We start from the raw sequence: 576,716 nt of genomic DNA, 5'->3' as shown, positions 1-576,716 counted from the left end.
CCAGAAGAAGAAGAAAGAGAGAGGGGAGCAGAAGGTATATTGGAGAGAATTATTGGAGAGAATTTCCCCAATATGGCAAAGGGAACAAGCATCAAAATCCAGGAGGTTCAGAGAACCCCACTCAAAATCAATAAGAATAGGTCCACACCCCGTCACCTAATAGTCAAATTTACAAGTCTTAGTGACAAAGAGAAAATCCTGAAAGCAGCCCGGGAAAAGAAGTCTGTAACATACAATGGTAAAAATATTAGATTGGCAGCAGACTTATCCACAGAGACCTGGCAGGCCAGAAAGAGCTGGCATGATATATTCAGAGTACTAAACGAGAAAAACATGCAGCCAAGAATACTATATCCAGCTAGGCTATCATTGAAAATAGAAGGAGAGATTAAAAGCTTCCAGGACAAACAAAAACTGAAAGAATTTGCAAACACCAAGCCAGCTCTACAGGAAATATTGAAAGGGGTCCTCTAAGCAAAGAGAGAGCCTAAAAGTAGTAGATCAGAAAGGAACAGAAACAATATACAATAACAGTCACCTTACAGGCAATACAATGGCACTAAATTCATATCTCTCAATAGTTACCCTGAATGTAAATGGGCTAAATGCCCCAATCAAAAGACACAGGGTATCAGAATGGATGAAAAAACAAAACCCATCTATATGTTGCCTACAAGAAACCCATTTTAAACCCGAAGACACCTTCAGATTTAAGTGAGGGGGTGGAAAAGAATTTACCATGCTAATGGACATCAGAAGAAAGCAGGAGTGGCAATCCTTATATCAGATCAATTAGATTTTAAGCCAAAGACTATAATAAGAGATGAGGAAGGACACTATATCATACTCAAAGGATCTGTCCAACAAGAAGATCTAACAATTGTAAATATCTATGCCCCTAACGTGGGAGCAGCCAACTATATAAACCAATTAATAACAAAATCAAAGAAACACATCCACAATAATACAATAATAGTAGGGGACTTTAACACTCCCCTCACTGAGATGGACAGATCATCCAAGAAAAAGATCAACAAGGAAATAAAGGCCTTAAATGACACACTGGACCAGATGGACATCACAGATATATTCAGAACATTTCATCCCAAAGCAACAGAATACACATTCTTCTCTAGTGCACATGGAACATTCTCCAGAATAGATCACATCCTCTGTCCTAAATCAGGTCTCAACCGGTATCAAAAGATTGGGATCATTCCCTGCATATTTTCAGACCACAATGCTCTGAAGTTAGAACTCAATCACAAGAGGAAATTTGGAAAGAACCCAAATACATGGAGACTAAACAGCATCCTTCTAAAGAATGAATGGGTCAACCAGGAAATTAAAGAAGAATTGAAAAAAGTCATGGAAACAAATGATAATGAAAATACAACGGTTCCAAATCTGTGGGACACAACAAAGGCAGTCCTGAGAGGAAAATATATAGCAGTACAAGCCTTCCTCAAGAAACAAGAAAGGTCTCAGGTACACAACCTAACCCTACACCTAAAGGAGCTGGAGAAAGAACAAGAAAGAAACCCTAAACCCAGCAGGAGAAGAGAAATCATAAAGATCAGAGCAGAAATCAATGAAATAGAAACCAAAAAAACAATAGAACAAATCAATGAAACTAGGAGCTGGTTCTTTGAAAGAATTAATAAGATTGATAAACCCCTGGCCAGACTTATCAAAAAGAAAAGAGAAAGGACCCAAATAACTAAAATCATGAATGAAAGAGGAGAGATCACAACAAACACCATAGAAATACAGACAATTATAAGAACATATTATAAGCAACTCTATGCCAACAAATTTGATAATCTGGAAGAAATGGATGCATTCCTAGAGACATATAAACTACCACAACTGAACCAGGAAGAAATAGAAAGCCTGAACAGACCTGTAACCAGTAAGGAGACTGAAACAGTCATCAAAAATCTCCAAACAAACAAAAGCCCAGGGCCAGACGGCTTCCCAGGGGAATTCTACCAAACATTTAAAGAAGAACTAATTCCTATTCTCCTCAAACTGTTCCAAAAAATAGAAATGGAAGGAAAACTTCCAAACTCATTTTAGGAGGCCAGCATCACCTTGATCCCAAAACCAGACAAGGATCCCATCAAAAAAGAGAACTACAGAACAATATCTTTGATGAATACAGATACAAAAATTCTCACCAAAATACTGGCCAATAGGATTCAACAGTACATTAAAAGGATTATTCACCACGACCAAGTGGGATTTATTCCAGGGCTGCAAGGTTGGTTCAACATCCGCAAATCAATCAATGTGATACAACACATTAATAAAAGAAAGAACAAGAACCATATGATACTCTCAATAGATGCTGAAAAAGCATTTGACAAAGTACAGCATCCCTTCCTGATCAAAACTCTTCAAAGTGTAGGGATAGAGGGCACATACCTCAATATTATCAAAGCCATCTATGAAAAACACATTGCAAATATCATTCTCAATGGAGAAAAACTGAAAGCTTTTCCTCTAAGGTCTGGAACACTGCAGGGATGTCCGTTATCACCACTGCTATTCAACATAGTACTAGAGGTCTTAGCCTCAGCAATCAGACAACAAAAAGAAATTAAAGGCATCCAAATCGGCAAAGAAGAAGTCAAACTATCACTCTTCACAGATTATATGATACTATATGTGGAAAACCCAAAAGATTCCACTCCAAAACTGCTAGAACTTGTACAGGAATTCAGTAAAGTGTCAGGATATAAAATCAATGCACAGAAATCAGTCGCATTTCTCTACATCAACAACAAGACATAAGAAAGAGAAATTAAGGAGTCAATCCCATTTACAATTGCACCCAAAACTATAAGATACCTAGGAATAAACCTAACCAAAGAGACTAAGTATCTATACACAGAAAACTATAAAGTACTCATGAAAGAAATTGAGGAAGGCACAAAGAAATGGAAAAGTATTCCATGCTCCTGGATTGGAAGAATAAATATTGTGAAAATGTCTATGCTACCTAAAGCAATCTACACATTTAATGCAATTCCTATCAAAGTACCATCCATTTTTTTCAAAGAAATGGAACAAATAATCCTAAAATTTATATGGAACCAGAAAAGACCACGAATAGCCAAAGGAATATTGAAAAAGAAAGCCAAAGTTGGTGGCATCACAATTCCGGACTTCAAACTCTATTACAAAGCTGTCATCATCAAGACAGCATGGTACTGGCACAAAAACAGACACATAGATCAATGGAACAGAATAGAGAGCCCAGAAATAGACCCTCAACTCTATGGTCAACTAATTTTCGACAAAGCAGGAAAGAATGTCCAATGGAAAAAAGACGGCCTCTTCAATAAATGGTGTTGGGAAAATTGGACAGCCACATGCAGAAAAATGAAATTGGATCATTTCCTTACACCACACACGAAAATAGACTCAAAATGGATGAAGGACCTCAATGTGAGAAAGGAATCCATCAAAATCCTTGAGGAGAACACAGGCAGCAACCTCTTCGACCTCAGCCGCAGCAACATCTTCCTAGGAACATCGCCAAAGGCAAGGGAAGCAAGGGCAAAAATGAACTATTGGGATTTTATCAAGATCAAAAGCTTTTGCACAGCAAAGGAAACAGTAAACAAAACCAAAAGACAACTGACAGAATGGGAGAAGATATTTGCAAACGACATATCAGATAAAGGGCTAGTGTCCAAAATCTATAAAGAACTTAGCAAACTCAACACCCAAAGAACAAATAATCCAATCAAGAAATGGGCAGAAGACATGAACAGACATTTCTGCAAAGAAGACATCCAGATGGCCAATAGACACATGAAAAAGTGCTCCATATCACTCGGCATCAGGGAAATACAAATCAAAACCACAATGAGATGCCACCTCACACCAGTCAGAGTGGCTAAAATCAACAAGTCAGGAAATGACAGATGCTGGCGAGGATGCGGAGAAAGGGGAACCCTCCTACACTGTTGGTGGGAATGCAAGCTGGTGCAACAACTCTGGAAAACAGCATGGAGGTTCCTCAAAAAGTTGAAAATACAGCTACCCTATGACCCAGCAATTGCACTGCTGGGTATTTACCCTAAAGATACAAACGTAGTGATCCGAAGGGGCACGTGCACCCGAATGTTTATAGCAGCAATGTCTACAATAGCCAAACTATGGAAAGAACCTAGATGTCCATCAACAGATGAATGGATAAAGAAGATGTGGTATATATACACAATGGAATACTATGCAGCCATCAAAAGAAATGAAATCTTGCCATTTGCGATGACGTGGATGGAACTAGAGGGTATCATGCTCAGCGAAATTAGTCAATCGGAGAAAGATAACTATCATATGATCTCCCTGATATGAGGGAGAGGATAGGCAACATGGGGGGTTAAGGGGGTAGGAGAAGAGTAAATGAAGCAAGATGGGATTGGGAGGGAGATAAACCATAAGTGACTCTTAATCTCACAAAACAAACTGAGGGTTGCTGGGGGGAGGGGGGTTGGGAGAGGGGGGTTGGGTTTATGGACATTGGGGAGGGTATGTGCTATGGTGAGTGCTGTGAAGTGTGTAAACCTGGCGATTCACAGACCTGTACCCCTGGGGAAAAAAATATATGTTTATAAAAAATAAAATTAAAAAAACAAAAAACAAAAACAAATTTGGCAGAAGAAAATGAGCCCATGACAAGAGAGAAAAATGAAACCAAGGCCAAACCTGTAAAAGAACCATGGAAATGTGGTGCTCCAGGAAGAGAAGAGAATTTTAAGAAGAACGTGTTTAATATAATGTCAAATGCTTCTAAGCCACTATTTAAGAGACGGTCTGAAAATTAAGAATAGAAGGTAGCACCAAGGAGGTTATTGATAAACCTAGCAAGCGCACTGCTGTAATGAGCTAGACTCATAGTAGATATGAAAGGAAGGAAAAAGAGGTCAGTATCTTTAACTTAATGAGGGGAAGGAAAACACGAAGGTACAGAAGAGAGAGGGAATCTCATAGAGGATATTTCTTAGAGTTTTTAGTTGATTGGAACAAGAAATGTGACATAATGCCAGTATTAATTGGTATAACTAATAAAAACATCATTTTATCACTCTTCATAAACTCCAGTGAGGATCATTTCTACGTATCTTAAGGCACTGTTTAACTTTATTTTTCCCCTAATTTTTTTTTGTAGAGGAAATACTAACTACTATTTTTGACACATCTGGTTTATCATAGAAACACCCATGATTTATCAATTATTTTCCTTTGGTTTCACCACTTTCCTCTTTGTGTAGTATGTCTCTCCATACAAGAATGTCATGTTTTCCCTTTATACTAATGTATACAACATGAAGAAAATATGTTTTCCAAGTAACATTCTGCACATAAATTTCATATTTTCCATCACTTCTAATTTGGAACACAACAGCTTCTTTCAGGTTTCTAATATGAGATAGCCTACATTTAAAATGTGAAGACTACCATAATTACAACAATTTATAAACTGTTATTGGTATAAAAAGTAGTAATAGTAACAAACAATGCATTTTTCTTATTCACATGTCCATGTGTAATTTGCATATACATTATATATTCTTTTTTTAAAATGATGGAGATAATCTTTGCTAGTTTTTAAAAGGCTACTTTCTCAGTGTTGTTAATCATTTTTAAGTCACAGGTTAAACTTGAGAACCTTACAGAAGTTATATATAGTTCATGTTCCTAGAAGGACGTATATCTATATGTACATATAATTTTGCACATTCTTTAGAGTTAAAAGCATCTTATTTAGAGAAATATAAACTTCTTGGATATTGATGACAATGTCAAAGGAAAAATACAGAGCACAGCACCATGATCCAAAAGCATGACTTTTGGAATCAGTTAGATTTAGATATAAGTCTTGACCCAGCACTTAGTAATTGGATGATCTTGGCCAAGTTACTTAGCAATTAGCTAACTCTTAGCTTAAGTATACTCATACATAAAATGTGGTTGGAGAAAGGATTAAATCAGCTAAAAAAAGAAAAGTAAAGTAAAGTACATGACCAGTGCATATAAGAAAATCAGTGTTGGCTTTAAATATCAGGGAAATAACTTCAATGAAATGGTTCATAACAGCATAAAATGTTTTTGTTTAGTTGTTTTGCATGTTCAAATCTGGTTTTTTCGGATGAAGAATCTCACAGAAAGTAAGTGCATCTCAAGCTACAAGTTTCTAACTGCAGAGTTGAATATAGGGAGTATCACTGCACTGACTGGGTAGTGTTCAGGTAGAACCAGGCTCTGGTAGGGAGGGGATTCTAGGCACGTGACCACCAAGTGACAAGACACCACATACTAGGAGGTACAACTAATTAACTTTGGTATTTCAAGTACCCTATAGAGAAACACGTGTTTTACCAGGTCATCCCCAGTATTAGGAATTCTAAACGCAGCTAGGCTGAAAAGGTGTTTAACATTGCCAGAACAAGCATACATCCATGTATATTTCACAAACAAGATAGAATAATTGAGATCTAATTTTATCAAATGACCTGAGTCATCCTCTTATCTTTCAATCATCAAAGATACTGTTCTTGGCATAAAATATTTTTTTTTTCTAGATTTTAAAATGTATTTCAAGGTTACAAGGGTAATCCTGGTTACAAAAGCAATTAGTTTTGGCTCATCTTGACATACTTGGCCTCTTACAATAGTGCTCTCCCAAAAAGGCCCTTAGTCTGAGGCACAGACTCACTAAAGAGGGCGAGGCTTTAATTCAAATTTCCTTGTCTCTTCTCTGATTTCAACTAAGGAACAGTATCCTAAGGCTGTGTGCTGACCTCGGAACATAAGTCTAGACAGAACACTAAAAATTGCCTTTAAAAGGTGCCATGAACAGTATCCAAAATATCATCCGTTGAATAAGTTAGGCAATTTACTGTGCCAAAATCCTTCTATGTGTGGTTGCACCCAAAGCAGGTGCTTCTGTGGAAAATATATCCAAGACCATTCTGTCTCAGTTTACTTTAAGCAAAGCCAGTTTTTTAATTTAAAAAGTACTTGCTTAGATGTCTCTGAGATGTTTTACTGGCTTAGTAATCCAAGCAAATTCTGACTGAGGCTAAGGGAAGGTATCTTTCTCTGAGGATCCTTATCATAGGGCAAGAGCTTTTAAATGTTTTGGGAAAGCTCTGACCTTCTGAAGTTGAGTTTTGTTCAGGACATGAAGATTTTAAGGACATCTGCCTCCTTGCCAATTTTATTATTCCACTATTTTTTATTTAAATTACAGATTCTTTTTTGTCTCTTTCTCCGTGACAGGCTGGCACCAAATCATCCCCTGAGGAGAGCAGACATTCCAAAGGATGTCCTGCCAACAATAATGGAAAGCTGGATACAACTGAATGGTATAAAAAGGTACCTGAGATGCTTAGAAAACCGTAAAGTTTAATGCTGCACACTGGAGCCCATGCCAATTACTACAACTGCTGGTTATACATGAAAAATGTGTGTGTGTATGTGTGCATGTATGCTTTTAAATTCATGGCCTCTTTTTAATTTGTTGCTTATGAATCTCTACACATCTGTCTTTTAAAATGTCTCGTTTATAGGGTCAACAATTTCTGTCTAATGAGATGGGCCAAAAGACCTTTAATCACTCACAGACTCACAAGGAAAATGACAGTGTGTCCCAAATAAAAGACTGAGGAGGAATTATTGCTACAATATCTTAAATGTTCTCCAGTAACATTTGCCAAACATAATTTATAATACTGGCTGAACCATTCTTCCCTTTAAGGGGTATGCACATGTCTGAAGTAAATAGCGTATCAATACCTTCTGAAGTCTCAAAATGTTAATCCACCTTTTTTAAATTCTAAGAATATTATGTAGAAAAGAGTAAGGAACTATCTCCTTAATTTAAACAAATGGCACAATGCATTCTCTGAACATCCAAACTTGCCTCACTGAAAGATACATGGCTGAGAAGATGAAGCAAAGCCCTATTTTCCCAGAAAATTTGTATTTTACAAGGAAAGACACAACCTTTCTGGAAGACTTGTCTTTGCACCTTCAAAGTTGGTTTGATTATTCATTAAGCAACTGTGCCCTAAATCACAGAACCAGAGTAAAGAATAACTTTAAAACATATGGAAAATGTAAATTACTAAAGCCTTGAAGACAACATGTATTTCATGTAATTTTGTAAAAAAAAAAGGAGGGTACAACTGGACATACCATGCAAAAAGAAGTTTAAAGAAACAATGACATAAATTGCTACTACACTTAGGTAAGCAATCCTTCTTAAATGAAACTTTAAAATAGGAACAAAGACCCTGATACTGGAGGACAGACTATAGTGCAGCTGATTTAAAGCACCAGGGGTTTAAACGCTCACAATATATTATTTTCGGTAAGTACACTTCTGGAATGTTTCAGTTTGGATTAAGCATCCTGAAACATGGATTTAATTAAAGGAGCCCTTCAGATAATTATGGGACTGATTTTCAAAGGCACGCTAGATGATTCAGATTCCTGGTAACATTCTGAGCTGCATCATTTAAAGCCTGGTCTGGAAGGACTATTCTTTGAGAACTTACCATCTTCCAAAAACTAAAGAAACTTCCTGGCTGAATATTTAGAAATCAAAAATCGGTACTTAGAGCATTTTTATGTTAAATAGTATCTATTGTGAGTGAATTTTAGGAGTCTCTAGGGAAGGCCTCAAAAGATATGGCTGGCATTTGCTGGGACAAGACAACATTTGATTATCTAGAAGCCAGCTAAGACTTCTGGTACCCCTCCCAAAATTCTGATCACTGAAGACTTTATGGATACTCAAAACACTATAATGTCTCAGCTCAAGAACAGATAGAAACAGTGACTTCCAAAAGGGAAGTTTATGATCTTCCCAGGAATGGGGAAAACAAGCCATTGGGGTCTAGAAAAAAAATATTATTTCTATCTATATTTACTTTTTAACTCACTAAGAAAACTTGTATGTATACATTTAAAATGCACCTCATAGGTTAGAACAGTAGCATATGGATATAATGTATAAGTAAATAGCTATATATATGTTTGGACACAGTGTCTTTCTAAATGGAGATTCAAAATTCTGAGGCGCTTTCCTATTCTGGACCTCTTAGCATCTCAGAATGAGGGGAATAGGGTCAGTGTTCTGCTGCCTGCTTTTGCCTGATAGCAAGGTGGGGTATTCAGTTACTACTAATAAAAATTATTAGAGACAAATACGATGGGCTGTAGACTCATTTACTCACTCGACAAATATTTACCAAGCATCTATGAGATCAAGGGATAAAAAGCAAAGGAGACATAGTTCAAGCTTTCGTACAGTTTACTCTATGAAACAGAATTATAATTATTCTCATTATCCTAATGAGGAGAAAGAAGATAAGCAAGGAATAAAATGAGGAAAACCTGCAACAGAGTTACATTCTTCTGATGCGAGATGAAAACATTACCTGTGTGATATTCTTGCCAAAGATGTTGAACCAGACTCAAACCTGACAACATAATTAAACACACTGGAATGAAAAGGTATTCTTTAAAATTTGTAATAACATGAAAGACAAAAAGAAGTGGGGCACCTGTTCTAGACTGCAGATAACCAAGTAAATTAAAACGTATGATTCTTCTAGGATCCTGGACTAAAGAAACAACAGCTATAAACATTACTAGAATGAGTATGTAACTGAAATAGGGACTGAAAATCACGTAATAGCTTTGGATTAATATAATTGTTCTTGACTGCGATTATTTTGTTGTCATTATTTAAAAGAATGACCTTGTTCTTGAGAAATGTGTACTGATGTAGGCAAAACTAGAAGAACAGTATGAGGTATTGACTGACCATTCTTGCAACTTTTCTATAAACTTGAAAATTTTCAAGATTAAATGTTACGAATAACACAGAAAGTGTGTGTGTGTGTGTGTGTGTGTGTGTGTGTGTGTGTGTGACATCGATATAAGGGAATAAGAGCAATGAGGGTGGATGGATGGAGCTGGGAATATCATTTTATGTTGGTGATGAGAGAGACCCTCTCTACTATGTTGATATTTGAGCAAAGATACAACAGCAGAAAGAGGTGAAGAAGCAGACCATGTAGCAGAAAGAGGTGAAGAAGCAGACCATGTAGCTATCTGAGAAGCAAGAGTTCCAAGCAGCATACCAGCCATACTGGAGAAAGAGAGAAGATTCCAATGGGACTGAAGCAGAGTGAGTGAGAGGAATGGTGGAAAGAGATGAGATCAGAGAAGTAACAGGGAGTAAGATCGTTGCTGAGCCTTACAAGGCATGAGAACACATTGGAACTTTATTCTTAAGTATGAAGGGGAACCAGTGGAGGTTTCTGAACCAAAATATAATGTGATGATAGGAGTGGAGGTCATGAAAAGTAGGTAGATTTTGAGTAAATTTCAAATATAGAACTAGTAGAATTTGCTAATAGATAGAATATAGTACACAAACAGTAGACTTCAAGGAATACCCTGGAGTTGGTTTTTGAGCAAGAATGAGGATGGAATTCCCATTTACTAAAATGGAGAAGTTTTCTTTTTAATATACCTTCTATTTTAGAGCAGTTTTAGATTCATAGCAAAGTTGAGAGGAAAGAACAGAGAAATCTCATATGTGCCTTCCCCCCCCAACATGCATAGTCTCCCCAACTGTCCACATCTCCTCACCAGCACTGGTACCTGTATCAACCAAAGTCCATGGTTTAAGTTAGGGCTGACTCAGTATTGTAGTTCTATGGGTTTTGCCAAATGTGTAGTAACATTTATTCACCATTACAGAATCATACAGATGTAGTTTTACTGCCCTCCAAATCCTCTGCATTCTACCTAGTCATCCATCCTCCCTCCCTAACACCTGGCAACCACTAATCTTTTTGTTGTCTCCATAATTTTGCCTTTTCTATATGTCATATGTTTGGAATCATATAGTATGTTTACTTTCCAAATGACTTTCTTTACTTAGTAACATGTATTTAAGATTCCTCCATGTCTTTGTATCTTGATAACTCATTCTTTTTAGTACTATTATTTCACTGTATGTATGTACCAGACGGTGTATTTAACCAAATCACCTACTAAAGGATATCCTAGTTGTTTCTGATTTGGGACAATTATAAATAAAGCTACTATAAATACCAACATGCAAGTATTTGTGCAGATATGAGTTTCCAACTCATTTGGGTCAATACCAAAGAGCATGATTAAAGGCTGCTATGGTAAAAGTATATTTAGTTTTATAAGAAACTGTCAAACTGTCTTCCAAAGTGGTTGTACCATTTTGTATTCCCACCAGCAGTGAATAAGAGTTCCTATTGCTCCACATTCTTGCCAACATTTAGTGCCCTCAGGGTTTTTTATTTTAGTCATTCTGAATCTCTTGCCTTGGATGGCAAAGCTATTGTCCTAGTCATGATCTTTGTGCATACTTAAAATACTCAATCAAAATGTCATAGGTGGGGCTGAAAATCTTGGGGTGCAGTGTGACTGTGTACCAGGCCGGTGTAGTCATAGTCCAAGCCATATAATTTGACATCAAGCAGGCTGATCTCGTTGTTGGCATAGACGGCCACTGGGTTTGGGAAATATCAGACCTCAGGGGGCAGGAGGTCATGTACCAGTCTCCACATGTCCTGGTAATAAGCCAGGTGAAGCATGGGGCCTCTGGGCCGTGGGTGCCAGGACCCAGGCTGCAGCCAAGGCAGGAAGGCAAGGATGAGGCAGCTTGCCACCTGCAGTGGCCCTTGCATCACAGCCAGTGCCTAGTGGCCTCCCACAGCTCCCACAACCTCCCACACCCACCACCTATTTACATGGTCTGAATAAATGTACATTGCAGAGCCACTCAGCGTAAGTTCTTTAAATGAGCTCCTTATAATTTTAGGGTTCTAACAGAACATCCTGTAAATGGGTGGAATCATCTTCATAAAGATCTGCAACCTTTTCTTATAAGACTTTGAAAAGTATTTTTCTTGAACTGTACATGCGAAAAAGGACTTTGAAGGTTTTTTTAGATCAAATCTCTCTTTTTCCACCAGAGGTACCTGAGGCCTAGCAAGTTTAATTTATCCAACTGTGTTTGGGGTCATTTGCAGAAGGATAGCTAAAGAACTACTTCACACCCTTTCCATTATACCAGTATTATCAGTAGTATCATTGCCAATTCTTCTTGCCTCTCTTGCTTGGGCAATTACAACTCACCAAAATAGTCTCCTATTCTGTTCCACAAAAGCTCTATTTCTTTTTGAAATGATCAGTCTACTTACAACAATTAAAACTGAGGAGAGTGAAGGCAATCCTAAAATCATGACTATTCAAGGAGTATTTTCATAAATTTTAGATTAGTTTTCTTTAAATAAATTTCAATATCTGTAATGTAGATAACTGAATTGTTCAAGATTTCCCTATCCCTCTCTTCCTGTCATCTCTTTTCATAAAAGCTGTAAACCTGACCTTCCCTTAAGTGAGCTCTGATTGCCTTTCTATGGTTTCCTTGAGCTTTGGGGTCCTATTTTTCCTGCTGGACTCTCCTTTAGGTTAATGACAACTAACACTATGGCAGCCACTTTTATGTTACCATCCCTTTCTAGACTTGTATACCTCATTTTGTACAAATCCTAAGATTCTAATTTATGTATATAACTGCACATTATGTTCTTCCCTAACAATTAAACAGAAAATGTTACTTTCAAGCCAGTTATAAAATAATAGCAAACTATGTCAACAAAAAGAGCAGGAAGAATTTATTTCCTGACTTCCTGAATTAGGGAAAATATTATTTCAACAAATATCAGAAATATACTGTGATATGAAATCTATTTGAGCAAGCGGATTGGGATTTATCACTAGGAAAATATAGGAAAATGTAGAAGCAACTGCCATAGCCATCCTCTGGGAAATTAAAAAAAATAATAAATAAATAAGGAGCCAGCAAGTAACTGTGAATGAGAAGATGCAGATGTTTCACAAAAATAAAACACTGTCTTAATGCTGCTCTGACGGTACTTAAATATAGTAATTCTACACAATGACAGATCATCCCAAGACACTAATGGAAAAGAGGTTATCATTATGAGATATTTATAATAGCTAGGTTCTGTCTCAATGTCAAACTGAAATATCATACATGATATATGCTCAGCAGATACAATCATACTATAATCATACTAAAAATGAAACTCAAACATAAGAAAAAGTATGATGCTACCAGAAGTGAGGAAGGAGAGTTTCATGAAGATATGAAAGTTGGATTAAAAATGAAAAAATAACCCAGTTATCTTAGATATTAGTGGTTATCATATTTTAGTTTTATTTTATCGATTTAGTCTATTTCAACTACTCATTTAGACCATTCACTTCTTTTTCTTTAAAGATTTATTTATTTTAGAGAGAAAGGGCTCATGCACGGTGGGGGGGCGGGCAGAGACAGACGGAGAGAGAGAGAATCTTAAGCAGATTCCCCACTGAGTGCAGAGCCCAATGCAGGGCTCTGTCTCACAACCGTGAGATCATGAGCTGAGCTGAAATCAACAGATGGACACTTAACAAACTGAGCCATCCAGGCGCCCCTGTTCTTTTCTTATATAACACTTCAGGAGTTCAATATTTGAACTTTTAAAAACGTAATATGACAATTAAATTTTGAAAATACAAATAGTACAAATTTGTTCCTGTGATGGACTTCAAACTATTTATCATTCTTCTAAACAATATTATGTATTTGATCACTGAAAACCATCATTTACTACTGTATTATATAGCGTTGTAGTGGACAAACAAATCTATTTCTTAAAATATAATATTAAAACATTATTTTGTCTCCCATTTTCTTTTATTTTTATTTGATGAGGCTAGATTTTTCTGTCTTTGGAAGTAACAGTTTCAATATAGACCTTAAAATGTCCAGCACCATGTAATAGCTAAAACTCCGAATTTATTTTAAAACTAAGGCAACTTCTACTCCTCCTGTCTTCTTTCCTGAGCTCACAGCAATACGACAATATCTTCTGCTTCTCAGCACAAATATCTGTTATCCCTCAGTCTAGGCAACCCTCATAGATCAGTCTTTCCTTTTGCTGACTTTCATCATCATACTGATTCATGGGTAACATGTATACATTCCCTAACCCCAGTAAAATCTGAATATGCAGACTTCAAATGAGGCCACTCACCTCTTGCTAATTGCCAGCATGTTGCCTGGCATACCTCATCCTAGAGATTTCAGGGGACAGTAAGATCTCAACTTTGAGTGGTCTTATAAAAACCTCCTCTCTACACAAAAGACTAAGGGGTAATACAACTATTATATGTATCATTGTTTCAAGCCCATTACATCTAGGGTGCAAGCCATCATTACATTCATGTTGGTTCATGTGTCTGGAGCAGCCAGCATAAACTTGGACAGTGTGCCAAAACTAGTATGTTCAGACCACCAGAGTCTCTGGAATGGTCACTGTTGAAAAGCTGGTACAGATATTGGTCATATTATTTATCTTTCCTATGTCTCTTTATAGACCTGAAAAAAGCCTATCTTTTAGCTATGAATGCCTGAAGATGGCTGAGGCTAAGTGGGAGGGGTAGAGTGGGGCTCTTATGAAGATTTCAGTCTCTGCTGCTTCCTGTCCTGGCCCTTGGGCCACTTAAAAGTGTTGACTCCAGCCCAAGAGAAAGAGAGCCCATCACCCACCACCCTCTAACCCCACTCTATTCATTCTAGGCTCTACCATGCACCCTCCCCAAGCAAGACACTCCAGAGGTGGGGCAAAGGACCAACCATAGGCAATACCTGCTATCATGCTCTGTATGACCTTGGGCAGTTCACCTCAGCCTTTATGCTTCAGTTTCTTCCACTCGAAAATTAGAACAATAATAACACTTATCTCATAGGGCTCTTCTGAGGATTAAGTGAGCCTCACTCATGTAGCAGCACTAAGTTAAGCACAATCAATATATTCAGTTGATATGAGAGATTTTATTGACTAAAGGGATCACATGAAAATTTGCAATCAAATACCATACCTAAGATATGTATCAGATATGCACATAAATAGACACACACATATACATATATGTGAATGTAAATTTTATACACTGACAAGTGTTTAATTTACTTCACTATGTTGCTGCAAAGTCCAGCTACATGCTGCAGGGAAAAAATAGGCCCTGGGACCACATGCAGATGAATAGAACAGGTGAGAGTAGTGCTCCAGATATCTTTGCTAAGGCCCAAGGCACAAGAGTGAAGAAGTTTGGATCATCCAGCCTACTTGATCACTAGCTGAATACCACGAAGTAAATGCAGTCAACACCATGTAGAAACAAAGTATGGGCCAGCCAAGCCTTGTCTGAATTTCTGACACACAAAATCATAATATAATAAAAAGGTTGTTATTTTAAGCTTCTGAATTTTGGAGTAGTTCTTTAGGCAGGAAGAGATAACTAAATACTACCTTAATTTAGGCTAGGCTTTATTCAGGAAATAGTCTTGCTGTAATTAAGCTTATTTTTAGATTATGAAGTGTCATGACCAACTTACAATGTGCTTGTCTCTGGGAACAGGAAAGCCTGAATCTAAGTACATTTGTTTGAAAAACTGAGATGAATCCTGGAAAATATACAATCCTGAAGAGAAACTGGAGTCTTGAAGATAATCCTGACCCACGTTAGTCATTAGAATGCACAGACTTCTATAAAAGTGCTTGGTGTCTATCTTTTTACCCAGCCTCATCTGAATTGCTGCCCTAATCCTTGTTTATACAGAGATGGGTCTGCCATGGGCTGGGGGCACAGTGAGGAGAGAAAGAGTACTATAGTCAAAGCCTGAACCAGTTATTTCACTTAAATTCCCATAAGATATGGAATGAAAGCATTTTATGCACACACGTTGCAAAGAACACAGCTACGATACCCTGTAGGCCTCAGTACATCAGAGGAACAGTACCTGACAGGTCACCGCTGTCCTCAAAAGAAGCAGCGACACTGTTAGGAGTGGCAGAACTTGACAGAAGCCATGTCAGTGCCCACTGACATAATGATGTCTGGCTTGGTACAGTCAGGTAGAAAGGGTCAGTAATCAAACAGGTGATCCACGTAGTCATCAGAGGAGAGCAGGCGAAATAACCTCACAGGCATGCTCTGAGCACTGGAGGAAAAGGTGTCAGGGAGCTGGGACCCTGTGGGTAGAGTGAGCACCATCCATGTGTGTCTGCATTCTCTTAACTCAGCTCCTCTGAGCCAGCTCTCTGGATTCAGTGTTCCCTCTCTACAACAATGTGAATCATGCCCAGGGCATGCTGAACACTCACTGCTACAAAGCCAATCTCTGCTACCAGCACACGGGTGGTTACCAAGAATCAATCATTCTGCTACAAAATCTATTATACCTGTGACTGCCAAAGCACATTTTTGATGAATATTCTGTAAGTCAATGAGAAATGAATGCAAACATCATTGTTTCCCACAAAACTGGTTAGGCAGTTTTTCAGTAAAGACAAGTCACTATAAAAAGATACTGTCAACTTAATCCTAAATGATAAAATTGTACAAGACCGAAACAAAAATGTAGAAAGATTAGGCACTCAGATTCCTTCACAATTCTCTTTAAGTTCCTGCCCCTCTTTAAAGAAACAAAACCTGGAACTTATATTCTGGGAGATGTGGGAAATGTGCAGGTACCTTTAGAGAACACCCAAACTTCACCTTTCATGCTTTGCTCAGGATGCCTCTCAGAACCAAATGGCATTCTGTAAAGTGCTGTTCCATCTCCTTTTGTGAACCACACACAGAGGGCAGATTTAGGCTAATACTCCTCTGCACACAATTTACTATAAAATAATATTTGTCACTACTATCACTATAACTTATTTTGCTGCCTTTTTCCTTTTCCTAAGTAATTCTTGATATTGGTTTAGATCTAGGATATGTTTTCTATGTTTTTAAATCATCCCTGACTCTTAAGAGATGAGAATGTTTAAACTTGTCCATGTTTACCAGCTTTCACAATCTTTTTTGGAAATAGAAGACTGAATTGCCCATGGTGGTCCAGAAACCTGGTTCCATTGGCTTTGATGTAAGTCTACTGAGAAAAAAAAAAAAAAATTCAAGATCTCAAAACTTTGTATCAGAGATTCTAACCCTTGTTCTAAATCATATTAGCTAGGGTAGTAAATAACCTAATAAGAAATACCTCTGCAAATCTCAGTCATGTGTACAATGTAAGTTCATCTCCTACATGCAGAGTCCACTTCTGAGTTCCTGGCCAGCATCATTCAGCAACCAAGGCTTTTCTTATCATTCCTTAACCATGGGAATCCCCTGTGGGATTTTCTGCATGCACTCAGCAAAGTGAGGTGAAGAGTAAGCATGGGAATTGGTAGAAGAGTTTTTAATGGAGTAGGCCTGAACATCATACATTAATCCTATACATGTTGTATTAGACAGAATTTAGTTGTCTAGTGACATCAAACTTGAGAGAACACAGAGATAGCATCTAGCTGTGAGTCCTGGAAGAGGAAGCAAGTCTGAGCAAGCATATAGCAGCCTTCACTGCAGAAGTCCTTCACTGAATATGTTGCTAACATGAAATGACAAACTCATTCTGTGTCCTAAAATGATACTGAGGAGGTAAGGGAAAAATTTTCTCCCTTCTAAGTTGCATTGTCCTCCTTAATGTAAAGAATTAAGCTGAATCTTTCCTGTAATGTATTATAATATATTCTGAACTATTGCTACCAGTAACCGAGTTATTTCATTGTTTTAATGTGCATCAAAACTTACCTTCCATAATGTTACATATATAGTTATGGAATAAAGACATTACCTCAATAAGAATTAAAAGAAATGCTAAGAAAAGATGACCTTTCAAAGAAATAAGCGCTGAGTAAAGTTAACTTTTAAACCAAATTTCATTGTTATTACTGATTTTCAATTAAAGAAATGTAGTTGCTTGATTGACTTGTTTGATTTTTTTAAGCTAATGAGAAATAAAAAGGCTTTTATTACACAAGGATAATTACAGAAATTCAGAAACCACAATCTATGTTCATCTCAGACTGTGCAAGACTATATGAAAACCAAATGTGATATGAAAATAATAAAATTATAATTTAAAATCTGGAGGATATACTTCATAGACGTTTATCCCCAGGAAAGCCAAGATAGAATTACATAAATTAGAGCTCTAAAAACATTCTTCTTAATATACAATTTAGAAATGAAATAACCAAATCCAATTTAAAAGACATATTCAAAAAGATTAATTTAAGATGTTTCACCAAAAATTCTTTACATGTCCCAAGGGGACAAAATGTTTGAAACTTTAATCCAGAAAAAAACTTTAAACTACGAAAGGAAATAGCTCCACTGTACATTTCTAGTATTTTTGCTAATATGCACAGTAAGACATTAAAGATAAATAGCTTTAATGAACATCTTTATGGAATGCACCCCCCCACTCCAGTTCTTGCAGTAGAAAGATAATCTGCTTGTCTGTCTTCTCTGAATGACTTCCTGAGCAAAAAGCAAATGATGCCTCCTTGGCTGTCTTTACAGTATCATTCTCCAGTCAGCAGCACTTAATTCTCCTCACCCCTTTATTCATCCTAGCCCAGGCCAAGAATATTCTGGCATATCTCACAACTAGAGGGTTGGATGGGTGGTGTCCCATAGTTTTGTTCTTTGGAACGGTTATGATCGCTGATGGAATAATAATTCATTTGACCAGAAAGGCCAATGAAAAAATTGGAGAGGCATGGGAGCAGAACTGAGTTCAAGCAAAACAGTGTAGTAGGTGAGATTTATTTTCAGCATTTTTGATCACTTTCCTTTCACTAATTTCCCCTCTTTAAGTTCCTCCTTGTGAGGCTCAGCTTGGCAGTAACCTCAGACACTGCACTATAATCTGGACCTTTTCTTTGTTCTTTTGTCTCGGGTATCATTCCATTCAGGCGTCCTCAATATCCTCATTGACGTTTATGGACATGATCAATTACTCTTCAGTAATTCATGAGTGCACAACTGTGTCACAGTGTTACTCTATCCAAAATCATGAGTATTTTAACACAGACCCGTGGACATGAAAATTTAAATTTCTCTCTTAGAGGTGGAAAGAAAATTCTGAAGATGCAGGTATAGGAGGACCACTCCACGGCCTTCAAATGTGAAATCGGTCTGTACCACAGCTGTGGCCTTCTCCTGTGACAGTGGGCCATTTTTACTTCTTTGCTAACATGCAATGGGATAATGGGTTTGTATGAAAGGAACAATCTCTTATTAGATATTTATGTAATCCATGCTACAAAAAGACTTATTATCCTTTACTTTAGATTATAATTATCCCTTTAAGGTAATGGTCGTTACCCCAAATGCCCACAGGAGCTAGGTAGGTAAAATAAATATATGAATTTGGAAGCATGTACTTCTACCTCTAGTATTTAAACTGTCATAAACATTATGCCAGCTAAATTAAGCATGCTTGCATCCTCTGCTCTGAGATTCATAACAACAAAGTTGCTCCTCTGTGTTAAGAGAGAGATGGATGAAGTGATGTCTTGGATTCTTTACAAGGTAAGAATTAAGATCCTATTGGTGGGAGAAGATACTCCAGCACTCTTGGTCTTGCTGGTGGAAGAAAGCACAACCTATCTAAACTATAATTAAGAGAAGAAAGCTAATATCTGCATAGTAATATCCTATGTTTTAAAAATATATATCCATGGGTAAAGTAAATAGATGGTAAGATTCTGGAATTTTTAATTTTCTTACTTTTTAATCTATTTTCAAGTATTACATCATTAACAAATAGTGCTTTTTGGTCAGAAAAGAAAACAATGAAGTCTTTATTCATTAAGATTATTCATTAGAAAAACGAATAATTTATTTAGAAGACAATGTTTATACTGGTATATTTATAGCACCAAGCCCAAGTGGCAAGCATCAGGACAGTGGCACCACAGGGATGCAGGCCAGGCCGTGAGGACCTTTCCTGGAAACTATGGGTGTTTGCACAAGTCTCCAGATAGGATACAAAGTGGAGCACTCTGGAAAATGACTCAGAGTCTGGGCTTTGCACGACAAAATGGCTGTTCTGCTTACACTTCGGTGTATTTTTCATTTTTCCCCTGGTGATTTTGGAGATCCTGCCCATCTAAACTATGCTAATTGAAACAAGAGAAAGAGACTTTGTCCATATTTGAGAAGGGGAGAAAAGGACAAAACCTAGAAATCTAGCTTGTGGGTTTCTGCTATAACTGAAGGCCTTCCAGGAAGATAAAGTCTGCAAGACCCCTGACGCCAATCTTTCTCCCAAAGTCGTGCTGGGGGTCCAGGATTTGCATTTTTCTTGAAGGGGAAGACAGTATTTCCTAAACCTGGAATAAGATGAATCAGACAATGCCCTCAAAGCCCTAACATTTTATTTTCTTTCACTGCCCTTGGACATTTCTTTAGAAAAGAACTGTGAGACTCACTCAGGCATAAGCCTCAACACACCTACAGATGAGGTAACTTCACCCCCAAGAGGGAAAAATACTGCATAATTATTTTATGGGACAGCCAAGAGATTTCCTTTGGTGCCTCGATTACTGTTTTTGTCCATGGCCACAACTAAACAAGAGAAGAAGAAATAACTTGTTTTTTTCAGATGGTTGATTATACTAATTCATATCTTGGTCAGTTGCAGACCTAAAGCTTCAGGACCCTGGTGACATGCTACCTAACTGCTCACCAGTCAACATATACACCTCTCAATCTGGTATTTAAGGCAGTCCGCAGTTGACCCTGTATTAAATTTCTATAAATGCATAACCACAAGTTACCAAATTTAGCAGATTAAAAAAACACTGATTTGTTATTTCATAGCTCCATAGGTCAGAAATCTAGGAAGGCTCAGAATGGGGATCCTGGTCTGGGTTTCACAATATCAAAGTGAAGGTGTTGGCCCACCTTCTCTTATCTGGAGAGTCTGGGGGAAAATCTACTCCCAGGAGCATTCAGGTTTTTGGCAGAATTCAGTCTTGTGCAGTTGTAAACTAAGGTCCCATCTCCTTGCTAACCTTTGACCAGATTATTATGTTTCTAGAGGCTTCCCATATTCCTTGGCTGGCTCCCTCTTCTACTTCAAATCCAGGAGTGGTATACACTGAACGCTTCTTGTGCTTTGAAGGTCTCTGACTTCTCCTGCCTTCCTGTTCTCACCACCTGAGAAGGATCTCTGCTTTTAAGGGTTCATATGCTTGCTCTGGGCCCAGTAAGATAATCCAGGATAAATCTCTTTAAGATCAGCCTAGGACTAACTTTAATGACATCGGCAAGGTCCCTTTTCTCCATGTAAAGCAACATATTCATAAATGTGATATTTCATCCTAGTCACAAGGTTCTAAGTATTAGAAAATGAAATCTTGTGGAGAGTGGTGGAATTTGAAGAATTCTACCTACCAAAGACCCTAACAAGTAATATTTCAAGCCAAATCAGGACAACTCATTTCCTCAAACCATTCCCATACTGTCCTGACTGGGTACCTTTTCTTACCTAGTTTCTTCTACCTGGGATGCAGCTTTCCCTTTACATTCCACCTACCTAGATCCTGCTGATGCTTCAAGGTCAACTTCAAAGGACTCTTCCATCAAGAATTCGTCCCAGTGTGATCAGCACCCTCCTCTACCAACAGGGTTTAATGTACACCTCTCTTTTGATCCTAATTACATTGCGTATTTTGTTTTATTTACCTTTATACTCTCCCTTTGATAATGTAAATTGATAAAAAAATGATGATGTAAATTGATAGTGTAATCTGATAATGTAAATTGATAATGTAAATTGATGCAAATGCATGGAAGGCTGTGCATATGTCCTTGTCACCTTTGAGGAGGACCTCTATCATTCACTTCCTTATTACCAGTTATCACATGTTCAATATGGTACCTTCTGAAAAGAAAGATTTCATTCTTTACTCCAAGGGACCAAAAGCTTGAACCTGCATATAGGACCCTCCTGATTGGCTCTATGTGTGCTGTCTTGGGGGCTCTTGGCCAGCACTTGGTATACTGCAGTGGTAGTATTTCCTTACATGGCTGCCTCTAACATGAAATACCTTGTGTACAGGGAGGTACTTCAGTCGTTTATTTACTCACTGACACAGGTTACAGAGTTAGCCATTAGGACTTGTACCCTGTACAGGGATAGTACTGTGAACAAAAGAGACCTCATGGAACATACAGTCCGATGGGAAAGGCAGACCTGAGAGAAACAATCATAGAAATAAATGTATCCTTACAAGGTTCAGTAAGGAATCTGATGGAAGAGTGAAAGATCTATTAGAGAAAATAGATCTATGGAGATCTATTAGAGAAAATACCAGGGGCCCTTACTGAAGGGGAAAGGTAAGTAGTACCTCCTTGAGAAAGTGACACTTAATCTAAAACTTGAAAGAACAGGGACTTTTCAGGAATAAACACTGGTAAGAGTGATCCAAGCAACGATATGTAAGTAGGGGAGATGATGCGGATGAAGCTAGAGAAGTAGAAAGTCAGGTCATTCAGAGCCTCATAGGGATGTGTTTAAGGATTTGGATTTTAATTTAAGTGCTACTACAATGATTGAAATTACAGTTTTAAGTAAAAAAGCAAGGTGGCTAGACTGAGCATTTCAAAAGAAACAAGCAATAGTGTGGTGATGGATTGGCAGAACCACCCAGCAAAGAAGGGCCACACTAACATGTTGTGGGGCTGCAACAACTACCCAGGGGACTGGTCCTCTTCAAGTATCCATGACATGTGGACCTTTTGATCTAATGGACTCCTGGGCTTCCAGTGGGAAGAGAGACTCCTCCTACCTCAAATATTTACACTGGTTGTAAAGACATTAAAAATATTATGCAATAATATTTTTCTGGAAGCTCAAAATATGTGTCTGTCAGTCCAAATGATCTGACTTGTAATGTTTATGTGACTCAAGTAAATTGCATGTGTAAAATACCTAAACATTGGGGTTCCAGGGTGGCTTAGTCAGTTAAGCACAGGACTGTTGATTTTGGCTCAGGTCATGATCTCAGAGTTGTGAGATCAAGCCCTGTGTTGGGCTCTATGCTAGGCATGAAGCCTGCTTAAGATTCTCTCACTCTCCCTCTGCCCCTCCCCACCATACTCCCTCTCTCTCTCTCTCTGTTTCTCTCTGAAAAGAAAAGAAGACAAGACAAGACAAATACTTAGCACATCAACTGGCCTCTGGTAAGTAATCACAAACTATCACCTTCCTTGTGCCTCTTCTTGATATGATCCTCCCCAGAACATGATATATTGGTGCCACTTCATGAAACAAACAAAACAAAACAAAACAAAAAACTGCTATTTCCTCATCAGAAACCCAACACCATCCCATATTCAAACTGTCTAAATTTTAAGAATCCCATTACCAAAGGAAATTTCCAAAGTCCATCAAAGTTATATTATTTACCTACACACCTAAGTGAATTATTTACATCAATAAAAATCACTATATAATCATTACCAACATGATTCTTAAACAAGGTAAAGCCCCGGTGAGCATACCTCTGAGCTGGCTACAATCTCCACTGCACTGAGTTCAGAGTCAGTAAGACAGAAGTGATAAATGAGTTAGCATGACCCAATATCAATAAATACTCTGTCCACATGGGTTTTATCCAAGACAGTTCAAAATTTTTGAGGAGGAAAAAATAGGCCAGTGGCAGAGATCCTGGAAAACTAGAATATTTTGGAAAAGTTTTGAAAGATCTATAATCAGAATAACATCCAAAGAGAATAAAGTAGGTGAAATTAGAAAGACTGAACTACAAATTGTGAAGAAAATCAGTGTGATTGGCACACTAAATAAATTTCTGTTGAAATAGGAGTGTAGCAATTTTCTTGATGATTACACATGTGAAGTATTACAGATTTCAGTTGATTTACAAATTGATACAGTTATTGACTAATCATGGATTATAGATCAGTTCTTCCAATATGCCAGAAATCTTTCACTTAATTCCTCCTCCAAATTGAATCTCCATCATTCTCCACCTTGCTCACTATCTAGCATGGATTACGTCAATGTGCTCCCAAGTCTTCTGGCTTCCAGTGTGGGTTGGCCAGTAGGAAGCTGAGAGTGGGAGGGAATTAAGGACAGAGTATTTGTTTTCCTGATTCCCATGCTGTTAATTTGCCCCAGGGCAGCCTGTGGCCCTTTACAGAAGGTCAGTTAGCCACTCCAGGTGGCCGCTCCATGAGATATACTCTCCTTTAGAGCTCCAGTAATATCTTCCTCCCATTGTCCATTCAGTTATATGGGTGATGAAAGCTTGCTTCTGCTAACTCCAGGTTTTCTGTACTGTCTTGTGTCTCCCCACCACCACCACCACATACACGCCTTTGTAATTACAGATATACTTTTATAAATAAACTCTCCTCCAGTATGCTAATTTGAACGTGGTATCTTTTCCATTTGAGATCCTGCCTGCTAGTCATAATTCCTAACAAACTCCACTTGCACTAGACCTATGTTTCCAAACATCAGTTATTCACATAAGGACTCTCTGGCCAGAGAAGTCTGAGCAACTGATCTTTGTTTTTGCGCCATAACACTGAGTGCAGAAACATCTTTGAACCAGATTTGGCCAGGGTGGGGAGAAGGTGATAAATGGGGGCTGTGTTCCTGGCCTGAATGTTCTGTGCTAACATGTGCTCTGTAGTCACACTGTATATCGTACAGTGCTGAAAGTGAGGAGGTGCACCTGGCACCTCAGGATGAGGGGGGAATCGGGCACACAGCCAACTAGCCCACCTTGAAGTGACTCCAGTCATCCACATTCAAGGAGGACCTGGAGGGGGCTGCTGAGCTTCTAGAAGCTCTGATGTAATTTTCAATGGTTCGTGTTACTGCCTGAAAATGTGTGACCTGTAGAAGAAGATGTTGATGTCTAGAAGCTTATATAACTACAAGACTCGAGAAACGCTCAATTTTCACTTCTTAACTATGACTGTTCTGGCTTCATTCTCTATGCTGTGACTGTGTAAACTTTGTCTAATATACCTCAGTCATGTCTAAGTCTTCCCTCAGCATCACTGCTACCCTATTCTTGACATCTGTCAACAGAGCAGTCACGTGATTAACACAAATTATGATTTATTCCTGATCTACAAACCACTTTTCAATTGATTTTAAATCCACCCCTTATTTTAAAAAATATTACAATATGTAAAATATCAGTAAAATCATAGATTTGACATCTAGTTGTGTGATTTCTTATACACATTAAGATAAATACACAACATTGTTCAGATTCTGCTGACATAGCACATTAAGTACTGGGATCACTCTTTCACTGAAATCAACTGAAGGTCTTAGATTAAAAAAGGGAGAAGAAGAAGATTTTTAAATCTTTATAGAAGCAGAGATGAGCTGGCAGAAAAGTGAACAATTCCCAGATGCTGCCAAACCTGGGTTTTCACGGCCTTGTGATAGGCAGAAATAAAAGATAAGCTTCAAAGCCTAGTCAAAAAGAGGATTCTAAGAGAAGGGTTCCTCTGCTTATAAAAACATGTTCTCTCAAATTGTAAACCATTTGGAGGTGAGTAGAAACAAATTCTCCTCTACTTAGACCCTGAGATATGGGGGTGGAAAAGTTGTTGAAAATATGGGAACAGAAGGTAGCCTTCTTCCGCCTGCTCTTATTCTATTGAGGCAGACCAAAATTACCAAACTATAAATGTAATGTAATGTTTTCACATGCTTAGCTGAGGCAAACACAATCCTATCTAGAGGACTCACTTGAATCAAAGGCCTCAAAAAATTTCTGGAAATACACTGACAACAAAAATGAGCACATCAGGGGTGCCTCGGTGGCTCAGTTGGTTAAGTGTCTGCCTTTGGTTCAGGTCATGATCCCAGGGTCCTGGGACAGAGCCCCACATTGGGCTCCCTGATCAGCAGGGAGCCTGTTTCTCCCTCTCCCTTTGCCGCTCCCCCTGCTTGTGGGGGTTCTCTCTCTCTCTCTCTCTCTGTGTCAAATGAACAAATAAATCTTTTTTAAAAATGAACAAATCATAGGCAAAAATAACTAACCACTCAAAGAAACCAAGCTCCCTGAGGAAGAATAAAAGAAAGGTCAGAAATGCAGGAATTTCAGAAACTAAAAATATAGGACACAGATTCTGAAAACCTTATACTTACCACATTTGCAGAAACAAAAGACATTCATGAAAATGTATGTAGGTATCAAGAAACCATAAGAAATGACCAAGCAGATTTTTAAAAATCAAATAAAATTTCCAGAAATGAAAAATTTAATGATAAAAATTATAAATGTGCTTAATATCAGTTCACACCTATGTCAAGCGGTAATTAGTTAAATGGAAGATAGATCTGGGTATCCAGAATATATCATAAAGAGACCAAGAGAAAATATAAAAGAGAAAATAAGAGACAGTGAGACTAGAGTAAGAAGTCTAATATACATTAAGATATAGTTCCATATGGAAAAAAAAGAAAATGAGCCAGAAATAATTCTTTGAAGATAATATATTTGAGATGTACCAAAATTGATGAAAGACATCAACCCTCTCATTCAAAATACCTAACAAGTGGTATCTGGGTGGCTCAGTCAGTTAAGTGTCCAACTCTTGATTTTGGTTCAGGTCATGATCCCAGGGCAGTGAGACTGATCCCCTCATCGGGCTCTATGCTGGGCATGGAGCCTGCTTCAGATTCTCTCTCTTCCTCTCCCTCTGCCCTACCCCTTTGTCCCTCTCCCCTGCCTCCCCCATGTTCAATTTCTCTCCCTCAAATAAAATAAATAAATAAAATCTTCAAAAAAATACCTAGCAAATGCCAAGCAGGATAAATTAAATCAATAGTCAGGCTTATCATAACAAAACTTCAAACACCAAAGGAAAAGAGAAAGGCTTAAGAATCACCAGAATGAAAAAGAAAAAAAGAAAAAACAAAAACCATATTATTTCTAAATGAACAACTATTACAGTGAATAGATGATACACGGAACATAGGAGTCAACCTAGAATTATAATACTAGCCAACATTTTTTAAGAAGGAAATTAAAGATATTTTCAGGCAAATCAAAACTGAGAAAGTTTGGTAGCTATCGCCTTTACTAAAAGAAAATTCTAAAGTATATTCAGTAGCTATAAGAAAATGAGTGAGATTTTTCAAAAAGAAATAATAGGAAACAAAAAACCCTTCTGTAATAATTCATAAAATAAATGAAGCCTTCATAAGACCAATCAAGAGATATAGGGTAAAAGCTCTAAAGCAATGCATAGAGAAGGATAAATACAAAGAAAAGAGACATTAATAAAATAAACCATAACTCTAAACCAATAGATTTTAAAACTTAAATGAAATGATCGATTCTCCCCAAAAATCATAACATAAAGAAATGGACTCAAAATATTTTAAAAACCAGAACTGGCCTTTAACCTTTAAAGAAATGGTATTGGGAGTTAAAAAATCTTTTAAAAAAGGAATTGCTACCAGGACCAAAGAGTCATATTTTAACTTAAATTCAAGAATGAGGTGAACTTTCTCTCACACTTACAGCTGCAAAGAACTAAAACACTGGAAAGATTCTAAAATCACTGCATGAGGTTACTAGAACCTCAAATATCAAACCTTACAAGGACAGCACATGACCAGAAAATTACAGACCAGTCTTGAGAAATTCTAATAAAATATTAGCAAATTGATTCCAATAATGCACACCACACAGTATACCATGACCAAGTGAGTTTCATCACTGTAATGCAAGCTAGATTTAATATTATAAAATCTATCTGCTATAGTTTACCACTATCATAAAGAAGAAAAAAAAAATCTTACATTTACCCCAGCAAATACAGGAAGAGCATTTGGTAAAATACAATACCTATTCAAAACCAAACTCTCAACAGAGTAGAAGTAAAAGAGGAACTCCTTACCTTGTTAATGCTTATACCAAAAACCTACAGTGAACAGCACCACTAAGAATGAAACAGCAGAATTATTCTTCCATTGGTCACCATCCCTTGGACCAAGAAACCAACCACCCTTGCTGCTACAGCCCAGCCAAATGCCCAAGGCAAATGTCCAATGGGTGTGTATGGTGCATTGGGGATGGCAAAATGGCACTTCTTTAGAAACCATTCTCAATTTTCAATAAGCTATCACCTTCACAAGCAGAGCAGTGTCTTTCATTTCCTGGCCCTGTATGTGTTAGCCCACCCTCCCCACATGTCGGATGTGACTTTACCTACATGACTCAGACTACCAGCAGCTGCCGGGTACCCACCACTCTCCAAGAAGAGTGGTTGTTTTTGTGGAGATTCATAGCACAGATGGAGCTCACAGAGTTTGCCTTCTACATGTTCCCTGTCAAGTAGGAATCCCAGAGAAAGTCACCTCATAGGCGAATACTGAAAAGGCTGCCGGTGTTTTACCTTCTTTCCACTCCCTCTACTTAGCTCCTTGTAGCCCCTGAGAGTTTCTAAACATATCATAAGATCCTCTCCCATTCACTCTCATTACTGTCTCCTGAGCGTCCCAGAAGCCACGATGCCTTTGGAGAGTCAGCTTCATCTCACCCCAACAGGTCTCGAACAAGGACAAAAACAGTTCAGAGAGATCTCCTTTGGGGGTTATAACGAGTCTTTGGAGCAGCTGTAGGCTGCAGAACACCCCCGGTAATCCTAAATGTGCACCCACAAGTCCAGGCAACTACAAAAGTTAATAACAACAGTTCACGTTTATTGACCTACTACGTGCCCCATGTTGTTCGAACTGTTGTAATTGATTTATTCCTCACACCAATCCTAGGACAAGAGTACTAGTATTGATCTCATTTTATAGATAAAACAAGCCAGGAACAGATGGGCTAAGTCACCTGGCCAAGGTTATACTGGTAACAACTGGCAGAGACAGGACTTGTAGCAACTGAGAGTTTATACTCTCAACCACCTAGCTAGGTCTCAAGAAACAGCAGTTTCTTTATTTTCCCTAAATAAACTTAAATGACTCCCTGAGTCCTCGGATGGAAGGAAATTCATCTAGGTCACTTCTGGGGCAGCACTTCGAATGCAGTTCCACGGGCTGTGAATCATCATGGGCACAATCCGGGTAGACTCTTCTGTACAGGAGCTCAGAATTTTCCTCTAACATGTCACATGATTATGCGTCTAGAAAACAGTATTTCCTCTAAATGCTCACGTGCTGGAGCAGTGAAAAGTTTTATTTCAGTCAAGTTTATAGGTCCCTTCTCCCCTTCACAGGCTTACTACCAGAGGCACAAGTAGTCTGGGACATTTGGGAAAGCCCCCTTGTCTCTACTTCATCTTGGTCTCTGTTCCAAACTGGTCACTGGGGGTGGGTTCATGGTCTTGAAGTCAGAGGCTTTGCTCGCTAGGTGCCAAGCTTGAGCCCACGGGCCAGCACGGGACGAAGCACTAGAGTATTTGGTACCCAGCCTCACAGGGACACCTCCCATCTGATCTCCCAGAAGCCCTGACAGCCCCTGGGGTTCAGAGAAACAGCAGGAGACAGAAGATCTCGTATCTCTGTCCCCACATTGGGTCCTAGGAAGAGCTCTCCAAATCTTTTCCCCTCCCCAGCTTTGCCCAGTTCCTGAAGGTACTTCTCTCTTTAGATACCTCGATTCCATGACTCCATGAATCTATGTTGAACAAAAGCTCTCAGTGGGTACTGTTTTTGCTTTGTCTAGCAACTTTTACTTCTGGCCCTGTCACAAAAAAGCCATTATTAACTTCCTGCGGTAAGGAAAAAAGACTTGGCCACTATCTTGGAATATGGAAGGGAAAACTACCTACAGCCAAAGAACAAAAGGCAAATTATTATTTCAGTAAATTATCCTACTCCTTATATATATTTACTTAAAAATAGTCTTAATGGACATATCCCAAAATATTAATAGAGTGTACCACAGTCTCGGGACCTTTAAAATTACTTTTTTTTCTTTTAAGGATGTTTTTCAAGTTTTCTACAATGAATGCATATTTAAGATTTTTTTTCAAATGATTTTTAATTTAAAAGTGTTCACTTGGGGTTTTTTTTAAAGATTTTTATTTATTTATTTATTTGACAGAGAGAGAGAGAGAGAGAGAGATCGATCACAAGTAGGCAGAGAGGCAGGCAGAGAGAGAGGAGAAAACAGGCTCCCTGCTGAGCAGAGAGCCCGACGTGGGCCTCGATCCCAGGACCCTGAGATCATGACCTGAGCTGAAGGCAGAGGCTTAACCCACTGAGCCACCCAGGCGCCCTCACTTGGGGTTTTTTGTTAACTAATTCAAACACTAATTTTTCCCCCTCATTTTAGAATGCCAAGAAGAGTACAGTTCACAATCAGACAAATATATCTCTGTGGTGTATATGCTAAATGATTTCAGTGAGTAGAGTGATTGCATACACCAGGTTTTATTTTAACATTAAAACAATCTTTAGGGGAAAAAAAAAAAAAAGCTAAAAATACTCCTCAGTTCCTGGGGGAAAAAAGGAGAAAATGATCACCCACTTACTAGAAAGTGTTAAAATTGGGTCCCAACTCACACAGAAAAATGGATTCAAAATCACTTTGGTTTGCCCTGCCTCACCTCAATCACTGTTTTAGAAAAAAACTTTTTTCATAATTCAAAAAATTACTGGAATTCAGAAATAATGAACATGTTTTGTGGTGGACATAATACATGCTATATCACTTCCAATAACATCAATGACAAGCCACGGTTTGACTAGTGAGATTAAAATTTATCTCACAGCTATTCAACTCTATTCAACTCTATTCAATTCTGGATTTTATAACCAATTTCCCAAAGCAGATTATTCCTCCTGACGCTGAAGGTTAGACAGTTTTGAGTGTGTGAGTGTGTGTGTGTGTGTGCATGTGTATATGTGTGTGCATTTTTATAGGAAAAGAAAACAGACCACCCCAGAAGTTAGGATATTTCTAATATATTTTTTGAGCACAAATACTTTTTCCAGAAGTTGAGGAGTAAAAATCATAATAGTAAGTGCTGGAATTTTCCATATTCTAATGGTTTTCCTGGAAAAACAGAAAAATAAGGTTAAGAATGGTGTTGCTTTCCCAAGAAAAGTGTTGAATCAGCTGACTTCCATACATAGCTTAGCAGTAATTAGAATTCCCACATATTGCTAACAAGGATGACTTGTTATTAGTGCATCCTCGACACTGACCTGAATGGATTAGAGTAATCAACTGTCTTTACCCTTGGTTTTTAAAGATAATTTATTGTTAGTGTTAGTTCATTTACTTTAATTTTAGCTAAATTAACAGTAATGGAGGACGTTAAGATTATCCAGCAAGTTGTATTTAAAATGTACATCTATACATTTCAAAGCTGAATCATTCAAATTCTATTGCTAAATTACATGTACTAAGTATCCACTACCTCCACTGATTCCCATCACCACCTCAAAACAGAATGTGCTTAAACAGTGATACTATTATTACAGCCCCATACAGTGTGAATAAATGTGGCTCTTTAGTCATTCAAAAAGCTTTCAGAAAACAAACAAACAAACAAACAAAGTTGCCCATACTCTATAATTTCAAACTTAGGAAAATTTTTTTTTTTACTTTTTATTTTTTTTAAAGATTTTATTTATTTATTTGACAGAGAGAGAGATCACAAGGAGGCAGAGAGGGAGGCGGAGAGAGAGGGAGAGGCAGGCTCCCTGCCAAGCAGAGAGCCCCATGTGGGACTCGATCCCAGGAGCCAGAGACCATGACCTGAGCCGAAGGCAGAGGCTTAGCCCACTGAGCCACCCAGGCACCCCTATTTTTACTTTTTTTTATTGTGTTATGTTAATCACCATATGGTACATCATTAGTTCTTGTTGTAGTGTTCCATGATTCACTGTTTGCACGTATTGCATGGAAAACAAGAAAAATTAATTTAAATAAAGAGAAGGGTAAATTATCACCACTCCCCAGTAAAAACTTTTTCCAAGCATTCTGAATGTTTTGAAGGTAAAAAGGTGAAACCACCAAAACAAAAAACCAAGGTGTTGTGTTTTCTCAAAGATATATATAATTTTAATATTGATATAATTTAAGATGTTAATGTAAGCAAGAATGAAAAAAATTAAGACCTCTTTATCTCTTATATTCACATCGCTTTTTTTGCTTTTAAATTTTTAAAATGTATTTGAATTTCCTTTACTTTTTTAACTTTTATTCAAACATTAGATCAGGACCAAAAGATAGGAGAGGAAACTTCTGAAAGACTATGAACATAGCATTATAGAAGGAATCACAGAATCATTAAAGAAAAAATAAAATAAAATAAATGGCTCTGTAAGTGGAGATTGAGAGCAAGGAATACTTAAGGAAAGTTGAAAGTTGTGGTAAACTTCAATAAAATGGCCTTCAATAAAGCATACCTTCCAGTAGTCTTTCCCCTGTGTGACTACAGGCTTGCAACATTAGACTAGGCCACTGAAACGCTCACACCCATAAAGTGAGCAAAGGCTTCATAAGGGCTTGCACATTAGGACTTTTCTTCCTGAAATGCTCCTTCTTAGAACCCAATTCTGGGAATGCCCAAGAATCCATGCAGAATATGTGGTATAAATATACAATGAAATATTACTCAGCCATCAGAACGGATGAGTACCCACCATTTGCATTGACATGGATGGAATTAGAGGGGATTATGTTAAGTGAAGTAAGTCAACCAGAGAAATACAATTATCATTTGGTTTCACTCATATGTGGGACATAAAGAATAGTGCGAAGGACCATAGGAGAAGGGAGGGAAAACTGAATGGGAAGAAATCAGAGAGGGAGACAAACTATGAAAGACTCTGGACTCCAGGAAATAAACCGAGGGTTACAGAGGGCCTGAGGAGGGTGGGAGGATGGGGTAACTGTGTGATGGATATTAAGGGGGGTACCTGTTGTGATGAGCCCTGGGTGTTATATGCAACTAATAAATCACTGAACAGTACAAAAAAAAAAAAAAAAACTGAAAAGAAAAAAAGAGAGAGAGAGAGAGAGAATCCATGCAGGGATCTCAGGTGGAGGATAACTAGGACCTCCACTAAATTCACAGTCAGAGGCTGGTATCAGTCGTTATTCATTTAAATGAGACCATTTTGCACTTTCTAACCATCCCAGTGCCTCCAGACAACCCTATATTAGGCGAAAACATCCATTCATACTACAGATGTATAAAAAATAGTGAATTCCTATTTTGTTAAGCCACTCTGTTTTAGCATGGTTTGTTTAAAAGCAATAAATATCTTCTAAAACAAGAAAAAATATGGGACTCAGGGATTTTACATAATTTTCCCAAGGTGACATGAAGGAAAATTGTGGATCAGGGTTCAAAACAAGGTCTCTCTTACTTAAAACCCCATGTTCTAGGCCCAATGTAGCCCACTGTTAATATTTAAATAAGGGGGGAAGGAGTCTCATCTCATGCAGCTTCCTTTTACAGTAAGTAGAAGTACACGAAACTGCCTACATCTGATGCCTGCGATCAGAGACCCTACCTGGATCCCATCTCAGAATTCTGTAAACAAACCATTCCAGAAAGGTCCTGACTTATGCTCTGAATAAGCAGTTTTCTCTGGGTGCCAATCATCTCATTCCTGTCTTCTATACTGAACTCATGGAAGCTGAGACCCATACAGCTGTTTGACACATTTCTCAACTAAAAAAGAACAAATGGGCTATTTTGAAAAATGAACATTATTACATTGTTTCTTAGAGAATGATTTAGAGTTCATATCATTAAAAATTGATTTTAGTTAACCAAAACTTCTCTGCTCACACTTAATTTTGTGATCTAGATTTTGAAGGAGAATTAGGGGAATACATGTTGAGAAAGTATGGTCCACAGTCTATTCTGTTCAAGAAAGTAAAAAACCCAGTTGTATTCTTCAGAAAGGAAATAAATGAATGATCAAAAAGCACATGAAAGTGTTCACTAGACACATGATAAATACAAATTAAAATAACAATGGGATACAACTACCACACATCAGAATAGCTAAAGTTAAAAACACAAAATATTAGTCAATACATGGAGCAACTATAATTCTTATACATTACTGGTGGGAGTGAAAAAGTATATAACCACTTTGGGAAAAATCTCTGGCAATTTCTTTTTTTTTTTTTTTAATATTTTATGTATTTATTTGACAGAGAGAGAGAGAAATCACAAGTAGGCAGAGAGGCAGGCAGAGAGATGGGTGGGAAGCAGGCACCCTGCTGAGCAGAGAGCCCCATGCGGGGCTCGATCCCAGGACCCTGAGATCATGACCTGAGCCGAAGGCAGAGGCTTAACCCACTGAGCCACCCAGGCGCCCCTCTCTGGCAATTTCTTATAAAAAAAAAACAAATATATACCTAAGCCCATGATCTAACAATGCCCCCCTTAGGTATCGACAGTAGAGAAATAAAATCATATGCTTACAGAAAGAATTATACAAGAATACTGATAGAAATTTTATTTACAATAGCCCAAAATAGGAAACAGTCTAGGTTCCTATTGCTAGAAGAATAAATAAATAAATAAATAAATAGTGTTCTACTCTATTCATGCAATGGTGGTCAGGAGTAGAGACACTGTGATCTCCTGCTGGGAGGAACATAACCTCCATCAGCCCCACGGCTGCCCCTCTGGATTCAGCTTCTTATGGCTGCTTCTAACAGATGATCGGACACAGTAGGTGTAATGCTGGAGACCTTGGGACTATTTTAGTAGGCAACTCTGACTTGAGAACTCCCCATCCTTCTGTCTGAAACTTTCTCAGAGCTGCTCTGTAGTCTGAGGCTCTCCCTATTCAGTCACCTTTAAAGCCTCTTCTCCACCACAGGTGTCAGACCCATATGAAGGACTGAAAGATCTCCCTACCTATGTGGACTCCTTTCCCTTTTTCTTTTGCAACTGTTTCCATATTTTTCTTACACATCTAATCCTGTCTATCTGTCTCTCAGAGGCCCCAACTAATGCAATTACTCATGAATCTCAAAAACATTCAGATTAAAAAAATTCAGACTCAAAGGAATAGATACAACATGATTCCATTTATATGGAGTTCTAGAGCAGGTAAAACTAATGTATAATGAGAAAAAAATCACAGTAACAGTTGCCTCGAGGGGTTAGGGATAGGCACTGACTGGAAGCAGTATGACATAACTTTCTATAGTGATGATAATGTTCTATACTTTGATAGAGGTCTGGATTGCATTAAATTCATCTAATGGTAGGCTTCAGATGTGTCCATTTCATCACATGAAAATTTTGCCACAAAGCAAAAACTATAAACAAATATTGAACTCTAGTTGATGTGCATGCTGAAATATCTGAATATTTAATCTGAAATATCTGATTTCTGCAACTTCTTTAGATTTATCAAAAAAGCAAGATGGTTTGATGGATGGATAGAAGGATGAATAAATGGACAGGTATGTAATAAAAACAAGGTGATTAAAATGTTCACAGTAGAATCTAGGAAAGACTATATGGATATGTACTATAAAATTCTTTCAAGTTTTCTGTATACTTCAAATTTTTTTTAACAAACCTCAGACATTGCCGACTTAAAAAAACAAAAACAAACAAACAAACAAAACCCAAAATCCTTATTGACTTCAAGAGATCAGGTACCAAAAAGATGAAAAAACATAATAACCTTAGACTAGAGGATAATGTCAGGATAAAATAAAGTTATTTTCAGGTTAAGAATCAGAAAATTTGCCTATAAGTAAAGTTTTCTCAGTAGATGTGTTCTACCGATACAAAGCAGTAAGAAAAAAGAAAGATATGGCATCCAGGAAACGAGAGATTCAATGTAGGGGCAATATAAAGAAAATTCCCAGTTTTAATAACAGTTAAGAAGCCTCAGGATGACAAAAGTGAAACTTGTCCAGATAACAAATACTGCAAAGCAGATAGCTCAAAAAAGGATGTTGCTAAATAGAGATAGAGAGAGAGAGAGAGATTAATAGATTATCTATGGCGCTTGATTTATGATCTTATTGTGAGGAGTTTATTGATCTGAAGAATTTGGTGATTGTTAGTAATAAGCGTATATAAAAAAAGCAAAAATGGTAAAAGAATTCATTACTAACACCAAAAAAACCCTGAAAGCTTTATTAGAACTAGAATATTACCATACTACAAGCTCAGCTGATAACAACATTAATGTAGTCAAAAGAATGTAGACATTCAATATTGATTTGGTCAAACACTGCTACAGCTATATTGATAGTAACAGATAATGTTTATAATTGAAAAATTGAGAGCTGAATTACTTAGATAAGCATATTATTTAGAGATACAGCAGTAAAAACAGCTGATAGTTAGTAATCTCTGTCCCTGAAAGCAGAAATTGGCCACAAGGGGTGTATGAAGGGGGCTGCTTTCATTGACATAAGACTAATTGTCTTACTTGGCTTTTAAAAGTGTGTGTATGCATTTTCTTTGATAATTTATAACTGAAAAGTTTTTCTATCTAGTAAAACTATAGTTATAATAAGAATTTATTTTTCTACACCCTATCCATGTATCTACCAGACATTCCTTGGTATGCCAAAAAGTAAAGAACGGAAAGACCAGAAAATAGGGAGACCATAGTCAACTGACCATGTGTGAACTGTCTAATCCACTCCATGTGTTCCTTGGGAGGGTCCGGAACTCACTTCTTTCATCAAAGTTTGTGATATACATTAGTGAGAATAGCAGCAGGACCTTAGAAAAATATTTTCTTGATAGTTCTCTTTGGGATACAAGTGGGTAAAGTGCCCAATGAATCAGCTTCTCTGATTCAGTAAGCTGTCCGTAATGTGGCCCATAATTCTCAAAGAGGAAGGAAGCATGGTTATGACAGCAATCAGAATGTTCTAATGACATTTTTGGCAACCCCCAACTATGGGATTTCTGGGGTTGAAACAGAAGGGTTGTAAGTAAAGTCTTACTTAACTTACATAATTGAAGGGAAAAAAAAAAAGGCTTCTGGGTCTCATAAAAAATACCACCAAAATAGCAATTAAATTATTGCCCTCTCACCCAATTCCTAGACCAGGGTCATTCCATAGACCCAAGGCTCTTCTTTATTAATGTCCTTGAAGGATAATAAAATCTTAAGTAACAAATTCTTCTGAATTTTCTAGGAGGTGCATTATATAGCGATAAGGGCTTGTATTTGGGAGTCAGTCTATCTGAATTCAAATTCTGGCTCTACGGCTTTCTAGCTGTATAACTTTTGGCACTTGGCAGGCTGACTGTGTTATAAGAAAAGAAAAGTATCCAAATATTTAAAGAAATATAAAACACTGAGAGTCAACATTAATTCCTGAGAACCTAGGATTCTAGCGTGATCGACTAGTATTCACAGAATTAAAGCAAAAGGGCATCTGTTCACCTCCTGCTAAGCCAGGTATGGATGTCCCATACAGCACTGCTTCCAACTGAAGCATTTACTTTACATTCAACATGACCAGTGGAGATGCTGCTTTTGTCATGTGCCAATCATCCAGAGCCAAAAAGAGGTGAAACAGACTGGTGAAGATTGATTTAAGTCATCATGTAGGTGAAATTCATTGAAAATTCAACCCTGCAGTTCTGTAGAAGCATTAACTGTTCTGAACCAGCAAGTAGTAGTAAGTGATTGTTTTTCCCAAAACCAAAGTGTACTAATCCAGGAACCAAGGACTAGAAAGATGATGCTATTCACAATTACTTAATTAGTAATAAACACCTTGCAAAATTTTGCTTTCCATCCCATCATTTCCAGACTCTGCTGGTATAGAGAAAAGAGAGGAAAGCTTTCAACATTTAATGGAGCTGAGACTTCCATTGGGCCATTTCATGTTCCTTATGCCATGTGAAGGAAAAAGCAAGAAAGAAAAAAAAAGAAAAGGAGTGTTTTAGCCTGGTTTGATTGATTCTAGTTCTTAAGAAAGAAAACAGGATTGCTGTTATACAATGGGAGCAGAGAACAGAATAAACAGAACACCCTCTCATATTACCAAGTCCAGTGCTAAAAGTTAATCAAAGACTCTGGCAATCTATTCAGGCAGAACCACCAAAAGCTTAGATCCTTCAGGAATGAAGGTTTGAGTGACCCCACTGGGTAAAGAATCCCAGCCAGCTGAGGTGCTAGCAGAAGGCAATGCAAACAGAAATGCATGGTGGAGGAAGAAAGTCATAAATACCAGCTACTGACTCGTGGCCAGTTGCAGAAACAAAGACTAATGGCTCTACCTATTTTATTTCTTTCCTGTTGAGTCAGGGCTACTTTTATACAATTTAATGAAGTTCCCTTTACTTGGGGGAGGTTTGTTGGTAGTAATTAATGATGTAATGCATGCCTTCAGTGGCAGGATTCTGAAGTGGGATTGTGCAAAACTAGAGCAAGCGGACATCACCCAGAAATTCTGGATTACAGCCCGAATCACCATGGGTTTTCTCCCAAAGGGGAGGGAAGAGATGCATCTTAAACTGTCTATGAAATAGTGACATCATGTTGGGTGAAGACATTTTTCAACATAAATATATGCAGAAAGAAAAGAGAGGTAGCCAAAATGGCAAACTGTAGTGGATTTTTGTCACTTGTTGTCTATATAAACCCCTTCTAATTGCAAGGAATCTTTGCTATATGAGCATTGATGGAGGCACCACACACCTCCCAATACAAGGGTCCACCAAAGCCAAGTACACTTCCTCCTACAGCAGCAGCTATGATAGGGATGTGGCCTAGACTCAGCCACCAGGCTCTTTTTTTTCCAGCTTTCATACCTTCTGTGAGTGACATACAGATGAAGCTTATGATGCGGGGTTCTGTGGCAGAGATGGGCCATGACAAAATGTTTACTGTCAGGACGCTCTCAGCCAGTGGCCATGCCCTCACCAGAGCATTTTAAAGGTGAGACTCTGCCTGTGCTCCTACTTCCTCCTCTTATGTCCCACCGCATATCCTTCCAGTAAATTCTTTCTCCTTAAATTAGACAGAATTGTTTTCCATTGCTTACAACCAAGAGCCAAGAGAGACAAAACTGTTTCATACTTTAGAAGAGACCGCGACTTTGTTACGGCTGGGCCATCTGAAGGCAGGAAGGGAAGAATATATGGCTTTGTTAAAGGAGGCCCAGCCTCTCTGCCTGCAGCCAGGAACCAAGTACGTCAGAAAGTCAGATAATATTGAGCCAGAATCTCTGCCCCACGCTAACATAAGTGAGAGCAAAGGGAGAGGGGGAGCTTTGCAGGATTTATGACTGAGAGACCTGGAAAATCCTGACCCCAGGCATGCTCAAGCCCTAACTCCGGGATGCTTTCCAACCACCTATGCACAAGCTTTATACGTAATTTCACGAGTTCACAGATCCCAGAAACCTTCCCTGCCTTAGATGGCCCCAAACAGTCATTCAACAGATAAAAAGTAACTGAGTACAGGAATGCTGCCACAAATGGAACCCTCAAATTAGGTACAACTAAACTAGTGAAACTATTGATTAATTCTTAAAGATGGCACAGAATCAAATGTTACATTTAGCAAGCCAACTGAGGGAAAAAAGCTACAAAGTGAGCCTTTTGGGAGTCAAGGCGCAAACTCAAAATCTGTATAAACTTTCCACATAAATATCTTTTCTTTACATTTTAGCAACTATACATAAAATGGAGTTTTGCTGCAGAGTGTAATTCTTGTGTTAACTCTTCTTTCTTTACTCAATTTTAAAATATCCTCTTTCCTTTTACTATATCCAAATGAAGTTTTTGTCTTTTCCTCTTCCAGAAATTTTTGTTCCAAATGGACTACTGCCCAGCATTGCTGAAGGGAGAATTTCTCCTCTGGAGTCAGTGGCTTCCATAGAGGCCAATAATTCAAGTTTCCTCTGCTAATCTAAATTGAGCACCGGAAATAAAGCTTTGGTCCTGGCCAGCTAGCCTCTCTCAGCCAGATTCAGCTGAATTCATTTGAGGGTGCAGCAAGGCAGCATGGTACCCAAATGCAATCTCTATTTCAGCATCCCTGGTGAGCCCCAGCCTTCTCCTACTCTCCCTCTCTTAGTTAGATGCAATACCATCAGCCTAGTTTCCCAAAGTGAACATACAGAATAGACCTAGATTCCTACCTCTCCCCTTGTTGCTGATCCTCTCAAATCTGTCCACTTCTGTCCATCCCCTTGGGTAGACCCTCATCATATCACACACAGATTGCAAGCAGTAGCCCCTGAAGCCCTCCAGAAGCCTGCTTCCTTTGCCCCCCCCAATAGTATTCACCAAAATGACTTGTCTCAAACACATCACATACCTGTTTAAAATTATTCAATGACTATCCATTAACTTAGGAAGAAGCCCAAACATCGTAGCATATCTGCAAGGCCATAAAGAATTTAGCTCTCTACAGCCAACTGAGTGTAATTTTTGACACCTCTTGCTTTGCATCTCCTCATGCTTAGGGCTTTGTCTGGAGGAGGGGAGGAGACTGTGCTTTGAATATCCTCCTCTCCAAATGCTCACTCCCCTAGCTAAATCTGCACCTCCTAGTCACAGCTCAGATATTGCCATTGCCAGAAGCCTCTCTGGTTGGCAAAACCTTCGCACAGTGTATGCAGCTCTCTAAAGTCTGTCACCAAGTTATAATTCCTACCAGCACACCCAAGGCAACTGTGTACTGTTCAATGTCAGGCTCTTCATACCCAATAAGCAATAAGCAGACTCTGAAGGAGGGAATGATTTATAAATGTGGTTCTTTCCTATTGCTATTTTCCCCTCCCTAAGTAGACACACTTTGTAGGCAATAAGATATTCTTCAGTTTTTCTGTTTAGAGTCTCATTCTTGGACGCATGGCCTTCAAGTTTTACTTCTATACTTAAAAAAAAAAAAAAAAAAGGCCAGAAGTAGTTCAGCACACTGATAAGGAAAAAATATTGTTCAGGGCACCTGGGTGGCTCAGTGGGTTAAAGCCTCTACCTTCGGCTCAGGTCATGATCCCAGGGTCCTGGGATCTAGCCCCGCATCAGGCTCTCTGCTCAGCAGGGACCCTGCTTCCCCCTCTCCCTGCCTGCCTCTCTGCCTACTTGTGATCTCTGTCAAATAAATAAATCTTTTAAAAAAATATTGTTCAATAGAGAAGATAGGATTCCTACATTTTGAAATTACACTTTGTCAATGATACTAAAGAAATAATCCTCTACCATCTTTGAGAAGAATGAAGTTTGTCTGACCTAGTGGTAGTTATGACATTACACAATATCCAGAGGTTATATGCAGTAAACTTTCCATGCAAACATTCAGGTTTTGCCGGAAAATTCCTTGGTTTTTTTTTGTTTTTTTTTTTTCCCTTGGCTTTCGTGAAACCTAAAATTCAGATTTGTCATGCTCTGGCTCCCCATACATTGTAACTTTGTGTTAGAATGATATATATTTTGTTTGTTTGTTTAAAATTGAGGCCTAAAATCATACAGTATGTCAAAAGAGAAATAAACACTTGGATCAAATATGCAAAGACCTCTAAACCTGTCTTCTCTGAAAATTCTGTCATTCAGGGAGGAATGAAAAGTTGCAGTGGCTGTTGGGTGTTTTCTCTGAGGTACAAGTAGGAAAGTTATTGTGCAATGTGAAACATGTGTGAATACGTCACCAAATTCCATTTTATGAGATACCTACTTTCACTGACAGCCCTGATAACATTTCCTAGAATCAAGTATATTCATTAACGTATCTAATTCATTAATGTATCTAAATGTATCTAAGATAAAGTATCTTAGATACTAATGTATCTAAGAGCTGTCAATTCTCCAGTAGGCTTTAGCTTAAAAGATGTGGAATGGAAAGGATACTAATCGTGCTGAGTTAATTCATTCTTAAAATATATGTGGTAGAAGTTATAAGATGCAAAAGGACAGATGGAATTCTGGATTCATTTCATTTACTAAGAAGATGAGATAAGAAGTGTTTAGAGTTCCCTTTTGCAACTGTTGTAGAAATACTATAGCAACAGAAATTCTACAACTCTCTATATTTTCAAAACAATTTTCTCTCCTCTACATTTTGTAAATGATGAGGAAAAAAGTGCAGCCTTTGAGCATCTGTAAGATTGTTTATCTAAATGTCTAAGTCATACATTTTAATTTTGTAAAATTTTTAACAATTTAGAAAGAGGTGTTCTTAGGAAAAACATAGGGTGTTATTTTTTTCATTTAATACAAAATATTAATGAAAGTTAGAAAATTATGAGTGAAAGCATTTGAACACAACATTGTGAAGTTTTTTTACAGTCTAATCTCATAGAATTTTGCATTTAAAAAAATGGTGTTTAGGGGCGCCTGGGTGGCTCAGTGGGTTAAAGCCTCTGCCTTCAGCTCAAGTCACGATCCCAGGATCCTGGGATTGAGTCCCGCGTCGGGCTCTCTGCTCAGCAGGGAGCCTGCTTCCCTCTCTCTCTCTCTGCCTGCCTCTCTGCCTACTTGTGATCTCTCTGTCAAATAAATAAATAAAATCCTTAAAAAATATGGTGTTTAGTAGTTCTATTTGTCTTTCAAATACCAATAGTTACATAACTTTCCAAGACTGTCAATATGAGTTAAGAGCCGATCCCAAAAAGAAGCTTCCTAAATTATTTTTATTATCTATATTTCATTTAAGACTAGAAGGAAAGTAATATTCCCTATGAGCCAATCAGCAATGGTTAAAGTGCTTGATGGTAAATGGAAATCCATAAGTCATTAATACTGGGGAGTCCTAAATTCTAATTTCTGCCTTATCTCTTTGTTATGATCCTATTATTCAAGCCTGGGAGGGGAGTTTGGTTGTAAGAAGCCTTTAGGAAATCATCAAGCAGCAGTAAGCAGGATGTGAAGATGTACTGTGATTTCCCTAGTGCCCCACATTATAATTCCTTTATTATAATACCAGATTGGTATCAAATGTGAGCACGCGGTTGCATCTGATGTTTACGCATTTTGATACCATTAGTGCATTACAAGATACTGTGGTTTGCCCCATCTGGGGGAAGTTAACAATTCAGACAGAAGTTTCATATTACAGATCATAGGTTGATTACTCTTAAGGGATCCAGCAAGGGCTGGGGTTTTTATAAAAGATCTGAGCTGCCTGGAGTTGAACCTGAAGAGAATTTTCAAAGACCACTGCCTCATTTGGCCCTTTAAACAGACCCTTTTAAAAAGGAAAGGCAATAATAATCACTCAGATTTCACTGTAGTGTCAAGTTTAACTGGAGAAAAAAATAGCTGATCCTCTATTTTAGGCATTATCTCAACAAAGAAGCGAGGTTGTTAAAATCTCCCGTAAAGTAATATCGTACGACAGTTTCAAATTACACTGAGTGACAAAAATGTCACATCAATGATAACAAAGTCCTTAAGTGTTTGTTTCACATTAAAAATCTGGTGATTAAAAATCACAAAAAATTTTCAATACTGAGAAAATAAATCCTTTTACCCCTCCTTGGAGTATGTGACCAAGTTATGCTGTTTCTTCCACTTCATTTTTTTTTTTTTAAGATTTACTTATTTACTTGAGAGAGAGAGAGCATTCATGAGAGTAACAGAGAGCCCGCCCTGAATGGGGAGGGGCTGAGGCAGAAGACGAGAGTCCTATGCAAGACTCCATGCTGAGAACAGAGTCCAACACTGGGCTCCATCTCAGGACCCTGAGGTCACAACCTGAGCCAAAACCAAGAGTCGGATGCCTACCCGACTCCACCACCGAGGTGCCCCCATTTCTTAATGTAGCACTAGAGAAAAACATACAGAATATATGATTTTCCATGTTGTATTGGTGCATGCTACTCACTCTCAGATCTAAGGACGCCTTCTACTACATTTTACTTTTAGTACTACAACCACAGGGTATTAACTACCACCTCACCATTTTTCTTAGTTACTCAGAATCGGAATATCAATTAAACAGAATATTCATTTGGATTCCACCATTGTAGGTCCATCTTACCACCTGCAGCACACATCATTTATTGACTAACCAGCTCTGGAGTGATAGAGAAAGAGCTCCCCAAGGTACCCACAGCAGGCAATATGGTAGAGCAGAAGCAGTCTGGACCTCATGGTAGCCTGGCTTCAATGCCAGTCAAGATCATTACCTCTCAGCTGTGTGAGAAGGAAGGGTTATCGCTAAGTGGTAGTCATTTTACCCATCTAATCCATTCTTACTTCCCCAAATCTAATCGTAAACTTTCAACCATTCAGCACTACCCTCAAACTCATCATTCATTCCTCACTCTTTGACTCTCAACACATGATAAAGTCCTTACTTAACTGAAAAGGAATGACTTTAAAACCTTTTTACTGGCCTCCTGTTGCATCTATAACTTTTTTCCCCGTGCATCTCATAGTAGGTTACATGTGTACAGGGAGGTAAGTAGCAGAGTAATGGGTTAACATTTTCCTGGAATATTAGCTTCTTTTCAAACATTCAGCAAAGATAAGATTCGAATTACTGAACTTTTAAAAAGTTGCAAAAGCATGGGCAAATAATACCAGCAAAGTGTGGCTTTTTCATGATGGCCAAACTTATATTTCTTTCTGGGAGCCCTGGGAGTACAAAGTTTTCATCAGTTGTAATTAACTGAATAATGTGGTTTAAGATATTTTAAATCAGATTTTAATTTTAAATTATTATAGTAGATAGAAATTTTTCATATATCAAAACCATGGGAGTGAGATATGTAACTTTATTTTTCCCAGAATATATATCCCCTGAAATACACATAATCCCATCTAGTCCTTGACCCTTATAATTGGGCTTGCTGATTTCAATAGGAATGGAAAGAACTTTGACCTGCCAAGTTCAGATGGTGGCAGAAGTATAGCATGCATCTTTATTATCAGGGGATACATTCAAAATCATTAATGGCCAATAGGATGCAGGCCCCAAGACTCAAAATGGATCCTGGCCACTGCAAAGGACCAGCGTGTACAAGCAGAATACCATCCCTGGTTTTCATAGCAAACAAGAGAGTCAGCATCATCATGTAAGTTTCAAGAATGCCAGATATGCAGAGACCTCTAGCTGAGGTTTATTAATCATGGAACCACAGAAATACAAGTAATAGATAGTACAGTTTTACATGATTTGTATAACCAGAAATATTCTAGAGACCAAACTGAGCCATTCACATGACAGTCATGGCCTCTGAGCCAATTCCCCACACTTAGAGACCCTAGAATAAAGTAAAAATCACACATAGGATATACTGTACCACCTAACACTGCATCATGTTCTCTAGAACCTTCCCTCAGCCTTTCATATCAACATAAGGTAATGTTCATGGGGAAAAACAAGAAAGAGAATTACCTAAACCTTTTAGGCAGAATTGGATCTTGAGTTATAGCTAACGTTATAAGGTTCCAGTAGAGCCATAAAGTCACCGTGGTCTGACAGAATGAAGCTTATGGGGTCAAGTGCCAAAACGGAGTACCTGCCAAGGCCAGCGGAACAACAAACCTTTCCAGTGACTACTTTCCCAGCTTACTGGCGTACACTTGGATGGACATCTTTGGCTACTGGAAGAATCCCTATGACCCTTGATATGAAGATCATTATAGTAGGAAGAGCCAAATGCAAGACATTAGTGTTCCTCAGAACAGGAACGAATACTAACTTCTACAATAAAGCTTCAGGCATTTAACCCAATAGATGTCGATTTCTCACTCACGTGACAGTCCCAGTATGCATGTTCCTGGCTGGCAGCATTCATCTACACAGTGGTTCAGAGATCCAGAATCATTCCCTTTTCAATCTCTTCCATTCCCTAGAGTACTGTTGTCCTCTACATCTACAGGGATGTACCAGGGAAGATTAAAATAGGGGGGAAAAACTGTAAAAGAAGCACAAGACTTTTTAAATATCTTGGTCTGAAATGGTAGTGACCATTTCTACCTACATTCTGTGAGGTAGAAGTCAGTCATATGGTCACATTTCACTAGAAAGGAAGCTGCCAGGTATAGCCTAGAAATAATTTCGAGAATAAAAGAATGACGATTTTGGTGAATAGCTGGTATTCTGCCACATGGAAGAATTTGAGAGATTTATGGCATACCAATCATTTAAGAGATGGACTTCTTCCTAAATCTGTATCTGTAGATTCATCAGCAACTCCTTTCAACTGGAAGACTGGGGATGAAAAACTGGTTTGGTTTTCAGATGCTTCTCCATGTTCCTCTCTAATAGCTAATATAGACTACTACTGAATTATAGTCCTATTTGTTTGTGGCCCTAAAAGACAGGGAAGAAAGACAGTCCTTCCAATGGAGGGTATTTTGAATTAGACCCCTCCTTATCTGCTATTTCTTTAAAGAAAGATCATTTGAGACTTTTCAGTACTGATTCACAGGCACTGGTAATGGCTTGCCCAAATGGAGCTCCGGGAACTGACCAAGGCTAATAATATTTACGTCCCATGTGAATGTTACAAAACGGCCACTACTATTAAAGAGATGTTTAGGAAAATAACAATGACAACACCACCACATACAAAGGGTTCTTCAGGGAAGTAATAGACAGCTGGTAAGGCTTTTATGAGTAGCTTCAGAAACAAGGCTGACATAAAATCTATAGATTCCAGACCTGAAGCTGAATGCACTAAATGGTTATCATTCAGTTAATCTACTCCATGTTGCTCTAAGTACATTCTGTTTGAGATAGATTTGGTATATCAACTGAGGGTATTTAAAATTTTTCATATATCTAGGAAAACAGGTGCGTGTATGTGTGTGTGTGTGTGTGTGTGTGTGTGTGTGTATGTGTGTGTACTGGTAGACTACTGATAGACTCTGATGGGTATCTATTGTTTTTCCTATATTGAGAACACTCAGGTCATTTTTATAGTTATTTTAAAAAACCTACTTTGAGAAACTATTTCCCATTCAAAGTACTCACTGAAGGGTAGGAATAACCCAGTCAATGCCAATTAGATATCTGTCCTTGGAACTGGGATGTGAGGTAGGGGTAGATAAGAATGAGACAGACAAGAGTGCCAGGATAGATAATAAAAGATAGTACTATATCTCTGGCTACTGGGACCCCCGGCAGCCCTCACTCTTACCGTTCCCGACTGGTTTTTTGGGGGCACATCCTTTGGTGAAATAACTAATATAATAATTTTTTTCAAAAAATTATCTGCTTCTGTTTAAGGGGTTGGCACTGAATCCTCTTCTTGGAATTAGACACGACAGGCATAATATTGTGAATCTACACAAGTAGGCTGAATTCCAGTAGACTAGAATTTTTTTTAATTAGTTGTGCTCTTACAAATGAGGTCATATAGGGAATCCAAATTCATCTATTCCTTCTGTAATGACTTTAATGTATTCATAAAAATAATGGTCATAAGTGAAAAACTATTAAATATGGAAGTGTCCATATCAATCTAATTAAGCTGACATGTTTCTCAGATATCAATCAATAAAAAAGTTAATAACAAATACTTTGAAACTGAATACTATTTGTACATTAAGGTAACATAATGAGGTTTTATTATATTTTCAAAGGAGAAAGATTTATGATGGCTAGAGGAGGAAGAGTGAAGTATCATTCTTCAAAAGGTAGTAGAAAGTCAAGTGTTTGAATACTGGGCAGGCATTCAATATCGAAATCATATGGGCTTGATAACTCTCTTTCCCTTGAGACTTAAACTCTAAAATAACTACCTGATAAGGAAGGCTTTGACATAAATAGAAAAGACTAGAGTCTTTGGGTAGAAAACTACATGCTTTAAAGCATGAGGCAACAGTTTGCATACACAGGAAGGAATAGTAAAGAGAATACAGCTTTATTCCTCTTGCTTGGCATCCACAGGCAGAGCAACACATCTGGGTTCATCCAAACTTAGCATGCATTTCAAATTTGTTCCATGTAATATTCTTTGACTAGAAACTATTGTACGAAATAAATTTGTAACCGTGCCTTTGCTTGAAGCAGTCATGTTGAAAATATAACTGTGTTTAGTATGCTCATTTAATGGACTTTAAGGGGGAAGTCATCATACTGGGGAAAAAGGAGTCATTGTCTAAAAAGTGGTATAAATTATTAAGAGTTGTGGTCATAAAAAAAATCTTTAAGGGAAAAGTGATGTGTAAAATTAGACTATATACAAAATCAGTAAAAGCCAAATGAGGGAGGTAGTAGTGAGCTGTAACCTTTTCTTCCTTCTCTCAGTTGCCACCCTAGGCAACCACTTCCAAAATTTTGGCCAACTTGGCCTCTCAGCTTTTTAAGCTATAATTTCTTTTCCCAATTCCCAGCATCTACCACATGACCTGTCCAACTTGCTGATTCTTGAAAATGTTACAAACTTTCAGGCCTTCAAGTAATTGTTTATATTCCTCCTTTTGCTAAATACCTTTCCTTTTTCCTCAGAGTTTAAGAAAACCCTATGCATGGTCAATTCCCAGCTTATACGTCACCATCCCAAGCCCCACCTAAAGCAAAAATATTTTGTCATGTATATTCTCATAGCATCCAATTATGCTTCCACTCTACTACTTTTCACATTTCATCATAATGAGCTGTTTATAAGACTAATTCCTTTGCAAGGTCTTCAGAGAGAGGAATTCTGCCTTATTTGTTTTTGTACGCCCTGTATCTAGCTCAGTGTCTTGTTCATCAAAAAGAGGATCAACACACATGCTGAATCTTTGGTCATGGAAAAAAGGAGAAGAGTTTTAAGAAGTACTTGGTGGTTATAGAAGAAGATGAGCAGAATTGAAAGTCCAAGTGGTTCAAAAAGTTCACGTTTTGGGAAAGCTCTCTACCCAAACATGTAACAATTAAGATTAAGTATAAAAGAGATAAATTTAAAAGACAGCCATCTTAAAAAAAATGATAATAGAACAAAAACAAAAGAAAGCTCAGTGTGCTAAAGTGGAGCTGAAGACACAGACCTCCTAGGCTTCAGATGGTCAGCAAGTACAGACGACCAGTTGAGATTATGCATAATATTGTAAGCTCTCTGCATGAGGAGAGAGAGTGGAACCTAAAACACTCATTCAATGCTGGTGGGAATACATAAACTGGAAAAAGGGCACAAAAATTAATAAAATACTTACACCCTGTGATCCAACTATTTCATTTTGGGGCATATATATTACAAAACCTTGCCCAGGTACACAAGAGATTTGTTCCAGCAGTTAAGTATAGGTGCTCTGGAGATAGACGTTCCAGTTATGTAACCAAAAATGGTTACATTTTGGCTCAGTTATGTAACCACGGACAATTACTTAAAATCTCTCTTTGCCTGGGTTTCCTTGTCTCAAAAAATGGAAACAATAGGAAGACCCATACCTTGGGGGTCATTGTGACGATAAAAATGTGGCAACCATTTGTATAACTCTTAGTATAATGCCTGGCACATGATAGGGACTCAAATTTTAGCCCCTGCCATTATCATGGCAGCTGTAATTCTGTTAAATGCAAGGCAACAGGCCCCAAAGTGAACAGTTTATGCTAAACCCCATGTCACCAAACCGAGACTTAATTAAGTTTAGCTCCGCCAGAAATCAATCTTAAGCCAGTCGATCAGGAATCCCCTCATCCGCACTAGCTAGGTAATCCGCCTGATAGACCCCTGCCTCCCCCTAAAGGAACGCCACCAGGCAATAACCAACCTGGATTTTGCCTCCTGTCACTTCCCTGTTCCTGCTCCTTTCTGCCTACAAGTCTTGCATTTTGTACATCTCCTTGGAGCTTCTGTCTGCGAGGTTGGATGATGCTTGATTTAAATTCATTTTTGCTCCAATAAACTCTTAAAAAATTTAATACATCTCAGTTTTGCTTTTAACAACTCTGGCTTCAGAATGTGGAAATGAAGGACCCTCCTAGCGACCCCCAGAACAAAGAGCAACCAGATGGACCTACCTGCTGTGTCTGTGAGCTCGGTGTTTTCTCCTAACCTGTGGAGGCCTGGAGGAGGTCCCTCTCAGATCCTGGCTTCGCAACTGTTGCATGAGGAGATTTCTAGAATTTATTTGAGCACTTTGTTTTATGAACTTAATTTGAAAACTGACAGGGTCTGACTCGAAAACAGGATTGGGTCAGGGAAGCACTGGGTCTAATTTGGAAACCAGACGGAAATTTCGGTCGCACTGGGTCCAGGCCGGAAACCGAACAGAATCCGTGGTCATACTGGGTCCGGACCGGAAACCAGACCGAATCCGAAGAAGCTTTGGGTCCGGGCCGGAAACCAGACGGAATCTGCGGTTGTACTAGGTCCGGGCCGGAAACCGAACGGAATCTGTGGTCATACTGGGTCTGGGCCGGAAACCAAACCGAATCTGAGGAAGCGCTGGGTCCCGGCCGGAAACCAGACCGAATTGAGGAAGTTGTGGGTTCAGGCCGGAAACCGGATGGAACCTGCGGTCACACTAGGTACAAGCCGGAAACTGCATGGAATCTGAGGAAGCTCTGGGTCCGGGCCAGAAACCGGACGGAACCTGCGGTCGCACTGATTCCGGGCCGAAAACCGGACCGAATCTCAGGAAGCTCTAGGTCCGACTTAAGCTGAAGTAGGTCCTGTGTGAGACATTGGGTGAATAAAAGGCTGAGCAAGTAGGTGGTGGCCACTGTGGAGGACTTTTAACAGAGATAAGCTTATGCATTTACACGGTGCTGTGGAGAAAAACAGGTCTCAACCAACCCCTAGTTCCAAAAGGCAGAGGAAAAAATGTTACTGTTTTTCCTCTTCTACAGTTTTTGGGGGCCGGGGTGGGGGAAATCCACGGGCACACCCTGCAGACTCCAGAGCCGACAGCCAGGATCCCAGGAAAACTGGCAGAAGCCGGCACAGGGCGAGCATTCATTCTCCTCGGAGGCAGCTCTCGCTGGCCTCCCCCAGCAAGGCCGGGTCAGGAAACGGAGGTGGAACTTCCCAGCGTCCCTTCATTTCCGTCTGGCAGGCGAACTGTTGGTAAGGATTCGGTCTTCGAAGTGTGACTCGTGCATTGGCTTTGGGTCCCATTCCCTCCTAGGGACCGTGGTTGCCTTCGCGGTTGTCTCCCTCTGTGTCCTTTCGGCCTGACGGGGTTGGTGCAGGTTTCTGGGCGCGGACCGTCCGGCTGTCGCGTTTGGGGGTTGGGTGGAGACGCGGGTGGACAGGAACGTTTGCCGCGTTCCGTCTGTGTATAGGGCCCTCCCAACGGCTGCCCGCTCTCAGGGCAGCTCTCCAAGAATTTGGGGACGAAAGTTCAGTTTGGGAACCACTCTGGATCTCGGGAGGGAAGTATCTCCGGCGCCTCTTCGGGAATGCCTCGTGTGCCCATCGTATTGGTCAGCGCCGCCAGGAATATTTGCTTTCGTCTGGACTGAAGCCTGACAATATAGTCAAACGATTTTTTTTTTTTTTTTAATGTAACTCTAAGGTCAGCAATTGGCCAGATTGGAAGCGGATATTCGGAGTCTGATAGGGACTTTTTTTTAAAAATTTATTTATTTAATTTATTTATTTTAATAAACATATATTTTTATCTCCAGGGGTGCAGGTCTGTGAATCGCCAGGTTTATACACTTCACAGCACTCACCATAGCACATACCCTCCCCAGTGTCCATATCCCCACCACCCTCTCCCGTCCCCCCTCCCCCCAGCAACCCTCAGTCTGTTTTCTAAGATTGAGTCTTACATGATTTGTCTCCCTCCCAATCCCACCTTCTTTCATTTTTTCTTTTCCTACCCCCCAACCCCCCAAAATTGCATCTCCACTTCCTCATATCAGGGAGATCATATGATAGTTGTCTTTTTCCGATTGACTTATTTCACTAAGCATAATACCCTCTAGTTCCATCCACTACGTTGCAAATGGAAAGATTTCATTTCTTTTGATGGCTGCATAGTATTCCATTGTGTATAATACCACATCTTCTTTATCCATTCATCTGTTGATGGACATCTAGGTTCTTTCCATAGTTTGACTATTGTGGACAATACTGGTATAAACATTCGGGTGCACGTGCCCCTTCGGAGCACCACGTTTGTATCTTTAGGATATATACCCAGTAGTGCAATCGCTGGGTCATAGGGTAGCTCTATTTTCAGTTTTTTGAGGAAACTCCACACTGTTTTCCAGAGTGGTTGCATGATAGGGACTTTTTTAAAGGTCTTCTCCCCTCAGCTAAAATGGAACTGTGTGCCCAAAGGGAAAGAGAAATACCCGAAAGCCTTTGTGGAAGGATGTACTAAAATGTTCCAAAGACACGTACTCTAAATCTACAACACAGGAAACTGTATCCATCTGACTGGAATATCTCTTCCGTCGGTTGATGTAAAGGAGAAAAAACATGTATGTAAATGGATGTGAAAATGCAAAAGGGTTGTGGAAATGTAATCTGGGCAGAACGATTTTATGTGTGGCTGAGACTGGGGTGGATTTGCATGGTTTTATTTTTTCAAGATTTTATTTGAGAGAGAGAGAGAGAGTGTGAGCAGAAGAGGAGGAGGAGCAGAGGGGGAGAGAGACTCTTAAGCCGACTCTGTGCTGAGTGTGGGGCCTGAGGCCCAAGGTGGAGGGAGGTGCCCCATTCCGGGACCCTAAGATCAGGAACTGAGTTAAAACGAAGAGTCCCACAGCTCAGGGAGCTTAGCCACCCAGGCGCCCTGGACTTGTGTATGTTTTTAAAATATGAGTTTTAGTATCAAAAGTATACTACTGATGCAAACTTAGAATTTGCTTTTCACTCTGTGAAAAGGACCAAGTTGGGGCACCTGGGTGGCTTGATAGGTTGTGTCCAACTATTCTTCTCAACTCAGGCCTTGATCTCAAGCTTGTGAGTTCAAGCCTGGAGTTGGGCTCCACACTGCCCATGGAGCCTACTTTAAAAAAAGAAAGAAAGAAAAAAGAACCAATTTTTCTTACATTATTGTAATGCTTACAAATTATAAACAAGGGTTTTTGTTTATTTTTTACCTTTTAAATTATAAGCCTAGATAGCAGATATTTTGTGTTTTACCAAAATAAGTTGCTATGCTTCATGTTGTCTTTATCCGGTCTTCAACTGCTGAAGGAAACCTAGTGTTCCCAATATTACAGGAGCTAACCTTTGTTTACAACTATATAACCTTCTTTGTTTGCCCTTAACATCTTCTCTTGTCCCTTTGGTTAAATAGATAATTAAGTATTATTTCATAATGATATGTGATCATATTTAATCAAATGTTCAAACCCTTCGACATTTTCTCAAAATTAAATTCTAGGTGGAGTCTTTTTTCCCACAAACTAACTGAGATTTCCCAGTGTCCCTGGAAAACCTCAGAGAACTTAGCTCTCATCTTGTTTGAGAGAGATGTTAAACTCATTGGGTTCGTTGGTATGTTAAGTTATGTGGGAAGCATAGTGAAATAAGAGATGATAAACTTCCTTGAGTTGTATATGGATGCATATTACTAATATAGGTATTCCAGAAATTGTTTGAAGTTTCCAGAAATGTGTCAATACTCTTCACTGTCCACTTATTATCCTAAATCATTGTATGCTACAGAAATAACATTTCCGTATCAAATAAATTCTCATCAGATCTTTTAGCATCAACATTTTTATGGCTTTTGTTATTTACAGTTATTATTTTATTTTGATTCTCTTGTTAAAAGTGAGAGTCATGGGAAGCACCCTCCCAAGTACTCTTGACCACTGATGCTGGTGCCAGATGAGGAGGTGTCAGTTCGTAAGTGCACATCCTGCTATTGAGTAAGGCCCCACATGTGTCCTGTGCACACAGTGCACAAATTGACAAGGAAACAAGGTAGCCAACATCCAGGTAGAGGACTTCCTTCCAAGAAGTCGGACCAGATGGATTTTTCTATTCCTCCTTCGCTCTTTGACCATCGTTTTCCTCATTGTTCTTCCACAAGGATCTTCATGATTCTTTAGTCCACCTTTTTCTTTGCTCTGGTCTAGAAAGATAATGCTGTTGTTCACATATCTGTCAGGCCTTGCAAGAGGACAGTTCATCCACCAAGGGTTGTTGCCTGTGCCATAATACTGCTAATCCTGTAATTCTGCCCATCACACACTTCTCCCTGATTTCCAGTGCCTCAGTTTCTCTGGAACAAACTCAGCTCACTCTCTTTCGTGTCAGGCTCCCTAACCCTGAGGGTCTATACCCCATCTCTGGCTAACCACCTCAACCCTGGGAACCTTGCACCTAGGATCTATACAAAAAAAGGACATAAGGCAAGAGTAACTAGAAAAAAAGCCTCCTGCATGGTCTACAGATCCTTTTTCCTGGCCTTCATAACTGTTATCTTTCCAGTCCAAGCCACTTACTCAAACCAGAATTATCAGGAGACATTCATAATTCAAAATTTGCTTCATCAGATGCCTACAGCCCTGACTAAAAGTTTGCTTCATCAGATGGCTACAGCCCTGACTAAAAACTAACTAAAGGTTATGATTGGGAACATCTCCTCAGTTCTTAAAGATCTTACAGAATCTGCTGCTACAACAGCTGCCTGACCACAGTCCTTAACCCTCTAGCCACAGCTGTTCTTGATATGAGGGTAGTCCTTGATTATCTTTTAGCTGACCAACGAGGTGTTTGTGCTCCAGTTATTACCTGTTGCCACACTTGGACAGACACTTGAGAAGCTGAGACACAGTTACGTAGGATCAGTGAATAAGCCACTTGGATTAAGAAAATGACTCAATTCAGTGGGCCCTTTCTTTGACATATTTAATTCTGATTACTTTGGTTTTGGGGGACCATGGCTCCAAAATGCACCCTGGACATTGAGAATTACCCTGCTTCTAATAATCCTAGCAGTCTCTGGAACACTTTATTCTCTCAAAAGCTTTATATGCTTATTCGCAGCTGCTGACTATGAAGCAAATGATCTCCCTAAGAGGAGAATGTCAGAAAAGCAACAAAGAGCTTAAAGAATGTGAATTTGATGCTGTGACCTCTGAATGCCACACACAGATTCAGCAAAAACTGCAAGAACTCTACCGGGGTAGCTGGAAGTAGCACTTATCTCTTTGTTTTGTTTTTCTTTATTTTTTTTAAATCACACTCTCAGGCTGAGAGTGTGATCAAAAGAAGGGATTCTTAAGAATGACACAACAATCCCAAAATGAAGTCACTTACTCTAAGCCCCATGTGACCAAACTGACATTTAACATAATTATCATTTTGGCACTTCCAGAAATGGAATCTTCTACCAGGTCAAACAGGAAATCACCTGATCAGCGCTAGGTAGATAACCTGCCTGATAGACCCCTGTGGTCCCCTGAAGGAACAAAACTGCAATAACCATCATATAACTTCCACATCATATAAGTTCTTATTCATGCTCCTTTCTGCTAATAAAATTCTGCTTTGGGGATGCTGCCCAATTTGATTTTTGCTCAAATAAACTCTTAAAAATATTAATACATCTCAGTTTATCTTGTAGCAGTTCTAAGAAACAAATCCAATCAATGGAAAATTCTACCACCAAAAGTATAGATCTTCTGTAATCAAACACTAGCATTAACCACTGCAGTTCAAGGGTACTTGATACATCTGCACATATCCATATGGATAACTCTTAGAAACATAATGTTTAAAAATAAAGGAAATAGGGGCACCTGGGTGGCTCAGTCAGTTAAGTGTCCAGCTCTTGGTTTTAGCTCAGACCATGATCTTATGATCATGAGATAGAACCTGTGTATCAGGATCTGCACTGGACATGAAGCCTGCCTAAGATTCACTCCCTTTCCCTCTCCCTCTGCCCCTCCTCCAGCATCCTCTCCCTCCTTCCCCGCTCATGCATGCAGGCTGTCTCTCTCTTTCTCTCTAAATTAATTACTTAATTAAAAACAAAGCAAATAGATTAATAATATGTTTAGCATGTAATTTATGTGAAGTTTAAAAATAGAAAATCATGGTATCATACATATACACGCATATACACACATGTGGTAAAAGTTTAAAAAATTGAATAGGAAGGCCACAAACCAACTCATAATAAAAATTGCCTATGAAAGAAGAAGCAAGAGAGTAAGATTATGAAGTAAAAAAAGGTTTTTAGTGTTTCGGTATTTTTACTCCTTTGGAAGATATTGAAGAAAATGGAAGGAAGGAATTGTGTCTAGGGCCAATCTATTTCAATCTCCTCCCTTCTACCTATAGAAAGTACACCTCTATATTAAAGTGGCACTCTCTAAACATAGGGCTTCTATTATTTACTCTATGTAGTCTAATAAAATATTATCTTAATAGAAGTTATATTTCATGTTAAATTTACTTCTGAGGATTGCTAAATGTTAAATTTTAATGACTTAGAAGTAGAATATTTTTTCAAAAGCTAAAATGCAAAAAGTGAAAAAAAATCAAATGTTACCTAAAAATGATATCATGCTAGAATTGCTTGACATTTCACATTGATAGTCTCAACAGAATATCTTCAATGGGAAAACTCATGTCAACATAAAGTGGTAAGACCTCGTGTAAGTAATTTGTGAAGCCACTTTGTGTGGATAGGAGTTCAGGGCCAAAGCATTATCTTGGGGGCAAAGGTGATTGGTTGAACCAATTTTGTCCACCGATAGGACATGAACTATGGGCCAGGGAGCATTGCGTATTGTTTCTCTTGTTCCCCTTATGGAAATAGAGGTTCTTATTTTGTACTTTTCACCATGTACAGTAGAATAGGCATGTTTGTCCTTTAATCCTAGGCTGCCAGAATTTGAAAACTATAGTAAGAATTAATTAAGAAATGATTGAGAAGATAACTTAGGTCATCTCCCTTTGGATAAGGGTAAAAACATGTTTTATTATTAAGTTTTGAGAATTCTTTGTATACTTTGGTTAAAACTTCTTTATCAGATACGCATTTTGCAAGTATTTTATTTTAGTCTATAGCTTTCCTTTTCATTCTCTCGCCAGTTTTTCTTTTAATCAAAGCTGAATGTTTTCACTTTAATAAAGTCCAAATTATATCTTGGGTCATGCTTTTTAAAAAACTTCATCACCAAACATGAAGTCACCTAGATTTTTATACTATCTTCTGGTTTTGCAGCTTAGATATAGATCTATGATCCATTTTGAGTTCATGTCTGTGAAATGTGTAAGGTCTGTGTCTAGATTCTTTTTTTCATATGGATATTCAGTTATTCCATACCATTTGTTGAAAGACTATCTTTGCCCTTTATCAAAGATCAGTTGACTGTATTTTTATGAATCTACTAATGGCCTCTCTGTTCTATTTATCTATTTGTCATTCTTTCTCCAATCCTACCTATATTGTCTTGATTAATACAGTTTTGTAGTAAGTCTTGAAGTGGCATAGTAAGAGTCCTCAAACTTTATTCACTTTTAGAATTGTGTAGGCTCTTCTGGATCTTTTGTCTTTCTACATAAACCTTAGAATCATTTTGTTAGTATCCATGAAATAAACTTCCTGGGATTTTGGCAGTTCATATTATCAAATCTATAGATGAAGTTGGATAGAATGTACATCTTGACAATAGTGAGTCTTCTGGTCTCCATGAAGACATAATATCTCCATTTACTCAGCTTTTCTTTGATTTCTCCAATCTGAATTTTATAGATTTATGCATATAGTTTCTGTACATACATTTTAGATTTATACCTTGAGTCTTTCCCCTCCCTTCCTTCTTTCCTTCCTTCCTTAGTATTAATGAAATGGTATTATGGATTTCATATCAAATCCAATTGTCCATTGCTAATATATAGGAAAGCAATTTTTTTATAGTTTCATTTTCATGTGGAACCTGAATTTTTTATTTTTATTATGTTATATTAGTCAGCAATTTACTTTTTTATATTGACCTTGAATCCTGCAATACTCCTATAATTGCATATAAGTTTTAGGATGTTTTTGTTGATTCTTTGGAATTTTCCAGATAGATAATTCTGTCATCTGTGAACAAAGACAGTTTTATATCTTCCTTCCCAGTACATATGTCTTTTATTTATCTTGTTTTAAAGATTTTATTTATTTATTTTTGAGAGAGAGAGAGAGAGAACACACAAGCAGAAACAGGGGAAGGGGCAGAGGGAGAAGCAGACTTCCGGCTGAGCAGGGAGCCCCATACAGACTCGATCCCAGGACTCTGGGATCATGACCAGAGCTGAAGGCAGATGCTTATCCAACTGAGCTACCCTATATGCCTTTTATTTTATTTTCCTGCCTTACTTCAGGACATTGTTGAATAGGAGTGGTGAGAGGAGACATCCTGTTGTTTGTTTTTCCTCACTCAGAGTAGGGAAAGCATCAAATTTCTATCTGTTTAATACGATGTTAGCTCTAGGTTTCTGTAGATCTTTATCATGTTGAAGAACTTTTCCTCCAGTCCTAGTGCTGAAGTTTTTATGCTGAATGGGTGTTGGATTTTGTCAAATGGACTTTCTTAATCAATTGATAAAATCATATGATATCCTTTCTTTAGCCTTTTGGTTTGATGGATTATGTTAATTGATTTTTAACTGTTGAACTACCCTTAACATGCTGGGAATGAATCTCACTTGGTCATAGTATATAATTCTTTTTATAGTTTAATCCAATTTGCAGTATGTTCTTGAGCACTTCTGTAGCCATGTTCATGGGAGATATTGGTCTGTAATCTTCCTTTCTTATAACGTTTTTGGTTTTGATATTAAGATAATACTGGCCTTATAAATTGAATGTATAAGTGTTCTCTGTGCTCCAGCTTTCTGGAAGAGATTGTAGAGAACTGGTATCTTTTTTTTTTATTACTTATTTGTTAGAATTCACCAGTGAACCCATGTTGACCTTGTTCTTTCTGTTTTAGAAGATTATTAATTATTGAACCAATTTCTTTAATAGCTATAGGCCTGTTCACTTTATTTCTCCTTGTATTGTTAGGGTCCCCTTGTATTGTTAGGGTCCGTGATCAAAGGAACAAGACGACGCAAAGCGAAAGTCAAGCAAAGCTTTATTTTGCACCAAGCATTTAAAATCAAACTGACTGGTCGGGGAGTCTCTTACGAAGAGGCGACGATGACCAGGACACCGACCCCGCCAATTCCCCTTACCTGCCGACTCCCCTACTGGAAGACTATGCTCCTGGCGGTGCTGCTCCCCGACAGGCCGCTGCTCCCCATCGACAGGCCGCTTCCGGACAATGACACTCGTGAGGCTCCCCACGCTCCTGGCGGGGCCACTTACCTGGAGTGGGACCACTCAGGCAAGGCCCATGACACTCCCAACGACCACAACGGCTATTACTCCAACTACTATTCCCTTGCCTCACAGACTAACCTTTATAGAGGTGGTTGAGCCCGGCCCACACACAGGTGGCCAATGAGATTGCAACACACAGGGAAAACTGCATAGTCATGCTAGGTTGGCAATACAAGTGACCAATCGAATTTCAGTTTACCATAGTAAATATATGCACGCCCCACTGATTGGATGTGTCCATCTGGCCTGGCCCGCCCCCATATCCAGGGCCTGCAAGCAAGTTCCTCCCCGGATGGGCAGGGTCAACCAAGCCCACAAGGAAATGGCTCTCTCTGGCCAACAGTGTGAGTTCTTGTAGTTAAAGTCTTTTAAGGAAATGGTCCATTTTATCTAAGTTACCAAATTTTTGGCGTACAATTATTTCATTATCCTTTGGTTGTCCATAGAATCAGATGAGTTGATCCTTAGCATATATGATATTATTAAACTTGTCTTCTCTCTTTTTCTCTTGGTTAGCCTAGGTAGAGGTTCATTAATTTTATTTATCTTTTCAAAGAACCAGTTTTTGGTTACATTGGTTTTTCTCTATTGATTTCTGGTTTTCAATTTTATTGATTTCTATCCTAATTTTTATTATTTTTTCTTCTTGTTGTTTTATGTTTAAGTTACTCTTTTTTTCTCTAGTTCCCTAAGGTAAAAGTATTAATTATTGATTTTACATTTTTCTTCTTTTCTAGGGTATGTATCCATTGCTACAAATTTCTATAGACTGCTTTTACTGTATTGCATAAACTTTGGTAAGTTGTATTTTCTTTATTTAGTTAAAAGTCTTTTGAAAATTTTCTCAAAAGTTCCTCAATTCATGTTATTTAGAAATATGTCTGATCTCCATACAGTTTGGGATTTATCAGCTTGGGTTTTGTTGTTAATTTCTAATATAATTCTCTTGTTGTCTGAGAACAAACTTTGAACGACTTCTGTTCTTTTAAATCTGCCAAGGTTTGTGGCCCAGAATGTCGTCTTTTTTGGTGAATGTTCCATGCAAGTTTGAGAAAAATGTGTATTATGATGCTGTTGTTGTGTTCTGTAAGTGTCAGTTAGATCCAGAGGGTTGATGGTGCTATTCAGTTCATCTATAGAGAGGGAGTGTTGAAACATCCAACTCTAATGTGAGTGTGTCTTTATCTCCTTTCAGTCCTATCAGTTTTTGCCTCATGTACTTTGATGTTCTAGACTCCTGTTAATATGATGGTAAGATGTGGGAAATGAAAGTATTCTATTATCTTATGATTGAATCTCATCCTTAAATGGGCCTAAGTCCTTGAGCTAGATTCTCAAAAACGTTTCTTAGTTTTTTGTTTTGTTTTATTTTGTTTCTTCCTTGACATAAGACAGGAGAACTAAAGGAAGTTGGGTTGGCTAATTGCCCTTCGCCAGGTCATATAAGGGTCTGATAAAGTCTTTTCCCTGGTGGGACTTTACTAAAGAGAACACTGGGCATATTTCAGAATGGCTGCTTTTTTCCTTCTCTTCCTCCTGTTAGGAACATGACAGGATTTTTTCTTTTTTTCTTTTTCTTTCTTTCTTCCTTTTTTTTTTCATCTACACTTTGAGAACACAGTGGGGTTCCTGGAGGTAAAAACCACAAAATTTGCCCCCTCCCCCACCAATGCCTGGTGCCTCATAAGTTTTTGTCTCTCAAGATAGTTCACACTCATATTTCACCAGTTCATCAAAATGTTCCATATAATTGTGTATTATGCTGTTGTTGGGTAATATGTTCTATAAATGTCAATTAGATCAAGATGAATTCACCACCTAAATGTTCCTGCCATTTTGTGGATCTAGCAGTTTCTGCTCCAGGTGGGTGGAACATGACTGTGTTCAGAAAATATAGTTTCTCCACACTTTGCTGTTACAGTTTGCCCCGTGACCTCAATTTTCTGATGGGTCTAAGGAAAGTCACTGGTTTTCAATTTGTACACTTTTTCTCTTTGAGGATGGGGGAATGAACTCCCAAGCTCTTTAAATTTTGACCTGAAATGCTCTGCCTCTTTGTATTTTTAAAATCCAAGTCAACTATTTTTAAGTGAACTCACCTATGACTCAGCTGGCTTAGCAGGATTATTTTACGTTTTCTGTAGGTACAATGGAGTTGTTCTAATAATAGGGTAAACCTGAGGCCTTGAGTCCCTTAGGAGTGCATGGTAGAATTGTTGCTTTTTTAGGCTGGGCTGGTAAGAAAAATTGTAGAGGAAAATATAGAATAGTGTTTGATAAGTAGGTTCAAGCAGGTACTTCATCAAAGATTTCATGAGATCTGAATAAAATCAGTGCATTTATGAAGGCATAAAAGCAGATTGTTATCTTCCAAGGACTGTGATCTCTCAAAAAATGTATTTTATTTTCCTTGAGGAGACGAAAAATGGTCAAAACTACCCAGTCTCCCCTGCTCCCTCCTGTTCTAAGGACTTTCCCGGGGGGAAATCAACACCTTGGAGTACATGTTAAATGGGCTTCTTTGTCTCTGAGTGAGACAAAGATAAGACAAAGATAAGTGATGTCCTTAATGTCAGCCTCCCATCCCATCCAGCTTCTCCTTGCCCCCCATAATGGGGGATCCCCAGGAATAGTAGCATTTCCCTATGAACTTGCTGGGAAGGAAAATGAACAACCTGAAGAGACATATGAAGAGGAGCTAGACTACATGCGGGAAACTACTCTCTCCTGCCTTTTGCTTTAGATCAGAACCAAGCTGCTGTCTGTGATTCCCAACCCTTGGCAGCTTCTCTTCCAGACTCTGGGTTTACAGATAAACTCACTCCTCCTCATGGAAGAAGAGACTAAAAAAGGTAAGGTATCAGAAAGGAGCAGTCTCTCAGGACTCAAGGGCAGTATCTTCAAAACAAGAACCAGATGGGGGGTGTCAGTTAGTCTCATGACAAAATAACATATTCTGCCCATCATTATGGATCTACTGCACTTCAAAATTTGTTACTTATATTGCTGGAGGAAACAGAAGGGAAGAAAAGAACTGCAAAGTTTCACAAAAGTTAGAATACCCAGGTACTTGATATGTTTTGTGCAATAAAAAAATACAGAGTAACACATTTTCTTGATTTAAGATGTAATCATTCATTTAAAAACAGTTTCCACTGAAAAATATAGAGCTCCTACCACATGAAACACACTACCCATTGTTATAGAATACCTCCTTGCATTAAAAATGTTTGTGTTCAAATTTAAGCACCTTATATTTGTAGACACACAGTATTTTATGGTCTCTACCAAGTTATTTCATTAAGAAATAAAATAAAGCATAATAATGAGAATCTTACCTTCTTTTGATGTAAGTGGAATAGCTTAATAAAACTGACAAATATTTATACAAATGAAATTTTTGCTTAGCCATAGCCTGAACATTGATAATGCATTTAAATGTTCTCTGAAAACAAGTTACAACCTTGCACATGAAAGAGTATCTATACTTCTACAGGTGTACTTACTGAACATTAATTGCTAGTAAGGCAGTAATTAAGTATAAGGGCTACTACAAAAATAAAATTAGTAACATTATCTTGTAATTCAGTCCCAAGCACACACTTGAAAAATTAAGTCTTTAGACAAAGATATATGAAATCTTTATGGTTCATGGGGAAAAGATTAAGGATATTTGTAGATTGTACATGTGTGCCTATGTTGATTTATTACTTCATAAAGCTCCTGACATATATAACAGGAGAATAAATTCTTAAGCGTTTAGATCAGTTTTTAACATACCATCAAATAATTTGGCAAAAATACAGACATCTGTATTGGTGATGAAAAATCAGTGTCAGAAACAAACACAGGAGTAGTAAAAAGACTGTAGCCCAAATATGTTCAAAGATTTGCTATATTCCATAGACAAGCACTGGGATGTTAAAGTGGAAATAATTGGAAATAGTCCTAAATAAAGGCAATATAAAAAAAAAAGTCCATATATTCAGATACAGTCTTTATCTTGCAGAGTTTTCGGAGTGTAGTCTAACAATGTGGACAGGAAAATCAGACTCCACAGCCAGTTTTTCACAACGCCTCCTCTTTTGCTCTCCAGCTCTGTGTTCAGTGAAATGGCGCTCTCCTTTAAACATAGATAGTGAGTTTGCAAGTGTGCTCTTTTTCTGTAGAAGGATAGTAGATGGCTAAGTTCTTTGTGTAGCTAGGAAAGGAAAGACAGGCAGTAATGAGACCCATTTCCTTGGACTTAAATGTGGTTCCCGAAGGCTTCCCCTCTCCTGTCTGTTTCTGGCTGGAGTTACTGTGGCTCAGCACCATAGGCCTCTATGCCTGTTCAACTCCCCTCTCTCCATATGGTGGAACAGGAAACATAAGAAGGAACAATCAAAAGAAAGGGGAATTAGGCTTCTGGAGGGGGGCATTTTGCTCCCCTGTTCTTACCTCACCAGAAGCAGGCCCTGGCTTGAATCAAGAAACTGTCAGTCAATTTATTCACTTATAGATTTGTTTATTTTAGTCCAAATAAAATTGATACCTACTCTGCACAATGCACTGTTTTAAGTACTGGGAGCCACATGTGAAAACACTCTATTCACTAGTCCAAGAACACTTACATCTCATGAGCCCCAATTTAATTTTAGGTCTTAATTTTACCAGTGATAGTAAGAGAGATCCAGAATTTATTATATTGAAATTTTTTTAAGAATAAATCAAAAGGGAGAACAATTCCCTCATTTCTTAAAAAGAAACACCGCTGGCTAAGTATATCTCAGAGGGAGGTAACCAAATTTACCTGAATTTTGTTGGCTAAACCTCATGTGGCACCTGCCTTAAAGTAAAATTAATAAAACCCTTCCTGAAATATAATACACACACACACACGTGTGTGAGTGCACACACGCATCTAATTCCAATAAGCACTGATAAGGTTGATTTTCACTGATATTTTCCTTGAGCAGTGATTTAAATCCCACATCATATAGCAAAACTTTCTAAACATTCTGTTCAAAGATCAGTGCTGAATGTCTTCCATTTAACCTTCAGATCCTACCTGCATCTTTCTCGACTCTGTTCTGTGGCTTAGAAGGTTGAGTTGTGTTGACTCTATCATTGGGCTCCTTGCTCTGTGATCAGTGGTAAATTCTAACAAGAAATAACAGCAGATGGGGTGCCTGGGTGTCTCAGTCAGTTGAGCGTCTGTCTCTTGGTTTGAGCTTAGGTCATGATCTCAGGGTCTTGAGATGGAGCCCCGTGTCAGGCTCTGCACTCAGTGGGAAGTTTGCTTCAGATTCATTCTCTCTCTCTCTCTCTCTCCTTCCCTCCTCATCCCTCCCTCTGCCACTCCCCCTGCTCTCTGTCTCTCAAAATAAATTTTTTTTTTTTTAAATTCCTTAAAAAAAAAAATAAAAAAATAACAGCAGAGTAAGGGACCAAATTTCCTTGGCCCCTAGAACTCCTCCAACCCCCCAGGCTGTGCTGGTTAACTATATGCCATGTCCCAGGACAGAGGACTTTTACTCTTTGTTAGACAGCCCTTTTATCCTGGGGCTTGCTGCTTACAGGTTCTGGTGATCTGTCAGTCCTTGCCTTCAAATCAAGGAGTTATAGTGATGTCTTCTGTTGTTGTTTGTTACTAATTCCGTGCTACCCCTTATGCTTTACCTACAAACTGCATACATCTCAATTAATAATCCCTTTAATAAACTCTCTTCAAATTACTTTAATTTGAATGTGCCATCTGTGCCTCTGCCAGAACTGTTGACCAACACGGTATTCCTAATCCCCCAAGTTCTACTGCCTGAGGTACTTGTCACTTCTCTCTCCCCCTCTCTCTCTCTCAACATCTCTCATTCCTCCCCCTCCACACACACCCACACCCACTGCTCATCTAGAAGCGTCAGCAAAAGAATATCTGATTATTAGATTAAACTATAACTACTGTCTCTCCCTCAAAACCTGTTCTTGGAAGAGTTGACACATTTTTCCACAGTTTCCTGCTGATTAAGAAAACTACAATATTTTCTCATGGCACCTAGGGTCACCCCAACTCATGGTCCACACAGCCACCAACCTACCCCCCAATCATTTCTCTTACTGGATGGAGTATAGAACTTTTTCTGAATATCCCTTTATTCCACTCTCTGGTCCTGCCTGGCTGGGTTCACCAAAGCATTACGAAATACAACGGTGAAAGTGTATCTCCAATGCAGACATATTCAGTAGCATCCAGATTCAAGGAAGAAGAGAGCAGAGTTCTGAGTTAGGTTTCATGTCTTACTTCTGTCTGAAGCTTTAGCATCTCTCTGATGTTTCCAACCCTTATCTATAAGCAGCATCTAGGGAACACCTTTCTTCAGATTTCTGACCCCTGAAAATGTAGACAACTGGTGCACTCTGTCATAAAATGTTTTACACCCTCATGCTAACTTCTTGAGATAACCCAAATAGACAATACAGCATTTCAAACTCTCGAAGTCCAGATAATGCTTCCATTTAGTTGTGAATATGTCCTATCCATGTGTCCATCTCTCCTAGATGTATCTTTTTTATGAATATCAAGGGCTCGATAATATCAAATCAGGCATGTGGTCTCTGGCAGGGGCCTTGGACTGTCTGTGAGGAACCAAGCAGTCCCAAGTCTTGGCCAGAATCTTGCTCCTGAGGAGGTTTCGATGCATAACATTGAATCATTCTCCCAGGACCTCCAGTTTTCCTGATTCCACCAGGCAGCCACTGCCTGAGACTTCTGTTGACTGACAAAGTCAGCCTGGGGTCTAGGAGCAATGTTTAGCCACAATTCCACCTACACTAACCTGCTCTGGCTGATTCCAATTTTTGGAGCTGTGTTGCCTAGCACATTGTTATAAGGCTTTCTGCCAATGCCTCTCAAACCTCTCAAAGTAAACCTCTACTTCCTGTTGATAGGCTCCCACAAACTAAACAGCAGAATCTAGTCTCTCCCAGCTTTTGCTGCATTATCTTTAAACACTGTGCTATAAGCACAGACCCTTATGCACATCCTAGAACAGGATCCTGTAATCCTCTTACATTTCTCCACTTCCAAGATTTGCCATCTGCATGTCTTTGGAATATTTTAACCTTGACTCAGTCATCTGCCCTCCCTGGCACTACCTTGAAAACTTCTCGTTTCCAATAACGAGAGACTGCTATTCATGGTTGCAAAACTAGCTTAATGGTTTTCCCCACAGCAGAATATTTTAACAGAGGATGGCCAGTATCGGTTGCCATTAGATATTAGTTGATTAATAAGTGATTATTAGGAAAACTCCATGCCTTTCCCCTAGAGAAATGTTGGAATATAAGTCTTCAGGACTACATTCAGAGACTCAAATTCTAATCCTGCCTTTTACTAGCTGAGGGCTTGATAATATCAAATTAGGCATGTGGTCTCTGGCAGGGGCCTTGGACTGTCTGTGAGGAACCAAGCAGTCCCAAGTCTTGGCCAGAATCTTGCTCTGGTTTACTGAGCTTTGGTTTACTCTTCAGAAAATGAGAGCACTGGACTTCTACAGGAAAGATAAGCAGCAGTCCTCATGTGTGTTATTTCTGTTTGAATAGCAATGGCCACTCATAGTGCTCTATTGAGAAAGATTCAACAGTCAAATTCAGGCTCTCTGGGAAAGTTCCTGAGAAGTGAAGTATCAGCATCCCTCCCCTGAACTAGATTGTTTCTAAATTCCTCTTCAAAGCAAAAACATGACAGGACTAAAGATTTCTTCAATATCTAGCCAGCAGCCACTGGTCCACTGGTCCATTTGCAGATGGGCCTATTAGCTAATACCCCATTTTGGATATAGATGTCTGGAGGATACAGAGATGCCAGTCAAGGATTCTAGGTAATGCAGTGGGTACTATCTTAGTCAGTGTATAATTCCTTCTGGTGAGGCCTATACCCTTGTCAGTACCTGTAAAGTATAATCCTATCATTTCTCCAAAGGTAAACATGTCACGTGGCAACTATATTACTTGGCATGTTAGAAATGTATGTGCATTTTCTCAATAAACTATTTCAGTCACTGTTTAAAAGTACAAATTATACTTTGATACTTTCAAATATAGGATGGATCTCTGCAAGAGAATTATGTGTAGTTTCTAAGTGCACTTGTTCTTTTCTATTTACAGTAATACACTAACCCCAAAGTGACCACTTCTTAATTTTTATCCTTTTATTTTTTTCTGTCAGTAACATATATGTACAATATGTGAAATATTTTACCCTAGGCTGTAAAGGGGAAGGGTGTAACTAACATTTCCTTTTCAGTCCGAAAATTTACAGGAATGTACTAGCACATCTGTATGGAATTAGCAAAGCTGATTCTATAGATTCATGTGACCCTCCAGTTCTAGTTTCCGTGCTTCTAAGATCAGCTTTTTTTTCCCCTTTAATAAAAATATGACTCGGCTATATTATGGGTAATGTAATTAAACCAAGATAATACAAACTTGTTTAAATATAAACTCCAAACCGTCAAGTTGCTTCACATGTTTGCATTCACTTACAAAATGTGATCTCCTGAGATATCTTTTATTGGCCTAACACCAAAATATGCAAATGGATCATGAAAAATAAAAAGACAGCATTCTGGGATTTCAAAGTTGACAAATTAAGAATTCCTATGCAATAAAATGATTTCATCTTGGGATCTTCTTTTGCTATTTAATTTATGTACTCTATGTGATCCAAGCTTACATTTCACGAAGTGTAAATATATTTAAGACAGATTACACTTGCCTCATTAATCATGCAATCAGACATTCAGTCCTAAACTATTGGTCTTTTTTTATGTGGCTCCATTGGGAAATCACTCATGGTGTTAATATTTTTGACTCCTAAAGAGTTGTTTACTTCTGTTTTTCACTTTTTTAAAAATTAGAGTTCCTGTGTGTTAGAGCAGTTTTTACATTTGTCTACTTAAACCATTGACGAGACTAATACAACTTAAGAAACAGCCACAGAAATCAGTGCATGTTATCAAACGCCTTGAAAAAGAATACTGGATTGTTTTTTTATTTTTAATCCCAAGCCATTGTTCCAAAATGACAGTTGAACTCTCTTTTGTCAAGTGAAAATATGATTACATAACCACACAAACAAGAAGCAACCTGTAAGTCAATGCAAACCAATTGCAGTTTCATGGAAGAGTTTATGCCTTAATGTTTATGGTAGAAAGAGAATATATATACTAGAGGAGTTAGCCATTAAAGGTAATGTAGAATAGATTTTTTTCAAGTGCATTTTGTTAAAGAAAAAGGAAAATTTATATTCTAGGTAAAGTGACAGATACAGAAATTGGAAGATAATAGTATGACTGTAGAGATCTGTGTTAGTGATTGGTGATAATACCAAGGACTATGAATAGGAAATAGTATGTAGGACTAGAGAGAAATCTCATTTTTTCACAGGAGTAGAAAATCTAGGGGTGCCTAGGAGGCTCAGTTGGTTAAGTATCTGCCTTCACCTCACGTCATGATCTTGGGGTCCTAGGATCAAGCCCCAAATAGCATTGGGGGTCCCTGCTCAGTGGGGAGTCTGCCTCTCTGTCCCTTTCCCTCTGCTTGTGCTCTTTCTCTCTCAAATAAATAAAATATTTAAAAAAAAAGAAGATCTATGGGTGAAGGAATATTGTGTCTGAGCTTGGACTGAGGAAGATGACTTGTTTGATCTGATTTTATGTACAAATGCAACCATATCGCAAAGGATTTAGTCTGGCATGAAGGTTGCTGAGAAGACCAAGTAGAAGGCTTGTTTTGGCTGGAGTGGGGGGTGGGGAGTTTGTTTGAAACAAATTCATAGCATTGGGCAGTTAAAAAAATGGAAAGTCTGCAAAGCAAAATTTTGGCCGGAGAGGGAAGAAAGTAGAAAAGCATTTGAGTGTGACTTTAGGAAAATCACTAATGGTCTGTTTTTATATCATTTCCAAAGTCATAAAAAAAAAATCATTACATGAAATAGGAAGTAATGAGCACTAAAGTTAGAGATACACTTACATTCTTTTCAAACACTAAGAGAATTAAACTTAAAAATTTCTTCAGTAAAACTTAAAAAATATCAAGTTGGTGATAAATTCACTGAAACGGTCTTGATACAAGTACAAGAAAAATTACAGGAAAAGAATTTTACTTGCTTTATATATCATTAAGGGATTTAAAGCTGACTTTTGAGAAATAAGTACTTTAAGAATGAACATCCTTTAACATAGTAGTTTAAATTTCTGTTCATTTGGGCAGGGAACCGTTGTGTATTTGAACAGGAAAATCTTATTTATAAAGGGCTTTCTCATCCAAGAATCTTAAATGTACTATTGCAATTGGCTTCAAAAATTGAGTCCATAAATTGCTTAATATACTTTAAAGATGGGGAATTTGAAACTTCAGGAATCTACTTGCATAAGAAACTTTCATTATTCCAGAGGGATGAAGGGAAGGGAGATAAAAGAAAATGGGAGTGCGTAGAAAAAATTCAAACAAATCTATAATAAATTCAAAATTCAAGAAAAAGATTAAAGATATAAGTCTCTTAGCAACTTCGTATCACTAGCATCTATCTATTTTTATAAGAAAATACTCTTTATCAAATTGACTAAGAAATTTGCTTGATGGACAAAAAAAAGCAAAAACTGTCTTATTCATTTATACTTTTAAAATAGATAATAGAGTTTTTACTGACTATATTTGCATGGTTTCAGGAAAAAGTTAAGTCAATTTCCTAGATATTGTGCCAAAAACTGGGATGGAAAAGGCATAAAAAAATGAGAGTAATATAAAGGTTGGCATAGTATTTTAAAGTTTTTTGTACAATAAAAAGTTTGGTTTCTTTAATTAGATGACTTAGAAAGTGGAAAATACACATTTCCAGGATGAATATTTTAGTAATACAAAAGTTAAAGCTGTAATATATGCCAATATTTTTGAAGATTAATGTATCCCTAAAAATCTTACCCTTGTTTCTATCAGATATAGGAAGAATGTTTCATGTGTTCCATTTAAAAGTTTTAAAAATAAACATCCAAAAGATAGTAGTAACAATGACTGTATTTAGATTGAATGTAATGATGTAAATTCTGATATAAATTCTGGTTGGAAGGATTGTTCCATGTAAGGAAGTCTCTCTCTATATTATTTGTCAAATAGATAAAATGTAGAAGATTGTATCTTTTAGTTCAGTGAACACAGCTTATTTTTAAATACTTTTAAATACTAAAAATAGAAATACAATTTAAAAATAATATCAGTTAAAAATTGTATTTGATGATGAAATAATAGAAGTAACTTTATTCAACTTTTAATTTTGCATCAGCATAATTAAGTAAATAGCAAAAGTGTGGTAACCAGCATACATTGTTCTAGCAATTAGTACCATCTTAATAATATAAGAAAGAAAAATTTAAGTATTTTTTTAGGAATGAGAACACAGTGATTTTTTTTGGCAATATCAACTAAAAGTAACTGTAAAATTTATTCCACAATGTCAGTGTTCTTTAATTAAATAAATAGGATATAAAATTATAAATAATTAAAAATTACTTAATTTAATGAACTCAAATTGATAATATTCATACATACCAAAAAGAAAATATTATTAAAGTTGTTTTCACAATAACAGCAAAATAAAAACTACCTGGCAAAAATCTTGCTAGGAAATATATGTGAAAGATACTATAAAACTTGTATAAGCAATAAAGAATAACATCTGAAGTGGAGACATACCCCCACGTTCCTATACGGGAAGAATAAATTCTATAAAGATGATAACTGTTCCAAAATTATTTACTTGATTAAAGCAATTCCTATAGAAGTCCTTGCAGTTCTTAACTCCATCCAAAATGGACAGCAGACAGAGTGAGTGCAATGGACATTTACTTTTTGGTGTCCCCCGGCATTCATTTCCCCCATATTGTTTTCTTGATTTTACTTCTTCCACAAATGGCCTATATGCTATAAGGGAAGTCACCTCACCTAGGTCATCAGTCATCCATGATTGGCATAAAGCAATCAGCTATGCCCACTTGCTTGTCAGAGAGACTGTCTCAAGAAAATGCATATTTCACAAGAAGCTTCAGAGAAAAACAGTCCTTGCTTTTGTTTGGAAGTTACTTGGGACACTCTCTCTTAACTCCCTATTGGGCAGAGTCCATCCCCTAGATCAGTGCATGACACCAAGTTGCCTTTAAAAACGTTGTTGACTCACTAATTAGAATACTGTACCCCTTCTAGTGAAGACATACAGGAAAAAAAAAAAAAAAAGAGTGACCAAAACCATGACAAATAATAGGGAAACAAAAACTCTTTGTAAACAATGCTGTTAAGCCTCTCTATAACAGACATTTGTCATGCATTAGTGCCCAGTATATTCTGAACTCCTTTAAATTTAAACTGTTTTCTTTTTTTTTTTTTTAAAGATTTTATTTATTTATCTGACAGACAGAGATCACAAGTAGATGGAGAGGCAGATAGAGAGAGAGAGAGGAGGAAGCAGGCTCCCCGCTGAGCAGAGAGCCCGATGCAGGACTTGATCCCAGGACCCTGAGATCATGACCTGAGCCGAAGGCAGCGGCTTAACGCACTGAGCCACCCAGGCGCCCTAAACTGTTTTCTACATTGTGAATCTTGCCTTGCCAATGTAGAAACAAACTACCTTTCTCAATTTCCTTTGTCTCAAGGATAGAGAAGTATGGCTTCACTTTAGCCACTGAGCATACTCAAAGCCGAATTAGATCGCCATAGAACCACATGAGAAAATGGGCAGAGCAGAGGCATCTCTTCAGTGTGTGGCAGCAGAGGTAATGTGATCTGAGCCTGCAGTGGTAAGAGCAGCAGAATGGGGTAGAGGAAGCATGGTTCTGGTGGTGAAAGTAACAATGTCAGTAGCAGGAAAAAAAAAAAAACAAAAAACAGCTATGGAGAAAGATTCTGGGAGTTTTTCAGGAGGGTCAGCTCTTTTCAGTGCTTCCAGTGATTGTGTATGCTTTCTCACATTCTTCAATAAACATCCTATTGATAAAGCAAGCACAGTTAATCTGTTGTCTATAGTTAAGAACCATGACCAACACACAGTCCTACTTCTGTGTTCTCTTATTTTGTAAGCTGCTTTGTATTGGAATGTCTTAGTCACAACTAATTCATTCCAAGGTAGCAAAAGCAACTTCGTGGAGGGGGGAAAAGATTAAGGAAAACTAGAATTAGTGCATGTTCTTAGTGTATGAAAATATCACCTAGAGAGGGAATATAGTCAGAGAAATTCAGTTATCAGGTCTATTTAGAGACCTTGTATGAGAGGAATAGCTTGCCAGGGACTGAAATTAGTAATTGGTGAGGTGGGCAGAAAGGGAAAATGTAGTGTTATAGGAGCAAAAGTAAGGAGCATTTTTCAAGAAGGAGAGAATGATCAATTATTTTTTAAAGATTGGGCTTGGTAAAATGAAATGATTAAAGGAGTATAAGTAAATGAATACAAAATCATATCCACTGGATTTGGCAATTTAGCATTCACTTGGCAACACTGAAAATGACTGGCTTCTGTATGATAGTCAAAGAAACCTTAGTTGGCCTGGATTTAAGAATAAATATGGTGCTGGGGCACCTGGGTGGCTTAGCTTAGTTGGTTAAGCATCTCCCTTTGGCTCAGGTCCAGGGATTGAGTTCCACATTGGGCTTCCTGCTCAGTGGGAAGTCTGCTTGTGCGTCCCCCCGCCAAGCTCCTCTTCTCTTCCCCACCCCCCACCACTTGTGCTGTTTGCTTTCTCTTGCTCTCTCTCTCTCTCTCAAATAAATAAAATCTTTAAAAAACTTTTTTTTAAAGAATTAATAGGGTGCTGCTGATGTGGTTGTACCTTCAGCAGAGCTCCAGCCTACTTGTTCTTTCTGACTCCCCACTCTTCCCTCTCCCTGAGAAACAGGTGGGTCACAAAGCAGCACTGCAGCTGTGACTTCTAAGGATATTGGAAACATGGGCATAGAACCAAATTAAAATCACCCTAGCTAGTGGCCACGAGAAATCCCTGGAAAAGGTATGTGCTGGGCTTGCTTAGAGGTACAAAGAGGTGTTTAGAACTTCAAAGTTAAGAGAACAGTTGGGACACCCACCAAGACTCTGAGATTCAGTACAAAAAAAATTCCTTGTGGTGAAGGTTCTAAGAGTTGAAATTCTTTTTCAGATCAGAATCCACAAGGGACTTATTGCCTTGAACAGTCCTTCCAAGAGGAAGCAGATTACTTCCATCAGTATTGAGTTAGGAGTAGAGGTTGAAGTTGTGATTGCAAATGGTTAAATCAACTATTTTAATCAATTGGCTATCAGATGCTAAATAGATAAGTAAGTAAATAAATAGGGATGAGGAAGCAAAGGCCGGGGTGAAGAATAGAAAAGAAATATCACAGTATCTGGAATGAGACAAGACAAAGGAGAAACAGTATCTGGAATGAGACAAGACAAAGGAGAATTTTTTTTTTTTTTTTAAGATGAGGGATAACTTAATGCTGGTGTACTCAGGCTGAACAGAAGGTAGAGCCAGAAGAATGCAATTTTGCGTAAGACTGGAAGAGACATGTTCCAGAGCCCTAAGTTGAGTTTTGATTGGAAGTGAACACTTCTTCTGGTGTAGCAAGAGTTCAGATGCAGTCAGGTTAGTAGATGTGGTTGTGAGAATGAAGGGGTTCCTGTCTTATTTCTTTTATCATCTCGATGAAGCATAAGTGAGATTATCAACTAATAGAGGAAGAAATGTGATGAAATGCAGAAAGTTAAAAGAATGGAAAATGTGTTAAATATTTGTGTTGAAAGCAAGAGCATGAATTTACAGAGATATAGAACGTATATATCATTGCAAATAGTTCTGTGGGACTGCATTATTTCAGAACAATATTCCCTTCCTTGGAAGCAGATACAAAACGCAGGGTTTAATCAAGATTAATTGTTTGCTAGGTGTGTGGGATAGAGAAACAAAGGAGTTGAGGATATTTACATGGGAATTCCATGGAATGTAAGTTGGCTAAGGAAAGAAGTGAACTAGAAGATCATGACAGAAAAATGTATAAACGGTGGCCAATGATAATTTCAATGATGGTGAAAACTTTTTGCATTGGGGTATTATCATAGTAAGTGAGCTGGGCTAGCACGTGATGATCAGAGAGTAATTAGGAAGACTGAAACAGTAACTTCAAAGAGAATGTAGTTAATCTCAGTAAAGTTTATTAATGCATGACCATGGAGTGCATCAGTAGCAGAGGTAGGATGGAAGGATGATTATAAGGAAATAAAGAAGTTCAGAACTAGGAGGTCAGGGTGTTAACCATGTTACAGACATAAATGTTGTTCTTTGAGGATTATGACATTGGAACAGGAGAGTAAGAGATTGATCTAGGAGTTCAAGACTTCAATAAATTACAGGGAATGATAAGCAACTGCAGACTCAAGGAGAGATGTTTTGGTAGCAGCAATGAGGAGCAAGGACATTTGCTTACACACTGCCCCTGAGGTTCATGAGATGTGGGGAAAAAAAAAAACCTAATGAGTGTTGCAAAGACACTGATGACAATGAGAGCCCCCTCAGGTTTCTGATAAGCTAAAGGAGTTAAAACACTGTAATATTGTTATAAAAGTAGAGTAATGGAACAGGTCCCGTAAAAAAGAATTAGACCCTAATACATACAAGAATATATTATAAAACACCACACATTGTTAGAAAGGGGTACTGTATTTAATAATTAGTGCCAGGGACTTAGCTCACCAAGTATCAGAAAATTTTAAAAAATCAAAACAAATATCAAATTTCTACTTAAGGAAGTACTTTCTAAGTTTTTTAGAAATAGGCTGGAAAAAAATTTATATGAACAGATTTAAAAACTTCTGTAAATAAAAAGACATAAAAGTAAAAGATAATAGACAAGGAGGGAAAATGTTTCCAACAAATACTAAACAAAGAGATTATCATTAAGGCTATACAACTTCTTTGTAGGAAGACGAAGAATAAGAATTTGCTGTGATCTCTCCCTTGACTTGACTGAAAAGGAAAAATAAAAAAGGAATAAACTTCTAACAGTGAAACCAGGAAGAGGCTAACCCATGGAGGAGAGGTTTCAATAAATTTAGATAGAGAACATCCAAAAGGTGTACTATTTTACTACTAGGTGTTTCAGAAAAGAACAGAGAACGGTGGAGGATAGTGAATATCCAAAGAACTGAAGAAAGCCACCGTTGAGACCAAAAACTCTGAAATACTCATCATGATGAATGGAAAAAAAAACAAAAACAAAAACAAAAAAACTCCTATGACATTTTTGAACCTCAAGGAAAAGTAAAAATTTTCACATTTTATAAAAAGAAAGGAAAGTAATTTCTTAAACTTTCAAAGGCATGAGAATCAGACTGGCATTAATTCTCATCATCACACTGGTAGAAAACAATGGAGTAATTAAAAAAAAATTAAATGGGGTAGGGGACAACAGAGAAACTAGATGTGTGGCAAAAAAAGTTACCAAATTACATGTCAGGATTAAAGACATTTTTAGAATATCAGGACATTGTAAAAACGTATTTAATATATGTGTGATTGTTTTCCTTTGGCTATACATTATCCGATCTGTTTTTTTTTTTCTTTTCTTTATATTATTTTATTTTTTTATGGTAGACTCCATGTCCAGCATGGAGCCCAACATGGGGCTTGAACTCAGGACCCCGAGATCAAGACCTAAGCTGAGATCAAGAGTCAGATGGTCAACTGATTGAGCCACCCAGCAGCCTCAAGCTGTTTCTTTTTTAGAAATAGGAGTATTTCCTATTGTGTGCAGTATTGCTTGGACACAGTTCTACACCTTCAACTATGGAAGACACACGGGTAAGTCCACCCCTAGAGGCCATGTGGGCTGTTGCCTAAACTTAGCCACTGGACACTCATATCCAGGACTCTGAATCAGAAGTGTATGGTGTAAAGATGAAGGGGCAATAAAAATCATTAAGGATAGCTGCAACAATATCTAGTGATGACAGAAGGCCTATTCCTGCTAAAAAAAAAAAACAGTGGTTATACTTCCTGTTTGAGTTGCTTGTATCTTGAGCCTCATTCTGTAAGTCTTACCACATTTGTGAGCTATCCAGTTTCCTTGTAATAGATGCACTTATTGCTTAAGACAGCCTCTTTAGCTTTCAAGTAAGATTCCTTCCTACCTTACTCTATGATTATATCAGGTTTCTGGTAACAGATATCAGGAATTGGTAGGGAAGTTTGGCCTAGCTGTAGCTGAAGGCAAATAGCTAATCATTATATTGTTTTGTTGTTGTTGTTGTTATCGACAACCATTTAAGGTCAAGTCCTTGGTGAAACTCATTGCCACTGCAAATTAACAGTATGAAAGACATGAGGAATTCAAAGATTACTAAATGTGGTGGCTTCTTCTGAAGGCCTCAGATGTATTAAGGAAAGAATACCCAGATCAAATCTCTAAGTTTCATTGAAAAGTAAAAGTGAAACCTAAGAAATGTCTATAATTTTGCTAAAATAACCTTTCATCTCTGAGAGCCAAAGAATTATCAAAGCCAATGACCAGACTTCCAATTTGACTGTGAAGATTGTCTATACACAATGTCAGTTAAATTTACCACCTAGTCATGTCTTGATGAAGATGGGTGTTCCAGAAGAACTGAATTCAATCTTTGATTTGAGAGGATGGTTATGGTTGTAATTGCTTGCTGTGCTTAAAAACAAAGCTATAGACTCCCAGTGGTGGTCTTCACTAAACAAAGTTGAAATGCCGGAAATTCCTTGGTATAATATAGAGGAAAGACTTCAGGCTTTGAGATGAAAGCATGCTAAAATGTATTTATTAGTGTGTCCTGTCACACACCCCTGACCACTATGTCCCTGACAAATCTCAGAAAGCATTTCCTTTACCAAAGTTTTATGTCCTGTTAGGGTGAGATCAGTACCACCTAAAGAATGAAGAAATCATAAATATGTGAGTTAATATTCAAAAATCATCTCTGTTTCTATATACTAAGTGTCTCAGAGTCAGAGTTCCACCAGAGGGGGGGAAAAAAGGTAGGATATACGTGAGACTTACTGCAAGGAATTGGCTTATGCAATTGTAGGGGCTGGCTAGTTAAGTACAAAATTCATAAGGGCAAGCTCTCAGGAAGGGTCAGCTGGAAACTCTTGGGCAGAAGATGAAGATATATTCAAGATTTGGAATTACTTCTTCCTCAGGGAAACGTCACTTCACCTCTTCAAGCCTTTCAATTGATTAAATCAGGGCCACCCAGATTATTGAGATTATTATAATCTTTACTTAAGGGAAATTGTTTATAAAGTCTACAAAATACATTCATAGCAACACCTGGATTAGTGTTTGGATGAATAAATAGGTACTACAGCACAACCAAATTGACACATAAAACTGACCATCACATTAAGCAATAAATACTTGGAAAATAAAATTAACAATACAGTGGTATAAAAAAATCATTAAATGCATAGGGTAAATTCAACAAAATATGTTTAAGACCTCTACACAGAAAGTTATCACTAAGAGAAATTAAAGAAGACCTAAATAAATAGACATTCCATGTCCATGGATTGTTAGACTTCGTAAAGACTCAATATTGATGAGATTCCTTTCCTTCCTCTTAAACAAATTTCATATTCAGTACAATTCTAGTCAAAATCCCAGCAGACTTTTCTGTAGAATTTGATAGACTAATTTTAAAATTTAAATGAAATGCAATAGGACTAGAGTAGTCAAAACAGTTTTGAAAGTGAACAGAATTAGAGAACTCTAATCATTTTCAAGACTTATGTTATAGCCATAGTAATCAAGACAGTATGATAGTGGTTTTTTACAAAGGTATCAAAGCCATTCAGTGAGAAAAGGGGAACATTTTCAACAAACAGTGCTAGAACAGACTGTATAAAAACAAAAAGGAACCTAGACTCATTCCTTACATTCTGTACAAAATTAACTTGAAATTCATCATACACCAAATTATAAAAGCAGAAAGCTGGATGAAGAAAGCATAGGAAAATACCTTCATTAGCTTCGTTTAGATAATGATCTCTTAGCTAGTAATCACTCTTCATAAAATCAAATAGATTTATACTTCATCAAAAGAGAACATATTCTCACCTCAGGCTGGAAGAAAATATTTGTAATATCTACATCTGATAAAGCACTTGTACCTGGAATATATGCACAGTTTCTACAACTCAACAGTAAAAAGAAAATAAAATCAAAATCAGCAAAAAATCTGGGCATTTCATGAAGGAAGATATAAAAATGGTCAATAAGCACATGAAAAAGTCTTACCATCAGTCATAAGTTACCTAGAAAATGCAAATTAAAATGACTGATACATATCACAAGTAACTAAAATGGCAAAGATGAATATGGCCAACATCAAATGTTGTTGAGGATATGAAGCAATCAGAACTCATAGATTGCTGGAGCTAGTGTAAAATGGTATAACCCCTTGGAAATTGTTCTAGTGGTTTCTCCTACAGTTAAAAGTACACCTACTCTAAAACCCAAAATTCCAATTTTATTTCTTTACTCAAGAGAAATGAAAGCATATGTACATAAAAAGATGTATACAATAAAAAAAAGTATTCCTATAATGTCCATAGTAATTTTCTTCATAATAGCTCCAAACTGGAAACAACCTAAATGTCTATCGTCACCAGAATGGATAAACAAATTGAAATATAAACAGACAATGGAATATTTTTCAGTAATACAAAGGAAAAAAACACTGAGACATGCTGCAAAATGAAAAAACTTCGAAAATTTTGTGCTGAGTGAAAGAAGCCAGATATAAAAGAGTACCTAATGTACGATTCAATTTACTTGAAGTTCTCCAATAGGCAAACTAATTTACAGTGAAAGAAAGCCATACAGTGATTGCATTTGGTATCGGGGAGTAGGTTGGCATTAACCAGGAAGTTGCATAAGGGAGAAGGAGGCAGGGGCCTTGCTATATTTTAATGAGGGGGTGGCTTAAAGGGGAATGCGCCTTTGTCACAACTCATCAAACTTTATACTGAATATGAATGTATTTACAGTATGTAAATTTTTTCCTCCATTTACAAAGAAAAAGGGAAAAAATGCCTCTGGGGAGTAAGGTTTGGGTTAAACCACAGTGAAGCTGAGCTCAGTTGTTTCTTATCACAATATTTTTGCATGAATTGATTTGTAACCATTTGTTTGTATTACTTTGATTAAAATTTATTTAAAGTACTTGTACAGACTTCCAAGTTAAGGTGGTAAAATAAAAATATCTGAAACTCTTTCCCCACACATAATGATAGAATAACAAATAGGACCAAAACAACAAAAATACCTCAGAATCAGTCAAAGAAAAGGACAGAGCTTCATGGCATACAATTCAAAATGTGTAACCCAAAATGAGAGAGAGAGGGAAGAAGGGAAGGAGGGAGAGAGGAAGAGACAGAAGAGTTTTCCTTGAATCCAGTTGTCTCCTTTCAGTAAAACAAAATTACTAGTCCCCACCAACACACATACACATACACACACACAAACACGCAGACACATGTGAAGTATACAAGAAATGTGAATGAAAAATTTTTTGAAAATTATGCTAAGACCCTCAGATATAAAGAAACATGAACCAACACACAAAAATTGCACCTGCACAAGGAAAAAAGGGAAGATTTAACTTAAGTGTTCCCATGTGGGTAGCAAACTAAAAAAAAATCATCAGCTACCACTGGCTATGAGTCTTGGAAACATTGCCTTTTAGCTGGGTATATTACTTTCCTGAATAAAATGAGTAATCTAGAAATTAGAAAATAGGGAAAAATGGATATTGAGTAGGCTACTTGTAACATATGCCACAGATGACAAATCTTACCTAGGAAAAAACCAAAATTGAAGAAACAGATGAAATTTCTCTAGGAAGGTTTTGTGTTGTGAAAGAACATAAAGAAAATATAAATATAATAAAAGCAGAGAACTGTAAAGAGAAGCTAGTAAGCAACAAAGCCTAATGAAAAGAACAATTACAGACCTAAAAAATAGAGAAGCAAAACAAAACCAAGCAGAAAAAAGTGACTAAATATAGCAACTACATACTTGACCAATAACCAATTATTAAAAAAGAAAGAAGGTTTGAGATAACCATGATGAATGTAGAGGAAAAGAAGATTAAGGTAAGTGGATAGCAGATAATTTGTGTCATTGAAGTAAGAAGCTACATGTGCAGAATAGAAAAGATAGTCAAAGATAGAATAAAAGGAAAATTTCTGGAAAATGGTAAGAACTAAATATGTAGAAAAACATTATATCATGTTCCAGAGGGAAAAAACTCATAAATGATAATATATACTGAAATATGTCTTAGGTAAGTTCATAAAACTTGAAAAGTAATGGAAGTATTGTCTAAGGAGAAAAATCAGGTTGAATGTGAGGTGGAGGTGTGAGGGGCAGGTCTGGCTGGTCCCATACTGATTGATAACCACATTCCATGCCATTAGAAAATGTAGCAATCATTTACAAAGAGCTAAAAAAAGGATTCTAGGACGTCAAAATATCATGCCTTTTGCTGGCCTGAGTAATTATCCAAGTATAAGTCAATAGGTAGACATTCTCAAACAAGAAACAGCTTTAAAAACAAATAAATAATGAAATATATGGTAGTGTATCTTTCTTGAAAAAGAAGTGACATCAAAATATTCTACCCAATAAGTGATAAGAAATCATAGCAAATATGGGGTTAATTTAAATATATAACAATGACTAAACTGTTACAGGATATATAATTATGGAAGGGAAATGTTATTTTTATAAATTATAAGTTGTGAAGATAAAAACAAACTAAAATTTTGGGGAAGAAACTTTAATGTATTCCTTTTCTCACCTTTCTTAGTGATAAATGAATTATCCTGTCAAGGTAAATAAATCAGCAAATGGTAGTCTAAGTAAATTATTTATATGCTATAAAGAGAATCACCAGAACTAAAGGCTACAAGGATAAGTGCCAAATCAGAAAGTGAGCAAGAGAAAAGAGGTAGGAAAAAGTGTAGTGTGCAAATTATCTAATCCTTAATAGGAGACATCAACAAATACTGTCTAAAGCTACTGTATCAAGAAGGTGTGGTTAGATAAAACATATAAATGTATAAATGTATCAATATCTAAAAAGAGGATATAATTCCTCTAAATTATGAGAAGGAAAGCACATACTACATACATTTAATACAAGTAGCAGCAAGAAAATCCATGTACAAGAAGGCAAAAGACAAAGGAGGTACTTAAAGCCAAAAATAAAACATAAAATTGGATGAAAAAATTAAAACCAAATATATTTGTTTTGACACCAAATGTAAAATCAGACACTAATTATCATATTTGATAAAAACATTATATTCAGACATTATCAGATTTGATGAAAACAAAACAACAGTTGATTATACAAGAGGCATCCATGCTCAAATTGTGTGAAAAAGCAAAACATAATAGATGAATAATAACAAAAATAAATCAGAAGTCAAAATGCCGATACAACAAAGACTGAGTGCAAAGCAAATGTTAAAAGAGATACAGGTACATTTTCTAAGTGTGAGGTATGCAGTTTACAATGAGGATAGAGCTGCCATTAATGTGTATATTTATAATGAAATGAAAACACTGCAGGAAAACAAGTAGAAATGGAGAGGGACACATCATTAGTAGATTTTAACTTGCCCTTGTAGACTTTTGACAGATTATACAATACAATGAATAGAGAATTTTAATAATATAATTATTATACTTCAGCAAGCAGAGATGCCACAAACTCAATAACATGAATGAGAATATGCCTTCTTTCCAAGCCCCCTGGAAAATTTACAAAACTCAGTGTCATATAAAGAACACAGATAATTTATGAATATATATGTATACAAATTGACAATAAGCAAACCATAATCCATAAATATACTACGAATAGAATGAGAAATTAATAAGTGTAAATAGAAAAAGTCTAGCCACAGAAAAATTATACAGCTTTCTCTTAAATACTTCAAATTCAAAAAGACATTTATAAAATAAAGAAAATGAGCATATCCTAAATCAAAAAAATTAGGGATTATCCAAAGTTGAGCTCAGATAGCAATCACACTTCTACACATTTAAGCAATTAAAAAGGAATCAAAGCAAATAAATTAAGCATTGGACTAAAATATCTGAACAAGAATTAGAAAATTAAAGCATGTATTTTTCAAGGAAAACAAAAAGATAATGATGAAAGGAGGAATTACTGATTTGAGAAATACAAAATCAGTAAAACTGACAAAACCTAGAGTGTGGATTAAGTTTGTGATTGTTGGGGGAAGGGAGGAAACATGGAGAAAAGACAGATGAGGAAGGCTCTCAGGAACCAGTCTGTACCATTAAAAACAAAACAAAATAAGTTTTCATTACGGAAGCCTTCAAAATACACAAAATTAGAGGAATATAATAACTCCCACATAACCAGAGCCACCCTATCTTGATTGTTGTAGCTTTAGTAATAAATCTTGAAGTTAAGCATCAATCCTCTGACTGTTCTTCAGTATTTGTAGTCTATTCCAAGTCTTTAGCCTCTTCATATAATCTTTAAAATCCATTTGTCGATATCCACAAAATAAATTGCTGGGATTTTAACTAGGATTGGGTTGAGTCTATAGATCACATCAAGAAAAACTAACATCTTAACAATATTGAGTCTTTTTACCCACAAACCAGGAATCTCTCTCCACTTACTTAGATCTTCTTTTGCTTCTTTCTTCAGAGCCCTGAAGTTTTCCTCATATAGATCTTGTACATGTTTTGTTAGATATATACGTAAGTATTTTTTGTCAGTTTTCATTGATACATAGGAAAGCAATTACCTTGTCTAGTTTGACCTTGTATCATACAAACTTACTATAATCACTTAGTAGTTCCAGGAGTTTTTTGTTGATTCTTTGGAATTTTCTAGACAGATGTTATGTCATTTGTGAACAGGGATATTTTTATTTCTTCCTTCCCAATTTGTATAACTTTTATTTCCTTCTCTTAACTTATTCCAGTACATTGTTGAATAAGAATTAATGAGAAGGGACATCTTGCCTTGTTCCCAGTCTTGAGGGGAAAGCATTCAGTTTCTCACCATTAAGTAACATGTTAGCTCTAGGTTCCTTGTATTTCTTCCTTATCAAGTCGAGAACTTTACCTCTATTTCTAGATTGCCAGGAATTTTTATCGTGATTAGGTATTTTTATCAAACACTTTTTCTGAATCTATTGATTAATCAGAAGATTTTTCATCTTTAGCCAATTGATTTGATGAAGTATATTAATTGATTTTTTAAATGTTGAACAAGTATCACATGTCTAAAAACCTCTCCATGAGTTAAAAGTGTATAATTCTTTTTTTTTTTTTTTTTAAGATTTTATTTGACAGTGAGACAGTGAGAGCAGGAACACAAGCAGAGGGAGTGGGAGAGGGAAAGCAGGCTTCCTGCCAAGCAGGGAGCCTGAAGCAGGGCTGGATCCCAGGACCCTCGGATTATGACCTGAACCGAAGGCAGATGCTTAACAACTGAGCCACCCAGGTACCCCTGTATAATTCTTGTTATGCATCATTGGATTCAGTTTACTGCTATTTTGTTGAGGGTTTTTGCATTTGTATTCATGTGATATTGGTTTGTGGTTTTCTTTTCTTGTAATTCCCTTATCTTGTTTTGATGTTAGGGGAATGCTTGACTCATAGAATAAGTTAGGAAGTATTTCTACTGCTTTTATTTCCCAGAAGAGAGTATAGAGAATTGACATCATTTGTTCCTTAAATGTTTGTTAAAATCCCAATGGATTTGTAAATACCATCTGGGCCAGTTACTTTCTCTTTTAGAGTATAATTCATTATTAATTCAATTTCTTTAATAAATACAGATTGATTCAAATGAGCTATTTTTCCTTGTGTGAGTTCTGATAACTGGAGTCTTTCAGGACATTAGTCCATTTCATTTAAATAATCAAATTTGTAGCAGAGTTGTTCATACTATTCCATATGATTCTTTTTTTTTTTTTTTTATAATTTTATTTTTTATAAACATATATATATATATATTTTTTTCCCCCAGGGGTACAGGTCTGTGAATCTCCACGTTTACAAACTTCACAGCACTCACCATAGCACATACCCTACCCAATGTCCATAACCCCCCCCCAACCCCCCTCTGCCCAGCAACCCTCAGTTTGTTTTGTGAGATTAAGAGTCACTTATGGTTTGTCTCCCTCCCAATCCCAACTTGTTTCATTTACTCTTCTCCTACCACATTAACCCCCCATGTTGCATCTCCTCTCCCTCATATCAGGGAGATCACCATATGATTCTTTTAATGTCCATGGGAGAAGTAGTAATAGCTGTCTGTTATCTCTGATACTAGTAACTAGTGTCCTCCCTCTCTTTTTCTTGGTTTGCCTTAAACCAAGGTTTGTTGATTTTACTGATCTTTTGGAAGACCCAACTTTTTACCGTGTTGATTTTCTCTATTCTTTTCCTTTTTTTCAATTTCATTGAGTTCTGCTATAATTTTTATTATTGTCTTCTGTTTACTTTGGATTTAATTTGATTTTCTTTTTCTAGTTCCCTAAATGTAGAAACTTAGATCATCAATGTTAGGTCTTTCTTTTTTCTGATGTATGCTGTATATTCAATGCTGTATATTCCCTCTAAACACTATGTTCACTGCATCCTACAGATTTTGATGACTTACACTTTCATTTTCAGTTAGTACAAATACTCTTTAAGTTTCTCTTGAAATTTTTTTTGACATGCATGTTATTTAGAAATGTGTTAACATCCAAATATTTTGGGATTTTCTAGTTAACCTTTCTGTTACTGGTTTATGGTTTAATTCCATTGTGATCTGAGAATATACTTTGATTTCCATTCTCCTGAATTTTGTTACAGTATGTTTTATGGCCCAGAAAGTGTTCTATTGTAAATATTCTGAGGGAGCTCAAGAAGAATGTATCTTCTGCTGTTTGTAGATAAAGTATTCTATAAATGTCACCTAAATTCAGTTAACTGTTTGATGCTGTTCAGTTCAACTATGTCTTCACTGGTTTTCTGCCTGCTGGATCTGTCAATTGTGGATAGAGAGATGTACACACAGCTTTAACAATGATTAACACTTTGCTATTTCATTTCATGGATTAGCCTCTTTTTTTTCAGTCCCATGTAACAAAATTTCTCAATATGACACTGACAGGAGATAGGGGAATAATGAGTCAAATCATAAAATACAAAAACTCTTGTTTTTCCCAATGATACTATAATTTATTTTAAAATATAGATAAACTGAAATTTTTGAATAAAGTACAGAGAGGTCCTGTTAACTATTCACCTAGTTTTCTCTTGTAATACTTCTTGTGCAGCTATAGTACAATATAAAACCTAGGATATTGACATTGGTATAATATATGTATTTAGTTCTATGCCATTTTATCATGTGTGTGCATTTGGGCAAATACCATTAATCAATTAGAGAACTAGTCCCTCACCACAAAGATCTCCCGGTGCTAGCCCTTTAACTTATCGCAATCAACTTGTATCCATATTTTACCAGTTTAGAAATTTTACCATCTTTTATGCACCATTGTCATGAATATTTTCTTCTGCATACATTGAGGAGCACATGAGACAGTATTATTGACATTTTTGCTTTAACCATCAAGTATAGTTCAGAAAATCAAGAGAAGTTTATTGTATTTATCCATATTTTCCCATATTTCCACTCTTCATTGTTCTTTCCTTCTTTCTCATATTCCAAGATCCCTTCCCCTTCTGTTATCATTTTCTCTCTGTTTAGAAATTGACCTTCCTTTCTTCCTTCCTTCAAGATTTTTCTTCAGCCATTAGTTTAGTGTAGATCCACTGGAGACAAATCTTTCTTTCTTTCCTTATCTGAGAATATCTTGATTTCCCCTTCATTCCTGAAGGATATTTTCTCTGGGGATAAAATTTTATATTGATAATTCTTTTTTTTTCCAGCACTTGAGAAATGTGTGACAAGTCCTTCTGGCCTCCATGGTTTCTGATGAGAAATCTGCTGTAATTTGAATCATTTCCTCTTACCAGTAAGGTGTCATTTCTCTTGCTGTTTTCTTCTCATAAGTTAGTGCTGAACCATGATGTGGATTCCTTTGGGATTGTACTGTTTGGGATTCCCTTAGTTTCTTGAATCTGTTTGTCTTTTGCTAAATTTGGCCAATTTTCATCCATTATTTCTTCAAATAGTTGTTTAGCAACTCTACCCTCTTTCTCTGCTTCTGAGATTCTGATGACCAAATATTAGATTTTTTAAAGACTTATTTATTTATCTTACAGAAAGAGAGGGGAGGATGAGGTAGCAGGAGAGGGAGAGAGAGAATCTTAAGCAGGCTCCCCACCCAGCAAGGAGATCAATCCCAGGACCCTGAGATCATGACCTGAATTGAAATCAGGAATCAGATACTTCACTGACTGAGCCAACCAGGTATGCCTAGATTTTTTGTTATAGTCTCACAGGTCCCTGAAACTCTGGTTGTTGGTTTGTTTTTTCATTCCATTTTCTCTTTGTTGGGTAATTTCTATTACTCTATTTGCAAGTTTGTTGATAATTTCCTCTGTCTTCATTTTGCTGATAACTCCATCCATTAATCTTTTTAATTTTGAATATTGTGTTTTCACTTCTAAGACTTCTGTTTAGTTCTCATATCCTCTACTTCTTTGCTGAGGCTTTCTATTATTTTTTCCTTTGTTTCAAGCATATTCACAAGTGCTCACTGAAATAATTTTATCATGGCTGCTTTAGGCACATTGTCAGATAATTCTAACACCTGTGTCATCTCAGGGTTGGTGAATATTAATTTTTTTTTGTTTGTTTGAGATTTTCCTACTTCTTGGCATGATGAATAATTTTATTTTGACTCCTGGACATTTTGGGTGTAATGTTACAAACTTTGGATCATATTAAATCATGTTTTAACAGCCTCATCTGATATGCACAGAAGGTAGGGAAGAGTGGGGGTGGAGTCCAAGTTCTTTCTCTGTTGACACACTTGGGATGTGAGGAGCATTTTGTGATTGCTAGTGAGGGCTGAGAGGACTCACTTCCCACTTGCTGCTGTACCACTCTGGCTGGGAGGGAGACCTGTGCTTTATCCCTACTCCTCATGTGGCTCTTTATGGCTTCTCATGATACCATGGGGATGTGCAATAATAAAATTCCTAACCCTCTACTTGCTGGATGGTCTGATACCAGTGGACAGGGCAGTTCATTACTGTAGGTAGAAGTGGAAATCCAGCATCTCCATTGCATCACAGGAAGTGGTTCATTATCTGAACTTCTTGGACAGTACTGTGGGAGAAGGGGAGGAGCACCTTTTTATAGCCTGGTGAGGATGAAAGTTTAAACTCTCCATTTGGCCTTTGCTGGTACAGGGGTGATCACAATAAAAAATAATGTCTTCAAATATCACCAAATGTCCAATGTAATATTTGGCTAGTTGTACAGCAGTTATTGTCTATAAGTTTTCTATCTTGTTAGTGTATCCTTTTCCTGACCTTTGGCTAGAAAGTGCAGGCTTTTCTCTGAGGCTTTTTTTTTTTTTTTTTTTTTTGGTCTGTGATAGTTGGCATTTCCAGGTTTTAAGCTTATTTGGCACCCAGTCTAGGATATATGAGGCAAAACAAAAACTCAAGGAACTCACTTCCATGTCACTCCTCAGGTCCTGGGGTCCAGCCTGTCTGCTGTCCTCCTTCCATTATTTAGAGTCTCCTTTTTCTGTATACAGTGTTCAGGATATTTAGCTAAGTATACTTAGCAAAAAGAGTAGAGAAGGGACGCCTGGGTGGCTCAGTTGGTTAAGCAGCTGCCTTCAGCTCAGGGCATGATCCTGGCGTCCTGGGATCGAGTCCCACATCAGGCTCCTTGCTCTTCAGGGAGCCTGCTTCTCCCTCTGCCTCTGCCTGCCACTCTGTCTTCATGTACTCACTCTCTCTGACAAATAAATAAATAAAAATCTTTAAAAAAAAAAAAGAGTAGAGAAAATTATATCTACTCCCTATTTTCAGAACTCTGTCTTTATTTTTCCTGTTGTATTGTAAATCAAACCCCAGGCATCATATCATTTCATCCCTAAAGACTTTGGTAAATATAGGAAAATATATTAAAAAATATAATTGTGATATCATTGTCACACCCCTCCCAAATGGAAAAATAAATCTTCATCTAATAATCAGCTTTCAATCCCCCATATTGTCTCAAAAATGTCATTTTAGACCCATGTTAAAATAAAAATTCCAGATAAGGTGCAACCTTTGCATTTGGTTGTTGAACCAGAACAGTTCCCCTCTCTTCTCTACCATGTCATTTATTTAAACAAAATCGGTCCTGTGGTATTTCCCACATTCTACAGCTGGTTGACCATATTCTTGCAGTATCATTTAACATGTCTCACTACTCTCTATAGTCCCTAAAAACTGGAATTTAAATGTAAAATTATGACTACATAATTCAGGTTACATTTTTTGACAAAGATATTTTATAGGTGGTTCTTTGTGCCACCTATTGTGCTATTTGAATAGACACAAAATGTCTGGTTGTCCTGTTTTTCAGAACTTTACAATTAACCAGTAGGTTTTGATAATAACAGCTTAAATCTTTTATTAACCATTTCCCCCTTGATTGTTTACCTAACATAGATAGTTTCCCATATCAATTGATATCTTGGGCCAGATAATACTTTCTTATGGGGAACTATTTTGTGCATGTAGGATATTTAGCAGCATCCTTGATACCCTTGACCCTCCTGCCCCCCCCACACCATTCTGTTGTGACAATAAAAAATGTCTTCAGATATCACCAGATACCCACTGAGGAGAAAACAGACTCCGGGTAAGAATGCCTGACTTAATGGTTTTAGCAGTCATTGGATAACTGTTGCTCAGATCCATCATTTCATTACAGTTTGCAAAGCTGTGATTTTTCTATCATTCCTGTGTTTACAATTGTAATTTTTAAAAAAGAAATTCTTTGTCTTTTCCAGCAAAGACAGAATAGGTGATTATTTTATTTATCAATATTTTTAGAATAATAAGCTGTGCCTAATAACCTCTAAAAGTGACCGATTAATTTTTATTTGGGATATCACTTAGAACTCTTAAATATTTATACATTTCATATATTTCAATCTTTTGTGGTCATTTTTCTTTTTGATGCTCAAATTTTCCCATCCTTGGTCAGTGGCATCTTTTTCATTCAGTTTTCCTTTGACATGATCCCTAAAGTGATAAATTCCTTGCTTTCAAGTACGACAAGATAGTTTAGATTTAACATATCTTATATATATCATGCCCCAAACCTGAAATCAGACTCTTAACCAAGGTCATTCCTTTCACTGGTGTTTAGGAACCATAATCTGGGCACAGAGGGTGTCTATTGTTATTGGGTTGTCCCTATTTCCAGGTCTTTCCAATGTATAGGATCAGGAAATGCATATTTTTAGAAAGATAAATTCTAATTCATTTTGGCATTTTATAATTCAGTTTAAGGTTATGTTTTTATTTTTATGTATCTCCATTCTCTTGTGCTGAAATCTTGATTTCTAATATTTTTCTATCTCTCTCTCTCTCTCATATTACCACTGCTAAATGCAATTTCAGGCTTCATGAATTTGGCTCATTTTATCCTTAGACTATCCTACTAAAGATGTACATTTCAAATATTTTGTTAAAATAACACCTTAAATCATTATTCCCTCTGATTATGCCACCAGTGTGAAAAATAGGTTCATTTGTTTTAGTTTGTTCTAAATTTTTAGGCATTGCTCTTTCTTTTTATTTAAGATATTATTTATTTATTTTGAGAGAGGGAGAGAGAGAAAGCATGGTGGGGGGGGGGTTGCAGAGGAGAGAGAGAATCCCAAGCAGACACCATGCTGAGTGTGGAGCCCTACCTGGCATGGGATGGGGCTCTATCTCATGACCCAAAATTATGACCTGAGTTGAAACCAAGAGTTAGATGCTTAACTGACTGAGCCAACCAGGTGCCCCTAGGTATTGCTCTAAATTTAATTTTGTCTTTAACTGTCTAAAATATATACATGGTTCCAAAGGTGGAACTATAAAACAAGGCATATTTACAAATGATTTTCTTCCATCATTGTCTCTTCTTCAATATCTTCTTCCTTCCCTAAGATAACCAGTTTTATTAGATTTGGTTTATACTTCTATTTTTAAAAATACACCCACAGCCACACACCATCAAGTAGCATACAATAAACAATATTCTACACCTTGTACTATTTTTTTTATATTGGTAAAATATTCGTATGATAAAATGACCATTTTTAGCCATACTTAAGTATACATTTCAGGGGCATTATGTACATTCACAATGTTATATGCAACCATCATCACAGTTGATTTTCAGAACTTTTTTCATCCTTCTGTAGAAATTCTGTACCCATTAAGCAATAATTCCTCTTTCCCTTCTCCCCACCCCCACCCCAGACATTGATAACCTCTGTTCTTTCTATCTCAATGGATTTGTCTATTTCTATCTGTACTTTGCCCCCCAACCCTGAATTGTGTAATCTAGAGATAACTCCATAGGACTATACAGAGATGCCCCATCCCACTTTTATAGCTATATAGTATTTCACTGAATGTATTAAACTACATTCAAACATTTTCTTATTGATGGGACATTTATGTTTCTAGTATTTTGCTATTACAGACAGTGTTGCAGTGAAGAGATGAATGCATTCATTGTTTCATTTCTTTTGCCTGCATATCTTTTAAATACATTTCTAGAAGTTGAATTGTTGAGTCGAAGGATACATGCATATGCAATTTTAGAGCATTTGGATTTTATGTGACAGACAGGAATGAACCCTGAAGCCATATAAGTATTAACAAAAACCCATTTAACAAGGTTGAATGTTTTAAAGAGTATAATTAAAACACAGCCTTCAGCCAGGAGATACTTTATTTAGTTCCTTTAGTTAAAATGGTTTTATTTGTTTGAAGCACAAGTGCTTGACAAATATCTCTATTCCTGTCTTTAATTTCTTCAGATTTATACAAATTGGTGTCTCACCTGCAATTACATGACTCCTACCTTTTTTTTTTTTAGGCCTTATGAGGATGTTGTAAGTCAGACTCTTTGTCTGACTGTACTTGGAAAGTAGAGAAGGGAGTTATGCCAATTCTCAGAGAATTTTGGCTGCCAAATAGCACATCTGGGCAATTCAGGTGGGGAATATAGATACAGATACAGATATAGATACCGATATAGATATAGTAAATTTCCCTAGGCCTGAATAATACAGACATTGCTCTCTTGTACTGTTTCCTAAACTGTGTTTGGATGGTTAGCCTTAATTTTCAGGGATGTTTGATTTTTAATTATGCAGTGCCATGGGTTAAGAGATGACCAAGGCTTTACAGAGACCTCATGAAAGCAGGGCCATAAAGGAAGACCCCAGAGGCGGGTGAACACAGAGGCAGTTCTAGGGTTCAGAGGGCAGGTCGCCAGCCTGGATGCACCAATCGCTAGGGCTTAATCATTAATGAGTCCAAGCCAGGAACCAAGGATATGCCGCAAGACCCATTTACCAGCTCTGCGTTACCCACCGCCGGCCCTCCTCGCCACTTCAGGGGCTCTAACTCCTCTCTGGCTGCAAACGCCGACAGAGCTGTGCCAGGGGTCACTTCGGAGCACACCCCCTGCGCGGACTACCCGGGACCTCGGCGCAGTCTTGCAGCCGAGGCCCCCCGCGGCCGCGTGAGATCCCTCTTGGAGGTGGAGGACGCGTTTCAATCTGGAAACGCCCAACCCCTGTGCGGGTCCCATTGACTGACGCCTATCCCGGGCTGGGGTGGGGGTAGGAGGACGATGGGGAGGGCCGGGCCTCCTTGGATTGAGGTTGCAGCCAAGTCCCGCGCGAGTCTCTATTCCTGCTTGGCTGAGAATCCCCCCACCCCGGGTCTGGGTCTAGGTCCTCTCGGGAGTACCCGCTCTCCTCCTCAACCCTGTGGCCTCTGCCAGGCAAGGGGAAGTTCAGCTGCGGGTCCAGCCCAGCCTAGCGCTTTTAGAGACCCTAGTCCCTGGTCCTCGGCACGGCAAGGGCGGAGGGGGAGGGGAAGGGGCTGCTGCCTCCTTTCCCAAATCCGGTCCCTAACCGCCCCCTCCCCCGTCGTCTACTCGCTTTGTACAGTCAAAACAGAGCTAGCGGCCAATTGAGGGGGACGGGAAGCAAAGCCGACTAACGCCTCGCCCCTCCAGCCGGCCCCCAGGCCCCCGGCCCTCCCTTCCCCTTTCCCACTTCTCTCCTCGCTCTAACCTCGCCCCCATCCCCCGCTCATTTCCTCTCGCACCCGGGCTCGCCAGTCCCTCCTTCCAAGCGCCTCTTCCAGCCCTGGTCTTCCTCTCAGGCTTGCCCCCCCTTCTCCCCAATCTCAGTCCTCTCTCCTCCCTTCACCCTACCCCCTTCCTTCCTCTTCCCCTCCCCCAGCCCCTAGCTCCCCTTGTTCCTCCCCACCCGTTCGCCCCTTAACTCTGTCTCCGCCCACTCTGCGTCGGCCCCTGGGTGGGGGCTGCGCTCCACGTGTGGACGATTGCGCTCCAGCCCCCACTGACAGCCGCCGCCCGCCGGCCCGCCCCACGCTCCGCCGAGCCTCAAAACCCCCGCGCCGCGCCCTCGTCCGCCGCATCTTCCCCGGCGTCCAGCCTCCTGCCCTCCCTTTCACCGGCGGCTCGCCCTGGCCCCGCACACCTCAGCTTGGCTCCTCAGCCGCCGCCGGCGCGTCGCTGCCCCGCGGGACTCCAGGCGAGCCGGGAGGAGACCCTCTTCTTTGGGGGGCGACTTTTGTTTGTTTGTCGGCTTCTTTCTGGTGACTTTTGCAACTTTCTAAGATTTGTTCCCGGAACGCACGGGAATCCGCCGAGGCGCTGCGTGCAGGCCCTTTTTTTTTTTTTTTTCCCCCTTTTGAGGTCCGCTTTCTTTGTAACTTTACGCCGCAGCTGCTCGGGTTACTTTTGTAATTTCCCGCCCCCGCCCGCTGGCGGTCCTGGAGTCGCTAGGGGCCGTGGCCCGGGGGATGCAACGTGGACCGCGCGGGGCTGCCGGCCACACCGCCGCCGCGCCTCGCCGCCCGCTGCGCTAGAGCCCGGGTCCCGCCCGCAGCCAGGGGGCCGGCGCTCGGTCCGGGGCTCCCGCTACTGCAGGGAGCCCAAGCCCCAGGGAGTCTCGGGAGCCGACGGAGGGCTTGTTAGACCCTGACTTTTTCAGGCCGCGCAGATTTTGTCTCCCATCACTCTATTCTCTGCGGACCCTGGTCCGCGCGCTCTCGGCGCCCGCGATGGGGAGACGGCGGCGGCTGTGTCTGCAGCCCTACTTCGTGTGGCTGGGCTGCGTGGCGCTCTGGGCGCAGGGCACGGCTAGCCAGCCCCAACCTCCACCGCCCAAGCCGCCCCGGCCCCAGCCGCCGCCACAGCAGGTCCGACCCGCGGTGGCGGGCTCTGAAGGCGTGTTCGCTGTGCCTGAGTACCGCGAGGAGGGCGCCGCGGCTGCCAGCCGGGTCCGCAGGCGAGGACAGCAGGACGTGCTCCGAGGGTAGGTGGGCAGTAGGCAGCGGGGGATCCTACGCTTGGCAGCTTTCCATCCCACCCCTCCCTGAACCTGGTTCTGGTGGCTAGAGCCGCGGCCCCCTCCACCAGAATCCCGAGGACTCCCAGGAGCGCCTCCCCCTTTTCCTCCGCAGCTCAGCGGGCAAAAAGCCCTCCCTCGGGGGATTGGGTCGAAGGCCCCCAGGTGTGGAAGGCACAGCGCAGGCTGTGCCCGCGGTGCGGGAACAGGTTCTCAATGTCGGGCGGAGGGCGGGCTTGAGTCTACTCCGCGTCGGGGCTGGTGGAGCCTGCCTGCTCGCCACCGTCGGGGGCGCAGCTCTTGAGCCTTTTGTTTGAGAAGGAGTGCGGGGTTTAGGGTTTGCTCTAATCCTCAAACTCGAGCGCTTCACCTTCCAACGCGCCTTCCTTGACACGTCGGGGCCGAAGTAACAGTGGATTAAAGAGGGATGGATTTGGGGACGAGGGCAAGGATTTTTGAAAGAGTCTTTCCTTTGTTCTCTGCATCCGGAGCCCAGAGTAGTAGCAAATTATATGTTTCCATGTTTCTTTTTGCCCTTTAAAAAGGCAGTAAGGGAAGGCAGATGAAAGGCAAGTTTTAGACGTTTCCAGCCCTCCCCCATTCAGCCAATTTAGTTCCATGTCTGTGCCCCAAGTCCCAAGGATTTGAAGTGTAGTTTTGGTTTGTTTGCTGTCCCGAAATCTTTTCGCCCAGCGTTTTTGCTTGGGAAAACCGCTAATGTGTTACCATACACTTCCCTACGTGTGTGTGACCTTGCTTGTCCATCGCAGGCCCAACGTTTGCGGATCCAGGTTCCACTCCTATTGCTGCCCGGGATGGAAGACGCTTCCTGGAGGAAACCAGTGCATTGTCCGTGAGTGCTTGATTGGGGTCCCACCTTGGGCAGCGCGCTTTGCCCCTTGTCAGGGCCGAGCTCTTGGATTCAGATGTCTGGGACACAGTTGCTTCTAGAATCCAGTGGCCACAAAGCAATGATAATTACGACGGGGACCCGTTTGAGTGTTAAGGAGGAAGCAGCCGGTTTACATCGAAGTTTAGACTTAGCTTCTAGACTCTGTTGAAGGGCAATAATGATAAAGGTTTCAAAGATACTTGGAAGTTTTATCTTTCTGAGTCTATTAATACAAACTGAAGGGGGAGTACAGCAATTCCCTAGATAACTCAAAACCACTTTTTCCTAAAGGAGTCCAGATAAGACCACAATGTGATTATGTAAATTATCTGGCTTTTGACTGCATGAGGTTTAGGCCTTTTGAAGATCAAGCTTTCTTAGGCCTTTGTACAAAACCACTTTATTATCTCTGGTTTCATCTCAACAGCCACATAATGTAGATATGAAAGGAACTCTCATAGGACTTAGAGTTGACCCAGGTCAACAAAATTTTTAAAAGAATCTTCCCAAGTGGCTTGACCTTTTTTTTTTTTAAGATATTTAAATTTAGGATTTACAGGCTCTACATCTAATAGTGTACTGTAGATTTCCAAAGTGCGAGGCTTCCAAAGTTCTGCATCTCTGACCTTCAAAGTTTTATTCTTTTATTTAGTTTCCAAATTGTGTACCTAGAGCTCCCAAGTTCTAACTGGAGAAGTCATTAGTTACCAGCCTCATAGTGATGGACTGTGGGATGTCTTATTTCACATGCCTGTGAATTCGTGAGTTGAAGTGTGACTGACCTGCTCCGTGTATTTATCTAGCAGTCACATTTATCTTGTCGGGAGGAGAGCCAGGTATCATAGACAGCACATTCATTTAGAGTCAGTCTTGCCTTTAGATTGACCTTCATGTTCTCCAGGGAAAAAATAATTAATGCAATTGTGAACAGAGAAAAAGGGCAAGCCACGCTAGTCAAGGGATAATAAGGATGTAGTGGCATTTCCAACTGTATATTTATTGGTTTTGTGGGTTTGAGATAGACCCTTCATGTTATTTCACGGCAGTTTTTAAAAAATGAGTGAAGTTTCATGTGTTGTGAAGACTTTTGTTTCTTGTAATTTTTTCTACTGTGAAAATACCACAATTTCCAGTAGGGAAGCACAAATGGGAAACAATGACTGTGTTCTTTAAAGTGATTCATGAGTATTTTAAATAAATCCTCTGATGATAAGCCTTTAGTAAAAAAGAAACAAAGGGTATTACATTCTTTTTTCCCAACGCAGAAATCCTCTATGTGAGGCATATATGGAGGGTATATTTACCCTTTTAGGCCAGTAGGGCATACTTTGCCTGCTTGAAACTTAACATGGTTCCTAGACTCCTACAACAGCTTGTCACTCACCACACACCTGCCATACTAACTGGGATGACTTAGGCACTGCGGAAAGTCTGACTCACTGAATGTAACGAATGTGACTGCCATTATTGAGTTGGAGAGCAGCCGAGAAGAAGGGATCGGTTTATGGTATGTGTTGAAAATCCGTAAAGTCAGATTTTATTGGATTGGTGTGGAATGGGAATTCCAGAGAACAGAGCCTTCCAGAATACTTGAAGTAGAAATACATATATGTGTATGTATCATTGATATGTATATATATATACATACATATATATATGTATGTATGTATGTATATGGCCCTCTGAATGTCTGCTTTAAATACAGTTTTTCAGCAACACTGTGCTCTTTATTTGTTTAGAAGAACAACTTTTCAAGTCTCAGAGCAATGGTGACTATTATAGCCTGCTTTTCTACTACTTGAAATATTTGGGTGCCTATGAAATACATTGGAAGTTACATGCATCATAAATCTCTTTAAAAAAAACTCTTAAAAAACTCAAAATAAATTCTGTAGTTATCTTTGTATCACCAAGAAACATATTTATATATATATATATATATATATCTCACTTATATATATCAAACACTTAGAGTTTATCTGCAAAAACATTAGCACATTAAAAAGATAATTCAAATACCAAGAGTATAAAACAGTGCATAAAATAGAGGAAGAATGTAATAATGCCCTTTTATTCTCTTGTATGGATCTCACATAAATTTTGAATTTTAATATTTTCTGTTCAATTTAGTAGTACAATTCTTTTTGACATTTAAAATGATAATATGTGGAGATAATAACCAAACTGAAAGCATTATCAAGTCAAAATCAAGAATTTTCATTCTAGGACTTCCTGGTGATAATAAGTTATTTATTATACTTACTGAATTTTCACCATTTAGCAAAAGACAAAGCTCTGAGGCAACTTACAAAGAGATAAGTAGAATACAAATCAAATACGAGGACCAAAGACTAATTATTTCATTTATATATCAGCATTTTCTCTTTATAGAAGGATATTAAAAATGATTACCTTCTAGAATTTTAATGTTTGGTGTCGACCAGGCTTCATGAAGAGATGAAGATAATAAAAGACAAATGTATTTCTCAGATTATGGGAAACCTAATGTATTTTGATTTGTGTTCTGTGTTTGTTGTTAGTGTTCTTAGTTGTGGCCTGCAAAGATCATTGAAGTACTTTTGAAATTGCACATATTTGTTTCCAAAAAAATGGAATTGACTTTCTCACTTTTCATTTTTTTTTTTAAATCTTGTTAGAACTTGAAGCAGTGGGAAAGTTTATTAATTTATTTGTGAAATTTTGCTATGAAGTGCATTTTGGTCAGTGGAATAGGAAAGGGTTGGCCTGAAATCACAGCATTTGAACCTAAAAAGAGCTCAGAATACTCCACTATAACCCCTTTGTTTTATTTTACCAAGAAGAAAACAAAACCCAGCGAAGCTGTGTGGTCTTTTTCTAAACTTTCACTGGGTCCATAGCATAGCAAGAGTTCAACCTCAGACCTTTTTCATCCTATGTCCTCTTTACTGTGCTGGGCATCTTCTCCCAGCATCAGAGAAACCCTATCCCCCATGTCCTCTTTCCCTCTCCTTTCATTATTTCTGGGTCTCATGGTTTTCATGAAGGTAGGAGGGACAAGTAGTTAGGTGAGGCATCTCATAGTTTGGGATGAGTGTGAGGAGAAAGGGCCTTCACACTCTGTCTTCTCACTCGCTCACAGACAAAGCTCAGATCTGTGGTAAAGACAGGAGTCTGTTGTCTGAGGATGACCATTCTCCAGCCATGAGACCTTCCTTGGGTTTAGGACGGTAGGGACACTTTGTAGATTACCTATGCCTAGACTAAATGTCAGCCTGTTGGGGGTGAGGGAGCTTTGGAAGAAACAATATTTTAGTGGGCATGTGTCATTGGAAAATTATTGGTGATCCTGGGATCGAGTCCCGCATCGGGCTCTCTGCTAGGCAGGGAGCCTGCTTCCTCCTCGCTCGCTCTCTCTCCCTCTCTGCCTACTTGTGATCTCTCTCTGTCAAATAGATAAAATCTTTTAAAAAAAAAAAGAAAAAGAAAGAAAATTGTGAAATGTCTGTCTAGCTAAAGACACATGCACATTTGCATGAATGTTTATAGTTAGTTTGAGAATGTTCCCAGGTTCTCCTCTTGTCCTCATGGATCCAGGCATGGAACATTAAAGCACATAGGCTTTGTACACAAAAAATTCAGTTGTGGGTATAGAGATGAATTTCTCAGCTCTTAAATGAACTTATTCTAAATATGGGAGAGACTTCCCATTTGAAGGCACTCAACTAATGATTTTGAGGTCCATGGTATGTGCTGTGTCAGTGAGCCTAACATTCTTTGCTGTGATGACCCTCATACCTTGGAGGTCAAAGCTGCAGGAGGCTTTGACTCTCCCTCCATCAAAATGTGGCAGCAGCTTTTCTGACCAGCAGGATATAGGCTAGGTTGTGGTGATAGCATGGGAGAAAAAAGGCTAGAGGAAGGAGAGAGGGATTTATTAAGGAGAACAAAGATTGATGATGGGGCAGGTCAGATACCAGCTGGGAAGGAATGTGCATGGAACCCCTGGGGCTTGGCCAATTGGTTAGGGCCTGGAGTCTCTGCCTCAGTCCATTTTATATTTTCTATGTCTTGTGAAAAGCCCACTTTTCCAGAGTGGGCTATGTTTTCTGAGGTTTTGTAGGACCTCTGGGTTTCCTCAATCCTTCTAGCTTCCTTCGACCCAGACTGTCATCTTGTGGTAAATTCTATGTATAAATGCTCTGCCTTGAGTGGAAAACATGACCTGTACTGATAGAGTTAAAGGACTATGGAACTTGAAATAGTTTCATTTGTTTGCACATTATCATAAGGATATTTGTGAGGCCATCTCATGTCTACGATTGGTGATTTTGTTGCATATCTGAAATCAGACATTACATATCCTGTATTTTTTTATCTTAGTTTTTCCAGGTTTACTGTTGTTGACTGTAGCTTTCTTGTTTTGTTTACTGTGGTTTATTACCTAATTATTCCTTCGCTTTCCTATTGTGCTTTCTACAGCAATTTGTAGAAATAGTTGTGGAGATGGATTTTGTTCCCGTCCTAACATGTGTACTTGTTCCAGTGGCCAAATATCACCAACCTGTGGATCAAAATCAAGTATGTTCTTTAGATGTGATCTTATTTATTGCATTATTCTGAAGCTTGTGAATGAATACCAAATGTCCTTTTTAACAAGGATGTATATGTCGATTATTTTCCTCATTAGCTAGATCTGCTTTAATCCTTGGAGTCAAAAATCTTCAGTGGCTTCATTATTGCCACCAACAACTGAAGGGGAAGAGAATAATGATTTTTTATTAAGCAGAATGGTTTAGTTCTGGTCCAGAAGCTATGTGTCTCTGCAGTAAAAGTGCCTGGATTCAGTGGAAAAGAAATTCTTTGTGAATAACTTAATGAACTATATAACTTACTGGGTTTTTGTTCTGTGCCAGATGCTGTTTTATGTTTTTGACTATAGCATTTTATTTAATCTTCACATGAAAATTATGAGATACTATTACTATCCCATTTTACAGAGAAAGGAGTTTGGCACATGTGAATTAAGTAACTTGCCCAGGGTAACATAGACTTGAATTCATGTATTCTGATGCCTAAACGTATAGGTTCCAACCCTAGGCTCTGTTTATTGCCTTTGCATAATCCTGCAGTCCATGTCCTATTTCATGGATGAACCAAAGGAGAAAGATAAGAGGATTGGGATGATAATAAATACTATATACTGACCAGATGCTCTACATATATTAACTCACTTTGCTTTACACGTATTAACTCTCAGCAGTCCTGTGAGATGACAACAGTGGAGTAGTATTGTGTTATTCATGACCCAAATCAGGGTTGTCAGGTCTTCAAAACTAATCTTTTAGGCTGTTGTTTAAGATGAGATTATAACAAGGTAGGAGCAGATACTATTTATTTAATTGTTCAGTAATTACATAAAAATTTAAATCTGCCTCAAACTAGAGTGATGTTGTTTAATTTTTAGCATTTATCTCTCTAAATTTTCTCAGAAGAGGTAGTAGACAATGTGTCTGACTCAGAAATTGAAGATTCAAGATTTACATGATCAATGTCATTGTCTTCTGATGAAACTTCTGTGTAAAAACTTCTAGTTTCATTTTTTTTGAAAATTATGAGTCATTTTCTCGGCCTTTAGAAGTTCATCTTCGGGGCACCTGGGTGGCTCAGTGGGTTAAAGCCTCTGCCTTTGGCTCCGGTCATGGTCCCAGTGTCCTGGGATCGAGCTCCGTATGGGGCTCTCTGCTCGGCGGGGGAGCCTGCTTCCCCCCCTCTCTGTCTCTGCCTGCCTCTCTGCCTACTTGTGATCTCTATCAAATAAATAAATAAAATCTTTAAAAAAATTAAAAAAAATTAGAGTTCATTTTCACAATTCATCCAGGCTTTCTTGACCACCCAGATTACCAGATTTCCTTCAGTGCTTTCAGCAGCCTTCCTGGTCTGACTGCCTTGAATATATTCTGGCCCTTATTTTCATTAATGTTGTCTTAGTTTACTCATATATGCCTTCAGAGGAAAAAAAAATCGTGGAGAAATTTTATGGGTTCAGCTTCTTAATCCTCTCCCTGGGTAGCTGAACATTGACTGGGCCAACCCTCAGTTTATGGTATATAATTCCATAGGGAATCTGTGAATCTCTATGGCCTAGAGTAGTACTCCCTTTTCATCAGGAATGTTTCTCTCTTTGCCAGTCCTTATCCTACTCCACGCCTTCAGGGCATTTAGCACCATTATTTCCCTTCTTTGTGTAACATTCTTTTCCCTCCACTTACGCAGTATCCGTGGCCACAGTGTTTTCCTGGTTATTATATTTTAGTCTCTAGTCTGCATCCTCTTCATTAGACTTTGGCATTTTCAAGAGTATGGCCTCCCTGGATGACTTTATTTAAATAGATGCCTTCAACTACTACCAGTATGTTGCTAACTCATAGTAATTGTCTTCAGAATAGATCGCTCCAATGAGCCTCCTGTTCACAGGTTCCATTTCCTATTCCACATCTCCACTTGAATGCATAGTAAATGTCTGAAACTTGGTAGCAGGACATTGAATTCATTGTTGCCCACAATCTGTTTCTTCCAGTTTCTCTTGCTTCAGCAAATGCCATTTCTCCTCCACCCAGTGCCCAAGCGACTGTTTCTCTTTACTTTCTTCCTCCTTTTCTCAGTGTCAACTCTTTTAACCAGACCTGGGGGTCCTGTTGGAAAACATATTTTAAGTGCTTCTACTTTCCATTACCACTGATAACCTGTGGTTAAGTTCCCCTCATCTCTTACCTGGGAGGTAAGAGAAGTTCCCCTCATCTCTTAGCCATTGGGAGGTTACTATTGGAGTACCCACCCAATGGCTTCTCTGGCTTCCACCCTTAATCTCTTCAGATCTGTTCTCTGCAGAGCAACTAGAGGAATCCTTTAAAAATACATTGCATCACTTTACTCTCTTAAATCCTTTCAATGACTTCTTTTGCATTTGGGATATAATGCCAACCCTTCCATGGTCTGGGAGACCTTGGATTATCTGGCTGGCCTCTGGATGCCTCTCTAAGACCTTTTCTTCCCAGCCTGACTCTTTATAATCCTGTGACTATAAGTTTTTCAAATAAAGGAAACTCTCCACCATCGGAGGGATTTGCTGGTTCCTCTCCCCATGAGCTTCCTCTCTAGTACTTCTCATGCCTGGCTCATTCTCTTCTTTCAAACTCTTCCTAAGTGTCAGGTGAGAATGGTTTTGTCTCCCTTCTATCTAGATTTCTCCTTGGCTCCTGGCTATTCTCCTTTACAACACAGTTTCCTTTGGAGAATTTGTCACAATCTCTAATGACATTGTAGTGTTTGTTTACTTGTGTTTTGTCTGCCTCTCTGTGGGAATGTTAGCTCCATGAGGGTGAGTACCAAGTCTGTCCTTACAGGAGACACTCAGCCCCCACATCCTGAATGGTTATACAAATCCTCCCACCTCCTAGAAACTGTGCTACCAGTCACCATATAGTGATTTCTTTTAACACTGAGAGTGTAATCTATTTTAAATGCCTAACAAATGCAAATATGCTGTATGTGTGCACTTACACAAATAAGTATATTATGGGTCATAACATTTCTGTAAAATACATTTGTCATTGAATTGGATATTTGGTTTTATAACTCACAGATGCTAAAATTTCAGTGATTGATATTTTTATATATTTTTGTTGTTGTTCATTGCAGTTCAGCAGTGCAATGTCAGGTGCATGAATGGAGGAACTTGTGCGGATGACCATTGCCAGTGCCAGAAGGGATATATCGGAACTTACTGTGGACAACGTAAGAACATTGGAATAGACTTCATTTATTAGAAATTATTTGATTTCTTCTGATAGATGTGAAGTGGGTATTTCATACTAAGTCAAATTGAAGGACCTATAAAGCCAATGATGATAAAAAAAACAAAACAAAACTATGTAGTAAGCCATACCTTACAGCTAATTTCTAATTTTTATCCTAGATTTTCTTTCTCTTTTAAGATTCTTATGTTTTAGAGTGTTGATGTTGAATACCAGTAGTACTTCCTCAGATTTGACCCATATCACAAGTTAATATTTACTTACTTTTATACAAATCTTGCTTCATAAAACATGAATATTTTCCTGAAGACATGGTAAAGATTGTTGTGATTTCACTCTCTTTTGGATATCCAAAATTAACTCTAGGAGAGCCGATCTTAAAAATTGTCATTAGCTCATATATATTTAATTATGTAATGAAATAATTCAGGGCTCTAAAATGATTTTTAAAAAATGATAGTTCGTTGTGAAAGAGGGAGCTTTAATCCAGTTAAGGTCTTCTCTTCATTTATTGGAGCATATTCTGTACTAATTAAGAAATAACTTTTTAACAAAGATGTGGGGATGGTCACTCTTGGATTATGACATATCACTGGAGAACATGGGTGGTTTGTGTTTCGTAGATTGTGGGACTCTTGAATCCCCATATTTTCAGTCATGACATCGAAGAACGTTGAATCATATATAACAACAAAGTCCCTTCTCATTTCATTTGGATTTTATCAGAGACAGGGTCTAGATTCACTGCTAATCTTCAAAGTCTCCCTAAAAATTTCTCTTCAACATTTTTAACATAGGAAGACCAAGTGGTAGGTATGCAAGAATATCTACCTTGTTTTAAGCTAATCATATTTTTGTTGAAATTTTAAAAACATCAAAAATTGTTTTCAGTATGCATAAAGCATAAAATTAACTGTTTTAACCATTTTCATATGCACAGTTGAGTGGCACACCACCATTCTACTTTCTCTATATGACTACTCTAACTATCTCATAAACATGGAATCATACAGTATATGTCCTTTTATGATAAGTTTAGTTAGCATAATGTGTTCATGGCTTATCCTTGTAGAGTATATATTAGAATTTCCTTCCTTTTAAAGCTGAATAATACTCCCATTTTGTGTACATATGGTAATTTTTTTTATCTGTTTGTCCGCAAATGGACCCTTGAGGGGCTGCCACCTTTTGGCTCTTGTCAATATGGATGCACAACCATCCCATTTGGGTTCCTGCTTTCATTTCTTTTGTGTACCATACCCACCCAGAAGGAGAATTGGTGGATCACGTGCTAATTCTGTTTTTAATTTTAAGAGCTGCCTTACCATTCTCCTTAGTGGCTATACCATTTTACACTCCCATCAGCAGTGTACAGGGGTTCTAAGTTCTCCACATTCTTACCAAAGCTTTTCTGTTTTGTGTTTTGGTTTTTATGTGTGTATGTGTGAGTGAGATAGCCATCCTGATAGATATGAAGTGGTATCTTCTTGTGGTCATTGTTCTTAGTAAGATTGCCTTCCTGTTAGGGTAATACAGCTTTCCATTTATAAGTGCTATGAGGTTTTCTTTTTAAATGATGTAAAATAAGTGGTTGACTTAATGTAAAGAAAAATACTTTGTTCAGGTCAGGAGTCAGCCATCTCTTTCTGTAAAGGCCAGGATATAGTTTAGACTTCGTGGTCCCTGTCACAACTCCTTAGCTCTTCTATTACAGTGCAAAAGTGACCATAAACCATATGTAAATGAAAGAACTTGGCTGTGTTTCAGCAGGACTTTATTTTTGGGCACTGAAATTTGAATTTTATATCATTTCCATGTGTCACAAAAATATTATTCTTCTCTTGATTTTCCAACCATAAAAAATGTGAAAAGTGTTCCTAACTCATGGCAATACAAAAACAGGTGGTGGGCCAGATCTGACCTGTGGATCACAGTTTACAGAACCCCTTGTGTAGGTAACTTTCAGGTATGGCTATAGCTGTTGAGGTAATCTGAGACTGACCAGTGTAGGAAGCTGAGCCTTAAGGAATTTGAGAGAATACATTGCACTTAGACCAGTTTTCTTGCAGGAATAGGAGATGCCAATGTAATAACTTCTTTGGGCTAGGGTTGGCCAGGAAAAAGCTGGACAGCAGTGTAACAGAAGTCATAGCAAACTTTCTTTTTTTCATGGATGATTTTTTTTCTATATTTTATTCCAATATATAGGTATTTTCCAAATTTTATACAATGGACTCCAGTTTACAACCACTAAGAAAAAACCTATTGTGAACACAATATTTATAAGGAGGCATATTTTTATACCTTTTTTATACCTAAACAGAAGTGTTAGGATATCTGATTGTATTTCTCTTTTATAGAACTCAGTAGCAATCAAAGAGACACAGTTATCTTTCCTAAAACTCAACCTTTTGTTGTTTAGGGGGAGAAAATTCATAATTACTTTAAAATTACAGGGAGAAGAGCCTTGCCTCAACTGATCTTTCAGAGTATTAGCTCAAATCTATCATGAAACTATCCACTTTCAGCCTGAATTCAGCTCCTGTATCTGTCTGGGGCATTTCTGTGTATGTGTGTATTTTTCTAGAGATTATGCAGAAAGCTGGTGTGTCCCTCCTCTGGTCTTGGCACAGAAATGGAAAGTAAAGGGATGGAAAGTAGTTTCCCTTCTTGGAGGAGATGCTTTTATGTTCGTCTTTCCTGTGCCAAACCATACCACTGCCCCCACACTTTTCAGTCAGGGGAAAGGGGAAAAAAGCCCTGGGTCGTAAGAGCTGCATATTTGAAAATTTGTTCACTGAATATCTCACAAGAAAAAACTCTGATTGCCCAACATTTACTGAGGGTTAATAGAACATATGGTGCAAGCATATTATGTAACCAGCAAAATTATTCACAGCAAGTACAAAGATGCAGGGTATGACACTTGTACACATCATCTCAAAACCAGGTGTAAGGAAGACACTTGCTGAACTGTGCGACACAGAGAGAGCATTATAGCACTGAGAGTAAGGAAGCAGGTGTAACAATTCTCAGCTTGTGAATCCAGAAAAGTCCTGGAAAAACGTTTGCTAAAATGAGGGTTATAAAAGCATTTAAAGTGCTTAGCTACCTTCCCAGAAATGTGGAAAGCGTTCCATAGAAAGTGCTTTTTCATTCAGCTTGTTCACTGAGTTTCTCCTGTAAGCCCCACCTGTGCAAGGTGTTGGGAATGAATCAGTGAGCAAACAAGATGACCTAAAGGTCTCATTTTAGGTCAGTGGGTGAAGTGTTTTAGACAGAGAGAAAAGCAGATTCACAGCACCTATAGTCGGAGCAGACTTTTTCTTCCACCTGTTTTGTAGATACTAAGAAAATCCATGTGCCTGAGGAGAGGAAAGGAGGTAAAGGTGGGAGGTGAGTTTAGAGCTGGTGCTGGATGGCCTTACCCACCAAGGAAAGAAACTGGGACTTTAAGTTTTATGGGGAGCCATTGAGTTAGTTTGAGCAGTGGAGTGGTACGATCTGATTAACATAAAAAACTTTATCACTCTGACTGCTACTGGATTGTAGGAAGGGTGAGGAGAACATGAGAGGTGAGTTATCAGCGCCTGCAGTCATCAGGTGCATGGTGCTGGCATAATGAGCGTGGGGCAAGTGCTTGTCTTGCACTTGTATTCAGAGGTAGAGTCTGTAGAAGGATATGTGTGCTGGTGGAGTGGGTGTGCTGGGGGAGAAAAACAGAAATAAAGTTCCATAATGACAACTGGAGAATTTGGATGGAGCCCCAGAGGGAATGGTTGTGCCATTTTCTGAAATGAGAAGACTGAGCTGGGAGTGGGTTAGGCAGAGCTGCAAATACCGGATGGTGAGATTTTGTTTTGGGCTTGGTAATTTAAACAGTCTGTTAGACCTCCAGTTAGAAAGATGGATGAGCTAAGATCTTCGGAGAGAGCTGACGGAGGTAGGAACTTGGGAGCATATAGGGCCAGGGGAAGATCACTGGGAAGCTGGTGTGGAGAGTACATAGCATGTGGTTTTCACCATTGCTTTTGCTTTATCCCACACCAGGTGTAAGCATTTCTTTCTTCCTGGGTGGTCAGCCGCCTTTCCATGGTGGAAATTTAGGCATATTCACATTTCTTTCCAACTCCGGTTGGAATGTAAATTTCCATTTCTGTTCTGTTTTAAGAAAAACTACTTCATAAAATAACTTTGATCATAACTCTTAAGATGCAAAATTATCTCTTTATTTTTTACTCTACTTTTGTATGCATTGTCCACTTTTGCTGTTGTTGTTCTTCAGTATAACCTTTGGGTGATAAAGAGCAAGTCTTATTTTCATAGAAATACTCTGTAGAATAAAAGAGAAGGAGAATTAAAGTTTGTAGAACACTTTAAATGTGCAGACACTGTGCACTTTGTTTTATACATCATTTTATTCAATCCTCAAGCCCCTTTCAGGTAGGATCTATTAACTCAATTTTCAGCAGGGGAGCAGAGAATCAGAAAGTTGACATGATCAGGATGTGTGGAAACAACAGAACTCATCCCTTCACTGCGACTTTCTCCCTTGCAAAATAGTGGGAAAAGAGGGGGAAGACGTTCATGTATTCCAGGATTTTTGGTTTTTGGTATCTGTGGTGGATCAAATTCTACAGTAGATGATGGGGATGCAAAGGCAAGCAAACTCTCGTTTGAGTTTGAGACCTCACTTTCTAGTTTCTAGTTTGAGACTTCACTCTCAGACAAGAAGTATTAATATAAGCAAATGGCTCTGTCAGTGGGTCTTAGCCTTTTTGTTCATGGGAGCTCTTTATAGATCTATTTTTTTAATTATTGAGGATCCCAAAGGTCTTTTGTTAAAATGGGGGTATGTCTGCTGATACTTATCATATTAAAATTGAGAATTTAAAAAAATATTTATTTAAAATAATAAAATCATGTTGTATGTTTACATAATTTTTTATGAACATTAACTATATTTTCTACAAAAAAAAAGAAGTAATGAGTAGAGAGACATTGTCCTTCTAACATAGACAGATTAGATTAGGTTTAATTTGTACTGGACAGGCTCCTCAGGAGAAACTCAAGGATTAAGTAGTCTTCTTCTCCTACCTGGGAGTTAGAAGTCTGTTTTGGGAAGCCCTGAGAAAATCACTTTCTCCACCTAGTCCAGGGGTGCATCCTGAATGTCAATCATGAATGTTTTTTCCCAATCATGTGTTAAAGGCTAGCATGGGTCTCATGAGGGAGCACATCGGGGAAAGTGATTTCCATTTATATTTTTTACAGCTTGATGATATTTAAAGTACATTTCTCACATCATAATTAATTACATTAGATAAAGGCTACCTCTTTGCAATATGTGTTTTTAGCATTTGAAATGTTTAAGTGCTGTCCATTGTTTCTATGGAGTTCCATGCCACTGAGACTTCTCTGACAGGTTTTTGTTTTCTTCCACATTCCTGTCCACCCCCATCTTTCTCACGGTTCTCATGTCCTTTATTTCCTTTCCTTTATCCTCTGTATTTGTTCATCCTGTTTATTGCCCGGCCCATATTTCAGGACAGAGATGAGTTGCAAGTGCTGTGTAGGCACTAGTGAAGAAACAGAAAGGTGTGGTTCTTCCAAAGATGCACTTGTGCGAATTTACATAGAATCCTTCTTGCCTTTCAGCAAAGCCTGATACAAAGAATTTTAAAGCCACTAGCACAGTGGTGCTTTAAGATAAAGAAGTCTTTTGTTTCAAAGTATGTTTTCATTTTATACTGTTAGCAGAACAGAGGCCACTTGGATGCTTTCTAGATGAGAATAGGTATTCTAGCTCATTATTCGTGGTATGGAGATAGCAACACTTTGGCATTTTTAGATACCTGATTATTTACTGAGCTTCCCTTTTTTGATATGTACCTCATTTAAAGTGTGCACAGTTGTCCTTTGCCCCCTCACTTGGCTTTAATGTTTGAAGCTCTGTTTTTTTGGGCACAATTCATAGAATATAATCCTTTATCTGTGAGGATGGTTTTTATGTTTGACAAGGTGGGTGGATTAATAGACAAGCTCTTAGTACCAGTATTTTTTCTCAGAGAAGGCATGATTCTTGGATTCCAGTGCTGTCAGGGGAGTTTTCAGGAATGGTGATTTTTCAGGGAATTTGTGGAACGGTCTTTATAGAGTGGTTTTCTCTTTGTGGTCCAGGCTGCTGAGGGAGGTGCAGTGGGGAAGAGGAGCTGTTCAGGGTCAGTTCGGGCTCTCTGTCTCTCTGGGGCCCACGGAGCCTGAACTGAATCCTGGTCTCCCTGGTGACAAGTGGAAAGGAGTGAAGGAATGTATGCTGCCTGTGTTCATCTTAAAAATTTGGGATTTGGGGTTAATTTTTTTAACAAAAATATTTATCATATTGACACACTGAGGTTTTTCCTTCTTTCCTTTTATATCCTGTACATACTCTACACATTAGTTATCTCTTGGTGTTTCATTGATGAATTGAAGGTATTCCCCCCGCCACAATGTTCATGTTAGATTTTTCTTTTCTTTTACTCACCCAGTCTTTTTTCTTGCAGGGTGGGGCTTTTTTTCTTCTCTGATTTTTCCTTCTCTTTGTTGCCATATCCTCTTTATTTTTCCATATCGCATCCCTCCCTTTTTTCCTGTCTCTCTGCTGCCTATTGTCTGTCCCCTTTTTCCTACATTTCCCCATATTTTATTTTCTTACCTATGAAGATTGATTATGGGGGTAATAGAAGTAAGATAACAAATTGGTTAGTTACATTCTGACAGTGTGAGCATTTGAGCCAGCCAATCCTTGTGATTCTGTTTAAAAGAAAGAAAAAAAAAACTTTTGCCAGATGTGTGCCTCACAATGTGATTTACATGAATTGTATAGGGTTTTGTCTCAATATACATTACGTGTATTTATTTAAATGTGCATGCAAATTGTAACTTGTGTTTGAGAGAAAAGATCCATTATGGGCTGCCTCTATGCTGTATGGTACAGATGACCTTTGAACAACACAGGGCTTAGGGGTGCCAGTCCTCCACACAGTTTAATATCTGTGTATAACTTTTAAATCCCCATAAACCTAGCTACTAATAGTTTTTTGGAAGCTTTACTGATAACATAAACAGTGGATTAACATATTTTTTAAGTTATACGTGCCATATATTGTATTCTTAAAGTAAACAAGAGAAAAGAAAATGTGATGAAGGAAATCCTAAGAAAGAGAAAATAGACTTACAGCACTGTACCGTGTTTATCGAAAAGAATCTACTTTTGAGTGGACCAGCACAGTTCAAACCTGTGATGTTCAGTGGTCACCTGTACCTGGAGATTGACCATATAATGAGCTTCTTGCTGTGTTTGTGTGCAGCTGTCTGCGAAAATGGGTGTCAGAATGGTGGACGTTGTATTGGACCTAACCGCTGTGCTTGTGTTTATGGATTCACTGGCCCACAGTGCGAAAGAGGTAAGAAAAGAGAAATGAGACCCTCCTTTTGGAGAAGTCTCTTTTTGTTTTAAACCAAAACATTGTATAATTGTAATTATACAATTACAATTTATAAACAAAATTGTATGATTTTTGGTTATCCAAAGAAAATTCTTCTGATGAAATTATATTTTTATTCATCTCTGATGATATCTATAACTTGAACGGTAAGATTATGAGACATAACTAACAACTGGAGAATGTCCGTTTTTTGCCCCAGAGTGAGCTCAGTTCAGGAGGCCTGTGGAAGTTCTGTTGGGCAAGAGAAAAGGAGTGGAGGAATGAATGCTCAGTAGGCATCCAGCATTGTCTACCCATGTAAATGGTCAGTCAAGCCAATATGAAACCAGTTTACCATAATACAAATAGTACTTAAACTCATGATTGGTAGACTGGTGGAAATCTCCAGTGTTGATGTGCTAAATGATCTATTAATGATGTCCTGGAATCAAATGGGTGCCAGTGGCCTATTAAAGATGTTTAATCTGGGGCGCCTGGGTGGCTCAGTGGGTTAAAGCCTCTGCCTTCGGCTCCGGTCATGATCCCAGGGTCCTGGGATCAAGCCCCGCATTGGGCTCTCTCCTCAGCAGGGAGCCTGCTTCCTCCTCTCTCTCTGCCTGCCTCTCTGCCTACCTGTGATCTCTGTCTGTCAAATAAATAAATAAAATCTTTTTTAAAAAAATAAAGATGTTTAATCTTACAAAATGTGAGAAATAACTATTTAACATTAAACCATATGAGTAAAAATAATGTTAAACTAGAAGCAGTATTACATAACACTCATAAGGACATACATCTTCAGTTTATTTTCCCAGGGCTTTTCATAGCATCTAAATTTGTACAGTGCATTCATTCTTTGTTGTGAAACGTGAGAATGTATGAAACTATGCCATTGAAATATTATAGATAAGTAGTAGTGATGGTTTTATATATGTATAGAGGTTTTAAACTGCAAAGAAGCCTTGTATTTAAAAAATTGTACTCATCACCCTGACAAAAACTTCATCTTAGTATTTGGGTTAAATCTTGAGAAGAAATAGAGAAATTGGAATTCTTGTTAAAGTTTGAAAAGAAAAATGTATGAAACCTTTTAACGTAGACTGGTATGTATATATACCTCATGATATTTATATTATTCCTAAGGTAATTGAGATTTCTTGGGACTGAAATACGTTCCGCAAATGACAGAGTTTATGGTTATACTTAGGGCAAATATAAATGCCTTTACCAGATGCTTTTATTTTGGGGAGAAACATTAATTATGAAATGTTAGCATGAAAAGGTAAGTTGTTGCGAATGGAATAACACAGATTGCCTACATAATGTTAAGTTTATTTAAATACTACAGAATGAGAAATATTTCAATTTAAAATTTCAAACATAATTTTAATTGGTGGAGACGATGTTCATTTTTCTGGAAGTCATGTAACCTTCCAGAAAGGTTCTCTCGTCCTGAAGCAGATTTCAAGGTCAATTCCTAATTGGCAAAGGAATTGGGCAGTTTCAAGTCAGAGGTTTCCAGGCATTACATCATCATTCTTCAACAGTTATCCATTCATTAGATTTGTTAGTTCTTACTACATTTATGGGAATCTAATAAAGACATACATATATCTTACATGTACAGTAGCATGTTTTCAGAAGAAATTACAAAATTGATTAGTTAATGAATTGGACTGAAGGATGTTTTTAAAACATGTGTTTGCTTCTTAAAAATCTTTTTAATTATTAACCTTCAGATGAAAGCTCTAAAACTTTTTTTCTTCCAAAGTTAATAATTTTCACTCTTGAGTTGCACATACGAACTTACACGTTTTTAGAAGATATTTTCAGTGGAATATTTTAGAATGTAATAACTAATTCCTGTAAAAAGTAGAGTTGATAATTTTTCTTAAGAAACATTGTCTACTCACATATACAAGGAATAGTTCATTTATGTTGAGTGTAATGAATATGAATAGGCTCACATGCCCTGTTAACATTTAAAGTTCCTATTGTGTTTTTCAGTTACGGAGTTTCAAAATATATGTTCTTTGTTCTCTTAAAAAAAAGATTTTTGTGAAATGAGGGATGTTTTTCCTCCTTAATGTAGGACACATATAGTTTTCCTTGAAATTAGCCTCTGGGGATCAGTTGTATGATAAAACATGGCTGCTCTTCCAGCTATCTAGGCTCCTGGCAGACTGGTTTCCGGACTGGAGACAGAGACTGAGTGGTAAATGAGTGGCTGGCATGAATATGGTATTTAACTTGAGTCTTGGTGCTGGGTTAGCTGAACCCCTTTGGAGTTCTCTTCTCACTCATGCTGATATGTACAATGACCTTTTATACTTAGCATTAAAGAAAGAGTTCTTATGGCCACTGCTGATTATAGAAGGCAGACAACTCTGCTGTGTCCAAGGCACATGTAGAGACTCAGTCTTTTGGCTTCTCTTTCCGAATACATGGCATTTAAAGAAAAAAAAAAAAAAAAAAAGCTAAATAGTGTGCTTAATATATATCTGAGAATACAGAGAAATGGAATTAATATTGTATATCAAGACCTGGTGCTTTTTTCCTCGAACATTTAAAATGTACCTTATTATTTATCAGTAGAAATTTGGTGGAGGTTGGGTGGGCAGGCAAGAAATGTATTTACCTAAGGAATTTCTGGACAAAATGTAGTGATTACTTCATCACAAATACAGCCAGCCAAAAGTCCTTATTTCAGTTTCTTTGACTTAAATGATTGTTGAAATCTTGAATTTTTCTTAAGGCTTATATGAGGACCATCTGTTAAAAATATATCCTAGACTCTTTTAAATTATCCAAAATATATTACTACACACTGTTTTTATCATGTAAACATGACTTTCTTTAAAAGTGCATAAATTTGGTGAAATTTCAAATATCCTTGTATTTAGGGACATTTCCTTAAAAATGTACATTTTTCAGTAAATGGTACCTTGAAAAGGAGCATTGGAGATTAACTTTTTAATCTATTGATATTTTTAAGAAAAATTCCATTTGTTAATCTGAAGCTACTTTATAAAAGGTGAGATCAAAAGTTAAAAGTCTATGAAATATAAACTTCAAAGTCTTTGTGTAAAATGAATCAGGGATGGATTTCTCTTCAGAGTAAGTTTCATAAAATCATCCAGTTGAAGAACCTCATGCATGATCTCATTGTCTAAAAGCCTTTTGGAGGAGTCCCTCAGCCTCTGCTTGAATATCTCCAGTCACAGGGTTCTCACTCACTCATGCCATTGTAAAGCAGGGTTCTGTGGTCAGAATTGTGGTTTTTCAAATGCTGTGTTACGGTTCTGCCTAAGCGAGACCTTTAGGAGGTGGATACCCCATCCTTTATTGTCCACTTCAGTGGGCATGATGATGGTGGCTCTCTGAAAGGAGTCTTACTCTTCAGTTTTGCATATTGGTAACTTGAAGTCGAATTATAAGTTCTTGAGTTATTCTGTGTATTTGTGTTCATCCACCCACATTTCAGGAAGTAAAGTAACTGGGACAGCTATTCAGCCTACTCAAACCATATCTAGATTCTCCAAAAATAAGAGTGGAACAGGCGAACTAGGGTTTTCCTGAATTCTGGGAATTAGGTAGATCAGACCTAAATGTGTTCAGAAATAATTGATGCATGTGTTAATTAACTAATTTCATGGTCTTGGAATTTATTATAAAGTACACATGGTGAGTTTGTTCAGCCTATGAAGTAACAACAAATAAGTGTGACCAGGAATACAGGCGAGCATGGTGAGAGAATAAGTGGGTATATTATGCAGGATTCTATCTACTATGGATTTGATGCTTCGAAGAAATGTATAAGCAGTACTTTTAGAAAAAAATTCCTTCCACTGTAATATTCTTATCTAAAAGAAACACATTTATTATGAAATAATTTCAAAAATATGATAAACAAAAACATGTAATTCATAATTCTTCCAGTCAGAATTAATTATTTTACAAAATTTAGGGGGATATGCTTTGAATACTTTTTTCCCACTCTACTTATATTACTTACGAAGATTGGGATCTTTCCATTCTTACTGGAATCCACCCTTTTGTAACGTGAAATCTGCTTATATCCTGCTCCTCATTTGTGTTATGAAATACATTACATTATAGATTGAAATAGTTTTGCTGCATATTGTAACAATGAGGGCCAGGCATCTACATTCTCTACAATCATGACATATTTGTAAAGTTATTTTCTTGGTGTCCCAGATGAAGGAACTTTGCCCAGGTAAAGCTTATGGTAGCGCTGGGAAGCTTGTAAGGATGAAAAAAGTGTATCAGACAATCTAAGTTAAGACCTTAAACTCAATTACTGTGGTAGCTGCCTGCATGCCATAATTATATTTCTCTATTAATTGACATTTAGGGTCATTTCCAGATTTTCTTTTTGCTTTGTTGCTTATTTGTGTTTTAGCAATGCCGTGATAAGAATCTGTGTAGATAAATCTATAACCTCAATTTTATTCTTAGAAATGCATAGAAATGCAACTGCTGAGTTGTTGAGTATGTGAAAATTTAAAGCTTTTGATATATTCCATTTATTTCCCTCTAAAAAGGCTTTTATGTTTTATTCCTTTGGTGTTATGTGTAGAAAGTCTTTTAGCATTCCCAGATCTTAAAAATATCTATTGTTTTTCCCCTAGCGCTTTGGAGATTTTATTTCTTTTTGCTTTTCTAACCATAAGTTAGAATATATAGGAGGGTAATTTTTATTTTTAAATGAAATAAATATATTTATTAATATTTTCATGTATCTTTTGAGTGTTTATTAAATGTTAGGCTAGGTAGTTGGAGCTCAGGCTGCAAAGACAATGTAAACTGTTAATGAAAAGCAAACTTAACAGCAGTGGCCATCTTCTTAAACATTAAAAAGGAATACAATATGTAAATAATAGGAGTAGGGACAACTTTATGTGAGAGCTCAGGAATACTTCCTGGTTAAGTGAGAATTAGAAATGTCTTCAGGCAGTTAATCTGAATGAAAGCAATATGACTCATTATAATGAGAAAAAAACATTTTAGACTAACTCCTGTATTGTTATTAGAAGATACATCATGATTGACTTTTATGCTAAATAACTTTAAACTCCATACTTAAGTATCAGTTAGGACAATCACTGAGCTGAACTTGTTTTATAGTAATAAAATGTCTGCCTTTCTCTTGCACTCTGTTGATTTAGTGAAAAAGAAATTAAAAGGAACAGAGAGAGACTGTTACCAACCACAGATGTCAAACTCAAGTGCGCCCACACGCACGCGCACACACACATACACATATTTCTGCACTTGTGAGACTGTTAAGAACATTTTATAACCTCACACTCTCTAAGCTAAACTTAACCTTAAATGGGCATCAGAGAAATACCAAAAGATCTGTGGGAACTTTACTTTTTGGCACTAGCTCAGATGACATCCTTATCTTGAATGCCTTTAAGCACACAAGGGAAGGAAAATGAGAGCAAAAAAGCAGACAGTGGGAAGTGGAAGGGAAGGGTGGGAAGAAAGAAAGGAGGGATGAGAGAAAAGGAAGGTGTAATGCTGAGACTAGGAGTGAAGGTGCTTGGTTCTAGAAGGGAAAGGTCTGCATTTGAAAGATAATCATTGATGATTTGATCTGGGAGAAGCCAGAGCTCCCGCTTCTCAGTCTTTGCTTTAAACCTCTGCTGTTGAGATGTGTGCAGTGAGATCAGATGTGTTGGCAGCCTCTTAGACTTCAATGCTTTACCTTTGAAACTCCTTTGAATTAAAGCAGTGAGCATTTTCATTTATTCCAGCTCTAAGTTCCCCCTTATTTACAGATTTCTTTGCTTTTGGTTTATCTACCTAGAGGCAGGGAACGCTGCAAGAGAAAATTTTAAATATTAGGATATTTTATGTGTGTGTAGTTCCATAAATATTTTCCTCTTTTCCTATTTAATAATAGGAAAAGAGGAAATTTTTATTTAATAATTAAATAAAAAGAAATGTTATATAGGATTCAGAGAAAAATAATAAATTGTTCATGTGTACTCTGTACATTTGACCCTTGAACAACATAGGTTTGCACTGTGCAGCTCCCCTTATATGTGGATTTTTTTCAGTAAATGTACTACAGTACATTAACTGAATTTTCCTTATGATTTTTAATAGCACTTTATTTTCTCTTATTAGCTTCATTATAAAAATCTAGTATATAATACACATAAAATACATGTTAATCAACTGTTTATATTACTGGCAAAGCTTCTGGTCAAACAGTAGACTACTAATGGTTAAATTTGGGGAGTCAAAAGTGATATATGGATTTTCAACTGCATGAGGGTCAGTGTCCCTAACTCCTGTGTTGTTCAAGGATCAACTGTATTCCAAAAAATCCCAAACACTATAAATTCCCAAATAGCATCTGTATTCAAGGGTTTTAGATAAAGAACTGTGGACCTGTAAGTGCTTCATGGAATTGTTGGAAAGATTGAAAGCAACAATGTATTCAGCTCCTGATATATAAGAGGCAGAGTGCCTGGCACATGGTTGGTGTCCACTAAGTAATATTTGTTGTGCTGTAAGTACACAGGGTGTAGTCAGAATCAGAACTGAAATCTGCCATGTTTTAAGTACACAGCATGTAGTCAGAATCAGAACTGAATATTAAGACCTATATGACCTTGGAAAAATGATTACCCTCTCTGATCCTTGATCCTGCATATAAAATGCATGTCTTTCATGTGACCCTTATTTTTGTGCCTTAAATGAAACCGTATAATACCTGGCACCCAATAAGTGGTAGCCATTGATTTTAATCTCTTTTAACTGGACTCCCTATTTATAAAAAAAAAAAAAAATATGTTGGATGGCTGTTCAAAATGGAAAATTGAAAAATGGAATTTCTAATGGGGAGTAAAAGGATTTTGTTAATTACTTAAGTCATATCAATAAAGTTTCATGCTATCCTTATTGGGAATACATACCATATTTTAAGGGAGGCTCACCTTCCTGGTATGAGAATTAAATGAGAGATACAGTGCCTAGCCAGGGTGTGGTACAGAGAAAGTACTCAGTGAATGATAAGCTATAATGGTGAAGAATGAAAGCAAGAGATGATAGGATTTCTTGTATGAAAATTGTCTTGATGAAGGAGAAAGATAATTCCCAGATTACTGAGACTGTATCAGATCAAGGTTCATCAGTTGTGAACAATGTTAAGTTTCATTGTTTAACTTCTGTAGGTTTTTCTGTGATAATGCACAACAATAAACTGAAAGATGTATGTATCATTATCATTACTTTGCATGTTATGTGGTTGAACTTTTTAGACCCTACTTAACGTTGTTTTGACGTATTTGTGCTGTAAATACCAGTGTTATGGCCAGTACTTACTATTTAACTGGTCTCTTTGATCTTTGTCTCTGCCTTCACTGTACACAAGGTCTATTTCTGATCTTTTTGCAGTAGAACTGATACATGTATAGGGATTATTTTGCTCAAGATACTTGTAATCAATAGTCTTGCATATGGCTCAATCTAATAGAAGGAGATGGGGAGGGTCTTTAAACAGGTTAGAGAAGTTCCTTTGTGAAACTTTCCTTGCCTACCACACATCCCCTGCCTCAGTTTATTTTTCAGGCAAAAATTAGGCATGCTCTCCTTTTATCTACCTTTATCTATCATTCCTCTAGAATAGCTCTCTTCATCACTGTGTTGTGACTGTTGCTTACCTGGTGAACTTGTTGAGAGCAGAGATTTTTATTTGAAGTTGCCTTCGTGTTCCTTCTTCACACACTGCAATATAGTAAGGCACACCAGTTACATGACTGGATAAGCACTGGTGTTTCCAGTAAAAGAAATAGGTTGAAAAAAAACTATAGACACAGTAGAGACCTTTGAACATTCATGGAGGCTTATTTATCATGGAGACTCTAAGACACACCTAGTGAAACAGAAGCATAGAAGTGAACCTTCATATATGAAGTCTGTAGTGCCAGAGTCAAATAGACGTGAACCTTCATATATGAAGTCTGTAGTGCCAGAGTCAAGAGGCTGCCCTTTATTCAGCCGGCACTGGGAAGAGAGATTATGAAGTACTTCTGTACTTGAAAGTAGTTCTCTGGAAAGGTTACTCTGGAGTGGCAAACAAAAAGGAATGGAGGGTGGAGAAACAGACAGATACACCATTCTGAACTCATTGCTTGTCAGGTGGATCACAGCAATGGATATAATATGTTTTTGTGTTTTTATTGAGACTGGATTTATAGCTGTGTAAAATTAGATTGCTAGTATTAATTTGGAAAGGAAGATGTAATATTGAAGGAAAATGACAGTTGTGGAATATTTACTATGATAAGTGCTTGAGAGGAATTAATACTTGTAACAACCCAAATATACCATTTTTTTAAAACATCCTATTAAGAGATTAAAAACAAAACAAAACAAAACTGGAGCACAAAGAAGTAGAGCATTTTGCTCAAATTTACCCAGACAATAAAAGGAGAAAAAGTGAGGTTTGAACACAAGTGGTATAACCTCAGAACTCATGCACTTAACCACAACATGATTTAAGTGAAACACAGCTGTGTGGAAGTAATATAGTTCCATTCTGTGAAACTGTATTGTTTCATTTGTTCAGTATGAGAATGATAACATGGTGCATGATTCCAACTGAATGAAAGAGCTTGGTATTTTTGTATCTTGTTATATGGCCCAGGAAAATCCTTTTGGTATATAAATTTCAGATTATAATTTTGAATTCATATACCCAGAGATTATTTATATATATGATCTTCTAAAATATTTATTCAAAACTCATAATGCTTAAAAGAAAGTTGAGGCTTATATTTCCATCCAAGATGGACTAGTAGAAATCAGATGAACCCCCTTGCCTGAAAACAACTGAAAAATAGAACAAAAGATAGGAAACAATGGTTTTCAAGATAACTGAACATCAGATAATAAATTACAGTGATGGGGAAAGAAATACTGGGCTAGAATTTCATAGCTTTCTGTTTGAGAATATCTTTCCATTATAGCTACACAGACTCCTTAAATTGAGGAGATGAAGTTGAACTCTGGGGACACTAAGATGGCTAGAGTTCTCAGGACTAGAGTTTTTCTGTAGAGGAGAGAGCTGTATAGATTCAGAGGGCCTCTCAGATTTTCAGTGGGATACTGGTCAACACATGCATGTGAGGAATGTATATGAGACTAGAGGAAAGCATCATCTAAAAGAACTGGAATAGATATTCAGAGCACACACAAGCCCATAAATACAGCTTTTCCCTCAAACTAGGATGGAGACATCCCTACATTATCTCAGGCCAATGCTTAGAGTACCCCGCAAGTTCATTTTTCAGTAACGGAGAATAATTCACTACCAACTAAATGTTGCTCTGGTCCTGGTGAATAAATCGTAAAAGCAACATCCAGGAGGATCAAACATCCAAGAACAAAGTTCAACAATATTTGTAAGAATACAAATACATCAAGCAGCATATTAAAATTCACAATATATGGCATCTAAACAAATAGAATAATTGACACATTTTCTACGAATAAGCAGAGGAGTATGAACATAATGAGAAGAAGTATCAGTTTACCAAAATCAATCCAGAACCTGCATGGATATTAGAATTAGCAGACTAGGTGACTAAAACTGTTATGAGGATATTCCATATGTCTATAAATCTAGAGGAAAGACTCAAAAAGAGATGTGAAATCCAAATTGAATTTCTGAAGATGGAAACTATAATATCACAAGTGGAAAATATATTCTGGATGGGATTAATGGCATGTTAGATGTTGTAGATGTAAAGATAAGTAAAACTGAAGATGTAGCAATGGAAATTGCTCAAAACTGAAGAGAAAGAAGTTTAAAAAATATGGGAGCATATCGGTGAGCTTCCGTGAGCTTGTATACATGTAATTTGGAGTTAGCACAGGAGTGGATGGTAGAAAAAATATATTTGAAGAAATAATAGGCAGACATTTTTGAAGTTTGATGAATTCTATAAAGTTACAGAAATAGGAAGATAATGAAACCCAAACAGAGGAAACATTGAGAAAACGGTCTCAAGGGACAACGTGATCAAATTTCTCCTAAGTATGTAAACACAGAAAATCTTAAAAGCAGCTGGAGGAAAAAGACTCTCTTTTGTACAAAGTTAAACAAATTTTAAGGATCACAAAAAAGTTCTTGTCAAAAACAGTGCAAGTGAAAAGACACTGGTACAGCATACTTAAAATACTGAAATTTTTAAAAAGTTCTAGAATTCTATATCTAGGAAAATGTCTTTGGCAAAATACAGCCTTTTATAAACATAAAAAAGATGAAAGAATTTGTCACCAACAGACCTGCACTTCAAGAAATGTTAAAGGCAAAAAGAAAAAAGAATGTTAAAGGCAATCCCTCAAGCAGAAGAAAAATAATACCAGATATAACTATAAATCCCTACAAAGGAATGAAGAGCATCAGACAGATATCTGGATAGATGATATAAGATTTTTTCCTAGTATTTAAGTCTCTCTGAGAAGCAATTTTGTCTTTAAGCAAAAATAATTTAAATTTTCTGTGGAGTTCTTAGCAGATGTGGTGGTGAAATGAAATGCAACACAAAGGCTGGGAGGTTCTTATACTGCCAAAGAGCATAATGTATGTCACTTGAATACAGGCTTTGATAAATTAAAGATGTGTACTCTGCCATAAAGCAACTTAGAGTTGCTTCAGGAGGACTCAAAAATATAGAATCGTAACTTATAAGTCAACAAAAGGTGATAAAATGGAATAAAAAATACTCAAAGTAGCAAAATAAGATAAAACAAATGGCAATTAGAAAACAATTAGAAAGTGGTAGAGTTAAATGTAACCATATCAGTAATATTTTAAATGTGAATGGTCCAATTAAAGCGCAGAGATTGTTAGGATTAAAAAACCAATATCCAGTTATATGCTACTTATAAGACATGTACTGGTATTAGAAGATACTAATAGATTAAAAGCAAAAGGATTAAAAAAGAAATATCTGGCTGATACCAAAGGAAAGCTGGAGTGGGTTAATTAATATCAAAGAAAGTAGATTTCAGAGCAAAGGGTAGCATCAGGCCTGAAGAAGGTCATTTCATAATGATAATTTAAAGGGATATAACATTCCTAAATGTTCACATACTTTATAACATCGCTTCAAAATACATCAAGGGAAAACTGATAGAACTTTAAGAAGTAGACAAATCTATAGTTATGGCTGGAGATTTCAGCACCTCTCAATAATTGAGAGAAGTAGATAGTGAAGATCACTATAAATGTACGTGATGAATTTGATGTTTATGGAATACTCTGTTACACGATAGCAGAAAATGTATGTCCTTTTCAAGTGCATGTGGAACATGTAACAAAAGAGATCATTTTCTGAATTATAAACCAAATTAACATAAATTATACACTGTGTGCTCTCACTCTACAGTGGAATTAAATCAGAATTCAATAACAGATCCCTGCAAAATATATTGTGTAATTGTGTAATTCATTTCTAATACCCATGGATCAAAGAAGCAATTAAACAGGATATTGGAAAGCATTTTGACCTGAATAAAAGTGAAAACAGAATATATCAAAATTTGGGGGATGCTACAAAGGAGTAGCTTAGTTAGAGGGAAGCTTACTTACAGTGCTGAGGTCTGTGTTAAAAAGAAGAAAGTTCTCAACTAAGTGAACTCCGCTTCTTCATTAAAAAGTTTAGATCCAGAAGAGCAAGTTAAACCAGAAGTAAGCAGAAGAAACAATAAAAGTCAAAGTGAAAATAAATGAAGTATCAAACAGAGAAAATGAGAAAATAATTGAAATTGAAAGTTCATTGAGAAGATTAAAAAATTGAAAAGCTTGTACTCACAATGATCAGGGAAAAGCAAAGACAGAAATTATCAATATTAGGATGTGAAAGGTATCACTACAGATTTCACTGATACTAAATGGGCAATGAGACGATACAATGAAAAACTGTAAGTCAGTAAAGATAAAGTGGACAGTTACTTGAGAAACACAAATGAGGAAGCTCACTAAAGAAATAAATAAACATGAATATCTATATTGATTCAAGAAGTTGAATCTTTATAAGCCTTCTCATAAAGAAAAATTCTGACCCAGAAGGCTTTAGTGGTGAATTCTACCAAATGTTTCAGAAGGGAATAATGCCAATTGTATGCAGATTTTTCTAGAAAACTGAACAAGAGTTAAAACTTCCCACTCATTCTGTGAGGTTGAGTTACCTTGATACTCAAACTGGAGAAAGACATTTCAGGAAAAAGTAACATGAAACTAATTCTCATGATGTAAGATGTATCAGAATTTCTGCAAAGTGTATCAGCATTACTTTGAAAGGATAATAGAAGCAAGTGGTATTTATCCGAGGTTATTAAAAATTAGTGTAACTCATTAACAATTTTTAAAAATCCTGTGACCATCTAAACAGCTGCAGAAAAAAATGTTGACAAAAATCTATTCCCCCAAACTGTCAACAAACTAGAAAATAATAACTTCCTCAATGTGATAAAGGGGCATTTCCAGAATGCCTATAGCTAACATCCCACTGAATGATGAAAGGCCGAATTCTTTTACCCCATCATCAGGAACAAAGGAAGACTCATTCTTACCACTTCTTTTGAACCTTGCAATCTTTGGTTCTAGCAGGGGCGATAATACAACATACGTGAAAGTCATAGATATTGGAAAGGAAGAAGTAAAACTTTTACTTGCAGATGACTTCACTGTCTGTGTGTAAAGTAAGTTTAGCAAGATTGCAGGACACAAGACCAGTGTATGGAAGTCGGTTGTATTTCTTTATCCGCGATCATCTGATTTAAAAACAGTACCATATACATTACCATAAATATTACGAAGTATTCGGGAGTAATTATGACAAAAAAGGTATAAAGTTTGTATACTGGAATCTATAAAGCATTGTAAAGCAAAATTAATGAAGACCTAAACAAATGGAAAGATATATTGTACCATATACTATGCTACATGGATTGGAAGACTCAATATTGTGGGATGCCTCTTCTCCCCAGATTTATTAGATTCAACACAATTCTGATAAAAATCCCAACAGTTTGGAGAAACTGAGAGACTGATTATAAAATTTACATTAAAATGCCAAGAACCTAGAAAAGCCAAAACACATTCTAAAAAGAACAGGATTGGAAGACTTAAACTGCATGATTTCAAATTTATTATCAAGCTATAATAATCAAGAGAGTTTCACATGAGGATAAACAAATAGAGAACCCCAAAATGTACCCACAAATACATAGATAAAGTTGCAAAACTATTTTTTTTTTAAGATTTTATTTATTTATTTGACAGACAGGGAGAGAGCACGAGAAGGGAGAAGGACAGAGGGAGAAGCAGACTCCTTGCTGAACAGGGAGCCCAATGCAGGACTCGATACCGGGACTCCAGGATCATGACCTGAGCCAAAGGCAATCGCTTAGCCAACTAAGCCACCCAGGCGCCCTGCAAAACTATTTTAATGCAGACTTTTTTTTTTTTTTTTAAGATTTTATTTATTTATTTATTTGACAGACCGAGATCACATGTAGCAGAGAGGCAGGCAGAGAGAGAGAGAGGAGGAAGCAAGCTCCCCGTGGAGCAGAGAGCCTGATGCAGGGCTCGATCCCAGGACCCCGGAATCATGACCCAAGCCGAAGGCAGAGGCTTTAACCCACTGAGCCACCCAGGAGCTCCTTAATGCAGACTTTTTAACAAGTGGTGCTGGGACAAATGGATATCCATATGCTGCAAAAAAATTTAACTTTGATCTGAATCTCTCACTAAATATAAAAATTAAGTCAAAATGAATCATAGACCTAAATGTGAAATCTAGAGCAATAAGACACCTAGAAGGAAACAGAAGATCCTTATGTAGGTTAGGCACAAATCATTAGATGCATAACCCAAAGAATACCACCACACACCCAAAAAAAGAGAAATTGATGAATTGGATTTCATCACAATGAAAAGATGTCTGGTCTTGAAAGACATTGTTAAGATAATAAAACGTCAAACAACAAACTGGTGAAGATATTTGTTAATCATATGTCTGGTAAAGGACTTGGACACAGGATATATAAAAAATCTCAAAACTCAATAATAAGAAAACAAACCACCCAGTTAGAAAAACAGGCAAAGATTTGTGGAGACACTTGCTGCAAGGACCAATGAATGGCATGTAAACTTATAAAAATAAGTTTAATAACATTAGTTATAAAGGAAACAAAAATCACAGGGAGATATTACTGTTACTATGGGGAAGTTTCATACATTCCTGATGAGAATGTAAATGGTACAACTGCTTGGAAACAGTTTCAGTTCTTAAAAATTTAAACATACGCCTATTACATGATTTAGCTTTTCCACTCCCAGTTATTTGCCCAGATAAATGAAAGTATGTGTGCATACAAAGACCTGTAGTAAGAGGCTCATAACAGTTTTATTGTAATAGCCCCCAAGTGGGACACAACCCAAATGTCTATCAACAAGAGATTGGATAAGCAAATTGTTGTATATTTCTAGAATGGGATACTTCTCGTTTATAAAAAGTAATGAATTGATACATGTGAAATTGATGAACCTCAAATTATGCTGAATGAAAGAAGGTACACACAAAGATATATATTGTATGGTTTCGTTTATATATAATTCCAGCTAATTCAAACTGCTGTAACAACTAGCAGATCAGTGATTGCTAAGGGATAGAGAGGTGTGTGAATGGGCAGGATGGAGGAATTACAAAGAAGCAATGGTCAATTTTCGGGGGGTGGTAATAGATGTACATTCATTATTGCAGTGATGATTTTATGAGTTCATATCATATATAAAAACAGGTTGTTCCCTTTAAATATGTGCAATTTATTATATATTATACCTCAGTAAAGCCATTTTAAAAAAATTGAACAGTGAAAGTAATTGTTCAAACCAATTTAGCTTTAGGTTTTGAGATTAATGCCTCTGGCCATGTATGTTTTTATCTGCTTGTAGAAAAAGACATGTCTATTAAAATCCAAATTTATCACCGTTTATAAAACTAGTTGATGCTGCCCACTGATATGCAACAAGAATAAACTCCATACGTAACTTCTTCAAAGAAGTAATTGCTTTGTGGTAGGTGAAGTTTGGGGAATAGAAACTGTATGTCTCTGACAGTATATTGATATTATAATAAATATAACCCGATTAGTTCTTCCCTGAGGAAATACAATAGTGTTTTATGCTTTCTGAATCCTCTGCTGGAGTTAAATTCATACTCAGTAGAGCTAGGGAAGCAGTGAGGAACATTTCCTGAGTCATACTTATACCTTCAGGGAACTTTATTTTGGGACTTTGAGAAAGCAGTTCTCACTAATCACTATCTGCGTAATTGGTGTGGATGTCTCAAGCCAATTGTCAAGGAGCCAGGAAATAAATTATAGGAGTACTCTTTTATTATTCCAGCCGTACCAACCACATCCTCTCAAGGAGTCAAAAACTGAATTTATATTGAACAAAGTGTCATAACACATAGAGTTATTTTCTGCTTGCCTGTTATTGTTCATTGGAGACTTTGTCGTTACAAAGTAAGTGGGAAAATTTTTAAAACATTAACTATTTTATACTCAAGCATTGTACCAGTCTCCTTTCAATATTGTTACTATTTTTCTTTAAACCATAAAACCTGATTAATATACCTAGGCCACCATTTCCTGATTTATTAACATTTTACAATTTTTATTGTCTCTCCAGTATGAGGGGATTATGTGCTGTATCCTTACTATTATTTTTTTTTAAATTTCACCACACCTGTTGGTTGATTGGATTTTGTCAACAGGGTTTTTTCCTAGCAAGTGTTGATGAGTGCTTTCTCACTGGTAGATTGTTGACCTGTTGCCTTATACTTGAACTCCATCACAAATAGGTTGATACTGAGGATTTATACTTTTTCCCTTCATATTTTTATAGATACTCAGTTGTTTTCTGTCACTGAATGTGCTATGAAGAAGTCTGAATCTAGCCTGATTTTTTTTCCTCCTTGCTAAGTTACCTGATGTCTTTTCACAGATACCTGAACAATTTTCACTGTGTAATTATATATATCATTTATTCTATGCAAATGTTAGTGGAAGTGGTATGATCATTTGATGTGGAATCATAGTGTTTTTCATTAATCTTAAGGAAATTTTCTTCTATTATATCTTTGGATAGTTCTGCTGCTTTAATAACTTTACTATTTGAGTGTATTAATTTTTTTGGTTAGACTTATGAGCTATTATTTGCTCTTTAATTGCTTTTATCTTAGTAGTTCTTTTCTAGATGTATCTCTTCTGTTTTGCTCTTTCTCAATAATTTAATGGTTTTATAATTGAGTAAGGTTTTTTTTTTTTTAAAGATTTTATTTATTTGTCAGAAAGAGAGAGAGAAAGCACACATGCAGGCAGAGAGGCAGGCAGAGGTGGAGAGAGAGGCGGAGCGAGAGGCAGGCTCCCCGCTGAGCAAGGAGCCCGATGTGGGACTCGATCCGAGGACCTCAGGATCATGACCTGAGCCGAAGGCAGAGGCTTAACCCACTAAGCCACCCAGGCATCCCGAGTAAGGTGTTTTTATGTTCAGTTTTTTCTTTAGCTGAGAAGTGTTCCCTTTTGATACTTTTGTTTCCACCTACAGGTTTGTTTTTTTTTTTAATTATATAGTTCTTAACAGATTGCTCTGTGCAAAGAACATACGTGATTATCTTCTGTTTCCTTGACTATACTTTTTTCTTGTAAGAGTATTTTTGTTTTTCTGATCTGCTTTGTGTCTTATGAAAATGCTTAATCATAGTATGTTACATAGTTCCTGTCCCATTTCTTTTTGTTTTCTGCTTGCTTAAAATGGGCAGCTCTGTCCAAGACTTCTATTTGTACTAACTTGATGTAGGTGAATTTTCCTTTTCTCCTTTCCAAAACTGGCCTGAACTGCCTTCCTGTCCTAGCTCCTGTTTGAGAGCCGAGGATTTCAAGTGCTTCATGTTCTCAGTCCAGAAAAGGGAAGGAAGACTTCAACTGGGATTTGGACAGCTTTGATTAAAGGGTCTGAGCTCTGCACGTCCTCATGTTCTTCTTTGTGTGGCTTGTTCAGGATCATTCCAACTTCTCATAGCAGTATTCTCTTTTCACAGAGGAGAATCCTGAAATTGAGATTATTGCTCCCATATCAGCTGAAGTCCACCATGCCTGCACCTTTGCTTTCAGAGAATCGTGCTTGGCATTGGATTTCCCCATTTGCCCCATCATTGTCTAGCCATAGTCCCTCCTCCCCATGATGAGTGTAAGAGGCTTTTAGCTCAGCCTCTTGCTGTCTAAGAATCTTTTTTTCTCTTATAGTCCTTGTGTCTCCTCTTCTGTTGAATGCAGGAGATAATTGACCCTGTGTGGTCAGGATCATTCTGTCTTCACTGTCAGTTTTTTCCCCATCTGGTAGAACTCACCACCACTGGTCCTCTTTGCTTTTGGACAAGATGCACTTTTGTGAGGTAGGGACTTTGACTCTCTCAGGTTTTCCCTGATTTCTCTACAAGTTGAGCTCACACTAAGCTCTCTAGGCAAATCAGTGAGACTTTTAGGATTCTGATGAATCATTCTCATTCTGTGTATCATGTGAGGGAAGAGGGGTTATGATCATCTTCTGTTTCATTCTTTGGCTGCCATGTTCAAATCCTATGTGGAAGTGTGTGCCTATATCCTACTTGAGGTACTGAGAGTAATTTTTTATTTTAGTAGCTTTTACTTTTTTTGTTGTTAATATTATCTATGAATAGGGGAGATTCTATGGTATGGCTCCAATCCCCAGTATTTTCTTGGAGGGTGATAGCACATTTAAATGTTTTTGACCTGAAGTCTGTTTCAAGCCACACAGAAAGCCAGGTGTAAGGGCTTCTGATAGAAGGTTATATAATCTGGGATGCTGCAGTTATCATTTATAAGTAATACTGTGCTTTATTTAGGGTACATTACTAAACCAAGAAATACTAGTTCTATGGGTGTCTCATTTCTGTGAATTAAAGACTATGGTTCCCATGACCATACTTAATGTCATGGTTAAATGCATGCAAAATTCTTCCATATGGGCAACACTGAATGTTTGTGAATTCTTCATCTGATTTAGAAATAGCCTACAAGGCACATTCCAGATCTTGAACAAGATCATTTTCATCTTTAAAAAAAAAGGGAAGGGGGGATTATGTTCTGAATATAACAGAGATTTTAATTAGAATTTAAAAGATTAACTGTGCAACTGTGGTCTTGAATCAATTCATACATGATTTTCTGTTTGCAAAATGAGGATATTGGGCTAGATTGATGTTTACCTACTTTTCTTGGTCATAAAAATCTCCTTTTGTTTAAAATAAAAAATACTGCGTTGCCTCTCCTATGGAAACTCAGATTCATTGCTCTGAATTCAAAGATTTTCACCATAGTTGCTTATTTTCACCAGGGGGCTTTTAGAAATCCCCTGCACCCAAGATCCACTTGTAAGAATCTCTGGAGCAGAGGGACCCAGCCCTAGGCATGAACATTTTTTAAAGTCCTCAAAACCATTCCACTGTAACATGTAGTTTGTAAAACACTGGTTTAGCATGTAGTCCTTATAAAATACTCTGGAACATTTACATAGTTACACAACTCTGAGGAATCATTTCTTAAAATAGCTCCAAAATTTTATCCATTCTTTCAGTTGTTAACATTTAGAGCCCGAAATGAAGTCATTCCGTATAAAATTTACTCCTGGATTCTTTGGAACAGATTTATAATGTCTATTAGAGTAGGCTTTGCTTCCCTCTGATGTGCCAAATTTGGATTTGAAAATAGTCTGCTTTGGGGCACCTGGGTGGCTCAGTTGGTTAAGTGTCATGATCTTAGGGTTCTGAGATCCAGCCCTATGTCAGGCTCCCTGCTCAATGGGGAGTCCGCTTCTCCTTCTCCCTCTTCCCCTCCCCCTGTTTATGCACACACATGCTCTCTCTCTGTCTCTCAAATTAATAAACAAAGTCTTTAAAAAAAAAAAAACAGTCAACTTTAAGGTTTTTTTTTGTTTTTTTTGTTTTTTTTTGTTTTTTTCCGTATCCCATACTTTTAAATCCTAGTGAGCTCAGTAAGAATTGCGCATTCCCTGCAGGGGGTAAAACTGAGCCAGAGAAGTTTAGCATGGCTTCAAATCTTGACTTGGTTACTATATGGTTAACTAAGTAATAATCCAGATATTGTCTTAAAATCATATGTAGAAGACTGAAATTTTATTTAGTTTTTTTAAAAAGGCAAATCCCACTTGTTTAAAGCACCCTTATGACATCAGATCTTGCTGAGGTTAAATCCTATAGTCATTGATAGCATTCTAGTTTTGTAGATTACCATGAAATTAAGTAGTGTGGATTACAGTGAGATGTACAAAGAGGGATAACATTACATATTCTTCATATACTTTCCCTATAATACTTTATAATACTTCCTCTTTTTTAGAATAATTCCTAGCATTCCTAAGTATTCATTTCTCACTACACAATTATGTACTTCTTGTCACTTAAGTATTGTTTATTTCTCTGCATCTGAGTGAGAGCCGACGAACTCCATGTCTTTATTGTAATTATTTCAGGAGTAATTTGTGAAGTAGGTAGTATCTGAGAACCTGTTTGATAAACAGACGGTTTGGAGGGCTTGGCTGCTGTCGGAATACGGAGCATCACTTTTCAGGCACAAGGCCCTTCAGGGAAAACAACAACAACAAAAACTAGATCTCAGAACCGAGAGGGATGAAAGAGCAGCTGAGCAGAGAATGCCAAAGGGGATGAGAAAGTGAAGAAGATACTTTCAAGGGTCCCAGTGTTAAGTATTGTATTCGTTAATTAAACCCAGAACTCTGTGGTGAGATATTTAGTCTTTACTGCTAATCAGTTAAGTATGATCAGGGGTATATATGGGATTTTGCAGAAGCCCTGGCCAGAGTCTCCACAGTACCTTCCTGGTCCCTGTAGGACCATGCAGGAACCATTTTGATGCACTTATCTCCAGATTGTTGTGGAGCTCTTCTCCCAAGGGGAGGCACATTTCCATTTAGGTGACTAATGTGCTTTCCCTACCCCGGGCTTCTCCTGCCAGGCTCCTCTTGCCTCCCTCTGATTTCTTACAGTACTCTTCAGAATAGAAAGGATCAGACTTCCCTTTTACTTTTCCTTTCTATCAGGATTCTCTTGAGTCTTATTCTCTTCTTTCAAATGCCAACCCTGTGGCAACTTTGGTGGCAGGTAAGTACTGGAAAGGGAAGGATTGCCCTGAGGATAAGGGGTTCTGAATTGTAGAGTTATTTTACAAAGTATACTCCAACACATGTAAGTAACTTGGTACATTACTTGGTACAAATACCTAAGAAATAGAGTCTATTGTTTAATTACTTGAATTATGAAACAAACTCATACAATCATTGAATTAAAACCTATTTGGAGAATTTGTGTTATTTATTTCAAATATTACAGTACAAAGGATCCTGCAGTTTTATTAGCTCTAACTCTGCCATTAGCTCAATGACATGACTGTGATCTAGAAAACATGCCTCTTTCTTGAGACCCGTTACTGCAAGAAATTTGTAATAATAAATGTAGAATTCTAGATGACTATATTGTGAATCACCCCACTCAGGGACTGTAGTGGCCCTGTGCTGGTACAGAAGGACTGTACATGGTTCAGGCTATCTTCGTGTCTGTTGGGACGGCACTAAAGCAAAACCTTAAATATAGGAATTGCTTAACTAATAAGCATAGTAGTTGCTGATTCAGGGCATTTCTGAGAAGTTTGGAGCAGGACATAGGACTCCCTTCTTTATTTCTCATTCATTTGGGGTTAGATTTATGGTGGTTACCAAACCAGATCTATGAAAGATAGCTCACAATTTATTGTGGTCCAAGGAAATTTGGCCTATAGGTTCTTTCAGGTTTTGGAATTTCTTGGGTGTGCTCATCTACAACACATTCACATGTGTTGCATGTTAAATCTTTTTAAGTCTGGTATTTGGTTTTTTAGGTGTTGACATCCCACTGCCCTAGGAATCTTGCCTATGAGGCTGACAATTAGCATCACTCAATGCGAGGGACCTTTTTTCCCACCTTACTTTACTTTGTTGAGACATTTAGGAAAGGGTAGCCCACCATGTCTTAAAATGATTTTCTTTTCTTTTCTTTTCTTTTCTTTTCTTTTCTTTTCTTTTCTTTTCTTTTCTTTTCTTTTCTTTTTTAAAGCTTTTATTTATTTATTTGACAGAGCACAAGCAGGGGGAGCAACAGACAGAGAGAGAGATAAGCAGGCTCCCTGCTGAGCAGAGGGCCCAGTGCTGCAGGGCTTGATCCCAGGACCCTGAGATCATGACCTGAGCCAAAGGCAGACCCTTCACTGGCTGAGCCACTCAGGGCCCCAAAGTGATTGTTTCATTTGCTCTTTTTCTTCTTTCTTTCATGAAATATTCTTTTTTTAATTATTTATATCTCCTTTAATTTCTTTCAACAATGTTTTATAGTTTTCAGAGTATAAAGTTTATACTACTTTGTTAAATTTGTTCTTAAGTATTTTTTGATGCTATTGCAAATATTATTTCATTTTTAAATTATTTATTGCTAGTGTATAGAAATAAAATTGATTTTTTTTTTTAAAGTATCATTCTTCTATCCTGCAACCTTGCTGGACTTACTAATTTTAACATTTCTTTAGTGGACACTTAAGGGCTTTATATTTTTGTAAGATCGTGTCATGTGCAAATAGTTTTATTTCTTTTCATTATTTCAATATTCAGGTATTTCAGTTATTATGCCTTTTATTTCCTTTCCTTCTTACCTAATTTTGCTGGCCAGAGCCTGCACAAGGTGTTAAATAGAGCTGTTAAGAGTGGATATTCTTGTCTTATTCCTGATCTTAAGGGCAGCCAGTCTTTCACAGTCAGGTGTGGTATAGCTGTGGGTCTTCTGTGGCCTTTATCTATAAAAGGTCACTTTTTGGGGGCACCTGGGTGTGCAGTGTTCAGCATCCTTGGTTTTGCCTCAGGTTGTGATCTCAGGGTCATGAGATTGAGCCCTGTGTGGGGTTCCACACTCAGTGTGGAATCTGCATGATGAGTTTCTCTCTCCCTCTGCCTCTCCTGCTCCTGTTCTCTTTCTTTCTCTCTCTTTCTAAAATAAATAAATAAATCTTGTTTTTTTTTTTTTTTAAGTTACTTTTTCTTATAAAAGATTGAGGAAATTCCCTTCCATTCCTAGTATTTAAAGTGTCTTTATCATGAAAGAGTGTTGGATTTTGTCAAACGCTTTTTCTCTCTCACATGATCATGTTGTTTTTGTAATACACATGATCAGTGTATTACAATGATTGATTTTCATATATTGAACCAACCTTGCATTCCTTGCATAAATTACACTTGGTCATAGTGTGCAATCTTTTTTATATGTTGCTAAACTCAGCTGGTATTTGGTTGATATTCATAAGACTGTTCATCTGCAGTTTTCTTTTTCTTGTAATGTCTCTGGTTTTGATATCAGGGTAATAGTGGTCTCATAGAATAAATTAAGAAATGTTCCCTCCTCTTAGTATTTTTGGAAGAGTTTGTGGAAAATTGATATTAGTACTTATATAAGTATTTGGTGGAATTCACCAAGGAAGCCACTTGGGCTTTTCTTTGTGGGTAGTGTTTTGATTACTTAGTCTACTCCGTTACCTGTTATTGGTCCATTCAGAGTTTCCAATTATTCTAAAGTCACTTTTGGTAGTTTGTGTATTTCAAGGCATTTTTCTATTTCATACATTTCATTTGTTAGCATACTGTTTTTCATGCCCATAGTACTACCGTACAATCTTTTTTTTTTTTTTGTAATATCAGTTATAAATCCCCCTCTCTCATTCTTGATATTCGTAGCTTGAATCTTTTTTTTTCTTGGTCAACCTAGCTGAAGGCTTGCCAATCTTATCTTTCCAAAGAACCAGCTGTTGATTTCATTGATTTTCTCGCTCATTTTTCTCCTTTGTACTACCTTAATGTTTGCTCTAATCTTTATTATTTCCTTTTTTGCTTACTTTGGGCATAATTTATGGTGCTTTTTCCAGTGTCTTATGGCTGTCTGACCTCAGTTGTTTCCTATAAGTAGTTAGCTATTAAATGTATTGGGGTTCCTTTAAATATGAGGAATTATTTTTCTCTTGCTAGTTTCAAGATTTTTCTTTATCTGTAAAATTTTTGATGTGGATCTCTTTGCAGTTATACTACAGAGAGTTTGTTGAACTTCTTGTAGATGTGGATTAATAGGAATTGTCATCAAGTTTGGAAAGTTTTCTGCTATTAATTATTTTGACTTTTTTTCTGGTCTTTTCTTTCCTTTCTGCTGGTACTTCCTTATGCATATATTGGTGCATGTACTGATGTCACACATTTCTCTGAGGCTCTGTTCACTTTTCTTCATTCTTTTTTCCCTCTCTGCTCTTCAAATAGCATAGTTTCTAATGATCTCTCACCAAGTTCACAGATTATTCCTTTTGCCCATTCAAATCTGTTCTTCATCCCCTCTTGGGGATTTTTCAGTTCAATTATTTTACTTTCTAAGTCCATATTTTCTATTTGGTTCTCTTATAATTTCTGTTTTATTGATATTCTCTCTTTGGTGAGACATTATCCTCATACATTGCTTCGGTGCATGGTTTCCTGTAGGTTTTGGAACATATTTACTATGTTATCTTAAAATATTTGGGAAGCCTGGCATTTGAGTTCCCTTACAAGCCATTTCTGTTGCTTGCTTTTTTTTTTCTTGTGTATTGTTGATTATGCTTTCCTCTTTCTTTGCATATCTCATACTTTCTGTTTAAAACTGGCTTTTAAAAGAATATACTGTAGCAACTCTTGATATGTACCCCCATGGGCTTGATGTTATTGTTTACTTCTTTATTTAGTGACTGGACTCCCATAGTGAGATCTGTCGCCTCTCTGGTATGAAGTCTCAATCTTAGGCACATGCAGTCACTGTGAGATGACAGTGGTTTTAGCAGAGCCCCCTTTGACTGCCCTTCATCTTCCTGTTAAGCTGTCAGCTTTTGTTGGCCTCACATCCAACTATTAGGATCCAGTAATTGCCCACTGATTGCTTTTTTTCCAACAGTGTCCTGGAGCATATATTGCTCTACAGTCCAGTCCAATTAAATTTAGGCCTGTTTCCAGGAGTAGTTTTTGAGGCCCATTTTTTAAGTTTTTTTTTTTTTCTGACTCCAGGAGGACTCTTAAACTGTCTCTAACCCGGTACTCTCTGTTAAACTAGCTGGCCTGTGGTTTAGTGTGCTTTCCTCTTAGAGCTACCAGCCAGTTCTTAACTTGCTTACCACTGACATCTCTGTTGTTTTCAACATACATTTAGGTTTGAACTTCCCCACTTTATCTGTTCCAAATAAAGTCATTTCCTTTGGGGAGAGTTTCAGAGTTTTCTGTTCTTGGGCCCTCTCTCTCCCTCTGGACAAAAATTTTGAGCTGCTTCTCTGGGTTGGAGTTGGGAACAGTGGTCTGTCTGAGAGTGACATCCCATTTTATAGGTAGGATGCTATGTAGGCAGGGTAGCCTCTGGTCTTTTCAGCTTGCCTCTCCTGGCATGGTATTTCTGACCTATCAATGTGCTGGGGTGATGGCAATAAAGGCCCCCAATATTCTTGGGCTCCTGCACCCAGGGTAGAGCTTCAACCTTGTGAGTGGGCCTGAGTAAAGAAAGGGGTTCCCCAACCTCTCTGCCACACTGTCTTGGATTTAGCTTCTGCAACATAAAGCTGAGGATAATAATACTGGCAGGCTGTTCCTACTGGGGAGATACTGTAGCTCTTGGCTGTGAACCAAACAGGATAGGGGGCCCCATTTTATTGACCATACTTGCCTGTATTGGAGCTTGCCTCACAGTGAACTGTGGGCTTGAGAGGGAGGAACCAAATGTGGCTCAAATGACATAGACCCTTGATGTTCTTCTTGAGGTGAATAGGTTTTCTTGAATAAGTTGCCTTTGTTTGCTCTATGCCCAGAGGACAATATTCAGAGACTTAAAATATTTGTTTTGAGAAAATACCTCTTAACAGTTATGGTTATGGGACAAAGTTAATAGAGCTCCTCATGCTGCCATTTTCTTCCATGCATTCTTTCTGTGTACAAAAATTCATCCTTTCAGTATTTTATTTTCTGATTTATCAGCTTTCTTCCTTCTGATGAGTCCTTAAAGTGATGATGAGTCCCTTTGTTCACTGAAAGTTGTTACTCCCTCTCTGACTGTTTTCTTGGGCCATTTCTCTCTCAGCTATCTCACTTCATCCCTTTGTTTTACTTTCTACCTCTTCACCTGAAATCTTTGTCTCCACTTTATACTCTGAGTCTCAGGCCATATTTGCTATTATTCACTGAGCAGAGTTGTTTAACTGTCCCGCGGGCGTGTCGGGTATGACCTGTCTTACCCTGAACCCACTGCCATTTCCCAGAACTCTACTTTTGTCTCCATAGTCCCTATGTCAGATAAGGTCATCAGCATTCACCCAGTCATCCAAGCTAAAAATCTCATTGGGAATTGCTGACACTTAGCACTTCATCCCCAGATTTGTTGTGAAGGCCTGTCCATTCCACCTTTGCAATGCCACTTGACTGCACACCCTCCTCTTGCGTCCACTGTCACTGTCTGAGTTCAGGCCCCTTTCTCTTTGCTGGTCCATTTCAGCAGCCATCTCTGTTGAAGTATCATACAGCCTTTGGAGTTGATTTTCTTCTTCATCCTTCCAAGTTAAGACATTTTCTTAAGTACTAACCTAACCAAATATTTTCATTGGCTTCCTATCAGTATTATGGTAAAGTCCCCATTTCTCAACTTGACATGGAAGGCCCTTTATATGTGACTGCTCACCATTAATGTTCTCAACCTTAGACCATAAGTGAGGCTAATACTCGTTAGGGAGTTGTGAAATTGCCATGACATGATGCATGCCAAGTGCTTCCCCAGTGCCTGGAACCTATTGAGTGCTCAGAAGCTCTTAGCTCTTAGTCCTGTCATTATTGCCCTTTTCCTTTCATATTGATTATTTCCCCAACCTCCCCATCCCCAACATGTATCTCACTCCTCCTGCAACAGTGAAGTAACTTTCTCTTCCCAAACACATCGTCCGTTTTCATGCTGTGCCTTTGTATTGTGGTTCTTCTGCCTGGATTTCGAATTGCAGTGCTTCATGTCTAGAATTTGGGGTTGATAACCAGTCCTCGCACTGCATTCTCCCATTGGTCTTACTGTAGACATCTGATGTTTGCCATTTCCGTATTTGTCAGTGTCTGTCCTAATAGACTGTGAGCATGTTAAGGCCAGTGCTCATGTTTTGTCTTTGTATGCCTAGATCCCTAGTAATTAAGATGGTGAAGGCCATGTAGTACTGACATGGGGAATGTCTGTTTAATGTAGACTCACTTTTATTGCTTGCTTTTGTATTCTTTTTCACTCTACTACATTAGAATGGACATTGTAATTTTTTACACTTTAATTTTTATTTCCACAGTAAAGTTTTGTCTAATGTAGCAGTTTTTCATATATACCAGTAGATAAGTATTTCTCTATTTTAATGCAACCATTGCCTTCTTTATTAAATATGTACTGAACTTCGTGGAAACTCTTGCATGTAGCTGTGTGACTAGCTGTTCATGGAGAACAGGTGCAATGTGATTCAGAGGCCTCGTTGAAAGTATTTATTACCTACATGGCTGATTTCCTTCTGACTTTTAGAAACAAGCAGCTATTGGGCATTGAAAAAAACATGATACCTGGGTAAATAAAGGTGTTTCCCTGTTTTAAATGACATTTTAGGTGATAGTGGGTGATAAAACTATACTTAAAGAAACACAAGGAGACTTCTGGGAGAAAGAAAATTGAATGAACACATGTTAACATTATTTTCACTAAATAATTGCAGTTTCTTATTTTTTAAAGATTTTATTTATTTTTTTGACAGAGAGAGAGAGAGAGAGAGAGCCAGAGAGGGAATACAAGCAGGGGGAGTGGGAGAGGAAGAAGCAGGTTCCCGATGTGGGGCTTGATCCCAGGACCCTGGGATCATGACCTGAGCTGAAGGCAGATGCTTAACCACTGAGCCACCCAGGCACCCCATTTCTAACTTTGAAAAAATGAAAGGGAAGGCAAACTCCATGTCCTTTAGACATGAATCTCAATCCCTTTAACTGATGTTAGGAGAGGGAAAAACTTTATTCAAATTATAAATTAATAACTGCTGAAAATTTAGAGGTCAGACATGACTCAAAAAATGATCATGCTATTGACACTAAAGGGTATGATAGAATGGCTCACAGAAGGTTTTTTTTTTTTTTTTAACTCTCATTAGTTCCCTCAGTAGAATTTAAATATTAGAATACCCTTGGTTCAGGAAAAAAAAAATGCCATTATTCAGAGGTGACTTTTTCACCTTTAAAATTGGTGGCAAATACACTTTTTTCATCAAGACTAGGTTTTTATTAGTTTGTTATTGTGGTTGCATTTTTCTCCTCTATGTTCGACATTAGAAAATTACCCTCTTCCGATGTTGGAGTGACTTCGGAAGAAACAACTTAAGTGTTATTAAAGAGTAAGACTATTGTCTTTGAAATCCAGAGCAGCACTGGGCCAGTGCCATTAAGTTCATATCGGTTATATCGGGCTCTGGTAGCATTCATGACATAGCAGCACTGGCAGTCTTCACTTGTTCCAGTTCCTATGTAGACACAGTGTGATTATTCCCTAAGCTCTCTTTCCACCTGATCCTTGCAAGGAAGCATGCCAGCGGTGCTCTTGCCAATAACCTGCTTTTGTTCTCAGTAAATCACAGTATCTCTGGGTCTGTTAATGCCTCATGGGTAGTTTACAGAGTCCTAAGAACATTTAGTTGCACTGCAGAAGATGAATGTTTTCTCAAGAAAGTTATAGTTATGTTTTAGAAAGTAAATAGCTTGCTGTCCTTTTGCAAAGTTATTTAAACTTGTAAAAGACAGTTTTAAACCTATTACAGACAGAATGCATACTTTTGTAATTGCAACTTAAATTTTTTTTCTCCTTGCCTTCTTAACTCAGAATTTGTAACCTGAGTTTATCTCTGTTAACCTCATGTTATCATCGCTCTGAATGTAAGGTGTAATCCTCATCAGTTAAATATTGAAAGCAGCTGCATATGGTGAAGGTTTTGATGAGTTTTGGATCAGATAACAATTATGGAAATAGATTAGCAAAAACTCAGGAGCTCTCTGTACTTGGAAGGAGAAAAAACGCATTGCAAGATTTTTGATCCCTGGTGGTTAAGGAATTAATGCGTAACCTGTTTGCTTTTAATAGAAGCCATTACTCCATAAAGTAGAAAACTTACTATTGTTTACATATTTGTTACTGCTAATATTAAATTGTATACCTGAATATAAATGGATGAGCTTAGAAATGAAGTATATCCTTGAGTACATAAGTCCATGTGATTATAATATGCATTACTGCCTGTACCTAATGTCCCAGTCTGGGCGTTTGCATTGATGTTGCTGCTCTGTAGTAGATCAAGTATTTTCAAGTAGGAAGGAGTAAATTCTTGTTTTTCAGTTTCTATTTGGAAAGGTTATGGAATTTTAAGAAATGGGTAGAGATTTTTATTATTCTCTTGCTTTGATTCTTTTTGAATTTGCTGTGGTTTCCATGATTCACCCCAGGAGTGTTGGTTTTGCCTTAAGCAGAAATGCCAGTGAAAATTCTCATGACTGACACTTCTTTTTCATAAGCCTTTCTCACTATCAAGATGGCTGACATACATTGTATAAAGTTGATTTAAAATTGGTCAGTTTTCCTTTTAATACTTGGCTCTGGGTATGGCTCTGATTTTAATCACCATAATAAAATTATTTACTAATTTTTCTGATGATAAAATTAATGCATGTTTTTGTACAATGCTAAGAAAACACTGACCACTAATAGAAAATTACTGAAGTAATGTTTATGATGTTATGATAAATAGCTATCTTTTACGTAGCACCTAATATGTGGTGAGGTTCTTTCCTTGAATTACTTCACTAAATTGGTGTCAGGTACCTAGTAAATGATGGTCCTGATATTAGAACGCAGATCTATCCAACTCCAAAGTCTATTCTTACCTGCTGTACTCTGCTATTCTATAGTATATTGTTCTCTTTGTTGTGCATAATAATTTACCCCACACACTTCCACGTACTCATACACACACACACACTCACATAGTGCCACCCACTCTCTTTCTACCTTTTATGTACACTGCTATATTGCTTTGAACATAGTACCTAACCTAAGGACCTGTTTCCTCATATATCCATTGAGTACAATAATTGCATCTGCCTCACTCTAAGGAGTGAACAAATTGTAATTCACAAAGCAGTTAGATAAACACCTGATGTGTGTTAAGTACTTTATAATGATTTGTTAATATTTTATCATTATAAAGAATAACTCTTTTCCTTTTAAAAATGATTTTGTTATTTTTCATTTATGATTACATGGTACAGATAATTGTTTTATTAGAAAGCTGGGGTTTTTAACCTCATTATGGTATAAGAGGCATGCATTGCCTAAGTGCATTGAACATTTTTTAAGTAGAATAGAAAGAAAAAAATGTTTTAGATAAAGAATATGAAATAAGAGATGAAAACATGGAAAACAGAAAAAATCAAATCAGAGGAAAACAGAACTAAATAATTACTATAAGAAAAAATACTTCAAATAAAGTGTGATCAGGTGTTTTCCAGGCTCTCTTGGTCCTTTTTTTGTAATGAATGGAAATCTAAGCTACATTGCCGTAGGCATAATTGCCATTGTTGACTTTGATCTAGCATGATTGTATGGAAATATTCATTTTTAATATATTGCCGTGTTTGAAGGAAGATCTTGAAATGTTATTGAGCTGAGCCCTTCAGACACACTGAACTCCACCACAAAATATATGATATGTTGCTGCTCAACAACAATCCATGGTTGATATACAGTCATTGGCAAAACTATGGCAACTGACAAAGATCGTTAGTGCAGCAACCATTTTTGCCTTATACCTTGGCAGTTAAATGGGAAGATTTAGGACTCTGGTGGATGCCAGCCCTAAATTCATTTTTGTAACAGATTCTTGAGTCTGGGTTTATTGAAGCATGAACCTAAGATTTTATCCTGGCAACAAAAGATATGTGGAAAATAAAATAGTCATAAATATGACTAAAACATTTATTAAATTGCTAGTAGGAAAGTAAGGACTTTAGCTTAATATATGTCCTCTTTACAATTTCAATAAAATGTCATCTTTATAACTTTTCTTTTTATATGTGGAGTCAATTTAAGTCTACTCCCTGTTTACGTGAATTGTATGAGAGGTTATATGAATTTCTTGTTTCATGATAAATATGAATGTGGTCTAACTTGAAGCATTTGTGTCCCACATGTAAAATACTTAGTTTGTATGTCACAAGGAGGTTCAGTTTAGAACTTCTATGTGTTTTGTGAGAAATTACTGTGCATTTTAACTCTGTCATCATTGGAATTTCTTGCACAAGCATGTTAACTGTGTGTCACAATTTGTAAATTACATAAGCTATTCTTTTAAATTAAATAAAGTGAAACATTCATTCATTTAACAAATATTTACTAAGAAGATATCTGCTGGTCACTGTGTTAGTACCAGAGAAACCACTATAACCAAGACACTTGAAATCCGTTTTGTATGCTGCTCACAGTCTATTTGAGGAAATTTAAAACAAACAATGCATTTAAAAATGCATATTGTGATAACTGCTCTGAAGGAAATGATGAGGTTTCACAGATAATGGACTAAAGGGATTTCAAATTATTGTCTAAGAAATTCCTCTCCCAAGAGATGCCATTTACTCTCAGACCTTATATTAGTCAAGATGGTGTAGGTTATGCTGCTGTAACAGCCAACCATAAAAATCTCTGTGCTTTGTCTATGTACTTGAACAGAGGTTACTTTTCACTTTACATAATCAAGTATCCAGTGTGAGTTGTCTGGTGGAGTTTTGTTTGTCATAGTTACTTAGAGATTCAAAGTGAAGGAGACTCTGTCTCAACACATGCCTCCCTGGTCACCAAAGCAAAGAAGGACGTTATAGTTACTTGCTCACTGGCCTTGAAAGGCTTTTGCCTGGAAATGTCATCTGTTCTCCTATGATTGGCCACAAAAAGTTACAGGACATGGCTATATGTAATTTTAAAGAAGGCAGTCATGTATTACAGTTTTCCATGTGCCTGAAAATAAAAGGACAAATGGCTATTGATGAAGAGCACTAATGACTTCCACAGGCTTGAAGGTTGAGAAGGAACCAGCTGTTTTCGGAGTTGGAGGAATAAAGTTCTTGGTAAAGGAGACTGCATAGGAAAATACCCTGAGATAAGAGAGAGGTGAGTTTGCTTTGCAGACATGAGAGAACAATGGAACTGGGGTGTTGTGAATAATTTTTTTATACAATTAAATATTGGCTAATGAAGTCATTGTTTTGAATTATTATCTGTCTTCCATTAAAATTATTAATGTGTTAATTGTGACCAATATTTTGGAAATATTTCCTAATTATAATTTAATTTTTTAATTCATTGTCAGTGGGGTTATCTTTAGATGGTCAAAGTTCTTCAGGTCGTACTCTATTGAGGTAGCTCTGTGGTTGTCTGGAGTAAGGCATGATATACGAATTTTTGTTTGGAGGACTTTGCTGTAATGTTAGGACTTCTGCATTCAAAAAACAACTGTATTTTATTTCTTCTGTGATTTGACTTGTTGCTGACAGCTCTTGGAAGAGAAAAGTCTAAGGATTACAGTCATAGGGTAGAAGAGTATAGGGCGGATATACACCACATTTTAACCCCCAAGTTATTTTTATATGGGGGCATTAGTGAGAGAGGTCTGATCTCTTGCAGTTAAATAAACTCTGCATAATGACTCTAAATAAATTCCATACTTAAATGTTAGGTTTGATTTAGCCCTAGAAAATAGGATGGAATTCCCCTGATCTCTCAGCTGTTTAAGAATGCTCTGTTCTTAATTTAAGTGATCTTTTTAAGTATAATACTTGGGATAATTTTAAAAGTCTGGAATATAACAATAGACATTTCAAGAAATCTTTCATGTGCCTACTACCAAATGAAAAGTAGGTTTTAAAAATTTGCTTCAGATAACTTCTTGTTCTTTCTCCCTGTCTTTTTAAAAGAAACAGAACTTTACAGATAAAATTTAAACTCCGCATGTTCTTTTCATCCCTCCTTCCCATTCCTTTTTCAAAAGTAACCACTGCCATGAACTTGTAGTACATTTAGTCTGTGTTCCTTAAGTACTTAATACTTTCAGTGTTTTTGTAGATAATATATGCCATTTATGTTTTTAATGAATATAAATGGTTTATATTTTTAATGAACATAAATATTCTATTTTTAATGAAAATAAATATTGCCAATCTCCCTGTATTCTCCAACCTTTCATTCAGCAGTGTTTTTTGTTGTTACATATGGAAGTAGTTACTCATTTTAACTGCTGTGAAATTTACATTGCATAAATATGAAGCAATTTACTTTCCCATTCTTTTATTGATAGACTTTGAGATTCTTTTTCATTTGTCCCACTGAAAAAGTGCTGTGAAGAACTTCCTCTATAATGTCTTCTTGTGCATATGCACAAGAGTTTCTCTTGAATGAACAGGATTTTACATATGCATCTTCACCTTACCAAGTATTTTTAGATTTGCTTTCCAAAACAATGACTTGACCACGAACATAGTCCTCTCTTAACCAGTACTGTCTTACACAATATTATCCAGAACTCCGTGTTGTCAGGATGAGAAGTGGGCTTGCATGGACAGCCGCTTAGCTCAGTTATTTTGGGATATTACCTGAGCTTTTTGTGCTTACTTTCCTTTTGTAAAATGAGGGTAACAGTAGTCATGCCTGATAAAGTTTTCCTGATGACTGAATGACATAAAATACGTAAAGTGCTTAGAACAGTGCTTGCCATATATTTTTTGGCTTGTCTGATGTGTGTCCAATGATATTTCATTGTTTTAATTTTGTTTCTCTGAGGTAACAAAAAATTAGGTTTTGTTTTTGTTTTTTTTTTTTGTTTTTTTTCATAAAAAATGTGAACCATTTTAACTCACTCTGTGAACTGTTTTTTAATATATTTTTTATTTTTCTACAGGTGTCTTGTCTTGTTCATTTGTATTCATTTACATATTCAGGATATTCTTTATGGCGTATGAATGTATATACCTATGTGTATATATTTAAATGTCATAAACAAAAAATTAATGTACATGTATATATACACACATATGTATTTACATATATATGTATATGCATATACATAGATATATTTTTTTTTCTGTCATGTAGCTTTCCCTTAGACTGTTTGCCTTTGAAGTTTGGGTTATGGACATTTTTCTTATACAGAAGATTTTAGTTTTAATTCCTTTTTAGTACTCTTTCCCTTATGATTTCTGCTTAAAAAGTGAGTATCTAATTTTTTAGGTATGTTAAAATATTTAATATTCTTTGCTTAATGCCTAAGTAGCAATAACTTAAAAGAACCTATAATAACAGAGAGAGAACATAAATAAGAATGAATACATTCAAGTATGATTGATGTAACAATATATTAAAAAATAGCTGTAATTCTATGAAAATCTGAAAAACATAGAATGAACTTCTACGTTAAACAAAAAGAAAAAGTTACTTTTTTCTCCCCCTTTATGCATTGGCCATTCTGTATGAGGTTCAGTTTCTGGGGATATGTTAGACAGCCCAGTCGCTCACAGGCTTCTCTTGCATATGTGGTGGAAAATGTTAACTCATAGCAGTCAAGTCAGACATGATAGCAGAATTGAAATCCTGTTAAGTAGCCTCTACTGGCAACCAGATTCGTCTCCTCAATGAGGAGGATTATGTTATTGATGAGAATTACTATATACTTTCAAATTTTTCCCACCTATTATCACTTAAAGTAAAATGTTTTGAGAATCATCGATTTGTACCAAATATTTAAATTTCCTGATGTTTTCCCCCCAGGAAACTCATTTTTCAATGTTTGGAATATTTTCATGAATTAAGATCAACGTATTTTATGTGTCCCATGAATTTACTCGTCTTCAGTTGTTCATTAAAGTTTTAATACAGAATTAATGAAAATTCAGGGGTGCCTGGGTAGCTCAGTCGATTAAGCATCTGACTCTGGCTCAGGTAGTGATCCCAGGGCCCAGGAATCAAGCCCCACATCGGGGGAAACCTGTTTCTCGCTCTGCCTCTGCTTGTGCTCTCTCTCTATCTCTCTGTCAAATGAATAAACAAAATCTTAAAAAAAAAATGTGAAAATTCAGAACTTGGGATGAGCGGACTTGAAGTTTTCCTGCAGCTGCTCTCCCAAATGGAACAGATTGCTTTGGGACTGTCAACTTCGTTCCATTTAGAGAGTCAGCCATTCCCGGAAGTTATCTTTTCTCTTTTCTTTTCTTTTCTTTTCTTTTCTTTTCTTTTCTTTCCTTCCTTCCTTCCTTCCTTCCTTCCTTCTTTCTTTCTTTCTTTTTCTTTTCCTGAGATTTTATTTATTTATTTGAGAGAGAGCAAGAGAGCAGGAGCTGGGGGAGGAGAAGGGGAAGAAGGAGAAACAGACTACCTGCTGAGCAGGGAGCCCCGTGGGGGACTCAGGACTGGATCCAGTAACTTAGAATCATGATCTGAGCCAATGGTAGACACTTAACTGACTGAGCCACCCAGGTGCCCTCATTCAGGCCATTTTTTAAAAGCCTGAATCTCATTTTTACTTAGTATTCATTTTCTCCGTAACTTGCTGGATGTCACCTTTTAAAAAGTGCTTTTTAGGGGCGCCTGGGTGGCTCAGTGGTTAAAGCCTCTGCCTTCGGTTCAGGTCATGATTCCAGGGTCCTCGGATCGAGCCCCACATCGGGCTCTCTGCTCAGCGGGGAGCCTGCTTCCTCCTCTCTCTCTGCCTACTTGTGATTTCCGTCTGTCAAATAAATAAAAAATCTTAAGAAAAAAAAAAACGCTTTTTATTTATAAATGTCAGACCTAAATCCAGTGCAGTCCATCTAGCTTCTTGTTCATATCTTTTAGAAACCTCACAACTGGTCTTAGAACTTGGCAAGTTAGTATGAAGTAGGCAAGGGCAGGTTTTCACATTATTAATGGTTACAGGGGATCTTTACTAAAACAAGCATGAGGACTTTTGTAATGCTTAAGCCTCATTTAAAAATCTTAATTTGTATTTGCAACTGACCTGGGAAAGATGAAAAATTGGGGCTCCAGTGCAAAATATTCTTTTAAAGATTGATTGATTGATTGATTGATTGATTTGAGAGAGAAAGACAACACAGTGAGGAGGGGCAAAGAGGCAGAGTCTCAAGCAGACCACACACTGAGCAAGGAGCCTGACGCGATGGGCTCCATCTCACAACCTTGAGATCCCAACCTGAGACAAAACCAAGAATAAGATGCTTAATCAACTGTGCCATCCAGGCACCCCCAGGATATTTTAATATATTTTAATATTCTAAAATTATAATCAAAACTTAGACACAGGGGCAAAGAATAATAGCTACTTATGAATTTCACTCCCTGCCTACAAGAGCATAAATGGAAAAGTTACATTAGAGCCCTTACATTTTAGCTAACATTTTAAATCTCCATTCACATTTTCACTGTGAATAGGATGCTGCCTGTTACCAGCTGGGGTCTTGGTTGCAGAAACATACCAACCAAACCAAAATCTGACTCACTGAATTAAAAATAGTAACAAAAGAGATGTAATAGAAGGGCATTGGGTAGACCGAGAATCGATAGGTTGTATAGAGAAGCAAATCTGGAGAATAGGTAGGAGCCAGCAGAAGCTGCCAGCACAGAATTCAGCCAAGGTATTGGCTTGTTAGTTCCTAGTTAATCCTTAGTTTCCTCTACTGAGAAAAATTCTAAGTGTGTGTCCACATCACTTCCTCCCCGCAAAACTCACACAATGCAGATTTCTCCTAAATGGGAAATAGAGTTTGGAGGCAAGACAGGCCAAATATATTAACATTTTTGTCCACATGGCTCAAAACATATTTTAACTATGATTTCCATGGACTCTATAAATCCATTCTTTTGGGAGTGCAGGTGTAGAATGAAACAATATTGAACACAAGGACAGCAGTCCTGTGGATTTCAACTGCTCAAACTCATAAGTAATTAAAATAGAACCTTTTGGCTTTATTTTGGTCAGTTGAGTTGACCTCAAAATGTGTGATTAATTAAGGAAATGCTGTGGAATGTCTTTTTTCCTGTCTATAAATTAAGGTAGGCATTCTTTAGTTACCCAGCAACTGGAATAATTTTATTTACTGAGTAGAAATAAGGTAGGCAAAGGTTTATACACCAAAAAAGACAATGGGAAATGTTTGATAAGTTTCTGTAGAAACTCGAGTTTTTTTTTCCAGGAGAAAATGTCAAGTTTGATTTCCTTTACTAATAAGGGACAAAAGATACAAATAGATAATATAAAATAATAAGAAAAATAATATTGTAAATTTTGAAGGCAATCAGAGACACATATTTGACCTTACCAACATCTGGTTGGAAATTTTGAAATTTACTTGAGCATCAGGATATTTTTCTATATCTGGAATGTTAGCAAAGTTTGGAAACATGTGGACACTTAACTGGGGTTTCCTTTGATGTTCATCATTAGGCAGTCAGAGCCTCTTCCTTAAGCTCAGATACTGACAGTCTCGAGGCATTCTGTGCTATCATTCCTCCCCACCAAGGGCCTGCTCTCTGTGGTGTAAGGCGTCGTCTCCTGGCTAGGAGATAGAGGCTGTGGGTACAAATAGATAATCTGAAAATCAGATAATGTCCTGGCTAATCACAAATGGATGACAGTGCTTTTGTTGCCAGAGAAGTATGGCTGGAATAGAGGCTAAGAGTCGTGAATCAAAAGGGGTGCTCTGTTTTACACACCACGTAAATGGATAAATGTTGTGCTTTTATATTTGACCATTGTACTTCCTGGCGAGGTAGAAAGGGAGATTTTTTTTTTTTTCATCGAGTAAAAATGATGTGGGTCTGGTATTTCTCTTTGCAAAATAATTTATTTCTGGCTGCACAGTATTAATTTTCAGGCTGTGAAACCTGGCTTTGATTCCAAACAGAACTTTGAGAAAGAGGGAGCTTGAATAATAGAGAAAATAACTCTGTAAGGAAGTGTATTATTTCTTGGAAGGATCCTGGTATCCATTTAAGTGGTTTCTTCCAGCTTTCGCATCCAAGAAAATTGTATCCATATATAATTATGAGGAACAAAGCCACAGTGAGGTTTATTGCAGGTTTTTCTGCTTTGCTCATCTTTCACCTCACTGTGGCACTATAATGGCCACAATGAAATCAAGCTTAGGAAAGTGTGTTGTAAACTCAAAAGTGCTCAATAATCTTTATTAATATCCACAACAACTCCAAGCAGAAGAACAGCTACCAGGTGCTGAGTGTTTAGTGAAAGCCAGGCACTATGCTAAGCTCGTAAAGTTTTTACCCATGACATGTTCACATCCGCATCATTAGCTACAGGTAAAGTTCTCTTATTTTACTCATTTTACAAATAAGGAAGCGGAGTTAGAAGAACTTAGTCAAGAAGCTAGGCAAGTAGTTTGGGAAGCTGGGTTCTGGTTGTGAATGTAGAACTGCCTGCCTGCAATCCTGTGCTCTAGTCACTATGCTAAGTGCTTCTCTACGTATAGAAAACTAGAACCACAAAATAGGGTAGATTACCTCTGGAGGTTTTCAGGCAGAGGATAAACTACCTTGAAAAGGTCCAGATGATGTGGAGTGAACTTAGACACCTCATCTCAGTATTGTCAGTAGCTTTAAAAATAAATCTTAGTAAGCAAATTGTGTGAATCTTTATCAGATCTTTTAATTTCCTGGTTTGGACTCTTGGGCAAGTTATCTTAGTTTCTTCATCTAAATGGGCATAGTGATAGTACTTATGTTGTGATTTTGTTTTGATGATCAGAAAAGTAAAGCTTGGGCTGCCTGGGTGACTCAGTCATTAAGCGTCTGCCTTTGGCAAGGGTCATTATCCCAGGGTTCTGGGATCAAGCCCCACTTCAGGCTCCCTGCTCAGTGGAAAGCCTGCTTCTCCCTCTCCCACTCCCCCTGCTTGTGTTCCCTTTCTCAATGTCTCTCTCTTTCTCTGTCAAATAAATAAATAAAATCTTTTTTCATAAAGGTAAAAATCTAATATATTCATAGTAGTAATATAATTATACTCTCTCTCTCTCTCTCTCTCTCTCTCTCTCTGTCTCTTTCTCTATATACATGTCACTGTTGCCTCTGTTTTGCATTACTGGCAAATCCTACACAGGAATATGGGACCATGTGCTTCATTTTCTGTCACCATTTATGGGTCATCAGATTTTAGGTCCTAGTAGAATAGATGTGCTCTTTATGTATAGAAGAATAACAGAAGAACTCTGAACTTTGATCATTTAAGTATTCTGAATGCCATTAGTCATCCAGAAAATAGTTTGGCAACTGCTAAGAAAGTTTGAGTGCTACAGTCTCGTCACAAATTTCTAAAGTTCTCTGTGATATTTATGGTGGTAGTGATGTCACCTGGAGGAAAGCCAGTTACACAAAAGATACCATTTTATTAAATCTATTTCAGGCAGCCATGTTTGAGGATACGACAAGGGACTCATCTGCTGATAAAGTTAGATAAGTGTTTGCCAAAGTGTGTTTCATCCCACACTAGTTTTGAGGAATGCTGTTGTATAAAAATACAAGCAAATAAATTTTGAATACTGCCTACTATAGTATCCTCTTGGCAGTTTATAATGCACATAAGTACATTAAAGGCTCCTGAAAGTCCTATATTTTCACACACACAGACACACATACACACATAGATGTGATGCACACACACACATTCTGTCTTTGTTCAACTCTAATATAATTGACCGCAGAATTCCTCTTTGACATAATACTTTAACTATTCCCTGAAACTAGTGTCTCAATTGATCTCATTTTGGGAAATACTGAGTTAGACTAGACTTCTGGATCTCAGCTCAGCAATTTTGTCATGAAAAGTCCTCGACATCCCAGATGCCATCAGTTGTAAGCTGCTAATTACCATTTTGTGTTGGAGTATTGCTAGAGAATAAGTGAGGAGGCCTAAACTATTATATCAGATGGGTTTTTGGCTTGGGGCCAGTTGCAGTAACATTCTGAACTTTCTTCTTTTAATCACATGATCAGATCAAGTTGTCCCAAAATGTTTCCATGTCTAAAAGTTGTTATGGGAAACCGATAAATTTAAATAATACTTTACAGTGCTCAGAATACATTTATATGCATCATCTCTTATGACACTGATACCTTTTGGGAAGTGAGCAGTAAAGCCCAGCACCTACCTACACTGCAGATTATTTGGAAGTTTACTAAACAGTAAAGGTTTCATGTTCTGTAGATACTATCTCTGGCTTCGTGGACACTTAGCATTGTCTGTATCCCACCCCAACACTGCAACCTCTCCCAGTGTTAAGTGATACTTGTTTCGAGTGCCCCCCCCTACTTAAAGAACAGAAGCTAAGCTGCTGTGATTTGAAACAGATTAGGCTGTGATGCCATGGAGTGTCTGATGAAACAGAATTCCCATAGGTGAAAAGTATTTGCACACTAAAATAGTAGAAAGTGTAAATCCAGGCAGACACGCAAGCCATCTGAAGCATGGTAGCTTGCTTTGGAGGCATATAAAAGTGCCATTGAAGCGTTCAATAAGTTTAGCTTCATTTCTTAGCTGAGTAAAAGGGTTATGACCTTAAAAAGAAGAACAAATGTGTGCAGAAATGGGCATTTAATGCAGAGCAAGAACCAATGATCAAACACAGAAACTGCTCCCATACATACACTATTGTCAATACTACTGGGAGGTAGCAGAGTATGGCGGTTAAGGCCATGGTTTTTGGTGTCAGATATGTTTGTCATTTAAATTCTGGCTTTGGGCAATTTTACTTAACTTGTCTATGCCTACTATCATCATCATCTTTAAAGGAAAGCTACTAATGCCAACCAAATGAAATTACTGTGCAGGTAATCTCGTACCTGATGGGGATTATGCACGGTGCAAACCTCTTATAAGGAACTCTTGTCTCAATACCAGGCACTTTCTCATTCCCCATTTCTGCATGGTGTTGGGAGACTGCCACTCAAGTGTGCATCGAGAGAACCTTCTGGGATGGTGGAAATGTTCTCTGTGCTGCCAGTACAGTAGCCACTAACCACATGTGGCTCTGAGGCACTTGCCATGTGGCTAGTGTGATTAGGAACTACATGTTTATTTTATTTTATTTAAATTTAAAACTTTAAATTTAGAAAGCCACATGTGGCTAGTGGCTACTGTTTTGGATAGCACAGCTATAGATTACAACAAACCACATTGGTGTGAAATTTTTTACTGCTAAAATTTCTCTCTCTGAGATACTGAATTTCATGTCGCAGATTGGACATTTGCTGGTTTTGATCCCTTCAATAAAAGAACACACGCTGTTCTTTTTTAGTGAATGTAACCAACCACATTACCTAAAATCCATCTGTGCAAGGAGCTGTGGCATATTTTAGAGTTTCACACTGTGGAAGAGAAAATACTCAGTAGAAACCCCAGGAAATCTATTAAATGTCACTGAAACAACATGGATTCAATATTTGATCACTTTAATAAATGTTCCATGAAAAGTAGAATTTTACATTCTGTGTTTATGTGGTATACAATTATAAATCTTTCCATTAAGGCAAGCTTTTTTATTGTGCTCCTCTTATTTATTTTATGTCTACCTGCTCTGTCAAGTTTGGAAGGATCTCCTTTATACCTTTAAGCTCTCCTCTTATTTCTAGAAGTATTAGCTCTTGGTATTTCACTTTAAGTTTTTAGTATGTAAGCCCATCCTCTTAATGGATTGTTGTTTTTAACCTTACTAATATTCTTTTTTGACTCAGTTAATGGCTTTTGTTGAATTCCACTCTGTTTGATATTGATTATTGATACTTCTACTTCATTCCATTTGCAATTTTCCTGATTTTTCTTTGTTCCACTTGACACGTTCTCATTTCATTTTGTTGGTTTTCTTATACGCAGAATAGAACCAAATTTTGTTTTTTTAGTCAGATCTACAAATTATTTGATTAGAAACTAAGCATAGTTACATTTATTGTGGTTTCAGTATCTATAGTTTACTCACACCATTTTATGTATATGTCATTATGTGGGTTTCCTCTTTAAATCTGTTACTTTTAGTTCTAATCAGTTATTTTTGATGCCACTACTTCCATTACCTTCTTCCTTAATTGATTTAAGAAATGCTGTGTTTTTCATCAAACTAGTGATAACCCTCGTATCTTTCACCATTGTATTGAGGCCTCTATTGTTCTCTTACAATTTTTGTACAGTAACAAAATTAAAGAATATCTGTTCCTCTTACCCTAAAACATTTTACATGTTTACATCTCCCAGTCCCGAGCAAAGTTCTTAGGAATAATCCATTTCCAAGTCCTCATTATAACAAATACCCCCTATACCCTCCCAGTTCTTGACATTATCTCAGGCTGTTATTAAATTCTATCTTATCATATGACTTTTATTTGAAGAGTCCTTTCTCAAAAATTACTAATTATTCACCTGTAGATGTTGTTTCACTGTATTTTAACTCCCCATACCACATAGGATAAAACTAATGCCAAGCTATTTCGTCTTCTTTATAGGTAACCTGTCCTTTTCCTTTTTTTCTTTTTCTTTTTTTCTCTCTCTGGAAATGGAGAGGTAGGTTTTCCTCTTAATCTAAGGTTGAGAAATTCAGAGATTTCATGAGGCTCTTCTTTGGAGTCTGTCTTTTTTCTTTCTTTTTTTCCCCCCTCCATTATTTCTGTCTGTGACACCGTGAGCCATTTTAACCTGGAGGTGAAAACTACTTTTTATCTAAGCTTAGGAATTTTTTTTCTATGGTTTTTTTATTCTCTATTTGGTTTTTTTTTTTTTTTTTTTTAAATTTTGGAATTCACAGTATTCACATTCTGGTTTTAGTCTCTGTCCTTCAGGTTTAATCTTTTATTTATAGTATTATTTTTTAAGAAATTTTACTCTGTTGTAAGCTACTTCTTCCATCTGATCTTCTAAACAACTAATTTAGCTTGAAGCAATGAATATTTGTTTTTCTATTCTTCTGTTGAGTCTGAATATTGAAAAGGTTTACTTTCCTGAACCAAAGACTTTAGTCCTTTTATTTCTGTTGATATATCCATGAAACAAGTTCCCCCAGTACCCATACCAGTCAGGCTTCATGGGATTCTCAGCAATTACAGACTTGCTGGTTGTTTAAGATATGCTCATTTTTATTTTACTGAGCTAGTACAATAGTACTGTGACCTTTTCTGTGAAATGTTGCAATTATATACCTTTGCTCTTGAGCCTCTCCTGGTGCTTATGTATGAGCCTCCAACCAGAGAGCCAGGAATGACCTGCTTCTTGAGTGTAGACCACTACCCATGCAGGACCATCAGTGCCATCAAGATCTGTTGACCACCTGCTCTTCTTTATGCAGCAAGTTACAAAGATAAGGCCTCGCTGTTTGCAAGTCAGATGGACCTATTGACAAATGCTACCATGTCCCCTTAAAAGTCCGTATGATCAATGGTCTTCCTTGCACTTTAGCATTTCTCTAAAACTCCCAAATAATTAAAACCCCAGTAACAAATCACATGGCATTCACTCTTTCCTTGGGAGAAATCCCAGCCTTTCTAGTTAGATGTTATGCTAAAAGTTGTCAGGACAGAATCACAAAACAGGTAGTGTGTCTTATTTCCTGGGATGAGTGTGATTTATTAGGTTTGATTGACTCAGTAATGTGTGCATGGCTGCTTAAATTGCTAAGGAGGAATTGATGTAAGCACAAATTTCAATGAGAAAGCAGCACATTGAATCCATATTACTCTACAAAGGCTGTCAGCAAGTTGTGCCCAAGGTTTTATTCCTTGCCACTATAATTGAGTCTGGTGTCTTCCTTGTGTTTGAATCAGGAGATGAATTAGATCTGTTCCAGCACTGGTTTCCATTGCTTTTGTATCTGACTTTATTGATAATGCGTAAATGTTTTGTGAGCACATCCCACTTTCTCTTGAAATTATTCGCACCTAAAAAACAGTACCATATATTTTTCTTAGACATCTTAAAAATTGGTGCTTTGTTGATTTGACTTGCAAATGATCCATCTTGTGTTAATCATTTATGTCTTTGCCCCCCTTATTACTCATGACAAAATATTTTTGTCTCTTAGAAGAAACTTAAAGTTTCTTCTCTAAAAGTGACAGTTTCCTTCTGCTTAAATAATCATTTTAGTTTTTAATCTTCAGCTTTTTGTTGTTACATGTAAAGTGAGTTAATTGGTTGTGCTCTTGGGAGAGTCTGCTTTCAGTTTACAGGCCATGAATTTGAGGACCACAACTTTGATGACCTTCATCCTTATGAAACATGACATGAAAGATAGCAATTTTGTTTGCCTCATCGGCCAGCACCTAATTCTCTTTCCTGCCTCTTCATTCTTCCAAAGCTCTTTGATGTCAGTGGTAGTCTTATACTTTGAAAGACTAGAGAATGGTGAAAGGGGTCCTTCTTTACTGAGTCCATGTTTTCACTGAGATCTTAAATAATGATACTACCTTAGAAAAAAAAAATGCAGTACAACTGTGATAGTTAAAATAATCATTCAATTATCTGAAGAAGCAAAAGTCTTTACTGTTCTGTCAATGTACACAGAATCTCTCCCTAACTGAACATAGCTAGGAGATTCATCTTTGGGAGAAGCCAAAGCAAAGCAAGATTACGCTTGCAGAATTTGGGGGAGTTGGGAGATCATACCTGGAGGTAGCAGGAGGCACTTGGGGCATTTTGACAAGATTCATTAAAATGGTGTAAAGGGCTTTAGTCTGATATGAAAAGGCAAAGCTGCCGGAAGCCGAGGGTGTAATGATTTGTGTCTTGGGTTTAATGAGCATTGCGTGAATGGTGCAGGGCTGAGGAGGGAGGCGGGTCTTCAAGTTCAGTCTCTGTTTCACTTTTTTCTAGCTCTCTTTCATTCTCCATTTGGAACTTTATCTCTGACTTTTAATTTTTCCTTTGTAAACATTTTTACAAACATACTTTCTTAGCACTTAAGCATAAAGAGATAATTGATAGAATGGGTTTTATAATATGAAGTACCTGCCACAGAGTTAGTTTTCTTTTATTCATTGCCAAAAAACAAGGACAATGAATTCATAATTCAGCAACAGTGAGATACCACATTTCTCCCTGTGAGTGAGTAAAACTTAAACCAGTTGCCCGTACTCAGTTAGAGAAGGTGTGAGGATCAGTTCATCTTCAGAGAGCAGTTCTGAGAATGTTTGAGTATTTTTCGAACTGGACATTTGACCCAGCACTTCTAGTGCTAAGAATTTACCCTATAGAGAGTCCAAGTACGTAGTCAGTCAATGTGCTCAAGAATACCCTTGCAGCTTTGTGTGCACTCTAATCAGTATGACAATGTAAATTTCCATCACAAGGCAAGTGGTCACTGTTGCAAGAGGGTGTTTTTCAGTGCCCTCAGTGGTGACTGTGTGTATGAAAAAGACTCAAAGTTTGTTTTGGTCTTAAAAATTCAGGTTTGCTTTACTTAAATATAACTTTCAAAACCCTGATTATTCCCTGAGCTTTTTAAAAATACATTTTTAATTGCAGTGAAATACGGGTAACATGGAATTAACCACTGTAAATCATTTTTCAGAGTAAAGTTCAGTGGTATTAGTATCTTCACATTGTCATGGAACCATTACCACTGTCTATCCATTGAATTCATTTCATCTTGTGGAACTGAAACTCCATACCTATTAGTCATAAACTCCCTATTTTCCTTTCCCCCTACCCCTTGACAGCTACCATTCTACTTTTTGTTTCAATAAATTTGATTCCTTTAGATGCCTCATGTATGTGAAATCATAAAATATTTTTCCTTTTTTAACTGGCTAATTTCACTCAGAATAATGTACTCAGGGTTCATCTAAGTTGTAGAATTTCCTAGCTTTTTAGATCTGAGTGGTATTCTAGTGTATGTATTCTGTTTTTTTATTCATCTGTCGATGGACACTATGGTTGTATCAACTCTTGACTATTTGAATAATCCTTCATGAACCTTGGATATATAGATATTTCTTCAAGTCCCTGCTTTCAGTTCCTGCTTAAAAGTCCTCGGACTTTTAAATCCAATTTATAGATATCTCTACTCTGTTAATTGAGAAGATTTTAGTAGTCACTTTAAAAGGCCTTTAAATAATATTTGGTTCCAATTTAATATTTAATGAAACACCTCCATATCTTTTAAACTGCCTTTTTATATTAAATGCATGTAATTTTTAAGTACTTCACTGGTGTGACTTAAAAACCTTTGCAGATACTCAAATAACTCTGCTGGAGCTAATTAAAAACTAAATATATAAATAAACTTTTAAATTTATAAGTTCACTTAAATGGTCCAGTTCTGTATATAAGCATAGTCACATTTTAAGTTGGAAAAAACCATCATTCTGTACTATATGTTGGCTACTAGAATTTAAACTAAAAAAATCACTCTAAATAGATCACTTAATTATTTATTTTAAATTGTGGTTACAAAACAGTCTGATAGAATGGGGCAAAAGCTGTTAAATATTACAGGTACATAATTTTTGTACAGATTCTTTAAAGTAACAATATTAATATAATGGCTTTGATTCCTTTAAACATATCTGTACTTCATTCTAAAATTTTCTGAGGTTGACATCGAGGAAGATAATTATTCTCTCAATTAAATTTGAGTTTATTTAATTATGAATATTTGGTCAGCATGAAGTCTGCATCTGCAGACATTCAGGGCAGATTGTATTGAAACTAAGGAAACTGTTGGAAACTAAGGAAACCATCCCATTAAGTTTTGGGGTTGCCTTCTCTGCGTGGTCCAGTTATATCTGTGATCAAAGATTTTTAGCTGGCAAACCAACTCAGTTCTCAATTAAAACCATGATAGGATGTGCTAAAAAAAATGTTATTTATAATTGCTTTTTCAAAAACTCCTTTACTGGGGGCATCTGGTAGCTCAGTTGGTTAAACGTCTGCCTTAGGTTCTGGTCATGATCTCAGGGTCCTGGGATCCAGCTCCCTGCTTGGCAGGGGAGCCTGCTTCTCCTTCTCCCTCTGCTGCTCTGCCTGCTTGTGTCTCTCTCTCCCTGTCAAATAAATAAATTAAATATTAAAAAAAAATCAAAAAACAAAAAACCTCCATCACTACAAGGAGATGGTCCCCTAGCCAGGATCGTTAGTCTGGTTATGTAGTCTATACTTCTTTGTGACCCTCACTTATATCCGCAGCTCCCACACAGTGTGATCACTTCGCTACATGTTGCAATTCTTTGGTTTCTGAGAATGGAAATGCCTTCTTGCCTAACTTCAAGTGCTGTGTGACTTGATAGGTATTTCCACATATTTTCCCGTACTTTCTAGAACCAGGCAAATCTTTGTATATTAACGTGGGATTGGATGAAATTCAGTGGATTCTGGGCATCTTAATGGCATTGCTGGACAAGCAATTATAGTAGAAAAGTCTCTAAGAGGGCCATCCACTGCACAGCTCCAGAGGATGACGTTGACATTACAGCATGTGTGGTTATCCTCCCTCAGTTATGCAGCGTGCTGTCTTCTCCCTTCTACTGTCAGTTAAACGACTGATCCTGCAGTCACACAGGCAGCTGATGTATTGCTGTCCCTGTGGCTCTTTTCCCTTGTCGTGTGAAGCCTCCTGGACACACTTAGTCCCCTGATCTTACTGCTTTCTCCCGCTTCTTACTTTATCAGTCCTCCTTTTTCTCACTTCCTGTTCATCCAGCATAGATTCCATAGTCTGTAATTTAAAATCTGTGTAACAATCCTCTGAACTCCCTTGCCATTCTGATTTTTTTTTTCCACATCTGACAGATAAACTCTAACCCTAATGAATCCAACCTCTGAGTGAGTCTCTCAGCTGCCTCGGGGTGCTGGGAAAAGTCCTCAGGCAGGCAGATAGGTCCCACTACTAGTCCATCCTGGTCCTTTGCCTTTGAGAAGCCCTGAATGTCACCTGGGGATCCACTGGGTTCTCATGTCAGTTCCCTCGCCTGGGCTCTGCAGTGCTATCTCAGCTGCAAATATCTGAGTCCACAGCTGACCCCCACTTCCTATTTCACAAAGAAAATAGGAGGTGTGGGAGAGGACACTGCTCGCTGTCCATCTACTCTATGCCCTTCTTTCTCAGGCTGCAAGAGAAGTGCTTTTCTTCTTTCTTTCTTCACATTCTGGTTTCACTCTCAGGCTGACTCCTCAGGAATCTTATACTAGAGATTATTACTATTTTTGGTACTTATAAGCCTTCCCTTTCAACTGGGTCATTCCCATTGGCTTTCATAAAAGTGTGTCTTCCATCAAACAAAAGCAAACATATAAAATTTTTAAAAATAAGCAAAAAAATAAATGACAAAAACAAGAAATTCCTCTCCTTCAGTCCCACATCCTCTACCAGACCTGTTTCTGTTATTACCTTCTGGAAACCTTCAGAGGTTATCAGTTTGTACAGCAATAATGATCAGTTTGGTTTTCTAGCACTGTTTAGCATCTTAAGAGGACTTGTGAACTTATATCAAAATTTCCAAACATATTCAATTGCATTTATTTAAAGTAGAATGGTAACATAGACTATAATAAAAAAGAAAATATTAGCAAGGATGTGAAGAAATTGGTACCCTCATTCATTGCGGATAGGAATTTAAATGGTGAAGCTACTTTGGAAATACTGTTTGGCAGTTTCTGAAGAGGTTAAACATGAATTCACTATACAACCCAGCAGATGGCCACTAATTGGTTAGCAAATGTGTTGTATCCATACAATGGAATGCTAGACAGCAGTAAAAGGGATTGAAATACTGACCCATACTATAGCATGAATGTTCCTCAAGAACAAGAAGCCAGGCAGAAAAGACCATATGTTGCGTTGTCCAGAAAAGCCAAATTGATAGTGACAGAATAGTGGTTGTCTGAGTCTAGAAGTGGGCACAAGGGATGTTGGGGGGTGATGCAAATGCTCTAAAATTACGTTGTGATAGATGCACAATTCAATAAATTTACATGTACATTTAAAACAGGTATATATATTTTATATTCATGATACCATAATGAAGTTGTTTGGAAAAAAAAACAGCAAGCAGCCAGTTCTTGATGAGTTTTCTGATTGCACCAGCTGTTTAACATGAATAAAAGTGGAACTGTAAATAACAAGTTAAGATGTTATATTGCATCACTATGTTTGTATCCTTTAGGTAAATCCCTTAGTAGTGCAATTGCTGGGTCAAAGGGTAGCTCTATTTTTAACTTTTTGAGGAACCTCCGTACTGTTTTCCAGAGTGGCTGCACCATTCCCACCAGCAGTGTGAGTTCCCCTTCTTCTGCGTCCTTGCCAACATCTGCTGTTTCTTGACTTGTTAATTTTAGTCATTCTGACTTAGCATTTGCAAGGACATGGATGGAACTGAGGGTATTATGCTAAGTGAAATAAATCAGTCAAGAAAAGACAATTATTATATGATTTCACTCATGTGGAATTTAAGAAACAAAACATATGGGGGGAAGGGAGGGAAAAATAAAACAAGACTAAATCAGAGAGGCAGACCAACCATAAGAGACTTAGTGCTAGGAAACAAACTGAGGGTTGCTGAAGGGGAGGTAGGTATGGAATGGGGTAGCTGGATGATGGACATTAAGGAGTGCATGTGATAAAATGAGCACTGGGTGTTATATGCAACTGATGAATCACTAAACTCTATCTCTGAAACTAATAAAAAAATATACTATATTGTACTTCAATATTAGAAAATCAAAATAAAACTATTTGTGTTTCACAGGCTAATTTTGAACATTTTTTGGTCATATAGTAGTGAGGAAAGTATCTGCTTCCAACATTCTGGCTCCAGCATACCCAAGTGATAAGCAGTTCTTTCCTTTTATGTTTTGCTAATACACTGTGAGGATGTCCTTGATTACAAATGGGTAGTGTGGTATACGATAATATTTTTACCCACACTGAAATCTTGATCACAAGAATGCATGGTCAGTAACGTGAAATTCTTTTCGGGCTCTTTGGCCACAATTAAAATGCTAGCCAAGTTTGGGACAGGATGTTTTAATCTGATCAAGATATTTACATCCCCTTTCACCCACTTGTTCATATTTTGCAAGATAGTAGTTCTTGAATAAGTAGGTAATGCTGTAATTTTGCATTTTAAACTAATCAGTTGCCTACCAGAAAGCCAAGGAGACTGATAAAAGAAAAGTGATTCAGCACAGTTTGTAAGGAGGCAAATACTGTGTAGACAAAAGAAATAAGAACTGGTGAACTCTTTTCCCAGGAAGGGAAGTCTGGGGTTGGCTTAGTTAGAGCCTTCAACGTGAAAGGTCACTTCAGAGGACAAACAGCTATTCTCGTCCAGATATTCTCCTTCTCCAAAGAGAGCAGACTGAGAGGACATGATTTTAAGAAGGTGGTGTAGTTAGCTGAAGGAACAAATTTCCTGACAAGGTGGTTTACTTAAGGATGGGATTATGAGGGAGGATTGGAGGCTTCTCTTTGGGCATCCTAAAAGTGTGCAGAATGTGAACATAGCTATGTATGCAAGAATTACAGAAAAATAAGTGTTTTATATTTTTTGTGAAAAACAGATTTTTTCCCACTTGTTCAGAACTTGACTTAATTTATTGTGAGCCTAATATTTATTTAAAACAGCAAAATAATAGTTGTGTGAAAGACAATAGATAGGTTTAAAAATTTTACAATCTGGCAATTTGTGTGTGGGAAGCATGCTTGTTTATAAGGTTGACATGATCTACATGTATACTGCAAAGATTGTCTTTTTCAAAAACGTGATTTGCAGCCAGCACATCTGTTATTCTTATGTAAGGGATTAAAATGAGCTATTTTTGTTGAAGTTCAGCTGCAAAGTGACAGAGTGTTAAACCAGCTTGCTAAAAATGTTACCTATTTTAGGGTGGTTTTTTTTTTTTCCCTGTATGTTAAACTTTGAAAATATTCTTTTGCTCTAAGAGAGAGAGCCTCATTCTTTGTTTTAAAAAAATAAAAGTTTCATGTGGTTTTAAATTTTGTTTTTGTTACATGATCGCATTTAGGTGATATCAAAGTTCTTCTAGCTTAACATTTTGAATGTTAAATCCTATCCAAGTTTGCTTTTTTCCCAGTACTTTTTTCATAAAAATCTTACCAACATTATTGACTCTACTTTCTTTGAATGTGAGATTGTTTTGTTCTTGGAAATCTGAAATGAACTTGTTCTGGCTTTCCTCTTCAAAAGGAATTATGTCATTTGCATGAGGGCTTATCAGGAAATCCTGACTATCATCTTACAGTCCCAAGAGTTAATGAACTGTATTCACACAGTCTCTGTGAAGGGGTTGGCGCAGGGGAGGAGGAGACACTTTTCACATATTTCTGTTGTAATTTTAAAACAAATGTGAGTTGTTTTATTAATCAGTCTTCATGAAACTGACCATTCTCTGATTTCCTGTGTCTGAAAACAGCAACAACAGCATTCAGTTAAAAACTGTTCGGTTAATTCTGTTCTGCTTAAAAGAGTAGACACTGATCATCTAAAAGGTTCACTGCAGTAAATTATAGGAGAAAGATGGGGCGCCTGGGTGGCTCAGTGGGTTAAGCCTCTGCCTTCGGCTCAGGTCATGATCTCGGGGTCCTGGGATCGAGCCCCGCATCGGGCTCTCTGCTCAGCAGGGAGCCTGCTTCCCCCTCTCTCTCTGCCTGCCTCTCTACTTGTGATCTCTCTCTGTCAAATAAATAAATAAAATCTTTAAAAAAAAAATTATAGGAGAAAGAGGGCCAGAGCCAGAATGCCTAACTTTCAAGTTGCCTGGAGTCTAGATCAGTACTTCTTAATCTTGAATGTGTGTATGAATCTCCTGAATATTGTGTTGAAGTGGAGTTCTAGTTCAGTTAGTCTAGGGTGGGGCCTGAGTCTGCCTGCCTAAACACCTCCCCAGTGAGGCATATATTGCTGGTCTGTGGATCACATTTGAGATGCAAAAGTCCCAATAGATCATCCTTAATATCCATAGAAGTCTGCCTATTTAGCATTTGCTGATGTGTTCATCAGTTGGACAATGGTAAAGTCTTTTATAGTACAGAGATTATATAATAATAACTTACCTAGAAAGAATCCATGAGAGTGGGCCTTATTGCCACAGTCTTCCTAGCTGAACTACACGCCAAACTAAACAGACTGACATGGACACAAAAATCAAATTGTTAGGACTTAATGTTTACAGATATACTAGACTGCTCAGATATATTTGTGATACGGAAGGGTATACCATTATTGGTTCTCTTCTGATTTTCCAATCTCGTGTCCATGCAGTCAGGAAAGAAAATCTTGGCTAGGTAAAGAGAGTCCTGCGAGCAGGTCCCAGCAGTGTTCAGGTGACAGATGTCAGTGAGAGGAGACTGCTGGATGTGCGTTGGGTGGGACTTGGTGTCAGAGAGGAGGACACACTTCTCTCCCCCACACTGTGTAGAATGGCAGGCCTAGCATGGCCAGATCTTCCAACTTGCAAGAAAAGCCAGAAGTAGAAATTTCATGTGAAATTTCCCAATTTAAAAATGTTGGCTACTAATTTAAATTCTTTCAGAACATGATTCAGGCCAAGAAAATACATCTGTGTCCCAGACACAGCCCTTGAGCTACCCATTTACAATGTCTGTAGTAAAGTGCGTTGAAGTCTCCTAATGCAGTCCTCATGATTGAAAAATTAGGAATTTTCAAAATGAAACTTTCCATCCTTTTGTCTTTACACACTTGAGTCAGAAGAAATCGCCTCTGTTTTATGTATTTGGAGCTACTGGTGTAAGATGGGTACATGGTCATAAAACCTGTCTTTCTGTCTTCTTTCACATTCCAGATTACAGGACAGGCCCTTGTTTCACTCAGGTCAACAACCAGATGTGCCAAGGGCAGCTGACAGGGATTGTCTGCACTAAGACTCTGTGCTGTGCCACCATTGGACGGGCCTGGGGCCACCCCTGTGAGATGTGTCCTGCCCAGCCTCAGCCCTGTCGACGGGGCTTTATCCCCAACATCCGCACTGGAGCTTGCCAAGGTGAGTTTGCCATCCACCTGTGTGCGCAGACTTACTATGCGTGGGTCTCCTTTCACTGCACTCAGGGGATCTGCCACTGATACCTCTTAACCGTTCAAACTCTTGCCATTGCCAAGAGGGGCCTCATTTTCGAGCCCGACTAGAGATGACCTGGATATTAGCTACTTTATGAATAATCATTTTTCAGGTCTTGACATAAATGGAGAAGAGAGGAGATACTATTGAAAACTGGGGAAATTTTTTAAAAATATGATTAAAATAGCTCTTATAATCAGAGGACAAACCACTCCCAGATCTTCATCCAGGAGGCACTACACTCTCCTTACCACAATCCCTCAAACTATACATGTGAGAATACTCAGGAAAATGTTTTTCTCTTTCTTGTATTCTTATTCAAGACACAGGCTCAGGAAACAGGGAGAAGAGAACTGCCCTGCATTGTTATTAATTGCATCTGTAGAGGCAAAGTGTAAACTCTGCCCTTGGGTGCAGTTATTGAAGAGTTTGTATCCAGTTGGTTACAGACTGGTCTCCAAGCAATCTTTGCAACCACGTCCTGATGTATATTTTATGTATCAGGTCTAGATTTGGGCCTGAGGATGTTACAGTAGAAGACACCAACCCAAGTAGTCCAAAAAAATGGTTGAATTTTTACTGGATTATCATTTTAATTAATTTTAGGCCACCACAATTATTGCCCTTTTTTGGCCACTTCTCTGATATCATATCGTGCTGTACATATCATGTATATTAAACCCATTTTTAGAGTTTGAAATAGGTCAGTCATGAGTTCTGATGATGGTCAGTCATGATCCTCATGGCAGTAGGATCACAGGAAAATGGAAATAGGTCATTCATGAAATAGGTCATTCATGAAATATTCTGAAATAGGTCAGTCATGATCCTCATGGCAGTAGGATCACAGGAAAATGGAAAATGACTTGTATTTTTTTTAAAGATTTTACTTATTTATTTGACAGAGAGAGATCACAAGTAGGCAGAGAGGCAGGCAGAGAGAGAGAGAGGGAAGCAGGCTCCCTGCTGAGCAGAGAGCCCAATGCAGGGCTCGATCCCAGGACCCTGAGATCATGACCTGAGCCGAAGGCAGAGTCTTAACCCACTGAGCCATGCAGGCACCCCAGAAAATGACTTGTATTATTCAGAGAAATGATACTCATATTTGAGAAATGAAGAGTTAGGTTAATTTGTTACCATGAAATCATATACAGAGCTAAATTCCTGAGGTCTTTCAAATTGATGTTAGTGACCAGTACGACAGGCACAGACGTCATCTAACCAACACCTATAAATGGCATATTGCAGAAAGCCAGTCCGTCATCCTAAAACCCAAATGAAAGTTCAAGTTTGGGAAGCCTACATGTAGCTTCAGTTCAATGAACAATGATCATTTAGGTGCTCTGCATAATTTGGTAAACATATCTCTGACAAGTGGCCTCTACAGATTTTGGTTAGTTTTGTAATTTTGTAAAAGTTAAAGTTAAAAACTGGTCTTTTTCAAAACTCTTCCAATAAGAACTATAAGGATACCCAGGGATGAACCTACATGTTAGCTGTGGACTTAGAATGGTTTTGTGTCTTCTCTCTTAGCTTATTATCTGTCACTGGTCAGACCTAATATGGAGACCATGTAAATGTCATTTTCAGTCTGCTGTTTTTGGGGTACCTGGGTAGCTCAGTTCATTAAGCATCTGCCTTCCACTCAGGTCATGCTCTGGGAGTCTGGGATTAAGCCCCACATTGGGCTCCTTGCTCTGTGGGGCCTCTGCTTCTCCCTTTCCTCTCACTGGGCAAATTCTTGTGCTCTCTCTCTCAAGTAAATAAGTAAAATCTTTAAAATAATAACAATCATCATCATCATCATCATCATCATCTGTTGTTTTCTATGGGTGATAAAATTCTCTATCTTTGATACAACTACCAGTCTGATTTTATAGAATTTCTGATAAAGTAATTTTTAAAAGAAGATATACTATGCACTATGTAGTATTCACCATACTTTATATATTTCCTAGATTAGATATAGAATAAATAAATAGTGAAATTTATGAAATTATATAGATTCCTATTAAAGAGAAAATACTGTATAGATCTAGAGGAATGCTGACTGGATTTACTAAGGTAGTACTCCTGTGTATTGTACAGCACGTATCCCTTCCCAATATACTTGCTCATTTGTTGTCTTTATTGCTTTTACTTCCCCTCCAGCAAAAGTGTAAGATTCATTAGGTCATAAATCTCTCTTATTCATTAACGTCTGTGAGGCATCTGGAAGACTGCCTAACATGTGGTAGATACTCAGTAACTATCTTTTGAATTAATAAATGGGATTAAGATTAACATACTTCTAAAAACCACCATTTCGTAAAAATATTGCAGTTGAGAAAAGCTATTACCTTCAGCCAGAACATTCCAGATTACTGACTCTCCTCATCTTCTACATCTGCACTTAGGCTTTTTATTCTTTACCTCTATATTTTGTCAGAGAGGCCTAGTTTTTCTGGATACACTTATTAAATGTAGAATCTGATTTCAAATTTCTCAAATACCCTTCAGGATTTAGTAATGTCTGAAGGCTTATTTATTTGATTTTGTTTATGCAGTGAAGATAAGTTTTCAGTTCCATTAGCCTAAAAATATAATGGATAAATACAGCAACAGGAGCAGAATGAAACTTGCCACATGGTTAAAATATCTGGAAAAGCAAGTTTAAAAAGTTCTGCTTTATTTCAAAATCATGGCAAAGTCAAAAGCCTCTCAATTAAATACTAATCCTCAGTTCAGCTATTTTAAGACTGCATCTTAATGTGATTTCATTTTCCTTTTAAATTCGTAGACTGTTGCCCAAATACTCTGCCAAGTTGATTTGGAAGATACATGGCATGAAAAAAATAACATAAAACATGATACATACGTGTCATACTTTATAAAATATTGTGATCTTTTTTGTCATATAATTGAAAATTTTGTTGAGTTAAAAATAAATTTCAGATACATAGAAGATGACAGCAAATAACTTAATATTAGTTCTAAAATGTGGTTCCTATTAGCCAAGAAAGGACATTTCTGAAGTTCTAAACCTAATGTTATTTTGTAGTTGCTGCAGTTAGTGAATTACCTTATTTCTGGCTTCAGAGGACGTGAAATATGATCTGGTAATAAACAGAATAACTGTTCATATATAGATTTCCATAAAGTTTATATAGACTCCTATTAAAGAGAAAATACTATATAGATCCACTAGATTATTACTAAGTAGATTTACTAGGGTAATACTTCTTGGTTATTTGATAGCACATATCACTTTCTGATATACTTGATTCTGTATTGTCTTTATTGCTTTTACTTTCCTCCAGCTAGACTGTGGGATCCATTAGATCATAAATCTATTTTTATGATGATACTTAAGTTGATACTGAAATGAAATTTAAGATGACACTTAAAACAAATTAAGCTGTGAAAAGAGACCAGTACATATTCTGTATGTAACTGTTGCCATGATGTCTTTCTGGACTGAAGTGAACATTTGTCAGAGAGGTGCACATTCCTGTGGTGCTGGCTGCTTGGTCTTAACAATTCATGGCTCCTTGGGTGCTGCGAGCCATTTCTGTTCTACCTCTTTTGCCCAAGACTAACTCACATTTAGTTCTGTCCTCTTCATTTTATTAATATCCGAAGTTAACTAATACAGGCCATAAAATTTAATCTGTCATAACACAAGTGAATTAAAGGTTTAAAAAGCAGTGTTAACTCCTTTGCGAATAATATATACAAACTTTACGTCACAGACTGCCATATGCATTTCTTGTATTATTTTCTTATAGTTTCTTATCCTCTTTTAATCTGTATAATCTTCATGAATCTCCTCTAATTGAAAGGATATTTTATTTAATATTAAGTCTTGACTTTGAGTCTTTTAGATTTTTCAAACAAATAGGGTCATCTAAAATTTTTAAAAATATATTAAAATTTGCAGTTACTAATTTGTTATTTGAGTTTTAGGAATTAGTCTTTTAAATTATCCCAGCCATTTCTCAAACTGAAAAGATGGCAGATGAAATTTGCTCATTACATTGCATCTTTCTCTTTATCTTAGACAATAGTAATGGACTGATGCTGAGCCTCTGTTCTAGTTCATGCAATTTGAAAAGCACAAAAATCAGACCTACACGGCAGAGTCAGGACCTAGCTAGGACATAGGACCAGGACAGAAGTAAAGAAAGTAAAGAAGTAAAGAAACAGGAAGTGCAGACCCTAAATCAGTCCCTGCCAAACCAATGCTGCTGTGTGTTCTTTTCAAATGATTACAGTGTTCAGCAATATCTAATTCATTTACTCAGGTTGCACATGAAAAATGTAGAGAAGTTTGAACCTTTCCTGAACCCATGCAGGCATGGGTTGTTCCTCAATCATAGGTTAGAAGGAAGATGCCCTCAGGAGAAAGCTATTCCTAGACCTTCTGTATAGCCCAAATGGAAAGGAGATTTGGTTCATTTGATTAGTGTAAATTATTAAAGACACATTTATCTGCACTGTCTACATTGATCTAGTTAACTGCATCATTATAAAGTTTAAATTCCATTCATACTGTGTGAAAACAAGTCATTCCTATACAATCCAGAAAATTTACTTAAAACTTAATTAATTGTAGAAACTTTCTCTCTTTTTTAATAACATGTGGGTGGTATATGTGTGTATTGTGTATTATATCTTAATGAAGAAGATGTTACTTGAATGACACGTTATACACAGTGAAACTTCAATGAGATAAGCACAGGGCTATTCCTATATACTGCTGCACTTAACTTTACAAACAGACCTCTTAATAAAAGAAGATGTGATTTGAGCAACAGTTTAGACATAATGTAGTTTCAGTGAGATAAGTAGTATAGCTCTTCCCATATGCTTCTGCACATGTTTACAAATACTTACATCTTAATGACTAATGATGTTATTTGAAAGACGAATTATAGGTGTGCCTGAGGGGCTCAGTCGGTTAAGCAGCTGCCTTCGGCTTAGGTCATGATTCCAGGGTCCTGGGATCAAGCCCCATTTCAGGCTCCCTACTCAGTGGGGAGTCTGCTTCTCCCTCTGCCGCTCCCCCTGCTTGTGCGCTCACACACTCTCTCTCTCTCTCTCTCTTAAATAAAATCTTTAAAAATAGAAAAGAAAGAAATTATTCATAGTGTAGTTTCATTTAGTTAGGAAAAGCCCATTCCCTACATTTCTCTGTTTTTTAAGTTTTTATTTGAATTCAAGTTATCATCCAGTGTAATGTTAGTTTAAAGTATGATTCAATACTTCCACATGGTACCTAGTACTCATCACAACTCTTTTTTTTAAATCACAACTCTTATATAAAGATAGAATATTCTTCTAACTAAAGAAAACAACACTAAAGAATAGAAAACAAGGTCTTCTAAAATAAAATTCTGCTCCCCCCAGTTGAAAGCAGTGATGAACACTTGGAACTGTTGGGAAGTCGTTGGGACAGGGAGAGTCTTCTGAGTATTGACTCCGAGTATCAGCATTCTGAAAGGCTCCTCCGAGGCTGTGGATGTCCTTTTGGAAAGGCAGAGAATGGCCCTGAGTGAGAGAGGTCTACTGCAGATCCTCAGCGGAAGCTGAAACCACTGGCGAGCATCTTCGAGAGTGTGTATCTGCAAGAGCAGAGTAGAGGGACCCACCCCTACCTGAAAAAGTGGTAGAGAGTTTGGTGAGCAGGTACCAGCAAATACTTTGTATAGAAATTTCTTTCAAACCAACTTGTTTCTCCCTGGGCTCTCCCCACTTTTGCTTCAGCAGGAAATGGCCCCATTTAAAGGTGAGTAATAAAGGAAAAAGGTCTACATGTCACAACTGAAACAAAGAGAAAAATGTTTGGAAGAGGCAAGTGAACATGTTTTAAGGAAGAATTACCCAAATGAACACAAGATTTATACACTTCTTCCTTAGCTTCAGGAAAAGAAAAGCATATGGTCTTGCTTTAAAAATGTGCTCAATGTATGGGGCGCCCGGGTGGCTCAGTGGGTTAAAGCCTCTGCCTTCGGCTCTCAGGGCATGATCCCAGAGTCCTGGGATCGAGCCCCCCATTGGGCTTCTGCTTAGCAGGGAGCCTGCTTCCTCCTCCTCTCTCTCTCTCTCTGCCTGCCTCTCTGCCTACTTGTGATCTCTGTCTGCCGAATAAATAAATAAAATCTTAAAAAAAAAAATGTGCTCAATGTAGAGTTATAAGAATTTAGAAAAAACAACCAGAGATAAAAAGTGGGTTGGCAGTACTCAGAAACTGCAGAAGGATTTGAGACATTACCTAATAAAAGCAAATGATACATGCACACATACAAACATACATAAAACTGAAAAAATATCGATGACAAAAGTTAGGATGAGGAAATCACAAATCATAATGTCAAAGAACAGTAATTAGGCAAAGATTATAAAAAAATCTGATACACAGTGAAATCAGACTAAACAAAGCTGTGGAAAGGAACTGAAGAAGAGTCTTAGAGAAAAAAAATAGAAGGATTTTCTAAAATGGATGAAAGCATCAAAGCTTTCCTTCCTTATTGAAGGCACAAGACTTCAATAAGAATAGAGGATAAATGGCATCCCATGGGAAAAATAAAACAGGACTTTTGCAAAGACTTTTTTTTTTTTTTTAAAGGAAGTGCCACTGAGTCTGAGACTTCTCCAGAACAACTCATATAGACTGGAAAACAGTGTGGCAGTGTTTGCAGACTCCGGAGGTCATGACCTCTGCTGCTTGATTTGACATATTTTTAAATGAAATTATTTTGGTTGCTCTGTAGAATGTCAGTTATAGGGGGATCCAGAGTAGAAGCAAGGACTCCACTTAGAAGGTTTCTTTAGTAGTAAGGTGACATATGATGGAGGGTGAGACCAGAATAAGGGCAGAGGGAAGATATGAGGCATATTCAGGGAAGGAGCACTTGTTACTGATGGAACGAAGTCAGACAAGTAAAAGGGAGATGGTGAATTTATCTCCTGTGAGGTGAGGAAAACTGAGACAGAGAAGCATGCTCTGTTCTTTTTATTCCAAGCACAGAGTTCTACAGGTGGTAACTTACTAATACTTGCTTGTTGAGTTGGCACTTACTTAGCATTTGAATTTTGTGAATGTATGAATAGGTATTCTGGCTGAATGAAACCATGTTGAATAGTTGCCAAAATACCCCATACTTCTCAGATTACAGGTGGAGACAGACCAGTTCTTCAGTTGCTATTTGTAATGGCTGACATTAATTTTCATAGAAATGCAAATAATTTGTGAATATCTGTGGAGTATAGGATGAGAACTTAAATATTAAAAATGGATCTAATTTGGTGTCAGACAAAGTTTAAAAAAAGTGCTATTAAATGTATAGTAATAGGAATCAGTCCTTAGTTCCCTTAGATATAAATTAAATGAACTATCTTTATATGCCTATAGCACTGCACTTATTTTTCCAAATTTTAATGTGAACAAAAAATAATATTCTAACTTACATAATCAGCTTTATCTTTTAGGGCAAGTTTATTTAAAGAAGTTGGAGAATAATGAGTTCATAAACTACAAGTACCATTACCTTGTTACATTACTTATAACCTTAATAGACATAAACTGAAGGGATTGTATAATGTTTAAGTTTCAAATGATTTATCTGAATTCTAAACCTGAAGCTAATTACACTGTTTGTTAACTAATTGGAATTTAAATAAATATTTGAGGGGAAAAAAATAAAGATTTAGCCTTATTCTTAAAATCCTTATATGTGATTTGAAGTTTTTCAGCATTTAGAGAAATAGTTTGTGCTTGAAATGAAGGAATGAACAGAAACACATTTGTATGACAAGGACAGTGGAAAACTCTTCAGACATTAGTAATTGCTTATGCTAGCACTTTGAAAATGAAGAAAGGCTTGCTTTTTTTGTTTGTATAGAGAGCATTTGTGTATGTTTTTAGGTTCAAGTTGATTATTTCTACAAGATTTCTGTAAAATTTTTCTTTTTTCTTTAAATAATTAACTTGATCTACCTAAAAGAAATTAATTCTGTATGGCTGTGTAGTCTAGGATACTTCAAAAATAAAGGTTTTATTTTTCCTTCTAGGAAAATACTTTTTAGGCAATTACAAAATAAGCCCCATAAAGTCGGTTTGCTTTTTCCTTTGAAAAATTACTGAATCTACTAACTATGTAGTCAAAGATTTTATGAATAGTATTAAGGGATTTATAAGCTTGGCCTCATTTTTCAGCTTATATCATGATATTCTTTCTCTGATTTATCTGCCAGGAAAAGAGGTTTCTAGGGATGTTTTATACCACAGTGTAATGAGGGTGGAAATGTAGTACATTTTAAAATATAATGCAGCTTGAAATGTTCTGAATTAAACAGTTCAGTATATAAATTTCTTGTTACATATTTCGTTCTAGCTGGGTTTTGTTTAGATCAGATACCCTTTAATAAGACAATGAAATCTGCTTTAATTTCGGTATAAAATATTTTGGGCTATTGCAATTTCTTATAGATATATAAAGTGAGGCAGAAATAATGAAGATCCAAGCTTTTTTGTAGGCTTAAATTCTCTAATTTACGTACTCTAAGATACAGCAAACTTGTGGACTTACCAAAAAATAATGGGGTAAATCAATATATATTGACTTAGAGATATAGCCACAAAATAATTTTAATGAAAAAAAAGCAAGATGCAAAACAGCACGGACTGTGATTTTATTCTTGTTACATAAACAGGCTGATGTTCTGAATGTGTTTGTGAGTATAAGTGGCAAAGAACAGACTGTGAAGTTACATCAATGGTAACTGTTTAACTTTGTCTTTTTCTGTATCTTGAAGGTTATTACAATGAGCTTATAGTATTTTGTAATTAAAGATAGTAAGTATGTTATCCTGTCAATTTTAATAGATAACATAAATTTTCGTAAGCTTATGCTTTCATGTACCATGTTTCTCATACCACTATACTGAATTACAGAGTATTACCTTTTTACAGAGGGAAATTAAGGAGAATATAAATGGGTATAAAATGATGGGTTCAAAAACTCTAAATCGAAAGTATTCTAGTTGGTTAGCTATATTTTGTTTGTTTTTAAAGATTTTACTTATTTATGTGAGAGAGAGAGAGTGAGACAGAGAGCGCACAAGCAGAGGAAGGGTCAGAGGAAGAGGAAGAAGCAGACTTCCCACTGAACAGCAGCACATTGTGGGGCTTGTTCCCAGGACCTTGGAATCACCATCTGAGCCAACGGCACACGCTTAACCGACTGAGCCACTCAAGTGTCCCAATATATGGTTTTTTTGGTATAGGCTTCTTGTCAAGTTGGGGAAGTTCCTTATATTCCTGGTTTATTGAGATTTTTTAAATCATGACTGAGTGTTGAATTTTGTCACTTGCCTTTTTCACATTATAATATGGTCATGTGCTTTCTCTTTCTTGGTCAACATGTTAATATAACACATTATACTGATTGAATGTTGAAGCAACCTTAAATTCCTGGGATTAACCTCACTTGGTCATGATTGTATTAATTTTTTTATGTATTGCTGAAGTTGCCTTGCAAAAAATTTTTGTGTATCTATTCCAAAAATATATTATTGTGTTTTTTGGTTATTGTTTTTTTGCTTGTAATACATTTGTCTAGCTTTAGGGTCAGGGTAATGCTAACCAAATACAATTGGTAGACTGGTGTCCCCTGTTGTCTTTTTCCGCAGGAATTTTTGTTCAGGGATGCCTGGGTGGCTGAGGCAGTTAAGTTTCTGCCTTAGGTTCAGGTCATGATCTCAGTCTAGTGGGATCAAACCCCATGTCAGGCTATCTGCTCAGCGGGGGGCTGGCTTCTCCCTCTCAGTCTCCCTGTGCCTGCCACTCCTCCTACTTATGCACTCTCTCTCTCTGTGTCAAGTAAATAAATGAAATCTTTTTTTTTTTAAAATAATTTTATGTATCTTACTAATTACTTACTTCTCTTAAGTATTTGAAAGGATTTAGCAGTAAAGCCACCTAGACCTAAAGTTTTCTTCGTGCAAAGATTTTCAAGTATGAATTAAATTAGCTTTAACAGATGTAGGTCTGTTCAGATGATCTGTTCTTGAGTTTTCTAAATCGTTGAATTTAGTGCCATAAAGTTGTTGATATTATTTCCTTTGATCCTTCTAATCTCTGTGGAATTTGTATTGCTGTGTCCACTTTTATTCCTTACTATTCATCATTCATTTCTTCTCTCCTTTTTCTTTATCAGTCTTAACAGATCTAGTTTTACTTGTATTTCCAGAGAGCCGGGTTTTGTAGTGATTAATCATCTCTGTTTGACAGTTGTTCTATTTTATTATTATTATTATTATTATTGTTGTTTTCTTGCTTCTGTCTACTTTAGGTTTAATACGCTCTTCTTAAAATTTCTTTATCTAACAACTTAGATAACCAATTTTAGACATTGTTCTTTTTGTAAAATAAGCATTTTAATGTTACATATTTATCTCTAAGCACCACTCTAGCTGGGTCCTACCAATCTTGATATGTTCTGTTCTCATTTTTCATGTGATTTCTTCTTTGAACCATGGATTATTTCAGAGTATATTATTTAAATTCCAAATGTTGGAGGATATTCCAGGTGTTTATTATTCACTTCTTGTTTAACTCTGTTGTGTTTAGAGAACACACTATGTATGATTTTTAATTTTTTATGTTTAATGACCCTTTTTTATGGCCTCAGAATATAGTCTGTCTTGGTAAAATATCCCATTTGCTCTTGAAAATGGCGTATATCCTGCTAAGGTTGCGTGGGGTGGTCTATAAATGTCAACTAGGATAAGATGGTTGAAAGTGTAGTTTAAGTCTTATATATCCTTGCTGATTTTCAGTCTAATTGGTCTGTCAGTTACTAAGGAATATGGAAATGTCCAACTATAATTGTAGATTTGTCTCTTTCTTTTCTCAGTTCTGTCACTTTTTGTTCTGGGTGCTTAATATTTTAAAATCAGCATATACACATTGTACATTATTGTGTCCTCTTAATGAATCAACCCCTTTGTCATTATGAAATATCCATCTATATCCCTGGTAATGGTTCTTGTTCTGATGACTACTTTGTATAATATTAACTTAGCCTCTTCAGCTTTCTATTGATTTAAGTACATGATACATCTTTTTTTATTATTTATTATTTTTATTAAAATATAGTATTTGCCCCAGGGGTACAGGTTTGTGAATCATCAGGCTTACATACTTCAGAGCACTCACCATACCACATACACTCCCCAATGTCCATAACCCAACCACCCTCTGCACATACCCTCTCCCCCAGCAACCCTCAGTTGATTTTGTAAGATTAAGAGTCTCTTATGGCTTATCTCCCTCCCGATTCCATCTTAAGTACATGATACATCCTTTCATCTTTTTCTTTTTGAGCTATCTCTGTCAAAGTGAGTATCTTTTAAGCAATATACAATTGCATCTTTTAAAAAAATCAGTTGTGGGGGCACCTGGGTGGCTCAGTTGGTTAAACGACTGCCTTCGGCTCCAATCATGATTCCAGGGTCCTGGGATCAAGCCCCACATCAAGCTTCCTGCTCAGCAGGGGTCCTGCTTCTTCCTCTCCTGCTGCTGCTTCCCCTGCCTGTGCTTTCCTGCTCTCTCTATCAAACAAAAAATAAAATCTTTAAAAATAAATAAATAAGAAATTATCGCAATCTCAAGCTTTTTAATGGAATTACTAATACCATTTATAGTTCCTATTATTATATTATATAATATTATTATATTATATATTATATTAATAATATTATATTATTGATTTTTAAATCTGTATCTTACCATTTTTTGTCTTTTTGTCCCATCTATTCTTTATTCCTCTTTGCCTCCCTCTATTAGAGTGAGTATATTTTAGTATTTCATTTTATCTCCCATAATTGGATCACTAGCTCCATCTCTTTAACATTATAAAATGTTAGCTTTATGTAAAAATCACAAATTTAGTGATCGTATTTATATATAACTTACTATAGTCTATATTCAAATAATATTATGCCACTTCACTTACAATGTTATAATGTAATAATTTTACAACAGTATTCTTCTGTCCCCCTTTAATCCTTTAGCTATTGTGGTTATACTATTTACTTCTTTGCATTTTATAATCTTCAAAATACATTACTATTATTTTGCTGTTGCTCTTTTCAACAACCAGTTATCTTCAAGTTTATTTGAAAATAGGTCTTTTAAATTTATCAACATGCTTACTGTTTTCAGTGCTTTCTGGTTTTTGTGTAGACCATAATTTTCTTTTTTTTTTTTTTTAAAGATTTTATTTATTTATTTTACAGACAGAGATCACAAGTAGGCAGAGAAGCAGGCAGAGAGAGAGAGGAGGAAGCAGGCTCCCTGCTGAGCAGAGATCCTGATGCGGGGCTAGATCCCAGAACCCTGGGATCATGACCTGAGCTGAAGGCAGAGGCTTTAACCCACTGAGCCACCCAGGCGCCCCAAGACCATAATTTTCATCTCATAATTTCATCTTACTAAAAGAAGAAAAACTTTTTTTTTTAAGTAGTCTGGAGCCCAGCATAGGGCTTGAAGTCACGAACCTGAGATCAACACCTGAGCTGAGATCACTAGTTGGACGCTTAACCCATTATGCCACTCAAGTGCCCCTTCTGCTAAAGAACTTCTTTTAACGTTTCTTGTAGACCCTTAACTTTTATTTGTCTGAAAATCTTTATTACTGTTGCTTGGATTTCATTTGTCAATATAAAGATTTTTGGTTCCTAAATGGATAAAACTAATAGCTTAAAGGATATGGAAGATAATTGCCATGTTTAAGGTTTTCAATTTAGAAAAAGGGTGTGACACTACTAATTCAAAGCATACATGTACCCCAGTGTTTATAGTAGCATTATCAACAATAGCTAAATTGTGGAAAGAACCTAGATGTCCACTGATTGATGAATGGATAAAGAAGAAGTGGGGTGTGTGTGTGTGTATATATGTGTGTGATGGAATATTACTCAGCCATCAAAAAGAACAAAATATTGCTATTTGCAATGATGTAGATGGAGCTAGAGAATATTATGCTAAGCAAGTCAAATTCTATATCACTCATGTGGAACTTAAGAACTAAAACAAATGAATAAAGGAAAAGAAAAAACAGATGAAGAAACAGACTCTTAACTCTAGAGAACAAATTGATGGTTACTGGAGGGGGAAGGTGGGTGGGGAGATGGGTGAAATAGGGGAGGGGGATTAAGGAGTCTACTTATGATGAGCACCAAGTGATGTACATAAGTTTTGAATTACTTAATTCTACATCTGAAACTAAACTAAATGTTATGTGAACTAAATGGAATTTAATTAAAAACTTGGAAGAAAAAAGAATATGACAAATTCAAGATAACCATGCTTAAGGGATACAGACAACTTTCAGATGGAGAAATTTAAAAGCTAACACACATGGTGGTTAGTAATTAAAGAAGTGAAAACTAGAATTAATATCCCTTTATAATTATTAGACCAAAGAAAATTAGGATCTTGCATATTTATGTCATGTATTAGCAGGGGAAAAAAAAGCCACAAGAATCCTCATGGATAATAAAGGTTTGTGAAATACTTGTAGGTATATGGATTGCTAGTGGGATGAAGGCATTTTGACTCTTGGGCACTGTTTATTCATATTGAATGAATATATATACATATATATGTATATATATATACACACATTCATATACATATTCTGTGATTTAGTAATTCTGTTCTGGGTCTAGAGCAAAGGGATGCAAAGTCTGAGTTTTCATAGTCCATAGTTACTCAACTACATAAAGAGACATGGTAGAGGGGTGCCTGGGTGGCTCAGTGGGTTAAGCCTTTGCCTTTGGTTCAGGTCATGATCTCAGGGTCCTTGGATTGAGCCCCGCATCAGGCCCTCTGCTTAGCAGAAAGCCTGTTTCCCCCTCTCTCTCTGCCTGCCTCTCTGCCTACTTGTGATCTCTCTCTCTCTGTCAAATAAATAAATAAAATCTTAAAAAAAAAGAGAGAGACATGGTAGAGACTTCTACTGTATCATGCCCTGTGGTGGGGAGAAGTTGGTGGGGAGAAGACGGAGGTAGACTGAGTACCCATCACCAGGAGAGTGAACACATCCAGAAGTGTTCTGTAACAAATCAAAGCAAGAGATTGGTTGTCCACATAACAATAGGGATGGATTTTTTTAATAAAAAATAAATTCCAAGAGAAAATAACAAGAACGAAATGAGATCTATAACACATGATTTATATGAATTAAAATATATGTATACAAAGTAGTCCCCAATTCCCCTTACACCGTGCTCTTGAGAACAACTGATCTTTTTCTATATATTACATTAAAGAAATCGGTGTAGATATTCTGGAAGTTAGTGATATTTTTGTTCACAGTGCTTTCTTCTTGCAGACGTTGATGAATGCCAGGCGATTCCTGGGATATGCCAGGGAGGAAACTGTATCAATACAGTGGGCTCTTTTGAATGCAAATGCCCTGCTGGTCACAAGCAGAGTGAAACCACTCAGAAGTGTGAAGGTGAGTGTCTATACTTGGAGGGTCATGACTCTGAATCCAAGAAAGTCATAACTTCATTTAGAATTTGAAGAATTTAATCATAATATAATGTGAGAATGAAGGGATATATGTTAGAGTGGTTTTATATCAGTTTGTGTATTTAATGTTTTTGAGCTGGAAAGAGACAATGAACATTTTACAAAGGGTTTGTTATCTCAGTTTCTCTGTTGTAGTCGGAATGGGAATAATCCAGCCCTTTATATTTTTCCTTAATAGTGTGATTCTGTAGTTCACTTACAAAATTATACCAAAGATTGAAATTCTGAGTGAAGTACAGTGTCCAATGTAAAAAGATGCATTGGAAGTTGGCACTCTGTTCTATATTATTAAATAAGTGTTTTGAATTTTGTATTGAATATTGTTTCTTGGCTGCTTGCCAAATTAAAAAACCAGTATAACTGATTCGGGGAGAATTGGGAAATTACCACAGCAGGTACTCTGCAAAAGAATAGCTTACTCAAATAAAAATATGAAAAACTTAATAATCTTTTGGACTGTGATTATGATACTGAATGTGAATTGAGTATAATTTTGAAGTGTGCACTCCATAAGCATTCTTCATACAGAATAAAATCACTTGTTATAATTATGTGTGACCCAAAGCTTTATCATTGTCACAAAGTTCAAGAAGCTACTAAAGGTGTCTAGCTTTCCTAACATGGATACTTAGAGTAATGTTGATACTATTAACAGTATTGAAATATCTAAATATGTTTATCTTTAGAATGATTACTTAAATCACTTTATTCCAATTAAGATAATTTTCTTAAGATAAATACTATGCCTATTTTCATTATTTTGTGATGTAAGCATTCGTATCTACTCAAAGTTTAGAAAAAAATTATTTCAGAAGTTTGTTTTTGGCACTCTAGCTTACCTGAGATGGAAAAATGTGAATCTGAACTTACATGGGAAATTCAGTAAATCTGAACTTCATTCCATATGCCTGTTATGATTTTATCTGGGAACGTTTTCTGAGTTAAGTAAACTAAAAGTAGCAAATATATTTTATAATTGCTTCCTGTGAAGAAATCATCACAAGTTTATTTAGACCCATTTACCTTCAGTAACTAAAATCGTCTTTTAGTGTACATAATTAAGTCTTCTCTTCTTTCCTTTCCAAAAGTCAGTACTTAGGGGTTATTTTTTGTTGCTTGGTTATAAAAAGTTTTATCCCTTTCTGCAGAAAAAAAAAAACAGTGTGAAAAGGTAAAAATCTAAAGTTTAAATTATAAGAAACAAACAGGAATATGAACTATTTTATTGGACAAGAGGTACAGACATGTACATGGTATGGTTCCCACACCAGAAATTATAATTCCATGAACCTAGGGAACATGTATCATTTTATATTTTCTATTTGGCTTACTGCCTTTCTAATCTACTCTAAAGTAATCTCTGTAATTATATGCAATTCATGTTTTTCAATGTGGAAATGTCTGGGCTATGCTGCTATATCTTTGCTACTTCTCATATTTTCCTCCCTGGTTTGTTTGGGGGTTGGTTGTATATGGCTCAACCTTTTGTCATTATGCTTCACTTTTTACTTCTGAAATAATATCCAGACTAGATCCAAGGTTGGTAGACTTAGGAACAAAGACAGTGTTTGATTGTAGGTGAGAAGGCAGAGCCACTGACTGATGAAAGTGGTTGTGACATTTCCATTAATCATCAAACAATGTATTTCTTCTTAGCTGAAAATAGAATGAGCCTTTTCCACATCACATTTCATCAAAACAACATATAGAGCCAAGGCAGAGTTTGGAGAGAGACAGTGCAACTCTTTCTTCACACTTGTCTGTGTTCTTGAGGAAAGGGGGCTGTTGATGTAATGTAGGCACCACCCAGAGCCTGAATCCAGTCCTCTCCTTCCTTACTTCCTGTCCAGGCCGCCAAATCCACTTAGCCATTGCCCAGAAAGAATTATGTGATTTAATATTTGGGATTGGTGGGGAATAGCAGAATTGGATGAAGTGGTGATTAGAATGTGAAAACTAAAGGTTTTATGAAGCCTTTACTTTGTGTAAGTCATATTTATTTGGATATGTCTTAAAAGTAACTATTATCAATTTTCCTTAAGTAATAGGGTTCTTTTATATAAAAGATCAAGTGGTATTCCCTTACATAAAACTATTTAATGTAATTGGTTGCATAATGTGTGTGGAAAGACTATAAACTATTGCTACACTCAGTGACAGCTTTGAATTATAGTCAGTTTATGTATGGTTTATACAGTGTCAGTGTAAAAATGTTGACATAAATTTAAAGTTAGTATTTGCCCTAAATAAAAATGTAACCATAGCAATTACTTTTGATCAACTGTCAAAGGTAAGATATTTTAGTTTTCTTTGTAGTTTACAATGTGAACATAAAATATAATAGTACTGGAAGATTTACATAAGAATGATGTCCTTTCTGTTCCTCTTATGACACATATTAGATTTCTGTTCATATAGCAATGAAATTTTCTAAAATCTTTTTCTGTCTGAGTTTCTGGGTCTGTTCAGAAATAAGAAAGCCAACCAGTGTTTTGAATCTGAGTCATTTGGGGAAATGGTGGCAGCATTAGCGGCAAAGTGAGATTATTAACTTTAAAAAATTGCATTACTCTTTTTTTGGTGGATATCTGTTGGTTGACCGTCCCATTCCCAACACTTGGGTAAGATCTTGAGGGCGAAAACTCGGTCATGTTTATTGCCATATCCCCAAGCCTAGAACTGTTCCTGCTATATCTGTCGCAAGCTCCTAAAAATGTATGTTGAGTAATTGGGAGTATGGTGGATAACAATTTAATTTCCTTAACTTGGGTTGAACATCCAAAAAGAAGCTAAAATGTGGGGCCATAAGTTAAATTGTTATTTGGAAAGAGGCCATTGTCGCATATTATGGGAATTTTTCCTTTATCTGATTTTTTTTCTTTTCTTAATAATCTTATTTTGCTCTGGTTACCATTAAGAAACAAAGAATATAAATAGTAAGTGCAGTTTGGCATTTTTAGATCTTTGTGTCATTAGTCTTCTTTGCTCATCTGCAAGTAATACTTTTGAGGTCAGGGACCTTCCCTCTCTATTTAAAAGAAAGAACTGTCTTCAGCTTGTTCATTGCGATATCTTCGTAGCTAAAATCTTATCCTGACAGGCTTGTTCTGCTGAAAATTTAAGTTTGGACATACATAGTTTATAAAAAAATGAGAAAAAACGGAGGGGTCGCACTCATCTCTTAAGTTAATGTCTGAAACACATGAAAAGTTTCTATATTGAGACTTCTTTTGTTTTATATCATTGGTTGGGTGGATTTTCCTATGTAAGAATCTGAGCCCAGACCATAAAGGAATACTCATTTGTGTGTGTGTGTGTGTGTGTGTGTGTGTGTGTGTGTGTCTGTCTGTCTAAAGGAAAATCAATTATTTTCCCTCTTCACTCATTTATGGTCTCAGATTAGTTTAAGCCTCTCAGGCCTCCTGAAGTCAAGTCTTATTTCTACTGGGCCAGTCTGGCTCCAAAATCTTTTCCTCATTCTGTTGTGCAGTGGGAAAAATGGTTCTTTGAGGGAGTAAACTATTTCTTCACATCCAAAGAGAAGTTTTCTTCAGTTAGTATATTCAAAGATTTAGTCATCCAAATATCCATTTAATGTAAATGAAGAAAGAAAGTAGCACACATCAATATAATCTAAAATTGTATATTAGAAGGTTGTCCAGCATTTTTTATTTTTATGACAAAATATTATTCTGAATTTCAGTCCACTTGGAGAAAGCACAAGTAGGTGCCAGATGTCCTTGCATGATATCCTTCTTTCAGACTATACCTTCTTTAACATTCTTTGAGGTAGTTTTTCTTTCCTGGCTTAAATGGAAGGCAGGAAAATAGCATCATTATATTGGAAAGTTTCCCTTCAGTGGTTCTTTATAAGTCAAATAGTTATTTGCAATTTATTCTGAAGAGTCTTTAGCTTCGTTCCATTACCACACCATTTAGTTGTTTCAGATTTGTGACAACAAATATATTTATTTATGCTCATGAAACTTGTTGGCTCAGTATCTTTGGTTGCTGTTCCAACTCTGCTTTGATAAACCATGGAAAATAAGCTTCTGTCCCAAACTGAAAAAATGCTTTCTTTTACTCATATTACCAAAAGTATTAACTTTAAAATAAATAATAAATAAACTCATTGACTGTTGTCCAAAAGGAAAAACTACATATTAAAATTGATACTTAAGTAGGGAGACTGTAATTAATGGAAACACATAAAACTTTTTTGGTCATTAGTTTAGAAACCACAGAAGTATCATTTTTAAATCCTTTAAAAATAAATTTATAACATTGTAATTAAAAAATAGATTCTCCCTTAAATAAGAAATCCCAGTCTGCTAAACTCAAACCTACTTTCTGCCCCATAACAAATAAGTTATTCCTTTATTGCAGCACTTTTTACATTGTATTTTACTTATTTTTCCTGTCTGACTGCTGACAGAGTATAGATCACACCAAAGTATGTTAATAAAAACTAATATTTATGGAGCACTTAATATGTTATAGACAACACTTAAACCACCATAAATGGTGGTTCTTATTAAATCATCACACAGTGGTGCAAGGTTGATTGCTATCATTAACTCACTGTACAGATGAGGAAACTGAGGCACAGAGAAGCTCAATAACTTTGTCAAAGTTAGGTGGGTTAGAAACTCCAGAACCGGGATTCTACCCTGCTAGATTTTCTTGAGCTCTCACTCAGCCAGAGCCTCTGAGTGAACACAGGAGGGTGACCTGGCAGCACATACCCCAGCCCACAGATTACATCTCTGAGGGGAAGCTCATGGAGTCAGCAGCAGCAACAGAGTTGTGGTTCTCTCTTTGATTGTTACATTATGTGGCAGTGCCCTGCAATCCAGCAAGGGCAGAATTAGACCCAGTTGAGTTGATCTTGGCACTGGCTTTCAAGTTTGGGTGGGCGGAAATAGCATCGTCTCTCTCCTCCAGTATGATCAAGGCTAAAAAATAAGGAACCGTGAACTGCAGGCCTGTGTCTTCACTTCATTATTCATGAATTCTTCCCTTTGTGTCATCAGGGTTCAGGGGTCTGAGCCTTGAGATTGCAGATGCATGACCTACTGTTCACTGGCTCTAGCCCAGCTCCACCATGTCAGCCCTCTACCAGGACTGACCAGTTTAAGCGCTCAGTTGTCACTGGTTTCCATGGAGCCTTGGGAAGATTAGCTAGCCTACAGGCACTAATTCTTGAAAAACTTAACCTTTCTCTGTAACATATGCTTTACTGCATTTCATGAGTGATATATTAGATATTTAGTTAACGGATTTTTGCTATATTTTCTGTTCATTAAAATGAAAATTGGCTCTGTATCACTATGCTAAAATAACCTATTCACCATGACTTCAGATCTGAAGATTCATCTTAAATGAACCAAAATATAAGTATGAACAAAAGAAACAGAGGGGTTAAAAACAATCATGAGAATTTTTATATCGTCTTTGATCTGAAAAAGGATTATTTTGTTTGTTACCCTACCTAAAGCTATGGAGGTATATAGATCAGTAATTTCAGCTACATAAAATGTAAATTCCGTGGCAGTAAAAAAAAAAACAAAAAAAACAAAAAGAAAACCCTGCTATAAGCAAGAATAAAAAACAATAAACTAAAAAAAAAAATTTGCAACTTTTTAGACAAAGACCAATTTCTCTAATACATCAGTTCTACAGATGAGTAAGAAAATACCCAATAAAAATGTTCAAGGATATGACATGACCATTGACAAGGGAAATACCAGTGACTGTTAAACACACTAAAGCACGTTTACGCTTACTTAGAAGAAGAAAGTACACAATAACACTAGGGATGATAGCATTTCTACCTTTAAACTTTGAGAGGACCAAAGTTCTAATGTAAAACTGTATTAATGAAGGTTTTGGAAAAGAGATACTTTAATAAATTCCTGATAAAAGTATAAAATTGGTACAACCTCTGTAGAGAGCAATTTAAAATTATCTGTCAAAAGTTACAAATATATGTAACATTTAACCCATAAATTTTAATTTGAAATATTTATCCTATCTGTGCTCAATCAAGAAATGATGGTCTAAGATTATCACTCCTGTCTTTTTGTAATAGGAAAATATAGGAAAACACACATGGTACAAAACCTATTGTATTAAGAGTTGGAAACTATTCATCCTTAAAAATATATTGTGAACACTTTATATATTGATATAAAATATGATTAAGACGTACTGTTACATGGCAAAAGTAAGTTGTAAAACATTTTCATTTACATAGAGTGTATTTGTGTGTACATGTGTTTGCGTATGTACGCGTAGAATGTCCATGGAAGGATATCAGAAAGTTTGCACCATTCGGTATTTTGAAGGTGAAAATCTTCTGGGGGAGAAAAGGAAAAGAGACTTCTCATTGAGTACTCTAGCATAAGATTTTGACTTTTAACCATATAAATGTATTATTTGTTCAAAAAGTTAAAAACAGAGGAATGTGAAAAATAGGCACATTTATTTGTTTCTTTCTTTGTAAGCTCTCAATGAATCCCTACAGCAGACCCTGGAAACAGTGCATACAACCTGTTAGACCCTAGTCCTCGGGCATTGCAACCTCTGTACTTGGAACACTCAGCATGTCCATGTTCCATGCTGCCATGCAAACAACATATGCATATTTAATGCTTATCCAGTGTGAAATAAAAATCTGGGGTTTGAGCAGAATTACACTTAATCTTACACTGTTACTTTAGGGGCGCCTAAATGTCAAGACATTAATTTTTTATGGCTCAGTCAATTAAGCATCTGCCTTCTGCTCAGGTCATGATCCCGGGGTCCTGGGATCAAGTCCTGCATCTCTCACTGCCTGCCGCTCCCTCTGCTTATGCGTAGTCTCCCTCTGCCAAACAAACAAATAAATGAATACATACATACATACATACATTCTAAAAAAAACCCACAACTATTACTTTAGTAAATCAGTAAATATTTAGGAGCATTGAATGAAATATATTTGACTTTGCTTTTTAGGAAAATAGTCCCATTGAGATATGATTGATAACTAGAAATACGGGTAAAATAGTATGGGAGAGGTAGGTTAGAGACGATAATTACAGTGAAGCTGATTATAATTTGCTTTTGACTAAAATACAAGTATTATTTAAAAGGATGTATGTGGTAGTCATATTGTGAAGAAAGGAGATTTTGTTCTTAAATCATCTTAAATAAAAATCTGGTAGAGTTCTGGTCATCAAATGCAAATGAGCTGCATGGCCCAGTGAAATTAAGTATCAAAACACAGTCTTCTCCATTGCATTTGGATGGGTTAGGACTTTCAAAATAGAAAACGAACCCATTTGTCTCTACTCTGTGGTGTTTGCATTTGTATAGTTTGGAGATTCTTCTCTGTCTTTGTCTCTCAAAAACACACATATTCACACAGACACACAGATTTCTGTGTGTGTGTGTATTGTCCCTTTCTTAGGTACACAAAATTACATTAATCTTAGTATTTGTTTCATGACATATTTTCACTATTATTTTACTCAAAGCCTGCTTTCATGTAGTGAGATATCTTCAATAACATAATATACACTCATAAAACCACCAAAAAGAAAAGGTGGGACCAAGACAATTAACCACATGTACCCGTGGTGCTGTTCTACCTGCTCCTTCCTACTCCCACAATATAACCATCACTTTGAAGCCAAGATTCCCATTTTCTTTTCTTTTTAAAGTCTTTTATTATACCTGTAGATATTCCATTTATTATTATTACTATTACTTCAGTTTTTTGAGTGCTACAGTTAAAGGCTTACTACTTTATGGAACTTACTCTCTTCACTTAATATGATGCTACAATTCATCTGTATTGTTGTACGTTGTTCTAATTCATTTTTGAGGTGAATAACCCATTCTAACCCATGATGTGGATTTACCTTAGTGTGTTCATCCCCTTTCCCACTGGTGGGTGGTGTTTTCTGGTTCTTCCTATTGTGACTATTGGCCGTCAGGTAGAGCCCAGTGTTTCCTCTCCTTTGCTCATTATGGACAGAGCTGCACCATGGAGTCAGGGTCATTTTGATTTTTCAGAGATATTTATCCTCTTTTTTGATCCACTTATTTCTGAAAGGTGACTTATTTACATTTCTCTTATGACTGATGTGTGTGTAGGTAGCTTGGATCATGGCAGTGGTAGCATCCTGGAGCCTTGTCCTCACTTGCTGTTGCTTGGTGACAAATGAGGAAACAAAGAACCTAATAGACTGCAATCAGAGTGACCTCCACCTCTTCCCAGGCCTATGTGTAAGCCAGCCCACCCTCCCAGATTGGTTGAGTAGCATCTGCTGAGTGATCAGTGGTCTTATCCTGGCCCATAGGGCCAGCTCAATCCTCTCGATTATTCCTGAGCCCTCTTGCTTGTGATTTTGGGCTCATTATACAGATGAAGCAATCATATAGCAGAAGTAAAGACACTGCCAATATTTCTACATCTTTTTTTGTTTGTTTTTGTTTTGCAAATATTATAATTTATTTATATCTCCCCCCAAAGCATGTACTGAACATTACCAACTCTTGAGCACAATATTAACTTGGCTGCAGTTTTCTGTATTCAATCTTATCTTTAAGGCATTATCAATGAAAGGAAGGGAGCCTGTAACAACTAAATACTTCCTTGAGAACAAGATTAATTCTGAGGAGTGCTAACAAACCTATTTCCTCAGCTTACCTGATCCTAGTCCCCAGCCTTCCTCCTCTCAGTTCTCTATGCTTTCATCCCTAGGAACAAAATTAAGGATTTTTTTTTTTTTTTTTAACACAGGGACAATAATGGAAACTTCTTCTTGATTATCTCCTTGTGCTATCTTGGTGTCTAAAACTAAATTGTCTTCAACTCTTCTTTGTAACTCCTACTGCTCAACCAGGTTCTCATAATCTGATTTACAGACACTTTGTACAATGCCACTGATATATATATTTTTTTCTTTTTTTCTTTTTTTTTTTTTTTTTGAGAATCAAAGCTTCTCTCAACTTGTCATGCTTTCCTGTGTATGCTAAGCAAGTGACATCTAGCGAGGTTGGTGTTTCTCTTTTTCCCCTTAAAATAGACAATTACTTGTAGTCAGATGAATGGATAGTAAAAGTTCTTTGCACTAAGGTATATACTTTCCATGATGCTTCCACCTTGGGAGGCGGAGCATTGAGTAGCTTAGAAATTTGGAGCATATCTATGAAGAGTTATAATCTAACATGGAAATCTGCAGCATTTGTGCTTTTATAAACCATTTGGGAAGGACATACTGACCAGGTGCCAGGCTTAGCAGTGAAGTTTCCAGGCTTGACTGTTAGAAAGCCCCTGTGTGTTTTAGATGTGGAAAATAGAACGTCTAAGAAAGTGTGACCAGTAGGGAAGAGTGATAGGTGTCCAGAGAGGCAGCCAAGCAGCAGCCCAGAGCTGACATTTGAGGCAAAATTAGTACATATCACTTCCTAGTATATTTATCAGAAGTTGCCAGCCTAAACTCTTTTAGTTTCTTCCCACAAATGATTTCCACTATTAAAACACTTACATTAAATAACTTGGACACTACCTTGACAGCCTTCCTCAGCTAACAGCAGTGTTTCCTAGGGAGTTCCTGAAGTGACATCACTCCCTGAATTTTAACCTGAACACAGTGATTTACAAGGAAAGTGACCCACTGCGTTTTCTGTGAATGCCTGGAGGAAGAAGAGTTCTTTATTTGAGACACAGTGGGTAACATCGTTTTTAGGAACATAGAGTCTGTGAAAAATCCATATTCCCAAAGAAATTCATTCAACAGAAAGATACTCTTTAGCATGTAACTTGAGGTAGTGAGTCAAAATTAGGAATATTCAGATCACATTTTGTTTTTTTAACAGATTGATGCTTTAAAGTTTTTCTTCCAATAGCAAGAAGACATTGTGGAAAGAAATGGCAATATATGTTTTAAGTACAATTCAGAAAATAAATAGGCAAAGAGAGGGAGAGAAAGACTCAGTGGCCAAATAGCCCAGGATTTAATACCCAAACGTTAGGGTCTGTGCTCCAGTTACACCAGGAGCAAACTCTGTAATCTCGAGCAACTTAGTGCCTTGGTCTCTACAATAGAGATAATAATGGTCTTTTGTGGGAAAGCTTTTTATCAACATTATATAAGATGAAGCATTTGGCACTTTCAGTCTTTTCTAAAAGAAGGCAGTGGTAACACAAATGAGTTGTAAAAGATTCAGTAAATCATGTGATTTGAGATATTTTAAAAATAATATAAAAGAGTTCTAATATAACATTTCAGTTACAACTTTTATTAGTTTCCTCTAAATAAGCTCTTTTAATTCTTAAAAAAAAATAACCCACTAGAGCATGTAGTTGCCTAGTCTGATGAAAGTATTAGCAGACAATTAAATGGACCCAAATCCATCGTCATGAAGAGGGAACATCCAACTGGATATTTAAGATCATCCATTAATTCCTGACTTGGTGCCAGCCTGTTTTATTTCCCTAGTCTCAGTTCCACCCAAATTACAGAAATGGACATTTGAGACCCAGAGGACTAGATTTATTTAGCATAACACAATAGTCAGGAAATTGCATTTTAGTGGACTCAGGAAAAATTTCCCCAATGGTGGGAACCAATATTATTTCCTCAGTGCCATTGTATATTTAAATCCTTGTTTTAAAAAAATTATGAAAAAAAAAGGCATGGTAAAGTAATTTACATGATTCTTGCAGTTCAATTTCTGCTGAAGATCGCTGGAAAAATTGAAAGCCTCCAAAACACCTTTCTCAGAGACTTAAAATTAGGTGTGTGTTAGTGATTAAAAAAAAAAATCTATTTTACCCTGGATTAAAAGGATCAGATGAACATTTGAACTTTGCCTTTAGGGAAAAAAGCTATAAACTGAAATACACCTCCTTAGTTCTTCATTTTGCTTAACCAATAATTGTTTCATAATGGAAATGGAAAAGTTATAATGCATACCAAAATAAACAAAATGCTGGTTTTATAATATTCTGGATGTGTATCTTTAGCTTCTATTGAAAAAAATAGAAGTGAGAGAGAAAGAAAAGTTAATCTCACAAATTACCATGGCTCAGTGCCTGAAGGAAATTAGTCTACTCTAAAAAAATATCCTGCGTAGTCAAGTAAAAATGTAACAAAACTTGAAACATAATACCTAGATCCAGGACTGCATTTTCTTCCAAGTGTTGTTACTTACTACCTTCTGTAGTATGCCTACCCTGGCATTGAAAAATATGTGAAGAACTGAAGAAAAAGTTTATGGGCTGCTAATTTCTTATAGATGCTTTCATTTAGTAAACATAGAAATAACGCTGTGATCATGCTTGAAGCATCTTTTTTTTCTTAGTCCCAAACTAGGAATCTCTCTCTCTCTTTTTTTTTTAATGCATCCCTCTCACATCTCAGTGTAAAGTGTTTCTCATCTATACTTTGCCTTTGCTAAATTTTAGTACAATTAATTTTAAGGATAGTGTCAATGATTTTGCAGATTGTAGCTGAAGGCCACTGCTGATTCATCAAATGGTCAGGTAGATCTTTTCTCTAAGTACCTGCTATTTACAGAAGACAACTGAATAGTCCTCATTTCAAGAACACAAAAGTAAAAATAAATAAATAAATTTGGTTATAGTATGAGCATTTTTCTTCTAACGTCATCATATGGACAGTAGAGGAATTGCTGTGTTTTCTGTAAGTTCTGGTTTTCCTAGTGGGCTATGGTTTCGTATTTCCCATATTAACATGTCTTTTTCTGTTTGACTATGAAGACTGTCTGAGAAATATTTTTGTCCCAGTCTAGTAGCCACACATATAGGACAAATTCCAAGCTGATCATGGGTTTGTATATTCTAGCATGGCTAAATTCTGGTGAATGGCAAAAGACAATTTGGGAATATTTACCATCTGTATACTGTCATACTAAATTTAGGATGACTTGATTTAACTAGCTATAGCTAGTTATGCTTATCTGAGGCATAAACATGTTTTTTGGCTATAAGATTTCATCTTTCAGGCGCGCCTTGGTGGCTCAGTGGGTTAAAGCCTCTGCCTTCGGCTCAGGTCATGATCCCAGGGTCCTGAGATCGAGCCCTGCACTCAGGCTCTCTGCTCAGCTAGGAGCCTGCTTCCTCCTCTCCCTGCCGGACTCTCTGCCTACTTGTGATCTCTGTCTGTCAAATAAATAAAAATCTTAAGGAAAAAAAAAAAAGATTGTATGTAGTCCTTCATTTTCTAATCCTCTCTTATAGGGAGGGAGTATGCAAGCATTTTTGAGGGTAGTTTCCCAAATGTCATACTGGGCTTTCATTGTTATATTAACCTCATCAAAATGCTGTGAGTTCCAGTTTCACTTTTTTTAAAAAATTCAAATATATTTGATATACAGAGTTAGATTAGTTTCAAGTGCACAACTTGGTGATTCTGCAGTTCTGTACATTACTCAGGGCTCTCCAGGATGAGTGTATATAATAATACAACATTATTACAATATAATTGACTGTATTCCCTATGCTGTACTTTTCATCTCCTTGACTTATTTATTTACTTATACTTCTTAATCCCTTTGAGCTATTTTGCCCATCCCCTGACTCACCTCCCTTCTGGCAACCATCAGTTTATTCTCTGTATTTAAGAGTCTGTTTTTTGTCTAGTGGTTTTGTTTTTGAGATTCCATATAAAAGTGAAATCGTGTGGTATCTGCCTTTATCTTATCTTATCTTATCTTATCTTATTATAAGATCTTATATCTTATCTTACTTCTTTATAGTTGAATAGTAGTCCATTGTGTGTATGTACCACTCTTCTTCATCCATTCCTCTGTTGATGAACATTTGGGTTGTTTCTGTATCTTGACTATTGTAAATAGTGCTGCAATAAGCATGTTTATTTTTGAATGAGTAAGAGTAAATACCCAGTAATGGAATTACTGGATCATGTGATATTTCTATTATCAATATTTGGGAAATCGCCATATTGTATTCCACAGTGGATGTACCAATTTTCAGTCCCACCAACAGTGCACAAGTGTTTCCTTTCTCTACATCCTTATGAATACTTGTTTTTTTCTTATCTTTTTCATACTAATCATTCTGACTGGTGTGAGATGATTTCTCATTGTCATTTTGATATACATTTCTCTGATGATTAGTGACATTGAGCACCTTTTTATGCAACTGTTAGCCAACTATAGGTACTCTTTGGAAAAATGTCTATTCAGGACCTCTGACTACTTTTTAATCAGATTGTTTTTTGGTGTTGAGTTATGTAAGTCCTTTATATATTTTTGATATTAACCCCTATTAAATATATCATCTGTAGCTATCTTATCCCATTCACTGGCTTGTCATTTCCTTTGTGGATGGTTTCCTTTGCTTTTTATTTTGGCATAATCCCAATAGTTTATTTTTGTTTTGGTTTCCCTTGTCTGAGGAGACATTACCATAAATATGTTGCTAAGAATGATATCCAAGAAATTTCTGCCTGTGTTTTTACAAATATTATGGTTTCAGGTCTTGTATTTATGTCTTTAATCCATTTTGACTTTATTTTTATGTATGGTGTAAGAAAACGGACTGGTTTCATTTTGCATGTAGCTGTCCAGTTTCCCAACAGTATTTATTGAAAAGACTTTTTCCCCAGTATATTCTTGCTTCCTTTGTCATAAATTAATTTGACCAGATAGGTGTGGTTTTATTTCTGTGTTTTTTTAGGTGTAGGTTTATTTATTTATTCTGTTTCATTGACTGTATGTTTTTGTACTGGTATCACACTGTTGCATTACTCTAGCTTTCTAGTATATCATAAAATCTGGGATGGTGATACCTCCAGCTCTTCTCTTCTTTCTCAAGATTGCTTTGGCCATTTGTAGTCTTACTAAGTGGTTGCATATAAATTCTAAGAATATTTGTTGAAGATCTGTGAAAATACTATTGATATTTAGAGATTGCCTTGAGTCTTTAGAATGCTTTGGGTAGTATGGACATTTTAATGATACGAATTCTTCCCAACCATGAGCATCATATATCTTTCCATTAATTTGTGTCATCTTGAGTTTCTTGATCAGTGACTTAGAGTTTTCAGAGTATAAGTCTTTCACCTTCTTGGTTAAATTTATTCCTACATATTTTATTCTTTTTTGGTGCAGCTGTAAATGGGATTGCTTTCTAAATTTCTATGTCCACTACTTCATTATTAGGATATAGAAATGAAACAGATTGCTATGTATTAATTTGATATCTTATAATTTTACTGAATTCATTGATCAATTCTAATAGTCTTGGTTTTTAAAACCTGAAGATGTTCTATGCATAGTGTCATGTAATCTGAAAATAGTGGCAGTTTTACTTCTCCTTTACTAATTTGGACGCTTCTTTTTTTGTTGTCTGATAGCTGCAGGTAGGTCTTCCAGTACTATGTTGTGTAAAACTGGTGAGAGTGAGCATCCTTAGCTTGTTCTTAATCTTAGAGGAAGAAGTTTCCAGTTTTTCACCATTGACTATGATACTAGCTGTGGGGTTTTGTTTTGTTTAATTATTTTTATTAACATATAATGTATTATTTGCCCTAGGGGTACAGGTCTGTGAATCATCAGGCTTACACATTTCATAGCACTCACCATAGCACATACCCTCCCCAATGTCCATAAACCAGCCACTCCATGCCTACCCCCACTGCAGGTTTGTTTTATGTGTGTCCTTTATTATGCTGAGATTTGTTCCCTCTAAACCCACTTTCTTGAGAGTTTTTATTATGAATGGATGTTACATTTTGTCAAAAATTTTTTATATCTGTTGAGATGATCATTTGGTTTTTATCCTTTCTTTTGTTAATGTGATGTATCACATTGATTGATTTTCAAATATTGAACCATCCTTGCATCTCTGGAGTAAATCCCACTTGATCATGGTAAATGATTTTTTTGATGTATTGTTGAATTTGGTTTACTCATTTTTTGTTGTGGGTTTTTGAATCTGTGTTCATCATAGATACTGTCCTGTGGTTTTCTTTGTAGTGTCTTTGTCTGACTTTGATATCAGGGTAATGCTGGTCTCGCAGAATGAATTTGGAAGTTTTCCTTCCTTTTCAATGTTTTTGAATAGTTTGAAGAAAATAAGTATTACCTCTTCTTAAATATTGGTAGAATTCACCTGTGAGGCCATCTGATCCTGATCTTTAATTTGTTGGGAGTTTTTTTATTACTGATTCAATTTTATTTCTAGTAATCAGTCTGTTCAGATTTTCTATTTCTTCCTGTTTCAGTTTTGGGAGGTAGTATGGTTCTAGGAATTTATCCATTTCTTCAGGGTTATCCAATTTGTTGAGATACAATTCTCTTAACTCTATTGCATAATTCATATATAAAACATTCTCCTGTAATCCTTTGTTTTTCTGTGGTGTCAGTTGTTACTTGTCCTCCTTCATTTCTGATTTTATTTGAGTCCTCTCTCTCTCTCTCTCCCCCTTTTATTAGTAAGTGTGGCTGAAGGTTTATCAATTTTGTTTATACTTTCAAAGAACCAGCTCTTGGTTTCATTGATTCTTTTCTGTTTTTTTAAGTCTCTATTTCATTTATTTTTGCTTTAATCTTTATAATCCCTTCTTTCTACTAGCTTTGGGCTTTATTCTTTTTCTAACCCTTTTAGGTTAGGTTAGGTTGTTTATTTGAGATTTTTCTGGTTTCTTGAAGTAGGCCCATATTATTATATACTTCCCCCTTAGAACTGCTTTTGCTTTGTCCCAAAGATTTTGTGTTTTCATTTTTCCAGTTTTATTTTTCTAAATTAAGGCTCACTCCTCAAGACACTAGTGGAGGTACTCTAAATGCAGAACCCTTTCAGATCAGGGGCTGACAAACTTACTCTCTAAAGAGCCAGATAATCAATATTTTTGGACATGAAAGTCACTCTGTTGCAAATACCAGCATAGCCACCATGGTGCAAAAACAGCCATAGATAATAAATACAGAAACAAATGAGTGTGGCTGTGTTCTAGTGAAACTTTACCTAAAAAAACAGGCAATGGGTATAGTTTGGCAAGCCCTATTGTTCATTACCACTGTTCTTGCCTCTATTTCAAACAGTCTCTCCCCTACTAATTTTGCATCTACTTTCCTAGTGACTGGCTAGATGACAGATCATGGACAAACAAGTTTTATTTTAATAGTTATAACGTATTAAAAAGTTTTAAGAAAAAAACATAACTGATGTGGCAACACTGTGTGTTTATGGGTGTTATTCCTGGAAATATTAACTGATTAGAACAAAGTTAATATTACATTTTTTATGAAGATTTTATCCTTTTAAAGTAGTGATAGATTCATAACAAAATTGAGAGGAGGGTGCAGAGACTTCTCATATAATCCCTGACTCAATACATGCATACCTTCTCCATTTATCAACATCCCCCATCAGAGTGGTACATTTGTTACAAGTGATGAACATAAATTTACACACTGTTATTACCCAAAGTCCATAACTTACGTTAGGGTTCACTTCTGGTGTTGTTTATTGTTTGGGTTTGCACTAATGTATAATGACATGTATACCTCATTATAGGGTCATACAGAGTATTTTTGCTAGTCTAAAAATCCTGTCATGTTAACTTTTTAAAATGAGTACATATGTAGAAATGCATTAAGTAAAAGGTGATCACCATTCAAGGAGATAGCTATAGGTATGGAAATGTGTCTCCTTAATGACTAGCATTTGGGAAATGACTTTGGAAGATTTATTATTATTTCCATCAGAGCTATTTGACTTCCAAAAATAAAGGTACTCCAGACAGAAACTCTGGATTGCCATTGTGTTTGTCAGAAAAATCCAAAGGAAAAGGAAAAGCCCACAATGATCAAAATAATTATAGCTCTATTATCTTTCTATGTAGGTCTACCTTTTTTCAGTTAATAACTTCTCTTCTTCTATCCTTCTTTATAGTGCTGCTCTTTTTCTCATCCTGTCTACTATCAGCTAGACTGCAGTTAGAAACCTGATAGTTCCTGAAATTAGAAGGAAGAAAATTTTCTGAACATCATTAACATCATTCGAGGTTGTTCTACTCTGATGCCTTTACAAAGCTCTATACTATGTGCAACAGGAATCAGTGCAGCACTTTGAGAAACGGGATATGCATGCTGTTCTAGTCCATATCTTACTTTGAAAATATAATTTTTCAAAGAAAAAAATAGGGGCACATTCTTTCTAAAATTACTGCTGTATGCTTGACAGAAGTAGGTTCTTTTCTAATATGAAGGCATATAAGAAAGCACTCTCAATGATATTTGGAAAAAACATAAGAGGTTACTTTCTTGTTCTGTTGAGTTATAAGCACAACAGATTTGAGGCCCTTTAAGGTATTTTGTAATAGAAAACATTTGAAGTTTGCTAAAAAAAAATCTCATCCACTACTTTAGTAAAACCATATTGTGAATATTTTGTTGTAGGCTTAGAAAATTAATTCAACTTAGCAAACTCATAGAATACAGCTATTCAAAATTAGATTATCATAATTTTTTCCTCCCACATGGAATATTTTGCCTTAATTTACCATAATAGAAAAAATATTTTTCATCATTAAGTAATAAAAAAACAGGAAGTATAGTATTCTGGCATTTAGTTGAAATTTGATTTTACATTTTAAAATATTTTCTGTATGTTTATTTTCTTTGTAGCTTCAAGATGGAATATTTTTGGTCTTTATTCATAAAATATAATGTTGCATCTTAAATAAATCCTTTTTTGTGCTAGTATATATAGTCTATTTGTAGTGGCTAGTTGATTGAATATTAATATTTTTGCCTGGAGTCAAGAAAGTGTGTGGATCTCATGAATACAATGCATTCTAGACTCTTCTCTTTAAGAAGGTAATTAAAATTTCATTGTGTTGTTCTTTTAAGAGTGTTCATATACAGTATGTAAATGCTGCCTATATCATTTGTATAACTTGTGAGTGATAGGAGTGAGCTAAGGGAAAGAAGGGGGAGAAGAGGAAGGAGAGATTTTTCTGCCTTCAGTGACTCACCAGTCACCTCCAGGCTGTGTAAAAAGAGAAGATCCTGGGGCACCTGGATGGCTCAGTAGGTTAAAGCCTCTGCCTTCAGCTCAGGTCATGGTCTCAGGGTCCTGGGATCAAGCCCTGCATTGGGCTCTGCTCGGCAAAGAGCCTGCTTCCTCCTCTATCTTTGCCTGCCTCTCTGCCTACTTGTGATCTTTGTCTGTCAAATAAATAAAATCTTAAAAAAAAAAAAAAAGTGACGATCCTTAAAAAGGTTGAAGAGAACAGTAGTAAGGATCTTTTTTGAAAAGTGTTGTCTGTGAACTGGAGTTTTGGGGGGACGAATATCAGTGGAGCCTGACTCATCTCTGAAAAGTCTCAGTTCTGTACTTCCTGAATTTGAAAGGCAAAAGATACATTTTCCTATTTTCCCCGCAAGGACCTCATAGAAAGGAAATGAGTTATGTGGGCTTGGGATGGTGTCTGCCTATGAGGACTCCTATAAAGTGGTTGACCCTAGTGGGGATAAACTGCCAGAAATCTGGGGCTGATGGGAGTTGCAGATGGTCAGAAAGAAGAGGAAGAGGTGGTATCCCAGAATAGATGGCAAAAGTTGGGAGACCCTTAGCCCTAGGAGATTTGCCCAAGATACCAGTAAAATCCTTGCGCTTTGTAAGTGCCATGCCCAGAGGGCAGCGATGCCAGAGTTGATTCAGAACAGTATTTATTGAGTTCCTGGCACACTTCTGTACTCTGAGAATAGAGTAGTGAACATACAGATAAAAATTCTTTCTCTCATGCAGCTTACTTTAGAAATAAGGGACAGACAATAGACAAGTAAAATCTACACTGTCAGTTGTGATAAAACCACCAGAAAAACAAAGCAGGATGAGAATCTATAAAAGGCTAATGAGGGTAGGAAGGAGGTGAGGGAACAAACTGTGGCCATGGGGGAAGAATTCCTGACAGGAATCAGCCAAGGCAACAGCACTGGAACAGGGGGATCCCTCGGGTGCACAGTGGACAGACAGAAGCCAGTGTGGCTGGTGCAGGATGGCAAGAAGGAGACTAACTAGTTGAGGAGAGGACTGACAGATTCTGACCTTCATTTTGAAGATTTGCCCTGGCTTCTGGGTGGTAAAAAGATAATAAGGGAACAAATGTGGAAGCTGGGGACCATCAGGAGGTGACTGCCATAGTCTGAGACATGGTGGTAGACAGGACCAGTGGCTTACTGATAAAAGTGATGAGAAGTGGTTGGATTCCAGGTGGATTTTACAGGTTGAGCCAGCAGAATTTATTGACAGATGACTTATGACTTGTGGAATAAGAGAAGAAAAGAATCAAGTAATTCTGAGGTTTTTGGAACTGTAAGGATGAAGCTACTGTTAACTGAGATGGAGTATGTTCTATGGGTAGAACATAGTTGGGGTAGGGGAAAGTTATCAGGAGCTCTGCTTTAAAATGATTAATTTGAGATACCTGCTAGACATCTGGTAGATGTTTGTAGTTACATGTACCAGTCAGGTTCGGGTCAAGGACAAGGCTGACATTATAAATTTGGGAGCCTTCAAAGGCATGGGAGTACATGAGAACATAAAGCGAGCATTTTGATGGAGAAGTCCAAGGCCTGAGTCCTCATATATTTGAACATTTAGCGGTCCAGGAGATGAGAAAGAACCATAGAGAAGACTGAGAAGGAAAAGTCTATTAGAACACACTTCTGCCAACTGAGTAAGATCGTTGTTAAAAGTAATTGCCCTCTCTCCTCCCTCCCTGCAACCTTGAAAATGCTTGTTACTAGTTAGGAGTTAGAAGGGAGAAAGCAAAAGACAACCATGTTCCCTCCATCCCTGAAGGCTTATAAGCCGAGGGCAGGCTGAAGCTGGGGAGGGGAAGAAGATTCAATTGCATGAGGGATTACAGCTGTGTGATTGTTGGATTTAAGTGGACATTCTGTTCATCCAGAAAAGTCGAGAAAACCTGTAGGAACTTAGTGAGATTTCCTAGGGTCAAGAAAGAATGGGTAAAAACAAACTGCAAAATAGCAGTGGGAGATACAAAGTTGCTTTATGCTTGCACCTTAGTGGTTTCAAATACTCATGGCTATATATTCTATCAGTTTACATGAAACTGTTAGAAATATTTTATAATTTATTGTTGACTTTGCATAAATCATCAAACAGGTCCTCTGAGTAAGATGAGGAAAAGGCAATTGAAACATAAAGGTCTTTCACAGTCTCAGGAAAAAACCCCTGAGGTATTCTGGTGTCTTTGAGAATTGCTCAGGTAACTTCTCTGGATAAGCAACAATTCTGTCCTGTACCATAAAGCAGTCATTTAAGGGTGTAATGTGAATGTATCTGTGTTCCATTAGCCCAGATATGGTGGGAACCCAGTGAGGTCTGGTCACAGTCCTGGTGAGCCTATCCAGTCAGGCATTTTGAACTTGCTATTTCATGCAGGGAGTGCTAGTGGGTGTCTGGTTAATTTTATGCGACTCCCCCACCCCGTGAGCAGATCACAGTGTGTACTTTCTAGGCTGACTCACACATCCACACCTACATGCCCATTTTGTGCACATACACAAATATGTCTGTATAGTTCAGTGTGTTTGCAGTTACTTACTGAATGTAAACTGAATGTATATGGATATAACCTCCCAGTTGAATAAGGAATTCAACAAAATCCAAGAAAATATAACTGTACCAATTTGAAGATTAACTTTCTTTATAAGAATTGCATATAGTGTGCGTCTTAGTAATGTGCATACCACTCTTGTTGAGTGTCTTTTTTTTTAAGATTTTATTTATTTGAGAGTAAGAGTATGAGAGGGGCAAGAGGTAGAGGGAGAGGGACAAGCTGACTCTCCACTGGGCAGGGAGTCTAATCCAAGGCTCAATTCCAGGACCCCAAGATCATAACCTGAGTGGAAGTCAGATGCTTAACTAACTGAGCCACCCAGGTGCCCTGGGTGTATTTCTTTTTATGGTAATGATGGAATTCATTGCAAGCCACCACCCAAAAATACCACTTTGGCATATTGGTTATTTAGAATTGAAATTACTTAAGAAACAGCAATGTGAGAGGGACACTCTGACCCTCTTTTATTTTTTATTTTTTATTTTTTTCAATTTGATAGAGATCACAAGTAGTCAGAGAGGCAGGCAGGAGAGAGAGGAGGAAGCAGGTTCCCTACTAAGCAGAGAGCCCGATGCGGGGCTCGATCCCAGGACCCTGGCAGGATCATGACCTGAGCCGAAGGCAGAGGCTTTAACCCACTGAGCCACTCAGGCGCCCCCTCTGACCCTCTTTTATACCTTTGAAAGCAGGAAATAAATGCCCCTTTAACCTGGAGGGTAGAAGGCATCCTATCTCCAGACAGAAAATTTAGGGCCAAGAAGCTGTATAAACAAACTTTGTTACTTCTTCATTAATTTGCTACTCCAAGCCCCAATCCTGTTGTCAAATCTTCACAAATAATGTTCCTTTGTTTCAAAGGTACAAAAAGCTGCCTGCTTTGATCACTTCTTTGAGTCTCATATTTCTATGGATTCCCTTACATAAGAAATTAGTTTTTCTCCTATTAATCTCTCTTATGTTAATTATTAGTCCACAAAGAATGTAGAATGGACTAAGGGAAAAGTGTTTGTCCCCTGCAGTAATAAGTATGAAGAGCACAGAGATAAATGAGTATTTATATGATAATCCTGTAATGGAATGTAGGACGGATTTCTTTTTTCTCTTAATGCCATTTATTCAGAAGATATAAAATAAATGACTGGATACATGATTAGAGTATTGATAAAGATTTCTTAAATTAATGTTCTCACTGCATTAAGCCAAAATACCTTTTGAAATCCTGAGGTTTTATGATTATATCTCAACATAATGATGTTTAACAAGAAAAAAAAATGGGAACAGAAAATATTCTTGCATTTTTGCCAAGTCTAAATGGTTATAGTAAATTTAACTTTGGAATTTCCTGACTTTTGTGTTGTTGAAATTGTAGGTTTTACCCAACATTAAGAGAGCCTTTCATTTTAATTTTCCTATATTTAAAATTTTTAAGGTAGTTAGGGAAGGCAAAAAGGATGGAAAGAAAGTAAAGCTTCTGGAGGACATAGTTTTAACAGCTCACCACTCAGTTGTTAAAATTCTGTCCTACAAAAACTTAGCATCCTCATTTTAAGACCAAATTGTTTTCAGAACTTGTAAACAATTTGGTCTTACTCATCTTAGGATAGAAAGGGGTAACAAAATGTTTCAAACCTGAGCAAATTGAAAAAAAGAGAGAGAAAAAGGAGAGAAAAAGCCACTGCTGATAAATAACTATGATTCCCAAGAAATATCTGGGGATGCAAATCAAAAATTTAAGCTCATATTGTTTGACTATATTATCAGTAACTTTTACATCTTTTGAATAGAAATAGCTTTCCAACTGTTTTAATGTTATAAAGCACTGTAAGGGAACTGCCTCTTGCTATTACTTCATGCCTGAGTTACTCCAAATTAGTGTTTAGAAAGATGCAGTATTTATTTCAGGCCAAAAGGGAACCATTCATTACATGGCTGCAGAAGTAGCCTTAAAAAAAAAAAAAAAAAAAAAGCCATTATTCCCCCTAAACAAACGAAAAACCTCCTAAGTGAGAAGTCCCTTTAGTGCCCATTAATGTTATCACACAGACTATTATAAATGTACTTCCTTAGATCAATAACAAGAAAGAGGGTCCAGGAAGGTATATGTAATCATACTGCAGTAAACCTATGAGATAACATGAAACCATTGACTGCGTTTCATAGATGATGTCTCTGTACATACATCTCTGATAGAAGTGGATCATGGGGTTTTCCATCATCCTAAAAAAGAAGCTCCCTTTCCATCTTTGTCTTGAGCTCCCGCCCTCTCTTTTCCTTCTTCTTCACATCAAACCTCGGAATTACCTACAGTTTTGCTCTTCTTTCTGTATTCTGCCTTGTTCTAGAACCCTCTGTCATCTGTGCAGTATCCTCTCTAGTCAAATGAAACTAATTTCATCAAGATTACCAGGTGGGCTTTTCCCATTCCTTATCTTCCTGACATTCATGCAGAAAAAAAGTCATCTACGTGCAGTTGCACCCCTCCAAATAGAGTCCCTGTGCCTGTCTCCTCTGTTCCCTACCTTTGTGTGCCACTGCCTAGTCAGTCTGTCCCCCTCCCCCAGTCACCTCAGCATGCACAGACCCCTATCAGGTCTGTAGCTCCCCACATCCATCCCACATGTCCCTTACTAGCACTTTCCATATACCTCCTCACAATCCTAAATCTAGGGGGCTACTCTTGATTCCTCCCTCTCCTGACATGACTTTTTAAAAAAGGTTTTATTTATTTGTTTGTTTGTTTTTTTGAGAGAGAACGCACCCAAGTGGGGGAGGGACACAGAGAGAGAATCTCAAGCTGACTCCCTGTGGAGTGCAGAGCCTGACACAGGACTCTATCTCAAGACCCTGAGATCATGACCTGAGCTGAAACCAAGAGTCAGCCACTTAACTGTCTGAGCCACCCAGGTGCCGCCCCTGACACAATTGTTTTACCACCAAGACATTTGGATGGATTGTGCTTCCTAAATATATTTTGAATTTATCTGCTCTCCTGTGCCTTCATTCCCATCGTCTCTTTTATGATGGGGGACGATGAGAGATGATTACTGAGCATTCTTTGGGATCTCCCTGCCTCTTAATTGTCCCACTACGGTCCTTTCTTCGTGTTGTGGGCACAGTGATCTTTCCAGAACATGTTTGGCCATGTCACTCCTCTGTTTGAATTCTCTGATTTCTTGATAAAGTTCCTGCATGACCGTCCTCTCCTTACCCCTCCAGCTTCAGTTCTTTCTACACACTCTGTGATTCAGACTCATTAACATTCACTTAGCTCCTCAACTCATGTTCCTTCTTGCCTCATCTTTGTGTGTGCTCTCCCCTCTGCCTAGGAAACAGTATTCCATGTTCATCTTCGTAGCCTGGTGTGGGCCTTTTTATCTGACGTGTTTTAGTGTGACCATGTCTGGTGAAAGTCTTTCCTGACCCGTTTCTCTTCTCTGTGTCCCTGTCACCCTGCACTGCTCATGCTTTAGTGTTTACCGCACCACACTGTCATGCAGTATCATTCTGATCTCTTGGACACCACCATCAGCTGAGGAAGGAGTCCAGCAAACCTCTCGCTTCAGCTCTACTTACTGCTTTGCAATTCTATTTGTGGTCCAAGGAAACATTTATCTTGTGTTTTGGAACCAACTGGGTCTTCTGTTTCCTCTTTTCGTATGTCATCTGTCATGGTTATGTGTTTGTAGTAAAAGGGGAATACCACAGTCTTTTTTTAAAAAAAAAAAAGATTTTATTCATTTATTTTATAGAGAACACAAGCAGGGGGTATGGCAGAGGGAGGGGGAGAAGCAGGCTCTCCACTGAGTGAGAGCCAGACATGTGGCTAGATCCCAGGACCCTGGGATCATGACCAGAGCTGAAGGCAGATGCCTAACTGACTGAGCCACCCAGGCACCCCAGAGAACATCTTGACTAGAAGTCACAATCTGCATGTTTAGTAAGCTGTCCAGGTGATTTTTCTGTGTGTGCACGTTAGAGTTTTGTAACATCTGTACTCTATTTTACCTAGAGAATTGAAGCTATTTGATGTGAACTTATTCAGCCTCATTTCTCTTACTACATCCTCATTTTCCATTTTCCCTGCCTTTGATGAAATGTCTTCATATCTTTCCAGAGAAAAATGTTCCAGCTCTGTACCTTATTCTGTCACCTTTCTAGACTCCTAACTCTTGTCATTAATTAGCCCAGTTTCTAGCTTGTATCTCTTTTTCCTGATTCTCTCTTACCTACAATCAAGGTCATCCTAAACCGCATTACACAAAACCTCTTCCTCTCTTTAGTCTCCTGTCAGTATTGTTCCTTTCTGACTTTCTTCACTGTAAAGTTTCCTAAAATCTCAGTCTATACCAGTGATCTCAACTTCTACTCCACCAATTATTTCTTACCCTTTTGTAAAATTGCCTTTGTTTTCATGAATCCCTCATAGCATTTACTATTATTGGTTACCCTATTTCTTCTTAAATAACATTCCTTGAGGTCTTAGTTTCCTACCACTGCTGTAACATACTATCAAAAGCTTCGTGACTTAAACCACATATTTATTATTTTATATTTTTGGAACTCAGGAGTCCAAAATGAAGGTGTGGGCAGGACTGAAATGAAGGTATGGACAGGACTGCATATTCCTTCTAGAGTGTCTGGGGGAGAATTCATTTTCTTTACATTTCCAGCTTCTAGAAACTCCCTTCATTCCTGGCTTGTAGCCCCCTCCCATCTTCAGCTAACAATGCAGCATCTTTGCATCTCTCTTTGAACTGGCACTTTTGCCTTATCTTCCACCTGCAAGGACTCTTTATTATATTGGACTAGATAATTCAGGATTATCTCCCCATTTCAATTTGAGGGATTAGCAGTCCCAAATCCCTTTTGTCATATGAACTCAAATAGTCACAGGTTCCTAGGATAGGACTTGGACATCATTGGTGAGCCATTATTTTGTCTGTCACATTTACTCTTCTAAAATTTAAATCAGGAGTGCCTGGGTCGGTGCAGTCATTTGAGAGTCTGACTATTGGTTTCGGCTCAGGTCATGATCTCAGGGTCCTGAGATCAAGCCCCAAATTGGGCAGTGCACTCAGCATGGAGTCTGCTTGATGATTCTCTCCTTCTACCCCTGCCCCCATGCTCGACAAATGTTCCCTTCTCTCTCTCCAATTAAATACATACATACATATATACATCTTTTAAAAAATTAAATTGCTTTTCAAAATAAAATAAAATTTAAATCCCTTTTCAGTAATCCTGGTGACTTCTCTTTTCTTTTTTTATCTTTACTTGCTTCTCTTCTTTCAAATGACTATATCCCCTTAGAAACTATCATTAGCATCTTCTCTTATGTTCTCTTCTCTTTATAGTCTCAGTTTTACTGATTTTATTCACATTGATGGTTTCAACTGTCTTTATCCATAGCTGCCAGTCCCTTTATAAAGATCTTCCCTGGATTTTCAGCTATTTTCTAGGTACTGTTAGCTCAAAAATGTTAATGATGAAAGCATCTCTATTCTCAAAAATGTCTTTCCTTTATTTTACTAATTTTGCTAATATTAGTTCAGTAATGAAATCTTACCATCCCTTTCTCTTATTCTTGCTTTTACTCTCAGGATGTTTCTTCCATTTATTGTTTCCTTTCCTAACTCCCCCTCATTAACTGGAGCTTGGACTATGTTATTACCTCTACTCTTCCTGCCCTGTTCTTACCTTAGCCCTGTTCTTCTTCATCAACATTGTCAGATAAATTTACCAAAGATAAAATTACTTTTTATTAAGTTTTTAATTTTAATTCCAATATTGTTAGCATACAGTATTATATTACCTTCAGGCATACAATATATTATTCAGCAATTCTATACATTATTCAGTGCTCATCATAAGTGTACTCTTTAATTCCCATCAAAAGTAAAATTCTTACTCTGTCCCTGCTTTGTGATAAATGGCTCCTCATTGCCACAAAATAAGGATAGATTCCTGAGAACGGCATTCTGATTTTCCAGTTGTATCTTCTTCTACTCCCTTATAAATACTCTCAGCTCATGGGAAACTGTTCATTCCTCATCCATACCTTTTAATTGGTCACCTCTGTACTTTGGCTCATAGTGTTTCCTCTGTCTGAAAGAACTTCTACCATCTTCTCTCCGTACTGAAGTTTTGCCCCATGTTTTAGCATTCTTTATTAATGCTGTGTCCTCCTGGAGCTTTTCCTTGTTCTCATAATTGAATTGAGATAGTACATTGTTAGTCTTCTCTGGTGGGACCCATCATATTGTGCCTTGTTTTACATTTATTTAATAGATTATACTACTGTACTAGATTATACTCTTTACTACTTTAATAGATAATAAATTCATAGAGGTCCAGGCTCCTGGTATTTCTTATCCCCTTTCCCTACCCCTATTCCATTTTCAAAAGCTCTAATCCAGGTGGGAACAATAGAGAGGACTGCTTTTTCTTCTATACCCAGCTTCCACTGGTAGGTGGGAGGTATATTCCAGGTTGTACCACTAGTGATTGTTCAAGGGCACTGACTCTAGTTTGCTCAAAGAGCAGAGGTTCCATTCATGGAAGGGTGTACTGAGGATACAGGAACTGCCCTCTCCTTCCCCTTGTACCTGCTGGTAGAGCAGAGGCATCATTCCAGGTATAGTGAGTCCTTGCCTGAGTGTCCCTGTAGTGCCCAGGGAAAAGGCAGATCATGAGGACAAAGAGAACCTTAGCTCTGCCTGAAGGGACAGCTTTATTTGGAACAGAGAATGGAGACCTCCATACCTAAGGGCACTATCATACACGGTAGAAGTTCTGGTCGGAGACAATTAAGAGGAGACTAGTAACCCAATGATTCAAGCAGAACAGTAGCATAGCCAGAAATTTAATGGAGTGAATCAGGGAAAGAGTCCAGAAGAGCCCTCAGAGGATCCCAGTCAGCTCTGAGGTTTGAGAAAGCTGTGGTATGTACTAGGCTGTACCCACTCATGAGCAGAGGGTCAGACTTGAAAGCATTCCTTAATCACCACACAGACCCATCAACGCAGGGCAGAGGCCTCACTGACACAAAACACTTGAACATAACCTCTGACTAAATGCTGAATAATTTAAGCTACCCTGACCAAGGAGGGACTCCTACGCAGCCAGGCTTAAAAACCATAGCACAGATGTCCCTGCCCCTGTGAAATTCCAGGCATGCCCAAAGCTCTACCTGCTTGAGTGAGATCAGAGAGGAGACTTCCAGACTACTGTTCCTTGACAGTACGTGGGGAAAAAAAAACCCATACTCTGAACTGTGATAGCATCCTCTATGCCACATGTACATCCAGCAGTAAAGGGTCAACCGCTAATTGGCTAAGAGGCCCTAAGTACAACATTTGACCAATCAGTACCTTGCACCTTCTACAGAAGATATACTTCGTGGGTTTTATTATTATTATTATTATTATATTCAGTTAGCCACTGTATAGTGCATCGTTAATTTTTGGTGGACTGTTCAGTGATTCAGTAGTTAAGTATAACCCCTAGTGCTCATCACAGCGCCTGCCCTCAGTGTCCATCACCCTGTTACCCCATCCCCCATTCTCCTCCTCTCTGAAACCCTCAGTTTGTTTCCTGGAGTCCATAGTTCTCTCATGGTTTATCTCCTGTCTGATTTCTCCCCCTTTGGATTTCCCTTCCTTCCCCTATGGTCCTCCGAGCTATTGCTTAAGTTCCACATATGAATGAAACCATATGATAATTGTCTTTCTCTGCTTAACTTACTTCACTTAGCATAATCCCTTCCAGTTCCATCCATGTTGATGAAATAGTGGGTATTTATCCTTTGATGGCTAAATAATATTCCGTTGTATATATGGACAACTTATTTATCCATTCATCTGTTGAAGGGCATCTTGGCTCCTTCCACACTTTGGCTGTTGTGGACATTGCTGCTGTGAACATTGAAGGTGCATGTTACCCTTCTTTTCACTAACTCTATCTTTGGGGTAGATACCTAGTAGTGCATTTTCTGGCTCATAGGGTAGCTCTGTTCTTAACACCTTAAGGAACCTCCATATTGTTTTCCAGAGTGGCTGTACCAGCTTGCATTCCCACCAGCAGGGTAATAGGGTTCCCTTTTCTCCACATCCTCACCAACATTTGGTGTTTCCTGTTTTGTTAATTTTTGCCATTCTATTTCCTGTTTTGTTAATTTTTGCCATTCTAATTGGTGTAAGGTGGTATCTCATTGTGGTTTCGATTTCTATTTCTCTGATGGCTAGTGATGTTGAGCATTTTTTCATGTGTCTGTTAGCCATTTGTATGTCTTCTTTGGAGAAGTGTCCATTCATGTCTGCAACCTGTTTTTTGACTGAGTTATTTGTTGTTTGAGTGTTGAGAAGTTCTTTATAGAGCTTGAATATCAGCCCTTTATCTGTAATGTCATTTGCAAATATCTTCTCCCATTCCATGGACTGCCTCTAGAAGACATACTTTAAAATAAAAAAAATATATAGATAGGTTGAAGATTAAAAGATGAGAACAAGATACATTATGCAAAGCACAGACAGAATGTTTAGCATAGTTTAGAATGGCTTAACTATTATCAGACAAAATAGATTTTAAATAAAAAATGTTACTGGTGGTAAAGAGGAACATTTCTAATGATAAAAAAATTATGCCATCAGAGTTATAATGGTTATAAAAATACATATTCTCTGAGGACAGTATCATTCTGATACTGGGAATGCAAGGTGGTGATTCAGCCTCTGAAAAATCAAATAATATAATACACCATCCAAATAATTGAGTTAAAGATAAAAGCCATACAGTCATTTCAGTAGATGCAAAAAGTACATTAGAAAAATCTGACACCCTTTCATGATAAAAATGATCAACAAATTAGGAATAGAAAGAAACATCCTTAACCTGATAATAGCTAACATCATACTTCATAATAAAAACTATAGTTAACATCATACTTTCTGACAAAATAATGAATACTTCTTGCTAACAGAGCAGTTAGGTAGGAAAAGAAATTAGGGAGTATCCAGATTGGAAAAGAGGAAGTAAAATTATCTATGTGCAGATGGCATGCCTTTGGTGAAGAAGATGTCAACTGAGGTGAATAAGGTATCCACTGAAGTGGAGAAGGTATCCTCCAAAAAATTATTAGATCCAACAAAGGAGTGCAGCCACGTTGATGTTATGCAATATCAATATATAAAAGTCAATTGCATTTCAAAAAGAACAAAGTGCTAGGAATACATTTAACAAATGAAACAGAAGACATTTACATTTAAAACTGCAAAACCTTTTTGAAAGAAATTAAAGAAGTTCTAAATAAAAGGGAAAACATCCCATGTTTATAAATGGGAGTACTTAATATTGTTAAGATGATAGTATTTCCTAAATTGATCTGTAGGTGCAACACAATCCCTGTTGCAATTCTGATTTGTTTTTTGTTTGTTTTGCAGAAATTGGCAGTCTAAAGTTCATATTAGAAATTCATATGCAAATTATATATATAGGACATATATAAAGGACGTATATAAGGGATGTAGGACATGTATAAAGAACTCCTTAAACTCAATTACTAATGGGCAAATAACTCAATTAAAAGCTGGACAAAGCAATTAAATAGATATTTCTCCAAAGAATAAATGTAAAAAAAACAGTAAGTACATGAAAATGTGCTAAACATCTTTAGTCATTAGGGAAATGCAAACCAGAACTACAGTGTGATACCAATTCACATTATTACAAAATAAAAGATAATAATGGATCTTGGCAAGGATATGGAGAAACTGGAATCTTCATACATTGCTAGTGGGAATTTAAAATTCTACAGGTACTTTGGAAGACAATTTGGCAGTTCCTCAATAAATTAAACATAGAGTTACCTTATGACTGAGCAATTTCCCTTCTAGGTTTATCCACAAGTGAGATGTAAATATATGTCCACATAAAACTAGTACCCAAGTCTTCATAGCAGCTTTATCCGTAATAGCCAAAAAAAAAAAAAAAAAAAAAAAGGAAACAACTTGAATATCCATTAACTGATGAATGAGTAGATAAAATGTGATATATCCATACACTGGAATATTATTCAGCACTTAAAAGGAATGAACTACTGGTATATGCCACAACATTGATAAACCTTGAAAACATTATAGTAAGTGAAAAAAGCCAGTCCTGAAACAGCGTATATTTTACGATTCCATTTATATGAGAGATCCAGAACAGGCAAACCTATAAAGACAGATTAGTTGGTATTAGTTGTAGATCTCTTAGTTATATGTAAGTTAGTTACTCCCTAGAGCTTAAAGGGAGGTAGGAAGGGTGACTACTGACAGGATGGAATACTTTGGAGGGGATGAAATATTCTAAAATGAAGTTGCAGCAATGGTTGCACAACTCTGTGAATGTACTAAAAACCATTGAATTTTGCACTGTAAGTGGATGAATGTACTACCACATAATATTTCAGTAAAGCTGCTTTTGAATATACAATAGAATTCTGAGTACAGTTGATACACACCATTCAAAATCTGAAAGTAGGAAAGCAAATGTTACTTTTTCATTATAGCTTGTATTTTACCATTTCTGTAATGCCTGTTGTCCTTATAAAAGCTTGAAATAGATACAGTTTATTCTGTTTAAAATTTAGTCATAAATTTAAATAGCATATTAATTAATAGAAGTCCAGGGTAAAATGGAAATATCTATTTTCCTATACCAAAAAAGTTATACAGAATAGACCACACACATACAGTTCCTTGACACTGAGGGGAAGAAAATATGAAGACTTTTTTAAAAGCAGACTTTCTTGTTTAATTTGTTCCAAGTTCTCTGTAACGTAATTGTTACATGGACTGCTTTATAGTATACATCCATATTGGAACTGACAGAATCTCTAGGGCCATGTTCTTAGAATTCAGTGATATCTGAGATCACACTTAGCACTACTTACCAAATTATTCATTATATTCTGCTTAGAGTAAGATTTACAGTAAATGTTGTAAATGTTGGTTGACAAATATGAGGTTCTGTGGTTTGGCAGTCAAATCTGTCAGATGGTTTCGCTTAGATCTAATTTTCCTAAAAAAAAAAAAAAAAAAATTGTGCTCAACTTCTTCAAATTACCAACCACTTTCCAGCCCTTCTCTTTCTTTACTCTTCCGTGACACCCTCAATAGCCCCCTTTTTGACAGTGTGCATGCTGGCCTTCGTTCATCATGTTCTTCCTCATCTCTCCCTAATTTTTCCTCCCCAGTCTGCTCTAGTGGCTTTTCTTCCCTTGACTTTCTCTTAGAATGTGGAGGTTCTCAGAATTTCCCTCCTTAAATTCAGCTCTCTTCATTACATACCTCCTTTGCACATCTTATTTATTGCTACAACTTAAAACACAACCCACTGAGTTGGTGATAAATCACAAGTGTACATTTTTACCCCTTATGTCTTTATTGAGTTTCAAATTTGTAACTACACAGTTGGAATTGCTGCCCATTTCTCTCAAAAGTCTGAAGTTCAGAAAGTCCAAAACCCAGCTTGACCTTAAAATGTCTTCTTTCCATGTCCTGTTCTCTGTTAATAGAACTACCATTAATCTCCCTTGTTAATCAAGCTTGAAGTCTGATTTAATCCTGTAGCAAAGTCCTATTGATTTCTCCTTCCTCATATCTCACGAAAATATATTCTCTTTCTCATCATAAAGCTTGTTCCATACTCTCATCATTAATCTCTAGTTAATCATTAATCATTAGCTGTCCACATTACACACAAGAATTGTCTTTCTAAAATATTGATTTTCTAATGAATGCTCTTGTTTAACCTCCTTCATACACTATAAATCACCTCAGAATAAAAGCCAAAGTCCTTGGGAGGACTCTCCAGGATTCAGCCTATGGCTAACTAACTAAGCTCATTTTCCATCAGCTTCCTATCCATTCTGGTACACGTTCCATGCTTCAGCTGTGCTCTCTATTCAGATGTACTTATCCATGCTGTTTTTTGCTTTAGTTTTTGTTGTTCTTTATTAGTCTAAGTGCATTCCACTGGCTACAGTAATTGGTTCAGGATTCCAGGCCTTTGCCAACCAGCATATTCTCCTGGCTAGAGGAATATAGCTCAGAACATTAGGACAACAGGGAAGGTTTGCTGGGTGCCCTTGGGGAAAAGTTTCCTCCCTCCAAAAGAGAGCCCCAGGAAGAGACACCCTCTCTTCTACTAGGTGTCCTGGGGTCAAAGGTCAAGCCTAGAAAACTGCTACAGTTGTTTTGCTCCCATCAGGGAAGATAGCCTAAGGATGAAATCAAAGCACAGAGTGCATAGTTGAGCAAATCTCAGAGAAAATGACCAAAAGATATTGACTTAAACCAACCCTGATGTCCATGCCATATGGACTTGAGATATGCAAGCTATTAATTTTTTGGTTTATGACCCTTTAGACCAACTTTTCTGGTATTTGCTGACCAAAGCCACCAAACTGATAAAGTTTTAAAGATTTTTATTTTTATTTTAGAGAGAGAGAAAGAGAGATCACACAACTTTAGGTCAGGGAAGCGATGGGGCGGGGAAGAGAACCTCAAGCAGACTCTGTGCTGAGCATGGAACACAATGCTGGGCTCAGTTTCATGACCCTGAGGTCATGACCTGAGACAAAACCAAGAGTCCAGTGCTTAAGAACTGAGTCACATGGGAGCTCTCCCTCTCCCCCCAACCCCATAAATAAACTTTTTAAAAATTTTACATACAATGTATTATTTGCTTCAGGGGCACAGGTCTCTGAATCATCAGACTTACACAATTCACAGCACATACACTCCCCAATGTCCATAACCCAGCCACCCTATTCCTACTCCCCCAAATCCCCAGCAACCCTCAGGTTGTTTCCTGAGATTAAGAGTCTCTCATGGTTTGTCTCCCTCCCCAGTCCTGTCTTGTTCCATTTTTTTCCCTCCCTACCCCCACAGCCCCCCACCCTGCCTCTCAAATTCTTCATATCAGAGAGATCATCATATGATAATTGTCTTTCTCTGATCCGATAAATAAACTTTTTTTTAAAAAAGCTCAAGAGAAGGTTGTTGGAGGCACATTAGATATGCTGAGGATGAATGAAACCAACTCCTTGTATTAAGACTTTGCCTTTTTCAGTGAATAGGCTTATCTTTAGACACACTCCCTGTGTATCTTACCAAGCAATTGTACTCTTTACATTTGCAAAGATACTGCTTTCAAATCTGATTGTGACATATGATCTTGAAGAACTAATATTATAAAAGAGCTGAAGGCACACATCCTTCTTACCATAAGTATTAATGCTAGATTTAAATTGGTAAACATTGGGCATGACTGCATTGACATGCAGGGTGTTTTGATCAGTTTAAAGAAAAAAGCAATGAATTTTTAAAATTTAGGTGGGTGGCTACTGAAAAATGAAATACATTCCTAGTGTCCATATAGGATTTCTTAATTCTTTAGAAGGAGCCTTTTTCATACAATTATTTGGACACTAACCTTCTAAGTTTCCTAGTTAATTCTAAGAATTGTGAAACATGGAGTTTTTGTGCATGAAAATATTTAATGCAAAAACCACAAGTTTAATATCACTCCATGTGTTCTTCTCTGTTCCAGGTTTTTCTTTTCCTTGAAAAAGAAAAATGTCAAACCTCTTTCAGTTTTCTACTCTTCATTGTCAGGGATGGTATTTGGAAGTAGAGCACGAAGTTCTTTATTATAAAAAGAAATGCTTGGAAATAAGAGTTAATGCTTAAATGAAGGACATAAGGGTTCTAATTTTTAAGAATTTAGATCAGCCCTGGGCTCCATAAGTGCCTGGACTGTTACTATGACCGTAGAGGATCAGAAGGGCTGTCTTACCTCTGCAATGCTTGCTACACTGTGTGCTCGTCTCTTGTATAGTCTTCCTTATCCTCAAGTGACTGATCAGTGTGTTCGGTGATTAAAGCATAGCCTTCTAGTTTCCTTTCTATTCTGAATTCACATTCCATTTCATTAAGATGCACGGCCCTAAGATAGCAGCACAAGATGCAGTAGGTCCTAATTTTGCACACATGGTTTTGTTTTGTTGAATTAAATCTGATCGTAACTGCACCACATTATGTACTTGCTTCTCATGTAGTCAATTCATGTTAGAATTCTGATCTCTCTTAGGGAATTGGTCAATTTTGATTTGTACCCGTGTGCCTTTAGTGGCTAACTGCTAAGCCTCAAATGAAGATATTATTTCAGGGAATGTCTGAGTCTGGTAACTTTTTTATATGAGAACGTTCCAAGAAGACACACAGGCTTATAGTTACTTCATGACACAGCTTGTAGGCAAGAGTAACTTGTCAGAATAAATGGGGAAAAAAGAATGATTAGATCAATGGAGGAATTCAAGAAAGGCGTTGCCAACTATTTTTTAAATTGTGGGGTTTAAAATTTCTTTCCTTATATTTACAAGAATATGATTTTTTCCCTGTTTTTTTTGATACATTAAAAAATAAATATGCAACTAAAAACTCAAAAGAAACTAAAAGCTAAGGTTGCTTTTCTGTAATCATTATGTTTATGACTTTTAAATCCTTCTCTGTATTCAGTGGTCTTTACTAGCTCTGTTTCAGTGGTCTTTACTAGCTCTGTGCCTTAGACGGCCAACTCCTAGGCATCTATGGCTGGATTTCCCTCACAATTGCTCATTTCCTCTTAAATGTCCCAGTGTACTTAATTGTAGTTTTGTTTGACTTTCCACCTCTCTCTGCTTTTTGAACAAGAGGAAAAATACACTAATACTTACATAAATGGACCAGTTTTCTGCTTTCACTAAAGTTTAAAAGAAAGCAGACCTTTCATGAATGTGCAAGGGGATAGACTAGTCCAAGCATTGAGTGAGCTGAACGGGTAAGTTCAGGGAGGTACAATGGGAAAACTGGACACCTCCCAAAGCCTCCCAAGTTTGCCCTCTGCCATGTTTCTATATTATTTTAGATTTAAAGTTAATTCTGAGAATGTCAAATACACCCATATTCAAATGTAAGTACAAAAACATGTCCTGAAGCCAAATAGAAAAAGAAAAAAAAAAACAACTACTTGCTACCACCCCTTGGTTCAGACAATTAGCATGAAAATCAGCTATAAATTTTTAAATCTATTCTGTTATTCCACATTTTAAAATGTAATCCCTATATGTGTGTGTGTGTGTGTGTGTGTGTGTTTTAAGGTTGTAGTAGGATAATTCCCTAATTGATATAGAATAGAAACTAAAACATTGGTATCTTACTTATTTTCAATTTAAATTGCAATTGTGGGGTGGGGGGAGAAAAGGATATAGAGTTTTGCTTTAGTTGGCATTGTGTTACTGCCATGGGAGTTTACTTTCATCTCAGTTCCCATAGATATGTGTGAGAAATTCCTCAGGGCCTGAAACAAGAGTATATTCAGGGTTATATGATCTGACCTAATCAACCATGAGTGCTCTGATACTCTTTAAAAAAAAATCCCTTGTACAAGCTGTTTAATGGAGGCCTTTCTCAATCATCTTCTCCTCCTTCCCTTGATTAGACATCGATGAGTGCAGCATCATTCCTGGGATATGTGAGACTGGCGAGTGTTCCAACACCGTGGGAAGCTATTTTTGCATTTGTCCACGTGGCTACGTCACCTCAACAGATGGCTCTCGGTGCATCGGTAAGCCTTGGATTTTTGAAGGCACAGTACAGTGCTTCTTTATAATAACAGAATAGCCCAAACGTGTATGAAGATGGCAACGATTATAAAACCATTGGGAAAGTGGCTGAAAAGGTTGTTTAAAATAAAGGCACCCCTATTGAGGGCTTGATAGACCAGGTGCTCTTTGCAAAGACTTCAGTTTCAAAAGCCATCTGGGTTTGTTTGATGTTGTCAGTGTCTTTTTGGAAATGAAGGAAGACTTCCTCAAGACATTGCTCTTGCCCAGTGCTAGAGACACAAAGGCAAGAGAAAGATACCTTTTTTTAAATCTGCCTCGGGAGACAGAATGGTAGTAATTAAAGCTTCTTCTGTTGCTATGAATCATGAATGTAGTCAGGGTCTTATTTACTTACAGCTTGTTTATTCTAGTAAAAAGAGTGATTAATTTGTGTTTTAAATATATTCAAAGTAAAGCCAAATATATTTGTATGTTTTCCCTTGTTTGGAAAGATGAAACAGTATTTCTCAGTCATGGTCTTGGTCATCCATTATTGAGCAAAACTTAAACTTAGGGCCACCATGCGATGTGAATGTGAGAGGTGTAGATTCTGCCTTGAGAATACTATATTGTCATCATAAATACTAGTAGAAGAATAAGAGTGACTGTAATAGAAAAAACAGAGGGAGTAGTAGTAAAAATAAGCATTACCATTTCTGAAACCAATGCCATGTGTAAGGCACTGCACATCTGTATTACCTCAATATCTCAGAACTGTGGGGCCTTGGGCAAGTTCTGACTTGCCCACTGACCCCTGTTCCTCAGTTTCTTCTAGTAAGTGTGTAGCAAAACATTCTTGATTATGGTTAAGAGGAGAAGAAAGAGGATGTGCCTGCCCTGGACCCATATGTTATGTAATCCTCGTGCTAGCTCTGTGTGATAGGTATGATTATTCAGATTTGCAGACAAAGAAATCTGAGGTTCAGAAAGGTTAGCTAAGTGACTTCCAGCAGATGGAGCCGGTGTTCTAATGCAGATCTCTGGGACTCCTGCCCCTGTATTACTCTGACACTACACTGCCTCCTTATCTATTTCAAGCAGGTGGAGACCCTGTATCTAGGTATCAAGGTCTCTAGTGTGAGTGGTTTCTCCAGTACTGTGCTGACAGTCTGCTTGGAGAGGTAGGATATCTATGTCTGGCCTCCCTCTCCCATCTTAGAGTAATGAGATTTGAATGATAGTTGTTTGTTCTTTATGAATGCATCAAGTTTGTATCTTACATTAGGTCAAAAATTTTATGTGGACTATTAAGTGTAGAAATTGGAGAAAATTAACTGGTTTTAGGGTCAGTGTGCCTATTGACTCACCACATGTAAGTTTAATTAATTTAATTTAATTTTGAAGTGACAGGTCTGTGAGGGTTGAAAACTAGTCGAACCTCCACTTGGTTTGATTTTCTAAAACTATGTAGGAGGATAATCTTTGTACATACACATACACATATTCATCAGCTTGAAACAGGCATGGATTCAACTCTGTGGGAGGAATACCAATTTGGGAGTCACCATTGAACATCATTGGCTCATGCCATAGACCCTAGTTTCAGGAAACTTACGTTCTAGAATATGGCTAGAATAAAAAGGGAGGCTGGAGATGTAAGTGAGGTTATTCTTGTGAAGTTCTAGACATCCACATCAGGTGTATATATTTTATTTGGCAGGTGGCCTTTGAGGCCACCTGCCAAATAAAGGCCCTCAGAGGCCTTTGAGCATGGATTAGAATGGAGGTGGTAAGGGCTGAGAAGAGAAGCAAACTAGTTAGAAGAATTTGACACAAATGTTAATCTTTTATATCATATTTCCAAATTAATTTTTTGTATTTGATTTTTTACATTTCTAAATATTTGTCAAACAAAATTTGTGTTCACTTTTTTTTTTTGCATTGGAAAGGAGGCATATTCTTCATTATATTCAGATATTCAAGATCAAGATTCGCAGTGTTTATGGAGGTTGTTTTTCTGCACTGTCAGATATTTGGTTTACCATGAAATTATGATAAATTCTCTTTGTCTCTTGCCTGCCTCTATAAAGTTCTGAGTCTTTACCTGGACATTCAAAGCCCTTTAGAACCTGGCACCAATCTGTAGTCAAGACTCATTGCTGGGGCGCCTGGGTAGCTCAGTCAATTAAACATCTGACTCATGATTTCAGCTCAGGTCATTATCTCAGGGTTCTGGGATGGAGCCCTGCATCAGGCTCTGCGCTCTTCATGGAGTCTGCTTGACATTCTCTTTCTCCTGCTCTTTCTGCATCCCCTCCCCCACTCAACCTCTCTGTCCTTCTGTAAAATGAATGAAATATTAAAAAAAAAAAAAGACTCATTGCTAACGACTTGCTGCCTAACACTCACATTCCTCTCACTGTTCTCTGTGACCACACTACCGTGGCTTGGCCCACAGTATCCGCTCTTCTGAAGCATCTTGATTTCCTCTTTCTGTGATCATTAAAACCTGACTCATCCTCTAAGTCCCCATTTAGATAGCACATTTTCTTCTTGGGCAAAATTAATCAGCCTTCCCCATAATATTTTTCATTTCCTTCATTTCTGACTTCAGTACACTGTACAGATACTTGTGCTTTATTTGTTGGCTGGACTGTGAGCTCCATTGGTCCGGCCTTACTGTGCTCCCTTGCAGCCTTACATGGTGCCTTGTATGGAAGTTGGGGCTCAGTAAATCTTTTAGAAATGAATAGACAAAACCATCTGAGGGTTGAGGGAGATGATGTCAAATGTGAGACTTTTGTGTTGGTTAATGACTGCTTTGCATCATTTGGCATCCTGCTGGATGTGGTACAGTGGACATGATCTGTCCCCAAGATAAGAGCCTGCTTGAGCTCCAGCTCCAGAGAGCTGAAGGACAATGAGACCCATGCTAAGCAAGAGGACCCGTTCATTCCAGGGTCAACATCCTGACCCAGGAACAAAGATCCCTTAAGGAGGGAGGAGTGGCTCTCCAAAATTATAAAACCATTATTAAACTTAAGCAAGCAGCTTAAAACTTTTTTGAATAACTCTGTTACATTTGGAATAAGTATGTGTTTTCCATAGATGAGAAAAAACAAATCTAATATTTTAATGTGTAAGAGATCTTTGATTTTGATATTTTAAAATCTGAGACTGTCTTTCTTGCACTGCATTTGTTTATGATTAAATTATGTATGTTATGGATATGTCTGTGCCATTTATTTCATAACCACATATATACTAATAATAATGAGTTGGATGGACTCAAAAATTTTTCTTGAATATGAAACTGCATGTTATCTGCAGCTCTCTTCTGAGAGTGGCATATGCTAAATGCCGCCCCCATTTCTTTTTTTTTTTTTTAAGATTTTTTTATATATTTATTTGACAGACAGAGATCACAAGTAGGCAGAGAGGCAGGCAGAGAGAGAGAAAGGTGCAAGCAGTCTCCCCGCCAAGCAGAGATATCCGCCCGATGTGGGGCTCGATCCCAGAACCCTGAGACCATGACCTGAGCCGAAGGCAGAGGCTTTAACCCACTGAGCCACCCAGGCACCCCTGCCGCCCCCATTTCTTATTCTAGTCAATAAAAATATCCTGAGTATAAACCGCATTATAAAGCACCAGTAAACTGCCTTATTTCTTTTGTGTGTAGGAAAACAATTTCACATGGCAAAAGAATTTAGCTGGACATTTTAATTTCAAACTAGGATAGTTTTCGCATTTTACTTTATACTAAATATAAAACTCAAATGCTGAGGTAATTTTATCTAGTATGTTTTATCAAGTTTTTTTTTTTAAATACCCAGAACAGAGCTTTCTTTTCAACATAGAGTACTAACATATGTCCATTCTAAAAAAGAGTAGAAACACGTTAATAATCTTTTTCTTAGAAGCATTTTTAATAGCACAGTTTAATGACCCTGATGTCATTTTGGAATACTCTGGCATTATTAATACCTAATTTCCACATTGTAATATAGGCAGAGAGAGTGACTCCAGACAGCAGTGAGTAATTAATGAACTGATAAGAGCAGTGAGCAAATTCTGTATGCAAGATGATATGTCTGCTGTTGTGAACATGGATCCAGCAGGAACCCTAAGCAGAGAGATTTGAAAGTACCAGTCAGCAACAAAGCCACAAAGTTCAGGAAATGAGAGCAATAAGCATGTAGAAATCTTATGGCCACAACATCCAAGGACATTTTCTTAAGCCTTACAAAGTTTCAGTGCACAATATTGTCTTGCAATATTCTTAAGAAAACAAAACCTGAAAACAGAAATGTGAAAAAAAATAATAAAAGAAAATGTTTAAGGCCATGGGTGATTTACTGCTAAATCATTTTGTAGGTGTTGGATTCTCTAAGTCAAACATTCTTGAGGAAGTGGGTATGGGTGTAGACTTTGGCACACAGGTAGGAATTGCATGAAGGGAACAGGGGTGTGCAGAGTAAGAAGAAAGGTGTGAGTAAGACTGCAGACACAGAAAGTGTCTGAGGGGCTCCGGAGAGGGTGTGAAGAATATATCTGTGAAAGAGAGCTGAGGGAGGGAATCGTTGGAGAAAAAACAAGAAAGATGGTTGAGATTAAGTTCTGGTTGCTACGGTTCTTAACTTCTATGCTGAGGAGTTTCAGACTGATCCCAAGGGCAGTGAAAGCCTATCAAGATGTTCTAGCAGGATATAGACCAGAGATGAAAATCAATGGGGGAAAAGTATTTTAAAAGAAACAGGTCTTCATGCAATGATTTAGAGTGATGACCAGGATATGCTGTTGTCATTCAGCTCCCTATGTGACCATGGGTATTGATCACATGAGCACATGCGTATTTGCAAAAAACCCCAGAACCCCTAAAAATGTTTAACTAAAGGGAGAAAGGGAGACAGAGATGCAGCTGGAGACTGAATAGTGTTTCACTTTTAACTTCAGAATCACATACAAGTCAACTGGTGGAACGGAGATACTAGTTTTAACTAAGAAGGAAGGTCCTAGAAAGAAAAGTTTAGATAGTAAGGAAGAAAACTGTCACTATTCTAAAGGAAGCGATAAACCTAGGAGCCACAGTACTTCTGATTCTTTCATTGTTCCTAAGTTCTAGTTAGTTTTATGTAATGAAAACATGAAAGCCTACATGGAAGTATTTGAGAAATCACAAGAATCTGCAGAATTAGTCAAGGGGAACCCAGGTAGGCTCCAGACCATCGAAGAGGCAGTTGCAGTCCTCCAGGATTAGGGGATGAAGCCTGAAACAATGGCTGCTATTTACCTAACACCTAGGATCACTAGTGTTCTAACCTGAGCTAACCTTAGTGTTTTCCAGCTGAATCCTTCATTTTTAATGAGCCAAACTCCTTCAACAGGAGATCTGTTTATTTCAGGGTACAATCCCCAGCTTTTACAAGGTTTCCATCACATCGTCTAATTAACCATTAGTTCTCAAATCAAGCTTAGAGTAAATGTCAAGCCATGAAAACACTCTGATAAAAGTACCATTATTTTGCTTCAAGATAGATTTATATTTTAATCAGGGGAGATGAATTGCTTCCTCTTCCACAGTGTGGCTTTAAATGAGACTTCATGTAACCCTTGTTCAGAAACGTAGTGAAGGTGATAGATTGTTAGAAAAATAGACTTGTTTTTATTACTTCTGGTGTATCAGTCCTGCAGTTAAACATAACACCAAGCATCCGAAGGATTTATCCTTGTTGTGTTATAAATATGCCTCATCTGCCTTTGCCCCTAGTAATTCCCGATTTCAAGGGATGGTGTGCCTAGACAGTTCTTACTTCTTTTGGGTGTCCCCTTTTTTATGTCCATTTTTTATTCCAGATATTCTTCCATGTGACTCGTTTTTAAAACAGAGATTTCTAAGGACCATTTAATTTCTGCTGTGCAAAGGAAAGAGCCCCTGTTTTGCATTGAGATGTGTTTTGGGGGACATCTTAACAAGGATGCATCAGATTGATCTGTAGCTTATCCTAGCATGTTTTTGACATTAGGGATTAGAAGTAGATTACCCACCTCCCTAATGTTATTAGAAGAAACTAATAGAATTTATTTTAAAAAGTTATGATTTATTTTCCAATCTACTCTTCCTCCCCTTCCACCCTATCACAAATGACATGGTTTCCTCCTATACATATCTTAGGACTGATCAGAGATTTCCAAACTGTATAGAATGCTGGTTATTTATATTTATTGAATTTGAAGATTGCTCTTTGATCTAAAAAGATGCTTTTTAGATCTACACTGAATTATAATTCAGTATCTTTAGGAAATGACATAATGGAAAAGCAACTGAGTATTTAGTAATACATTTAAATGAATTTGTATTTTATTAGTCACAGTGCAGTTTTCATATATGGAAGTCACAGTAGTGGTTTCATATGATGAGGCATTTATACTTGTATTGCAGTATTCACTGTAAATACAGATTTGCGGACCTCTCAAAATATCATCGCAGATTCCTGTAGTCTGGGACTGGTTGGTATAAAGTCCTCCTGGATTCCTGATGAGCTCTTACTCGTTTTTATACATAGTACCTTCTTTCCACTTCAATACTATAGTTGACCCATGAGTTGTTTAGAGTGTACGGGGTTTCCCTGTTTTGCAAATTTTCCATGTGGGCTTGGAAAAGATGTGTTTTCTCCAGTTGACTAGATATATCCATTAGCTCAAACTTGTTGCCTGTGCTGTTCACATTTTTTCTTCATTTACTGAATTTTGTCTACCATATCGTCAATTACTGAAAGAGTTGTGTGAATATCCCACTGTCATAGTAGAATTCTCAGTTTCTCCCTGTGGTCTCCAAGATTTTGTTTCTGTAATTTGATGTTATGTTACAAAGAGATGAATATCTAAAGTATTATATTTTCCTGGTGAATTGAGCCTTTTTTCAGTATCTATTGACTCTCTAACATTGTTTACTTTACTCGGTCTATTTCTGAATATTTTCTTTTTGTCTATTTTATCTCATTATGCATCTCATTTTGTGAGTGGGCCTTGGAGGTTTAAGTATATGCCTGCTGTGTATTTTTTCCTCTCAGTTCTTCTTCTTTCTTAGTTTATAAATGTATCTCCTCTAAACAACCTAAATCTAATTTTTAAAATTTTTTTCAGTCTGAAAATCTTTGTCTTTTATTTTTTATTTTTTTTAATAAAGATTTTATTTGTTTATTTGACAGACAGAGATGACAAGTAGGCAGAAAAGCAGGCAGAGAGATAGAAGAAGAGAAGCAGGCTTCCCGCTGAGCAGAGAGCCCGATGAGGGGCTCAATCCCAGGACCAATCCCAGGAACCTGGGATCATGACCTGACCCAAAGGCAGAGGCTTTAACCCACTGAGCCACCCAGGCGCCCCAATCTTTGTCTCTTAAATTGAGATTTAAATACATTTGTATTTGTTATCGTAACCAATATATTCGCATTTCAATTACCTTCTTTGTGCTTCCTATTTTTTTGTTTCTTTTTTATTTATTGTTTTTTCCTTCCTTCCCCACATTCCATTTAACTTTTTTAGTTAAAAGTTAAAAGTTCAGAAATTATATAATTCTGTGGATTTAGTGTTCATTCTAGTATTTTAAGATTCATGTGTAGCTTAAAATCTAAAATTAATCTTTATTTTACCCACATCTAAACAGTAAAAGAATATTAGAATGGTCACACTTTGATCTCCCCCTTCTAGCTTTTAAAAATTCTATCCAGTTGCCATTCTGTATTTGCAACAAATTAATCATTATTATTACTGTGTAATATTTTAGTGCTTGTTTATATTTATTCATATATCTAACTATTTTTCCTCATTATTCCCTTATGTATTTCAGACCTTCTGTTTTGGAATAGTTTTGCTTTTGCCTGAAGAACCTTTTCTAGGGGGCATCTGGGTGGCTCAGTCAGTTAGACATCCACTCTTCATCTCAGCTCAGGTCTTAATCTCAGGGTTATGAGTTCAAGCTCTGTGTTGGGCTCTGTACCCAGCATGGAACCGACTTAAAAAAAAAAAAAAGAAGAAGAAGAAAAGAAAGGAAAAAGAACCTTTTCTAAAATTCCCTTCAGCAAGAATTTTTTGGTAGAAAAAATAATTTCTTTTTTGTGTGTGTTCCTGAGAATCACCTTAATTTTCCCTTTGGAAAGATGGTCTCTTGGGATACAGAATTTTAGGCTGACAGCTATTTCATCATAGTATACAGAAGATAAAATATTCCAGTTGGGTTTTAGCATCCATTAGTGTTACTAAAAAAACAGTGATTGGTTTAAATATTCCTTAGCAGGTGATTCGTCTCTCTTTCCAGCTATTTTTAACTTCCTCACTTTTTCTTTATTGGTCTGCAGTTTCACAGTGATGTGGCGAGCTGTGGATTTCTTTCTATTTTTCCTTCTTTAGATTTATTGGACTTCCTAGATCTGAGATTGTCTCGCAGCATGGTTAGAAAGTTCTAAGCTAGTTATCTGTTGAATATTGCCTCTCCCCCAGTCTGCTTATTACTTCTTTCTAGTATGCTTATAAGATGTATGTTACCTTCTCATGCTCACCACCATATTTCTTAACCTTCTTTTAAAAAATATTTTCCATCTCTTCATCTCTCTGAACTACACTGAAGATAAATTATTCAGATATATTTTGGAGCTCACTAATTCTCTTTTCATTTATGTGCAGTATACTGCATGATATATTACTAAACATTTTATTTTATTTGTGATAGTTTTCATTTATAGAACTTTCACTGAATTTTTTTAAGTCCCCTTTCATGGCTTATGAACTCTTTTTACCTGTTCACATTTTTAGATTTTCATTGTTTTAAGCATATTAAATATAATTTAGTTATAATTAATATTAAATGAATTGTCATTACAAATAATCACAAATTGTCAGAATCAGTCTGACCATTCTGTATTTGATATCTGATGTTTATTCAGCCGCTTTTTAATGGAGCCTTGTTTCTTTATGTGTTATTTATTCACTCATTTATTTAGCTATTTATTTTCTTGTTAGCTACTCCTGTTCTTGGGACTTGTCTGTGGGAATTCTTTGAGAACTGCATAATATTAAGTCCTCTTTTGTCCTGTTTTGGCTTTTGCCAGTTGCTTGGTATCCGGTATCCCTGCCTGCGGACCTTGATGTAGTCTAGTCTTCCTTTGAAGTTTTTCAGACCACAAACCTACTATGAATTGAGACATCAAAGCTATCTCTTTGAGGAAGAGCTTGTGGTTAGAGATTCTTGGGAGAGATGTGTTTTTACCTCTCCTCAGTCTTAGCTGCCCACCTGTACCTTATAGTCTTGTACCAAGGGTGTGGTTCTTTGGAGCCCCAGGTTTATGGGGTTTCTTATGAAGTTTTGTGCTGGAAGAGGGAATATGGGGTTTTTCTTTTATGCTGTAGACCCTATGGAACTATATCAGGGCTGAAATTAAAAGTCTCTAGAGCTTTGCAGAAGCTGTAAGGCTGAAACCTAGCTGTGTACTTACCTCTTAAGATTCCTGTTTTCACGTCATTGTGACTCTGTTTTTCCCTTTCTTTCCTGCCAGCCTGCTGATGTGTTTTTTTAAATATTTTTTCATATTTTATGCAAGATGTTTCATTTGGGAGGGGCATTCAGTATAGCTAACCCACCATTCTGTTTGGAAACAGAACAAATACTGTTTTATTTAACTTTGCCGCTAACCCTGTTCTGTGAGGAGGAGGTGTTAAGTATAGTTGCAAAATCAGATGGTAAGATTTTGATGGGAAACCTAAATCTTCTGATTCAAGGCTTTGGTTTTGTTCTTCTCTTCTTTTGTTTTCTGACTTTTGTCTTTTATTTTTCTCTCAGACTTTGTGGTACAACCTCCTCCTTGCAGAAGACTTTAAGAGAGAAATACGTATTTATTTAGCCTACTTTGTAGTAACTGTGTTCTGTAACCATGATTATTAGAGAGTTTAGGACTTTTTATCTAGATTTACATCCTATTCTTGAGTAATGTAGCAGCTGAGTAAATGTAGAAATATGATACTCAGGGTTCCTGGAATAAATATTCCAAAAATTATTTTCCTCCATCATTTTTGGGCACAGAAACCTACCTGTGAACTTATTCCCAGTGACTGTCAATTCAAGCTCAGCTTATGAAGTTTAGGAAATGTCTGTGGTGTATTCAAGTATGCATGTGTGCTTCAAATTTAGTACTTGGGTTTTGGACATATTAGGTTTCTTTTGGGAAGTGAAAGGAGGTGTTTTGATTCTTATAGGGAGTACCTTATACCCAATTCATTTATTGAACAATCGCTTAGCAGCAACCTGAGGTATACTACAGACCATTTGAGAAAATAATACATTTATTTTAAACTCTGTATCTAGTATAAAAAATTAGGCTTTACCTATTAATGAAATTTTTTGTAATTAATAGCTTCATCTACATTATCGATATGCAGCTCTTGATTTTTGTGGTACTTATTTCTTCTTGCAGTCATAGCCAAAACTTCTTTGAAGCTTCTTGATGAAAGTTAACTAATGCATAATGAGCTAGACCCATAGTTTTTTTTTTTTTTTCCATTGCTTACAATAAAGTCCGTTTCAGTCGAAGCCCACAGGGCTTATAGTTGATATTAATATTTTATCCCTATGCAACTTTGTATTTTATGTTCTCTTTCAATGATGTCTTTCAGCCTTTATCTTCCATTTTGATCCATTCTCTACCTTGCTGGCAGAATGATGTTTATTAGAGTCCTCTTTGATCGTGTTAACTGCTCTACAGCCAACATTGCAAGATAATGCCCAATCTCCTAGCCTAGCATCCTGCCAGGTCCCCAGTTACAGCTTGGTCCTCACCTGACTTGACCTGTCATCACCATTTGACATAATCCATTGCCCCTACTTATTGAAAATGTCTTATTAGCCTCACGGCTTACAACTGCATGTATACACAGGTCATTCACAAGTATATGCCTTTAGCCTGACCATTCCTCTGGGTCCTGGGTTCCTATATTCAACATTGCAAACGTAACACAGTTTAAAGAAAAGCCTTGTACTAAGTCCCTTAATCCTGCTTTTTTCCTTATCTTCCCATCTCAGCTGTCTAAGTCAAAGACTTGGGAAATTTCCAAAACTCTCTCTCTCTTACCCCACTCCCTGAGCTGTACCTTCAGAATATGTCTGCCATCTGACCACTCTCATCATTGTCAATGATGGCACCCTCATCCAAGCCACCATCATGCCTTGCCGATTACTTTCACTGGTATTCTTGCACTTGTTACTGTCAGCATCCAAAGAGATCTTCTTAAAAATGTAGACCCTTCCCTTTCCTCTAACTGAAAGCATCCAGTAACTCTTAACAGCACTCCACATGAAATCCAGAAGTCCTTTTCTCATGGTCTACAGGGTTGTGCGTGATCTTGTCCTTGATAGCTCTCTGAGCTCAGAGGCTTCCACTATCCCTTTTGTGTTCCCTTCTCTGGCTACATCCTCTTCTTCTTTGAACTTCTCTTCCCTGAGATAACTGAGTGACTCATGCTGTCACATTATGTACGTCTCTGCTCAGATGCTCCTGTCTGAGAGGAGCTGTTTGTGATCACCCTTTCTAGAATAGCAACTATATCAGTCAGGTATTGCTGTGTAACAAACAATCCACAACTCAGTGGCAAATTATACTATGCTTCAGCAGGTCAGCTGGGGATTGGATAATCTAGGCTGGGATTGGGTTCTTGCTTTCCTTCAAGCTCTGAATCTGTCTGGGCTTGGCTTCTTAGTGTAATAGGAGCACATACCTGCTTCACATCTTTCATTCCTGTATCCCTGGAATATGGCATGGCATAGGTTCTCAGTGAATATTTGCTCAGGAAATAAAGAAATGAACAAATGTCATAGAGACTAAGACAATAAATAAATATGTTAGAGGTAAGTAGAATAATTCTCTTTACTTAGCCTCTTCTGGTATGTCAAATAATTGACATAAGAACCTGAAATAATTCAGGCATGCCTTCTGTTTTATTTCCACGTGTTCAGATCAGAGAACAGGCACGTGTTTCTCGGGCCTGGTGAATGGCCGCTGTGCGCAAGAGCTCCCGGGCAGAATGACAAAAATGCAGTGCTGCTGTGAGCCCGGCCGCTGCTGGGGCATCGGAACCATTCCTGAGGCCTGTCCTGTCAGAGGCTCTGGTGAGCAGCCGACTGCTTGTCTCCTCAGCACAGGCAGTGTTAGGAAAATCAGTAACAGTCGTGTACTTTGTTCTTTTCCTTGAAGTCAAGTCATATGTGTGTTCTTAGCACTGTCTTCAATATGAATACTGTGTTTTTGTGAGGAATTGGGTGGCATTATTTACTTGGGATCAGTTTTGACTTTATACACTTTATTAATATCAGAAAAATTCCCAAAAACTGATTCTGACTTGTCTTTCTGCAAGTATTTTTTGAAATTATTTTGAACATCAGTATTTCGATTAGTTTTAAAATCTCCTGATCTTTCATTTCAGGGCTTTGAGTATGTTTGAATAACTTCATTTATATTTTATTTCAGGAGTGTCCCTATTTTCTAGTATCCCAATCCTTGAAGATATTTCCTCTTTTCTAATAACCTGAAGGTTAAGAATAAAAGGGTAGGAGGATACCTCTCATTTGCTTTGCTGGATTAATTAACCATATAACTGAGGCTATATCAGGAAATTACTTAAGAATGAATGAGAAGTAGCTCCTCTTATTAATGTGATATGAATGGTAAAGTAGGATTAATGTTTATCAATCACAAAGGCACATCAGTATGTTTTATTATATTGTCTTTATGTTAAATTATAGTATTCTGAAAAAACTAAACTTTTTGAACTATGCTTATGAAGATAGGTATCTATATGTACTGTTATGGAGAGAAAGATTAAGGCCCATTCTTTCAAAATCTATAAGCTATAGAACATCAAAATTGAGTAATAAAGCTTAAACAACAGCACTATTTGTGCATAGTATATGATTTTGGGAACTCGTGGTCTCACAAATAATATATAATAGTAATATTAATACTGAAACAGTTGTTTGAGTTAAATAATTTTCATTTCTATTGACCCTAGTGTCCTAATTCTGAGAACAGATGAAGAAATAATTAGATTGTTGTAGTCTTGCTTCTTTTCTCTAAGCTTTGATACTTGGACAAATAAGGTGCAGTTTGAAAAGTTAACTGAACACTGTCTTTTGTTAAAATCCAAAAATATAAAAAATATTCTGAAGCCATAGTAATTCCTTATAGCAAAGAAAGGAGATGGGAGAAATGTGAAGGTATGATACTGATGAAGTTTTAAGTAAAACGAAATCTACAGAAAGAATTATGGAAAGCTTTGATTTTTATCTGCATAAGTAAATTTCTTGAATTCATAGTTGTATCTGGAATTCTATGAGTTGCACTTGGGGATATAAAATCAAACTGCACATAGCACATATAGACAGTTCTTTGGTTATGCAACTCAGTTAAAATATGGCAAATAGGTTTTCACTTTTTTTCTGAAACATCTATACTTTTCCCTGTTACTTCTAGCATTGGAAACATGGATCAAGATGCAATATGCTACTTATTCAGATCAAATAATATAGATAAGCTAAAATGTTCTTACAGTGTACAGATTGCTTTTAGAATCAATCTGTGTTTAACTGACCTTTCTTTTCTTCTAGAGGAATATCGCAGACTTTGCATGGATGGACTTCCAATAGGAGGGATTCCAGGGAATGCTGGTTCCAGACCTGGAGGCACTGGGGGGAATGGCTTTGCCCCAAGTGGCAATGGCTATGGCCCAGGAGGGACAGGCTTCATCCCCATCCCTGGAGGCAATGGCTTTTCTCCTGGAGTTGGGGGAGCTGGTGTAGGGGCCGGGGGACAGGGGCCCATCATCACTGGACTAAGTGAGTATTATATTATATTATATTATAAAAGTACACACTTTTTTGTGTAGACTCTTTATTTTTCTGCCTTAAATGATTTTATAATACCTAGCATTTTTTTCAAAAGGAGTGTGTGTGTGTGTGTGTGTGTGTGTGTAAAAACCTCTTTCAGGGTCTAAAATACAAGGTAGTAGTAAAAAAAAAAATGCCTGAGAAAATATTATTTTCCTGTTCCATAAACTTTCTAAATTGGAGAAAAGAAGAGTGACCCGGGTTTTCTTTGAAAATAAAGATGAGAGCATGGTCATACTCCATTCCAGATGACGCCATTAAAGAGTGTGTTTTTGGTTCCAGTGTATTTCATTTGGCCGTTTGCAGCTGCCCTGTTCATACACCCCTTGAATTATTTTCCAGAACCATTTCTCAACTGAGATAAACTGAATAAGTCTTGCTCTGTGCCTATCCAAATATTTTAATGAAATATCTTTCTTTTCCTCACCCTTTTTTGTTGAATAACTTGGGCTTCGGGCCAGAACTGGCACTGGTGTACTTGACATTTAAGTTCATTCTTTTTATAAGAGCTGCTCTTGCTAATAATATTTAATGATGTCCTACAGTGTTGTGTTTATTCTTTTTGGCAGATGGCCTATTTACTATCTGAATATTCAGCACAGTTAAGGGAAAAAAAAGAAATGGAAAGCATTCAAATTTACAGTAGAACATTCCTGAAATTTTGAAAAGACATCATTACGGGCAAAGTTTCCAGATGTATCACTTAACAAATACGAGTTACAACCATGTGTCTCAGGAATATTTTTTAGATCCTCAACATCCAAGTTTTAATAAAATATAGAATAATGTGAGCCTTTGATATGTACATTTAATGAATGGACTATTAAATATCCTTTTAAAAAATCAGTTTCAATAAAAGTACTACATCTTGTAACGCTGAAATACCATTTGTGCTTTGATTTTTCTGTAGCTATTCTGAACCAGACGATAGATATCTGTAAGCACCACGCTAATCTCTGTTTAAATGGGCGTTGCATACCTACTGTGTCTAGCTATCGATGTGAATGCAACATGGGGTATAAGCAGGATTCAAACGGGGATTGCATAGGTAAGCTCATGATTCTTTAATCCTTTGTTTTTTCATAGCTTTTAGACTATAGGAACAAATTAGACTATACATCATTAAAAAAAAAAAGTCTTCTGAATCAAAGCTAATTTCCAAGCTGTCTCTTCTGTGCACGGTCTTCCCTGTGCCCTTTTAACCTACTGTTGAGATAGCCCCCTTCAAGAATCCCGCACTGTTTCCCATCCTGTATATTGTGATTTCTTTGTCTGCCTCTGTCTTGCTTTCCTTCTCAGCTTAGCAGCACTAGATATATGGTGGTGTCGTCCAGAGGAAGGTGGAGATTTGGAGGAGATAGGAGAGAAGTCACTTTTAGACGTGTTGAGTGTTAGGTATCTAGGACATTGAGATTTTTTGTTTTGTTTTTTTTTTTTTTTTGAAGATTTTACTTATTTATTTGATAGAGAGACAGATCACAAGTAGGCAGAGAGGCAGGCAGAGAGAGAGAGGAGGAAGCAGGCTCCCTGCTGAGCAGAGAGCCCGATGCAGGACTTGATCCCAGGACCCTGGGATCATGACCTGAGCTGAAGGCAGAGGCTTTAACCCACTGAGCCACCCAGGTGCCCCTAGGACATTGAGTTTGAAAAGTCTAAGGCTAAGCGGGGTGTTCAGAGCTAGAGTTAACAGATGGAAGCATCAGGGTCATACAGGTGGCTCTTAGAACCGCGAGGGTGAGTATTATCACCTACGCTGAACCCCAGCAAGAATGGAAAGATAACAGTACTACTGTGGCTGGAACCCTATGCCACAGCAACCCAGTCCCCTAAAGAAAACTCACTAATTGCGTTGGTGAGACAGCAAAATAATCCAGAAAGTATTATGTCCCTGAAGCTATGCAAGGATACCGTTTGAAAAGTAGTGGGAAGTGTGAGATGTGGCAGAAAACTCAAATATAATGAGGGCCAAAATATCTATTGGATTTTATAACGAAAAGGGTTTTGATGATCCCTTGAGAGTAGTTTTAGTTTAGGAGTAGTTTTAGCAAATGATTGTGTATATGCTTCATAATTAGCATAACCCTAAGTACCTGATTTGGGTTCAAGTCTTCTCTTATATAGATGAAAGACCAGGAACAGAGTGTGTCATAATTTTACCAGTGTACATTGAAATTTTTTTTTTACATTGAAAATTTTTAAGTGCACTATGGTTTTGAAGGAAAATGTCAGTAAAATATGATGTTTAGGAAAAACCAGTCATTCTAAATTACATACAATTGAGAATGATTAAGTAAGGCTATATTCAGGATCCTTATATGCTGTTACATGGGTTTTGCACTGCACAACTATAGAAGGACCATTCATGTAATCTATATAAATGCCACACCTTGGGGTTATGCAGGGTATAACCATATGCAGTAGCCCTGGCTTAGCTGACACTACTAGATGCTTATTTAAGAGATGGATCAGTTGGTATTTTGGGGAACACCATGAAATATGGGTATATTTATTATTAATTTAATATATTTATAATTTTTATGATAGTAAATAGTTATATTTATGTTATAATTTAAGTTATTATAATTTAAGTATAATTTAAGTTATAAAATGACTTTTCTACCAGAAAACCTGATTTATAAGTATGCAATATATAAAATATCTTCTCTTGTAGATACATACAATATTACAGGGTAGATCAAACTGAAATTATATTGACTTTCTTTATATTGTTATTAATATTTGTCATTCATGTGTTACCGCATGATTCACTAACCAACAAACAAAATCAGGCCAAAAGTTTAATCTTTACTGCAAATTAGCCGAAGACCACCATTTATTTCATATTAGCTCCCAGGTGCACTTTATTCGCCCTAGTAAAACGCCCGTACTCTGAGGGATTTTGTGAATTAATGGTATAAAAATGACCTATCTTTAAGAATCAAGTTTTTTCTGCAGTCATGCTTGAGCCAGCCTCCTCAACCAGGGTTCCTTTAGCGAATCAAGTCCTACAGAAAGTGATTTCAGTAACTATTTTCTCGATTCTCCCAAGGGTGACACACAGGTAGAGTAACTCTAGATGCAAAGGACATGAGCTAATCACATACAGGGAATGTGATAATAGGGCCTTACTTTTCTGAAACCCTGGTGAGGAGAGCTGCTACAACCGTTTTCATAAACTCTGTCTAATTTAGCATGGGGATTGCATGTCTGTACAATTAATGTGTTAATAGAACTCAAACTTACGTATTTTACCCAGATATTGTTACAAACAGTTCCATTCTAGATTGATCTCATCCCCCTATCCTGCAAAGTGAAAACCCAGGCAAGGTTGTCTTTCTAACTGTTGTAGTTGATAGAGACAAAAGATTAGTATTGGGGCATATTTTCAGAAAATAGGTTTTTAATATATTTTTATAAGATTTATTTATTTTTACGGGGGAGTCAGGGAGAGAGAAAAAGAGAGCAAGCAGAGGGAGGAGACAGTAGGAGAGGGAGAGTCCCAAGCAGTCTCTAAGCTAAGCCCAAAGCTCAACATGGGGCTCAGTCCTATCACCCCGAGATCATGACCTGAGCTGAAACCAAGAGTGGGTTGCTTTAATCGACTGAGCCACCCAGGCACCCAATTTTTAATATTTTTAATTCAGTACTCTTTGATCAGGTTGAATTTGACTTTATAAATAACAAATTGGGACATCAGAAAAAGTTAAGAGGATTTAAGTTAACTAGCATTTTAAATTGTAGGAGCATGAGATAAGAGTGGTAACTCATTGCACTATATTTTTAGGAATAACACATTGCCATTGCTGTTTGGCAACTTGTGTTAGATACTAATGAAGTGTCATAACATGAAAGGTCATAACTCTATTAAAGGATCACACACAAGGAAAATAAAATCTTTCCAGTTTGCTATTATAAGAAGTACTCTTAAGACCTGAAAACAGTTTTATTTACTCACCAACTTTTTCTCTCCTTTCCCTGAGAGTTCTACTCTAAAATGTATTTGTGGAACTCTTTTATTTCTGTATAAGACAAACTACTGTTAGCAATAGGTTTTAACTTGATTCAAATAATTGTATTTTGGGATAGTTAAAATCTTAGAATAATCCCCCAAAACAAATGGGATTTGAAAGTCATGGATTTTAAACTCACTGATAGTTTTTTAGTGAATGTTTTCACTTCTAAAGAAGAACTAAATAAGTGAACTACTCTATCTTTCTGTGTACTGATCCTTTGGTATGATCTCTAAGGGGCTAAGGAAGTCAAAATGCATTATGGCTGTCATGGCAAAATAATTGGCAGAGGTGTACTGGCACCGAGGGGCCTCAGGAACAGGTTCTCAGAGAAGGAAAAGGCCCTGAAAAGTGGCCCAGGAAAGTTTACCTCAAGAATGGGGGTTGGGTGCATGGTGTCATGTTCTTCACTAGAATTGAGCTCTACAATGAAGCTTCTGAAAATGTGCATCTACAACACATTTTTTAATTGTTGCATTTCAATATTACATACACCAAAGAATTAAAGCTATCTTCAACATTGCAAATTCAAGGTTATAATTCCTATTGGAAAGTCCACTAAGTTTTTTTATATGCTTGCTAACTCTCTAAACTCTGTCTTTTCTCATTTTGCTTCATTCCTTTGGCTCAGTAGAATTGATGTTATCAACCAAAAGTTTAAATGTAAGTGAATCTTAATGGGCTGAAGGCGAGCTTCGGTGAATTGAAAAAGCATTTAATCCTGTTATTCTCTGTTGTTTTGGTTTAATTTGCTATGAGATTTTTTTTTCTTTTTCCCCTCCTTTACCAGAGAGGGCTTAATTGCATTTAGTCTGAGTGTTTATATAAATGAGGTTGGTGAGTTTGATAGATTACAGTTCCTTTTTTAAGAACATCTGTGAAAGGAGTAATCTGTTTATTAAAATGGTAAACCTGTGAATTCGTTTGATTGTTGTGTTCTCCAATTTAGCTGAAATTGTATATGTTAATAGCTTCTACGTGTATATGAAATGGCAAGTCATTATGCCCTCACCAGCTAGTGAGGTTTTTAATTTACTAGCATTCAAAGTTATATTTAGTGGGCATTGCTGAGAGAAGATGAATTTAACTTTTTCTGACTCTGGCACGTGTAATTTGTCTGGGCTGTAAGCAGTCCAGACTATTCCTCTGCCATTTGGTCTTGTAGTCCCTGATTTCTGCGATGGGTTTGCATTTAATCAAGCTTTAGAAGAACTTGAATGAAAAACAGTAATGTTTCTCACATTTGGGATCAGAACTAGTATTTGCATTGGACTTGATTTATGCAAAAAAAATTCCTGTGCCCATTTTAAGGTCCTAAAGAAACCTGAGGCTGCTGAAGATAATAGACTTTATTTTAATTAATTTCCATTTTCTGTCCCATCCTGTGTTACTTCAAACAGCCAAGCCTCAGTGGGTAATTACATATCTAATTGAGGACAACACATAATAACAAAGAAATTCCACAGTCTGTCAGTTTCTTTCTTTAAAATCATGAAACTTACAGGATGAATCTATAAATGTCTATCTTTAGACATCTTTTATTCGGTTTCCAATACCATACAAAGCTTTGAAAAGGCTATTAACGTGCCCAGATTACGACAGATAAGTGTCACAGCCTTTTAGAACTCATGGCTGTGTCTTAACTGAGTCAGCTTTAAAAAAGAAAAAAGAAAAGAAAAGAAGCTTTTCAGAGCTTTTAATCATTGTGCATTTCTCAAATTGAAAAATCATTATTTCTTGATTAAAGCAAATTCCCTTGTACTTTCCAATCGGCAATATTTTTGTAAATCTCTAGGCTGGCCTCTGTATTTCAAGAAAGGAATTTTCATTCATTTATAAATACTCTGCTCTTTAGACTATTACCACTGACTGGCCTTCTCTCAAATTTGGGAGGCCTAAATGTACTTTAAACAAACATTTCTAGGAATGGAGTGAAGTCTGTAATAGTTTCTTTTGCTGCTCACAGATGTTGACGAATGCACATCAAATCCCTGCACTAATGGAGATTGTGTTAACACACCTGGATCCTATTATTGTAAATGTCATGCTGGATTCCAGAGGACTCCTACTAAGCAAGCATGCATTGGTAAGGCAGTTTGCGTTCACATATGAAAATGTTCCATGAAATATAGTGACCCAGGCTGTTGAGGTTAAAAGTAAATTTATTAAAATAAGACATAGAATGAAGTAAGTGCTGTTGTATTACTACAGATTTATTTTATGCTCCTCTCAGAAGTGCTTCCTTTATGCGCAAACACTATTTGGGTGTATAACCCTGGCCACATGATATCTGGCTTTGCAGAAAATTCAGTTTATCTTCCTTCCCTAGATCACAACTTCCTTTCTCTAAGTAACATCAGTAGCCTTCCTGCTCTCTGATTAACGGACCTTAGGATTAGTCGTTTTCAACTACTGTTTTCTTTGAACCTCACATGTACTCCAACACCAAGTCAGGCCTCATCTTGATTCACAGTTTTGTTGCTACACTTCCCCACCCACTGTCCTCCCAACTCCTCCTCAATGCTGATTCATTGCAGAATTCTTTCTGCAGATCACTCCGGTTGTCGTCTTCTACATTTCCTATTTATCCGTGGGTCGTTGCTTGGCTAAGCTCACCCCACATTCTTCATCATGGTGTTGTTAAACCAGGTGATTTGAGGCTACTGTGTTCTTCTTACTCAGCAGCTTGCCTTGAGTTTGGATGTCTTCGACCATTGTTTCCAAAACAGCTGCACCGGTCATTTCCCTGTCCACCTCTTCCAGCTTCCTGGCACACCCCCGGCCCAATATTCTTTTTCTTTTCCTTCTTCAGCTCCTCTATGTCAGGGCTGTTAAAAAGAAAAAAGCTGGTGAGAGAAGTTTGGAAGTTTGGCTAAAGAAGCAACATGACCTGAGTTATTGCATGTAAAAATATAAACTGGATGTTGAACATCACATTTATTATCTTACTGTTTTTGCTGTGGTTATTGTAAAAGAATAACATTTGGCCATCCTTCATTGTCCCAGATATTGATGAGTGCATCCAGAATGGGGTTCTTTGTAAAAATGGTCGGTGTGTGAACACAGATGGAAGTTTCCAGTGCATTTGCAACGCCGGCTTTGAATTAACTACAGATGGAAAAAACTGTGTTGGTATGGAAATTGCCTGCCCCCTTGCAAAAGATTTCTAAAAGATACACATTTTTATTTAGAACCATATATGCTATTTCCATGAAAGCTTGCACAACATGTATGTGAGAATTCTTCAGATGACTTAGGTAAAATATAAACGCATTTAACATGAGACCATTAGAGTCAAAGGATAAATTGTTTGGAAATGGTGTAACAGTGAATAATGTGTTGCTTCTGGAAATTTTCTGTGTGGTATATGTTTAATTCTAAGTAACCGTTTTTCTTTGTGGTAATTACTAGCACCTACAGGATTTCACATTTTGCCATTATGACACCAACAGTTAGCTCTAATCTGGCGGAATATAAAAATGTCTAGCATATGTGATAATCAAATCTCTAAATCTGAAGTCCTGGTGCTGTCTGGTACCAGTGGATACCAGTACCCCACAGAAATACTCTAGTCACACGGCAACACACGGTATTTCAGCTACTAATCCAGGTCCAGATCATTTCACTCACAGTGATGTTTATCACTGCTCTATTCTCCCTTACGGAAGAAACTCCCCCCGACCCCCTGAAATCATATAAACATTTTTGCTAATCAAAGTAAAGCACGTCTCATGTGGTTTTAATAACAACCAAGCACAACATTTACTTAATATTTTCCTTTATATTCCTTACAGTAAAGGCCCTTCATGTTCTCCACCCTATTTGCTCTCACTTGGTTGGCATTCATATTAGGAAAAAAAAAAAATCAATGAGCACATGGCTCACTTCTATGGTAGAATATGATTGGTGGTTATTTGTGAAAGGAGAGGGAAGTGGTTCCCACAAGGCCAGTGGTATAAGTCGTTCTGCTCTCCTCCTGCAGATCATGATGAATGTACAACTACCAACATGTGTTTGAATGGGATGTGCATTAATGAAGATGGTAGCTTCAAGTGCATCTGCAAGCCAGGATTTGTCTTGGCTCCAAATGGGCGTTACTGTACTGGTATGTATGGCTTTGATAGGAAAGTAACCATTGAATGAATCATCAAGAATTACTTCAGTTTCTTCATGTGGATTTCATATTATTCACATCTCTTGCTAATTCAGTAAGGCAGGTGTCTAAAGCTTCCCAGAAAAATATACATTGTGGCTAAGGAACAGTAATATCTTTAAAAAATAATAATGGTGTAGGAAAAATTAAGGGAATGACAGATTGGTTCTAGCATGTCTGGAAGAGACAATGTAGAAATAATTTCTCTGTACCCCTTGCCTAAATATAAAAGAGGAAGAAAAAAGTCTTGGAAGGTTTTCATTTTTTTGTGCTCTGAGAGCTAGATTTTCCACTTTAATTCATTACTTGTTTTGTATTACATACTTCCCATAAACTTTGTACATATCATGACTGTATCATTATCTAAAAATCTTACATTGTGACTTAGTGAAAAAGTATTTTGAGTGTTCCTATCAATTTTGTTTATAAAGCCATTTTGAAGGCTAAGCTCTAGTGGTAACTTTAGTAAGCAAAAGAAGTGCCTCTATATCCAGTTTATACTCACAATTTTAATTTAGTAAGTTGGAACAAACTTTGCAGTTTTTTTTTTTCATTTTTCTCCTTTTATATGAAATCCACTCTTTGAATCTTTTCTACTTTCCATTGCACAAACTTACCTGAATAGCATTAGTGCTAATAACCAGTTCCTGTAATTTCAACAAAATTCCATGGAGAGTTGAGAAAGAAAGATTGAGACTGATCTTGTATTTCTGAATAAAAAATAGCGTCTTGACTATTCATAAAAGGGGAGTACAGCATTCAATAGAAATGTTGTAGCTCTGCTATTTTAACTCATGACTGAAATGTCATCTCAACATTAGCAGACATGGATTTAACACAGGATTTGAGTTCAGTGTTATGTTCCAGGGTGTAACGTTACATTATAGCATGTAACTTTATTTTAGCATTTCCTAAGAAACTTAAATACACATATAAATAAGACCTCAACAGTTTCTGCTGTCTTGAAATTTTTTTAATTTACTTCCTTACTACTGATACTGTAATGTGCAAATCTTAAAATATTCATGATTTGGTGGCCCTGTGTTTTGAAGACTGTTTCATCTTTGAGGGAAGCCATTCTTTGTTGGGTTACATTTGATAAACTCTAACAGATTGAAAATTAGGAGAGATGCCCCATGGGGCATCTGGGTGGCTCAGTTGGTTAAGCATCTGACTCTTGATTTCAGCTCAGGTCACAATCTCAGAGTCAGGATTGAGCCCCATGTCAGACCCCATGCTCAGTAGGAAGTCTGCTTGAGATTCTCTCTCCCACTCTCTCTCCCCCTCTCCCCACCATCCCTATGCTCACTCTCTCTCTAAAATAAATGAATTAATCTTTTCAAAAAGGAGAGATGGTCCCGTATTTTGTTATTATGAAGTGATCAACTTAATGTTAAAACAGCATCTCTCTTTGATTTGAATTTTATGTGTGTGTAAATAAAAGGTAATTACAAACATTTAGCTTGGTTTTAAGAATTTGTTTCATTGAATTAACTTGACTTAAATATCATTTAATATTAAACAGAATTAGCAGATAATGAAAAATGAGTGTATGAGGCTACTTTTTACCCTAATGGTTAAAGGGAGGCAAGTCTCCGTCAGTCTTTCTGAAAATGTGTTTGAAAGAGTTGGTGTTTGGGCACCTGGGTGGCTCAGTTGGTTAAGTGTCTACCTTTTGACTCAGGTCATGATCCCAGAGTCCTGGGATTGAGCCAGGGCATCTGCTTCTCCCTCTCCCTCTGCTCTGCTTGTGCTTTCTCTCACTCTCCTTCTCTCTCAAATAAATAAATAAAATCTTAAAAAAGAAGAGTTTGCACTTAGATTCAAGATTTGTTATCACTTCTGTGTCCTTCCACAAATTATAAAATGGAAAACAAAAGGTTGATAGTCTAGAATGGTGAGAACAGGTAAACTCTGTAATAAGAGTAAATTTACCCAGTTAATGGCCTGGGTTGTGCTTCCCTCTGGACAGATGTTGATGAATGCCAGACCCCAGGAATCTGCATGAATGGACACTGCATCAACAATGAAGGGTCCTTCCGCTGTGACTGTCCCCCAGGCCTGGCTGTGGGTGTGGATGGACGTGTGTGTGTTGGTAAGTGAATCATTCTGTAATGGCCCCACTGTCCTAATGATCTTTGAAAAAATAAAGATATATCCATAAGGTGGAGAAGTTTTCAGCCATAAAAAGGAAGTAGTCAAAAATGCACAAGTATGAATGAGCCTTGGAAACATGCTGAGTGAAAGGAGCGGCTCACAAAAACCCAGATGGCATATGTTTCCATTCATGTGAAATGTCCAAAGCAGACAGATCTGTAGAGTCAAAACAGATTCGTTTTGCTTAGAGCAGAGAAGGTAGGAGTGCCAGATAAGGAGGTGGTTGCTAAAGGCATTTTTGAGGTGGTGAAATGTCCTAAAATTAGTTAATCAGTTGTAGTGATGTATGTATCTTTGAATATACTAAAACACACACACACACACACACACACACACACACACACACACACCCTATTGAGTTATGTTCTTTAATTGGGTGCATTCTTAGGTATGTGAATTATACCTCAGTAAAGTGGTTCAAAAAAAATGTACAGAGATCCCAGCAAGCTCCTGGAAGAAAGCTCTGATGAGATGCAAGTCAAAAATGCTGGAGGAGAAGAAGAAGAAAATCATCCTTAAATCGGGATACTTGACAGTGTTAGCTGACTGAGTCTCTAAGTACAATGGATTTAGATTTTATAATTTATAGCAAATAAGATATGAAATGGGGAGTATGTTTATATGTAAATAAACCCTGTTTTTATTCAAACACATTTTAAAATGTAAATAACTTCTATAGAAGAACTTGGAGTTCTGTCAAAAGGTAGAAGTGTTTTCATATAGTTTTTTCTCATCGTTATGCAGCTAACTATAGAAACAAGGGAAAAGTATGAGATAGAATATATATTTTATTCTAAACTGTTCCAAATTGTTTTGCTATTTTTAAAAAGTTCCTTTTGCCAAATGGGTTCCATGCAAATCAGGGTTAGCCAGCATCAGCTTTAAAGAGGCAGGCAAATCAAAAATGTCATGCATTTCAGAACCCAACCATATGTCCCAATGGTAACAGCAGAATGATTTACTTTTAAAAATACAGTTACCACAGTTTTCTCTCCAGAAGGCTTTCATAAGATCCCCAGGGTGCCTTAGCCATTGTACACCCTTTATTTCTCAGGTGACTCGGTAAAAGGCAGACATATTCGTTGGTTTAAGAGTGTAAGTTAGAGAAATGAAATTCTTTCTTAGACATAGGTGATAATACTTTACTCTTCCCTATGGGAATCAAAACATTTGTATCCCAAAGGAGCTTGGGTGGGGGAGAGAAGCAACAGCAGATGGAAATAATCTGTCCACTTAAAGTTCATCCACTGTCTCCAATCTAGGATTTATTTCAGCTTACAAGATTGTCAGCACTTCGTTCAGGGATATTTTAAATACAGCAGCCAGAAGAATGTAGCTCCTTCCTGCTTAACAGAGCTGAAGTGTTTTCACTTGCTGTGATATACTTACTTGGCCCTTGCCTTTACCTCAGTGATTCTGTTGAAATCTATGATGAGTACAAAACCAGTCTGGGAGGACGAAATCATTTTTCCTTTAAGCAACCAGTGTATGAGTGTAGTGATGAGGAATATAGTGTTTCAAACACAAATCTTCATTCTCTCGTCCACATACAGAAACAGTATGAGACATTGTTAGAAAGCCTCCAGGTTTTCACAATTGTGGTCAATTAAACTTTTTTAAAATAAAAATATTTTTGTCTGATTATATATATTGCTGTTCCCTTAACATGCTAAATGTTTTTTCTTCATCTCTCTGTCTTTGGTGATGCTTTTGAGATGCACTGATTATTGAAGTCAGAAATGAATCACAACTATGAATTATTATTAGGGTTAGCACTTCAATTTTCGATTTACCTTTTGTATATTTGTTTTGGTTTCCTTAGACACTGAGATATGGGTTTTTATTTTTAGAAAAATAAACTTGTTGTAACTAGCAAGTTGGAGAAGCATGACTCATAGGCAGAGCATAAACAAAAGGCAACTATATTTTGGTCTCTCCTGTCCTTTTAAAATGTATCTTTAATTTGTTCAGTAGAAGCCATTTACCTAGTAAGTAAGGAAGAAAAGTCAGGCAACCTCCTAACTTTACTTTTCTTAAATTTATGTGAGAGATTACTATAACGAAAACAATCTAAATTTAGAGACTAGAATACGTGGTTCCATATAATAATATTCTGAACCAGACTTGAAGTTAAAACTTCTCTCACAAGCTTCCTGATGTCCTTGAGTAGGATGTTTTCAGACTCCACAGGGTCAAAGAGCAGGAGAAGAGGTGAGAAGGGAGACAGATGCACTGGTGACCATCTTAGGATGGCTTCAAGGATTTTGGGCTTCCCTAGTATTTAAAGCACCACTTCCTTTCATGGTTCCTCCAGAACTATTCATCTGACCTTTCTGAGATCCAGACACTGCCTTCTTCTCCTGGGGACCCTCCTCCCCCATTCTCAGGTCTTTAGTAGTCCAGATAGGCTCTGCCTGATGCTATCTCAGCGCTCCTCCACACCATTGTTTTAGGATCCTCTCTCTTTGTGTGGCCCACATCTAATCCAAAAGACACACCATCCTTTGCCCCGTTCACCTTACAAATAGAGGTGGATATCACCTGTCCCTCCAGTAGGAATAGCAGCCACTCACTTTTGCCTGTAGGTGTCCCGGGCAGAGCTGCTGGACACACAAAACTTGTAACCTGCTCCCTGTGAAGCTCTTCTCTTCGGACCAGTGGTGAGGATAGGAGCATTCCGAACTCATAATCCAGCTCATGCCAAAAAATTCCTGCTCAAAAAATCTCTTAATTGGGAGGGTTTTCAAAACCTGGCAAGTCATTTCCATATCCACTTCCTTCAGGATGTAGTCTCAAAATTCACCTTGTTATTTGATATTTATTACCTTGGGATTTCAGCTGAAGTTTCCTTTTTAACATCCTCTTAAATTAGCTGAGGAGTATTTTGACATCTTTATCAATACTGTTTGACATTTCTCTTAGTTAAAAGGTTAATTTTCTTTGTCCTAATTGTGCTCTTTATTAGCTCTGTGGCCTTAGGCAAGATATATTACCTCTCTGTACCTCCTTGCCTCATTAGTTTTTTGACAATTAAATAAGTTAATATTAGACTTACTTGTATAAAGCTTTGAATGATGTCTAGCATTTAGAGCATGCCCAATAAGTTAGCTCTTACAGTTGCTACTGTTTTATTAGAAGAGCAGCATCATATCTAAGGCATAGTCTTAAGAGTTGCTATTTTAGGCAATAAAGAAAAGTTGACACTAAAGAAAGAATAAAATGAAATTAACATTTTGCATCCAAACACACTTAACCAGGGGTGTGTAGAATCTGAGAAAATCCTTTAAAAAATTCTGTTCTTTAAGTAAGAGTGATGAAGGAATTCGATAACATGGAAAACATACAGTTCAGCAACATTTTGGTCCAGGTCCTCATCAAAACATTTATGTGATGGAGCTTTGGATGCCTCCTACCCTGTTCACCCGTGAGCAGTTAGTTTTAGTTATTATGAACTAGAGTTCCAGTCTGGTACCTTTTAACATGAAAAGGTTGACTGTCCTCATTAAAGATAGAAGAGAAAAATAAGGTAGTCACCATGTTTTTTGAGTATTTCCTGTATGTCTTACACACTGTGCTTAGTGCTTAACAAACAACTCTCATTTATTATGTAAACTCTATCCTTATTTAATGGATGAGGCAAGTGTTAAATATTTTACATAAGGTCCATCCCACAGGGACCAGAACCCAGGACAATCCCTGTCCCTGAAACCTACACATAGGTAGCCACTTTGCAAAAGCAAAGGTAGTTACTTTGCTTTTCTGGTGTTGGGTATTCTAAACAATTTAGATAATCTGTAACCCAGAGCAATACGTAATTTGTCTCTCTTCACCGGTGAGTACCATCGGCTTTTTATCATCTTGCTTCTAAAAACTGTGAGGATTATCTTCTCAACATGTACATAGAAAAAATTTTGACCATCTCTGATGCCTTCTGAGATAATAGATGTTATCCTAGTTACTCACAAAAATCATATAGTAAATCAAACTATATTCTATTTGTGCATATTTGTCTTTGAGTCATGTCCTACTCTTATGTGTAACTCAGAGCTGACTTTACTAAACTCCATCTCAGCAGAGGCAGAAGGGGACAACATGTCCTCTCTGGAGGATTGTTGTGGTAAATTTCATGTCTTCTTCCATATGAGCGTTCACATATCTCATTGTCTGGTACAGCTATAAATCTCACTGTTTAATGACAAACATCACCAGATCATAAGAAAGCAGTAGGTGACACAGTGGGTTACTCTGTGTAATAAGTAGATAAAATTATTTCCAACAAGTTTTGAATAACTTTGTAGTGTTTAAAAGCTATGCTGCTTCTCTGGCCTCTCTGGTGATCTGTGTTTTTTATAGTTCACCATTTACTGTCTCATAAAGTTGTAGCATATTTTATGAGAATTCAGAGTGAGAGCCTAAGCCGAATATGCTTCTTAGGGACACACAGCAGGAAGAGGAAGAGCTTTAGGAGTCCCACAGCCTGAGTATGAACTCCAGCTTGGGCACTGGGTAGTCTAGAACTTGGAGCTACTTAAAGATTCCCTCTGAACCTTGCCTTCCTCATCAGCAAAGTGCGGATAATGATCACTGTCCTATGGACCTGTTGATGAGAATGTTCAATGGGATGATGTCTGTAAAGCAACTAATGCAAGGCTAAAGACACAAGCAGTGGCTATTATTTTTATAACTGGGTTTTGAGAGTCTGAGATTAAAACATAGTTCACAGTAGTCAGCTGGGGGTTGACAAGAAAGGCCCTCTAACTCAGAAAGTGAAGTAAGAAATCTCATGACCAAGCAGTGTCCTCTCAAGGTTGTTTACTTCACTGCATTTCGTTGTTCCTGAGAACTTCCAAAATAGAAATAAAATGTGTCGTTTTGAGTATTGGGTAGCCAGTGATATGAGCTCGAAGTGATGTTTATAATGGTGGTGTTATACCTGTTTCTGTAAAAGGCCTGGGGGGTAAGTGTGATAATGAATGCTTGTTTAGTGCATAAAACTTTGTGGAGGAAAAGGGGGAAAAAAAAAAAAAAGAATTTTCGACAGTACCCATTTGTTGATTTCTGAGCACTGTTATATGCTAAAGATACAAAGAAGAAGAAAAGTGTCAGGAGCCCTCCAGAAACTTCCCATCTAGTAGCCACTTAGGTTAAAAGAAGCCCTCGGTTTTTAAATCCCTTTATCTGTAACAGCATCTCAAATTACTATTCTTCTCCCTCCTTTTAGATACTCACATGCGCAGTACGTGCTATGGTGGGATCAAGAAGGGAGTGTGTGTCCGTCCTTTTCCTGGCGCGGTGACCAAGTCCGAATGCTGCTGTGCCAATCCTGACTACGGTTTTGGGGAGCCCTGCCAGCCCTGCCCTGCTAAAAATTCAGGTAGCCCCCATTTGCCAGTTTCACATCTGGTAAAGAATCTGGAAAGGTAACGTTAAATATTTGGCCAAAGAGTACATCGGCTCTGTTTTCTGTTGGAGAATTCCAAATCTGTGTTGGTATTTGTGGCATATGATGAGATTTGACCTGTAGTTACCTATGATCCCTGGGCAGAGTACACACAGGGAATAGAAGAAAGTATTTGCTGACCTAATTAGGATTGTTAGAACGGATTTCTTACGTGGATTCCTTAGCCTCACTGTTTCTGATCATTGGGAAGGTGAATAGCCTAAAATCCACTGTTATTTTCAAGGTTATGTTAAATTCACAACAGCCTGATTTTATTTATTTTTCATCTTGCCAAAGCATAGTCTAAGGCTGCAGTCTGTCAGTAGTTCCAGCAAGGAATGAACATTTTTACTAATTTATTCACAAATACAGGCAGATTGCATGGTCTATTTCTTTGACTGTTCTGACTCTTGGTTATCGTCTTTTTACAAATCTGTACCGAATTTGTGTAAGTATAGTAGGGATTCAAGAATAAACACAATCTCTTTTTTTCTTTCAAGTGGGGAATAGTTGAGAGCATAGGCAGGCAAATGTATAAACTACAGGTTACTATGGTTAGTGCCTTAAGAGGGACAGAAACAGAGAACTGGAGAGCACAGAGGAAGAAGCAATAAGTGGTCTGGGGAAGCTGGAAGGGACTTAAGGGGGCTGGTGGTGGGGGTGGGCTTCTGCTCAGTTTGGTCTTAAGAACATTCCAGGTGGGCACCTGGGTGGCTCAGTGGGTTAAGCCTCTGCCTTCACCTCAGGTCATGATCTCAGGATCCTGGGATCGAGTCCTACGTCGGGCTCTCTGCTCAGCGGGGAGCCTGCTTCCCCCTCTTTCTCTCTGCCGGCCTCTCTGCCTACTTATGAGCGCTCTCCCTCTCTGTCAAATAAATAAATAAAATATTTTTAAAAAAAAAAGAACATTCCAGGTAGAGGGTGGAAGAAATGCACTCTAGCAAAGAGAAATGGCTTGTAATTCTGTTGAAAATCATAAGTTAATTGTTCAAATCTTAGCAAAGCATTAGAGTTCTTCTGGAAGGAACTGAGCATGATATTTTTTTGAAAAAAGAGTTCATATAGGAACTCTTGCCCTAAAAATATTGACGTCAATTGTGCCTGTTATCAAAGTATAAAGACTAGATAAAATGATGAGTGAACTAATAAAACCTGGAATCTAGGAACAGATGTGACTTTAAATGGGAATGTTGGGTACAATAAAGATGCCATTTAGGTCAGTAGGAAAGATTGAAATAAGTAACAAATATTGTTGATAAATATTAGAAAAAATACGAAGTTAGCTCCCTGCACTAGACCTTACAAAATAATCCTCTTGTAGATCAAATATATTAACTTTTTTGTTATTCTGTAACAATGGAGGGCTTTCAGAGCAGAAACCAAACACTAAAATACACATGTAACTTGGAAAAACATGTTCCTTAAATTATAAGGAATTTGCATTAATCTGTAAGGAAAGTTGAAATCATCTATAGGACAAAGTGCAATGCACACAAACAAGATTTCGCAAAGCACAAATGCAAATGGTAGAGAACCACATGAGAGAATGTGCTCAACTTGAAAGAAAGTTAAAATAAGACATCATTTGGAGCACTGGGTGCAGTGCAAAAACAATGAATACTGTTACGCTGAAAAGAAATAAAAAATTTAAAAAAAAAAGACATCATTTTTGTTTATTATATTGCTTTTGCCCATAAGGGTACTCTCTCATACTGCTGATCGAAGGCTAACCTGGGACATGTAGGAAGAGGAAAACTAGCAGAAGCCTTAAAAAGAGACATAAATTCTGAGCAGTTTTACTAAGAGATTAACTTAGTGATAAATTTAAATTTCGTATTATTCTTATAATTTTTATAAAAGTTGGACAAACCTGATTTCATCATTAAGAGATTGTTGGAATAAATGTGGTATATCCACATAACTGAGAAAAAATGTTTAATAGTCTCTATGAGAAAAAATATATAATAGTCTATATTTAAATGGAATATCAGCATGAAATGTATATGATGCAATGTAGAGGTTCCAAGCCTTTCCCCACTTAACCTTCTATGATCTGGGACAAGTCACTTCCATCTGTGTCCCAATTTTCTCAGGTGTCAGAGAGGGGAACTAATGGTATCTGGTTTGTGAATATTATTCAGCTGCGAAAAAAATGAAATCTTGCCATTTGCAATAGCTAGGATGGACCTAGAGGGTATGATGCTAAGTGAAATAAGTAAGACAAAGATGAATGCCATATGGGTTCATTTATATGTGAAAGCTAAAAAACAAAACAAATAAAGAAACAGAAGTCAAAGCAGAACCATAAATACAGAGAACAAACTAATGGGTGTGGGGGGTAAAAGGTTAAGCCAAATGGATGAAGGAGAGTGGTAGGTATAGCCTTCCAGTTATGGAATCAATAAGTTACATGGATGAAGGCACAGCATAGGGAATACAGGCAGTGCTGTTTAAACTGTGTTGTGTGGTGAGGAATCCTTGCTGCACTTGTGATGAGCACAACAGAATGTATCAAATTGTCCAGTCACAATGTTGTACACCGAAAATTAATGTAATATTGTGTATCACCTACACTTCAATAAAATAATTATCCAGTTCCTAATATTGGTAGGATAAAATAAATTATTAGATGTAAAATGCTAGAATAACACCAGACACATGGTAAATTCTCTTATACCAAGTATTGTTTATTATAGTTTTGTTATTTTTTTTTTAGTTTTGTTATTGAGACAAAAAATATTAAAAAACATTCTCTACAATGCAATTTGGGTTTTTTTAAAAGTTTCCATACATAGAAAATACTTGTAACCTTTATCAGTGTTTTAACTGTATTCAGAGTGATAATCACTAATTTTTTTATGCTTGTGATTTTGAAATTGTTACAATAATTACATGCTAGAAAAGAGGAATTACTTTTTTCATTTTAAAAATTATTTGCCAGTCATTTTTCTTCAGAATACTTTTGGAGTGAGGTAAGTGACTCATGTATGGAGAGAGAGAGTTTGGAGTTTTTAATTTATGTGTTTTTTGTTTCCTTCTGTTTTGTCTTGTCTTCTAGCTGAATTCCATGGTCTTTGTAGTAGTGGAGTAGGGATCACTGTGGATGGAAGAGGTAACTCTGTTTGGTTCTCACTCTTTTAGTAATTATGGAATGAATATGAATGTATTTAATATTTTAAAAATATATCAGCATAAAATAATAAGATAAACTGTCTCTTAGAACAGTGGTTATAAGCTACGTTTATTAAGTGGTATGTACTTGTACATTTTTCATAATAGATAAATATTTATCTGTTAAATATATATAGTAGAAAATGTCCCTATCAAGCTACACCCATAATTTTGCGGGTACTACTGCTTAAGAAGAGACTGAAGTTGGTATTTAGGTATAAAAAAAGTGAGCCATTTTAAAGAAAAATATTAAATAATGGTGCTGACATGATTAAAAAAAATCTTTAAGAGATACTTGAAATGGAATATGTTTGAGATTTACTACCCTAAAAATAAGTTCAGATCATTTATGTTTAAAAATTCTGAGATGTTTCTATATTTAAGGAAGTGAAATTCACTGACATTTTCTTATCTTAATAAAACTTAGTAATATGATACACAAAATTCAACCATGAAACCTTGAATATTAAATAAATATGTGTTTATAACTTTAAAGTTCTTCTACTATATGTAGAAGTTTGCTATACGTTTACTCCAAGTTCTATACTATATGTATAGTATATACATATAGTTTCTTTTGTGTTTTTTTAACTGTAGGGTACTGTTAGTCTTCACTTTACATATATTTTCTTCTCTTTTCATGTTTGAGATTTTAGACACATTACAGTTGAGTTGACAGCAGTATTGCAACTTTATGATGAACATCAAAAACCAGAATAAACAAACTGTTACACGGATGTTTCTCCCCAAAATGAAATAGCTGACATTTCTAGAGTATTTTAAGGTCTCCAAATTCTAGAAAACAGTTGCTAGGATTAAAATTTGAGCATGGTGACCAACATTTGTTTTTGCTCACCTCCTCTCGATACCATCGCCCCAGCAGAGCCAGCCCCTTGTTGGAACTGCTAGATTGCTCATATAATTGCATCATTCTGCAAGTCTTGCTGCCCCTGGTTGACAGAGTAGTCCGGTTCGTGGCTCATTGCCAAACATTGTGCTCTCAAGCACCCACGTTTGAACTGTCCTCTCCATTAATTTCAACTTAACAATGAGAAATGTTTATTAAGTATCATATTACTTAGTTGACTGTAAAAAATGATAATAAAATAAAAATATTCTGTGCCTTTGGGGACCATAAAATTATACAAGGCACCCTAGTAAATGTTTGTCTCTTAATTAGATGGTTATAATACCTATCCTGTTAAGTTTTTCTTTGGATTTTGAGCCAACAGCCTATAAATTTCTTTATTAATTTTATTATAAATACAGGCGCACATTACACAGGTTAGTCCTTTGAATTTCTGCCAGTTCCCTTCATTTTTCTTTTAACTTACCAAGAATTGTCCTGTATCCCTCAGTTTTATTCTCTTATTCCTTATTTTCATTTCCTTTCCCTTTCTGAAAGAGATTGTGGGTTTGCAGAGGTAAACACTTAATATGTTGAATGGTCTTTATTAGGCCTGCATGTATCAACAAACAATAAAATTTCTGTGAGCATTAAACTTTCAACATTTAATGCAGATATCAATGAATGTGCTTTGGATCCCGATATATGTGCCAATGGAATTTGTGAAAATTTACGTGGTAGTTACCGTTGTAATTGCAACAGTGGCTATGAACCAGATGTCTCTGGAAGAAACTGTATTGGTAAGTTGCTATATTTATAGAAGAGTATTGTGTATAGTTTAATTTCATGAATTATAAGAGAAATCAAAATACAAATAAGTGAATAAAACTGCAGATCTTACAGTTTCCCTTGTTTCTTTCTTAGTACCAAGAGATAAAAATACCGGAATCCACCCAATTCTGTTACACAGTAACAAAGTTTTTAGTGGCATAACTTAGTATTTAAACCATTCTTATCACAAATGAATGGATGCATACCCAATTTTTAGCCTGTTGTATTTCTGCATGTATCTTAATCCTGTAATTTTTCACTAAGAAATGGACTTCAGAGCTAATAGAGCAGTGTGGGTAATAAGAAGTTAAGAAAATAAAATATTACAGGTTGAGGAAAGTTTGACTTAAAAGGAAACAGCTAGTTGCTATAACTTATCCAAACATGATCACTGAGATCGGTTTTTCTTTTTGTAATTTATGAAAGAATGTTTGGAAAAACTCAAGTATATAGTTCATATATTCAAGAATTTGTGAAGAATTTAGGCTTTCTCATAGAGTACTTGAGTCCACTTTTAAAAAATGAATGTTTTTAATCCATCATATGTAATAATTGTTACTAACCATTGATGACTCTTATATCCAAGTATTGATGATTATAATTAGAAATACATTTTTCTGTACTTGTGGTACTGGCTTTTATTGAGTATATTCATGTGATCTTGAGTTGAAGACATAGATACAGATAGATGGAAAGAGCTGTATTAAATGTCATGTACTTATAATAGATTTTGATACTCACAGGGGAAGATTATTGAAATTCATAAAAATATGTAAACCAGCTAGCTTATATTTACCAGAAGCAAAGTTGCTTCCAGCATAATTCCCAAGTGCAGTTGAGCACACAGGCACCCTACTGAAAACAGGGAGATTCAGTGAGCATCTATAAACTGGACATGGTTTGTGGTGCTCCTTCACTTTTTAAAGTAGGTATATGCATAGTTTTGATAAGAATTAAAACTACATTTTACAAATGTAAATGAAGGCGATCTTCAGTTTTAGTTTGCTAGGGTTGCCTTAACAACATACCAAAATTTGAGTTGCTTAAAGCAAAAGAAATGTCTTGTCTCACAGTTGTAAAGCCAGAAGTCTAAAATCAAGGCTTCCTGAGGGCTGTGTTCTTACGGCTCTGGGAGAGGATTCCTCCTTCCCTCATCTAGCCTCTGGTTTTTGCTTGCAATCCTGATGTTCTTTGGCTTGTAGATGCATCACTGCGGTCACATGTCCATCTTTTCCCTATGTATTTTCACATCATCTTCCTGTTGTCTCACATCATTTCATTTCCCCTTTTTTATGGACAGCAATCATATGGGATTACGTTTTACCCTAATGATGTCATTTTAACTTAATTACTTCTAAAATATTGCTATTTCCAAATCAGGTCACGTTATTTCTTCAACATAACTTTTTTTGAGGGACACAATTTAACCCATAGCATGTGGGTTATTCACTAGTGGGTAAATAATTTGTGATAGAGACACTTAATGCAAAAATCATGGGGAAATTTACAGTAATGTTTAAAATATAAGGTTTTTAAAAATCAAGATTCAGAATTAGAGCAAAAACATAACACCCAAAGGAAAAAAATCAGATAAAACACCAAAAAAATAATGTTAATCAGAGCTGGTGGTATCATAGCAAATATTTTTCTAATCTGTTTTCCAAATTTTCACAACATATATTGTATATCTTGTTTGGTATAAGGAACAATTATTATTTACAAGTCTAAAAGTGTAAGTTGAAGGAACTTTTCTCTCCGAACTGCAATTTTTCTTTCTGTTATTAACCACACTTGCAAAAATAAATGTGGATAAGAAGGTAAAATTCAGTGTGAGCTTCTTAAACCTAAGCTATAGATATTTTCTAGGCTGTTCTGGACCGCTAAAGGAATATACAAAATAGGTCATTAATTTCCCATTAAAAATGACTTTTTTCTGAAGTAAAAACACAATGCATAAAGAGTAGTAAACACCTTTTCTTTAGCTGCCATTTAATGTATTTTTATTATAATTTTAATCAGAAAATTTTTTTAGAAATCATGTTATTTTTTAATACATATAAATATATAGGCCATCAGTTTATTTTTTTATATATTTCGTCGGTGCTTTAAAATACATAGTGTGTGTTGGGGCGCCTGGGTGGCTCAGTGGGTTAAGCCTCTGCCTTCAGCTCAGGTCATGATCTCAGGGTCCTGGGATCGAGTCCCGCATCAGGCTCTCTGCTCAGCAGGGAGCCTGCTTCTCCCTCTCTGTCTGCCTCTCTGACTGCTTGTGATCTCTCTCTCTCTCTCTCTGTCAAATAAATAAATAAATAAAAATATTAAAATACATAGTGTGTGTGTGTGTGTGTGTGTGTGTGTGTGTATTTTCATTCCAGGGACTTCAAAACATTTTCACAGTAGCTACCAATATAGGAATGTCCCATATGAGTAAAACCAAATATATTTTGCTTAAGATCAAGGAATGTGCTTTGGGCATAAAAAGACTAAGCGTGGTGGGCAGATGGGTGAGATAGGCAAAGTGGATTAAGAAGTGCCAGCTTCCAGTTATAAAATAAATAAGTCGTGGGGATGAAAAGTACAGCATAGGGAATACGTTCAATATTGTAAGAACTTTGTATGGCTGGGGACAGATGGTTCCTACACTTACATGGTTGAGCATTGCATAATGTATATAAGTATTGAATCACTGTGTTACAGACCTGAAACTCATATAATATTATATGTCAACTATACTTGGACTATATACTAATTTTCTAAAAGGAGAGATGAAATCAAGGAGGGATGAGAGAAAAAAACAAAAATAAAACCTCGTTGGTCGCTGGGCTGTCCATTTCCCCATATGTATCTCCTGTCTTCCAATGGTTGCTTTCAGACATTGATGAGTGCTTGGTCAATAGACTGCTCTGTGACAATGGCCTATGCAGAAACACGCCTGGGAGTTACAGCTGCACATGCCCCCCTGGGTACGTGTTCAGGACTGAGACAGAGACATGTGAAGGTAAGAGCCACCTTCTTCGCCTTACGTGTGAGTAGTAAGTACCTAGATAGGCACAGATGTTCCTCAAGTACATGGATGAAATAAGATAGAAAAGAGAGTGTTGTCTGAATATTCTTTAAATGTAATCATGTCTTTCAGCTCATCTGCCAGTTTTAGAAATAGCATGTACTCCACTGGTAGGTGGAGTGTGTGACTCTTGATCTTGGGGTCCTGAGTTTGAGCCCCACATTGTGTGTAGAGATTTCTTAAATAAATAAGTCATTATTTCAAGAAAGAAAGAAAGAAAGAAGAGAGAGAAAGAAAAAAGGAAAGAAAGAGGGACGGAGGGAGGAAGGAAGGAAGGAAGGAAATAGCATGTACCTAACCCAGTATACAAATCTATCACTTTTGTTCCATTCAGATAAAATCTCAACAAACACTTTGAAGTTAGCAGTGGGGAGAAAAGTGAAAAGAGCCAGGGCGTTTTACTTGCTGAAATTAAATGTCAGATTTTTGTTTGTTTTCTTTTCCCCTTTGAAAAACTACTGTGACACATTCACACTGGCCTTGGAGACCCTGAGTCGTAATGGCAAGGTCAGCCCTGAGGCATTTTATTCATGACATGATTGATATGCCTCAGAGATTTGCCCAGAAAATATTTGGGGCTTGAGTAGAAATGGCCACCTTATATAAATTTATAGTCTAAGAAAGTTTTCCTATTTGATGATTCAAAAGTTATTATTTGGGGTTCTAGATCATAAATCACTTTTTAAAAATGTCCTCATTTCCTTCTGACTACATTCCTGTACAGGGGACATTATGTGAGTGACTTCCATGACAAAAAAGCCTCTTTTCCGATGAGATACCAGCTAAGCAGGCAGCATGCATCAGTCATGTATTTGTTCCTTGATGAAAGTGCTGTGTATCTCAGAATAATCTGTTGTATGACTACTGGTCGTTGTTCTTAAGTCCCGCTGTGTGGGCCTGTAGAAGTGTTTGTTGACATTCTCGAATCCAGAAACTGCTGCCAAAGTCACTTAAAAAAAAAAAAAAAAAAGATTTCATCTTTAGTTATTTCGAACAGACCTTTCCTTATCTGTTAAAGTATTTATTTCTTAGTGACTCCATAGCCAAGAAAACGGCAATAGTAATATGATGCAAAAAGACGTTAACATTCTCTCTGTCTTATTGTTTCATTTCAAAGCATTCTTGTGAACAGAAATAAGTTAGGACTTGAACAACATGCCAGAACACGAGTGACTCAGCCAAAATCAGTGAAATGCGATTACAAAGTGCGATTCTAAGTTTGGATTGATTGGAGGGGCCATTGAAAAACAGTAATTAGCCTGGAAAAAAGAAGAAAAATAAAAAGGAAAAGAGAACCTTGGTATAAAATGTACTTTCTCTAAACTTAGTCCTATTAACTGTCCTTTTGGAGGAGCTCCTCCAAGAAGAGCACTCAACTTCAGTCCTAGTTAAAGTACATGAGGATTCATCTTCTCTATAGTTGAGCAGTTTTCTTCAAAACTCATAGAGTTTTGAAGATCTGTCAGACAGAAAAGTTGTCTTTTCAGAGTAGCTCAGGCTTTGCCAGTATGCTCACCTAGAATGTTTCCTAGCACCCATTCCCACCCCGCTCTGACACCTGTCATCCTTCAGAATTGCTCTGAGAAACTTCGTACTTTGTAAAAAAAAAAAATATATATATATATATATATATATATTTATATTCAGCCATATCTCCTCCATACATTTTTTTGAAGGATGGGGGAAGGGATTTCAAGGGTTGTATTTTTTTTTCCTTTGTTCCTGACTTTCTGCTCTTTTTCCCTACTGTCCTTTATCAGTTTTTACCTATTTTGTTTTTGAGGATAAGCTTCTGTTAAATGTCAAGAAGCACTGAAAGCAAGAGCACTTTAGGACACCTTCTTGGTTTAACTAGGAAGCTGATGAACTTGTTTCCCTGTCCACAGTCACAATACCCTTCGGTGCTATTATGAGAGAAGCACGTGATGGGGAAAACTGAGCTGTCTTTGAATCGGTTTGGTCCAAGTTCTGTTTGTATACTGAATTTGTCAGTGATATTTATAGCATATTCCCACCATTTTAACAGGTAAAATGGGGTCGAAGGGTACGGGGCCCAAATACCAAAATATAAATCAAAGGTCAGGGACTCTCCTGCCTGTAGGAACACTCGAAGAGTGGGAGCTAATAATGTTTAATAATATAACGCAGGATGATTACATACACATGAGGAACATTAATACCAAATCAGGCAACAGCACTGGTTAGCATGAGTGCCCTTTATTTTTGTCCAGAGGATAATCGTTCCTGATAAATCTAAGCCTTTTCTTTAACATGAAATGTGTATCTGTCATTCCTAGGAAAGAAGTTCATGTTATGTAGAGAAGAGAAATGACAGAGAATTATTTTGGCTGTAGTCTTACGACATTGATGGAAATAAAAATGATTTATTGTGAGAAAACCAAATAACTTAGTTCTCACTTTCTTCCCACTGCTAAGTTATTTGCATTTTATTAAGTGGCTTAAAGAAATAAAAAAACAACTTTAAGGCCACAAATCTCTTTTTCCCTTGGGTCTTCTTATTTCTGCCATTGCATTCACACAGTAAGTGTATCTGCCCAAAGCACTTCTCTTTTTTTCTGTTCTTTCTAAACTAATTTCCAAAGACGAGGCAGGGAAGTATTAGCAGATTCACTCGAGATTCGTGCTTTCTCTGTATATATTTACTGTAGCCACTAATTTTCTTGTCATTTATGTTTTCAACAGGCTGTTTTAAATATATAATAAATAGCAGTGATAACAAAGATCCTCTGATATTTCAGACTGAAGTTACAAAAAATTTATTTTCGTTTTTTCTGAGCTCTGTGAGTCTGTGAAAGTTAACATTTTTACAGCAAGCACTGTGGTTTAGATTGTGTTTCCAGTGACATAACTAGTTAAATGTAAACCAGATGTGCTTTGAAGTTTATTTCCAGGAATGTACAGTGAACTGTTTCAATTCCTGGTTCCATGACATTTGTAACATAAAAACGTTGTATTTAAAGAAAAATTAAACACTTGATATTTGTAGCTGTCATTGCATGGGATTATAGTTTTGGAGTTTATAACTGCTTAATTTAGAATAGGAATTTGGAAATATATGATACTGACATTTTGCTTTCTGGGCAGTGTCTTACAAATGAAATTAATAGGTGAATTATATATAGTTTGTCCTCAGATTACTTATCTCCTCCTTGTTTTCTTTGTTTGGGGGGTTGGTTTTTTGTTTTGGGTTTTTTTTTTTTTTTTTTTTTTGGCTCTCTGATTCCTTTTTTACATTGTGTTTTTACTAAAAGAATTTCAGTACTCTGGAATAGATGTTTTCTTTCCAAATCTGTACTGTATTTATAAAACCTGCTCTTGTATTTTTCCTTTAAGAGGATTTCTTGGCACAAACAACCTGAAGAAAAAAAGATGAATTCATATTTCTTCAATTTCTACTTCATGAATTAAATTAGTACCTGTGTACTTCTTGAAGTAACAAAGTCCATAGCCATTTTCCACATTGATTTTTAAATTTGCATTTCAAGTCCACAGACTTGCAGAGGAGTACTGAGCCCTGCCTTTTCAAGACCAGTTTGGTTTATATTGACTTGAGACTTTGAGGCATAAGCATTGTAGCATTTTAGTTATTTTCATGTTTTCCTCAATATAGTATTTGATATTCAATTCAAAGAGGTGTTTAGAAAAAGGTGCTGTGGTGAACTCAGAAACCTGTGTTGCAACAGAAAAATGTCTTGAGGTATGCTGACCTATTTCACATAGTTAACCAAGCACAAAAAGAAATCTTTGCATCTCTTCTTTAAGTTGAGAGGTTGAATTTATACAGAGTCAGTTTTGGATATTGTTTCTATTACTTGGACTGAAGCCTGTATTTATTTTTAATTAACTCCTGTTAAACTAATTCTCTTGGCTTCAGATTTGCTTTGGTTACCACTTGAGAACATGGGCATGCTCTGTTTACTTCTGACCCTCAATAGCAATTGTTTATATTACATGGTCTAATTTGATTAAGGACTCAACTCAGATTAATGATAGGAAAGGTCTGTTTTAAGCAATTGAAAGTGATTTTTTTTTTATTTTACCAAAATCAATTGTGCTTTAACAGACTTCCCACACCATACATCTAAATGTGAACAGGCTGAAGAGAGAGGCAGGTAGAGGGGCCTAGAAGACAATGCTCTCCTCAGTATTAAAGCTTCATCCTGGTCTCCTGACTTGTACCCAGGAATTTGGAGTGAAAGCCAACATTGTGATACATTGTCTCTAATACAGGCTTTTTACTTTTTGTGAAAGCTCCCAGAGCCATAGATGACAGAAACAGTCAACCTTTGTTTGAGCACAGTATACTGTACCCAGGAATATATATGTTGCTTTCCATGTATTCAGATTTCAGATTTCCCACAGGGCAATTATTTCTTATTGAGGGGGAAATCAATTCAATTTACATAAAGTTGCACTGAAATAGTGACGAGAAACACACTAACCCCTTTGCAATATTGGGCTGATTCCTATAGTCCTCCTGAGCCCCTAGCCATGTCTGTGTGTATCCACACTGTGAAATTCATGTCTCCATTCCCCATTCACTTTATGCCTCATAGATCCATATTAAAATTGCAAGAGCCAAGTTTACCAGACATTCTGGCATAGCATGGCTTGTTGGAATAATATTTTCCAGAAACACATGGCAGTTCTAACAGAATGTTTTCCTTCTGGATTGTAGATATAAATGAATGTGAAAGCAACCCATGTGTCAATGGGGCCTGCAGGAACAACCTTGGATCTTTCAATTGTGAATGTTCTCCTGGCAGCAAACTCAGCTCAACAGGATTGATCTGTATTGGTAAGACTTATGCCCAGTGCTGGGGTTTCGGTTTCATGGCCAACCTGAGTGGGGACTGCAGACCTTAACCATGGATGCAAACTGAACATGATCACAGGAAGCTAGTAATTAGGAGTTGCATTAGTTGTTTGCTCTCATTACTGAGATGGGAGTAAAACATGATGGTGTAAATGGGCAGACTCTTGAATGCTGTTAGCTTCTAAGAAGCATTCCTTTGATGTGAGTAGATCTATTATGCTGTAAGTTATGAGCATTTGCATACCACACACATACTTGCATTCGCTACCCTGAGAATGCCCCAGGTACCATACATTCAAATCCCGGCTGCATACTTTTTATAACAAGCTTCAAAACAAAAAATATGAGAGTTGGGACTCATTAACAGGACAAGAATTTGAAGACTAAACTTTAAATATATAGAAGGAATTTATTACTTTTTTTATTTCACCCATCAATCATGAATGTATAGGCACCACAGGAAGGAAGGAAGAAAAGAGAACTGTTTTCTTAATTTCAGAACTCTCTCAGGAGAAAGATTCCGAAACTTCCAATCTGGCATTTTTTTGTATGTTTGAAAACATGTAAGGTCAGGTTGTGATAATGATGGTAGGACATGTATAAAATGGTCTGATCTATTACTGTAAAAAGCAGTCCAGCACATGCAAGGGGAAGAACTGGACCAGTGTCCATGACTCCATTGGCCGGGCACAGGACAATTCATACGATTAGCTGGTATCCACTTTTAATGGAAACTCAATCTGTATTTTCAGATAGAAAGGTATTTTAGTTCTACACAGTACCAGATAAATTGCCAGTTTTTGTTTGTTTTCCAGTCAATATGAATTTCCACTTCATGTTTGCCAAAGACAATAGTGTTTTTGGTATAATGTCTGATGCTAACAATGTTTATCTGGATGGTAGAGGACCTGTTTGTTACACTAAGGGAAATGACCAGGGACAAACTTATCAATGAAAACCTGTCCTTTGGGAAAATGCCAGCTCCTCATCTCTCAGTGAGGTGCAGCTGATGAAATTTGAGCCTTGCTCAGCTCTCCATATTAGGAAATAGACTGCCATCTGCCTAGCGCATTACATCTTTTCTTACAGAATTCCACTGGGGGAGGGACAGAGTTTGGATCAGGTGAGGCAGAAATATTTTTGCTAGGCCACAGTTAACAACTGAGATAGAGTCATTTTATTGTTCAAAGGAAATGAACTCAGCATTAACTAATGTCAGTTAATTGTCAATTAAAATCAATAAATTAATGTCTCGGAAAATTAAACCTATATGCCACTTAGGTATCAAAGGTATCTTAGTTTTTGCCTCATCCTAAAAACTTGTATCATTTTGGCCTTTTACTGTGTATTTATTAGTGAAAAAAGAGCAAAGACTTTTACTCCCGAGTCATTATGTTGGGCAACTAAACACCACTGTATTTTTCCTCAGTAGTGTGTTAGGAGTTTTTGTTGGTTGTGATCAAATTTGAATATCCCAGGCTAGAGCTGCTTCGAAAGAAATTTACTTAACATTTTAAAATTTTAGACATCATTTTATGTTTTTTCCGTTGAAAACCAAATTCTAGCTTTTAACAAGGAAATAGATCGTAAAACATACACAGGGAAAACTACAAAAATTTTTAATAGGACTGACAGTGGCTCTAATCAGTGATCAGCCTCCAAACTGCTCTTTCCTAGGAAGCATTAGTCTATATTAAGAACTGAAAAAGATTCCCCAGTGTGCTTACTAATGTAAAATTAAGTTAGAGTGTATAGGAACTAGATAGACACTTAGAATGTTTAGAGATTTAGAATACATTGTGCAAACTCCTTAAATATAAATTAATCTTAAACTGTTCTGTAAATTGCTTGAAGAGACTATTGTATTCTGGTTGAAAATTATTAAATACCATAGAACAGTACATTTGATCAGTTTTTTCTACATGACGTGGCTCGACATCCAATGGCTCCCTGTAATCCAGACCAATTTCCCTCATCTTTGGCTTTGGTCTGCATGCTGTCCTCAGATTCCATGGATGTGACAAGGACAGTAGCTTCCATGGTATCAATACAGTGGTCCTTCCTTCTTTCTTATCTTCAGTGTTAGCAGTGCTCTTTGCTCACACCTTAAGTTTTCCATTTTTTTTTTTTTTTTTTGTCTTCTCTTCTCCTTTTACTTTTCTGGCCCCTTTTTCTCCATTTCCTTTGTTACATTTTCCATATCATCCTGCCCTCAAGCTTGAAGTGTCTCCCTGGTCAGCCCCTTGAACCTCTTGCCTTCTCTATCTATAGGCACACTTAGATGGCCCCTACATTGACCTTCAAATGTATCTGTCATTCCTCAACCTCCCCACTGATTCCAGACTTGGATTTCCAACTCTCTGCACATTGTCTCCATTTGGATGTCCAATGGATATTTCAAATATAGCATGACCAAAACACAATTGCTATCTTTTGGCTTGAACCTGTGTCTCCCAGAATCATTTCTGTCTTGGGAAATGGAAATTCCATTTTTACAATCAGCAGCCTCAAAATCTTTGGAGTCATCTTTGATGTCTTTCTTTCAAAACACCACATTGAATCCATCAGCAATTCCTGTTGATTATATTTGACATTTATGCATATTCTAATCTCTTCTCACCACCACTGCCCCCCCCAGTCCAAGCCCCCAATATTTCTCTTCTTGATTTTTACTGTAGCATCTGTCTCATTTTTGTTTTCTTGATATTTACCACCCTACAGTCTTCACTCAGAGGTCATTTTATAAGCAAGGACTTCTCCGACTTCCCTAGATAATAGAACAGTCTTTCTCCAATGTACACCCTCAAGACTGCTTATCCTGCTTTATTTTTTTTTCAGCATTCTTAAGCAGCCTCTGACCATACAGCTATGTAACTACATCTGATGTGTGTGTGTGTCTATATACACACAGAAAATCAATCCAAGTGAGAGAGATGAATATGTATATATGTACCTGTGTATCAGTGCATTTTGTAACTTTTAAGCCTCATACCACACCAGCCAGAAGCATGATGTTGCAAAATGGAGGCTCTGAAATCAGACTGTGTAGCCTTGACTTGTGATGGGGACACTAAAGTAGGTGGGTGACCTTGGGTAAACTAGTTGACCTCTGCGGGCCTCCTTTTTCTCATCTGCAAGTTACCTGTACCTTAGAGGCTGTTTTACAAGTAAGTAAACAAACATGTGAAAAGCCAATAAAAAGCCTGTAATTTGAGTCCTGATACAAATGGTCTGATGAGAAAGTTTTTTTCACATGCACCCCGTTTTCACCCAAACTGAATCTCAAAGCAGAAGAAAGCAAAGTGAACGTCCAGCTCTTCTCCACAACTTTGCCCTGTCCTTTTTTGTATCTAGTCAAGGATGCAGTTATTTTATTCTGACCTCTGTCCCAAGGCCTCAGGCTGCAGGAGACTTCCTCCTACCTGCTTGTGTCCGGTAAGGAATCAGAAACCACAGCTTCTTCCTTCCCGGCACTGCCAGTTTCACTGTAATTTTCTTTCTCTGTTTCCCACCATGCTTTATTTTTACTGTTGAATTTGGCACTGAAACTTTACCCATATTATTAAATGAATTTTAAGGTAAATACTATAGGAATATACTTTTTCTTTATTGTTCTCCAAGGCTGTGAGCCACATTATGTTGCTAAATTGTTGTCAAACTCTTGTACAGACAGGCTGCATAGCAGTCACCTGAGGAGTTTGTCAAATGTAGGCTCCTGGGCCGCACACCTGGGCACTTGGGAACCCAGCATTTTAATTAGAACCTCGGTAATTTTGTGCACCCCAAACTGGGAACCACAGTACTGCAAGGAGAACTTAGGGTATGATTTCTTTTACCTGAATTGTCCTGGCCCTGCCCACTGGGACTGCATTCCTCATGACCATTCTGAAATCTGCTGCTCAGCAGTCACAGAAGGGAGAGCCTCACTTATGTGTGATGTGCACACAGCTAAAATGTAAGAGCACGGAGCGCAAGGTGGTTGGATATACATCCTTTTTATATTAAATCTCCTATTTTTTCATGTAGTTCACCATAAGCATGTATTCCTTTTTGAACTAGAGACAATATTACACATATATTATGTAAAGGCAAATACCTAAAAGAAAATCTGTCACTCACTAGCCCTGGTGTGTCTTAGTGGTGGTTTTATAGGCGATGTTTCTTTTCTTCATCTTGTTGATTTTTTGGTAAATTATTCATCAAACAATTATCTTCAGTTAGAGAAATAATGGTTTCTCTGTAATAGGACATAAATAATGTGCTATATGTTTGGTGGGGGACTATAAGAAAAGGGAATGATTTAAGGAATTTTTTTGGTAAAATCTTAAGTATCAAAGCATTTATCATAAAAGATCAATCTTATTATAAAAGATCAACCTTTCTCCTTTTTTATGCATTTTTACTACAAGTAATCATCTTGTCATGGTAATTCACTTGTCATGGTAATTACGCTGGTTGTAAATACCAGTGTAAAATCTTGGACAACAGTGCCACTCACAGAGTATCTGTAGATGTAGCTGTATTAGTTGTCATATCCTGTGAGATGTACATGGTATAATTAATTATTTGATTTATGTGTATGTAATATGCTATATTTAAAATACATGTACACGTAAATTTGCTCAAAGAATATACATTAAAACATTTTAAAAATAATGCTTTAGTTAAATACTGTAAGAATTGCCTTTGTTTTATATGAGTGAATTATATTATCTTCAGAGATGAGAGCTTCCCATCCCTTCCTGCTCCTTTTCAGACAGCCTGAAAGGAACGTGTTGGCTCAACATCCAGGACAACCGCTGTGAGGTGAACATTAATGGAGCCACTCTGAAGTCGGAATGCTGCGCCACACTCGGAGCTGCCTGGGGAAGCCCCTGCGAACGGTGTGAACTAGGTATGGGCCTGCCCCAGAACTCCTGCTGGGCTTCTCATTGGAAAGCTGATTCTTCAGCTAGGCGGGCACCTGTTTCCCTATGTATTCCCATAGAGAGGATGACCATAAGATCATTACCCTCCCTAGAATATCTTCTCTGGTGAAATCTATTCACTTGATGAAATATGTATCTAGTTTATCCTTTTTCTATAAGCAGACCTTTTGAGCATTTTCAACAAGAAAGGGAATTTCTGGTATTTAGCTGCTAGGTGATTGTCAATACCCTCCAGCGTTCTTGTTTGCAAATGTCTAAACAGAATGTGATGTCTCTTTCCTTTAAGCCTTTTTTCTTGCTTTCTTGTAATTCAGCTGACAGCATGAAAGCAAAAATGAATTGTAAGAAAAACTTTGAGAATCTCCATGTAGGTCAACCCTGCCCAGAATTAGCACAGTGTGTCATATGCCACCCTGAATTGAATGGAGGGCACCTGGAGTCCTTGGCCTCTAAGATTCCAGCTCATGGTTTCTATTCATTTCAACTTAGATTCCATTATACTGTTCCTTGAACTTAAAACCATTATATTTTCTCTTACAATGAAGTAAAAACGTGTCTGTTGTTCTCACAGATACAGCTTGCCCAAGAGGGTTTGCCAGGATTAAAGGTGTTTCTTGTGAAGGTAAGTGTATACTTGGATGATACCGTAAGTCTTTAGAGCAGTAAGAAAATGAACATTCACTTTAGAGATATTTATCATTTTTAAAAGCCTTAAATTGCAGTAAAAATACTGAAAGGAATCAACAAATGCTTTAGAATAATACTCTCAGAAAACAGCTTAGAGTTCCCCCTTTCTCCTTTTTTTATGCTGTTGCGTAATTTTTTACAGGGATATCATTAGGCATAAAGGCACAAAACAGCTGGGAAAGCAGCATGTCTGGGCAGTTTTATGGACGGGCAAAGCTGTGGTAATTTTCACAGCTGGTACCCAGGAAACCCGGTGGTTGTGTTGTGGAATATTTCTGTTCAACTCAAGTAATAGTCCACATTGTATTACAGATTGAATATGCTATAGGGGAAGACTCCACTTGCTTTTTCTATTTCTAACATCTTTATCCCTCTGCTTGCTTGATTTCCCTGCAGACGTTAATGAGTGTGAGGTATTTCCTGGCGTTTGTCCAAATGGACGCTGTGTCAATAGCAAAGGATCTTTTCATTGTGAGTGTCCCGAAGGCCTCACATTGGATGGAACTGGCCGTGTGTGTTTGGGTAAGATTCATGTCTTTATGTATTTTATGCCTAAAACCAGGGATGGATTTTTCTTATTTCTTGGGCATTCACCTCAAACTTCAAAATCATTGGGTCGATAGCTGGAAAACTGGCTTTAAATGAGATATTTGGTGGGGGGCATCACTAGAGGATATTTTTTAAAGTGAATGTCTTTAAATGACATGGATTCTTATAATATAGAAAGTTGGTACTGCTCAAAAACTATCTCAAAATTTAGTTTCTTTAATCAGATATTTTAAGCAGTTTCAGTCATTCACACTGGTCAATGGAATAAGAGAACTATGTATATTTTGAACATAAAAGAAGAATTGAAGACTAGTGTTTGGAGTCAACATTTATCAGTTCATTACAGCTGCACTTTTAGATAAGACAGTGGGGAAGGTCATAGGCAAGGTTTTTGTTGTGTCTCTTTGAAAACATTGCTTGATCCTAGCCATTCCTTTACCACCTTAGAGTTTTAATTAAGTTTTTTTAATGTGTTATTTTGTAAAGATCTAAAATGTGGAAGCTTTCTTTCAACATCATTAATATGCAGATGCATACTTGGGTGGTGCCTGGCTTTCTCAGCTCTTGGAGCATGTGACTTGATCTCAAGGTCATGAGTTGGAGTCCCGTTGTTGGGTGTAGAGATTACTTCAAATAAATACATAAAAATAAAAGACTTTTATTTTTGACTTTATCATTTTCAGGCTCATGCTTAACTGAATATGAGTTTCATGACTGAAAAATAAACTTTTCTTAATTCTATATTGTATCTAAGTAATGTTTTATTTATTTAAGGGATTTTTTTCCAATATGCTCTGGAACAGTAAGTTTTAGTTTGTGAAATAACTTTATATAGGTTTGTATTTGAAATTTAAGCTTGTAGACAAAACGTGAGTAACGACCATGTTATATTCAAAGATCTTTAAGGTATTTAAATGTATTGGTGATTTTATTTTTTAAAAAATCTTTTACTTATTTATTAGAGCGAGCATGAGTAGTGGGGAGGGGCAGAGAGAGAAGGAGAAACAGGCTTCCAGGCGAGCAGGGAGCCCCACGTGGGGCTCCATCCTAAGACTCTTTGATCACAATCTGAGCAGAAGGCAAACGCTTAACTGACTGAGCCACCCTGATGCCCCACATGTATTGGTGATTTTTAAAATTAATAGTACAAAATATTTGCAACACTGTCCAGAGTCATTATAGTTAACATGAATTTCATTTTAAGCTAATTTTAAATAGTGTATTTAAATTAGGATACAAGGTATGGCTATAAAGTCATGTAGAATTGGTTAGGAATTATAATATCTGGGACATGGGCATTAAGGAGGGTATGTGATGTGATGAGCACTGGGGTGTTATACCCAACTAATGAATCATTGAATTCTACATTAAAAACTAATGATGTACTGTATGTTGGCTAATTGAATTTAAATTAAAAAAAAAAAAACAGGAAGAAAAAAAGAAATGATAAATTCCAAAATCTAATAATAAAACTTTTTTCAGATTTTTATTGTTAAATTATCCAAAAAGGTTAGAAAAAAGTAAAGTATCTTTTGAAGATGCCAAATAATATCTTCAGTATGGTCCAATGACTAATAATATCAAATTGCCTTCTGTAGCAAAAGGATATTATATGTGAAGATATATCAGTGATTGTAAATTATTACTCAACAAAATAAATTCCAAAAAATATCACTCAAAATCACACCTTTTATAATGTTCTAAAAGGATGTATTAGAGTCTTCATGCAGGTACTTTGGTTAAATGTTTTTGTCACTACTTGAATTATGGTACAAAAAAGAATTGTGGCTGGGATGTGAGGAAGTTACAAGAAGAGACTGACATTTGAATATGTAAAATATCCTGAGAAGAGAGTAGAGACAGACTGCTTTGATAGAAACTGATCTAGATCAGGGGTCCAAATTCAAATACTTTCCGAGGCCAGGCAGGTAATGTAAATGAGGGCAGTGGTATTAAGGCATAGTGAGGACCACAGCAAACTCTATAGCACATGAACTTTCCAGAGGTTTTCAAACACATACTTTAATTTCTGCCCAAGTCAGTAAAAACATTCCCAGGCCATATGTAGCCAGTGTGCAGGGTTTTAATTCCTGAGGCAAATATGGACATGGGTCTGTGTAGCAAAGACACAGGATTACTCTGTCAGGTTCTCCTGACTCTTTACACAATAAGTTCAAGTGATTTAGGGGGTGTTTTGTTTTGTTTTGTTTTTAGCTAATCTCGCTTCTTGAACAAATTACATCAGTGACCTCAGAAATAGTTTGACTTAGTCCATATTTCTCAGGATACCTAAATGAAACTTGTATATCTTGTTAAGATCCTTACTTCCTGATGGTGTTGGATAGAGTTGGCTGTGACTGGGAAGGGCCACTGGGTGCCTTAAGGTCACGAGGCTCCCAGGATTACTGCCATACCTCATGCTGGTAGGGAGCATGATTTGGGGGCTGGTGTTGGTGCAGATACATAGGCAGAATCACCTACTGTGGATACCTTTGTTCAGTCTACCAAACCAGAATGAAGATTTACCACAGTGATTTCTTTCTTTAAAAATAGGACTTTTGGGGCTCCTGGGTGGCTCAGCGGGTTAAGCCTCTGCCTTCGGCTCAGGTCATGATCCCAGGGTCCTGGGATCGGGCCCCGCATCAGCAGAGAGCCTTCTCTGCTTCTCTCCTTCTCTCTGCCTGCCTCTCTGCCTACTTGTGATCTCTGTCAAATAAATAAATAAATAATCTAAAAAAAAAATAGGACTTTATAGTTGAAAATAGAGCTACCCTATGACCCAGCAATTGCACTACGAGGTATTTGCCCTAAAGATACAAATGTGGTGATCTGAAGGGGCACGTGCACCCAAATGTTTATAGCAGCAATGTCCACAATAGCCAAGCTATGGAAAGAACCTAGATGTCCATCAACAAATGAATGGATAAAGAAGATGTGGTGTATATATACACAATGGAATACTATGCAGCCGTCAAAAGAAATGAAATCTTGCCATTTGCGACGACGTGGATGGAACTAGAGGGTATTGTGCTTAGCGAAATAAGTCAATCAGAGAAAGACAACTATCATATGATCTCCCTGATATGAGGAAGTGGAGATGCAACGTGGGAGGCTTGGGAGGTAGGAAAAGATTAAGTGAAACAAGATGGGATCGGGAGGGAGACAAACCATAAGAGACTCTTAATCTCATAAAACAAACTGAGGGTTGCTGGGGGAGGCGGGTAGGGAAAGGGTGGTGGGGTTATGGACATTGGGGAGGGTATGTGCTATGCTGAGTGCTGTGAAGTGTGTAAACGTGGCGATTCACAGACCTGTACCCCTGGGGCTAATAATACATTATATGTTTATTAAAAAATTATTTAAAAAATAGGACTTTTTAATTACCATCCTTGGAAGTGGACATGACTGTAAGCTAAAGGAGATTGCTCAAGATGGTGCTTCCTTAGCTTGAGCACTTGAAAGAATCATAATTGACAGAAACTAAAGTAGTAAACACATTATATTTCCATAATGGAAATATAAACAAATAAATAACTCTGTTAAATAACTGTCAGGTTTAGGAAAAGATGTAATATCTTGAAAGGCTTTCATCAAATAAAACATTTGATTAAAGAAAACCTTTTTTTATCTCATTATCCATATAGCAAAGTGTTTGACTGTAGTTGGACCAATAGCTCTGCTGACTAACAGATGTGTTATTTACAGATCATGCTAATTTATCCTATCTTGTGAGTCTTGTCGGTCTTCTAAGATCCTGGTATGTTTCAAGATTGAAGGGAAAATGTGACATTTAAGCAAATAAGTTGTCCCCTGACTAGGGCAGATTTACATAATGCAGGACAAAAGCCTTGATGCCAAAGGTAAATTTGACAGGAAAAAAAAAATAACTTTGTAAGATTTTTTTTTTTTTTAATTTATCCATTGGAGAGAGAGAGTGAGTGAGAGAAAGCATGAGAGGGGAGAAGGTCAGAGGGAGAAGCAGACTCCCCACAGACCTGGGAGCCCTATTCGGGACTCGATCCCAGGACTCTGGGATCATGACCTGAGCTGAAGGCAGTCACTCAACCAACTGAGCCACCCAGGTCCCCCTAAATAACTTCAAATGCAAAATTTTTTTTTTTTTTTCATTTGTAAACCTGTTCTAATAGTTGTCCCAAGTTGGCAGATAGATTACAGTTGTTTATTTACTGCTTCTGACTGGGACAGGACAGAACTGGTCACAAGCCACTTTAAGTAATTCAGTGATCAAGAAGAATCTGTCACTAAAATAATCTTATTCTTTCTGAAGTGAGCAAAAAGGGATGATGGATGATGATATGAAGGAGTCTGGTCACAAATGAACCTTTCCTTCCTGAAGGCATCTTGTGAGAATAAAGTAATACCTAGGAACCCATCTTTGCTCGCTTTAAGAGAGTGTCATTATGGAGTCCATTCCAGGAGGTCAGGGACTCGGCCTCTTACCTATTATATCTCCAGAGCTCGGCATCATCCCTGGTGCCAAGCGGAAACTCAGTATATGAATGGTCAGTGAGTGTAACACCTTCCTCTCAAACTGTGCTTTCACTTGCCATGTAGACATCCGCATGGAGCAGTGTTACTTGAAGTGGGATGAAGATGAATGTGTCCATCCTGTTCCTGGAAAGTTTCGCATGGATGCCTGCTGCTGTGCAGTTGGGGCAGCTTGGGGCACGGAGTGTGAGGAATGCCCCAAACCTGGCACCAAGGAGTACGAGACCCTGTGCCCCCGGGGGCCGGGCTTTGCTAACAGAGGGGACGTTCTTACCGGGCGGCCATTTTACAAAGGTAACTCTCAAGGTTGCGTCGACCTCTCTGCCCAAATGCTTACCTGCCACTTTCTCTCAGATTTGGTTTTGCTTTACGCATATAATTTGCCACTTCATTTTTTTTTTGTTAAACATGGTTTATGGCCAGCCTTAGGGCCCAGGAATATAAATCACCTACATAGGCTGGTTCTGAAGTAAAGATGTAAAACACACCACTGATCTCACTTTCCCTACATCCTCACACACTGTACCTCTGCTTCCCTTAGTGCAGCCTGACCAGATGGAGCCCTGATGTAGCAAAAAGCTCCCTATCCCCCCAACCCTTACCAAACGAATGGTCAGAAGGAAAGATATCAGAACCCTTCGCTAAAAAATGCAGACTCTTTTTCACATGTGGAACTTTCTCTGGGGCATCCGTGTGATCACTGGCAGTGTTGAGGGCCCTGTTTGGACTTGGGAACATTATTTGCCATCATGATAGATTTGCAGCTTTCACTGAGGAACCCACATGTTTAGATCAACCGGCTCTCTGTTCCTGCTTTGTTCTGCTTTCAGATATCAATGAATGCAAAGCTTTTCCTGGGATGTGTACTTACGGCAAGTGCAGAAATACAATTGGCAGCTTCAAGTGCCGTTGCAACAGTGGCTTTGCTCTGGACACAGAGGAAAGAAACTGCACAGGTGAGACTGCTCTCCGGCTGGATTTGGCCAACTCTGGCTCCCTTCCTTTGCTCTGTTGGAAAGTACTGCCTTAGAAAAAGTCCAGGTTTGACTTTTTAGGTTTATTTCCCCCTGCTCTTAAATCACTTCTCCAAACCAGCTCTTGTGAGAGCTGCACCAACAGCATGAAAATGCTGTCTGTTCTACCAAAGGAACCACAGAAAAATAGGATTTCCAAAATGATGACTACACTAGAGCAACTATTCATTGTATAAATGCTTTATAGTATCTCTTAAGAATTACAAAGTTTTTAATAGAGCAGTTGTAACTTATTTTCCTAAACTGTGAAGAGTTTTCTTAATTATGCTCTAGTCACCATCCATATATCCCTGACCATACCTGTTCCCTTTAGTTTGAAAAGATAGGAAGTCCACATTTTTCTACGACATGAAATAAATTATTCCAGACACTTGAAATATATCTCCAAGATCTTATTTTCACAACTCTAGTCATCTCTTCCTTGAACATTTTCCTTCCCTCTTGCCCTTACCCGTGCTGATCTCCACTCAAATGTGCTTCTGACTCCTTCCTCACTTCCTATTGCGGAGGGTACTGGAGTCCCCATGTTGCCGTCCGCCTAGACCATCACCAGAGCATTTCAGACTGTCCACCTCCCCTGCTGCCCCAGCTCCTCAGCCCCCACGTGGCTTTCCTGCTAGACTCTATCTGCATCTCACACCTTTGCCTTCAGCTGGACTCGAGGCTGCTCAGCAATACTACTCGCCCCTTACCTTCCTGACTGACTCTCTGCTCCACCTCTAGACCTCTTCTGAGCAGCACCCTCTCTCAGACCCCCTGCTCCCTGCCGCTTTTCTTTCCTGACATCCACTCTCATGGCCAGATCCCTTCCCACACGCCCCTCCCTCTGGCAATGGGATGTCATCTTCCATGGTTTTCCACTCCACGTGCCCTCCCCCTTGCTGCTCCTCTCCAGCCCTTGTCAGTAGGCTCCCTTCTCTCTCTACAGTACTTCCCTCCCTTTCCCATTGCTTTCCCCGGACCTGAAAACAAGTTCACACTTTTTCTCTGCCATCTTCTCTCTCATGCTGCCACCCTGTTTCCCTGCTTTTATCTCTCACCTTGCTCTCCTGAAGAGCCATTTGCTTTGTACTCCCATGTAATTTTGACTTTTGCCCTCCCTCGTTCAGGCACATAAATGTCCTGTCACAGAACACCTTTGTCAAGTCGTAAAAAGGCCTTTCTCTTAACCTCCAAGACCTCTGTGCTGGCTACATCCCCTCCTTAATTTTCTTCTCTCTTGGCCTCCATGGGACTTCCCTGTCTCTTTCATCCTTCTGTGCCAACAGTGTTTTTTTCTCTCATCTCCACAGATTCTTCTTGCTCTTGGCATTTCCAGAGTCCTCTGCCTCTCATAGCTGCCCACGCCTCTGTGCCTTCACAGGTGGGATCTGCTGAGTGGACTCCTCAGTGAGAGTTCTGTCCTAGCCTCTGCCCGAGTGCCACACTTGCAGCTCTTCACTTTAACCCCACTTTGTCCCATATCCACCCTTCCTCTGCCTAATGACTTCCTTGTCTGTAGCAGTAGCATCATTTCACTCAGGATCGAGGCCTCAGACTGTTTTGATCTCTCCCTCTCCTGCACAAGGAAGAAGTTATGTGTAGTCTCCATCGCAGTAGCTGTTTTAAGTACTAAACTCTTTCTTCAGGGCTATCTCAGGTACTGGCTTTGCTCCTCAGGAAATAGACTCCCAGCAGAGATTAGCCTGCAGAAGGTTTACTAGCAGAAGGGGGCAAAAGGGGCAGCTGGGCAGCCGTCAGTCCCATCATGGTTCTCAGCCCACCCCACTGGGAGCTCTGGATCTAGGATGGCCCAGCAGAACTGTCTTAGGGCAATAAGACTAGGTGTTTATGGACCTGCATGGTCAGTCTTTGGATACATCTGCCCAGAGAGGGGGTGTTGAGTGCTGAGGAAGGGTCCTCTTCACTGAGGCACTTCTTCAAGATAGTTTACACCTCAGGTCTTTGTGCCCCCAAACTCCCCAACAGCAGTGGGGGAAAGGGTAGTAAGTCCTTTCTTCCTGAAGGGGGAATTGGACAACTCATGGCAGTATTCACAGCATAGCAGACTCTTCCAGTGTCTTCCATCCCATTGATCATCCATTCTGATCCTTCATGTTCACCAACCACCACGTGTTACTTCCCACAAAGCAACTCTCAGTGACTCACAGTTTGAAACCTGGGTGAAGGCAGGATTCTTTCAGTTCTGACTCCACTTCCTGTTTTTGATAGGAAATTAGCCATGTTACTTAATGACTCTGAAACCCACCTTCTTTATTTTTTTTGCTTTTTTATTTTTTTTTAAAACCCTCCTTCTTTAATTGTGTAAGAGAGACGTTTGTTGGTCATGCTGCAGTGTTGCTGTGTATAATGTGAAATCACGGTTGGATACCGTTGGCTGCCTTTCTTCACCATATTTAAAGCCCATCTTCTTTTGGCATCCTCACTGATCACACCCATCCTCCCTGTCCTTGCACTATCAACCTCTGCAATCCGGCCAATCTGCAATGTACTGTTCTCTGAAATGTATTATTTGTCTTCCCCTGTGTATTCTATCTCTTGTCTTTCTATTCATTCTGCTTCTTTAAAGTTAGAATTTTTTTTTAATTTATTTATGTATTTTAGAGGGAGAGAGAGTGCGAGCCCGGGGAGGGGCAGAGGGAGAGAGAAACTTCATCAGACTCCTCACTGAGCTTGGGGCTCAGCGTGGGGCTTGATCTCAAATCCCTAAGATCATGACCAGAGCTGAAACCAAGAGTTGGTCACTCAACCAGCTTTGTAACCCAGTGGCGCCTAAAGTTAGAATTTCTATACAAGCTTCAAGGACCAGTTCAAAGCCACCTCCTCCCAAAATACCAGTTTTTAGCAGAAAACCATTGCTATGGAGACAGCAGTTTGTATGAGACAGGCACTCTTCTTAGCGCTTGATGAATACTGACTTGCTTAATCCTAGCAAGTGGGTTTTACTATACTCCCCCATTTTATTGATGTGGAAATTGAGGCACACAGAAATGAAATGATTTTCCTAAGCCTCTTCACCCAGTAGGTGGTAGAACTAGGACTTCTACCTAGGTGTCTGCTTCCAGAGTCCACACTCCACACTGTGCATCTCCCAGCACATCACATCAACTAGAGTGTGTCAATACTCTGCCAATGAGTTTATTCTTTGTTCTTCAAATGCTCTAACTACCAGTTTCTAGATACTGATAGACAACAAGTAAGAGAATCAATATGCATATTGTTAGCTGCCTAACTGAATCAGTGAATGGTGGTAAGAATTTTGTGTAAAAGCCTATCTTCAGTATTGCCTGTAATTAGGGAAATAAATAAAGACCAGATGCCGGGAGAAAGTGTTGGACGTTCAAAGACTGAGATGCCCAGGAGAGCATGTACAAGTTACCCACTGATAAACCCTGTGATGGAAGAACTTTGGAATTAAAATAAAGAAATGCCAGCAAAGGCATTCCTTCCTCCTGTGACCAAAATAATAAGTATGTCATTTTTTTAAAGACTTTATTTATTTATTTGACAAAGAGAGATCACAAGTAGGCAGAGAGGCAGGCAGAGAGAGGAGGAAGCAGGCTCCCCGCTGAGCAGAGAGCCCAATGCAGGACCCGATCTCAGGACCCTGAGATCATGACCTGAGCCGAAGGCAGAGGCTTAACCCACTGAGCCACCCAAGTGCCCCATCATGTTTTCTTAATTATATTTTATAGACATGACTTCTCCATTAAAAAAAAACCTCATTTATAAGCATGGGATGTTTCTCAGAAAATTTTGGTTTTGATAATGTAAATGCTACCAATGAAGATTCTTATTTTCCATAGTATGTAAAAAGTAACAAACACATCATTTTTCTTTATTTTTATTTTGAGAATAAGGGAGTATTGTTTCCACATCTGAACATGACAGAAGAACATCCCCCGGAGCATGTTGCATGTCCCAGTTATATAGGTACGCTGTCTAGCCTAAAGCTGGGGGGCTGTGTCTGCCCCTGAGGCTGGCTGGCTGTGCTGGTCAGCAGCCTCCCCTGCTCAAGGGGACAGCGGCCCCAGCAGACTCCCCCACGCTGGGCGTGGGCTGCTGGAGACAGTCACCGCGCTCTCACTTGGTGACAGGACTTCATTCCATGTGCCTGCTGCTTCCACACCTAACCACCTGCCCTGTCCGGCTCATGCCGCAGTTGCTCTCTTCATCCCTCTGTTACCACTTCTAAGCCACAAAGAGATATCCACAATTCCAGAATTCTTAAAGGCAAATGCACAGCCTGCCCGTTGGCCATGACAGTTTTGGCAGTTGGGGAAAAGAATGTGCCTAAGGCCCCATCCGCCTGGAGCTGATCTCCGGCTCATAAAGCTTCCTGCTGCTCGCCACTGACCTCTCCAGCACCTCTCGAGGGCTGCACCTTTTCCAGGGAGGCCACACCTGCCTCACTGTTCTTCAGTACCTGCTCTGCTCATGCTATTTTTTTTATTTCTTTTCAACCTTATGAATTAGACATTGATGAGTGCAGGATTTCTCCTGACCTCTGTGGAAGTGGCATCTGTGTCAACACGCCAGGCAGCTTTGAGTGTGAGTGCTTCGAAGGCTACGAAAGTGGGTTCATGATGATGAAGAACTGCATGGGTAAGTGTGCTTCAGGTCTTCCTACCCAGTCTCCAACCAGAGAGCTTGACCGTGGCTTGTCTCCAAGCTGTTAGCTGAATGATTCGCCAGGCACTGTGGTGAGCAAGAGAATGGATGTCACTATCAGACAGAAAATCTCCTAGATTACTCTTGGGCAGCTCCAACCTCTTGGTGCCTTCGTGCCAGTGAGACAGCAAGACTGGGTTCTGTTTGTCCACAGAATCTAAAATCAACACAGACTACCCAGAAGGGTACTTAACATGCATGACCTTGTGTGGTGACCCCAAATTTATATTCAGCCATGCAAATTCCATGATATTTATTTGTGTGTTACTACAAACTCTTGGTACTGCCTGCCTTTTGGTCCATATTTAGTGACTTCCAGGATTCGCCAAAGGGGACATAAAAGGTGACCAGTCTTTTACTATGATTAGTGAAAATAGATAGCAGTGTCTGGTGTCTGGACTTTAAGTGTGATGTGAAACTAATATTGTTTATTTTTTATCTCTTGTGAATCTGCTTGTTTCATACAAGTCAATTCCCTGGCAACTCGCTGTCTTTAAGAAAAAAACTTACCATTTATTTACTAGTAGTAGAAAAAGTGAGGAGACCATTAACCTATCTCCTCTGAAACTTGTCTGTTACATTTGAGTCCCACTTCCCTCACAGCATAATTTTTCCCGCATGCTGTATATGTGAATATTTTTCCCACAGAGTTCTTTAATTGATCTCACGTTTTTACCTTTCAGACATTGACGAATGTGAACGTAACCCTCTCCTTTGTAGGGGTGGCACCTGTGTGAACACTGAGGGCAGCTTTCAGTGTGACTGTCCATTGGGACACGAGCTGTCACCGTCACGTGAGGACTGTGTGGGTGAGTTTGTCTCCTCAGCACATGAACCCACCCAGCTCACCTGGTGAATATCATAGAGATCAGTGGTCAATTTTAACAAACTGGTTGTTTTTGGCATGTGCAATCTAGCTAGTTAAAAGTTGGAAATTTAGAACCCCTTTATTTGTATTCAGGTTGTGTCCTTAGAGAATGCCTCGGTGACACACTCGAAGCTGACATTGTCCTGGCTACCCACTGTTTGACAGCAAGCGTGCTCGTGGTGGGCCCTTTGGCAAGCCATGGAGTTCCTTCCTCCACAGAGAATGGAATGGGAAAGCTGTTGGTGGAAGGGCTGCTCCCTTGATGGCTCACCTGTGCGTTCACCTGTGCAGCTACCCACCATTCATTCAGTAGAGTCTGTTCTACACTCCTATGTCTGTCAACACGGGATCTGCTCCTGTGTGTGTGAACATGTGAGCTACCTCCTCACCCTCCTGTCACAGAAAAATCCTGGTCTCTTTGCTGGCAGAGCTGAGGGGTGAGAGTGGCAGGATTGAGGGGAGAACACCAGCTGGTCTTGCTGGTCTTGGAGCATTCCATCCCACTGCTTTTCATATGTATACGGAGGCCTCTGGGATTTGTGGGCGCGAGCATATTGGTTTTAAAACCTTGATGTAGCCAGGAAACATTTTCTTCACAGAAAATCTTTCTTGCAAGTGTCAGCAAATAAAACGGTTTAAAACAGAGCAGATGGCACACCCCCTCCATTCAAAAGAGACTTTGAGAACACCTTTCCATTAGACATGTATTTATTCATAAACCCTATTTATATTCTGCTAATATATTAGGTGAATCTTAAATCCTACACTAAACAGACATTTTTAAAAGGTAAATTGAAAAAGTCTTAAAGATTTTTTCTTAAAGATTTTATTTATTTGAAAAAGCCAAAGAGAGAGCATGAGCAGTGGGGAGGGGCAAAGGCAGAAGCAGAAGCAGAAGCAGACTCCCCATGAAACAGGGAGCTGGACATGGGGCTGGACCCCAGGACCCTGGGATCATAACCTGAGCTAAAGGCAAATGCTTAACTGACTGAGCCACCCAGGCACCCCTAAATATTTTTATTTCACTTTAAAAGGGGTACTAAAACTTTTTCATAGAGGTGATTACAGAATATTTGTTCATCTTTGTGATGCAGTGAATCAGAGAACTGTTTCTAACTTGAGTTTATTTTGTTAGTTTTCATGGATCCTATATTTGAAAAAAAAAGTACCCCTTACAGGTATATTATAGAAGATGCATATTTTTGCAAATTTAATGATCATAGATATAAATCCACATGTCACATAGTCTTATTGGTAATTTTGAGACTTTGAGATGAAGGTCTTATTTTACCTGATTATAGTGTTACTGTATTTACCTTACATTGTGTCTCACAAGTAGGTTGTATGCCCCTATTTTCTCGCTGTTCTCTTATAATTGCATTAATAGCACTACTTGATTCCACAGACCTTTGCAGAAGTTTTTATAAGGCACCTGCCTATCTTATAAGGGTTAGTTAGTTTTAGGTGTTCCAGATTCACCTATCGAGGCCCACTAAACACTGTAAGATGGAGACACATAAACAATGCAGGCCCTGGTATCAGGCCCTGTGACTTGGGGAACCAGCCATCTTCCCTCAGGATCCTCCACATTATGCAGGCAACTATTGACCATCTAATAAAGACCAGGTGAGCCTGCCAGTGTAAATTTATATATTAAATATTAGTAAGTCTTATTTTTGGCATGTGCTACATGTGCATGGTCTCGTGTTCACGACCCACATGTGGCTACTTAAATTTAATTAAAATTCGGTAACATTAAAAATTTAATTCCTGGGGCACCTGGCTGACTGAGTTGGTAAACCATGTGACTCTTGATTTTGGGTTTGTGAGTTTGAGCCCCATGTTGGGCAAAGAGAGGACTTAAAAAAATTAAAATTAAGTTTAAAAAATGTTTTTAAATTTCGATTGCTTCATCATTTGGTTCATGCTTCCAGTGCTCAGTGGCAGCTATGTATTAGATAGCAGAGATATGGAATAGTCCCATCAGTGTACAGAGTTCTCCTGGACAGTACCATCTTAGATAGAAATACAGATAGCAGTGTTTTCTTTGAACATCCCAGGAGATCATCTTCCTTCCTTGCAAAGTATGCAAACCACTGTGGGGACCAGCAGTGGCATGCAACATTTCTTGGTGCTTTAAGTGATGTGGTTACTGCCAAGACATTAACGTTATGTATCTTTTTATAGATATAAATGAATGCTCCCTGAGTGACAATCTCTGTAGAAATGGAAAATGTGTGAACATGATTGGAACCTATCAGTGCTCCTGTAATCCCGGGTACCAGGCCACGCCAGACCGGCAAGGCTGTACGGGTGAGCGTCCACCAGAGGGATCTACAACTTGCATTTCTAAAAATGAGTCTAGGACAGCTCCTGGCACTGAACTTACTGTAATGAAGCCAGTGGAAGTCCTTTGTCCGAAACAAAAATCTCATAATGGGGCAGAGCTGTAGGATGCCATTGTCCTTGGTTTTGCAGAGGAGTCTCTGGTTTTATCATGGAAAACATCCTAAACTTGTAATTACTGCATTTATGAGTTCTGTAATCTTGGGCTTCTGGGGCTACACGTCTGATAGAATGCTATCTGAAAGGAAGTAGAAAGAGCTAAGAAAGATCAGTGGTAGAAAGATAAACCAATGCATTAGTGGGGAGAGAAATCCAAAGCCATTTTAAGCATTATCTGTTTAAAGAGAAGAAAATCTCACTATTGTTTTTTTTTTTTTTTTGAAGGAAGTAGACCTGACAAGTAATGGGTCACATGTTGTTTTCACAGATATCGACGAGTGTATGATCATGAATGGAGGCTGCGACACGCGGTGCACGAACTCAGAAGGTAGCTATGAATGCAGCTGCAGCGAGGGCTATGCCCTGATGCCCGACGGGAGGTCGTGCGCAGGTACAGAATGGACTGGGGGGGGGGTGAACCATGCATAGCTCACTGCCGGTACCTCACAGAGCTCGCTCTAGATATCTAGAGTGGGCCTGGACGGGAAACGCAGTATTTGAGCTTACTCAAAGCCAGTGTCATTCTTACTTAATGCTAATCTTCTGTCATCAGATATTGACGAATGTGAAAATAATCCTGACATCTGTGATGGCGGCCAGTGTACCAACATTCCTGGGGAATATCGCTGTCTGTGTTATGATGGCTTCATGGCTTCAATGGACATGAAAACGTGCATTGGTGGGTGCCATAAAGACAGGATAAATGTTACGCATCTGTCTGCACACACACAAGTGCACATACATTTAAACATAAGAGAAAGAGGCTTTTTCAGTTACTTTAAAAATTTAAGCCACTGTATTACAGGGTGGGAAAGCTGAAACAGAAGAATTATTTGAACATAATTCTAGAAAATCATACTATGTCTTGCAAATAGATTATGTTTTAACTTTTATCTGTGTATTTCAATGTTATGCTCTTCAGTTTAAAAGAGAGCTTTCACATTCCTAGGATGAACAAGTATTAACCAAACTATTGAAAATAAATTTTCTAGATGTGAATGAGTGTGACTTAAATTCAAACATCTGCATGTTTGGGGAATGTGAGAACACCAAGGGATCCTTCATCTGCCACTGTCAGCTGGGTTATTCCGTGAAGAAGGGGACCACAGGATGCACAGGTAGGTCCCACACTAGGGCCCCCTGTTCTCTGGCTTCTCTTATTTCAGAGGTCAGCCTTCAACATCACGGGGTCCTTTGCACCTATGAGACCGTGACCCACACCAGGGGTGACCATGTGATGAGCACATGCCCCAAGGCATGTGTGCGGGGTTTGTCCCCTCTCTGGTGGCATAGTGCTTCAGCCACCCTGCCACAGAGCTGGCTGCTATCCGCCTGCAGACTGGGGGCAGGGCCCTGCCGTCCGGTTCCTTGTGTTTGCCGAGTAGTGGCTGCTCTTCGCACTGCTCTCTTTCTTAGGAGGCCCACTGCCCACACAGGAGACACAAGGAGAGAGCACCACAGACCCGGAGCCATTCCGCTTGTGGCTTGTTTTTGCAGCTCTTCTAACTGGGCGGAATTAGTGCAGACTTCTGTTTAGATCCTTTGACTTCCTCTCCCCCATCTTTTCCCCTCTTTTTTCCTCTTCTCTCTTTGCTTTTGCCCTCTCTTGCCTCGGCCCCAGTTGACCCTCTCTTTTATCTCTCCACTTTGCTCACCCCATCTACTTTGTCTCTTGTTACCTTTCTCTGTTAAATAAGTTGTGAGCTTTTGCATAAAACAGGCGGGGAAGTCCCAAGGTGAGCGCTTTGGACCACGTCTTCCTCATTGTTCAGTTTAAAGCCATCATTACCATTTTGCTCAAGACAGGTTGTGGGTGGCTTGGACCTCAGCCTGGTGCTTAACCTGACACCTTCAGAGACAGGCGGGTGAGGAAGAAGGGGTGCTCTGCATGTTCACCGCTAGGAAGGTTGATGCAAAGCCAGTCGCTCTGTGGGCATGTGTATGCACGCATGCGTGTACATGCATGTGTGTGAACATAGGATTGCAGCATCTATGATGTGTAATCATTGAACTGGGTGGAGAAGATTATTCTTTCTATTCTGGGAAGCTCTGGTGAGCCAAAGCTTCATAGTTCTTATGTACATATATGAACTATACATATATACATACATGTGCATATGCATATATAATGTGTATATATCTGTGTGTATGTATAGATGTGTGTTTATGTGGTGAAAGCTTCTCATTTTCCAGGTATAATTTCCAGTGGGTATTTTTACATATTCTCAAATAAAAGCTGAATACACACTAAAATGATAGTTTTCAAAAACTTTATACCTATACTGTATCCATTCTAAAAATGACAAGAATTATTACTTATTTTAAGTCAGGTTTATTTTAATCTTTATGAAAAACATGTAATAAATATTAATAGGAAAGAATAGGAGGGTCTTACTTTGGAAATGCAATTTCTTTTGACATCTTATAATCATGCCTTCCACATGGAGTTTTTTCTGGGCCCAGGCAGAGAGGGGAATGGGGACAGACACACGTATCTCCCTTGGGGGAGTCTCTCTCTTCTACCAGAAAGTGACTGGCAGTTTCCTCTAGTAGGGAAAGGCTTGTTTGACTTGGATCATGAACTTCCAAATCTTGTGGGCGCCTACAAAATTAAAAATGATGTTAGTGTTTTTTTTCCATACCAATTTAGGTATTTCCATGTTTACTTTAAAATTTTACCTGTGCAGAATTATACTTGGAAGTAGAATTAATGAGCTTTATATTTAATTTTCATCATATTAACTGTGGCTTCTCAGATGTTGACGAGTGTGAAATTGGTGCCCACAACTGTGACATGCATGCCTCCTGTCTCAACGTCCCGGGAAGCTTCAAGTGCAGCTGCAGAGAAGGCTGGGTTGGAAATGGCATCAAATGCATTGGTGAGTTTGCAAACATGAACAGCCTTTGCTAGGACACAAAATTCTTGGAGGCTTTTCTTTGCACAGTGGTTAACCCACGTACTTGAATAGGAACACGGTCTTGCCTTTCATTTATTCTCTTGAAAATTAAAGACTGTCTTTAGTTGCAAGGTAATTCCTGCCTAAGAGTTTCCTTTAACCTTGGCATAAATTATCACATCACAGCAGTATGCCTTGGCATCTGCTTTTTAATGTGTTGTTGTTCAGTAAAAATTATTTGATGTGTAGCCAGAAATCCAAACAGAATTATGATGAAAAATGACTTATGTATTTTTCCAGTCTTTTCATACAGCAATCAGTGAGACTTAGAACCCAGTGAAACACATGAAGGAAATGGAAAGGTTTTATCAGATAATCTGAGTCTATACCTGGTCAGTACCAGCTTCTTAGTAGAAAATAGAATTCTTCCAGAGAAAGCAAAAGGTTTTGCTGGATTCCAGGAGGTCTGATTGGGACAGAGGAGACTAGAAGGGCAGGTGCCATTCTGCAGGCTTTCAAGTTGCTGAGCTGGGGTCTCCTAAGTCTTTTCTAGCTAGAAGGTGGGGGCCTGGTTCTTCCCCTCACTGCCCCACATAGCGCTGCTTCCTATGCTCACTGTTGTGCATTCTTTACCAACAAAGCCCTGTTCCAACTGGTTAGAATTATCCAGGTCAACTTAAAACAGAAAATAAAACAAGCTCAACTGACTTCCCTAGGATTACTCACTAAAAGCTTATAAGCCAGCAGAAGGCATTGAAGAAGAGAGCCTTAAGATCTGTTAACAATAACATCACTTAATTGAAATATACTCTCTTGGCCATTCAGGTGTTTTATAGTTGCCTAATGTGTAGGAGCTGACTATGAATATAAATGATCATACTTTCCAAATAACTTTGCTAAGTAATGTTCTCTGATGGCATCATTCAGTTCACTAGCTACCCGCTTCTGGTCGAGCCATCATTGTTATCATTAATCTCATAGGTTTTTTTTCTTTTCTTTTCTTTTATCTTCTTTTCTTTTCTTTTCTTTTTTTTTTCAGCCATATCCCCATTCCTATTTTCTGGCCCTATGGGCTACTGGTTTCCTCTTTTCTAGCCTTCCTTTTTTGTGCTCGTCCATCCATCACTCTGGCCAACTATTGCAAAATGCAAAAGATTTGACTGTGTCCAGGTACTTTTACTCCAAAACATCATCCAAATTCATTCTCTTCTTTCCATCTCCATCCCTCTGCTCTAATCTCAGCCATTCTCCCTCCTCCCATCTCTCTCTGTCCCTTCCTCTCTCTGTTGGAGGCAAAAGGAACATCCTCATAGTCTTCTTATTGCCTTGTTGGTCCCATAATCCATTCTCTGCATAGCAGCCGGAGAGATCTCAACCCATGAATTTGATCTCTTTACAATTGTCATCTGAATCCTCAAATTGAGGATAAAATGTAGCTTCCTTCCTGTGGTTTACAAGATCCTGTAGTCTCCTCCCATAGCTCTCCAGCTTCAGCTTTCATCAGCCCCAGCTCCTACGTTCTATTTTATCACTCTGGCTCCCTTGGTGTCTTTTATCACATTGAGATCTTTTCTGCCTTAGCATCTCTAAATATGCTATTCCCTCGGGAAGGAATACCTTTCCTTGCTTCCAGGCAACAGGCTGACTCATCATTCCAGTGTGAAGTTCACTGAGAACTCCCTCCCCAGTGGGACCTTCCTTGTTCCTACAGACCGAACAAGAGGCCCATTTTATTCCCTTTTTTCCATGGGACATACAACATGTTTGACATAATCAGTATTTCTGTGTTTAGCATGTTTCATTTTTACTAGACTAGACCCTGTGAGATCAAGAATTCGATCTTAGTTTCCTCATCTGTTCAAGGAGCTTGAAAATTCTTTGCTAATTTTTCTGCTTTGAAATTCGGTTCCTGAATTTAGACTTTGACACTTTTTTCAGGATAAAGGAACCAGTGATCACATCTGTGCCCGGTAGGATTCAAAAGGAAATCTAGCACCAGTTTAGCTTTTAACCATTAAAATTCTAGCTTATTAGATATCTCACAAATATTTTTGTTAATCATTATAGCCCCTGTTTATAGAGCTAACATTTTGGATTGTGGGTCTGAGATCCTAGAGAATTAGAATTGTGACCTTCATGTAAACTGAAACAAATCCTATCTGTCCACTATACACTTAAATTAAGACAAATGAAAATCTGTCTGTGTGTTTTAATGTCCCATTTTTGTTTTTGAACTTGATCACTCTCTTCTCTTGGCATGCAGATCTGGACGAATGTTCTAACGGAACCCACCAGTGTAGCATCAATGCTCAGTGTGTAAATACCCCGGGCTCCTACCGATGTGCCTGCTCTGAAGGGTTCACTGGAGATGGCTTTACCTGCTCAGGTGGGTGAGAGTCCTCAGGTGTGCTCTGGCATGGTTTTCGTGGAACACTCCCTAAGCTTGCCCTCTTTGAAGAAAACTGTAGTTAAGGTGGGGGGGGGATTCCATTCCGATTTTTATCACTAAAGGAATGACATAAGGGAAAACTATTCAGTGTCTTAAGATACAATATACATTCCACCCAGTCACTGCTAGTTCATGTGTTCCTCAGAATCTCAGGTCATCAGACTGTGTTGAAAAGATGAAATGAAATCACACAAGTGAAGGGGTTAGGAAAACACTTCCTAAGAGTTCAGTAAATATTAGCTGCTACTGAGCTGCTCTTTGTTTTGCATTCCTTGAGAATAAGACATTTCTTCTTACACGCCTGTGAATGACTGCATCATCTTGCTGGACATAAAGTATGACACTTTTAAGATTGTGGAGATTGGTATTCCTCAGTTGAATTTCAGCACACACTTTAAACCCCCAGTTAAAAGACAGACTCTTAATTTTGTTCTATTTATTGACTTCAAAAACACCAACTCATCATTTTCAGATGCTTCTTTAAGAAAACATGCTTATTTAATATTTAAAGCCTCATTACTCTTCAGCCTTGACTTATTGCCACTTTGGTTGCATTTCTCGGCAACTGGTTGTGAACAACAGGGCGAAGCCTTGACAGGAGCGCAGCTACACTTAAGATGGCGGCCCAGCCACAGGGGCTGCACGGAGCCTCCCATTCCGCCTCTTCTTCTTTTTATTTATTTATTTTTAATATTTTATTTATTTGACAGACAGAGATTATAAGTAGGCAGAGAAGCAGGCATGGGGCCGGGGGGCGGGGGGAACCTCTGCTCCCTGCGGAGCAGACAGCCTGTTGTGGGGCTTAATCCCAGGACCATGAGATCAGGACCTGAGCTGAAGGCAGAGGCTTAACCCACTGAGTCACCCAGGCGCCCCCTGTTCCTCCTCTTCTGACCCGCACAGGGGTGGTGAACTAATAAACAAAACCACGCACAACAGGCAGCTAGCACTCGACCTGGCAGATGTTAGCCCTCCATCCAGTTGCTTTCTGCACTACCCCTTTTTCCATTGGATAGGATTAAACAAATTGCCTGGTCTCTGATTCCTGCTCATTTGCATAATTAAGAGAGAAGTATTTTAATACAATCATAGTGATGTGAAAAAAGCTCTCATATAGTAGTTAGACATACTTGAACTAGTTACAAAACAAGTTGTTAGTTCACTTGAAAGCATTATAATCTTAGGCACCCTTTCAAGATTGATTTCTGTGTTCTCAGTCATCTGTCAGTGGTGTTGGTATAATACTGACGCATCGAGGTGGCCTGACAAAGAACAAAGTTCCGAGAGATACCTGCCTTCTTCCTGTTAATCGGGCAATAATTGAATTCAGGGTTTAGGTTAAACAGCTCTGTTAGCAAGTTGTACACTTTTGTTTAGGGGAATGTGACTGAGTGTTGTGCTATGTCCATGAGCGTCCGCTCCAGCCAGTAATGTTGACTTGGTTTTAGAGCAAGAAGAAGCCATGTCCCAACAAGGGGAACTTAATAGAGATGTCATTCACTTCTCCCACAGATGTCGATGAGTGCGCAGAAAACATCAACCTCTGTGAAAACGGGCAGTGCCTCAACGTCCCGGGTGCCTATCGCTGCGAGTGTGAGATGGGCTTCACGCCAGCCTCCGACAGCAGGTCCTGCCAAGGTGGGTCCCTCCGACTCCAGCTCATTTCCAAGCTGGATCGGCTACAGCACTTGAAACCACAAAAAGGGCTGGAACGGGTTCCACCTGGAAGCAGAATACACAGCACATGCTGCACATATAAAAGTCATTTGTTTAAGCATGGATTATTCTGCAGAATGAATAATGATGAAGGTGGCTTTCATCTCTTATGAAGTTTTCCTGGCCAAGAGCCAGCAGTTGGAAGTTTGGCTCATTCCTTTTTTTGTTTTTTTCTTTTTAACCATTTCTTTTTTTTTCTTTTTCCTTTTTTTTTATTACTAAATGAACAACATGTGGAAAAACTATTCAGCTTTTTAAAACTAGGAGATACTATCTCCCCTAGTCACTGCTACGTAATGTGTTTATGAAAACCTCAGTAGCTTGTGTTGGGCATTTATCTTCATGTTTTAGTGTGCTGTCTGTCTGCAACTGGAAGTCCTCCTCGGAGACTCATCAAGGCCTGCACCTTTTGCCTAAGAACAGTGTGTCCTTCCCTTAAGTGGTGACATCATCCCTCTTTCCTAGAAATGGGACTTGTGACTAGTGTGATAGCTCTCCAAGAAAAAGAATGTGGATTTTCTCTTAGAGACTCAATTCGCTTTGGCATATAGTGTGGGCCATCACTGTGTTCGTGTGGAGTACATGAAATACACATGAGGAAAGGAAAAAGATTAAAAATAATTAATGAACCAGAAGGCTTTAACAAAACTAATGATTCATAGAAAACCTTTAAAAAAAGTAACTCGGGCTAAGTGCTGGGCAAAGATTATAAAATGAAACCAAGATTACTGGCTCTCCCTATGCTGGTGTCTAATCACATGAACAGAAATAGCAAGTACCAGCATACATGCACACGCACAGCTCACCAGTGTTGACCAGACAAAAACAAAGCCTACAATCTAGAATGGCTCTGAGTAGAGCCTATATCCATCTCTCTGCTTGAAGTGGTATTGAAGAAAGATGTACCTAAAAGGTTATGGAAGTTTTAATACATATCCACCAATTTTTAGAGACTCGGACCAAGAGAATGAGTAGTAAACCCTGGGGAAGATGATACTAGAAACTGAAAGCATTCATGCTTCGATACTGACCTGTTAGACTGAGCTGAATCTAATGCATTTCATACAAGTCCATTGTAAAGTAAACTTCATTTTTTTTTTCCCCTAGTCCTGGTTTCTTGTAAGCACCAAAGCTAATTAATAGAAAATGTGAGTCAGTGTGGTTTTGGAATTACATGATTTATTACTCATTTCAGCTTGACAAGAGTTGGTGGGAAAAGGAACAAGTCAGCAGTAGCCAGATACTTTAGCCAATGTAAAATTTCAAAAAAATTAATTCTTAGTGCCTAATAATTTCCCCCTTCATAATCCTATTCCTTTATCTGTGGGCTTGGCCCTTCTAGAACTTCGCCCCAGGCCTTCGGTGAGGTAAGGTAGTGCATGTTCATTGTACTTGGTTCATATTTTGGTTTTTCACAGTGTATCATTGCCAGGGAGGGAAACACCTCTTGCCAGGACAACAGAGAAAGGCCCACAAGTCGTTCATCCTCAGTGAGACCCTGCTCCGCTTAGCTAAATACCAAATTTTGAGATCCCAAAATGTAATTCCATGGTTCTGCCTCTTTCTACTTGATGTCATCTTATCTCTCCCTACAAGATTGGCCTCGTCTAGACAGTTTTTCCTGTATTCGCTAATTGGTTACTTGAGGCCTTCCCATCTGATTATAAGTATGTGCCCCTCTGAATTGACTTTCTGACCAACATTTTCCACTCAGCCTTTGCTTCTCACCACAAATTCTCAGAATTTCTTTTTTTTTTTTTAAGATTTTATTTATTTATTTGACAGATCACAAGTAGGCAGAGAGGCAGGCGGGGTGGGGGAGGAAGCAGGCTCCCCGTTGAACAAAGAGCCCAATGCGGGTCCCAGGACCCCGGGAACAAGACCCGAGCCGAATGCAGAGGCTTTAACCCACTGAGCCACCCAGGTGCCCCAGATTCTCAGAATTTCTGTAGAGCCCAAAAAGTTGCTGCAGTTGGCCATTTCCCAATATTCTCTACCAAAATGGGAGAATACAAAACCCGGAGGAAGCTCCTCAGGGACAGGTTAGGACTCCATCAATGGAGTAAACATAGATATAGACCATTTGGTGTCATGTACGAAGAGAGAAGAGAGGCCAGGTTCATCAGCGGAAGAGCACACAGCACCCAGGGCAGCTCTTCCAATTTTTGTCCCCACCCCTTCCTCACCTTAGGCTAACCTAAGAGCAGCTTTAATGAAATCCATACCCCAGCTTGTCTTCCAAATAATGCCCAGATAAAGAGGGAGTGGAAATGTCTAGACACTCTACCGGAGTATGTAAGAACTCATAAAAGGGCTGACCAAGTAGCGTGTCCACAAGTTGAAAATAAGCAGTGGCAAGCCTGCAGGTGTCTTGTGGAACAGCAGTGAAAGCACACACCAAAAGGAAAGAACCAACCCAGAGAAGAAGAAAACCACCCAAGGAATGGAAGCAAATTTTCCACAGGTACTTTGTGCCATAGATGACCTTAATGTGAGCCTAAATATGAGTGAACAAGATCAAAGAGATTATAAAAACAAGAAAAGACAAAAGGCAGAAGGGGAAATTGTAGAGCTTTGGGAAACAGCAAAATCAGAGACCTATTCAATAGACACAGCAGAGAACAGAAAAGATAGCAGTAAAAACATAATGACCAGCATAGAGAATGGACAAAAAGAGGTGGACAAAAAAGTCGGAACAAGAAAGGGGGAAGAGCTTAACACTATGAGAGAAAAGACAAAGACCACAAATGGAAGTATAATCAGTGTCTCTGAAGAGGAGAGCCCAAAATAAATGACCAGAAAAAGTACTGAACGTCCAGACATTTCCCTGAAGTGGAAGAAAGTGCTGAATGTTAGAGAAAAAGGTAAATCCAAGACCAGAGATTTAGCCCTCTTACTTTTGTTCACTTAAGCCCTCAAGAAGGATTCTTTAGGCTCTAGATGGAGAAGGAACATCATGAACAAAACCAAAACATTCAATACCAGAAGACACAGAAAGAGGACCACAAAATCCTGAGGACACATGAGAGGATTTTCTACCTCAGCAGTTAGTCAGTTATGAAAACAAAAGGCAGAAATATTCTCATACGTGAAATAATGCACAGAGAAAACACCTGTGGGCCCTCCCTTCTTGGGTAACTAAAAAACTTAGAAGTGCAACACAACCATTCGAGAGAGAAATCTAAGAGTTGCAGTAAAAGGCTAACTGATTCCTTTAAGAATCAACACTAGATGCTTCAGAAATAACATTTAAAAGTGAAAATTACAGAACAAAAAGAAGTTGGAAGCATATGTGAATGCTAATTTTTTTTAAAAATTTTATGTATTCAACAGAGACAGAAGGGACCACAAGCAGGGGGAGAGGGCGTGGGAGAAGACTCCCTGCTCGATGTGGGGATCCACCCCAGACACAAGGATCATGACCTGACCCGAAGGCAGAGGCCTAACAACTGAGACACCCAGGCACCCCTAAACGCTAATTTTCTTATCATTCATGGCACAGAAGCCATTAATACTGTCTCAAAATTATATTTGAATTTTAATATAAGGGGAAAAGAGCATCATCTTTTAGTGTTTTTTATCAACTCTTAACATTAGAAAGTATCTCAGAAACTACGGAAATAAATACAAATTGATCTTCTGCATAGAAATTGTTTCAGCTTCACTCTGTGACTGTGGCTAGAGCAGTATTTGGAATGATGTTCATCAATGACAGTTCCTTCTCGGTGGATGGATTTCTGAGTGTGATTTTCTGCTTTTTCCACCTTATTTGTGTATTATTTTCTTGGTTTTCAATTTGCTGTCAACACTTTTCTGTATTGTTTGAATTTCTGAGTATGCATCAATTTAAATAAAAACAAGACAGTATTTTGAAATACCTTCACTTGTGTAAGTGTAAGTATACCCAATATTACATTATTTAAATGGAAGTTATTTCTAATAAAGTTCATTTAGAAGTAAAATGCATATGAAGAGAGCTGATAGTACAGTTCCATTTTCACTTCTAGAGTAACAGTATTAAATCATAGACTAGTTTAATGAGTCTGATTCATTTGTATAAAGAGAGTAACTGTCTTTATAGCCTCACCACAAAAAAAGACACATTAATACATCAGTTGATTTTTTTTTTTTCCCCAACAATTTATTTCTCTTTACATTAGCAGTATAAGCTCACTAATGATAAGCTGGACTGGCAGAAAAATGAAATTCCATCAGTTGATCTTTTAAACAAAGTTTGGACCACACTTGAAATTTAATATAGTTGGAACTCATTATTCTTTAACTATGATGAACAACCAGCAGAACTTTTTAAACTTCATACCTAACTGTCTCTAGACAGCATGTTAGCATGACTGGTCTCATCTGGCCTAAAATGACATGCCTGCCCTGCCTTCTCAGAGTATGAGGGCATTTGTGTACAGAAATGTCCATCTTCTTCCTGCAAGTAGAAATATAGGTTATGACTACAGCTGGACACATACCTATATGTCTTCATTTTCATATGCATGAGGAAGGTAACTTTTCCCTTACTGATTAAATTAAAGCTTCATGGAAGAGTTTCATAAACGGAATTTATGTCTTCAATTCATTGGAGACATTTTAATGAAATTTGTGAGAACATAGAGCAATGGTTGATCTTATTATATGCTATTAGAAAAAAATACTTCCCTATTTAAAACTAAGTTTATGGTAACAGATTAGACTGTAGAATAAAAAAAGTGTTTTTAAAAAAGTTAAATAATTTTAATGTTATCTTTAATATTTAAAATATGTTCTATACTTTGTATGTTGTGGATGTTTAGAAGACATGTTTGTACTAAGTTAGTAGAATCTTGGAATTTATTTTCATGTTTGGTTTTTCACAGTCTCATTCCAAATATGACATGTTCATATTTAGTTTTTTTATTTTTATGCCTTAGGCAAATTCTTTCTTTTTTAAAGTATAGTATAACCCAAGACAGTTAAAATGCTCAGTAAAATAAAATATTTCTTTTAGACCTTTTTGTTCCATAGATGAACATTAGTTGTTGCCATTTCTGCGGTCTACCTAGTCAAAGAAAAAGAAAATTCTTTACTACATAAAAACATCTGGGGATATAGAAAAATTTATTAATGTGATAAAAATTAAATCAAAATGTTTTTGTACATAAGAGATTATTATTTTTTTTAATCCTCAGATATTGATGAATGCTCCTTCCAAAATATTTGTGTGTTTGGAACATGTAATAATTTGCCTGGAATGTTTCATTGTATCTGTGATGATGGTTATGAATTGGACAGAACCGGAGGGAACTGCACAGGTATGGCCAGTAAAGGGCTTGATCGTGTTCTTACTAGTTGAGGTGAATATTTTATGCTAAGTATAAAAATTCTTCAAATTTCTGCTCAGCCCTCTGCTTAGCCTGCTTTATACTTCATGTTATGTATTTTTTTTGGAAAAAAATTGTATTCCGACACACTTACTTTTAACTGTGGGATTGATACATTTTATGTAAATAACTTAGTATTAAATATCTAACATGAAACTAGGAAAATGTTTCTTTGTATAAATGTGTGCATGTGTATGTACATAAATACATATATCATTTAAGCAGATGGTGACATTTTTTTCTTCTTCAGCATCCCAACATCTAATTATTATTAATAAGTTAAAGGATACTGTCCTGAATACCATGTGGTTGATCTGTAGAACCTGTTGTAGATCTGTCCAAGGATTTGATCTCTGTTTCACTGTGCTGAGGCCTGCCCAGAGATCTTTAATCACTTGCAAAGATTCTGCCAAATTTGTGGAGATCGCAGTGTGCAGAGAAAAAGTAAAGATGTTGATGTGGGCATTTTAAATGCTTTTCCTAGATATTGATGAGTGTGCAGATCCCATAAACTGTGTGAATGGCCTATGTGTCAACACTCCTGGTCGCTATGAGTGTAACTGCCCCCCGGATTTCCAGCTGAACCCCACTGGTGTGGGTTGTGTTGGTAAGTGAAACAAAACTATATAGAGTTAAATATTCACACTTTTATGGTAATGCACTGTGGTGAGTATTTGCTGTAATTAATTTGAAAACAAAATAGTCCTTTCCCTTAACAGACTCAGATTACCAATATGTATGGTTACTCGTGTTTTGTTTATCTTCCAAGACAAAGAGAGGAGTCGGAAAAGGAGTGACAGCCTAGATAGCAAAGTGGCTTTCAACCCAAGCTGCACAGTCAAATCCCATTTGGAAATGCCAAAATCTACTGATGCCTACTTCATGTCCAGAAATTGAGTCATTGTCATTTAAGTAATACTGAGTCCTCAGTATGACTTAAAAACTTTGTTGGAGCAAAGGCTATGAACAGGCAGCTGATAAAAGAGAGTACTGCAAAATGAACAAAGACAATGAGCAAAATGATCAAAGTCTTTAGTAATAAGAATAAATCAAAACACCTGTATAACTATCACTTTATGCCTAACACACTGACAAAACTTTGGCAACCTGGTTGGTGTAAAGTATTGGTAGGAGCATGGACCTCAAGGAGCGCTCTCTTCTCCTGGTAGAAGTAAAGATCAGGGTAGCTTTGCAGAGAAGATTCTTGGAGAACAGTACCCAGATTAACTGTCAGCATATCATCAATTTAGGTTTTGAGTTTCTTAGTAGAGCAGTTCTGTCTTTGTGTGGTTTGATATTTAATGGCCTTATTTTTTCTCAGAGGTCTTCCAAAGAATGGAGGCTCATTCTATCTTAAAAGTACCATAATGGCCCGTTAGACCCTCCTCTAAGTCTAAGATGCAATATGAGATATTGATGATCTTGTTTTCCCTTTGTCCTAAAATTTTTTGCCATTTTATTATTTTAGGTTTTATTTCATCATTACTCACCAGTTAGGTCCAATGATGCTAAAAACAAAGATGAAAATAATAAAGTGGAAAATCATGCCATCACCTAGAAGGATTGATATAATAGTGAAAAAAATTCCACCATTTCATAATCTTCAGTTTTCTTACTGTGTTGTTCCTGGGGTGGCATCATCTTCCAAGAAGGTATAAAAGAACATTGGAGTCACTAATTTTGGAATCTTTAGGCACCTGTTGAACACAGTTGAGAGTTCAGAAGTTTTCACTTTCTGGCCATGGGCAAGAAAAAGAAAATAGGGCGTGAAAAACATTTCCCAGTTGTCAGGTGGATCGGGAGATGGATCGGGAGATGAATGCAACATAGACTCCAGTCTAGATTCTAACGATGGTGGAATTAATCATAGAAGCCAAATGCCAGGCTGCAAGTCTTCAGAGACCAACATCCTAGATGAGATTTTTCAAATTCAAGAATCAAAGAGTGAGTGAATAGTAGACCTCTGTAGACACAGGAAATACGATCTTCTCATCTCTTAGTAGGAAGAACCTCAACATGCAGTATTTAACAAGTACTTGAGTCATTCCTCTTATTCTTTTATATCCCAAATTTAATTGACGCAGGTAAAATGTACATGTATTTAGGCAAAGGTTATTAAAACAAAATGTGGCATGTAGAAAGATCACTGAGCTGACTATCCTAACTGGTGTTGATAAATCCAAAAGTGATTTTTTTTAATTTATGGAGCAAAGAAAATAGCTGTCCTCTCATCACCAAAGTGAGGAGCTGTCACAGTTTCCAAAAATGTCTTCAGCATTGTGTTTTAATGATGCAAGAAAAAGAACAAGAAGTAATGATAAGCTAGAAGCTATTATAGATGTGTTTGAAATGTGTAATCAGTTTTTACAAAGTGGATATGTTTCAGGTTCATGCATGGCAGCCGATGGGCAGGTAATTGTGTTCATAGGACCATCTCAGTCATGTATCTCTCCAAAACCAAGAAAATCTGGAACAAAAATTTGAATTAGAGATGATTAGGTTGTTACTAGAATTTCTAGTAAAGTTGTTTCACTGTGCTTTTTTTTTTCCTGTGAATTATTTTCTAAGTTATTAAAAAAATTGAAAACTTCCATTTGATGCAGATGGTAAATGCCAGTGACTGTATTTCCTGATACCGAGGGCTAAGAACATGGAAACTGTGAACCAGCAGTTTCTCCGTTGGCTCTAGGTGGCAAAGAAAGAAACTGACAGGCCCATTCACAGACATGGGTAAAGACATTGACTGCTACAGTACTGGTGGTAGCATGGACTTCAAAATCATTTCTGGAGAGTAGATAGATTGAAAAAGAATGACAATTGGCCACCCTGTAGAGCTGACAGATTGCATGTAATAAAAACGGAATGAGACCTATGACAAAATACCATTTATGGAAATTTAAAATGTGCTCTTGGAAACCAAAATGCTCATTTTACAAGAACACAGACATAAAGTTATTATTAGACACATTCAGATGGTTGGTTAGAGGACAAGGAAAAGTGAGAGAGCGGAGGAAGGGCAGGAGGAAGCATGAATGCATGCAAACCTAGTAAGAGCAGGACCAAGGCTTAGTTCACCTCTCTGTACCTGCGATTAAGCAACAAAAACAAGAAAGAAAGAAAGAAAAAGAAAGAAAGAAAGAAAGAAAGAAATTAATTAAAGGCTTTCCAAGTGATTCTCATGAGCAATCAGGTATGAAAGCTACATTGTAGGCCATACTGAGGACTTGAGATTATACTCTTGACTGAGAAGGTAAGCCATTGGAAGTACTTCTGAAGGGTTACTGTGGGTATGGGGTTGGGGGGCTGTCAGCTGTCATCAGGTCAAGGACTGAAGTCAAGAGTTGAGTTAGGAAACCATTGCAGTGGTCCAGGAGAGAGGTGGCAGTGGCTTGGTTCAGACTGTGGTGATGGGGGCAGTGGAGAGGTCACATTTCAGATATGGAAGTGACTGACTTTATTACTAGATTGAATACGGGATGACAGTAAGGAGTCAAAGACTGACTCCAAGGTTTAGGGCCTGAGCAACTGAAAAAAATGGAGCTGTATTTATTGAAAATGCCAAAGACCCAAGAGAGGAGTGGAGTACGTTTTATATGTGGAAGAAGGAGGATCAAGAGTTTGATTTTGCTGAGTGAAATAAGTAAAGCAGAGAGAGTCAATTATCATATGATTTCACTTATTTGTGGAGCATAACAAATAGCATGGAGGACAAGGGGAGTTAGAGAGGAGAAGGGAGTTGAGGGAAGATGGGGAGATGAATCATGAGAGACTATGGACTCTGAAAAACAATCTGAGGGTTTTGAAGGGGCGGGGGGTGGGAGGTTGGGGGAACCAGGTGGTGGGTATTGGAGAGGGCACGGATTGCATGGAGCGCTGGGTGTGGTGCAAAAACAATGAATACTGTTATTACACTGAAAATAAATTTAAAAATTTTTTAAAAAAGAAATTAAAAAAAAAAGTTTGATTTTAGATGAGTTAACTTTAAAGCAACTATTGGATATCTAAGGGGAGAAATCAAACAGACAGCTGGCAGAACAGCCTAGGGTTCTGGGAAGAGATGAAAAACAGAAATGTTAATTTGAGAGTTCTGAGCAAAAACATAGGATTTGAAGTTATGGAACTAATGATCTAGATGATAATTATGGATCGAGAGCAGGGAAAGACTGAAATTCTTTGATGTCTTAAGTATCCTCTCTAAAGTTGTTACTGACTGCGTTGCCCAAAATTCTCAAAGGTCTCTGTGCAAACTGAACTGAAACCGGATAATGGGGAGGGAAGAAAGGAGATGGGGTTATCGATATTTCTTTGATAGGATACACAGCTTTAAGGTGACTTCTCTGGGATTTTATTTCCATTTTGATAAATTCATGATACTGATTGATTATGACAAAAATTTCTTTCATTCCTATTAGTGAAGATCCAGAAGTTCCCCAAATGAGCAGTTTCTCATCATCTTGTTTAGTCTGTGATCTGTATTGATCTCTAAATATAGGAAAGTCCCATTTTTACTCATTCCTACAACACAATCTTGAAAAGGTTTAAAAGCAAGAGATTGTTTTGTGTGAGAGGTGAAGATGAACATTTCACATTCATGTGTAGAATCAGAATTTCATCCTTTGCATTGCCTCTCCCCAAAAAGGCATTCTTACTAAGATTTAAGCTCCTGTGTTGCTCTGCAGACAACCGAGTGGGCAACTGCTACCTGAAGTTCGGGCCTCGAGGAGACGGGAGTCTGTCCTGCAACACTGAGATCGGGGTTGGCGTGAGCCGCTCCTCCTGCTGCTGCTCCTTGGGGAAGGCCTGGGGGAACCCCTGCGAGACGTGTCCCCCTGTCAATAGCAGTGAGTAGGGCTCCACATAGGAGCCAGAGAACAAAGTGGCTGCTAAAGACTCACTCATTTTCTTCTTGTGCTGGGGGAGGGGCAAGAGGGGAAGACTGTGACCTTGGGCTGCTTTCAGGGATGATGCTGGAACCAGCCAAGAGGGTTTGATACAAAAGGAATTGGAAATGCTCTCTTTTTAATGTTTTTCATGATATGATAAAAAGAAAAAACAATTGTTAACCCCATTCCAGTGTGAATGGTGGCATTGTCAGTCCTCCTTGGGATCACAAAGATCATTCCTGGTTCTTCTCAGGGATTGTTGTAGTTCGGGTTCCTACACGTGTTGTACTCCTCAAGTCTGTCGACTGTCTGCAGCTGAAATGTGTGTTCTTAGATAGACACCCACGAAACTTGGGAATGGTTGAATCAGTTTATTAACTAACCAAAAAAGTTGTGTATTAAACTTTGTGTTTTAGAAGCTTTTTTCTTTAGCCAAAAACACATGGTTTTTGTTATTCTATTGTATGTGTAACTTGTGAAGTAGTGACCTTACTTCAAGTAAACTGTAATAAAGACTTAAATGTATTTGAAAGGGCACTAGAGAATAGAGTTTACTCCTCTTAGAGTGTGTTTTGAGTCTGGCAACTGCAAAATGCTTCTTCATTGTCTCAGCCCCTTGAACACTGGTGTCAAATCTCTTCTCTCCCATTGTTTTGTAGCTGAGTATTACACTCTGTGTCCTGGAGGTGAGGGCTTCAGACCCAACCCCATCACAATCATCTTAGAAGGTAAGTGCACCTCTAATTGTCATCCAGATTTAAACAATATAAAGAGAAAATCTGGCAGAAAAGTTAGTGTGGGGCAATCTAAATAAGATTATTTTGCAAAATGACAGTGGGACAGCGGGTTACCAGGTTGCTGAAGAACCACTGGTAACTGGGAAAGATAGGACAGTGATTGGATGTCTGATTGCTCTGCAGAGAAACTCTCATCCCCAGCTTGCTTTAACCAGTCTTCTTGGGTTTTAGCAAATTTGCATGACAAAGCAAATTATCCATGGTCAGAAGAAACCTAAGGAATGGAAGTCTCTGCGGGTCATACAGCATCACACATTGGAGGGCTCTAGCAGAAACCTTGATGGTGGTACTTGCTGTGAGTGAGCTGTCTGTCCTTCCGCAGATATCGATGAATGCCAGGAGTTACCAGGTCTCTGCCAGGGTGGAAACTGCATCAACACTTTTGGAAGCTTCCAGTGCGAGTGCCCGCAAGGCTACTACCTCAGCGAGGAGACCCGCATCTGTGAAGGTGAGCTGCATGGACACCTTCAAGTTGTTAGCACTCTTTAGAACACAGTTACTGTTAGCCTCATTCATAACTTTTATCTTGTCCTAGCCATGCTGCTCAGTTGTACAGTAAGAGATAAATTAATTTACAGCTTAAATGCTATAATTTACTGCGATTTTTCTCTGAGTGCATGGATTGATTATAAATGGGGAAAGCTGGATTCATGTGAAAACATCAGTATCAAATGAATTATTATCTCAAATATGAATAAGAGTTCTATTTTACATACAGAAAATAGGTAAACTAGGATGCAACTACTAAGTTACTAATTTTCAGTAATTTTTAAATGTCAGGAGGCATCATATGAAGACATTCAAAGATGATGCTGATGCCTTTCTTGCTTCCATCCCCTCACTTCTCTGTCTCCTGCTAGACAGGGAGCTTCTTGACGTAAGGTCCACATCTTAGTTGTCTTTCTAGCTGCAGGTTCTAACTTACAGAAGACTCTTGGGGGTTATTTATGGAAGGAATGAATAAGTTTTTCTAAAAATGAACATTAAACGTGCAAATATAATTTTTTCCATTATAACCTTTTCTTTAGAACACATTAGATAAATGTTTCTAGAAGAAATGTGGTTTGGTAAGGAGAATAACCAGCAGCTCCACTCCTAGAATCCCTGAGTGGCTGCTACTTTGAAGGGAGCTATGCAGAGTAAGACTTTCCTCCGAATCAGACCTATAACTACAGGGAATAAACTGATGGTTGCCAGAGGGGGTTAGCATGATGGGTGAAGGGGAGAGGGAGGTGCAGGCTTCCAGTTACAGAATGAAGAGGTCATGGAATGAATCACACAGCATAAGGAATATGATCACTGATATTGAAATAGTGATGGAACAGGGCAGACAGTAGCTTTGTTTGTCGTGAGCACGGCATAACATATGAACTTGTCCAATCACTGAGTGGTACAGCTGAAACTAATGTGATGATGTATGTCAACTCCTCTCAAATTTATGAAAAAGATAAAGGCTTTCCTAACTACCTTCAGTTTAAAGTCAGCATTAAACTTTAGTTTAAATGACAGAAGAGGACAGCAAGCATTATAACACTTCCATTTGAAAAATGTGAAATTTCAATTAAAAAATTATGAGTGCCTGTAGACCCAGGGTGATCAGCGCCTAGTCACACAGGTGGGCACTCTGTGCAAGGGTGTTGGGATGGGGGGGGCAGGAATATGGGTGCCTTTCATATTATTTTTGCCACTTCAGAAAAAGTTTCTTCTGATCACCTCGATTTTTGAATATTGACTTTTTTTTTTTCTTTTAAAAAAAGACATACTTTGTGTCAGGTAAGTGCATATTTTGGGGTCTTTTCTGTAGAACTGCTTTAAATTCTAAATTTTTTTAAAATATGGATTTAGGGAATCAGCCATATGTTTTGTTTAGTAGCTTAAATGTTGTAAATTCATGATACAATAGCGTATGACTTGATGTGCCTCCTTGCCTATTGTAGATATCGACGAGTGTTTCGCACACCCCGGCGTGTGCGGGCCTGGGACATGCTACAACACACTGGGGAATTACACCTGCATCTGTCCGCCTGAGTACATGCAGGTCAATGGAGGCCACAACTGCATGGGTACGTGAGGCCTTGGACAGGGGTGAGGTCATATGCTCGCGCACTCAGGACTCAGTAGGATTGTTCAGAAAGTTTGGAAATTTAAGTATTTATGAATGATGAAGTATTCCACAGGCTTATAAAATTGTGGCTCTGCATCATTTGTTTGGGCTTGAGATATATATTTCCATGGTCCAAAGCCCAAGTCTGAGACACAAAATGTCATCCAATGTGACACTTACCTATTCCTAAATAATTTGTTTTCCATTCATGTCAGGGGAACATTATTTTACAAACAAGAGAACATTTAAAATTTAATAATTGTATTACTTTAAAATTAAATCAGTGCCTTTGAGTAGAGAAATGAGTATCTGTTCATTTTGTTTGCCAAGAAAATTATAAATGGAAATTGCTTATCTGAAAATGGGAGAGATTGAGGTTAATCTATGCATGATTTATGTTCAACTTAAAGGATTATTTTAAGTTGCCTCCACATGGCTAAAAAGTACTTCGGAGTTATTAATCAAGAAAGCTTGGTGTCTCCAGGTACATGGATTTCATTAGTAGCTGCTTCCTGCTCTGACTGGTGGGCTTGTTTTTCTGTTACATAGACATGCGAAAAAGCTTTTGCTACCGAAGCTATAACGGAACCACTTGTGAGAACGAACTGCCTTTTAATGTGACAAAGAGGATGTGCTGCTGCACGTACAATGTGGGCAAAGCCTGGAACAAACCGTGCGAGCCGTGCCCGACCCCAGGAACAGGTAAGCGCATAGCCGAGCTGCTGCTGCAGGCCCAGCTGGTGACACGTGTGTGTGACAGCTGAGTCCAAGCCACTGTGTGCTAAAACCAGACATGTTCGGTTCTGAGAATACCCAAGGGCACCATAGGTCATAGGATGCCATGTCCCAAGTGGCCCTTTTTGGGGTTCAAATATGAATTTCTGAGGTATCTTTTGAGGAGGCATCTAGATGCTGAAAATAAGCCCTGCTGCTAAAGAGTGAATGTGTAGAGCACCAGTCCATTTAAGTTCATTATTTTATAGTGTTCTGGTGAATTAGTTACTCATCGAGCAGGTACTTACTGAGCAACTGTCGTGTGTCACTGTGGTCAACTTGGAAGGTGTCTTATTTTGATTTAAAACCTGTGGTAATTTCAAGTCCATCAAATTCACTAGGTATTGTTTTGTTTCCAACTTGAAAAATCCCCCCAAAAATGGATTCGATGAGCAGACCTCACATGAAAGCAGCCTATAGCCAACATGTTTTCTTTTTTCTAAAGATTTTTATTTATTTATTTGTCAGACAGAGATCACAAGTAGGCAGAACAGCAGGCAGAGAGAGAGGAAGGGAAGCAGGCTCCCTGCTGAGCAGAGAGCCTGATGCGGGGCTTGATCCCAGGACCCTGAGATCATGACCTGAGCTGAAGGCAGAGACCTAACCAACTGAGCCACCCAGGCGCCCCAACCAACATGTTTTCTTATACATATGTTTCCCCCCAAACTTACCTGAAATTTTTAGGCAGAAAATAAAACTGGTCTTTACATGGTAAAATTTTTCTCACAAACTAGAAGATAATAAATTGCTACGAGAGCAAAAAAAAATGAATGCCTTAAAATTATTGCTTATTCAGGTTCATTTATGATGTAGACAGTTACTTTCAATATTTGTAGACCCTAAGCATTGCACCAGTCAGACAAATGAGAAACAATGATTATTTGTTTGTTGCCAAACATTGCTTAGGGAACACATATTCAAATGTGTTGCTGTAATTAATGCAGTAATGAAATGAAAATAAGGAGAAACAGGAAAAGTGACATAGGGAGCCTTTCTTGGGGACTCTAATTCACTGGATAAATGGATTTTCTTAACTAACTTGCTGTAGTTGTGCTCCGAAAAAAAACAAATGGAAATGTTTTTATTCTGTAATTTAAAAACTCCCATCAGTTAGAAATTGAAGATGACTGGGTTGGGGAATTAAATATCACTCTTTGGTTTTTTATTGTTGTTGTTTTTATTTATTGATTTCAGAGGGGGTGCGGAGAGAGTATGTGGTTGGGGGAGGCAGAGGGAGAGAAGCAGACTCCTCCCTGAGCAGGGAGCCCGATGTGGAGCTTGATCCCTTGACCCCAAGATCATGACATGAGCCAAAATAGTGAGTTGGACACCCAAGAGCCCCTAAATACCACTTTTTGTAAGAAGTAAAGGCCTTAGGAATAAGAGGACATGTCTGAATTTATATTCAAGTTCTGCCACTTACTATCTGACCTCATGTAGATGATTCCTCCTTTCTGAAACTGATTCCTCATATACAGAATAGATGATAAATTAGAAATGACAGTAACTAATTCATATGGCTCTATAGTAAATGAGAGGACGCATATATATTACAATTTATGCATTGCCAGGCTCTTACACACTACTGAATTGAGCATCTGTCATGTGTCTCTGTGTATGTTGTGGGTGCTGTGTTGTGCTTTGGTGGATGCAGCACACAGAGCCCCTCCCTGATAGCATGTCACGTATGGTCTGCTTTCCCTGCTTTACCTAACAGTGTTTTCAGGAGTTTTACTCACGTGTGTTACCATGGGCGTCAGAAGCGATCTGCTTCTGAAAAAATGAGAATTCTCTTAAACTTCTATTAGCTTGGTGAATTATGTGATAGGAGTAAATGTTTTAGTCTGTTTTATGCTATGATGCATTATTTCTGATGCGTCAAATTTCACATTCCAACAAAATAGACATTTATGTTTAAAAAGATGAGATGGGATACCTGGGTGGCTCAGTCAGTTAAGCCACTGCCTTTGGCTGAGGTCATGGTCCTGGTCCCAGAGTCCTGGAATCGAGTCCCACGTCAGGCTCCTTGCTCAGCAGGAAGCCTGCTTTTCTCTCTCTCTGCCTCTGCCTGCCACTCTGCCTGCTGTGTGCTCGCTCTCTCACTCTCTCTCTCTCTCTCTCTGACAAATAAATAAATAAATCTTAAAAAAAAAAAAAAGATGAGACAAAATTAGTGTCTCATTCATTATTCATTGTTCATCTGCTTCACACTAGGACAACTGTTTCTGCATGCCTGTGCCTTTGTGCAATTTGTAATCCCTTTTTAAATTTGTACTTTAACCTGGTTTTTCGATGTATATAAATTAGATCATTATTAAAGATCTGCATCTCCAAAGAACAAAAGAATTTAAATGCCTACAGTAAATATTTTGAATCTTGTAATATTTACTTCTAACATCAGAGCATTAAAAAGTTAATGAAGGTAATAATGGTAAAGAATGACTAGAATCTGCTTCTGGCAGAAGCTGGTAATATTATCAAGTAAATATAATTGAGATTAAAGTATAGTTATGACTAATATAAAATATATTTGTCAGTACAAGTATGTAAAATGTTATTTGAAAGGAGTTTGAGAATTCTAAGAGTGTATTTGCTTTATCCTTTAAAGCTGACTTTAAAACCATATGTGGAAATATCCCTGGATTCACCTTTGACATTCACACCGGAAAAGCTGTTGGTAAGTTTTCCAGATAATTTTTATTTTAATACATATAGGTAGCATTTTGCAAAAGTTTCTTTGGTGTTTTTAAAGCTTAAAGTGCCATAAAATATAATAATCTGGAGTCTTATCTGGTACAGTTAGGAAGGAACTAACACGTTTACAGCCTCTACCTAAGTGTTAATAAGGGTATTACTCTGTCAACATAGTTTGGTGATTGGGTTATGATAGTTGGAGGACTGTCTCAAGATTTCATACATATTAAGCTAACACCTGAGTTTTTCTTCTCATGAATATTGTATTAAATGACTCTAAATTATCCACTTTATTGTACTCTTTAGTTGCTCTTTTTATAACTATATACTTACATTTTTGGTGTATTTTTGCAGGATCCCTTCCTACTGATCTACTTAGGAATTTGCAGAATTATCAGTTATAAAAATCATTTTCTTCTGAATGTTGTTCAATTTCTTTCTATTGTTCATTGTACTTTTTTCCCTCAAAGATAAAGTAAGCAATATAATTTTAAGAAAACCTAGCTTTCTTCATTAGATGAATAGCAGCAGTTATTAGGGGAGCCTGAAACATGACTTGAAGAGGAAGCTTGATTCCCTGGGAAGTTTATTTGGTACATTGACACTAAAAATCACTTGGTGTTAGTTGATCGGCTACAACACTATTCAAAGGAAAGTATTCTATCTTGTGGCCTATATGCTTTTGTAAACCAAAAAATCATTCATGGCACTGTGGAATTTATTTCTGTGATGCTGAGTGAGTGTTCTTATTCCAGCATACATGTAACCCTGTCAAAGGTTTTTAATGGTAAATATGTTAAGCAGAACTGAATAGATGTGACTGAATCTGTTCACTTTCAGACATTGATGAGTGTAAAGAGATCCCGGGCATTTGTGCAAATGGCGTGTGCATCAACCAGATTGGCAGTTTCCGTTGTGAATGCCCTACAGGGTTCAGTTACAATGACCTGCTCTTGGTCTGCGAAGGTAATCCGAACGACACATGACCCCCAGCCAGATGAGTTCAGTGGACAGAAATGGGTTTTAGATGGTCTCCTGACTTGTACAGGGTCTTCTGAGGTACTGATCAGTATTGAGGAGTGGGTCACCACACGGGTGAAGTGAAGGTAATACTCACGCAATAAGGAGGTCCTTACCTTGGCCTTGTTGCTCTTACAGACATTGACGAGTGCAGCAACGGTGACAATCTGTGTCAGCGGCATGCAGACTGCCTCAACAGCCCTGGCAGTTACCGCTGTGAGTGTGCAGCTGGCTTCAAGCTCTCCCCCAATGGAGCCTGCGTAGGTGAGAGGCCACGCCCCGTACCCTCCCTGGTCCTCCTCCAAGCAGTTGGCCATGCTTTCCTCTTGTAATCTATTTTCAGAGAGAATTTTGACAAGATTTTCTAAGTAAATCCTTTCGTTCCTATTGAATCTATTTCTCCATATATTTTAGATTAATTTGTGAGGAAAAAAATCCCTTCAGTGGATTTTCCTAGGATTAGACCTAAAATAAAATAGTATCTTTGAGATACTAATCAGTGTAGAAAATGGCCCAATTTTTTTTTGTTTTGTTTTTGTTTAAAGTCATGGATATTTTCAGGCCTCACTTCTTTTGATTCAGCTGTTGTTATGGTTCATTTTCAGCCTGTCTGTAATAATTAATAGCGGCTTCTAGAAACAGGCCTGTGAAAATATGAAGGAATCTTAATAAAAATCAGACATGTGTAACATGTGTTTTATTTTTGTTTTAGATCGCAACGAATGTTTAGAAATTCCTAATGTTTGCAGTCATGGCCTGTGTGTTGACTTGCAAGGAAGTTACCAGTGCATCTGCCACAACGGCTTTAAGGCGTCCCAGGACCAGACCATGTGCATGGGTAAGAGGGAGGATGTTAGTTCAGGAGGGCAGTGAATTGAGACTCCCAGAGAGCTTACAGGTTGGCCACTTGCTGTGACTAACTCCCATGCCTCTTGTCAGAAACAGTCCCACAACAAGTTAGCTCTATTAAACGGCTTATACCTTTATTCAGTGGAAAATTTGTGAGCAGAAACACACCACAGTATGTTCTTTGGTTCACTGTTCACAACCTTTTTGCTCAGATGCCTTCACACACTTCTCAAGCACTCTGGGACACTCAGGGTTCTATGGAAGTCACCACAGTCACCAGTTATCCTTTACCCTTCTCTGTTCCTGCTCGAGGAAACGTTTCCAGCTGCAAGAATATAAGGGAGTGAGAGTAGTAAGAACAACAGTATTGAAATATTGTCACACACATACGTATGTTTATATACTTTTCCACCAAATCACTGAATACATGGGACTTACTGGCTGCTTTTGTGTTTTAACTCTTAAAAGTATGTTTAGAAGTAAATGTAACAAAACTCTAAAATGTTCCAGTAGCTCGTGTAATGGTTAGCTGAGCAGTAATAGTGTTCAGTAAGTACTTGCTGAGCCGACACATGAAATTTGAAAGGTGGATGGGCTGGCCACCTTGGAGACCAACCTGGGAACTCAGCATAAATCCTTCAGTCTGATGTCAACAACAGGCTGTATCTCAGGCAAAAGAGTTTTCCATGCAGTGCACTTGAAAGAGGAAAATTAAATTTAAAACTTGGCTATTTATAATTAGCACCTTCTCAGTTTAGAAAAAGCTGAACTCATGCATCTACTATTTTGGTGTTGAAGATATTACCTGTATGAATGGTAAATCAGATTTCAGTACTACAGGACTAGTTTCCTTTATGACCCATCCATACCTCAAGGACCACCTGGAGAACTAGCCATCTGCTGCCTCTTAAGACTTCAGCTGTGGAGGTGGGGAAAACTCTCCAGGGGATGCTTGTACAAGGGACAAATGGAGGATCTAGCCCTCTTTGCCTGAACTTTCTGAGAATGCTTGCTCATACGTGCTTCTCTTGGCTGTACTCTGTGAGAGAGAGAACATGATTTGCTAAAAAATATTTGAGGTTTGATTCAGAAATTCATATGGAGAAAACATGACCTCAATCCTAATAATTTATGATAAAAGTCAGTGAGACTCCTTGATAATCTCTTTTTTTTTTTTTAAAGATTTATTTATTTATTTATTTGACAGAGATCACAGGTAGGCAGAGAGACAGGCCGGAGGTGGAGGGGTGGGGGTGGGAGCAGGCTCCCCGCTGAGCAGAGAGCCCCATGCGGGGCCCGATGCCAGGCCCCTGAGATCATGACCTGAGCTGAATGCAGAGGCTTTAACCCACTGAGAACCTAGGTGCCCCAATAATCTCTCTTAAACAAAGCTTTCTTTCTAAGGAATAGTACCCTTTTTTGCACAGAAGAGTTCCAAGAGCCTAGAATTCATTGTCTAGAGAATCTTTATTTCTTATATGAGGATGACCTTTCTAAATATATTTTTAATTCCATTTTTTAAAGGCTTATAATAATACTGAGTTCTAGTGGACTTTTTTTTTTAAAGATTTTATTTATTTATTTGACAGAGAGAGATCACAAGTAGGCAGAGAGGCAGACAGAGAGAGGGGGAAGCAGGCTCCCCGCCGAGCAGAGAGCCCGATGTGGGGCTCGATCCCAGGATCCTGGGATCATGACCCGAGCCGAAGGCAGAGGCTTTAACCCACTGAGCCACCCAGGCGCCCCTCTAGTGGACTTCTTATTTAGATTCTATTAATTCATAAAATTCAGGAAACTGAAATCTACCTTTATTGTACTGATCAGATTAGGGTGTGTAAATTTCTGAGGGAGTGGTGTTGATAATGATTGAATAGAACAAATTGTTTAGTGTTCCAAACAATTGGTTTCCTTACAGTTGACAAGCAAACCCATTCATTAAAGCATCTGCATTAAGGGAATGCTGGCTTAGCATACTCATTTCCCTAAAATGAACACGGGTTCCTAAGTATTAAATGAGGAAAATCTAAGTGAGTCAGTAATTTTTTTTTAAAATGTAAATGTGTAACCAGCTGTATATTTCTGGTTAAAAATTGAATTCCTTGGAGCCACTATTTCTTTGTAGATGTTGATGAGTGTGAGCGACATCCATGTGGGAATGGAACTTGTAAAAACACGGTGGGATCCTACAACTGTCTCTGCTACCCAGGGTTTGAACTCACTCATAATAACGATTGCCTGGGTAAGTACTCTGTCCTCTGTGGCTACTGTTTGCTGTTTGTACAGTATCTGAAATAAGGAATAAATCCAAAGAGTAAATCAAATGTTTTATCATTAAAACACAAATAGGTGATGAAAGATATGTAATAACATTGACTAATTTCCAGTTAACTAAAGCTGTAATACTGGTTTAAATAATCACAAGACAGTCTGCTGTGTTGAGTACTTCTGTCAGTCAGTCAGTCCGTCAGTCAGTGTGGGGGAGGGGTGACATGCAGATAATAGAAAATCTACTGGGATTGCTCTATGGTTTAGGGTGGTTTTTACCCCTTTAATGGGATCAGATATAGACCTGTCATTGTTTCAGTGCTATTGCAAGTATTTCATATAATTTATTCTTGTTTTATATTCAAATACTGACAGAGTGTCCAACTTAAAAACATGCTGCGTCTTTAAACTTCATTTTCTGTCAACCTTTGAAGCCAGGGATTCCTTTTCCCACAGAAAGGGGGGATTGGGGCTACGTCTCCACATTAGCCCTCAGAAACCTATTTGATTTCAATTTTGAACAACCGTAAATTTTCACAGGAAAGTGGAAGTATCTGCTCTGCGTGGTACAGAATTTTACTGTATGCCCCTAAACAGCAATGATTAAAACAAGAATTAATAGTGAGAGGGGAGTTTCCTTAAGTCAGTGGAGGGCATGGCAGGAGGAAGCATGAACAGATGCTGAGCACATGTCTGTTTACCATACACAAGGCACTGTGCTGGTGTTTCACGGTGGACGTCCCTTCATTCACATGGTCCCATAGGGTTTGAGACAGCAACGCCGCCTGTCGACCATTCTGGACCAGTGCTGCTCACACCACCTCCAACCTCTGATTTATGCCAGCACAGACTCCTCTCAGTTTTGGTTTTACTTTTCTGTTTTTGTATGTATATATGTATTTGAGAGAGCTCATGCACAGACACATGTGCATGCGCATGTGAGTTGGGGGAGGGCAGAGGGAAAGAGTGTTTCAAGCAGACTCTGTGCTGAGCACGAGGTCCAGTGGAGGGCTCGATCTTAGGACCCTGAGATCATGACCTCAGCTGAAATCAAAAGTCAGACGCTTAACCAACCGAGCCACCCAAGCACCCCTGTTTGTGTTTTTTCCCCAAATTCTGCCACTGTGAAAAAATTCAGAGCTAACTGAACATTTTTTTCAACTACCACCTTCTTATCAATAATTTCTCAGACCCTTTGTACAACCAGGGAGAACTAAAGATACCGATAATGGCTCTGATCTGAACACAGCCTTCAGAAACCTACAATAATTAATTGAGTAATTACTCCAATGCAGTCAGCCCTAAGTTTCACTGAAACTTAAGATTTTTTTTCTTTCAAGTTCTTTACTTTGTCAGCAAAATACATGTTAGCAGTTCTAGAGTATATTTAATATAATTGATTTTTCTATATTTAATATGCTCTATTATCTGTGCTTTGAATAGAGTCAGCTTATCTCCACGTACAGTCATCTGAAAACTGGGCCATCAGGTTAAGTGTGTATACCGTCTGGTCTCCAAGGAAAGAAGTATTCTTCATTTGAAAAGAACAGAGAACTTCACCATAAACCTTCAGTTTTTATCTGGCTATAAATTTGAGTTCTATTAATATCAAAACTTGGTGTTGAAATATAGTAGGGATCTCTGTGACTGTATTAGTCACACATTGCTTCCACTGGGAGCTGATTTTCTCTGTGTTGATGAGGATTGCAGTGAAGTATATTTGAAAACGCATGGCAGTGAATATGTTTTTACATTGGAACACATAATAATATATGTGTAAGAGTTCTCTCTGAAAAGCTTATTCCCGTTTGCTTACAGATATAGATGAGTGCAGCTCCTTTTTTGGTCAGGTGTGCAGAAATGGACGGTGTTTCAATGAAATTGGCTCCTTCAAGTGTTTATGTAATGAAGGTTATGAACTGACTCCAGATGGCAAGAACTGTATAGGTAACTATCTACCCAGTAAACAGTCTTTGTGTTGTTTTGTTGAATAATGATGTGACTTTCCACCCCCCTCCCCCCACACACACACTTGGAAACCCTCTCACATTTCATTTGATCATCTGATTACTTGACCAATATAAGATACCATTGGAAATTTGGGTATAAGGAATACACCAACAATTGGGGATGGCTTGTCTGAAATGTTTTTATTGGAAGAGAGCCGGGACTATCCATGACACCATAAAAGGAGACGAAACAACTCAGGAAAACCAGCCTCTTGCCAAATGAGTAATACGCAAGATGGCAAAAGAGTATCTCCGGGCATATTGTCCATAGTGACCCAACAGATCAGAGAGACCAAGTTGAATTCATGTTAACCTCATTTGGCAACAAGGACCTCATAGTTAAGTCATTTTTTGTCTTGTTTCTCTTTAAAGATACTAATGAGTGTGTCGCTCTCCCTGGCTCTTGTTCTCCTGGTACGTGTCAGAATTTGGAGGGGTCCTTCAGATGCATCTGTCCCCCAGGGTACGAAGTGAAAAGCGAGAACTGCATCGGTAAGGTTAACACTTGTTCTGGGCTCCACGAACTCTCCAGTCTAAGACCCAAGCCTGACCCTGTAGCCGGACACTAAATGCAAACCGCGGCCAGCAGGCTGACCCATGGGATTAAACATAGAGCTACCCACAGCTGCTTCACTGAACCATCAGAATCGATTGGGAAGTGGAATGGTGGTAACAAAGCATTTAGGAATGTGGGGTTTTTCATCAACAGAAATGTCAGACCAGTCAAAGAATTTTCAGTGCACTCTAATCTTTTTTCCAAATGTCAACGAGAGACTTTCTACTGAATTTAAAGAGAGTCTACAAAAATTGTAATCTTTGGCAACCAATTTTAAAACAGCTATTAAAGGTGTCTAGAGTCCTAGAAATGTGGAGCAGAAAATCTTGACCATGCTGTTGAGACATTTTTTTCCTTGGGAAGGCCTCATGTCAAAACAGAAAATATTAATCCATTTGTTGTAACAGATGTTTTTCTGCTGAAACTCCTCCAGCGTACAAGAATACTGTAACCACATCAAAAGTGGGTCCCAGAATTGCCTGGTGAACATGATGAAGGCGGACCTTCTTACAGTTACTGAATTTCACTTTTATACAAATTATTTTTTACAGTCTTGTTGAAATTCAGAAGCACCATCCTAGTGTGGTTCTTCTATCATGAAATGATTACTGAGGGGTTTTTTGCCTTTGATTTATCCAATTTAAAAAAAAAGTGCTTTGTGTAGTTCTACTGTTCACTTTCCAGGGACTCAGAACTGAAGGAGACCGTTTACACCATTAAATTTAATTGTTTTCCAGACCATGTGACTTCATATACTGGATACCCCAAGTCATTCCAGTTCGGTCTTTATATCTTTTCCCTTTCTTGATCTGCATACTGAGTCATTGTAAAACTATCTGGTGTTTTTAATCCTTAAAAAATAGTAAAAACTAGAAGCATCTTAATAACAACTTTCTTAAAAACTAAAAGATCCTTCCTTTCTTTTATTTTCTTTATTCCATATTTAATCTCAGTTCTTCTTAGCCCTATAGTCCATCCCTTTATGGGACAATGACAATAACTGTCTCAGCAATTAGAAGGAAAAAGAAAACATGTATTTCTTTGTATCAGAAAGGCTCAGCTACCTTTTCTCTTCATGAAAAAAAAAATCTGTGATTCAGTAACCTTTTATTCAAATGCATAAATATTTTTTCCTCATCCATCATTAGCAACACTTCTATTTTGCATCTCTGAAAAAAATAATCTTAACTTCATTGTAAGACTTACTTTCTTTAGACTAGAATCTTTTCTGCCAATTTTACCCAGATGAAATGATTCTTAACGTGACTATACACACACTTACACAAACACACACATATCACACATGTATACACACACAAATTCATTACACCTTTCAGTGTGTGTTTCATTGAATGATTGGCACCTTTTAGGTGCTGGGAATGTAAAAAGATACACTCGTACCTTTAGGGAACCAGAAAAGAAAAGACCTATTTTGTAATAGGTAAAGCTGCCTTATAAAGACATCCTTGCCATTCAGTGTGACAGATGCCAGGCCAGAGGCGGGTTCAGGCTATAGGAGCACAAGCTAGGGCTGTGAGGCCAGTGGTTAAAAGAATGGCAAGTCAAGGAAGCTCATCCCAAAGGACTGGTGACTTTTGAGGTGGCTCCTAAATGTTGGACAGGAATTGACTAATCAGAGAAAGGAACAGGAGAGAGGAAACTCCTGGAAAACACAGGCACCCGGGGTGTGGGAAGGGGCAGTGAGTGGCCGACCAGCACATAAGACTGAACTCAGTCCTGCAGGCAGTGTGGAACAGGGCAAGATCTGGTTTTTGGTTTTTGTTTTTTTTAAAGAAAGGGCATGGTATGATTCACTAAAATTCTACAGATATAAACAGAGAATGTAGAATGTGCCTGACGCCGTGCTAGTCTGAGCAGGCAGCAGTGACCCGGACAGATGTTTCCTGTGTTCATGGAGCTGGCATTCCAATGTGGCCGGAACTGTGTAACATTTCCTCACTCCGATATGATAACTCCCTATTAAATAAGGACTTCTGATGGGGGGAAAAAAAAAAGCCAAATATCACTGGTAAGGAATCCTTATTTACTTGAGGGACCCTTTCCGGGGTGCCATGGGAATGGTGAAATTCTCAAGCCATGTCTGAGTCCCCTTGGTTCCATGGGTACAGATTTTCAAGTAGACAGCCTGGTGGCAGTGTGAGGGCACAAGAGGGAGACATGGCGGTCTATTAGGAGATTTACGGTAATCCTGGTGGCAGGGGAGGTTGAGTTTGAAAACCCAGAAGAGGTGGAAGTGACAGGGTACATGCTGCCTGCATCTGGAGTACAGGACGAATAAAGGTGATCTTAAGCTGGATGGCTGGAGAGGATCATCAGAGAAGGAGACCTGCTGAGGCCGTGACACCTGTAGGATACTGAACTGGTCACGTGGGACCATACATATAGGGCAGACATATACACTGCCCTAGGGATCGCGTGCAGGGAGGTGGCGTTCTCTTGGGCCTCTGGGCTGTGTGGTTGATTGAAACTGGATACAATCTTTGACTTCTGAAGAGATAATAATAATTATACCTACATATTATATACTCACGTTTCATATTAAATAATCAGTGGCTAGCAAATAGTGGTAGTATGGACAAATTGTTTATTTTCAAAGACTGAACAGTGTATTGATTTACTTAAATTAATACATTCTTCTGCCCTTGTCCAGATATAAATGAATGTGACGAAGATCCCAACATCTGTCTCTTTGGTTCCTGCACCAATACTCCTGGGGGGTTCCAGTGCATCTGCCCGCCTGGCTTTGTACTGTCTGATAATGGACGCAGATGCTTTGGTAAGCTTTGGAATGACTTCTCTGTCATCATTTGCCCTTAGGAACATCATAGCTAGACAGTAAGCCCTCATGGAAGTGTAGATCACTACAAAGTACATGTCTATGGCAAATATGTCTAGGTTTAAAAAAAATAGGTCTCCAAACTGTATGCACTGGACACTTTTAAGGTACTTCGAGTTTTTGTCTCTGTTTCCACATTTTTTAATGTCATACTGAAAAATTACTATTTTATTCACTTACTATTATTATTGCCTCACAGTTCCATTTGTTGTTGGTATAGATTTTTTTCTGGACACCGGTATATGAGTTGCTTTTAATGTGAATGGATTTACTGAAAGTTATGTAGAATATTTTTGTTAGGTGATCACGTAACAGTAGAAGAAGAGACAGGGAAATAATCTTAATACTGAGCATCACTTCTCAGGTTTCCTAGAGACATTATAAAAACATTTTAAACATTTTAAACATAAAAACAAAAAAATATATATATAAAAACATAAAAACATTTTAAACATTTCAAATAATTACACCAAATTTTATAGACCGGTCAGTGTAAGTTGACATGTGAAATCAGCCATGGAGGTTTTCCAGACCTTTCAGTTGCTAATCTGATCTGCACCATGTGTTCATCCCATGAGAAACCTTCGTCAAAAACAGTTACACACAGAGTACTCTTCTTACTGACGCGTAAGGAGGCCTGTGATGTTTGCTTTCTTGACTAGATACCCGCCAGAGTTTCTGCTTCACAAACTTTGAAAATGGAAAGTGCTCTGTACCCAAAGCTTTCAACACCACCAAGGCCAAATGCTGCTGTAGTAAAATGCCGGGAGAGGGCTGGGGGGACCCCTGTGAGCTGTGCCCCAAAGATGACGAAGGTGAGAGCTACCACTTTGTGCAGTTTGGGAATGACTGTCAGCCACCTTAACTGTATGTAACTGATGGATATTTTGAAGAGAAAATTCGTCCCTCATGTCTAAACTGTAAAGTTCCCTGAGCACCCCCGTCTGAGGGACCCCATCTCCACTTGTGTATTCAGCATGTGTGAACACAGCTAGAGTTCCCATTATTTCATTCCCCTTTTGCCCACTGCCCGAGGTTAGCAGTGTTTGCTTTCAGTGGAATTAATTTGAGATGTGCAGGGCAGGAGATGTATTCCCAACTGCTGCATGGGTCCCACATGGGGATTGGATCCCGGGCTGCAGCTCTCAGAATCTTACATAAAATGGTGAGGAGCTGAGTCAGCACAAGGGCCATTTACTGGATGAGACCAAGAGCCTCCCAGGTCTTGTGTTTTTGCAGCCAAGGTATAGGGTGCTTCCCAGCAGGCTCAGAACTAGCTTGGTCTCTAGGTCGAGGTAGCTCCCCTGTGTCCTGGGCAGAGGGGGCTCTGGCTGCTGAGCATTAAAGGAGCAAACATATAGAAACAGCCCTTGGTAGGCAGCACCCTGGGAGGCACTGGGCGAGCTTAGGTGACCTGCTCTAAGTAGTCTCAGTGTTGCTTTTTAAATAAACCATAACAATAAAATAAGGCTCTTGTTAAAAGCAGTTTTGTACATGAAAAAATAAGTAGGATTTCATGTATACCATTAATCAGTTCTGAAGTTCTTCGATAGCTGAGACTCTTCAATAATGGGGAATTTGTGTTCTTCTCTATAGTTGCCTTCCAGGACTTGTGTCCTTACGGCCACGGAACAGTTCCAAGTCTTCATGATACTCGTGAAGGTGTGGTTTGATGTATTTTATTCCTATAATATTTTTATATAAATTGTACATTCTGTAAATCATTTTACTATATAATATACTGTATATTTTAATGTATACATACAGTATTATATATTGTACATTATATTTATCAGGCTACATTGTATACAAAATGTAAGTATCTGATAAATGTTTACATGTTTTATAAATTTCAAATTTCTTGTTAACAGATACACAGAGTTTTGATGTATCTTTTTATATTGAGAAAGTTTATGGATAATTCTTTATTTTAGATGTCAACGAATGCCTTGAGAGCCCAGGCATTTGTTCAAATGGTCAGTGTATCAATACAGATGGGTCTTTTCGCTGTGAATGCCCAATGGGTTACAACCTGGATTATACTGGAGTACGCTGTGTGGGTGAGTGCTGACTCCACGTTACACACTTGGAAAATTCTAATTCTCATATTCCAGGCACCCTGAGTGGTGGCAGGATTTACAGAGCCAGTATCAGTAGCTAGTAACTGCTTTTTCTTCTCCCACCTTACATTTTCCAGTAGATCTGGTTTATGGGAATATGGACAGAGTTGCCCAACCTCTGCCTTCAACCAAATATACAAACTCTGACGTGCCCAGAGCTTTACAGTTGCCCAAAGCAGTAATGGGAAAGAGCTCCATTTTACCTTATGACTTCCCGCACCTGCTCTTGTAGCAGAAGATGACACCCCTCTATGGGTTTATGACTTTTAGGGGTGGCTGTCTGGGGACTCAGAGCTTGACACACCTGATCCCCAGGGCTCCTCTGCACTGAATCAAGGCCAGCCAGCCATCCAAGGCCAAGGAGGGTGCAGAGTTGGGTGTGCCCTAGAGATCCTGGAAATGTGTGCAGGCCAGGTGGGTATCCATGGGCATGCTCGTATCAAACTAAAACTCCACAAATCGTTTGGCACTTTCTCTTCTCAGATACTGATGAATGTTCGATTGGCAATCCATGTGGGAATGGTACATGCACCAATGTTATTGGGAGTTTTGAATGCAACTGCAATGAAGGCTTTGAGCCAGGGCCCATGATGAACTGTGAAGGCGAGTGATACTTTTCTTAATTATTATTTCTATAGAAATTGTTTCTCAATATCTCAGCTTTTACTTCTGTGGCTTTGATATTCTACTGATGATTATGTTCATCACAAATACCTTTTCCTTTACCCCGGTGAGCATAGTTACAGTCACTGCTTTAAAGCCCTTGTCTGGTGGCATCTTGGTCACCTCAGAGTTGGCATCTCTGGTGGTGTTTTCCACTTGAAGTTGGCATTCCATTTTCTTGGCTCCTCAGCAGGTTAGAGAATTTGGGATTATACCATGGATGTTGTGAGTGATCTCTTTGGAATCAGTTGTATTACTTTGAAGAATGTTGATGCTTTTGTTTTAGCAGGCAGTTAACCTTGGTGAACATAAAAGCAGAGTGTCAGGCTTGCAGAAGTTAGTGGTTCAGATTTCAGTTTCTTTTATAAGCCCCAGTGTGGCTAGCTTCTTTGATTTTGCCCCACACATGCATGGTTAAGTCAGCAACATAGGCCTTTATGCCAAAAAAAAAAAAAAAAAAGTGTGTCTTTGTCTTTGGCCTTCTCCTATCTGGGGCTCCCCCTCACTCTTGAGCAGCTCGGTTGCCCCTAGCTCGCTTCCCTGATTGCTCTGGATAGAAGCTCAGGAAGTTTCTACTGAAGATGTACCTGCCAGGTGCTGCTCCTGCCAGAACTATGGCCATCCACAGGGTAATTTCAGAAAAAATAAAAATAAACAAAGAAAAAAACTAGGAATTTATGTCTTGTTTGTTTGCTGAGTTTCAGCTCACCACTAGGAACTACTTCAGGTAGCTGTTTCTGTTTTTGTTTTTGTTTTTGTTTTCAGTTTATAGTTGCTACTTGTTGGAGGATGAGTTCGTGAGGTACCACTTCTCCATACCAGAGTTAGGAGTTCTGTTATCTTACTGCTTTCTCTATGACCAGTGTCATGTAAACAATTAAAACTGTAGGCTCAGGACATGCCTGCCTGTTTCCTTGATCAGATATCAATGAGTGTGCCCAGAACCCACTGCTGTGTGCTTTCCGCTGCATGAACACCTTTGGGTCCTATGAATGCACGTGCCCGATTGGCTACGCCCTCAGGGAAGACCAGAAGATGTGCAAAGGTAAGGCGGCGGGAAAGAGAATAGTTAACACTACATTTGCCACACTGGAAACGTTTTTTAATGATCTTATAGTTCTTTACTGTCTTTTTCTAGAGTTTACAGACATGTATCTGACATTTTGCTGGTAGATTCCCACATCTAGATAGCAAGACATTGGATGGTCTACCCCAGCAAGTCAAAGATAAAACGGGTTGAAGAGCCCACCATTGTCACACTCTTGGACTCTTAGTAAAGCAAAGACTGCCTTTCCTGAACTACTCTTTTTTACTGTATTTTTTATTTAAATTCAATTAGACAACATATAGAACGTCATTAGTTTCAGTTGTAGAGTTCAGTGACTAATCAGTTGCACATAACACCCAATGCTCATCACATCTTGTGCCCTCCTTAATGCCCATCTCCCAGTTACCCCATACCCCCACCCGCCTCCCCTCCAGCAACCCTGTTTGTTTCTTAAAATTCAGAGTCTCTCATGGTTTTTCTCCCACTCTGATGATGTCCCATTCAGTTCCTTCCTGAACTTCCTGTCATTAGGACCAATCCCGAAGCTTTCATAAATCTAGAATATAGCCAAGAGTTGGAAGAGACTTGGTTCCTCCTTTCTCTGTCACACAGTAGCATTTTAAGAGCCAGGAACCCAAAACTAAGACTTCAAAATCCAAAACAGTAGACTGCTCCTAAGAGTTTTGTTTTTCATTAAAAATATTTTCTAGATCTGGATGAATGTGCTGAAGGGCTCCACGACTGTGAGTCTAGAGGCATGATGTGCAAGAACCTGATCGGCACCTTCATGTGCATCTGCCCACCTGGCATGACCCGACGGCCGGACGGAGAGGGCTGTGTGGGTAAGCTGCACGGCGCGGCATCTGCTTACTTAATATGCCTGCCTCGAGACAGCCTGACCACACTATGCAAGAACCATCCTCACTCCAGGCCAATTCTTTTTCTAGCTCTTTCAAGGCTGTTCTGTAGCTGGAATTCTTCCATCTCGGGGGCCGCGCCAGTAGAATGTGGTTTGAATCATGCAGTGCTAGTGAGACCTGTCCTTGCTTTCATCCTTCTATGTCCTGTAAATTTAAAACACTTAATGGAGAAGAGTAGGACAACTCCTTGAAACAATTCTGCTTGTGTAGTGAAATAAATGAGTGGGTGTTCTCATTTTGTATCATCCCATCAGTGAGGAGAGGAAGAGGCAGAGGCAGATCATCTCCAGACACCGGTCACAAGTTGGGTACGCCTGTGACTTGGTGTATTGTTTATAACATACTTGGACCTCAGTTAATTCATGTGTAAGTGGAAGAGGTGACTCTCTAGTTGGCTTCGGGAATCTAAAATGTTTGGTTTTATGGTACATGTCACAGTCCCCTGGCATGTACAGTGGCCGTGGCCACGGCCGCCTGACCCGTTTATCTCAGCACTTGTTTCCGCAAAGTGCTGGCACCTGGGATGGTGCAGTCCAGTTTTCTTCCTCCTTGAGAAGAGATCATTCCCCCTCCTTGAATTAAGAATCTTCTATTGGGATCCTAGCCTCCACTCCCTTGAAAATTGTGGGGGTATATGGAGGGACATATGAAGATAGTGAAAAATGTCTTATTTTGGAGAAAAAGATCACAAAATTAGATTTCTGAAAAATGAACCTATCAGTGATTGCCTGGTACTAGAAGCCAAAACTGGAGAGTGGCTACAAAAGGATACCAGGGACCTCTTTGGGAGCTGGAAACTTTTTTTTTTTTAATGATGCTATTTGTGGGCTTTTTTTTTTTAAATTAACATAGAATGTATTAGTTGCTTCAGGGGTACAGGTCTGTGAGTCATCAGTCTTACACAATTCATAGCACTCACCATAGCACATACTCTCCCCAATGTCCATAACCCAGCCACCCTATCCCTACCCCCCCACCCCCCAGCAACTGTCAGTTTATTTTGCAAGATTAAGAGTCTCTCATGGTTTGTCTCCCTCCTGATCCCATCTTGTTTCATTTTTTTCCTCCCTCCCGCTCATAACCCCCACCCTGCCTCTCAAATTCCTCGTATCAGAGAGATTACACGATAATTGTCTTTCTCTGATTGACTTATTTCACTTAGCGTAATACCCTCTAGTTCCATCCATGTCATTGCAAATGGCAAGATTTTATGGGGTTTTTGATGGCTACAATAGTATTCCATTGTGTATATATACCACTTGTTCTTTATCCATTTATCTGTTGATGGACATCTAGGTTCTTTCCATAGTTTGGCTATTGTGGACATTGCTGCTATAAACATTCAGGTGCCTGTGCCCTTTCAGATCACTACATTTATATCTTTAGGGTAAATACCCTGTAGTGCGATCGCTGGGTCATAGGGTAGCTCTATTTTCAACTTTTTGAGGAACCTCCATGCTGTTTTCCAGAGTGGCTGCACCAGCTTGCATTCCCAGCAATAGTGTAGGAGGGTTCCCCTTTCTCCGCATCCTCTCCAACACCTGTTGTTTCCTGACTGGTTAATTTTAGCCATTCAGACTGGTGTGAGGTGGTATCTCACTGTGGTTTTGATTTGTATTTCCCTGATACCAAGCGATGTTCAGCACTTTTTCATGTGTCTGTAGGCCATCTGGATGTCTTCTTTGCAGAAATGTCTGTTCATGTCTTCTATCCATTTCTTGATTGGATTCTTTGTTCTTTCAGTGTTGAGTTTGATAAGTTCTTTATAGATTTTGGATACTAGCCCTTTATTTGATAGGTCATTTGCAAGCATCTGGGAGATGGAAATTTCTAAAAGTGGATTGTGATGACCGCACAACTCTGTAACTTACTAAAAATCACTGACTTGTGCACTTAAGATATGCAGATTTTATAGCAAGTAAATTACACCTCAAAAAACGATTTGAAAAAGTGAATCTAACATAGGAGGAGAGATACAAGGATATTCACTCCAACTTTGTTCATAGTAACAACAACAACAAAAGGACTAGAAAACAGCCCAAATGCCCATCACAGGAAGACAGTGAAATAAACATGGCATTTCGATGCTGTTAGATGTCGCACAGCAGGTCAGGGGAGTAAGGTGTACATGTGTCTATATGGAAGTAGAACTCTAAATGTCTACTTACAGAACAAAACATAATATGTCATATTTTAAAGAAAATTATAATAACTATGTTTTTTGTAGGTATGTATGTAAGCAAGTAAATACACAGAAAAAAATTTTTAAATTTTTGCAGAAGATAAACCCCACTTCGCAGAAGGAATTACCCTGAGAGAAGATACTAGGATTAGAGGGTACTACTCTGAAGCAAATTCAAACTTATCTGTCAATTTTAGTTTTTTTTACAAAACTGGAATTTGTGAATTACATGTGTAGTATAAAATTAATTTTTAAATGTCTGCAACAACTGATGAGACTGATTTCACAGTTTCTCTTAATCTCTTAGGTATTTCATTCTATATACACTACTTACTAAAGTTAAAAATAGATGACATCAGAGGTACAGTTATGCAGTGGTTCCTTCAGAAACACTGTTCTCCCACAATCTAAAAACCTAGAAGATACACCAGACTCCTGAGCCATGTTTACAAACTCCCATATGTTTCTCAGAGTCTCACGCGGCTCAGATGCTAACATGCTTGAAAAGGTAGGGTACAAGGGGACTGTATGAAAGATAACGTTAACCATCCTGCCTTCCTAGAGTACATGAGATCCATTTTCATTTCCTTCTATTTTTTTTTAAATACTTTGAGTGTGTATGTGTGTTTGAATTTCATCTGGCTAAAATACTTAGAAATGTGGTTTTTTTTTTAATACCTGGAAAATTTTTATTTTTATAACCAACGAATTTTTACTTTACACAGTCACTACATTTCCTTGTGCATTTCCTGGGAGCAAGGGAGAAAGCACTGGGACCACATCAGGAACCCAGTTTTCTGGTCCTAGATGTGCCATAAATGAGCTGGGTGACTTGAAAGAGGCTTAATTCTCTTTCCCTCAGTCTCCTCCTCTGTGGAGCGAGAAACTACATGATTTGGGTGGGAGAGGGTGGAGGAGAAGGGTTTTAGCTCTAATATTCTATGACCCCGTGTGCTTGGTTTTTCAAAGAAAAGATGTAGGGCAGCATTATACATTTGGAATTTCTTCATTGTTAAAAGATGCTACAGAAGATACTGGTTCTAAAACATTTCTGATACTCGGGCTTTCATGGCACCATGTCAGTAGTGGAACCTTCTGTAGAGCTTTCTTTGATCATCAGAAAACTCTTTGTAGCAAAGTTCCATTTCATACAGACATGTTTTTATAGTTAGAAATTCCATTATAAACAGCCAAATTATTACTATAAATAAAAACTTATTTATTTTTTAATAAATAAGTGTGTACAAATGTCAGAATGAGAATGAAAGATAAAACCACAAAAAAAAAACAATAAAAATGCTGAGTACAGTGAAACTGGAATCCAACAAAATTATCCCCAAAATGTCAAGTGCAATAGAAACTGAAAGTATTACAAGCTACAGATTTAGACTTGTAGGAAATCTAAAACCCTACAGAAAACGATAAATACAGTCACAGATGAAATTTTTCCCATTGAAGTATATTTACGCGCAGAGTTACATTACTTTCAAGTATATACAGCCCAGTGATTCTCCCAAGTTTATATATCATGCTTTGCTCACCCCCAGCATAGCCACCAGCTGTCACTATGCATTGCTGTAACAATATCATCAACTGTATTCCTTAGGACGTGCCTTTTATTTCTGTGGCTTTTTCAGTTCCTACCTGGAAACCTATACTTCCCACTTCTCTTTGCCCATTTTGCCCAACCTCTCCACTGCCCTCCTCTCTGGGAACCATCAGTTTGTCTGGTTGTGCTATTTGTGTATATTTTATTCACTGGTGTTCTTAGATCCCACATAGGAATGAAATCATATGGTATTTGTCTCTCTCAGTCTGACTTATTTCACTTAGCATAAAAACATCTAGATCCCTACATATTGTCTCAGATGGCACGCCCTCATCCTTTTTATGACTGCGTAATATTCTGTTGTGTGTATGTCCTACATCTTCCTTCATTATCCATTTGTCTATCAGTGAACGCTCAGGTTGCTTCTGTATCTTGGCTATCATAACTAATGCTTCAGTAAACAAAGGAGTGCACATATCTTTACAAATTAGTGTTTGCATTTTCTTTGGGTAAATACCCAGTAGTGGAATTACTGGCTCACAGAGTCTTTCTATTTTTAATTTTTTTTGAGGAACCTCCATACTGTTTTCCACAGTAGCTGTACGAGTTTGTATTCCCACCAACTGTGTTTGAGGATTCCTGTTTTTCCCACATCCTTGCCAACAGTTGTTATTTCTTGACTTTTTGAGTTTAGCCATTCTGACTGGAGTAAAATGATACCTCATTGTTGTTGTGATTTGCATTTCCCTGATGATTAGTGATGTTGAACATCTTTTGATTTGTCTGTTGCCCATGTGTATGTCTTCTTTGGGAAAGTATGAACTCAGTTCCTCTGAGTGTTAGTCACTGTTCTTTTGGTGTTCAGTGGTATAAGTTATTTATATATTTTGAATAGTTACCCCTTATCAGATACAACAGATGAAATTTGATTCTGCAGTATACTATGCCCAGTAATTATTTTTAAGTAAATTTTTTAAATAAATAAATGAATAGGAAAACCTAATAAATAGAAAAATTTTACTCAGATCATTAAATTTTAATGAAAATGTTGACAATACTATTGGTTATTCATTTTGAAATGAGTAAAATTTATTTCAAAATGAAGTTTGATATATCAGTGAGGGGATGGAAGGCTTTGCTTTTAAGATAATGGAATTTTAAAAAAAAAATGTTCCCTCACTCCATCTCCTGAAGATTTAGAAATACAGCTGAGGAGGGAAGAGTGTTATTTATTTAAATGAAGAATGGTCCAAATACAGACTCTGAAGAATATCTTTCAAATATTATAAAATCTCAATCAAAAACACTTAAGAGGCTCAGTGACATATTCTTCCTTAGACTTTAACAGAATACAGATACCCTTCAAAGCAACTGCCCCAAGTTAAAAGTTCATCCAGCAGTCTTTGAGTAGAAGACTGGGAATACAGGTGAGTGAGAGAAACATTAATGTTTCTGTAGAAGCCTAGTTCCACACTGAGTGTGAAGAGGGAAAACAGTTGACATGCTAAGAACTTTACTTAGAGCCACAGTGACGTCCTAAATTACCAAGAAACTTGGTATGTACTATTGGTGGGAACATAAACTGCTAAGGCCACTAGGTATGGATTTTGGGTTTCCTCAAGAAATTAAATATAGAACCACCATATAACCCAGCATTCCCACTTCTGGGTATATACCCAAAGGAGAAAAGCATTATCTTAAAAATATACCTGAACTCTATTGTAGCATTATTGGCAATAGCCAAGGTATGGAAACATCCTAAGTGTGTATCAGTGCATGAACGGACAAGAAAACATACACACACACACACACACACACACACACACACACACACACACACAGGATTCAGGGAATCCTGTCATTTGTGAGAATATATTAATAAACCCAAAGGGCAATATGCAAAGTGAAATAAGCCAAAGAAAGACATGGTATCACTTATATGTGGAATCTAAAAAGATAAAAATAAACACATTGAACTCAGAGAAATAATGGAGAAAAATATTTGCCAGGGGCTTCAGGGGACGGTGGGGTGTGAGGGGGAAAGGGAGAGGCTGGTAAAAGTATACAAACTTACCTGTATAAGATGAATAAGATCTAAGGATCTAATGTGTGATGTGGCAACTATAGCTGATAACACTGTACTATGTAAGAACAGAACTTAAATATTTTCACACAGAAAAAGGGCAAATATGTGAGGTAATGGGTGCACTAAATCACTCGAGAGACGAATCCTTTAACATTATCCCTCAATAAATCTGGAAATAAGAACAAAATAGGAATCAGAGTGCTGAGGGGGAAAAAAGAAAAAGAAATTTGTCCTGAAGGGGAACACAGTTGAGGTGCTAGATTTAGTGGTATACGACATTATTAAAAGATATAGTTTGGTACGCCTGGGTGGCTCAGTTGGTTAAGCCACTGCCTTCGGCTCAGGTCATGATCCCAGGGTCCTGGAATCGAGTCCCACATCGGGCTCCTTGCTCAGCAGGGAGCCTGCTTCTCTCTCTGCCTCTGCTTGCCGCTCTGCCTGCTTGTGCTCTCTCTCTCTCTCTGACAAATAAATAAATAAAATCTTTAAAAATAAATAAATAAAAGAGATAGTTTTTTTAAGATGGAAGTTATGAGAAAATGTGTGTTGAGAGAATAACTCATTAAAAAGGGAGAACTGTGAACTCTTGGAAGGCAATCCAGAGTACAAGTGCAAAGACTGACCTTTGAGAAAAAACAGAAAATCTTTAACTGTTGAAAAAGACAAGAGGTGGAAAGTGAGGGCCACACAGGTGGTTGGTAGTGGAGAGATGGAGGAGTTCTTATCTCTGTGTGCAGTAGTCATTGTACAAGGCGGGAGCATGGTGGACATATGAAGAAATACAGTAAGGTTGTCAAGGGAGTATTAGTTCCCATTTGAGATTTGAATCATGTGTTAAAGTGAGACCTGTTCTGTTCGTGGGTTTGTCCCCAGCCTGTCATGCTGCATAGACAGAGCTAAGTGCATGAAGACAAGAGCGGTGAACAATACCATGGTCTCTTATTGGCAGACATGATGTGATTGAGAAATTTTCAAAGGATGAAACACAGAATGCTAGAAATCAGAATTTCATAGGTGGTGCAACATCACACCAAGATATGCCCTAGTGAAATTACAAATGTCAACAGCAGAAAAAAGAAAAGAAAAAGGTTACCAGAAGAGACTTCTGTTGGCTTTAGGCAACTGGGCAGAAAAGGAGAATGCCTACAAGGTAGGAAGAAGATCAAGACACTTTCTTCAGGTTCTCACACTAATTCTCATGCCAATGGTAGCAGAGAAAATGTAATCTAAAATTATGATACCTATCTAGCAATCTTTCAAGTTATACACCATCAGACATGGAGCAACTCCTTCAGAATGTCCAACAAGAGCCCTTCTTAAAATAATTCAGACAATGAAAATACAATCAAAGTAAAGAGAAAAAACAGATTTCCTGCAAATGAACAGTAACACTGGGTAAAAGGAAACAATATTTTTCCTAAGATTCTAAGGAAAAATAATTTTGAACTGAAATTCTATACTCAGTCTAGTAAGAAAATAAAAAAGACATTATCAGAATCATATTCTAGAGTATTTACCACCCACATACCATCTGTGAAAGGATTACCAAACTAGATACTCCAATATTTTTTATTAATCCAAAAGGATGGAGTACTATGCATGAAGCAATGGTAAGCCAAGGAACCAGGAAACCTCATGATTTGGTTTACAAAGATATGGATGGCACATTAAAGAAAATATCTAACAAACCAAAATTTCTAGATCCCAGCAGTGTGGCAGGTGGCACCAGGAGAGAGCAGAAGGAACTCATGCCAGAGACATGTGAAACTGGTTCTTGTTGAAACCGATAGGAAAGTATTCATTACAGATACCTATTGAAGCTTTTCATGGTTATCACTGAAAAGACAGAAAGAAGATTATAATTTCCAGACATGAGATGGAGACAAGAGGAAGGCATAGAAATCTAGACTATTGTAAGAAATCCTGAGGGAGGGAGGGCAGGAGCATGGTAGATATAAAACAAAATAAAATGACAGGTAAGAATTCAAACACATCAGCAGTCACAATAGAGAAGAATAAACTGCTACTTAAAAGGTGGACATACTTTTTAAAACTCCTTTAAATCCACTTCGGTGCTTTTTCTAAGAAAGGTACCAAGTCAAAAGGTGACATAGATTGACAATAAAGGGATGGAACAAAACACTGAGGGCAAATACTGATAAAAAGAAAGCACAAGCAAAATAAATATCAACAAATTACAGATTAAAAATTAAGTATAAAGATGAAAGCATTTTATCAAAAAATCTCATTATCGTGAGCTCCTTTATGTTCATAATAACAGAGCTTCAAAAAAAAAAAAAAAAGCCCCAAGCAGAATTTTACAGAATATCAAATACAGTAAGGACAAAAGAGATTTTAATAAAGAAGTTTTGCTCTAATTTATCACCAACCAAAAGAGCATTACTACCTAAATTCCTTTCCTCGCTAGTGGCTCTCATATACCACACTGCTCCCGTGATTTCACTCAAAGTTAGTCTGGAAGCTTACTCTTCATCCCTGCCTGTGTGGCTTTAGCCCTACTCTCTACCCATCCCTAACACCTCCCACTGCTCTGCTCCCAGCCTCTCTCTCCTGTCACAGGGTGTCCTGGCACCCTCTTCCCCATAGTTCTTTTCCACCTAGTCTGGTATCAAAGGGCAAAGTCTAGGTCTTGTGGAGGCCAATTTTCATCAAACACCATCCCACCAACACCACCAACACAAAGGAAAACACTTTGTTAAGAAAGAATCCACCTAGAAGGATGAAGTTAAAAATAAACCCATATTCATATAGGATTGGCTTTTTATCCCATCATATTAGTATTTTAGTGAGGAAATTTTAAATAAAAGATAACCCACTCAAGGATAATTTGAAAAGAGTAATTTTATAATCTTCTCATTATTCACCCTATTTGTTTTCCCAAAGATGAAAATGAATGCAGGACCAAGCCGGGAATTTGTGAAAATGGGCGCTGTGTTAACACTATCGGGAGCTACAGATGTGAGTGTAATGAAGGATTTCAGTCAAGTTCCTCAGGCACGGAATGCCTTGGTAAGTGACACCTGAGTGTATTTTACCTGGTAAATAAAACATTTTTTTTATGATGTCATCACAGAAGAGCTCTACGTACGTATTCTTGCCTGTTAAAAAAATCCCCCAATCTGAGTAATCCATATACTTCTTCTTAAAGGTACACATCTATCAAAATGACGTATTTCTGTGCATGTGCATTGTATGCACACCTATGCGTAATATAAATAGCCATCTTAAATAAAGTCTTTCCAAAATTAAGATTAATTAAGCTCTATGGAAAATGTGACTTTAGTAAAACTTACATCAGGAGATGATTTAATTCCAAAAGAAAATATTTGCTATGTGAGGTAAGCTTTGCTGCATTAGTAATATTAAAGCAAATGCCACACTTCAAAAATGCAGTGAAGGTCAATTTTTATTTTATGATGCAGAGAAAATGTTTTACAAAATATTTTCCTGTGGAAAATATAAATTTCAGACATTATGTTGTATTTTAATTGCTAAAATGCATACATTATAAACCATTTCACCTAATTATGAGCAGGTGTAAAAGTATGGAGTAGTAAAATGTAAGGCAAAATGAGCACTCATCACTTGATCTGATAGAAAAACAGCATGTTTTAGCCATATCAGATATTTTTCCAAATGATGTCACTGCACTGAATCCTAGGAAATTGTTAGTCAAGAAAATAAATTTTGTTTACTGATGTCTTCAATCCAGACCCTTACTTTACCCACCAATCTTTCTGGCAATAGAAGAGATAGCCTACCTACTGCAATGTACTGCTCTGTTCCTATTATTAAGGTTTCACTAGGATGGTTCATTAAACCATATTAAAGATTTATTTGCCTATTTACATAAGATAACTTCCTTTATTTATACTAAAAAAAATCTGCTTATTCCAAATACTCTTTTAGATGTAGAAAAGATGAGATTGGATTGAAAACGTACCAAGATTGTAACATCATCCAGGATTTACTTTTCAAAAACAAATCCTGATACTCATTTGCTTATTTAAAGGGAAATAATTTGGGATGCCTTGGTGGCTTAGTCAGTTAAGCATCTACCTTTGGCTTATGTCATGATCCCAGGGTCCTGGGAGCCAGTCCCACATTAGGCTCCCTACTCAGCAGGGAGCCTGCTTCTCCCTCTGCCCGTTGCTCCCCCTGCTTATGATCTTGCTCTCTCTCTCTCTCCCCAAACAAATAAAGTCTCTAAAAATAAATAAAGGAAATAATTTCATTTCATTTTTCTTTTGTTTGTGTTCTACAGGAATGGTAGTTTACTATCCGTTAGTTGTGGATGGGTTGAAGAAAAATAAATCAATTCCCTAAGCATATTATCACTTTTTATCAGATTTAATAAACTATAGTAAAAGAACACACAGTGGACTCCTTCTCCAGCAGCTCTGTAATTGTGAAGCCATCTGAAGTAGGGCAGCTGTTCACAGAGAACAGTACTTATCTTTGAGAAAGTTTGTGCCAGGAAGAAAAACACTGGCTGACCTATTGTGTTTGAAGAGGAGGGTGGGTGTTCCGTGTCACTGACGCTCACTCCCCACATGTGATTTCAGACAACCGACAGGGACTCTGCTTCGCAGAGGTGCTGCAGACCATGTGCCAGATGGCATCCAGCAGCCGCAACCTCGTCACAAAGTCCGAGTGCTGCTGTGATGGGGGGCGAGGCTGGGGTCACCAGTGTGAGCTTTGCCCGCTTCCTGGAACAGCCCAGTACAAAAAGATCTGTCCTCACGGCCCAGGATACACCACCGACGGAAGAGGTGAGGAGCTGAGGGAACGTCCCGCACCTTGTCGATGCAGTTAACAGTAACTGATTCATTGGAAGGAAAAGTGAAAAATCGATAAAATGGCTAAAATATTTGTATGCATGTGTGTTTGTATATGCTTTTTGCTAATGATTAAGAGACTTCAAAGGAAGTAATCTTCATACTGAATCTAAGAGCAGAACTTACTAGGAAACAGAAGCCTGAAGCTTAGGTAACAGTAAGTAATTTTCTTGAGATCACATGTTTTCTAAGGGATGGACCCAGAAGTGGAACACATCTGCCTGACCCCAAAGGCCATGTCTGTAACCCCCAAACTCTACTTGCTTTATTTAAATAGGTGTTGCTTATTTGAGTGTGCACAAGGACACAGTCTGCAACATATTTACAAACCAAACCTCATAATCTGTTAGTGGTTTCCAGTTTTGTTTTGTTTTTTTTCTCCCTGAGACTACTCCTCATTGAAGTTTATACCTAAAGGCTCTAACTTTGGAGATAATTCTAACCTCTGACCCATTATTCCCCTTTGTTTCTTTTTCTTTTTTTTTTTTTAAACAACCACCTGAGAGACTGTCCTGAAAAGATAACCATTTTCTCCTACAACTGTACAAGCTATTGGCCCTGGGCCCAGTTACTCTGCTCATGAAACCCTTTCTTGAGAGTTTAATCCAAGTGTGGATATGAGGTCCAGGAGTGGGAAATCACCACAAATCCCAGATTAATTGGACTTCAGAGAGGTAGCTTTCTACGCCACGCCAAAACAGTTCATACTTAGATTGCAAAATGAGTAGACTGAAGCTGGGCTCTCAACAGAGCCTCATTTATAGACCTACCTCTTCCAATCCCTCCCGAATATTCTTTCTTCCCATTCATGTTGCTGAAGTGATGAGGAGGTACCCGAGCGCTGTTGTGAATGTTATTTGCTAGTTATTTCATGTCAGTCCCTTTGTTTCTCTTAGGTTCTCACCAGTTTCATCCTTGCATGTATAATAACTGTCTGTGTGTGTGTGTGTGTGTGTGTGTGTGTGTGTATTTTTTCCCCACACACAGATATTGATGAATGTAAGGTGATGCCAAACCTCTGTGCCAATGGTCAGTGCATCAATACCATGGGATCATTCCGATGCTTCTGCAAGGTCGGCTACACAACAGACCTCAGCGGCACCTCGTGTGTAGGTACGTCTGGGGGTGGCCAACTGCTGTTTCCTAGAGCCACTGCTGGCCCCGCGGTAGGTTTACCATGGAACACCGCAATGTTCCTTATGCAGTCATGCCATTCCTTTCAGGAGTGTGGTTCCTGGTATCACAGTAATTGTCCTTGCCCAGTAAACTGCGACACAGAACTGTTCAGTTCATCAGGAAGTGTTCAGTCACGGAGTGTAAAACTACAAAATCTGCTTCACCATTTTATATTTTAATTTAAAATTAAAAGTGCACCTTTGTTTGTCAGTCTCTTGATGAAAGAAGAGGGCTCCTGACAGTGAGCCTGTGTGTGAGTCTATGTAGGGAGAGCGCTTTTGTGCTTATTCCTCATTGCTGGGTTTTTGCATAAAATACACGAATGAAGCTTCCTGTAAAATTTGCAGTTGCAAAGCAGTGTCAGGACAGAATCCTTCTACATTTTTCACAATATTTTTTCTAATTTAACTTCTGACACCCACACTATTCTGTACCAGTTGAGGGCAGGGGGTGGAGAGCTTGCTTCTAATGGGTCTTTCCAAAGCATTTGACTTAGTTTTCACTGAAGAAAAAGAAGTCTCTTCTCCTCCATATTAATCAACTTGCATGATAGTCCATTAAAGTACCTATTTTAATAACAAACACACCTGGCATGAAAAGGTTCAGATAAACCAAACTGGCCCTTTGTAAGCATTTGACTCACTTGGTTGGGCATGAGAGTCCTTGAGAACAGGCTAGCATCAAGAGCTTCTGGCGTGCTGGGGGCATCCATCAGTGTCCTTCACGAGGAAATGGAGATTATTTGCTGTCCATCAGTCCTAGCAGAGCATGCAAGGGAGGACGATTTGGGAGGGTTGTTTTGACTCAGGATGTGAGCAGAGTGTGTAGAATCTACAAGGCACTGTGCTGTGTGCTGGGGCTCTGCTATCTGTGGGCTAAAAGAAAAGAGGGAGACGTTACTGAACCCTGCAAGGAGAAAGCTATGCACCGAGGGCTGCTTTGAAAGGCGCCGTGACCTCTGATCCAGTGACTTGGAGCCTGAGCCATCTTGCAGGGTGAGTGGAACGAAGTAAGGACCAGACAGAAGACAGAGGGCAAGAGACCCTGATGACTGTGTGTGTGCAGTGGAGCTGCTGGGCCAGGAGCAGCAAGGGCCTGACTGAGGGGCGGTGAGCCTGTGGGACCCCACGGTGCTTGGCATGTCAGTTCACAGTTTAAGAGGATGTCTTCCAGATTCATATGTAAGGAGAAGCTCTTAAGAAAATGATTCTTGTGGTGTAAACCAGAGTACATAAGGCTAAAGAATGCAGTGGGGTTTTTTGCCCCTGGACGTTACATGTATCCAGGAATCATACATTGATCTACAAAGTAAACCCGTATGTTACTTTCAAGATAACTGCTGTGCATCATTTTCCCCTGGCTGTTTTTCCATTTTAAGTTGAAGCCGAAAGGAAAAAGATAAAGTAGGAATATGGAGAGAGGAAAGAAGCCAGTGGTTGCTTGAAACTAAGAATTGTAATCTTGATCTCACTTTCATTTAGATCTCGATGAATGTTCCCAGTCCCCAAAACCATGCAACTTCATCTGCAAAAACACTGAAGGGAGTTACCAGTGCTCCTGTCCTCGGGGCTACGTCCTGCAAGAGGACGGAAAGACCTGCAAAGGTGAGGGACACGTCTCCACCATTCCCGACCCTCTTGTCTCCCTCCTTAACACATCCAAAGTCAGCTAAGGAGCTTTTCTGGCTGCATGGCCTTCATTAAGGAACATCTTCCCAGTGACCATTTGATTACTCACAGAAAATTCTACCAGAGGACCCAGGTAGGAGGCAGGGAGAATTAAAGCCCAAATCACAGCTGTTTCCTTCTTATCTAGCAGACCACACAAAATGATAATTAAATGAACTTATATAAAACAAAAAAATGTTAGGGAGGGAAGAGATTGAAACAAATAAATAAGATTTCCTTTGCTGCTTATCTAAGATTTTATTTCCTCTCATCTATCTTTATTACTTGACTGCAGAAGATTGAAAATGAATGGGTGAATTTCATTTTTTTGCACAGGTAGTATTAAAAGTAATTATCAAACTAAAGTAGACAGTGATGATAGCTCCCGCGCAAGACTCATACATTCGGTTTTATTGTAAACCTCTCCTGTATGGAATAAATGGATTGAGGAAATTCCTGTCTAGCTAAATGTTTGAAATACAGGTTATTCTTAAGAAGATGTAGTTTTATTTCCAAGGAATACCAAATAATAATAATAATAATTATTATTATTATTATTATAGTAAGCAGTACTGTTCTCTTAGATCTTCGTGAACCGCTGTGAGTCAGTTTAATTTTGCATGTTATGAGTGTAGACAATGCATGTTTATTAAGCTTTAAAATAATGAGTGTTATAGTTTCTACATTTATTTAAATATATTCTCCCATATTAAGTTCTAATCTCACCAGAATTACATTTCGAGTTTTCTGTTAGTATAGTCCAAATATAAATTCCATTTATTACTAGAATCACAGATGCCATGTTTTTGCTTCCTCTGGTGTTTATGATGCAGTGTTCACTTGGAGCCTAAGAGCCTGACTCAGTGCTTGTTTTCAGACCTTCATCAGTTTCCAGCTTCTGTTTTATTTTTATTTAACCCACCCCCGCAACTGTTCTCACAGTGAATACCCTAAGGTTCTAATTCTTGCATTTAGTGCACAGTGAAGTACTGGCTGGTCACTTATTCCGCTACTCGCCCTATGCATTATGGGAGTCTTGTGATGCTTCCAGCAGAACTCTACACGAAATACCCCCAAACAGAACATGTCCACATCCTGTGGCTTCCTGAGAGGGAAGGCAGGGCCAGGTAACTCTGCACTTCTTTTTCACTGGCCTCTCTTTCACCTCAGACCTTGATGAATGTCAGACCAAACAGCACAACTGCCAGTTCCTCTGTGTCAACACACTGGGAGGTTTTACCTGCAAATGCCCGCCTGGTTTCACACAGCACCATACGGCCTGTATTGGTAAGACACACTGCATGTGGGAAGTTTTGCTAATTGTGGGTAGATGCATAAGAAGTGTACTTAAAATGGTAGACTATTGAATGGCTCCATACTCCATTTAGAACTGCTAGGTCATGATTACTGGTCTAGAAATAATATAGGTGTTTTTCAGAAGAATAGTACCCAAAGGCAAAAATACATGAAGTTCAAGCTTATTTACGATCCAAGCACATAGACGGTAGGTATATTCCAAACAGGACCTTCAGGTTGCATTCTAAATATAACCATGTATTTTCAGACTAAATATAAATAAACGTTCATTGTGATTTAGAACACGCTAATGAACATGGTGGGTTATTTTATGTTAGAAGACACACATATTTTTTTTTAAAGATTCTATTTATTTATTTGATAGCAATCACAAGTAGGCAGAGAGGCAGGCAGAGAGAGACAGGGAAGCAGGCTCCCCGTGGAGCAGAGAGCCTGATGCGGGGCTTGATCCCAGGACTCTGGGATCATGACCTGAGCTGAAGGCAGAGGCTTTAACCCACAGAGCCACCCAGGCACCCCAGGACACACATATGTTAAGAGAGTTTCAGTCTGCATTGTCAAAAACCCAAGTCCTCAGTTGACCCAAGATATGCTCTAATTTCACCTCTCTTGAAATACTTTTTTTCTTTGCCACTTTGCCTCTAACCTGAGAGTGAATCCTGGCATAGATTTCCCTCAGGTTTTCACATCTTGAACTTAGGTTTTCATGCCTCACTTTGCATTTCGTGTAGTGAAATCTGAGTCATATAATGATTGGGAAGCTTGACACTCCTCCTTCCTGCTTTGCTAGACAACAATGAATGTGGGTCTCAGCCTTCACTTTGTGGAGCAAAGGGAATCTGTCAAAACACGCCTGGAAGTTTCAGCTGTGAATGCCAAAGAGGGTTCTCTCTCGATGCCACTGGACTAAACTGTGAAGGTGAGTTTATCTGCTAAAAAATCCTTAAACACAGCAAACTATTTTCTTTTAACTTGCAAGCCACCAAATGAGAAATGAGATCATCTCAAAAAGAAAAAGGTATTTAACAAAGTAGAACTCAGCAACTGATTTTTGTTCATACGTTTTCATATATCATTTTGGGGGTAAAGGAAAACTGTAATGTGATAGAACAAAAATTCTATATGAACTGGCTGTTAAAGTAACTGGAGTCTTTGCCTAATTACTGACCAAAAAAAAAAAAAAAAAAAAAGCTGGAAAGGAATTCTGTAGCTAGTAATTCTGTACAGTAGTGTACAGGTACATCAGAAAGACATGGACTTTTTTCCATGATAACTAAATGTGTGACAGTTAAGTGTAAGAAAAGAAACCGTTATCAAAGAGAACTGTAAAATCTATGACAGCTCTGGGGAAAGTGATCGCTGTTTCCATTTCATTTGTTCTGAAACTCCTCCTGTTCACTCTCTTCTCCAAAAATGGGCATTTTCTGTCGAGCCGCCCACCCTCACAATAGGTGCTTCCTGTAAAGTCAAAGAAACATTAAACTGGGAATAAAATAAGAATCTGTCTATACTCAACACAATACTCTACTGTCCTCCAACATTTCCACTGCAAGGGCTAATATAGTAGAACTGGTATCTTTTACAAAACACCCATGCCAGAAATTATAAGACTCTGTACATTCCCTTATGTTTGTATAAACTATTGCAATTTAAGTCCTTAATTGATTTTAATGCCCCTTTATTATTCTTTGGGATTTATGATTCTGGATTCTAGAAATATATTCAGGGTTTTTAATATACTCTTTATAAGAACTAGAAGACATGTATAAATCTAATCTGTAGCCAAGAAAAGTTCAGTTTTAAAGATTTCCATTTTAACATTTTATATTTGAAGTCCTCGTAACTTCTAAAGTATTCTGAACATACAGCTGCTTGCCACGTGTAAGTTCAGCCTGTGACCATCCACATAAGATACCATTTATTAATTAGCCATATAAATTTGTTATATACACATCAAACATGCCAATTTTATTTCACTCTTTATGAGTAGATTTCAAAGTCTCAGTTGTCATTCCAAAAGAGTACGCATGTGCGGACAAAGAAATTTTTCCATATGTTGTAATAATACCACATCATATCTAAAAATAATATATTTAAATACTTAAATTTTTCATCTAATTAATGTCAAATGGTAATAAAATTTTTTGCATGCAAAACAATTATACTTTTTAGATATCTCTGTAGTGCTTATATCCTCCCAAACATGAAGATATTTATTGAGACTTATTTACTTACTTACTTACTTATTTTAGAGCATGAGTGGGTCATCGACTCTCGGTTTTGGCTTAGGTTGTTACCTCAGGGTCATGAGATCGAGCCCTACATCGGACTCTACGCTCAGCGGGAAGTCCGCTTGAGATTCTGTCTCCCTCTCTCTCTACCCTTTCCCACCCCTCTCAAATAAATAAATCTTTAAAAAAAAAAAAAAGAAGAAGGTGGGTTCTTAGATCCATTCTTTGTATCGCGGGCTAATAACCATGTGACTTGGAAAAACTGACAGTCTCTCTGTGTGTCTTGTTTATCAGTTCTCCTGATAATAGTTAACGCAGGTTGTGTTTGGAGGGCATTTAAGAACAGTAGAGGAAGGGGGGTGCATAAGTATCTTGCCGGGATTGTTTTTGCAGATGTGGATGAATGTGATGGAAACCATAGGTGCCAACATGGCTGCCAGAACATCCTGGGAGGCTACAGGTGTGGCTGTCCTCAAGGGTATATTCAGCATTACCAGTGGAATCAGTGTGTTGGTGAGTTCTCACTTGTTACATAGCATCTGCTTTCTTACTTTAAAGTATCTGTATAAGATGAACAAATAATAAAAGTGTTGATGTTTCAGTGTAGCCTCTGAATCCTAGAACTTTAACACCAGTCCTCTGGACAGATGCACAGACAGGGGCTCTGTGACACTAGTCTACTTGTGTATGTTTGAAAATATCCAAAATAAAAATGTTGGGTTTTAAGTACCCCAAAGGGAACTCAACTAAAACTTTTATAATTACAATTTTCTACTAGATGTAATTTTAACTTTCTGAAGATGGTGTCAAGATTCATCATCTTTATTTGCTAAGGTCAGGGGCTTTTCATCATTAATTTCTTAACTTTAGATTTGGGGTGAAGAATTGCCCATCCATCTCCCTCATAAGTCCTACATCTAAATGAATTCAGATCAGCTTAATAAGGACTGTCCATCTGTGCTTTTCAGTTACATACATTAATGAAGAAGGCTAAGTATCTGAAGGTAGAAATTGTAGCTACTTACAGCTAATTCTGTTGAACTGAATTTGTCTCCAGACAAAAGTATTTGTAAAATAACATCTCTAGGCCCTCAACCCTGTTCCTGGCACTGATAACAGTCAATGGAAATTCTCCTTTAAGAGAGAGTCTGATCAAAGAGAACATTATTCTGTGCTTGAATAGCCAGCTGATGTACTTAGCAGAGGCCTGATTTCTTGGCTCCGCCTGAGTGCGCTTCATGGACCTGCCCTCAGCAGATGCCCCAACAGCAGAGCCTGAAAGGGAATCGAGGTCCTGAGGGGAGCCGGTGGGGTGCTCTCCTGTGCCTCTGCCATGATTTCAGTTTCAGATAGGCCCGTGTTTCTCAGATACTTCACTGAGCATCCACTTGATAAATTAATCTGATTTTATCCTTTGTGGTCTTCTCAAAAGAAATTTCTAATGACAGTTTAGTGAATTGAGAAGAGAAAATCAAGCTGAATTTCAAAGGAGGGAAGCCAGCTTGGTGAAAGCCACAGAGAGGCTGTGGTCTTGTGCGAGGCCAAAGACAGATGCTCCGTCAGCCCACGAATAGATGCTCGTGCAGGGAAATGCAGAAACCATTCGTGATCAAGAAGTTAGGGACACAGTTTCCAAGGATTGTCAGAATGATTTGTTAGGCAGTCAATCAAAATGTTTGGTGGGGTTACTTCTTTCTCTCTTCACACACAAAAATGCTGCCCAAGTCCTTATGCCCATATTGATTTATAAACAGAGGCAAAGTATAGGCACGCTCTTGAGAATATAGAGATCAGTGCATTTGTAGACAGCTGTTGAAACAGTGTAAAATAATTATATTGCTTTGTTTACTAAAGTGGAGGGTCTCCTATTTTATAAATAATATGGACTTTTTAGTTAAATCTATGGCTCTTAAGGCAAAAGAATGATCTTCTGATATTTCATAGGTGTCAGCTTATTAAATAGAATTCTCATTTTTGAAATGTTCCTAAGTATAAATAAGAGCACCTGTGGAGTATCAGCTCACTTTCCAAGTTTTTAAGTTTTCTGGAGCTTCTGCCTGTGAACATCTAGTGCAAAAACAGTTGTAAAGGTTTTCACTAAATTGGTCTGATTTTAAAATTAAGGCTGCTGCTATATCCTAATTCCCCTTTGGGGGATTCTCTGAGTAGGCATTTCAGCAAGGCCATCACCCCCCAGCAGCTCACATAGTGTCAGGGCAGGGATTTACTTGGAAAGGTTCTAGATTCATCTGTGCAGGATTGAGGAATCTAACTGGTCCCGACTTTAATTGCTGACTTCCTTGCTTTGAACCCTACATAATTCCAGTGGGAATTTTAACCCAACTATATGGCAGGAATAGAATTAAACCATCAGGAATGAATAAAAGCAACAGGTTATCAAAAGAACAAGAATCCTGACAAAATACAACTTGAAAGGCCACAAATTATTTTTATCTGTTACTGCATATGTGAATATCATTACTCATTTCATATGCTTGAGGGGGGAAATGCAGAATGAACTCTTTCAGATTTATCTGAATTCCCTTAGTAAATGGACAAAACTGTTCAGAGTCAATGCATCAGATAGTTTAATATTAAATTGTTAATACTACTGCCAACTTAAGGAAAATGACAGTTTTTTTGTGTTAATACTGAAAAAAGGTTTTAATTCAAATGAATACTTGAAAATATTTCTGGTCACTTGCCAGAGAATATTTATAACACTCTGCTATATATGCTATAGAGTTTCTCAGATGTTTGCAAACATTGTAATTATTCAAAACTGAAAATTAAGTATTACCCTTTGTATATAAAGAAAAATTTTTTATTAGGGAAGTTTTTGGTTATGTAGTGTTCACTAACTTCCAGTTGCTTCTGGGGTCACTTCAAAATAATTTGATCACAGCTTAGTGAAGCATAAATCAGCTCAAAGTATGTATCAAACATGAACATATTTTCTTTTTTTTTTTTAAAGATTTATTTATTTATTTGACAGACAGAGATCACAAGTAGGCAGAGAAGCAGGCAGAGAGAGAAGGGGAAGCAGGCTCCCTGCCAAGCAGAGAGCCCGATGTGGGGCTTGATCCCAGGACCCTGGGATCATGACCTGAGCTGAAGGCAGAGGCTTTAACCCACTGAGCCACCCAGGCGCCCCAAACATGAACATATTTTCAAAGTGAGATGACCAGAGTCCATAAAAATATACCACAATGTACATTTGTAACATACAAATATGAAGTGTTTCATGGTGCTTACAAAAACAGTACACATTTTTAAATGTTCTTGTCAGTAGTATGTAAATACCATTTACTCAGTTGGTTTTGCAGATAATTTTTCTACATAACACAATGTCTAATACCATATTCATAGCAGGATTGTTTTGTTAAATTATAACCTAATTTGCATTCTGTTACAAGAGAAATACTGGATATAAATGTCAGAGTTAATGATTAGAGCAGATAAGCCTCTGTGGCAGAATGCCAAGTCTTTTGTGTTTAGAAATAAAACAGCAGTTATGTCTGTGTCATAGGCAGCCTAGTGATTAAGAATTCATTAAATACTTTCTCCTGATGAAATGAAGACTGAGAGTTTGTACATATTAGGTAATCATCACAGGTTTAGATCGAGAATTCTCTATTTTGTTGGCCTGATTTAATTGTGAAACTACAATGATGACACAAATGTTGCCGCATAATGTCTGCCCTTTTGGTAACCCATGTGCTGAACTTAATGAGCTCCGGGTTCCTGCAAGAGGCCCCAGCCACACGGAGACCCCATCTGCACCCTCCATAAGCTCCCTGAGTGGCTGCACGGAGGCCCTTCCCTCCAGCTGCCATGTCCTCTCCTTACACATGGACCATGTCCCCACGGGGGCTGAAACACAAACTTGTCACATCCTAGGTCAGCAGACACACTCTGTTCCAGGGGAGTCCCAGGAATCAGTGAGAATTCCACGGAATAGATGGGACTTGTGCCCAGGGTGGAAGCTGGATTATAAGAAAGCTCAAAGGAGTCAAGCCACATGCTCTTTATCAGCCAGACAGTTAAGAGCAAAATTGTCATCTCCCAAGTTAAAAGCACAATCAGGCTTTGATGTTGTTAAAATATTAGCAACTGAAAGTATAACCTATAATTATCCTGCAAGAATTTACAGCGTAAGATTATTAAACAGGTAAAACTGATGTCAGCTTGATGCCCAGATGCAAACCTCTCTCAGAAGACACATTCTGCCCCTAACAGGTTCTCAGTAGCTAAAAGCATATGAGATTTTTGGTTCAGTAGATCCACTTAAATAATGCTTCTCTCAGTTATTTTAATTCAGACTATTTAAATGTTTATATATACTTTTCTCCCCATATAGAATGAATTTGGGAATTGCTGGGAGAATATACATGTACCCAGATATAGGGGTTTTTTTTTAATCGAGATAGAATTCACAGACCAGAAAATTCATTATTGCAAAATGCGTAGAGTTCAGTGATGTTTAGTATATTCTCACCAGAGTTTGCAGCCATCACCACATTTTCATTGCTCCAGAAAGAAACACCATACCCATAAGCAGACATCTCCATTTCTTTCTCCCTGTAGCTCCTGGAAAATAGTAATCTACTTTCTAGCTCCATGGATCTGAGATTCAGGCTTTTGAAGTAACCTTCAGTTCAGAGAATATAAAAGTTATTCAGTAGACAGACTGCAAAGGTCTGTCCCCAAGAACTGCCATTGTATTGAGAAACAGCACAAACAGAAAATATAAAAGAGTAGGGCAAGGCTTTTTTAAAGCCGTAATTTAGGCGGATTTGTTGGGATTTGGTGATTTGGGTTTTGTTTTTTGGGGTGTTTGTTTGTTTGTTTGTTTTTACTTGTATATGCTTTTGCCAATCAGCCATCAGGGTAAACATTTTTTAAATGTTTTAAATATCTAGAGATATTTCTCTGTAAAACCATCAAGACTGTGAGACTGGACCTCTTTGCCCCCACGTAAGAGTCTCTTCCTTTGTGCTCCTAGACGAGAACGAATGCTCCAATCCCAGTGCCTGCGGCTCTGCTTCCTGCTACAACACCCTGGGGGGCTACAAGTGTGTCTGCCCCTCAGGATTCTCCTTCGACCAGTTCTCCAGTGCCTGCCACGACGTCAACGAATGCTCATCCTCCAAGAACCCATGCAATTACGGCTGCTCTAACACGGAAGGGGGCTACCTCTGCGGCTGCCCGCCCGGGTACTACAGAGTGGGACAGGGGTAAGGCCGCCACCCCCTGCCTCGTACACAGGGAAGCAGGAAAGTGGACGGGGATGAAAAGCCCAGGAGAAAAAGCACTGCTCAGAGGACTTAGGGTATGGGAAGAAGCACCACTGGGAAGGCCCCCGGTTAGGTCAGCGCAGCCAGGACCGCTGCCTCTATGGTGTCTGTGAGACCACCTTTTACTATATAGGGAGCGCTCTACTGCCCCTTGGCACAGCCTGAATTGACTCAGATCCCTCAAGGCCAGAGACAGGTCAGTGTTGGAAAATGCGGCTCCCTTGTTGTCGCTGACACCTGGGTTCTAAAGTTCAAGTAGGAATGGCTCTGCCCCAGCTTTTTCTATGAATTGCGGCAAGTGCTTGCTCAGTGGTCCCCAAGGAAGGAGCCTGTCCCTCCCTTTGCTCCTCTAGCTTTACACTGCACAGAGAGGATGGGCCTAGTTCCTGTGGTGCCATCTCCACCGGGCTGGCTTTCTTCCAGCAAAGGGCCCTCTCCCAAGCGAGCTGTCTCGAGGGCCGCTGGCTGCAGCGGAGGTGCGGGCGGTCTGCATCCTTCCGCCTGGCAGCTGGCTCTCCCAGCACAGAAGACAGGAACTGACGAGTCAGTCAGGGTCATCTTCCCCAGAAGGAGCAGTGAGTGAGTCAGGCACTGAGGGGAAGGAACACATCTGTCTACCACTGGTACCTCCTAGTGCTTGAAACCCAGGTCTTGGGCTGGATAAGTGTCCTTAAGAGCCAACATAGCGACTCTCATGGTCTGTGATGGGAGCTCAGAAAGCACAACTGCTGCAGCAGCGAGCTCTCGCGAGAGCCTAAGCACAGGTTTCAGACTTACAAAGCAACAGAAATTCTTTTTTAACTTCTTGATTTAACTACACCTGAGTGCTTCAGTCGAATTAGGATCGAAAACTGGAGAAGCCTGGAGGTACTCTCAAGAATTCTGATGTGCAGAATGAGGGAGAATCTCATGCTTCAAGTGTCAAAGGAAAGAGTTACCAGGAGTATTAGGTGTTCCTGTTTGTGAGTTTACAGTTCCTTTGTTGGTTTCTTGTCTCTAAGAAGTCTCTGCTCTACCACTGGAAAACCACAGTCACAGTTAATGGTGAAGTCTAACCATGCCTTGCTTCTTCTTGCCCACAGCCACTGTGTCTCAGGAATGGGATTTAACAAAGGGCAGTACCTGTCACTGGATGCAGAGGTCGACGAGGAAAATGCTCTGTCCCCAGAAGCATGCTATGAGTGTAAAATCAATGGCTACTCTAAGAAAGATGGCAGACAGAAGAGAAGTGTTGGGGAACCCGAACCCACTGCCGTGAGTAAACCTCTGTCTTGTCATAAGATTTTATCCTTAAGCAGGAACATGTACTACACAGTCAAATTTTACATCAGTTTCAGCCTCACTGAGGTTACAGCTTTCTTGTAATGTTATAACTAAATTCACAGACACAATATGGCAGAGACACATTACAATTAATGGCATTATTAGCTCAGAACACAAGGACTAGGGGAAAAAAAACTTAAAAGATTCATAGTTTCAGATCTATGTTTTTGTCCTGACAAGAAAATTGAGTTGACACTGTGAAGTGCCTGGAACAGTGCCTGGCATATTAGTAAATGTCACCAAGTAACACCTGGTATCCAACGATGTTGGTGATTTTCCCAAAAATCAGCCATAGCACCACCCTCTTCATATAACATTATTGCAAAATTGCTCCCCCCCCCCCCCCCCCCCCCAAAAAAAACAACAACCCTGGGCAACAACTAGCTGGCTATGTGAGTTGGGTGACTCGCTTCATTTTTCTGGGCCTCTGAAACTTCCCTCATCTGTAAGGCTAGATTTCCCTAGCCAAAATGTCTGTGGTTCTATTTTGTAATAGTAAACAGGCCAGTATTAGATTAGGTCAACTTAATCTAATACTGGCAATTAAGATATCCATCAAATACCCCTTGACTACAAATCCAGAAATTTTGCTTATGAAAAACTCCCACTGTGATACTGGGGACAGGATTCTGTCTGATCACTGATGGGCACTTTTTTTTTTTTTAAACAATTTTATCTACCTGCCTATCTACCTATTTTTCTGTTGGTGAAAGTGAGAATGTGTACCCAAGTGGGTAGAGGCTCAGAGGGCAGGTAGAGACAGAATTTCAAGCGGAGCTCAATGTGTGGCTCGATCTCAGACCTTGAGTTCATGACCTGAGCCAAAATCAAGAGTCAGACAGTTAACCAACTGAGCCACCCAGGCACCCCAGTACCCCAGTAGGCACTTATGTGCCAGCAGAGCCAAGTTCTTACTTAAAGGTATCCACTCAAAGCTTTGGATTTTTGCTTGTCTTACAAATAGCATTCTAGGGGCACTTGGGTGTCACAGTCAGTTAAGCAGCTGACTCTTAGTTCCGGCTTGGGTCATGATCTCAGGGTTCTAGGATGGAGCCCCATATCCAGCTCTGTGCTCAGCACGGAATCTGCCTCAGGATTCTGTATCTCCGTCTCCCTCTGCCCCTCCCCCTGCTTGCTTGTGCCCTCTATCTCTCTAAAATAAATCCTTAAAAAAAATAATAAAATAGCATTTTAAAACCTCCCACCCTTCTGACCAAGTGAGATTTGGTTTATCTGGGACCTGCCATACCGGTTTTTTACCAAAGCTGATTCAAACCCAAGCCTAGGACTCTTCAGGTCCCTCTGTCTTCACTAATGGCTCCCTGTAAACACACCCCACTCATGGCTATGGGGGCCTTGTAAATCAAGCCAGGCCTTCAGAGGCCAGATCGCTCTGGGTATCATCCCTACCGTTGTCTAAGAGCCACACTTTGAAATTAGACTCCAGCCAAAATATATATATATATACAATCATTTCTTAAATTATTTTTTCATTAATAAGCTTGTTATTCCATAAACTCATCAACAGTAGTTTACAGTGTGAAGCTCTCTGTAGGCTCAGCCCTGTCACCGGACCTGGGTCAGGTGCATGAGAGGCTGTACAGATCTCCACCTTGCACTCTGTGGAACGGACCTTGCCCCCAGCTGCCAGGGCCTTGCGGGAGCCTCCCTGTACAATCACTCGTGGTGCGGAGAGCACAGAGTTGTCCTCCTGGCCACAGCCCCAGCAGAAAGCCTCTCCCCGTCCTCTGCCTGTGCCTTAGAATTTCTTCCCACGTCCTCTCCTTCTCTTTCTCCAGGTTGAACACATCAGCCTGGACAGTGTCGACATGGACAGCCCCATGAGAATGAAGTTCAACCTCTCTGGCCTTGGCTCGAAGGAGCACATCCTAGAACTCATGCCAGCTATCGAGCCCCTCAACAACCACATCCGCTATATTATCTCCCAAGGGAACGACGAGGGGATCTTCCGCATCCACCAGAGAAATGGGCTCAGCTACTTGCACACGGCCAAGAGGAAGCTTGTGCCCGGCACGTACACACTGGAAATCACTAGCATCCCTCTCTACAAGAAGAAGGAGCTTAAGAAACTGGAAGACCGCAATGAGGATGACTACCTCCTAGGGGAGCTTGGGGAGGCTCTCAGAATGAGGCTGCAGATCCAGCTCTATTAACCCCTTACAGACTTGGTTCCAGGCTCCAGTCCCTGCACAGCCAGCCTGCAGCAGCCTCGGAAAAATCAGCGACTAACTGCGAAGAGGGGAAAAAAGACTTTTGTTTCTTTCCTCCCTGTCTCAGACTGCAGAATGTTGACCCTCACAGGGAGGGGTAATTGAGACTCTGGTATGGCCAAAGATTTGAGTACAAAGGCAACCGTGGTTACTGTATTTTTTATATAACTTCACTTTAAAATATATTAAAAGAAAACTAAAACTAAATGTTCAAGAGATCAGCATATGGCACTAAATGCACAAAAATAATGTGAGCTTTTTTTTTTTTTTCCTGTTAGCAGTCTGTAACACTTTGGGTATTTTGCTATAGTTGCTAATTAAAAAAAAATATAGATGTTTATTTATTTTTAATGCAGTAATATATGGAGAAATGAACAAACTATGTAAACAAAAAGGGAAACTCACTTGTTTTTCTTTAGATTTATAAATTTGAGCTATTTCTTTTAGAGGTGCTTTTTAAAAAATCCAGTAGATTCAAGAGAGGTTTCCTTTTGGTTTTCTGCCAGGGGTCCAACTGGTACCCATCTGACGATTTTTAAAGAAAGCCTCCCAGAGCTGTAAGGGCAGCATAATCAATAACTTAAAAGACGGCCATGTCATGAGATCCTTCAGAAAGGAGATCAAAGCCAGAGCAGCTCGCGGTGACGATTGTTCCCATCACCAGACACACACCAGGCAACCGAAGATGAAGCACAACCACTGTAGCAAAATACCTTGACTGCTTGTGAGACCAGTAGCGTTGCAGGCCAAACCGTACTGTATTTCCTTCATATAACCTCAAGGAAGCACATGTGCTCCCCACAACACCTCATTCCTACCCAGGGTGGGCCGCGATCCCGCGGCACCGGAGGCCGCCGAGGTGCGGCCGGTCCTCTGCCAAGGAACGCCTGGCGTTCTGTAGTGTTTGGTGCTGTCTTAGATTAATGGTGCATTTATTATGTTCAAGCTGTTTCAGGATTGCCATATGTGCAAACAAATCATGCAGTACAGCCAAGGAATATATGTTGTTGTTTTTTTTAAATCCATTTTTTTTAGAATTTTCATTAATACTGTAGTTATACACCATATGCCTCGTTTTATCATAGCCTATTGTGTATGAGAGATGTTTGTACAATGAATTGATGTTTAGTTTGCTTTAGTCATTTGAAAAGATTCTGTACCAGGACGTGCTGATAGAAGAACGTCCCCGTGTACTTCTCAACCCAAGAACCTGTCCCTGGACCAGTGACCAAACCTCATATGTGAAATGGCCAAAGCGCGTGCAGGCTCCGGGTTGCTCCTCTCACACCTGTGCTGACCAAAGATTCATAACCAATTTATATCCAGTTGGGGGTTTTGTTTTGTTTTTTTAATACCTAAAAAAAGAAACAGTGTAAATTTGTAATCAAGTGTTTGTGAGGAAAAACTTATGGTTTTTGGTTTTGTTTGTTTTTGTAGTTCTGTATATCAAATATGACACTTTTCTTGCAATAAAGCTTATTTTGGGGTAGTTTGCTGGCTGAGTTTTATGAGACAATAACCTCCACTGTGTTGGTGGGAGGCACTGGGGGTTTTCCCTACGGAGACCTGTAGGAAATTGCCAGAAGGAGAGCCAGCCACAGTTGCAGAAAAATGAGAGAATGCTGTCCAGTCTGTGACACAGGTGTTCAAGTGACAATGACAATGTAAAGTCCTCTTCAGGTAGAAGGACAAAAATCAAGGCAGTAGGTCATTCCCTTCCCCCACAGATTCTAAGATGTCTCGGAGCCCCCCATCTTTCTAGAGACCTGAGAATCCCTTCATGTCATCCCCATGTAGGCTCTGAGGATCACTGTATTAAAGCAGCTGTGAGGAAGTATAACGTTCTCTGAGGCTTTCTTTTTTAAGGCTTTTCCTGAGCTTGAGTTTTTAAGCAACAGTACTTAGCATTCCCAAAGCCAAATGGCATCTCCTCATCCACAAGAATCCAGAGCTTCCCAGCTCTTGCGGCATTAGACTTCCTCAGTGGGTAAGTGGCTAAATATGACAACTCACTTAACTGAAACCCCCATTTTTTTTCCTGATGCACTGTTGACATGAGCACAGAAATGTCTTAGAAGTCCGTTCAATGCAAAGTTTGAGAATCTACACTCAACTTACTCATCTAGGGGATGAGAAAACAAGAAAATACCATGACTGGTCTCAATACTGCCCTCTGCCTATCAGCAAGGCAAGAATTTGCCTCAGGGCACGCTTTCTAAACAGACCACTGAGTTTCATCGGGCGTCTATTACGGCTACAGTATGAGAGCTCATAATGTGAAATCACCTGGAACCAAATTTGACTCTAACTTTGAACTGTGAGCAACAACGCTCTTAACTTTACCTTTAACCTGCTCTTGAAGGAATTTTGAGAATCCACGCCATCAGCTGCTTTACACGGAAAAGATGAAAGACCATTCGGGCCTTTCCACAGAAGGTACTGGCAAACATTTGACTACCTCAAGTCACTCGTAGAAAGAACCTTCTCAGGCACCTCTGGCGGCCTTATTACAATTCTCTTACCCTGAGCACTGGCACAGCCATCATTAATTTGTGTCTCTCTGCTAACTAACTGCTCATCTATTTTGTATCATTTTATCATTCTCATAAAATGTATCCTCAGAAATTACTTTAGCTACGTTATGCAAAACTAAGCCCAGAGATTACACACACACACACACACACACACCCCAAATCCAGTGGGTACATGTATTAGTAATAATAAGCAAAAATTTGGTCTTCAGATAACATGAATTCTCTTTCCATTAGTATTTAGACTTGGATTTTTAAAAAATTTCGTTCTACTGAATACTTTTTTATTTTGCTGCCTACTTGTGGTAGATGAAAGGTGATGGTCATGTTTGCACATGAACCATAAAAACCATCCAGGGATTTCACTCTAAATTCAAACACCTCCCCTTTTGGATGACCTAGGAATATCACACAGAATCATTCATTATAATCTGTCCCTTCTAAATAACCCAAGGTTTTATTTTACATTCATTGCTTTCTTGGTTCACAAAATAAATGCTTGGGGCAGTGGGTGGAAAATACAGCTAAAAGGACAGAGCATCAATCTATCTGAGTCCTACAAACCTTTACGTTCCTATCCTTAGTGCTTCAGGGAAAACAGGTTAATTCATATGTTAAAAATGAACCATGAAAAATTGCCAACCTTTTGCCATATTTGACCTATGGAATGGTAATTTCATACAGTTCAATTTAAAGGTTCAGAAATATTCATGCTCCTCAAGAATAAACTGGAACTTTTAAAATTTCCCATCTCTCTGCAAAACAATCAGTTCCATTCACTCCTTTCCACGCCGCTTGTGGCTCATTTGTACTCCTGATTTACAAGAGTCCACAAGAGAATACACGTAATTTATTCAAATAGCCACTTTCTTTCATGCTCCAAAGACTTTGGACAGAGTCTAAATCACACATCTTTGGGACCTTGTGGCAATTACTGGAAGCTTTCTAAAGACAAAGACAAACCCACTGGGAAAGACTGAAACATAGCACCATTAAAATAAAAAAAGGGTAACTTAAGGCATCTTTACTTCTGGAGAGACAGGGAGAAACAAGACGACTCATTAACACCACACAGAAAGTGAGCAGGACAGCCCTGTTTGCAATCTCAGCTAGCTTGCCTTTGATATTTAGCTTCTGGTTTCTTTCTTTTTTTTTTTTCTTAACCATGATTGCTCACTCAAAGAGAAAGCTATGGTCTTCTTGCTTAATAAGAAGTATGTATATCTGACCCAAATCCTCCTTGAAAATCCCTCCAGGGATGCAGAACAGTGGAGTCCTAAACTACAATGCGCAGCTCCTTTAAATTCACCACATCAACCACTGAGGCAGAATCACCTTGCTGGTAAAAGAAAGAAACCTTCACATCAGGCTGACCTGAGTCTTGTGCATGGGGATGGGCCAGGCTCACCCGGCTCCCTGGGATCTGAAGCCCCTCCGAGATCCTATCCCCCCACTCTGGGAGGCACTGGTGCATAGAAATCCCCCAGGTGTCCTGACGTCATGTGCAGGTAGGAAACAAAAGGGGAGAAGGCACAATGCTGACGTCCCTCAGCACACCAGTGTTGAATTCCTTCTCCTCTGACGAGCTACCTGACCTCCCTGAGCCTTGGGTCCTTTCTCAGGGTGCTGTTTCCCAGCGCACGGCTGAGAGGACTGCGTGAGACAGGGCAGGCCATGTGGTCAACAGAGGGCCCAGCCCACAACCCACACTTAGTAACTGTCAGCTGCTCTTCCCGTCTTCTTCTTCCTGCTGTGACCAAAGCCACTAGGATAAGAATGTGCCCCATAGTGACACAAAGCTACTTCAGAAGCAGGACCCTGAAACTTGGGCTTCCCATAGACCCTGGCCATGTCTCCTCAATAGTCCACACCTCTAGGGAATCTTTAGAAGTGCCGGTGCGGTCACAGGCGTCTACCACCTCTCCCCTGCTCTTGGCTCTCTAGTTGTGACTACAGCCAGGGGAGCTGGGCCGCAGACACGGCCGGAGTCCTCCCTCCTACTGAGCCCTAGGAAACCAGACATGAAAGAGAACACAGACATAGGATAATCCTCTCTAGGATGATTGAGTGTCATGGAATGTCAGAGCTAGAAAGCCCTTTAGAAGCCTCCTCATATTACCCATGAGGAAACTGAGGCCCAGAGCAGGCACCCAGCTAATGGCACTGCTCGTGTCTGTGGAGGTGAGACCGGAGCCTGGCTGGCTGCTTGTCGTCTGGTGCTGTTCGTATATCCACTCCATGGTAAGCCTATTTGGGTTGAAGAGTTGAAACCCTGAGGATATAGTCCAGTTCCCATGGTTTTAGCTCACACTGAATCCACAAATGTTTTCTAAGCACGATTCCAGCACTGGTTTCTGTTTTGTCTACCCCACCCTCGGTGTGACTGCTCCCAACCTCCTCAAGACCAGAGACCCTGTGTGTGCACCAGAACGCCAAGACCCTGGCTGCCACGGAGTCACCCCCTCCAACCCCTGCGACCGTGTACTTCTTGAAATGCCCTCAATAGCCCAGGCTTTCCAAGTGTTAAACATGTTATTTAAACCAGGCCTTCCAAACTTTTAAAAACAAATACACATTTGTTTTACGAAGTGTGCCTAAAGAAAGCACACTAGTTGCTTGTGTTACTTAATTGTCATCCCCCCCCTTTTCCTGTGCGCCTAAAAAAAGTATTACTAGATTAAGTTGGCTTACTTCTGCAATAGCCAAGAACCAACAGCTCTCCTTAGTCACCCCCGTTAGGGCTGCAGATTAAATGTCAGGATGCAGTGTAGACATTTTCCAAAGGAAAACAGGAAAACGCTTTACATGATATTTAGCGCAAGCCATAGGGAAAGTGAGCATTAATAGCCTTCCCCAGACAACTACTGTTCCATGCGTGAGCTGCATTAATGAAACAGCGGTATGTGCTGGGAATGGCCAATTCCTGAAAAAGTGTCAAAAAAGCAACCCCTGGGCCTGCTTCGGCTTCTGTAGTTTCCGCTCCTAGGTTTACCCCCTTCCTCCGGCTCTAGTGGACCTGGCCCCTGCTCTGCCACTGAGAAGCCTGCTTGTTTGAGCCGCGGTGGATTTCCAGCCTCAGCCTGCACCTTCGTGGCTATAGGACCCGCGGCAGGGGCCCAGGCCCCAGGGCCACGTACCAGCACCTGGGATGAGCCCACGGCTTAGTTAACTCACGTTCTGTTTTAATCAATGAGTGAATGAAGGGAGGCAGGGTACTCTCAGACTCTCTACCACCCTGGGGAGGAATGAACCAGTACAGACCATGATGAACTGCCCCGAGGGGAACTGGCCCCTGTCTAAAGAGCGGGTGATTTCACAGTAACAGTATTACTGGCAATCTGAACATATTTCTGGGGATCACTCTGGAAATGCCTTCCCATCTTTTTGGAGGACTTTCTTGATTTAGGTTGCTTTTTTTGCACCTTTCTAGGAAGCCTCGTGGATCTCATCCAGGAGGAGAGTCAGATGCAAGGCTCTTGGGAAGGCTCACTGTCATCTGGATTTTTCACAGGAGAGGAACCTCATCCACACCTGGACCAGCTGCCACGTCGGTGGTGCTAGGCATGGGAGGCCAAGCCAAAGACTTTCTCTTCTCACAGAGAGCTTACAAAACTCTGATTTTTGAGGCAGATTAACTACAGGAATATTTGTTGGACATCTATATCCAGTCCTAAAGGGATTTTGCCCTCAAAAGTTGAGGGTTGATTCAGAGAAACAAGATAAGCAGATGAGATTATAAAATGGTATGGGGTCAATGGCTGTAGTGAATCCCTCAGACAAATGACCTAGACTGTGTTGGCCAGGAGAGTGGTGGCTGAAACCTAGAGCTGCCAGAGTTGGTTTCCTAGGGATGGTGGGAATCGAGCTGGACGTTGCAGAGCAAGGTAGACTTGGAAGTAAGGTAGACCATGGGAAGGAGCCCCTGGGAGATAGAAGAGCATGCACAAATGTGGACATGCATACGGGAACAGGAAAGACGGGCCAATGGACCTTGAATGATGGCACCATCAAGTACGAAAGACAAGATGAATGGGCAGGACGGGGCTAGGGTGTGAGGTGCCCTAAGGTCACACTGAACCATTTGGACTTTACCCTGTAGTCAATAGTTGATGAGGGGTCACTGGTATATGGATGAGAAGTGATGAAGAGAAGAGGACCTAACACCAAGCCCTGGGAAATACTCCAGAAATAGAATCGGAGCAGCTGTCAGAGCACGGGAGGGAAAGAAAAAGCGGAGGTGGTTGTAAAACCAGAACAGAGTGTCAACGATGTCCAGATAGGGAGGTATTTGAGAAAAGCATCACAAGAGTTATTTGCTAACAAAAATCAATCTTCTCCATTCACAGTCTCCAATTTTTATCTCTTTCTGTACCTGAGTCACTCTGTTGCCAGCAGACACAAAACCAACGATGTACAGGATCCTTTTCCACCCACCGACCTGAGAGGTGGCATGGCAGATGGGGAAAATGATAGCCTTTCAGGCAAAAAGATTTGGGTGTGTATCACCTCTACTGCTCACTCGCTGGGTGGAATGAGTCACGTGCTGTTAAGCTTTGTAAGTCTCCATGGGTGGCCCACATGCATCACCCTTCCCCAGGAATTCCTGGGACAAAGTACCAAGTCAGTCACACTGGGACATCAGTTGTCTCTACCTGCCACCACTGGGGTCTCTCTCCTTGGAATGGGACTTGCGCAGAATAAAACAAGAACAAATAACAGTTCTCACAGTCAACCTAAGGACCCTCCCATGGAACTCTGGGTCACCTCCTCCCATCCCGATCCCCAGAGCTGACCGGTTCTGCCTTCTGTCTAAGTCTCGTTCTTCAGTGTCCCCAGAATTTTCTGAGCTATCCCTATAATCAATTACTTACAATTAATTTAATTGTCAGAAGAGTCATTGCTTGTATCTTAAGAACTCAAACTCCTAGGACTGTAATGAGCATGACAAGTACGGACATCTCCAAGCACATGGCCTACGGTAGAGAGCACACAACAGACCAACTCTAAAGACGTCAAGAAGGAAGCCGCACACTTTCTTCAGTCCCATCTCCTGTGCCCTCTATCACCCTGGGTAACTAAGCCAGGGCGGGCCCACACACAGCTCTTGGGAACTCCCTTCTTTTTACTATTTCCCACGTCCTCCCCACCCCTCCAGCTGGGGCAGGTGGTGGGCGGGGCTGTGCCGGACTCAGTCCTGCCTGTGGAATGAGCCACAGACAGACCCCTTTGTTTCCGAAGCAGGAGTCCAGGAAGGTGAGGCCTCCTCTGCCCCAGAGCTAGTGTTCTGCATTCCACAAAGGACCAAGAAAAATGGCAGTAAGAGAAACCATTCACGATCCACAAGAATTAAGACCAATAGCCCCCAAAAGACTGCCAGCCCCTAGAAGAGTAGAACTAGCCCAGCGAAGGAGAAGGGAGAGAGATCAAAAGCTGTGGTTCTGTGTCAGCCACTTTAATTAAATTTCTTTCCATGCTGTCGTCCTCTGTTTTCCTGGCAGTATTCTGCTCAACTGTGCCACGGGCTAAGAGAGTACAAGCATGTGAAGCTTTGTGTAGAATCAATAAGTACACAAGACATTTTTGAAAGAAAAAAAAATGCATTTGGCTTAACAAAGCCAGCTCACATCTTAAAGAAACCGTTTCTCCAAATGCCAGTTGGTCCAGCTACTTTCCCAGCAACCTACAGTTCCTTCTTCACCCTTATCTGCTTGGCCCTGCGAGAGGCAGTCTTCAGGATAGAAAGAAAAAAAAAAAAAAAAAAAAAAGCTTTCTGGTGTCTGTTTTAAATTTGTTTTCATCTGTTTTATGTGTCTTACTTTGCCCTTGTATTTGTTTTATAGCAAAAACAAAATAGGGGCAAGATAACCATGTCCCCGAAAGTCTATGCATCTGTAAGTTCCCTTTTGCTATTGATAACAAAAGCAATTTGCTTGACAGCATAGATCTTTTCCATATACTATAGATACCTAAGTCCCTCTCTTCCTTGACGTTTCTTTCAAGGCAGATGAAGGGATTGCTAAGGTTGAGTGCATGTCTCTCCGGGGTCCTCAGGAGAGCTATTTCCACCCCCAAGAAACCTGAACGCTTGATCCCTCTTCCAGAGAGGAAAGTGCAGTCAGAGGGGAACCAGAGAGAGCCAGAAGAGACAGCGGGGGTGTTTCTGAGCCCCTGCTCCCAGTTCCATCCAGAACCAGACCAGCCAGCCAAGGAATCATGCCTCCTAAAGTAACACACAACCCCATCATCCACCCCCGAATATCAGGCTACCCCAAGAGTAAGACAAACTCCCCTTTCCCCAAAGGAGAGAGACTGTTCCAGAGAGAGAGAGAGTGAGCGTGGAGCCAAACAGAATCTATAAATTTTAGGAAGCGTACGTAACAATAACTTTTATTTTCTCCGTATTGATTTAGTTACATAACTGTTTAAAAACTACATCCTATCTAAAATAATATATCGATTTAATATCATTTATTTCTCCACACTCCCATTTTATCAACTGTATTTAAATTTCTTGCATGCATCTCTGACCTACATGGTGTTCTGTGCTTTTTAAATCACTTGACACAGATTTCCAAAGCACATGATCTCCAGGGTCCCCTGACTTGTTTTGAGACCCAGTACCTTTCTAGTGAAGCTGTCCTACGATTGTGTTTCCCAGGCCACAGCTACTCATTTGCTACTTGTTAGGACAGCTGATTATTTTCACTTATCTTATAGATGTCTATTCAAGATCTTCATAAAGAAATTACCATACTGCTTTTTATTTATTTTTTTAAGATTTTTATTTATTTGACAGAGAGAGACACAGCGAGAGAGGGAACATAAGCAGGGAGAGTGGGAGAGGGAGAAGCAGGCTTCCTACCTCGCAGGGAGCCCAATGCGGACCTCAGTCCCAGGACCCCAGGGATCATGACCTGAGCCGAAGGCAGATGCTTAAGGCCTGAGCCACCCAGGTGCCCCTACCATACTGCTTTTTAAAATGATCATTAGAAGTTGCCTTTTAGGGGCACCTGGGTGGCTCAGTCAGTTAAGCGTCTGCCTCCAGCTGGGGTCATGATCCCAGGGCCCTGGAATCAAGTCCCACATTGGACTTCCTGCTCAGCGGGGAGCCTGCTTGTCCCTCTCTCTGCCTTCCACTCCGCCTACTTGTGCACTTGTGCACTACTTGTGCACACACTTTCTCTCTCTCCCTGACAAATACATAAAAATCTTAAAAAAAAAAAAGGAAATTTTCTTGAAAAGACAATCTGAAACCTGCAATTATGATATCAAAATGTGGGAATAATTACTTAATCTGTGTTAAATTTATTTTCCTTAAAAAAAAAAACCCACATAGATCTACCAAGTGACCTTTATAAAACCAAAGTTATTATTGATTAAAGTCACTTCAGGATAATATAATGTCTCCAAACCTGTACTGTATTTGTAACGAAGTTGTTGGGTGCACACCCCATGTAATAAAGACATCTTATAAAATTAACACATAAGGAACGCCCTGCAATATATGCTTGGCCAAATATATAGCTAACCTATACTTAACATTTATATGTATTAATAGTAAGCCCAAACACAGTAATTCACTAATATTCATGTACATTAACAAGTCAACAAAGAAACAGTAATTTCATGGTCAAAGCTTATTATTATTTTATATGTTTCATGGGAAGAGGTTTTTTGCAGCTCCTTTTTAACCCAATCACAGAATCTTTCATTTATTAAAATGACATTTGTTTTTAATTTCTGAATATAAAAAAAATTTTTAAATTCACTACAGAAGATTTGAAAATATAAGTTATGCTATAGAAGCTAGTGGCACCCCAAAATGTCTATACCCAGAACCTGTGAATAGGTTACTTTACAGTCAAAAGGGACCATGCAGATATGCTTAAGGCTGAGTATCCTGACATAGGGAAATTACTCTAAATATCTAGGTGAAACCATGTAATCATATGAGCTCTTAAAGCCGAGAATCTGCGGGGCACCTGGGTGGCTCAGTCGGTTAAGCGTCCAACTCTTGATTTCGGCTCAGGTCACAATCTCAGGATCCTGGAATCGAGCCCTGTGTCAGGCTCTGTGCTCAGCGGGGAACCTACCTGAGGATTTTCTCTCTTTCTCCCTCTGCCCCTCCCCATCCCACTCATGTTCACGCTCACACTCTCAAATAAATAAATCTTAAAGAAAAAAACACAAAACAACAACAACGACAACAAAAACAGAGAATCTGCTATAAACTGAATGTCTGTATCCCCCAAAATTTATATGTTGAAATCCTACCCCCCAAGGTGATAGTATTAGCTGGTGGGGCCTCTGAGTGGTGATCAGGTCAGGAGGATAGAGCACTCATAGGTGACATTAGAGCCTTTATGAAAAAGACCCCAGAAAGCTCGACTGTCTTCTCCCATGTGAGGACACAGCAGAAGGACAACAGTCTCAGAACCAGGAAGCAGAGCCTCACCAGACAATGATTTCACTAGCACTTTGATCTTGGACTTCCAGCCTCCAGCACTGTGAGCGACACATCTCCATAGTTTATAAGCCACCCAGCCTGTGGCATTTTGTTGTAGCAGCTCAAATGGACTGAAACAGAACCCTCCTGGTTGTGATCACGGAGAGATGTGAAGACAGGAAGACCAGAGCTGAGCAATGGAAAAGGACTGAACCCATCCCTGCTTTCTTTGAAGATGGATACGGGGGCGGGGGTGGAGTTGGGGGACGATGCGTTAGCCTCCCAGAGCTGCCACCGCAAAGCACCATGACGGGGCAGCTTCAATGAATTTGTCTCATAGTTGACAAATGACTCTATGTCAACTCATGACAATTGACTCTATGTCAACTCAGAGTTGACACAGAGATAATTGATTGTCTCATAGTTCTAGAATCTAGAAGTCCAAAATCAAAGTGTCAGCAGGGCCATGTTCCCTCTGAATCCTATAGGAGAGAATCCTCCCTCCATTCTTCCTAGCCTCTGGGAGCTTGCCAGAAATCCTTGGCTCCCCTTGGCTTGCTGTGGGAGCTCTTCCGTCTCTGACAGTCATCACACTCTGTTCCTCACTTGTCTGTCTCCGTGTCTCTTCTCTTCTTACAAGTCACCATCACCAGCCCACTGTCCTCCAGGCTGACCTCATCCTCTCTCACATTTAAATCACATCCTCAAAGACTATTTCCAAGTGGGGTCACATTCACAAGTACCAGGGCTTAGGACTTCAATCTACCCTTTTGAGAGACCCAACTCAACCCACAACAGAGCCAAGAGTCAAGGAAGGTGAGTGGCCTCTAGAATCTGGAAAAGGCTAAGAAACACATTCTTCCCTAGAACCTCCAGAAAAGAGCACAGCCCTGCCAACACCCAATTTAATCTATTGAAAATTCTGGGCCCGTCTTCTGCCCTACAGATCTCACAAATAATAAATCTGCATTGTTTAAGCTGTTAAGTCTGTAATACTTTGCTCCAGCAGCAATAGAAAAGCAATATACAGAAGTACTTGGAATTTTTATAAGGAATCTTTATAAGAAGCCTAGAAATAGTCCTAGATTAACTAGACAATCATGTTAAAAATATCAACTTTGCCCCCCGACCTCACACCATACACAAAAATTAACTCCAACTGGATCATATATCTAAATATATAAACCAAAAAAATAAAGCAAAAGCATAAAAGAAAAAAAAAGTTAATAAATTAGACTTTGCCAAAATTTCTAACTCCTGCTCATCAAAAGACACCATTTGAAAATAAATATGCACACCACAACCTAGGAGAAAATATTCACAGAACACGTATTGCACAGGGACTGAGGCCTAAGATACATAAAGAACTGCTACAACTTGGTAATAAAAAGATAATCCAATGTTTTAAGATGAGCAAAGTATTTGAACAGACATTTCACAAATGAAAATACACAAAAAACCAATAAGTACATGGAAAAGTTTTCAACATAATTAGTTATAGGTGAAAAGAAAATTAAAATCATAATATGATACAATTATACACTGACCTGATGGGCTAAAATTCAAAAAATACTGACAATACCAAATGTTGGCAAAGATCAAGAACAATGAGACTTTGATAAATTGTTGGATAGAACGTAGAATGTTATAATCACTTTGGTAAAGGTCGGACACTATTGCAAAACTGAACACAGGCACCTGGGCAGCTCAGTATGTTCAACATCTAACTCTTGATTTCAGCTCAGGTCTTGATCTCAGGGTCGTGAGTTCAAGCCCTATGCCTAGCATGGAGCCCACTTAAAACAAATAAACAAACAAACAAAAAACAACCTAAACAAATACGTACTTTATGATCCAGCATTTCTACTCCTACGTTCTTATCCCAAACAAAAGAAAACTTGTACAAGACATTTCATTGCAGTTTTATTCCTAACAGCACAAAACTGAAAACATTCCAACCGTCCATTGGTAAGGGAACAGATAAATTGTCATATTCATGCGATGGAATATTACTCAGCAATAAAAATCAACAAACTACTGATAGACACAATGAAAGGGACTTTCAGAATATCGTGGTGAGTGAAGGAGGCTTACAGACAAGAGCACTCACAGAATAATTCCATTTATGGAAAATCCAGAATACGCAAAACTAATCTTGTGGGCAGAGAAATTTAGTGGGGAGAGAAATAAGAACACTGGTTATCTGGGATCCATTATTGGATCACTTTGGCTACAGTGAGGTGAACAGAGTGAGGGGGGCAAACATGGAAGCAGGGAAGGCAGCTGGGAGCCTGTTGTAGTTACTCAAGTGAAAGTTGACAGAGGTTTTAGCCAAAGTACTGGCAGCAGAAGGGGTGTTCTGACCCAAATCCTGACATTCTATTTAATCGGGCAGATTTTTTTTTTTTTAAATAAAATGACATTTTCCAGGGGTGTCCGGCCAGTTCAGCCAATACAGTGTGCAACTTTAAATCTTGGGGTTGTAAGTTTGAGCCCCACATTGGGATAGAGAGTACTTGAAAACAAATCTTTTTTTAAAAAAGATTATTAAAAATTGTTTTTCCAAAGAACACAAACTGATGGCCAGAAGACACATTAAAAGATGTTCAACATCACTAAACATCAGGAAATGCAAACTGAAACCATGATGAGATATCACATACCTGTCTGAATGGGGAGGAAAAAAAAATAAGGAAAAGAAAAGAAGAGAAAAAAAGAAAATAAGAGAAATGAAATTAGTGTTGGCAAAGATGTGGAGAAAGGGAACCTTCATGCACTGTTGGTGAGAATGTAAACTGGTACAACTAGTATGGAAAATAGTATGGAGGATCCTTAAAAAATCAAAAATAGGATGACCATATGATCCAGGAATTTCTTTTGAAAAGTACATGCATTCCTATATGTACTGCAACATAATTTACAATAGTGAAGATATGGAAGCAATGAAAGTGCCCATCAAAAGATAAATGATTAAAGAAGATGTGTGTGTATGTATACACACACATATGCATACAATAGAATATTACTCAGCCATGAAAAAGGAGGAGCTCAAACAGAGAGAGAGCGTAAGATCTTGCCATTTGTGACATGGATGAACCTAGAGGGTATTACACTAAGTGAAATAATTTAAACTGAGAAAGACAAATAAGATAGGATTTTATTCACATGGGCAATCTAAAAACCAACCAATCAAGCAACCAAACAGGCAGAAACAGACCCTTGAACAGAGAACTGGTGATTGCCAGAGGGAAGAGAGAGGGTGGGCAGAATGGGTGAAAGGGAGTGGGAGGTACAGGCTTCCAGGTATGGAATGAATACTTCATGGGGATGAAGGGCACATCACAGCGATGGTCAATGACACTGTAATAACATTCGGTGACGGACGGCAGCTACAGCTGCTGCAACCACAGTAGTACGTACAGTTTTTAAATCGCTGTGTTATACACTTGAAACTAATCTGACATTGTTTCAACTTTATATCAAACTAAAAAAAAGAGAATTAAAAAATAAAAACACATTTCTTACAGTTATGTAGAGAAAGAGCTCCTTTCAGTGGCCCCCGTGCCCACAAAAGCCAACTGAGAACGAAGCAGCTTGCCTTCAAAAACACAATAGTTCTCCTGAAATCTGGCTTCGTAGTTAGACATCAGGAGATACAGCAAGAAACCCTCAAAGAAATGTCATCATGACAGATCATTTTCCAGTTGGTAAGGACATCAATGTTCATTTTTACAATCAGAGCTGTTTCACTTTCCAGCGACTTGGGAGAAGAAGCAAACCACAAAGATCACGTTTCTTCCAAAATCCTCCAGCTCCAGGGATTTCCTTTCTTTCCACTACAAGGGTGTGAAAGTCCATCAATCAAATCACAAAGACGACACTAGCATAGGGGGCTCCCATGGCGTACACGGAAGCAATTCCTGTTCGCTGCTCTGACATCCTGGAACATCATCTTTTCATCACATGAGGATGGAGGAAGCCCTCGGAGAGAGTGCTATCCAGACCCAGATACTGGCTCCCTCCACAGCTAATGGTGAGATCACAGGACAGCGTGAAGGACTACAGAAAGTCACACAAAGCTAGAGGAAAACTTCTTTGAAACAAAGCATCCCAGATGCAGAAATAAAAAGGCCATTGTAAATTATAGTAAGGTCTGATAAATAACGGTGTTAAAGAGAGTTTCACAGTGTGTATAAAAGATAACATAAAGAAGAAGAGGGGGGAATTGAAAGAAAATATGAATAAGCATAGAACCAATAAAGGAGCCAGAAGGGAGGTTAATACAAAATTTGAATAATCCATTCCTGTATACTTTGCCCCAAGCTACATATTTGGCATGTGGTATATTAAAAATGGCCACAAATTCTTTGTAGCTCCTCCTGTCAAGAGAAGTTCATGGGCTGCTCTGTGACTTGCGATGACCCATAGAATGCAGGAGATGGGACACAGTCCAACTTCTGAGGCCAGCTCTTGAGATCTCTTGCACCACTTGAAACCCAGCCTCCATGTGAGGAACCCCAGACTCATCTGCTGGACACACCAGGCTGCACCAGCAGCCACCGGGTGACGGTAGCCAGGTGCATAAACCAGGCAAGAAAACTCACTCAGAGGAGCCTTGGACAAACAGCTGATCACCTAAGGGATTAGTTACTAAAATGTTTAAGACACTAAGTTTTGGGGGGATTTGTTATGTCACAAAAACAATAAAATACAGCATTGAACTTTTTAGTAGCAGCCACAGAAAGGTAAATCTGGCCATTTTAAGAACTCAGTTGTCTGAGGGATAAAACAAGATAATCGCAGGAGAGAACCTAGTTGGGTGTGATTTCTCGAGCTCCTCAGGCTCAACCCAGCAATCCAGATAAGTGAGTGTGTTTATAAATTCTGGTGCTCATTTCATTTTTCACGAGACTTTGCAAAGTCTGCCTCTCAAATTGGAGAGTTTATTTCTACAGCCTGTCTGGCATGTATGAATCCTTAGGGCTGGGTGGGGCCTCTGAGACCATCCAGTCCTGCATTCATTCAAGGAGTGACCCTGACTCCTCTCTGCTCACAGTCTCTACTATGTCCTGTGGGTACTTCCCATGTGAGCGTCCCCCCTGACCCAGGGCTGCCTCTGTGGATGCTGGAGCTGAGGCCGCTGTCACCTCCCGGTGGAATTACTGCGGCAGGCTCCCAGCCACCCTTATTCGCCTCACAGGAGCCAAAGCGACCTCTTAGAAAAGTAAGTCTGATCCCTTCTCTATTCCGTGCAAACCTTCTTGCAGCTTCTTGTGTTACCCAGAGTGACTCCGCACACCCATGCCCAACTCTTCGACTTCGATCGCTCTTCCCTTTGCTCACTCTATCCCTGCTTTAGCTAACCTCGCTGTTTGCAGAAGCTACTGGGTGACTTCTGCCTGGGGTCTCAGACAAGCCCTGCCTAGAACTCTCTTCACACAGACAGCCATGTATCTTGTTCTCTTCAAATGTTCCCTTGGGAGATGCCTTTCCTAATGACTCTTTATTTTAAAATAGCAGAAACTCACCCCTGCCCAGACACCATCCATTCTCCTAATCTGGTTTACTGCACCTAAACTGGTTTACAGCCGTCTGATGTCTTGGATACGTGCTCTCTGTCTAAAATGCCATTGGTCTAAAATGCCATGACCCTGAGGGTACAGGTGTTGTCTGCTTTATGCTGTGCTGAGATGACCTAGAATAGCGCTAGCACATACTAAGCAATGAAAGAATTCTTAAATGAAGACATTAATGAAGACTGGAGAAAAAAACGCAGCATGACTCAGCAATAAGACCTTTCCTCTCCTCTTTGCTATCTTCCATAGGTACTAGTGAGAATGTATTTTTTCTTGACTTCTTCATTCACTCAAAAATATTACTGTACTATGAGCCTGCAATGTGTAGACGGTAAGTTCTGAGCACCTGGTGAGAACAAAATATCCAAGATCCCAATGTCGTCTACTATGTAAGCTAAAGAGAAGGCAAGAAATACAAAGAGTAAACAAGAAAATGCCAGACAGTGACAAGGATGACGAAAGCAGAAAACTCAGTCAATAGTCTCAGGGAGAAGAGCTGGGCAGAGCTGAGGAGTTGCGAGCTGAGTGACAACGAGTCAGCCACGCAGAAATCTGGGGCAGAGAGAAGAGAAAGCAGAGGACTCAAAGGAGGCTTGAATTTGGCCAGTACACGGGAACAAGAAGGTCATTTGGTGGAATGCAGAGAAAACAGATGGAAAGTGGGGGTGCTGGAGGGATGGGGGAGGTGAAGGGACTTGGAGGCCCTGATAAAGAGATTGGATTTTATCAGAGTTACATCTCATTTTGAGTGAAATGGGAAGCCACCGCTAGGTTTCAAGGCAGACATGAAACGATCTGATCGCCCCTGTAAACTAGCTTCTCTGGGAACTGAGGTAAGGGCAAAAGCTGAACCAGAGAGGAAGTCATTATACTAATCCAGGGAAGGAGGAACATGGTGAAGATGGTGGAAAGGAGATGCTTCTAGATGTATCCTAGGTAGAGGCCAGCAAAATTGTTGCTGAGAATGATTTGGGATAGTAAAGGAAAGTAAAGGGGTCAAAGGTGACGTTGGGTTAAGAAGCTTACCTGAGTGGTGACTGAGCCTTCCCAAAACTGCCACTGTTGTCCTGTGCCAGGACTGGGACAGAAGTCCCCTGTGGGGACAGGTTTCACTGCCACTGAATTAGTGGCACCACAAAAACATCAGACAATTTCAGCGTGTCCCTATTTAGGGGCCCGGGTGGGAGTTCCACAAAGGGTAAAGAGCCTGGTGCAATGAATTTCTTTAAAACCACCATATATTTCTTCCAAGCTGGAGACCTGAATGGTTCCTACCACCAGTTTGAGGTGAGCCCCATGAAATATGCCTTCTCGGGGCATCTGGGTGGCTCAGTGGGTTAAAGCCTCTGCCTTTGGCTCAGGTCATGATCTCAGGGTCCTGGGATCGAGACCCGCATCGGGCTCTCTGCTCAACAGGGAGCCTGCTTCCTCCTCTCTCTCTGCCTGCCTCTCTGCCTACTTGTGATCTCTCTCTGTCAAATAAATAAATAAAATCTTAAAAAAAAAGAGAGAGAGAATATGCCTTCTCATCAGGAAGCTATTGCCCCAAAGTATAGCTTGGTTTAGCATCAAAATTATCTGATAAATGGAGAGAAAAAGTATTTCATCTCCAATGAAGTTTCTTCATATTTAGAAGTCACACAGACTTTATTAAGCCAAGAAAATAATCCAAACAGAAGATTTTTCGCAAGGGCCATTTTGCTTTCAGAATCATCCCCTGCTCTACACCACCCATTTCACAAGCAAAACATGAACCAGGCCCTTAGAAACAAAATGCCGCAACTCATCCAGTTCCCCGTACCCTGTACAAGAAGAAGAAGAAGAAAGAGAAGAAGAAGAAAAAGACATTAAAGAAATTTGGATGAGTAAAACATCACCACCATGTGGTAATACATTCACAAAGGAAATGGAAAAAGAAAAACAGAGAGATCTGGCAACGTGGAAAATAAGACAAGTTAGAGAAAACAGTACTAGTAACTTCAGGAAGAGAGAAAGGACATGTATCAGAAAACAAATTAATAATTCAGTAATTAGTAAATATCCTGATAGCTTTCCATGTCTCTTCTCCAACTCTGGTTCTTAAACCAACAGCAAAATGAACTTTTCCTCTAACCTGCTCCCAAATGAAGAGGCATTTCCTTCAAGAGGTGGTGACAAATCCACTCCAGTTCTGATAGTCATGAATCAGACCTACCACAAGGATGGTTAAAAAAAAGATACTCAAAAATGTTCCCCGGGAGAAAGGCTGAGAGGAACAGCCATAACCCTAAAACATGGCTTACCAATGTAACACGCCTCTCAAACAGAATTTAAGCACAGACCCAACGTGGTCTAAACCAGCAACACTTAAACTTGAGCGCTCAGGTAAATAACCCAAAACAGCCCCCGTTAATAAAGCACATGGACAAAAACAGTGGTGAAAATGTATGGAAAACCACAGTAAGAGCCTCAAGTCAGAGAGACCAGAGTCTAAAAATAAAACCGCACCTATCAAAATGAAGGATGAGACACAGATAAGAAAATAACCAGAAACAGATGACAGTATTTTCCATTGCAGTGCTGCCTTTTTCAGTGGTAAGTTTTTGTGTTTTAAAAATATTTTGACGTGGGGACTTAAAGAACTTCTCTGTGTATCCTACATGCGCAAAAGAGAGTCTATACAATCACTTGTCCAATTCTGAGAGAAAGACCTGGTTTATGTGTTCTAGAAGACTCAGTAACCTGACTAGATTCTGAGCTCACCGATGAAGGATTCACTCAAAGACATGGGAGGGCACTCTCGGGGATGGCCAGAGGGAGGCCATTCTGCCAAAACTTGGTTAGAGATCCGGTTTGGAAATTATGGTCCTTAAATAAAGGAGTCCAACACCTGTCACAGGATTCTTGAATGGTTTTATGGTTTTCTTTCCCCCCTGAGAACTAACCATTAAAAAATGATGCACAAAAATATTAACTCTTTAGGAGCTCCTGGGAGAAGTCACTATAAAACTAAAATAAAATACAACTCCCCTTTGCCCCAGCACAAGATCTAAAACAATCTTCTCTCTTGGTTGGCAGAGGAAGGTAAAATTTATTTTATGTCCCATCCCACTGGGGGTAGGATTCCACAGATAAATTTTAGTTGGACACAAATATCCAGTCTACAGCAGTGTATCTGGGGGAGGAGAAATATTTCAGCATTATTTCTAGGTATGAAAACTGCTTTTGATGTGGTTTATTTAAATTTGGGGGAACATTATTTGAATTTGTGGGCAATAATGTGGATAAATTCTAGACACTCTAGAAAAAATGAGTTCTAAATGGTCTTCATCACTGAATGAAAAAGTTCTTATCAACTAGATATGAAGAGAGGTTTCTTATTTCATTTCTGGGCTAACCGTAAGCAGTGGAAGAGAACAAAGACAACAGGCTTCAGAATTAGATAATAAAGGTTCCCGGCCCAGCTAAGACTTGTGTTATCTCTGTGATCTTGGCAAATTATTTTACTTAAGTGACAACGAAGAGATGACTACTTACCCCCCAACACTGCTGCTGGGGTTAAAGGAAATAAGGCATTTAGAACTCGGAGCACAAAACCAGGTACAGGACAGGCGCTCAGCCTAAGCCTACCGCCATTTCCTGCTCACCAAGGCTTTCCTGCGGCTGACACTCTACCAGGTTCAGATCAAGATACTCCAAAGACGGTCTCCCTCGCTTCTCTCCATATGGTTCAAGGAGGTGGAACGAATTCTTTTGGTGTGACCTCCAGCTATCTTTAGTGTTGTGTGTCAAAATTAATTTAGTCAATGATTTAGCTCATTTTTTTTCTATACCTCAGTGATCAGACAGCTGCCAAACAGCCCTTAATCCCTGCCAAACCAGAAATGTCAGCTCCCTTTCCTCATCATACCAACCCCTCCCTCCGTAAACCTTGTAGAACATGTAAAGTTGTTAAGGACACACCCAAATTATACCTTAATCAAAGGAAATCAAGGTATGCATCTTGGGAGACTGCAGTCTTTTAATCAACCCAGGGTGAAGTCCAGGGCTTTCTTTTTTAACAGCTCATTTTGAGTAACTTCTCAGAACTATGAATTATTTTTTTTGTCATTTTGGTACAGTAAAAAACAAACAAACAAACCCACAGGAAAACAAAAACAAAACAAAACAAAAACAAAACAAAACAAAAAAACCCAAAAGCAAAAAACAGGCACATGCCAGAAGCAGCTAAAGTACAATACCTGAACAGCCTAATTTACCACGTTTGACTTGGAAAATGAGATGCTGAATGAAGCCAGCCAGTAATGAATGTCTTGGCATTTACATATGAACTGGAGTCAGAAAACATTATTAAAAAAAAAAAAAAAAAAGGAAGAAGAAAGAAAGGGTAGGGGGAGACTGTCCCTAAATGAGACTAACTTTTTAAAAGCATATTTTATAAAGACATTGGGCTAACTCATCACTAATGAGAAGCATGATGATGTTTTTTGAGGGGAGCAGAGGAAGTGTTTACTGTGGGGTTCCAGCAATAATAAACTGTGGGGCAATGTGAGGTTTCAAGAGTTAGCATTTCCGAGCATTTCTTGCATTATCTAATATGCCCACAAGTTGGCCGTGCCTATGAGAAACTTGCATCTCCATCTGTAGATCATATTCTTTGTGGTGGGTGGGACGCTGCCCTCGGTGCAAACCAGGGAGACCACCGTGCAAGACTCAGAACCCCCATTTTTGGTAGCAGGAGTCACCATCCCACTTTTACCAGGCTGTGTTTCTAAGTGTGCCCAGAGGAAGCCAGGGCAGTTCCAGAAATTTGCGGGGACCATTCCTCTTTCATGGGAAAGTTTAATTTGTTGATTAAGTGGGATTGAAACAATGCCACCTACAACAGATGCTTCAGCAAAGAGGAAAGGGAAAACAAACGATTGCTCAAATGCGTAGTGTCTGCAGAGAATCTGGGTAAGAATTACTGAGGTTTAATGACCTAATCCCAGTAAGGTCAGCCAATAGCACTGTTTGGAAAGAACCAGATCTCAATTCCTTGGTGCAAACGAAGCATAATTAAGACGCAGAGTGGTGAGGCCCTGCACACGTTCCCTGTGCCGGGTCAGCAATAACATCTCTAATAAACGTTCATAGGAGAGTTTTGAAAAATTCTTTTTAAAGGGTCTAGGTAGTAGACATTTAATAAGCCAATTTCACATCTTTTTTCATGGTATCCATCTCTGGAAGACAGTAAGACTCTAAAGATGATGCCAAATAAGGCGTGTCCCTACAAAAAAATTCAGTGGGGCCAGAGCAGCTCAGAAGGACAAAAGAGCTTCAGAATGATACAGCCCCATTCATTACAAGAATTTGCATTGCTGCTAACGCCATAAAACTATATATCACAGAGCCCAGAGTGAAGACGGGTCTGGGTCCCTTCGATGCACATTCAAGGGGCCATGCATTAAGAGTATGTATTAAGAGGGGCGCCTGGGTGGCTCAGTGGGTTAAGCCTCTGCCTTTGGCTCAGGTCATGATCTCAGGGTCCTGGGATCGAGCCCCGCATCGGGCTCTCTGCTCAGCAGGGAGCCTGCTTCTCCCCTCTCTCTCTGCCTGCCTCTCTGCCTACTTGTGATCTCTCTCTCTCTCTCTCTGTCAAATAAATAAATAAAATCCTAAAAAAAAAAAAAAAAAAAAGAGTATGTATTAAGAGTCGGTGACTTCTTCCAGGGAGTGAACTATTCCCTAAGCTAGCCAGCACCCTGTGAAGTCCGAGAGTCAGCCTCATCACAGGAGCCAAAAGAGCAGGCCTGGCTACATTTGCCCGTTACCACATCCAGGCTGGGCGATCTCTGAGTACTGAGCTCAGCGAGCCCACCAATGGCCAAATGCGTCATTGCTGAGGATTCGTATAGATCAGCCAAAAAGTATGTGCATGCGTAAGCTGTGAGCCCGTGGGTACCCATCTCCACCCCGCTTGCTCTCTCTCACCAACACGTGCACATAGGCACACACACATTTTTGCATGGACCTAGTGTGAAAACAGCCTGGTGAAGGAGAAACGGTACTCAGTGGGCAATTGCTAGGCGTGGGTTCTTGTTCTGATTGTCCTACTGCTTTGGCTTATGTGAAGAAACATTTTGCTTCGTTTTGTTTTCCTTGTCTGTATAAATAAAATAAATAAAAACATTGTATCCCTATCATTCCTATGGTCCCTCCCAACGTCCCCTAAGAGTACCTTTCTATTTCTTGTCTTGATTCGGTTTTTGTCCTACACTCCTCAATGCTTGCAATTTCTTGGAGCTTACTTCACCAGGAGGTCCTATGACATTCAGAGTAAAAATGGGTGAAAGGATAAACTAATATAGATGGTGCTATAATTCTTCAAAGGGCTACCATTCTTTCTCCAGAAAACCTGTGGTTAGAGGTAGAAATCACAGAGGTGGCACAGGCATGATGCAGGCCAGGGTTCTATTCCTGTCACAGCTGCCCAGAAGAGGCAATTCACACCTGTCTCCACAGCAGTGGGCCACATCCCCCTCAGACACTGGACACACGGTTAGGACTGCCTGCCGCGTCAGCACAATTCTCTTTGCCAGAAAAGCAGCATCCTCCCTATTGCCACAGACCCGGGCCCCGAAAGGCTAAGACAGCGACGCCACCACGCACCAGAAGCCTGGCCCCATTCCCACTCCACCCTCCTTCTCCAGGTCTACCTCTTTCATCCCTGCTGCCACTACCATGAGGCCAAAGCAGGGTACTAGGATGTCTTTCTGTTCCCTTAGCTTTCTCCTGAGGGATTTAATAATGGAGGGCTGTACCATATCCAGCTGGCTGAGGAGAGAGGAAGCAGTCCTTCCTTCCTTTATGGCAGAACACTCAGCTACTTCTTTGCAGCCCTTGCATCACCTCCCCTGATTCTACCCTTCTGTATATAGCCCTTTCTGTTACAAGACATCAGTTTTTTTCTACTTCAATTTCCAGACTCATTTCATCAACAGGATTGATACTTGTGCACTGAGCCCTTAAAAACTGTTGAGACCCAGGAGTCTGGGAGATCCATGGAAGCTGTGTGTCCTAGAGCACCTGTCAGGTGGGACCAGAGGGAACGTCAGGTGACTGACAATGGCTAGTAACCGACACACCGCCCTGTGGCTGCCTCTGTCGCTGGTTTCCTTCACTCACTTTGCCAGGAAGCCCCAGGGCTTCTAAAAGTCTTCAAGGTGTCTATGACACGTCATCTAGAGAGGCAAGGGAGACTCCAGGTTGAATAAAAACCTGTGGATCTTTACAATAAGTGAAAATGAAATATTGGCAGGACGTCAGTCAGCCTCTTCTGTGGGGCAACTGTGAAGAACTGGAAGACATTCTGTGGTTGGACCTTGACTTTACCCTGACAGGCAGGGGCTGACGCTGTCACTCCATGATGGGTCCCTCCCTCTGAGACTCAGCTGGCCCCTCTGGTGGCAAGAACTTGATTCAGAGACCAGGGTACAGCACACAGGATTCCCGGGCAGGCTACTGCTGGTGTGCAAATCCACACGCTTCTTTCAGTTTCCTTCTGGGACAGAACTGGAAAGGTCCCTATCTGCGGCAACTCAACGTTTTTCTTATAAGTACAATTAAAAGATGCATTCGGGGAAACAGAGCATTGGACCTTTTTTACACTAACATTCCTTTGTTCTCCCTTCATAAAAGGAGACTTCAAAGCCACATTATGTCATATGGTGGATGAAAAGAGGCTGTGTTCAAATAGGGAATTTCATTATTAACATCATCATGGTTAACTAGAGTGCCAAGACTAACAAACCAGCCTAACCCTCTGGCAATTCATTGTCATTTAATATACACGTACAGCCCACCCTGCATGAAGAAATGCAGAGAACACACACGTGGTCCCTTTCCAATCAGACTTTACAGCCCAAAAAGGCAAGGCTCACATCTGGTGTGTACTTTTCATAAAAATATTAAAATGCCACACAGGCAAGAACCAATCATTTTAGGGTCCTATAAACCTTCATGTTTGATAGATATGAGCTCTCTCTGTCTCTTTCTACTCCACACTGAGACATTTTATGGCAATTGGGAAAGAAATAGCAGTATTCCTCTTTCCCTTTCTCTGACATTTAATTTTCTATTCCCCAACAGCCTGCTACATGACAGGTACTCTGCTGGCACACGACTACAGCAGCACGCTGAGAAGGCTCAGCCAAGGAGAGAGGCGGCAAGGAGCAGGTAAAGATTTAACAGACCGACTCATGAAGACAGCAGCTCAGGAGTGTGGACGGAGCAGATAGGCCAGTGTGGTGCGCAGAGAGGACAAGGCAGAGGGACGATGTGAGCAGCGCACTCTGTGAGCCAAGCCAGAAATGGCCAAGGTTGTCCCTCAGAGAGACAAGCTCGACAGCTGGCTATAGCATGCATAAGAAGGGAAACCAGGGACTAGAGTTGCAGAAAAGGCCAAAGTAGACATGGGGAAAGAGAATTCTAAGGCAGGAAACAGCCAGGTCTTTCCAAGCTCTCCTCAGGCAGAGCTTGTACCTCTGTTTGTTCGCCTTCATGAAGTCAGTCAGCCCAAGAACATGGCGGCAGTGGATGGACTGGGCTCCTTCCTTCTCCCACTCCACGAAAAACAGGCATCATTCTCACCCCCAAGTCTCACTATGGCATAATGTCCCTGAGTGAAGTGAGGGGTAGGGAGGGAAGGGAGGCAGAGGGGCAACTCACAACAGAGGAACAACTCACAACATAAACATCTGTCTCATTAGGAGATACGTTTCCAAAACATGTTTGCTTTTTATGTAAATGTTCTTATATAAATTTATGTCTATTAATTACCAAAATGGGTATGTCCACAGCTCAGTCCATTCTGAACTAGTATTAATGGTAGAAATAACTCTAACTGGAATTTTATTTTTAAAGATTTTTAAAAAGATTTTATTTATTTGAGAGACAGCAAGGGGAAGGGAGGGGGGGAGAGAGAGAGAGAGAGAAAACTTGGTAGAGGGTGGGGAGGCAGAGGGAGAAGCAGACTCTCCCCTGAGTAGGGAGCCTGGCACAGGGCTCAATCCCAGGACCCTGAGATCATGACCTGAGTTGAAGGCAGATATTTAACCAACTAAGCCGCCCAGACGACCTAAGGATTTTTATTTATGAGATAGAGAGAGAGAGAGAACATGCACAAACGAGGAGGAGGGACAGATGGAGAAGGAGAAGCAGACTCCCTGCTGAGCAGAATCCCTGACATGGGGCTCAATCCCAGGACCCTGAGACCATGACCTGAGTCAAAGGCAGATGCTTAACTGATTGAGCCACCCAGGTGTCCCTCTAACTGGCATTTTAAAATTTCATATTGACTTATGATCACATGAGAAATTCTTAAATGTTTTAATTTTTAATTTATATATACTTTCTAAAAGAAAAGTATAACTAGGTTATCAATAAAAGACTTTCAAATATAAACATATATAAGGATACAATTCTTAGAAGGGGTAAAATGGAAGTAATATTTAAGAAGAAGGAATGACACAAGAACTTTAATTACTAAAGAAGATGTACTTGGGGTGCCTAGGTGGTTCAGTGGGTTAAGCCGCTGCCTTCAGCTCAGGTCATGATCTTAGGGTCCTGGGATCAAGTCCTGCATTGGGCTCTCTGCTAGCAGGGAGCTTGCTTCCCCCTCTCTCTCTGCCTGCCTCTCTGCCTACTTGTGATCTCTCTCTGTCAAATAATTAAATAAAATCTTTAAAAAAAAAAGATATACTTCAAGTATATACATTTTGATATATATATTTAAATTTACATGCAGTAAAATATTCTTTATAGTTTACAAGTCTATGGATTTCAGCAAATGCATCCACCACCACAATCAAGATTAGAACATCTGTACCAAGCCACCAAATTCTCAGAGGCTGCCCCTTTAGTCTTTCCTTCCCTCCATCCCAACCATTGGTAAACACTGATGTATTCTTTATCCTTATAGTGTTATCTTCTCAAAAATGTCCTATCAACAACATCATTCAACCTTTGGGGTCTGGCTTCAGTCTTTTTACTGTGCTCCTCAATCAATCATTCATTCCCCTTGCTGAGGACTATTACATTATATGAATATAACATAATTTATTCATTGAGTTGATCCATTGAGTTGAAGGACAAGTGAGTTGGTTCCAGTTTGGGGCCATTCTGAATAAAGCTGCTACGTACATCTGCATACAGGTCCTTGTGTGAGCATAGGTTTGCCTCTCACTTGGATAAACACCTTGAAGTACAATTGCTGAGTCACATGGCAAGACCATGTTGAAGAGACCCCACCAAATTTTGTGCTCCACCATTTTCCCGGGCTCTCCCAGTCTACGTCCCCATCAGCAGTGCATAAGACTTCCGGCTATTTTCATCCTCTCCAGCACTTAGGACCGCCTGATTTGGGGGTGTTCTTTTTAAATTTTAGTCATTCTAATAGGTGTACAATGGCATCATGTGGTAGTTTTAATTTGCATTTCCTGAATAGATTGAGCATCTTTTCATGTACCTATTTGCTATCCCTGTATCTATTTTTGCTGAACTATCCAAATATTTTATCAAAATTTTATTGTTTTTCACTATAGTGCTGTGAGAGATAGTAGTCCTTTACCAGATATATGATTCACAAATATTTTCTCCCACTTAGTGTCTTGTCTTTTCAACCTCCCAACATTGTCTTTCAAACAACAAGAATTTTAAGTTGAATTTATCAATTTATTTTTCTTTTATGGATTGTGCTTTCAGTGTCACATCTAAAATCACATTACCTAACCCAAGATTACAAATATCTTCTCCTAGAAGTTTTATACTTTCAATTTTTAAATTTAGGTCTCTGGTGACTTTGAGTTAATTCTAACATTAAATAGGAGTATCCAATTTTTCACACAGACATCCAGTGGCACCAATCCTACTTCTAGAAATATGTATTTTTTAAAGTCAATGATAGTAAGTACCAATCACTAGTCTTTTGATTTTTTTTGCATACATTTTAAAGAATAATAATGAGTAACAAAGTGCTTTTCTTTTCAAATGTCCCTATTTCTAATATGCTGGATTAATCCTTGACTAATATTGGAAAGATGATAAGGTATTTTAGAGGAAAGCACAGTAATGCGTGGGAGTTACATAGTTTTTCAAAATTATTTTAGGGGATATTTTAGCAAAATTTAGCAAAACAAGAGTCTGAAGACCACTCTTTAAGTGTCAGCAGAAAAAATAAACAAAAAGGAAAGGATTTCCTGAGAAGGGGTCCAAGGCTGAAGCCTTGATCACTCGGAACTAGCAGAAAGGAAGGTTAGAGAGAAAGAAGTTACAAAATGACGACATGGTTTCTAATTTGGGGGATATTTGTTTGGGTGATATTGCCAACAACCAAAATCAGAAATACAGGAGGAAGAGCAGACTGGAATAAAAGAAAGGAAATGAGCTCAGTGTGGGACATGTATTTTAGGTGCCTGTGGACAAAGCATGGAGAGAACCAGTTATTATTTTACAAGGTTTGAGGGGTTTTTTTGTTTGTTTGTTTGTTTGTTTGTTTGGAAATGGGTGGAGTCTCTCCTTTCTGTCTTCTCTTTGTGTATGTGTGCTGAAAAGGTATTCCATGCTGGTTTATCTCTATATGCAACCTGATGTTTGACTCAGGCTGGTCGGAGAGAAGTGGGTGCTGTGTGATGGAAAAGCAGAGGCTTGAGAAGCAAACAGGCAGGCTTGGCATGCAGAATGCACCTGTGCTACCAAGAACTGTGTGACCCAGCCTGGGGAGGGAGGGACCTCACTTCTCTGAATCTCACTTTCTTCCCGGGGGAAATGTTGATAATACACCAACTTAAAACAGGATAATAAGTGGGACCTTTCCTCTCTTAAAATTGCAAACCATGGACAAAGTGTGACAAGTACCTACACACATTCTATTAGGAGGAAACAGATAGACCCAGATCAGTTTATTTAAGCCAGATGAGTTGTTAGGTCAGGCAGATGGACTAGAAGGATTGTCAAGTCTATTTTTCAAAAAGTTGTAAGACAAAACACCAGATGGCCCACACAAATCTTTGCCAAAACCCTGGGGATGAGAGAGTAAAGAACAGGGGAGTCTACCAAAGGCTATGTCACACAGAGAGGAGAGCAGCCCATGTATCAGATGTGAGCTGTTATGCCTGATTTCCAGTGATGCCCATAGTCCTCCTATCATTGCCCTTGGCTGCCACCAGCCTCTACGTGACCTGATATGTCCACAGCCTCCCTCTCCATACAGCTCATCCTGTGCCTGCCCTACCTCACAGCCATGTCCCCCAAGAGTTGAAGGCTCTCTCCTCCTGCTCTCTACTATGCCCTCACCAGAGGGACCCCAAAACTTCTGGGTGCTCTCTCACAACACTTAGAAAGATGAGGCTGGGTTTGCTGGCGATTCCATGAACTTCCCCCAAGACCAAGGGCCTCACAGAGCACACAGTAGACAGGGAACTGCTTCCCAATGCTGAGCTGAGGTGGTTGAGTCACAGGGTCACTTTGTTCTGGAACCATCAAACCCATTGGGGATATTAATATTTGCTCCCCAGCTCATGAGCGCACCTCAAGGCTCAGGAGCCCATGGGCATAAGCCACAAACCTCAGGCCTGAAGCAAGCTGCCTGGTGCCCCCGGGGAGTCTCAAACACCCAGGCCTGACCTCACAGCAGAGGGGCAGGCACAGAGTTTGGGAGGCTAGTGTCCTGTCCACTTCAGGGCAGAAACCCTGCCAGGATCAACAGAGTGCCTTCTGCCAGGCTCCCTCAACATTGTGGTCACCAACGGCCTGTGGTTTTTTTTTTTTTTTGAGATGTGGATTGTGAAAGCAACCTCCTGAGGTTTGGCTCACAACTGATTTCTTAGAGGAAAGAGGACAGGGAGGTGACGCCGCTCTCCGAGGAGGCTGCGAACACCGGCTGGCGCTGCCTGGGAACAGAGCTACATCAGCAACTGCCAACACTCCGGGTTTCCTCACAGGACCATGCTGCTGCCCAAGAGATGACATCGAATCACAGAAATGCAAGCCCCAGAAGGCCCTGGACTGTGGAGTCCAGACCTCTCATTTCAGAGAGCAGGAAGGCAAAGCAAAACACTGGTCAGTGTTCAGCCACCGGGAAGCCTCCCCTTCTGTTCCACCATTTCCTTTGTGTGTTTTGCCTTTTGGTGAGTTTTAAAAGACATGAAGGGCAAGAGTTGCCTTACTTTAGAAAATCCATGCACCACTAACCTTCACAGCTTACTGGCTTCAGATCTGATTCGCCTAGATTGTCACTTATCGCCAGACTTGGGAAGGGGACTCAGCCCACGAATTAGGTCAGGTGGGAGTCTGAGGTCTACCTCAAACACATGTCAAGAAGCCAGTCAGCCTGATCAGACACATGGAAAAAATGTTCATCATCACTAGCCATCAGGGAGATTCAAATTAAAACCACATTGAGATACCACCTTACACCAGTTAGAATGGCCAAAATTAGCAAGACAGGAAACAACATGTGTTGGAGAGGATGTAGAGAAAGGGGAACCCTCTTACACTGTTGGTGGGAATGCAGGTTGGTACAGCCACTTTGAAGAACAGTGTGGAGATTCCTCAAGAAATTAAAAATAGAGCTTCCCTATGACCCTGCAATTGCACTACTGGGTATTTACCCCAAAGATACAGATGTAGTGAAAAGAAGGGCCATCTGTACCCCAATGTTTATAGCAGCAATGACCACGGTCGCCAAACTGTGGAAAGAACCAAGATGCCCTTCAACAGATGAATGGATAAGGAAGATGTGGTCCATATACACTATGGAGTATTATGCCTCCATCAGAAAAGATGAATACCCAACTTTTGTAGCAACATGAACGGGACTGGAAGAGATTATGGTGAGTGAAATAAGTCAAGCAGAGAGAGTCAATTATAATATGGTTTCACTTATTTGTGGAGCATAACAAATAACATGGAGGACATGGGGAGATGGAGAGGAGAAGGGAGTTGAGGGAAATTGGAAGGGGAGATGAACCATGAGAGACTATGGACTCTGAAGAACAACCTGAGGGTCTTGAAGGGGTGGGGGGTGGGAGGTTGGGGGAACAAGGTAGTGGGTATTAGGGAGGACACATATTGCATGGAGCACTGTGTGTGGTGCAAAAACAATGAATACTGTTAAGCTGAAATTAAAAAAAAAAAAAAAAAAAGCCAGTCAGCCTGGCCAAGGTGGATCTGAACACACACACACACACGTTTCTATATGACACATTATACATTTATATATTGATATGCATTCACACACACACGTTTCTATATGACACATTATACATTTATATATTGATATGCATTCACACACACACACACACACACACACACACACAAAACCTTTATTTTGGTAGGATATAGCAGGTTCTAAAAATTTAAACAAACATATTTCATCTGACTCCACAGGATTCTTTATTCCCCATTCCTGAAATTTATATATCTATATTTTGAAGGTTCACTCTGAAAGCCATAAACTTGCCTTTATCTTGACTAGCTTTTAAAAAGAACGAAACTCAGGGAAGCCAGTGAAAAGTTAGGCTTAAAACTGAATTCTGGCTATGGTGAGTGCTGTGAAGTTTGTAAACGTGGAGATTCACAGACCTGTACCCCTGGGGGAAAAAATATATATATATATATGTTTATAAAAAATAAAATTATAAAAAAAAATAAATAAAAAAAAAAGATTAAAAAATCTACCAAAGTAAAAAAAAAAAAAAAAAAAAAAAAAAAAAAAAAACTGAATTCTGGCCAATCCAGTGACTAACTGTTAAACCTCAGGAAAAATCCTTAAACTTTCTGAAGGTCAGTGACCTCATCTGTAAAATGGGAGTAATAATACCAACCTTAGCAGATTTTTCTAAGAATTATGTAATAGGAGACAGGTACAATCCTTGGCACAGTGCCTAGGTCACAGCAAACACTCAGTAAACGGTGGATATATTTGTAACATCATTATGGCCATTGCTTGTTACTAATTCCTGAAATTTGCTATTGTGGAAGTGTATCTTCCACAAACTCTGAAATTTGCCTACCATTTCCTCCCAACTGGTACCTTTTTCAAAACTGGTAGCTGGATAGATTTTTCTCAGAAATCTGACCGCCCCCTTTGCTGATTATAGAAGGTCAGAGCTAGTGGCCTGGGACTGTCTGAATTCCTTCCCCACATGAACTACTTTGGTCACAGCTTGCAGCATAAAAACACAACCTCAACACTACAGAAAGGTACGTAAAGCTCATAAAAAGTTGAGGGAAAGCTTTTAGCCTCCAGTGGGATACAATATGTACATTCCTAACACAAATGAAACATTTTAACCTCAGCTTTTAAAGTGCTTGCTTTCAGTTCACCAGCTTCCGCGGTCCCCTCCCCCTCCAAAATAAGAGCAACATCGCCATCTACTGTTTCTATAGCACAATCACCAAAGAGAAACTGCTGGTAAAGCTGTGAAAACTTCTAGTTTAGAACACTAGTAATTTAGTTGCAATTTCAGCTTCCAGAATAAACTCTATTTTACATAGGCTCACTGCTTGACAATCACTTGTTGCAGGCTGAGGTGGCTCGATGGAGGACTAGTCTTGGCTAAAATTAGTCAAATTTCTTCTTTTCCCAAATTTGTACCAGGTGTATCTGTCCTCAAGCTTTCACTCTCAATTTTGTTACACAATGTTCCCCCTCATCCCCAAGGGATGGTTTCAAGGCCCCCCACAGACCTTACCGAACCCATACATATGCTCGTTTTTTCTATACATACACACCTATGATAAAGTTTAATTTATAAATTAGGCAGAGGAAGAGACAAAACAATAAATACTCATAAAACAACAATTGCATTAATATAGTTGACCCTTGAACGACATGGGTTTTAACTACCAAGTTCCACTTGTACATGGATTTTTTTTCATACATAACTACAGTACAATACAGCAAATGTATTCTCTCTTCCTTAAGACTTAGTATTTTCTTTTCTCTAGCTTTCTTTCTTAGAAGTACACAGTATAGAATCCACAGAATATGCAAATACGTGCTGCTCGTGGAAGTTAGTGGTCAGGCTTCCAGTCAACGGTAGGCTATTAGTCGTTAAGTTTTGGGCGACACGGAAGTTACGCAAGAATTTTTCCACTGTTCAGGGGACCGGGGCTCCTAACCCCCACGTTCTTCCAGGGTCAACAGTTTTTGAATAGAAGTTATGTGAATGTGGTCGCTCTCTCAAAATAGCTTATTACACTGCACTCACCCTTCTTGTGGTGGCGTGAGATAATAACACTCTAGGCGGGAGGAGAGAAGGGGAAGGGTACAGCTGCTGTGATATAGTGTTCACCTACTACTGACCTTCCGGTCACAGGTCATAAAGAGGATCATCTGCTACCGGATCGCGATAATTAACACTACCGAAAGCAAATCTGCCAATTAGGAAGGATCCCCACAGTCTAAACTGATCTAGTGAGTGGCCGTTTGTGTGTGGTTTGGTATCTCTGCCTTCCGAATCAAATAGGCTGGAGCACAGGGAGGTGGGGGATGCCTAAGAAACGGTGAGAAGTCAGTCTTTGTGGTTACTCCGAAAAAAGTGGCTCTCTTTGCTTGACAGCCACGTAAGACCCCGCAGGAGTGCAGTCGGTGGTCTAGATCAGCACCAGCTGGTCAGCCCTGCCCCCAGCCCTGGGTCATCCACGTGTCCCCACCACACAGTTGACAGCAGTGTCATCTCCTGAATGTAATTTTTTCCTCTGCTTCTGCCATGATTTATTACTGCATACCGACAAATGACTAATACGGAGCTTTTCATTAACTGTAAAGTGGTTTTGGAAACAGTGTGTATGAAAGACGTTTTGCAAAAGCAAGCCCTAAGTACTGCGTGAAGTTGGAGAAGAGGTGCCCTTTCTACATTTGTGTACATACTTGTCTGACTTTTTATTTTTCCATCACCTCACCCGGCACTGGGAAACATCTTTCATCTTGGAATGGCTCTCTTCCACACTTAAGAGTTACTTCAGTCTCTGGCCCCTGGCTGTGTTCCTCAGATACTAAGTAAGATTGTAAGACTCCTGTGGAATAGTTTGAGAGGTGTCGCACAGACAATAAAATTATATAAATTATATAAACCGTCTTTACCTCATACCAGGATAAACAGCATACCACCTCACAGAAAACAAGGACCACTTTTCTCAGCCTAGGTAGCAAGCAAAATGACTTAGAACAAGTGGGATTTTTCACATCTTTGGAAGTGTGTTTGTCTCCACCACAGGAGGGGATGCCAGCCCTGAGATTCCAGCTCCTTTCCAGGGCCATTCCCCTTTTGGAATCAGGATGAGAGCGGACACAACCCACAGCGAGCCACGCCACGGCACAGTCTCAGGGGAGGCAGTCTGGTTTACTTGAGAGCCACACAAGGGACTTAGCAAAACCATAGATTTGGGGGAAAGCAGGAAGGATCACGTTTGGAAAGAATGCTAACACCTGATCCACACGTTCTTTCCTCCCCCCACCCCCCTGCAGCTCATAATCACTCACAGATGCTGAGATGTTAAGCAACAGGCCACCTCAACTTCTAGAGTCCCCTAAGACACAAAGCTGTGGAAGCTTCAGCTCAGCTGTTCTGTTTCTCGTTTGACTGTAACTGTAAAATCAAATTCGGAGAAAGTTTTCTTTCTCGCTTTTACCTTTTGACCCCCTTCTCCTATTTCTCCTATGCCCCCCACCCTCCTGCCTCTGGTAAAAATCAATCTGTTCTCTGTATCTGTGAGCTTGAGTATTTTTGTTTGTTTGTTGTCTTTAGATTCCACACACAAGAGAGATCCTAGGGTACTGGTCTTTGTCTGATTTATTTCACTTGGTGTAATACCCTCAAAGTCCATCCATGTTGCAAATGCTGTTTTTTATGGACGAATAGTATTCCATTGTATGTGTGTGTGTGTATGTATATATATATATATGTGTATATATAAGACTATAAACATCTTTATTAATTCATCTATGGACACTTCAGTTGCTTCCATATCTTGGCTATTATACATAATACTGCAGTGAACATAGAAATGCATCTATCTTGTCAATTTAGTGTTTTTCTTTTCTTCAGGTAAATCCCCAGAAGTGGAATTGCTGGAGCATGTGGTGTTTTCATTTTTAACTTTTTGAGGAACCTCCATAGGGTTTTCCACGGCGGCTGCACCAGTTAACATTCCCACCAACAGTGCACAAGGGCTCCCTTTCTCTCTGTCCTTGCCAGCACCTGTTATTTCTTGTTTGGTTGATAAACAACCAGGCTAACAGGTGTTGTTGAGGGAAAATGTTTTAAAGAAAAGATCAAGCGTACCCTCATCAGTATTCTCTTTTTTGCGTATTTCCTTGCTGTTTTCTGCTCTTCCTACCACTTAGAGAGGTGCATTAAAATTTGCTACTGTGATTATGAATTTGCCTGTTTCTCCTGTGACATCTGCCAGTTTTTACTTTATGTATTATGAGAATATGTTATTAAATACTTGTAAAATTTAAATGTATCCCTCCCTTGTAAGTTGAACATTTTTATCTTTTAAGAGGAACCAACTTTATTTTTAGTAATACTTTCTGCCTGCAACTTCCTTTTGTGTGATACTGACATAGCCACACTAGTCTTTTCTTTAGACTTTACCATATACATATACTTCTGTCCTTTTCCCTTCAACTACTATTTATCCTTATGATTTAGATGTGTCTCTTGTTAAACAACATACGGTTGTGTTATGGTGTATCCAACAGGCGTTTTTTTTCCTCTTTTTTTTTTTTTTTAAGATTTTATTTATTTATTTGACATGGAGACAGACCACAAGCAGGCAGAGCAGCAGGCAGAGAGAGGGGGAAGCAGGCTCCCCACAGAGAGCCCAATGCGGGGGGGCGGGGGGGGGGCTTAATCCCAGGACCCTGAGATCATGACCTGAGCTGAAGGCAGAGGCCCAACCCACTGAGCCACCCAGGCGCCCCCTTTTTTCCCCTCTTAACTGGAGGATGAAATTCATTTAAGTTTAGTGTAATTACATCTTTGGGTTTTCCATTTGTTCCTGCTATTCTAGAAGAGTTTTTCTATCCTTCTCTTTCTGTGGATACCTTAAGTATCTGTCATATTGTTTTTCACTCTTCCAGTTTGGAAGCTATCCAAATTTTTATTTCAATTATTTATTTAAACTCTGTTTTGCTTTAAAAAAAAAACAAACCTACACAAGATATTACTACTTTTCTGGTCATTGCTTACCAAGATCTACCCATATGTTAACCATTTTCTTCTCTCTCCATTTATTCTTACACCTAAGTGTTCTTTCTGGATTCACTTTAGTCCCACCCAAAGTAACAACTTTTTGGAGTTTGCTCTTTATGAGAATTGGTGGTGGAGAACTCAATTTTTGTTGTCTGTAAATGTATTTATTTCATCCCATCTTTAAAGTATATTTTACTGTAAAAAATATATATATATACACATATGTATATTTTACTATAAAAAGATATATGTGTGTGTGTATATATATATATATATATATATTACTGTATATGGAATTCTAGATTGGGGCACCTGGGTGGCTCCATCAGTTTGTTTTAGTTTTAATTTATTTAATTAACTATTTGAGAGAGACAGCCCTAGAGAGAGTGAGCACAAGCAGGCATGGGTGGGGGAAGGGCAGAGGGAGAGAGAGAAGGAGAAGCAGGCTCCCCACTCAGTGGGGCTTGATCCCAGGACCCTGAGATCATGACCTGAGCTGAAGGTAGACACTTAACCTACTGAGCCACCCATGTGCCCCTTTTTGTAGCTTTTTAAAATCTTTTTAACTTTTTTATTTTTTCCCACCTCCCTTGAGATATAAGTAACATACCACCTTAGGTAAGTTTGAGGTGTGCAATGTGATAATTTAGTCCATGTATATACTGTGAAATGATTGCTGTGATAAGGTTAGGTATCATTTCATGTAATTATGATTTTGTTGTTATTGAGGTAAAAACATTTAAGATGTACTCTCTTAGCACCTTTCAAGTATGTAACACAGTATTGTTAAGTGCAGTCACTCTGCTGTACATTAGATTCCCAGACTAATTCCTGTTCCCTGCAAAAATTTTCTAGATGATCCTTTACTCAATAAATTAAGCAATAAATAAAATAAATAAAATCTTCTTAAAAAATAAAAAGCAGCAAGAAATACTGATCATCTTGAAAGGAATGACAGCTCGACAGCCAGCTTCTGAACAGCAGCAATAAAGTCAGAAAATAAGGGAATGATATATGTAATGTGTTGAGAAAAAAATAAGTACTAACCTAGAATTCCTTTTTTAAAGATTTTATGTACTTATTTATTTGAGAAAGAGAGTGCATGAGTTGGGGGAGATGGAGAGGGAGACAATCTCAAGCAGACTCCATGCTGAGCTCCATATCTTGACATGGGGCTTGATCTCATGACCCAGAGATCATGACCTGAGCCAAAATCAAGAGTCAGACACTTAAGTGACTGAGCCACCCAGGTGCCTCCATAGTATACTTGAGTTTTATAGTAGAACTTGCTCTGCCCAACAGTATATCCTAAATCCCTCACCTGTCTTTACTAGCCTAGTTTTGCAGAGTTATACCCTGTGAATTCACTGTGTTATAGCCACTGCCCTCCCCCTCCTCTCACTGGTCAAAATTCCCTCTTAGCCACTGTTCAGTTCCAGGGCTTGCAATTCGCAGAAGGGAAACAATGGGTGGTGAGGAGGAAGACTGGAAGGCTTTGGAACATGCTTGAGTGGTTGATACTATAAAGAGCGCAGAGCGACCGGCAACAGAAAACAAATCCAGAACCAAAGGAAGAACGAATGAAAAGATGGTCTTGGAGTCATGTTTAAAATGTGGAGGAAGGATGGCTAGTGGCTTCCTGGGGAGCTAACCTGTTTGTGAAGCAGTAAGAATAAGAGATAACAGAAAGAGTCTTAAGAGGTTTTACTGTGCTTAAGAATGGAGGAACTCTGCATGAAGGTTTGAGAGTTATCTGAACAGATGGAGGTTGGTTTTCCAGTAATTTACTGGATTTCAGAGAGACACTTCTTTGAATTAGTCTCTCTATGGAGACTATGTTTAAAAACTGCCTCACTTTATTTTGATAAATACGCCTCATATGCTCATTTTTAATCAATAAATACTTGCTGTTTAAAATTTAAATGCATGATTTATCTAATCATCCCAAAATTTATTGAACATTTAGGATGTTTCTAATTGTTAAGTCGCTAGAATGAAAATCTTTTTACTGTAAAATATTTCTAGCATATACCTTCTTTTGTCATATCTTAACATTTTTTCTTGCCATATTGCTTCAGATCTTTTGTTTTTAGGAAAATAAAAAGAAAATTTAAAGATATGGTAGAAAGCCCATTCTTTATAAAATGTTGCCAGCCCCCTCCAAGATGTAACTAGTAGTATGAATTTGGTATTCTTCCTGGGCTGACTTTATACTTCTTCTATAGATGTATGTATCAAAAAGCAGTATATAACATTCTTTAGCATTTAAAACTTTTCCTAAATGTCATCATACTATGTATACAATTTTGTGTGTGTGCTTACATCAAATTTTTAAATTTATATCATATTTTTGAAATTTAGTCAGTCTGATACATGTAACTGTAATTCACTTATTTTAATTACTTTATTGTACTTATTACATTTCACCTATCATTTCAAAGTGTGTGTAGTGGGAAGGTTCTCAGGGAACCAGGTCTATAATATTACCAGCACTAGAAGTCCTCAACATTGTCACTTATAATTTTTAACTTCCTTTGCATTATGTCCTTCAGGAAGAAAAAAACAAAAAACAACAACAACAAAAAACAAAACAAAACTCCCTGAGCAGAGATGATGTGATAAACACTTCTAGGTGCAGAGCCCCCATTTCCATCATGGTGGTGTGCTCCCCAAGATCCTACTGGTAGATACTAACATTGTCAGATTGCTTCCCCAGACAGCTGTAAAAATAAATTAGATTCCCTATGAACACATTAGCATATTTGATTATCATTTGAAGATGTTTCCTAATTTAGTAGATGTATTTGGCACTTCAAATTTGCTTTAATTTATACTTCTCCGAGTTTGCAATGGGGAAAATGTTTCCCCCAGGGTCGTTATTTGCATTGGCTTTCTTATAAACTGGCATTTAAAAAATTGGGGGGAATCTTTCTATTGGTTCAGCCTTTGTGATCTCGCAAGGAAATGGCCACTCCAGTTTGGGCTGAATATCTTTTTTTTTTTTTAATTTTTAAAGATATTATTTATTTATCTGAGAGAGAGATCACCAGTAGGCAGAGAGGTAGATAGAGAGAGTGGGGGAAGCAGGGTCCCTGCTGAGCAGAGAGCCCATTGTGGGGCTTGATCCCAGGACCCTGAGACGATGACCTGAGCCAAAGGCAGAGGCTTAACCCACTGAGCTGCCCAGGTACCCCTGGAGTGAATATCTTTCAATGCCAAATGCACTTTTAATCAATTACTCAGGGCGTTGGGGACAGCAGGCAAGAAACAACTTCTTCCTGATCAAAAACAGAGATGTGGATGCTTTATGTGGAAAAGCACCTCATAACTACCCTAAATGGTTACTGTTGTTGACCTAAAGTCAACAGAAGCGCAATGAGTAAGACTGATTGTAGATTTCATTCATTTTAACAAAATCCATAGAGAATCAGTTTTGTCCAAGGAACTGTCCTAAGGCAGTGGGTAAACAAGGAGCTTGAACTGTCTGGTATGTGTAGGAGAAAGAAGACGATAACCTAAGGAAAAGAGGTTTCTTTCTCTCTGGTTCTCTTCCCAGCCCCCTAGGACAGAAAGAAGATGGAAAAAGTAGAAGAGAAGGTTACCTCTGCCCTCAGGAGGCTGGCTGCTTCCCCAACACTGGGGAAGGAGGGAACTCCTAACTGGTGGCAATGGGGGTCCAAGGTTTTCCCGACCTCTAGACCCATGCTCAGTACCAGGGCTGTTCCCCCACAGAACTCCAGTTCGGGGGCCTTTCTGGAAGCTTTTGACCCATTCGGTAGGCTGTCACTGTGACCTGACATGGGGTTAAGGAGGCCTAAGCACGCTATCTGCCAGCTCCTGGATTGAGCCTGGTTTATCTCTTCTACCCCAGGCTTCTGCCCTGGACTCTGGAGTTTCTTGCTAAGTGGATGGCCCCTCTCGGTGCCAGCTTGGCCTTCAGTTTGGTTTCATGTTTTATCTATGCCTTCTCTGCCACCATCATAGATGGTTTATAGAAATGAATAGATATGTGTTCATAGTTCTAAATAATGCAAGAAGATTCCTTCCTTATAATCTTCATGTACAACAATGTATAGTCATATACCGGATTTCTAGTTCTCAAATACACATGGAGTCAGTAGAAAATGCTGGATGTAATAGGGGAGGACTCTAAGGAATGAGGAATTCCCTAACCTCTCCCTATTACAGAGTATTATGAAACAGCCCACAGCCCTCCACCTCCTTTAGGCAAGGCACAGGGAGACTTGTATTCCAGTTGTGAACCAAGTAAGCCTTTAACAGGAGATGTGACAATCAAAACAGTAAGCTCTGCTTACTCACTCTCCATCTCTATATGCCTTGTACATATAAATAAGAATTAAAATAAAATACCCTTATCATTTAAGCAGAACTCACTATTTGAATATGACTCAAGAGTAAGATGGAGATTTTTGTAGCCATTCTTTCCTTTAAGTTAACAAACACTGCTAATGCATGCAATTATATTTGTCATAGCCCTACTGAAGTCTGAATGCATGGCTGAAACAGTTTTTAAGTAAAAAAATGATGACCTACAGCAGAGAGCAATTACAAAGAAATTTTTCAACATTCAAGCCAAGTAATGGACCTCCATCCCTGGCTTAACTCCGATGTTTAGATAGATGCCAAGTACAGCACAAACTCTTCTGAATTTCCTTTACTTCAACTTTCCTTATAATTATGTTTATTACAAAAATGCAATGCCAAATTGGCCTCCTTAGCTATTGGCCCTGCAATTTAAGAGTTTGTAGCATTCCTAAGATAATGTAAATTATCTGCCACAAATATTCTGAAACATTTTGGGGTGGTGGGTTAAAGTTTCATTTTCCATACATTTTAGAATTAAGACTTTAAAAAAAAAAGACTCTGCAGTTGATAAGTAATCATATTTACTTAGGGTGATAATAGAATTTCATCTCTTGAGTTTCAACTCAGTCAGGACCCATTCTCTGAGGCCCTACTTCTATGTCAGTATTTGGGATAATGTCTCTGTGTTCTGTGCTCGCTTCCCAGCAGGCACATCAGGGCACATCTGTTGAGCCTGGTGAGCTTCTCAGGACAACACTTCATCAAGGGCTTTGGGATAGGGGTCAGAAGACCCAGGTCCTAGTCCCAGATATGCAATTTACTGAGCAGAGGCCCACGTTAATCATTTAGTCTCTGAAGCTTCAGTTTCCTGCACCTGCAAGTGTAGATAAAAATAGTGACCTTGCACACCTCCCAAGATGAGTGGGGATTGAATAAGATCAAGTGAAAGCTGTTTGTACACACCATTAAGTATATTTTTACATCCCAACCTTCAGGGAAGCCAGTTACAGCACAGTGTAGAGAGAAAGATTTGTTAGCATTCTTTCAGTTCTAAGTACCAAAAATACAACTCCAACTCTTTTAAGATTAATAAAAATACACTGGCTCAATATTAAAAAGATGAATTATATTCCTATATATTTGTGATAAGATAAAATTAAGAAAATAATTCCATTCACAATAGCATCAATAAGAATAAAATAGGAATACTTTTTTTGGTAAAGATTTATCTATCTATCTATTTATTTATTTATTTATTTGAGAGAGAGAGAGAGAGTGAGTATGTGTGTGTGCATGTGAGTTGGGGGAAGGGCAGAGGGAGAGGCAGAGGGAGAATCTCAAGCAGACTCCTTGCTGAGTGCAGAGCCTGACAACAGGGCTCGATCTCATGACCCTGAGATCATGACCTGAGACAGAATCAAGAGTTGACACTCAACAAACTGAGCCACCTACATGCCCCAATACTTAGGAATAAATTTAACAGAAGTTCAAAACTTATTCTCCAGAAACTACAACATGTTCTTAAAACAAATTAAAAAAGATCCAAACAAATGAAAAAACATCCCGTGTCCGTGCATTGGAAAACTTAATATTTTAAGGACAGCAATACTACCCATACGGATCCACAGATTCAGTGCAATCTCTATTAGAATCCTAACTGATGTCTTCATGGAAAATGATCGCCGGTTCCAAAATTTACATGGAATTGCAAATGACCGCAAAAAAACAAAAGCAATCTTGAAAAAGAATTCCAAAGTAGGAGGATTCATACTTACCAATTTCAAAAATTACTACAAACCAACAGCAATCAAGACAGCATGGTGCTGGAACAAAGACACACAAATCAATGGATTAAAACTGAGAGTTCACAAATAAATACATGTTTATGGTAAACTGACCTTTTTTTAAAAAAATTATGTTGTTAGCTAGCCTATAGTACATCACTAGTTTTTGATGTAGTGTTCAGTGATTCATTAGTGGCATATAACACCCAGTGCTCATCACCACACGTGCCCTCCTTAATACCCATCACCCAGTTACCTCATCTCCCACCCCCCTCCCTTCTGTCCCCCTCAGTTTGTTTCCTAGTGTAGTGTGGTAAACTAACTTTCAACAAGACTGTCAAGGCCATCCAATGGGGGAAAGGATAGGCTTTTTAATAAATGGACCTGAACAACTGGATAGTCACATGCAAAAAAAAATAAAACTGAACTCTTAGCTTATACCACACACCAAAATTAACTCGAAATGGATCAAATACCCAACTATCAAAGCTGAAACTATAAACTCTTAGAAGAAATTACAGCAGTAAATCTTCATGGCCTCAGATTTGGCAATAGAATTTTTTTTTCAGTAGGTTCCATATCCAACATGAGGCTTGAACTCATGATCCTGAGATCAAGAGTCACATTCTTTTTTTTTTTTTTAAAGATTTTATTTATTTATTTATTTGACAGAGATCACAAGCAGGCAGAGAGGCAGGCAGAGAGAGAGGCCGAGAGAGGCAGAGAGAGAGGCAGAGAGAGAGGAGGAAGCAGGCTCCCTGCTGAGCAGAGAGCCCGATGCGGGGCTCGATCCCAGGACTTCGAGATCATGACCTGAGCCGAAGGCAGCGGCTTAACCCACTGAGCCACCCAGGCGCCCCAAGAGTCACATTCTTAAATTTGACAAGCACAAGCAACAAATGGGACACCTGGGCGGCTTAGTTGGTTAAGTGTTTGATTCTTGATTTTGTCTCAGGCCATGATCTCAGGCTGGTGAGAATTCTCCCTGCATTGGGTTCCCCATGTGGGGCTCCTGGTTTGGGGCTCCCTGTGTAGACTTCATGCTCAGCACAGAATCTACTTGAGATGTTCTATCTCTCTGTTTGCCCCTCCCCCTGCACATGTGTTCTTTCTCTCTCTAGCGCAGACAGAGAGAGAGACTGAGAGAGCGCAAACAGGGGGAGCAACAGGTAGAGGAAGAAGCAGACTCCCCACGGAGCAAGGAGCCCAATGTGGAGCTTGAACCCACGACCCTGGGATCATGACCTGAGACAAAGGCAGGTGCTTAACTAACAGCCACCCAGGCAGCTGTAAATAAATAAAATCATGTTTGAAAAAAAAAAAAGGCACAAGCAACAAAAGGAAAAAGATAATTGGGGCTTCATTAAAATTAAAATTTTTTTACATTAAATGACACTACCAAATATGTGAAAAGACATCTCACAGAACAGGGGGAAGTAGTTATAAATCATATATCCGATAAGGGACTTGGAACTAGCATTTATAAACACTCTTACAACTCAATAATGAAAAAACAAATACCCCAATTAAAAAACTGAGCAAAAGTTTTGAAGAAATGTTTCTCTAAAAAAGATATACAGTGGCCAATAAGCTCATGAAAAGATGCATGACAACTTATTCCCCAGAGGAAGGAGGAGCAAAACCACAATGAGCTAGTACTCCATACCCACTAAGAGGGCTAGAATGAAAAATCAGACAGTAACAAATGGTGTTGGAGAAATCAGACCCTCATACACAGCTGGTGGCAACGTAAGGCAGTATAGTCACTTCGGAAAATAATCTGGCAGTCCCACAATTAAACATAGCAGTCCTACTCCTAGATATACACACAAGAGAAATGAAAACATATGTCTGCCCAAAAACTTGTACATGAATGTTTACAACAGCATTACTGATAATAAACAAAAAGTAGGAACACCTCAAAGGTCTATCAATTGATGAATGGGTTAACAAAACGTGGTTCATCTGTACAATGGAATATTATTTGACCACAGAAAAGAATGAAGTACTCATACGCTATACAACACGGATGAACCTTGAAAACATTATGCTAAGGAAAGAACTTAGACACAAAGTACCTATATTATATGATTTATTTAAAAAAGAAATCCAAAAGAGGCAATTCTACAGAGATAAAAAGAGGATGCATTGGGACGCCTGGGTGGCTCTGAAGGTTAAGCGTCAGGCTTGGCTCAGGTCATGTTCCTGGGGTCCTGGGATCGAGCCCCATTTGGGCTCCCTGCTCAGAGAGGGGCTCTGCTTCTCCCCCTTCCTCTGCTTACCACCACCCCAACTCCTGCTCTGTCTCAGATAAATAAAAAATCTTGAAAAAAAAAAAAAAAAAGAGAGAGAAAGAGAGAGAATTTGTGGTTGCTTCACCATTAGCATTGATACCAAGGGTCGCTTCTAGTCCCCCAGGTCTGTACTTATTCTTAAGGGCTTTATATTTGTGTCTCCCCTTGTCTTCCGAGTGATCTGGCTTATGGGTGTATGAGGCCAGGGGCACAGAGAAGTTTGCTGACTTGTCCTCGGTCACACAGGAAACCTCTGCTCCACCCAAGCCTGTGTCTTACGGCCTTGCACTGTGGGCTACTTGTCACTTGCCCTCACCCTGCCCCTCTTCCTTGATGAGAGCTCAGAATATCTTTCTCTTCCTCTCTCATTTTGATGGAGCTGACCCATTCCTGACTTTGGGGTTGATCACATGACTCCAGCATGGCTGGTCAAACTGACTGGTACAAAAACAAGCTCATGGTCCCAGATGGGCCAATGGTAGCCACCCACCCACAGTATTCTTCAACCTTTTGGGAGACAAATGTGGTTTTTACCTGAATTTTCTAAAGTGATTGTTATGGACTGTATGTCTGTGTCTCCCCCCATATTCATATGGTGAAGCCCTAACTCCTAATATACTTAGGTATCACCTAACACCCTCATTTGAAAAAATTTTAAAAACTACTCTATAAAGGCAGATGTATGGCAACTCGATATGAGGGTCAAGTGGATTTCACAGTGGGGAGCCTGGCTGGCTCAGTTGGTAGAGCAGATGACTCTTGATCTTTAGGGTTGAGAGTCTGAGCCCTGCCTGGGGTGTAGAGATTACCTAAAAATAAAATCTTTTGGAAAATGGATTTCGCAGAACTAGATGGGGAAAAAATGCATTTGCCGTCATCATCTCCCTCAGCTTCACTTCATTTTAGGTACTATCAATAATAAAACTAATGATGATGATAAATGTATTAAACGTTTAAAAGAATCTCTTCATGTTGTAAAAGTATCTCAAATCATCACAATATATACTTTAAGTATCTTGCAGTTTTGTCAAGTCTACCTCAATAAAGCTGAAATTAAGAAAACAGTCTCATAGAACTGTTCTCAAGATTAAATATGAAAATGCAGGCTCCTTGACCAATGCAGAGATCAGAAGTGACATCCTCACATAACTTGGATGGGTCCTACAGATGTGAGGTTACTGGGCTCCAAACAGGAGGACACTTCCGTGGAGTGTGACATCTCGAGGGAGAAGGAATTAAGTAGCAAAGGCTCCCCTCTTGTAGGAGTGCTCACTAGCACGAAGTTCTGGAGTCAGGTTACAGTCTGAACCCTGGCTATAACCTTTTTAGACCCTGGGGCTCTGAGAACCTCGATATCCTTCTCCCTAATATGGAACAATTCCTACTCAAGCTGGGATATTCTAAGATTAAATAATCATGCGAAATGCCTGACATCCACTGTATTCAATTCGCCCAGGTCTTACCTACCTTTCCTTTCCTCCATTTTCATTGCAAGAGTAGCCCATTCTACCCCTAATTTCTTTCCAGGCAGGCGTCTGGTTACTCGAAATTGGACGCCTCTAATTCCTCTGCCAGGGTCCATGTCAACCTGAGAAAAGCTAGAAGCTTTTTCTAATCCTAAGGAGGCAAAAGCGTGTTAAAAAGAGAACAAGAGCGTCTCCGGGGTCAGCTCACGATGGCCAGAGTCCCGTCTTCAACCTGAAAAGAGAACGGGTAAATACTCAAGTCACAGACGTTGCTAGCCCCTGGAGCCACACGGGGGAGCCCCTGTCGGGGCTAGACGCAGATGGCAGGGCCCCGGCATCCGTGGAGCACGCAGCCTGAGGCCTCGGGATCTTCTCCCAGCCGCCTGGCCTGCCCTGACACCCCCTCCCGGTGGAGGTGAGGTGCCCTTTAAGAAAACTCAACTCAGAATAAGGAAGAAAATCTGTTTTTAAAAGCAGAAAATATTTTCAAGTCACGTTCTGTTCTTCAAAAACACTCCCTCTTCTCAAATAAATAAACAAATAAGGGTGAAACTTGAGAAATGTCAAACGGACGACAGCAGTCAGGAATGAATGAAGTCAGGACTACAGTTAGAGGAGCTGGGAGACAGGGCACAGGAAAGAAGCGGGGAGAGAGGAGAGGAAATAGGTCATCAAGATTTCTCCTGTCGGTCTGCACCTGAGGAGGGAGGGACCGGTCTAAGCAGGATCCCCGCTCCATTGCGGAACCCGAGATTACGGCAAACCTCAGTGTCACCTGGCTCCGCAAAGGACCTCTCAAAAGATGGGAGGTTTAATAATAAACAAGGATTTGCCTCCATTTGTGGACTTCCCGGCGCAAAGTTTTCTCCAAACAGCTGACAACTGTGAACCGAAATGGGACTGTTCAATCATCCTCAAATAATAAATACCGCCGAGGAGCGTTTAAAGGGCATTTAAGATAACAGCCAGTGCCTGGACTTGGCGGAGCAGGTGACTAATCCCTTAAGCTAACACTTGGACACCTAGCTAAACACTGGCTCCCCTTCCATCGAGGACTTGGCCACCTCACAGAGCGTCACGCCTCCCCACCCACCTTCCTCTTCGTGCTTTGTGGCTCACTTCGCGTGGGAGGGGCCTTTGAAAGGTGACATCAGGGAGGGCGCCAGCTCCCCTGCCCTGTTCTTCCCCAGGGATTCTTCCTTCTACCCACCAGCTGCCCTCCCCTACCTCCCCCCAATCTGATCCCTCCCCCAGTTCTTCTCCCCAGTGCTCTGGTTGATCCCACCCTCTCCTCCTTCCCATCCCTTAACCCCCAACCTCACTGCTCTCCACCACACTCCTCCCCTCCCCCACTTCCTGCTTCCTTGCTGCCTGCCCCTCAGCTCCCTTTCGGGTTCCTTCTCTTTACCCCTCCTGCCTCTTTCACCTGCTCTAGGCCAGCTCTCCCCCAAGGCTGGGCAGCAAGGGTCTCAAGGTTGTTCTCCCCTTCCCTAGCCTCAGCCTCAGAACTACCTGGTCTGGCGCCTTTGGGCTTCACTGTTGGGAACGTGAAGGCCCCTCTTAAAGGCTGGGTTCTTGGGCTTCGGCCTATGCCTTCTTCAGAGGATGTCTCAGAGCTTTCTAGTCTTTTGTCCCCTGCAGCACACCACACCTAATTTTTCTCTGAGGAAAAAATAAGGGGTCCTTGGCAAGGATATTGCTTAAGATCTGGAAGCCTATTTATCCTATGTAAAACAAGGATAATAATAGAAACTAGCTTATTGGAAATTTGGGGATTAAATGAGATAACACATGGAAAAATTGCCAGCTGTTACTGTGAAGTCCTTCATGATACGCATCCATACCCCTGTGTTTCTTTGCACTCAGCTAGATGGGAAAGGTATCAATGTGTAACTTTTAAGTTCCATTAATAGCCAATAGTTGTGACCTCTTTCTCCAGCAACCGTTTTTCCAGGGCATTAAAAAAAAAAAAAAAGTGCTTAGCTCTTCTTGGATTTTGGTACTGCTTTCCATTCTATTTACTTATTTACAACAAGTGTCCGTGAATTCCTCTAGGGCAGGGACAGTGTCCTATTCCTTTTTATGTCCCTGGAACATTACTTGGGATGGAGTAATTCAATAGATATTTATATAGTTTGGTATTTGTCTTTATAGGTCATTTATAGTTGGAAATGGTACAATAGCCTAGGATCAGAATGAGGAGAAGCCAAGGGAGTACGAGAGGACCGCATCATACCACCGTGACCGGGCATTGCTCCAACATTCTGTGCACATTTTAACCAGTTGAGTGAGGGGGTGGGTGATCCATTATTACATTTTATACAAATGGTTGACATACCTAGTGATAAATTAGGCCCTATTTTTAAACAAGTTGTTCTATTCATTTGCCCCATAAATGTTTACTGAAAACTGACTGTGTGCCAGGCACTTGCTAAGTATTAGGGAGAAAACCACCAATAAGTATTCACTGAACCAATAATCACTTATTAAATGACCTTTCTTTAAATGATATTCTAGTGATTAGCATGAAGGAAACAAAATAAATTAACAGAAATAGTAGTTATTGTGAGTAGGGCCCCAAGAATTCAACCACACATGAAACATTTTCCAGCAGGCAAATCATATTAGCGTGTGGTTGTTAGGACTGGAGAGCCCTAAGGCAAGTCACCAGTTCAGAAAGCTCCATTCCTAAGGGCTCCATGCCTTAATTTCATGTATCCATTTCCCTGCCATCATCAGCCTTCTACCTCAAATAATTGATATTTTCATTTCTTCATTCATTTAAGAATCCTGTATTGAAATCTATTGCCCCCAACTAGGATAAGCCACTGGAGATATGGACGTATTAAAGAAGTTACTCAATCTAATTGAGAAATCAAATAACAATGGCATAGCCTCAGAGAACAAGTGGGAGGGCTGGAGAAAGAATTTGGCAATGGATGAAGCAGAAAGCCAAGCAGGTCTGGGAAAAGGTGTGCCTGTAGGATGAGGTGTTTAAATATGAATTCAACCTGAGATACTGGGGTCTGGAAGTTGTGAGAATTTGCTGTTGAACCAATGAAATAATTTACCAGTAAAATCATTGGGACCAGGGAGGAAGCAAGATGGCAGAAGAGTAGCAGACTGAAACAGCATTAGGTCCTAGGAGTTCAACTAGTTATCAAATCATCCCAAACACCTACAAACTCAATAGGAGATGGAAGAGAAGAAGAGCAGCAATTCTAGGAACAAAAAATCGACCACTTTCTGGAAGGTAGGATGTCCAGAAAGTGAATCTGAAGCATCTGGAAGACAGATGCAGGGAGAGGGGCTGGCTTCTGGCAAGCAGCGAAGCAGTGGAGCACAAAATTGGAACTTTTAGAAGTCTGCTCCACTGAGGGACATTGCTCCAGAGGCTAAGTGGGGGCTGGAGCCCTTGTGGGGACAGTGTGGTCTCAGGTCCCATGGGGTCACAGAAAGACCAGGAGTGTCTGAGGGTGGCAGAGCTGCCAAGTATCAGAGCGGGGAAGCTGACTACAGAGATGGAGCTAGAGCCGAGGAGTGTGCTCTCAGTTCAGGGTTACCTTAAGCTGGGATCCAAGGCACAGTTGGACCACTGCTCTTCAAGCAGGGACCCCACAAGTGGCAGATCTAGAGAGACGCCCTCCTTCCTTCTCCAGGAGGAGCACAGGAGTAAGTGGCAGGAATCTGCTGGGTTTGGAGACTCCAGACAGGGCTGTGCGCCTGTGATAGAAATGCTCAGTCACAGGCCGGGTGAGCATGGAGTGTGGCCGGAGACCAGGGAGACAGGAGGGATTGACAGCTTTTCCCTGAGGGCGCACTGAGGAGCAGGGCTGGAGCTTTCGGCTCCTCTGTGGCTGGAAATTGGGAAGCCACCATTTTCACTCCTGTCCTCCAAAGCTCTACGGAAAGTGTTCAGGGAACAAAAGCTCCCGAGAGCGAACCGGAGCAGATTACTTAGCCTGGACCCTCACAAGGGTGGTGCAATTCCGCCTCGGGCAAAGACATTTGAGAATCACAGGCAACAGGCCCCTCCCCAAGAAGATCAGCAAGAACATCCAGCCAAGACCAAGTTCACCAATCAATGAGAACTGCGGAACCCCAGAATTAGGGGAAAGCAACACATAGAATTCATGGCATTTCCCCCATGATCCTTTAGTCTTGCAAAATTAATTTATTTTATTTTATTTTTTTCTTATTCTATTTTTTTAAACTTTTCCTCTTTCCTCTTTTAATTTTTTTTTTTTATAAATTTTATTTTTTTTAAACAGGACAAACCATAAGTGACTCTTAATCTCACAAAACAAACTGAGGGTTGATGGGGGGAGGGGGGTTGGGAGGGGAGGTGGGGTTATGGACATTGGGGAGGGTATGTGCTATGGTGAGTGCTGTGAAGTGTGTAAACCTGGCGATTCACAGACCTGTACCCCTGGGGATATATTATATCTTTTAATGTTTTTTAACTTTTATCTTAACAGTACCTTTTTAAAAAAATGGTTTTTTAAAAGATTTTTTAAATTTATTTGACAGAGAGAGATCACAAGTAGACAGAGAGGCAGGCAGAGAGAGAGGGGGAAGCAGGGTCCCTGCTGAGCAAAAAGCCTGATACAGGGCTTAATCCCAGGACCCTGAGACCATGACCTGAGCCAAAGCCAGAGGCTTAACCCACTGAGCCAGCCAGGCGCCTCTTAAAAAAATCTTTTAAAATTTTCATTTTAAAGTCCTATGTTATCACTTCATTGTATTTAACCTTATTTTTTGTATACATATAGGGTTTTTTTCTTTAAAATTTTGGGATATAATATCTTTTAATAGATCAAAATATACCCTAAAGCTAGCATATGGCTTTGTTCTAGTTTCCAGTATGATCACATTCTCTCCTCTTTTGTTTTTTTTCCTTTTCCAAGCATCTTATCAATTCCTTTTTTAGAGTCTTTTTAAAATTTTCATCTTTACAGTCATATCCCATCCCTTCATTGTGTTTACCCTTATTTTTATATATATATGTTTTTCTTTCTTATATATATTTCTTATATATATATTCTATATGATATATACATATATGTGTATATATATATTGTCTATATGATATATATCTATATTATATATAGATATATATCTATATCTATATATAATATATAATCATATAATTATATATTGTCATATATATATCATATGATATATATACACATAGATATATAAATATATATTGAATATATATCTATATATCTATCTATGTGCATATATATATATATGTTTTTTTTCTTTAAAATTTTGGGAGGTAGTTTCTTCTAAGAGACCAGAATACACCCAAAATCAAGTGGGTGGCTCTGTTCTATTTACCAGTCTAATATATATATATATATATATATATACACATACACACACACACACACACACACACACACACACAAATATATATATTTTTAAAATTTTCCCCCTTTCTTCTTCCCTCAGTTTTAGATCTCTTCTGATTTGGTTAGTGTATATTTTTCTGGGGTCTTGGCCACCCTTTTAGTATTTTATTCTCTCATTCATATATTCATATCTGGATAAAATGAAAGGGCAGAAAAACTCACCAAAAAAAAAGAACAAGAGGCAGTACCGATGGCCAGAGACCTAATCAATACGGACATTGGTAATATGTCTGAACTAGAGTTCAGAATGATGATTATCAAGTTGCTTGCTGGGCTCGAAAAAGGCATGGAAGATATTAGAGAATACCTTTGTGGAGAAATAAAATCCCTTTCTGCAGAAATAAAAGAACTAAAATCTAACCAAGTTGAAATAAAAAAAGCTATTAATGAGGTACAATAAAAAATGGAGGCCCTTACTGCTAGGATAAATGAGGCAGAAAAGAGTATTAGTGATGTAGAAGACCAAATGATGTAGAATAAAGGAGCTGAGAAAAAGAGAGATAAATAACTATTGGACCACAAGGGGAGAATTTGAGAGGTAAGTGATACCATAAGACAAGACAATATTAGAATAATTGGGGTTCCAGAAGAAGAAGAAAGAGAGAGGGGAGCAGAAGGTATATTGGAGCAAATTATAGTAGAGAATTTACCTAATATGGCAAAGGGGAGAAGTATCAAAATCCAGGAAGCACAGAGAGCGTTTCCATTTCTTTGAAAAAAATTGATGGTATTTTGATAGGGATTGTCTTAAACATGTAGATTGCTGGGGCGCCTGGGTGGCTCAGTGGGTTAAAGCCTCTGCCTTCGGCTCAGGTCATGATCCCAGGGTCCTGGGATCGAGCCCCGCGTCGGGCTCTCTGCTCAGCAGGGAGCCTGCTTCCTCTCTCTCTCTGCCTGCCTCTCTGCCTACCTGTGATCTCTCTCTGTCAAATAAATAAATAAAATCTTTAAAAAAAAAAAAAAAACATGTAGATTGCTTTAGGTAGCATAGACATTTCATAATATTTGTTCTTCCAATCCATGGAAGAGCATGGAAAATTATCCCATTTCTTTGTATCTTCCTCAATTTCTTTCATGAGTACCATATAGTTTTCTGAGTACAGATTCTTTGCCTCTTTGGTTAGGTTTATTCCTAGGTATCTTATGGTTTTGGGTGCAATTGTAAAATGGGATCCCTATCAAAATACCATCAATTTTTTTCAAAGAAATGGAATAATCCTAAAACTTATATGGAACCAGGAAAGATCCCTAATAGCAAGAGGAATGTTGAAAAAGAAAGCCAAAGTTGGTGGCATCACAATTCCAGACTTCCAGACTTCTATTACAAAGCTGTCATCATCAAGACAGTATGGTACTGGCACAAAAACAGACACATAGATCAATGGAACAGAATAGAGAGCCCAGAAACAGACCCTCAACTCTATGGTCAACTGATCTTTGACAAAGCAGGAATGAATGTTCATTGGAAAAAAAGACAGCCTCTTCAACAAATGGTGTTGGTAAAATTCGACAGCCACATGTAGAAGAATGAAATGGGACTATTTCCTTATACCCCACACAAAAACAGACTCAAAATGTATGAATATGAGACAAGAGTCCATCAAAATCCTTGAGGAGAACACAGGCAGCAACCTCTTCAACCTCAGCCACAGTAACTTCTTCCTAGAAACATTGCCAAAGGCAAGGGAAGGGAAGCAAGGGCAAAAATGAACTATTGGGACTTCATCAAGATCAAAAGCTTTTGCACAGCAAAGGAAACAGTCAACAAAACCAAAAGAAAACTGATAGAATGAGAGAAGACATTTGCAAATGACATATCAGATCAAGAGCTAGTATCCAAAATCTATAAAGAACTCATCAAACTGAACACCCAAAGAACAAATAATCCAATCAAGAAATGGGCAGAAGACATGAACAGACATTTCTGCAAAGAAGACATCCAGATGGCCAATAGACACATGAAAAAGTGCTCCATATCACTCGGCATCAGGGAAATACAAATCAAAACCACAATGAGATACCACCTCACACCAGTCAGAATGGCTAAAGTTAACAAGTCAGGAAATGACAGATGTTGGCAAGGATGTGGAAAAAGGGGAACCCTCCTACACTGTTGGTAGGAATGCAAGCTGGTGCAACCACTCTGGAAAACAGTATGGAGGTTCCTCAAAAAGTTGAAAATAGAGCTACCCTATGACCCAGAAATTGCACTACTGGGTATTTACCCTAAAGATACAAATATAGAGATCCGAAGGGGCACATATGCCCGAATTTTTATAGCAGCAATGTCCACAATAGCCAAACTATGGAAAGATGAATGGATAAAGATGTGGCACACACACACACACACACATACACACACACACACACACACACACAGGAATACTATGCAGCCATCAAAAGAAATGGAATCTTGCCATTTGCAATGATGTGGATGGAACTAGAGGGTATTATGCTGAGCAAAATAACTCAATCAGAGAAAGACAATTATCATATGATTTCTCTGATATGAGGAATTTGAGAGGCAAGGTGGGGGGGGGTTGGAGGGTAGGGAAGGAAAAAATGAAACAAGATGGGATCAGGAGGGAGACAAACCATAAGAGACTATTAATCTCACAAAACAAACTGAGGGTTGCTAGGGTGTGGGAGGGGGGTAAGGGAAGGGTGGTTGGGTTATGGACATTGGGGAAGGTATGTGCTATGGTGAGTGCTACGAAATGTGTAAGCCTGATGATTCACATACCTGTACCCCTGGGGCAAATAATATATTACATGTTAATTAAAAGAACTAAAAAAAAAAAAAAATCATTGGGACCAGAACCTTCTTTGGAGATAGCACTTAAGTTACATTCAGTTCATTCCATGCTGTTTATTTAAGTTTTCTACTTCTGTGTCCATTTTAATAATCCTTTGTTAATTATCAGTCACTATTCATTGAAAAATTTTTTAGCTTAAATTAACTAGAGCATGCTTGTATAATTTCCAAATTTATACACTTCATATATTCCTTTCCTTTTTTACATATTCTTTTCATCTCTTGATTGGATTTGCTTCCTAGAAGAGACACACTTTTTGAATGTTTTTATCACGTCCATTAACTTTTTCAGGTGTTAAGACTGAAGAAACAAATCCAGAGAAGAAATATTCTGTGTTTTTATTCTCCCCCTCTTTAGAAATGACCTAAATCACATAGAATTTTTTCCTCATAATCCTATAAAAGTATGCTATAAGGTATCAACCTATGGAGATAGTCATTAATTTCCAAAAGATACTACTGTCTTGCAAATAGCAGTCTGTAGAGGGAAAGTCACGATCATACCTCTAACAGGCTTAAGTAATTCAAAATGTCAAAGTTACTCTTCTACTGGTAAAAATATGGCACAAAATTTGCTTCTTGGCAGAAAGCTGCACATTGAGCTCAGGTTGCACAGAGAGCTGACATGTTCTGTTGGATGAACTTGTACTAGAATAACTGATAAACAAAGCTATCTCTTGAACTTTGGGACTCAAACTCAACGACCCCAAAATCAAGAGTTGCATGCTCTACCAACCGAGCCAGCCAGGCGCCCCAGTCTCTTGAACTTTTAGGAAGGTGACCTGGAAGAAAGACATCAGTATAGTTCAGTGATAGGAATATGATTTTCTGTTTACTACAGGAGACCATGTTTTTTCGGAGAAGTTAAGGAGGATAAAAGGACTGAAAGGCCCCCCTGTGAGAGGAAATGAAGTGTGGATGAAACTTTTTCCAGAAGCTGACCCAGGTTTCTGCCCTGACTCCACTGCTTACTGTGCTCATAGCTCCTCTAAGCTTTGCTTCTCAACTCTACCATGAGGAAAATACTCCTCGCTCCAGAGGGGTCTGGTGAGAGTTAAGTAAGCTAAAATACGTAAACAGATAGCATTTAGTTTAGTTTTTGGGAGTGTTTAGTTGATGGGAATTCTCTTTTCTCTCCCATCTTTCCCAAATTAGGAGGAAGAAAATACTCAACCCATCAAGGCACCATGAGTGACCCCTCTTCATGCTCAACACACAGGAGGAGAACCCATCACTCAATCCTATTGAATTTTTCTCTGAAACATCTCAAATTTCTGCCTCTCTCCACCTCAGTTTGAGGACTAATGAGTATCTTCCCAAAGAGAAGTTAATCCTGCACCATGCTTCTTAGATTTGTTGCACTTGGTGTTCAAGGGTAATAAGGTGAGCTGTTGAGATTTAATGCAACATAACAGAGAAAATTAACCAGACTGTTTTCAGTTGTTTTAGAAAAAGTATGCTCTGCCTGTTTTGGTGAGGGAAGACTCTGCTATTGCATTCTGAATGGTTACTGCATTTCTAGATGCTGTAGGAAAAGGAGTCACTTCTGTGATCTGGAGCCCACTACCTGAGCTTGCCTGCATTTTCCTGTCCATGAAGACTCATCAGGAAAAGAGGAAGAGAAAGCAGAGCTGGTTCTTATACCAGGGCTGAGGAGATCCTGCCCTGTGGTGTGAGCGGGAGCGCCCAAGATACACCACCTGAAGGAGAAAAGACAAAACAGGTGCCCCAGATGGAACTGTCATGGATGAGAGGGGCAGGAATGCTCTGCCCAGTGGCCTCCGAGCACCCACTTTGAGCTGGGCACGGTTGTGTGACTGCTGGGCTGGGGTGGAAAGTAGGGCTGGAACAGATACGAAGTGCTGAGCTGCAGAGCTTTGGGAACCTAGAAAAGGTGGTGGCAGCCTAGGTCAGGCCTGTAGAGCTGTCTACCTCGGAAGCAACTGCTGGAGCCTGGGCAGCGCAGCCCCTGGAGCAGCAGCCAGCCAGGGCAGAGCGAAACTCCAAGGCCCTTCCCTCAGTTCCGGGGCCACATAAACACCAGACTCTAAGGGCAAACCCAAGGGAGAGGGTATGGCCCCCCTGACAACATGCCATCTTTCAACTACAGTTGCTGCCTAACTACTTGTTTTGTTTTTAAATTTTATTTATTTATTTGACAGAGACAGTGAGAGAGGGAACACAAGCAGGGGGAGTGGGAGAGGGAGAAGCAGGCTCCCTGCTGAGCAGAGAGCCCGATGTGGGGCTCGATCCTAGGACTCTGGGATCATGACCTGAGCCAAAGGCAGACGCTCAACCAACTGAGCCACCCAGGTGTCCCCTTGTCTTTTTTTTTTCAGAAGTTACTGACCACTGTCCATGGTGACAGTCTACCTGAAGAGTCACGTCAAGACTGGAGAGGCAAACCAGAGAGAAGGAAAAGGCGAGAGACAGAGCGCTAAGGATGCTGCTCTAGGTCTCTGCTTTTACAGAGTCCCTGAACTCAGCTGTCTTCCTGGCCTTCCCTTCTCTATTTGCCGGCTCTGGGCTCTATTCCTGCCACTGACAAACATCTAATTAATATAAAAGGAAAGCCATGAGGCATTTGGAGGGTTATTTGAGTTCACGGCTGGCATGAGGGGAGAAGGAATTACTCATGTGCTGTGGAAGAAAGGAGTGGGGAGTGCGTGAAGGACAAAGGGAGCCATAAAGAAGGGAGGGTTATCCTGAGAAGCAGCGGATGTGAAGGGGAGAAATTTCATGCAGAATAGATTTGGCAGGAGTACTGTAGGATTTAACAAACTCTCCAGATGATTCTGAAGCACACCACTGTTCTAGTTAGTGTATCAATGCATAATACACCTGTGTCTCATTACTATCAACTTTCTGAAAAAAGCCCATGTGTGAAACTTATGTCAATAACACTGAACTCGCAGGTGCATAGACAGTGAACAAAGGATTATCTTAACTGATGGGAAAGTCATAGACTACCTCAAGGATGTAGGGTACACCTCTGAGATCAGTACCATGTAGCTCAGAGATGTGCATTATGATCAAAGGATTTTGAAATACAGAGGAAGAAATTAATTCCATTCTTCACCATCCACTGTTTCCCAGAAGGAAGTATGAGGGCAAGACTTTTAGCCATGAAGAGGCTGATCTTTCATAATCCCTGAGTATTTCTTGAAGCCCAAATCATCCCTGTCATATTTTAAATTTCTTAACTAGTTAAGTTTCTTAGGAACTTGAAGGAGAGTTGTTTAGACTTAAGCAAAAAAGCCGAGCGGTTGTAATAAAAATAACCTGTGGCTTATCAGTCATTTGGGTAAACCCGTCTAGCTCCCTTTCCAAACCGTTACTACCGTCTTTAAAAAATGGCTTAATTGAGGCTAAATGTACGTCTAAAAGAGTAAAATTGTCTCTCACAGAAGTAGTTGTTAATATGCCTTGATGTGTACTGTATGTAAATAAAAAACTCTGCCCGCTTCATTTTACAGCTTTTCTGGTTTACTGGTTATTAGAGATAAAAGCCCTGAAACAACCCTGTAAACGGCTTCCTTTTAGACCAGGTAAGGGAACGCTTCTAGGACAGAATCTCCTCGTTTCTCTCCCCATCTCAAAAGTGGCAGCAGTTATCTAATGAGATTCTGACCAGTACTGAGGCCCAGACCTCTCTGTTTGCGTTCAGTGTCCACAGATCACTGATCCTATGCTGTGGATCAAAAAACACATTCTCCTTGCAGCTGTGGTCAGAACATCTTGCTAATTTGCATTCGTACTTGAGAAGAGGGGAACAAAGGTTATGTGTGGACACGATGCCAGGTTTTTGAGGATGTTACGGATCTAGGAGTAGAGCAGGCACAGGTAAGGCTGTATAAGGGGGCAGGGGACCAATTCAAAGGCCTTCACATTTTCCCTAAAACAATACTTGCTCACTCCTAACACAAAATTCAAGGGTAGATTCAAGAGGAGAAAATGGGCTTAAGTTCTCAATGCTATTTAATAGCCTACCGAAATGCCTATCATAAGGGAAAGAGGTCTCTGACCACTGCCGCCCGATTCCATAAAGAGCAACAGGACTTAGACCTTTAGGTATTTTATTCATCTACAAAAACAAGTATATCAAGCTGGTTAACCCACCAACACATTTTGGGTATCTACTACCTAAACTAGCTAAATTAAACAGTACTTTCTGGTGAGTGTTTCCCAGGGTTTGTGCCATCTTTACTCAAACAGGCAAGCATTAAACTACTACCTATTTGCTGTAAACCTACAAACATCCTGTTGACGCATAAAAGAATTGTGTCACAGGCATTTATCTTTTCTTACTGGTGAAGGAACAAAACATACTGGCTGGAAGGTGAACTCCATCCCTGTTTTGAAAACCGGTGGATGCTCTGATACTAGAAAATGTCATATTTGTAGTTGCCTTTGAATTCTCTTTTAACTCCCCAAAGAAGTCACTAGTCTGAATAGATTTTTGGAAAATAAACAAGAAGCAAAGAACATGCAATGGACACTGATATTTGGTTTCAGATCTATTAAGCCAGACTGTAGCCAAACTATTTCTAACTGGAGTCCACATTACCTGAGCACCCACTCGTCGGCAATACTGGAGGACTAGTATGGAAGCGGCTGGTCTATGCACCCTCTGAGTTATGGATCAGGCAGCCTGAGTGCGTAATGGAGATATCCCTGGAGATGAAAGATCCGGGCTCTGGGCCAACATTCTTCACTGATTTACCACATGACCTCGGGAAATTCCCTACATTGCTCCAAGTTGCTTTCCCAAGAGTAAGAGAGAGAAAATTAACTCTCTGCGTATATAACACACTTATTATAACGCTCAAAGGAGAAATGTACAGTTATAAAACTGTACATTAACTTAGCCAAAAATCGTCTGAAGAAAAGACACAGACTATGGATCCATTTTTGTGTAAAATAACTTAAATAAAATAACTTAAAAAGAATTAGAAAAGTAAAATCACTTTAAAAAAATCAAAATGAGCTGCATCTTCTAGGGTTCAATTGCACTGTCAAGTATCAATAGTGATTATTTCAAAGGCTTAGGGATAGTGCACAATTTCAAACAACTTTCTAACATACGAATTTTAAAGGTAAAAGCCAGTAAACAACTCAGACATCATGAAAGAACAGTTACATAAATGAGGGTACATCACAAAGTCGCCGAAGGTTAATAAAACAGATACAATAGAAGAGTAGACATTAAATAGTTTTAATGAATCCACTTCCTTTATTGCAGTAACCTCTGTACAAAGCAGCAACTGCAATACTCAACGTTAAAACATTAGAAAAGCATTTTTGTGACAGTTATAGTACAGTATTATCAAAATATTACATTTTCAAACTTAGTAGATAAACATCCACCAGAGCTCAAATCTTTAAATTATTTCCATAGTCTTTAAAAATCGGTAATGTCAGAAAGCATATAAAAAGAATGCAAAAGGAAACCTAAAATACAATGAAATAATGTAACAAATAAATATATGATTTAATTAATCATCAGCTTAACACCACCATTCTCTCTAAACCCAATGAGTATTTACCTATAGGAATAATGAACTGTCAAATGCCATTGCATATTTATTTCCAAGTTATCACCAATGATTAGAACTCAAAAAAAATTTGGCATTAAAATAATCAAATTTAGCATAAACAAAATAAACTAGAATAGCTTCAACACTAGCTAGCATCTAGAATTGTTAAAATTTATTAGAGTACTACAACAACCTTGAAAATTTTGACCTGGTGTCTAGTGTTAAATGAAAGTAATTTTCTTTTAAGTGAAAAGCTTCTTACATTATTTCACAGACAATATTACCCTCCCCCCATTATGCATATTTAGATATATTTTATGTACTTTATACACATATGTATGATGCATGACATTTGGTTCCTGCAGTACAGATCACAATGATGGTTTCCTGAATGGGAAAAACTAAAAGAAAAAAAAAATAATAAGTGTACCTGTGCACATTTTCAAGATAGCAGCACTCAGTTCATGCCCTATTATCCATTTAAAAAGTTCAAACATGGTATTGTTTACTGAATATATGACATTTCTACTGTCTTCCCCCGAAACACTACAAAACCTGCAATAAAGGGAACAATGCTATGAGTTATAATGTAGGGGAAAAAAAATCCTAGAAAAACAATTACTTCATTTTAACATTCTGAATTCAAAATGATCAGATCTCCACTTTTCATTTCATTTATGCTCATGCAGCAAAAATACTGCACTACTGACAGCAGTAGTGATTTTAACGATATCTACCAAGATTCATGAAAATCTGCATATATTCTTCACCACCAAAATTTATACCAACGAGCTGACTGAACAGTAGAGGACGTGTTCTCCATTTATCACTGAACAGTAACGTGCGAAGTTACATGCCCTTCGAATGATCACCTTTGTTTTCCGTGAATCCTGTATCTTTCAATCTAATTTTGAACTTATGTTTACTGAAACCAAAAAATGTTAATCGAATGAATCTTGATCACTTTAAAATGCAAAAAACCAGCAACATAAATGTCATTATATATACACATATGCATCTGTGTATGCATATACACATACATACACACATACAGATATGTAGACATATATCCCTTGAAATGTTTTTAGGAAATCCTTCCTTGAATAAAAAATGAAAAACTTCACATTAATAATCGTATATAAAGCTTTTAGTAACAGTACATATGCACTGTCAAAATTGTACTAGTAGACTATGATGTCAAAACAGACATTCCAAAAGCACAAACTGGCAGTTTTTCTTAACACAAAAATTTTAAAGTATTAAGAATGGATTAAATTTAAATGTTCAGAATAATCTGTTCAAACCTGAGTATATTAATTAAGACTAAGTGTACTTGACAATTGAATGAATTAAGCCTAAAAACATTTCACTAAGAAACCAGTGGTCCATTTAACCATTTGATGAAACACTAAAAATTTTAATGATTTATAAAGGATATGTGTAGTGGAATCCCACACATTGTTTATTGAAATATTCTACTTAATGACATTGCTCTAATTTTCAAGAAAAATCTTTTAGCATTTCCTAAAAGTCCCTCAAAATTTGAGGAAAACTCTAAATTAGGACAGATCTCTCTTCTTATAGATACAAATGATTTTGAGGACTTTGATCTAAAGAATGACAATACGGGATTTTTCAGCATGGTATACAGAAGTACTAAATAAATCTTCACCCTTCCCTAAGATTTCAAATAAAAATACAAATAACAGCCAATTAGAGATTTTAAAAAAAGAAAGGTTTATTGGGTCTTCTTTCCCTAGATCCACAATTTATACAAACCCCTACAAACCTAACCTTGGGGTCACTTTTTGGCTACCATTTTTTGTTTGTCTGTTTTGGGGTTTTTTTGCATTTTTCATTAACTTGCCCTAATTCTTGCCTTTAGTATCTAACAGATACCTTTATAAAAGTAATAGAAAACATACAGTACTCAACACTAATTGGTCAATGGAAGAAGAAAGCAGTGTCCATTTCATTTTAAGTTGGAGAGACTAGAAACAAAAATAACAGCTGAAGGCAAAATTTGACATTCTATAAATTTATAAAAGAGGATATATGGATGAAATTTGGTTAATTTCAGAAGGCACCTCAAGGCTAAAGGCTTTTTGTACTCCTTTCATCAATCACAAAATAACACACTTTTATTGCTATTCACGTAGCAAAGGAAAACTTTACTCTCATGAGCTTCAGTCCAACAACAAGGAATCATCATCATTCATTAAGACTGAAATACAGAACTGACTAAAACTGAAGTCTCCATACACATATCAGTGGAGCAACTTCCCTGTGTGCTTTCAAATTAATGAAAAAGTGAAAAGAAAAGTCACAGTTCGCCATTGTGATGTTAATGTGTCATTGAAGATTTCAGTGACTTCACTAGGCACTCAAGTACCATTTAGAGGGCTGTCCACTGTACAGGGCCTTTAAGAATAGAAGGTAAGGACACTCTGATGGTTCCCACGGACTAGGAGAATTGGTGGTAGGTCCTTCGATAGAGCTTCTAACCACGCCATATAGAGAGCGCTAGAGACAGCACCTTTCCGGGCAACTGGCAGACTCCTGGTATCAAAAAAGAAAGGAAATTAGGCCATGCATTTAAGTTGAAAAAAATAAACTGTAATAAAAATTATATATTGAGTCACTAATAATAGTAACTAAAAGTACAGTGGTTATACAAATCATTTTGGAGTGCAGGCAAATTGTGAACATGGTGTAGCAGTGACTATACTCATATCACTATTCCCCCTTTTTCATGTTTGAACAAAAGCTTTTTAAAAATTCACCTAATATGAACAGAAATGAGTATTTCTATAAACTGCAACACATTTGGTATCTAACATTAAACCTCCCATTCCCCCTTCTTCAATAAGGATAGAATTCTTCTAGGAGAAAGGAATGTTTTTACCTAAAGTAAGAAAGCAGAAACCACACATGGGTAAATGAGATTCAAACATAATTAATTCTACGTATTAATTCTCAACTTCTCCTATCTTTCTGGGCTTTGATTTTTATCTGTAGATAGTGGTAGTAGTAACCAGCTGCTCTGGGGAGTGTTTCCAGATTTCCGTTTTAACATATTCCATTATAGATATCTGATGAGCAGCCGCAAAAGCTGAAATTTCCTGCTGTATTGTTTTTTGTTAATCAAAATAACAATCATTTGGTAATACTTTATTTCATCATTTGCCCTATTTTTGGAGGCCTGAACTTTTTTTTAACTTATCTAAGGACCCTGGCTCCATGATGGAGAAAATCTGGGTTCAAGTAATATGTAACTAATCTGACTCAGTTAAAGAACAGCCAGATAGCCCCTAGATCCAATAGAGGACAGAACGTCTGTCTGTATAATTTGTGAGTGAAACATGGGGGTGTAGACTCAGACAGGAACCACTTTTTAAATTTCATCCCCAAGATAAGTTGATGGTATTATTTCTATAAGGATGTTGCCCTGGGTCCAAATTTTCCTTTTTTTACACTTAAAAAAAAATTATTATTTGAGGTATACTCTACCCCTACAATGTGGAGTTTGAACTCAAAACCCCAACATCAAGAGTCAAATGCTCTGACTGAGCCAGCCAGATGTCTCATACCTCACCCCGGGGTCCAAATTTTAACTTGAGGCCCTCATACCCCACGAAGACTTAATGGCTATGTCGTAGTGTCCTTCAAGCTAAGGAATTTTTAAAAGGTGGGAAAAAAGATAAAAGAAAAATTCCAGAATAAACTATTATGAAAAAACAATGACTTAGATTCATATAAACTTAAGGTTAAGATTTTTGTTTTACTTTCCTCTCCCCTTTAATGATTTCTCTATATGCTTAAAGCAAAGTATATTAACAAAAGTTTGTTTTTTCTTCCTTATAACTGTTAAGTCATTATTGAGGTTTATGTAGGTATGTACTTGGCATGGAAATTGATCCAAATTGCAACATCATAAAATGAATGCTCAAGAAAATCTTAGTATAGACAGTACTTACATGACAATGATATTAGCTGTACTTGAATGTTCCTTTAATAATTCATTTAACCTGATCTGCCGGTAGGTCTGAAATGAAACGGGACAAAGTCATTCCTGGACCATTTGAAAAGCGGAATTTAGTGTAGTTCATAGAGCTATAAGTAAACAAAAAGAAATCAAAAGAATTTTGCTGTAATAAAAATATCCATCCCTTAATTTAGAAAAGAACTGATGATTTATACACACTGTTCACATACAGATCCAACTTAGAGGAGACTGAATTTATACAACTGATTCCTCCCGTAACAAATGACAGTTCTTGATACTTATGTCTTCCTTATTTTTTAAAAAATCAATGGAATATTAAGAAAAAGAAAGCAGAAGAGACAGAATACCTTGGTTTTATAGAGTTCAAGCTCATTGTCTGTTATTCGCCATGGTTCATCTTCTTTCATTTTATCTGCAATATCTTGTTCTTTGTCATCTTCATGAAGTCTGTACGGCTCAATCATTTCATCAAAAGCTATAATACTTAAAAAAAAAAAAAAAAGCCCAGAAAGATTACTGACAATTAACTTCAATTCAAATTCCTTAACACTAAGATCTCAAATGCTAAATTAGTACTTGAGAAGTTAGTGTTTTCCAACTATTATGCTCCTCCCCATACCCTAATTTATAACCATCACTTTGGCAACCTATTTAGAAAACAGCAATTGTTAGTTCCTCAAACTGATAAGAAATTTATTTTTTATTTATTTTTTAAAAAAGATTTATTTATTTAATAGAGAGAGATCACAAGTAGGCAGAGAGGCAGGCAGAGAGAGAAAGAGGGAAGCAGACTCCCTGCTGAGCAGAAAGCCCGGTGAGGAACTCGATCCCAGGACCATGAGATCATGACCTGAGCTGAAGGCAGCGGCTTAACCCACTGAGCCACCCAGGTGCCCTCAAACTGATAAGAAATTTAGAACTGGATTCACAATAACAGAATTGCAATTTCAACTGCTCACACTCACCTGTCTATATTTAACCCCTGCTCCTATGCCCACCACCCCCCTCAACCTACATACATTTTCATCACAGCTGCCAACATGATCCTTTTGAGCAATATGTCAAATTGTATTGCTCCTTTACTCAAAATACTCAAATGCTTTCCTAGTTCAAGTACCAATGAACAAAAAGAGGAATAGTAGTAGAAAAGGTACTAGAATATTTTGAAGAGAGGAGTGGGCAGATAATGAACATTTAAGAAGATGCAGAATTAATCTCTAGATCCAAAGATACTTAATAGGATAAAAGACAGTGAAAGAACATTAACAACATTCTAATCCTCTATGAATGTGAAAAACATTTTTCAGTATCATGCCTCATACAAAGCTCCTGGTATATATTATTTTATAAAAGGAAACAAATCCTTCCCTGATCCTAACCTTACAAAGTGTACCTTGTTATTTTATAATTTAATTCTTTATACCAGCTTCATCATTTATTCAACATTTATTTGAGAATAATTAAAATTATGCCTGGTGGTATAAATATACACATAATTATAATATCCTCTATGTGCCATTTTCAGGTAGACTATTCCATGAAGATACTTTTCTTTGATTCTTGAGAATTCTGAATGCAACTATTATGGGCAAATTCTTAGATTCTCCTATTTTAGTAATAAAGCAAAATACTAAAAAAGTAATATATAACATGGAGTAGGGATTGAGTGGTGGTAATGAATATAGGTATGAACAATGGAAATGTAAAGAACCATGTGGAATTTCTTTGGCATTAGGATTTTCAGAAATTACTTAGGCAACAGTAGCTGAATTCTCTGAAAACTGAAAGCCCTTTAGACTTACTCTGGTATCTGCTATAGACACGCCAACCATCAGTGCCAGATTAAAAAGAGTTAACTTCACATGTAATTAACAGAAAACAAAACCCCAGGTAGTTACAATTGAATGATTATCTCAGTAGGTCATCCATAAAAAAATTAAAAAATCAGAAATCTGTACAGAGTAATTTATGCAACAACTTACTTTTCTTTCTTTGGCTTAGTATTAATATCTCCTAAGACCATGATATCAGAGAAGTCTATCCGGAACTTGCTCAGCAAAGTAGCCATCCTAAGACAAAAATGAATAGCATTGAGAGACATGAAAGCTATATGTAAGTATTTTTATTCTATTCAGGCTGAATCAGTACATCTGAAGAAGCAGGATTTATAGGAAAATGGTATCAGGTGCTAGGCAAAGTCCATCTGAATTTACATGGTGTGTTCAACTAAGTAGATATCTAAATCCCCTAAGTAGAGACTCCTCTTACATTCTTTTACTTTCTCTGAAATCGTCTTAGTATCCAATAATGAATGGGTAGAGCAAGACATTAATAATGAAATCTGAACTAGTTTTTAAATTTAATTTTTGTTACGGGGAGTGAGAACAGACCTCCAGTTACAGAGCGAACAAGCCACAAGGCTGGCAGGCATAGCCTGGGGAGCAGAGTCAAGGGTATTTACTAGTGCTGTACAGTGGCCAGTGGCTGCCCCACCTGCGGGGAGCACAACGGGCCACACGGAGATCCTGAATCACCACACTGTCCATCTGCAACTAATGGAACACCGTGTGCCAGCTTTACTTCAATAAGACTTTTTTAGACAAATTATACTGGTAAGTATAAAAACTAGTAAATACTTGTAGGTTTAATTATTTTTGGATTATTCTTCCATCCATGAAGAATGTGTATCTCAAGGTCTAAACAGGAGTTTCTTGGGGCCAAACTAAAGCTATAACTGATGCCAAATGACGTTCATAGAATTTCTGAGGTGGGGGGACTGGGACAGACATGAAAAAGGGGCTCCAATAAGTCTTTGAGCTTCCAGTAAAGAAATCCCTTTCATTGGGGCTCCTGGGTGGCTCAGTGGGTTAGGCCTCTGCCTTCGGTCCAGGTCATGGTCTCAGAGTCCTGGGATCGAGCCCTACATCGGGCTCCCTGCTCAGTGGGGAGCCTGCTTCCCCCTCTCTCTGCCTACTTGTGATCTCCCTCTCTGTCAAATAAATAAATAAAATCTTAAAAAAAAAAAAAATCCCTTTTCGGAGGCATAGTTGGCAGTGAAGCCTTTGGTGACAACAGCAGAAAAGTGGAAGGAAAAGCAGTTAGCAAAAGAGGATTCTATCTTTAATCACATGAGTTTTCTAAATTAGGATATTAGAAAACAGACTGACTACAGGTCTAGCTTTTAAATTATTTCTAGTATTTCTTGCATACTTCACTGTTTGAAATGAGTTGACACTTCGCTGAATTCCAGTATAAATTGACTATGTGTGTATGTGTCAGGGCCCACAAAACTCAAATCTAAGGCATGAAAATAAATATAAAACGAGCCCCAGAATGCAATGAATGGTACCAAGTATGTTGTTTTTCAGGAAGGAAGGGTAACAACTGATGGGGAGACAAGGATTAAAAAAAAAATGAGGGAAGGTGTTATGAAGAAAGTGATAGCAATGCTGGACGTAAAGGATGGAGTATTTCCATAGAGAAGGGAGGGCAAGCGAAGAGCTATTTCTAGCAGAGATTAGGAAAGAGTAGGAAGGAGTACATGTCTGAAATGGCATGCTTGTTTAGGGCAGGTGCAGAGCTGTAAAATGAAGTATAAGGCAGAGTTGGGGGAACAGGGCATGTAACACAGACCAAACTGAAAGTGCTTTCGGCAGAGGAATCATATGACCAGAGCTCTGGTTTCCAAATGTGAACTCAGGAGCAATGTGTACAATATATGCTGAAAAGGTCCAAGACAGGACATGGTGTACTTAGTGAAGCACTGGAATCAGAGCTAGAATAGAATAGAGCAGCAGAAATAAGACAATGGGTGACAATGGCATCCTACATTTCTGTTGTCTTCAAGTCTAAAAAATGTATCTCATATGTAAATATGTAATTCAGGGGACATCCCCTGATTTTGTTTTAAAAAATTGCTTAACAGTCTAATGCTCCAAGTTTTTAATACTTTCTAAAATGTCAATGTAGGAAAAAATAATAGGTATCAAGTAACACTAAGTACCTATAACTTAAACATGAAGACTAAATTAAAGGGAATATGGTTTTATTCATTTAACTAGAATTTTTAGTTTCAGTATAGAACAGGGCAACATGACTGACATTTTCTGGATTGTCTCTGTTTTACCCTACCAAATGTATACTGTAATAATGAGATAGATACTGTAATAAGATAAATGCTCTTCAACTTAAATAGACTTACGCTCTCCGGTCATGGTCTATTCGATTTATTTTCCCACCAATGAATACTCTGATTTTACAGTCTTTCCACTTTTTCTTGGTAGTCAGAAGATAAGGTATCAATAAAGTCAAACCTGAATCATAAAAATATAAAAAATCATTTACTATATGTTAATGTCTCAATTAAGAGTTTTAAGTCAATTTAATCTTTAAAAACATGTTTACTACAACTCCATATTAAAAAAAAAATTTCTTTCCATCTTTCCTTAATAATTCAATCAAAAAGCCGTGAGGTAGGTCTTAACAAAGAGGAAAGCCCAATGGAATCCAGCCCATGTGAGGAAGGCAGTGAGGTGGGGAGAGTGGCCTGGCAGAGTAAGGAGATCAGGCACATATAAGAGGAGTGAGGGAATGAGAGAATTCACTGAACATAATGGGAGCCAGGTTTCTTACTGAAATGAGAAACACAAGAAGGGAGAAGCTAGACTAAAGTCTGCAGCGTTGAAGTGGAATTGGTTTTCAATCTATACCTACACGTACAAATATACACATGTATGTTTCTGGGACCCATCCAGTGAGAGGGCCAGGGAAAGCAGGGACATCCTAGTAGCAATAAGCATATTTAATGCCAAGATCATTGTTCCTAAATACTATTCTCCACTAAAAGCAACTGGGCTCCTTGTGTAGATGGTGATTCAACGGTGGTGCAGGCAAAGTACTAAAGTGAGCCTAGAACATCTTGTTATATCAGAAAATAAAAAATGGCTGGGAAATGCCAAACAGACATACAAGTTGGCCTCCATTGGATCTTGTTGGCCAAATATGGGAACAATGTGAACACCAAAACAAATCATGAGAATGACAAATCATCTCCTACTGAATACAATGGGAATCAATGCATCCTCAAGTAGAGAAATTAGAAAGCTCCTTCCTTACAGTAAAATGTCAACTAATAAACGAGGAAGAATTAATGGGATTGGAAAATCATCATGTGACAACCACAACCACACCACACCAACAGTAACAAGAGCCAAAACTATCAACGGGTGCTAAAGATGGGGGGTGGTAAAAGTTGCAGTAACAGTGGCCTATTTACATAACCCCTAAATGCCTTCCCATCCCCTCATACATGTAACTACACAAAGGCAACAGTCCCTTCTCATTCTAAAGATCTAGTGAAACCCATCTTATTGAGTGGTCACGTAAACCTCACCAAGGATGAGGTAAATCCACATCATGTGCCCCCGATGAGATGTACATAGAAGAGCAAGGCATCACTTCTATGAGATTTCTACCAAAATGACACAACTTGAACCAATTATGATGAAAGATCAAATGGTACTTCAAATCTAGTGGCATTCTAAAAATGGTGAGTCACATTAAAAAAAAATATTAAGGTCATGAGCTCAGGGAAGAACCAGCCAACTTCCAAAGTGAATGACACTGAAGAGAAAACAATTAAGCCCAACACCTGATTCTGAAATCAATCCTATTGTTTTGGGGAATGTTGTCTATGAGCGAAGCATACATGCCATTTTGCTGTACTAAATTCCCACAACCTCAGTATACATAAAATTGCTAAAAAGCGTATCAACAACCTTACCTCCATCATCAAAAAGCCACCAGACATCAATAGTATTCTTTCCTTGTTTTTTCTGAAATTGTGTACTTGCTTCAAGAAGCTTTTGGTCAGCTACATTTAAGGGCACAGCAGGGCCTTTGGATTCTAAACGATTAACCAGAAAAATAAGATGTAAGGGAGATAAATATTCAAGTCCCTTTTGCTGAATTCCTACAGTTTCCTAACTTTTGTGTATTTAAATGTTTATAATGAAGACAGTTGTATGTGGAGTCCAACATAAGCTTTCAGTTGTTTAAAATTTAAATGTACTTTAAAAAATAGTTACAGGTAAATGTATCCTTACAAGAGCTAAACTCATCCAAATTATCTCGCCTAATTTAAAATATTTTGAAGCACTGTGAATGAAAGAGAATCATAAATACCAATCAAGAAAATTATAACTGACTGCTAGATTTTTGTTTTTGGGAAGCCAAGTTAGGCTAACTGGACAAATTAAGTTTATGCCTATGCTGCGAACATATTTCTTTTATAATGTGGTTCCTCAATAATATAAAGATCAAAAACATTTCTTACACATAATGTTGTTTTCAATAATATAAAAGACAGAAGGAAGTGGAAGACAAATGAATACAATCTAACGATTCTCACAGTGAAACCTCCAAGCCTAAGGAAGGACAACTTCATCTTGACCTAACTTGTCCCCTCGGTGTGTGATGCCCAAAGAAAAAGCCATGTAACGACACATCTTTCTTTGAAGCACAGAAAGATGGTAGGAACTCCTTGGAAGGGCACCGTCGGCTGCAGGTCTCAGGAACAAAATACCAAGGGAGTTCCCATTTACATTCTCAGGAATTAAAAAATTAAAAAAAAAAAAATCAGCACTGACTCTATGAGCAAGCAAATGACTATTATGAGACTCCTACACTAAATTTTTATGAGCAGGAATCCACAGGAGGAAACCTGCTCACGTTTGTAGGTTGTGTCCTTCACTTCTCATGCTGCCATGATGCACGCAAACATGATGAATGATTTTGCATGATGACATAGTATGGCTGCCAAACCACACTGCTCCGTAACTCTCACCTCTATCTCCTTCTCATTAAAGTCATGCATGGGGACATGACTGTGTATCTCCCAAACGCAGCAGGGCTGTGAGAAATATTATAATTTTTGAAATGAAAAATATATTAGTATCAAAATTAAGGGCTTGACTGGGTACAACTGATGGTAAAGAATGCAAGTGACACTGGCAAAGAGACCCATTTCAGTGTCTCTGCTTATCATCTGAACCATGCAGTTTAAATTAAAAAAACCAATATTGACATTCAGTGTTTGAGCATTTCAGAAATGCTATGATGATTTAAAGTAATTTGTCTTTGATATAATACCTTTCCCTGGGATGATTTAACTTTTTTTAGGTGAACTAAAGATGATTTTTTTCTAATCTGCATTTAATAAATAACTGTAACATCACCTTGCCATGGAGATAAAACTCAGATAAAAAAATAAAATAGCAGAGTTGGAGTTAAAGAGTTAACAGTATGAAAAGGGGATTAAAATAAAATGATGAAAAATGCCTGCCTTTTTTCAACAGTGGTTGAGTTGGAGTCTTGCCATCCTCTTCCTCATCTAGATTATGTTCAAAAAACACAAAATATAAGTTAATTGCTTTTATATTAATAAAATAATGAAAATGTAAATAGAGCACATTTATAAACAAAGCACAGTATGAAGAGACAGTCTGTGAAAAATAATCAAGACTGAAGATAGATATTTTCTGCACTGAGGGTTGAGGATTTTTAAAAGTAAACATTTTTAGAACCCCTCCAAGAGGGCCACTGATTAACACTCACACCTAAATTTTATTCCTGTAGAACTGATAAAAACTTCAGCAGGATTTTTAAACTTTTAAACTTTCATACTTGAAATTGATTGAAAAGATTCTGAACTATGGCTTACAGAATAGAAATATGACATTAAAACCTGATATTGCAGATAATACATAACTTTTAATCAGTGCCACTGCATCACTGTGCAAATGACTGAAAATTAATTTTAGAAACATATAATGGATATTTGATATTTACAAAAATTAATCACTTGAAATAATAAGGAATTTGATCAGAGACAGTCTTTGGTTTATATAAAATACCAGGTTATACAGATATATATATTTAAATATATATAAGCATAGCTACATGTTTATGCATATACATATATATGTATGCATGTACTGGTCCATCTATATTTCAATATGTGTAAGAATTTTCTTGGAGTTAACAGTTTTCCTAATCTCAGTTTTTTTTCCTTCATAGAAGCTTCTTTTAGTTGTTCAAGGCATAGAGAACTCCTAACTTGCGCAGGAAAGAGTTCACTGCTCTTGAGTCAGGGGCTCCCAGGATTCCTTTGACTCTTTTACTGGCTGTGTGAGCTTGAACTAGTTAACTCCTCACCTTCCTTGTCAGTAAGAAGGGTGAAGGATACCTACCTCTTCTGACTGCTATGTTGCAAGCATGAAAGCACTCATCTCAGTGTCTAGCACAAAGTAAGTACTCTGTGTGCCCCAATAACTAAGACATACCAAACATCTAGGATTATATTATAATTACACAGGAATGTTTTTTAATATTCTGAAGACTTTTCAAATTATATAAACTTTTCTATAATTTCTATACTAATTTTGAAAAGAACTGGCTAGAGAGGAAATAAACACAAAATAAAATGAATGCTATTTTTGAACTCTGATTTCTTATGCCTGTGATAGAACAAGAAACATTTCAATGATTACATTTGATTTTATAGCATTAAATATTATTGTTCTTATAAAGTAGGTATTTGATACTATCTGCTTTTGATGATAATAAAAGTATATGGGCACACTGTGTATTCATTGTAAAGAGGCTCAAAAAATGTCAAGGAAATCCTGACACTTAAAAATGACTTACACTAAGGTAATTAAAGGTTTTTACATTTTTATAATAAAAAGGGAGTAGTTTCCCACTCTGTAAAAATAATGACTTCACAGGACTGTGACACAGTCATGAGCTAATGTATGGATAACGCCCACTGCAATGTGGGAGGCACAGAGTGGATGCCTGATGATTACTAACTACTTCTTCCTTTCCTATCATAGTTTTACCTATCAATTCCTAACAGATTCTCTAAAGAAAGGGTCTGTTTTAGGAAAAAGAAAATGGCAGTAAAATTAAAAAGTAGGAGGAAATGAAAGCATGTATACCATAAACTAAAAATAAATGCAGGAACATAAGAACAGTTATCAAATCTTTTATAGAGTTTTGCGATGAAACGGGAAAAAATTATAATTGATACAACAAAGAACTTAAAGGGGAAATGGGTGTTAACAAATCCTCAACTATCACTACTCTAAGCATACAAGGTGAGAAAGGAAAGAAATAAAAAGCAACAGTATAATTTGGAAAAGATTAATTTCAAAGAGACAGAATTTGTCCAAGGTAATCAATTTCAGAAAAAGAATGGTAATTCTTTGATAGGAATCAAAAAAGTATGATATGGTTTGATGATTTACAGTGCAGATTTTTCTTGTGGCATGCCAGCTGGGGCTAGGACAGATGGAGATACTGACCTGATCAGAGGTAGGAGAGTGAGGGTGGGAGAGTAAGATTTGGAAGTCATCCCTCTTTCCGTCTGATAAACATGACATAGATAGATATATGGATGAAATTATCTGAAAGCCTCATGAGACTTAGAAACCTGTGTGTGGCTTAAAACCAGGGGTAATACGTCTGCAATTATGGCCTAACAGTTCAGTAACCAAATACCAACAGCTCGTTCCTTCAGAGAAACTAAAATGAGGAATAAAACTCCATTTGACTTTTTATTACATGGTTTTACTTCAACAACTCCAGGTTCAGTAGATGTTAAAAATAGTCTGAATTTCTTAGTACATAAATAAAATCCCTGGTGTTTCAACATCTGGGTTGAACATAGAAAAATTAGGTAGATTATTTTTATCAATTTTAATCCTTTCAGTGTTATCTTATGCTCTACTGCATTACTCTCAAATTACATTTCCTTCCAAGTTCAGATTTAACCCATGCTTCAAGCTAAACTGTTCAATGTATAAATAAAAACATACAAGAACATAGGAGTGTGTAATTAATGGGCATGTTTTCTGTTCTGCAATATATTTTAATGACTGAAAAATAGCTAGTCATTTTGTAGCCATCCATTTTACCTTATCAACTAGAAATGAGCAGTACTAATTACAGAAGAGGTTACTTAATAAGACAGGTTATATAATAAAACCCATTTCTCCCAAAATTAAACATTATCCCGGATAACATCTTTTGTCTGAATAAAAATTACCTTTGTGTGTAACAGCTTTCTCATCAGATGGTTTTGAAGTATCTAAATCCGACTTTTTACTGTACTCCATACTTAGTACCACATCCTTGACACCAGGAGATTTCTCTTGTGATGACAGTAATTCTTCTATAGACATGAAAGTAATCAAAATGTTATCTAAATCTTGTTTTAAAGACTAATGAAAGCAACATGGTATAGTATTAATTAAATGACAATTCATAGCTAAGTTTATTATGAAATAATAAGTTTACAATAAATGATTTCTCATGTGAACATATGTGATCATCTCTTTTGAAAGGACTATTCACTCAAACATCCTGAGCCATAGTTAAGCATCAGACATTTGAATCAAGGAAATTAAGAATGTGGTAGACAAAAGAATGATGTATAAAATATGAACGAACTCTCAAAGTCATTTACACATGTAAAAACTACAAAATGTGACAAATATTCACATACCTGTAAGATGACAGAAAACACTGAAAAATTACACTCCAGACTAGAGAGCCAAAGCCAGAAGATAAGCTCATGGTAAAAGTACCACTTCTTCATTTTTATTTAATTTTTATTTTTTTTAAAGATTTTATTTATTTGAGAGAGAGCGAGAGCACGCACACGTAGGGGGAGGGGCAAAAGGGGGGAAACCCGACATGGGACTCCATCCCAGAACCCCGAGATCATGACTTGAGCTGAAGGCAGGTGCTTAACCAACTGAGCCACCCAGGAGCCCCCATTTCTTCATTTTTAAAGCACTTTCCTCATTTTCCTTCCTTTGGGAAGGAGTTGGTAAACAGTTAACTTCCACCATGAAAACATGCATCACAAAGACAAAAATACATGAAAATGGACCATTCACACATAATCCTCATCACTGATTTGTGTATATCATGAGAAAGATCAGGAGAACCGACACTATCACACTATGTTAAGAACTTTACAAGCTGTGTCTTTACAACAACCCTTATGAAGTAAGTACTATTTGGGTTTTTTGTTGTTGTTGTTGTTGTTGTTTTAAGTTTTATTTAAGTAATCTCGATACTCAGTGTGGGGCTTGAACTCATGACCACAAGATCAAGAGTTGCATTCTCTTCTGACTGAGCCAGCCAGGTGCCCCAGTGAACATGTCTGAAGAGATGAGGAAAGAGAGGCTTGGAAGTCGACAGATACGCCCAGACTGCACAACTACTGTACTAAGAGAAAAAGGTGGGATTTTCAAAGGAGATCCAGCTCCAAAGCCTCTGCTCTTAATCCTGTACTGAACCAAATTCCTGTCTCCAAATCCTGATAATGAGTAACAAGACCTTCAAAACAATTTTCATAATAATTATAAACACTGAAAATATTTTCTTAAAGTTCCGGTCACATTCAAATCTCAGTAAATTATAGAGCTATAAATATAATTTATTAGTCAAACTGTGATACTTCTGAGAGTGAAAGGGAACACTACTAATTCTGCAGTGTTAACAAGTACCCTAAACCTCAATCACTCGTAGTGCAAGAGAGAACTGAAATAGTGTTTTGCAAGGCCTACTCCAGAGGAAGAAAATGCATTTTCAGCAAGCCATACTTTTTGTGTTACTGGATAAAGACTTCAAAGCGTTCCTTTCAAAACTGCACAATACCCTTGAAATGGTGGGAGGAGGGGGAGAATTACAACTGTTTAAATACATAAACAGATGACAAAAGTTCATGATGTGCCTCTCAGCTATTTAGGCTTAGTTATTTTTGATGATTTCGTTAATTAATTGATAAGGGCAAAATATTAGGTATGCAATTTTCTTCAGCTTATTTGTTCAACTACTAGAAAATCATTAGAGGGTATGGAATTTTCCACAGTTTTTATTAAGGTGGGCAAAAGTAACCAGTACACCTTAATTAGATTTTAAGCTTCATCTAAAAACTTTTTTTTTTTTTTGTAAATGCTTTAAAAATTACATACTTGGAGAAGAGATTAGTGTCAGGGATTAATGATGGGGGAAAGACAAAGTCTTTGGGGGCTTAAAAGGGTAGTACAAGGGAGATTTTTGTGGCAATGGAACAGTTCCGTATCTTGAATGTGGTGTTTATATGAATAGGGCACATGTGTTACATGGCAGAGAACTACACACGTGTTCATGAACACATGCTCACACAAGTTTAAGTAAAACCTATGAAATCTGAATAAAGTAGGTAAACTGTCCTAATGTCAATTTCCTGGTTACGACATATAACAACAGACATACAAGATGTTACCATTGGGAGAAACGGATGAAGGGTACATAGGACCTGTCTACTATTTCTTTTTTAACTTCTTAAGATCTATAATTATTTCAAAATGAAAAAGTTTAAAAAATGATTCATAATTCGTAGGGTCTTATGTCAAGAAAGAGTAAATGATATCACCAAGTTTAGTTTTTCATTATTAATATAACTCTGTAAAAAAGCATGACCTTCGAGAACATGAAAATGTCTGATGATTTAGCAGTCATTATTTTGTCCTCTATTTTATTTATCACATATTTTTACAAATTTGGCCAATCTTAAACCATAACTAACACTTGTTTCTCTTAAACTTTTTAGATGGTTATGACTAAATTTTATTCTCTCTGTTAATAACCACCAGCCATCATCCATGTTGGTACAAACTGTTGGAGCCAAATAGATCTGATCTCCACATGCAATACAGTAAGTACATGACAGAACTGACCACGAATGTTGAAGTTACTGAAGAGTATGTGAGAATGCCATCATTTTCTAACAAAGTCACTTCTGTTTTTAAAATGAAAAACTTATTCAAGCAAGATTTACCTTGTCCTTGAAGATGAGATATATCCAGACCCTCTTTTAGGCGGATAACCACTACTCCATATTGTATGTCAAAGGCATCACTGTAAGAGGGGGAAAAAATCAAAATCACAAACATTTTTGTGTCCTCCTCTATAAAATGAAGGCAGTAAGAGATTTTTCTTTCAGCTTTAAATGTCTGATTTTTAAAATACACTTTTAAAAATACAGTGAGGCCCATATGATGATGCTTTCAAATCCTATACCATTTCCTCTTCTTTTTTCTGTAATACTCTTAAAAACCACTGAAGTATAGATCTTTATAATACTGATACTCTACCTACACCAGGCATTTAAGAGCAGTGCCTGTACTAATATCATATCCTATCAGACACAAATTAAAATTATAGAAAAATAACATCAGTATTCCCACCATACTTTATTTAGGCTTATACCCTGAAAGTCAAGATAAATACATGAAGGCAAAAGAAAATCTACTGAGAATGTGAACAGGCTGGAGAGTATAAAGGGATCACTTCTGAAAGGAGTCTGTATTTTTTTAATTTTGAGCCAGTGTATTTTAAAACAATTCTTACATTTTTACAAAAATGGTTTAATGAGTAGTCCAAAGATTTTATATGCATTTGCAGGCATATATTCATATGTCCTTTCAAGTTTTTAAACACAAAAGGAAGCATCCTATAACACACACAAAATACGTTAAAACCTCGAAGACAATTCTAAAACCACACGTCAGTGCTGGAAACTGTTGAGAGGATGAATCACGTAGATCCAATTCTTCTCAAATCTACTGAAAGAATACAAATTTCTAAACCTCAGCTTGTTGCCCAGAGTGTAACAGGCTTGGTTAACTTTTATTTTTCATTTTTATTTTTACCTTTGCAAGTAATAAATATTCACTATATGCAAAAAAGTGATACATAATCAATAGTTACATATAACAAAAAGAAAAGGCTAAAAGCTTAAAAAAAAACAAATTTTGGTTCGTACTGACACACATAAAAACATGTATCACTGTAACAGGTCTTTAATTGGTGTTTTGTTTTTTTAAAATAATGGAGAGACAATTTTGGCCTCATTCCTGTAATGAATTAACCAAGGTCTAAAGAGATTCATTAGAAAAAGAAATTAATAGACATATTAACCTACCTCAGTTGTATACTGAAAGAAGTAACACTAGAGAAGAGTAACTGTAAGTATTTAAAAAATAGTTAATAAATCCCAAATGAATTAAAATCAATTTGATTTAAAAAAAATCCAGGGAATATAGATTCCTGAGCTTACTTTGGATTAAAATAGCTAAATGTTTTTGTTATCAACCATAGGGATTTCTATAAGCTACATAATTTCTCTAAGCTATAAAAACTGATCTGGAGTTTCAGACCCTCCATGCTGTCACTAGGCACAGTAAATAAACGTCAACTGCTCTAAGTATTTTTAAGCAACTAAACTGAAGTGCCATAAGATAAAAGGATAAGAAATATTATTGTTTTAAAACTGCCATCAGTCGCCACGGCCCTGGAAAACCAGAGAGCGTTATTTTCCTATCTTTTAATTGCTGCCTGCTGTACAATACTCAGAGTAATACTTGACTCTCAAACATTCACTTCAGTTCCTGAGTCAGAAAGATCCCTTTCTTTCAGTGTTCCCATATGAGCTACTACAACAGTGTAAAAATTATTTATAAAAATGTCACTTTTTCTATTTTCTGTAATAATTATTCCATCTCCCTGGTCTTTCATCTTGAGAAAGAAAAAGCACAGCCCATGGAGGATGGCCCACATGATTTAACCTTTCTTTTACATCGTCCTTCCTTTCCAAATTCCCATATATACAGAAATACACAGGGCAGAATTAGAAAGTAGGATGAAATGAGGCTTACAAAAATGTAATAACCCCAAAGCTAAAGAACAGTCACAGCACTTGAAGGTCCAACAGGGCTTTAATTTTACTAAGAGCCCTTAAGAATTATTTGGGTAAAGTATTTATTCATTGTATACTTTACTAATCAATATAAAGAGGCGTTTTATTTATTTTATTTTTTTATTTTTTTAAAGATTTTATTTATTTATTTATTTGACAGACAGAGATCACAAGTAGGCAGAGAGGCAGGCAGAGAGAGAGAGAGGAGGAAGCAGGCTCCCTGCAGAGCAGAAAGGCCCATGTGGGGCTTGATCCCAGGACCCTGGGATTATGACCTGAGCCAAAGGCAGAGGCTTTAACCCACTGAGCCACCCAGGCGCCCCTAAAGAGGTGTTTTAAATCTCTTTATAGGATTATGGCTGATCCTTCAAAGTTATTTCAAGGTAGCTATGAAAACAAAACTGTTGGGGCGCCAGGGTGGCTCAATCAGTTAAGCAGCTGTCTTCGGCTCAGGTCGTGATCCCAGGGTCCTGGGACTGAGGCCCGCCTCAGGCTCCCTGTGGAGCCTGCTTCTCCCAGTGGATAACCTGCTTCTCTCTCTCTGCCTGCTGCTCTACATACTTGTTCTCTTTTTATCTCTCTGTCAAATAAATAAATAAATAAAGTCTTTAATACAAAAAAAAAAAAAAAAAAAGAAAGAAAACAAAACAAAACTGTCTTATATGCTACAGGTAAGTAAGTATGGTTCCAATGGGAGTTCCAGTAAGGGAAATAACTCCGGTGAGTTAAGGGTAATCAGATCAAACTTCAGAGAAATAAGATTTGAATCTGGTCATAAGACCTACTTTGCCAAATACAATTTTTTTTTTTAAAAAAGGACAATTGTTTGTACATAAAGGGAATACTTTATAAGAACAAATGAACAGTTCTATTTTACCAGCAGCTTTAATAAGAAAACATTCTTCTTCTATCAAGAATGGTGGTGTGGGGCACCTGGCTGGATCAGTGGGTAGAGCATGTGACTCTTGATCTTGGGGTTTTAAGTTCAAACCTCACGTTTGGTTGAGATTACCTTAAAGAAAAACAAACAAACAAACAAACAAACAAAAACGGGGCACCTGGGTGGCTCAGTGGGTTAAAGCCTCTGCCTTCAGCTCAGGTCTTGATCCCAGGATCCTGGGATCGAGCCCCACATCAGGCTCTCTGCTCAGCAGGGAGACTGCTTTCTCCTCTCTCTCTCTGCCTGCTTCTCTGCCTACTTGTGATCTCTGTCTGTCAAATAAATAAATAAAATCTTAAAAAAAAAAAAAAGAATGTTGGTATGATAGACTCAACCACTGAAAACAGAGTTGCCAGAACACAGTCGCTAGGGGGATGGAATAAAGAGGTGATGGGGATTCAGGAGGACACTTTTCATGATGAGCACTGAGTGATGTAGAGAATTGTTGAAGCACTCTATGGTACACCTGAAACTAATATGTTAAAACTGGTATGTTAACTATATTAGAATTAAAATAAAACATTTTTAAAAAGATGGTGGTGTGAAAAGTCCCCTTTATTCTTTAAAAAGCAGTATGAGAGAGATAAAGAGACCCGTTAAGCAAATTCCAGAATACTAGGAAAGGAAGTACTTCAAAATTAAGAAGAAAATCTGGCAAAAATAAAAAGAAATCTTATTCTTTTTATTAAATAACTCTGTTCCAAAAGCATTTGCGGTAGATTAAGCAGATGCATTCATAAAAAATCAATTGAGACATAAACAGACTAAAATCAGAAAGAGAAAAAAAAAAGACAAAGTAACAACAACAAAAAAAAGAATGCATTAAACAATCCTTACAAAGGCAGCTGAAGTCATGTTAAACACAACTATGATCACTGATAAGTATCCTTCATTTGAAATACCACTAACAAGTGAATAGCAGACCCAGAATTTACACTCAAGAGTAGAAAAGCAACTCATGTAAGTACACTAAAAAAAGAAAAAAGAAATATAAATGAGCTAATGCATTAATCAATTAACTGCAAAACCAGTTTCCAAGGACAGCAAACTAAAACTTCTGAGGGTCATATCAATGATGATATGTCTTTCTCAGCTCCAGATATTATAATGATGTAATAGAAGGTAATGGATCTGACAACACTGGGAAATCTGCTCAGCAATAGCTACAAGGACTCGAAAAAGCTTCCTAACTTAAATGGGAAGCCAGAGTATGTACGTGTGTGTTCATTTGTATACGTGTGTGAATGTATGAATGTATGAAGTGACATAGAAAGCTCAATCAAAAATTTTTGTTAATAGCTAATCAACTGAAAACCTGATAACCTCATCGGATTGTTCATTCTTATGCTTCTACTAGAAGAGACTATATGAGAAACCTTTGCAAACAAGGCTTCAAAAACCAGCAAGTTTTCACTTTCTGAGTCAAGTTACTGAGTTAAAAGGATACTTACTGAAATATGTTTATGTACATATCCACATCTCTCATATCTGCTTGCAACCAGTCTTTCTTAAATCCAAGGACAAGTGTATTGGGCTTCATACGCCCAAGACCAGCAGCCTAAATAAAGTATAGGAAAAATATAACTTTAAAGATATACTATTCAGCAAAATATTTTTTAAAGGATCTAATCCTCCAAATGGATAGACTATAAACATTTTTAAGCTGTGCACCCTTATCAGCAAAAACTCTTGAGTATCTAATTCACGCATGTTAATAAACTATATATATTACATTATCATATATTATGATTAAACATATGCAAAAATTGAAGATAAATGCTTTAAAAAATTCTAAATGGACATTTTCATACTCATATGATTTGCCATAATTTCTCTATTTTTAGTAAGAAAAAGATAGCAGTATATCTAATCTTTCATAAAAATCATAATGATAGTGTTATCCTTAGGTTTTTGCTAGCCATTAACATCCAGAAACAAAAGTCCAAATGGAAGGCAAGCATTATTCGTTGCAGTTCTGAATTCCACCACTAAATTCTGACTTCTTTTGACCAATCATGCACAAGTTTCTCCTAAGAAGTGGCTAACTTTCTTCCTCAAATGTTCCATCAAATTATTTTTTGTGTAACTTCATCAAGAGCTGCAAGTCAATATGCTTAACATACCCCCAAATCCCATGAATCTCTTCTTTTGTAAGATAGTAAAACACAGATTTTTGAACCCCATTATCTATTTGCAAAGTTTTCTCAGAGCCCCAAATAAAAATTTTCTCACCATAATTACTCATTTCTTGCCTCCCTCCAGGTGCTGGTAACATTTAATATACTTCTGTCACTTGAATTTACTTGTCCTCAATGTCTGTCCCTTGTGACTGGTTTATTTTATTTAGAATCATGTCTTTCAGGTTCATCCGCATTACACCATCTATCAGAATTAGATTCTTTTCTGGGGCTGAATGATATTCCACTGTTTGTGAGTACCACATTTTGTTTATCGATTTATCTGTTGATGGAGGCTCACCTTTTGGCTATTGTGAGAAATGCTATCAACACTGGCATACAAAGATAACAACCTGTTTGGCCCCTTGCTCCAATTTCTTCACATGTATGTCAAGGAGTAGAACTGCTGGTCATATGCAGATTCCGTACTATGCCAAGCAACCACTGAACTGTTTCCCACAGCACCTAAAGCATGCTATGAGCCCACCAGCAATGCATGCATTTCAATTTCTCCACATGCTTAGCAACACTTGTCATTTCTTGATTTTGGTGGTGGGGGGGTGTTGGCAGAGAGGGGTTGTTTTAAATTATAGATATCCTGGGAGTATAAAGTTATCTCATGGTGATTTTGATAAGCATTTCCCTATGACTAAGGATACTGAGCATCTCTCCATGCATTTATTAGCTATCTTTAGCTCTTTCTTGGAGAAATGTTTACTCAAATCCTTAGCCGATTTTTAACTGGGTTGTTGGTCTTTTTCTTCCTGTTTTAGGAATTCATATGTTCTAGATATTAAACTTCATCAGATGTATGACTTACAACTATGTTCTTCCATCCTGTAGGTTGTCTTTCACTTTCTTGATGTCCTTTGATGAATGTAAGTTTTTAATTTTGATGATGTCCAATTTATCTATTTTATTCTTTTGTTGCTCATGCTTCTGGTGTCATATCTAATAATACACTGCCAAATCCAAGGTCATGAAAATTTATCTCTATATTTTTTTCTAAGAGTTCTATGGTTTTAGCTCCTATATCGCTGATCTATTTTGAGTCAATTTTGGTGCATGATGTGAAGTCACATTTATTTTTTTTTATTTTTTAAAGAAATTCTACTGTCAATGTGAGGCTCAAATAGAGATCAAGTGCAACATGTTCTACTTGGTGAGTCAGGTAGACATCCCCACACTCAAATTTTTAAACAGGACATACTTAAATCATGTTTTGCAAAGATTAAATTAACTCAAATATATATTAAGTGCTTACCATGGCCCACGCATGGTCCTAAGGACTTGGGATAATTAGAAATATTTCTAACCATATAAAACTTCAATTCATTCTCAAAACATTCTCTCCATGCACAAGTTTCTTTCAAAAAATAAGATTTTTTTCCCCCACTCAGTATTAAAAACCACTCTTTGCCTTCAAGGGACAGATAAAAAATAATCATTATTATTTTTTACAACTATCTGTTAGGTACCAAGATAGCCATTAACCCAAACAGTTTTGTTTTTGTTTGTTTGGTAAAAGAAAAGCAAGAAACATCTTTAAGTTTTAGAGCTTTTTAAAGAACTAAGCCACAAGATAACCAGTAACTTCTTGATGGCACAAAATGTTGTCACTGTAATCCTCTTTTTATTTTCTTTTTCATCACAAACTTTTGTCACAATCTTATTATAATTAAAATGTTTTATTTTTATAAAATTAACAGTAACATCCCATAGCACTCTGTGCTCGTTTCAACTTCATTATTTCAATAACTTTCCCCTGAATGACTGAGCAAAGAAATTTCAAATGTATCACTCATCCCTAAATTCTTTGTAAATTCTAATCCAAGTAGCTATTCACTCACAAGTAACGTTTTGTTTCCATAAACCATCATGTGTTTTAAAGAATCATTTATTCCTGAAAATATGTCTTCTCTAGAACAGATTTAATGGTTCATAAAAAAATCATTTTTTTATGGAATTCCACAATTGAAACCAATCAGGCAGAATGCAGTCCTTTGAAGCTCATCTCTAGTTTCAAACATTCCTGTAATTTGTTCCTCTGACTCTTTAGCAATATTTTCTGTTCATCTTCCACCAGAATTTGCTGATGAGAAATGTATTTGTTATCATATTTTTCTGGGCAGTATCATAACCGTTCTTACTGCAGCAGAAAGACCACTTAACATCCACAATGGTACATGACTTTTATTTTTGCATTTCACTATTAAGTAAAAACAGTTCCAAACATTATGGTTATCTACTTAAATGCAGTTAAGTACTGCTGTGAGATTTGTATCACTTTAAAAATCAGTGAGAAAGAAAAATTGTAGACTTGTGGCTCCTTGTCCTGGATGGTTAAAAGGTTCAGCTAACAGTGATGGCTTTAAATTATCATTAGCAATTATCCCATGGCTCCATAGATTTAGGATGTTGCTATAGGATCTGGACATAATTTATATTTCAAATATTCTTATTGGGAATGTGAAATTATTTTGGTCTACTTATTTTAGAATAATTTAAAAGAAATGACCATTTACCTTAAAATCTGGCTAATGAAGGGGAAAGGTGCCAGAAACACTCCGTATATATTACAGAGTATACTTCTAGGCCATTTTTGTCCTGGAAAAAGGTAGAGTTATGTCTATAATGAGATTCTGAATGAGATCCACTTGATTTAAAGGGCCATCATAATCTATGATCTGAATTTTCAGTAAGAACTATTAGATTTTCCTCTTTGCGATGAAGGTTTAAAATTGGATTGACAGGTTAGTGGCTCCTGCCATTAAAAAAAGAAAAGAAGGGGCGCCTGGGTGGCTCAGTCCTTAAGCAGCTGCCTTTGGTTCAGGTCATGGTCCCAGGGTCCAGGGATGGAGCCTCCCATTGGGCTCCCTGCTTGAAGGGAAGCCTGCTTCTCTCTCTCTCACTCTCCCTGCTTGTGTTCCCTCTCTTGGGTGTCTCTCTCTCTCAAATAAATAAATAAAATCTTAAAAAAAAAAAAAGAAATGAAAAATCCAAATATACAAACAAGTCAGCAGTCCTGATGTGTCACTGCCAATGGACTCATTAAGCAAGCTACAGGTAGAATGCCTCTTTTTAAAAAACTGAATCTCAAGTTTTACTGTGAAAGTTGGATGTTTAAATGTTAAAGATAACTAAAATGCTTATCATCAGTAACTAGATAAATGAGGGATAGAGAAATGAAAAGTCAGAGAGAAAGGTGTAGGAAAGCCTAAGAAAACCATCTAAAAACAGCATTTCTGGGACTATAACATAAGTCACTGAAGAAACAAATCAACATACAAAAAACTATTTTGACAAAGATTATAAATCTCTAACAGATATACAGGCATTTGCCATTTGATGCAACACCTTTCCAAAAGGTACAAAGTAAAGAGAAATACTGCCAGTGGCAATTTATACTAAGATGTCAGTGATTAATTCTCCCATGTGTAAGTTTATTTTGCACAGATAGCTCTGCCACCAGAATAAAGTCAACCTCTTGGACATCTATGTCAAGTGCTGGTATATGCCAGGTTTATAGGACAGCCTCAAAATACCACTCTTCTATGCATCACACCTTTGCCCCACACTGCTGAAATGCTCAAGGCCCACTGGGGTGAACATGTTAGGGGACGTCTGATGGGAATAATGCACCTTCACTCTCATCAACAGTGTCATTTTTATTATAGGAACCTTTACAGGCAGATATCAAAACGCAGGACGTGGACTGCACAGCAGCAGCTGTCGAGTCACAGAATGGCAACCTCTCAGGACTCACTGCAGACCTGCTAAGCCACAGCCCAGCAGGTTGTTCTCAAAAGTCCACCAGATGATTCCCATGCAAGCTCAAGCTTAGGAGCGCTGCTCTAAGAAAGCATTTTCCCTCATTTCCTGCATAATATTGATTAAATACATAGGAAATGCTATAGAAATGTTCCTATAAATTGTAGAAAACAAGTAAGATTTACCCAGTGGAAACAACCTTATGACCAGAGATAGGAATTTACTTAAATAATAAAAATTTCACATAGAAAAGTGAATAGGGGCACCTGGGTGGATCAGTGGGTTAAGCCTCTGCCTTCAGCTCAGGTCACGATCTCAGGGTCCTGGGATCGAGCCCCGCATTGGGCTCTCTGCTTGGCGGAGAGCCTGCTTCCTGCCCCCCACCAATCCCATGCCTGCCTCTGCCTACCTGTGATCACTCTCTGTCAAGTAAATAAATAAAATCTTTAAAAAAAAAAACCTTAAAAAAAAAAAGTGAACAAATAATCATGTACCCACACTACCTAAAGAAAATAAACATGACACACTTCAAACACCCTGTTTCCTTCTCGTGCCCTCTTTGTATTTTTACTATGTATTCCATTATTTAGGCAGACACATCTACACATTTTTAATTCATATAAAATTTAAAATTTTATAGTATCCCCATATTGTTCCTATATTTTAGCTTGCTATTCTCCTTAATGCTCTTTGTTTTCGAAGTTTCTCCCTATTGCTATGTAGAATTCCACTGCATGATTATACCAGGATCTTTAAAACCATGACTGATGGTTGTTGAATTTATGCCCAGCTCTTTGTCACTACCACACATAATGCTGCTCTGCAGTTTCAGATAACCTTTACACATGTATGTTTCCCTGAGGTACACATGTAAGAATGGGATGTCCTAGGATTCCCACAGTTTCAAATTTGCAGGACACTGCCAGGTTGCTGCCCCAAACGGTCGTCCCATCTGTGTTATTACAGCAGTGCCAAGATTTCCAAGTGCTCTAACTGCTCCTAACACTTTCAAGTGGCAGACCAAACTCTGGTCAGTCTAATGAGTATGGAGTAAACATGTATTGTATTATATTACTACATTATATACATTATAATAATGTAATTACGTGTACATTAATTACTTTAATTGATACAATGTATTGTTTTAATACATCCATTGCCATTTATGTATCCTCTTCTTTTCCTTTATTTTTGCTCCTTTATTTCCCTCTTCCTGATTTACATGATTTCTTTACATATTCTGGGCCATATTCTTTTGCTAGTAACATGTTGTCTCTCTGGTCCGTGGTTTCCTATTTTTGTTTTCATGGGTTTGGTGGTTTTTTTTTTTTTTTTTTTTTTTTTTTAGAAGCATAAAGTTCTAAATTTTAACTAAAGAATACTTATCTCTTCTTCATAGTTCAATTTTCTCTGTCTCATTTTAAAAAATTCTTCCCTCCTCCAAGTCACAGAAGTATTCTGTATTTTCTTCTAGTAGTTTAAAAATTTGTCTTTCATATTTGAGTTCTTAATCCATCTAGAAATAGTTTTGGTATAGTCTTTGTAATGATCTGTTACATTATTTTTTTACATGGATAATTCATTATCCCAGACCATCCAGGATTTAATGTTACCTCAGTCATGTATTAAATATCCTATACGAGTGGTTCTATTTCTCCTGTTTTATTCCATTAATTAAATTATCACTACTTCAATATCACTATGTCTTAAGTGGTATTGTAAGTGGTGTCTGTAGTTTACAGTAAGGCTTTGTATCTGCCACAGAAAGCCCACTTCCACCCCTTATTATTCTTGAGGATCACCTCAGATATTCTTACCCTTGTACTCATCAAGTGTGAGAAACGTGAAACATTAAAAAAGAAGGGGCGCGTGCGCGCGCACACACACACACACACACACACACACACACACACAAAAACAAAACAAAACCAGAAGGGGCACGGATGATAGCACTCTGAGCCTCCCACCTCTGCTTTAACAAAGTGAATGGGCTTCCAGATAAGCTTTCTTTGAAGAAAGGGATTCCTACAAAAATAAGATAGCAAACAGTATCTTAGCCCATTTATTTCTTCCCACAACCTTTAGGGCTGACTGAGGAAATTAAGTTTCAAAGAAGATGAGTAACTTGCTCAGAAAAAATTCATAATAAGAAAGTGGCAATGCTAGCATTTAATTCCAGAACTAATTTCAAATCCCATGTAACTACTGTGTCATACACAAAAAGGAAAGTGAAGTCTAAGTTTAGTAAATAAATAGAAATATAGTAAGGAACTAGAAATTTTAAAAAATTACATAAGAACTGCCATTACTTACCACTTTAAAAAACCCCAGTGAGGTAGAGTGGAAAATGACGGGGAAATACCTTAAGGAAATGGGCTAAGATAACTTCCAGATAGGTTTTGCCCTGCCAACCAACAGCACACTCTCTCTCCAGTTCTTTAAGCACTCAGATTACACAAATCTTAGTAGTAATACAGATATCTTAAAAGATACACCATTTTTATCTATATGAAGAATGATACCTAGCATGCAAAAGGTTTTAAAAGCTTACACAAAACTTGAATTTTGTTATTTGAAAGGTGTAACGTATTTACCTGCATTAAATATTGTGCACCTTCTCTCAAATCATCTGCATGGACTGGAGCATAAAAAGCTTTCATCTTGTTTTTGATAAGCCACCGCTGGTATTTGGCTTGATCAATGGACATCTCTTTCATGGCTTGTCTTCGAGGGCCCTTTTGGATAAGAATATTAATAATGCCTTTAACTGAGAGATAAGCAGTCTACATTTATGAAAATCACCCTGTTATACTAGCTTAAACAAGGTGCCTAAACCTTGGGGATGGGAGAGAACATTTCATTTCCATGTCAATGAATTCTTTCTGTAGCCCTGAAGATTATGACAAGATAGGGTTGATGGAACAGTTAAGGCACAGGAGGCACCATGAAAAGAGAGAAGAGAAGAGGAAGAAATACACACTGAAACATAAATAGGAAGTTTTGCAATACACTAAGTAAATGACAGAAATAAGAAATTATTGAAAATGGAGAAGAGATCATATGGAGAAAAGTAAGAGCCTTCTGTTTTTCTACAAAAAGTTTCCCAATTTATTGTTTGTCCCCAATGTCTGCGTTATTAATTCTGAGGAACCTAAAAATATCACTGAAAAGGCAAGTTTGCTGTAAAATATAAATGCATTTTTTTCTTCATACTTCTGTTAAATGATGAAGAACAGAATTAAGGAAATGAGATTTTCAACTTGGTATTCTATTTTGATCCTTGCAAGCAACACATAAAATGTGTTATATGCAAATGTATATAAAGCAAAAATCTAAAAGTAGTTTTAAGAATACGCCTTGATTATTCATGAAAAAGTAAAGGAAAAATACAGTTTGTTTTTCCGAGGAGGAAGATTGCCTCATTTGTAATTTCTTGTGGTCAAAACCCCAACCTGAACTGACCAAACCAAGAGACAAACTGAAAAACTCCACCAGTCCTAATGGGGGACCAGGAGCCAGTGTCTTTGTGTTCTCTGCCAGACCAGCTTTGACTTTGGGTCTATACAAGTGAGAGGGCAACTCTAGCAGGAGCTGAGATATGGGGCATCCAACACACATTTCTAACAAGATGCACAGAACGGTTTGGGACAAAAGCTCTTTTGACAAATACTCCAATTTCTCATGCAGAACAGGTGACCCATCATCTAGCAATTCTTCTCAATAGACAAAATGCCAAAAATAGAAAACGACTTTTGGGTGAAAAGTTTACCACTATTTTTAGTAATGTTAGTACTCATGGTTAGAACACAAATGAAGAGGAAATTAACAATGTTCGAGCTTGGAAATTTAGCATTCTGTTTTTCTTTCGTACTAGATGTTAGCTATTTACCACAATTCATCTACCTCCTTGAACCTCTTTTTTCCTCTAGTAGTAAACATTCCTAGTGTTCTCAGAACAGTATGAAAAATATTAGTAAGAAAATGCACATAATGTATTTCATTTAGACTCCTTACCAAGAAGCTACTTTTCTTAGCCAAACCATTTTTTAAGAAAAATGTAGCATGGTAAAATCTCATATTAAATAAGAAAAAGAATGAAGATTCAAAATTCTAAAATCTTTTCTAAAATGAGGTTTTGAGACTGTTTAGAAAATTTTGAATATTTTGAAGAATATTTTGAAGAATATAACTAGCTTCAAAAAAACCCCAAACTCAACAGATTCATCTTGTCAAATTGTTTCATACTCAGAAAGCCCCACAAATTGTAAGTTATACACACAGAGCAAAAAATGTCTTAATATAAAAAAACAATACAAACACTTACCATATGTACATGACTACAGATCATCAAACCAACATTTTTTGTGAAATCATGAACAAGATGAAGTAAAGCTGGGCGTGAATTTGGAGCACCTGTCATAACAAGACACTGTGGCCTAATTTAAGATTAAAAAATAAAACAAAATTAGAGGAGTTTAGATTTTTGATAACATGGACATGTTTTTAAGTTGCTTCTCTTAAGAATGTATTACTACACTAGAATCTCCTTTATACAACCATCCTCAGGACAATACACCACAGAAGTCTCAAAAGAAGAGGACTTTCAACCAGGGTTTATCAGTACATGAGAAATGCAAAAACAAAAACTTCTTGGAACAAACATCATACCAAATGTCCTTCTAAAATAATAGGTAATATTATACATCAAGATTCTGGTAGGTTTTGCAAGAAGAAATAGAACAGTTAGGGTGCCTGGGTGGCTCAGTGGATTAAAGCCTCTGCCTTCAGCTTGTGATCCCAGCATCCTGGGACAGAGGCCCACATCAGGCTCTCTGCTCAGCAGGGAGCCTGCTTCCCTTGCTCTCTCTCTGACTGCCTCTATGCCTACTTGTGATCTCTGTCTGTCAAATAAATAAATTAAATCTTTAAAAAAAAATAAAAAGAAAAAAGAAATAGAACAGTTAAAATATATTAAATATATGTAACAACTTTTCACCGTCTAAAGGTAATAAAATATTCCAGTTCTTTCACAGAACTCACAAAACTTCCTAAGAACATGGCGTTCCCTTCATGTACAAACAGGTCACCTTCCTTCTTAGCTTGATCACATAATAGTGATTTCTACTTCATAATATCAGCTCTCTCTAATCTAGCTTAATTTTCATGACAGCCATCATATAAGTAAAATCAGCTAAAGTTGACTTGAAGATTTCTATCTGAAGTAAAAGTTTTAATTTTAATTATGACGAAAATCAAAACTAAATTGAATTGCCTTTGTAGACAAAAAACAGTGGTATGACTTTCACATATTCTTAACTCTTGATTTTAGCTGACAAGAAATGGAAATCAATGTTATTTTATGAAAAATATTTGGGTATCCATTTTAGAAGTTCAAATATTACCATAAATTCTTTAAAGCAAGAATTTATATAATTAAAACAAACTTTAACAAAAGGCAAATAAACTAAAATTTCTGACTTAACCACTAAATTAAATGTTAGGGTAGGTCCTAATCTCATAAAATAAGCATGAAAACTTGAATAAAGACTCCTGGGGCTCCTGGGTGGCTCAGTGGGTTAAAGCCTCTGCCTTCCGCTCAGGTCACGATCCCGGAGTCCTGGGATCGAGCCCCGCATCGGGCTTCTGCTCAGCGGGGAGCCTGCTTCCTCCTCTCTCTCTCTCTCTGCCTGCCTCTGCCTACTTGTGATCTCTGTCTGTCAAATAAATAAATAAAATCTTAAAAAAAACCCAAAAAAACAAAAAAACAAAACCAGAACAAAAACCTATCTAGAATTTTAGTAAGCTATCTGAAAAAGAATTCTCCCTGTCTGGGAGAATGGCTTGGGAGAATTAAACATGACATCATCCTCTACAGTCCAGTCTGCTCGGTCTCCCCGTCTGAGCTTTAGCAGGTTAAACAGCTAGCTCCCCATATAGAAATTACATAATTTCTAACCTTCTTGGTAGCTTACAACTGACACTCTGAGTGACTTACAATCCATTTCCTCTAAAAAGGAAGCAGGCTACCCTTCACACTTTGTTTCCCTTTCCTGTAAGCTACGCCATGGATGTGGTGATGACTTTGATCACATGGACAAAAACATCTGCTAGGAAATGACAGACTGACAAGATGCAAGAAATGTGGGGCCTGAATGAGCCAGTACAGCAAGTGTGCCGGCCGTAAGCCACCCATATGTCTCTGGATTATCATATACCAGTGATGTCTGTCTTGTAGAGCCACCGCATAAGTTAGTATTTTTTAATGGTAGTTTAACTTACACTTTAATAAACCTAGTCCTACAGTTAAATAACTTGTAGTCCCTATCTTTACTAAATGGTAAATATACCAGACAGGCTTAATTTGGTATAGTTGTATCATGCCAAAATGTATAGTACAAAATGTATTAGAGATGATGAGTACCAATGACATCTGTTTCATTTTAACTCCTTCCTCAAAAAACGCCAGCGTATAATGGGATTTTTTAAGGCACAAAAATCCACAAAAATATGAACAGTAATACAGAAATACTGAAAGCCAGAAAGCAGATGGAAGAACAAGAAAGGATATAACAGATCAGGAAGAGGCTAAATCTATGAGCAAGCTGTGAAGCTACCTGATTTTATGCCTAAAAGAAATCACCAAAATGCCTACAAGTTAGAGGTGGTAGGTGCCTCTGGAAGAGGAAGGAGCCATGTATTAAAGAGACCAAAGTCAGAAGCAGTGGTTTCAACTCAGCACAAGAAACCACTAGACAGAACCAAATCATTTCCATCCCTATGATGAACAAGTATCTCTGTCCTCCCCCAATTCTGTTAGGCTAGGGCTTATTTGCCAGAAAGGGCCTCAAAATCACAACGAGGTATCACTTCCTAATACTCAGAATGGCTAGTACCAAAAAGACAAAAAGTAAGCAAGGATGTAGAGCAAAGGGAGCCCTCATGCACTGGTGTTTGGGGAATGAAAATTGGTGCAGTCACTACCGAAAACAGTTTGGAGGTTCCTTAAAACACTAAAGAGAGAGTACCAGAGGATCCTGTAATTTTACTATCATGTATGTTGGTGATGAAAATGAAAACACTAATTGGGAAAGATAAATGTACCCATATGTTTATTGCAATGTTGTTTATAACAGTCAAGATACGGAAGAAACCTAAGTACCCAATGGTAGATAAATGAAAGAAAAATATGTGGTATATATACATACAATGGAATATTACTTGTTCATAATAAATAATAAAATCTTGCCATTTGCAACAACATGAATGAACCTAGAGGTCATTATACTAAGGAAGATAAGCCAGACTGAGAAAGACAAATACCGTATGATTTCATTTACATGTGGAATCTAAAAAATAAGAGAAAATAAACAGCAACAAAGGGAGAAAGAGACTCAGAGAACAAACTAATACAACAACAACAACAACAAAGAGAGAAACAGACTCATAAATATAAACTGCTGGTCACCAAAGGGAAGGGGATTGGGGAGATGAGTAAAATGGGTGAAGGGATTAAGAGGTACAAACTTCCAGTTATAACGTTAAGTCTTGGAGATGAAAAGTACAGCACCGGGAAGAGCTGATAATACTAAAATACATGTATCACGGTGAGAACTTCGTCATGTACATGATGGTTAAATCACTATGTAGTATACTTTAAGCTGATTTAGATTTTTAAAATCTTTTAAAAACCTTTTTATTATTATTTTTTTAAGTAAGTTCTATGCCCAATGAGGGGCTTGAACTCATGACCTTGAGATCATGCTCTATTCATTGAGCCAGCCAGGTGACTCTAAAACTAACTCAGTATTATACGTCAACTATACTTCAATTAAAAGCATTTTTTTTTAAATTAAAAGAAAAAAAAAAGAAGTCTGCTGGTCTGTGAGATACCAACAACAACCAAAGGCAAAAGCAGCTACTTTCATCAGGGGAGGAGTGAGAACACATTTACACACTGAATCTGGAGATCTCCCAACCTCCTTTCCAACCTAAGAACTCTGGTAGCCTGTACTTTTATCAACAAGCAGAATATTAGAATATTCTTTCTGGGCAATCTGAAAAAAAAAAAAAAAAAAGTCTTCAAGAGGACTTAAATTTCTCAAAGAACCAGTAAAACCACATTAATCTACAGTAAGTGTTTTACTGACAAGCCCCACCTACCAATGCAGTTTCCCTGGCCATGGACCACAATTACTTCAGACCAAGCTAAATCTAAGAACCCAAATTAAAGAAACAGGAAACAGTGAATAAAACACTTCAAAGAAACAGAAACTACGAAGCTCAGAAAACAACATCTTTCACGAAGTTTGGTGAAGGGTGAGATGCTCATGTATATAAAGTTAGGAAAAGAAAAGAATGGCTCCAGAGGAAACAAGGAAGGTGTACAGACAAGAAAAAACAATCATAATTTACTACATGGATCAGCTGGGAATCATTTTAAAAAGTTATAAAAATATAAATATGAAGTATGACCTAATCAAAATAATGACACAAAAGTATACTGTGAGGAAGGGATAAAGGGAAGAGTGCATGTGTGTGCCACCACATGTGGATGAAGGGCATGGACAGATAAGGCCTAAAACATCAAAAATACAGTAAAACAATCATGATGTCTGAGAATATCAAGTAATTACTAAATGAATCAGCAAAGAGTTGAAAGTGGTTGCCTGTGGTAGGTCACAAGGAGGGACACAAGCAGTTGGGCAACAACACATTTTCATGACAAACCCAAGTTTCTTCTCTCTCAACTGTTTATGTGTAATTCTGATAAAGATTTAAGAAATTATTTTGGAATAAAATATCTCTTTTCAATATTCCCATTCCTATAATGAAGCAAAGCAAAAGGTTTTTATTGATGGCAAATTAACTTTGATTCTACTTAGTAGTTATAGCGTACTTAGAGAACTTCGATGGCTGCAGAGGGGAGAAACAATTCACTTTGTGAGCACTGACACTTAAAAGCCTTCAAATGGGAGACTTCTAACACTTTCACTCTCAGAACATTTTTGTTAAGTTAGATAATTCACCTCTTTGTCAACTTTTTGTAACTAAAAAATCTCATCCTTGTTTTTGAATAAAATGCCCAACCAAAGTCCAGCCAAAACAAAAAACAATAATCTATGCTTTCAGGAAACTTCTCATGAAATAGCAGCATACAAAAATGTTACTGAATGTTAAGTAAAGAACGGACTGCCATATACAACCAATGATTCTATGTTACCTTACTGCTCACCTAAAGTTTTTCACATGGTCTTCCACTCCCGAAAGACGAATCGAATGTTGCAGTGCATTTAGGTAAGTCAGAGCTTGTGTAGAGGATCCCCAGTTCACATCTGTGGGAAGACAGTGTTCATGTGGCAACATACCAACATTAACCAACAATCAAGAACCTATCTGAGACACAGAGAAGTAAACAGTGCTTTCATATAAAAAAATCAATTGCTAAAATAAACCACTGTACTCTGAACTACAGCATGACACTATGCTAATCTGAACTGTAATTGCTTTTATCGTAAAATGTAGAAAAAACTAAGGTGACAAGGCTGCACACATGCCAGGCATGCAACTCAAGAAAGTACCATGGGTAGTTTTTAAATTATTACAAATATAGCCAGACATCTAACAAGAAAGAGGCAGATCTCTGAAAGATTTCAAAACTCTAAAAGGACCATTTATAGTACATACCAGTATAAGTTATTTGTACAGGCAAATATCATTCTGTATTGAATAAACAGCCTGGCCACCAAATATGATTTTAGACATCTGTTATTTTAGAGAAATAATTATTTTTAAGATGGTTAAAACATTACCTTCTTTGTCCATTTCATTTCTAAGGCCAGCACTCTTATCCAAAACCTCATATCTGGATTACAAAATGCTTCCTCACAATTTGACATGGCAACACGTGAACTCTTCTTTTGGGGCACAAATTTGTCAAACCTTTTTTACTGGTTCCTCCCTCAGAGTTAGAGGTCACCGTACTACACTGGATCAATCCCAACATACCCAAGTGTCATCGTCTTATGTGGAGATAGACCTGATAGTTATCAGTGTGACACCTTCTGGGTAATCTTTAACTATTTCCCAGTTAAAAACACCTTTGTCAGGATGCCTGGGTGGCTCAGGGGGTTTAAGCCGCTGCCTTCAGCTCAGATCATGATCCCGGGGTCCTGGGATGGAGTCCCATATCAGGCTCCTTGCTAGGCAGGGAGCCTGCCTCTCTCTCTACCTCCGCCTGCCTCTCTGCCTGCTTGTGTGCTCTCTCTTTCTGACAAATAAATAAATAAATAAAATCTTTAAAACAAAACAAAAACAAAAAAACCCACCTTTGTCAAATCTTCTTTCTAATATACTGTAAATTCCATGGTACTTACTATACAGCAGGTACTAAGACTACAGTAGTAACATTTATTTATTAGACTAACAGTTACTACAGGAGCTATTTCACTAAGTCTAACCCTTCAAAAAAATTTTTTTTAAGTATATTGAGGGCCACCAGCATGTTAATAATACAAATTTGTCATTTTTCTGTAAGTAGGATTAGTTAAGTCTAATTTACAGGTAAGTAGGCATTCCAGAGAATAAAGCCTTGTGGCAATTATTTCCCTAAAATGTTATGTATTTGGAAATGAAGCATTTTAGGTTTTATAAAGCACCTTTCAAGTGCACAAAAGATGATGCTTAGATATAAAGTAACAAAGAACTTCTAGATGTTTTCTAGCTTGAAATAATAAATGTGAAAAACTACTGACCTGGTTTTTTGTAGGTAACATAAATATACAGCCCAAGGACTATTACATATGTTAGCAATGCAGCCCACCAGTTAATAACGAACATCACTATGCAGCAAAGAATCGCTCCAAGAAGTGATATCCACATGTTGTAGTATTTGAATGCAGGACGCCACCCTAACGATCACAAATAAAACAGATACATCAAAGTCACTCAGATACCTTATCTGCTGTAGACAGTGGTACATATGTATGCACAAAATAACTTTCTTTGTGGTCACTTTAAATAGTAAGTATAAGGATAATGTGTAATAGTAAAGCCACAGGGCATTACTGAGCCCAAGATCTGAAGGCCAAGAAGAGAGCCCATCTGTTTACTTCTGTTTTATTCTATATTACTAGTTTCTGTATTCAATAAATTCTTCATCAAAAAAAAAAAGTTTAAATCAAACTATCTTAATGAATGGTTAAAAACTACAAAAGACTGAAAGAAGAAGTTTTCAAATCTAGCCCTTAATAGTGCAGTTTTATGTTCTGGATTTTAGCAGAAGACATATCTGTATTCTAATGAATATACAGGAGAGTTCAAACAGAATGTTCTTGAAAATTGTTAGAAGTTGACCTACCTGCTAGAAAAATTAACAGTTAAGTATAGAAACTTACCTTTGGTTAAGTATTTAAGAATTAAGTTCACTCTAAAAAAAAATGCTGATGACTACGTTTTAAAATTTTTATTTCATAGCCAAAAAATATTTTTAAATCATAATTTAATATATTTCATATTCTTTTTTTAAACTAAGTTTCACACAAAGTTATGAGAGAGAATCCAGGAAAATTCTGGGGACCTTTTACCTAATTTCTCTCAATGATAATATCTTGCAAAAGGATACTGTAATATCACAACCAGGATACTCCTATTAATAAAGCCAAGATAAAGAAGAGACCAGAACAAGCATCCCTTGTGCTGTTTTTTACAGCCACACATACACTTCTAAAATTTATATTCTTAAAGTTCTGAGAAGTTTTTAGGTCCTTAGAAGGATAAGTGCTTTTTGTTCCTTCAATTCTTTCCCTGGTATCCAATTATTGTTATGGTTTATAACAAAAAGCCATCAATAAAAGTATAAGAGGCACTTTTTCAGTTGCAAGTGACCCTTTATAATAGAACTCCATAGAACTTATTGTGTTGAAAATATTTTTCTGGGCAGGTTAGCTATACCATCATAATGTTCTCAGAACCTAAACAGAAAGCAGCTAAATAAACAAAAACAGGGAAAGAAAAGCATAATAATTCTTTCAAAGTGTTAGAATTTGAGATTAATGCTCATACATGCTTCGAAGACAAGTAACAGTACATTACTGGGAAACTTCATGATAAAGAGATCTTTGAAAACTCACTAAATTTGACTCAACTGTGAAGGCTGACTGAGCATTAACGGGCTAAACATTCACAATACCATCTTTTTAAAATGCGTTAAAGTCGGGGCGCCTGGGTGGCTCAGAGGGTTGAGCCTCTGCCTTGGGCTCAGGTCATGATCTCAGGGTCCTGGGATCCAGGCCTGCATCCAGCTCTCTGCTCAGCAGGGAGCCTGCTTCCCCCTCTCTCCCTTCCTGCCTCTCTGCCTACTTGTGATCTCTCTCTGTCAAATAAATAAATAAAATCTTTTTTTTAAAATGCGTTAAAATCTTACTTTCTCTAAAATCAAAGACATTGGTGCATTTAAAAAATTTTTTAAAAAATGTAAAATCACCTGGAGATTTTGCAAGTGACGCATGGAACACCGAAAAATTGATCAATGCATATGACGCAAGGAAGAAGTTAGAAATAATTGGAGCAATAACATTCAGCTCAGCTGCAAAAGAAACACGAGGTATATTTATTGACACACCAGATACTTTTTGACTTCTTAAAAAATGAAATTATTTTAAACCTTTAGATGACAGCCTAAGGAATAGTCCCATATCCAGCATTCAGACTTAATGAATACTTATATTTTGCCATATATAGTTTGTATACTTTACTTTTCAAGAATCTAACCTTGGGTCCACAGTTGAAACCCTTTATACCCCATTCTTCCAAAGTTGGTATATTTTTTTCCAATGGTACTACACGGTTTTACTAAATATATATATAGTTCACAAGCATTAGGCAGCCCTGTTTTGGGTATTTTAAAAGTCAGACAAATAATGTCACACTATATTTATTATTCTACAACTTGACTTGATGCATTTGTTATATTGGAGATTCATTCATACGGATATATGAAAATCAATTTTATTCATTTTTTTTACTCCTGAATAATATTCTGCAGTTTCATTCTTCTGCTAGTAGATATTCAGGTTGCTTCCATTTTTCACTATTACAATTAATGGCACTAGAAACATCCTTGCATAGGGCTCCTTGGGTATATATTCAAGTTTCCCTAGGGTAAATACTCCTAAAGAGAACTGCTGGATTGTGAGAAACTTAACTCAACATGCTGATTTGTTCTCCCAGAGTAGCCTTACCCAAATAGATACCTAGCAACATTACATGAGAGTTAGTTTCCACACATGGTGGTATCATCAGACATTTAATAAAAGCCCACTGTCATCTTTACCAATGAAGACTCATTTAGTTCAACTGCGATCAGGGGCAAAAGTGCCCAAAACTAGCTTACTGAAGGCTATACCTTCAGGAGGGAGACCTGAAATCTTTTCCCTTATGCTATTATCTCATTTATTTCAGGGACAAGAACCCAGGAGTTCCCTCTCATGAGGCTTTAATGACAGCAATAATTTGAGCAAATATTTACTGAGCACTATTATTTGCAGGATTTTCTATATGCTCTTTAAATTGATCACAAAGAAACTAACTTCATTTAGTAAGCAAAGTAAGGTTTTGTTTATAATTCAATGTTCAGAGCTAATACTGTAACTACCTCAAAATCTCGATTAGCACGCCATTTATATGACTAACCAATTAAGATGAATCCAAGGGCAATTAAGAATGTTAAGATGTAGCCACGAAGAGGTTCATTATTTTTCCCGTAACCTTTAGCAAACATCTGGAAAGCTGGGTAGATGTTGTCCTTACAAAGGGCCTAGGGAAGAAATGTCATATTAGAAGGAAACGGAATGCAATTAGCTGTACATATTTCTTACAGTTTTGATAGGTTACTCAGGAATAGAACACAAGTTTCTAATTCTTGGTCCTCTTTCCTCCCCTTGTATGACACTGCTTTACCTACAATCTGCAAAGGAGATCATGTATTTCAAGCATCAAAAGGTGGCTGGTTCAGAACACCACTGAAGCTTTTATCTGCCTAACCCCACCCTCACACTGAAATTCTTCCATGAAAAAAAAAATCAGAGAAGCAGGTATATAAATTTAAAAAATCTGAAAACTTAGTGTGACATAAGTATGACCTACATTGAGAAAAAAAAGTCTGAATCCTAGATTTAAAGCAGATAAAAATCCCAATTATAAACTTAACCACTTTTCTTAAAACTTTACTAAGAATTGTTTGAAGAAATATATTCTACATTTACTGTACTGACTGGCTACAACTTTAATATTAAGAACAAGGCTGCAGAATCAATGTTTCTTTTTTGGACTTAGTAAAAAAAAGTATTTCCTGTTCAGTATCAGCTATTTATATGATATTGATTAAAGGGAGATAATGTCTACCTTATGCAACTTTCTACCCTAAGTAATTAACAGAACATGTGGCAAATAGTAGGAATTCAAATATCTGTAAAGTAAAACATAAAGGCTGACATACTGCTAAGAGGGACAAGATCCTTTAATTCTTCTGATTTATGCTTGGAATGCATTCATTAATCTTGGTAAGACAACAGAAAAAATTAGCAAAGAGAGTATGTCAAAAAAACCAAAAACCCGGGCGCCTGGGTGGCTCAGTGGGTTAAGCCGCTGCCTTCGGCTCAGGTCATGATCTCGGGGTCCTGGGATCGAGTCCCGCATCGGGCTCTCTGCTCAGCAGGGAGCCTGCTTCCCTTCCTCTCTCTCTGCCTGCCTCTCTGCCTACTTGTGATCTCTCTCTGTCAAATAAATAAATAAAATCTTTAAAAACAAAAACAAAAACAAAAACAAAAACCCATCACTACTTCCAGAAAGACAACTCAAGGATTACATCCTGACAATAGGTAAATGCACTAAAGTTTATAGAAATAGAAACATTCACATTCAAGTACACAAAGTTAAACATCTGGCTTGAGATATGTGTGTATAAGTCATATACACATATGAGGTTGTAGAGGTAAACAAAGGATTTGAAAAAATAATCCCAAATTGAAATGTGCTATCAAAAATTACCCTTCAATAACATCTGTAATATGAAAATACCTACCTGAAATATTTTGGGAGCACTCACAAGGGATGCTAATGCAGAAGAAAGAGTGGCTGAAAAGATACCAGCAGAAATTAATGGTGCAAATCCTGACACCATGCTCATTACCTTAAAAAAGGGACAAAAATGAAAAATTAAGTCTTGTAAACCACTAAAAAAAAAAGTACTATACATATTTATTATGCTAATGAAGGAGACTGATATCAGGGAAAAATGGTAACAATGAACAGGAATAATAGTTACATGCATTATTAATTTCTGAAACAGAAATTTTCTGAGCCCTTACCTTCAATCTTTTTATTTGGTAAAATTTCAAAGACATACAATGGTAGAGAAAATACATAATGAACAAATCCTCATGTCATTGTGAATCAAACCCCAGATATCACTTAATGCATAAATGTTTCAGTACGTACTTCTAATGGGTAAGCACATTAAAAAACCTTAACTGCAAAGCTGCTGTCACAGTTTGAAAAGTAAGTAATTCTTTAATATCACCAAATAGCCTATCAGCATTCCAATTCCCCCAACCTGTCCATCTTTTCTTGCCTTTTTAAATAGTTTGTTTCAATCAGGATTCACAAAGGGACTACACATTAAATTTGGTTGATATGTCTCTTAAGTCTTTTTCAATCCATGAGTTCACTGTTTGTTTCCTTTACATTTTATTATTTTTGGGTCACTGTCCTCTAGAAGCCTCACACTCTGGATTTTGCTGACTGCACCTCCAACTTATATTATTTAACCTGCTGGTCTCACCTCTGTATTTCTAGTCAACTGACAGACTAGATAGAACTAGTCGACTGATAGGTCATCAGACTGAAGCCAAGTTTTCTGACAGGAGTATTTCAAGATGGTACAATACACTTCTGTCAGGTCGTTCTTTCTGTTTGTGGTTTTGTTTTGGTTAAGATAATAGACCTGTACTGTGGTTATGTTTTTTCTTTTTAAGGGCACCAGGGTGGCTCAGTTGGTTAAGCAACTGCCTTCGGCTCAGGTCATAATCCCGGAGTCCCGTGATGGAGTCCCACACAGGACTCCCAGCTCCACAGGGAGTCTGTTCTCCTTCTGACCTTCTCCCCTCTCATGCTCTCTCACACTCTTTCTCTCAAATATATAAATACAAATTTTTAAAAAAGAGACCTTAAATACTAGACCTAAATGTGGAAATATTTCTACCTGAAAGGATCTAAATCTATGATTGGTCTTCACATAATCTGGGAAGTAGGAAGTTATAAATAAAACAAAGTCAGCCAAGCACTGGTGACTGGTAAAGCTGGACAATGTATGCTAGCTAGGTACATTACACCACTTTTCAATCTTCGTACATGTTCAAACATTTCCCTACTGAAGTTTAAAAAAAAAAAAAATGGATTGACCACTTAGATCATGACACGACAACCAGATAAATCCAAACTCAGGGGCAAAATGCAACGTAACCTGCCTGGACTCTTTAAAATATCAGTGTCCTGGAAGATTACAACAGGCAGGCTGGTAAGTCCCAGATTAAAGGATTTTAAAATAATAACTAAATGCCATGCATGACCTAGATTGTATCTTGGATATAAGTAAAATAACTGAAAGAGACATTACTGAAGCAAGTGGGGAAGATGAAGGTGGAATATATTTCGGTAACAGTATTTTATCAACATTAAATTGCTTAAATGGGATAACTATACCACACTCATATAGAGTATTTCAAATACTCTGATAGGCATTTTATGATAGGTATAATTTATTCTTATATGTTTGAGGAGAAAAAGAATATACATATATACAAAGATAAAGCAATGGGGTAAAATATAAACTAGTAATTTTAAGTGAAGGGGTAGGTATACAGGTATTCACTGCACTGTCCCTTCACATTTTTGAAAACTGTGAAAAAATAAAATTGAGGTGGAAAATACATCTGGTAGATTCAGGTAATGCCATCTTGACCCATCCATTAAAATTTCACCAGCAGTGAAACAGTGACCATCACCTAAATTCATTATTACTTCCTTAGGAGATATTTACTTGTGTGTGTGTGTGTGTGTGTGTGTGTGTGTGTGTATTTTTCCCTTTGGTAAAGTAAATTTGCATTTATTATAAAGGAAATTTCTATCTGTAGAGAAGTTTCCCTCTCTTTTTTTTAATTTAATATCTTAATTTAATTTTATATTTTTCAGTGTTCCAAGATTCATTGCTTATGCACCACACCGAGTACTTCATGCAGTCCATGCCCTCCTTAATACCCATCACCAACAGTACTTATTTGAGAGAGAGAGTGTGTGTGCCCAAGTGGGCGTAAGGGGAGAGGGAGAGAGAGAATCTTAAACAGCCTCCATGCCCACCTTGGAGCCCTACACAGGCCTCCATCTCACAACCTCAAAATCATGACCTGAGCTAAAATCAAGAGCTGGAAACTTAACTGAGTAAGCTACCCAGGCATCCCTACTTTTCATTTATACTGACTGAGACCATGTGCCAACTGACACCAAGAAGATAAGGAAATACGGTGTTAAGGTATTAGTGACTATTTTACACTTGACTGTAATTTTATATTTTAAGCCAGATGTAAAGTTAACTACAGGCACAATCCCTGGCCATAATGCATCAGTCTGGTTATGAGTGTATATAATTCCACCTTGTTAAATATCCCCCCATGTATCTTTCAAAAGACTCAATGTTAAAAATGAAAACTACATTAAAGTGTTTTAATGAACATTAGTATTGTCGCCTCTAAGCATTTCAAGGAGAAAAAAAATCCTGAAAAGATCATTTTCTATTCAGCCCTTTAGTAACAACTTGGTTAGTTATATGCCATGTGTTTTTCACAATCACTGTATTTCACAGCTATTAACACTAGATCAGCATTGCCAATCCTGTCTTTAGGGAAGAGATTATAAAGGACATATAAGATGGGCCAAGATCAAAAGGAGCAGACTTGATTTCTGTTATATATACTTATCAAACACATAAAGACCTCAGAGATAAGTGCAAAGACAGGAGATAAATGAAGAGAGAAAGTAAGGAACAGAGAATATGATAAATTGCTGGACTAAGGCAAAACAGACACCACAAGCATTATATGTATCTGTAACATTTCATCTGCCATGTTTTGAGTAAAAATTCCATTTTTCTTCTTCCATTACATCATCTCTTCTTCCATGAACGGAGGTAAATAATGCTCCACGCTTACCATCTCTAAATACTATGCTTCTAAAATTGGCCAAGTTTCCTGTTTTCTAATTATTTGTTTACCTAATAACCTCTGCATTTTCCACCATTTAATGTCAAAATATGAGTAGTAAAGATAATGATAATGAATGTAAATAATGGTAACACCAGTGTTGTTGAGAATACAAAGAAACACGAGTCTCTCCAATAAGAGGGGGAAAACACAGAAGTCCAATAAAAGGTAGAAAAGTGGCAAGTAAAATGAATGGTAAGATTCTGCATGGCGTGTCTGTGTGGGGGTACGTGTGTGACTTGATGACTTGTGATTTAGGAAATCTTCATGGTAATGGGTCTCCTTGAAAGCAGGAAGATTTGGACAAACGTAAAGAAAAAGGCAGGTGCGTGTCCAGCAGAGTGAAGCACCGGAACAAAACAAAACAAAACGACCCTAAGAGGGTGAGTTAAACGTGTATGCATGTGTATGTTCACAAGCATGTAACCCTCAAGTTCAGTACGGACAGAAGGTAGGGCGATGTAAGCCTGGGTGTGAAGGTTTCGACCGATAGAGCAAAGAAGCTCACGCTTTATTGAGCAATAAAGCTTAACAGTCAGGTTTCAGATGACATTAAAATACATAACTATATTCAGAAACATGAAGATTATATATGAAAAATAAAAATTAAAAAAATTGAACAGAACTTGAAAAGTGTATTATAAAATTTAAAAAAAAAATTAAGAGAAGTAAGGCGATCCAAATCACTTTTCCTCCTGAAGTATGAAAAGTCGATTACATGCAAAACAGTGTGATCAAATGTGGCTTTGTATAGACTTCATGATTAGATTCCAACTTACGGCCTCCTCAGATACATTCTATTCGCCATTCCTCATTCTTCAAATGACAAGCAATTTGCATTTTTACAGGAATTTTTTCCAAATTAGTTTTACTTTACAAAGCACTTAAAAATTGTTTTAAAAATTTATTTAATTGTATTAGAAAAGCAGCTTTATGTAAACCAAACTCCTCTTTGGTTTCATGAGTCCATACCAGACTTGATAAAGACAACACACTTTTGTATTTTAAGGCAACAACACAGAAATCTGATTGGCATTTTTAGTCACTGGGCAGAGACCAACATTTGTGCTTTTCATACACAATATCAATGTCAGAACTGGCCTGAATCATTAGCTGGATATGAATACTTTCTTTCATTCCTACAACTATGCCTAGTCTTGTGACTAGAACAAACAAACTTCTCTTACATAATTGGGTTCAATATTTATAACCACTGAAAATGTAGTCAATTGCTTAAAACACAAAATAAAAAAAATACTGCCATTAAAAATTTAAGTCAGAAATTTATTACAAAATTTAAGTATTCTATATAAAATGTATATTGTTCTAAAATATAGTGAACTCTCAGTTACTCTGTTTATGTTTACACTAAACTGTAAAAACACTAGAATCAAAATTTTTAGTTTTCACTCTGAATTAGTATAATCTTCTCTGTAAAAACCTATAAATGTTACAAAAATTTCATTTCACTTTCACAACCTTACAGAGGTAATAATAAAAAGAAGGACTGATATTCTCTAAATACTGGACAAATAGTATTATGTTTTATATAGCTCATATGTTTTAAAATGTCACAAACTTTCAAGCATGCATTAAGAATTTTATTCTATTGTTCAATGGGAGTTTAGCACAGCATGAGTACATGGGCCTTACCTAATAACACTATTGATACTCACCAATCTTTCTTAAAAGGGAAGTTATTATATAAAGCAGTTATGAAAACACCACAAATTAGAAACTCAACTCATTTCATTGAGTGCAGAACTCATTTAAAATACTTAAAGGGGGGCCTGGCTGGTTCATTGAGTGGAACATGCAACTCTTGATCTCAGGGTTGTGAGTTCAAGCCCCATATTGGGTGTGGAGATTACTTACAAGAAGATCTTTTAAAAAATACTAAAATACTCAAAATAATACTTAGGTATAAATACTTAGGTATAAATCTAACAAACACGCTGAGCAAGTACTCGTATTCTGAAAACTATACAACACTGATGAAAGAAACCAAAGAAGATCTAAATAAATGGAGAAATATACTGGGTTCACGGATTAGAACACTCAACAAAGTGAACATGTCAATTCTCCCCAAATTGAAACACAAGTTTAATATGTTCCTATCAAAAATCCAATTAAGACTTTTTGTAGATAAACATCATTCTACAATCTATGTGAAAAAGCAAAATGAACTAAAATAGGTAAAAAATTCTGAAAAAGGATAAAGTGGGAGGAATCAATGTACTTGACTTTAAGACTTATCATGTAACTACTCTTAACAAGAATGGATGGTACTGGTGGATTGACAGATGAAAATGCCAAAGAAGAGATCAGAGAACCCAGAAATAGACCCAACAAGTATGACCACATGTGAGATGCTTCCTTGCTTTATGAATCTATTCACTATATATATTACAAATGATCATCAAAGTGTTACCCTCGTGAGTCCTTGTAGCTCTTGAACAGCTTCAGATTTTACCCTTTAAATTACTTATCTATTTGCCCAATTACTCATTGACAGACTTTTCAAACAGCTATCTGAGTAAAAAGTAACAATGGTCCTACAATGGTCCTCCCTTCTAAGTGAGCGCTGTACTCTCAATGCTCAGGTTTTACAGCAGCCTGATGTCTAGGTATACAATGTCAGCAGAATAAAAATATGAGGCTCACCTGGAAATTGTTCATTAGGCCATAGTAACAAGGATTGCTTTCACAAGATGAAAAGTCAAAGTTTAATTTGCAGGCTGCAGAAGTACAGTTTGTTAGCTCTGTTACAATAGTGTCATTAACATTCCCAGTGGCATCGCGAACAACACAAGAACCTGAAGGAAAAGGGACAGTAAAAACAAGCAATATAACTAAAACTTATATTCATTTCAAAATTACATATGTCCATAAAGGAATTTATGGTACTGACTGAACATGAACTGGTTAACAGTATTTACATTTTTAGTATTTATATATAGCATTAACAGTTTAAGTAGATTTACCTGAAACAGAATTGAAATAGCATCATGGCCCCAAATATTTAAGTAGTGAAACAAAATCTTACAAAAACTAGTATCTCACACATGCACACTTAAAAACCCCACACATATAGCTGTGGAAAATGGTAATGAGCAAAACTGTTAGGTTAAGCAAATATAAAACACTATGTTGGAAGAGTTCCAAATGGTAGAAATGTTTTCCTGTACTCCAAGTATTTAATATGTGAAACATGCCAAAGATCAGACTTCAGGTAATATCAATCTTCTGTGAAGGGAAACAATTTTAACATTAATGAATTATAATTCTATTTAAACCTCAAGTAAGTCTATCCTGATAATAAGACAGTGTGTGACAGCCGAGATTTGCTTAAAAATAACCCACGAGGCAGAAGGAATGGGTACAGGTGAGTCAAGATTAACCATATATTTCTATTCCTTGATAACTTTGTTGAAATTTGGTGATGGTTCATTAGAAAAAGCAGTCTAACTTCTCCAATGAAGGCATGCAAATGGCTAACAGACACATGAAAAAATGTTCATCATCACTAGCCATCAGGGAGATCCAAATCAAAGCCACATTGAGATACCACCTTATACCAGTTAGAATGGCCAAAATTAACAAGACAGGAAACAACATGTGTTGGAGAGGATGAGGAGAAAGGGGAACCCTCTTACACTGTTGGTGGGAATGCAAGTTGGTACAGCCACTTTGGAAAACAGTGTGGAGATTCCTTAAGAAATTAAAAATAGAGCTTCCCTATGACCCTGCAATTGCACTACTGGGTATTTACCTCAAAGATACAGATGTAGTGAAAAGAAGGGCCATCTGTACCCCAACGTTCATAGCAACAATGGAAAGAACCACAGTGGAAAGAACCAAGACACCCTTCAACGGAAGAATGGATAAAGAAGATGTGGTCCATATATACTATGGAGTATTATGCCTCCATCAGAAAGTATGAATACCCAACTTTTGTATCAACATGGACAGGACTGGAAGAGATTATGCTGAGTGAAATAAGTCAAGCAGAGAGGGTCAATTATCATATGGTTTCGCTTATTTGTGGAGCATAAGGAATAACACGGAGGACATGAGGAGATGGAGAGGAGAAGGGAGTTGGGGGAAATTGGAAGGGGAAATGAACCATGAGAGACTGTGGACTCTGAGGAACTAACTGAGGGTTTTGGAGGGGAGGGGGGTGGGAGGTTGGGTGAGCCTGGTGGTGGGTATTATGGAGGGCACGTATTGCATGGAGCACTGGTGTGGTGCATAGTAAGTCAAGCAGAGGGAGTCAATTATCATATGGTTTCACTTATTTGTGGAGCATAACAAATAGCATGGAGGACAAGGGGAGTTAGAGAGGAGAAAGGAGTTGGGGGAAATTGGAAGGGGAGGTGAACCATTAGAGACTATGGACTCTGAAAAACAATCTGAGAGGTTTGAAGGGGCGGGGGGTGGAAGGTTGGGGGAACCAGGTGGTGGGTATTAGAGAGGGCACGGATTGCATGGAGCACTGGGTGTGGTGCAAAAACAATGAATACTGTTATGCTGAAAATAAACAATGAATTCTGGAACACTGAAAAGAAATTAAAAAAATAAATAAAAATTTTTAAAAAAGAAAAAAGTCTACTTTTATGTAAAATATAAACTTCCATATTACATGACATTTAAAAAGTTTTCTTGGAAAAAAGCACTTGGTTATTTGGAACAATATATGATGTGTAACTATTAGTAATTAGCATTCCTTAGACATTGGAGGCACTTTCACAGTCCTGTCTCATCATATAGGATGTAAAAATTTTAAACATTGCAGCCAAAAGTGAGCAACAAACAGAAAGTTAAGTTTGAAAGGGAGAATATTTTAATGACGAGACACACTGTATCAAGTTTTTTTCTTTCTGAATTTTTTCATCTAACTTTTGGAGCAGTGTTTAGAAGGTACTTGTGAAACCATCTGGGGTGAGGGGAGAAAAGAGCCCTGTCTACCCTACAGCAGCAATGCTCTTATGTGTTTCCTACTCTAATGTTCTACATTGCAGGTGACTGGGGGAAAAGAGGTTCCCTTACTCTGAATGAGTTACACATCCACTATTGTAGATACTGGCCCCACTCCTGATTGTCAGGGAGGAAGGGCTACTCCTACTGCTCCAAGGTCTAGTATGGACAGAATGAATTAAGTATGACAGCTCGCAGCCAGAGAGTCAGATACAAACAGAAAACATTTATTTGGTTTAATTATTTTCCGATTTGAAACATAATCAGCTGTATCATTCTTTAAATTAAAACTAAATTTTCCTGAGCCAGGAACTTTTAGGGGAACATGAAAATGTTTTTGCTAAGCTTATATATATATATATTTTTTATAAATATATATTTATATAGTATATAAAAATATATAAATATAAAAACATATACATACATGTGTATTATATATATAAAACACACACATATGTATGTATATGTGTGTGTATATATATATATATATATATATATATATATATATGATTTTTGTTTCTAAATGAATTTCAGATATCTACCTATGGACGGCAAGAATAAATAGGGGTGCCTGGTGGCTCAGTCAGCTAGGCGTCTGCCTTCAGCTCAGGTCATGAATCAGGGTCCTGGGGTGTAGTCCTGCACTGGGTTCCCTGCTCAGAGGGGAGTTTGCTTCTCCCTCTCCTTCTGCTCCTCCCCCCGCTCATGCTCTCTTCTCTCTAGCTCACTTTCTCTCTCAAATAAATAAATAAATAAAATCTTTAAAAAAATTTTTTATCTATAGTCACTGCAAGTAAATTATATGTAAATCAGTACTTTTTCTTGGGAACATTTAGGCTAAAGAAACTACTTTACTAAGAGTCTTTAAAGAATTGACTAAAGGAGGGGGAGGAGTCAAGATGGCGGACAAGTAGCAGGCTGAGAACTTCAGGTAGCGGGAGATCAGCTAGATAGCTTATCTAAAGATTGCAAACACCTACAAATCCAACGGGAGATCGAAGAGAAGAAGAACAGCAATTCTAGAAACAGAAAATCAACCACTTTCTGAAAGGTAGGACTGGCGGAGAAGTGAATCCAAAGCAACAGGAAGATAGACCGCGGGGGGAGGGGCCAGCTCCCGGCAAGCAGCAGAGCAACAGAGCACAAAATCAGGACTTTTAAAAGTCTGTTCCGCTGAGGGACATCGCTCCAGAGGCTTAACCGGGGTGAAGCCCACGCGGGGCCAGTGTGGCCTCAGGTCCCGCAGGGTCACAGAAGGATCGGGGTGTCTGAGTGTCGCAGAGCTTGCAGGTATTAGAACAGGGAAGCCGGCTACAGAAACAGAGCTGAGGAGTGACTCTCAGCTCGGGGTTACCTTGAACTGGTCGCAGGCTCGGTCAGCTCGGAGGGCAGCCGGAGGCCAGGGTGACGGGAGTAATTGGGCGCTGTTCTCTGAGGGCGCACTGAGGAGTGGGGCCCCGGGCTCTCGGCTCCTCCGGGCCTGAGAATGGGAGGCCGCCATCTTCATTCCCGTCCTCCGGAACTCTACGGAAAGCGCTCAGGGAACAAAAGCTCCCGAAAGCAAACCCGAGCGGATTACTCAGCCCGGCCCCTGGTAAGGGCGGTGCAACTCCGCCTGGGGCAAAGACACTTGAGAATCACTACAACAGGCCCCTCCCTCAGAAGATCAACAAGAAACCCAGCCAGGACCAAGTTCACTTAGGAGGAGTGCAGTTTCAATACCAAGGAGAGCAGCGGAATTCCAGAGGAGGAGAAAGCAAAGCACGGAACTCATGGCTTTCTCCCCATGATTCTTTAGCCTTGCAGTTAATTTAATTTTTTTTTCTTTTTCAATTTTTTTTCTCTTCTTCTGCTAAATTTTTTTAAACTTTTACCCTTTTCTTTTTTAACGTTTTTTAACTAGTTTATCTAATATATATATATATATTTCCTTTTTATATTTTTTCATTATTGGTTTTCTTTATTTGTTTCTTTTTTCCTTTTTCTTTTTTTTTCATTCTAAACCTCTTTTTATCCCCTCTCCCCCCCTCATGATTTGGGATCTCTTCTGATTTGGCTAAAGCATATTTTCCTGGGGTTGTTGCCACCCTTTTAGTATTTTACTTGTTCCTTCATATACTCTTATCTGGACAAAATGACAAGGCGGAAAAATTCACCACAAAAAAAAGAACAAGAGGCAGTACCAAAGGCTAGGGACCTAATCAATACAGACATTGGTAATATGTCAGATCTAGAGTTCAGAATGACGATTCTCAAGGTTCTAGCTGGGCTCGAAAAAGGCATGGAAGATATTAGAGAAACCCTCTCGGGAGATATAAAAGCCCTTTCTTCAGAAATAAAAGAACTAAAATCTAATCAAGTTGAAATAAAAAAAGCTATTAATGAGGTGCAATCAAAAATGGAGGCTCTCACTGCTCGGATAAATGAGGCAGAAGAAAGAACTAGTGATATAGAAGACCAAATGACAGAGAATAAAGAAGCTGAGCAAAAGAGGGACAAACAGCTACTGGACCACGAGGGCAGGATTCGAGAGATAAGTGACACCATAAGACGAAACAACATTAGAATAATTGGGATTCCAGAAGAAGAAGAAAGAGAGAGGGGAGCAGAAGGTATATTGGAGAGAATTATTGGAGAGAATTTCCCCAATATGGCAAAGGAAACAAGCATCAAAATCCAGGAGGTTCAGAGAACCCCCCTCAAAATCAAGAAGAATAGGTCCACACCCCGTCACCTAATAGTAAAACTTACGAGTCTTAGTGACAAAGAGAAAATCCTGAAAGCAGCCCGGGAGAAGAAGTCTGTAACATACAATGGTAAAAATATTAGATTGGCAGCAGACTTATCCACAGAGACCTGGCAGGCCAGAAAGAGCTGGCATGACATATTTAGAGTACTAAAAGATAAAAACATGCAGCCAAGAAGACTATATCCAGCTAGGCTATCATTGAAAATAGAAGGAGAGATTAAAAGCTTCCAGGACAAACAAAAACTGAAAGAATTTGCAAACACCAAGCCAGCTCTACAGGAAATATTGAAAGGGGTCCTCTAAGCAAAGAGAGAGCCTAAAAGTAGTAGATCAGAAAGGAACAGAAACAATATACAATAACAGTCACCTTACAGGCAATACAATGGCACTAAATTAATATTTCTCAATAGTTACCCTGAATGTGAACGGGCTAAATGCCCCAATCAAAAGACACAGGGTATCAGAATGGATAAAAAAACAAAACCCATCTATATGTTGCCTACAAGAAACTCATTTTAAACCCGAAGACACCTTCAGATTTAAAGTGAGGGGGTGGAAAAGAATTTACCATGCTAATGGACATCAGAAGAAAGCAGGAGTGGCAATCCTTATATCAGATCAATTAGATTTTAAGCCAAAGACTATAATAAGAGATGAGGAAGGACACTATATCATACTCAAAGGATCTGTCCAACAAGATCTAACAATTGTAAATATCTATGCCCCTAACATGGGAGCAGCCAACTATATAAACCAATTAATAATAAAATCAAAGAAACACATCGACAATAATACAATAATAGTAGGGGACTTTAATACTCCCCTCACTGAAATGTACAGATCATCCAAGCAAAAGATCAACAAGGAAATAAAGGCCTTAAATGACACACTGGACCAGATGGATATCACAGATATATTCAGAACATTTCATCCCAAAGCAACAGAATACACATTCTTCTCTAGTGCACATGGAACATTCTCCAGAATAGATCACAACCTTGGTCCTAAATCAGGTCTCAACCAGTATCAAAAGATTGGGATCATTCCCTGCATATTTTCAGACCACAATGCTCTGAAGCTAGAACTCAATCACAAGAGGAAATTTGGAAAGAACCCAAATACATGGAGACTAAATAGCATCCTTCTAAAGAATGAATGGGTCAACCAGGAAATTAAAGAAGAATTGAAAAAATTCATGGAAACAAATGATAATGAAAATACAACGGTTCAAAATCTGTGGGACACAACAAAGGCAGTCCTGAGAGGAAAATATATAGCGGTACAAGCCTTTCTCAAGAAACAAGAAAGGTCTCAAGTACACAACCTAACCCGACACCTAAAGGAGCTGGAGAAAGAACAAGAAAGAAACCCTAAACCCAGCAGGAGAAGAGAAATCATAAAGATCAGAGCAGAAATCAATGAAATAGAAACCAAAAAAACAATAGAGCGAATCAACGAAACTAGGAGCTGGTTCTTTGAAAGAATTAATAAGATTGATAAGCCCCTGGCCAGACTTATCAAAAAGAAAAGAGAAAGAACCCAAATAAATAAAATCATGAATGAAAGAGGAGAGATCAAAACTAACACCAAAGAAATACAATCATAAGAACATATTATGAGCAACTCTATGCCAACAAATTTGACAATCTGGAAGAAATGGATGCATTCCTAGAGACATATAAACTACCACAACTGAACCAGGAAGAAATAGAAAGCCTGAACAGACCCATAACCAGTAAGGAGATTGAAACAGTCATCAAAAATCTCCAAACAAACAAAAGCCCAGGGCCAGACGGCTTCCCGGGGGAATTCTACCAAACATTTAAAGAAGAACTAATTCCTATTCTTCTGAGACTGTTCCAAAAAATAGAAATGGAAGAAAAACTTCCAAACTCATTTTATGAGGCCAGCATCACCTTGATCCCAAAACCGGACAAGGATCCCATCAAAAAAGAGAACTACAGATCAATATCCTTGATGAACACAGATGCAAAAATTCTCACCAAAATACTAGCCAATAGGATTCAACAGTACATTAAAAGGATTATTCACCACGACCAAGTGGGATTTATTCCAGGGCCGCAAGGTTGGTTCAACATCCACAAATCAATCAATGTGATACAACACATTAATAAAAGAAAGAACAGGAACCATATGATACTCTCAATAGATGCTGAAAAAGCATTTGACAAAGTACAGCATCCCTTCCTGATCAAAACTCTTCAAAGTGTAGGGATAAAGGGCACATACCTCAATATTATCAAAGCCATCTATGAAAAACCCATCGCAAATATCATTCTCAATGGAGAAAAACTGAAAGCTTTTCCGCTAAGGTCAGGAACACGGCAGGGATGTCCGTTATCACCACTGCTATTCAACATAGTACTAGAAGTCCTAGCCTCAGCAATCAGACAACAAAAAGAAATTAAAGGCATCCAAATCGGCAAAGAAGAAGTCAAACTATCACTCTTCGCAGATGATATGATACTATAGGTGGAAAACCCAAAAAACTCCACTCCAAAACTGCTAGAACTTGTACAGGAATTCAGTAAAGTGTCAGGATATAAAATCAATGCACAGAAATCAGTTGCATTTCTCTACACCACCAACAAGACAGAAGAAAGAGAAATTAAGGAGTCAATCCCATTTACAATTGCACCCAAAACTATAAGATACCTAGGAATAAACCTAACCAAAGAGACTAAGAATCTATACACAGAAAACTATAAAGTACTCATGAAAGAAATTGAGGAAGACACAAAGAAATGGAAAAATGTTCCATGCTCCTGGATTGGAAGAATAAATATTGTGAAAATGTCTATGCTACCTAAAGCAATCTACACATTTAATGCAATTCCTATCAAAGTACCACCCATTTTTTTCAAAGAAATGGAACAAATAATCCTAAAATTTATATGGAACCAGAAAAGACCGCGAATAGCCAAAGGAATATTGAAAAAGAAAGCCAAAGTTGGTGGCATCACAATTCCGGACTTCAAGCTCTATTACAAAGCTGTCATCATCAAGACAGCATGGTACTGGCACAAAAACAGACACATAGATCAATGGAACAGAATAGAGAGCCCAGAAATAGACCCTCAACTCTATGGTCAACTAATCTTCAACAAAGCAGGATAGAATGTCCAATGGAAAAAAGACAGCCTCTTCAATAAATGGTGTTGGGAAAACTGGACAGTCACATGCAGTAAAAGGAAATTGGATCATTTCCTTACACCACACACAAAAATAGACTCAAAATGGATGAAGGACCTCAATGTGAGAAAGGAATCCATCAAAATCCTTGAGGAGAACACAAGCAGCAACCTCTTCGACCTCAGCCGCAGCAACATCTTCCTAGGAACATCGCCAAAGGCAAGGGAAGCAAGGGCAAAAATGAACTATTGGGATTTTATCAAGATCAAAAGCTTTTGCACAGCAAAGGAAACAGTTAACAAAACCAAAAGACAACTGACAGAATGGGAGAAGATATTTGCAAACGACATATCAGATAAAGGGCTAGTGTCCAGAATCTATAAAGAACTTAGCAAACTCAACACCCAAAGAACAAATAATCCAATCAAGAAATGGACAGAAGACATGAACAGACATTTCTGCAAAGAAGACATCCAGATGGCCAACAGACACATGAAAAAGTGCTCCACATCACTCGGCATCAGGGAAATACAAATCAAAACCACAATGAGATACCACCTCACACCAGTCAGAATGGCTAAAATTAACAAGTCCGGAAATGACAGATGCTGGTGAGGATGCGGAGAAAGGGGAAGCCTCCTACACTGTTGGTGGGAATGCAAGCTGGTGCAACCACTCTGGAAAACAGCATGGAGGTTCCTCAAAATGTTGAAAATAGAACTACCCTATGACCCAGCAATTGCACTGCTGGGTATTTATCCTAAAGATACAAACGTAGTGATCCGAAGGGGCACGTGCACCCGAATGTTTATAGCAGCAATGTCTACAATAGCCAAACTATGGAAAGAACCTAGATGTCCATCAACAGACGAATGGATAAAGAAGATGTGGTATATATACACAATGGAATACTATGCAGCCATCAAAAGAAATGAAATCTTGCCATTTGCGACAACGTGGATGGAACTAGAGGGTATCATGCTTAGCGAAATAAGTCAATCGGAGAAAGACAACTATCATATGATCTCCCTGATACGAGGGAGAGGAGATGCAACATGGGGGGTTAAGGGGGTAGGAGAAGAGTAAATGAAGCAAGATGGGATTGGGAGGGAGATAAACCATAAGTGACTCTTAATCTCACAAAACAAACTGAGGGTTGCTGGGGGGAGGGGGGTTGGGATGGGGGGTGGGGTTATGGACATTGGGTAGGGTATGTGCTATGGTGAGTGTTGGGAAGTGTGTAAACCTGGCGATTCACAGACCTGTACCCCTGGGGAAAAAAATATATGTTTATAAATAATAAAATTTAAAAAAAAAAAAAAAAAAAGAATTGACTAAAGGACAAAATAAAAGCCCTCTTTGCCGGGAAACAATTCTTTAAATCAAGTGTGAGTTATTTTTGGTAAGGAATCACTAAGCTTTCATTTCTTCACATGTACAATAGTGATTTAGAGACTGGCTGACCACTTAAGTCCTTTCCAGTTCATTTAAAATGCTATGATTTCATGAATGTAATAAAAAGTTCAAAACCAGGTTCATTCAATTTAGTTAAGACTTCAGTAACACTTTTCATTCAATATAGATTACCCTGTTTATCAAAATCAGTTTTTTGGTAAAAAACACCAAACGTTGCTTAAATGTCTTCAAACAATCTTCATACGTAGTAAGATTAACATGCAATACAAAATAACCACCATAAACAAAAATATTAAAAATTTTATAAAGATCACAGAGTAGAATGCATTTACTTCTACTACATGAAGTGTATTTTTTATAAATTGTGGCAAAATCAAATTTAAGAGTTTGCCAAGAAGAGTTTACATAATTTTTAATTTACTTTAATTCATAAAGATCCTACAGTAAAAAACACTAAGGCATCTGGGGGTTTAGGTAGTATCTGTAAAACCACTAGTAGTTTACTTAAAACTTTCTGAATTAAAACATTCAACTCTTAATCTTTTTTTTTAAGATTTTATTTATTTATTTGACAGAGATCACAAGTAGGCACAGAGGCAGGCAGAGAGTGAGTGAGAGGAGGAAGCAGGCTCCCTGCTGAGCAGAGAGCCCTATGCTGGCCTGGCGGGGGCGGGGGCGGGGGGGGTGGGGCGCGCGCCTTGATCCCAGGACCCTGGGATCATGACCTGAGCTGAAAGCAGAGGCTTTAACCCACTGAGCCACCCAGGCGCCCCGTAACTCTTAATCTTTATTGAAATATTTCTGCAATTGAAAGTTAGAAATATAATATCATGGAAATAAATATTTAAAGTATGAATCATGAAATTTCTGAAAGAGAAATGGAAGGCTATTTACCTACAGATACTGCAATTCCTATGTAAACCACCGTAGTAATTAAAATGGCTAAAAGTGTTCCTTTGGGTATGGCTGACTGAGGATCCTAGAAGACAAGAAAAAATTTTAAGTCTACCTTTAAAAATAAATATATATATACCATTTTTAATACAGAATGGATACAGTACTTCATAATACTTACTGCAAGATCACCTGAGATATTTGCTCCAGCAAGAATACCAGTTGCAGCAGGAAAAAAGATGGCAAATACAGAAAAGAAAGTTTCTTCCTCTCGAAAATCTGGTCCAAAGTTCTCATTAAATATTTCAGCTGTGGAGAACAAAATATCTTTGGCAATTAAAGGACAGCAGATTAGACTCTTATAATTTAGGTCAAGTGTAAGTGTTCAAGTACCTGGTAAATTCTTGACCATTTCCGAGTAGAAGCAGGGCATTGCCTGTTTTCGTTTATGAGGGAGCAGTTAATAATCAAAATGATGATTTGACCTGGGTCATGCCTACTATTTTGTTTATCTTAATAATTATGTTTCAAGCACCTTTAACTTGATTGTTATCACTAGTACAAAGGTCAGTCAAAGCAAGGATAAACTTCTCACCATCTGGGGTCAGTAAAACAGACAGGAAAGGAGGTAGGAAAATAAAAAACATCATACTAATCTGTACCCTTTTTTTTTTCCTTATATCTAACTTATATACTATCTGTACAGTTTTCTCTTTCCTTATGGTGACCTGCTTAATTTTTAATGCTGAATTATTCATCAGACTTCCATATAATCTTAGCTAAGGCAAATAGTTAAAGTCCCTTTCCATTTTAACAATAATGAATGCTTCAACTAATCTTACTATTTCCATCTATTCTGATGGGCCGTGACACTGAAACAACCAGTTAACTGTCATCCATCCGCTTATCCATCATCTGAGTAACTACCATGAACCAGGGTCTTCTACTGGAACCATTAAGTATCTTACTACCTTAGTAAAATGAATGACAGGCAGCAAAGCAATATTAACCACCAAAAAAGAAAAGTCACATTCTGAAGTATATTTAGATTTGTTTATTTCAGACTGAGAAAAATCCCAGACATGCTACTTATACATTATTTATTACTATACTAGGTAATAATGCAATACTTTTTTTTTAAAGATTTATTTATTTATTTATTTGACAGAGAGAGAGAGATCACAAGCAGGCAGAGACGCAGGCAGAGAGAGGGGGAAGCAGGCTCCCAGCGGAGCAGAGAGCCCGATGCAGGGCTCAATCCCAGGACCCCGAGACCATTACTCAAGCTGAAGGCAGCAGCTTAACCCACTGAGCCACCCAGGTGCCCCAATAATGCAATACTTTTATAAGGGGCCAAGGATCTGGGAAAAAAAAGAAGGAAATGAAAAACATGGTTTAGCAGATATTTGCAGCTATTTTTAAATCAATGGAAGTCACAAACAGAAAATATATAATTACTAGGAATTTTGTAGAAATAATCATCCCCTAGAATTTTTAACACTTATTTTAGAAATAAGGTTGTAAAAAGAAATGTTAAAAAAATTATAATATAAAAAAAATTTAAGTAAAAAATCACTTGTAAGGACAAGAAATGTCACAAATATAATATATGGAAGCACAAAATGTGAAAATATATCTACCTAAGGGATGCTATTAACTTTCACTTCTGGCATGGCTAGTCAACACCTTTTACCCCAATCCAGAAAATCAGGAATTTAAAGTCCCTTTTAGAAGTAGGCACAAACAGGGGAACCTGGGTGGCTCAGTGGGTTAAGCCTCTGCCTTTGGCTCAGGTCATGATCTCAGGGTCCTGGGATTGAGCCCCGCATTGGGCTCTCTGCTCAGCAGGGAGCCTGCTTCCACCTATCTCTCCGCCTGCCTCTCTGCCGACTTGTGATCTCTCTCTCTGTCAAATAAATAAATAAAATCTTTAAAAAAAAAAAAAAAAGAAGGAGGAGGAGGAGGCGGCGGAGGAGGCATGAGCAGTAGTAATAAAAACAGGTATCACATTATCAACCCAGGACCAGGAGGCACAAACAATGGGTGAGTGTCATTAGTTAAGGGAGAAACCTTGAACAATTCCTATCAGAAAACTAACCATGCAACTAAATCAGTGTCTGAGAGAACCAAACCAGTGCCACTCACAAATAATGAAGTACTGCATGTTGTTACCAGTGAGCCAAAAGATTAGTAAGCTTACACCCAAATGTAAACCAACCAGATCTCTAGAACCCACAGTTTGGGTCACTTGATTTTTTTTTCCCTAGTAAGACTTTGTGAAGGAAGAAGTGCACTGAAATACATCCTGTATCTTTTCATAGATCTGTAGGAGTTGCTCTGGGTTGAATGACCAGGGAGTATCTCAGTTAGGCCTCTTGTTCCAGGGCTTCAAAACAAGGAGTTTCTTGAGTAGTTTTGGTCACCTGAAGACACATCTATTACCCTAAGTGGTAAACCTCTCTGACACTAATGCAAGTGTTCTTCCTGGCGCCATTTCACCCTGTGCAGATGCAGGTGCAGACTGGTTCCATTAGGTGGAGAGCAGGGGATGGTGACGGGGTGGGAAATAGAGAGAGAGACTTAAGGAAATAAAAAATGCAAGTAAATTTCACCAGCAGGGACAATTAGAAGCAGAATGAAAATGGTCACAAAGATTAAAACTGTAGAAAATCCTCACAACGTATGATGTAAAACTGTCAAATAACCGAAGTGGCCATTATACCATGAGTGTTTCCTTCATAGGTATAGGCATGTTTAGACTGTTGTGTTGAAATACAGCTAACAGAATGAAAAAGCCACGTGAGCATGAAAGTCACCATTTTAGTCACAAACTCCTAAAATGGCAGAGAACAAAGACACCTTTCCTCAGGAGCACTGATTTTTCTACATTCTAACATCTTTTGATGCTAAGAATGAAAAACGGAAGATGTAAATAAAAGTAGTATTTTACTCTGATCATAACATACATAACAGAGACAACACCAAATTGGATTGTTAATTAGTGTAAGTCACTCCACCAAGAGCAATTATATTACAAATTATCTACAGTGTACTATCTTTGTTTACTAGTAAAATGCTATAACATGCACAAAATATAGTAAAAAAAATATGTCAAAAGGACAGTCTATATTTTTTTTACTTACATTTATAACCAAAGAAACCTTTGGGCTTCTTGCTCTCCAATGGGATAAATGTTCCTATGACGAAATCAGCAATTGCAAGTAGGAGAATCACCAAAAGAACAATCTGAGCCTGGAATTTTAAACATGAAAAATCAAAATCAAATCTCTCCTGTCTCTACACTGATTGAATTTCATTACCATATAACTTCTGTGACTGAAGGGATTTGTCTTGTTTTCCCAGGTTTTTCCCTCAAAAACCTTTTTTGAGGCATTCAGTAAATTTATACTATATGAGTGATCTTTAAAGAACTATCCTAAAATGTTCAATATACCAGGGGAAAAATGGATAGTGTAAGTAGGATCATGCCAAATATTTCTGAAATGAATTCAAGATGTGCATGCCACCACACAAATCATAAAGCACTATAAATTCCACAACTCTGCAGGCTTTGCATCCTTTATCATTATTTACCATCCCCTCCAATGAAAATACAATCTTGACATGGGGAACTTGTTTGCTACAAAAACAAGTTTTACACCAGGTCCAAGCACAATGTTGAATGTCTGACAGCCACAGGAAAAGAAGAAGAAAAAAATACAGAAAGAAGAAGACAATATCCAGAAGGAAGACTGAAGTAGCAATGGGACTGGAAGGAACAATCTATGAGAGCTTCTGTCTTTCCTCCTACACTCTTTTTGTTTTGTTTTAGTGACATATAACTGACGTGTAACAATCTATCAGTTTCTGGTGTACCACATAACAATTCAATATTTATACACATGTAATTGTAAAGTGATCACCCCAATAAGTCTAGTTAATATCCAGGACCATACATAATTTAAAAATGGTTTTTCTTGTGATGAGAACTTTTAAGATCTACTCTTTTTAAAAAGCAACTTTTAAATATGCAGTATAGTATTAACTCTAGTCACCATGCTGTACACTACATCCCTCTGAGATTTATTTGATAACAGCAATTTTATACATTTGACTCCCTTCACTATTTTGCCATATTCCCCCACCTCTCCGCTTCCACTCTTCATCTCCCAATAAAGTTAGGCAGATACTCATGAAAGCCTGTGGCATCCATGGAAATAAAAACTGCTTAAGTGCTCATCCTGTCCTATGTAGGATGAAATTCTATTCTTTTCAGTTAAGTCAAGTGGCTAAAAGTATAAGTAAATGATTTAATTATATACTAATTATATACTAATGACTTAAAAAAAAACCTTGGGAAAATTATTCGTTCCAAATTGCCTAATTTTTGATATGATAAATATTATTATGGCTCATATAGAAATCTTTTTTTTTTTTTTAAGATTTAAATTTATTTGACAGACAGAGATCACAAGTAGGCAGAGAGGCAGGCAGAGAGAGAGGAGAAAGCAGGCTCTCCACGGAGCAGAGAGCCCGATGCGGGGCTTGATCCCAGGACCCCGGGACTGTGACCCGAGCCGAAGGCAGAGGCTTTAACCCACTGATATGGCTCATATATAGCAGAAATATATGATCTTACATGATTTATAAAAGGAAACATGACACCTAGAGGGGACTTGGAGATCCTCAGCAGATCCATGTGGACACGCACCAGTCAGGAAAACAGCTGTACTGAGGAATATTCTCTCAGGATAGAGAAATAATGCCAGGTGCTCTGCCTATAAGTTATTAACATGTGACTTCAGCAACTTTTCCCAGAAACAGCAGTCCTGGCTTTGGTAGCCATGATTTCTGAGACGTCAACAGCAAGGAGTGAGATGAGCTTCTCTAATCTCTTACAGGCACTAACTTGACATTTATTACCCCTGTATTTATTTTTGAAATTGAACTGTTAAATTACAAAGCCAAGAGTTTAATTTGGGCTACCTGACATATTGACCTGAGTGATTCTAAATAACTTCAATCAAGATTCAGGGAGGGGAGGGGAAAAAAGAGAGGGGAGACGGGGCAGGGAGTCCAAAGTCAGAAAGTACTGTATTTAAGTGGATGCTTAGACTGACTGTTATCTCTGAACATTCCCTGCCTTGTTGATAAAAAATAACCTGATACATAAACTTCCCTGAAAATGGCCACTTAAGGATATTTAAAATCTAAAAATATTACCACACTTTAGAGTAGTCCCTAAACAAAAGCTCTAAAAGTTCATATGTTAAATACGTACAGATAGAGTAGTCCCTAAACAAAAGCTCTAAAAGTTCATATGTTAAATACGTACAGATATTCCAATGATTTCATTACTTACTTTTGCTTCCCATTCCATTCCAGCCACTGAAATACCTAAGAGGATCACCACGGTAATGGCTCCAATAATCCGAATATCATTGATTTCATCTATCATAAGTATGGAATGTTCCTAGAAAACGAGAATTACAAATATAATGAACAATTTCAGTTATTCAGATAAATTCTTTAATTCTTCTGGAAACACTTCAGAGATATCAGAATTTATTACATAAAGAAGTGGAATAAATACCTATGTAAGGAATGAACAGGGAGGCCTAAGAAAAAGGAATAAATAACTATGTACTATTGAGGCACCATTCAAGAAACTCAAGACATCAAATATATGATAAAATTAATAATGCTATATTTAATACAGACTTAAATAAAAAATGAAATTGCTAACAAGCAAATAAAAATCATAATACACTTAAGCAGGACTCACAGCATTTTTTAAAGACATATATTTTGTATTATTGTGATTAGTAAACTCATGTTTTTAATGGTCTTTTAAGTTGCATAAGAAAAAGAGATGAATACACATTCATGCAGATGTCCAAAAACACACACTGTTCCCACTCTAACAAGCAAAAGTATTTGTGGTTTAATATCTATGACATTAAAAACATGCTAAATTAAATAACAAAAGAATATTAACTCTTAATAGTTATACTGCTCGCTTTCTTACACCCCTTGCTTTTCCTATCTCTTAAGGCCTATACAACTAAGGTCAATGCCAACATAAGTGCCAGTCTCTCTCAAATCTTACATTTCCTAATGGGCGGCTTCCGACCACAAAAGAACAGAGTTACAACCTAACCTAACATGATGAACAGCTATAAATGTCTCTCCAGGTTGCTCTCAGTTAATAATGCTGAATCTTGTTTCACTTCTGCTGCTTTAACTACACACATCCCAATGACTCTTTTCAAACAAATCCTCTTCTCAATGCCAGGGCAGTATGATCAACTACTTCCTGGCCAGCTCTACTTGGCTATACCTCTAGTTCTTCCAATCAGACATCCCAAACTACACTGTCCTGTGCTGCTCTTTCTCAGTGAATGCCTCCATTTAAACCTCCAACTCAGAAATCTATTTTTTGTATGTAAATCTATATATGTATTTATATATATGAATCTATATCTATAAACCTGAAATCCTTTCTCTTTCCTCTAATTTCCCTTTCTCTTTCTCTAATTTGCTATATATCAGTAATCATCAAGTCCACTCATTTGACTTTCTAAAAATCTCTCCAGTTCACCAATACCTCTCTATCTACACTGGTCATTGTTTGAATGTACACCACCATCCTTTTTCCAGGATAGCTATAACTTTCTAAATGGTCTCCCTCTCCACCGGTAATCCCTCAGACCCATGCCCTATACTATGGTTCCATGTTTCTTCAAGCCCCAATATGATCCTATTCCAGCCCCTAACTCCAACTGAGATTAAGACCCCAATTTAATAGCAAACAATACCTTTACTGATTTGACCCTTTTTTGCCTCTCTAGTCTTAAATCTCTATTTTATGCTACAATTATATAGAAATATTTACAGAATTAAAAAAAACAAAACAAAACAAAAAAAAAACACCATACTCTACCCCTTCTGGGCCCTTGTTCCCTTTTCTCTCCTATTCCCTCATGACACATCCCGCCTCTCCTATCTGCCTGCTGACTCCTAGACTCCCTTCCTTGGAAAACCCTTACTCACACTCCTTTGTGACCCCCGCCCCTTTCCTAGGTGGTAGTAAGTGATTACCTTTTGTGTTGCCAAAGTCTTCTATAACTATCCACTTCTGACAAGGTATTATCATTACTTTGTCTATCTCCTACACTAAACTTCTTGAAGGACACGTTTTGTGTTCATCACTGCTTTCCTAGGATCCAATATGAGGAGTGGCACATAGCCCTCAATAACGATTTGGGAAACCAATGTCTAGAAGTGGAAATTACCTTAAGCAACTCCACCACGGTTTCTGCAAATCCAACCACATACATAGCAACTGCAACAGCATTGGCAAAAGCGAAGATCAGTCCAATTGCACCACCAAATTCTGGCCCTAGACTTCTAGATATTAAATAATACGCTCCTCCTATGGGAAAGGGAAAAAAACCAAAAACACTCAAGTTAGGAATTTAAATGTCAAACAATCCTCTTAATTACACAAAAGAGTTCAGAAAGCACATGCCTTCAATAAGCATGACTGTTAAATTAATAAGCAAGTGGGTGAACATATTTTCAGGAAGAAACATCCCAAAAGAATTCTTTACAACCTACTTCATTCATTAACAGTTCTCAACACCCAGAGAATTCTGCCCATATCAAATATAAAATCATCTGGCCTTTTAAATCCCTATTCTCTCTTCTACAGCTTAGACTAGAATGGACAAAAGCCTCCTTCTCATATTCATAGATACCAATATCATCTCCTAATGGTTTTCTTTTTTTTTTTAAAGATTTTTATTTATTTATTTGACAGACAGAAATCACAAGTAGGCAGAGAGAGAGACTGGAGGAAGCAGGCTCCCCGCCGAGCAGAGAGCCCGACGCTGGGCTCGATCCCAGGACCCTGGGATCATGACCTATGCCGAAGGCAGAGGCTTTAACCCACTGAGCCACCCAGGCGCCCCTCCTAATGGTTTTCTAAGTAGAGTTTTAGTCTCAATGTAAAATCACAGTCGAGATGACTGCAAGAACCTAAATTGGCATGGTAATTTGTTGGTAACATGACTACTAAGACTAAAAAAAAATTCCAAAGAAATCGCAAAGAACAGCAAGCATAAGGTGATATCCTAAATAGATATAATTTATAGTTTAATAAATCCTGACTAAATGCAATAGTCAACAAGGACATTAAATGAACTATCATGAAACATATATTTTTCTAACTTAAATAATCAGTATTATGATTTTGAGTCAATCTAATGCTTAGTTGATATCTCTAAGAATTCTTCTAAAATTCTATTTTATTTCTGGCCTCTAGGTCATAATCAAACTTAGTTTTAATAATAATGAAGTTACACAAACATATACATATTTTTAGATACTGATGAACTGCTTAATTCTTAAGGCTATAGGAAGAGGGACGCCTGTGGCTCAGTCAGTCAAGCATCTGCCTTTGGCTCAGGTCATGATCTCAGGGTCCTGGGATGGAGCCCCATATCAAGCTCCTTGCTCAGTGGGGAGCCTGCTTCTCCTTCTGCCAGCTGCTCCTCCTGCTTGTGTTTCCTTTCTCTGTCTCTGACAAATAAATAAAATCTTAAAAAAAAAAAAAAAGACCATATGATGAAATGCCATTTAACACCTGAGTATTTCTCCTGTTCTCTCAGTATAATAAAGACAAATACAACGAAAAATTCTATAGTTCAATAAAGTACAAAGCATGCCAACTTCATTCTGGAAATACCTGTAATATGTTTCATAGTTAATTCTATCAATTCTCTCAAAATACATTATAAATCCATCCACCCTAAACTTCTTTAGTTACTTATTTCACCATAATTTCTACCACCTTGGAATCCTCAAGAAAAAAATGCAACCTGATCATTTGTAATGACTGATCTTATGGTTTTTAATCTGATGAAATTACCTAGGAATTTCCCAGAAATATTTCTGAACACTAAAAAATTCTAATGGACTTAAAGACAAATTTTTCATAAAATAAAGATCTTAGCCTAAGACATTAAATTCATTATAATTAATCACAAGAAAAATCCCTGAAATACTTTAATTATCAAGACTATATTTAACATATATGTTCACAAAATTGATTTACACTATTTCATTTACTGCTTATACCAACAATGAATTACATTTTATCCTGACTTCACAGATGAGAAAATTAGGTCACCATGAAAAATTAAGTGATATCCAGGATCTAGGCTGGCATCTGGCTCCCTGCCAAGTGGGGAATCCTCTTCTTCCCTCTACCTTGCTCCTCTCCCCCACTTGTGCTCACTTGCTTGCTCTCTCAAATAATAAATAAAGTCTTTAAAAAAAATAAATGAGACTGAGAAACATCACCAATAGGACCTATAAAAACAAAGAATTAATTCATGATGTACTTTATAGTTTTGATTTCAAGTCTCTTTATTACTAAGAAGAAAAAATAGATATCTTAAGGTGCATTTAATATGGCAAAACATAATGAGAAGGGCAATTCTCCCTGGGAATTATGAATATAAGTAGGCAAATTCTGACATTTCAGAACTATTTTTAAATAGTTTAAAATATCTACAATTTAAAATATCTAAACCTTAACGCCCCACAACTAGTTTTGTTAACTTTTAAAAGGTTTTTACTTTTTTTCCAAGAAAATAAAGAGTTCATGGATAATAAAGAATATAAGAGTATCTGCTAATCTCACTACACTTTTACTCCTGATGAAAAGCAAACATTCTCTGCCCTGTTTCTTTCACTTCTACTACTGCTTCCTACAGACAACCAGTTTTAAAAGCAGTTTTCCTTTTTTTGTTGTTTTTGTCTTTGTTTTCATCAAAATCAAAGATAGTATTAAAGACCTACCACTTAGAGAGACTGGTCTGGTATTTTTACTAATAAGCATAAAGCAGGTATTCATCTTGAATATAAAATTTCTATTTTGTTAAAAATTACATTTTATTTAATTCTAGCTAAATACTGGTATCATTCCCATTTTACATATGAGAAAATCAAGGCTTAGAAAGGTTAAGTAAATTGACCAAGGTCATACAAGCAGCCAGGGAAGAACTGGACTTAAACTCAGGTCTGGCTCCAGTCCTTATCATACAATATGCATGACAAATATCAGTCTTTTGTTATGACTGAAAATGGCAATGAGAAGGAAGAATTACGAATGAGTAAAAGGCATCAATAGACAAAAATAACTACTTTCTTTTAAAAAAACCTATTTGTCAAACAAACACAGAATTTAATGTTGAAAAAATATTCTTCATGGGGTTTCGTAATATGGCCATAAACTACACCCAACTCATGTGTGTAGAGGACATAAATGAGTCAGATACCAGAGTACTAAGTAATGATACTACATACAACTGGGTTCCATTTTCATCACATATTGATTTGGGGTTGTATGTCCCTATAGCTCTTCCTAAATTTCACATCAATAACAAAACCCCAACTAGGTTAACCAAAAGCCTAAGATTAAAAATGTATTATTGGCTATAAAATAAGTGTCAGCAAATTTCAAAGATCTGAAGTGATACAGTGAATGTTACTGACCATAAAAGAATTAAATTAAATGTATGGAAGATCCCTAATATCTGTAAATTACGCAACATACTTTAAAGTAAACCACTAGTTAAAGAATAAACCACAGGGAAGCTAAAAAGTACTTTTAGTGAATGATGATGAAAATAGAACATATCAAAATTAGTGGGATATACCTAACGCAGAAATTATAGAGGAACTTTTTCAAATGTTTGTATTAAAATGACATAAAATCAATGATCTAACATGAAACTAAAAAAAAAAAAAAAAAAGAGTAAATAAAACCTAAAAGAGAAACAAAGTAATAAAGAACAGAAACCAATAAAGGAAAATCAGCAAAGACAAAAGTTGTTTTTAAAAACATTAATAGAACTGGTAGACAATGAGCAAGACAAAAACAAAAAAGAAAACATAAATAAACCAAATCACTAATGAAAAAAGGGACATACAGTTATAAATCCCATAGTCATTAAGAAGTTAAAAGGTAATATTATCAATTTATTACAATGAATATGCAACTCAGATGAAATGGATGTCCAAACTGTGGTAAGAAGAGGAAAATGATTAAATCTTATAACTAAGAAATTTAATTAGTAATAAAAACCTACACACACACACACACACACACACACACACACAATTTATAAAAACTACAGGTCTAGATAACTTCACTGAAGAGAAGGTGAAAAGATCAATTTGACACAAATTCTTTCAGAAAACAAAGGAGGAGGAGATGCCAGCCAATATCCCTTTTAAGATGGGCATCATCCTGATACCAAAATCTGACAAAGGTTATTAGAAAGAAAGAAGATTTCAGATGAATATTCCTCATGATCTTAGACTCAGAAATTCTTAACAAAATGTTAGCAAATAAAATGTTGCAGAAAATGTAGTATCTCTTAGGAAGTGGGGCCTACAAATGTTAGGTTAAGATTCAAAAAACCATATTAATTTGTAAAAGTAACAGGTTAAGGGAGGAAAACCACATAACCATGTCAGAAGACATAGGAAAAGCACAACACAATTTAATATCCACTCATGATAAATACTCTCAGCAAATTAGAATGATAACTTTCTCAATCTGACAAATGACATTTTCAAAAAACCCATAGTCAACATCTTCTTACTTGTGATATGTTGAACTTACTTTACATAAGAATGAGCACAAGGCAAAGATGTCTAGTCTCATCACTTCTATTTACCACTGTACTGGAAATCCTAACTAATTCAACAAATGAAAGAGAGAGAGAAAGAAGAGAGAAAAAAATTCTAAAAATTGGCAAGAAAAAATATAAGCCATGTCTATTCACAGATGACCTGTCTATTTATGTTTATCAAGATCACAGGGTAATGGTGTCAAAATACTAAAGGCTATTTTACTTCTCTATATAAGAAACAAAACATGGAAAATAAAATTTACAAATACCATTTATAACCAAATAACATGAAAAACTTAAGGATAAATTTAATAAAATATAGGCAAAACATCTATACTGGAAAATATAAAACACTACTATAAGAAACAAAAGATCTAAATAAATGGAGAGAGACAAATTTTCATAAATTGCAAGATTCATTATTATTAACATAACCATTCTCCCCAAAAATATTTTTAAGACTGGAATACCAAACCCCATTAAGATTTTATGGGCTTTTTGTTTGTTTGGTTTTTTTTAACAGAAATTAGTACACCTAGTCCAAAAATTTAGGTAGAAATACAAAGGACCTTGAAGAGCCAAAACAATCTTGAAAAAGAATGAAGTTGAAAGACTTAGAAATTATAAAGGTAAGCAATCAACAGTAACTGGCAAAATTACTTCCATAATTCTCCCATAAATGGGGGAAACAAACTTATCAAAGGAACAAACATACAGTCCAGACAATACACAAACAATTGATTTTTCAACAATGGTACCAAAGTTAACTCAAAAGAGAGAAGATAGCCATTTTAATAAATGGTGCTAGACCAAGTAGATACCTATGCAGGGAGGTAGGGAGGGAGGAGAAGCACACTCTCTGTCTCACTAATACGCAAAAATTTGAAACTATTGACAGTCAAAAACCTAAGTTAAAACTATAAAGATTCTAGACAAAAAGAGAAAAGAATTTCTTCATAACCCCTTGAGATATGCAAAAGATTTCAGGTCACTACAAAAAAAAGCCCTAGCCATAAAAGAAAACTCAAGAATCTGGATTTCTTCAAAATGGTAAACTTCTGCACTTGGTAAAAAAAGATTAAGAGAATTATAAAAGTGATGAGGCAAAGTTGAAAACCGGGGGAAAAAATACTTACATTAAACAAATCAACTGTATTCAGAATATATTTTTTTAAAAAATTCCTACAAATAAAAGATAATACAACTTAAAAATCAGCAAAAGATTTGAATATATTACAAAAGATGTACAAGTGATCATAAGCACATGTAAAGATGCTTACTATAATTAATCATCCACAAGAGTAGGTATAATTAAAAATACATAACAAGTGTTGGTAACAATGTAGAAAAACTGGAAGTCTCATATATTGCTGACGGTAGTACAAAATGGCACAACCACTATGGAAAACATTTGGCAATTTCTTATAAATGAGACATACAAGTACCTCACAAATCAACAAATCCATTCATAGGTAATCTCCCAATGTATGTTAAATGATACAACCACAAAGACTTGAATAAGACTGTTCCTGTCAGCTTATTCATAATAGCCTCACCCTAAAAATAATCCCAGTGTCCTGCAATAGGTACTAAATAATTTATTGTTACTATAGGTATACAGTCATAAAATAATGTATAGTAATGCTACACTACAACAAACTACTAACATATAGAATAACACGGATGAATCCCCAAAACTCTATGTTGTGGTGAGACACAAAAAGAGTACCTTCTGTAGAACACAATTCCATCCTGGGCTAGAGGTGAGAGAATGATTATAAAGGAAACTTCCAGTATGATGAAAATAGTATGTATTTTGTTTGAGCTAGATTTATATACTTATCAAAACTCAAAGAACTGTAAACTTAAAATGTGTGCATTTCACATGTGAATTTTACTCTAATAATATTGACCTAATTAACTATAAATCTATTGTCAACAACTACCATTTCAAAATTTTAAAATGGTACAAAATGATATAGCAAAAAAAATTTCATGTGCTAGACTTCAAGAGAAGATTAAATACGTCTTAAGCAAGTTCATCAACTCACTGCTTTTAATGAAAGGAGACAGAAGTTACTTCTAAGCTAGACCATGTGTTAAAGTTTTGTTTTGTTTTGTTTTGTTTTTGAAGCTTTTCTTAAAAGGCCATTAAATCAGGGCACCTAGGTGGCTCGGGAGGTTAGGCATTCAACACTTGATTTTGGCTGAGGTCATGATTCCAGGGTTATGGGATGGAGCCCTGTGGTGGGCTCCATGTTCAGCAGAGTGTCTGCTCAAGATTCTCTCTCTCCTTCTGCCCCTACCCTCTGCATGTATATTCTCTCTTTCTCTCAAATAAATCAATCTTTAAAAAAAAGAAAAAGCAATTAAGTCCGTAAATTAATTCATCTACATTTTTTTGGTAAAAACAACCCAACCCAAGATCAGGATTAGCATCAAACATCGGCCAAATGAACAGAGTTGTGACCCAGATTCTTCATCACCACCTAGCACCAACCCTCTCCATTCACTTCTGTGGTTCTTAGGTGCAACCTCACAGAATCCTAATACTGTAAGGCAATTCACTGGTCATCAGGCCAACTTCCTCATTTTACATAAGGATACAGAGATAAAGGTAAGTAGTGACTTTAAGCAACAGTGATGGATAAAGCCATGGAAAGACAAAAGTAATGTGCTGATTAGTCCTACAAGTAAAATCAACACTAAAATGACTGCCTCATCTATTTCATATTGTTCTAAGAATTGATTTAAAACTCCTTGGAAGAATAAAGCCCTATTATAACTCTATTTTAAATTTGTGCAAAATACTAAAAATCTTTATCCTTGGCTATTACTAACATACAGAATTCCATGAGTGGTATATAAGGGTAACAAAGGTTTTTGCAAAGTAGACAACATTTTATTAAAAAAAAAAATCAACTTTATCCTGTTTCTTTTTTCAAACAGGAGTCACTGGATTTGAAAACTCTTTCCAAGAGCTCTGTCTTGCCAATTTTTGTTATAAAGCATTAATCAATGATTTCCTTAGTTTCTTCTACTAAGAACCCAGAGTTAATCAATGTGAATGTGCATGGTCAGTTTTACTTTTGATTAGGAGTACATTTATCAATCAATCTTTGTAGAAAATGGGATTACCAATATACAGCTATTATGAACATTCAGAACAAATGAACTGAACTCAAATGGCATCTTCAAAATAAAATACACAAAGACAAAAACCCCCACACAACTAGGCAGGAAGGAGGAAGGAGTACTTACTCTCTTTTGAACATGCACTCTGGATGTTTGACTAACAATTATGCCACAAAAGAGACATTTCTTAAACCACACAGGGCTCTTAGAGGTTCTCATCACAAGGTAAATAACATGTTTTTCTTTGTTTTCCCTTTATCTATACGAGATGATGGATATTAACTAAACTTACTATGGCAACTTATTCACAATATGTGTAAGTCCAGCCATTATGCTGTAACACCTTAAACTTGTTCAGTGCCACATTCTGATTATATCTCAATAAAACTCTAAGGGAAAAAAAAAAAAACTACACGTGGTTCAATTTAGTACTTGCTCCTTTTATCTGCTAACCCGGACTAAATACTGTATATTAATGTGAAACATTTTTTAATCTTTAGAAACATCAACAAACCTGTCCAAGTTAACTTCCTTTGAACTATTTCACCTTTTCTTGTAACTCTTGCTCACCCTTGATAAAACTGCACAAGAAATCTTAACTGTCCAACATGCTGCTGAAAAATCACAGTCAACATGTGATCCAGCACATCCTCAGTGCTGTAGATGGGTTAAGGAAGTCTGAACAGAATCAAATCTTGACACGTTTTTCTACCAAAATGAACTTCCCCGAAGAGTAACTTGAAAGTAATTCAATTTAAAATACAAACTAATACAACTATGAAGTAGAAAAACACATATAAAATAAGATAAAATTTGAAGGGTAATGGACTCCAGTTAAAATAAGTTAATTTGGGGCACCTGGCTGGCACCTGGGTTAAGCATCTGCCTTTAGCTCAGGTCATGATCCTGGGGTCCTGGGATTGAGCCCCTCCTCGGGTTCCCTGCTCAGCGGGGAGTCTGCTTCTCCCTCTGCCTCTCCCTTCTGTTCATCCTCTCTCGAAAATAAATTTTAAAAATCTTTAAAAATAAATAAAATAAAATAATAAAAGTTAGTTTAGCAATGTGACACTGAGAGGGGATAATTTTATGTGTCCACTTGCTTGGTCCTAGTGCTCAGATACATGGTTTCCATAAGGGTGTTTTTAGATGACATTTACAATGAACTGATAGACTAAGAGTAAAGCAGATTGCCCACTGTAATGTGGGTGGGCCTCATCCAATCAGCTGAAGGCCTGAACAGAACAAAAACAAACCTCTCCCTAGCAAGAGGTAAGAGGGAGGTAGTTCTGCAGTAGACAACCTTTGGATTTGAACTGCAGCATCACCTGTCCTCTGGATCTCCAGACTGCTGACCTGCCCTTCAGATTTTGGACTTCCCATCCTCCACTCCATTATCATGTAAATGAACTTCAAATAAATTTTTCCTTATATATACATACACATCATACTGGTTGTTTCTCTGGACAGTCCTATTATGAAAATATTATAAGGTAAATATACAGAAATCCATATTTCCATTTAACAGCAACAAACAGTAAGAAATTAGAATTTTAAATAGTAACTTTACAATAGCACCAAAACCCAATTAATACTTTAAGTATAAATCTAAAAAATATCTGCAAGATCTGTATACAGACAACTGAAGAACTAAAGAGAGATAAATGATATTTATGAAATGGAAGCCCTGAGAGTTAAGATGTTAATTCTCCCCAAATTGACCTCTATATTCAACAGAAGTTCAAACTAAATTCCAGCAAGACAGTTTGCAGAAACTGACAAAGTAATTCTAAAATTTATATGGAAAGGCAAGAGAACTAGAACAGCCAAGACAATTTTGAAGAAGAACAAAGTTGAAGGAGCCATACTATCCAACTTCAAGAAATAGTATAAAGCCACAGTACCAAGGTAGTATGTTATTAGATTAAGGACAGATCTTCAGATAATGTACCACCAGAAAGTCCAGAAATAGACTTATAAATGCAGGGTCAGTTAATTTTTTTCCAGCTTTACTGAGGTATAACTGACATATGATTGTATAAGATATATCCTGTGAGGTTTTGACACATGTACATGTTGCAAAATGTTTACCAAAATAAGGTTAATATATCCTTCACCAAAGAGAATTTCCATTCTTGTTATTGTTTTATGGTAAGAACATTTAAGATCTACTCTCAGAAAGTTTCAAGTATATAATACTAATTATAGTCTGCATCCTATATGTTGGATCCCCACAACTTCTTATAACTGGAAGTCTGACCAACATCTCATCATTTCCCTTACCCATCAACTCCTTGTAATCACTTTTTTACACTCTGTTTCTAGGAGTTTGGCTTTTTGAGATTCTACATAGAAGTGAGATTATACAGTATTTGAGTATTTGCCTTTCTCTAACTTACTTCACCTAGTATAATGCCCTCAAGTTTCATCTATGTTGTTGCAAATGGCAATACCTCCTTTTATTTTTATGGCTAGATAATATTCTATTTTGTGTGTGTGTGTGTGTGTGTGTGTGTGTGTGTGTGTATGATTTTATTCACCTTTCAATGAATGCTTAGGTTGTGTCCATGTCTTAGCCATTTTGAGTAATGCTGCTCAAGGGGGTGCCAACATCTACAACAAATAGAAATTTCATTTCCTCTTAATAAATACCAAGGAAGTAGGACTATACGATCATATGGTAGTTCTGTTTTTTATGAGAAACCTCCATACTGTTTCCTACAGTGGCTGAACCAATTTTCATTCCAAACAGTGCATAAGGATTCTCTTTTCTCCACATCCTCACCACAACTTATCATTTTTTTTTTTCTTAAAGATTTTATTTATTTATTTGACAGAGAGAGACACAGTGAGAGAGGGAGCACAAGTAGGGGGAGTGGGAGAGGGAGAAGCAGACTCGCCGCTGAGCAGGGAGCCCCATGTGGGGCTCCATCCCAGGACCCCAGGATCATGACCTGTGTCAAAGGCAGACGCTTAAGGACTGAGGCACCCAGCACCCCCATCTCTTGTCTTTTTGACAATAACTATTCTAATAGGTATGAGGTATTAACTCATTGTGGTTTTGATTTGCATTTCCATGATGATTAGTAATGTTAAGCACCCTTTCATGAACTTGTTGTCTTCTTTGGAGACCTGTCCATTCAGGTCCTTTCTCTTTTAAATCAGATTATTTGGTTTGTTGCTATTGAGTTATAGAAGTTCCTTCTCTATTTTGATATTAGCCCCTTAACAGATAATATGATTTGCAACTGTTTTCTTCCATTCTGTAGGTTGTCTTTTCATTTTGTTGATTGTTTCTTATGCAGTGCAGAAGATTGTAAGTTGATAAAGACCCATTTGTTGATTTTTGTTTTTGTTCTTGTGCTTTTGGGGTCATATCCAAAAAATTCACTAGCAATACCAATGTCACGGGGCTTTCCCCCTATGCTTTGTTCTAGGAATTTCCTGGTTCTAGGTCTTAATTTCCTGGTTCTAGGTCAAAATCTATTTTGAGTTAATTTTATGAGTGATATAAGAGGTCCAATTTATTTTGCATGTGAATATCCAGTTTTCCCAACACCATTTAAGAGACTATCCTTTTCACATTGAGTATTCTTAGCTCCCTCGTCAAACATTAGATGAGTGTACACATGTAAGTTTATTTCTGGGCTCTTGATTCTATTCCACAGGTCTATATATCTTTTAATGCCATTACCATACCATTTTGATTACTACAGGTTTAAAATATAGTTTGGAATTGGGAAGTGTGATGCTTTGTTCTTTCTCAAAACTGTTTGACTATTCAGGGTCTTTATGGTTCATGATAATTTTTCCTATTTCTGTAAAAAATGCCCTTGGAATTTTGATAGGAATTACACTGAATTGATATGGAAGGAACATAGGTGTCCATCAGTAGACAAATGGGTAAGGAAGGGGTGTGTGTGTGTGTGTGTGTGTGTGTGTGAGAGAGAGAGAGAGAGAGAGAGAGAGAAAGAGTGTGTGTGTGTGTGCGTGTGTGCGCGTGTGTTGGAATATTACACAGCCATAAAAAAGAATGAGACTGTGTCATTTGAGACAACATGGATGGACCTAGGCAAGATTATGCTGAGTGAAATGTCACAATGAGAAAGATAAAACTTTATGATTCCATAAGTGGAATTAAAAAAGACAAACAAGTGAATAGACAAACAAAAAGCAGAATCAGACCTATAAATACAGGGAACAAGCCGATGATTGCCAAAAGGGAGGAGAGTAGGAAGGTGGGCAAAGTGGGTAAAGGGGAGAAGGAGATACAGGCTTCCAGGTATAGAAAGAATAAACAAATGAAATAAAAGGAGGCACAGCCTAAGGAATATAGTCAATGATATTGTAATAGTGATGTAATGGGACGGATGGTAGCTACACTTGTGAACACAGCCTAATGTATCAACTTGTTAAATCATTAAGTTGTAGATCTGAAACTAATGGTAACACCGTGGGTCAACTACACTAAAAAAAAAAATAAAAAAAAAATTCAAAATTTCTAACTAATAAAAAGCTTCAAAAAGTTGTTACCCAAGACAGGGGAATATGAGAAGTTTGCGACAGACATCCTTTATCTCCCATGGAGAAATGATCAGTGTACATAATATGAAACATCTGTATATTTTGCAGTATCTGTGGAAATTGTGTAAAATAAAGGTTATTGAGGAAAAATACCCTCAAAAGGTGAAGATAACAAAAACATAATAAAGTCATCAATGATAAAGTAAACTAACAATTTTTGCTCAGAGTTCATCTAGTATGATTAGAAAATATATTAGAGTTCTTATAGCACTAAACCACCTACTTCTGTAAACTTACTAAACAATTTATCCAAAGCCACCTTGTGTAAAATTCCAAGGAACCATTTTGAGAATACAACAGAGTTGAGAGATCCAAATGGATCCAATATCCATGTTGATTATTGTTCTAGGAAATATATTTTAATAGCCTGGTCTACCCATAAACAATGATCTGTTTGCATCTTAACACTGCACAAATTTCCTCTGTTCTGTTGCCATTATTAAGGCAAGTAGAGAAAATGTGTTAACCAACATTAAACCTTCAGACTAGGACCTGGGGCTATATTATCATTATGATTGATCACACGAATAAGTTAAATTTGAAGAGTCAGGACATACTTCCCTAATTCTGCAGCGGAAAATTTCAGAACCAAGTTGAAGTATTTTTAATCATCAAAGACTCGCAAGATTGAAACGCCACCAAATGAGTCAAAAAGAAAACCCAAGTCAAAAATTATTTATAACTGTTTGCCAGATTCACATTCAAAGTATTTGTGGTTTATAAGTAGTGTTTTACTAAACTAAAAACAATGTTGTGCTTAAGTCTAATAAAATCTCAAAATACAACTGCTAGAGAACTGCTCATTACAGCTTCTTCAAACATTTCACTGATCTGGAAAGCTATAATTTGAAAGAAATTCTCAGTAAAAGAAAAGAACTACGGAGCTTAATTCTAAGTTATAAGTCTTTGCTTGGTGAGGACAGGAATGAATAGTTTGTAATGGACTAAACAAAAAACTTGACAATCAATATAGAAAGCACTTTCTGTCACAATCCATTCAAAAAATGTTAGTATTACTTCCCATGTTACTTTCACCTATAGAGAGAAGGAAGAGGTCTTCAATTATTTCAGAGAAAGGAAAAAGACAGAATATACAAAGACAATTCTGACATAATGCAGACACTTAAAAAAGATTGGCCAGTAAAATCTGGATAAGATTTAAATTTGTTGAAAAAATGAATATAATTGTTTCATTTCTTCTCTCTTCATCCATACAAAGTATACATATGACTAACAACAGTGTTGCATTAAATCTGATAGATAACGTATGTCAAGACTACACTGTCATGCATAGCAGTTATGTTTCATGTATCAGGTCTAGCAGTTAGGTTTCAAAAAGTAATTGCACTATTATCTGAACACAGCTCCAAGAAAATAGGATCTTCCCTGACTTTCAACTTTGTTACAAACCTGCTGCCCGTCACAGAGAGCTCAATAATTATCTGCTGAATGACTGATATACAAGTAATATGAAATTTCACCTTAGTCATGGAATAGACAGGTTTATATTAATTTTACATTTTCAGAACTACCTGTTTGAATTTGATGTAACCTGGATTTTTGTTTGAAAGTATACTGAACTTTCAACTTAATGTTCAACACATACAACACAACACCATTCAAAAACTAGCATTTCCTATTTCTCAAATGAGACCATGTTCACAGATTGTTTGAGGATGGAAGAACTCCTGTCTGAGGCATCTAGAAAATACAGATCTTAAGTGAACGTGACTGCTGGCCAGCACCCTCTTGGAGAACCTGCTGCATGTGGCCCAAGTAAATTCTGTAAAACCCAGGCCTCAGAAACACCTGATAAGATGAGCACAATAGTAAAGAGCTCTGGGATCCAGCAGGCCACCGTCATCTGTAGAACCTATGTGTCTGTCAGGCCAGGGATTATGACAAAGATGAAGGTGAGAGGTACCTGCTAAAGTTCCTTGGCACTGCTATTCTTATTCTGTGCAGGCAAAGTACAGAGGGCATGATTCTCTAACCTGCTAGTAGCTTTTAGCACCTAAGAACCTTTACTAAAAACTAATCAAGACTGAAACTATGCATCTTTTATTTTCTAAATTTTGACTCTTTTTTTTTTTTAAAGAAACCTTGAATGTTACCATATAATTTTTATCCTAGATTTCATAGTTGGACATAATTATATTTGTTTACAAATTGGCAGTTACTTCATCTAATAAAAAACAGCTGCACTTTTCTAGTGTTATCTTTTTAATCTCTAAAATGTACTGATAAAGCCAATGTTAAGGTAACTTGGCAGTAAAATTAAATTTCTCCAAAGGCAAAAAGCACGTAGCGCTAGGAAGAGTATGTATTTCACATACTTCCAAAGAGATAGAAACATACCCTATAAATTGAGAATAAATATTATTCAATATTAACAAAATATAAATAAATTTTATGACTGAGTTAAGAATCAAGATAAACTGTTCAATGTTCCCTCAAAATAGTTCGTTATATTAACAAGATAATGAGGCAAGTTCAAAAGAAGCTCTCTGAATTGAAATTACTATACAGAGCAACCAAAACCTTTAGGTAAAATATTTCCTTATTAATTCCCTTAATAATCAACCTCCAGTTCATGGATAATTCAGATGGATCACCAGACGTCACTATTTCCATGGTATACTTCCATTTCTCCAGTCTAAGCCTTTGGCACCCTGACCTGTGGATATCTCTAGCTCTATCCTCTCTTCCCTGTGTAGCCATTTTAGAAGAAGTAAAAAATCAAGTCCTCAGTAATTGGACTAGAGGAGATCCAAACCTGGCGCTCTTGGGCCCACCCCACTAAAAGACAAAGCAGTTTTTTGTTACAAAGGGCAAAAAACCCACACCTATAAAGTGCGTCTCTTACAGTCTGTTTTAAACCATAACTCCCACTCTTTCTTTCTCCTTGGAAAATTTTGTCAAACAAGGATTCCGGGGGTGCCTGGCTAGCTTGGTTGGTGAAGCGGGCAACTCTGGATCTCAGGGTTTTGGGTTTGCGTGTCACATAGTATGTAGAGAAAACTTAAAAAAAAAAAAAAAAAAAATTCCTTGTTCCAGAGAGATTCCTAGTCTGGAATTTACTGTCATCATGCTATAGTGTCACTTAATATGTTGCTCTCTTCTGTATATTCTCTGAAATGCTTCTTGGAGCTACAGGCATGATATAATTCCAATTCAGTTCCTTGAGAAATAATATTTCACATGCTTTTACTGAGTAAAGAGCTTACAAAATTGAAAGATTTTGATTCTCTTTCCTTTTCTTGCTACGTAGAACAATTTTCAAATTAAAAAAACCCCATCAGGCACCAGGGTGGCTCCCTAGTTAAGCGTCTGCCTTCGGCTCAAGTCATGATCCCAGAGTCCTGGGATGGAGCCCCACATCAGGCTCTGTGCTCAGCTGGAAGCCTGCTTCTCCCTTTCCCACTCCCCCTGCTTATATTTCCTCTCTCTCTCTAATAAATAAATAAAATCTTAAAAAAAAAAAAACTCATCAGTTGCTTGATTACACTGATTTTAGGTAAGGAAATTTTCACTCAGAAAAACTTGATTCAACATGAGTTTCTTCATATTTATCAATTTTCATTCATAGCATTCTTCAAAGGTAAAAAACAAAATTTTGTGCTGTCTGTGAACTTAAGAATTTTATCATACATTAGGTCTTCATTTAAACTAGTTATTATTAGTAGTAGTACTGCTGTTCAAACTATCCAAACTTAAGTCAGCATTAGCTCCTTCAAATTGGGTCCTGGGTCCTTCTGACCTGAAACTAGTAGCCTCTGTTACACATCCTTTATTTTCCAATGTGAAAAAATGTCTAGGCTCTTAAAGTAAGTTTCCTGGCCAGATTTGGAACCAATTATTTCTCCAAGGTCCTCTGGTATTCCTCTGAATGAAAATACATCACGTGGGCACTAGGGGGGCTCACTGCTACTGGGCTGGTCATTTGTTATATGCAATTTTTCCATATAGAACCAAGCAACACATACTTTTGGGATAAAATGATAAAGTCACACCAATACTTTCAATTTAAATCATGACTACAGGGTAATATATTCTTGTCAGATTTAGACCTCTATCAACTTTATCATATGGTGAAAATACCGTTTTGTCATGAAACCAAAACAAATCTCATTAGGACTGTCCAAGTTCCATGAAGCAGATAAAGGGATGACAGAAGGGGCTTATAGTCATTGAAAAAAATCTCCAAAAGGCTTTCACTGCAGATGATGATACAACTTGCTTGTATTCAGTAAAGAATCAGCCAGGTTTCCAAAGTCACCAATTGACAAGTGAAAAATGAACTCCTTCTAACAAAGTTTCAAAGTATGTGCTCAAATTCTCTGAGCTAGATGTATTTATGAATACATACAGAAACTGGTAATTTTGAAAGATGAAGTGGCTTTTTAGTTACAATGCAGGAAAATCTATGCTTACCCTAAGTTTGAGTTCACATGGAGAATAATCTGTAGGGTTTATGCTGCCAGTGGCTTCATGCCCCACTAATCCCACTGAGGCTTAGGACCTTGATTGGAAAGCTTGAGGATAAGGAGAAATACTTTGATAATTTGCTAGTCCACCATATCCACTTCTTCTTTACCATTCCCCAGCAGTAGCAGAAATAAATGAAGCATGGGGTACAGTACACAAGAAGCCAAAAAGAATCTCTCAGTGTTGTCTGAGTAACTCTTTGGACATATCCACATCATACACCCCAATATAGCTCATCTAGACTCGTGTACACATAGAAGTTGAGCCAAGAGTCATGCATGCTCAGCACGGTCATATTGCTACCAGCTTCCCCCAGGGCCATAGTGATCTGGATCTAGCAGTATATAAGAAATATGAAAATATGAAGACAATGAAGACAAATGAAAGGCTCAATCTGGTTCCCTCTCTAAATACCTGGTGCAGATAAGGCAGAAATTGTGTATGGCTAATGTCAAATACGGATCTGTAAAACAGGTGAGGCAGATGTTACAAGCAGATTCTCTTCTTGGTTGATTGCTATGACAACTGTATAGGAGCTGGTAAAGTCCATTTTCTTTCCTTTCTCCAAGAATATCCTCATTCCATCTAAATGATGAGTTTTGATTTGGAAAATGCAATTTTTTTCTTCTTGTTCACAGGCGTCCCAAGGCCATTCTTCTAGTCTCCTGGGTGCTTTCCCTGGGAAGGTAAAATCTCACAAAGCAGATCTTGTGGATTCCAATGAAAGAGGCCTCAGAGACCCAAAGAAGAGAGCTAGAGTTGATAGTATGGATTCAAAGTCCCAGGTTTAACTTACACAAGCTGTCAGATCATGGGAAAAGAACTCTAAGTTTCCCTAAAGGGAGAGGAATGAGGTTACACCTGTATAACCAACCAAATACAGGACGCAAGCTCCTGATATAAGAGCTAAAACCAGGAAGGAGGTAAGAGACAGTCCAACAGGAAAGAAACCGGGTCAGAATCTCCATTCTTGCTACCAAATACAATGAACATCCTAAGTAATTTCAAACATATATGTTCGTGTATGGGCCAAAATTAAATTTTACATTCTAATATGCTAGTTTGAAAGTGCTTAGTAGCAAGTTTCTCACCTATATCGACCTATGCTGTTTCTAAGATAAACATAATTTAGACCTAATTTAAAAATGTAAACCTCAGTTTACTGAGTAACAGTAATCTGGTGACAATGATGTGAAAAGACTGAATTTACCTCCACGTACAAATCCATTAGTAGCTATTGCTGAAGTAGACAATCCCGTGATAGTTGTCACAACAGTGGCCATTATAATTACAACAACTGACAGACCTTTAGGGCAAAAGAAAAGAGACTGAGAATATTTATATTTATTTCAACCTGCCCTATCTAGAACTGATTAGTATACAATGTTTACATTATATTTAACAATTACCTTATTTCTATCCCATTTTCGAAAAATCTACTCAAAAATTTTTAAAAAGTAACATTAAGACAACACTCTGACACAACCAGGAAAATAGCTTAGAATAATGCCAATTGTTTGAATTTTATGAGGTTCACAGCCTAGACGAGCACATGGTTACTTTGCTTTTTCATTCTCAAATGAATCAAGTAGTATGTAACTCTGCTTACCTATTCCAGCTTGACCCACAATCCATGACAATCTAATGAAGAGCATAACACCCCAAATGTTTAACATACAACGTACCTAGGTAAGAAAAGAGGGTAAGTTCCAGATGAAGGCAAATGATCAAAAATAATACATCAGTAAATGCAAAACTAGCCAAAAGGAGGACAACATCCATTTAAAACTATAGAAAGTCATTTAAAATTTCTTATCATTCTCTTTGTAATACTTTTTTAAAAGAACTTAATGAGAGAGCTAAAATGTGAGATAATTTAAGTGTAATATAACATCACAAAGGTCTGATATAACAAAAGGTACTAAACAAGGTGTAAGAAATATTCTACCACTTCAACCCTAAAGAAATAGTTCCTATTCCTATTTATCCACGTAACTAAGTTTAATTTTTGCTTATTTTTTTAATAACATCCTTCTTTCATTTCATCAGAAGATTTAAGTATTATAAAGTATATCAAAACAAAATGCTAATTGTTCACACACCTTTTTTTTTTAGTTTATTTATTTAAGTAACCTCTACACCCAGGGTGGGGCTCAGACCCCGAGATCAAGAGTCGTGTACTCCTTTGACTCCAGCCAGGCACTCCTCACACATCTTTTAAAACTCTGAACTATTTGAGAGAGTTTCCAATTTATTTTTACTTTTGCATATTATGCTTATGTACAGAACACAGTCATCTAAAATACTAAAATCTAAGAACAGGCAAACAATATTACCTGAAGCTTCTTCACATTTATTCTATTGATTAAGCAATGAAATTACTACTGGAACTGGGATTTTCCCTTTGCTTCTGCCCTAAATGTCAACATGACTCAAATTAAGTGCTCCCAACGTCCCAATGGGAGGTCAGTTAGTCTACCACTCTCCTCCAGTCAGTTCCTTAGTGCCTATTTCAATACAGAAAAACAGAAGTACATCTGGAACTTAATCACCTGAACCTATCTAATGAAGTAACCTCAACACTTAAGAAAACGATTTCTCTTTCATTCTTTCCATGTTAATTTTCATACATTTCTCTTAAAAAAATAACGAGGAATATTTAGCTTTACTGCCTGCTCAGATTTCTTAATTCTGATTCTCCCATCAATTTAATAGTTTCATATTTAATTTCTGAAAAATGACAATATGTGAGATTTACAAGAGGTAATAAAATAAAATTTGGAGGAAATCAAGTATAATATGATTCTTTAATACATATATTCTGTTTCCTTTGCTAAATTTTATATCCACAAGTAAAGGAGGTACATATTATTAATCTGGTTTTCCATAACATTCACATAAAAAGAGAAAGAAGAGCTCTCTTAAGAAATGATGAGAACATCAGAAAGATTTTATACTAAACAGAAATGCCCTAAAATTCAATCTATAGGTACATACTAATACACCCTTGATCCAGCCAAACTTCACAACTCCTTTACTTTCCGCAGTGTACGTCACCACAGCATCTCTTGTTGGAGTACTTTCTTCCCCATTGGCAAAGCCATCCTCAAAAGGTTCCTGGATAGAAAAGGAAATGTGAATTATGCCTAATTATCTGAAGTTTAAAATCACCTGGTGAAGACAAATATCACTAAATACATTTAATCATATTTACGAGAATACCAGACTTCCAAGAATCAAGGATGTCTGTATACTTCACTTAAAAAATAAGCAAATAATTAAGTGAAAGAAAACCTTAATTACTGGTGTTGAAAAAATGTAAATCTTATCATGACAGCAAACCTGTTTTAATAATTTCAAATTTTAATTACACTGTGGTGGTATCTAGAGAACAAATAAGTAAGTACAGGCTTAACTAGAAGTCAGTTCAAATCTGTCTCTTCAGCCACAACTTTATAGTATCTGGGTGGCATCCTTCCCACAAATGTAATTTCAACATTAACAATTTAAAACTCTATCACCAATTAACAGTTCTCCCTCTGTAGTCCATTACAGCAGGATTCCCATGGATCCCAAGATTCATTCCTAACTCCTGCCTTTACTCATTTTGTATCTGCATTCAGTCAGTCACTCAGTACTCTTCATTTTTCTCCTCATAATTTTTCTTAGATTCAGACATAAACTGGTGTTAACGCTTCATGTCTCATTGTATTTTTAGTTTTTTGCTCTCTCCTTTCTCCTTCCCCTCTCACTCCCCCTGGTTCTCTCATACTCAATACACTCAAGAACCAGTAACACTGTGTTAAACAGGTCACGAGAGGTGAAGGGAGGTACTGGGGGAGAGAAAATGTTTTATATCTAGAATTATGTCCCTGATACTATCACCATAGTTCTTCCTTACCCATATGTCAAGAGCAGGGAACAAAATACAGCTGTGTTTCCAACATCATTCTTTAAATAGAAAAGCCAACTAAATCAATTATTATTTAAGCCTGAAAATTACCATGGAGATTTCCTACCATAGTTTTTAAAAACCATTTCCAGTGGTGCATACCCTCTAGTGAATTCCCAATATAAATTTTTTAAAAAGATTTTATTTATTTGATAGAGAGTGACACAGTGAGAGAGGGAACAGAAGCAGGGGGGAGTGGGAGAGGGAGAAGCAGGCTTCCTGCCAAGCAAGGAGCCCGATACGGGGCTTGATCCCAGGACCCTGGGATCACGACTCGAGCCAAACGCAGATCTTTAACAACTGAGCCACCCAGGTGCCCCAATATAATTTTTTTTTTTTTTTTATTAAAAGGAGGTATATCAAGTTCTGTGTTCCTGGAGAGAAAAATCTGTATCATAATCCAAACTTCCCCTTTTCCCTTGACCAGTATCTGTAAGCCAAGTAAACACATTTAATTACATTTAAAGTACTAATTTCGTATGTAGCAACCTGTATCAGCTTAGATTCCATATTAATACAGCTAAACGACTGCTAATTCATAGATTTTTACGGCAAAGAAGAAATGCAGCAAGTTAGATGCAATAATTTATTTTAGTGTATTTTTTGAAAACTAATTCATCTAGGCTTTTTAATGACAAGAAAAAAGTCAAATTTTCAGCTAATCCTCATGTTTGCATTGAAAGACGCAGCAGTAACTTCAACTATGTGAAACACTTGGAAAACAAGTCATCCTAGGATCGTTAAGAACTTAAAGATGAATGTTAATGTTAACCACTCCTGAGAATTGACAGGTCTTTAAAAACAGATCATAAGGGACACAAATTATAGTAATTTCCTTGATAACACAGTTTCCTATTTTCTACTGTATCAATGATTACTGTACTATAAGAAGAATATCCCAAGCTTATGGTATATAGAACCACTCCCAATAACAAAAATTATCTGCTATACTTTACCCCAATGATCCCACCCTGCTATGCTTTAACAGATTTATTGAGATTTAATTCATATAATCACACAACTCACCCAAATAACATGCAAAGTCGATGATTTTTAGTATATTCATCAAGCTATATAATTATCACAATCAATTTTAGAACATTTTCATCATCTCAAAAAGAAACTCTAAGTCCATCACTAACTAGTCACTCCCATTTCCCCCTTTCTCCTGCTCCTGGCAATCATTTATCAACTTTCTGTCTCCATGGATTTGCTACTCTGACATGTCATATACATAGAATGGACTCATATAAGGTGTGGCCTTTGTACATGGCTTCTTGCACCTCGCCCAACATTTTCAAGATGCATCCATGCTACAATGTGTTTCAATCCTTTACTCCTTTTTATTGCCAAATAACAACCCATTGTAAGAATACACATTTGTTTAACCATGCACCAACTGATGAACATGTGAATCTATTCTACATTCTGGTCACAATGAAATAGCCTCCTATGAACACTGGTGCACAAGTTTCTGTGTGGGCATATTTTCGTTTATCATGAAAATACCCTTAGCTGTAGAATTGCTGGGTCTCATTTTTGAAATGACTACTCCTGGTCATCTTTTTTCTTCTTTTGTATCAGACTGTAGAGTGTGACTCCTCATTTCAGAGTCAGTTTATCTGTGTATTCTGTTATCCCTCTTCCTCACTTAGCATCTGATATAAACATGGAAATCAGTAATCGTATTGTCAGAAATGTGTTTATGTAGGGGAAAATATGTGACCAGGGAACTGTGTGGTTCAATCACAGATCATTCCACTTTGGCTTTACTTCCACTATTGCAGGTGCCCTATATGGTAGAACATCAATGATGATCCCAAATGGAAATGGGGGGAAAAAAAAAAAAAAAAAAGACTCCTCATAGGCATTGATGACTCAATAGTTCAATTATTAAAATAAAGCCAGAAAAAAATTTTTGCCTGTTCATTCAATTAACTTTAAAGTATGGAGAAGTTCCTTGGTTTTCACTGTAGGATATGCAGCATTCTGCATTTAATTTGTAAATGGAGACTTTAAAATATTACATAATCTTGGGGCGCCTGGGTGTCTCAAGTTGGTTAAGCTTCTGCCTTGGGCTCAGGTCATGATCCCAAGGTCCTGAGATGGGGCCCTGCATTAGGCTCACTGCTCAGTGGGGAGTGTGCTTCTCTCTCTCTCTCAGCCTCTCTCCTGCTCATGCTTTGCTCTCACTCTCAAATAAATCAATCTTTCTTAAAAGTTTAAAATATCATATAATCTTCTAAATATTATAAGAAAATATAATGTCTATAATACGCATGAAAAGATCTCTTCTTTCCCATCTCTACTAAAGATGCGTATACATCATAGGCTATCTTTTCTAAGGCTAAGTATCAATGTGGGTCTTCTTTTTAAGATTTTATTTATTTATTTGACAGAGATCACAAATAGGCAGAGAGGTGGCGGTGGGGGGAGGGGAGCAGGCTCCCTGCTGAGCAGAGAGCCTGATGCTGGGCTCGACCCCAGGACCCTGACCTGAGCCAAAAGCAGAGGCTTTAACCCACTGAGCCACCCAGGCGCTCCAATGTGTGTCTTTTTTAACAATGCAAAAGCACGCAGGCATTATAAAATTTTTGCTGTGGGTGCTTATCAGAATTTCACCACAAAGTTGAAGATCTAGAGATAATTATGTAAGTTTCCACTATACTACAAACAACTGTATTAAAAAAATGAAGATTTTCCAGCACATATGAAAACAGTATTTTAAAATAAACACGAGTCCACATAAAATGAAAGTTTATCTTCCTCTCCATATTCCAATAGCTCTATTTAAAAAACTATTTGTTATTAACCTCTAAAGTACAATTCAAAAAATTCAAAAATTATAATCAAGTACTTATTACTTGCATTTCAATCAACAGATTTATATATAACAAAATTGGGTTAAATTGTATTAACTTCCTGCAAGAACAGGAAACCAAAGCATAATACACATACTGTGTTCCTTTAAATACATTAATTCAGGATAAATAGGGAAACGATGTGGTATTTTGTCTACATACAAAAAAATTTTTTTAAATCTTATAATCCAGAAAATTTCACATTTACAATTATGAACTAAAATTATGCTCACACAAAGCTGCATAAATAACATCTTCAATCTACCTAACAAGTTTCAAAAAAGGATCAGTTCGTGTTTTTACCTGTTTTTCACATAATGAATAAAAGGTCAAAAATAACAACATGAGTGAGTTTTATTGGTAATGCCATATTAAATGAGATGGACCAAATGAATCAAATTAATTTTGATTTATTTGGGAGGAAAAAAATTTTCCAAAAATAGCACAGTGATTCTGAGTCTACCAAGCAGCGACTAAGGATGGGGTATGAACAGAATGGGGAAGTGAGGAAGAGACTGAGAAAACAATGGAAGACCCAGAGAATTAGGCCCACAGTAACTGGAGGGATTTCTAAATGAAATAAAGAGATATACTAATAAATTATGGCAGCCTTATTTTAGTTAGACATGCTGAATTTGAGGAGTCATGAGACAACTGAAGACTTCTATCAGGCTATTAAAAAATTCATGACCGGAACTTAGAAGAGTGGCCAGGGATAAAGAGCAAGTGGGTGAAGCTATGAAACAGAATGAAAAGAGAAACTTACAGAGAGAAAGCATGAAGAGTTGAACATTTTTCTGAGGATATATAAAATACAAGAATAAGGAGGTGCATGCGTGGCTCATTTGGTTAATCACCTGCCTTCTGCTCAGATCATGATCTCAGGGTCCTGGGATGGAGTCCCACATCAAGCTCCCCGCTCAGCGGGGAGCCTGCTCATGCTCTCTCCCACATTCTCTCTCTTATCTCTGTGTCTTAAATACACTTAAAAAAATTCTTTACAAAAAGAAAGAAAGAAAATACAGGAATGAAAAGGAACTCTGGTCTCCACAGCCATTATTTCTTTGCAGAGAGTAAAGAAAAAATGTTTTTGCAGTATGGGTAATCTCCTCTCCCCTCTGTATATTCAAATTTCCACCTCAACTCCATCATTCTTTCTCCTTTAACCATGGTTAACTTTTTACTGCACCATGACTCCCCCACACAAAAACACCATTACCATCAACAAATGCCCAACCAAATTTGCTCAACTATTATAGGACGTTAACGACTGCAAACCTGGTTTCACCCCACCACAACACCAAAATAGTTTTAAGACATCCCAATACTTCTCTGCTGCCAAATTTAATGTACATCTTTCGGTCTCTGTCCCGCTGGACTTATGAAATGGCATATGATACTGTTCACTACTCTTTCTTGAAACATCTTGAAATGCCACACTTTCTCTGAGCCTCTTCTACCTAGCAGTTAAACAGGAACACTTGGTCCCAGAGCCATCTCCTTTGCTCATCCTGTATTTTCTTTCTACAATCAATCTTACCATCTGTAACCTATAGCCTTAAATACTATCTATATGTTAAGTAATAAGCGATGGCGCCTGTTCATTTGTAGATCAGAACCACCCTCTTGAATTTGAGTCCTGAGTGTGAATTCTAATGTTGCCACTTGGATTTTTTTTTTCCTATTCTAATTCTTACCAAAAGAGAAAATGAAATTGTCAGTGTGTTATACACAGCAACTTTCCTCTAAATGAAAAGAAGGAAATGATTTCTCTTTCTTGGATCAGTTGTGGTGAACACTTAACTATCAAAAAAAGAATGTGACAAGAAAAACAATAAGGGCTTAATAATTAAAATCCTTTATAACATAAACGTATGTTAGATTCCTCAATGGAGGTCTTAAAAACTGTTATGAAGTTTGTTCAGCTTCCATATCCAACAACTAAACTTGTCTTTTAATTCTCCCATTTAAATTATCTTTTACAGTTTGTCTCCCTCCCAATCCCAACTTGTTTCATTTACTCTTCTCCTACCCCATTAATCCCCCATGTTGCATCTCCTCTCCCTCGTATCAGGGAGATCATATGATAGTTGTCTTTCTCTGATTGACTTATTTCGCTAAGCATGATACCCTCTAGTTCCATCCACGTTGTCGCAAATGGCAAGATTTCATTTCTTTTGATGGCTGCATAGTATTCCATTGTATATATATACCACATCTTCTTTATCCATTCGTCTGTTGATGGACATCTAAGTTCTTTCCATAGTTTGGCTATTGTAGACATTGCTGCTATAAACATTCGGGTGCACGTGCCCCTTCGGATCACTAGGTTTGTATCTTTAGGATAAATACCCAGCAGTGCAATTGCTGGGTCATAGGGTAGTTCTATTTTCAACATTTTGAGGACCCTCCATGCTGTTTTCCCAAGTGGTTGCACCAGCTTGCATTCCCACCAACAGTGTAGGAGGGTTCCCCTTTCTGGGGGGAAGGGGGTTGGGAGAGGGTGGGTGGGGTTATGGACATTGGGTAGGGTATGTGCTATGGTGAGTGCTGTGAAGTGTGTAAACCTGGAGATTCACAGACCTGTACCCCTGGGGAAAAAAAAATATATGTTTATAAAAAATAAAATTAAAAATAAATAAATAAATAAATAATCTTTAACATATCAAATGTCATATTTCAATTCTGACCAAAGAGAAGACACTACCTGTAATACATTGACTGAGTTTCCTCATTTTTCAGTAAAAAAAGAAAGAAAAAGAAAAATCTCATGAAATCAAGCTATTGTTTCTTCCCCAGCAGAAGAATTCTCTTCAGATTTTGAGAGACAACATATGATGAAACCAGATTTTTCCGAACACTGGACAAAAATCAAGCTTTAGGAAAAATATACTTAACCAAATTTTTAAAAAACTGCCACTGAAAACTTTAATACTGCTTTAAACTAGCTCTGTAACCTGGAGCGCAATGTTGTCATCTGCGTACAGCCTTCTCAGTCCCCAAATATACACATCAATGCGCTTCTCGATGTTAAATGCTTTAGTTCACATTACATTAAAATGTCAGTGATTTCTCTTTCTTTGGACATCCCAGTCACTAAATCCAAAGAATTTTCATTTCTGGAACAAAATGTAGCAAGGAGATCTTTACAACTATACAGACAAGGATGTTAATATAGTCACAGAAGAGGACTGTGCAGTGAGTTCTGAACATGTTTTTTTGCATAGTAAGTTGAAAAAGTGTTTATTGTTGGGCAGAGAAACATCAAGACTGTAGTGCAACCTCTGAATACAGTTAAGTACTAAATAAGACACATTTCTAGCAGTGTTGTTGTTTTTTTTTTTTTACCTATCTATTCATTTCAATAGGAATTTAATTTTTATAGATAAACTGGTAAACACCTGGTAAAAGTGTCTTTGCTCGACAATTTCAGGTCACAGTGGGCAAAAGATAATGTTTGCTATTTTATTTTGTTTTATTCATATTTTATTTTAAATATTTTATTTATTTATCTGACGGAGAGAGAGAGATCACAAGTAGGCAGAGAAGCAGGCAGAGAGAGGGGGAAGAAGGCTCTCCGCCAAGCAAAGAGCCTGATGTGGGGCTCAATCCCAGGACCCTGAGATCATGACCTGAGCTAAAGTAAAGGCAGAGGCTTAACCCACTGAGCCACCCAGTCGCCCATTTTATTGTTTTATTCATATTTTAAAGAACTAAAGCTGCAACAAATGTCTCTTTAGGCCTAAGGCTGCCAAAATACTATTTCCAGAAAGACTTAAGGATGCTCAAATATGGACACGCTACAAAAGAGAAGTGTTCCAATCCCTTAACTGTATTTAATATATTAAAAAGTCCAAAGTACCACTTAACATTCTTCTGTTATTTGAAGACTCTACATTTACAAAAAGCCACTTCTGGGCATAAATCATAATCACATCCTTCTACTCATTCATATAACAAATATTCATTCATCAGTTTTATCAATCACCCTAATAGGTAACTTCCAGCCCTCCTAGACTTGTTATTTTTATACTAAAGGCTAGAGATGAAAGGCAAGTCGTCCACCTTAAATGTGGGGCATTTTCCACTATATCAAAGTAGTAGCTAGTAAATTAAATGCTTAACTCATTCAAAAAAAGTTAGGGTCCTTTTCAATAATACCTTATCTCAAGTCACTGCCTTTCTGTGACAATAACTCTCCCAAACTATAAAATGGAGATAATAGTCCCTGCCCACCAGTACCATCCCCTTGCAGTCTTGGGGCTCTCTAAATAATGATCAGTTTCTGGTAATGCAGCCTCAAGAAGCAGTTGACTTTTCTAGCTTGATGCTATAAAGCCAGCTGATGCAACTAGACTTGTAATCTAGAAATCTAAATTTAAATGCGAGTGCCACATTAGAAATGTGACATTATGACTCACCTATAGTTATGCAGTTCAAAAAAATTAGAAAACTTAATCTTAGGTGTCCTGCTTTTTCAATGCATGACCAAAGTGGTCAACAAGAACAAGATTACACACTCAGTTGACCCTAGCAGAGCCAGGACAGCAGTTTCCCTAGGACTCCACAATTTCTCCAGGCAATGATGTTCCCGGGGCACCTGCTGAGAAGCTCTAACCTATCCCAGCACTGGAAGACTAAAGCCCATGTCAGTGAGCATCACTTAACTGCTCTTGCAACTAGAGATCCTCTTCCTTTTGTCTGCCTACTGCCTCCCTGAAATATATACTGCATTAAATCTTGATCATGTTGTATGGACCCATTGTGAGTCTATGTTTCTGTGTGAAGGTCTGTTTATTTATAGGAACAAAATTTGCTTTTGGCATCACCTTTGCAACTAGAAAGTGGTTGTGACACTACTATGTTAATTTACACAGTTACTGTGAGGATCACATAAGGTGATCTTCACATTAAAAACCCAAGGCTCATTATTCACTGAAGATAAAGCTGCAAATAAAAAACTAGATTATGACATAGTTTTAGTTTTTCAGTAAAACAAGTCTATATGTATTAACTAATCATTTTCTTGCTGCCACAAAATAGGAGTCAAAAATTCATTTACCCTGCCAAATGTTACCTTGCTTTCTAGCATTTTAACCTATGAAATAAAATTTGGATCTCAATCACAACTGACCTTCTTATGCAGTAAATCAACCTTACCAAATAATCCAAAGTGACAGGAAAAAACCAACATGAACAGGAAAAGAATGTGGAGGCAAGGGTGGGGTGTTGATACACAGCTATAAAGTTTTAATGCATTTAACAATTACTTATTCAGAAGAAGGTGCTAGGTACAGTGTAGTAGCTACAGTAAAGAATACAGAAATTTAAAAATATGCAAAAACATTTACCCTTATTTTATTGTGCAATTCCCAGTTTTGCTGGCAGAGGACACCATTTAAATGTTTAAAAATTCTGCTAATTACAACCATCAAAAATGTCACAACTCCAACATTAAGGGAGATCGCACATAAATAAGACTAAAACAGTAATTCCTTCCAAAAGTTTTTAATTCTATCCTGTATTAATGCTTGCACTGAAAGAAAAACAAGATAGAAAAGCTTCCTTAGCAGTGTCCTAAGCTGCCTTAGTACACTTAGTTCCCTCTATTTCCCTATGTTTCTGAGCAATCCCCTTACTATTTCCTCTAAGCACATGACATTTGGAAAATATAACAGAGATAATGGTTTCTTCCCAATTACTTTCAAAGAGTTCAATTCTGGATGAGAAATGGTTTGTGGGTTAAGAAATAGTCTGATTTTTTCTTTCATATTGGGGGGGTGAGAGGAACCCTGGCACTGAATCTGACCCAATCAATTCAAGTCTACAATCATATGCACCAGAATTTTCCTACTAACTGAGCCAGATACACTGAAACAGTTTTTCCTGCTTTCAATAAGTAGAAGTTTCTTATAAAATGTAAGTTGTATATAATCTAGGTCTGTTTGCTCATTACCTTTGGGATAAACTAAGAATTCTTAATATATGAGACCTTCATAATCTAACTGACTTTTTAAATTTATTTATTAGATTTTTATGTGTTTACTTGAGAGAGAGAGCGGGAGATGGCAGGCATTCACAAGCAGAGGGGGCTGAAGAGGGAGGAGCTGGTTCCCTGCTGAGCAGGGGCACCTGATCTGGCTGGATCCCAGGACTCTGGGATCATAACCTGAACTGAAGGCAGATGCTTAACAAACTGAGCCACGCCGTGCCCCCTGTCTGGCTTACTTTAGTAACAGCCACCATTTACCAAAAACCTACTGTGTGTCAGATATTTCCCTAAATGTTTACATGTCCTATTTCCCTAATTTGGCACATCTTTGAGAGGCAGGTAAAATCTTCACTTAAAAAAATGAGGAAACAGTCTTTTGAGAAGTTAACACATCCCAAACCATACAGCTATTAATGTGTTGGTGCAGAGACTCTTCTAAATGGTATAAGTCCACATATTACAGTGAACCAGTTAAAGTATTTTGGGCAAGGGGACAAAGACAGATCACCCAACTCTGGAAAGTGATCTGCTCAAACTTCACAATTCCCCAGCCATTCTCACTGTTCAACCGTTTCATCTTTCCCTCCTTCCTCTGCTTCCAAATCTAAAGATGCTTTTGACATCGTCCTCCTAACAAAAACAGAAACTGCACTGGATGGCACCACAGGCGATTATTTCTAAATCTGTTTGTGCTTTGTAGAAATTCCCCCAGGATCTACAATATCTACAAAACTTTTTGCCCTACAAGATTCTTACAGACGGCTGCACTGGACCACCTATGGAGGAAAAAGAATGGCCAGCATCTAGACATAATCTATCTGGGAAGGCATATCAAATGTTTAAATATGAAATTAGGTACCAGATGGAGCTGTGTGTGTGTGTTACTTAACTTTGGAAGTGTATTTGGAGGCTGTTGTGGTATGGAAGGTAGGTAAAATAGGCCTGTCATTCAGTTTCTACATTGTCCAGGACTTCCTTTTTCCACTTAAAAACCACATTGCCTGTTCCGGCTAGCAACTCCATCCAACCCAATGTTCCAGGTCATACAAGTTTCTTTCATCCGGTATATCTTTACCATTGTAACCTCTTGACCCCTGGACCCACCTACACATCCATGTTTTGTTACAACTCACAGTAAGATTTGACACAATTAAAGAAAAGGGAAATATTAGTCAGTTTTAGAAGTTATTGTGTTTTTCCAATCACAGACCACTTTCCTATTTCTATTAATTTTGCTTGAAAATTTTGTACATGCCTTATTCACCCTCAAACTTCTGTCCTTGAAGTGAGAAAATTATCGACAAGATTCTAACTAAAACATTTACTCTGATATAATAACTGCTTCACTGCTGAAATACTGGTTTAACTGTACTTTCTCCTGGGGAACATCCTGCTTGTTGCTCCCCCGGCCTGTAACACACTTTGAAGATGAATTTGTCCCTCACAACCTCTAGGTCTTCGATTAATTGGAGCCTCCTCCTTTCTAGGCTGCCCAACATACAGTTTCTTCTCATCAGTGCCCCCTTGTACTGTCTTCTATAGCACAGATAATACTCTGTGATTGTCCTTTTTTTATTTACTCAGCTCCTGTCATCGATGCATCCACCTCCACTCCTTCAGAATGTATTAAAATGGAGAATCCATCCACAAGGGCACAGACCCTTCCTGTGATTTTACTCACAAAGCAGATGAACATTGAGTCTTTACAGGCCATCTCTACTTTCCAAATAATGTCCTGAAATGGTAAAAGTAAAATTCAAAGTGTCTCTGAGTCAGTTTTAGGTTATAATTCCAGCTCTACTACTCAGTATCTATGTAAACTCTGGCAAGTTATTTAACCCCTCGGGCTGTCAGTGTCCACATCTGTAAAATGGAGATAATAATGCCAATTCCATACTGTTTGAGAAGATGAAGTGAAAAAAACATGATGACTAAAAGAACACAAAACTCTCATACACTGCTGGTGGTACCCTAAATTGGTAAACAATTTTGGAAAAGAAAACTGGGCATTATCTTTTCAAATTCAAAACATGCATGATGTTCAAGCCAGCAATTCTACAGTAAGGTATAGCCCTATAGATATAAAATACTTATATGAGGGACACCTGTATAAAAATGCTCATATCAGCACTGTTTAACTGCCAAATTTATATTCAGCAAATTATGTAGTAATTGCCAAAACAAGTAATAATCCAAACATCTATAACTGCAGAATAAATAAATTGTAGGATTTCATACAGTGGAAGATGGGTAACATTAAAAATGAATGAAATATAAATGCAACCATAGCAGTGAACTAAAGATAACAGATAAAAATATACTGCATGATTCTATTTATATGAAGTTATAAAGCAGGCACAGCTAGACTAAGAGTCTTCAGGAATACATAAGGATGATAAAAGGCATTTAAAAAAAAAAATCAAAACCAAGTCCCAAGGAAATAATCACCATTAAGTCAGGACCTACTTTCCGTGGGGAAAGGAGGACTTGAAAGGGGTGCACGGAGGGAGTCTGGGGTACCAGTGATGTTCTATCTCTTTATCTGGGTGATGACTGCATAGGTGTTCACTTGATTAAGTTATACATTTATGCTTTGTGTTTTTCTGTTATAACCCACAATTTTTAAAAAATGACTTAAAAGATTCAAAAGAACATGTTTTAAGTGCTTGGTGCATTGCCTGGCATTAACAAGTAATTACTCAATACGTTTTAGCTATTATTGTAAACAACTAATAAGCAATCTATTACTGCTACTGTCCATGTTGTGCACTTAAATAACCAGATGTTGAACAAATATAAAAGTAAATACCACAAAACAGCATTAATCTAGACTCTACTACACAGCTTCTTATAAACTGATATTAGCAGGGCTTAAAATTACCCCTGGAAGAAAAAAATAAAAAAACAATGACTGTTACATATAAACAGGATCACCATTCTGCCTGGTAGTAAATAAGACACAGTGCAAATATCATGGCTTTCATTGTTAAGGATCAAACTGCTAAAAAGTTTTGCAACTTACCTGGTACTGAAAAATGTGCTTACTAAGTTAGATAACTTCCTCTCTTCACTATTTCCCTTAGTGACAAATGATAAGCACTTTATTTCAACTAGGGTTAATGTCAGGAAGCACTGTCTGAGAAGACAAGCAAACTTCTGGGCCCAGCTTTATTTACACCAATCAAATCATCATTAATGACAGGCAGAAGAGTGAAAATCTTTATTTCAGGCCACTATTAATAAATAAGAATTATTTGTTTATAAGCAGCTTATTATTGATTTAAATAAACCCAAAATTAAATCTAAAAAACGTTAAAATTCACAAAAAAAATGCAATTTAAATCCTAAAAACAAACTTTTGAACTAAGGTATTAATAAAGACACTTTAAAGATGAAAATCTCTCATATAATTTAAAAGCCATCTGTTTACTACTAAGATAAGATAAAGTATTAAATTAACATCCTAAAACATAGCCAAAACCAATAACTAAAAATGGATGTATACATATGCACATTTAGATGCCAAAGTGGCTGGGTTTATTCTAATAATTTTTTCATCAAGTACTAGCCAATTATATCATCCCAAAGCTACCAACATTTCCTATCCGTGCTGTCGGTGATTGGTGTATTCAGTGTAATGCTCCCCATACAGACTACTCTCTCAAAACAAAGTATTGTTTTAGAGAAATCCAATCTGCTCTGGTTAACAATGGTCTATTAATATCCAGTGGCATTAATGCAAAGCTCAAAACTCAAGTGCCACAGATAAAAGTGGATGGTGTGACCATGTGACTTTACAATGAACCAAGTCAGAACTGCTGATTACAGTCAAAGAATTCAGTACTCTACCTAGCCCATCATGTTCTTTACTAGCCATTCAAGACTGAGTTACAACACTGTGCATTAAAAACAGCATAATGCATGCATGACTTCAAATCCCATACAACTTGTTAACTTCAACAAATAATTTGAACCTAACTCAAATTACCAGAAAACTTACCACTCCCACTATCAATTAATAATATGACTCTGTGACCTACATTACAAATTGTTTTACTTTTAAAACAAGAAGGACCAAAGTTATCAAGGATAAAAATACATGACCAGTGGCATCATAAGTGGGGAAAATATTAGAAAAGCAATATAGAAAACCATGTGACAACAAAAACTACAGCTAGGGCATGGCATGCACTTGGTATTTCATGTACTTCTCAATATGAATTATCGTCTTTCTCATTTTCTATAGCAGGAAACCAAGGACCAAAGGCGGGGGGAGTCCTTTTTCTGAGGGTCACACAAGTATTAAGTGGAAAGGCCAAGATTTAAATCCCTGACTGACAGCTCAACTACACACGCAGTGTAAAGAACCTGGGGCAGATGGAAACAAACAAACAAACAAATATCAGAAAGTAAATGCTCCTGGTAGATGCAGCTGCAATGGATGAGATCCCTCAGTATGATGACTTTTTTAATGGAGACCATTCCCCCAAATGTGTGTAACTCAAATGGATGGAAGCCTAAGTAACTAGAAACATCAGAGAAGACAGTCCAAAGCTAAGACAAGAATTGAGATTTAAGTGGCAATCTCCAGAGAAAAAAATGGAATGATGTCAAGGGTAAGCCCCAAATCTTGGCTAACCATTAAATTACACAGGTGTAAGGAAGACCTCCCCACCCCAAGGAGGCAGGCTAAAAAAAGCAGCAGCTGAAAACCAGAAAACAGAACGGTTATATCAGCTGGAAAACAGAAACCAGTTTGCAGTCTGAACCCAGGCAATCAAATACCTGATGGAACAAAAAACAATAATCCTTAAAAAAAAATAAAACCACCACCACCACCACCAGAAGGCACTATAATGTATTACCTCCATGTTCAATTTTCACTTCTAAGTATCAATAAATAGGGAACTATAACTCGTAATTAGGGAGAAAAACAACCATTAGAGATTAATGCCAAGTAGGTCCAGATGTTGGATTTAGTTGATAAAGACTTCAAAACAGGGGCACCTGGGTCGCTCAGTTGGTTGAACGTCCGACTCTTGATTTTGGCTCAGGTCATGATCTCAGAGTTTTGGGACTGAGCCTAGTATCAGGTTCCCCACTCTGTGGGGATACTGCCTGAGATTCTCGCTCTCTCTCTGCCCCCCTCCCACTCACTGTCAATTGTGCTCTCTTTCTCTCAAATAAATAAATCTTAAGAAAAAAAAAAAAGACCTCAAAACAGCTATAATAATATGTTAAAAAAAACTAAAGGTGAATATGATTATCAATTAATGAAAAGGGTATCTCTACAGAGAAACAGAAGCTATATTTTAAAAATTACAAATTCTAGACCTGCAAATCGCAAAACCTGCAATGAAAAGTTCATTAGATGGACTCAGCAGCAGAAGGTAAATGGCAGGAGGAAGCAGTGAAAAGCATTAACTTACAGACAGAAGAAATTTAACAAATTGAAAAACAGATACACACACACAAACAGCCCTATATACAAATGCTGAGAGCCACAAGTAAAGAGAAAATGACATGGTTAATGGCCTTCTTTTCAGAAACAATGGCAGTGAGAAGACAGTAGAGGTGCATATTCAAAGGGCTGAAAGAAAACCCTGTCAACCAGAAGACCACATCTAGCAAAATTATCTTTCAAAAGTAAAGTGAAATAAAGACATTTTCCCATTAACAAAAATAATTTTGTTACCAGTTGACCTCCTTTACATGAAGTACTGAAGGAAAGAAAGGACTACCAGCACCATGATCTACAAGAAGAAATAAAAATGAATGGAAATAAATGAGTATAAAATACCATACATCTATTTTTATTTTCTTCTCTTTTTAAAAGCCATATGGTTGTTGAAAGAAAATGTACAACACTGTACTGGGGTTTCTAATTTATGACAACCAGAGCACTAAGAAAAGGATTGTTTTAAAGTTCCAATATTTTAGCTGAAGAAATTCAGTATTATCTCTAAGTAGAGTAACCACTGAAATAATAATATTACAAAGAAACATATCACTGGAAAGTCAAGAGAAGAATTAAAATGGAATACTAAAAAATATCTGATTAGCACAAAAATTGTCAGGAAAAGAGGATTAGGGAATCACAAAACAAATAAGGAAACAGTGAACAAGTATCAAAAACACCAAAGCCTATTACAACCAAATTGCAATAGAGGTAAATGGAGACGAAATAAGTCAGCAGAAAATGCAAGTTATGGTTATATACGTCATATATAACCATATATGGTTATATACATGTATGGGAGTATTACCCACTCACTCACTTAAAAGAGCAGATTACCATGGGTGACAGAAAACTTTTATTACTTACTTACTAACAATTAGTTATTTAATGCTAGGTCAAATAAAAAAAAACAGTAGTTTTAAAATGCACACAAAAACACAAAAATTTTGTAAACTTTCCCTATCTTCTAAAGCTTCTGTATTTTCTTTTCATAATGAAATAATAACAAACATTTTAAATAAAATACAAAATGAAACGTCTGGAGTACATTTTTTAAGTGTTAGTTTTAAAAAGGATTACTCCTTAGCCTCTTAAAATTCAATATTCTAGGATGCCTTGAGACTGCAATTTCTTCAAATTGTGTAGTTTGCTGACTCTCTTTTGTATTAAGATTTAAAACACTGTTAAAAAAAAAAAAAAAACAAAACACTGTTGTAAATGTGTGCCTGCACTATGCTGGATGGAGATGCTACAATAACCAAAACTCAAGTGGTGTTCTTTGCATCCATTCTAAAGGGCTACTCTAGAGTGTTATTTACTGAGAACTTTGTTTCTGCTTTTCATGATTTTATCTTTCGTCTCTATGACATGCTGGCTATCTCTGGCTCCACCTCTGCCATGCTCATTTTCCCTTCTAATTTACTTTGTGCCATACTTGTTATAACTGTGCATAAAGTATAACTATATAGTACACAAGTATAGGTGGGGTGAAACCCTCTGATGTGAAAGCCTTTATGTTACTGCTGTTGCTTTAATTAAGAGATCAGCTTTTTTTCAGGTAAGCAAATCTTCCAAATAATTGGGACTGAAACAAGTGAGGCAGTTTAGTAATTTCTCCAAACTCAAAAATTTACAAATTTGCCTATTATTTCTAGAAATTTACAGATAAGTCAGTGCTGCAAGTAATTTATCATAAAACTTCACTTCTAAAACAATAGAGCTTGGGTGTTTATGTCTGCAACCATTAGGTTCTACAAAAGAGAGATACAAGGCACAAGGGTAGGTCAGTCACTTCAGCATTTGACAAGTGATTTCAGCTCAGGTCATGATCTCAGGGTCATGGGTTCCAGCACCACGTTGGGCTCCCCACTCAGCATGGAGTCTGCTTGTCTCCCTCTGCTCTTCCTCTCACTCACGTTCTCTCTCTCACTCTCTCTTCCCCACCCCCCCCTTTTCAAATAAAGTCTTTAAAAAAAAAAAAAAAAGAGGGGGCAGAACCTCTCTCTGGAATAAGTCTATTCTACATGAACTCTTCAGGATTCAGATTTATCCATTAGTACTTTTAATATGTCTGATTTCCCTACAGGATTTTAATAGGCCACTGAATAAACAACATACATGTTTGTCCTAATACCTCGCATGTGAGCCATCCATTAACATACCCAGGTTTAAAAACAGACATCTGTCGCTTACTGGCTATGAGACTTGGGCAAATTGTTATAAGCCTCTGAATTTATCTATAATTTACCTTTGGAAGTCTATCATACCCAGACTATAGGAAGCTCCTGAAACATGGCAGATCTCCAATAACTGGTAATTTAATGTAATTCAGTATAGAGTTACTGAAAGGTTAAAGTCAGATCTTTGAGAGTTACCACTTATCCATATAAGGGTATTCCAAAGTTGAGTATCACCACATCAAAAAAATAACAAATGTAGGGGTACCTGGGTGGTTCAATGGTTTAAACCTCTGCCTTCAGCTTGGGTCATGATCTCAGGGTCCTGGAATCGAGCCCCGCATTCGGCTCTCTGCTCTCGGCGGAGAGCCTGCTTCCCCCTCTCTCTCTGCAGGCCTCTCTGCCTACTTGTGATCTCACTCTGTCAAATAAATAAATAAAATCCTAAAAAAAAAAAAAAAATGTACTACTGTTATAGACATAACCAAAGTGTAAGACTCTCAACATGCTTTGGGACACTGGTTCTCAAACCCAGCTCTCTGGGAATCACCAGGAAAGCTTATTAAAAACTACATATATATTCTGTGGTAAAGAGGAGCCTGTAGTTTTTGTCCAGGTGATTCTTTCAAAAATTTTGAAATCACTAGTTCATAAAAAAAGATAAGGAGAGAAAGACCCAGTTTCAGAAAGATTCAGCCTAAGTATTAGTTGTATGGCTGTAGGCAAACCACAACCTTGTAAAATCATATTGCTACTCTAAGACCCTCTTAAAAACCTACTTCCTCCAAAGATAGATTTGAAGACCAAATACAGATACATAAGTTAAAATGCTTTGGATACTTCAACACTTTATACAATATTAAGAAATTCTTCATAGCCTTTCCAGTTAAAGACCCAGATTTCCATTCTCAGATGGAAATAGGTACATTCCACTGATCCAACAAACACTTCATGGATGGAGTACTATGTTTAAACACCTTTATGCAAGGAAGGATGCCACTCAACATTACAAGAAAATTTGACTTTAATAATAATTTAATAATTTTAATAATTTTAAACTAGGGGTGACTATTTAATGTGGAAGAAAAGAAAGGAGGAATGAAAAAAGGAAAAAAAGTCCCTTTAAATATCACTTTCCTTGACAGCACTAACTGATCTTTCTGTAATGATAAAAATGTTCCAGCTCTCCAATACGGTAGCAATTAGCTCCATGTGGGTATTTGAGCACTTAAAATGTGGCTCTAGTAACTGAAAACTTGAATTTTTAATTTAAATTTAGACTTAGTTTCACAGCCATATATAACTACTGGTTATTGTATCATAAAGCACAGCCCTAGAACATTTAAAAATGTAGATCTTTTGAGAGATGTGTATGGATAGGGAAAGGCAGAGGAAACAAATAAAAACTAAGATTCCATTTATAACAAACTTTCTTAGGGGTACCTGGCTCCCTCAATGGGTAGAACATGAGACTCAATCAGTGGTTGTAAGCTGGAGCCCCATGTTGGTGCAGAGATGACTTAAAAGTAAAATCTTAAAAAAGAAAAAAAAAAATTTCCTTATGTAATTTTTTTGAAGATTTTCCAACTAGAAAAAGATACATTCATATAATAAAATGGAAGAGTCCAAATCTTTTCTACCTTATCTTCAATGAGCTAAAAAAACAACTGTCATGGGTATTTTAAAAAGAAAATAATCAAAAAGTAACAGAAATGTCTACAGTATTAAACTATATCATACTGGAATTAGCACCAATTAAGAATCAGAATATTTGGGGCACCTGGGTGGCTCAGTGGGTTAAGCCTCTGCCTTCAGCTCAGGTCATGATCTCAGGGTCCTAGGATCGAGCCCCACATCGGGCTCTCTGCTCAGTGGGGAGCCTGCTTCCCCCTCTCTCTCTCTGCCTGCCTCTCTGCCTACTTGTGATCTCTCTCTGTCAAATAAATAAATAAAATCTTTAAAAAAAAAAAAAGAATCAGAACATTTGCTCCAAGTTCCAACCCTGACTCAGGCAAATCACAAGTCCTGTAATTTTGGACAGGTTACTGAACTCTTCTGCTGCTGCTTTTTCCCCCCTAAGATTTTATTTATTTATTTGAGAGAGAGAGAGAGAGAGAGAGCACAAGCAGGGGGAGTGGCAAAGAGAGAGGGAAAAGAAGATGCCCTGCCCACACTGAGCAGGGAGCCCAACATATTGGCTGGATCCCAGAACCCTGGGATCATGACCCGGGGCAAAGGCATACGTTTAACCATCTGAGCCATTCAGGCACCTCTGAGCTCTTCTGCTTCTTAAACTCCAAATGTGAGTTATCAGGGTAATCTGTCAAATGTCCTTTAGAGACTCTAAATAACAAATATAGGGTATGTCAAAGAGTTTTTCTTTTGTAGTCCATTGATTTACAAAGAAGGAGTTCCATTACTGAAAATATATTGATTGAGGGTCTGCTACCTCAAGCCTATATACAAGGTAGTAGGGACACATAATGGTAAGTAGCCACATAGTCTCCTTCTCATGGACCTTGAAGTCAACTCAAGCCAATTCAAATAACCACATTAATAAATATACTATTATTAACTGAAATAAAGTATCTCAGGGAAAAAGTGGTTTGTCCTAGCTAGAGAATAAAAGCATCCTCTGAGGACAATAGGACTGAAGCAAAATCTTAAAACTGAAAAGTTAACAGTGTGTGTCTGGGGGAGAAGGGAGCAAGAGTTCATGGACAGTATCATGTACAAAGGCCCTATGAAAAAGGAAGTACTGTGACACTGAGTAACTAAAACACTGAGGAAGAGGTAAGCCCGACCTAGACAATGCAGGGCTAGTTTTAAGCCAAGGGATAACGTATCAATTTGGTTTTAAAAATATTCTGGGCACAATAGTGATGGGAGAGCACAGTGAACACAGAGAACCCAGTTAGAAGGCTATAGAGGGACATGCTGCAGTTTGGGTTAGGATAGTAGCAGTGAAGAAGAAAAAAAAAATACTTTGGAAATAAAGGTGATAGAACTCGGTGATAAACTGGATGTGGAACGATTAGAGAAAGCGTCAAGGACAACTCATATACTTCTCACCCATGTAACACAAAGAACAGTGGTACCATCCATGCAGACATAGGGCAAACTGGAAGAGGCTTAGGCTGGTTTGCTTTTGGAACGGGAGGGAGAAAATCCTAAATTTGTGAGTACAGGGTGTCTTTGAGATTAGAGACAAAAAATCCAGCAGTCACTAGATGTCCTCAGTTCAGCAAAGGGACTGTAGGTAGGACACAATATTTTGGAATTCATTAGCCTACAGATCATATAGCATAGGGGAGAAAAAGAAAGACAGGGCGAGGAGAAATGGCAGAATCTAACCTTGAAGATGGCCAATTTGGAGATAAAGGAGACTGCATAAGACACTGGACTGAAAGAAACACAGAGTTGAAAGCAAAATGGTGCTATAGAAGCCCAAGAAAAGAAAAAAAAGACCTCAACAGAAAATCAAATACTGCTGGAAGGTTGAATATTGATGGGAGATGGGACAGGGGAGGGAGAAGGTATTCTTCTGGACTTGATAATAGGGCGGAGGTCACTGGTAACTTTGAGAAGAATTAACTAAGTAAAATGATGGCGTAGAAGTTCAGGATCTGCATGGGTCCTTTAAATCTCCACTGGAAAAATCAAGCCTACCCTAAAAAGCCAACTACCCTCCAAAAGCACTGAAATGACTCACATACTGAACTATGTTAGGAGCCACATTGTTGAAGGAACTAATTCACAGGAACCTAACAAAGAACCATTCCAAATGTTTCTGTGATTCTTAACCTAAGCGAGTATCTAATTAGTCAATGTTCAGGAACAGTATAGTGAAAATTTAAAGCAGGGGAATTTCAGAGCCCAGTGGCACTGCAAATCACCTGCTGTAATTAGCTTCTGCACAGAGACAACATTCCACTAAGCTATTTTTTGCTTTTCAGATCTTCCCCATCTTCTAAATAGACTCCCCTGAGTTCTCTATTAGTACTCAGGTTTTCATAATAGCTTTTAGAAAGCAGTAATACAGATTCTAGTAAATTTCAAAGGATAAAGTAGCCAGTGGTGGAAGACAGATTTCATATTTATTTTTTTAAAGATTTTATTTATTTATTTGAGAGAGAGAGAGCATGCGAGAGCATGTGTGCATACACGCCAGAGAGCACCATGAGAAGTAGGTTCTTAGCTGAGCAGGAACCCTGACAGGAGGCTCCATCCCAGGACTCCAGGATCATGACCTGAGTAGAAGGCAGCTGCTTAACCAACTGAGCCACCCAGGTGCCCCCAGCTTTCATACGTTAAATGAGAGACTATAGATTCCGATGGATAATTTTTTAAGATTTGAGAGAGAACGAGAGCACATGTGTGCGTGCGTATGTACACACACACACACACACATGCACACAAGCAGGCGAAGGGAGAGGCAGAGGGAGAGGTAGAGGACCTCCGACACCTTGCTGAGCACAAAGCCCACTGCTGGGCTCCATCGCATAATGCTAAGACCAGGACCTGCACCAAAATCAAGAAATGGATGCTTAGCCCATTAAGCCATCCAGGTGCCCCACCACTGATATGTTTTTAACTTGAATATTTTGTTTTCCTTCTTGTCTATCCCTCACCCTTTCACCTTCTGGAACTGACCCACTAGTTGCACACCCTTTTGTATCCTTTTTGAAAAACTACTGGTTTTCACAACCTTCCCTAAAATCTGAAGTATAAAAGCACATTTTTATGCTACAAATTAAAACCCATTTTCTTAAATACTATTATTTCACAAACCAGTGGCTGCCATTTTATTAATATTTGCCCCATTATAGAACTAATTTGCAGAATGAAACCCTACTCGAGTCTACCTCCCAAACCTGCTTTTCCAACAGTCTTCCCCATCTCCATAAATATCAACTCCATTCTAAAGAGGGGAAAAGCCCTGGTATTAATCTTTCCATATACCCCTCATCGAAAACAGCAACAAATTCCAAAAATTTTACCTTTTTAACACACCCAGCATCTCAATACCTCTCATTATCTCAAACATGGTTATCTCAGGTTTGTTCCTCATTATTGTTCTGACTTCTCCTATCACTCTTCCTCTTGCTCCTCCCATCTTGCTGGCCTCTTTGTTTCTGTCACGCCAAGCACACTTCCACCTCAGGGTCTTGATATCCATCATTCACCTGTCTGGACTGTTCTTCTCCTCCCATTATTTGCAAAGGTTGATCCCTCACTCCCTTCTTGCATCTGCTCAGCATCAGAGAGGCCTTCTCTGACTACCCTCATATAGCACACGGGCCATCACCATCTAGCCACCTTTAATTTTCTTCACAGTACTTACATTGGACCTATTTGCTTACTGACTCCTAGGACTAGAATGAAAGCTCCGAGACTTGGCTATATTTGTAGCTCTACTCCCAGCACTTAAAACAGTGCTGTTGTTGGTGTTCAGGAAGGCTTTGTTGAGTAACTAAATTCATGTCACTTCAGCATGGAACCAAAGGATTAGTACTTTCGACTTTCTAAACACTTACATAAAACATGTAAGTAAAAATTACTTAAAACAGATACATTTAACACGTAAGAACTGAGATACGTTATTCCAGTCTCATGGGATTGGGAATGTGAGTATAGCAACACAAATACATATAGAGAAGACATCAATTATGATTGCAGTGTACAGTTCTGCCACATTTTAAATCCCAAGGTCTCTCTTTCCTTCTACCCAGGCAGTCAGCTGGTGTGTACCTGGGTGACTACATACAGTGTTACAGATAAACCACACTGCACCTCAAGTGGCATGGGTTTAGCACAGTGAAGCAGCTGCCCAAAGTGCACAATCTTTGATATTTGACTTTGCCATGTGCAAATATTTCTTATCAGGGTCCTCCCTTTATTCAGTCTGGGAACTCCTCTACTCCTCCCCCATTTATAGGATGTGACCCATTCTTTCCTTCAGGAAACTTCAAGGACCGAAGTTATGTAATAAAGTCATTAGTAGTGTCTGAAATTCCTTGTCCCAAAGTCAATACAGCTCACTAAAAGAAGCAGCTACACAAGTTACTGGAGATGACATACTGTTTAACGTTTTAGTTAAAGTCCTCCTTAAGAAGGAAGACTTACCTACCCTGACACATTCAGCGAACAAATGTATATTAAGTACCTGTTCTATGTATGGAGATACATGAGACACAAGCTCAGATTCTACAAAAGTCACAGTCATATTTATCACTAACTACATTATCACAACCATTCCTCATCATTTCTCTCAGTTATATCATTTCATTTTCACGAAGTCAGGGCAGAGGGATGATGCTGATAACCCACAATATGTCCTCTTCAACATCCCTACCATCTCCGAGCAGGTCGAGGCGGGGTGGGGGGGACAGGTAGGAAGAAGAAGAGATAACAAAGAGAAGCTACTATGTCCTGGCATGAATCACACCCAAAACTCTGTGATCTTCCAAGCTCCCATGCCTTGACTAAGGACAACTGTGCAAAGGTAATCGTACCTGTAAAAGGGTTTTTAATAATGCTTTAATCCTGTAGAAGCTATTACGGGTCATCCACCACTCAATTTTCCCACATTTGATCATGTTTTCCATTACATGTGTTGAAGTTGCTCATCAAATATTAATTTGTTTGACCTCCACTTTTAAATTTCTCCTTGTAGGGGCAAGAATCAGCACTTTGAACTTACTTTTTGAAAAAAGATTAAAAAACAAAACAAACAAACAAAAAAACCACTTCCTGGTAAGAGCCCTGATGAGTTTCTGCGTTCTTTAAAACTCCTTTCTCAGCTTCCCTGACAGTGCTATCCTGGCTATTTCTCACCAGCCTAGCAGCATCTTCTCGCTTCCCTTTTTAATGTCTCCACAACATCTAACAAACCTTTATACATTCTCTACACCTAAACTCAGACCCCATTTCTTTTCTGTTATCTTCCCACTCTCCCTAAGTCATTTCAAGTCCATGATTTGAGACTCTCCCTATCTATACATATATATACATACACTTCTTTATATTAGATATCCAATGTATATACACACATACATATATACACATACACGTGTACATACCTTTGTGTATATAAATACTTATATACACACATACCTACACACATTTATACAGATATAACATGTATTCTGTCCCCCTCCCTCAAAATGACTCTTGGCCTAAAATTTAAACTACCATTCTAACACAATTCTTTCCGCTCTCAAATCTAGTTCCTCTCCCGTATTTGCCATCTCAGTTGTAACACCATCTATTCAGTTGCTCAAGTCCAAAACCTGGGAATCAGCTCCTCTTTAACTCCCACATCCAATCCACCTGCATACGATTCATTCTGCCACCAACTCTTATTATCTGTAACTCAGTAATAGCTTGGATCTCCCTGCTTCCATTGTTGCTCCTGCCAATCCATTCTTTAAACAGCAGCCAGAGATGGTATAACAAAACAGATCATGTTGCCACCTCATGAAAAATCCTTCAATAACTTGCCACTATGTTTATAACAACATCTTCTCCTGGCCTCTTTATAGTTCTTTGGACACAACTCTCTCCTCTCAGTATATTTACATATAGGGCCTCTTTGGCCTGGAATGCTATCCTGCCCTATCATAAACTTATCCTTTAGGTTTTAGCTTCAATGGCTCACTTCTTGAAAAAGGCCTCCCCAACCCCAATTAAAATTAGGTCGCTTTATAGCCTTACTAGTATCTTACACTTTCCTCACATAGCCCTGAAAATAAAGCTTGTACCTATCTTATTTGTGCAACCATTTGGTTAAGGTGTATTTAGACAAAGTCAGTATATGTTTTGCTAACCACTCCATCATGCCACAGTACCAAAAGCCATGTGGCCAACACTTAAACTCCTCTCTCCAATAAAAATTTGACAAATGGAAAACTCATGAGTCCTGGCTCTACAAAGGCTCCACAAGACAGTAATACACACCATGGAAGCGCCCTATTCCACTTCACGTGGATTTTCATGGGAAAAAAATTTTAAGTCACAGTGGTGGGTAAAGAAAGGAAAACAAGAGGAAGAAAGACTATATAGTCCTCTCCCCTAACAAGTTTCTAAAGTGCTTGTCTTTTACGTCTTTTGTTCTTTTGTAGAACCTAGTACAGAATTAGATCCAGTTAAGGTACATACTGAAGCACTTATTAATCAAAGTAGATTATGTGACATTCAATCAAGCGCTAGACTTAAATGTTACAAAATTCTAAATATTATGATTCACTGAGGGCTAGAAGCATTAGAATAGGCTTCAGGGAGGTAAAAGTAAATCTAGGCATGGTGAGGATCTAGTCAAACTATGCTAGAACCTCTCCTACCCTCCTTCAACAGCGGCCAGTCTCCATAGTCAGATCTGTACTCCTTAACATGACATGTTTCTTCAGTCCATTTGTGAAATTCTGAACAAAATTATTTTTCCATATGAGGTACTATGCTTAGTTAATCTAATAAAATTTTTAAACTGACCATAAAGGACCCAAGTGGCATAAGGTTAAAACAAAACAAAAAACAAAACTACAAAGAATTCCTTGTACTACCTGTTGCATAAATGGAGCTATGAACATAACATTTATTCACTACATTCATCATGTAGGAATTAAGAGAATCTAAATTGAAACCCTAAAGTTTGTGTACTTTCTGATAGGCCAACACAGATCAAAATAATAACTACACAAGCCATTATTTTCTAGGCACTGAACATGAGCCTTGATGTCCTTTTCTTTTCTAATCTTCAAAATAACCACAGAAGCTGAGGAAGATGAGGCTCACAGGTTGGATAGTTGCTTCACATATACAGCTAACTATACAAGTTTTCTTTGTGAGACACTGTAAACGGATCAAAAATGCCCAAAAAACCCTCAAGTTTTGGAGAACTTGAAGAGCTCTGTTGTTCAGAAAACTTAGACTAACAAAAACTTTCCTAGGATATTTACAAGTTCAAGGTATATAATATCCTTCAATTCAAAAACCCTATTAAAAACTTAGGGGTAAATATAGACTGCCTTACTACTTAACTGTTTAGCTTTGGTGCAATCAATCCGAAATATAGCTTATGGTATTTTTAATAATAAAATTGCTATAATGAAAGGGAAATTACCAGCTATACATCTACTTTACAGAGATTTGGAGTCTGGCAGGGATAAAAATAAACTACAAGCTTCTTTCTTTTGAAAGAAACTACAAGAGTATAAATAAATGTCTTAAAAATTGTTTTTCTTCTGATACGACAAAATACCGTAAGGGAGTAACAGGAGTAGTATTATCCAAAGCTAAATGATGTCAGGCTTTTAAAGAATCAGTAAGCTGTAAGGATTGGGACCTCTGTAATTATTTCAAAATGTATGAATGTTGCATTATCAAACACTAGGACAAGTAGAGTCTTGTATGAAATGAGTGTATGAGAGCAAATAATCACACCTGAAGAAATTACATACTTTCTCTATTCAAACTTTTCCACACTATGACATCTCAGCCTATGGTAGCGGCAACTCTGGATTCACAAAATTTCATCAACATAATCCTTTTACACTTGTTAAAACAAACATCAAATAATCCCAACTCATAAAAGTTAAATATTAATTTTCAAAAGCATTGAGCTTATCTCAAAATAGTAATTTTACACCCTGAAGAAATAAAAATTGGATGTGGCCATAAAAAATAACAATGTGGAAACCAGTAGGCTTTTAGGGATGGTTTTCTGTTCACAAAGTGTAACTACTTATGCAAGATCCCAGAAGATCTTTCTAGACATCCTCCACAGGAAAAAAAAAACAATTCTCTTGTTTCAGTCTTTCCCCTCCCCCTATTTTACACTTTGCAGCCCCCCAACTTTTTATACAGTCCTCTCCCCAAAAGTTTACATAATAAAAAATAGATTTATGCCATTACCAGGAAGAGCGTATCCCAAGATTTTTCAAAGGATATTCAAGAGAGCAATAATTGAACCTTAATAATTCATAGACCACAGACACACCCTGTTAAGATTTTCCCTTCAAACACCACTGTTCCCACTCTCGGGACCCCTAATGGGTATACATAAGCCACACAATACAACCTTTAAAATGGACACAGATGGCAGGTGCTCTCCACTCTCTCCCCAGAGACACCCTCACCAAAACCTCTCGCACATTCCCTCCTCGGGGCCCACAGGCACAGTGTCATTCAGAAGGATGACTGTTAAGGGTGAGTGAGAAGGAAAGCGTACACCAGATACACAAGTGGATGGTGAAGGTTGTTAAATGCAATCTCTCTTCTATTACCTAACTAGCTTAACCCGCTGCAAACTTCTAAGAGATTAAGTTACATTCCTCGGCAGTTCCACCCTTGACAGCTGACCGCAGAGATGCCAGCCAGTCGTGCCGGTCCATTCCCGCCACCCCACCCGCGGCTAACCAGCGGCCACATCCCGCGGTCAGCGAGGACCAGTGGTTGGGGAATGAGGGAGGGCTTCGAGAGCTCACCTTTTCCAGCTCATCGTGGAGCTCGGCCAGGCTGGGCCGGAGTAGCTTCTCGCCCAGCTGCGCTGCGGTGTGCCGGTAGTGATCGATCCTGGGCACGGCGTCCATGGTGTTGTGGCCAAAGGTGCGCAGGTAGTAAGTGTTGGTGTGGGTATCATAGTAGTAGTGCTGGTGATGTCCACTGCCACCGCCGCCGCCGGAGTGCAGGCTGCTGCCCTCGCTGAGCACAGTGTCCCCGCCGTTCTGGAAGCTCACGTTGGGCCCGTCGCCTCCGACCCCTGCCGCATCCGACAGGCTCTCGTCAGCAGATGAAGAGGCAGCCGGGTCCACGAAGTTCACGCGGAAGCGGCCCTTGGCTTCCTCGCTGCCCTTGCCTGGCCCGCTTTCGCCGCTAGTTTTCCCGTCCGCTGGGGTCTCCTTACCCCCAGCCCCTGCACCAGCCGCCGTGCCCGCCGCAGCCCTCCCCGCGTTCTCGGAAACGAGGTCCACCTGGAAGCGGCTCTGGCTCGGGGTGGGCCCCAAGGGTCTGCCCAGTCCGTCCCCGGCCGCCGCGGCGCCCTCACCGCGGACCCCGCCGCCGCCCCGGCTCGTGGCCGCAGCATCCTCCGACACTGAGGGCACGGCCGTGCCGGGCAGATCCACCCCGGGGGCGGCCAGCGCGGCAGCGGGAGGCGTCTCCCCGACCCCGGCCAGCCTCGGGGCGCCGGAGGAGGGCGCCGTGGGCCCCGGTTCCATCGCTGCCAGACCCCCGGCAGACTCCGAGAGCCTGGCGGGCGTCGCGGGCTGCACGCCCTCCGCGCCCCCCGCCGGCGGTGCCCCCGGCCGCAACGCCAGGTGACGGAATCGCCGCCCCTCCGCCCGCCCGCCCGCCGCCGCGAGCCCGGACCGGCACAAACGCCGCCCGCAGCCGAGTCGGCGCGCGAGTGCAGTGGGCGCGGGGCGGGCCCCGCTGTTTAAAGCCTCGGCGGGGCCGCAGCGGTGGCGGCTCCAGCAGCAGCACGCGGGAGGCGGGGTCGGCAGCTCCTCCGCCCCTCAGCCCGCCCACCCGCGGTCCCGCAGTGTCGCGCGGCAGACGCTCCCTCGCCCGCCGGGCCCTCCCGGGCTTCTGCGAGACCCCACGCGAGAGCTGCCTGCGCGAGGATCGCGTCCGTCCAGTCCGCGCCCGGCCTCGGGCAGCGCGAGCAGCACGATCAGGGAGCAGGCGCGGCGACGCGCCGCCTCACCGCCGTCGCCGGGATCTCCGCGCCGCTACCTCCTCTTCCGTCGACCTCCTCCCACCCTTCCACCTCCTTCCCCCGCCCCCTCTGCGGCGAAAAGGAGAGCCCCCCCCTCCCCCGCCGGCCGCCTCCCTCTCTCCCCGCCCCTGGGGCTGCACGTCAATGGGCCGGCAGCCCAGGCCTCGTCAGAGCAGGCTGCGGACGACGCCCGGCTCGGCGGACGAACGGGCGCCCCAGTCCTGCCTCGGCGCGCGCCGATTGCTGATGCTCCCGCGGCAATTGCCACCACAGCCAGGGCTTCAGGAGCGCGCGCTCCCTCTCTCTCTCTTTTAAAAAAAAAATTTTTTTTTTTTTTTTTTAAAGTTCTGAGCTCGCAGTACTTGGGCCAAGCCGGCGAGATCTCGCGAGATGTGGCATGGCTTCAGGGCCGCTTCACCTCAGGATTGTGGTACCCGAAGCGGTGCTAGAGCTGCGGGTCGCCCCCAGCTCTGGTGGGTGAAACCGGGGATTTTTCCGTCGGACCCGCAGGTGCTTCCGGAGTTGCCGGCGAGGTGCGCCGCCCGGCGAGGTCGGCTTGCAGCTCGCGCCGGCCGCCACTGCCGGCCCTCACTCCAGGCCTGAGCCTAGGGGGAGGCAGGATTTCCTCTGAGCCGCCTTTGAGGCGGTCGACACCCCGCCTGGCCGCGTTAGATTTGCATAACCAGAAACACTCCAGTGGAGATGCAGTGGGTGTGTCCACACTTCGATGACACCTTTATTTTAAAAGCTGTGATGTTTGAAGGTGAGAAGGGAGCTTAGTTGTGATACCGGATCGTTTCAAAACGATTCTTAACTTGAGGCATTTCCAAAAATGATAGGAAGCTCAGCTCAGAAGCGAGTACACAGCAGTTACTAACCGTAGACCCGTGACTAACCGTGGAGCACTAACCGGGAACTTTCGGCACGATTTAGGTTGTGAAGAATTCCTGTTTTCCTCCTCTCTTCTGCAGACCTGTTTTCTGTGAAATGTAGGGGAATATAGTGATTTTGCAACTTTCTTAGCAGCAGAATCTATTTTTAACCTGAATTCTATGCACAGCCCCACAGAAACGCAGATAACGACCACGATTGACTTCTTACATCGCTTGTCTTTTATTTATTTGTATTTATGTATTTTAAGTTTTTATTTCTGGGGTTAAACACCCTCCTTTGCCGAACCCTGGAAGTATGACCGAAGAGCTATAGAGTTCTCAGAATCGTTTGGAAATGCTGTGAAGAAAGTTGCAATCAGAGAGTTCTCAAGAAATTGTGATACCCATGATCTTAGTTGACCTTGGCAAACTTTTCTTCTAGATTTATTATTTCTGTTGTAAAAATGGAGAGAGGACGGAACCACTCTCGGATCATGTAGCCGCAGTTTTTAAAGTCCCTCTTCAGCTTTAGTGATAGTGGGTGACAACCAGAAGAGGCCAGAAAAATCAGATGGTCCTTACAGCAGTACAGTTGGTAGTGGACCATTGCTGCCTCAGTATTTGATCCTTGTGGTACTGAAGCTAAACTGGTACCTGTTGGAAAACATTCACTGAGCAGAACAAAGATAAGCACCTACTATGAGGTGCTCTGTATTTTGGGAATATGATGGCAAAGCAGACAGTCGCCTCTCTCATGGAAATGATAGTCTAGTGGGGGAGAGAGGCAATGAAGTTCAATGGGTACAATATATAAGGCACTTGTAGTGAGCACGAAGGAAGGAGAATGGGATATGTCTGTGAGATGGAGGTGGCAAAATTTGTCATGGAAGGGCCCCACTGAGACGGTGACATTTGAGTGAGGCAATGAGAGATATGTATATTTGGGAAAATGATGTTCCAAGCAGAGGAAAAACAAAAACTGAAAGGTGAGAGCATGCCTGACTTGTTCTCAGAATTGCATATAGGCCAGTGGGGCCTAAGAGGCCTGCTTAAGGGATGGGGAGAATCAAAGGAAATTATGTCAGAGTTTAGGGTTTGAGGCCATGATAGACCAGAAAGGACCCCTTTGGCATTTGGAAGGACTTTGGTTTTTAATTTGAGTGAGATGGTATGTTCGTTTGGACTGTCCTAACACAATACTATAGACTGAGTTGTTTAAATAATAGAAGTGTATTTCCGTACAGTTCTGGAAGCTGGAAAGTCTAAGAGCAGGGTGCGAGTATGGTCAGCTTCTGGTCAGGGCTTTCATCCTGGCTGGCAGGCAGCTGTCATCACTGTGTCCTCACAGGCAGAGAGAGAAATCTGGTGTCTCATCTTATAAGAACAGCTTTGTCAAGTCAGTGCTCCACCTTTATGGCATCATTTAATCTTATTCTCCAAAAGGCACTATCTCCAATGTAACACACATGGGTTAGGGCTTCCACATACGGATTTGGTTGGGAAGGTCATTTCACTCCATAACAGATGGCAAGTTAGTAGAGAATCTGAGTATAAGAAAGATATGATTTGACATATATTTAAAGCATCAGTCTGCCTTGTAAATATACAAGAACACAAATAGTGGGGCCAAAGAAAGAAAGAAGGAGACGTGTCAAGAGGTAACCCAATAATCCAGGAAGGGATGATATGACTTTGACCATGATGGGTAGCAATGAAAAGCGGGCAGGGGGCAAAGGGGGGAACAGTTGAATTCTGGAGAGGCAATAGAATTTCTGATAGTTGTGGAATGTGAAAGAATCCAAGGGTTTTGGCTTGAGTGACTGAAAGAATAGTGTTGCTATTTTCTGAGGTGGAGGAGATGGTGAATGGAGCAGGCTTGGGTAGGGGGCATATCAGGAGCCCAGTCTGAGATGTCTGTTGGAGGAAACAAATACATGTGTAGTAATAAATAGCAGTCACTCATATAAATAGGTAATTGCAGACTGAGAAGTTCTAGGACAGACTGGAACACAGTACAATGAGAATGCAAAATAGAGGGACCAGTGAGGGAGGAAGGGATTTTTCACCTGAGGTCTGAAGGATGATTACTTGTGGGGGCGGGGCCAGTTCAAAAAAGTGAAATATTGTGAGTAAAAGCCCTCATGGACTGAACATGGCCTGACTAAGGAACTTGCAGCCAGTTTGGTTAAAGCATAGAGCCCAAGGGACGAGAGAGATAGGAGATGAAGCTACCTGTTCCAAAAGCCTTATACAACCATTAATGGGTTTCCATGGAGATAGAGGGGGACATGATCAGGTGTAACTTCGTTAGAAGTCTCTCTAGTTACATTGTGGGCAGAAGATTGGAGATGAGCAAGAATAAGAAAGACAGGATACAACTTCAGTAATCTAGGTTTAGGATGATAGCAGTACTAGTAGCTTATATTTATATGGAATTTGTGCCCTGGATTCGGTGCTAAACTCTGCATTCATAATGTTATTTAATTCTTAGAACAACAGCATGAAGAAAATCATAGCATTACCCCCATTTTGCAGATGAAAAACTGGGTCAAGGAAAAAAGGTTAAGTGACTTCTCCAAGGTCACTCAGCCAAAATCAAGATTTGAATTCAGGAAGTATTGCTCCACTAATCAAACTCAACATTATGGGGGATATACGAGAAATGAGGAAAGGGAAAAATTTGAGAGATACTTCAGAGGTAACTCAAAGGACTTGGAAATGGATTGAAGGAAAGGAGAATAAAGGATGAATTTTGTAACTTTTTTACCTGGAGTTAGATGATGGTAACGTTGGTGAGAAAAAGAACATTCCAAAACTAGGTTTGGAGATAAATATGAGAAATTTGGTCTAGAACATATTGGGCCTGAGGTACTTTTGAGACATCCAATAGGAAAGTTAAGAAACTATTTGACTACATGGGTCTTGGGCTCAAAGAAGTTTGTATGACAGAGTACAAATGTGTGAGTTTTCTGCAAATAGATGATAACTGATACCGTGGACATGAATAAAATCACTCAGGGGGTTGGTATAGAGCAGCAGTGTACAATAGATCTTTCTGCAGTGGTAGAAATATTCTATATCAGTGCTGTCCTGTACAATAACCACGGGCAACTTGTGGCTATTGAGCACTTAAATGCTTAGTGCACCTGAGGAACCGAATATATAATTTTTTTCTTGAGTTTATTAAATAGCCCCATGAGCTAGTGGCTACCATACTGAACAATGTGGGTATAGAGTTCAAAAGAAGACCTAGAGTCCAGCCTCGTGTAATTCCAACATGTAAAGAGGATAAAAGAAAGAGTGACCTGAGAGATGAAAGGAGAACCTGATGAAAGGAGAGATGAAAGTGATTTTTGAAGTAAGATCAGCTGAGTTAAATTGGGCCAAGAAATGGAAAAAAATGAAAAATGATACTATACTGAATTTAATAACATATATTAGCCAACACAATGGGAGGATAATGGGGGAGAGCAAAGGTTCCAGGAGATAGAATTAAATTGTGCATGTGAAACTTATAGAAACACTGTCAGGAGAGGTCTCCATTATTTTATTGTCAGCAAACAATTGGTTATCAGATTTACCATGTGTCAATTTAGAGACTAACCTTGAGGAGAACAGACTAGTTGTCAGTGCCATGGTGGAGTACCCCCATCATTTTGCTCACTTTCCCCTTTTGCCAAAACGTTAGCCTGTGACATTGCATGTGTCAATGAATTTACTAGTATGGATTGAATATAATTAGAATTTAGACTAGAAGGGGCTTAGGTTGTTATTCCAAGCCTTTCAGTTAACAAATACTAAAAATCCTAAAAGGAGACATAGATTATGTTTAGATCTACAACTTTTCATATCTGCAGATTTAGAACAAGTGAGATATAAAACCATGTCGACTTTAAAATCAGCATTTGGGCTTTTTTGTTGTTGTTGTTTATAGTGAGTTTTACTTGGATGTGCTGTGTGTGCTCATAGTCCACCTAGTTATGGTTTTCTTTTTTTACTAGCTGGCATTCTGCATACAGATTAGGTCAGTGGTATTTTTCTTGACCAATGAAATTATTATCCTATCATGGAAAAAAAAAGTTAGCCTAGAGAACCTTGTTTATGCTGTAAATGTCATAATTTTGTTTTCTTACTCAAGTCTCAATCACATTTTTTTTTAAATAAGATTTTACTTATTTATTTGACAGAGATCACAAGTAGGCAGAGAGGCAGGCAGAGAGAGAGAGGGGGAAGCAGGCTCCCCACTGAGCAGATAACCGGACGTGGGGCTCGATCCCAGGACCCTGGGATCATGACCGGAGCCAAAAGCAGAGGCTTCAACCTACTGAGCCACCCAGGCGCCCCTCAATCACATTCTTCTTTAAAAATTTGTATTTGTAAGTTATATCTTTCAAAAAAGACAGCTCAAGGTTTTAGTTAATTTAAATCTCATTGAAGTAGTATGTTTTGTTTTTGAGAGGCATTTAAGTGACTTTTTGAGTGGTTTGTAAGCTCCTTTTTTTCTGTTACACAGTTTGTAATTTTAAAGCAGTTGTTAGCATCATTTTCCTGCCACTTATTTGGAAGATGAAAAACAATATCCTAGGCTGAGGATTTTTTTTAAGGATGAGGATTTTTAAGGATGTTCACCTTAAAGCCACTTATTCTTTTTACTGGGCACTTTTACAACTAGTGGTTTGTTACTAGACCCATTATATATTAAATGTATGTTACATACTAAAATATGCTATAGTAGTATTTTGTCTGTATTCACTGTATTTACTATACTTTCCAAAAAATAGAGGTCAACAACATAACACAGCAACACTTAAAAATACATAACCTAATAGTTTAATTGCCTCTTTATGGAGTCAAATATCACAATGTATCCCATAACTAAATTCACTATTCATGAAAAATCTCTAATTTCCTATCCTTTATTATACTCATTAATGATTGATCCATTTTTCACTTTCAAAAAACTGTAAGTGTAATTGAGATAAGTTTTTACAGTTGTTCAGGATGCCTAAAATACAAAAAACCCCATAGACATGGAAGGGATCTTAAGGATTATGAAGTAAGCCACTACTTTGAAAAAGAGAATATTTTTCCATTGGCACTTTTAAAAAATACTGTTTCTTATTTTAAAGTATCTCTACATCGAACATGGTACTCGGCCTCACAACCCTGAGATCAAGAGTCGCATGCTCCATCAACTGAGCCAGCCACGCACCCCCCAAAAAACATTTTTTTCTTTAGTAACACACTGTAATGATTAGCAGCTCTTATAGCTATAGTATTAGACATGTAATAAACACTCAAATACTTATTTAAGGACATTCCTCCTAATGGCTAAATTAAAATTTTCTACTAATAATTCAAATTTTTCTTCTTGTCCTATTCTTCAGAGGTTATGGTAACCCATAAAATGTAAGGTTTCTTTTTGTTTTAGTTTCTAAATGATTTCCTCTTACGAGTCATTATAGAGCCCAATTTCTAAGTACATAATTATTTTTATTACTTTCCTCTGGGCCCTTTCCAAGCAATTTAATCTGCCTTTAAATGTGGGCCAAAACTATTAGGTACAGTATTCCAATTAAAAAAAAACAACAACAACTAATGATTGTAAAGGTAAAGACAGACTTTTACAGTACAAGTAATTGTTTTTACTTAAAACTGGGCTTATCACATCAGACTTCAGATTTGGCCCAACAGTTAACTCTTAGATTAGTCAAAAACTATTTTTAAAAATTTTTAAGAAATTTTAACTAAAAGTATAATTATTTTTCTACTAATTTCCAAAGACCTGAAATTCTAGACTATAAATTAAAAATTTCATATTTATGAGGTCCATTACATATTTTTCTAATTATATAAGTAATATATATTTAATACAGAAGTCATAGGAAAAATAAAAGGGAAATATAATGCCATCATCCTAAAATAAGTTTTGCCATTTAGTTTTAAACAATTTTTTTATCTTTTATAATTTTTAAAACTTGACAATAACAGGAACATCTTTCTGTGTATATAAATATCTTGCAACTGCATGATTCCTAATGTCTTCTTAATGTTGCACCATTTGGGTTTATCATAAGTTACTGAATCTATCCTATTTCTTTAATGTTTTGTTTATTTCCTTACTTTATAAATATAGCAAGCAGTGCTGAATTGCTTTGTGCATATGGCTTTCTTCATAATGGATTATTTCCTTAGGATAAATTCCTAGAAATGAAATTGCAAGGTATGTGTATTTTTAAAACTTTTGGCATACCTTGCAAAATTGAGTTTCCAAGGCTTATATCAATGTATTCTTCTATCAGCATTGTACTTGAGTGCTTGTCTTCCAGCACTGTTACAAATTCTGAGAAGGATCTTCTTATCTTTGTCAATCTGATTAGTAAAAAAAATGGTTTAATTTTCAATAACTGATTGCTGGTGAAGATAAACTTTTTAAAAATTTATTAATAATATGAATGATTTTATTATATATAATATATCTCAATTGCCTATTGATATCTGTAATATACTGATACTGATAGCAGATATTGATATCTGATGTATCCTGAAGTCTGCCTGCCTTCTGCCTTGTTCTGGTAATAGTGTACATGTGTTTTTTTGTTTGTTGGTGGGGGGGAGGTATGGGAATGACCTCTTTAAGCAGTTTTGAAGGATATAATATTTTAGGACCTTGCCTACCCCAGCCAAATTGAGAGCACATTAACAAATGTGCCATCTGGCTCTACCAAGAGTTTTAGATTTTGAATGGTGTGATGCAAAGTCAGAAAATAAGTCCAGTTGCTGAGGCTATTAGCTGCTCCTTCCTTACTGCCTCCCTCACTGGAGAATTGCCTTGCCTGGGGGCAGTCCAAGGTAGGACTGGCTAAAGGGACAATAAGCACAAAGGCCATTGCTTCTATTTGGGACTGCTCTAATGAGCACCCTGTAGGATTGGCAGAGGCTTCAGCTGCATCCTCCTTGTGAGTCCGCTTCTCCCTCTGCCCAGTCCTGCCTACTCTAGTTCCTTATGGGTATATCTTGTGAGAGCACTTCCCAGCCATCCTTCTCTATGCCATCTCCCACTTCTGTCTGCTTCCAGGAACCTGCCCGTTTATTCCAGTGACAGCACTCAAGGAAAACTGTATAGTAGTTCATGCTACCAAAACCCCCAGGAACTCTTTCTCTTGTCCTTTCTGCATCCAGTTCTTCCCTTTAACTTTCTCACACTTTAAGTCAACCATAGTTGGTTCCTATGGCTTGCAACCAAGAATCAGTATTTATACAATGTTCTTTGCCATTTTTCTGTCTTTTGCTTATCAATTTTATGAGCTTTTTATATACCACATGTATAAACCTTAAACTAAATCGGTTCTCTTCCATTTGTCTGGTGCATTGTAGTTTTGTTCATGTAGTGTCGACATTCAATTATTTAAGAAATGTATTGCTCTCAAATATTTCAGTATTTTTCTTTGTTATTTTTACCTTTGGTGTCATGTTTAGACAGGTCTTTGCCATTACAAGCTTGTGTACAAAGAATTAAATGTATATGTTTTGATTTGTGTTTTTATTTTTAATCTCCTAACTCATAAAATATTTATTTTTGCTTTTGTATGAGACGGTGATTTAACAATTTTCTACAAATAATTTAACTGAGTTTTTAGGTCCTAAAGTTAGAGTATACTTTAACAGTATCCTCGAATTTCAGAGTATAAGTACAATCACATATATCTTTTACTCAGACAGCAGTCCGGAAATGCTATGTCTCAAGCTTGCCAGGCAGCTCTGCCTTCTCATCACGAAGGACGCTTGCATCTCTGCGTCAGAGGCACTTGCTTCACTTCTTGCTACTTTTCAGTCAGTGGGAAGGGGGAACTAGAGACAAGCAGCTTCCTCAGCATCATACAACACATGCACACACACATAGAGGCACGCACACACACACACTGGCATCCTATTGACCAAGATTTAGGCACTTCACTATGCATAGCAGGTTGGGAAATACATTTTACTGGATATTCATGTGAACAGCCAAAACCTATGGACTTCTGGTATTTTCTATGATAAGGAGTCCTGCCAGTGGGTAGAAACATGCATTTTAAAAGGTTATAAAACATCCTAATACTCTTATTAAAATGGTAGTTATATTGAACATGGAAACTGAAAATGTACCTAGAAACATCAAGATTAGTATGTAGCTAACATTGTAAAATGGTGTATGTATGTGCACGCTGCACACATGCTGTAGCAAGTCAAATCTTTTCTTCCTCCTCCTTCACCGTCTCTACCACCATAATATTTGAATATTGTGCATGAGTTCAGAAGGTTTTTTTTGTTTTTTGTTTTTTGTTTTAACTAGATGCTTTTAAGGCTCTGGACATGCTTCATGGTACCCCTTTTGTTCAACTCTCAGATTCTTTTTGTGCAGACTAGGTGAATATGAGCAGTGATGATAAAAAGGATACATTAGTATGATTGTTTAAGTGGATTTATAATTTATGAAGTAAGTTCATCAGGAAATATAATATTCTTGAAAAGGAATGGCCTATATCTGATTTAGGAATGAATATTAAAGATCTAATAATGATGAAGAAATCAGAAATTCTATCTTCTCATCTAAATACAGAATCTGTTCTTAGTACTGATACTGATTTTTATTGTGATAGTTTGGACACAGTTTCATATTTAGTCTCTCTGTACTTTATTTTGGGATTATAAGTGCCCAAACTTTAGAATCTATTCTATAAGCCTTTGACTCCTTGCCGACTAGAATAAGATGTCCTTTAGAATAGTGTTGGTCTATGTGAAACATGGTTTTGATGCAGAGTAGTTTTGAATGCTTATTTTTGCAGTTTTTATTATGATGTATAACATATATAGGGACGTGTTTAAGACACATATGTACCTTTTGATAAAAATTACAAATCAAGTATCTGTGTAAGCCACCATTGAAGTCACAAACCATAATATTGCCCAGCCCCCAAAACCCCCAAGTATGCCCATTCCAGCTCACAACCCTTTTATCCTACTCCTAGATAAGAGAGTCCTTTCCTTTTTATATACATGTATGTCTCTAAACAGAATATAAATAGATTCATACTACCGGGGGGCGGGGGTTTGTGTCTTGCTTCATTTCAGCTTATATTTGAAGAGTTGATCCATGTTGTGTGTGTTGTAGTATATTCATTTTCACAACACTATAGTATTACCTTGTATTGATATACCCCAATTGATGTAGCCATTCTGCTGTTAATAAATATTTTGGTGGTTTCCAGGTAGTTTTGTTTTTGCTATTGTGAACATTGCTGCCAAGAACAATTTAGTATAAATGTTGTAGTGAATATTTGTAAGTTTTTGTAGGTTCTATATTTAGGAAGGTATTGCTGGTTCACGAGGTATGTTCTTTACCTTTGGTAATCATCATCTATCTATAGAAGGGGACACACTGTTGTCCAAGTAAAGTGCTTGTACCAAGAATGGTATTATTTTTAAGGTTCTTTAGCATCTCCTCAGATATTTGCTAAGTTTCTTGAGTGAGGAAAACAAATGTTATGGTATTGTATTTTATTATAAAAGTTAAAATACCTTGTAGAAAAGATGGAAACCAATTCTTTTCCAGCCATTAGTAAAAAGATATCTCAGTGTGGATAACATATATCAATATACAATTTAAAAATACATTATGGGGGCGCCTGGGTGGCTCAATGGGTTGAGCCTCTGCCTTTGGCTCGGGTCGTGATCTTAGGGTCCTGGGATCGAGCCCCGCATCAGGCTCTCTGCTCGGTGGGAGCCTGCTTTCCCCTCTCTCTGCCTTCCTCCCTGCCTACTTGTGATCTCTGTCTGTCAAATAAATAAAATCTTTAAAAAAATAAATAAAAATATATTATGCATCATATATAATATGTTATATTAATACACTATTATTATTAATATAATAGTATTGCATTGGTTGGGTATATGATGATTTATTTACCAGGCAAACTAATTGATAGATATTTAGTTCATGTCCAAGTTTTTTATTATTACCAGTGATGGATCCATAAAGACCTGGTAATTTTTGAGGGCTTATTCATTAGGTACATTTGTAATTACAGAATTATTGCTCATGGTGTATAAGCATTTTAAATTTTGATATATACTGCAAAGTTGCCCTCCAAAAAGCTGTATCAGTTTACCTTTTAATCAATTACTATTTGTCAGCATTGTATATTGTCAGAATACTTTATGTTTGCTGTTCAGATAGTTGAAAATATAATTTGGTTTGCATTTATTTAATTATGAGTGAAGTTGAGCATGATTCCATTTATTCTCCTTTTTCTGTCAACTGTCCATTAATATCCTTTGCCTATTTTTCTGTTGGATAGTTGCATTTTTTTCCCTTAGTAATTTGTGAAATTTATTCCAAATTAAAGAAATTAACATTTTTCTATTATGTGTTGCTAATACTTTTCCTATTTTGTGGTTAGTTTGTATACTTTGTAACTTTTTGTACGTAGGTTTTATTCTTATTTATGATTTTCATGTTGTGCGTAACTTGCAAATTGCTTGGAAGCCTATTTCATGTGTTGTCATTTGCTTTGTAAATTTATAAAGACAGCTAAATTTAGCTCACAAATAGCTCAGCTTTTTTTTTCTTTTTTACAAAGACGTGTGTGAACATCCTTTTAGGAACCACTATAGATCGTGAATACAGTGAAGCTAATCAGTTTTGGTCATCAAACAAAAATGTGGTTAACATTTAAATGACTACTATTTCCTTTTTCCTTCAGTGGCCCTAAAAGTCAATGGGTAGGAAAGTATTAGTAAAGGACGGTATCTTCTCGACATAAAGTATTACCCTAAAAAGTTAGAGAATACCTTCTCTCCAGCCTTCCTTCAATTTCATGTGTTACTTCATCTGCAGCACCGTATCGAATACTGTCAGAAGTACCAGCATCTCTTATAACAATTTATTCATGGATAAACTTTGATTTGTAATAAAGGAAATTGATTTATATGGACTTTATATTTGCCTTAGAAACCCTATAAGAGATATTTTAGTAGAATATTTAAAAGAACAGATATATGAAGTTCCTCAAAACACTTCAGGACATCCAAATGAGTTGTTATTTGCATATATGGAAATAATCTATGTGAACCTAGCTCAGACTCAGTTCTAAGCTAAAATGACTTCTAGTTAATCCAAATTAAACTAAGAGATATAACAAGTTCAAATAAATAGTAACACTTATAAGTAGTGGGGAGCAACAAGCCATGCAAGACATTTTTAGCTTATGTTCTTGTTTCATATGTATTTTAAAATTTGTAAAATTAACTAGTATGACATCAAATCTTATTTGTCAATCTTATTTGTCAATCTTCTTTGGCTTTTGTTCAGTAGACTAGGAACTCATAGCCACCAGAGAGTTCCTAGTTGGAAACATGAGATTCCATATTCCCTCAAACTAATCTTGTTCTCTCCAGAGTTCTTCAGCAGCCTATATAATAGAAGCATCAGGCCAGTTTAGACTGGACCTCATACTTTTGGTTTTAAAAGTTAAGGAAAGTTGCAGTTGGACTGAGGGAATTGTAACTATCCCAGGTCTGACATTTAAAGATGACCAAGATTTTCTAAGAGATTCTGAATATCACAAAGCTTATTATTTTCAATAAATGCATCTTGTTAAATATTTAACTAAATGCTATTTAGTTTATGGCTTTGTAAAACTTTATCTTAAGAGTTTTTTTTTTAACTGCATCTTAATTTTTATTTAAGTACTGTTGCATTTATAGTCCTGTGAGAAAACTATTTATTTGACTCCAATTCTAGAAATTAAATAAAACTATAATACCAGTTACATCATACATTAAAAATGTTCCTAACAGGGTGGGGTTATGGACATTGGGTAGGGTATGTGCTATGGTGAGTGCTGTGAAGTGTGTAAACCTGGAGATTCACAGACTTGTACCCCTGGCGGAAAAAAAAAACATATGTTTATAAAAAATAAAATTAAAAAAAAAATGTTCCTAACATATTTAAGTATCTTTACTTAAAATGTGTATTTCTCATTAAACTCTGGGATTAACTTGAAAAAGTATTTTGGACTATAGTATTATAAGTTGAATTGAACACTAAATTATGCCTCTACTACAGAAAATATAAGAGTCACTTAAGAAGTTTATTGGAATGTAAATAGAATTTTTCAGTTACTGGACCCCATCAGAAATAAACCTTTCTCAGTATCAGAAATTTCAAAGTAGCTGAAAATAGTTTTTTAAATGTTAGGATTTTAAACTGCCTTTAGAAATCTCTCTCTATATATTATTTCCTCTGCTTTTTAAGGGAATACTAAAGATACTTTTCTGGTTCAGGTCAACTTTTGGAATGAAAAGTTATCATAACATGCTGAAGGTGGTAGCTATAGGTAACAAGTTTAGGTTTATTGAGAGACAGTTCTCCATTCTCCATGGATCCTTTGTATTTCTACATATCTTGCAGAGACGTTGCCTTCGTTGCAGCCTTTTTTTTTTTTTTTTTTTTTTTGAATGTTTGTATAGCAACCAGCCTTTGAAGATTGAGATAATGTTTCCCTGGGATCAGAGAGCCGGTATGCTCACTGGCCATTATAGAAGGTTCAGGTTCCTTAAGCTCAGGTTTCCTAAATTCCTCTCAGTAACATAGCCACTGTATGTGCGGGTTTTACCTGGTTCTCTTCATGTTGCCTTGTGGGAATGAATTGGGGCTTGGGGAATTCATGCAAATGCTGATTCTCTCTGACTGCTATTACTGTGAAAAATAGTCTTTTGTTTCTGATCATAGGGTCTCATGTCTTCTGCCACTACTGATGAAACTATAGCAGGCTAAGCTGTTCACTTGCAAATAGGGTAAAAGTCTCAGAATCTTTGCAAGTCTTGACAAGATGATATAGAATAAGGATCAGTAAACTTTTTCTGTAGAGTTAGATAGATAATATATCTGTTACATATGCTTCTTTGATTTTTCTTGTGTATGTACATGGTCCTTTAAAAAATATAAAAACCATTCATAGTTTGCAGGCCATACCAAAATAGTCTTGGGCTCGATCTCACCAAGGGGCCGTATGTTTCTGATGTAGATAGAGCCCTGATGGACCTCCACTGTTGAACATGGAATTAAGTGGCTCTTCTGCTTTCCTAGCAAGTTCCTCAGAACCTAATTATTACAGGTTGCTTTTCACACACGTTTTTTAATGATTGATGATAAAATGGAGCTTGTACTGCTGCATATCTGCTGGGAAATAAAATACGCAAAATTAATTAGATAATAAAAAGAAAAGGCAGTGTTTTCCTAAGTGATTTTTCTGGAACATTTTCATCCTTACCCTCACTCTTGGCAATCAGTTGATTTGTGAGCGTATAGCTCTGATTTATTTGGTACTAACAGTAGAGGACACACAACTTGTCCCTTCTATGACACAGTGCTCACAGTAAAAATTTACATTGAGTTTTTGGGAGGGTTTATTCTAAAAATGTGTAATTTATTCCTTTGAAAGCAGTCATACGTTGACCCATGAGATTCTTGTTTTGTGTGAACAGAATTTCTCTAAGTATATGAAACATCGGGCCGGAATCAGTCATCTAATATTGATATATTAGATAATTTTAGTCAACCTTCTAGGACAAATTAAAAAGCTATTTTAAAACAAAACAAAACAAAACAAAAAAACATGTGGGCATCTCACAGTTAACAATAATGAATTAGCAGGCTAGGATCTCTGGGAGGCATGAGAACTAGGGAAATGGCTAGGTAATGGGGCTGCTTTTCCCCTAGGGGTAGAAGTGAAGTGGCTGGCCCATGGTTTTGCAGCCTAGAATAAGCACTTAAAGGCACAGAGATGGGAATCCAGGGCCCACTAAGCAGGAACAGTGGTGAACTACTTGTTCATCATCAGGCTAGGAACCAAGCATTACAGCTTAGAAGAAAATGAGAACCAGAAAGGAGATAAGCATTTCCAGAGACTACCACCAGCTTTAAATTATCTGTCTTTGGTCATTTGGAGGCGATCCTGGATTGCCAGTATTCCCAGGAACTTGGAGTAATTCGCTGTAAATCTCTTGAGAAAGATAACAACATTCTAGGCCTCAAGTTATTTTTACCAATTTTGCATGAGGGAGCAAGACCAAAGGGATAAAAAAAAAAAATAAATGCATTACAAAAAAACATTGGAAACAGTAGAAGAGCTACATAGCTACATAGGGACTTTTACATATTGGAGTTAACAGGTATATGCTCTGTTTATCCAATTATACTTTTCATGAGGCTAAAAGATTGAAAATTTATAGGAGTGCCTGGGTGGCTCAGTAGGTTGGTTGAATGTCTGCTCTTGGTTTTGGCTCAGGTCATGATCTCAGGGACCAGAGATCAAGCCCTGCATCCTGCTTTGTGCTAGGCATGAGGTCTGCGTGAGATTCTTTCTCTCTCTTTCTGCCCGTCTTCCCCACTCCCACTGTCTCTCTAAAATAAATAAATAAATATTATTGAAATTTTATAAATTATAAAGAAGCAAGTGGAAATTCTAGAATTGAAAATAAAATTGTAGTTAAGACATGAATGGACAGATACATCATGTAGAGAATTTGTGAAGTGGAATGTAGGTCACAAGAAAACATGCAGAGTGAAGCTTGGAAAGCTCAGATACAGTCAAAGTGAAAATTAGTAAAATTAAAGAAAGTATCCAAAATAAAGTTAGAGAGAGAAAAGGATGAGAAATAGGTAAGAAAGTATGAGGGACTTAGAAAATCTAGTGAGGTCTCAGATTCTTGGAGATTCCCAGAAGTCAAGGAAAGGAAGAGAGGAACAAAAACCATATTTGAAGATATAATGACCTAGAAATCTCCAAAGCTAATAAAGACATGATGCTCCCATTTCAGGGTGGCTAGGAAGTATAGGCAAGAAGAACAAAAATAAGACTTTACATCAAAGAAAAAAAAAAAAGTAGCTGAAAACCAAAAACAAGAACACTTTAGAGCAGCCAGAGCAAAAAAAAAAAAAAAAAAAGATGGCACAAAACTGCAACAACTGGTCCGAGAGCTGACTTTTTTTTTTTTCATTGTTCTAAAATATATATAACATACAATTTACCATTTTAACTATCTTTAAGTCTACAATTCAGGGACATTAATGACATTCATAATGCTGTGCAACCATTACTGCTTTTCATTTGTAGAACTTTTCATTTTCTTGAACCAAAACTCTGTACCCCTTAAAAAGTAACTCTCCATTCTCTCCTCCCCCCAACCCTGATGACATCTGCTGTACTTTCTGTCTTTATAAATTTGCTTGTTACAAATATTCCATACAAATGGCATCATAACATATTTGTCCTTTTGTGACTGGCTCATTTTACTTAGCATACTTTCAAGGTTTATCCAGTCTGTACTTCATTAATTTTCATGAGTGAATAGTATTTCATTGTATGTGTGTACCACATTTTGTTTATTCATCTATTTTCTGATATACACGTAGGTTGTCTGCACCTTTTGGCATTATGAATGATGCTACTTTGGACAGTAGTATGAAAGTGTCTGTTTGGATTCCTGTTTTCAGTTCTTTTAGGTGTATACCTAGGAGTAGAATTGCTGAGTCGTATGGTAATTCTATGTATTTTTGAACAACCACTCAACTGTTTTCCAAGAGGTAACATCTTAATAAAAATACATAAGCCAGAAAACAATTGAATACTATTTTCAAAATGCTGGTGGGAAATAACTACCAAACTAGAATTATATATCCAATGAAAATATCCTTTCAAAATTATGTTTTCATACAAACAAAAATTAAGAGAATTCACTATCAGACATGACTTATAGGAAATACTAAAAAGAATACTCTAGATAGATGTAAAATAATTTCAGAAGGTTGAAGATGCAGGAAGGAAAGAAACAATGAAAGTGGCAGATATGGGGGAAGGTTATATAAAAGAATACTGACAGTATAAAGAAATGATGATGATGATGATGATGGGAGGTGAAGTACAAAGACAATTAAAATACCTGACAAGAATGGCATATAAATCAGGAAGGTGTTGAGTTTCTAAGGACTTTGCTTTGTCTGGGAAGAGGGTGAATCTGTTAAATAACAGTAGATTTTGATAAGTCAATCATATGAGTTCTAATCATTAGGAAAATTGGTAAAAAGAAATAGTAAGAGTATATAACTTTCCAGTTAATATAAAGGGGGAAATAAAAAATCCAAACGAAGGCTAAAAGGAGACACAAGATAAATAGAAAACACTACATAAAGTGGTTATTTTTTTTTAATTTTTAATTAATTTATTTTTTTATCTTTAAAATTTATTTTTATTTGAGAGAGCATAAACCAGAAGAGGGAGAGAGAGAAGCAGAACTCCCCATCACCACTCTGCTCCTCCTCCTCGCCCCCCCCCCGCTGAGCAGGCAGCCCAATGCAGGGGTGTGACCAGAGCCTAAGGCTCTTAACCAACTGAGCCACCTAGGTGCCCCTGCTTTCTCTTTTCTTTTTTTTTTTTTTAATTTCTTTTCAACATAGCAGAATTCATTATTTATGCACCACACCCAGTGCTCCATGCAGTACTTGCCCTCCATAATATCCACCACCTGGCTCCCCCAACCTCCCACTCCCCGCCCCTTCAAAACCCTCAGATTGTTTTTCAGAGTCCATAGTCTCTCATGGTTCATCTCCCCTTCCAATTTCCCTCAACTCCCTTCTCCTCTCCATCTCCCTGTTATTTGTTATGCTCCACAAATAAGTGAAACCATAGGATAATTGACTCTCTCTGCTTGACTTATTTCACTCAGCATAACTCTTCCAGTCCCATCCATGTTGCTACAAAAGTTGGGTATTCATGCTTTCTGATGGAGGCATAATACTCCATAGTGTATATGGACCACATCTTCCTTATCCATTTGTCCATTGAAGAGCATCTTGGTTCTTTCCACAGTTTGACGACCGTGGCCATTGATGCTATAAACATTGGGGTACAGATGGCCCTTCTTTTCACTACATCTGTATCTTTGGGGTAGATACCCAGTAGTGCAATTGCAGGGTCATAGGGAAGCTCTATTTTTAATTTCTTAAGGCATCTCCACACTGTTTTCCAAAGTGGCTGCACCAACTTGCATTCCCAACAACAGTGCAAGAGGGTTCCCCTTTCTCCACATCCTCTCCAACATACGTTGTTTCCTGTCTTGCATAAAGTGGTTTTTAAGCACACATATATCATTAATTGCATTAAATGTAGAAGAGCTAAATCCTTCATTAAAAGACATGATCAAGATCGTACTATTTACAAACTCAAGATCGTACTATTTACAAACATGATATTTAAAGTGTGAGGATGCAAAGAGAATAAAAAGATATTAAAAAAATGCAAATACTTACCAAAGGTTTGCTAAGGTAGTGGTATAAATATTAGAGAAAGCACACTTTAAGGTAAAAGGCATTATTAGAAATAAAATGTAGGCTTCACAATAATAAGCATTTTTAATTCAGCATGAAGATGTAAAATATTTATGTATAACTATACAGCATCAAAATATATGAAGCATAAATTGATGTAACTAAAGAACTAAAATTCAGAATCAGAAAATTTTGACACACACCTCTCTCAGTAACAGAACAAACATTTAAAAATTGTGTGCGTATATGTGATCAGCAAGAATGTAGAAGATGTGAACAAGATTAACCAACTTGACAATAGATCACTACACTGGCAGGAAAATTCTAGACCCAGGCTTTTATCAAACACTTAAGGATGCCATATGTCAGTCGTACACAAGATCTTTCAGAGAAGACAAAAAGGAAACATCAACTTGTTTTTGAAGACCAGAGTAGTCTTCATACTCACACCTTACAAGCAGATAATGAGAAAGGAAATTAAAAAACTACCTCACACATACATAATGTATCAATATTAATGCAAAAGATTATGCATGATGACCAAACTGGGTTTATTTCATGAATTAAACATTGAGTTAATATTAGAAAAGCAATCAATATAAATAACCAAGCTAATAGAATAAAGGAGAATAACCAATTGTATCATAAGCTCAATAGATGCAAAAAGTGTTTGAAAAACTTCAACATCTATTTGTGAATAAAACACTTTGTAAACTAGAAGTAGACAGAACTTCTTTCATATGATACAGCATTAGTAAAAAAAACAAAACCCTACATTAAATACTATATTTATATTTAAAATATTGAAAGCTTCCCTTTTGAGATAGGAAAAAAATAAGAGTATCACATATTTTTATTATGTTGAATTGAATGTTATTATGTTGAATACTTCAACATTGTATTGGAATTCTAGTCATAAAACAAATAAAATGAATGAGTGAATAAATAAGTACTTGAAGAAATGAAACTGTCATTGTCCATAGTCAATATGCATGTGATTGTAGGAAATCTAAGAGGATCTACAGATAGAAGAAATATTAGGTGAGTTTAGCCAATTTGCTAGGCTTACACAGAATATACAAAAATCAACTGCATTTCTATGTACTGGCAAAAAAAATTAGAAAAAATAATTTTTTAAAATATTATTTATAGGGTGCCTTGGTGGTTCAGTTGTTTAAGTATCGGACTCTTAATTTCAGCTCAGATCATGATTTTGGGGTCAGAAGATTGAGCCCAGCATTGGGTTGTACACTCAGCAAGAAGTCTGCTTAAGGTTCTCTATCCTCCCCATCTGCTCCTCCACCTCCCTCCCTGCCCCTCGCATACTCGCTTGCTTGCTAACTCTCAAATAAATAAAATAAAATAAAGTAAAATAAAATAAAATAAAATAAAATGCTACTATTTAAAACAGTATTAAAAAGAACCATGGATTAGATCTAACTGAAGATATGCAAGCCCACCACGCAAAAAACTATCACATTTTATTAGAGCCATTAAAGAAATCCTGCAGAAGGGTATATTATGCCCATAAATCAGAAGACTATGTTGTTATAAAAAAGTTATTTCTTCCTTGAGTTGATCTATTGAGTCAGTGTAATTCCAATAAGAATCCTAACAATCTTTGTTTTAGGGGAGTCTTAACTGGGGAGCAGCACAAGTGATAAGCTGACTCTAAATTACATACGGAAATGCAAAAGGTTAAGAATAGCCAAAATACACATGAATTGAAGAACAAGGTGGAAGGACTTGTTGATATTTTTGTCTTAAGAGAAAGTTATTGTAATTAAGACTATGACATATTGGCACAAAAAAGACCAATGAAATAGAATAGAGATCTCAGACACCCCCCCCACACACACATGTGTATTTAATTTACAAAAAAACATGCCACTGCAGTATAGTGGAGGAAGAAGGTCTTCCCATTATATGCTACTGCACAAATGAATTTCCACATACAAAAGAAAATAAATGATCCTTTCCTTACATTTTACACAGAAATCAACTTAGTGGGATATCACATCTAAATTTAAGAGCCATAACAATTCTTCCAGAAAATAATAAAGGAGAATACTTTTACAAATGCATGGAAAGAATTGATTTTTTAAACATACCACACACGTGCATGTGCACGCACGCGCACACACACACACACACACACACACAGATTGTAAAGGCAAAGTTTAGTAAGACTATATTAAAATTAAGAGCTTCTCTTCTTAAAATTAACAGCTTCTCTTCATCAAAATATACTATTAAGAGTGAAAAGTCAAGACAAACTGGGAGAATGTATTTGCAACACATATAATAGAAAACAGGTTTTATTCAGATACACAGAGAATCTCCTACAAATCAATATGAAAATGCTATAACAACATAGTAGAAAAGTGGGCAAAAGACTTAAACAAAGAGGTATCCAAATGGCCAGTAAGCTACCAATATTGAATTTCATTAGTAATCATGTTAATTTTGATTAAAACCAAAATAAAATTTTTGCATACCTAACTAGATAGACACACTTAAGAAGGCAGCTAATGTCAAGTCTTGGTGGGGATGTAGACCTAAAGAAACTCTTCCATTGCTGGAAGGAATATAGACTGTTATAGTCACTTTGGAAACCAGGCTGACAATATTTCCTAAAGTTGACCATAATTATCTTCAGTAATCTGTGATTCTCCTACAAGATATGTACCCAACAGAAATGTGTATGGAGAGATATGCACAAATATGTCCACAGCATCATTATTCACAGTAGCCAAAAAGTGGACATAAGTCACATGTCTATCAACAGTAGAATGAAAAAGTAACCAGTCACATAGTCATACAATAAAATATTATACAGCCATGAAAATGAATGAGCTACACCTACATGTGAGAACATTGATGGATATCACAAATGTAGAGAGGAGCCAAGCACAGCGGGTGCATACTAGGTGATTCCCATCATGTAAAATACAAAAACAGGCAAAATTTTATATTTTAGGCATCCACACGTAAGCAGTCAGCCTATAAGAAAATGTAAGTAACTGATTACCACTGAAGTCTGAGCACTGGTTACCTTCAATTGGTACATAGGAATTAGTGATTTGAAAACAGTACAAGTGAGCATCTGCTCATAAATTTCTGCTAATAAAATTCTATTTCTTGAGTTGGGTGGTGGTTACACATAGTGTTTTGTGTACTTTTCTGTATATGTTACATTTCACCAAAATGAAAAAAAAGATTTTAAAGCCATGGTTGGAAGAATAGGAGTTGGGAAGCAGTGAGCTATTCTGTGACTTCAAAAATTGGTTCTTACCCCTGGGGATAAAAATATATGTTTATAAAATTAAAAATTAAAAATTAAAAAAAAATGAGCCATGTTAAGATCTTATACACTAAACTTAGCTGTTTGTCATGAGCAACACTGGTTATTATTTTAATAAATTACCACCATCCTTGGCCAGACTAAGAAAAAGAAAAAAAAAAATTGGTTCTGATGTTACAAAAATGTTAAATGATTATTATATTTTTCAGGATGCTTTTGGTTTCAAGCAATAGAAACCTTTCTCAAAATGGAATGAAATACTTAAGCTAGTACTATGGAACTTCTAGTAGAAACTCTAGTGATTGATCCCGGGACTCAGTATCAGTCATCTGTCACCAGCCAAGATACATAATAAGTTTATTTATTGAATAAAAGTCAGGACTCTTTCTCTAACTCTAGATTCTGTTTCTCTTTCCATGTTAACACGGTTTTTCTTCTACTGGTGAAAAATTCCTCCGTGTGGTAATAAAATTGCCATAAGTCATTCCTGACATTGTCCTTACAGCTTGCACTCACAAAAGAGGACTTCCTTCTGAAAGAATTTAGAATATGCCACCCTAAAATACATCAATCTGGCTTATGGATGATTTTGAGCTGAAGGCAGTTGAGAAAAAGGAAACAAAACAAACCTCTCAGCAACCCCCATCCCCACCCCTTCACTGTGAAGGATAGAACAATTCTTAATCACTGGAGATAATTCTAGACTGTTACCTGCTCAGAGATGGCACCAGAAGAATCTATATAACAAACCTTACTAGCTAGACTTTACCTTCTTAGTTTCCTTCATGTATTTATCTTCCCCAAATTTGCTACCTTTGAAAGCGTGAACAATTTTCCTTTGTCTTGTCACTTCTCTATCTCACATTTATTTTTCTTTTGTTAAGATGCAATATAAGCCCAGTTTCTAACCACTCCTTTGAGTTAGTCATCACTGAGTTCTCCCAAAATGTGTGCAATGCACACATTAATAAACTTCTGGGTGTTTTTTCCTTATTAATCCGTCTCTTGTCAGTCTACTTTGTAGGACACCAGCCATTGAACTGAAGACCATACACTTCCTATTGACTGACAGAAACTTCCCAGGGAGGTCTCCACTCTGCTTTGGATTACTCTGAACTGGGTCATGTGCACACTGTTAGGACTGGCTCTGGGCCGGTAGGGGTAGGTTCAGCCTTCCAGAACCTAGAGGGATGGACGCTGGCAAACTGACTGAACGACTGCATCATGAAATCCTTTTCATAATAACCATTTTGGTCTAAAGCAGTGCTTTTCAACTCAGGCTGCCTGCTAGCATCACCTGGTGAGGTTTTAAAAAATATTGATGCAGATATTCCAGACCAATTAAATCAGAAGTTTTTGGATGTGTGTGGTGGAGGGGAAGGCATTGATAATACTTTTCTAAGTTTTCCAGATGATTTTGATGTGGTATTTCATGTTGTGAACCTTGGGATTATTGTATAAATCACTGAGGTAATATTCAAGAAATAAAATTGGAAAACATATTTGTAGATATTGATCTATTGTCTCAGGTGAGTGCTACAGTTACTTAATATAAAAATTACTTTTTTTTTAAATTCATAGGTTGCGATAACCTGTGATTCCAATTAAAGACTTTAAAAAAGAGAAGAGTTCAGCCCTTCAAGTATTGGTTTGCACTCCTTAAGCCAGAGGTAAATATAACACCTTTATAAACTCTTGATTAACAAGATAATCAAAGTTAGGTTAACTCTATTTGCACATAAAAAAGAAAAGTGGTTCGGGGGCGCCTGGTGGCTCGTGGGTTAAGCCTCTGCCTTTGGCCCAGGTCAGGATCCTGGGGTCCTGGGATCGAGCCCCCGTCTGGCTCTCTGTTCAGCGGGGAGCCTGCTTCCCTTCCTCTCTCTCTGCCTGCCTCTCTGCCTACTTGTGATTTCTGTCTGTCAGATAAATGAATAAAACCTTAAAAAAAAAAAAAAGTAAAGTGGTTCACATTCTGCTTTAAACCAGTAAGAAGTGGATTCATTAGCATCTCCTAGAACCTACTGGTACATACTAGTTCATCAGCAATATAGATGATAGATTGTTCTCTGAAAGGAATTATTTGAAAAATACATAAAGTTTCCATTCTATCCTGTTTTCTCATGGGTTATAATTGCATTTGAAATGCTGTTTTTTTTCAAAAGCCAAAGCTACTCCTCTGGAAATACAAAGGATCAGACTGTAATAATTCATCCAAGGCTATTATAAGATAATCTTACAAACTCAATATGAAAAAGGGCAGCCACCATTTCTGAGTTCTAATACCATATTGATAGATAGATTCTAATATTGTACTAACAGATGCTACTATTGTGCTAATCCAATGTGTCCATGCTTACCCTTCTCTCTTTTAATGTTAGACTCACTATGCTTTTGTATGCAGCAGCATGACACAGTGAAAAATAAGTTTTAGGATCAGATACACCTGGAATTAAATTCTGTCTGCTTTTTATCAACAGTGAGGCCTTGGGAAGGTTAACTTCTTAATGTCTTATTTCTCTCTACTGTAGGATAAGAACGGGACCATCATGAGCCTTAGGAATGACAATCACCATCCTTCTACTATTTTGCTTCAGAATTTTTAAAAACATACAAGTATAAAAATGAGTAAATGTATTCTTCTTGTACAAAAAAATTAACCATTGCAGAGAAGGAATTTAGACTTTTAAGACCACTAATATCAGTCTGGCACATTTTGAGAGACTAAATAAACAAACAAGGGCCAGAATATATATATAAATAGAACTCTGATACACAACCTCTGCAACAAGCAGGCTCATAAGCCAAACCACAAGATCTGCAGCAACTGGTCCAGAAATCTCAGAAGCTTGATCAATCATGGTCAGCTTCCAACACAGGAGCAACCCAAATATGCTCTCCAGACCAATCACATACGACCCCTGACTTGTAGTTAGTCTGTCTCTAGCTTCCCATGCCAATGATTTACAATCGCAACATATCTGAAGCTTGCTTTCTTTTTTCTTCACTGTAACACTTCTTTCCACCACTCTTCACCACTGCCTGTTTTTGTATCTCTGCCAAACACCAGTGATGATAGCGCACTCCCTTGCTGCTGCAAGCTCTCACTAAATAGCCTTTGATTGTTCTCCTTTGGTGGTCTTTCTTTACTTCCACAATATCCTTCCAGGTCTTTTACTGTGTATTTACAGATGGACATTTCTATTTAATCCATAGAAAATTTATTCCACCTTATGGGTTTTTAAAAAACAAAAATATTGTCATTTGGTTCTGTAACTCGACTTAAAAAAATATCCCAGAAATCTATCCCTATTAGTTCATCCATATTGTTTTCAGTGGAGGGTGGTAGTGATATTTATCCTGCCTTCTTGTAACACGGTTAGGTCTCTGGTGCTAACTACTGTAGAGTTTTATAGGTGGTTTGCTTTCCTGTGCCCATCACAGGGGACTGTCTTTTCCATCTTGGCACTGACATCCCACTTCCCCTCCTCCTCCCCAGGCCATTCCTCCTTTAACCCTCATCTTAGAGCTGCAACTGATTCTCCATGACCCTGGCTGGTCATAGAGAATGACCAGCCACTACTAGAAAGACCCCTTGAGGGTCTGCTAGTGACAGCCGTCCTGGGGCCATTTCTTCAGCCCTGAAAGGTTAGGACATGCCTAAGGCTGAGGAGACATTGGTCTCTGGTGGATCTAGGTCCTGTGTTTGTCTGTTCAACTTCCTCATTACCCATGTGTGACAAATGCAAGTCTTAGTCATGCTAGATTCTTTTACCCTGAGTCAATTTTCCAATTGTACATAAGGAATTTCTTCCAATGGTTAACCTTAGAAACCAGTTTGAGGAGGAAGTAAAATTAAATGCTTCATATATCCTTGCTTTCACCAAATAATTTGGATAAACTTTATAGTTACCCGAATAATATCCTCTCCAGTGAATACCAAAACATTCAGAATTAAGACATTGATGGTAGGGTCTTAGAAGACCCTACCATTTTTTTTTTTTTATATTTAAAACAGAAACATCGCTTTTATTGACAAGTTAGGGCCATGGACAGACAGCTTCCAGAACAGAAAAAAGTCCCAAGACAACGGAGTGTAAAATCATAGCAGACAGCCTAATACTCTTCACCCTCATCCTCTCCCTCAGCACTATCCGCTCTGACCTCCTCATAATCCTTCTCAAGGGCAGCCATGTCCTCATGGGCCTCAGAAAACTCTCCTTCCTCCATGCCCTCCCCCACATACCAGTGAACAAAGGCACGCTTGGCATACATCAGGTCAAACTTGTGGTCCAGGTGAGCCCAGGCCTCAGCGATGGCTGTGGTGTTGCTCAGCATGCACACAGCTTGCTGGACTTTGGCCAGGTCTCCACCGGGCACTACAGTGGGAGGCTGGTAATTAATGTCCACTTTGAAGCCAGTGGGGCACCAGTCCACAAACTGGATGGTACGCTTGGTCTTGAAGGTGGCAATGGCGGCATTGACATCTTTGGGAACCACATCGCCACGGTACAACAGGCAGCAAGCCATGTATTTACCATGGCGAGGGTCACATTTCACCATCTGGTTGGCTGGCTCAAAGCACGCATTGGTGATGTCTGCTACTGTAAGCTGTTCATGGTAGGCTTTCTCAGCAGAGATGACGGGGACATAAGTGGCCAGAGGGAAGTGGATACGAGGATAGGGCACCAGGTTGGTCTGGAATTCTGTCAGATCAACATTCAGGGCTCCATCAAAACTGAGGGAAGCGGTGATGGAGGACACAATTGGCTAATAAGGCGGTTAAGGTTAGTGTAGGTTGGGCGTTCGATATCAAGGTTTCTACGACAGATGTCATAGATGGCCTCATTGTCTACCATGAAGGCACAATCGGAATGCTCCAGGGTAGTGTGGGTAGTGAGGATGGAGTTGTAGAGCTCAACTACAGCTGTGGAAACCTGAGGGGCTGGGTAGATGGAGAACTCCAGCTTGGACTTCTTGCCATAATCGACAGAGAGACATTCCAACAGCAGGGAGGTGAACCCGGAACCAGTTCCCCCTCCAAAGCTGTGGAAAACCAAGAAGCCCTGAAGACCTGTGCACTGTCAGCCAGCTTCCGAATTCGGTCCAAGACGAGGTCCATGATCTCCTTGCCAATGATGTAGTGCCCTCGGGCGTAGTTGTTGGCAGCATCTTCCTTGCCTGTGATGAGCTGCTCAGGGTGGAAGAGCGTAGGTGCCAGTGCGAACTTCATCAATGACTGTGGGTTCCAGGTCTACAAACACGGCCCGGGGCACATGCTATAGAGCTCCCAGCAGGCATTGCTGATCTGGACACCAGCCTGGCCGACGTGGATGGAGATACACTCACGCATGACTGAGACTTATAGGGTTCATTGGGGCTGGAGGAGGAGAGGGGATGGCGACAAGGTTCTCCCGCTGACAGACTACCAAGGAGTCCGGGGGAGAAGTGGTCTATTTTTTTTTTTTTTTGGATTGGCAAGAGGTCCTTTATTCACCCTAACAAATATGTTCAAAGTGCCAGGATTCAACCCTTTCTGGCTATATAACAGGTAACTGAAATCAATACAGTGAGTGTCATTCTCCTTCATCGTAGGCAGCTGAAGTCTGGCTTTTTCTCCAGGGTCATGATCTGAAGAGTCCACTTCACGTAGAATTGCTTCTACAATTTGACAGTTCACATGGGATAGTAGAGCCTTTAGATCCAATATAAACTACTTAATGCATTTTATGAGTGTATATACCATGGGACAATATAGCTTTGTATTTGAATCTTGACTCCATGGGTTCAATGAACTTGAGCAAGTTTCCTAGTTTCTCTGAGTCTGTTTTCGCATGTCCATGATGAAGATGAGATTTACTTGCTTCTTATGGTTCCTTGGAGGAAAAACTTTCCTCCACCCTCTTGTGTTCATTAACTGGGAACTTATGAATGAAGCTGAAAAAGGACAGAATAGCAAGAGAAAAGTCAACTTTTATTCACCTATGCAGTGGGAGCACAGATGTGACTCCAAACAGCTAAAGACAGGAGTTTAAATATCTAACTTATTAAGGGGAAAGAAGGAGGGAGAAGAGACTCTAATGGAAAGAACAGATGGGTTTCTAGAGGAGCAAATGGGAGATAACAAAGTCTGTGCTAATATTTGTTTATGCAGGTGCAAGTGGCCTTCTCAGCCCTCTTTCCAGCCAGTAAAATTCCCCTGCAAGGGGATTTATGGCAGCCTCACTCCCAGAAGTTTCTGCCTTAAGCTAGATAAGAGAATCTCCAAAAGTCTTCTTCCTGTATCTGTTATATCTCAAATGTCTTTGGTTTAAAATAATCTTTATACCAGCTCGTGGGTCTGAGTGGATCCCCACAGGGTGCTGTGAGAATAATCAGGGTAAATTTGGTGAAGCTCTTAGCACAGCATTCCAAGTAAAATTTGCAACTTATTATTGATATTTGAAAATTAGACTTTAGGGATACCTGGGTGGCTCAGTTGGTTAAGCAGCTGCCTTCGGCTCAGGTCATGATCCCGGCGTTCTGAGATAGAGTCCCACATCGGGCTCCTTGCTCGGCAGGGAGCCTGCTTCTCCCTCTGCCTCTGCCTGCCATTCTGTCTGCCTGTGCTCGCTCTCTCTCCCTCTCTCTCTCTGATAAATAAAAAAAAAAAAAAAATTCTAAAATCATTAAAAAAAAAAAGAAAATTAGACTTTAGGCCTTGCCATTAGTAGCACATGGGAAATTATGGTGATTTTTTTTTTAGTACAAATGTTGACCCTTTGCATAGATCTCAGCTGGCTTGCTTAATTCCTGGATCAGCATTTCTTGTATTCAGTTGCTGATACACCACTTTTTGCTCATAATCAACCTAACTTTCCCAAATCAATTTCTTACTGGTTGTTAAACTTGCCATAGAATTCACTGCAATTGTCCTAAATAATTTGGGTGGCTCAAGAAAACAAACATCTTTTAAGATTCTTTTTTTCCCTAACTTCTTCCTGACTTCCTATGGATGTTCTCTGGTGTCCCTCAAGATGTTTTTTTTTTGTTTTGTTTTTGTTTGTTTGTAGGGTTTTTTGTTTGTTTGTTTTGTTTTGTTTTCATATTCTCTTCATCTCATTTGGCTTCTTGTTCCTCAGAGGAGAAAAAGAAAAGTGGTATGTTTGTTTTTGTAATCCTCTTATGTCATCAGTTGTTTATAAATGCTTAGCATTTATAGGGCCACTCACTATGGGTTAGTGGAGAAGGTGCATCTTACCAACAGATATCTTTTTTTGCCATTCGATAATGTCATGGACTTCTACACAAGTTTCATGAAGTTGGAGTGAACAAAATCCTAATATATTTAAGGTAGGTCAGAAGATATGCATATGGGGGTATACTGCTTGCAGGAAGATAAGTAAATTCTCTTCAGACATATAATTAGCCAGTGTTACCTTCTGCTGCCTAAATTCCCTGGATAAATATTTGGTTTACTTTGCTTGGGAAAGCATTACTCATAATAAAAATACCTTAGCTGTTCCGTATACAAATGCAGTGAAAAATAAGCATGCATATTAACTCACTATGTTGCGTCAGTAATTGCTATTTTATTGGTCAATAAATGTTTTATTTATTATGATATTAAACAATTGGGATAGATATATAAATAGAATTATTTACTAATTTCTAAAAATACAAACTGTGTCTTGCTTATGAAAATGCATTTATAAAATACTTGAGTTGGTCATTGACATGGAACATTATTCCTTTTTGTATTCAGCATTGCCACGAGAAAACATTTAATGCCATCCCTGAAAACTAATAAGCTTACATTTGTTGGGCCACCAGGGGAAGTAAATTCTAGAGCTAAGAACTCCTCACTGATTCTACAGTCAACTGGAGTAAAATAAGATCAATATCCATTTAGTTGAGCACATAGCCTGGCAAAATGCATAAGAAAGAACTAGTTTGGTAGCTATAGGAAATATGATTATTAACATATTTTTCCAATATATTCAATTAAACAAACCAGTATGTTGTTTTAAAACCAGTGATTTTCATTTAGTTAAGACTTACCATATTTGAGAATTAGAATGGGAACTATGAAATGTCAGAATGGACATCAGCTTTTGTCTTGGGCTTTGTGGATGGGGAATGTGTGCCTGGCATTTGTTATAAGACATGGGGTTGTAGAAGACCTCTTTCTTGGGTTTTTCTCTTTACCCCAGAAAGAAATTGAACCCTAAAATGTCACTTAAAATATTGCCAACCCAAATCAGAACATCATTTACAATAAAAAGATAATGCCTCAGGTCTACAACCATAGTTTCTTGGGTAATTCAGGATAGGAACTACTCATTTTTCTAAATTGCCAAGATAATGGAGGGGTTATGGAGTCAATTAGCCTGAATTACTCCAGTGGTTGACTGTGTAATTCAAATAACTCGATAACTCTATCTCCATACTTCATCATTTTGAGGCTTATTTTTAAAAAGTGGCATTTGTTCAGTTTTCAGATATGTTATTTAAAACTGAGGTGCCTCTTATTGAAAACTACCACTAGTTAGTGACTGAGGCAAAAACATATATTTTCTTCTGCCTGATGGGATCTTAAAGATCTTGATGATTATTTTTAATTATATTATTGTCTGTGTATTCCATAGCATCTTATTTTCTTCAGCTAACAGATGAAAAGTCTGAAAACTAGTCTTCTTACCTGAACAACTGGCCGTCTTAGAACTCATAGGAACAAAACTGAATGTTTACAAGACAGATCAGGAAGAGGTCTCACTTCTATTATTTTATTTTATTTTAGAGAGAGAGAGTGCCCACAAATGCACTAGCAGGGGGGAGGGGCAGAGGAAGAGGGAGAAGCAGACTCCCCACTGAGCAGGGAGCCCAATGTGGGACTCGATCCCAGAATCTTGGGATCATGACCTGAGCCAAAGGCAGACACTTAAATGATTGAACCACCCAGGCACCCCGGAGCCTGACTTCTAAAAGACTGATGATCCATCATTTTAGTATAGAGGGTTCCATATAAAAGCTGCTCAACATGGATTCTAGAAAAAGCAGCTATTTGGCTTTGGAAGACAGACCAGAAGTAACACCTGGATAGCCTGTCTCTATATGATCGTCATCCCTGCTGACATGCCATTCTAGGTAGAGGTGATGCCAAGCCCCAGTAAAGGAGCTGGGCACTGCTAAGCAGGATTTTTACTTCTTATGGGGTACCAGAGCAGAATGAGAACCAAGACTAAGGCAGAAGTTCAGCCAAACAAAGTAGTGCCAGGGACACAGGACCAGGATTGAATTCTGTCATCAGAGACATCAAGTAGCCACACAGAATTCCTGACTCTCCAGCTCCCTCAAATCTGCTTCTCTACCTCCCCCATTTCAATAACTGGTACTGCTACCTATTGCCACTTAGGCCTCCATATCATATCTATTACTTCTTTATTTCTCAACCCAAAGGTTCCATTCTTTTCTTTCATGGTAAAGCTTGATTATATATTAAAACAATAGCCAAAATCAACATAAAAACTAGCTTCATTTCGCTAAGGGCAAAAAGAACTTAGTTATACAAATGTGGGACCCACTTCCACCCTTTTCAGGAGATGGAAAATATTTATTTTATGTCCTGAAGGTGCAAAAATGGAGAAGTGGAAAGGTACTCTTTCCCATGAATTGACTAGCATGTCCTCCTCCTTCTTCTTCCCATACTACTACTACTACTACTACTACTACTACTACTACTAATTTTTCTCTTCCTCCACCTCCTCCTCCTCCTTCTTCTTCTTCAAGATTTTATTTTTAAGTTATCTCTATTCCCAATATGGGGCTTAAACTTACAACCCCGAGTTCAAGTCACTTTCTCTACCAACTGAGCTAGCCAGGCAATGCTAGCATGTCCCTTTTAATACTAAATTTTAGAGGGAAAATATTCTATATTAAAACAGTCTAATTGTTCACATCCAGCACACAAATAACTGCTAGAAATCATTTTTTCTGAAGGAAAGTACCATGTAATTTCCAAACAAAGGAAAATGATGGGCTTTGTTCTCACTTCATTTTCCCTCGTGTTTGTTTTTCAATTACTTGAACCTTCTGGTAGAAATATTAAAATGATAATTTTACACTTTAGTCACTTTTTATCATATGTGAAAAATGAGCCACTGATATGATAAATAAATCTTCACCTTATTCTGGTTGAGCTGAGATGAAAGAGTGTTAAAATCTGACACCAGGGGCACCTGAGTGGCTCAGTGGGTTGAAGCCTCTGCCTTCAGCTCAGGTCATGATCCCAGGGTCCTGGGATGGAGCCCCGCATCAGGTTCTCTGCTCAGCGGGGAGCCTGCTTCCCTTCCTCTCTCTGCCTGCCTCTCTGCCTACTTGTGATCTCTGTCTGTCAAGTAAATAAATAAAATCTTAAAAAAAAAAAATCTGACACCAGAAACAACAACAACAACAACCCCACAATAATTTGACACCATCACCATATGTGCTCCAAATGATATCAGGTTTCTAATTTTCAATAACCACAGAGGTATAGACTTTTTTTTGCCTCTACCAACAAATTCCACTCTTAATTTAGTTCCAAAGTTTATCATATTGTGGTGAACATAGAGAAACTTTATTTAAGGTTGGTGAATATCATTTCATGATCAGAAAGAGTTAATGTGACCGAACATTCTAGATGTCTCCTTAACAGCAGGCATTGTGAATAATAGCGCTTATTAATATATTTTGTTTTGGTATAGATCTTGATGAGACTCAGGAACTGTCCCCCTGAACACTTTTATTACTGCTTAGTATGTGTCAGTTCTTGGGGTGGGTACCATGAAGAGTAAGACATAATCCCAGTACCTAGAAAATGCAGAGTCTACGTGAGTAGAGACTCTTGAATTTTTTTAACCTTTGATTTGTTTCTGTGAAAGTGTTTTTGAGAGGACACCACCAAAGAAGCAACAGAAACATCCATCAGACGTTAAGAATGTTTATCGTTGAATGACTGAGTGATTGCAGGTACTTTTATATTTCTGAATTTTTGTTTGTTTTGCAAGAGTATATTTAGTATTTTATAATCAGAAAAATAAACACCAGCTTTTAAAGTGATGAACAAGATCTTATAGTACTTTTTCACAATAGTGTGCTCAAAAGAATATTTGTTAAGTGAATAAGTACATTTTTCAAATTATCAAACTTTTCTCATTTAAGAACATTAAGGACATTTATTTTGGGTCAAAAGCACTCCCCAGATTTCTGCCAGAGGAGTTATTCTGCTAACTTTATCTTCAACTTTTGAAAACCACTGACCAGAAAATAAAGAGCTTGAAAAATTCTTTGGATGTTATATTGTACCCAAAAGATAAAATGGTGAATTTATTTTATCTCCTCTCATTTTTAGAACACTCTATAAACAAACACCGTTGATGTGTTGGACGTATACATAGTTTGAGGGTCATGATAACTTGAACTGAATACACAACTGGCCAAATTCTTCCAACCCATTTTGATGAAATAGATTAGAAAAGAGAATGTAAAAAATGTCTTAGTTGTAGGACATAAAGATAAATAAATGTGATGAAAACCAACTTTAAGTTACTTGAATGATTTGACCTGGATCCAAGGGTAAACGATTTCAACACACAGTCTAAAAGTTTAGGTTAGTTGGCTGGACTGTGAGAGCTAATGAGTCCAGTGTTCCAACTTTAGAGAATTCACTCACTTTCTTTATTTCTTTAGCAAGGGACTGCACAGCACACTGGTCAAACTTCCTACTTCCTACACAGATGTGCCATAGTCTTAAGGAAAACCAGAATAATGGGAATATAATATATTGGGAATATAATGGGAATATATTGGGAATATAATATAATGGGAATATAGCAGCATCATCAGAAAATAGTTCAAAATACGAGGTTTAAAAATAGTGGGTGGGGAATGTTTTTGCATCATTATTGGGGGTGGAGATGGAAAGGTGATAGTAGTTGTGGGTAGAATTCTCTACTAAATAGATTTATGCCACTGAGACATTTAGACTCCCAATGACTATATTACTCCCATTGGTAAGAGACATACATAGCAAATGAAGTCATACCATACATCATATTCCTTTTGTAAGTTACCCAGTTCTTTCTGTGCTATGTCTTATAGGTACAACTGGACAAAACTCACATAAGCTTGAAACAGTTACCTACCACTTCTTTCCCAGAGCTTCTCTAATGCTTTAGTGAAGTCCAGCAGAACTGAACGTACTTATGCATGTGCAGTCAGAAAGTGCAGGGGAGTTTTTGCCAGTAGAGTAATTTTTAATCAGTGAGGGACAGGAGTTTATAAGTAAATATTTCCTTTTATCTCCCATGTGGATTTTCAGAGATGCATTTCACAAGGTCATTAGAACATCCTGGTAAAAACTGATACCAGCTATCCATAGTGGTGGCCAATTCAGTAAGTTATCTTTGAACTGAATGACCTTGCTTCTTTGTCCCACTCCCCCAGGCTTTCAATCATGCTTCTTGGGAGCACTTTCCAGTGATATGCAAGCCTATGTCTTAGCTCTTCTTTTGAGACACCCACTGTTAGACAAGAGACAGGGAGACATCAATATGATAATAAGACCATAATTGAAGAAAGATAATTGCAAAGAGCAACTGAGAGTTGGATATCAGAAGCTCTGTGAAAGAATTGATAGAACTTATTAATAAAGCAATGAAGAATGAGAATAGTCAGTTTGGTGGGCAGGATGATGGATTCTAGTCTAGATAGGCCATAACTTAATGGCACTGGTCAGCAGGCAATGGGAGCTAAGTGAGAGTTGAAATCTTGTGAGTGAATGAGTTCTCTAAAAGAAGACTTTATGAAGAGGTGACCAATGGTCAATAGACTGAATTTCTGGTAATTACCAGATTTCAGGAGCTAACAAGAAAAAGAATTGGCAGCTACCTGGCACTTAGGAAATAGAAGAGTTAAGTGTTCTGTGTAATGGTGGGTGAGTGGAGAGAACGTACATTTCAATTCCACCATCAAGTCAGAGACCAGACTGAAGAGGTTTAAGATGGAAATAGATAACACACAGTAATACATAGTAAAAAAGGTGAGGAGGACAGTCATATAGATGGAGTAATGTACAGATAATGTTGCTGGAGATAGTTGACTCCTTAATGAGTGGCAGTGGGAACTAAGTTTCCAGGATGTAAAGAATGGAAAAAAGGTAGTGGAGCTAATTTCCCTATTAAAAAAAAAAATCCTGAGCTTATTTTATTTCTAAATAAACACTATTGAAATCATTAATTAATCACATAGAAATTCTGAGATTTATCTTACTCTCACATTTTGATGTCTTTTTATTCTCAAGAATACTCATTTAGAAAAAAAAAAAAGATGAATACTCTAAGCACTTTCTCTAAGAGGTTGCTCTACAGAATGGCATTATTGAAAAGTACTTCTCTTCCACAAAATATTGGAAGAATTCCACTTGAATAAATATGGCATAACTCAGTGCCTACTGTTACATACCCATATTTGTGTTAAGCTAATCCTAGTTTCCAAAAAAAGGTTTTTGTGCTGTTGAGAAGCATTTCTGAAATACTGCCAACCCCATCTTGTGATTAAAGTTCTCTGGTAGAACACAGGTTAGAAGGGGTAAGATGCCAAGCAGGTATTTAGAGAGAGAGTTTGATTTTAACGTTTTATATTTTAGTGAGTCATGGTTTAGATAATCTGTCTCTGCAAAAATGTTTTTCATATGCAATCTGATCATTTTCTCTTTTTCATTGAATATTTTCTTTTTGATCCTTCCCAACCATCTGCTTTAAATATAAGTAACAGTTAATGGTAGTGTGCTTAGTTTAGCATACATCAGCCCTCCAGGATATGTTTGTTATCTGTTGAACTTAACACTTTGGATCCAACATTTACTGAACGAGTGAATTTGAGACAGAGTCTAATTGCCCATATAGCATAACTGAGCCTTACAACCGCATATTGTTTATCCAATTAGTTGTTATAAGTCTGTTGTTTTTCTATACAATTTAACTGAGTCAAACTATAATTCATTTGCTGGAGGATTTATTTCATTGTTTGTTGTTTCCTCTTTTCATGATCCTTGTATTATCTGATTTTAATTGATATTAAGCCACTGCTCACTTTTCTCTCTCTCTTTTAATTTTGACAAATATTATTTTTTTCAAAGATTTTATTTATTTAATTGAGAGAGAGAGAGAGAGCAAGCAGCACACTAGTAGAAGCAGGGGAGGGGCAGAGGGAGAAGCAAGCTCCCCGCTGAGCGGGGAGCCCAGTGTGGGGTTCCATCCCAGGACCCTGGGATCGTGGCCTTACCTGAAGGCAGATGCTTAACCACCTGAGCCACCCAGGGGTCCACTTCTACAGCTTTTAGTTTTACTTACTTAACTTGCAGACTGACAAATAACTACATTATTATTTTAATTTTATTCTTGGCATGAAACTTTATTTGTTCCTGAGGTACAAGAAGTACAAGTTCCTTACTGATAATGAGGTTGTTGTTTTTTTTTTAAGAAAGAAGGATAATAAAAAAATTTTTACAATCCCACCATTTAGAGAGAACCACTATTGACATTGTTGTTTATATGAAGCCATAATTTTGTATGCCTATATATGAACAGTTAAAAACAAAAATGTGATCATATAGAACATAACCTTTCCAAACTTGTTTTTTTTCATCAACATGTATCATAAACATGTAGTCCTACCCTAATAATACCATATAATGCAATTTGGTTGGGTATATTATAGATGTACTAATCTGTTTCTGTTAAATGTTTAGTGTTTTTAATGTTATCAATAGCTGCTCAGTTAAATCTTTCCTGATTTCCTCAATTAATCCTCAGAATATATCATTAAGTAATTTCTGTGTTAGAACTCTTATTTTCAAGAAACCCATTTGAGTTTAACAAGAAAAAAGGACTATATTAGAAGTACATAGGGGTATCTTGAGGATCTCAAGGACAAGAAAGTTGTTAGAAACATTCTTTGGACTATGTATACGATTCTCTAGATTTGTGATTCATTACCTCCTTTGCACCCCAAAGTCTCCCTCTGCTTCATACTACATACATACTACAAAAGCATGGCCACTCATAGCAACCAAGTTTATACATCACAGGTCCAGCCATCCTGAGAAAAATGCACTCATTCCCAATCCTTTCTTGTGGCCTCACCCCATTCTCCATTCCAGATTTCCAGGTTTAGCAGATGCTCACCTTGACCACTTCAGCTGAGGCCAAGGGATGGCATTTGATGAACATGGTTGCCAGCAGTCACTCTGTAGCCACAGCCATGTGAAGGATGGGGTGATCAAGAAGGTCTGCAGAGGCCATCCATGAATACCATCATATTCTTATTACTCAGTACACTTATTTTTATTGAGAGACACTTACTGCAGCAAATTGGCACTATTAAACCAGTAAAGGAAAGGAAATTCTTTTTTTTCTTTCTTTAATAAGAATAGATTTTTCTAAGACCAAGTTCATTTCATCTGACAGTGGGCAACAGCACCTTCACATGTGTTTGAGCTATGTATCTACAAAGGAGATACCATCCTCTGTGAGCACTCTCTGATTGAACTGGAATGCCATCCATTGTTGATTCATCATGAGAATAAGAAAATCCTATCATGGAAGAGAGTTTTAAAATTTGTTAACTGTTCTTTTCTAGAATTAACATATGTAAAATCATACTTCTCACATAATGCGTTTTATGGTTATTCTAAGAAAAGTACATCTAGTATTTAAGAATAGAACATTAACATTTTTAGAGAAAAATCACGACCAACTTAAAGTAAATCTAAATTTTCTCTGGACTTTCATCATGCAACTAGAAATATACTTCTACAGGAGAGTGAAATCTTCCAGTTGAATGTGCTGAAAACTTTGGGAGAGGGAGGAATTAATGGGATGAAAGGCCCAAGGCAAACTAAGTATAATAGAATTCCATCAGTTCTATTTTCTAGAAAAGTCTATAGTGTTACATAAGTCTGGCCTCTCTACATTTTCTTCAGTTGTCTTAGTCTCTACTGTGCTGGTTATTTACTGCTGCATAACAAATTACCCCCAAATTCAGTAGCTTAAAACAACAAACATTTATTATTGCTCACAGTGTCTGAGAGGCAGGAACCCAGAAGGAGCTTAGCAGGCTGGCTTGGGGTCTCTTATGGAGTTACAGTTAAGCTATCCACTGGGGGTGCAGTCCTCTGAAGGCTTGACCTAAATGGGGGATCTTCTTCTAAACTCACTTTGTGGCTCTTAGCAGGAGGCCTCACTACCTGGGCTTCATGACATGGCAGCTTATTTGTCCTGGAGCATATTATCTGAGAGACAGAATTGGTGGGCAAGGTTGTAGAAGCAACATTGTCTTGTATGACTTAGCCTCAGAACTGGCAATCCATCACTTCTGCCATCAGCTGTGGCACACAGAACTTTATACCATGAGGGCATGGCTCTTGGGGGTGAGGTATGTAAGGCATGGGTACCAGGAGGTAAGCATCACTGGGCATTGTCTTGGAGGCTGGCTACCACATATGTCATTCTCAGATCATAAAAATTGACTTTCTAATTTGATGTATATTTACATTTCTAGAACTCTGATTCCCTTCTATATTTTTTTTCTTTGCACTGGAAATAATGTCACGAATCAATTGTAATTTTATAGTTTGCATGGAGACTTCCTTAAAATGTTCCTAAAGTTTAGGGCTTGGGGTTTAGCAGTTTCTGGCATTTTTATCAATGTTCTCTATCCTAAATTATAGATATTATGCTTATTTTAAAAATAGATTGATTAAATACATCTCTTTATTTAGGCTGTCATTCATTCATTCATTCATTCATTCTTTTAACAAATAATTATTGAGTTCAGGGAATTGTGTTTTCTTTATTGTTTCAGTATGTCACCTCTGTGTTCTAGCCTCCTTTATTTTAATTTTTCTAATTTTTTGTGAATGAGTGAGTGAGAGCGAGAATGCACATGCATGAACTGGCCTGGGGTGTGGAGGGGAGTAGGGGCAGAAGGAGAGGGAGAGACTCTTAAGCAAGTCCCATGCTCAGTGCTCAATGTGGAGCCTGATGGGGGGCTCAATCCTATAACCTGGAGCTCATGACCTGAGCCTAAATCAAGAGTCAAACACTTAACCAACGGAGCCACCCAGGTGCCCCTAGCCTCCTCTTTTTAAAAACAGCTGTATTAAGGTATATTTCACATATCCTATAACTCACTCATTTCACTCATGTAAAGTGTAAAGTTCCCTATTTCTAAACTACATTTTTAGGGGTGCCTGGCGGCTCAGTCAGTTAAGTGTTGGCCTTCAACTCAGGTCATGACCCCGGGGGTCCTGGGATCAGGCCACGCTTCAGGTTCCCTGCTCAGTGGGAAGCCTGCTTCTCGCTCTCCCTCTGCTCCTCCCCCTCTTTATGCTCGCTCTCTTTCTCTCTCAAATAAATAAAATATTAAAAAAAAACCCACACTACATTTTTAGAGCCTGACAATATCTAAGTCACCCTACATGTATTTAAATAAGAAGGTCCATCTTTAAGACTCCACAGATACATGTTCTTCTGCCAGAGCAAACAGGAAGACACAGATATCTTGTTTATTCTTTCTCTAAGTACTCTGTGGAACTCCGGAAACCTTGCAGGTGTGTTAACTGTGTAGCAAACAGGACCAAACAAGTAACTTCAGTGGCCTGAAGACCTATTTGCCAGTCAGAGTCCTGTCATTTTCCCCTAAGACTAGATAAACGGCCAAACCTCAAGTGACTATATAAAAGGCTATGTTTACCAAACTACCAGGACACACCCAAATGCAGGGCTCTAGATAACTAATCAATCACTAATGAATGGAAATTATATTTTATTTAATGATATTCCAGAAAGTAAAAGATGTGCTTTTCAAAAAACTATCACATAAACAAAGAACAAAGCAGGTGTTCATCTTAACTGAAATGTAGTATATATTCTTTTGTTTTCCTCCTTTGGTGTAATTTTTAAGTATTAAAAAACTATGCAATTAATACACATATATTGCTGAAAAAATAGAAAATGTACAAAAGCAAAAGTACAAAAAAAGAATTCGTAAGCATTTTAATCCTGTTATCCAGAGATAGCCTGTGTTAAATTTCAGTGTATATCCTTTCAAAAAACAAAATTTTAGAGGGTATATATTTACATAAATGATAACTGGCATATTGCAAGCTTTGATAAGTGTGATTAAAAACTGGGATTGTATTAATATTGAATAATCTGATCATTTCTCATTATTGTGTATTCGGCTTGCTCTGATCTCTAGGAGATGTCCACCACCTCTTTTCTCTCTGGGTCCTTGTTCACTGTCATAATGGCTCCTAAAGGAGCCTTGCCCTTACCACAGCTAATGGTTCCACTTGCCTTCGTAAAGGGATCTTCCATCTCACAGTGCTCAGAAACCTTTGAACTATCTCATGGGTCTCAAAGCAGCACTGACATGTGCTAATTTTCTAAAATTAATTCTAAAATTTCTAATTTTCTAAATCTAAAATTTTCTAAAGAAAATTGCTTCTTCAGCTTCTCAGACCACAGCTTCCTATTTTCTGTCAGCAAGCCTGCAAACAAATGTACGCACTTATATATAAGAACAAGTGGTATTTTTAGGACAGCAAGATCTCAAGCCAAATGTATAAGACAAATCATTTCTCTCAAACAGAATAACACCTGTCACACACGAAGCACTATAGAGACAGCCTCCTGAGTGAATCTTTTTGTACTAGGACACTCAAGTTTTGGGGGCTCAGCATCTCAAACATCTTCTACTCAGATGAGGGATCAGCTGAATTCTCACATAATTAAATGGCCTATTTAGGATTTTCAGATCAAAGAAACAATCTGCCTAAAAGTTCATTGAATACTGCAAAATAAACACTAAAAACCAGGTCATGCCTTTGACAGTTTTATAGCCTTTTATCTTTTCCATCCAGGTTTCAGTTGGCCAACTTTCAATAACGGTACGAGTTTAAGCTTCTTGTTTCATTAGTAGTATCAGCTCCTACCCTCATTCTCTGAGGAGGGTCTTAACTATGCATGGAGGTGGCAAAAGGAAACTCCATTTTCAGGCTTTAGGCAGATGTATACTTTTAAGTCAGTGCAATGAGAATATATTCATATATTGGTTACATAATTTAAAAAAAAAAAAACTACCAACATCAAATGAAAAGTAGCAATCTGGCCACAAACACACTGAAGCATTTTGAGTAGAGCTCATGGTATATCTATTTCTTTTCTTTTTTTTTTTTTTTAAGGTTTATTTATTAATTTGAGATCGAGAAAGGGAACATGGGTGGGAGGGGAGGGGCAGCAGGAGAGGGACAGAGAATCTCAAGCAGACTTCCTTCTGAGGGGGGAGCCTAAGGCAGAACTCCATGATCCCCAAATCATGACCTGGGCCAAAGTCAAGTCAGCTGCTTACCCGACTGAGTCCACCGAGGTGCTCCTCTATTGCTAATGTTCTATTAGATAGTTTGTGGTGGCTGTATGGTCCAGTGGGAAGTTCAGAATTCAGTGCACCTGGCTCTGTGAGAAATGTGCAGTCCTTGGGAGTCTCATTGCATCCCTCGTTTCCTTATGAATCCTGTGCTGTATTAAGTGTTGAAGCTTCTCGGAATTCCACCATTCTGTAGTCCATAGGAGTCTCACTTGAATGCTCTGGTTGTAAGTAATGTCACATTCTTTAATTTCTCCAAATAAAATTTAATCTTCTTGATTTCTTTTTTACCAGGTGGTGGGAAAATTCAATGTCCATCTCTTTTCAGATTTCTCTTCCCCTGGTGTAGAGTTCTGTCAGAGTCCCAGGGACATTGTGCAGGGCACATGTAGGAATAGACACTGGTCTTCAACACCAAGCACTGGTAATCTACTCCCTGGCCATTTCTGCACATTCATGAATGGAGGTAGCTCAGCTTCTTTTTACCTTATTTTGACTGTGAGAATTCTTTTTTTTTAATAAAGATTTATTTATTTATTATTATTATTTTTAATTTATTGGTTTGACACACAGAGAGATCATCAGTAGGCAGAGAGGCAGGCAGAGACAGAGAGGGTAGCAGGCTCCAGCTGAGCAGAGAGCCCAGTGCAGGGCTCAATCCCAGGGCCCTGGGACCATGACCTGATCCGAAAGCAGAGGCTTAACCCACAGCCACCCAGGCACCCCGACTGTGAGAATTCTTTACCAACATTCCAAGACATTTCTTTTAAAGTTTATTGCTACCTGTCTTGAACTGGTCATCTGTCTATTTGCTTTCAGTTCTGCTGCTGCTGCTCTTCTTTGCTCTTTCAATATTCTAGAGAGCTGCAAGTCTGCAGGTTACATTTCCTGGCGCCCCTTGCCAGTGGGGTCCTAGTCAGGGCTGCTAATGCGAAGCGCTGGCAGGATACTAGAAGTCAGGAAATCAGGGAAAAGGATTTATCTATGGCTTCCCATTTCTGACATCATCTCAGGGAGCAATGACAGTATTTGTTCACAGGTATAGACCTGTGAACCCCAGCCCAGGAATTTTGGCAGATTCTATTCCTTGGGTGTTACTCTTCTTGGTTTTCATCCTATACCTCCCCTCCTTCCCTATTTTCTCTCTTCCATTACTTTTATACCAGCTCTGTGAATTAAATATTTTGGAATCTTTCATTTGGCTTCTGTTTTTCTTGACTAGAAGCTGATTAGCAGACCCCTAGGTCTGTAACCCAGTATCCTTGAGCTGCACCATCACAGATCTAGTTACGTCTTATGGGACTGTGTGTAAGGGTATGATGTTTTATCTGCTATTCTCAAATCCAAGGAGACCTTACTTACTGAAGATGGTTTTGGTTGCAAATAACAGAAACTCACTGAGAAAATGTAAGACAAATTGGAAAATTTATTGTAAGACTTCAATTGCAAGCCTTGGAACCTTGGTGCCAGGGTATATCCAGACCCCCAGAACTGTGGATAGAAGTGCTGCAGGAAACTATAATAGCTAATGCTGCATAGCCAACCAAGACTTAGTGGTGTATCATAACAACCCAAGAATTTGTGGTTTGTAGTAATAACCATTCATTATTCTTCGTAAGTGTATGGGTTGATTGGTAGTTCTTTTCATTTGAATGAGGTCTGGATGATCTCAGTTAGGTTGCTTCATATCTCTTTGGTCAGCTGGTATGTCATTTGGGGGCTGGCTTGTTCGGGTGGCCTTGGATGGAGCAACATAGCTATGGTCCTTATCCTTTCAGTAGCCAAGCATGGATGGGGTCAATGGGAGAAAGTGTAAACATGTGAGGCTTCTTGTGATCTAAGCTTGATACTGGCAGTCTGTCACTTTCACCAAGTCATAAGTTCAGTCCAGATTCAAAAGGTGAGATACTAGGCTCCAGCCTTTGATGGGAAGAGCTGCAAAGTCATGTTGTGAAGAGAGTAGAGTACAGGAAGGGGAATGAAGAACTGTGGCCTGTTTTGCAATCTGTCCATTAGAGTAAACCCAGGAAGTTGACTTTGGTTTTCTGTAAACTTTGCTTTTTTTTTTTTTCACCACACACTATTTTATTTCCTTCCTTCCTCCCTCGCTCCCTTCACACCCCCCCCAGCTTCCTCCCTCCGTCCCTTCCTTCACTATGGTAGAAAATGGCCACTGCTATTAGCTTCTAAGTTTATATGTTCACTACTGAAGAAGATAGCCAAGCTAAAACAGGAACCTCAATCAACTCTATATATTCTGGAAGAGGTCCCAGTGAGTCATCTTGAGTCAGGTTTGCACTCCTGGATCAATAAACTGTGGTCTGGAAGACAGGGTCGGATTAGTGCTTTGACTGTAGACTTATGCATGGAAGGAGAGTAGAGAGTAGTTATCTGAGAAGGAAGCAGCAACCCAGTATTATGTGAGTAGAGCCACAACACTTATAAAGTCTTCCAAGATGTCTTTCATTTTGTTTTTAAGAGGAATATCTCTTGCAGCTATGACTAGGTTGTGAACAAGAGAAGAAAATGAATTCATGTGGGGAGCAAGAGCATGGACTCTGGAATAAGACTGCCTGTGTGGATGTCTCCCATCTGCCACGTTTTAGCTATTTAAGCAAATTCTGCAGTTTCATTACTTTAATAGCAAAACTGGAAAGAAAATGATTCCTATCCTATAGGTTGTTGTGAGGATTTAATTCAAGTATGCATACTGTGCATACAACAGTGTCTATGCATAGTAAATGCTCAATAAATGTTAGCTATTGATATAGTTATTACCACTAAAGAAAAGCACTGAGCCCTGGGTATAAGAATTCAGCAGGACAGTATTGTGATTTCTATTAAACTTCACTGTCAGAATTATTTGCTAGAGATCCCTAGTTTGAAATAAAAATAAACTCACCATAGGATATCCTCGCTGGAAATCCCAGATTTGTGTTTACTGTTCCATTAGTCATCTTTTCAAGGCATTCCTTCAGGTTTTTGTGTTGCTTACCAAAGACACAGAGTTAAGTCAATAGGATACAAAGCCCAGGAAAGCCAAGACATCAGCGATGAAGCTGTGAGCCCACCAGAGGGAAGGTTAACAGAGAGTGACTCTCTGTTTGAGGCTATAGTAAGTCAGAAAATCATATAATTTAGAAGAAAAAAAAATCTTTATCTGATTGTCCCCCAACTCTTACACAAAGCCCAGAAACCTGGAAGTGTTAGTATTGTATACCCAGTAATAGTGACTAAAAAGGAAAAGAAAAACATTTAAATATTGAAAATTTCACTATAGATCATTTACATCATACAATGTAGAATGCAAGTATCAAGGAATGTAGAAGACTCCAAATCAGGAGCTTATTTTAGCGAAAATAGGAAGATCTGTCTTCAGTTTTTCTTTTAGTTTTTAATGTAATGTAATTTTTTGATGGTCAGATTGTGTCCAATGAACTCAGTTTAAAAGTATGTGCAAGATGTTATGAAAATGTATTAAAATAGCTTCTTCTGTTTTATTTACCACACCTACATTCTTCGTGCATATTCACATAGGAAGCAGCTAAGACTGAGGGCAGGCCATTCCTTTATAATCTTATCAAAAATAGAAGCCAATAGTTGTAATGACTCATTTGTTTCCTTCTGCTTTCAATCTTATCTTGGGACCACAGATTGCATTACAATTGGTAAGTAATTGTGCATCTTTTGTGAAGCACCTTGAAATGTTCTGGCATGGTAATAAATTGGCCATGCTTTAGAATTCCCAAACAAAGCTAAGTTTTTTAACCGTCCTCTCCCTTTAATATAACACTTCATAGTATTTTGAGAACCTGCAGCGAGTCACTAGAAAAAAAAAAAAAAAAAAAAGACCAGAGCCACGTACTTAATAAATAAACAACTTAGTTTAAAAAGAGATTTCCCTATAGTGAAATCTATTTATGTAGTAATTTTCTACCATGAGCATGTCTTATTGTAATCTCTAGGTAACCTGATGCTTACAGATATTATTTTTTTCCTTTGACCATCCTTGAGTCCAATTTATCTTTTTCTCTGCATGAAGTACAGAAATACTGGAAGTGAAAACTACGAATTATGTTAGTTTGGGTCAGGGTCCAACTAGGATTAAATAAATTCCTATGAGAGATCCTAAGCACAACAGATTTGATGGTTAATTCAGTGTTAAAATATGTGATGTGGAGTACGAAAGAGATTGCCAGTCATTCCTCCAGATTCACTTTTCACTTATTGCCTATTAATAAAGTATTCATATTCATCTGGACACATGGTTGTCCCAAATCAAGGGTGCATCTCCTTTCTTCCCTCCTGTCCCTTAGTTCTGGACAATGGGATGTAAGCGGCAGTTATCTATGACCATTTCTGGACTTTGATGTGAAAGAGAAATAAACCACTGTTACCCCCCACCTCACCACCCACCTGCCTCTCTTTGGGTAAAGTGATAGTGGGAGTAGACAATAAGGTGAGTTCTTTGTCATGAGGTGCAATCGAAATAAAGCACCCTGAGAGAGAACTACACTTCCATCTGTAATCAGAGTGACAAGTGCTGAGCCTTCACCAACAAACCCAATTTCAATAGAAACAACAATAAGCCACCCTTAACAGTACAAAACATTTCTTTGTGAACTGACATAAACTCTTTTTTGGAAGTTACCACTTGTGCTATAAGGAAAAATTTAAAGAAGAACTTAAAGATAGTAAAGGTGATACAGTGAACAAACCTAAGTAAAAGATTTTAATTCTGCTTGTATTTGATATAGGATAAACAGCTCCATTTTGTAAGTGTGGTTTCTCCAAGTGTCTTTCTGATATAGACTTTTCTGAGTCCCCTGAATGTTGCCTCTATTTAAAATTTTAGAAGACCTTTTTTGAGAATAAAAAGTACAGTATTTTTTTATTCTTGTCTGTAACTGGCATTACTTGGAAAAAAATTGTATTTGACTTTAGACGTAAGTAATTCTTAGGAAAACTCAAACAAACAAACACACAAACAAAAAATAATCCGGGCCCACTGGCTTGCAATTTTATTTGTCATGCAATTTTTAGGTAGAAAGCTAAATATATATTTAATTATATCAAAGGATCCAGTTAAGCTATAATCTCTAAACCATGTTACAGGTCATAAATAGGACAAAGTTATCCTCATTGTAAACTGTAAATATTTGTTTAGAGCATCACATAAGATTGGCTGTAATTATGCTGTTCTTCATTAAATTTAGAAGTCTATCAACCACAACACACATTTATTCCACCAGTCACTTCAATCAAGTCTGAAAACCATAGGGCAAACATTACTGTATTTACTTGTCATCTATGCCCTTGGGACAAATAAGCCTAAGCAATTCTTAATTCTCTCGGACATGAGAAAAGAAACAAATCTCAGAAAACATGTACTTCCTTATAGTGGTCTATGCAAGTTCTTGAATGTTGGCCATCTTTCACTTTGAAAAAATGAAGTGGGGCACCTGGGTGGCTCAGTTGATTAAGCATCTGCCTTCAGCTCAGGTCATGATCTCAGGGTCCTGGGATCAAGTCCCACCTGGGGCTCCCTTCTCGAAAGGGAGTCTGCTTCTCCTTCTCTCTTTGCCCCTCTACCTACTTGTGCTCTCTCTCTCAAATAAACAAATTTTTTAAATCTTCAAAAAAAAAAAAAAAAGTAATTGTCACTTAAAAAAATGAAGTTATTGGGGCACCTGGGTGGCTCAGTGGGTTAAATCCTCTGCCTTCAGCTCAGGTCATGATCTCGGGGTCCTGGGATCGAGCCCTGCCTGCATCGGGCTTTCTGCACAGCTGGGAGCCTGCTTCCCATCTTCTCTGCCTACCTCTCAGCCTACTTGTGATATCTCTCTCTATCAAATAAATAAATAAAAGCTTAAAAAAAAAAGAAGAAAAAAATGAAGTTATTGACAAATTTCTGCAATTCCTACAGTAATAGCAAAACTGATCCTAATTTTTGTTGCTTGAAGAAGTCCTAGAATAGCCGTATTTCTTTAAGTAGTTTGTATCTGGGCAGCTAAATCTCAGAGTTTTTTTTTCCCCTTAAATTTTATAAACACTTTCTCAATATATGATAATTGTATCAGCAAACATCTCCTCTTCTCCATCTTTTAACGTTTGTTTAAAGGTTTTATTTATTTATTTGACATAGAGATCACAAGTAGGCAGAGATGCAGGCAGAGAGAGAGGGGAAGCAGGCTCCCTGCTTAGCAGAGATCCCGATGCAGGGCTCGATCCCAGGACCCTGATCATGACCTGAGCTGAAGGCAGAGGCTTAACTCACTGAGCCACCCAGGTGCTCCTCCATCTTCTAATTATGATTGTACTTCACTTATTATACCAAACACTGGCCAGGATAAAAACAGCATTATCAGTGGGGCATTTCTGCCAATATCTTAGCATTATAAAATGAATTTGATTAATTCCCTTAAATGAATTAGATTAACTAATTGTCAATTAAAATGGGCTAGCTTCCACTTATAGAATGAATAAGTCACAAGGATGAAAGGTACAGCATAGGGACTAGAGTTAATGGCATTGGAATATCATTGCATGGTGAGAGATGGCAGCTATATTTGTAGGGAGCATAGCATAGCATACAGAAAAGTTGAATTACTGTGTGTGAACATGAAACCATCGTAACATTGTGTGTTAACTATACTTAAATTTTAAAAATTAATAAATTATAATATGCTGTATTTATATTTTTAAACAAACATTTAAAAATATCTACTTAATATATTCAATATATTTCCCTGGCTTTTGCTTTAAAACACCATAAAACAGAAATAGTAGCACTTGGGGTACCTGGGTGGCTCAGTGGATTAAAACCTCTGCCTTTGGCTCGGGTCATGATCCCAGGGTCCTGGGATAGAGCCCCACATCGGGCTCTCTGCTCAGCAAGGAGCCTGCTTTCTCCTCTCTCTCTGTCTGCCTCTGCCGACTTGTGATCTCTGTCTGTCAAATAAATAAATAAAATCTTAAAAAAAAAAAAAGAAATAGTAGCACATGTGGGACAATTATCATGGGAATTTGAAGTAGATTTTTATTAATGCTCAAAGAAATGCTAACTCTCCATTTCATCTCTCTGAAATGAGTGGATTGTGTATGATTATTTCATACTTGAGAATTTAAATACAGAACCACTAATTACTTGGAGTAAATTGAATAATGAACAAGTCTGCAATTCATTACTAAAAGAATATATATATATAATATATATAAATATATATAAAATACATATATTTGCAGACTCTACTACTATATCCGCTGAATTTATCGATACTTAAGACTTTTGGAGAAGAAACTTGGAAGTATAGGGGCCTTTAATTTATTCAGATTATCAGAAATTATAGAAATAAAACCATTCCAAGGGTGAGCCAGATTTCATAGTAATTCAAAGTTTAGACATTAGCCGTCCCCATAGTCCCCAGTGTTATTTTTCTCGTTCAGAACGCATTAATTTATCTTCTCAGAATCCACAGCTCTTCTCATTTCCACTATCAAGTGTCTCCCCCTCCCCAACCCCCTTGTCACCCACCATGCCTCTATACTACTGATTAATGGCACGGCTCATTCTGACCTTTTCTCCACCAGCTGCCCACCAGGCACTGAGGCATCTCAAGGGAATGCAGAATCCTGGGGGCCCAAGGAATCAGAGCGATCTGTCCATCCTCCACAAAATTTCTCTTGGTTTGTTATCTGGAGCCCTCATCCTTTGTCTCTGGAGGTGTTGATGTTTATGTTGTATAGTAAATGCAGTTCACATTTGTGGTTTCAGATTACTACAGATTTCACCCAAATGAAAGTATCAGCTCCCACCGATGCGCCTTTGACTTTCAAATAAGAGCAATTACCTAAAAGCTAAACTGAATCCAAATCATGCATCAGAAGCCTTTAATTCATCGCATTTGTCTCAGGACTTTTATTGCCACTTTTAAAAATTCTTGGCTGATTTATATTGACTTTACAATTCTGCAGACAAAATAAAATGCCAAATAATTTGGAAGATGAAGTACAGTTGCATCAGCTGCTGAATGAATACAGATAAGGAAAGAAAGAACTGAAATTTTAGAAGCACTTCATTTATATTCAAAAGCCAAGTGCTTCAGCCTGACTAGCCAACAGCTGTCTTCACTTTCCTGAGGAAAATTGTCAGAATGGAAGATCCTAGTTTCTTGATTTTAGCTGACTGCTAAGGGACGTCAGAGAATAGGTAAACTTTAGGTGACCAATTTTTTGCAGGGCAAAAAATTGAGGGCATTCTGAGTCATGCTTAGTTTGAAATGATAAGTTCAGCAACTGTGAATACTCCGCAGTAAGTTAAAAATCTTGGTGATTCTCGGAAATGAAGAAAAGAAAGGAAAGTTAGATAGGCAGGAAACCCAAATGTGCAGACAAAACATTGTTCAAAAGTATGCCTTTTTGAACTGACACCGTCTAGGGTTGTTTCTGTAATTTCCAGATGTACTTGAAAATTACATGCTTTCAGTTGGTAAATCTCAAATCTTATACATCCATTCACAGTTAAAAACATTGTCATGTTTAATCACCTGCTCTTAGAGAAACAGCTGTAGAGAAGTCAAGTTTTGGGGTGTTTTCTTAAAAACTATGCTGCATCCATCAAAATGCTGAAAAAGGCACAGTGCTAACCTGCTCATTTCTAGACTCGCTTTTCAATTACACGATTACTCTGTTAGCAAATGCATCACATTCAAGTCAGATGGATTTTTGCCACTGTACTGCTGTATTCTGCTGGTGAATGTAAATTATTTAATAACCTGCCACCAAATTCTTTAACCAGTTCATTATCTGAGATGAAGTGCTAAATGTTCATTCTATCACTAAGTGGGTTTTCTCCAATTTAACCTGAGAAATGTTACAGACAACAGACAAGGTTTTGCTAGCTTTGTAAATGCGTCAATGCATTGGTTCTAAAATTCCTTGCTTCTTTTGAATTATTCATGCTACTGTCATTCAATTAAGAATTCTATCTTGATTTTGTTAGAGCAATTTATTTTTAAATCGCGAGAAGAGTGAGTAAAAAGGCATTTATGTATTGAATGAGTGATATTGGCTTATTTTAAGTTCCTTCGTAATGCAGAAGTTCTACAATTAATATTTTCTCAAGACTCAGAAAGTAAGACTTTTGCTTGGTTACTTTCGTATAATAAGTGATATTAACTATTCACACCCATACCCAAATCTTTTCTTTAAAATGCACTTTAAAGCCTTGCATTGCTAGTGTATGCTCAACAGAGCACAAGGCTTCCTAGGGAATAATAACATTTTGAATTATTTTCTGCTTAAATATTTGCTGGAATCCACCTCTTTTTTTTTTTTCTCATTTTATTTTATGCTTAAAAATCGTGTATGTGTCACCATAGCTGCATGAATAGATTCTAATGCAAAACGGTGGGGTGGTCAGCATTTGGACAATCCTTACAAACTTTCTGTAAACTGAGGGAGGAGATGTGGCCATCAGTGGGAAAGATTATGCAAATTCACATCCAGATATCAAGAGAAAATCCTTTTATTTCCTAATTAAGATCCTTGCCCTGAGACTTTCCCTGTGAGACTGTTACTCCAATTCTTTTAAGTGTTTTACTTGGAAAGAGCCAAGCCTTATATATCAGTTTTCTATTGCCATAAATTACCACAAATACAGATGTTGAGATCCACATACATTTATTATCTTACAGATAATATTATCTTACAGCTCTGCAGAGGTCAGAAGCCAGACATGGGTCTACCTGGATTAAAATAAAGGTGTTGGGAGTCCCGAGTTTCTCTCTGGAAGCTCTCAGGGAGATGCCATTTCCTTGTGGTTTTTTTTTTTTTTTTTTTTTTTTTTTTCCTCCCATAGCTTCTAGAGACCATCTGCATTCCTTGGCTCACATTCCCTTCTACCATCTTCAAAGCCAGCAATGGTGGGTCATGTCCTCATGCTGCCATCTGTCTGGTTCTCTGCAGCAAGGAAAGATTCTCTACTTTTAAAACCTCAGATAATTGGTTTGGGTCCATTAGATAATCCAGGATACCCTCCCCATTTCAAGAGCTTTAAATTTCATCACATCTGCAGTGTCCCTTTTGCTAAGGAAGAGAGCACATTCACAGATTCTAGGGATTAGGGCATGAACACCTTTGTGTGGGAGGGTTGTTATTCTGCCTATGATACCTTGATAGCCCTTTATTTGCAAACCCTTTTTCTTCCACTCCTCTCTGTACTGACAGGAGGGACGTTCTGTCTTCCCTTCCTTCCCTCCCTCCCTCCTCCAGGAATTTCATTTACTGTAACGCATTTGACACCCATTCAATGGCGATGACTTTTTATTGTTGACATACAATGGATTGAGCATTTGGGTTTTAATTTTAATTAAAAATGTGAAGTCAATAACCGACTTGCTTATTTCCATTTGTATGACATGTCAATCAGTAATTAAACAAGTTTTAGCCGATTTAGTTGGTTGTAACAACTGTACAAACAAACTGAGCTTGCTTTCTTATCAGCTTACCAGCTCTAAAGTGACTATTTTCTCAGTTCTTGTTATTAGTTGGAATTTTTTATGTTTCTGGTATTGCCTGAAATGAAGAGGCAGCTGGCTTGTTGCTTAGACATCTTGGATTGTCCAGAATGTTGTTGAATAGGGATATTTTTGCCCAGGGGTCCTCTCTAGTAGGTGACGGGAGCTCTGAGATAAAATTTCTTTCCTTACTTTACCTTTGCCATCAAACCCGATGCTTTTCTTTCTAGCTCTCTTTGCTGTGTGAGAATGTGTACTAAAATTTAAAATATATTACAGGGATAGGAGTGAAAGATAGGGAGTAAAAGGACCTCAGTGGCTTAGATTAGATTATTACCCTTACTACTGCTGTTTGTCAGGTACTCCTGTTCCACGACCCTTTGATTTCAAGTCACTAAACTACTGGCTTTAGAACTAATGTTGCCAGATAATTCAGCACACCCGGTTAAATTTGCATTTCAAATAAATAATATATCTTTTTTAGTATAAGTATGTTCCATGCAATATTTGTGACATACTTATACCAAATAAATCTCCGAGCTCGTTATCTGTAATTCAAATTTAACTGAGTATTCTGTAGTGTTATTTGATAAATCTGGCAACTCTATTTGGAACTAAAATTTTTACCAAAAATGCAGTTGGTGTCTCTGATGAAGAGCAGGTTAAATTTGCCTTCACTTGTTTCCACTAAATTTCTAACAAGTACACTTAAATTAAGGATGGGATGATAAAGCCATATATGGGTTTAGGGAAACTTGAGCCTCAGAAGTTTTTCCTCTTCTTTCCTTCTAGGAATTTTGTGGGAAATGAGAAGTTTCCTAGCTTCATGCATTTTAGTTTTTCTGTTTGAAACACAGGTTGGTCACCTAAATCAGAGACATTTTCAAATATACTGTAGAAGACAGTGCAGAACAACCTTGGAAAATAATTCCAAATATGGATGATATTAGTAGATGGAGTAGAAGAACATGGATGCCATTTTTATCATTTTTCCACAACTTCATTTTCAATAAAGCTATTTGCAAAGTTGCCACGTATCAAATTCCCTTATTACTACCAGCTCTAAAGTGACTGTATTTTTCTCAGTTCTTGTTATCATTTGGAATTTTTGATGTTTAAGATGTTTCTTGAAATTAAGGTGCAGCTGGCTCATTACTTAGACATTCTTGGATTGTCCAGAATGTTAGCTGGACAATTTTTTTTTTTTTTTTTTTTTTTAGGGAATTTTCTTTTCCCCCAGGAGGTCTTCTCTAATAGATGGTTGGAGCTCTGGGATCAAATTTTTTTCTTTACCTTTGCCATCAACCCTAAGGCTTTTTACATTTTCATCAGTAAAGTTTAGTCTCTTTCTAAATCCTTCAATCTCTGTAATGTCACATATCTTCAGCTTCAGCAAATTGTTTGCACATGTGGGCATGGCATTATCTTGGATTTTACTGTCATAAATTTCCCAGAGACTTTGAACAAAGCCATTTCCTTGTCAGGACCACATTCTTATAGCTGCTATCTTTTCTACTTCTCTTCTATCAGGCAACTGTGATCCCTTCCCCCAGTGAAGACCTCCTTGACTCCCTGGAACTCATTCTCTGTCTGTCTTCCATTCTGACCATTCTAACACTCTCTGTTACCTTCCCTCTTAAACTTACCAAGACCTGAGCACAAGTTTCATGGCTTTACAGGCCTTCTTCTTTGGCACCTGTTCCTTGGCAAGAGATTTCTGTTAAAGAACAAAAGATACTGTGGGTTAGATGCTCTGCAAAGCCAACTGTGTCATTAAAAAGATTACAGGTTATGTCTAGAGCTAGACCAAAGTATGAGAAGCATGCAAAATCCAATCAGGACTTAAAAAAAATAGGAAAGTTTGCAGGATCTCAGGAGGCAATAAATAGATTAATAGAATCCAATCAAAGAATGAAGGAAGCTAATTGCAGCAAGGGTGAGGGTGCAGAATTCTAGCCACAACAGTTAGGTGATTAAAATAGATTTGATGAGTGGCATGGGCTTATTGGCACAGTTTATATAAAGAGGGCACTGTCCATTTGTGACTCCAGTGAAATCATGGAGATGTAGAACTCATGTCTTACTTCCTGGTCTTAAATTTCTGAACAATAAGTAACTGTATGAATGTCCTAGAACTTTGATTTATTAACTTACCTGCACTTGAGATGATAAAGCTCCATTAATCTCCATTAATTAAGCCTTCATATTCAGGCAGGCATAGAATTAAATATGAATACAATGAAGTAAACCAAGCCCATGATACTTACACTTTCATAGAAGAGCATTTTGTACAATCATTAGGAAAAGGTATATATCTGTTAATCTAAGAGATTTGCACTTGTGACTTCCATTTGAACTATGTATTTGGTTTAGATATGTGATAAGTGGAAAAGTATAATAGAATGTGAATAATTTTAAAAATTAATTTTGTACTACTTATGAACAATTATGATTCACTTTCATTTAATTTATTTGATCTGTAAGAGTTATATAGGAACTGAGGAAGACCTTACTTGCTAGGATTTAAGTATCTGCTCAAACATTTGAAATCCTTACCAAGAATCAAATCTATTAAATATTTAACTTAAAATTGAGATAAAATGTATTTAAGAATTTAAATAGAACTACTTAAGTGATTTTAATCTGTTTAACATGAGTTAATTGAACATTAACAAAAATATGTTAGTTTCTTTTTTTATTTTATTTATTTGACAGAGAGAGAGCACAAGCAGGTGGAGTAGCAGGCAGAGGGAGAGGGAGAAGCAGGCTCCCTGCTGAGTAAGGAGCCTGACCTGGGGTTAGATCCCTGGACCCTGGGATCACAACCTGAGCTGAAGGCAGTTGCCTAACCAACTGAGCCACCCAGGAGCCCCTAAAAAAAATATATGAAAGTGATTTTTCTTGTTTTATATAACAAGTATTAGATTTTTAGAAAAAGACTTTATTTATTTACTTGAGATAGAAAGCGAGAGAAAATGAGAAAGAGCAGGAGCAGGGGGCACAGAAGGAGAGGGAGGAGCAGAGAGAGAGGGAGAGGGAAGAGCAGGCTCCCCACTGAGCAGGGAGTCTGACTTGGGCTTGATTCTGGGACCCTGAGATCATGACCTGAGCCCAAGGTAGATGCTAAATTGACTGAGCTACCCAGGTGCCCCAACAAGTATTTGATTTTTTTAAGTGGAAATGTGGCTGTTGATCTCAAAAGCTTAAGAAAACATTAAATCAAAAAAATTTTGTAAATTCATTTAAAACCTAAATAGCTGTAAATGATACTTTCTGAACACAAACTGAACAGCAAGCCTAACACTTTGTACTGTTGATTTTCCCTTCCCTAATTTGTTTTTCCACTTCCAGAATACACTGAATAGAATACCCTTTTCTTCCCAACCCATGTGAGGTTCTGCCTCCTCAGAATATCTTCCTTGAAATCCAGCTTTCAATGATTCCTCGTTGCTTTGTGCTTTCAGTACTCTTTTATCTGCTTCATTCACTTTGGACTGACCTGTTAGAATTTTTCAGCCAAAACAGTGTCTCTTAACCAACTGGAAGGCAACGTCTTTGCATTTTTATGCCTTTGGTGCAGTATTAGATAGAGAGTTGCTTGCATCATATCCTTGACTGGGTGATTTTATGTAAGATGTAGCCTTCCTCACCGTTTCTCTTCCTATCAGGGATCAAAATCTCTTCCAGAAATCACCCCCACAGAAAATGTCCATTATTTCTGTTTGACTGACACTAGGTTACATGCTTACTCATAACCCAGGGTCATAACCCAGTCTCTACCCAATGAGGATGGGTTACCTGTTTACTTAGAGCAATTATGCTTTCTATCCTAAGGCTGGGTGAGAAATACAAGTCATTTTATGTCGAATCCCACTATTACCACGATTCATTGGACAGTCTTTAGAATCCACACTGGGAATGTCACTTTCACTGTCTGAGCCTCAGTTTCCTGCTCTGTAAAACAAGGGAGTTAATGTTAGACTGGATCAGGTAAATCCAGCTCAGAAGACACCTTGGCATATTAGAGATGTCCCAAATTTTCCTTCATTCTAGTGGGGATTTTGTGGGGCTCATGTCCATTCTTACTTGATTCCAGCAACTGCAATCAAGGTATAGAGGTAGAGAAGGGAGGAAGAAAGTTTTCTTTTCTTTTGTCTTCAGGTAAATCCACTTTTTCCTTCTTTTTTTTTTTTTTTTGTTTTGTTTTAAAGATTTTATTTTTAAGTAATCTCCACACCCAGTGTGGAGCTCAAACTCATAACCCCGAGATCAAGAGTCACATGCTTCAGGGACTGAGTCAGCCAGAGGCCCCCAATCCACTTTTTCTTCATCTAACTTTACTTGGTGTCACAGCCTGATATTATCTTGAATCTTAACATACTTCTATTATGATAGCATTGAAGGAATTCAAATCATGATCTTCAATACTAAAACCCTTTTGTTTAAAATATGACTTTGTGGCTGGCTTGTCTGCTATTTTAAAAGCACTATGGTGCTTAAATATTCCAGCTGCTAAATAGGACAGGTGTCTGATGATCCTCCAAGCAATTGTCTAAAAATAGAACTCAAAGCCAGAATACATTCTCTGGCATTAGCCATAGGCAATCACCACTATAATTAATGTAAATGAACACCGGATAGCTTTTTTTTTTTTTGTGTGAATTTTAATGCAGCACTAGATTTTCATTGTTTATGAAAAAAATGGAGTTAAATCTGAGAGATTAGAAACTAGGGTTTTATGATTTAGGGGAAATTTTTTTGGCCTATTGCAAAAAAGGGTAAGGCAAAAAATATTGTGTGCCAGAGGATGTCCATTTGATATTTTTCCTACAAACTTCTTAATTTAAGTGGCATGATGAGATTGATTTTCTTGATCTCCACGAAGATGATGGGCATGGAGGCTGAAAGTCGGGTGGAAATGGGGGTTGGGGAAGAGAAGGATGTATTTTGCAAGGTTATGGAAAGCTGATGGAGATGAGAGAGCAAACGGAGGGGAATTTATTTGGCATTTATATCAAACCCACTGATATCTTAAGCACTTGATTTGCATGATCTCACATAATCACCATAGAAACCCTATAAAGAAAGTACTATTGTCCTCATTTTACAAAAGGATAAATTGATATGATTAAGTAAATTTCTTAACCTCACACAGTTATTAACTGACAGAAGTAGGATTCAAATCTACTAACTAATTTCAAAGCCATGCTTCTAACCACTGGTCTATACTGCCAACCATGGGGTTATAGTTCCGTTTTTTAAAAAGTGATTTTGACGTATGTTATCTCTTATTTTAATGTCAGAGAGGTTCAGTTTAGGTGCTATGAAAGAGTGTGGTAATATTGTAAAATAGTGTACAAAAACATCCAGATATATGGATTGGCATAAAAAGAATCAGAAGAGCCAAGCTCAGTGGAAGATTGGGAACTCTTAAACAGAGATTGATTATTTTGGGAATTTGGGAATGGGTTGGAGAACAGGAAGTTGTACAAAATGACAGGGAGATAATGTAGTACTTAGGAAAAAGAAATGGAAAATGGTAGAATTCAGCGAAAAAAGAGAGAAAGAAAGATACTGGAGAGGAGTGATGAATATGGCAGGAGAGAACCAAGATGGCAGATCTTTTAGGGGCTTGTGACAGCAGGGGGAACAGAAGTCACACATAAGCTGGAAACTGGAGTTGGTGCAAAGATACAATCCCTATTGTTAAAGCCAGAGATAAGAGCCAGGTAAATGAAGAATTTGGGCCACATGGAAAGGAATTGTAAGGGCTAGAAGGAGGAGGAGGTTTATGGAAAATATTATGTGGTACTTTAAAGCTTGATTGGTCATTGGGAGCAAAAGCAACAAACTCGAGCACGTAATTAAACTGACTCAACAAAGTTAACCATAGTACTGTGGTTTTATATTCATATGGTCTATATGAGTTGGTCTATAGGAGTTGTGAAAAAAAGTATCAATGGATGTGGAGCCTGAGGATTTGGGTCAAATACTGGATAGGCTGTTTACTGTCAAGCTCTGTTATGTAGTGTAAGTCACTTACCGTCTCTGAGCCCCTTTCTTCATCTATAGGATGGGTGGTTGATTGCATTAAATACAATTAGGAAAGGAAAAGAGCTAAATACATGGTGGTACTGAATTGTTTGCTATGATACTATTTTTAAGAGAATTTAAGTGAAAAAATAATGAAATTTTACATTAAAAGATCCCCAAAGCATAAAAAAGTATATGGTGAAGAGTGATACTCTATCCACCCACAATAATCAGTCCTACTCTCTAAAGGCATTCACCGTAGACTCTTGTATCCTTCCAGAAATATTCTATTATATATAAAATCTCCCTATTTATTTTTCCCTTCAGTGCGGATATTCTATACAGGTGCTTTTTTCACTTAATAATATATTCTGGAGATTATTTTATAATAGCACATGGAATCACACTTGATTATTATGGTGGTTTGAAAGTATTGATTTATTTAACCACTTCTCTTTTGATGGACACTTAGGATATACCCAGTCCTTTGTTTATTACCAACCGCTGTGCAATGTAAAATCACATTGTAATTTAACAAACATTAAATACTTAGTGTATATAAAGACCTATTTTTAGCATTAAAGATTTATTTGTTTATTTGAGAGAGAGAGAGAGAGCAAACGGGAGCTTGTGAGTGTGAGGGAGGGGCAGAGGGAAAGCTGAAGCAGATTCCCCACTGAGCGGGAAGGCTGGTCAAGGGGCTCCATTTCAGGACCCTGACATCATGACCTGAGCCAAAACCAAGAGTTGGATCCTTAACTGATTGAGCCTCCCAGGCACACCTTATTTTTAGCATTGTTAAACTAGACATGTTTCTTGCCATCAAACAACTCTTAACCTAGTACAAATAGTTGGCTGACAGTGCGTGGCCTGTGCAAAAGAATACAACTCTTAAACTAATTAACATTGCTCTTACCCAGAAATGCCTTTCCCTGTCTCCATGTTGCCACTTCACTTAGAAAAATCCCAGTCTGGGGGTGCCTGGGTGGCTCAGTGGGTTAAAGCCTCTGCCTCTAGCTCAGGTCATGATCCCAGTGTCCTGGGATGGAGCCCCACATCGGGCTCTCTGCTCAGCAGGGAGCCTGCTTTGCCCTCTCTCTCTCTCTGCCTGCCTCTCTGCCTACTTGTGATCTCTCTCTGTCAAATAAATAAATAAAATCTTAAAAAAAAAAAAAAAGAAAGAAAAATCCCAGTCTGTCTTTCTCTTTACATAAGATGTACAGAATCCCACCCCCCCACACAGCTGTTTTGTTGGTCCCTTTATATTTCTCAACTCTCCTTTATCTTTGGTAGGAGAAGTAAAACTTAAACTCCACCCATCTCAGGTTTTCAGCTGGGACTCTTTAACAAAAAAAACAAACAAACAAAAATAAAAACAGATTAACAGGAGAAAACCAAAGAATTCATTAACTTGGGCAATGCACACAATGGGGGAGAAACTTAAACCAAAACCAACTCAAAATAGCTGCACAGAATTCTAGGTAATAGCTTAAAAGTACAGCTTATACAGCATCTTTTACAAAGAACAAGAAATCTGTAGAGTAATGATAGGACAAAGGAAACTAGTTTTAGACTTCCAAGTGTGATGAACCACAGGAAGGTAAATATATAGGGGGAAATAATGGAGTAAGTTTCATTTGCAGGTTCCTTTGGTGCCATTTCTGGGCTAATAAGTATGTCTTCTTCCCTCCTGGTACAGGCAAGGTACCATTCACATGGGAATTTTCTCTGCCCTTCCAGGAAGAAAAAGGTGGATTAGTGTCGTAATTTTTAAAATATCTTTAATACAAAATAATGAATATGCAAAAGTGGGCCACATATTCTGGTTTTCCTTAGTAGCAAAGGTTTGCTCACCAGTGAAAATTGTTGTAAAGGATCTGTGAGCTCTCTTACCCTTAGCACTATGAATCATCAACATTCTGAGAAAAAAAATGGAGGTACAAATACCATTGCAGTATGCAGTTGGCATGTAGATTACAGGTGCAGCTATGACTGAAAACCCTGTGGATATACCTGTAGCAGCTAAGATCTTTGACTTCGCTGTTGGACAGAACTTTCAGCAATTCCAGCTCTGGGTCCTATTGTGTCTCAGCTTGCCTATTTCTAATGATAGAGAAAAATGCCCATCTCACAGTTCTGTGATAAAGAAAAAGTGGGACAGTAAATGGGGAGCATTATCTATATCCCTGCATACAGTAATCACTTGTTAAATTGAGCTATTACTGAATTTTTGATAGGAATAAAAACTGAGTGTGAGTTAGTGAGAAAAGAGAAAGTACAGGTCTAATCAGCTTCACTGGGTAAGCATGATTATAAATAAAACTGTTTTCCTTGGGTCTAAAGAATGAATCTTTGCAAAATTAATTACACAGATCAGGAAAAAAACCCTGCAGATATAACCAAACGCAGGTAAATATAATAAAACATATAAAATGTAATCAAATAATGATATATTATTGATAATACCTAAAATCATCATAGTAATTTTCTTTTAAAACCATTTTAATACATAGAGTCCAGTCCACCAGATTACTGGATAAATAAATGGACTCTTAAGAATGCTTGGGAGGCAAAGCTTTATGGTTATAATTCTGAGGAAATGAAGTTAAAATAAACTTCATGGTTTTAGAATCATAAAATTTTAGTGCCAGACAGAATTTGACAGTGTGATCAACTGGTCTTAGATCCCTCTGAGCATGTGATAGACGCTCTATTTCCTCTCCTTAGAAAAAGAAAACGTATTATATAATTTTGGAGGGCCCACAGATATGCTGAAGCAAATCCATGGCCTTGTAGAGCAGTGTTTTGTTTTATTTTTAAATAACTTTATTGAGATGTAACTTAAATCCCGTAAACTCACCCCTTTTCAGTGTACAATTTAATGAATCTTAGTATATGTGCAGAGTTATACAACCACCAACACAATCTAATTTTAGAATCTTTCCATCACACTGAAAAGAAATCTTAAGTCCATTTACAGTCACTCCCCATTTCCACCCCAGTCCCAGGCAACCACTAATATACTTTCTGACACTGCTGTATTTTTAGGGCTGAATTTAATTTTTTTCTTCTATCCATAATAAAAAATATGTTTAGCATCCAACTCATAGATGCACATGCAGACACAACAAAAATTTCATAGAACAATGCTCTTATTCTGTGTAATATACTCTGATATATTCCCTTCCATTACCAAAATTGATTTTATGATCCACTGAGTTACAACCTCCAGTTTGAAAAACTCCATCCTAGAGGGTCTACCCTAGGTAAAAATAAAATAAAACTGAACCCTGAAGCAGATGGCATCCTCATTTAACAGCTAAAGAGACAGGTCCAGAAATGTGACTTGCCCAAGGCAAAGTCAGAATTAGAATTCAGTTCTCTTTTGTCCTTCATTACTTGTTCTACCTCTGATTTCCATGAGATAAAAACATAAAAGAGGTTTTTAAAAGTCATAAAAAAAATTGCTAAGTGTTCAGAAGAAAAAAGTGTTAATGTGCTGTAGTTTGGGGCAGGGGAAAAGAACCTTGGTTCTTCCTAGGGGATGGTGGGTAGTCTGAATGGTAGAACAGCGAGTGGTTGCTCTGGACCATGCAAGAAAGGCACACCTGTTGCAAGGTGACCAAAAACATACCCTGGAGGCCAATTGCTTAATTGCCCAGTGTAGTGGTTCAGGTAATTACAGGTGAAGCCAAGCAGCCTTTTCCACTGAGACGTCTCCTGTGACTCTGTTGCCCAGGAGGTTCTGGCAGGAGTGAAGATGTTTATAATCTTCTTCAGTGACTGCAGCCTGCTTTGTGCAGTGGCTGTGGACTGGCACCTCATCTACATTCAGAGCACATGCCTACAAGGGCATCGTCATCCTTATTTGCTTTTGCTGCAAGTTGAAATGTTAGCTCTCCATCGACTGAATATTCAATGCAATGATTATGAAACTTACTGCCTGTGATCCATATTTTGCATGACAAGCAGCAAAATAAAAGTGATGGTAGGTTCCAGTGTTAAGAATTCAGATGTTGAGCAGATAATCACTCCAATAATTGATGAAAACTGTGAAGAGGATTATGAAGGATAAGTACAGAGCCCCCTGAGATCCCATAACAGGGGTTACCTGGGTACAGCTGACGGGTGATGAAATCCAAGCTTCTAATCATTCTAGTTTACAAGATGGGCTCCTTGGCAGGCACATGTATGATTAAACACTTTGTCAACCAAAGCAGTTGTGGACAGGTGTCACAAAGAATGAAAATTCCATTTGAGATTCCAATCCTAGAATATCTTAGAATCCCTTGCTCCTAGGAATAGAGCTAAGGGTAAATTAGAGATTGTGTGCCGTTCTTCTTCTTGTCCAAAGGAAGAACTGATAATGCAAGAATGAAAGGCAGTCTGGCTTGAGCAGAGTGTGAAGGAACTTAGGGAATAATAATAATAATAATAGGATGAAAAGTTCTTGTAGATTGAGGAAATAAGAAACCCAGGAAACACAGGATTCCAATAAGATGGCAGAGAATTGCACCTGGAAGGAGGAGAATAAAAAGTAGAAAAATGTGACAAGAGGAAGGGGAGATAAACATCTATCCCAAGGAGGAGTAAACCCAGTGAATGTAAAAATGTGAGCCTCTTCATACTTGAGAAGTATATGATAATCTGGACTATCTGCAGAAGAAATAACATGCACACTTCCAACAACAATGACGAATCAATAGTTGGCTCTTGAGGAGGGAGAGAAAGAGAATGTGAGTTGGAGGAGAGGGAAAAGGAAAAGAATGTGGAACTGAGAGTAGACTGCTGACCTGGGAAGAATGGTGATTCATCAAGGAGAACCTTAAGTATTGGGTGAAAATTAACCTTTTGAGTGAAAAATGAATGATAGGATTCCCTCTTTGTGGCTATATGCCAATTTGATGTAGCCCATTGTTTTTCTTGCCCCAGGGCCACAATTGGGTTGGGGGGGGCAAGTTTAAAAAGACTTGTTGAGCCCATTTTTGGAAAAGAAAGCATATATTCCCATATACTTGGGAATAGTTTCTAGGACAAAAAAAAAATGATGTACTTTAGGTGTAGCAAAATTGTCATTCATTTTTTTCCCAATTAAGTTCCGTGACTTTACTTGAGTGATAAGGATTTAAAAGATAAGGAGTCGTTACCACCATGGGATCTGAAAATGGGGATTTAGGTCTTTAAATCATGGTTGCAAATAATAGGAAGATAGACATTTGGCTGGGGGTCAGGCACATTTTCCTAGAATGGAGAAGAATGCATTTGCTTGGTCTAAAGTTTTTCAAACTGAAAAACTGGGAGATGAAGAGAAACACCCAGCCCCTCTGGGGAAGTGCTGGTTGACATGGAGAGAAGATTGGGGAAGCTTGTCAGGTTTTGATAGCTGGTAAGGGCCCAAAAATAACACTCGAAGCCTTAGACATCATCCCTTGTGTAATATGACTATAGATAGCAAGCAAGGTGAACAAAATGAGCCTCAGATTATAATCAGCAGGTGTGAATTCAGATGCATCACTCTGTCTGCAATATCGGAGCCCTCATTGGAAAAGCATGATTGGCTGGGCAGGGCGAGAGGAGAGGTAATGTGTATTAAGAAGCTATGTACCTGGGAGGGAATCTTTGTACCTGCTAGTGCAAGCACCTGGGAGAACTGGAGAGAGGATGAAGCAAAAGAAAAGTGTCTCATTGTTCTACAAGTAGGGTCAAGGCCATCTGGTGAGATAGATAAAATGAATAATGCATTCCTGATCCTGATCCTAAAATAGTCACAGAGAAAATATATGGTAGTGTCTCACTTGTTTAAAGTTAATAAAATTCTGGTCTGTCAATAAGGACAAGCATATTCACCAGAAAAATCATTTCTGTAAGTCAGTGGTACTCTTTCTTATGCAACGTGGGTCATTTGATGGCCTCAACCCGTGTGGACAGTATTTTGAACCTGCAAAACCCCAAGACTAACACCAGGTTGCAGTCTCACAGAATCTAAATAAAACGGGTTCAACAGTCAACTGACTAAAACAATCAAAATAATCTATAATTTTATCTTCCCATTTAAAGAAGAAATTCTCTTCTATTGGTCATTCAGATAGTATGTGGCGTCTGCCCTCTTCCTTTTCCATTCTACTGGAGGATAGATTATGAGTTTCCATTCAACATTACATGACATGCAGAGAAGGGAGTGAGAGCACTGCACCCTGGGCAAATGGTGTACCAGACAGTGGTCTTCAAAATGGTGTGTTAATTAGATGAAGTAAGGAGACCAGTGTGATTGTAGTTGGCTGTAGCATTGATTCGAGGAGGGAAGTGGAAGGAAGTAACCTTCGATAGGTAGATGGCAGTCAGTTTGTGAAAGTCATGAGTGCCAAACCAAGTTGCTGGAGTTTTATGTTCAAAGTACTGGAAGTCTGGAAATGTATGAGTGGGAAATGTCAAGATGAGAATGATCTTTAGTAATATTAATTGGGTTGCCATTGCTAGGGTAAATTTGAGGAGTAAGGGGTTTGGAAAGATACTGAACATAGGGAAATCAGATAGAATAGTGTAACAGTGCAAGCCTGATCTGGAAAAGGCTGGAACCAGACCCAGGATAAGGGCAATGGAAAAGAGGTGGAACAAAGATGATGTAAAAGAAATGTCAGGGTTTGGTACATGAGAAAGAGGGAGGCCAGACTATGCTGAAATTTTGAGTTCAGGTGACCAGGGTAATGAAAGAGAAGATGAAGAATGAAATTATAGATATATGACTTCTTGGTGATAGCAGGAAATCCAAGTATAGGAGTCCAGGAAACAGTGTGAGATAAGAGAAAGCAGAAGGGGTCCAAAGTTGAAGGTAGAAATACAGATTTTGAATTCATTTTCACAGAGTTAATAGCTGAAGCTACAAGAATATAAGATTTTTTTTTTTTAAAGATTATATTGATTGATTCACTTGAGAGATAAAACACACAAGGTGGGGGGCGCAGAGCAGAGGGAGAGGGAGAAGCAGACTTCCTGCTGAACAGGGGAGCCAGGTGTGGCTCAATCCCAGGACTCTGGGATCATGACCTGAGCTGAAGGCAGGCATTTAACTGACCAAGCCACCCAGGTACCCCTAAGAATGTAAGTTTTAACTAAAACATTCATGCACTTAGAACTTTTTTTTTT

The 576,716-nt window shown here is 38.0% G+C and overlaps 2 protein-coding genes and 1 pseudogene across 3 annotated transcripts; 1 reads left to right on the top strand and 2 right to left on the bottom strand.

Moving 5' to 3' along the window:
• Positions 1-93,217: 93,217 nt before the first annotated feature.
• Positions 93,218-340,827, top strand: FBN2 (fibrillin 2). Its single transcript, XM_032851970.1, has 65 exons — positions 93,218-93,797; positions 94,601-94,683; positions 99,184-99,282; positions 102,403-102,498; positions 109,871-109,966; positions 162,119-162,316; positions 176,773-176,898; positions 213,140-213,265; positions 225,244-225,396; positions 226,891-227,118; positions 228,080-228,217; positions 233,146-233,265; positions 234,186-234,311; positions 235,162-235,284; positions 237,305-237,427; positions 242,711-242,863; positions 245,988-246,041; positions 247,622-247,747; positions 250,651-250,776; positions 255,542-255,661; positions 260,436-260,573; positions 261,179-261,229; positions 261,691-261,816; positions 266,419-266,646; positions 267,183-267,308; positions 271,863-271,991; positions 272,741-272,866; positions 275,113-275,238; positions 275,699-275,821; positions 275,984-276,109; positions 276,423-276,548; positions 278,187-278,309; positions 280,591-280,713; positions 282,289-282,414; positions 287,670-287,792; positions 288,346-288,468; positions 292,541-292,702; positions 293,404-293,472; positions 293,864-293,989; positions 295,479-295,604; positions 296,195-296,347; positions 299,028-299,096; positions 299,954-300,079; positions 300,272-300,397; positions 300,846-300,971; positions 303,105-303,221; positions 305,066-305,194; positions 305,629-305,748; positions 308,484-308,609; positions 309,332-309,484; positions 310,266-310,331; positions 310,604-310,729; positions 311,273-311,392; positions 312,375-312,497; positions 313,211-313,342; positions 322,142-322,267; positions 323,824-324,030; positions 325,084-325,209; positions 326,754-326,876; positions 328,110-328,226; positions 329,047-329,175; positions 330,881-331,000; positions 335,493-335,724; positions 336,867-337,038; positions 338,907-340,827. Exons 1-65 carry the CDS (start codon positions 93,544-93,546, stop codon positions 339,279-339,281), a joined length of 8,733 nt encoding a protein of 2,910 aa, XP_032707861.1. The 5' UTR covers positions 93,218-93,543; the 3' UTR covers positions 339,282-340,827.
• Positions 340,828-398,429: 57,602 nt separating this feature from the next.
• Positions 398,430-511,639, bottom strand: SLC12A2 (solute carrier family 12 member 2). Of its 2 annotated transcripts, XM_032851968.1 has the most exons (27): positions 510,799-511,638; positions 482,872-482,991; positions 481,484-481,559; positions 481,085-481,180; positions 463,258-463,397; positions 461,325-461,435; positions 459,106-459,214; positions 456,144-456,271; positions 455,963-456,047; positions 445,438-445,589; positions 439,542-439,649; positions 438,152-438,275; positions 436,944-437,045; positions 435,214-435,369; positions 433,695-433,794; positions 428,787-428,898; positions 427,057-427,197; positions 419,966-420,072; positions 415,655-415,734; positions 412,868-412,993; positions 410,102-410,149; positions 408,542-408,664; positions 406,961-407,072; positions 404,742-404,828; positions 403,107-403,242; positions 402,731-402,798; positions 398,430-401,312 (listed from the first exon to the last, which is right to left on the bottom strand). In XM_032851968.1, exons 1-27 carry the CDS (start codon positions 511,528-511,530, stop codon positions 401,177-401,179), a joined length of 3,615 nt encoding a protein of 1,204 aa, XP_032707859.1. In that variant the 5' UTR covers positions 511,531-511,638; the 3' UTR covers positions 398,430-401,176. The 2 variants fall into 2 exon arrangements, with proteins under 2 accessions (XP_032707859.1, XP_032707860.1); XM_032851969.1 differs by lacking the exon at positions 410,102-410,149 and having other exon boundaries at positions 510,799-511,639.
• Positions 511,640-537,635: 25,996 nt separating this feature from the next.
• On the bottom strand, positions 537,636-539,019 carry LOC116864387 (annotated as a pseudogene).
• Between the last annotated feature and the right edge of the window lie 37,697 nt (positions 539,020-576,716).

This window comes from Lontra canadensis, unplaced genomic scaffold, assembly GCF_010015895.1.
Source record: "Lontra canadensis isolate GAN:19392208 unplaced genomic scaffold, GSC_riverotter_1.0 scaffold5, whole genome shotgun sequence".
Lineage (NCBI taxonomy): Eukaryota > Metazoa > Chordata > Mammalia > Carnivora > Mustelidae > Lontra > Lontra canadensis.
This window is presented reverse-complemented; position numbering and strand designations above follow the sequence as displayed.

Excerpts from the sequence above, each read along its gene's own strand:
- FBN2 (XM_032851970.1), top strand. The coding sequence starts at position 93,544 with ATGGGGAGACGGCGGCGGCTGTGTCTGCAGCCCTACTTCGTGTGGCTG. Across the intron at positions 296,348-299,027 it reads GTGCCCGACCCCAGGAACAG|CTGACTTTAAAACCATATGT; the intron begins GTAAGCGCATAG and ends TATCCTTTAAAG. Across the intron at positions 300,972-303,104 it reads GGACCAGACCATGTGCATGG|ATGTTGATGAGTGTGAGCGA; the intron begins GTAAGAGGGAGG and ends ATTTCTTTGTAG.
- SLC12A2 (XM_032851968.1), bottom strand. The coding sequence starts at position 511,530 with ATGGAACCGGGGCCCACGGCGCCCTCCTCCGGCGCCCCGAGGCTGGCC. Across the intron at positions 438,276-439,541 it reads GTGCTCCCAAAATATTTCAG|GCCCTTTGTAAGGACAACAT; the intron begins GTAGGTATTTTC and ends TTTCTTCCCTAG. Across the intron at positions 412,994-415,654 it reads ATCTCATCTTCAAGGACAAG|AAGAATTACTGTCATCACAA; the intron begins GTAAATCTTGCT and ends TCATGTCTATAG.